This window comes from Carcharodon carcharias, chromosome 14 (assembly GCF_017639515.1).
Source record: "Carcharodon carcharias isolate sCarCar2 chromosome 14, sCarCar2.pri, whole genome shotgun sequence".
Lineage (NCBI taxonomy): Eukaryota > Metazoa > Chordata > Chondrichthyes > Lamniformes > Lamnidae > Carcharodon > Carcharodon carcharias.
Window position 1 is genome coordinate 41,672,649 of NC_054480.1, and position 576,716 is coordinate 42,249,364.

General features: G+C 41.4%; 4 protein-coding genes and 1 pseudogene across 20 annotated transcripts; 2 read left to right on the top strand and 3 right to left on the bottom strand.

Moving 5' to 3' along the window:
- Positions 1-23,221: 23,221 nt before the first annotated feature.
- On the top strand, positions 23,222-393,035 carry LOC121286930 (extracellular sulfatase Sulf-2-like). Of its 9 annotated transcripts, XM_041204227.1 has the most exons (24): positions 23,229-23,417; positions 103,682-103,777; positions 198,631-198,705; positions 223,075-223,156; positions 242,522-242,763; positions 271,809-272,048; positions 292,173-292,324; positions 308,270-308,439; positions 318,340-318,490; positions 326,117-326,292; positions 330,322-330,450; positions 334,470-334,526; positions 334,628-334,754; positions 354,658-354,865; positions 359,250-359,478; positions 360,857-360,953; positions 362,039-362,133; positions 366,651-366,716; positions 375,824-375,996; positions 377,037-377,179; positions 379,525-379,648; positions 385,570-385,603; positions 388,857-388,910; positions 392,401-393,035. In XM_041204227.1, the coding sequence occupies exons 5-24, from the start codon at positions 242,592-242,594 to the stop codon at positions 392,429-392,431; spliced, it is 2,628 nt and encodes an 875-aa protein (XP_041060161.1). In that variant the 5' UTR covers positions 23,229-23,417; positions 103,682-103,777; positions 198,631-198,705; positions 223,075-223,156; positions 242,522-242,591; the 3' UTR covers positions 392,432-393,035. The 9 variants fall into 9 exon arrangements, with proteins under 9 accessions (XP_041060159.1, XP_041060161.1, XP_041060160.1 ...); XM_041204225.1 differs by lacking the exon at positions 223,075-223,156 and having other exon boundaries at positions 23,222-23,417; XM_041204226.1 differs by lacking the exons at positions 198,631-198,705; positions 223,075-223,156 and adding an exon at positions 111,338-111,538.
- LOC121287714 lies at positions 188,502-188,737 on the top strand (annotated as a pseudogene).
- A 14,472-nt stretch (positions 393,036-407,507) lies between the features above and the next one.
- On the bottom strand, positions 407,508-457,364 carry LOC121287167 (sodium-dependent lysophosphatidylcholine symporter 1-like). 6 transcript variants are annotated; one of them, XM_041204773.1, is made up of 15 exons: positions 457,064-457,364; positions 455,192-455,317; positions 451,323-451,447; positions 450,095-450,227; positions 444,281-444,308; positions 443,391-443,548; positions 437,807-437,897; positions 436,418-436,539; positions 433,685-433,768; positions 427,733-427,816; positions 425,199-425,311; positions 420,532-420,675; positions 411,578-411,754; positions 409,891-410,057; positions 407,508-409,604 (listed from the first exon to the last, which is right to left on the bottom strand). In XM_041204773.1, the coding sequence occupies exons 1-14, from the start codon at positions 457,148-457,150 to the stop codon at positions 409,922-409,924; spliced, it is 1,608 nt and encodes a 535-aa protein (XP_041060707.1). In that variant the 5' UTR covers positions 457,151-457,364; the 3' UTR covers positions 407,508-409,604; positions 409,891-409,921. The 6 variants fall into 6 exon arrangements, with proteins under 6 accessions (XP_041060707.1, XP_041060706.1, XP_041060711.1 ...); XM_041204772.1 differs by having other exon boundaries at positions 444,281-444,359; positions 457,064-457,361; XM_041204777.1 differs by lacking the exon at positions 457,064-457,364 and adding an exon at positions 445,058-445,086.
- Positions 457,365-465,083: 7,719 nt separating this feature from the next.
- On the bottom strand, positions 465,084-489,627 carry nsfl1c (NSFL1 (p97) cofactor (p47)). Of its 2 annotated transcripts, XM_041204962.1 has the most exons (9): positions 489,469-489,627; positions 483,070-483,167; positions 480,088-480,159; positions 475,331-475,496; positions 473,827-473,919; positions 472,557-472,666; positions 469,430-469,567; positions 467,551-467,715; positions 465,084-465,518 (listed from the first exon to the last, which is right to left on the bottom strand). In XM_041204962.1, the coding sequence occupies exons 1-9, from the start codon at positions 489,571-489,573 to the stop codon at positions 465,356-465,358; spliced, it is 1,110 nt and encodes a 369-aa protein (XP_041060896.1). In that variant the 5' UTR covers positions 489,574-489,627; the 3' UTR covers positions 465,084-465,355. The 2 variants fall into 2 exon arrangements, with proteins under 2 accessions (XP_041060896.1, XP_041060897.1); XM_041204963.1 differs by lacking the exon at positions 480,088-480,159.
- Positions 489,628-524,118: 34,491 nt separating this feature from the next.
- Positions 524,119-546,250, bottom strand: LOC121287293 (protein FAM110B-like). Of its 3 annotated transcripts, none has more exons than XM_041205034.1 (2): positions 546,097-546,250; positions 524,119-526,113 (listed from the first exon to the last, which is right to left on the bottom strand). In XM_041205034.1, exon 2 carries the CDS (start codon positions 525,896-525,898, stop codon positions 524,912-524,914), a length of 987 nt encoding a protein of 328 aa, XP_041060968.1. In that variant the 5' UTR covers positions 525,899-526,113; positions 546,097-546,250; the 3' UTR covers positions 524,119-524,911. The 3 variants fall into 3 exon arrangements, with proteins under 3 accessions (XP_041060968.1, XP_041060966.1, XP_041060967.1); XM_041205032.1 differs by having other exon boundaries at positions 524,119-526,116; XM_041205033.1 differs by having other exon boundaries at positions 524,119-526,116; positions 546,032-546,250.
- Between the last annotated feature and the right edge of the window lie 30,466 nt (positions 546,251-576,716).

Sequence of the window (576,716 nt, forward strand, 5' to 3'; positions counted from 1 at the left end):
ATCTCTTGCCTGTGTCCCCATGATTGTTAAATGTTTCAACAGTTAAGAATTGAAAGGAAGGTTGCGGGGCCTTTTGTCTTAGCAGATGAGCAGACTCCTGTTGGCCAGCCTGGGTTATGAAATGCAGATGTTCTTTGTATAGTTCTATTTGCATTTGGTCTGTGCAGCCCAAACTTAGTGGCTCTTCACTGATAATAATGTGCCAGTTTCCCCAATTCTGCCAGGTAGCTTCTTTTGTTTAGGGTCACAGACAGACATAGATTCAGCCATTTTAGGTTTTTGTCCAGTTTGAAATTTTAGAGATAGCAATGAGCATACCTCTTAATATTTTATAAAAAAACATATACAGGGTGAGGTCTTGGCCCCTCACATTTGTATGGCCTTGCTTCTGGGAATTAAGATGATGGCTACGCTCAATTTAAGAACACAAGAGCATAAGAAATAGAAACAGGAGTGGGCAATATAGTCCCTCAAACCTGCTTCATTATGCGATAAGATCATAGCTGATATTCTACCTCAACTCCACTTGACTGCCCTACCCCCATATCCTTTGATTGCTGATTGGTGTTCAAAAATCTGCCCATCTTCAACTTGAATAAACTCAACAACTGAGCATTCACAGGCCTCTAAGATAGAGAATACCAAACATTCACAATCATCTGATTGAAGAAATTTCTCCTCATCTCAGTCTCAGATGGCTAACCTGTTATCCCGTGACTATGATCCCCACTAATAGACTCTTTATTGAAGGGAAATAACCTCAGCATATGTCCAGTCAAGCCCTTTAAGAATTTTAGACATTTCAATGAGATCACTTTTCATTCTTCTAAACTCTGAAGAATAAAAGCTCATTCTACCCATACGCATACGCACAGACACACACACACACACATGCACACAGACACACAAACAGACACACAGACAGAGACACAGGCACCAACATGTATACCAGTCATCTGCTGAAAATTTTGCAGACCAACTAATCTGCCATGTGTAATCCCATTAACTAGTTGCATTAACCAATTGAGTGGATTGCAATCAATTAAGACCCTTTTTAACAGCAGTGAGCAAGTTTGAGGTTTAACAGTTCGCTTGATAAATCTTGGTAAAGTCCCTGCCCAGTCTGGAAACCATACTGGACAAGTCCATCCAACTGATGTATTCCTGCCTCCTCACTACAAACAGCTTTATAATGCTCCAATGACCTTGTGTATGAGACATGATTCGAATGTTTTGTCCAATATCATGTTAATCATTTGCAAACCTGTTCATGTTGATGAACAGCAACTTTGGGGACAAGACAGGTTTCACTCTGATCCTAACTACTAATTCTGTTCTACTTTTCCTCTGGCACTGTAACACATCTCATATAGATTTAGCAAGCAGAAATGTTGTATGAACGGCCCATGGACTTAGAATCAGGAAATTCTGGGAAAACTCAGCAGGTCTAACAGCATCTGTGGAGAGAAAAACAGAGTTAACAATTCGAGTCTGTATGACTCTTCTTCAGAGCTCTTCTCCAGCTCTGAAGAGTCATACAAACTCAAAACATTAACTCTGTTTTTCTCTCCACAGATGCTGTTAGACCTGCTGAGTTTTTCCAGAATTTTCTGTTTTTGTTTCAGATTTGCAGCATCCGCAGTATTTTGCTTTTGACTTAGAATCAGGTTTTGGAATGCAATGTACTATTCATGCACTGCTAATATATATGAAAATGATTACTTGGTGAATTTTTAATGACACTCATAACTTTCAGATCTCAAGTGGCATTGTGTAAGTATTGTTATCTATCAGTATCACACTTCATATCTCAGTCCTGCACCTTGTTTAAAAGAATTGATTCTTGGCATTGTTTTCTCCCTATTTAAACAGCAATAGAAAATCAAGAGGAGCTCATCACTGTGGCTCTGTGAAAAGCTTATGTAATCACAGTTAATTGGTTCTTTGCTGCACAAAGTGGGAAGCTGCTTCTATTATTGATTCTTGGTTGCTATTCCAAATTCTCGAGATGGAAAAGAACAGTATTTTGGGTATCGTGTATCAGAATGTGTTTTGCTTTCAAAACGGTGAGGGCATCTGCATTTCACACCTGAGGTGGAATCTTCTGCTCTCGCTAGTGGTGAGCTTGGAGATGGGAAGGGCATTGTAATTAAGCAGGATGTTGACATAGCTAAACCCTGCCGCCTTTCCATCTCCACCAGAATTAAGTTCTTGGCAGGAAGGCCCATTGTCAACCTTCCTGTCCTGCCATCAATTGAGAACCTCAAGTGACCAATTAGTGACCTTGTCCCACTGCTGTTGGTGTTAACCCAGCTGCAAGTGGGTCTGTCGCTATGCGGCAGGCATGACAGTTGAAGCTGTGTGGGCTGCTTGTCACCTTGGGGGTTGGGGATGGGACGTTGATCAAATGCACTCAGTTTTTCCGGGTAATTCTGTTTTTGTTTTGGATTTCCAGCATCCGCAGTTTTTTTGTTTTTATAAATGCACTCAGTGCCTGATTAAGGGATTGACATCAGGAGAAGGGGAGGTGACTGAAAGCCACCCCCTTGCCCTAGCTTTCAAACCCCTGCACCCCTCTCCCTACGACTCTCTTCGCACAAAACACCACCACCCCTCCACCCCACCCCCCCGCACATTACTTATCTGTAGCCCGGGTCCTCCATGATCCTGGGATTCTGTTGTCCTTCCAACAGCAGCCATGGCCTCCTCACTGGAGCTCTAATTAACTGGCAGCTCTCGCTAGGCAGGACTTCTTCCCCCAGGGTTTTGATTCCGGTGGGGGAGTGATGGGCAGGGGCCTCACCACTGCCTGAACGGTGTGCTGTTCAGAGACCTAGCCGAAAAGAGGCACAGCTGGTCTTTCGCCAACTCTCCAGTCAGCAGGCAACACCCTCGTGCCTCATCAAGACTCCACTCTTGGATTCAGATTGTGCTGTAGGTACCTTTGTGGTGAAAATTACCCTACTTCATGCCTTTCACTTCCTTGGTCCTCTTTTCATTGGAATTTTTGCTAGTGCTTGCCACACCCAGTTCATGTTTATATTGGATATGTCCACAACATACAAGCCAGCCACTGAAGTGAGAAGAATGTTATTCCTCAGTGTCTAATAACTGACTCCTACCCAATAATTTTATCTTTATATGGAAATCCTAACAAGAAGGCGACATCGATTTCTGAATAATTTGTAATAACATTCCTCCCACCCCCACCCAGCAGCACTGAGCTTCTCAGCATGCATTTCACACTGGCTGGATGTTAATTGGCCAGCCAGCATGAAATTGCGGTGGGCGGTCCATTCCCAAGCCCGCCGATCATGCCCGTCCGCCAACCTAATAATCCTGCCCATAGTGTGATATATAGGTGATGGATAGGTATGATGTACAGGTTGTAAACATATACAATATAAAGATTATGCAGACAAAAGATATAAATGTTGTATGTGAGTCCAACATAATATATGAATATATGTATATATGATTATATCTGATTGACAGAGTGTGTGTAGATATATATATGCATGTGTGTGTATAGTATACATGCATCTATATATATATATATGTGCATATGTGTGGAGAGTATATATGCATATAAATAATATATGTATCTATGAATGAATGGGTACAATATACAGGTTAGTCAGAGTTGGGATATATGATTATTAAAAGGACACCATACAGGCATTTTGCAGGTTATATACAATATCATAAGTGGGCAGATATCTATATTTTATGCAAGATATATGAAGGTACAACATATTGCTGATACATGTGTATGAAATGAAGTTATACATGGGTACAATTTAAAAGTAATAGGTGATATGATATATTAATTATGCCTGGATTGATTCAGTTTAATATGGTTATGACAAGTGGGTTGTAAACAGATAAAACTTAATTTTTAAAAATTTGCTCATAGCATGTGTGTGTGGTGTCGGCAAGGCCAGCATTTATTGCCCTAATATAAAAGCAATATACTGCTACGCTGAAAATCTGAAATAAAAACAGAACATACTGCAAACACTCAGCAGGTCAGGAAGCATCGAGAGAGAAACAAGGAGCTGGATTTTCAGTCCCTGCCAGGGCTGGCATTGGGGCCGGCAGAGCTACCTGCCCTCACATGGTGGTTAACTGATTGGCTCATTAAGAGCCTAATCGAGCCAATTAAAGGAGGTTAGCCTGCATCTATGCCAATTAAGTAGGAAGCCCCTTGTAAATCACAATTATCAATTGTTTCTTCCGGGGGCAGGTTCAGCACCCAGAAAGGCTTGGCCTAAATAGCCAAGTGGTTATGGTACTGGGTTTGTAACCCCAAGATCAAGAGTTCAAATCTCACAATGGCAAACTATGAAACAATGTAACTTCATCTGAAACAGATGGAAACAGGTTTACTCAAAAGAGTATCAAGAGTTCAAATCTCACAATGGCAAACTATGAAACAATGTAACTTCATCTGAAACAGATAGAAACATGTTTGTACTCAAAAGAGTTACTGGGCTTGTAACCCCAAGATTAAGAGTTCATTTTGCTGATCGCCGCCATGTTGTGGTATCGGCTGGTCACTTTGACCCCTCCCCCGGACTTTGTCACAAGAATCCAGAGATTGTTAGTCGACTTCTTCTGGGACAAAAGATTGCACTGGGTCGCTGCCGAGGTTCTGAGTCTCCCGCTTAGGGAGGGTGGTCAGGCGCTAGTGTGCCTATGCACACAGGTGGCGACTTTCCGCCTTCAGATCCTGCAGCGATACCTCTAAGTCGAGCCTCCTCCTAGATGGTGTGCCCTGATGACGTATTTCTTCCGTCAGGCCTGAATTATGACGTGCAGCTCCTGTTTATAGAACAGCTGGGCCTCGGTGGCTCCTTGCAGGCGTTGCCCGTCTTTTACCAGGACCTGATCAAAGTCTGGAAAGTGGTCGCCTCGCGACGCAGCTCTCCCCCGTCAGGAGTGGCGGCTATCGTCAGAGAGCCGCTGCTCAGGAATCCGCCCCTCCGTCCTTTTCAGTGGTTGGCGGAGAGGAGGGCTGTGGCCGCAGGGGTGACCAGGATCGGGGACGTGCTGGGTGGCGGAGGATTGGGCTGGATGCTCCCACAGGAGTTGGCGCAACGCGCGTCTGTGAGTGTCCAGGTCGCAGCCGATGCCATCCAAGACCTGAGAACGGTCGTGCTCGGACCCAACGTTATTTTGGGTCTTGAGGTGGCCCAGGTGCGCGGTGGTCTTCCGTCTGAACGTTCCCCTGTTCGGACAGAATTCCACATTGGCCCCAAGCCCCGAACCCTCCCTCGGGTGCTGGTGCCCCGCAATATGAGCCGCCTCGGGGACATGCCCTCCGTGCCTTTTGGCACGGCAAAGAGGGGCTTTTTGTACGGACTGCTGCTGCACACCTTCCATTTTCTCGCCCTTGTCCGTCGCCCGGACACGCCCTGGCGTGCCTTGTTGCCGTCCGGCGGCGGAGGCCCCCGATGGGAGGCCCTCTACGGAGGTGTCCTCCCCCTTTCTATCGGGGACCTGGGTTGGAGGGTGTTGCATGCAGCAGTCCCCTATAATAAGAGGATGCATGGGTTCACGGACTCTCAGGACACGTGCCCTTTTTGCGGTCTTGTGGAGTCCGTGGACCATGTATACATAGGGTGTTGTAGGCTGCACTCCCTTTTTAGTTATTTGAAAAACCTTTTATTGATGTTTTGTTTGCACTTCAGCCCCACGCTCCTGATCTATGGGCACCCGGTGCGGAAGGGGGTCGGGAAGGAGGAGGACCTCCTCGTGAACCTGTTCCTGGGCCTGGCCAAGTTGGCCATTAACAGGTCCAGGCAGCGGGCGATCGACGGGGGAGTCCCGCCCGATTGTTTGTCCCTCTTCCGCGGCTACGTTCGCTGCCGGATGTCCCTGGAGAGGGAGCACGCGCTGTCTGCTGACACTCTCGAGGCCTTCCATGCTCGGTGGGCACCGCGGGGTCTGAGGTGTTTTGTTGACCCCTTTAATCACATTTTGATTTAAAGTTTGTAAGGTTCCTTTAAACTTTGTCCTTGGTTTTACAGCTGACCTGAATTAGGGGCTGTGCCTGATTTATCCCAATTTTGTTGATTTGGTTTTCATTTAAAAGATTATCAAGAGTTCAAATCTCACAATGGCAAACTATGAAACAATGTAACTTCAGCACCCAGAAATGGTCCTGACCTCTGTTTCCCACCCCCAGAGGGAAAAACCAGCCTAGAGGCAACATTTCGAATCAATGACCTTTTAGCAGAATTGAGACAGAACTAACCCAGTTTAAAGAAGTTTTTAAAAAGTACCTTCGTCCCCTCACCCATCAGTCTGTTTTGCCCTGATCTACTCAATATTTCTTTGCTTTTAGAAATTGTATGTGTGGATGTTTGGCCCCAGCAGTGCTTAATTCAAAATTAAGATAAATCCGGTGTCCTCCAGACTGACTCCCACTGGAATTTGTAGAGTCAGTATAGCATACCCAAAGCACACCCGAGAATACACATAGTCATGAATCCTTATGTAAGAGGATGAATTATGACATTTAAAAAAAAAATACCTGATATTCAGGCTTGGAACCCCCAGTGGGAAAAGTGGGCATCACAATCCCATCTCAGTGTAGTGTCCTCGGCCCAACCATCTTCAGCTGCTTCATTAATGACCTTCCTTCCATCATGAGGTCAGAAGTGGGGATGTTCGCTGATGATTGCACAATATTCAGCACCATTCGCGACTCCATGAAGCAGTCCATGTCCAAATGCAGCAAGACCTGGACAATATCCAGCTTAGGCTGACAAGTGGCAAGTAATATTTGCACCACACAAGTGTCAGGCAATGACCATCTCCAACAAGAATCTAACAATTGTCCCTTGATGTTCAATAGCATTACCATCACTGAATCCTCCAATATCAACATCCTGGGGGTTACCATTGACAAGAAACTGAACTGGACTAGCCATATAAATACTGTGGCTACAAGAGCAGGTCAGAGGCTAGGAATCCTGCAGCGAGTGACTCACCTCCTGACTCCCCAAAACCTGTCCATCATCTACAGGGCACAAGTCAGGACTGTGATGGAATACTCCCCACTTGCTTGGATGAGTGCAGCTCCCACAACACTCAAGAAGCTTTACACCATCAAGGACAAAACAGCCCGCTTTATTAGCATCACATCCACAAGCATTCACTCTCTCCACCACTGATACACAGTAGCAGCAGTGTGTACCATCTGCAAGATGCACTGCAGGAATTCACCAAGGCTCCCTAAACAGCACCTTCCAAACCCACAACCATTACTATCAAGAAGGTCAAGAGCAGCAGATAGATGGGAACACCACCACCTGGAAACTCTCCTCCAAGTCACTCACCATCCTGACTTGGAAATATATTGCCGTTCCTTCACTGTTGCTGGGTCAAAATCCTGGAACTTCCTTCCTAACAGCACTGTGGGTACACCTACACCACATGGACTGCAGCGGTTCAAAAAGGAAGCTCACCACCACCTTCTCAAGGACAATTGGGGATGGGCAATTAATTCTGGCCCAGCCAGCGAAACCCACATCCCATGAGTGAATTTAAAAAATCTAAGCAGTTAGTTCTGCCAGTCTCCCACCACAATTATGGCAGAAGTCCAAAGGAACTGCTGAGGAAATTCAGTCATATGTGTAGTCACTATGACCCAGGGTACCTCTTCCCCTCCTTTCTCTACACCATACATCGTTACAAAACAAGCTGAGACTACCTCTTGTGACTTTCCTGATATACTAGATCATGAAGTAATCCTGCATTATAATTATCATTTCAGGCCTTCAATTGGTTGGACAATTCCAATTAAAGTTTGGCTGGCTGAATTTTTCCATTAATATAATTTGCCAGTTTCCTTTGTTCTCTTTATGTATTTAAGGGTTAGGCTGAGCTGGTGATGTTAGCAACTCTTTAGGCAGGATTCCAAGTCCATGCCGGGATCAGGATTGGAGACGGTGGGAACGGGTAGTGGCTCTACTTGCCAGCATGCAGGTTCCCTGGTTCCATCCCATCTCCAGTATATTTTTGGGGAGGTGGATTAGGGGATGGTGGGGTGTGGGGGTTATGATGGCAGGGCTACCAGCCTGTACACCACAGGTAGCTGATACAGCTTGTTAAAAGCCTATAGAGGCCAATTAAAGGAAGCTGACTGGAATTTTCCAGTGGGCCACCAAGCGGTTTTGCAAGCGGTGGGGAACAGTTTAGGTGTGTGGAAGCAGCCTCTCAGCGTCTGATTGAGGTCAGCGCTCCAGGCAGGCCTAGAGACCCTCCCTGCCTCTCTGGCTACAGGAGCAGTCTCACCAATAGAGGTGCTCCCCAACCCCCCACCCTGACACACTGGTGGCCTGGCTGCAAGATCCATTTTTTAATTTCAGTTTAAAAAGTTGGAGAGTTGGCTCCATCTTGAAATGCCTTTTCTCTCACTGACCTCTATTGGCGTTCCTTTCACTTGGAAGGCCCCTGATTAATGCTGCAACTTTGAGAGCCCGCCTGACTTCCTTAATTATATGGCAAACCCATTTCTAGGCCAATTAATGGGCCGCTACCATGAAAATGAGGGGCCAGCGACTGTTTCCCCCAGGGGCAGGTTTGAGCCCCAGAAATCTTTGTTTCTCGCCTTCGGAGGGAAAATCCTCCCCTTTGTGTTATTTTAATTATGTTTGCGCTCTAAACCTCCAGTCAGAATAACAGCTGAGTTCATTTCTTTACGGAGTGTCTTACATTGTCAGCAACAACGATTCCCATTTATATGGTACCCTTAATGTAGAAAAATAGGCCAAGTTGCTTCACAAACCCATATTCAAGTACCAAGCAAAAGAGGGAGCTATTAGGAGACATGAGCAAAGCCTTGGTTGAAGAGGTGGGGAGTGGCGGCATTCTTAGTGGAGGAGACGGCAGCAGAGAAGCTGAGAAAGGGAGTTCTCAAGGGTGGAGCTCAGATGGCTGAAGACATAGGCCAGGATTTTCCAGCCCACTCCTGGCAGGTCCCGCTGTGGGAGACGTGACAAGCCAGCCAAAAGTCCATTGACTGTGGCAGCGCCGGTAAATCCCGCCAGCAGGCAGGACCAGAAGATACCACCGATAGATATCGATGGCGAGGCCGAAAGGGGGAGAGAGGTACAAAGCACTAGAGTCAGGAATGGAGAGTTCTTCGGGGACAGCAGGGCTACAGGGGGTTACAGAGATAAGGGAGGGTAGGACTATGAAGAGCTTTAAACACAACGATGTGAATTTTTATTTGGAGATGCAGAACCAATTTTTGTCTCCATTTGCTAAGTTTTCAGTCAAATTCACCTTATGTAAACTCTGAAGCTAAGCAGGAGGAAAAGGCAAAGGATGGAATCCAAGCTAAAGTCTGTCGGATGTCTGGAAATCACCTGATCTCATTGCCACACAGGTCTGGAACAATTTTTGCCAGCAAATTCCACTGACAAATGAATACCAGGTTTTAAGGTTGGCAGTATGTATCTGATAAGTTCTTAGTATGTTACAATTAGATTTTGATACTAGTCTTTGAGGAGCTGGTTTATATGTGACATACCCTACATGCCTTGGTAAATATGAGAGGTGATGCTTCACAACAAAAATACCGGCCTTTGTAAACTGCTGTTTGCAGGACTGTTTATAATTTGCTCTGCTTATGGTTGAAAATATGATCAATGTCCTTTGCCTTGCCTGTATATAATTGGCAGTAAAATTTTCAGATAATCCTTAGTAACAGTTTAACACTTTGGAATGGAATCAACTACACCACTGATATCCTTGGCAAACCCCTTGTGAAACTAATGTAACCAGGATTATTTTCCTGCAATAAAGTAACCACATGATTTTTTTAACTGCTTTTGTGAAATTTTATTCCAATCTGGTCTGCACTGATTCATCATCTGACTGTAAGACTACTTGTGAGGGTACAGTCTCATTGGGGTGCCCTTCAAAACCTAATTCAAAGTGGCCATTTGTCCTGTGCTGATCGAGACAAACAATTCTATTGGCGGGCATCACAGCCAAGCCAGACTATGCTTTGAGTGTTACAGAGGTGGCAGGTAAAAGAAAATGGACCAGGGATGCCTTCAATTAAAATAAAAGCAGAAAACATTGGAAATACTCAGCAGTCCTGGAAGCATTAGGGGAGAGAGAAGCCAAGCTAACATTCCAGATTGATGACCTTTCCATTAGAGCTGTAAAAAAATATAGAATGTGACCTGTTTTAAACAAATACAGATGCAGCGAAAGGGAGAGGGGCAGCGGAAGAACAAAAGGAAAAGTTTCTGAAATGCTGGAAGACAGGAGAAATTAAATGAAAAAAAAGCATTGATGGTGCAAGGTGGGGAGTTGAGGGAGTGGAATAGGAGAAGTAAAGTTCTAAAGGTGTGTCTAGAGGAGGTGTGCAAAGCACAATTAAATCACAGAATCTTAACAGCACAGAAGGAGGCGGTTCGGCCCATCATGTCTGCACCAGCTCTCCAAATGAGCATTATGACCTAGTGCCATTGCCCTGCCTTTCCCCCATACCCCTGCACATTGTTTCAATTCAAATAATCATCTAATGTCCTCTTGAATGCATCAATTGAACCTGCATGCACCTCACTTCCAGGTAGTGCATTCCAGACCCAAACCACCTGTTGTGTGAGACAGTTTTTTTCTCACATCACATTTGCTTCTTTTGTAAATCACTTTAAATCCATGCCCTCTCATTCTTGATCCTTTTACAAGCGGGAACAACTCCTCCCCATCTACTCTGTCCAACCCCCTCATGATTTTGAACATCTCTGACAAATCTCCTCTCAGCCATCTTCTCTCCCAGGAGAACAGTCCCAACCTCTCCAATCTATCCTCATGGCTGAAGTTTCTCATCCCTGGAACCATTCTTGTTAACCTCTTCTGCACTTTCTCCAATGTGTTCACATCCTTCCTAAAATATGGTGTCCAGAACTGTACACAATACTCCAACTGACGTCTAACGAGTGTCTTAAATAAATTCAGCATAACCTCCCTGTTCTTGTACTCTATCCCCCTATTAATAAAGCCCAGGATACTACAGGCTTTTTAACTGCCGTCTCCATCTGTCCTGCCACCTTCAATGATCTATTCACGAGTACACTCAGGTCTTTCTGCTCCTGCACCCCCTTCAGTATTTCACCCATTATTTTATATTGTCTGTCCATGTTCGTCCTACCAAAACACTTCTCCACATTGAACTTCATCTGCCACCTATCTGTCCACTTCACCAACTTGTCTATGTCCTTTCGAAGTTCTATACTGACCTCCTCACAGTTTACAACACTCCCAAGCTTCATATCATCCGCAAACTTTGAAATTGTCCCCTGCACACCAAGATCTAGAAAAAGCAAGGGTCCCAATAGCGACCCCAGGAGAACTCCACTACAAACCTGGCTTCCCATTTTTGAGCCAATTTTGCAACTATGTTGCTACTGTCTCTTTCATTCCATGAACAATAACATTTCTCACAAGTCTGTTATTAGGAACAGCTGCCACTGGAAAACATGTTCTGTGTTCACACCTTAAAACCTTTGTCCTTTTGGGTAGTTTTTTAACTCATCAGAACCCACCTACTTAGAGTTAAAATTGGGCCCAATCTGTCTTGCCTTCCAGCCAAACAAAAACCTTCCCTTTTGTTCCTTTCCCCTTTCCACTGTTCCCTCCCCACCACTCCTCCCTGCTCCTCTGCTGCACTTGCTTAAAACCAGTTACATTTCAAACTTTTCCAGTTCTGGTGAAAGATTATTGACCTGAAACATTGAGCAGAATTTTCCTGCTACCTTTGGGTTCAAATACACTTCCCAAGCCAAACCAGGGGAGTCAATTTCCTGGACGCTAGCTCCTGATTGGTCACCTTTATGCTCACTGTCCTAATAAGGATGGTGGGCAGATTCCTAATGCTGCTGGCCCAATCACAGGCTCCAGATTCTTGACAGTTCCATTGGGAAATATTGCACTGCTGAAGCAGGTAGGTGATCTTTAGGGTGCCTCCATTTTAAATCTACAATAAAATTTGAGAGGGGCCAAACAGAAAGTCCCTTTGCAGTCCCCCTGGTGAAAGCATTTAGGCTGCAATTGTGATCTTTGCTGCTGGAGGGTCCCTATTTGGAGCCTCCAGCTCCAGGATCCCAGCCTGTTGCAAGGCTGCCTCTGTGGAGTGGTGGTCTCCACATGCAGAAGGCTCTTTCACAGCAAAATGCTAGTGGGCCCCTTAAATCGCCCCTAATTGGGGCCTAATAATTTAAATTGGCTGCCCATCTCTGTGGTACAGACAGTTGATCCATATTCATGCCCACTCCTAGGAACTTTCCTGGTGGTGGAACTGTCCCAATGCAGCTCCCCCTTATTTTCCCAGTACCTGCCCCCCCCCCCCCTCCCCGCCACACCTCCAAGCTCAAAGAGGTCAGTTAGAGTTTTTTTTTTAATAGGTGTTGCATGAGAAGGCTGTAACTTCTTCTGGATACAGTAGATAATACTTTTTGAAATTGTACCTGCAGCCACTTTGTATCAGAGGCCCAGCCTTGTCAGCTAACAACAGCTCCAAACTTTTATATCACTAGGTCTCTCCAGGCAGCTTTGGATGACCTCTGCTTTAATTGGTGTCTTGGGGGTGCCTCAAATTTCTCATCCTTCCCTAGGGATTCACCAAAGCAAAGGCAACTAGTATTGAAATTTATCGAGTGGTGAGATTTCCCTAGTCCAGGATGTCATTGGTATCACCAATGTGACATTAAAGGGTCTAAATTGGAACAAACCCTAGATTTCATTTTTTGGGTTTTCATTCTGAATAATGCCAGCCATATTCAGCATGATTCTGCATGGCAATACTTACTATCCTGTAAGCTGTCAAAATTCTTTTGTTTTCCAACAATCAAATATATTAGTGTTATTCAGCTGGAACTGTGTGGTTAGACGGTTACTTTGAAATCTGGATGACTCATATCAGCAATACCTGATGATGGAACTTTGGCACCTGAGGACACGTACCAGCAGCAGGTTCAATAAAATGTTGTACATTCCATGAATCATTATTTAACAGACCACTGGAATTTTGAAGTCCCCCGGATAAATGGTTGAGAACCCGACAGTATAGATCTTCAAGAGTGTCTAGTATTATCACGGCACATTGTATCATCTTGCAGCTGGGAAAGAATTAGATCCCATTCCACAGAGGATGAAGAGGAAAAAGACAGAGGCAACTACTCTCTTGATCATAATAAGAGTACTTAAGAGAGAAGAGATAGTGGTATAAGATAACTCATGCTAGCAGCACAAGAGAATGGGCAAAAAAAGACTTTGCAACACTCACTGATAACCATCTCTCAAACTTGTAATACATTTCACATATCTTTTCAGGGAAAGGACACTCACAACTTTCAATCACTAAGAGAAATGGAGATTGACATAAAAATATAAATTCAGAGATTTTCCAAAGATTTCCACATCTACTGATTCATTCCTCTGAATGTCCTTTTACAATTTTTGGATGTGGTATGTGGCATTACCTCAGTTTCAGGCATTTGTCGGGTTCTTTCCTAGACTGTACAAATGTGAATTTAAGGAAAGGTCCGGGGGGTGGCATTCATCTTAGTGACACTGATATACTTGTAGGATCTGCTTCTGTTATCTTGACACTTGCACATTCAATGTTCAATGGGCCTGGGCCAAATCTTCCATCATGAGCCTTATTGATGCAGTCATATGGTCAATATTATAGTGACATCTACAAGCACACTGTGAAGCCCACTTGTTTTGGAAAGGGTCTTAGTTGGCCAATTATCTCCAATTCTTTTAAATATTTATTATTGTGATGTGGGGATCATGGGCAAAGTTGACATTTATTGCCCATCCCTCATTCCCTGAGAAAGTGGTGTTGGCCTTGCTTCTTGAATAGCTGTAGATTCATGCAGTGAAGATCTTGCTATTCGTTGTAGCAGTTTAATACAACTGAGTCACTTGCTAGGCCACTTCAAAGAGCAATTAAGAGTCAACCATATTGATATGTGACTGGCATCACATGTAAGCCAGACTGGGTAAGGATGGAAGGTTTCCTCCCTTGAACCAGTTGTGAATTTACGATAATCCAATCACTTCATGCTCAATTTTTACCAATACCAGATATTTTTATTTATGAAGAGATTCTGAGTTAGAAACTTATTTGCCCAGTTTTTTGGGAACAGGAGTTACGATTTGTGACCTTTCACAGTGAGGTGGACAATATGCAAAATGCATGTACCCAGCTTATCTGAATGATTGTGGCGCTAGCTGATGCACCTCAGACTCTGCTCACTGCTCCAGAACACTGCTGGTGAGCTCTGCACCCAGCAGGATGCCTCAGCGCCTTGTTTGCCAGTCACCTGGCTTTCTGTCTTGGGTACTAAGAAGCCTGTCTCTCCTTGTGGTTCTATGCACAGCAGCTCTCCACTGCAGCTTCTGAGGATCGTGGGGCTGGTAATAGCAGATGCTTTTGATGCTGCTCCTTCTCCTGCTGTTTGAATTCTCCACTTGTACTCTCAGTCTCTCATTCTCTCTTGGACAAATTTCTGTGCTGTGAGCCTGAAACCTGCCATGACTTTTTGACTACTATAGACAGCATTTCTTTCCTTCCTGGCAGTGGACCGCCATTCAGGAGTGTGAGTCTGGCTTTAAACCTACTCTGAATGTGAGCTTATATCCAGCTCCACCATGTTTCTGTCAGGCCAAGAGTCAATTTTCCAAACTTTATTTGTATTTTCTTTAAGAACTGATGATGGTATGAGGTGTGCCCCTTCCCTTTATTTCTTTTATCGCATTGCGAAATAATAAATTAGCTGATTGTAGTGCCTGTGCTGCCAACTCCTCATCCACTAATTTTCCATCACAGTAGGGCAAACAAAACAAACAGAACAATTTTTAGGGTGCACTGCTGTGTCTGCCATTCAACATCTGCCACAGTTGGCATAAATTAAGGAAAATGCAACATTTGCCACTGAACAACTGCACAGCTGGCAAAATAATATGTGACCAGCCAAATGCCAGAAAATGCTTTCATTCTTAAGTGATCAAAAGAGCCTCTGTTCTTTATCTGTAGGAAACCGAAAAGGAACTCCATAATATACACAAGACATTGTAGGTACTTGCAAGTCAACTAAAGCATTTCACCAAGTGATAATTTAACAAAAAAAATAATGATAGCAGTGGAGTTAAGTTCACCGTCCCTTAGCGCACGATAGTGTGAACCTGAAGTACAAATCCGGGCATTGATAACAGAAAAATGTCAAACTGCATCATAAAATCTGACACCAGGAATGAAGATCCAAAGGGTCTGGGAGAGGCGGAATTAAAGGAGACTTCACTGCTCCCTTGGCCAGCTGCCTGAAGGCTGCCTCTAGGCACCTGCCAGGCTTTGGCCTCAGTGGGGGCCCTTCCACTGCCAGTAAGGTCCCAGTGGTGTCACTGGGCACCTAATTGCTTATAATTATCTGCTGTGTAGTTCGCTAATGCCACTATCACTCTGACTCCAGCAAGGTTGCTCAGAGGTGGATTAATGTGTTGAGTAGAAGACCTGACACTCAAATTTAAAAAAAAACCTCTGTTCTCCTGCCTCCAAAGCATCTGATAAGATTCCCTTCAAAATGAGCAAAATATCAAGGTAGCTGAGAGTGAAGGAGGGCTGTTACTAAGTGTCAAACCCTGAAAGAAGATCAGAAACTCAAGTGGTGAGTCTTGACGATAGCTCAAATTGGACACAAGTATGCTAACTGTTAATATGCATCACTGTTCTATATATATAAAAAGGTGTTCAAGAAATTGCCACTTGTGATTTTACCTGAGATGAAAAGGATCTCTAACATATTGGCACATACATCATCAGAAGACCTGCTTTGCATTCTGGCTTTGTTACACACTCTTAGCTTGTGTCTGCCGACTGTTGCATGATTTTTAGGACAATAAGTTAATATGAGGTCATGGATGTAATTCTGTCCTGATTATGAGCACTGCTGATTCATGTGAATGCATGAATATTGTGTTTCTTTTGTTTGTTTGTAAGTTTGACAATGCAGGACAGTTGGTTATGAGATTAGGAAGCCCTGCCTCCAGTGGCCCCTTGGACCTTGTACTATAGTGACCTGTTCGAGTTTAGTAAAAAGCCTCTACTAAATAAAACAAATACTGCTTAGAGCTGCATCAGCTGACTTTCTGATCACAACTGATTTAAACTTAGTGTCACAAGTTGTACAATTTAAAATCTGGTACATACATTAACTCTTTCAGCACTGAATATCCATTCCACATTTTTGTTTCCAATGATTGATATCCAATATTATGCTCCCAAACTGGAACTTGTATTGAATCACAAACTTTGCAATGGGCCATTTTTTAAGCAAACCATAGATGTTACTGTATATTTTGCTGTCACAGCCTCAGATGGATTTGGCTATTGTTTCTGGTCTCCATGATAAAGCAGCCATTGCTAGATGCTCAATTTTTGGAAAAAAATACACACGTTCTTATCAAAGCAAAATATTTCAAGATTTTTTCTGGTTTCTGTTAGCCAATTCAGAAAAGAATTGGGTGGACTGGGAGCATTAAGCGCAACAAAATGTTGTCAGTGTGAGGCTTAACAATTTTAACCTCAAGGCCCCTTTTTAATACAATTGATTGCTGCCCATCCATTTGCATTGGACAGTGAGGAGCCCACCCATTTTTCTGTAATTTATGGTTGTACTAGATCTAGTTAAAGTAGGAATTTAGCTTTAAAGGAATGTTGAATTCTTTACGTTCAAAATTTGCTGTTCTACTCCTACAAGGAGGGAAATCTCTGAAATGGATTGCACAATGATGCTTCAGGCTTTCTGGTGCCTCTCTGGAATTTCTGGTGAAAGAAATAATTTCCCTAGGCTTGAATTTTTCGCACATTGGGCGCGCGCGATGGGTGGGCCTGGGAGCAGGTGGGAAACGGGCCCCTGACCACGATTTCACGCTGGCTGGCCAATTAATGGCCAACCAACATGGAACACGCACTGAGAAAGACTCAGCACCGCTGGTGGGGTACTGAAGAGGGCAGGCACCAATGTCACCGCAGGTGCTGGTGAGCGCTTCCACTGAGCTCCCTGAAAACAGACAGCTGCCCAGGGAGCTGCAGGTCTCCACAGAATAAGCAAAACAAGAAAAATGCTGCAAAATATGTCCATGCAGCACAATCAAGCACCTGAAAGTATACCTCATTAAAAAAACAGTCCCCGGATATCTCTCAATATTTTATTTCCCCACGGAGATTTCATCCCGCCCTGGATCGAGATTTGAGCAAAAAACATAAAGGCCGCTTGACCAATTGTTCCGTCCACCAACCATAAAAGTGGACGGGCCATGAAAAATTGCTTTCAAGTGCCTCCATAATGGGCTTAATTGCCTGCTTAATTGTCAGCAGGCGCATTTCCGACTGCTGTGCACTCATGCCGAGCGAGATATAGTGCAAGTGCGCGATGACATTGGGACGCTCACCCCTTGTCATCTTGTGCTATTTTGCAGCCAGATGGGTCAGGCACGCACCCACCCATGGGATGTAAAATTCTGGGCATAGTGCTTTTCATGAGTTCAGGGCATCCTAAAGCATTTAACAGAAGTATCTTTGAAACATTGTAATCCTGGAAAAATGTTAGTCAGTTCGAACATAGAAAAATCTCATAAACAGCAATGAAGTAAATGACCACCAGTTTTTCTGTTTTTGACGATGCTTCAGGGATAAATGTAGGTTGGGCCAGTATCCTACTCTTCTAATAGTGCTGTGAAATCTTTTACATCAATCTGAGAAGATGAGGTCTTGATTTAATGGCTCATTCGAAATACAGTAGTGCAGCACTCCTTTGGAACCGCCCTGAAGTGCCAATCTAGATAAGCAGATGGACATGAACAAAAGAGCTGAATTCAAGAGGTGAGGTAAGAGTGATTGTCCTTAACCGAGAGTGGCAACAAGGAGCCCTGGCAAAATTGAAGTCAATGGGAATCAGGGGAAAAACTCACCATTGGATAGAGTCATGCCTAGCAGAAAGAAGGATAGTTGCGGTTGTTGGAGCCAATTATCTCAATCTCAAAATATCACTGCAGGAGTTCCTCAGGGGAGTATCTTAGATCAAACAATCTTCAGCTGCTTCATCAATGGCCTTCCCTCCCATCAGAAGGTCAGAAGTGGGGATCTTCACTGATGATTTTGGATTGCACAGTGTTTAGTACCATTTGCAACTCTTCAGATACTGAAGCAGTCCATGTTTGCATGCAGCAAAACCTAGACAATGTTCCGGCTTGGGCTGATAAGTTGCAAGTAACATTTGCACCGCACAAGTGCTGGGCAATGAATATTTCCAATGAGAGAGATTCTAACCATCGTTCCTTGATGTTCTACAGCATTACCTTCACTGAATCCTATACCATCCACATGCTGGGAGAGTCTTAATTGGACCAATCATATAAATACTGTGGCAACAAGAACAGCTTAGAGGCTGAGAATTCTATGGAGAGTAACTCATAGTTGACGCCCCAAAGCTATTCACTATCTGAAAGAATACTCTCCACTTTCCTGAATAAGTGCAGCTCTAACAACACTCAAGAAGCTTAATGCCATCCAGGACAAAGCAACCCACTTGATTGAGACTCCATCCATATATTCACTCCCTCCACCACTGGCACACAGTGGCAGCAGTGAGCACTATATAAAAGACGCTGTGCAACAACTCACCTCGGCTTCTTTGTCAGCACCTTCCAAACCTATAACCTTTACCAGCTAGAAGAAAAACAGACACGTGGGAATACCACAGGAGGGATTTTATGGAATGTATAAGAACTGGAAATATTGTGTTTGGGGTGACTAAATTAGGTGAGAGCCAAAATCTTGATTTCCTGACAGCAGGTTCAGATGCGGAGATTAGCCAGCGGCATGTTTGTGGCATGTTGGGCTTCACCCAGTCCTGTGATGGGTTCCTGCTTGTAATATATTTGCATGCCTTGAATACTCATTGGCATAAAATGTCTTTAAAATTATGTCCAACCTTCAAAATAAAGTCAGTGGCACACAAGAATCTATGGCACCTGATTCACATTAATTTAAGGGTTGCATGTAACTGTCAGCTTTGTGCAGTTGTGTCTGAGGTCAGCAGTTTGCCTTGTTGAACTCTTAGACAGGAGCATGGCACCTTACATGCAGGCTCGGGGCTTGGCCTAAATAGCCAAGTGGTTATGGTACTGGGTTTGTAACCCCAAGATCAAGAGTTCAAATCTCACAATGGCAAAAAAACAATGTAACTTCATCTGAAACAGATGGAAACGTATCAAGTGTTCAAATCTCACAATGGCGCTTGGCCTAAATAGCCAAGTGGTTATGGTACTGGGTTTGTAACCCTAAGATCAAGAGTTCAAATCTCACAATGGCAAACTATGAAACAATGTAACTTCATCTGAAACAGATGGAAACAGGTTTACTCAAAAGAGTATCAAGAGTTCAAATCTCACAATGGCAAACTATGAAACAATGTAACTTCATCTGAAACAGATGGAAACGGGTTTGTACTCAAAAGAGTTACGGGACCAGCAAAAAAAGCCAGTGGTGAGGGGGACTGGGGGGTGGGGCATATGGAATGGGGCCGGGGGCACAGAGGAGGGAGGAGTGAAGTGGGAAGGGCCTGGCATCCTGGGAGTGGTGGGAGGGCGGTGAAAACAGACAGAGAAAATTAGGGAACTAAAGGGTGGTGTCAGTACTGTCCACTTGTGGGTCCATCTCAGGGTGTTGGCTGGCAGAGTCCTTACATGGTTTTGAGCTCACCTACACCATTTCAAATATCACCGCTGAAAGTGATCTCGGACAACGTCCTTTACAATGCATACCAGCTGAGCCTGCAAGTTCAGCTATATCCTACAGAGTGGCGAGTACAACACTGGACACCAACATGAACATTTAATAAAGAGTGAATGCAAAAACACAATATTGTTTCTTCAATAATAAAGAAATGTCCCTGGCTCCCTTGTAACTGTCAATGCATGCCAACCAACCATGAGATGTGCCAGAACATTTAGCTCTCTGACTAAGCTAGTCTCAACAAATAATAAGTGGAACCAATGTAACGTGAAATATTTACAAGTGAAATTTAAATTTGAAAAACGCCCCTGCCACCTTAGTGCTTTCAATAATTCTTATGTTAATGGCAATGGAGTTGGGCTGTAAATTTGTGGCCATGATGAAGATCCAGTTTGTCCAGGAGGCTTGTTTAAAGCCCGCCAATACTTGCTGCATTGTCAGCTCATGGTGGGTTTCACCACTGAAAAGATCCCACTGTTGTGTGATTGCATGTGTCTCCTATGAAACCGCCAGCACTTTAAATTTTAATTGTAATTGTATGGGAACTAGCAAGAGAGCAGAAGTGGCGTGGTGCCCACTTTCTGGTCTACCGACGGGAATGGCATGCCACAGTTAAAATTCTGTCTCACCTGTTGTATTGTTATATTATTTTTAAACAGCTGGGAACTAATTGTTACATGAATATTTATCCTTGGGTGCCACATTTACTGTTGCACTGCAGTCATGTACTAAGTAGCAATGTATCAATCTATCAGTCAACCAGCCCCAAGGGGAGCTGCAAGAAATACGCTTGATGAAGCTCCAGCATTTTGAGTCTAAAGTGTGATTATTCCTAACTTATGGGAACTGGAAGGCATAACACCACCACCTGCTAGTTCCCCTTAAAATCACACACCACCCTCACTTGGAAAAATATATTGCTGTTCCTTCACTGTTGTTGAGTCAAAATCCTGGAAACCCCTCTCTAAAAGCACAATAGCTGTACCTACATTACATGAATTGCAACAATTTGAGAAAGTGGCTCACCTCCAGCTTCTCAACATCAATTAGGGATGGGCAATAAATGCTGGCCTTGCCAGCAATGCCCACATCCCATGAAAAAATAAATAAAAAACAATCCCAGCTCGGCTTTGGTGGGCTAATTTTTTAAAAACTGCATGCATTAGACAGTGGATTGTAACAGTAAGGACTCAACAATGATTTCAACCTCCCCTCCCCCACCCCCCACAGCCCCCTGTCAGCCCCCATCCGTCACCCCACCCCAAACTCCAAACTGTTCCTCTGATATGGCAATACTAAAATTGTCCTTTAAACGTCCTGGTTAGATTTGAGAAATTTTCCACCAGGTATCTATTTTCTGAAAATTCATCTGCTTCACAGTAACCTAGAATGTCATCAAATATTATAAAACAGGCTGAGGTTAGGGTAATGATAAAGCAGAGCATTATACACACTATAGGAAGATGTGACATTCAGGTAATGATAATGTAGATTGTTACAATAAGGAGAGGTTAGGTAATGACAATGTAGAATGGCAATATAAGATGAATTGACAGGGTAATGAAAGCATAGACTGTTACACAATATAGTATGAGCTCAGGTTCAGGTAACAGTAACTTAGAATTTTACATGCCATAATAAGAGCTTGAGGTTTGATGGGGGAGATGGATCTGTTGTAATGCATATGGAAGAACTCCTAAATCAGTAATATTGCAATTGTAGCTCTAAAAGGGTTGCATTGCATCTTGTCTCCCGGGGAACAGTGAGATAGGGTAGCTTCTGTATAATTAGTGTAAGCACTTCTTAAAAATACTGCCAGGGCAAGTGAGTTATAAGAATCATTTAAACTATATTATAGCTAGATCTTACTTGCCTGAAATAAGATTCATTTTTTGGCACCTTTATGTACTGGTGTAAGCCATATTGTAACACGTGTTGATTCGGGGAACATAATGAAGCTGTCTTGAATTACATCTCCCAAGCAATAATTCACATGCATTTCTGGAAAATAATTACTAAGAACTGTTTTAATAAAGGTTTGATACAAAAGTAAAATCTGCACATCTTCTGGGAACCATATACCAAAAGGTTAGAAAAAATAATATTCCTGATAAGCTGTTGTGAATTCCTTAATCTGTATACCAGAACATGTTGATATAATGCAGGTAAATGATCATTTTTGATTTTTCAGACACGTGGGTGGTTAGTGAGATGACTAATGACACCCACAGAAAAACATCGAGAGGAAGATGAGCAAATATACAATAGCTTTCTGAGCGACTGCAGATATTCATTTAATACCCCACTCTCTGAATATTGAATCTCCTAGACAGTTTTGAAAGCTGATGTATGTTCTATTGTTTACAGCTGCAAAAGTCAGAAAATGCAATTCATTTCATGAAAATTAAGTAGATTTTTTAGAAATTTGTAGCAACTGCACAATATTTACAATTAAATAAAACTGTTTAATATACTGCAGCAAAACCTGCTTGTTGCAGTATCTCCAGTCCTGCAGGGGTTAATGTGGGTGCAATCGCTCTTCATCAGTAGTGACAAACTGGCAATAGTGATTTCACAGCCATTTTAATGTTCTTTTTCATTACGCTGATGTGTTGCAAAGCAGGCTGCCGATATTCAGTCGCTCACTTTGTGTTACAACTGAGGACCAAGTTCACCTTAATGGTTTTGTCTTTTGATTTGATAAGGTGACCCACCTATATTTAAAGTCCCTGTGAAATTGTTTGAAAAGATTCTCTGTATAAAAAAATCTCATCTACATTCAAACAAACTGTGTCCTACTGCAAGTTTATATGTGAACTACATTCTACTCGCATAGTCATTTAAAAATCTATCTAATTGATACATGATTCATTAACAGATTAATGTTTTGCTTTACCGCTAGGTGTTTACAAAGCTGGACGTGAAACACATTAATTCACCTGTACATTTTGCGACTCTTTTTTTCTCTGTCGCGGATTTGATTTCTAGGAATTAATGCCTTATTTACTGTATTAGGAGTGAATGCAATAGATTACTGCTGGAACCAATTAAGCCAGCTGTTTCCTGGTGAATAAAGTAAACCTTTTTTCCTCTGTGTCCATAAAAAGCAGCTGATCAGACGGAAATGTCTGCTACAGATGTACTGTGAATGCACAAATATATTCAGCCAAGAATCTGCAAGCTCCTTGAAACACCGGCAGCTTGGGTCTGCTTAAACACAACCGATCCACTGAGTAACTTTCCCTACCTTACATAGCTCATTTACCAATTTTGCTGTGCAAGGTACCAATCGCAGAATTCTGGAGTGCTTTAGATGGCAATCTATGCCCCGCCCCTGCTTCTAGGAAACACCCAGCCTGCAGCTTTCAACTGGGCGCAAACAGAGTACAGTGACTAATCCAGGCGTGTTTCAACAGATGGTTAGAGCTGGCCTAATTCAGTCATTGCAGTTGAATGAGGTTGAGAGGAGAAGCCATTGAGAGCCCTTTTCGGAGCTGTGTGGTCCCAGAGCTTGCTGGCATTGTTAAGAAGATCCTTTTTTGAGAAGACCCGTGTCCCAGAAATGAGAGAAGACTGACTGATAAAGGTAATATGAACTGCTGCAGTTTCACGCTTTACTTGTGAGACTGTGCTTTTTATCTCTGTATCAGTGTTTATGTATCAGGCTGCTTACAGTCAGCTTATACTGTTCTGAAAGTAAGGTAGTGTCACTTTATGAAAATAATCATTTTGTAATGAATGTTTTAAGTAAACCTTATTCGGAGCCATTCTGTGCTGTCTGTGTTTCATTTCTCTGTTACAATGTTTTCACCACTATTACTTTACCTCATGACGTATGGGACCCCAGTCTGATATAACAGTAACTAAGATGAATGAATTGAGTTAGTAAAGCTTATAATTTACTGTTCCTGTATATTGTGATTCTGTATAAATAGTATATTTAGCTCCCTTGGCAATGAATTGTTAATTATGGTCTGAAATTCTGTGTAGTTATCTGGTTGTAGTTGCAGAACAGTTCAAGATATAGTTCTGGATAGCGAGAGGACTTGACTTTGTTTTCTTTAATTCATTTTGTAAGCTCTTTAGTTTGACTTTTATAAGAAATTAAATTTACTGAGTCTAACTCCGTTCTGTGACATTGAGTAACAATGTTAATCTTTCCAAATCTCTCTCAACCTGTTGTTTTTTAAAGCTTGTTATATGGAAGTATGTTTTTGGACTGTGTAATACCTATGCAAACCCAATTTATACAACTTGTATTCTGCTGCTGTATTCAATTCATTTGCTTCAATGTATGGATCTAAAGAGCATCATTTTCTTTAATTTGTGTTTCAAAAACTTGTTTAAAGGCAGCTATTTGTCAATATTAATTATGTATTTCTTCATCTTGAAATTCAATTATTAAGTAACCTTTTCAAATGTTGAGTATTCTAGCAAAGGTGAAATGTTTATTATTATTATTAAATGAATTACTAATATTTGATCATAATACAATGATTTTTCTGCTTCTCGGCACAAATCTTCTTTTATTTTTAGACCATACAATTCGGCTTGGGCAAATAATATAAAAATCATCTTTATTATTTGTGTACGAGGAAGGAGGGTTCAGTGAGGACTTGGCATGGCCAAATGTGTTAGTATAGTAAGGGACAACAATTACTTTATTTTATAATTGCCTGTCACACTATCAGCAGATTTTATTAGGTACATTAGGCAGTCAAATAACTTTTAACCTAAATGCCCAGTATTGTGAATGTACAAAGAAACATATGTTGAGAGTATTTATTGTATTTTTAGAAAAAAACATGCAAAGGAAAAGATTCATGTTTTGTGCCTTTTTAGTAGAGTTTTAAGCAAGATATTTTACCATGTTGAAAGAAATTATAAGCTTCATTGATTTGAAGTTGTTTGCAAAGCAAAAATAATCTATTGAAATCTTGCATTCCAGTTTTTTCACACTCTAGAAGTACAAGGTCTGACTTCTGCCTTGAATGCCTGTGTCCCAAGGTACAGATCACATCTCACAGAATGCCAGTGATTGTGCTGGGATTTGGTCTGGTTTTGTTTAATAACTAAGCTGCCATTGATCTATGGACTGAATCCAATCTGAATACAGTGCCAGAAACACTGGATGGTTTTTTTATTAATGCACCAAGATCTCCATGCACAACCTAACTATATTTGAGAAGTGCATTTTTTTTTTGCTGATACTTTTACTCATGGGTACAGACAAAATTTGTACTGATGCCCGCATTCTGCCTGCATCGATTGGGATGTACACGGGACCTACATGAATAATGAAATGAGACTAGCTTTTCCCAACATATGCACAAAGATGTATGTGCAGATTAGATCCAGGTGAACCTCCAGTGTAACGTGAACTCATTGTGGATATAAAGAATCCTGATTTTTATTTTAAAACAATTTTGAGGAAATTGAGGCAGAGTATAGGCACTGACCCTCCTATAGATTGGATCATACAAAATATTTAATCCATGTCTCCTGTTGGAAGATGGACTCTTACCTGCTGGAGAGCTCCTAGATCTTCTGTGCATGTTACATCAATGGCTCCAACAGTAGTCAGGTTGTGCACAGAATTGATTTAAATATTAATGAGGCAATTTGAATAGTGCATGATTTGCACAAAGCCAAAATTAGAATTCTGTGCACGTTGGGGATTGACTGCTATACCCCCAAATGTGTATCTTTGAATAAAAAGGAGTTTAGCTATTGTGGTAAAAGAAGGGAAAGTATAGTGTCATACTAATGCTGCATTCTGATTTTTATTTTATTTCCATATTTGCATAGGCAAAATTTCTGGTGTGAATTTTCTGGAACTTCTCCACTAGAGGGAGCCATTTGTTGCATTACACCGTTGTACTAATAGTACAGTTATCCTCGAAGTTCACTTCCTGTTGACCAATCATAACAGCTGCGGCCATATCCATGGTTAAGACTGCAGAGTAAATTTCTTGATATGGGTGCAGTTTACTTCACAACAGTTCGATTTTAACCCTTGGAATCTTGGTCCACTTGACCCCAACACAAAACAAACAAAACTTACCTTCTTCGGGTGTCTCATGCTTTTATTTGCAATGTCTTGACATGCCAATCTGATTCCTATGTATGTCACGGCACCCCAATTCACACATTTAAAGGGTCCTACTGTCTGAAATATGAGGTCACTTCAGCTATACAGTAGACTCGCAATTAAAAATGGCGGCAATAGCTCATCGTTGTTCTTGGAATGGTAAGTCCATTGTTTTGAGGCTGGTACTGCTGCTTTATTGGAGATTTTGGTTAGTTAACCTTCGCTGCATATGGACACAGACTGCTTCAGTATCTGGGGAGTCATAAATAGTACTGAACATTGTGCAAAAGGTGTATTATTTCTACACGTTTCTCTGGTTTAATTGATTAGCATAATTATGCATAACCTCATGCAGGTTTGAATGTGAGAAATGAAAATCACCAGTGTAGATGAAATTCGAAGATCTGATAATAAGAACACAAGAAATAGGAGGAGTTGTTCGCTTGGCCCATCAAGTCTGCTCCGCTATTCAGTACGATCATGGCTGATCTTGGACTTCAACTTCCTTTTCCTGCCTGCCCCATGTCCCTTATTTCCCTGAGACACCAAAAATCTGTCTATCCCAGCCTTAAATGTGTTCAACGGCGGAGCATCCACAACTCTCTGGGGTACAGAATTCCAAAGATTCTCAACCCTTTGAGTGAAGTCATTGAGTGAAGATAAATAAGGGGAAGTGTTGGAATTTTTTTTTTTTTCTTTACTGGATGTGGGTGTCACTGGCTAGACCTGCATTTGTTGCCCATTCTAATTGCCCTTGAGAATGTGGTAGTGGGCTGTCTTTTTTAATTGCTGGAGTCCATGTGGTGTAGGTACACCCACAGTGCTGTTAGGAAAAAAGTTCCAGGATTTGGACCCAGCAACAGTGAAGGAACAGCGATATAGTTCCAAGTCAGGATGGTGTGTGGCTTGAAGGGGAACTTGCAGGTGGTGCTGTTCACACCCATTTGTTGCCCTTGTCCTTCTCAGTATAAAGATCGCGGGTTTGGAAGGTGTTGTCAAAGGAGCCTTGATGAGTTGCTGCAGTGCATCTTGTAGATGGTACACGCTGCTGCTACTCTGCCTCGGTGGTGGTGGGAATGAATACTTAAGCTCGTGGTTGGGGTGTCAATCAGGCAGGCTGTTTTTCCTGAATGGTGTTGAGCTTCTTGAGTGTTGTTAGAGCTGCACATATGCAGAAAAGTGGAGAGTGTTCCATCCCATTCCTGACTTGTGCCTTGTAGATGGTGGACAAGCTTTGGGGAGGCGGGAGATGAGTTACTCACTGCAGATTTCTCAGCCTCTGGCTTGCTGTTTTACCCACGATATTTATATGGTTGGTCTAGTTTAGTTTGTGGTCAATGGTAGCCCCCATGATGTTGATAGTGGGTTATTCAATGATGGTAATCTTACTGGAGATGGCCATTGCATGTCACATATGCTTAGAACATTAGTTGTCACTTATCAACCCAAGCCTGAATGCTGTCCAGATCTTACAGAAGCAGTCTGGGTCCATATGCAGCATCTGAGAAGTTGTGAATGGTGCTAAACATCCCTACCCCTGACCTTATGATGGAGGAAAGGTCAGAATAGAGTCAAAAATCCTTCCCGTCTTAGTAAAAGCCCAGTGCAAATTACATTGTGTTGCCCTACTTAGTTAAGGTGTAGGGGAGAGGGCTATGAAGTTATAGGCAAAAACGGAATGAAAGAAAGCCCAAGGTGAAGCTATGGGGCTGCAGGAAAGTGATGGCACAGTATAATTGCTGCTGATGTGGAAGTGGTGCTCCATGAGGTAATTGTGAGGAATATGGTCCTGTTTACCACTTCACAGCACTGTCCAAATAGGTCAATGTTGCAATATGCCTGGAAGAAGCTGAAGGCAGTTAAATAACATTGTCGTTGGCCATGTGGTAACTACAGGTGCCAGTGTCCTGTAGGGAATTAGGGAGAGATTTAAACTAATTCAGCAAGGAGAGAACAACAAAGAAAAGATGAAGGAGAGACAGAGAGTAATAATGGTAAAAAAGGTACAGAAATTAGAACAAAAGCAAAACACTGCAGATGCTGTGGGAAATAGCAGAGCTTAGTATATGACACTTCAAGCATGGACACTAATACACTAGGTGGGTATGTGTAGTATAAGGATGTGACTGTTCAGACATTTATTGGCAAAATAAATGTACGCAGTCCAGGGAGTGAAGATGTTGAAACCTCCTTGCTTAGTATATGAATGTTTGGAGGATTGGGCATAAAATGAGAGACAGAAGGTCCTCCATGGTGGTGGAGGTTATGATATCGTAGACCATCAGAGAGCTGGTTCAAGAATGACATAGGTTGGTTCATTGTACAGGGTTACATTATTAATAGAAGAAAGAGAGGCAACTGGGAGGCCTGGTAACATTTTTACGTGGAAGAGAACTTGCTTATTTCAAAGATCAGCCTATCTAGAACAGGTGGAAGAATCTGAGCAAGGACTTGTAACCATGGAAGCGAAATGTGTACAGCAAAAAATATTATTATGGGTGACTTGAATTTCCTGAGGATAGATTAGGAAATGAACAAATGAATAAAAATGCAATTCTGGACACGTTATGGGATATTGCTACATGGAACAATTTGTCAAGGAACCCATGGAACCCACTTAGTTATAAGCTGGTAAAGATCGCAACAATGAAATAATATGAAGTGATTGAGAGAAAGCGAATAAACAAAATGAATTCTGTCTTCAAGGAAGAGAGGCCAAGAACAGTTTTCTTGGCATGGGAATTAGATTTCTCAGGTGCATGGAGGGCAGGAGAAATAGTAAAAGAAATAGAAGTTCTGGATGGCAGTCACAGTTGAGGAAGACAAGATACCATGCCCGTATGGATGTCATACAAGGGTGTTTAAAGAAGCAATAATGGAGGTCAGTGATGTCCTTACCACTATCTCCAGGGAATGATTATAAACAAAAAATGTATCCTAGCAATGGTAAGTAATGAATAGAACACCAGTTCCTTTCTAAAAGGCATCAGGATGGCCTGGAAACCAGTGAGCATTGCATATCTTATAGTTGAAGTATTAGAGGGTATCCTGAGAGATGGCATGTTGAAACACCTGAATCGATATGACAAGGGGAAGTGTGAATGAATTTATGGGGGATATTTTTTGCTTAGCAAATTACTGCAGTTCTTTGAAGAATAAAAAGGTCTTGTTGACAACAGAAATTCAGTGAATGTGATATAATTAGACTTTAGCGAGGCTTTTGATACTCTGTAACAGAAACACTCACGTCTCAAGGAATAAGAGCCAGGTTTCTGAGCTGAATTGAAAATTGGCCAAATCAGAGCAAGTGGTTATGGTGGTTGTGAATGGAACTGTGTTGAATGGTAAGTGGGGTCACTGGCAGAGTGCCACAAGGATCGGTATTGGGGCCATTGCTGTTTACAGTGTAAATAAGTGATTTGAAACTTTGGACAGAAACAGACTTGTTTAAGTTCATAGATGGCATTAAATGGCTGGGTTGGGTGAATCAGAGATAATGAAAAGGCAAACAAGAAGATTGAGTTGGTTGGAAAGGTGAACTTGTGTGGTAAATGGTATTTAAAGTTGACATTTACAAAGTAATGAAATTAGGAAACACCAAATAGGTATTTGGGGTAACAGTGAATAGGTTCACTGAAACTAATAGTCTATTGTTTAACAGCATCAAGGTTGGCTGACTGGATCTTGGGGTGTATAACCAAAAATATAGAGCACAAATTCTGGGAGGTGGTAATGAGTTTGTTTATGGTCACACCTGAAGTGTTGTGTACAATCGTGGTCCCTGAACTATAGTAAAGATATCCAATCATTTGAATGAGTTCAGAAAATAATAACCAAGCTGAAATCTAGCTTTAGACATTTGAACTAACTTGTGAATGTTTACCGTAGAGAAAAGAAGGCTCAGGAGAGACACTGTTTAAGACTATTACAGGAATATGTAAACTGAATTGCAATAATTACCACAAATTCCAGAACAGTATTCAGACTGAAGTTTAGAAGAGGAAAAGTGCACCCAGAGTTTAGAGTTAATTACTGAATGTGACTATTGTCCTTGGGCAAAAGAGGAGCCATACAGAGTGATAACTGAAAGTTATCATTTCTTTTTAAAAAGTTAATAGTTGAAAGGATGACATGGCAAGATTTCATGTTTTAAGACCTTTACAGTAACAAACAGACCAAAAATACCATCAGCTAAACATTATTTTTGTAGGCAACTTATACTTTAAACTACAGAACAGAACTTTCCCTTTTTACTTTTAACAAAACGGAAAACCTACTTCACAGGTATACTTTACACTGCTCCTGGACTCAGTCCAAAGTGATTCTTAGTCCCTGAGGGTTTACTTCCCATTGCTTTCCTTTCCTAGCCTGTTAACTTTTAAACACAGAACTGTTTTTTATGGTGAGGGTTTTTCCTGGCAATTCTCCCTTTAGCACAAGCTAGGCGAATCTTCTACCCTAATTTCAAATCCTCATGAATTTGGTCTTTTCATTTCAAGCATGATCTCCCATCTGCATTCCTGTGCGGTGAACCATAAAGACTTCTGGCCTCTGGCTACTCTCTCTCTCTCTGAGATCCTGGAAGACTAACCTTGTCTATCAACTTTCAGGGATATCTTAGACTTCTCCCCTCTTAAAGCCCATCCCCATGGCAACATGAATCTCGTGGGCTTTGTATCCCAGTAGAAATACTGATTAGCTATCCTTGAGACCCCAACTCTCTTTTATCTTGAAAGTAAATGGACAGTTTAAAGCACGACTATTTGCAACCGGACATTCTTGACACTTGTCTGGGACTTTGGAGATGTAGCCCGTCCACTGTTAACACACAGGCTGCTGTCATTGTCTCCTAGCACAAATACCTTGCAACTTCTTTCCAGTAAAACAATCTGGACCCCCTTCAATCTCTAACAATCAAACCACCCAGGCCTGCTGTCAGACAGACCGCACAACAGGGCACATGGCCCCCTTCATTTTACTTTAAATATAGTCCCAAAACACACAAAATCTTTTAAACTTCATAACTGTGACATGTCCTCCAAAACTTACAGCATAACTTCAGTGGAAGATCAACAGATCTCCATTTAAACAGCCATTTAAGCCATTTCTCTAGGGATCCTACAGATCATTTGCCGAAGTTACAAAACGTTGTGGGGAAAATCCCCTGTGGCAGTTACAGGCAAATATGCTTTTTAAGAAAAAATGTCATGTGTGCAGCCTGAAAGTCACAACCATGACAATATCTTTTCCATGGCTTTAATATTCTTCAAATGTTAGCCAGCAATGCAGACAATGTTCAGCTATGTATCAGCGTGAAATCAGATATTCTTCAAGTTTACTTGCTGCACTCAAACCTTATGTGAATTTAAAAAGAAATAAACTGCGTGTTTATATAGTCAAAGCCTGATAAGATCAAGTCTAATATGCGAGCGGCAAATGCCGTTGAAAACAGGAAGTCTTGTTATCAGCATGATTGTTATGTACCCTTTCACAAACATAGGTTTTCTCTTCACTACATTTCATGATGCCAACCTTAAGCAACCTCAGTTCAACCAGTTGTTTGATGTACTCCTGTTTATTTGGCATGTCAATGCTTTTGTTTTTCCTTTTTGTGTGAAGTTTTGGGCTCACTGAAGTGATGGTGATCATTGTGTACATGAATACTGTGTACAGAGAGAAGGTGACAAAATACATTTCACATTGAAATATTAACTTTTATGGCAAACGATGATATAACATCTCAGAATTACTGATCCAGGAAAGTTTAATTCCGCTCGTTTGTGCTTGTGAGATTAGTAGTAAATAAAGTGGACAATAATCAGGAACATTATGCCTTTTGTACATTATAAAGAAACTTTTTGGATTTGAAAAAAGGCTGCCTAATCAAAGCCGGTGCTATTCCACTATATAGAGTTACATTGAATTTACCATAAAAAAATAGGTATTTAGCCCAGCAGGTCTATGCCAGCATTTATGCGCTACTTGAGCATCCTCCTATCTTTCCTCATCTAACCATCAGCCTAATCCTCAATTCCCTTCTCAATGCTTATCTAACCTCCTCATAAATGCATCAATAACATCAGCCTCAACTACTCCATGTGGTAGTGTGTTCCATATTCTCAGCAATCTCCTAGTAAAGAAGTTTCTTCCAAATTCCCTATTTTGTTTCATGGCGACTATCTTGCCTTAATGACCTCTATTTTTGTTCTTCCCCACACGTTTAAACTCTCACTATATCTACTCTATCAAAACCTTTCATAATTTAAAGTACCTCTATTGGGTCCCTCTTCAGCCTTCTCTTTGCTAGAGAGAAGGGATGCGGCCTATTTCTTCCTTTCCCTGTGGTTATAACCTTGCATATCTGGTATCATCCTTAAATCTTTTTTGCGCCCTCTCCAGTGCCTCTGTCACTTTTTATAATATGGTGACCAGGTTTTACACAGTACTCCAAGTATGGTTTAACCAAGCTTCGATACAAGTTTAGTGTAACTGTCTACTTTTCAATTCTATCCTTTTTTTATGATCATGTTAATTAACCTGTGTCACTACTTGTGATTTGTGTATCTGGTCCCTTTGCTCCACTACCCCATTTAGATTTTTATTTTCCAATATGTGACCTTCGTACGACTCTTACCAAAATGTAATACCTTATGCTTATCAATGTTGAAGCTCATTTGCCAATTATATGCCCATTCTGCAAGGTTATTAATGTCCTTTTGTTTCAGTCATTGAACTTTGGAACTGAGCCCTTTGGAAGTTGTGTCACTAAACTAAAGCCACATATGCCCTCTCAGACATTCAAAACTCAATGGTATTATTTCGAAGAAGGCCAAAGGAGTTCTCTGTGGTGTCCTGGCCAAAAATTATCCCTCAATCAACATCACTAAGAACAGATTATCTGTATGTTATCACATTGCTGTTTATGGGATCTTGCTGTGTGCAAATTGACGACTGCATTTCCTACATTACAACAGTGGCTACATTTCAAAAAGCAAGTTCATTAGTTTTGAAGTGCTTTGGGAAATCCTGAAGTCATGAATGGTGCTATATATATGCAAGTCGTTTTTGGTGCAGCCCATTCCTTCATTGTCTTATTTCACTATTCAGATAGAAGGTTCTTATTAAGCAGTCCAGTTAACTTTACATTATGGGGTGATTTAGTGAATATAAGCTCCCAGTTCAGAATTTTACTTCAAGATGAATATAATGCATCAAATTGAAACACAGGCCTAAGGGTCAGGTTTATTTTAAAAATGCTAGTAAAGTACTCAGATTTATTTCTTGTGGTATAGATTTCAAAAGTAATACGGATATGTGAAACTTGTATAGGACCCTGGTCAGACCACACTTGGAGACCAGAATTATGCACGGTACTCTAACTATAAAAACAACATAGAAGCGCTGAAGAAAATACAAAAATGGATTGTACCAGAGCTGCAAGATTACAGCTTATGGGGGAAAAAAGACTGAACAGGTTGGGTCTTTTTCTTTAGGGAAAAGAAGACTTATGGAATATTTGATGGCAGTCTTTAAAATCTGAATGGGTTGGTACTGGGAGATGTGAAGAGAAGGGAATTTGTCTTCCTCTGGGCTTTGGAAAACCTGACTTGTGCACTTATGCAGCCAGCAAACCCAACCTATGTGTGACTTCAAACACCACTTCTGTCTTTTCACGCTGGTATCAGGTTCACAATGCAGTTTGTGAGCTGTGCTAGAACGTGTGAGAAGTGTGGGTGCAGAGTGGCCTGCCTCAGTTCCCCAACACAGCATCCCAGCTCTTAACAGGGTTTAAAGGTCCCCTAAACCTCATTCCTCACCTCCCTTGCTCCCCCCCACCTCCCTCATGCCCAACCCACTCCCCATTCCATCCCTATGCCTTCTTGTATCCTCCATACCCCATTAGATCACTCACGCCACCTCATGCTCCCCATTTATCCTCCATAGCCACTCACCCAGTATGCACTCTGTACAGTTTTCAGATTCCATGCAATGTCAATGGAAAATATCTTGCATTTCTGGGGAGAAAAATAAACCACCAGCCATCTAATAAAAGCCTCCATATCATTGATCTGAGAAAAATGCATTCTGCCATGTGATAAAAACCTTGTAATACTGTGTCAACAAATCAGAAACCACATCATACATCATTACAACTTCTTGAAGCTGTCATCTATTCTCAGAAATGGAACACCTATGGTGCTGAAACCCATTTGTGCTTGAAATTCAGCCAAGCACTGATAATAGTTATAGCTGTCTAAGTAATAGCCTATTCTCTAGGAAGGAAAGAACAGAATGTGTTCATTTCAATTTCAAAGTAGAGTGCTTGTCAATCAATGTAAGAGAGCAGGTTGTTAGATTTTTTTCGATTGTCAATACCAGTTTTTTAAAATCAGCCAGAGTTATTTAAATTACAATAGAAAAGATGATAGCACAGGCTGACAGGACATTTTGTAACTTTTTTTTAATGCATTATGCTGCGTTATCCATTGGAAAAGCACTGTAGTTCATGTGAACAAAGGCACAAGGTTGTCAATGTAAATGTCAATATACCTTTAAAGGACAGATCTCTATGGATCACTCCATTAACACACATCTACATTACAATATAGCACCTAATAATGACATATGAAGATCTGAAAATAATTTACACTTACCTTTCAGAATGTTCCAGACTCCTCAGCAGGCTTTCCATTTTTTCTACAAACTCAAACCTTAATGGGTGGATGATCCATCTCAGCCTGCTCCTGAGGTCCCCACCATCACAAATGCCAATCTATAACCAATGCAATTCACTCCATGTGATATCAAGAAATGGCTGAATTCACTGGATACTGCAAAGGTTATGGACAACATTCTGGATATAGTTCTGAAGACTTGTGCTCCAGAACTTGCCGCACCCCTAGCCAAGCTGTTCCAGTACAGCTATAACACAGCCATCTACTTGGTTATGTGGAAGATTGCCCAGAAATGTCCTGTCCACGAATAACAGGACAAATCCAACCGGCCAATTGCCGCCCCATCAGTCTACTCATCAACAAAGTGAAGGGAAGTGTCATTGACAGTGGTATCAAGCAGCACTTACGCAGCAATAACCTGCTGACAGATGGTCAGTTTGGGTTCAGCCAGGGCTACTCAGCTCCCAACCTCATTACAGCCTTGGTTCAAATATGGACAAAACAGCTGAACTCCAGAGGTGAGGCGAGAGTGACTGCCCTTGACATCAGTTGACTGTGTGGTATCAAGGACCATAGCAAAACTTAAGTCAATAGGAATGAGGGGGAAAACGCTCCGCTGGTTGGAGTCATACCTTGCAGAAAGGAAGGTTGTTGGAGGTCAATCGTCTCTGCCCTGGGACATCATTGCAGGAGTTCCTGCAAAATTCTGCCCCACCAGGCGAAAGTGGAAGGAAATCTGATTTTTGCTCCCTCATTTGAAATGGGGAACTTAATCTCAGCGGGGGTCAGGTTTTGCACACCAGACGTTCCCATCTTTAAAATTGGCCAGAGAAAAATGGTGCGGGGTTGGGAATGTGAAGGAAAATCAGATTTCCTCCAAAAAAAACCTGGCCTTTTGCACACCAAAATGTGCCTCTGTATCCAGATGGAAATTCAGCCCCATATGTCTATTTGTGAGAAAATCCAAAACTAGGGATCCTAATACAAGATAGTTAATTAATCCAGTAGGGAAAACAGGAAAAAATCTCTTTATTCAGAAAGTGATTAGAATGTAAAACTTGCAACCGCAGAAAATGGTTTAGGCAAATAAATAACTTTCAAAGGAAACTAGACGTGTACATGAGAGAAAAGGGAATAGAAAGATATGCTGAACATTGAAATTAAGATTAGAATGGGAGAAGCTTGACTATAAACACCAGCATAGATGAGTTGTGCTGAATATCATGTTTCCCTGCTGTATAATCTATGTAATTTGGTGATGTAATTTAGTCTAGTTTATAAATTTTGGATCTCATTTCCTTTTTAGTCCACATAGGCTTGTATCAAATGGAGTCAGGCTTTGCTTTGTAAATGTTAGTTTGCTTTGTAGATATTAGGCCCTTTTTTACACCTCCTTTAATACTAGTTTGTATCCCTCATACAGCATATACAATGCAAGTGGCTTGGCTTAAAATGAAAGGGGCTCTAGAAAATAGGATATGATCACAATATTGTACGTACTTCGTCTCGGCAAAGTGGCACTGTGTCCTGTGACATTGTATGTCATTTTCTTTGTGCTGAAACACTTGGATACAATGAGTCCTACAACATGTACATAAACTAGCATTGTGTTTGTCCTTCGTTGGGGATATAGACTGACATACTCTATGCAGTACCCTAAATGCAGATATTTTTTGAAATACACTGCAGATAACAAGAACTTACATTTATACAACATTTTTTTAATGTAATAAAATGTCCTAGGGTGCTTTATAGGAGGCTCGTAGAACAAAATTTGACACCAAGCTACAAAAGGAGATATTAGGGCTGATGACTAAAAGTTTGATCTTAAAGGAGGAAGGAGAGGAGAAGAGATATAGGTTTAGGGAGGGAATTTCGGAGCTAGGGCCTCAGCTGCTCAAGTCTTGGCCACCACTGGTGAAATGATTGCCATAGGGAATGCTCAAAGCCAGAGTTAGAGGAGCAGGGTACCTCGCAGGGTTGTGAGGTTGGGGGAGATTAGAGATAGGAAGGGGTGAAGCCCTGGGGCGATTGGAAGCAAGGATGAGAATTTTAAAATCAAGGCATTGACTCCCACTTAAGCAATTAAGTCAGCAAGCATGGGTGAAGGGTGAACAGGATTTGGTGTCAATTAGGACATGAGCAGCAGAGTTTTGAATGACCTCAAATTTGCCAAAGGTAAAATGTGGGAGTCCAGCATACACTAATATGTGTTGTATGTTGTGTACATACAGATATATTGTAGACCATATGCACCACCACCTGGAAGTTCCCCTCCAAGCCACCCACCATCCTGACTTGGAAATATATTGCCGTTTCTCCACTGCCGCTGGGTCAAAATCCTGGAACTCCCTCCCTAACAGCATCGTGGGTGTACCTACACCACATGGACTGAAGCAGTTCAAGAAGGCAGCTCACCACCACCTTCTTAAGGGTAGTTAGGGATGGGCGATAAATGCTGGCCTGGCCAGCGATGCCCATATCCCATGAATGAATAAGACAAAAAATGCACCACAGTGATATTGAAATCAGTTGACAGAAAACATTTGCAATATTGCATGCCTGGCCTGCTGGTGCATTTATCCTATACTAAAACATCAGTGCATGCACAGTGTATTGTATTCAGTATATAAATTCCATATGCCATATTTTGTATACATAGTTTCTCTGTGGTATGTAGACTTTTCATATTGTATATATACACTTCTTTACTGAATGTATGTACAGTGCCATTCACTGACGTAGTGTATGCAATACTGTGTATCTATATACTGCATGTTATACACCTACATTCCACAATGTGTATGCACACAGCAAAGGCTATTAAAAGGGGCACACCACCTGAAACAAGCAGATGCTTCATGGTAGCTTGGTCAGGATGTCACTTGTCCATGTCCCTGGTGGAGAAAGTGGATATCCTGCTGTTTCCATGAATTTGGATATAAATAACTGCTGGTGGGGTAGGTTATTTTTCTTGGTGGTTGTATGGTTGTTCCAGTGATTGTGCTTCCCATTCACACCTGATTCTTGAATCAACAGATTTCACTTCTCAAACTTTGGGCTGGATTTTGAGTTACTTGTGGGGCCAAGTACACATGTGGGTGCACATAGAAAATCACTTACCCAGAAAGCGATATTGGATCTTGATGTCTTCAGAATATGATGCAATTATCAGAGGGTGAGGGGAGGGGGAGAGCTGGGCACACAACCCACTTGTCTCCCATTAACTGGTTGTTGAACTCCTTGATGAACTTATTAAAAGGCTTCAGAGAATCAGTTTTAAATTTTCAGTTGGGAGGACAGTGAACGTGCAGTGTTTGGACCACATCAGGGACGTGGACATGGGGAGCCATGTGGGCTAATTAATGCACTGGTCAATATATTTAAGAAGCAGACAATAATACTCAGCTGCTCAGCCAGTGGCACAGAATTGCCACTGCTGTAGTTGAGGGGCTTGTATTTGCGAACCGCAAGAGGTAGGACTCTTAAGAGGGAGGTGAGGCTGCTGGTATTGCTTGGACAGAAGAGGTTGGCAAGGGAAGTCCTGGTGAACAGATGAGTGCCAGCTGAGGGAGTTGACATAGCAGCAGGTTACTCTGATAGTGGACAGAGGAGTGAGGAGGACCTTCTACAGATTCATCCTCCTGACCTGGAGGAGATTAGAGGGAACAGCAAGGGCCTACAGGGGAAGAAGAGCTACCCAAAAGCCAATAAAGTGCAACCAACATGCGGCGCCCTGTGTTCATTTCCACATCTACAGTGTGTTCCTGCTGGGGCTGATGAAGAAATGGAGGCAACTTGCTCCATTGTCTGTATCTGGCTGAAATAGCTGTGGCTTCCATCCTTCTCTCTGAGGGGACTGCTCCACAGGTTCCTTCATTTCAGGGCCAACTTCTGTCAAAGGGCCTTGCTTCATGGATGGGCACTGAGCCAGAAGCTGAGGAGGTGAAGGATGATGCCAGTGCCTCCCAAGGGATGGCCCCCTCATCAATCTCTGTGACCTCTTTATACTTCTTTGTGGCACCCATGCATACTGGATGAGGCCACTGGCTGAATACAGCTGGCATCCACTCCAAAAAATCTTTGCGCCATCAGTGACACTGAGCAGTAGATGCTACAAAGAGTCTCACTCTTTCTGTGCATGTCAGTGCACTGCTCCTGCATTCACTTAGAGTGGTGCTGTTTATGTCTTTCCAAGAGGATGGCCACTCTCTCAATGAAGGAGCTTACATGCTCAAATCCCTGAACCAAGACTGAGCAAATACTGCATCCTTCATGACTGCCTGGCTTCGCAATGCCTCGGGGACCTGGACAATTGGGAACTCATCTGCCTCTGATGCTCCAGGAAAACCCTCTTTGTTTGTGACACCTGTGGCCCAGCATCTTGGCTCAGTGAGGCTGTGTCTGTCCTCTGTCCTCTGAGGGAGACTGCTCACAGCTGACTCTGCCACACTCTCCTTTTCTTGCTCCCTCATGATGTGCTACTCACCCTGTGTTCTCTGTTCTCATCTTGATTCAGGCCTATCTGAGGCAAGCATGGCTGTGGTGGTGGATGGTGCGGAGCCATGATGGCCTGTGCAGGCTCATGTGAAGCCTTCCTTCACTCTCACCACCCCCTCTCTGCTGAGAAGACTCACGACAACTGTCCAGGGACACTCTGTTCCCCTCCACTGCAGGCCCCGGCGGAAGCATGAGAAGATGTTGATAAGAGTTCGGCTACTCAGCACAACCAACCTCATAAACGTGAGCAGTCAAAGAGCCACACCGTGCATTGGGCAGGAATTTCCTCCATAACCTTCACCTGAAGATAGAGCTATCAAGTGACCCTGCTCCTTATGGCCTCCTGTCCTGCTATTGCCCATGGCCTGACATGATGACATCCTTGCAATGTCCAGCGCCACCACCTCAATCGTTGTCAGGTTGTGCAGGTCCACCACATCACCTCCTAGTTCGAGTCATTTTGCAAGAGTTGTGCAGTTTTTCTCCTGCAGGATGAAGAGGCAATGATGTATGAGTAAGCTGCTCTCCCTCATCTATGGCAGCATGACATTGACATGATCTGTTGTGTTGAACAGTGATGTCACCTTCTCAGTTGCACCCCATATGTGAGGATCTCAGTGATTCAACTGGACAATTGCTCTGACAATGTTAGTGGGAACTGTGGGTGTTCAATCTGCTCAGCTCTGGTGCATGCAGCTACATACAGAGTTAAAGGCTTGTCACCCGAGCATCACTTGCCACTCACCTCCCCAGACCTTATCTGGTCACTGAATCATTTTCCACATTGAACCCACATCCTCGTGGTCAGTCCCCTACTGCTGACCTCCATTGCCACCTCCGGCTAGGCCCTCTTGGTGTGTTTGGGTGGATTTCTTCTGCGGATGCTGGGAGCAATATATCTCACCTCTCAGTTTAACTGCCTTGGTTAATGCCTAAAGAGAGGCATCTGAGAACCTTTGCTACTGCCTGTGGATGCCTGCCAGTGCCAATGCCAACCGTCTGAGCACTCTCCTGTGCCATTTCTTCAGCAAATGGCAACCCAGTCATGGCTGCCACTCGACTTCTTGCCCTTGGTTACTGGGTCCTGCCTCCAGGTCACTTCTGGTGCTGCTAATTGGGCACTGAATTCACCCCAATGCCAATTGGGTCCTTTGCATTTTAAAATCATGTCACATCACTGACGCTGACGCGACATGGGGTCAGGATCTGGAAATGATCCAGACGTTGTGTTCCCGACCCCGGATTAAAAATCCAACCTTTGGAATTTGAAGTGTGTGTCTTTCTCCTAATGTTTTTCCTTGTTGGTACTTAACAGGGCTGAGTTTGTACAGGGCCTACAGTAAGCTGGTTTCCTACAGGCTCCGAGTCGTGTCACTTTAAGATTTATGATCACACAGGGAAACCTCTGCTCTGGTTATTTTCTTTATAACATAGCTGTTCAAAGTAAATGTAATCCCTTCAGATTCTGGCGTCGAAGACTGGAAAGTACAGCACAACCCCAGTATGCAAAGAAATAAAATTGGGCCTGAAGCAGCTGAAATGCTTCTAGCCCAGCAATAAATAGAAGCTGATCTAAATTGTAAAGACTTGAATTCCCTTGATATTTACAAATGTTTTAAAAGTTACAAAATACCCTCAATCACTTTTGAATATGCATATTGTGATTCCCTCATAAGAAATTTTAGAATTTAACCTATGAAATATTTATAAATTGACTACAAAGCCACTGTGTCCATTTCTCTCCTTCATTAATGATTCACTTTTTTGCTACGTGTGATGCATTATTAATGCCCAATTTGAAACTTCCAGCACTGCCAATCAGTATTCTAGTTATTAACAAGGCTAAATAAACCATGAGCATTCACTTCTGCAAGGCAGCCCCTTTTCAACAAGCCTCTACTGTAAGCAGTAAATGCGTCGCGTGAATGAATATTCATGATGAAATGAAGTAAGGGATTGTGTTAAATGCTGTCTACAACCTCAGCAGTGTTATGAATGTCTCCTTGGTTTTCAAAAAAAAACAGAGAAGGAGCTAGACAGACAAGAAGCCTTTTTCGGAATTCCTTCTGGCTGCCCCAGCCTGTGTTCATTCACTGGCACTTCGCCCTAAGCTACTTTGTGGAATAGGATTCTGAACCTGAGCCAGTCATGTTGGTTAGTATTCCAGCAGGGTGTGCTGATATTGGCAATAGGCGCATAATAAACTGACACACTTGTGGCATTGAAATCCCTTGTCACCCCTAGTGAGAGGGATGATGGGTGTATCTGATCCTGTGTTTGAAAGAGTAGGGTTAAAGCTGCAGTGACCTTTATTGAGATTCTGTTTATGACCTTGTTAACCTTTGGCAATTGTCTGACTACGGGTGTCCTGGGAACCAGAGGTTTGTTTTCTCAAAGGTGGCAAAGCTTTAGAATTGTGCAACCAGTGTTTATTGTGCTGGTTGCATGTTACTTAATAGAAATTAGCTAACGAGCCCTGGGGGGCTTCTGACTGGGGCAGGATGGAAACCTATTTCATATATGTGTATATGTATATATGTGTATGTATATAAATACATATTTTTTATATATATATATATGTATATATATAGTACATACTCTCACACTGTCATACTCTCACACTGTCATAGTTGATCTCTCACACTCACATATATTTGCTGAAAACACTAAAGTAGGCCATTTAATAAGTAGCATGAAAGACTGTTATAAATGAAACAGCTGAAGACAGCTGGGCCTTGGAAACTATCTGGAGAAACTCCAGCAGCAATGTCCTGAGCTGAGTTGATTGGCCTGCAACACAACTATCTTCCTTTCCTAGATGGAGTCATGCCTAGAAGAAAGAGTTTTCCCCTGATCCCCATTTAATTTTACCAGGACTCCTTAGTATCATATTTCATTGAATGCTGCCTTGTTATCAAGGGCAGTCACCCTCACCTCATTTCTGAAATTCAGTTCTTGTGTCCATGTTTGGACCAATATAATGAGGCCTGGAACCACATGGTCTTGTGTAAGAAGTAACCTTTTACCCTTGACAGGTTGCTCTATAGTTCGAACTATAATTCTTAATGGGAGTGACAAGAAATAAAGAGACAACTGTCAAAGCTCAAATTAAATATTAACATCTTGATTGGGTTCATTAAGAATATTAGTTAACACTACAAATTACTCATTACAGTATAACCATTACAATATACCCTTTGGCAATGCGCCCATTAATCATAAGTATGTTGCATTAAATCATACATCTGATCAGTGAGTGGTCAACTTCCTGCTGATTGTTTCTTCTAGCAGCTGAGCAAACTACTTTAGCTAAGCACCAAATCACCTTTTTGCAATGATCTTTATACACTTCTTTCCAAGGTGGCGGGATGTTTCATTAACAAGATCTTATTATCCTATCAAAATAAGGCTCAAGCTACAATTGTCCAATAAGTCGCCCAATTCTTTGTTCAAACCACTTTTAGGAAACTCAAAAACACTTACGTAAATTGGGAGTTCAGAGTTTGGGAACGACAGTTTCCAGTGGGCTTCAGGCTTTCTGCGCATGTGTCGGCCGGAGAATGGCCACACATATGCAGTTTGTTGATTTTACCGTCTTCAGGCCGGGAACTGGCCCTGCACACATGCGCAGAAGAAGAGGGAAGCAGGGTGAAACTGCAGGTCAGGTGACCTAATGATGAGTGCCATTTGAGAGAAAGTGTCCCGGGGGCAGGACATGGGGAGGGGGATACTGACAGGACCCAAACAAAAAAATACCAAACCAGGGTGGGGGAGAAACAGGTCCCAGAAGAAGGTCCCAGGTAAGGAACAAAGACAGCAATAAGAAACAGATCCTATTAAGTAACGTTGAGAGAAAGGAGCAGCGCAATAGGCTCTGAATTAAAGACAGAGAGCTGTGGGGAGCAGACTTGAAGCAAAGTGGGCTCAAGAGAAGCCCTGAAGATCCAAGAAGGCAGCCAAAGGTTGGTGACTCCGTGCTGTGGCTGTAAGGGCAAAGATAGCCTTTTTGGAGCAGTGGTTCTGTTTGGCACAGCTGAAGATCAGAAATTGTGCTTGGAAGGTGAAGCTTGAGTGTACGCAGAGAACCAGAGGAAAGGAATCTCAGGTGAGATTGAAACCCTGGAGGTGGGTTCTTGTTGAACCTGTCCTAGCAGGAACAACATTTGGAGAGAATTTCAAGACAAAATCTTCGAATGTGGAGATTGGAGGCCCTCGTGAGACCGTTTCAGTGAGATCGGTTGGCTCACGGTGGGACAAGCTTCTGGGTGGGTTGTTGAGAAATCCATAGAATCTGCTTTGGTCGCATGTGTCATTTTCTCAGGTGTGTGGTATGTCTGACCACAATTCACCAGTTGGTTCACATGTACTGCATGCTTACCCTGAATATTAGAGTATAAGGTAGATAAGATAAATTGTTTTATCTTTCTGAATTTTATATGTATCTGTGCAGAGATAGTTGGGGTGAAGGAATAATGAATATTTGAAGCATTTTCTTGTGTTTGTATTGAAATGTTTTTGTCTCATATAATATAGTTCATTTTTCTTGTTTAATAAATGTTTCATTCTTCGTGTTAGAAGTTCATCAGACTCCTGTGCATTTGATCAGTAACTTACCTCCATTATTTCTTAAAAAAGAGTTAGGATCCAACAAGCCAAGTTTCACTCTGGGACCTGACTTGTCCAGCAGCAGGGACTGTAACACCACATTATCAGACATTCCTGACAATTTCAAAACCTCTTCAGTAATTTCTCATTTCTCATGGCTGTTGCTACATCTTTCAGTATTGCTTTCCTGGTCATAAGAAAATAAAACAATTCAAGTTGTTATGACTGGTCCCCGGGCAAGGTTCCACCAATTTGCTATGATCCCAGATGAGGTATGCCAAATTGTTATGCTCCCGGGTGAGGAGGGATGAACTGGCTCCCCTTGTTTATTCAACCCCCTTGGTTGGTCGCAACAATGTTAATTAAAAAAGGATCCCTTCCCTTGTAGATACATTTCCCAGTCCAAATGTATTTGTTTTAAATGGAGCCAATTTAACCAGGCTTTCTTGAGTTAAAGAGTGAGTTTATTAGTTCCTAAAACTAGGATGGAAAGTGAAGTAGTCCGATCTGAAACTAGGGTGTCCTAAATCTGAGCAAAGGAAACTCCGAAGGTATGAGGATCTAAGATAGATTGGGGAACTTTATTAAAAGGCATGACAGTAGATAGGCAATGGCTAATATTTAAAGAATGAATGCATGCATTGCAACAGTTATACATTCCTTCCTGATGCAAAAACACAACAGGAAAAGCAGCCCAACCATGGCTAACAAAAGAAATTAAGGTTAGTATTAGATCTAAAGAGAAGTCATATAAAGTTGCTCGAAAAAGTAGTAAGCCTGACGATTGGGAGCAGGTTAGAATTCGGTAAATATCCAAACGCAGCGAGACCTGGACAATTTCCAGGCTTGGGCTGACAAGTGGCAAGTAACATTCGCGCCACACAAGTGTCAGGCCATGATCAGCTCCAGCAAGAGAGAATCCAACCATCGCTACTTGATGTTCGATGGCATTACCATCACTGAATCCCTCACTACCAACATCCTGGGGGGTTACCATTCACCAGAAGCTGAAGTGGACTAGCCATATAAATACTGTGGCTACAAGAGCAGATCAGAGGCTAGGAATCCTGCAATGAGTAACTCACCTCCTGATTCCTCAAAGCCTGTGCACCATCTACAAGGCACAAATCAGGAGTGAGATGGAATACTCCCCAGCTGCTGGATGAGTGCAGCTCCTACAACATCCACAAACATTCACTCCCTGCACCACTGATGCATAGTAGCAGCAGTGTGTGCCATCTACAAGATGCATTGCAGGAATTTACCAAGGCTCCTTAGACAGCCCCTTCCAAACCCATGACCACTACCACCTTGAAGGACAAGGGCAGCATATAAATGGGAACACCACCATCTGGAAGTTCATCTCCAAGTCACTCACCATCCTGACTTGGAAATATGTCATTGTTCCTTCACTGTCACTGGATCAAAATGCTGGAACTCCCTTCCTAACAGCACTGTGGGTATACCTACACCACGTGGACTGCAGTGGTTCAAGAAGGCAGCACACCACCACCTTCTGAAGGGCAACTAGGGATGGGCAATAAATGCTGGCCCAGCCAGCGAAGCCCATGTCCTGTGAATGAATAAAAAAAAATTGAGGGGAAAAATAGAGAATGAGAGTAAACTTGCAAGGAATGTAAAAAAAAACTATGAAAGCCTCTATAAGTAAGTAAAAAGAAAAAGATTAGTGAAGACAAATGTAGGTCCCTTACAATCTGAAAAGAGAGAATTTATAATAGTGAACAAGGAAATGACAGAGTAATTAAACAGCTACTTTGGTTCGATCTTCATGGAAGAGGATACAAATAACTTCCCAGAAATGCTAGGGAACGAAGGGTCTAGTGAGAAGGAGGAATTGAAGGAAAATTGGTATTACTAAAACAATAGTGTTGGAGAAATTAATGAGACTGAAAGTTGATAAATCCCCACGGCCTGATAATCTACCTCCCACGGTACTAAAGGAGGTGGCCATGGAAATAGTGGATGCATTGGTTGTCATCTTCCAAAATTCTGTAGATTTTGGAACAGTCCCAGCAAATTGGAATGTGGCAAATGTAACCTCATTATTTAAAAAAGGCGGGAAGGATAAAACAGTGAATTGCAGACTGGTTAGCTTAACAACAGTAGTAGGGAAAATGCTTGAGTCTATTATAAAGGATGTGATAACAGGACACTTAGAAAATATGAACGGGATTAGACAAAGTCACCATGGGTTTATGAGAGGGAAATCATTTTTGACAAACTTGCTGGAGTTTTTTGAGGACATAACTAGGAGGATAGATAAGGGAGAGCCAGAGGCTGTGGTGTATTTGGATTTTCAGAAAGCTTTTGATAAAGTCTCACATAAGAGGTTAGTATAAAATTAAAACACATGGAGTTGGGGGCACTATTTTGGCATGGAAAGCAAGGATATCTTACTGCAGCTGTACAAGGCCTTGGTGAGGCCACACCTAGAGTAATGTGTGCAGTTTTGTCCTCCTTAGCTAAGAAAGGATATACTTGCCATAGAGGGAGTGCAGTGAAACATAAAAACATAGAAACTAGGAGCAGGAGTAGGCCATTTGGCCCTTCGAGTCTGCTCTGCCATTCAATATAATCATGGCAGATCCTCTATCCCAATGCCATATTCCCGCTTTCTCTCCATACCTTTTGATACCCCAAATATCCAAAAATTTAGCAATTTTTTTCTTGAATATAGTCAGTGACCTGGCCTCCACAGCTTTCTGTGGTAGAGAATTCCACAGGTTGACTACCTTCTGAGTGAAGAAAATTTTCCTCATCTCAGTCCTAAATGGTCTGCCCTGTATCCTGAGACTGTGGCCCCTGGTTCTAGACCCCCCAACCAGGGGAAACATCCTCCCTGTATCCAGTCTGTCTTGCTCTGTTAGAATTTTATATGTTTCAAACCTATCCCCTCTCATTCTTCTCAACTCCAGTGAATGCAGGCCCAGTCAAACCAATCTCTCCTCGTACGGCAGTCCAGCCATCCCCGGCATCACTGCACTCCCTCTATGGCAAGTATATCCTTTCTTAGGTAGGGAGACCAAAACTGTATGTAATACTCCAGGTGTTCTCACCAAGGCCCTGTATAACTGCAGTAAGACATCCCTACTTCTGAACTCAAATACTCTTACAATGAAGGTCAACATACCGTTTGTCTTCCTAATTGCTTGCTGCACCTGCCTAATAACTTTCATTGACTGGTGTACAAGGACACCCAAATCCCTTAGTACATCCACATTTCCCAATATATCACAATTTAAATAATACTTTGTATTTCACACAGAAGCATATAACTTTACATTTATTCATGTTATACTGTATCTGCCCACACACACAACTTGTCTAAATCACCCTGAAGCTTCCTTGTATGAATAGCTGGGGCCCAAGCACTGATCCCTGTGGTACACCACTGGTCACTGCCTGCCACCTGGAAAAAGACCCATTTATTCCCACTCTATTTCTGATCTGTCAACCAATTTGCAACCCATGCCAGTATATTACCCCCAATCCCATGTGCTTTAATTTTGTCCACTAGCCTCTTATGTGGGACTTTATCAAAAGCCTTCTTGAAATCCAAATACATCACAGCCACTGGTTCTTCTTTATCAATTCTACTCGTTACATCCTCAAGAAACTCCAGTAGATTAGTTAAGCATGATTTCCCTTTCATAAACCATGCTAACTTTGTCTAATCCTGCTAAGCTTTCCAAGTGTTCCGTTACCACGTCTTTTATAATACTCTAGCATTTTCCCCACTACTGATGTTAGGCTAACTGGTCTGTAATTATGTTTTTTTTTCTCTCTTTTTTAAATGGTGGGGTTTCATTTGCCACCCTCCAGTCTGTAGGAACTGCTCCAAAGTCCAAAGAATTTTGGGACGTGACCACCAATGCATCCAATATTTCCAGGGCCACTTCCTTTAGTACTCTAGGAAGTAGATTATCAGGCCCTGGGGATTTTTCAGCCTTTAACTCCATTAATTTCTCTAGCACCATTATTTTTTACTAATACTGATCTTCTTCAATTCCTCCCTCTCACTAGACTCTTGTTTCCCCAACCATTTTCTGGGAAATTATTTGTGAAGACAGAATCAAAATATGTATTCAATTCTTCTGCCATTTCTTTGTTCTCCATTATAATTTCCCCAATTCTGAGTGTAAGGGACCGATGTTTGTCTTCGCTAATCTTTCTCTCCTCACATATATTTATAGAAGCTTTTACGGTTTGTTTTTATGTTCCTTGCAAGTTTACTCCCATACTCCATTTTCCCCTTCTTGATCAATCTTTTTGTTCACTTTTGCTGAATTCTAAACTGCTCCCCATCCTCAGGCTTGCTGCTTTTTCTGGCAATTTATATGTTTCCTCTTTGGATCTAATAATGTCCCTAATTTCTTTTGTAAGCCAATGTTGAGCCACCTTTCCTATTTCATTTTTTGTGCCAGGCAGGAATAAATAATTGTTGTAATTCATGCATACGTTCCTTTACATTAGTTATTGCCTATCCACTGTCAACCCTTTTAGTAAAGTTCTGCAATCCATCATTGCCAACTCACACCTCATACCCTTGTAGTTCCCTTTATTTAGATTCAGGACCCTAGTTTTGGATTAACTTCTTCATTCTCCATCCCAATGAACAGTTCTATCATTTTATGGTCGGTCTTCCCGAAGGGACTCCACACAACAAGATTGTTAATTAATCCTTTCTCATTGCACAATACCCAGTCTAGGATAGCCTACTCTCTAGTTGGTTCCTCAATGTGTTGGTCAAAAAAACCATCATGTACAAACTCCAGGAAATCCTGCACAGTATTATTGCTAATTTGGTTTGTCCAATCTATATGTAGATTAAAGTCATCCACAGATGACAACTGATTACAGTTGTACCCTTATTGCATGGGTCTATAATTCCCTGCTTAATGCCTTCCCTTACATCTCCATTACTGTTTGGGGGCCTGTAGACAACCCCCACCAATGTTTTATGCCCATTGGTGTTTCTTATCTCCATGCAAACAGATTCCACATTTTGATTTTCCATGGCAATATTGTTCCTTGCTATTCCATTGATTTCCTCCGCTCTGACTCTCAGCTCCTGCTCTTTTTAAATCTTACCAAGGCCGCCGCTTCTCTCGCTCTGCCTTCCGGTCCCATTCTGGTCTCAGGCCTGGTTTTCCTTACACTTTAAAATCGACACTCCTCTCACACTGCCTCCCGATCCCACTCTGACAAAGGTTCAGCAGACTGATTCCTGGGATGGAGGGCTTGCCGTATGAGGAGAGATTGGGTTGACTAGGCCTGTATTCACTGGAGTTTAGATGAGTGAGAGGGGATCTCATTGAAATGTATAAAATTCTGACTTGGATGGACAGGCTGGATGCAGGGATGCTCTTTCCTCTGGCTGGTGGGGGGGGGGGGGGGGGGGGGGGGTGGTGGGGGGGGGGGGTTCTAGAACAAGGATCACAATCTCGGGATATGGGGGGCAGGCCATTTAGGACTGAGATGAAGAGAAATGTCTTCACTCAGAGGCTGGTGAACCTGTGGAATTCTCTACCACAGAAGACGGTGGAGGCCAAGTCACTGAATATATTTAAGAGGGAAATAGGTTTCTGGACTCTAAAGGTGTCAAGGGGTATGGGGAGAGTGCAGGAGTATGGCATTGAGATAGAGGATCAGCCATGATCACATTGAATGGTGAAGTAGGCTCAAAGGGCCGAATGACCCACTCCTCCTATTTTCTGTGTTTCAATTAAAACACAACACACAATACAGGTTATAAATGAGAAGTGAGCCCAGAAATTAAAGTTAAAAAAGATATATGAATCAATCTTTGGCTTGTCTGTGAGGAGTAGGTGGCGAAATGTTGCAGCCATTAAGTTGGGTGATTCTGCTAGAGTTGACTTCGGGAGTTGAGCAGTGGGTTTGAAGGTTCTTGCCAGTTAGCTGAAAGGAGTTATCCTGTTCCCTTTTTAACTGTGGCTTTGTTGACTTGTGACTTGCTTCCAACAATCAGAGAGAGATGTTTTACCTGCAAGCGCAGGCATACCTAGTTGATGTCCTTCAAATGTGACCTCCACAGCACACATTAGCACTGGAACAGAACACCAAAACTAGCACATATAGACCAGGGTTGCAGTTCATTTTTAACCCCTGTTTCTTATGTATTCCTGGAGGGGAAAAACAAACATGTCTTTTGCCCAGAAACTGCTTTCTTTCAACTCGTATCATGTCCACAGTCTGGGATATAACTCACAGGAGATGACAATCAGCCTTCATTATCTCCGCAACTACAGGAGACTACAGTTGAGTTTTTGCATTGTGTCTTTTCCTTTGAAGTGTCTCTGTCTGAAGTAGGCCTTGACACCTTTTTAGGTGCAACGTTGTGTTCTCTGGACTAGTTGGTCAAGTGTAGTCCACATAGGAATTTTACAGCAAGTTATTTTACATTCTCAGCCAGCTTTTGCTTGTATGTCCCTTTTTTAAAAATAATACACTTAAAAGCTCAATATACCTGGAAGTAATTCAGGGCCATGATCCGTGGTCATGACAAAGTTGTCTTAAGTTTCTGACTCCTTACAAACTGTTGCTTGGAGAATTAAAACAAAGTTCACCTAATAAAGCATGTAACCTAATCGTGTCTGCTCATTTCTCTGCACTTCAAAAGGAGATATTGTTAATCAGTGTCAGTTTGTGCTCTCTTGCACAGCCTTCAAAACACTTAAAACCAACTGAATTTTAAAACATACTAATCCCTTTTCTTTGTGTTTTCTGATAGGGTGTCTCTAGGTTTTTGTGAATATAAAGATTCTCCAAAGTTCTGACTTGGCAGCAAAGCATAGCTTTTAAACATGTTTGTTTATTGGTTTTGTTTCATTTTACAATGTTTTATCCTTCTTGCTAAGCCTTCCATAATAGTTGGATGTTACACACCATTCCTTTGCAGTCAGTGATGGATGAAACCATTCTGCCACTTCCCGCATAGAACATAGCTCTCTCTTTTTAATTCAAAGTAGCGATGTTTCTGTTGGATAGCTTCAAGTTTCAATCATACATTTTGATTAAAATAATTTTACTATCCTATGCATTTGGTGGAACCCAAACTGAACAGCATTGAGCAGGTTATTGTGTGAGTAATTGCTGCTTGATAATGGGCTGCATTTTACATGCCCTTCCTGGATTTTTTTTGCAAGGGGCATGCAAATATGTAAATCTGGGTGGGTGCACACCCCACCACCTTCCTGCCCACCCCGGGCATACACCCAAAATATGGGAAGTGGGCGGGTTCCAAAATCTGCAGCCTGCCTGCCATATTTAAATAAATAATTAATGGTCAATTGGGCATGCTACCAAGCCAATTGTCTCCAGTAATACACTACACATGCCGTAAAAGGGTTGACATGGGAAGTCAGGCAGGAGTGGGCAACCTGATTTTTTTTGAAAAGCTTTTTCAAAGGACAGTCGGGGGGCTACTATCTGTGGGCGCTGCCCACTGCAGAATGTTGAGTGGACCCCATTAGATAGAACAACCCTTCCCCCTTTCTTCCTACCTGCCTGCTGCATTAAACATGCCATCCCATCTACCTCCCCCTGCCCCCTCCCTAATTTGCCCAAAATGTCCCTGCCCACGACTCCGGACTTACTGTCTCCGGGATCCATTGAGCTGCTGCTTGTTGCAGTCCCTGCAGCGTCCACTAATGCTCACTTGGCATTGCCAGGACTAATGAAGTTGCCAGCCAATCTGAGTGGCTCACAGCTCCCAAAGGTGAGACCTCCTCCCCAGTGAGGGATGGAAGTCCTACGCTGCCCCTATTTAAGCATGCCCACAGCACTATATGGCTGTGGAGTGGGCTGGTGTGCTGTAAGGAGGAATTCCCAGGATTTTGACCCAAAAATAGTGAAGGAATGCCAATATATTTCCAACTTGGGGATGATGAGTGGTTTGGAGGGGAACTTCCAGGTGGTGCTGTTCCCATGTGTCTGCTGTCTCATGGTCTGCTATTCTTGTCCTTCTAGATGATAGTGGTCATGGGTTTGGAAGATGCTGTTTAAGGAGCCTTGGTGAGTTCCTGCAGTGCATCTTGTAGATAGTGTACACTGTTATCACAGTGTGTAGGTGGTGAAGGGAACGAATGTTTGTGGATGGTGTGCCAATCAAGTAGACTACTTTGTCCTGGATGGTGTCAAGCTTGAGTGTTGGAGCTGCACTCATTTAGGCAAGTATTCCACCACACTGCTGACTTGTGCCTTGTAGACGGTGGACAGCCTTTGGGGAGTCAGGAGGTGAGTTATTCAATGCAGGATTCCTAGCCTCTGCCCTGCTCTTGTAGCCATAGTGCTTATATAGCTAGTCTAGTTCAGTTTCTGTTCAATGGTAACCCCCTGGCTGTTAGTGGGGGATTCAGCAATGGTAATGCCATTGAATTTCAAAGTGCGATGGTTCGAATCTCTCTTATTAGAGATGGTCATTGCCTGGCACTTGTGTGGCACAAATGCTACTTGCCAACCCAAGCCTGGATATTGTCCAGGTCTTGTCCAGTGTCTACTGCTCTCACAGTTTTCTGGAGTATCATGGATCCAATACTAAGTAGGATGAAAGGAGTGTGTTGCTGCTTAGATGATTTTCTAATTAGCATTAAGACAGACAGGAGAGTGTAAAATTGAACAAAGCCCTAAAACAACTTCAAGAATGTGGCATGAAAGCCAAAAAGCGGAAATGTTTCTTCATGATGCCAAATGTAACATACCTCAATCATCAAATAGATGGTGAAGGTATCCACCCAACGCAGGAGAAGGTCGAGAGGATTTTGAAAGCAAAGAAACCAGAGAACAATGAAGAACTAATAATATTCCTTGGGATTGTAGCGTATTATTCTAAATTCCTCTCTGAATAAGTTGCTTCACTGTATCAACTGCTCAAAAATGGAACAGATTGGGAATGGTCTGTGGAGAGTCAGAAAGCATTTGAAGAATTGAAGAAAACACTGACGAGTGATGTTTTGACCCACGATGATCCCAAGAAACAATTGGTTTTAAAGTTTATGCATCACCACAGGGGTTAGGTCTGGTGTTCTCTCACATAATAGTAGACAGTGTGGAGCAGCCTGTAGCATATGATTCATGTACTTTAATGAAATCAGAGCAAAATCACTCGAGTTGAGAAAGAGGCACTAGCAATCAAATACTTGTACGGTAGGAAGTTCACTTTGTTAATTGACCACCAAGCGTTGACAATCATATTTGGCTCAAAGAACAGGTATCACCCTGAGTGGAGCATGGTTTTAAAGATGGACATTGATTTTGGCTCATCAGTATAATATTAAATATCAGCAGATCATGCAAATACGAACATGTAAACATACGTAATAGGGACAGATGTAGGCCATTTGGCCCCTTGAGCCTGCTCCATCATTCAGTAAGATCATGGCTGACCTGCTTGTGTTTCGAATTCCACATTCCCATCTACCCCAGATACTTATATTCTTGTTAGGAAAGGGAATCAATCTACTTCTGCCTTAAAAGTATTCAATGACACCACTTCCACTGTCTTCTGAGGCAGAGTTGCACAATCCTCAGAAAAATGTTCTCCTCATGTCTGTCCTAAAAGGTTGACCTCTAATTTTAAAGCAGTGCCCCATAGTTCTGGATTCGCCCACAAGAAGAAACATCCTTTCCATGTCCACCTTGTCAAGACCACTCAGGGTCTTATATACTTTAATTACTCTTCTAAACTCCAGTGGAAAGAAGTCCAGTTTGTCCAACCTATCCTCATAAGACAACCCACTCATTGCAGGTATCAATCTAGTAAACCTCCTCGGAACTGCCTCCAATGCATTAACATCCTTAAATAAGGGGACCACAACTGCACATAGTATTCAAGATGTGGTCTCACCAATGCCCTGTATAGCTGAAGCATAACAGCTTTATTTTTTATGTTCAATTCCTCTCGTAATAAAGGATAGCATTCCACTAGTCTTCTTGATTACATGCTGCCCCTGCATTCTAACTTTTTGTGACTTATGCACTAGAACACCTAGATCCCTCTGCACCATAGAATTCTGCAGTCATACTCTAAGTAATACTCTGCTTTTTTATTTTCCCTGCCACAGTGAACAACTTCATATTTTCCCACATTATACTCCATCTACCAGATTTTCACCCACTCACTCAACCTGTCCATATCTGTTTGCAAACTCTTTATGTCCTCTTCACAACATATTTTCCTACCCATCTTTGTGTCATCTGCAAATTTAATGACCATGCCTTTGCTCCCCTCATCTAAATCACTGATGTAAATTGTAAAGAGTGGAGGCCCCAGCACAGAGTCTGCAGGACTCCACTTATCACATCCTGCCAATCAGACAAAGGCCCCCATTTACTCTGTTTTCTGCCAGCCAGCCATTCTTCTATCCATGCTAATATGTTAATCCCTACACCATGAACTTTTATTTTCCACAATAACCATGTGGCACCTTATCAAAGGCCTTCTGGAAGTCCAAGTACAGTATATCCACCAGCTCCCCTTTATCCACAGCACCTGTAACTCCATCAAAGAACTCTAATAAATTGGTTAAATATGATTTCCCATTCACAAACCATGCTGACTCTTCCCGATTACCTTGAGTACCCAGTTAGTACCTCCTTAATGATCTATTCTAGCACCTTCCCCACCTCAGACGTCAAGCTAACTGGCCTAGTTTCCCTCCCTTCTTGAATATAAGGGTTATATTTACTACTTTACAGTCTGATAAAACCTTTCCAGAATTGAGGGAATTTTGGAAAATTAACACCAACTCTTCCACTACCTCATTAGCCACCTCCTTTAAGACCTTAGGATGAAGTCCATCTGGACCCAAAGATTTATCAGTCCGCAGCTCCATCAGTTTGCTCAGTACCACTTCCCTAGTGATTGTAAATTCATTAAGTTCCCCTCTCCCTTCCACTTCCTGATTTGCAGCTATTACTGGAATGTTTTTATATCCTCTATAGTGAAGACAGAAGCAAGCCATTTGTTCATTTCATCTGTCATTTCCTTATTATCTACTATTAATCCCCACTGTCACTCTCTAGAGGATCAACACTCACTTAACACTCACTCTTTTCCTTTTTAAATACTTGTAGAAACTCGTGCTGTTCTTACATTCCTAGCTAGCTTCCTCTCATACTCTTAATTTATTTCTCCTGATTAACCTTTTAGTCGCTCTTTGTTGTTCCTTATATTCTAACCAATCATCTGACCTGCCACTCATCTTTACGCAGTTATATTCTTTCTCCTTAAGTTCGATGCTTTCCCTAACTATTTCAGTTAACCATGAATGGTGCGTCCTCCCATTCGAATTTTTTTTTATAGTAGGAATATACTTATTCTGAGTATTCTGAAGTATCGCCTTAAATATCTGCTTCTCTACTGATTTATTCCCTAGTCTAGTATCCCAGCTGACTTCAGCTAACTCAGTTATCATGCCCACATAGTTGCCCTTATTTAAATTTAAAATACTAGCCTTAGACCCACTCTTCTCCCTTTCAAACTGGATGTAAAATTCAATCATATTGTGGCCCTGCTATGTAGGGGTGTCTTTACTCTTGAGGTCATTAATTAACCCTGTCACATTGCACAATACCAAGTCTAATATAGAACAAAAACAAAAATACCTGGAAAAACTCAGCAGGTCTGACAGCATCTGCAGAGAGGGATACAGTTGACGTTTCGAGTCTGTATGACCCTTCTTCAGAACTAAGACATATAGAAATGAGATGAAATATAAGCTGGTAGAAGGGGGTGGGACAGGAGAGCTCGATAGGGGGCCAGTGATAGGTGGAGGCCAAGAAGAGACTGCCATAGACAAAAGGACAAAGGGGTGTTGATGGTGGTGATATTATCTAAAGGATGTGCTAATGAGGACATTAAGGGAAGCAAGCTGGTGGCAGATGGCCCTAGGTGGGGGGAAGGGATCGAAACGGGCTAAAAGGTGGAGATGAAACAATAGATCGAAATAAATTTAAAAATAGAAAAAGAAAAAATATAGTGTAAAAAAAATTATAAATTATTGGAAAAAGGGGGGTTGGAAAGGGGTTGGGGATGGAGGAGAGAGTTCATGATCTAAAATTGTTGAATTCAATATTAAGTCCGGAAGACTGCAAAGTGCCTAGTCAGAAGATGAGGTGCTGTTCCTCCAGCTTGCGTTGAGCTTCACTGGAACATTGCAGCATAACCTCTCTCTCTGGTTGATTCCAGAACGTGCTGCTCTAAGAAACTATCTCAAAAGCATTCTATGAACTCCTCAACCAGGCTACTACTGCCAACCTGATTTTTGCAGTTTATATGTAGATTAAAGTCACCCATGATTATTACCATCCTTTATCACGAGCACTCAATATTTCTTCTTGTATACTTTGTCCTACATTGTGGCTACTGTTAGGGGGCTGGTAGACCATTCCTACTAGTGACTTATTTTCCCCTACTATTCCTCATCTCCTCCCAAACTGATTCTACATCCTGGTTTCTTGAACCAAGGTCATTTCTAACTATTGTACAAACACCACCCTTGATTAAAGGTGCCACCCCTCCACCTTTACCTAGCTTCCTATTCTTCTTGAATATTATATACCCCTCAATATTCAGGACCCAATACTTGTTATGCTGTAGCCATGTCTCTGTAATGGCTATCAGATCATATTTATTTATTTCAATGTGCGCTATTTACTATGCGCATTCAGGTATTGAACCTTTAGTTTTGTCCTTTTTGTTATCTTTGTAACATCTAGTCTTGATTGTTGGTGCATTCTTAGATTTTTCTCTCTATCTCTTCCTGCCATTCTTTGACCTTCATTTCCCATATGATTATTCTCCTCTCTTACCTTGTCTCTAACCTTTGATATACTACATCTGACCCCTTGCCTCTATTTAGTTTAAAACCCTATCTACTTCCCTAGTTATGCAGTTCACAAGAACACTGGTCCCATCATGGTTCAGTTGTAGACTGTCCCAACGATACAGCCCTGACTTTCAGCAGTATTGCTGCCAGTGTCCCACACACTGGAACCTAATTCTCCCACACCAGTCTTTGAAGCATGTATTCATCTCTCTAATTTTACGTCCCTTTTGCCAATTTGTATGCACCTCAGGTATTAATCCAGAGTTTATAACCTTTGAAGTTCTGCTTTTTAATTTAGTACCAGCTCCTCATACCCTCTATTCAGAACCTCTTTCCTAGTTCTACCTATGTTGTTGGTACCTACGTGGACCATGACAACTGGATCCTCCCCCTCCTACTAAGTTCCTCTCCAGCCTGGGCAGATGTCCAAACCCTCGCACCAGGCAGGCAACACAGCCACCTGGACTCTCGCTCTTTGTTGCAGAGAACAGTGTCAATCCCCCTCACTATATTGCTCCCTACTATCACTATGTTCCAATTTACTCCCGCCACTTGAATGGCTTCCTGTACCACGGTGCCATGGTCAATTTGCTCATCCTCCCTGCAGCCCCCATTCTCATCCAAACAAGTTAAGAGAATCTCAAACCCAGTAGACAATTGTAGAGGTAGATACTCCTGCAGTCCTGCCCTCTGGGTCCCCTTAACCTGCCTCACTTGCAGTCACGCCTTCCTGTCTCTGACCACTGACCAAATCAAAAGGCTCTATCCTAAGTGGTGTGACTGCCATTCAGACGTCCAAACTGAAATATGGACATTCTTTTGAGATTTCCCATGAAGACTGATTTGTTTCTAGTAACTGAGTTACCTGTGAATTACTTTACATACACAAATAACGTGCCAGTGTCTACCAGAGAAATTAGTGAAGAAACTCGCCAAGATGTGCCGCTCAGTAAAATGCTCACTTATGTCATGCATGGCTGGCCTGAAGAGTGTGAAGAGAAATTTCAGTAGTATCTCAAATGTAGGAATGAACTGAGTGTTGATCAAGGCTATCTCCTATGGGTTTAAGAGACAATATTCAGCCAAGGTTTGGAGAGAGATCGTTAGAGGAACTTCATCAAAGACAGACAGGAATAGTTCGTATCAAAGCAGGAGGAGGAAGCTATTTTTAGTATCAAAAGATAGAATGAGCTATTGAAGAGTTAGCAAAAAGTTGTAAATTGTGTTTCATAATGAGAAAGGCAAAGATGCCTTTCATTCCATGGTCAAATACAAGGAAACCATGGGAACGAGTACATGAAGATTTCTTTGAAGTGAAATGGAAAGAGTACTTTGTTTTGGTCAGTAGCTTTAGCAAGTGGTGAATGCTGACTCTATGCCCAATACCACGAGTGCCAAAACTATTGAGGTTTTGAGAAGTTAGTTTGGATTTTATGGGTTTCAATGGTGTTGGTGTCAGATAAAGGTTCACAGTTTATGCCAGAAAACTTTGAAATATTTGAGTAAAAATTGGACACATATCACCAGATCAAGCAGCATTGAATGGTTCTGCAGAAAGAAATGTACAGATTGTGAAGAGGTCTTTGCAGAAGTATTTGCTAGGTGACAAGCTAGGTAGTAATTTCCATGTGTCTCTTTGGCACAGGTTAGACAATTTCCTATCTGTTTACAGAATAACTCCACAGTCTATAACAGGTTGCTCACCTTAAGAGTTAATGTTTAAACACCCCCTTAAGACAAGGTTTAGTTTGCTTAAGCTTGATGTCAATAGCAAAGTAAGAGAAAAGAAAGACAAAGTGAAGATGAGTCATGGTGCACAAGGCATGAAACATAGAGAGTTCAGTTCTGGTCAGAAGGTCATGGGTGAAAAATTACTGAGGTGATGAGGAGAAGTATGCGGCATTGTTGTGAAGAGACTGAGTGCATTCATTTATCTCGTGGAGATTGGAGAGAGACTTTGTCAGTGACATGTAGATCATTTGCTTGAAAGAGGAAATCTGACAAAGGGCACGAGAACCTTTTTATGCAAATTCCTTCTACAGCCGAAAGTGAAAGTCAAAAAGAAATTGAAAGTTTGCCGGTATCACAGAATCCACCAATAGAGCAAAGTGAGTCAGGATCTTTGAAGACAAATCAATCAATGCCACAGTTCCAACCGTTAAATGGAGTTGGTAGTCAAATTCAAAGATCAGGTTTCACACAGAGATATTGAGGTTGGCAAGTAGACTCTGGTCAAGGTGTTGCAATGGAGAATGCACCTGGGCAATAGTTACCCAAAGGTTGGAAGGGATTTTAATTCTTCTAACTTTTTCTGGGTAACTATTGGTGTGACTCATTCGGAACCATCCAAGTTTGCGATTCAACTCGTATTTTCAGATGGTTCCCAATGGTTACAGCCCATGTTGTTGAAGATTTTTGTCTTGCACTCATCAGGACAATTCGCAAGAATACCAAATGTAAAGGAACAACAATTTATACTTCATGAGAAGAGGATGTGCTGATTGGTTGGCAAAATAGGTGACATAATTCTCTGTTTCATTCCCCAGGGCAATGCCTTGACTACAGTCAACATATCTGGTTTGAACTTAAACAAAACTTGGCAGTTAACTGTCAAAATCAGGCCTTCGTCTTAGAATCAGAAGCTTCTTGCCTGCTATACTTTTGCTCATGGTTTTTTGAAATGCATTACCTTTCCATTAGATAATAAAATATTGTCAGTGTGAAACATCACACAGTAAAACAAGACCCACTTTTCCTGCAGTTACACACAAACAATATAATTTGCTGATTACAAAGAAAATCGATCTTTTGCATCAGGTAGTAAAAATTAAATTAAAATGGCAGAAGGTATTTTGAGAATCTGCTCTAAAAGTATATTGTTATCATGTGCAATCTTTCTATTTTCAGCCAAATATTCCTTTTAGTGCATTACAAATAACATGGGTGGAAGTAACACAGTCGCTGGGATTACCTGCAACTCAGTTCATGCAAAAACATATTAGCATACAATCCACTAATTAAATCTGACAGGGTAAGTGTGGCTTGAGTTGTAGGGCAGCTGTAGTCTTCTGGAAATGCACTTTTCTATGTCTGGTGCTCATCATAGAGCAGCAAAGTGGTGACTGCTGAGTCAAGAATCATCTGTTGCAAAATTGTTCAATGGAATGTATGAATTTCTCTACTCCTTTCTAAACTGGACAGGAAATTTTTGAAATACGTCCAAATTTCACCACACAAATTGATCAATAAGGTGTTGAGGTGAAACAGAATAATTGTTTGAAGCTGAAATTCCCAGTGATAATAGTGAAACAGCACATGCCTCACTAAAATATATAGCTATAGCTACATGGTACAGAAGAAAGTGATATCTAAATTGTTTCTGGACAGGCAAAGATTTGATTTTAAAATTCTCATCTTTGTTTTCAAATCCCTCCATTGCTGCCTGACCCCTCCCTATTTCTGTAATCTCCTCTGCCCCGCAATCCTGTGAGATATTCTGGCCTCTTGCACATTCCCAATTTTAATTGCTGCACCTTTGGTGGCTGTGCCTTCAGTAACCTAGGCCCCAAGCTTTGGAATTCTCTCCCTACACCTCTCTTGTTTTCTGTCCCTTGTGGCAAATTTGATGTGAAGGGGCATTCAATGGAGTGGGAGAGTGGTGGGGAGGGGACCCTGCCACTTTACTGCCTCTGTCCCAATTAAGTCTGCAAGTCCATAAGACCCACAAATGGCCTTCCTTCCTACCTCGCTGCCAATTGAGTCTTTTAAGAGGCAATTAATGTTGACTCATCAGGTCCTCATCCCGCTGTGGTAGGGTAGGGGGCTTGCCATGCGGGGAACCAAACAAATCCTGATATATTTGACTGCAGACTCCTTTGGGGAGTTTGGTGGTTTCCCCCTCGTTCAAAGAGACTCGATTCCTGATTAAGAGACCCAACGTTGGGTGGGAGGCTTGGGGGGGGTGGGGGGGGGTTGTGGGGTGTGGCACAGAAAACCACTTCCCTAAGAATACTTCCCACAAGCACCTCCCTCCATCATTCACTTGTGCCTGTGTCTCTCGTCAAGCCAAGACCTCAGGTGGGTGTCGTACCACTTCCCCAGTCATACTGCTGAGTACAGAAGAGCTGGCAGCCTCTGGCTAGCATTGGGATATGGGATTCTGCCCCCGGGCTTCTTGCTCCTGGATGAAGGCCCACTGCTGGTCTGCCATATGCCTGAGCGGCACAAGATATGGCAAGCTTCCTGTGTCACCTCCTTCTGGGGGTTTCACTGGCTCTCCAGCCAGTGGCTGAGCCCCACATCTTCTCAAAGATTCCAGCCAAGGTCACCTTATGTGTCTCAATGCAATTCCTTGTTTTATAATGCTCCTGTGATGTGTTATAGAGCATCTCAATACATTGAATGTGCAATAAAAATCCAAGCTGTTGTTGATGTATTGCTTTTTTACATAATGTATAAAAAGCTCATCTTTCTGAATTTTAATGCAAAAATATTTAACCTATTGGGATATTTTTGAAACCTCAGAATTTTGTTCACCTTTGCCAGACTGCACTTAAAACAGAATATTGTGCTGTTCCAAACATGGGGAGATGTTGGGAGAATGCGCATCCATTTCAATTACCCAGTGTTTAGCATGCCATACAAGGCCTGGCTAGAAGTAGAGTAAAGCTTCCTATACTCTGCTATAGATGTGTCTCACCCCTATTGCTCCAGAGTGATAAATTGTATTTCCCAGACCAGCAGTTTTTCTGTGAGAAATTGCAAATTTAGTAGTATATTGTGCTTTTGAGCCTATTCCCAGTAGAAAATGGGTTGACAACTGTGAAAACTCAGTTCAATTAATCCCTTTCAGCCAACCGGTTGGTGCTGAAGTATATTTTTCATTAATGCTTAGTGCATTTCACACGAACCTAAGGCTGATGCTTCAAAAAAAAGAGCACAATGGCGTCCATCACTTCAGTGCATTATTTATTAATCACACAAACACTTTTGGGAATTATCATAGAAATTGCAGCTCAGAAGACCATTTGGCCCATTGTCCCTGGGCTTGTGCTGCCTCTATGTTGTTTAAATATGTGTATACCTATTAAGTATCTGGACTCCTATTTTTTTTATTTTTTGGACCTGACCTAATAGCCAATGATACAATCTACAACACAGTAGATGTGGTTTGTGTAGTGGGAGGATGGTGGGAGTAGACATGTAGACATGTTCCAGCTCATGTGACACTGTCACATGAGGGGACATGTTTATGAATTGTGTGAAAAGTATTTATTAATTTAACAAAACCTTCATGAAACCTCATCCTGCCCGTGGATAAGGTTTCAGCAAAACGTGAAGGCTGCTTGGGCTCTTCGCCTGCCCGCCAACCTTGTGATTGGATGGGCAGCATTCAGAATTAGTTTAATTGGTTTACTTAATGGCCTTAAAAGGCTTTTGATTGATCGGAATGACGCCGATGTGAAAATTTTCCCCTTGGTGTTGGCCTCTGCCCGTAACAGGTTAAATCCTGGCAGTAGCGGCGGGAAGAGGCACTTAAGTGGTCTTGACCACTTAAGGGCCTCAAGTGGTCCACAGGCAGGTGGGCCACCTGATACCTCCCCACCCCTGCAAGTTGAGGGGGGTGCTGGTCTTAAAATTCAGCATTGCTAATTTTGTTCTGAAGGAGGGTGAATGCAATAATGTGGAAACTTGATTTGTGCTAGATGTAATTTGCATTTGTGATTCTTTGATTATTTGTGTTGTTTTGGCTGATTTCAGGCCAAGCGTTTTTTTCATTGCAAAACCTGCCCATAATTCCATCCTGTGATCTTGAGCTTAGACCCGAAAACAATAACATGTCAGAGCAGTTCTCCTGCTTATATGTCGTGCAGGTAGATATACAAGTTTATGCCATATTGAACATCCCTTCATTTAGTAGGAAGCAGATCAGTTGTGAAAACAATTATTCAACTTTTGCTTGGAACTTCTTTGCATTCTAGCCTAATATACATAGTCATTTACCACAGCTTTGCATATAGCAGCAGTATTTTGCTACATATACAAAATCACAATGTAGAAAGGTTAGAATGGATTATCAATTTAAAATGGTGCATCACACACATTGAAGCAATTATCAAGAATGAATGCAGTTTAATGTAGGCAGAGTATATTATGAAGCCTGTCCCAGTGTCCAATTGCATTGCGGTTCTGAAAAGAAAGTTCTTTTAGTTACAGCAAGTTAATCTTGAAAATAATTAATCAATAATTAATTACGTTGGGTTTATTTTAAATCAAATCCCTGCCATTTTTTTGAGGAAGAACAACAAGAAAGATTAATGCATTAATTTAATGACATCTCACTTAAGTAAGACTTTTTAAAATTGAATTGAATTTGTGTAATTTGTTATTTTTGTTTAAGGAGGTATGCAAACTAAATTTTAGGGGAAAATTATTCCTCCTTAGTTTGCCCTTTTGCTGACAAGTGTTCTGCTTGTCTGACAGTGCTGAGATAACTTTTCTTTAGTAATATGAGAGAAATCCTACCATTTATGTAATTTGGAACAGGGATGGAGTAAGCATATAATAAAAGCATTAGCTCAAATTCCAGGCTAAAGCAAAATATTTCATGATTTTGACTTGGCTTTGTCCAACACTGGTACATATTTGTCAAAGAAAAATTTTCTTACTGGTAAAATCTACTGCTGAGATTTTATGTAAATAATTCTAATTTGTTTACTCCAATATTTTAATGTGACAGTTTCAGAAATATCTAGCATTTTCTTTACTCTGCCTATTATTATTTAATCTAATTTTTTATCAGTCTGACAACTGGTTTGATCCAGAGGTCATGGTTCCAGCTGAGAACGTTACTGCTTCCCTTACAATTATCCTGGATTTTTCCCTTAAGGTACTCTGTCAAGACAAAGTATTAAATCTGCTTCAGCATAATCCAATTAGTGTCTCAAGATTTAGATTGTGAAATCAATACAGATTCCACAGCTGATGCTGGCAAATTGCTGTCAACAAGCATTTCTACCATTAGACTTTATTGTGAAAAACTCAGCAGGTCTCCTTGGATTCACCTAGTTCTGTTAAAGGGTCATGAGGACTCGAAACGTCAACTCTTTTCTTCTCCGCCGATGCTGCCAGACCTGCTGAGTTTTTCCAGGTAATTCTGTTTTTGTTTTAGATTTCCAGCATCCGCAGTTTTTTGTTTTTATATTTTTAGACTTTACTGTGAGTTGGAACTTGTCATTTGCTTACCTTTATCATAATCCAAACATCTTGGAAATTTTGACTTCGCACCCTTTTCTTTCCCTTCCCTCTCTGACTCTAGAACCTTTAATTAATATCTTGTTTCTGTGTTGCAATATTGCTACCTTCATCAATGTGATTTGAATTCTATACACACGAACTGGCCACTTTCTTGTTACTAAGATGTTAGTAATTTTCTTATCCAACAATGCTCATGGCAATATTTCTCACTATGAAATAGTTTTACAAGCTATAGGTTGTTTTCCACAACCACGTAATAATGCACTCCAAATAAAACCAAAATGAAACTATGAAACAAGATAGTGACCAGCCGTTTGGACTTATTTTACCGCTGGATATATCAGCCAATTATACAATTTAACTATAATTGCCAGCTCAATGGGACCAGCTAAGCAGCAGGAGTGAAACCCTGCCTAATCAGAGTTTGGCCAAAACTTGCTATTAGTTCTCCTTTCCATGGCAATAATTAGATCCAGACTTTCAATGTTATTGTCTTGGAAAATATTATTTGTCTGCTCCATAGCCTTGTCTTATGCATGATCTCCGGTTCAAAATTTTCTTATTATGACCATTCAAAATGAATGCTAAGCCAATGTGACTACTTGAAGGGTGGTAATATATTCTTGAACAGCTGAGTTTGCTCAGGTTTGGGTGCATCTTTATATAAAGCTCTTTTTTATACAGCTGCATATGCTGGGTGAAAAAGGGGTTTTTGTTGGTTGTTGCATTATGGTGATAGATTTTTGCTGTGCTGCTTCATATGCAATGGAACAAAATGTGAGGCTGGATCTAGTTTATTGTGTCAAGTGGGATATGACAGAAAACTTTATAAAAACTAGATTTTGGACCTTTAGAATATTAACACCCTTTCCAAATAACTTGTCACTAACAGGCCTGCTCTCCATTCCCTTTGGTATATTTTTATATAGGGCTCAATGTTAGAGGCCTTGCCATAGTAAAACAGGAAATAGTTTGCAATTATTGACAGATAGTGAAATTGTATTGAGGGCTGAATGCAGCATAATAAACACAGGAAGTGCTGGAAATACTCAGGTCAGGCAGTGCGAAGAGAAGCTGAATTGACATTTTTGGTCAACGATGACCCTGACCTGAGTATTTCCAGCACTTTCTGTCCTTATTTCTGATTTTTAGCATTTGAAGTATATTGCATTTGTGTTGCTGATATGAATGTTCAGTTTCAATCAGCTTGCCAGGCGTCATTTGAAATTCCATTGTTTGAAGCAACGGATCAGCCATGTAGAGATTATGTGGAGGAGCTGTACTGACTGGTCTTGTTTTGCTAGCTGGGGCTTGGTGGCAGGAAATTCAGCAGGTTATTTTGTCTATACGTAACCAAAATTAACACTTTGATTTTAAAATAAGTCTACCTACTGATGAAGAAAAATGTGAAACTTAGGATAAGATTCTGTTTTCCATATGTATAGATCTGAAATAATCATTGCTTTACTATCATCAATCATTAAGGGATAAGCACAAGTGTATTGTTAGGTCTGAAATAATCATTGTTGATAGTGAAGCAATCATCAAGGGATGCACACATAAGTGTATTGTTAGTGCATGGCCTCAGTAGATAAATATACTTGCACTTTTGATTAGTTGCATTACAGACCATAAAATACTTTGCTTTATTCATGAATAATAACTGGCTACTTTATACTTAAATAATTTGTGATTAAGTGTTTTACATGAGGAAAGGTTATTTGTGTGCCATATTTCAGAGTGTTTTCCTCTACCTTGCTTAAAATTTGGGCTCTGCATTAATGTAATTGGATTTAAACATGCTTGTTATCTCTTATGTTAAATCAACAGAGGCAGCGGCTAGAAAATTGCTAGGATTCTGCTGATCAACTGCAAATTACATTTCCCCTTTTCATAGCTTAATCCTTGAACCAGAATACAAAACAAATTAAACCAGAGGAAAATTAAACAGGCAACTCAATCAGCTAAAGCTTTAAACAATTAAAAGAATAATGGAAATTATTTTCCTTAAATCAATGATACTGTATGTTTGGTGTTAATTCGACTAAAATGACTTCCAATAAATGATTGGTTTCTCTCACTTGATCCACTGTCTGGCTGAAGCGGTCAATGTGCTGCTGATGAACTACATGACCCTTAATACCTACCCTGAACATTGCACTATCTAGTCGATCATAGTATGTTTAGTTACTGGAAGGGATCAGTTAGCCTTTCTTTTTGTTTGCTACAGGGGTGATTCCACAAAAGGGTTTTTACTGCACATCTGTTCTTTATACCAGTGAAAATAACAAAAATCATATGCCTGCAAATAACATTCAGAACTCCCATCGCATGACTAGCCAAACTCACACTGATGCCACAAAAATGGATGGGTGGCCCCAGACCATCTGGCAGTGGGAATCGCCAATACTAGCATTAGTTCTCTCGCTGACTTGCACATACTAATACAGTATAATTTTGTATTTTTTTAAATTTAAAGGTACAATTGAAAATGTTGCTTTGTTGGATGCGTACCATCAGTTTCATTTCATTTATGAAAGGGTCTGAGAACTTAAAATAAGCAGCTCCAAAACTTCAGTTGGAAATGTGCCAGTTTATTTGGTAAGGGAGTTGGGAATAAAAATGATATTACTGTTGGTCAAGGTAAGGGCGAATACTGAATCATAGAAATGACAGCATAGTACGAGCTCCCTCAGCTTATGCTAAATGTTTAACTGGTGCTGTGTACACTCTGTGTTGGTGATGCAGATCTGATTTTGTTTGTGCTTTTGTCCTGTTATTTATTAATCAACTAGGACGTATGCTGAAACTGTCAAAATTGTTTCATTTGAGAGACTAAAAGCCAGCAGAGAGATTTGAATCCCTTCAATTTTATCCAAATCTCAGACTGTTAATCCGCAATAGCATTGAGAATTCATGATCTCTCAATATTCATTTACCGTTGCAAAAGCATAAAGAAAAACCAATAGATTTGATTTTGTTTATTTTATGCAGTAGGATAATAACCCTCCTAAAAACTTACACCCTTTAATGAAAATCTTTATATTCATGATTTTATTTGCATTTATGAAAATGACTTGAAAAAGTGCTTTGAGCAATTGGATGTGAGTAGTCTATATCCAAATCCTCTTTGTTGTGAGCCCATGGCAAAAACCTAGAATTAATTGGCAGTGATTGTACAAAATTGACAATTTTGTACAAAGCCTTCCAGGTGTGGGAAGCTGAACAATATTGTATTGGTATAGTTGGGTGCCTGGTGAAGTTGACCACTCCACTTTAGCTAAGAACATTATCGAGAAAAAGTGGAGGAAGTTTGACACCCCACCCCCCCCCCTTAAATTCCTTCGCTAATTCAGCAGACTCTCACTGTAACCATGGGGAACTGGTGGAATGGTTGTAAACTTAACTGCGATCTGGATACACTAGCTCCTGAATGTACACTGAAGTTTCTACTTGTTCCTGTGAGGGGCAAAGTTTTCGATCGCTCCTTTACAAATCACAGGAAAGGTGTGGAAGGGGAAATCGAGGCCCTTGTGAGTTTGGGCAGAGTACACCAGTACACCCAATGAGAGTATGCCTACTTAGTTTCTTCCATTGAATGAGGGAAAAGTTTAGGGCACAAGCTTGGGAAGTACCCATGTTTCTGAAGACTGACTTATGTGGAATGTTTATAAAAAGATCAGGTGGGGTGAAAATGACTGGTTTTAGGGCTGATAGTAAGGCATCTGAAATGTGTCCATAGTATTTTGTCTTCATATTTTATCAGATATCTTCTTTCCCTTTTTTAAATAAAATGATGTCTCCCTGACACCAAATCTTCCAATGGCTAGATGTCACAATGGACAGTATAATTGCCAGGATCATATTTGAATATTGGAAAGAGTGAAGTCACAAACTCCACACCCTTGTCACTGACTCTGTATATACCTTCTCTGCACAGGTATATTTCACTAAAATTCGGCCCCAAAGCTTTGCATCATAAAGCCAGCCTAATCCCACCTCAGTAATATCCTTGCCTCCACCCTCTCTCAATCTGCCGAGCACTGAGACCCTCATCCATGACTTTGTCACCTCCACACTGTCTACATTCCAATATCCTCTTGGCTTGCCTCCCTTCCATCACCTGTGAACTTTTGATTCAAAACTATGCTGCTTGTATCTGACTCTGCATCAGGTTCCACTTGCCTCTCTCCTCTATCTCTCCTCTATCCTTCCTGATCTACAATGGCTTTCGTTGTAATATGTCTTTAAGGGATTTCAGCATGACATCACCAGAAGGGAAATCTGTTATCCAGTCTTAGTTTCACTTTTGCTTTGAGCAGACCGCACACACAGCTTTGATACTTTCAAGCTTTAACAGTTCTCATGTGCCTAGTTTTAAATGAACTCCACAATGTGTTTACTTATTCCTTTATGAGTGATTGGTGCCTTATGTCTTGTACAGTGGATAAGCCCATGGTATTATATCATTATAATAACACGGCAGCTTTTGGTACCCCAACATAAATTGAAAAATTTCATGCTTGTGATTAAATCACTGCATGGCTTCATCTCTCCTTACCTCAATAACCTCCTCCACCTCAAACCCCTTCCCTCGATCTTGTCATCCCTTCAACTTTTGCCTCTTGTGCATCCACCCTCCCTTTATTATATTGTAGGTGGTTATGTCTTAAGTTGTCTAAGCTCAAGAATTCCCACACGATACAACTTGCCCTCCTTAAAATTTACCTCTTTAAGCTTTTAGTCACGTCTCCTAATAGCTTCGTTAGCTCAAAATTAAACATTTTTCTATGTGAGTGGTGCTAGAATAATGTTGTTTCTGCTGTTGATGTAGCTTTATTGTAGTATTGCTAATAATTTGCTACCTAACCTGTGCTGACCAGATCAAATAGCGTTCAGCCAGATTGTGTAAAGAAGTCCTATATTTAATGATACTTGATGACATTATATACCCCAGTATACATGATCATGTCCCCCCTCCTACCCACTGCCCATAACTAGCCTGGAGGGCTTGGTACTGATAGTGAAGTCCAATTTTCATCCAGAGAGGAATTAAGTGGGCCGTTAATGGAGATTTTCTCTTTCCTTTTCTCTTTTCTCTTTCACTTATAACAGTCCCACGAACAGCACAGAGCCCAGCATCCTCTTGTGGTGGAACACACAGCACAAGTGAGCACCAACAGGCACTGGTATTGGGGAGGAGCATACGGACAAGCAGCAGACCACTCGGCTCCTCGAGCCTGCTCTGCCATTCAATAAGATCATAGCTGATCTGAAAGTAACCTCAACCCCACATTCTTGCCTACCCCCGATAACCTTTCATCCCCTTGATAATCAAGGTCTCAGGAGGGAGCTGGTTGAAGGTTGAGGTTTTCTCCCGAATTTGCTGAGTATGACAGACAACATGATGAAAAGCTTTTGTTAGAAGTAGAGGATGAGTTAGTTTCCATGGCATCATTTTGCACGACATCAGCTTTCTGCAGTCCATCCTGAAGATTGTGGCCTCCTCTGAAGATGTTTTACCGAGGCTCACACAATAAGAACCAATATCACCATTTTCTTGCAGCTTTAGTAGAAGTTCAAATGGCTTCTGTGCATGGTGAAATGGGAGTTCATGGTGGACAGGTTGGTGGAATAAATGGATAGGATCAGTGGAAGTGATGCGCCCCAGCCCTATGGGAACTTCAGTAATGCTGTTGGGGCAGTGTGTGTTACCCTCTGTCAGGATCACAGCACATTTGTACTTTCTACCCTGTCAACCTCATAACCACCATAGTGCCAGCAAGTCAGTTAAGCTGGACTGGCCTGGTAGCAGCTTAGATTCAGCAGTCTGTCACCAGGTGTGCTCACTAGGCCCGAGCACACACAAATCACTGACCAAGAGCATTTGAAGAGTCCCATCGTGAACAGCCTTCCACCAACATTGCTGAGGTTTGCAGGGTAGCATCCTGTATGAGTAGTTGACTTGGGAAAACTTCTTGTAGGAGAAGTAGGATGGGTTGATGCTTGGGTGAGAAATGAAGTCAAGGCAAATATTATGTTTTGGCACTAAATTAATTGCCTTTATTACATTTGGCATTTTGATCTGTAGTGTTGTTTTACAGCAGCTTGAGTCTGTGTTGTCAATATGTCATTGATATAGAAGTTGAGAGAATGGTTTTACTGTTCTTTGCTTCAGGATTAAGGGAGTGATGAAGAATATAACAAGAGTTGTTGTTGCTTAAAGGATTTTAGTATCTTTTTCAGGGCAAAGGAAATGAGCAGGTTGTTGTAATATGGTTCTTTAGATGTCTTAATAATGAAATCTTTAGTCTTGCATGGTGCTGTTACCTTTGTGCAGGCTGGTTCTGGAGTGTTCTTTCTAGAATGTTCTCTGATTTTTACCATGCCTATTACCATGTGACTGTATATATCATACCATGGGTGGCACTGCCCTCCAGTCCTGCATTAACCCTTGCTCTGCCAAGCATCTTTACATTAAAATGTCATGCAGGCACACCATAAAGCTCAGGCCACTGGGATTGCTGTACAATTAACTCATTACTGACATCTCTGTTTAAAAGGGCTGAGCGAATCTCCCCTCTTGATGCCTCGCCTTCACGTTGGTCTTCCTTGTTTGATGAAGGTTACTGTAGTTGTGCCTCCTCCCAATGCAGGCCTCTCAGTATGATAACGTTCTGCAGGATGCCATGTCTCAAAGTGGCCACCCTGTCATGTTCCTGGGGTAGTTAAATATTGGGGATGGTTGAGTACTGTAGGATAGAAGCATTCTGACATTTGATTGGGAACCTTGCACAAACTTGTATTATTCTGTTTCAGTGATCAGAGACAAGCTGATATTGTATGATAGCTCTCCCTATTTACAAAGGCAGTTGGCTGATCCTCATTGCAACAAGTGGGTAGTCTGTGATTTTTTTTTTGGACACAAGGTAAACTGGTTACTACTGCAAATCCCTGAGCTCCCTCCCAGTCATGACTGACATTGGGAACAACAATGTACTAGTTATTCCTTTCAAGTAAGACTGTGGATACCTGCTTAAGGCTTTCGTGTACTGTAGATTGGAATATGTCGATGGACTGCTGCAACATCCTGGAGTGAACCAGTTGGTAGGAACAGGGTGATGTCATTTGAACTGATTTTAGTCACTCTAATAAGCAACAATTCTGTCTGTATTGTACTTTCATAACCGTTAAATCTCGTACTGCATTAAATATATTTCCCCTCAATAAAACCTGCCTACCAAAGATTAAAATTAATTGATAACACTGTGAGCAAATGTGTGGTTTCCAGTAACTGCTTAAAGTAGTTCTGCTGATGTCACCTATTGAGCTGTAATGTCCACTAACCCCTGGCTTTGCCAGGTATAAAATGAGCACTTCAATTTGTTTGTACTGAGAAAAGCTTTGACACAATGCGGTGTATATTTACAGAAAAAGACAGCGTGCCTTTGTTTTGTATAGATAGCATCATTCTTTCATCTGTATTTCACTTGCCAGACTGCAGTATAGAAATAATTTCAAATGAGTGTCATGAGGGTGGGATTTAAATTGATTGATAAGGGTGACAAAGGGCAGGATCCTCCTTTCCTGTCAGCAGCGGGTGTAAAAGCAAAGGGGAAAATATCGCAGGAGCACAGAAGTCAGGTTTACGCGAAAACAGGTTGTGATCGTCTGCTCCAGACTTCAATGGCAGCGGGCGTTTCCCGCTGCGCCATGTAAGGAATTGTATTTAAATACATTTGAATATCACGAATGCTCATTATGAAGGCAGCTCCCTGGAATCATGCGCCCCACGTTGGATCAAAAGGCCACACTGGCATCTAATTAGGCCAGCGTTATTCACAATTGGATATAAGGGTCATGCACCTGGTGAACTGCATTTCATTTGTGGCTTCGCGGTATGTTCGCCTACCTTGCATCACTCATGGCTCCTCCAACTCCACGCCGGGCTGCACAACAACAGTACAATGATTTCAGGGTGGTTTCAGAGCCGAGGCTCTACATACAAGACTAGCGGTAAGGTGGGGTGGGGCGGGGCTGGGGGAGTTGAAATGAGACAGAAGGCAAAGGCTTGATGGGGGTCGGGGTTGGGTGGGTGGAAGATGGGATAGAGAGCAGGGACTGGAGGGAAAGGGCCTGACTGATCGGGGAAGGGGGGAAATACTGGGGAAGGGTGCACGACAGGGCCAGAATGAGAAGTGTGTCAAATAAAGAAGCGCTTCAAAGTTAGATTGCTGAGCTTTCAAAGAGTTACTTTGTCCCAGTCCACGGAGGGGATGGGCATGTCAGTCCCTTGTCAGTGGTCCCCAGCAAGGTGCACAGGACCTGGTTGCCACCTCACGCATGTCAGTCCAGGGGGTTTTAGGCAGAATACGGGGCCGCAAATGGTGCAGTTACAGTCAGGGGAGGCAGCTGCAGCCTATAAATCGGGAACAGGTGTAGGGCGGGCACTTGATGGTCTCATGATGGTGTCTGTATATGTCGCTGTACAATAGGCCTCAAGACGGAGGGGTGAGGTCCACATGGGATACAGACACATCCACCTCAAATGATTTTGTCAGTAAGATGGGGATATCCACCACATTGACAATGGGATGACAATGAGATCAAGGACTACAGAGGGAGGGGCTGGGAGTTATTGGAGGGAGGGGAACCTGTACACTTTGCTGCTCCCGGATGATGGAAGGGATTTTCACAGTTATGCAGGGAAGTTCGAAGCTGGTCTGGTAGTAGAATCTCAGCACCACCATCTTGCAACCTGATCCATGGCACAGTGGAAATCGAACTATATGAAAATACTCTGATGGGGAGGGCTCTTAGGGCTTCTGGGAGGGGTCAATCTCTGCACTGGTGGGCCGACATAAGTGGCACCCAACTGATATCTGTTTTCCCAGATGAGGAGGAATGCTTAGCTGTGACATGTTAGGAGTATTTTAATAACAATAACTGCAATCAGGAGCCTTAATTCTTAGAGCATATTCCTACGAGATTCATTCGGATTCGTGCCACTAATCCCAAGTGTAGAAATTCCCCAGCGCAACAATAAATCCAAAACCAAGTGGGCTACTGAACAAACTGCAGAAGGAAGGCCATTGGAAACTGCACCTCCGAATCTTGCAGCTGGCAGGTTCCGAGATGTGAAACCTCAGCTCCACCTAGAATAATCTCATTCCCTCACTGAACATTTGCTTTCCTGTATTCCAAAGGATGTAGTCGTAGAGTGCAGTGGATGAGGATCCCAGTGCATGGGATAAAACCAGCACATCCAAGCGCCTGTCCAAAGCAACCTTATAGCATTAGGTCTTGGAATAGGAAGGGCAGGGGTGGGGGCTGGGGAATGGGGTGGTGATGGGGGTGAGGTGTATACTATGTTCCTGAAAACTGTCATTGCGCTGCCAAGGAATTGCATGCTGATGAGATGCCTCAACAGAAACTAGCTCCTTGAAACCACAGTTACTCACTAGTCACCGACAGGAAGAGGAGCTTTGGAGGCTGATGCTCACTCAACGTGAGGAATATTGGGGAGCTGTGCAGATTTTCATTTGAGTTGACAATGATAAATGCAGGCATGGGCACACAGGAGCTCAGTATAAATTAATAGACTGAACACCCTCAAGGTTGACAGAGTTCATGGAGATCAAGGAAGCATTACCTGTTTCCATACACAACTACATCGCTTCTTCGAGTTTTACCTTTCCACAATGCAAACGAGTCATGGGACTGCGTGAGCCTCCATCTTACACAGCCAGGAATGAACATCACTTGAACTTGCACAGGAAGCCTGAGATGCCTTGCATACTGAGGGTGATGTTTCACTGATGTTGGGAATGAGCTGAGAACCGACACTCAATCTAATGAGATGGCGGCACACAGTATTGACCTGAGCCACGTGATGTGACTTCTAAAATAAGTGGGGGGAGGGAACATGGTGTGAGACCTGATTGACAACTACCCAGGTCAGCATTAGGAGGAGGCATACACATGAAAGAGGAGATATGGAATGGATGCAATTCTTTTTACGTTGTTGGAAATCATGTACATCAGGTAAACACCTGTGTTTACCATTGTGCTTCTAGAATTTCTTGATCTTCCTAACCCTCCCGCTACACCTTGGTGCATCCCTGACATCCATGGTGTATGTGGAGGCAGCTTGCTGACTGCTATGCCGTATTGTCAGAGTTGACTTTGGCAGGCGACCTCTAGAGGGCCAAGACCTGGCAGGCCCTGGCCTGCTTTGGATCTCCTGCTGTGGGGCAAATGCACTCTCCTTGCTTTGTGGAGCTGCAGTTGGTGGGTTCGCAGGCAAAGGGGTTTGGACTTGGCTGGACACTCCCGAAGTCACCTGGGCCGATGGCCCCAGGATGTCCATCTGCTGGTCCTTGTCCCTATTGGTGTTTGAGGGCCCCTGACTGACTGACTGCTTGAGAAGGAGGAGCACCTGGAGTGAGACCAAGGTACCCCAGCCCCCATCATGTAGCTACTGCTGGATGCTACCAATGTCTACAATGATGGAGCGCAACGCCTGCAGCAGCACAGGTGCTGTGTACTGAACTAAGGTCTCCATGGCAGCTGCTATCCCACCAGTGTTGACCTCGGTGCACTGGTTTGATGAAGTAATGACTTGACTGAACGCGGACAAGCACCTCTATCATACGTTGCAATCATGAACTGCATCTGACAACCTTGCCTGATATTCCATTGTCTGTTGATGGAATAATCTCCTGGACGAGTGCAGTTCCAATAATCCAGGAGAAAGCAGCCCGCTTGATCGGCATCCCATCCACAAATGTTCACTCCCTCCGCCATCGACGGACAGTGGCAGCAGTGTGTAACATCTACAAGATGCACTACAGAAACTCACCAAGCCTCCTTAGGCAGCACCTTCCAAACACACAGCTACTACCGTCGAGAAGGACATGGGAAACCACCACCTAGAAGTTCTCCTCCAAGTCACTCACCATCTTGACTTGGAAATATATCGCTGTTCCTTCACTGTCGTGGGTCAAAATCCTGGAACTCCTTCCCTAACAACACTGTGGGTGTACCCTACACCACATGGGCTGCAGCGGTTCAAGAAGGCAGCTGATCACTACCTTCTCAAGGGCAATTAGGATGGGCAATAAATGCTTGCCCAGCCAGTGAAGTCCACATCCCATGAATGAATAATAAAAAAAAATCACCGCCCTGGCCACCACCTCCCAAGCCGCAGGTTTGGACCTCCTTCTACCATCATGGGGTGTAGAGCACCTGATGGCAGTCCGCGATGGCATCAGGAAAGTGACCTAGTGATGCATCGCTAAACTTGAGGGCTGCAGTCTTCTTCCCTTTGGGGGCCATCTCTCTTGCAGCAGCCCTGGGCTTCAGACATTGTGTGTGGGTGCAGTTTAAATATGGCGCTCACTACGATGATCCACTTGGGTCATGGGGCGCAGGAGAATCATAGGCTGCCCATCCACGATGCGACATGTTTCCTGTTGATGCATATTTAATGAGGCATGATCATACAGTTGGGCGTGAAAACGTCCCATTGCAGCCCAATGACACAGCTTTTCCCACCCGTCACTACACTTAGTCCACCGAGCGGAAAATCCCACTCAAAGCAGGTAGACAGGACAGTGTTGAAGCCATAATCAGATCAGCCATGATATTATCAAATGTTAGAGCAGGCTCGAGAGTTGAATGGCCTAATCTTGCTCCTAAATTGTATGCTCATAGTAAAGTTTATTAATTTAATTTCTTTTCAGCAACAAAAACCTTTGAACTGTTTTTATAAACGTGCTTTTTTTTTAAAGTAATGAGATATGGGTTAAATACATTGTCGTCTTTTAAAAATTCCTGTCTCACTCATTGAAATATCGGTTGAAAAACAACTGCTGGTCGTTTGATCACCTCGATTTAAATTTATGAAGCGGGCCTGAAATTGACAATTAGGAAGCAGACATCTATCATTGAGCTTGACAGGGGGATCCAAGGTTGGAAACTGAGCTTTTAGTTTTATTTCAGGGAGGTTGTCTGTACATCAATAATGCAGGGAGATTTTTTAAAAACAGAATAGAAAATAAAGGGTCAACAGTGGCTCCTTCTGAGGTATTCAGGATTCTGAAATACTCCAAAAGGAAGGCAAGTAGCTCATCTGAAGTTGGTCAAGGAATGAAATCTATTGCATTTGGTCTACACTATCCTACACATTACTGATTTAAAATCTACTTTGGCATCAGTCCAAATCTTACACACATTCATAAAACTAATTCATTAGATTTTACAATAGGAGCCGAATAAAAGTTAGATTTACAATGAGTGCACCAGGGTCACTATAATCTGTCTGCACTGGCTTAAACTGAATAGCATTGAAAGTCCGACAGTGAGAAACAAATCAATAAACTTTTTGAAAGTGTTGATACCAGATGAAGAAAAAAAAAAATCCATCCAAATTGAATAAAACACAAGTTTAGTTTTTCATACATATCTCTAATTTAATTTTTGACATCCTATGTCCAAGACACATCAGGTAAAGCATCCAATAATTCTGGGTAGATGGAAAGAGGTTTAGAATATTAGCAGAGAGCCGCAAAACATTTGTGGTTAAATTAGTATCTGTATTGCAACATTACTTGTTTTCAAATATTGGACTTGTTTTCTTTCGCCAAAGGTTTTAACAGAATGAATATTTCCCACTGTGGAAAAAGCTACATAAAACTGTCCATGTGTAAAAATGAGCCTGGGAATATACATACAAATTTTGGCAAGTGTCTGGCCTTGTAACTTGCTTATAGTCATAGAAGATGAAAGTCAAATTGAGAACTGTTTTCTCCTGAGTTGTAAAGGCGGAATTACATCTGATTGTAGGATAAAGGGTTAATAGCTAGTATGCTACTAACTAGAGTGCATCATCAGTGATGTCAAATCACACGTAACTGGAACCTGAGGGAAGAAGGTTCTAATGGAGTCCTGCTATGGTCTGTCTCTGTAAATAGTGTAAATAGTCAATAAATGTTCACTAGTTTGCAACAGCATGTTTTCCAGGTCTCTTCTATTGAAGGCATCCAGAGCCCAGTTGTGATATTAATGCATTGGGTTCAATGTTATTTGAGGAATAAGCACTCTATTTTCTTATCGAAGGAAACGGCTTCCTAAGCACCAATTTCGTTCCATGACAAAGTCCTTGGTTAAGATTCAAGTTCTGTAGTAACCTCATAACTGCTCCTTGCTTGAGTCTAAGTTTGTGCAGTTTTGTGCTCATTGAAGTTGGACCGTGTAGAAACTCTGAAGGGTAGAGACTGTTATCATGTTCTTCATCTATAGAATTCATGCTGATAATTTCCTTTCAATCACCTGGTAGCTTATGTAAAATTATTTAATTAAAATCTAGTGAATCTTCATTTTTAGCACAGAGAAAGCTTTTGAATAATTAGTATCAAAAATACACCATCATTTTGCAGCACTTAACCAACTCCACCATCTCATCCACCACTCCAATGCCTCTTCATTTATACTGTCAGGGAAACCATCTCTTGTACTCCTACTGTATCAAGCGCTTGAGTACAAAACTCCTTTGTATGTTTTTTTTTCTTATGTTGATTTGAAGTGTTTTCTCAGTGGAGCCAAAGGTCTACAGGTGATGATCTGGTTATTGCCAGGATCACACCCACTGATGTCCTCTGGTGCTGAGATCATTGGAGTTTGTGGTCAGTAGGAAAGGAACTACCTGGTGTAAGGTCTATTTTGGAAGCATTCCTGGTGCCTCCTGCCTATAGGATCCAGAAGTTATGGTATCTACCAATTCCTTAAGATTTCTAAGGCCCCCATTCCCATAACCCTGGACATGTTCTCTAAATTTCCTTGTAAAACTTTTTCCGAAAAGAATAATTCCTTTAGAATTAATGTTTTCCAAGCCTGTGACCTATTAGTAGAGCCCAGATTCACCATTCAGGATGCCAGTTTTTCCCATCTCATTTGTCATGCTGTACTCCACTGCGAAGTTGGATTGATAGGGAGTCAGAAGATCAGGATCCTGAGGCGTAGTGAACCCATTGCCTTTTCCTCCAAACAGCAGGCAGAGGTCTCCATGTTTTATAAGGATTTTCTGGTGACCCTTCCAGAGTTAGTGGGGCACCAGTAGAATCCCCAAGGGACTTTGGTTTGACTTTGAACAAAACATTTACTTTTTGATTCCTGCAGCTGCAGGAAAATATGTTCTTTTCATTAATTTAACAAGATTAAATTGACCTGTTTTGCTCTTTATTGATGAGTAGAAATGTTCAGGTTATCATTAAATGCAGAAAATTGATCTGGTCCTACTTTCTCTGACATTTTATCGCTTATTTTATTGCTAAGGTTATATTGTTTGGGCGTCTACCAATATACAATTAATATGGAATTCACATTAAAAAATGAAAAAAATCTTAATGGATTGCTGTTTTCTTAAACCTTGGAAAAATAGAGGTGAATTTGCCCATTTGCTTCTCAACGCCTAATGTGATTGAGTGATCCCAATGTCTAATGACTTTCTGTTAGCAGTCAATCTGAAACTAAACTAATTTGATGGCTCCATGAGCAGTGACCATGGGTGGGATTTTCCGATGTCGCCACTTTTTGGGAAGGCCCGCCATATTAAGTGCCATTCAGGCAATTAACTGGACGGTGGAAGGCCTTCTCCAGGATCATGGACCATGGGGGGAAGAAGTCCACCCACTGAGCTGCCAGCCAATCAGAGGTGGGCAGTTCACTGAATGGCAACACCAACGGGGAGGCTTTGGCTGCTCCCAGTACTACATCCATCCGAGGCCTACAATTGTGACCGGATCAGGATCACTGGGGAATGATGGTGAGAGGGAGGCTGCATGATAGGTGTCGTAGAGGAGGCAGGGTGATTGAGGGAGGACAGCAGCAGGGCCTTCCACCCTTTCCTCAGCCTTCCTGATGCCAGGTCCCTCTATCAGTCAGAGTGCCTTTGAACAAAGGACCCCCTGGAGGCCTGCAAGCAACCCTGGCAGGTTTTTCTTGTCATGTTCCCCCTATGGTGAGCCCCCCGCCTGTCACTCAGCTAATACTAGAGGCGCTGGGTTGAGGCCTTTAAGTGTGCCATATTTGCCCACTTAAAGGCTTCATATTTGCTGGTGGGGCGGAAAAGCTGTCCGTGAGTCTTCGTGCCACAGATTTAATAAGGTGCAGGTGGGAAGGCAGTATCACCCCCACCTGCCAGTCTCCCACCTGATCAAATGCCATCAAACTGGCCATCAGGGAGGGCATTAAATTCCACCCATAGTTTAATAGAGGGTGTATCCTTTCACACACCACAGATAGGAAGATTGTGTATGATATTTTCCAGTAAGCAGAAAGAAACACATTTTCCCATTCATATTTATTGTGAGTTTGAATATGCTGGTACTGTGCTAACTGTGCAATATATTAACTTTATAATCTTGAGAATAGGTATAAATATATCCTACTTGATGACATCCTACATTTTTTTTTCATTCGGTACGGGAAGCTGTTATGATATTGTATGCATGTCAGTGCAGGCAAAGACATGTACCTTTAAGAAGCTGCATAGTGATATCACTGTGAGGGTGGAGTATAAAAGTACAGCCTCCATATTAAATACTCACTACTACATGTGACCTTGTGTCAGCAAGACCCAATTTAACTATATGCCTGACGCATAAGATGTACATAATCAGCCCTAAGTAACTGTTAGAACCCAGGCTGTATATAGCTTTAGCCAGTAATAAACTTCAGATACTTGTGTTCAACCAGACCCCTCATCAATCTCAATATCCTAGTATAGATGACAAAGAGACGGATCCCTTGAGGCCTACATCGAGATCCTCACCATATACAATGACGGCAGACTGACATACCACATCAGGGTTGGCAGCAGTGGTCGCTTCTAAAAGATAGCATATCAGTGGAGGTAATTCCTGCTGATACCAGAATACAAGGCAAAAGCCTACTTAAGCAGCAACATAACCTGCAGTAATTCCACTTCCCTAGATCCAATCCAGACCCTTTGAGGGAAGGACAGTCTATAAGTACAGCATTTTCAGGGAAGTCACTCACAGGCAACCTCCGTTCAGATGCTTCAGCTAAAAATGAAGTCCAGTTTTTCAACTGTAAGGACTTGGAATCTGAGATCGGGCACAGAGACCAACTTCAAAAAACATCCGAGTTCAGAAGCAACGGGATGACCTCACTCCAAGCTCAGTGATTTGGGCAGAAGGCTGTGTTTTATCTGAGTATCGAAATCAGCTATATATAAGCCACTCATCCTAACAGTAAAGGCTGGAGTGTTGAATTCCTTTTGGAAGACAAGAGCCCCAGGCTGAGAGGGTGGGGAGGGACTCCTGGCAGAGCTCTGCATTATTGTTGGTTAATCCCGCCATTTTGTTTTTTTCCAGTTTAGGTGCCACAACCAGCCTTCCCGCCCTGTCAGTCAAGGCACGGTCGCAACCTAGCAGAATAAAACAGCACAGTTTGAAACAGAAACAGCAGGCAAAGCAAAAGTGTCTGCAATCTAAAGATCTGCAACTTAAAATTCTTTCTCCTTATTTCAAGCCAGCTTAAAAAAAAAACAAAAAGACAGAGGCAAGCTTCTCCTTAGCAGTACCACTTTTATAAGCCAATAGTCATACATTGTTGCAGCATTGGCTCTCCAAAGCAGAAAGGCAACAGGTGCAGATTCACACTCCGAGGCACAGCAACGACATTTGTGTAGCACCCGGTGCAACTAATAACCAAGAACATCACAATGGCAAATAAAGATCTGACTCTAGATTGGCAGGCAGAAGATCATCTTGCAGAATTTCAACACTTTAGATAGAGGATGCGCTTACACCAGCAGATACAGGAACAAGAGAATAAGGCTGCCAAATTACTAATCATGCTTGGCAACGAGGAGCTAATGCGTGTAAACTCATCAGGTGTATCTGAAGACCAAAGGGACCGCCGATAGTTGACCTTCGATGAGTTTGAAGATTTTATAGGTCCGAGTTAACTTCAGAATTCACAGACAAATGTTTGTCGTACTGACAACAGCCAAGTGAAAGCATTGATCAATCTGTAAGCAGGTTCTGGTACAAAGGAGCCGACTGCGACTTCAAAACTGAAGACCTTGCGGAGAGGCTGATGGAGCTTGCCATCGCTTCAATGCCCATCAAGTCTTTTAGGAAAGTGATACTAGACAAGGCCAAAGATTACACAATAGATACATTACTGGACAAAGCTAGAAAATTTGAGGCATTAGAAGCTGGCAAGCCCTTGATCACAAATCTACCATTGCCGCAATAACTAAAACATCAAAGGCACCCTAAACCCGTATGTGATATGGTCTCACACACTTACCCAGCATTTCTCAACATGTGCAAACTGTGTTCCACCAAAGGAATTTGGGCAAAAATGTGTCATAAATGCAACAAAGCAGGCAAACCCAGGGAACAAAACTCTCAATAAAAAAGCATTCCGCAGTAATATGACAAACAACAGGCTCGTCCCGCAAAACATAAACATATCAATGAAGTGAAAGACATCCCCAATGCACCAATGTACAGATCCAAGCCAAACTGTACATGTTGTTGACCCTACTCATCATGTGGATGGAGTCAGAAGAGCTGAAACATTTACCACTATAAATGTTAAATATCCACAAAACTATGGTCAATACACCATAGGTGTAAAAACGATACTGGTGCAAGTGCAAATATCTTAATATTGCTCATTCTCAACACCACATACATGGGAAAATGGCACGGCAGAGTCGGTCAACATCTGACAGGCTTACCACCTACAATGGATCTGACATCCTGTGCATTGGTACCATCACAATATATTGCTAATATGGAAGATCCAGGTGGAAAAGGGAGACTTCTTATTCTGTGGAAACCAGCAGCCTGACAACAATTGGTCTGCCAGCATGCAGCGACATGCACATGGTTTAGACCCATGAAGTGGCAGAGACCGCTATCATGACACAGGAAAGTACCAGAGGAAGAACTGACTCCATAAGGGACCTAACAGCCATGTACTCAGATTGCTTCGACACCATCGGAGATTTCAGGGGTGATGCAATGCTGCACCTAAAGGACGATGGTCAGCCCATCATCGACCCACCTAGAAAGTGTAGCATCCATATTCAAGATAAGTTGAAAGTAGAGTTGGATGTGGTCCGCAATAAAATAATCCAGAAGGTTGAGCACCATACAGACTGATGTCATTCTGTTACCTGCATGTTAAAGGAGGATGGTTCGCTACGTTTATGCCTGGACCCAAGATGACTAAACATGGCACTAAAGCAATTTTCCTCATAAAATCCCCAGGCTTGAGGAACTGAATCCCAAATTTGCGGGAGCAAGGTACTTCTCAAAGTTGGACGTGAAGAATGGCTACTGGTCCGTCCATCCGGCACCAGCATCACAACAGCTCACCACATTCCATACGTCTTTTGGAAGCTGCCGCTTGCCGTTTGGGCTCTCGGTGAGCCAAGACATGTTTCAGAAACACATGGACCACATCATAGGCGACGTGCCCAGGTGCCTGTGCATTGGTGACAACATAGTTGTCCTTGGCAAGGCTAAAGCAGAACATGAAAACAACCTACACATGCTCATGGAGGCAGTCAGAAAACATGGCCTTGTTTTTAATCATGTCAAATGTAAAATTGATGTGAGCCAGATCAACTTTTTTGGCTTTATCCACTCCTCTCAAGGCATTCAGCCAGATCCAGTAAATATAGAAGATGTATGAAAGATTTCCACCCCACAACACAAAGTCAACCTGCAAAGTTGTCGTGGGTTCTTCAAATTTCTATCCCCTTCATCAGTGGCTTTGCAGCCAGAATTCCCCTGCTCCAGGACCTCCTCAAGAAGGACACTCCATACATATGGCAAGAAAACCACCAGCACATTTTTCAATGTTTAAAGGACAACCTGTCTTCAAGCTCATGTGCCTTGCAATAGTAAGATCCCTCTAAACCCATTATGCTTGAGGTTGAAGCGTTACCAAAAGGTCTTGGTGTGTGCTTACTACAGGACAATGAGCTTGATGCTTTTAGCTCAAAGGCTCTCACCACTGCACAAGCCAATTGCTCTAACATTGAAAACAAAACTCTTGCCTTAGTATTTGGCATCCAATGTTTCCCCAACATCTGTTTGGAAAACACTTCATGGTCCAAACAGACCACAAACCATTGGAGATGATGTGCTGGAAACCCCTCGCCAGTGTACCACCTTGGCTCCAGCGTCTACCTGTGAAAATTCAGGGCTAGACCTTGATGTCCAATATAAACCAGGCTAAAATGGTAACCTGTGACACCGAGTAGGTTATCCAACCCGGCCAACAACAGAGGTGCCTCTGGACTTCCATGTGGACAATATCGAACATGAGGTAGAAAACAATCTCCATGTTTGATCCACTTTGGGCAAAGTCATGCCAGAATGATACAACAGGCTATCCAAGAAGACCCACAGCTGCAACAGATGAAGCAAGTCATTATTGCTGGTTGGCCCAATCACATCAAGGATGTTCAAGAAAGTATTCGGTCATTCTGGCACTGCAGAGATGAACTGGGCATCTCCAGAGGCATTATATTCAAAGGCAAGCATGCATCAAACCATGTTAAGTCATCTACACGTCGGACACATGGGCACAGAATGAACAAAATGTCTTGCCAGAGAATCGATTTATTGGACACTGGCAGAACAACACAGACGTACCATATCTATCAGTTGCACCAACCACAATAGAACAGAGAACCATTGTTACCACATGAAATCCCCTCTGTTCCGTGGTTGAGAATAGCCACTGATTTATTCCATTTGGATGGTGAAGATTACATCTTGGTGACTGACTATTTTACTAAATTCCCTTATGTTCACCAGCTCAAGGACACAGCCAGCTTTATGGTTGCTGACACAGCCTTGCCACAATTTTCAGCATGTTCCATGGCCTGAAACCATTGCCACAGACAAAGGTCCTCAATATATGTCCTTCCAGGACATAGGCAAAAAGTTGGGCGGGTAACACATCACATCTTCCCCGCACTACCCTCAGTCCAATGGGTTAGCAGAATGGACCATCAAGATGGTCAAAGCAACACCAAGCAGGATTTTAGTATTGCTATGCTCAATCTTTGTGCCACGCCGTGGGGAAACTGTTTATCCTCACCCGCTAGTTTGTTGTTTGGGAGGCAAGTCCATACTACTCTCCCATCCCATCTACTCCTAGTCCAGATGGAAGCTCATCCTGTTTTATTAGAACAGGTAGAGAGGTTGCCCAGCAGCATGAGCAGAGAACAAAACTGCTAACACAGTTAAATGCGGATCAAAGTGTGTGCATATCAGATCACCACACAAAGGTATGGGTAGAAGGAAAGGTACTGCGAAAGTACACACAGCCACGGTCACAGGAGGTTGAGGTGCAAAATGGACAGCTCCTCGGAAGAAACCATCAGCACATTCACATCACTCATTTGCTGAACCACAGACAAATCAATGACGATGACTCAGACACAGTGTTATTTCAGTCTCAGAGGACAATGCAAGTGCCAACACTACAAGACAAGATGATCCCACAGTGAACAATTCCCAGCAAGAAACATAAACTGAGAATGCACAACCACAGAACACAGCACAGCAACCTGAAAACTACGCAAGAACAAGATACGGTTATATTATACATTCACCAAAGCGTTATCTTCATGTAAAGACTCTATACCAGACATAATCTTGTTATGCATGACGTTCATTGTTATGTTTGTTTTCACAAAGTTTTTTTTATCAAAAGGAAAAATGGGATGTTGTGATATTGTGTGCATGTCAATGCAGACAATGACATGTACCTTTAAGAAGCTGCAGAGTGACACCATTGGGACATCACCATGTGTGAGGCTGGAGTATGAAAGTCCAGCCTCCATGTTAGACGCTCACTATTGTCTGTGCTCTCTATTGCATACATTCACTACTGCCTGTAACCCTTTGTCAGCAAAAATCTATGTACATCTTATAAGTCAGGCATATAGTCAAGTAATCAGCATATGTAGCTGTTAGGACCCAGGCCAGATCAAGGCCTGTGTTGCTAGTAATAAACTTCAGATAATTGTGTTCAACCAGAACCCTCATCATCCTCAATATCTTACTTTGTATAGATAGTACAGAGACAGATCGTTTGAGGTCTACATCGAGATCCTCAAACATGTATGATGGCAGCAGATTGTGTGACATATCACATCAGAAGCTAGATCTGTGCATAAAAGGAATATTGACTGTAACTGTATAGTAGGTTTGGGGTATCTCTTATTTAGCAGTGTATGTATATTGTACAGGATATTGTATCTGTAATGTATAATTACTGATTTAATTCACAGAGATACAAAGCTAGTAAAGTCACAACTACTACAAATGCAAACATATTACAAGTGTTTATCACAAATATGACTAATTGTTACTAATGAGATCAATTAATGTTTAACGTGTAAAGAAAGTGCTAAATAATTATACTGGAAAACATTCAGCAGGAAATATCACTGAAATAAAGTGACCCATTCTGATGCACATGATCCCTATAGTAAGTTTTGTCCACAGAAATTTACTGCACAGAAGTAAGCCAGCTGGCCTATTGTATCTGCTTGCTGGAGCAATGCATAACTCTTACACTTTCCATTTATCCCTCTATCACCCCCTGCTTCAAATTTTCATTGCTTGCCGTTAAGAGATGGTCTCTATGTAACTGTTCCCTCTGTGCAAAGAAACTTCATCCTAACATCACTACCTAGGTCACAATTTTAGATTGATGACTCCTTCCTTACTAACCTCCCAGTGGGAGATAAGAGTCTTTCTCTATTTGTCCTATCTTACTCCATCATCATTTTAAATCTCCTCTTCTCTGCTCCACTGTAAATAGTTCCAATATATCAAGTCCCTCTTCAATACTATAATTTCTCAGACCTGGTATTATTTTGTCATCCCATTATAGATTATGCAGTTCAGATTATTTATGATAGGTTATGTCTAATGGATTTTATGTAATAGGCTATTGATAGATTATGTATGGTAGATTGTGTGATTATATGTAGTAGTTTGTCTACTTTGGTGTTGCACAGGGAGAGTCATGTCCAAGTGTAGTTTTTTATCAAAGGATTTTAGAGGGAAATAGTTTCTCTCTGCAAATGGCACTGAATGTAACAACAGGCAGTCAAGTTGCACACACTGGAGGTGAATGCAAATGTAAGATTTTTAATATTTAAATTAATAGTTAAATTATGGGGTCAAGCACTCCTGGAACGAAGCAGGAAATGTAAATAGTGTAGTTCAGGAAATTATAGGACTTCAGTCTTGATTCTTCATCCATTAATAAAGTAAATTGAAAGGCAATAATTTGATTAAGTAGATTTGACAACTCTATTGCTCTCAATCATTAACCTTCAATCTCATGGTTGTGAACATTATCAGAATTGGAAGTACAATATAAAGTTCTGGAAACGTGCTGAGTATATAAAAAAGTAAAGGCAGATTACTATTGGGAGTAGAGTGCCTTTAACAGAATGGACAAGGCAACCATGAGAGTCTTGATGTAAGGTTGGCCAAAAAGAGCAGAGAATATCTTTCAACTTGAATTATTGCTTTGAGAATGTTTTACAAACAAAAAAATCTACTTAAATGGTGTTAAAAAGACTTTTAAATCTTTGGGACATTGCTCACGGCGATTTAGTGGTTACTCTTGCAGTAAAAGGGTTGTGAGTTCTGGGAGAGGTTCCACGTGATTGATGAAAGGGTTCAGAAAGAGACTGAAGTATTTTTGACTGGTTCTTTGGAAATTTATGTCAGTCAATATTTTTTGCTTTGCTGATCAATAGATGAAAGATATATAATAAAGGCAAAATACTGTGGATGCTGGAAATCTGAAACAAAAACAAAAATAGCTGGAAAAACTCAGCAGGTCTGACAGCATCTGTGGAGGGGAAGACAGAGTTAACGTTTCAAGTCTGTATGACTTCATCAGAGATATATAATATTTAATACATTGTTTGCACCGTTGTGCCTTGTTCCCTCCTATTTCATACCTACATGCTCTTCCTTAGCAACATCAATCGCAAGCACAATGTCAGGTTCCACATGTATAGTAATGATAACTAGCCCGACCTCACGAACACCACCTCTCACCTTTTCACTGTTGCTAATTTTTCACACTGCTTGTCTATCATATGGCACTGGATAAATGGAAATCTCCTCAGCTAAATATTGGGAAAACCATCGTTATTGGGCCTAACCACAAAACCTGTTCCCCAACTACTGACTCTGTCCTTCTCCCTGGCAACTGTCTGTGGCTGCCCAGACTCTTGGAACTTTGTGTCATATTTCACCCCAAGATGAGCTTCCAGCCACTGATATGCTCCATCATTAAGACCACCTGCTTCCTCCTCTCACCTGACTCACCCCTGCCACAGCTCATCTGCAGCTGAAACTCTGATCCATGCTTTTTTTGGTTTCATTTCCAATGCACTGCTGGCCTGCCTCCCATCTTCTACCCTTTATAAGCTTAAGCACATCCAAAACTCTGATGCCATGTCCAAACTCGCATCAAGTTCTGTTCGACCATCACTCTTGTACTCACTTAATTATATTGGCTCATGGTCCAGTAACGACTCAATTTTAAAATTCTCATCCTTGTTTCCAAATCCTTCCATGATGTCACCCTGCCCCATCCCCTCCAGCATTGCCAATTTCTGAAATCTCTGGCTCCTCTAGTTCTAGTCTCTTGCTCATGCTTGACTATAATTGGTCCACCATCCTTGGCCATGCTTAAGTTATCTAGACCCTAAGATGTGGAATTCCTCTCTAAAGCGCTCTCTTTCCTTTTAAGTCACTCCTTAAAACCTTTCTCTTCCATCTGTCCTAGTTTTTCCTGTGTGACCCAGGGTCAGATTTTGTTTGATAATGCTCCAATGGAATGCCTTAGGATGTCTAATTACGTTAAAGGTGCTATATAAATGAAATTTTTCATTGTTATAGCAAATTTTCATAAAATTATGAGATAATTATGTACATAAATGGTCTTTTTGTAACTCACTATGTTCCCCTCATGTCAGTTATATAAGTGGATACGTTTGTGCATATACTGTATAAATGAACAATTGTATGCAATTAATTACAACAATTACTTATGTTAGATAAAATTCTAAACTTTAGCACTACTTGTTTTTAACATTTGTATACAAAAATGTAGTCATCTTTAAAGCAATCAATTGAGTGATTTCATTGATTGTTTACCAATTACTTTTGAATGATTGGTTTTTATGCATGTTAATTCTTGACTAGTAGTTTCCATTGTTTCTTTTCATTGGTTATATTATCTACCTGTAGAGTTATGATTAGGTACTGTAAGATTATGAGGTATAAGCAGCCATTTGGTTGCAAGTGTGACACTTGAAAAGTGATGGCAGCACGTGTACCAAATGTAAGACATTACTTAGACATGAAATATGCAATAAGACCATAAGACATAGGAGCAGAAATTAGGCCATTCGGCCCAACAAGTCTGCTCTGCCATTCAATCATGGCTGATAAGTTTCTCAACCCCATTCTCCTGCCTTCTCCCCATAACCTTTGATCCCCTTACCAATCAAGAACCTATCTATCTCGGTCTTAAATATACTCAGTGACCTGGCCTCCACAGCCTTTTGTGGCAATGAATTCCACAGATTCACCACTCTCTGGCTAAAGAAGTTTCTCCTCATCTCTGTTCTAAAAGGTCTTCCCTTTGCTCTGAGGCTGTGCCCTCGGGTCCTAGTCTCTCCTACTAATGGAAACATCTTCCCCACGTCCACTCTATCTAGGTCTTTCAGTATTCTGTAAGTTTCAATCAGATCCCCCCTCATCCTTCTAAACTCCATCGAGTATAGACCCAGAGTCCTCAAACGTTCCTCATATGTTAAGCCTTTCATTCCTGGGATCGTTCTCGTGAACCTCCTCTGGACCCTCTCCAGGGCCAGCACATCCTTTTTGAGATATGGGGCCCAAAATTGCTCACAATATTCTAAATGTGGTCTGACCAGAGCCTTATAAAGCCTCAGCAGCACATCCCTACTTTTATATTCTAGTCCTCTCGAAATAAATGCCAACATTGCATTTGCCTTCCTAACTACCAACTCAACCTGCAAGTTAACCTTAAGAGAATCCTGGACTAGGACTCCCAAGTCCCTTTGCACTCCAGATTTCTGAATTCTCTCCCCATTTAGAAAATAGTCTATGCCTCTAATCTTCCTATCAAAGAGCATGACCTCACACTGTTGTATTCCATCTGCCACTTCTTTGTCCATTCTCCTAACCTGTCCAAATCCTTCTGCAGCCTCCCCGCCTCCTCAATACTACCTGTTCCTCCACCTATCTTTGTGTCATCTGCAAACTTAGCCAGGATGCCCTCAGTTCCTTCACCTAGATCATTAATGTATAAAGTGAAAAGTTGTGGTCCCAACACTGACCCCTGCGGAACTCAATTAGTCACCGGCCGCCATCCTGAGAAGGACCCCCTTATCCCCACTCTCTGCCTCCTGCCAGACAGCCAGTCTTCTTTCCATGCTAGTACCTTGCCTCTAACACCATGGGCTCTTATCTTACTGAGCAGCCTCCTGTGCGGCACCTTGTCAAAGGCCTTCTGGAAGTCCAAGTAGATAACATCCATTGGCTCTCCTTTGTCTAACCTACTCGTTACCTCCTCAAAGAATTCTAACAGATTTGTCAGGCATGACCTCCCCTTGATGAAACCATGCTGACTTTGCCCTATTTTATCATGCACTTCCAAGTATTCTGAAATCTCATCCTTAATAATGGACTCTAAAATCTTACCAATGATCGAGGTCAGGCTAATCAGCCTGTAATTTCCCGTCTTTTGCCTCACTTCCTTCTTAAACGGGGGGGTTACATTAGCGATTTTCTAGTCCTCTGGGACCCTCCCTGACTTGATTATGTCCTGAAAGATCACCACTAACGCTTCCAGTATCTCTTCAGCTATCTCCTTCAGAACTCTGGGGTATAATCCATCTGGCCCAGGTGATTTATCCACCTTCAGGCCTTTCAGTTTTCCTAGCACCTTCTCCTTGGTAATGGCCACCATACTCACCTCTGCCCCCCGACTCTCTTGAACTTCGGGGATGTTACTTGCATCTTTCACCGAGAAGACTGACGCAAAGTACCTTTTCAGTTTCTCCGCCATTTCTTTGTTCCTTACTACTACTTCTCCAGTGACATTTTCCAGCGGCCCAATGTCCACTTTTGCCTCTCTCTTACCCTTTATATATCTAAAAAACTCTTGCAATCTTCTTTTATATTACTGGCTAGTTTACCCTCATATTTAATCTTCTCCCTCCTTATTTCTTTTTTAGTTGTCCTCTGTTGGTCTTTGTAGGCTTCCCAATCCCCTGGTTTCCCACTGCTCTTCGCCGCATTGTATGCTTTCTCTTTGGCTTTTATGCTGTCCCTGACTTCCCTTGTCAGCCATGGTTGCCTCGTCCTCCCTTTAGTATGCTTCTTCTTCCTAGGGATGAATTTTTGCTGTGTCTCCCAAATTACTCCCAGAAACTCCTGCCATTGCTGTTCCACTGTCTTTCCTGCTCGGCTCATCTCCCAGTCAATTCTGGCCAGCTCCTTCCTCATGCCTCTGTAGTTGCCTTTATTCAACTGTAGTACTGTTACATCTGATTCCAGCTTTTTACTCTCAAATTGCAGGGTAAATTCCATCATATTATAGTCACTTCCTCCTAAGGGTTCCTTCACCTTAAGCTCCCTTATCAAATTTGCCTCATTACACATCACTAAATCTAGAATTGCCTCTTCCCTAGTGGGCTCCACCACAAGCTGCTCCAAAATGCCATCTCGTAGACATTCCACAAATTCCTTTTCTTGGGATCCAATGTGTCCACTCTGCACATCAGGGCTGTTGTAGCATAAAAGAAGTTGAAAAGATGGCAACATATGAATATTTGGCATCAAACAGCATTGTCTACTGTGAAACCTGCTTGTCATTTCATTATTTATGAGCAGCAGTGGATTACAGTCCATTTAGAAAATTGGGAGTGAGTTGACAAATGTAATCAAAAATTAGTCAGTTGATGACATCAAACTTTGACCATTAAGTTTGAAGTCCTGAAAATTACTCTGTATGATAGCAGCAAATGAACACTTAATGTAATCAACAAGTTCCTCTTCATTATTTTAGATGTGTTTACTTATTTATTTGAGCAGAGAAGGGAACTTCATATGCAGGTGTTAAACATTCACATATTAGTATCCCACTAAATAACTTCAAGGCCTGTGTCACTTTATAAAAATTGTTTGATAATATTGCATCCTTGAACTCATTAACTGCTTTGTGTTATGTAAGAGACGGCCTGCAAGCCAGATGAGGACTGGCCATCAGTTTCTTTGATCCACTAATCTTCAGCCAAAACCCCTCTTTACAAACTCAACTGATAAAATTCCCTGAGTGGAAAAGGCTGCATTCCGACTGGTGAATTTTTACCAACTAATGAGCAGCCTTCATCAATCCTCTAAGTCTGCCAAATTTCAAGGGCTGAAGTATTCTGTTTTGCTTCCTGCACTGCCTTCCTGGCCTCAGCCAGCTGAATTTCATGGCCTGTGTTGCAAGTGCTGTACAATTAGCCGATGTACTTTCTTTCTCCAACAAGCTATTAGAAAACAGCTGGCAACAGGGAGAAAATTTCCTTTGGGCCACAGGCTGTGGCTGTAGCATCAGATGTGCTTGTGCAGCTGCAATGAATGGTGGGATGTAGGGATGATGTTTGGGCTCAGCCCCAAGACAGTGTCAGCAACCACACTCAACTTTTTGTTGTGAGTTTAATGGACAGTTAATGTGAAAATGCAGCAACGTCAAGAAACTCAAGGGGTGGTTAAGGCCAAGGTATCACTTTTGTGAAGCCAACAGTGGAGTGGTATAAATTATCCAGCAGCTTGTTTCATAATTCATGGGGTATCCCTGCCTTGCCACATTGCTGGCTGATTTCCACATTAATGAAGGCCTGCATCATTCACACACTGTAGATTTTCTTTTTTTATCAAAGTCTGGATCATTACATCTTTCCTTGATATGTGGACCTATTTATCTACATGTATATATTTGTACAGTCAATCTACGTTACTTTAGAAGGAATATCCATTGAAGTAATCAGATCAAAGTTCTGCAGTCCTGCCACGTATATTCCTGAATAGTGGTGGACAATTAAACAACTAACTGGAGGAGGAGGCTCCATAAAAATCCCTGTATTTAATGATGGGGAAGCTCAGCAAATCAGTGCAAAAGGCAAGGCTGAAGCATTGGCTACCATCTTTGGGCAGAAATGCCAAGCGGATGATCCATCTCAACCTCTTCCTGGAGGTTCCCAACTTCACAGATGCAAGTCTTCAGCCAATTTAATTCACTCCACGTAATATCAAGAAGCAGCTGAATGTAGTGGGCACAGCAAAGGCTATGGGTCCTGACAACATTTCTGCAGTAGTACTGAAAACCTGTGCTCCAGAACTGGTCGTTCCCCTAGCCAAGCTGTTTGAGTACAAACATATATTTGATAATATGTAAAATTGCCCATCCATAAAATTGTCCTATCCATAAAAAGCAGGGCAAATTGAACCTGGTCAATTACTGCCACATCAGTCTACTCTCGATCATTAGCAAAGTGATGGAAGGTGACATCAGTGCTATTAAGTGGCACTTACACAGCAATAACCTGCTCACTGATGCTCAGTTTGGGTTCCACCAGGGCCACTCATCCTCTGACCTCATTGCAGCCTTGGTTCGAATATCATTAAAAGAGCTGAACTCCAAAGGTGAGATGAGTGACTGTCCTTGACATTAAGGCAGCATTTGATGAGTGTGACAGGAGCCTTAGAAATACTGGAGTCAATGGGAATGAGGCAGAAAGCTCTCCGCTGGTTGGAATCATACCTAGGAAGATGGTTGTGTTGTTGGAGATCGACCATCTCATTCCCAGGACATTGCTGCAGTTCTTCAGGGTAGTGTGCTAGGCCTAACCATCTTCAGCTGCTACCTTCCCTCCATCATAAGATCAGAAGTGGGGATATTCACTGATGATTGCAAAGTGTTCAGTACCATTTGTGACTTTTCAGATACTGAAGCAGTGTCCATATGCAACAAGATCTGGACAGCATTCACTGATAAAATGGCAAATAGCATTCGCACCGCACAATGACCATCTCCAACAAGAGAGAATCTAACCATCACCCCTTGATGTTCAATGGCATTACAATTGCTGAATCCCCCACTATCAACATCCTGGGGGTTTCCATTGACCATAAACTGAACTGGATCAGCCATATAAATACTGTCACTACAAGAGCAGGTCAGAAGCTGGGAATTTTGCAGCGCATAACTGAACTCCTGTCTCCTCAAAGTCTTTCCACCATCTACAAGGCATAAGTCAGGAGTGTGATTGAATACTCACCACTTGCCCAGATGAGTGTGGCTGCACAATATCCAGGAAAAAGCAGCCTGTTTGATTGGTAACCCATCAACCACCATAAACTTTCATTGCTTTTTTTTACTCATTCATGGGATGTGGGCATCACTGGCTGGGCCAGCATTTAATGTCCTTGTTCAGAGGGCATTTGGGAGTCAACCACATTGCTGTGGGTCTGGAGTCACATGTAGGCCAGACCAGGTAAGGATAGCAGATTTCCTTCCCTAAAGGGCATTAGTGAACCAGATGGGTTTTTATGACAATTGACAATGGCTTCATGGTCATCATCAGACCTTTAATTCCAGATTTTCATTGAATTCAAATTCTACCATCTGCCATGGTGGGATTTGAAACCAGGTCCCCTGAGCATTACCCTGGGTCACTGGATTACCAGTCCAGTGACAATACCACTATGCCACCACCTCCCCTGTCAGGTCAGAAAATCCCACCCATAGATTGGAACCAGCCAACTTCCTTCAATAAATGTTAAGAAAATTAGAGTTAGATAATAAAGCCATTTCGCATACAAAAGAACATGAAGTATTGAAAGTTGGCCCACCTGGTGTGATCTTTTATAACTCATAAATGGATGTTGCTTACTGGCATTACACAAAAGAGAATAGAAACAGAAGTGTTAAAATAAATACATTTAAGTGTGTTCAATAAAGGAAATGAAATATATTGGGATTTAAAGTTTGTTCTTACAATGGATGACATTTATTCTGAACCTGTTGTGAAACTCAAGTCATGTGGCTTAGTGAACACTAGATGAATTTGTACTTAAAATGCATAACATTGTTTGAATCCATGTGGGCTCCATGTTGATGCTGGTTTTGTCAGTGCACTGTATCTTGCCTCAGGAGTTTCACAGGGCCAATCTTTGAAATGCTACACCAACCACAGTGGCACCCAGTAATTAATTTTGAGACGGGCCATCAAAAGAATTCAGGAAACGTTGTTGCTACAACATTGAACTTCACAAGAGAAGCATGTTGCTTGGAGACATAGATTGATTATATAACCATCCAATTTGTCCGTCTCTATCATACTGCTTGAATATCCCAAGTTGGGGATGCCACTTTGCTGTGCAGTTCACACGCAGAAAACGACCCAGCATCCTGAGGCCCGGAGCCTTCACACACACTCCTACTCAAAGTATAGGTTGCTTTTACATGTGCTTCTGCTGCCTGAGGAAAACAAACACCTTTTGATGTGGTTCTCTGCAGAGTAAAGAGCAATAACATCACCCTTTTTACATGCAGCCAAAGTCTTTGCTACCTTACATGTCAATGGCACTGGCTCATTTACCTTCGTAGTACTATTCCTGATTTAACAAAAGACAATTGTCGTTGAGACTGCGACAACATACATTATAGTTTAACCTTCACTTTCAACACTAGTTATCATGGTGCAAGCTTTATGATAAAGTTTATAACGTTGTTGCACTGCAAAAGCCTGCAAGTAATTTGTGCATCCTTCAAAAAGGAGAATTCTTGTCCAGAATAACAATGGGAGAGGGGGGAGGTTTAACCTTCAATGGTGGGTGGGTGTCAGAGTCCACGGGATAGTGGGGAGGTTCCAACATCAAAAAGTTCTGGTGTGTTAGGAAGCTGCTAACTGCTGCACTTCAGCATGAACAGGAAACCACCGGAACAATCGGGTCTGCGATTTAAATGTGCAAAGAGCCAAATGATTGAAGATTTAACCCGGGATTCTAGCTTTAACAGCCAGTGCGCTGGTTTCTTGAGCTGTCTGGAACTCGCCAGGGTCACCAACGCAAGAGCTCAGCATGGATTGATGGGGAAATTGACCTAGGCTGGAAAGCCAATAAATACTGAACCAGGACAGTTCCTTCCGAGGTTAAGGCTTTTGCTCACAGGACTTCTTCTGAGAGTGCAGCTTTCAAGGCTTTGGAGGTGATTTTCAAGTCTTTGGAGGACATTACTGCTACCTTGGATTTTTTTGACTTTGATTTGCATTTCCTGCTTTTAGTCTTCATAGCAGCATGGAAACAACTTATGCAACCTTTTTTTAAAATTAGCTTTCATGATGATACGCGTCCTTGGCAAGGTCAGCACATTACCAAATTCAAATTTGTGTTAATTTTATTGTTAATGCTATATAGCATAATGACAGACTTTTAAACATCCAAGTGATTTACCCTTGTGAAACTACAAATTAGTTGTCTTCGTTTTCCTATTGCTTCTATGTGGTGCTACCTCTGTGGCCTCAGCAAAGCTAGAGGTAGGCTGTTCATTTTCTGAAATAAAAACAGAAAATGCTGGAAAAACTCAGCAGCTCTAACAGCAAGAAACAGTTAACATTTCGAGTCCATATGACTCTTCTTCAGAGCTGAGCTCCTGACTCGAAACATTAATTCTGTTTCTGTCTCCACAGATGCTGTCAGAGCTGCTGAGTTTTTCCAGCATTTTCTGTTTTTGTTTCAGATTTCCAGCATCCAGTGTTTTGCTTTTATCTGCTCAATTTCTGCTCTGACAGCTGAATGCCTGTGGCTGATGTCCTCTGAATTTTGAGTCCCCATTTCCTTGTGACCTTTTCCCATTTTCCCAGTCATGGCCCAACCACCAAGAGATAGAGAGCACTTTCTGTAATTCAGTGAGGTGTTAGATGGTTAGGGCAAGGCTTTCATCCATCCTACAGACTTTGTCAGACTAAGTGCGCATGCCATTGGTGAGTGTTAGCATGCAGGTGACCACTTGTTCTTTCCATTGATATAGGCATCAGGGCAAAGGCTTGAGGCAACATGGCACTCATGGGAGAGAGCAACTTCTCCAATGGTGTGCAAAGCCTCTGGAAATACTAACAGGACCTCTTGCATTTTCTGCTGCTGCTCCAGAACAGTCCTCTTTGTTGACGTCTAAGGCTCAACATCTGTGACCAGCTGAGCAGAGCTTGGAATGTTCTGCGCTGTCTCATTGGGCTCTCCACTGCTGTCCCTGTCTCCGCCATCTGATGCTGTTCAATTGCAATGTGCACTTCACCATGTGACAAATCAAAAACTTGCTGCAGACCCCGCTGAGCTGGTGGAGGGTGTACATGAATCATGTGATGGTGCTTCCTCAGAGTACGTGACCACCTTCACCTCCAGGACACCTGCTGAATCAGTTCCTATGTCATGCTTTGTAGACCTGTGGGAGATGAAAGCCATGAATTAGAACTGGTGAGGGAAAAGGATTCAAAGTCATCATTATGCAGAGGATCATATTTCAGTAACTGATGACACCAATTTAGCATGAGTGATTGCAGTCTTCAATGTGGATGAATCCTGTCAACAGATATCTGGAAGATCCTCCACCTTCCAATGGCCATGCTCCCTACCACTGTTGATCTCCATGGTTTCCTTCTTTGCAGCAGTCATGGTGATGAATACTGGAATTGGAAAACTACCCCCAGGTCTCTGAAGTTATGTGCTCTCTTTTGCAAGGAAAGTGACTGTGAGAGATGAAATGACAACTTTTGTGGAGGGTGACTGTGAGGGATAGGTGTGAGATGGCAGAAAAACGAGCAAGTATTGGCTGTTCAGATGCTGATATGTAAATGTGCCTTGAGAGAGAGGAATGATTAGAGCTGTGAGATGTGGCAGTCTGAGGAGATGGCTGGATAAGTCAGTGAGGGAATTGACTCTTGAAAGTTGTGTGCCATTCACCTTTACTGCCCTGATGAGGTAATTAAACCTTTTTTGTCACTGTATCCATGATTGTGTGACCGCACTTCAAAGTTACGCTTTCTCTGCAACTTCCAGCTGTGCATACTTGCTCTTGACCTCTTCCTTCCCTCGGCCAGAAATAATATTTTTCTGCAGGTCCTTACAGCCTGCAGCATTACCTCCAGCGATGCCTCCGAATACCAGGAGGGCAATCTTTCCATGTTGAGATTCCATCAGTATACTTTCTGCAATTGTCAGCATAGAGGCAGGATGATCAATTCTGACCCATGCCAACCTCCTTTTTAAATACTGAAGTTTGTAGCAATCGGTTGTGATTTGTGACCAAGCCTTCCCACTCTGGCTGGGAAACCCGAAAGTGTGCTGCTAATGCTGCGTATGTATTAGTCAATTTTGTACAACTTGGAATTGCAATAGACAAGTTGCACACAACAGGACCCCATAAACAATGAGATAAATGACCAGATAATTGTGTTTACTGATGTTGGTTGATTATCTTTGAATATTGAGATTTTCACATCCACTTGCTATCTTATCCAATCTGAACCTTTGATATTGCCTCAAAATATTAATTTCCATAATGAAACAAGTTCACTTAAGAGTTTGTCTTTGGGTGTAGTGTGTTACTCATTTGAGTACTTCCGTCACTTTTGGGCTCTCCCCAGTGCACTAATATTATTTTAGCACTGGAATATAGCTGACAGAGCACTAGTGAAACATTGAACGGTTGCCAGGTGCAAACACTTGGACTTAGATCTGTCACTGAGCAGTTAAACTTTAAGTAATAGTGCATTCACTCAGAAAATAATTGTAATGGTGGAATAATACATATACAAATTGACCATGAAAACTAAGTAAGAGAAAATAGAATGGCTTGCAAGCTCTTTACCCTTATGAGTACAACAGCAATTGATTGCCACTTGCAGGTTGCAGCCCCATGGCTGCAAGTTGGTACAACTGTTGGCAATAGAATGAGCTGGTCTGGAGGTGGAGCACAGTGTAAAAGCAACAGTTGTTCAGGATGGAGTTTTTGGGGAGGGGAGTAATTGAGGGTACTCCAGTTTATGTTTTATATAGAACATCTCTGCTAACTAATCCCATAATAGCATTGTTTGGAATCAAACTAATCTACAGCAAAACTTGCCTGCAGGCAGGAGTCGATGTTATGTGTGGAAGGAGAGATAAATGGTTGACGGAAAGGATGATACAGGAGACTTGTGGGAAGCAAAGTGAAAAGTTTGGGGTATTTTTATTGGAGTAGACTTCACCAGCATGGAAAATAATCATTGTCAAAGAGCTAAGGTTTTTATTTAATTTATTCTCTAGCCAGTTTGCCAAGAAGGTTCCTTTACACAATTCCTTTACATGCTCAGCTGGGAAGTAAAATGGCAGATGTTGACCTGGTAGAGAAAATTAATTAAACTGTGCTGTTTTTAAAATCCTTTTTCCCTTTTGAACTCTGGATTGGGTCACCACAGCAGCTTGAAGAAGTCATTGATTATACATGCAGAATGTTCTATTAATCCAGTGAGTGAGACTTGGAATCAAAACATACCAGCTGGTTCAGGTCATTTACAGTATGAACACCTCCTCCTTTCTCATGATTTACCTCAGTAATCATCTCATAGAGCTGCCAGAGGCTGCTATGATTGCATTAGATTAAAAAAAATAATTTGCCAGGGAAAATTGTTGCAGTCAAAGAAAAAAGAATGGAATTGGTTCTTTTCATGGGACTGTCATGTTGTTTCACCCAGACGCTGCCTTAAAAGATGATGGCACTTAGCCATGCATTCCTGATTAGGATGGGGAGGGAGGATGAAAAGAGGGTCTATGAGAGGTCAATGAATGGCAGGAGAAACTAGAACCAAAGCTTCATGTGTGTGAGCAAAGGCCTGTTGTCTGTTTGTAGGCACAGACATCACAACTGAAACTAGGATTGTCTTGACTCAGGTCAAGCATGCAGATCCCCACCCTTTAAATTTTAATTCTGTTTTTAAGAAAAAAAACCTGGGCTTCTATAATTCTGTTTGCTATTATTGTGCCTCCATACTGAATTTAAAAATGTACAAAAATATAATTCTTTTACACCTTTGTGACTATTTTTAACTTTTTAACAGTTGTTCTTTGAAACAGTCTGCAGCACCTAGCAATTGTCTCAGGTTGCTTTACTGTCCAATTCAAGGAGAGCAAAATTGAAAAATACTTCAGACCTAGTGATCATGGTTCCTTACCTTTAGATCGAGATTTTTGGTGTGTATCCAGTTCCCATCTTCTGAGAAATAGAATTCTACTTGTCCACTATGAAAACTGCTTTTGGTTAGTGGAACACAGCTATCCTTTTCAGTACACAATGAGTTTCCCCAGCATCATTACTAAATGTTTCCAGAGGTGGAAATTTCACTACCTCAAGGCAATTAGTGTAGAGATGACAAACTAAACTTTGGGATATGGAAGAGTTCTGATGTCATATATGCTTCAATTAGAGCTTGAGTTGTCAGCATGAGATCCCTGAACCCTTCAATTTAGCATCTGCTTATTTATTTAAAATTAAGACTGACATTATTTTCCTCCTCCAAATAATTGGAGAAACTGTGAACTTCACTCACTGTTTTGTAAGCAGAAGACTACGCACTAAAGCCCTTCAAATGTAGAATTATTGGTGGAAGGGTTGAGAGCTGAAGAAACCAATAGAAGGTGATTGGCAAAAGAAGCAACATCAACTTGAGGGAAATCTATTTTTTATGCAGCAAGCACCTGGATTTCTCTGCCTGAGAGTGTGGTGAAGGCAAATTCAATCATGACTTTCAAAAGAGTCATGGATAATTATCTGAGAAAGAAAATTTGTAGGGCCACAAGGAAAAGGCAGTTGAGTGGGACTAGCTGAGCAGCATTTAGAGATCCAACAAGGATGTGATGAGCTGTGTGGTTTCCTTCTGTCCTGCACCCATTCTATGATTAGCTCTGCTCTGCTCTTGTCTTACATCTATAACAGGTGGGATTAAGTCAGGCACACAGTGGCACAGACTGAGACTGTCCATCTAAGTTAAAAGAAGCATGTGGAGTCCTTTGTTCTGTTGTGATGTTTCTGATGGTGAGCAAAGGCTGTATTAATGAAATGAGAGCCTAGAAATTTGATGGCACACTGTCCATTTAAAAAGTGTTCAATTTGGTGCCTTGCCTGCCATATTGGTTAGGACTAGTAAGTGTGCAGAGTGCCTACCTGAAACTAGTTTGCTCTCTATCTTTGCCACATTGGTCTGTGAATGCTACAGCATGCTGTGCATGTTGTGGTCAGTTTATCAGGCACTCAACAACTGGACCAGCAGTAGTTGAAAGGCATGCTGGAGAATGCCATTCAAATTGAATGCTTTATATTATTGTGGAGATAAGGGGAATCAGAAGTACTTCTTTCAGTTCCACATTAAAATTGCAGCAGCTGTCAGCCATCCTGTTGGTCTCTCCTGAGGCCCTCTGCCAATATCCATGCAGGCCGATCTTTCTCCTCCCCTGGTACTGTGTTAATGAGGTTGGTGGGCCTACTTGCAATGGTTCTATGGCTAGCCTGTTTGTGTATAGCATGAACTGCACTAGGATCACATTCCAATTTTGACATGATCCAATTTTGAAGCCAATGAGTCCAGAACTCTCCCAAGAAACAAATTTCAGTCCTTAGATATCGCTGGACAAATCCTCATGACTGGGAGGTAATTTTGGGAACTGAAATTATACAATGGGATACCATTGTGTAAATAATAATCCATTTGTCTATAACTCCTCACGCAGCTATTTAATTTAAATTGGGTAACAATTTCACTAAATAGCAGAGGTGGATATTTCAAATGAACATGCTTGTAATCTAGAGAATAATTTCAGCAGTAGTCGCAAAATTGATGCATGACGCTTTTGGTAACTTATGAAACATGATGTTCAATTTATCCAAGATATTTAGCCACAATATTCAAGATTATGTTAACAAAATGTTTTGAGCCTTTCTACTTTTTTCCATATATATGCCTCTCCTCCTTCTGGTACCATGTTCTAAGAGGGTGTTGGCAGCCATGGACTTCCATTGGATTGATCCGTGATTATGCTTGGTAAAGTGCTGCATTGGTTTGTCATTGCCTTCAGAAGAATAGCTGACCAGGGAACTCTCCCACTCTTATTGCCTGACATTGGATTTACAAGCTAATAATCAACCTGTTTGGCCAGATTATGAGTGCACCTTTCATGGCCATCAACTCCTGAAGTGGGACTTGAACCTAGAGCCTCTGGCCTAGAGGTAGGGGATTTTTGGAACTGAAATTAGACAATGGGATACCATTGTGTTAATAGTAATCCATTTGTCTATGATTCTACCCTCCATAATTCTGTTCTAAAGCTGTGTTGCTCCATTACTGTTCTCGCTGCTTTCAAAAGCCTCCAAGTAACTGCTTGGTCATTTCAGAAAGCAGTTAAGAGTCAACCGCATTGCTATGGGTCTGGAGTCACATCTAGATCAGCTAACGATAGCATTAGTGAACCAGGTTTATTAACTAAATTCAAATTCTACCAGCTGCCATGGTGGAATTTGAACCCATGGCCCCAGAGCATTAGCCTAGGTCTTTGGATTAATAGTCCAGCAGTATTATCACTATGCCACCGTCTTTGCCTTGTGGACGATCTGAGTCATTCATCTACATGTGGAGAGTTTATATTAACCAAAGCAGTTCTAAACAATGAATAGAATGATATTTATTACCTTTGGAAATCACCTAATAAAAACAATAACACACTGTGGTATTGTAGAATAAAAGGCTGCTATTGTTCTATTTGGAATGGCTGTTTCTAATGTAGCCTGTGATATCCTAACTTAAATTCTGTTAGTTCTTCATAACCTCCCTGTCACTTCCATGGAGCTTCATGAAGTTTTATTAAAACTTCATAATGTCTCATTATTTCTTTTTGTTTCAAATGGAATTATAATAGACATCTGCATAACTTAATTTCCCTTCTAAAGTGCCCCATAAAATGTCGCATATTGTTTTGAAATCAGAAATTGTGTCCTGGTGCCAATGTTAAAGATTCTGGCGATTTTGAGTGCTTATTTGGGCCACGTACATCAAGCTCCTGACGTCGAAAAGTTTTATCCTGTGTCATGATATCACTGCCTGTGACAGACAACAAAAATTGTTTTCAGCACAATTCTGAACAAAAGCTGGGTTGCAGATTTCTTGAAAATAGTTTTAGGGTAAGTCAACTGAAAACCAACAAAGAGTATTGATTTCTTTTTGTGCCAGTTTGTCACAGAAAGAGTTTGTAGTATAATAGTTCATGAAGAGCTTTAGCAATTTCACAGCTATTTGGTTTTCCATGCAGTATAAAAATTGCATGAAAAACGTTGAGTACAGGATTCCAGAATCTATTGTGAATATAGCTTCACTCATTCATTCCTTTTTAGAATCAACATTTTATTGGTAAATGTATCTTTTTACAGTTCATGTTTAAGAGATTCTCCTTCTGTTCCATGTTCTCAGTGATAAGTGATAGCTGCCATTTTAGCTCATTTTGATCTCTAACATGCACATTTTTCTATCTAGTCTGTGCACTTATGCAGGCAGCAGAGATTTATTCGAAAATGACTGACTAATCGTGTTTCTCTGCAGCATTGGTACTTGCACTTTTGACAGCTTTCATTTATCAAAAGAAGTGCTTACAGATCTAGGTTGTTAGTCTGCGAGTTGTTAGCTATTGACAGTTTTCATTCCTTTACAGTTTAAAATAAATTAAAACCTTTTATGGTACTCATCCTAATGCATTATAAAGCATAGCTGACCGTGAAGATCTTATAGTGTGTGGAAGCAAGAGGCGTCAGTTAAAATGGTCTGTCATATGAATGGAAAAAATGTCTGGAATGGTCCATCCTTGGTGAAACATATTTATTCTTTTGGGTGTGTGGTTTCAGATTGTACATAATAGGTAAGCTTTGAAATGAATTATTATTGTGTCTTATGCTATTTTTCCAGAAAGGTATAAAACATCAGTCCTTAGAATTGTGCAATTACTCAATCTGCCCAAAAATAAATTATATTTAGTGATGAAGTGAAAGAAAATGTATTTTTTTGCTTGTGTTTATGTTGTTTATTCTTAGCCTCATCCCATATTCTTAAAATGGTATTCCTCTGCCACCTGCCTAAGTTTCTTATCACCATAGGGCTGATGCAGTGAATGTGGCAATAATGGAGGTGAGGTCACTTAACTCTTGTGTTCCTTCACAAATTGGAGTAGCTGACCATGTCCAATTCTTTATAGGTGGCCTTTGGATGGGAATGCAGTTAGTCCTGAATTGACCTTTAGCTTTCTATCAATTCTGCCCTATACCTGGTCACTTTTACTTTATTTTACATCAGGTTTGCAAATTAGACTTTTTTTCTATCAGTGCATTCTAATTCATTTTCCATGCCGAAAGATGGAATTCTCTGTGGTACTAATTTAGGGGCTAACATATTTTTCCTGCACGAGTTATGTTAACACATGAATCCTTACTTGGGAGAATCACGTTGTAGTTTGTTAATCTAACAGTGTGGTAACCAAAATTTGACTATCAATTAGGCTAATGGAATATAACCTATTGAATAAGCAAAGATTGGTCCCTTCTCTTTTACAATTGATCTCTTGCAGAGTACTGGAATCTGACTTCATATATGTTGTTGTAGGTGGACACGCATCTTTTATGCCACATGAAAACTAAGCTGTGACCAGTTCCATCACCCCATGTTCCCCACTCAACGTTCAAAATACTGAAGCTGAAGGTAAGAAACATATAACGAGAGAAGGCATGTGTGTCTAGTCACCGTATCTTGTGAACAGAATAAAAAAAATGAAAGAGGATTTATTAGAATGAAAGTTTTGATTGACTCATGCTGAGTACAATGTTAATTCCATCAAATAACCGATCTGCTAATTTCAGCACCTACACTGTTGGAAGCACTGTGTGTAGGCCAAATACTTTTTCACAGAATAACATGAGAAAGTTAGAGGGTGACTTGCACCTGGCCTGTTCCAGCAAGGAAAATATTGTGAAATACGTGTAAGCTGCTTACCCAACCCTTATGCTCCTGCTATTAACTTATAGTCTAGGGAAACTTGGGGGTTGCACACAAACCACAGGAAGCTTCCTTTCCATATTAAAGTCTACATTCTTAATTGACTTTATTGTTTTGATTTTCTGTGAAAGTCAGGTGCTTTCAAAAATCAGTTTGGAAAATCAGTAGAAATTTCTTTTTAGTATTTTTAGAATATTGAACATCTATGGCTCTGGCCTCTGGATTCCTCTTCTGAAACCATCTTGCTCCACTACTGCGCTCATCGCCTTCAAAAACCTGTAAGAAACTTAGCCTTAACTGTACTTTTAGTATACCACCTCCCCTTTTTTGCCTACACAAATCTCTAATTCAAATTCACAAGTCGTGAATACAGATTCACAAAATATTAAAATTGTTGCACAATTCACTGAAATTGGAGAAAGGGACTAATAAGGCCAAAAAAAGCAAACCAAGAACTGGGGCTTATTTCCAGAGGAATAGAATTGAAAAGTGGGGAAGTTGTGTTACACTTGGATGGATTATTGGTTAGACCACTCTCTGAAAACTTTGCATAGTTCTAGTCTCCATATTTTAAAAAGAATGTGGAGGCATTGGGGAATGTGCAAAAAGGATTCGCAAGGATAATAGAAGAACAGAAAGCTCAGGTCTGTCCTCTAGACAAAATGCTTAGGGGTGATCTCATAAGGACTTTTAAGGTAATGGAATGGTTTGATAAGTGTAGATATAGAAAAGATATTTCCACTTTAGAGACAAAGCCTAGAGACCATAAACAAAAGAGAGTCGTCAATAAATCCAATAAGGAATTCAGGAGAAATATTTTAATTGTAAGAATGTGGAATGCATTATCACAAGTAGTAGTTGAAGCAAATAGGAAAAGCTGGGAAAGCATATGTGGGATAAAGGAGTAGAAGTGTATGCTGATAGAGTTAGGTGAATGGAGCTATGTAGAGGCACATTGTATAAACACCAGGAAAAACTCAATATTTTTGGTGTGCCATTGTACATGCTCGAAGACTTTCTTCCACAGGACGGGGAATCCTGTCTCTTGGGGAATTAAGGAATATGGGGAGCAGGCAGGAAAGTGGAGTTCAGACAGAGGATCAGCCATGATCATATTGAATGGCAGAGCAGGCTCAAGGGGCCATATGATCAATGCCTGTGCTTATTTCTTATGTTCCTACTCAGAATATTTGAACTGCAAATTTGAGAAGTAATTACGGTGATATTTACTGGAATGGCCTGAACCTTTAGGTTCTAGTCAGTGTGTTTATATAGCCAACAATAATTTGCCACCTGGGAGTAAAGATATAAAGTGACTGCTGCAAGATTTTGAAAGCTCCCATTCAAATTTTGTAATAGTAAATCACCACTGTGGTTAACCAAATCATCAGTTTGATTGAAGAAGGCCTTTCAGCCTACTTGACCAGCCCTTGACTCAGTCATCAATTCTGACACCTGTTTTAACTGGCGAATCATCCTATGTAGTAAGAAATGTTTTCTAATAGCTGTTGTAAACTTGCACTTTACCTACCCACACAAAATGAGTTAAAATACAGTAATCTTACTACTTTCCAGGAACAATTTTCTTAAAGCTGAGCTGCTGAAATTTTAATTGCCCTGGTTTTCAGTGGCTCCTGTATTCCTGTGTCGTTTTGAAGCAGGGAAGATGAAGAATGGATGGATAGCAATGAGGTTCATTTGCACCAAACAAAGTCTCCCAACACAAACTATTATCTATGGGCCTGTGTTTAAATTCTCAACCACAACCACCTGGAACTTTCATCATAACCTGTATTCACACTCTAAGATTCACTAAGAAAGTAGTGTTTGAATTATGTCATAAACTGCAAGCTGACCTGCAAAGCAGTGCCAGTCAATGATGCCAGCAACTTCTATGTTACAGCTCACTCTGAGCTACCATAAGGCAAATCTGCAGTGCCCTGATATATTAAGCAGGCCACTGATGTTCTATTCAGAGGTCAAACAACTTCGCTATGGGAAAAAAGCATCAGAATGAGCGGGATGTTGCAATCCTTCAGGGTGATGTGACCCACAAAACACAAAGGACCAAGGCACACAGGTAGCCAAGCTAAACAATGACTCCATGTTAAAGGGACATGGGTGCTAATTGGTAAAAGGCAAGTTCAGAATTTATGTCAGGAAACACCTGTGCTTAATATCTGGATTGGCTTTCTGGCTGAGGTTGTGAAGCAGAAAGTCTAGAGCTATTTAGAAGGCAGTTAATTATGCATTTCTACAGAAGGATGCATTAGATAGGCAGAATTCCCTTCATTTTTTAAAATCTTTACTGTTTGGGAAACAATAAACCTCTGTAATGGTTCCCTTCATTTAATCCATCATCATCTTAAAAGTCGGTGGAGAGAACCTTGGAGATTCAAACCCAAGGGCTCCATAGCAGCAATGTGAGCACTTAGAAAAAATATACTCTGCAAAGGACTCTAGCCATCGGGTGCTCTGATGCATGTGTGCCTAGAGTTGTAAAGTGTTCCATGGTGGACTTCAGGTCAGTGGTTATACATAGCTAAAAACTGTGTTGCTCCACGTATGGCACCAAACTTTTCAGGATGTGTTTCATACTCAACTGAAAGATATGTATATATAAAAACAAAAAACTACGGATGCTGGAAATCCAAAACAAAAACAGAATTACCTGGAAAAACTCAGCAGGTCTGGCAGCATCGGCGGAGAAGAAAAGAGTTGATGTTTCGAGTCCTCATGACCCTTCGACAGAACTCAAGTTGTATAAGTTGTATAAGTTAAAGTTATCAGAGCAGATTGTCCAACCTTCATAGAACCAGCTGATGTTTGACATATTGTTTGAACTGTTGATGGAAAATCTTGAGTGATTCGATCCACCAGGTTTTCTGGCAAAATTGAAAATTTGTCCTGACCATGCAGAATTGTACAGTGCAGTAATGATTTACATTGTAAACATTCAAATGACTGTAAGTTTGTCAGATTGCTTTATACAAACAGCTGTCCAAATGTAATGGGATGTAAGATGCATATTTTGCTAATCTACTTAGTATAAATTATTGGTGGGGAGCCTTGCCTTGGCTGATCCTTCTTAACTAATAAATTATAAATTTGATACCAATCTTTCTCAGGGACAAATGTTACCACTCCCTTACAGGGACATACCCCCAGGGTAATCTTCCTGACCCCACAACAGTATCTCTATTGTTCTCTGTAACTGGATATTGCTACTGTTTGTTATAATTAAACATATTATTTCAAAATTCCTCAACAATGTTTGCAAAACCATAAATTGGTCCCTTTTTTACATTGCTTTAGTGCCTAAAGCTGAAAGTTTCCCATCATTATGTTTTAAACATTGAAAACCCATCAAGCATGCCCCTTTCAAACAGCTGTGAAACTTGCATGTTCTTATTCCACTCATAAACTATGAATTCTGGGAAAGACAAAAAGATCTATGGAAATAAAAAATTATGGCCAATTCAGGATAAACTCTGCTGAATTCATCTTGAGTTCCCTAAGGCAACTGAGCAAGGCAAAGCTTCCCAGTAGCTTTCCACTAAGGTAAGTTGAACAAACCCTGGGAGATGCATGGATGTCAGCCATGTGCTACTCAAATGGGGGAGAAGTGCATACTGCAAAGTTACATGACCATTGTGGAACATTGATTTCATTACTTGTAAATTAAGTTTACGAAATAGCTCTCTGTAACAATTCAGTGGTTTAAAAAAAGTTTTAATAGTTGCAATCAGAGTCAAGTGTTTCCAAATTAATAGTTCATTTCAGAATGAAACACTGTTTTGGCTCTTTTACAGATCTTAATCCCAAACTTGGAAGACCACTTGTAATGTGATGCCGCCTTGTTATATCCTGTCATTTTTGTGAATTTATGGATTTTACTTTTGATTAATGTCAAATTGTGAGGTCTTGTGAGGTGGTCACCAATTGGGCACTAGATTGAGACCAACCAAATGCATTTCCTGTAGAACCCTCAGAATGAGAAGAGAGCAACTGTATTCACATCATTGTGAGCTGGGGTTAAGTGCATATGTGATGAGAGGAGTCCACTTCACCTTACCTGGATTATTTTAAAGGACTAGAATTCCTCTCCCTTGTTTCACAAAGCTCTCCTCATTTTCTGTTATGAAAGAGAAGGGAAGAGCTGAGAACTAAAATTCCAAACTAATTCAATGTAAATACTCTTGGCACAGGTTTTCATTTATGTATTCCACCACAAAACTTGTTAAGGCCCGAAAATGTTCGTGAGGATCACAATCCGTGATTAAACTGTACCTGTTGCTTCCAATCAGACAGCGCACAAGCTTTGGGCTGTCTATTCACTTACATAATCATTAAGTGTGCCATTGAGTGGCGGCGCACCCAAGCAAGGGATAACAAAATTGAGAGAGCCTAGCACAAATTCAAGCCAGCCTTTGTGACTTAAAGTTAGCTCGTACCTCTTAAAGGGTAGGTGCATTTTGAACGGAGAGGATGCTGGAAATGAGTTTGACCTGGGCAAGACACAAGAATGGCACAACGAGGTTCTCCGACATGGAACTGGAGTCCTCAGTAAAGGAGTTAGATGGGGAAAGAGAGGTCCTCTAACCATTCTGAAGGCAGTGTGGGCGGACAGCTGTCACAGTCAATGCTATCAGTGTAGCCTGAGGGGCTGAATACAGTGATGCAAGGAGTTCAATGACCTTACATGAGTGGTCATCCTCAAATGCCATATGCCACCAACTGCATCGCAAGCCTCACGCTCTGTTTACTGTACACTGCTCCCCACCACCACCACCCCTCCCCCACCACTAACCTAACAACAATCTCTACCAATCATGAATAGCACCTAACATTCATACCTTCTTCTCTCCCTCACACAACTGCTACTGTTACAGGCCTCACAACCACATCTCCCGGATTGCACACGCTATCAGTTATTGAATCATGGGAGCCACATCACATTGCACTATACTTACTGACATACTTCACTCTCCTACAAAGCAAGGTAATCCACAATCACAGGAATGCACCTAATGATGTGGGACAGGCACAGCTGCATGCCCTCGCACCTATGCAGGAGACTGCTCACCATGAATAAGGTTGTTATCAGCCATAGGGCTGAAAGCATCAACAATCATGCCTAATTCTCCTCCTCACATACAATTTCCACTACACCCACAGCCTTTTCTGATATACAAGTTGCAGGTGTATAAGATGCACCTCTTGCTTTTCCCCCTCCCCTCGCCACAACCCTACCCTTGTGCCTTTCTGCTTTCAGACACCCAAGAGTTGCAACCTGGCCAGGCAATGGTGCAGGAGCATGAAATGGAAAAGGCAGTGGAGACTGTTGATGAAGAAACATCAACTCACATTCGCAGCCCCCAGCTCAGACATTGACACTGTGCATAATTGAGGGGATAGCTTAGAGGCAGGATCTGCATACAGGTAGCAGTGGCTTGCAGCCAGGGCAGAGGGAAAAGGTAAGCTCCAGTGTCAACTCACTGGAGGGTGAGATCATTTATGACTTCTTCTCTAGATGACTCAGATAAGGGCTTCACTGGGGTGGCATACAGAAAAAGACAGAAATGTTTGGTGTATTGACAAGCCTGCCAGAAAAAAATTGTCATCACTGTTGAGCATGGTTGAGTCTGGTACCAACATTGCCCATGGTTTTGCGTAGAACCTGGAGCCAATGCTTGTTGTTGCCAGCCTGTAAGACTGCTTTCACCCATATTGAGATGGTTCAGTCTGGTGCCAGAACTGCTAGAGGGCATCCTGCAAGGACATCTGCAGTCTCCACAACTGAAAGCTAGCAGCCTTTCACCAGCCATGCTGCAAACACAGGGGTCAGAGCACTAGGACAGATAAAGGCACAGGGAAGACGGGCACCAAGGGAATGCAGAATTGTGATGAATTGACTTTTATATGCAACGTGCCATGATTTAATTTATAAATTTGGTTTGGAATGTTTATTTTGAGGTGGCTTTTATTTCAGCATTGTGGCAAGCAGATGCTGTGATGGTCAATGACAAAGTGAAGGTATGGTATGGGACTGTTGTTGAAGGGGTTTTGGGGCTGACTTTACTGGTAGGTGGTCGATGCATCAGCCACAGTCAGGCTGCTCAGAAGAGGATTGTGCTGGTTGTCTCCTTCCTTCCTCCTCTTCCTCCTCCCCAGCTTCTTGTCTTATATGTAGCAAAGGCTGCGGCCTCAAGATGGTGAGGTGTGCAGGGTAGAGAAGACCATAATGAATTGTGACATGCATGTATGAATGTTCACATTAAGAGAAGGCAGTAGCTGATTGCTCCATTCAAAATTGGTGCCTCTAGAGTCAAGCAGCATTACACACTGCCTGACGTCACTACTCCTGCCTACTCCTCATCTCCCAGCACCCACACCAATGGCCTACCCAAAATGGCGTCCATTGCGACCAGCAGCAGAATTGTGCATGCCTGATCCAAATGCCATTTTGGACCCAAAGCAACACCTGTACTGCTGAAAGTGTGGGTGCTGTGCAACTGAGTTTTGGAACACCATTGCTTGTTTTTATTGTAAAAAGAAGCACACCTGGACACCGTTTAGTGATTCAGAATGTGATCTTACAGATGTTTACCTAATGTTTTGAACAGACTGTGTGCAGCTGTACTTGGATTGAATGGCTCATTAGCTTAAACAGTATTGTGCCGATGGGATTAAGCATGGATTCGCCATTGTGCTCCACTTTGCAGTAGAGATGTTTCTTATTGCCTTTGTAACTGGAATAAAATGTGGCTTCATTGATTCCTAAAATACATGGCTTACAATTTTGACAAGGAATATTATTGAATATTTTCGCTTTCCCATTCATAGTTTTAAACAGTGTGTTCAACAAACTGGAATCTTCAGTGTAGCATGTAATCCATGTGATTTATATAAAGATTGAATGTATATGATATTTCTGCTTTCCAATTGCAGATTTCCTTTTTCTCGAGTGGACTATTTTGATACAAACCTCTCATCTTGCCAACTCTGTTTTGTTAAAAAAAAATGATGTCACTGTCCATAGCATCAATAATTATTGTAATACCTAAATGAGTTATTGACCTTAGACTAGTTTTAATGTTCACAATTCATGTTGATAAAGGAGTAGATCCACTAGAGTTTTAGGTAGTGATGGCTATAATGTCTGCTGTATGTATGATCTGTGAATGCTGGGTGAGGACAGGGTTTGACATAGTTATTATTTCGCCTGTGGTAAAATAACCCTCCCTGTGCCTTTATCTGTCCTAGTGCTCTGACCCCTGTGTTTGCAGCATGGCTGGTGAAAGGCTGCTAGCTTTCAGTTGTGGAGACTGCAGATGTCCTTGCAGGATGCCCCCTAGCAGTTCTGGCACCAGATTGAACCATCTCAACATGGGTGAAAGCAGTCTTACTGGCTGGCAACAACAAGCATTGGCTCCAGGTTCTACTCAAAACCATGGACAACGTTGGGTGAGGTTTCAGAAGGGAATATGAACCTGTGCAATTGTACTCCAATAAGATACATAGAGATACATAGAAGTTACAATACAAAAAACAGGTCATTGACCCCAACCAGTCCATGTTGGTGTTTATCCTCAGCGTAAGCAAATTACACTCAGGAAGAAAGACTTGAATGTATGTACAGTCTTCAACAACCTCCTTTTCCAAAAGTGCTTTCCAGCCAATAAAGTACTTCTTTTAAAAATAGTGACTGTTGTAGTGCGTGAAATGCAGCAATCAGCTAGTGGATAACAAACTCCCACAAACAGAAACATGATAATGACCAGTACATAGTAAACATGTTTTTTTTTATTATAATGTTTACTGAGGGGCAACTATTATCCAGGACACACAGGTTACCTCCTTTGTTCTTCTTTGAAATAGTGCCATGGGTTTTTTACACCCACTTGAGAGGACAGATGGGACCTTAATTTGTCAATTTATCTGAAAGATGGCATCTCCAACAGCGTAGTGCTCTGTCTGCACTGCACTGGACTCACAGCCTAGATTTGTGTGCTTCAGTCTCATAACCTTCTGATCCAGAGAATGTTACCAACTAAGCCATGGCTGACACAATTTCTCCATCCCATATTCCTTAACACTTTTTATTCAATCCACTTATTCAATCCAATCTAATCTTGCATCTTTATGATGTCTGACACAATGTGGCAATGAATTCCAAAGCCTCACAACTCTGAAGATGTTTTTCCTGCTATCAGTTCTAACTCTCTTGCATTTCATCTTGTATTAAATCTTGTATCTATGGACTCCTCTTCAGGATCTCTGGAAACAATCTGCTTCTTGTCCAGCATATTGTAATTTTATGTAATGCTATCACATTTCTCCATAACCAGTATTGTTTTAATTTTAAAAATGTTTATCTTTATTTGCTCACACTAGACAACATTCTGCATCGTACCCTCTCTAAACCCTGTTACTACCAGGTGAGGAAGAGTCTTTACTCTCTCTCATTTGACCACAACAGGTTATTTTTTGTGTGAAAAGGACATCATTACCAATTCAGTGAGTACATAACTGTTTACGTACTGTGTTCATAGAAGAACCAATTGGACAGGTTTTCCTCAGTTTAACAAACAAAAGAGGTTAGCTTTATTATTATCTAAGTAAAATAATAAAATACGCACCAACTTTCTCTCTCTCTCTCACATGTGCATATGCACATGCACACGCACACACGCATGCTCACTCTCAAAGTGCATGCGTACTCTGGGAGTTCACATATGCACAACTACAGGTAATCGAGTGGGGAAGGATAGGTTGGCCAAATTATCATCCATTTAAAAAAAAGCAGAGTGTGCAACTGACTTGGTTGGCTTCATTGAAGGGTTTAAGGGCTGCAGGAGATTACAGAGCGGTAGGGCAATGGACAGATTTGAACACTGAGAATTTAAAAATACAAGCGTCTGGAGACCAGAACCCAATGTAGGTCAGAGAGCTTTGGGGTGGTAAGTGAATGAGACTTGGTGTGACTTAGAGTATGGGCAGCAATTTTAGGTGCATTAAGTTTATGAAAGGTGTAAGATTGGAAGCCATTCAGGAGACCATGTGAATGATTGAGTCTAGAGATGATGAGAGTTTCAGTGCCTGTGTCAAAACTGAACTTGATAGTTTGTTAATAAAAACAGAAAATGTTGGAATTACAGAGCAGGACAGGCATTTACCTGTGAAAAGTTTTTTGTTAGGCAAGATTATTGATAGTATTGGAACCAAGATGTGTAGATAGAGTCAAGATATAGCTCAGCCAAAATCTAATTGAATAGCAAAATGGCATGAGGAGTGGGTTGAATGGTCCACTGCTGTCCCTTTCTCCCTATGAATCATGGACAAAATGATATTTTTTCAATCTGTTTCTCAACCCAAGTAGCTTGTGTATATTGGGATTTATTTGACATAGTAGAACGTCTTAAATATTTGGGTTTACATGTATTCATAGTGACTCTGGGAATTTTTAAATATTTGAAGAAAGATAGTTGTAGGTAACAAACAACTAAGCTCCACTGGAGACAGCTTCCTGGCATCAGTTCCAGAAGAACCAACTACAGCCAAGGGAGAAGCTAACTCAGGTTACCTATGAGTGGAAAGTTAGCATGGCAGTATGATTGAAAACTTTATGTACAAGCTGAATAACACCGATATCAAGGATATTAATCCTACCACCTATAATTGTTTTATGCCTGAGTGACTTTAATAAAGACAAGTAAAAAAAAATACTTGTGTTGCCTCTGAAATCTGATTTTCAAATCAGACTAAATAGCTTTAGCAGTTAGTAGCACGAGATAATCCTTTAAGTTACCCTGTTGTTACACGCACACCAAATCTCCACCTGGGGGAAAAGTAGTTTAAAATGAATATTTTCAATAACTGAGGTACAAGCAACTGTGAAATGCTTTGGGACATTCTGAGGTCATGAAAAGTGCCATATAAAAGCTACTTACATCATTACAAGGATGAGTTTGAACACAACAGGCATGAAGGAGAGTAAGGTTATCAATGTCACGATAGGAAGTTATTATAATTAGGTATCACCTGAAAATGATGACAAATGCAACATAGAGATTATAACAGTGGGTTATTGTGAATACCTTATTTCAGATCATTTTGCGTTTAATTATATGGAAATCTGATTTATATTTAAGGCCTCTTAATGCCCAAAATCTCTGGTACTTCAAAGTCCTCATAAGAGCATAGCTGTTCATGTGTGAACGTTTGCATTTGTGTTTTCCATTTTATGGATGAGTTTCATGATTACAGTTCTATATACTCCTAGTTCTTCTATGTCTAAGTATTTTCTGAGAAGATTGAAAAAATACTGCTGCATCTGAATTAGTTAGGTTGACCTTGTTCAGTGGACATTAAATTCATTTCCCTTCATACTCCAAAAAAAAGTAATTTGAACGTGTGCTTGTCCCTAGATGCTGGCTGAATATGGCAGTCTGTCCTGAAATCGGTCAGCATTAATGCCCTTCCATTTAAGAGAAGGTTGGAACTTTTGATTGGGCTCATATTTCAGGTTGAAATTAAACTGTGTCCAAGTAGGTAATTTATCACCTATTCACACCAACCCTTTGTATAAACCCTGGGGTAGGACAAATGCTGAACGCGCTTTTCAGTACTCTCCTTTCATAGAGGTACATTTCTAAAGGTACTCAAATTGACTACATGAGAAACATTTATTGAAATACAGAACACGCTTGTGTCAAATGAAATTGACCTCATGAAAATTTGTATTTCCTTTACACTATTCAAACTTCACAGATCAGTCATGGAAATCCACATTTTTTAAAATAAATTTTTTAATTATGTGCTTTACTTCAGGAGGTAAGAAACACATGAATGGAGTAGGAATCCTAGTAAACATATAGGAGATCAGTTCAAGGTTACTAGCCAATCTGAGTGATCATGATTAAGATCAAAGGAAAGCCCTTTGATCTAATTGTCATACAAGTTTAATACCATGACACAAGATCATAATCAGTAGGAATTCACCATAAAATGCCTTTATTTCCTGAAGTGTAATGATCAACTGGTCTGGAAATTGGAATGGGTGACTTAAATGCTACAATTGATGAACATCAGGAATGCATGTCAATCAACAGATCTTGGATCTAGAAATGAAGATGGAGACAGACTGAAACAGTTTTGTCAAGAAAATTATCTTAAGCAACCAAAAAAAAACTGTACACTAGAAGTTCAAACAATGTGTATAGGAATCAAATAGACTTTATGATGGTGAACCGACGTTTTAGAAATAGTATAAAGAACATTCATATGTGTCCCCGTGCACAGATAAATTCAGATCATTGTCTCCTTGTGGCAAAAATTAAATTGAAAGTACCAACAAAAAAAAATTAGACCTTGACATAACAGGAGAGGCATTCACTCTTAAAAGCATAAAACAAGCATGAATGTCTCCAGATTGAGGAATCAGAATAAACCGAGGTCTCAGAGCAAGGAATAGAAAGCAAACGGCAAAACATGAAAGACAGTATACAACATGCTGCTAATGAAATATTACCAAAACAGAAAAGAAAGAGAGACGAGGAGTGGATGACAGATGAGATACTAATAATGATGATAGAAAGGGGAAAATAAAAGAAACACAACTGAATATGATGAAATTGAAAATAAAATAAATAATGCATGTAGGCATGCTAAGAAGAAATGGTATAATGAGACGTGTGATGATGTCTTGGAGCTGGAAAAAAACTCACAATGAGTTATGCACGAGAAGGTGAAATTTTTGACAAAAAGGGATAACAACAGATAGTGGGTGCATAAAAGATGAAGATGGTAAAATATTTTTCATAAGGGATGCAGTAGCAAAAAGAAGGACAGAATATATAAGTAAATTGTACGATGATCTAAATTAAGGAAGTCTTCAAGAGACAGAGGTAAATGATGGACTAAACATTAATGATATCAGAGTTAAAGAAAGCTTTGAAATTGCTGAGTACAGAAAAATTCCAGGCATAGATGAAGTTACAACAGAACATCTAAAAGTTCTTGGAGAAACAGAATTAGAAGTGATAACAGAACTTTGTGATCAAATATGTATTAAAGGATACATTTCAAGTGACTTCAGACATCCATTGTTCATGAAATTACCTAAGAAACCTAAAGCAATGAATGGAGTGCAATCATTTAGAACTGCAAGTTTAATGAGTTATCTCGTTAAAGTGATCTTAAAAATCATAATAGACAGAAATAATAACACCTTTGAAGCAGGAGTTGAAGAAACACACTCTGGGTTTAGACCTGGAGTAGGAACAAGAGAGGGAGCGTTTAACCAAAGGACAATCTTCGATTAATATCGAGAAGTAAATGAGAGTATTTACATATATTTCATAGACAATGAAGAAAACATTAGGTTGTGTTTATCACCAAAAGTTAATAGAAGTGTTGCTGAAATGTGACATTGACAACAAAGATATGAGATTTATCCAGAGTCTACACTGAGACCCAATAACGACAATCAGACATGCTTCAAGTGAAGAGAGGAGTACAACAAGGCTGTGCACTCACCAAAATTATTCAATCTGTACATGACAAATATTCAGAGAATTAGATGTACTTCTAGGGATAAAAATTGGAGTCAAGAACATAACAAACATGTGATTCGCTGACAATGCAGCAATACTTGCAGAATTAAAGAAGGCCCAACAGAATATCGTAGATCAAGTAAAATCCAGAAGTTTAGAATATAGATTCAGTATGAACACCAAATCGACAAAAATAATGATAGTTAGAAGGAATACATTAGAAGAAACTAGAGTGAAGATAGAAGTGGATGGTATCACACTGGAACAAGTAGATAAGTTTGTCTCTTTAAGACAAATGATAACAGAAGATTGCAGATGTGATGTAGAAGTTAGAAGAAGGATAGAGGTAGCCAGAAGTAATTTTGTGAAGATGATGCGTGTGTTAACAACAAGAAAACTCAAGTTTCTAACAAGGAAAAGAACTCTTAAGATGCTATATTCTATTCACTTCCCCGTATGCCTCAGAAACCTGGACAATAGGTTAAGACTTATGGAAGAAGATAGAGGTCTTGAAATGTGGATGCTAAGACATATACTGAAAATTCCATCTGTAGACCATAATACAAATGCAGAAGTACTTGAAATAACAAGAGTGAAAAGAACTCTGACAGGTGGTATCCAAAAAAGAAAATGTCAGTATTTCGGCCATTTGATCAGTGCTAAAAGAAACTACAGAGATCTCTTCTTGAGAGAAAAGTGGAGGGCAGCAGAAAGAAGGATCGACCTATGTGTAGTTGGATGATGTATGTCACAAAGCAGTTGCAGACGAGTTACATTGGATTTGTGAGGATGGTGCAAGACATACCATGACAGCAGATCTCCTGATAGGAGTAGCTACAAGCAGCAGTAGTTTCAATTCTGGGTATATTAACATGGAAAAATGCTTCAGTGTTCTTGTGCAATTGTCAGTTTCCTGTATTCCCAAATTAAACTAAAATGTTTTAGTTTGTGCAAAAGTTCTACATGACCTCAAGATTGATCTGATTTAGAACCACATTAAAAAATATATATAATCCAGTTTATTGAATCCTACTTTCATATCCAAACTAAACTCTGTTCCTCATGTTAAGGATCCAGACTTATCTTGTCATTGGTCAAAGGCTGGGTCAAACTATGAGTCCTGATAGGCCCCAGGAGATTCTGTGCATGTGTGGACCCGGAGCAGGCTGAGCATGCGCAGCACAGTGTTTGGAGTTCTTCAGACCCAGGACCAGTGCCTTTGCATGAAAAATAAAATGATGCAAAGCCCCTGATCAGGGGACCCAGGAGCGGGACACCATATGAGAAGAGTCCCAGATAGGGGACAGGGAGAGGACCGAAAGAGGAAACCCAGAGAGAGGGGACAGGGAGAGTTCCCAGAGAGAGAACTGGAGAAGGAGTCACCAGGAGGAGACCAGTGGGAAGAGGAGCAAAGAAAGAGGCTCCAAGCTGTAGAAGGATTGGCAGACTTCAAGCAATGAGGGCTTGGGAGATATCTTGGAGATCTGAGAAGACAGCAGAAGGTTGGTGATCCTATGTTGTGGATCATTGGGGCAAAGGTAACTATTTGGAGCAGTAGTGTTCTCACAGTGGCTGAAGAGCTGAAGTTATGCTTGTGAGTTGATGCTAGAGTGCTGAATTGGGGACCAAGGGGAACGAAGTCTTGCTAGTTGATATTGAAACCCAGCGAGGTGAACAGTCATTGAGGTATTCTGAGTTAGGGTGACTCTTGGAGGGAATTTAGAGGTTAGATCTTTAAAGGTGTAGACTGGAATCCCTTGTATGAAAGATAGAGTTTCAACAAGATTGGTTGAGTCAGTGTTGCTGAGAAATCCGTGGGATATGTCTTGGTTGTGTTTGCCATTTATTATGCAGTGTGGTGTGTTTGACAAGCTTGTCTGTAATTCACATGTACCTCATTTTGATCCTGAATATTAGAGTTGAAGATAGATATTGTAAGTTGTTTTATCTTTCTGACCTTTATATAGTAAAGTTGATTATGTTGGTTCAAAAACTGTGGAATCCCGTGGCTTTTTTCTGTTAGCAAGTTTTATGGATATCAAATTTTGTCTACTTCAAACAAAGTTACTGGTCATTAACTGGATCATAACAAAAAATTGGGGCTCTGGTCCAGGATCAAAACACTCTGTGGTGTATATATACCGTAAAATAATTTCTACTTATATTGCACCCCTTCCTGTAAAGGATCTTGGGAAGATTATGTTTTCAATTTCACTCCAAATTAATTAAATATAATGGTTGCAAAATTTAGCTTCATAGCACATGGAGTTTTGGCTGGTGTTGGTGTAGAAACAAAATGGTATCTGCGCCACTTCGATGCCATTTTGGTGAGAGCATTAGTGCAAGCATTTGAGCATCAGAAGTATGAAGAGTAGGAAGATCATGATCAGTCACCATCCATTGTTGACTGTCATTTTGTCTTGCCATTTTGAACCCCTGCCTCTTTTGTTAATCCTCTTGCTTAAACATGCACAACTAAATGTGTATTCAGCAGGAAGGATGTCCCATTGGAGCTATTTAAAGGCTTCAGTAACAGCTTGCAGGTTAGTTGTTTATTACTTTCCACTGGTGCTGCTTGAGTTTGTGGAGTACTGGGTGTTTAGAAGAGTTGCTTAAAATTGGTGACGAATACAGGGATTGATGCTGCAGATAGAAAAGGCATTGGTTGCTACTGCAATGTCCCGCACTTTACCACCCCTCCATTAGAGACCATCACAGCATCCTCATGATCAAACTCCTGAACTAAAAACCACCACAAAACAATCAATTCATACCAACTTAATGCAACATATCATCCACTAATCTTTACAAAACTAAACTAATCACCCTTGTGCATTCCCTTGGCGCCTGTCTTGCAGATTCCTTGGCCTAGATAGAGTGGATGAGAAGGACCTATTTCTCATAGCAGACAGGTCATTAACCAGACGATGTAGCTTTAAAATTATTGGTGGGAGGATTAGAGGGAAGTTGAAGGAAAACTTTCTCATCCAAAAGGTGATGAGGGTCTGGAACTCACTGCCTGCAAGAGTGGCAGATGCAGAAACCCTCATAGCATGTATAAAAAAAATAGTTAGATATGCATTTGAAGTGCTGTAACCTGCAGCACTTTGGACTAAATGATGGAAAGTGAAATTAGGCAAGATAACCTTTTCAACTAGCACAGAAATGCTGGGGCTGGGGCGTTGGCTTCCTTTCTGTGCTGTAAATCTGCTATGAATAGAGCCAAGCGAGGGGCTAGTGGTGCAGTTGATGATGCATTCACTGAATTTCCTCAGGGCTAGACAGCTGCCATTGGCTGCAGTAGTTACCTGCTCCCACTGACCTCTGTATCTGTTTGGAGGGCCTCCTGGCGTTTGGAGAGGAGAAGATCACTCTGCTGTGCACCTCCTACACCGAGGCCTCCAGTGTTGCATCAGAGAACATTGGGATTGCTCTCTGGCCTGTTGCACCCTTTATGCATGATCTTCCAGATCTTTAACTCTTCTGTAACTAGTCATTGCCCCTACTGGAACCAGAAACTGTACAAATTAAACTGCAGAGTCCCCTTCCTCCAGGTAGTAAATTGTTCTTGAAGATTTTAAAAATGGAGGACTTTTTGTTTTTTTCCCTCATTTTACTCTCTCCCGTAATCCAATCTTTCTTTCCCTTTATGTAACTTTCTGTAAAACCTAACAAAATTGTCCAATATTTAGTTTAAACTGTGTTTAGAAATAAAATTGAGGAGACATAAAACAAACATTTCAGTTCACTGACAGCTGTGGCGTGGTTTGAGCATTCTCGTTGCCCAGTCAGAAGTTTTTAGTTTCAAGTCCTACTCCAGGGATCAAGGGCAAATTCTAGGCTGACACTCATGCAGGAACGAGGAACTGCATCTCATCATTGCAAAGGTACTTGTGTTGTTAAGTACCAACTTAATGTTCTGTGCAGGGTTAAAATCAGCAATTATTGTCCAAATACAATAAATTCTTTAAACTCACGGGGAGATTTACGGTGAGCTGCTATTTTTCATCATGTGGCTGAGCGGCCACATTTGCAATTTACAGGTATCTTCCTTGCGACCAGTTGCTGGATGATTTTCACATTAATAACAGCATGTGCATTAAACTTCTTGTTATTTTGATGGCAAAATCTAGTCTGCTCCCAATACTACTCCATAAGTCATGTATGTCTATGTGCCCCAATGCCATTTCTCTCAAAATCAGCCATTCTAGGATTCAATACATGTATCTCCTAGACTGTGTACCTCAGCTACCTTGTGTCCAACCTGTCAGAACTATCAAGGGAGATGCAATTTTTGCACTGCTTAAAGGGTAGCATTGATGTGAAAGGTTTTCCCTAAGCTATAAGAATTAACTTAAATGTTTGCTACGTTGCCTGTTACAAAGTTCATTGATGTTTAGTTTTGGCATGGAAGAAAGCTGATATGATTTTCAAAGTAGATACTCCAATGGGGAGAAAAGGCCAAGAGCTCAATTTCATACCGAGGTGTGGTGACAGTTGCTTTTGATATTTCAAGTGAACAGTTGGACCATATAATTAAAATGTGTAGAGTGTCAAGTTTCCCAATATTTTGAAAGTATAAGTGGTGTCATATCCTGTTACCGATGGCCAAAAAAGCAATGCCACTAGCAACAGCTTAATTTTTCACTTTGGATTTAATTTCTTGCCAAGATCTAAATGTGAATAGTAGGGAACTAACACAGGATTCATTTCTTATGAATTATAGTAATCAATGTGTACAAGGGAACAATTTGCTCACACCTGGAGCTATGTGGTCAATGCCTGCCTGCCTTGCATGTGGCAGCTAAAAGATGGTCATTTGAAGTGGCATAATTTGGTGGGGTAAGGTTTCATTAAACTGTGAGTTTTTGGTCTTGGTTGAATCATTTGCAGGATGCACAAGGAGCCATCATAAAGGCATATATGAGGCACTCCCTAGAGCAAAGAATGAGAGAATCCGATTACAATCAACACCGAGCATTAAATACTTTATATTGGTTGTTTACTCTCTCTGATACATTTTTGAAAGAGAAAAAAATAAGCTGGGAAAACAGAGGAAGCTGCCACTTCCCTTGGAGTTGATAGTGTCTGCATCAGGTTTTGGGCCTAACATACATTTAAGAACAGGCCAAACTCCATACTCTTGATACACGTGGCAACACTGGTGTTAGCTTAGTGGAGAGGGACATTAGGCCACTGACCAAACACACATTGACCTTGTGAATTTCCTGGGATCAGCTTAATTACAATATTTGGGTTGGCTGCCAGTAAATTTCCTGATTTTAATTGCAACTTGCCACTGGAGGGACAAGAAATGGCATACTGCTGCAAGATTTTTACAGCTGCTACATTTTAAAGTGCCATCAATCTTCAAGAGACCTTGATTTTGAAACAAGTGCAAGGTCATTCAAAAGGGTAGTGAGAGCAGTCACTGGCTGGCATGCCACCAGATTTTCTCCTGCCAAATGGATGTCTTTCTGCCGAAGATGGGGCATGGGAGAAATGTGCTGTTTGGGAGGTTGGGAAGGATGCAAGTTGTGTGACTGCCCAGACACTGTACGGAGTGCTAATCCGGAAACCCAGTTAGCGAAGGATGACACCAGAGCTAATCTTTACTCAGCCTTGTAATATCTCACTCTGTAAATAAATATAAGCATAACCTTCCATCTAAACCACACCACAGTTTCAGTACGTGTCTCTTTACATATGCTCATGTGACACATCAGTTAAAGTCCTCCACCTGTGTTTAATTAAACACAATCGATATCCAATTAGAATAGTGGAAGCTCTGTTTAGCAGTTAAGCCCACCTTTTTTTTATTCATAAATGGGATGTGGGCCTTGCTGTCTAGGCCAGCATTTATTGCCCATCCCTATTTGCCCTTGAGAAGGTGGTGATGAGCTGCCTCCTTGAAGTGCTGCAGTCCCTGTGGTGTAGGTACACCCACAGTTCTGTTAGGGAGGGAGTTCCAGGATTTGACACAGTGCCAGGGAAGGAACAGCAATATATTTCAAAGTCAGGATGGTGAATGGCTTGGAGAGAAACTTTCCAGGTGGTGGTGTCCCCATCTCTGCTGCCCTTGTCCTTTAGGGTGTTGAGGTCCTGGGTTTGAAAGGTGCTGTCAAAGGAGGCTAGGTGAGCTCCTGCAGTGCATCTTGCAGATGGTACATGCGTACCATCTACAAGATGCACTGTAGGAGCTCACCTAGCCTCCTTTGACAGCACCTTCCAGTGGTGGAGGAAATTAATGTTTGTGGGTGGGGTGCTTTGAGCTGGATGGTGTCAAGCTTCTTGAGTGTTGCTGAGCTGCACCAATCCAGGCAACTGAAGAGTATTCCGTCACACTCCTGACTTGTGCCTTGTAGATGGTGGACAGGCTTTGGGGAGTCAGGAGGTTAGTCAAAATGGGTCAACATTTTGAAACTCACTTCCTAACAGTACTGTGCATATACCTACACCACATGGACTGCAACGGTTCAAGAAGGCAGCTCACCACCACATTCTCAAGGGCAATTAGGGATGGGCAATAAATGCTGACCTAGTCAGCAATGCTCACATCCCATGAACAAATAAAAAAATGTTAGTCACTGCAGGGCTCCTAGCCTATGACATGCTTTTGTAGCCACAGTATTTATATGGTTGGTTCAGTTCAGTTTCTGGTCAATGGTAACTCCCAGGATGTTGGTGGTGGAAGATTCAGTGATGGTAATGCCACTGAATGTCAAAGGGCGATGGTTAGATGCTTTCTTGTTGGAGATAGTCATTGCCTGATGCTTGTGTGCTGCGAATGTTACTTGCCACTTGCCAGCCCAAGTCTGAACATTGTCCAGGTCTTGCTGCATTTGGACATGGACTACTTCTGTATCTGAGGACTCGTGAATGGTACTGAACATTATGCAATCATTAGAAAATATCCCCACTTCTGACCTTATGATGGAAGGAAGGTCATTAGTGAAGCAGCTAATAATGGTTGGGCTTAGGACACTACCCTGAGGAACTCCTGTAGTGATGTCATGGAACTGAGATGGTTGACCTTCAACAACCACAACTATCTTCCTTTGTTCTGGGTATGATTCCAACTAGTGGAGAGTTTTCCCACTGGTTCCCACTGACTCCAGTTTTGCTGGGGCTCTTTGATACCACCCTCTGTCAAATGCTGCCTTGATGTAAAGAGCAGTGGCTCTCACCTCACCTCTTAAGTTCAGTTCTTGTATCCATGCTTGAACCAAAGCTGTAATGAGTAGAGCTGAGTGACCCCTGGCAGAACCCAAACTTAGTGCCAGTGAGCAGGTTATTGCTAAGCAAGTGTTGCTTGATAGCACTGTTGATGATAATTTTACTGTTAATTGAGAGTAGGCTGATGGGGTGGTATTGGCTGGATTGGATTTGTCCTGCTTTTTTTGTATACAGGATATACCTAAGCAATTTTCCATATAGCTGGGTAGATGCCATTGTTGTAGCTGTACTGGAACAGCTTGGCTAGGGGTGCGACAAGTTCTGGAGCACAATTCTTCAGTAATGTTGTTGGAATATTTTCAAGGCCCATAGCCTTTGCAGTATCCAGTGCCTTCAGTTATTTCGTGATATCACGTGGATGAATTGAATTGGCTGAAGATTGGCATCTGTGATGCTGGGGACTCCAGAGGAGACAGAGTTGGATCATCCATTCTACACTTCTAGCTAAAGATTGTTGCCAATGCTTCAGCCTCATCTTTTGCACTGATGTGCTGGGTTCCCCCACCTTTGAGGGTGGGGATATTCGTGGGACTGCCGCCTCCTCCAGTGAATTGTTTAATTGTCCACCACCATTCATGATTGGATGTGGCAGAACTGCAGAGCTTAGATCTGATCCATTGGTTGTGGATTTGCTTAGTTCTGTCTATCAGTTGCTGCTTATGCTGTTTGGCATGCAAGTTGTCCTGTGTTGTAGCTTCACCAGGTTGACACCTCATTTTTAGGTATGCCTGGTACTGCTCCTGGCATGCTGTCCTGCACTCTTCATTGAACCAGGATTGATCCCCTGGCTTGGTGGTAAGGGTAGAATGGGGGATATACTGGGCCATAATTTTGCTGATTGTGGCTGACTACAATTCTGCCGTTGCTTATGACCCACAGCACCTCCTGGTTGCCCAGTCGAGTTGCTAGATCAATTCAAAATGTATCCCATTTAGCACTATGGTAGTGCCACACAACATGATGGAGGGTATCCTCAATGTGAAGACGTGTCATCATCTCCACCAGGATTGTACCTCCTACAAATCACTTTCCCTGGGTATGTCCTGTCCCACCAGCAGGACAGACCCACAGAGGTGGTAGCATAATGGTATACAGTCAGGAGGGAGTTGCCCTGGGAGTTCTCAAAATCTTCTCCAGACCCCATAAGTCTCATGGCATCAGGTCAAACATGGGCACTCCTACCAATACTATCATGGCAGATGCATCTGTGGCAGGCAGGTTGGTGAGAATGATGTCAAATAAGTTGTTCCCTCGTGTTGGTTCCCTCACCATCTGCTGCAGAACCAATCCAGCAGCTATGTCTTTTAGGACTTGGCCAGCTCGGTCTGTAGCTGTGCTACTGAGCCACTCTGGGTGATGGACATTGAAGTCCTCCACCCAGAGTCCATTCTCTGGCCTTGTCATCCTCAGTGCTTCCTCTAGGTGGTGTTCTACATGGAAGGGTACTGATTCATCAGCTCATGGGATAACAGTACAAGGTAATCGGCAGGAGGTTTCCTTGCCCATGTTTGACCTGATGTCTTGGACATTATCTGTAAAATGTGATTGACTATTCCCAATTTTGGCAGTTAGTAAGGTGGACTTTGCAGGGTTGGCAGGGCTGATTTTGCTGTTGTCGTTTTCGGTGCCTAGCTCAATGCCGGGTGGTGGTCTGTTGGTACAACTGAGTGGCTTGCTAGGCAATTTCAGAGGGCATTTAAGAGCCAACCTGGAGTCACATGTAGGCCAGACCAGGTAAGGATGGCAGATTTCTTTCCAGAAAGGATGAGTTTTTATGACAATTGACAATTCCAGATTTTTATTGAATTCAAATTCCACCATCTGCCATGGTTGGATTGGAATCTGGGTCCGCAGAGCATTACCCTGGGGTCTCTGGATTACTTGCTCAATAACAACACCACTGTGCCACCAACTTCCCTTTATGGAATGGGACTGAATGTAAGAAGTTTAATGACTTGACCAGGTCAGGCAAGGTAAGAAAAGCTCCATATATCAGAGGTAGAAAAGATGCAATGCAACTTTAATCTTTAATTTGGGGAAATACCTTTTTACATACAGACTACTTCAGTTTCATATTTCAAGTAATGGATTCTTTATCCTAATATGAAATAAACCATGGCTTTAAAAGGGAAAATATATATATAATATGTATATACAGCAGATAAAGAACGGCCTGGGGTTAAACTATATCTACAGTTACTCTGGAAGGGCTTTACAAAAAGTCTGCAAAAAGGAAGAGCATTTGAATTCAAAATGCATACTCAATTGGACAAACTGTCCTAACTTCTTGAAAAATTACATCAACTTGGAGTTGGCTCAGGCTTTGAGGTTTGTTGATGACTAGGAGATGTCTCAATGCCCATGGCAGTTCTGTTGAACATGTTCACTTCTCAGGACAAGGGAGGAACTGCAGGAAATGGTCTGGAGGAAGTGTTGAGATATAGCAGGCTTCCTTCACATTGTAGTTTTTATAGAAAAGCAAAATACTGCGGATGCTGGAGATATGAAATAAAAACAAGAAATACTGGAAATACTCAGCAGGTCTGGCAACATCTGTGGAGAGGAAAACTGACTTATCATTTCAGGTCAATGACCTTTCATTAAAACTGGAAAAAGTTAGAGATATAACAGATTTTAATTAAGAAGAGATGTAATATTTGTTCTTCTACCTCCTCCCTTCCCACTGTCCAGGGCCCCAACACTCCTTTCAGGTGAAACAGTGATTTCCCTGTATTTCTTTCAATTTAGTATATTGTATTTTCTGCTCATGATGTGGTGGTCTCTACAACACGGAAACCAAATGCAGATTGGGTGACTGCCTTGTGGCACATGTTGGTTCAGTCTGCAAACGTGGCTCCAAGCTTTGCTTATCATTTTAATTTTCAGCTCCACTCCCACTCTGATCTTTCTGTGCTCAACCTCCTACACTGTACCAATGATGCTCAAGTAACAGTGCCTCACCTTTCAATTTGGTGCTTTAAAACCTTTTGGACTCGACAATGAATTCAATAATTTTGGATCATGAGCTCGGCCTCCAATCATTTCCTATTTATTTTGTTTTTGGACAGTGGTTGTTGGTGATGACTCTACTATTCCCACCTGTGACTTCTCCAGACACATCTTTAATTTTGTTACTTGTCCCATTACAGCTACCTTTTGCCTTGCAGCATCATTCCTTCTATAACTTATTTCCTCCTGCTTTCTACCACTGACCTTCCCTTTTGTTCTTTTCCTCTTTTCCCCCTTTCCCCATCTCTGTACTTCCCTAATTTTTAACAGATGTAACAGGCTTTCCAGTTCCTGACAAAAGCTAATAAATGTGAAATGTTTCTCTCTGCAGAGATGCAGCCAGACCTAGTGATTATTTCCAGCGTTTTCTGTTTGCCATTTTTATTGTTCCTTTTCTGGGAGCCATATCTTTGGGGCAGTTGCTATCCAATATATAGCTCAAGAATTGATTGGCACTCCCTTTATCCATTGACTTTGATGTGGCTCAGATGTAGATTTGTCTCGAGTTTCAAGCATTAGGTGAGAATCAGCTGGCCAGCCTGTCTAGAGCCAATTTCTCCACTTTTTACAAAGCATTGGTCTCTATATTCCAGTGTTGAGGCAGTATTGAGTAAGTGCCACATGGTCGCTGTGGCGGCTGAATAGCCTGGAGCCCCTTTTGTGTTTGTTCCTCTGTTCCTCCAAGAAGCGCAGATAGCGAGGTGTTCCTAAAATGAATCCCATTGTCATCTCGATAGAATAGAAAAAGGGAGAAAATCGAACTGCCAATATATTTAGTCACTTGGTATTATAGAACTTGAGTATTGCTGAGAAAAGAGACTTGCTGTCAAAGTTTTTTGTCTTATACTTAACAGAACGGTTTGCAGGAATACCAAGAGTAAAGGGAACAACAATTTATATTGCATGAGAAGAGAGTGCTGATTGATTGGTAGAGGCATTGTCATGGAGAATGCACCACAAACAGTTAATTGCCAAACTTTGTTTAAATTCAAACCAGGCGGATCATCTCTGATTTGTCAAGGCATAGCGATGGGGAGTGGACCAGGGAGTGGCTGCCCACTAAGCTTTTGTTTAGTTGAAAAAGGTGCAATGTGTGGACATGCTCTTTCTGTTTACAGAGGACAGGGCCCTGTGTGTGAATATATGTAGCTTCTAGCACTGATAAGTGAGCCACACTACGAGCCTGACTGATGATCTTAAATTGGCTGCCAGTGTAATTCTTAGCACAATCAGAATTGTTTAGCAACTGCTGTTCAGTTGAGGGATCACGTATACAGTGTGCTAATTGAGAAATCTGCCAATGGGTTCTCTACTTCTGTCTCCTGCAAGCCTACTTTCACTGGTCAATATACACGCTGGGATTCCTACAGTTCCAAGCACTATAAAATTGGCCTTATCTGCAACCTTGTAAATAGGGCCCGAGCCATATGCTCATCATGCAAGCTTAGTGCTGAAATAGGGCACATCAAAGCTATCCTGCAGGATAGTGGCTACCCTAATGAGATCATTGTTCACTGTATATCATGCAAACTCATGAGTGGGTCTAAGGCTGCCACTTCTAGCCCTGAAAAATGTCCAGTCTACCTCCAACTAACTTGGTAGGGTAAGTTGTCTCAAAAACCTGAGCAACAGGTGAAGCTAGCCACTTCACGCTGCTAGCAGTAGCAACACGAGTGACTTTTCCTGCTCACTGGATGCTGGTGTCAAGTCAAAAAACATTCAGTGTCAGTGTGATGCCAGGTATGTCCCAACGGTTGGTGGATCATATCCAACAGCACAGCCATTTGGCCATTCTCAACAGGCAAAGCACTGACCACACCCAACCAGCCTGTGCTTGTGAAACTCATAACATATTGTCCAACATTTGATGTGAATCTGCGATGGGACAACACTATCTAAACAATCCTGACTGTGCTAAGAATTACACTGACAACTAATTTAAGATCATCAGTTGGGCTTGCAGTATGGCTCACTCACGTGTGCTAGGAGTTACATATATTCACACAAAGGGCCCTGTCCTTTGTAAACACAGTGTGACTTTTTCAACTAAACAAAAAGCTTGGGGCACAGCCATTCCCTAGTTCATTGGTCAAGGCATTGCTGTGGGGAATTAGTCGACCTGCCAAGATTGAATTTATACAAAAGCCTGACAGTTTACTATTCCTTGATGCATTCTCCATGGCAATGCCTCAATCAATCAGAGTCCACTTGCCAACCAATCAACACTCTCATACAGTATAAATTGTTGTTCTGTTTGGAATTGGTATCCTTGTAGATCTGTCCTGATGAGTGCGACAAAAGGCTTCGGTAGCATGTCTCTCTTTTCAGCAATACATAACAATATACATTTTTTTTAAAAAGTGTAGAAATTGGAGAATTCACAGAACTTCTATTTCATCTGACACTTAGAAGTCAGTTTTGCTTCTTACAATGCCTAGCAATGCTAGATGCTTCTTTTATACTGCCAGTAATTATGACTCATATAAAGAACAGTAACAATGGAAAATGTGACATATGACTTCACCTTTTCATTGCCATTTCATTTTAATTTAACTAATCATATTTGGGTATTTGCTAACTTAGACTTATATCTCTTCTGACAGAAAATCTGTCAGACTGTAAAATAAGTGGAATCTAATGCTAGTGATGCCTGTCCAATTCACAACCTCACTTGCCCCATTGGTGCTATTAAGACATTTATAAACAGGAGTAAAATCATGCCTACATGGCTGATACTAATCATGATATGATTAGTCTCAGTGTCACCTTTTCCATTTCTATATACTGAGTAATGTTTGGATACAATGCCCTTACCAATGATGTACTTTGGCTTCCCTGCAGTGTTCGGCATGGTCACTGAAGGTTTTTTATGACCATAAAATAATAATTCTAGCACTCATTATTATCTAGATTACACCCTTAATCTTGCTTGGATTAACTTGAGCTACTCAGGAAAGCTTAGCACTCATAAATCCTGTTCTGTGTAATTAAAGGGAAACTACATATGTGGGTATTCAAAAACCCAGGAATGTGCTTTGTTCGGAGACCAATAGAACTTTTCTGAAATAGACTATTGATTGAACTAAGGGGAAAGTCTCCGGGTAATACAATATATTCTATCAGAGTATAACCTATCTATTGGAATTTTCTTTCAATATCTGCCCTTGGCTTAATCTAGAAATATGAATTTTGAATACATGAATTTGTTCAAAACATGAAATATGCATTGAAATAATTTTCCTGATTCTGGAGAAGAACAAGGCTATAGACATGAGTGGAAATCATGATCTGGGAAATTAGCAAATTATTGTTATATATTTGATAAAACAAAATTCAGTCAACTGAAATGCAAAGGCTACTGATTATTTATTCACCTAAGAGATTTTGCTGCCTCAGTGAATAATGCATTATTCATAAAGGATTTATTTTGGAATGAAGTTTCCTTTATTGTTGTTCTTGATTGAGCTCCGAGACAGGAGCTGGTGCGTTATCTCTTGATAAATAAAGTCATGAGTGTGTTGCGTTCAGCCATTCGAAGGCAGATATTTGTATTCTCTCACGAAACTCATCACATTTTCTACTTAGCATATTTATTAAATGTTTTCCACTGGAAAAAAAGTCATTTAACTGGAATTTGTATCTATTTTTATCTTGTGAAATATATTATTTTGTAATATTATCTTATGAATATTATTTTCGCTGTTCTGACCCTACATTATGTACAATTTTACATCCTAATGAATCAAGTAAAAGTATTTTTCTGTATTATACTATAAATTGTATGATTTGGAAAAGTGTACATGGGCAGCAAGACCTTGGTGTCCTTATACACAAATTCTTGAAGGTGAGGGGGGAAGTTCATAGGGTGAGTTTAAAAACAATCATATGGGTTAATTGGGTTTATTAATAGAGAAATATAATATCAAAACAAAGAGACTGGGCCGGATTATTACAGAGTTGGGCTGACTTCAGAAGCCTTTAAAAGTGCTGGCTCGATTCGGATGTGGAAGTCCTGCTTCTTTTCCAAAGGACCCCATTTTTGCCAGCAGGGGAAGGGGGCTGGCCATGAATTGCTCAGGTGGAAACCTAAACTCAGCAGGACCACTTGAAATTAGTTTTGAGTTCAAACAGACCCGTTTTTTGCTGTTCCAAGGGCCTTAACTCAAGTGTGGCATTACGGAAGAGGTGTGAAGGATGGCTAAGGTCTGTTTTAAGAGTTATGATCTGAAGTAATTTAAATCCCAAGCCTTTAAAAATGAAAAAAAAAGCTGCAGCTGTCACTTAGAGTAAAAAAGCAGACAACTGCTAGAGTGCATTGATTGATAGGCCGTCTGGTCTAGCTTACCATTAGCAAGCAGTTCTTGCAGTTTCAATAGACTTAATTGTTGACATTTACCAAAGTCTGTTATCACATCTGAGCCCATTATGAATGCTTGTGTTTCAAGAGCTCCAAATACACTTATTTCATGGGGGACTTTGTTCACATTTTGATTGACAGTTTTAAGAAGCTATTTAAAAAATTAGTCTTTGATATGTTTAGTGAACAGAAGTTTGTTTTTACAACAGATTGACCACTTACTGGGATTTAAATTTTTTGAATGTGTTTCACGAATGCGTTTCTTTCAGTATCACCAGTTTATGAGTGAGAACTTGAAATTTCTTTTTTCATTTCCATATGGCTCCTGAGGTCTGCCCATAGTGTATACTGTGTGAATGGTTATGGAAGTGGCAGGGTGTATGAGAGGGCATGGAAGTGATGAAGTAGCATGGGGGTGGGTAGGAGGAGTGAGGGGTGAGGGTCAGAGGGCCTAATTGCTTTTTATACAACAGAGCCAAAGTCTCAGAGGACCAAGCTGGGCCTTCTAACCAGCCCACCTTGGCACTTGTCTACCTCTGTACTGCCTCTGGAGATGGTGGGCCTGACTCTATCACACATGCAGAGTTAGTTTCCATGGAGATGGGTCTGCTGAGTCAGGAGATTTCTGCGATGGTGAAAATCCAGCCCATCATATAAGAACCCTATAAACCACTGGTTATCCCTCAGAATGGAGTACTGTGTACAACTGTGGGCAGCATACTTCAGGCAAGGTACCTTAGAAATGCTGCAGAGAAAGTGTACCAGATAAGCACCTTCAGTTGAGGAGAGGCTGGAAAAATTGGCACCGCTTGTCTTGGAACAAGATGGTTAAGAGATAACCTAATTGAGGTTTTAAGATGTTGAGAGGTTTATTAAAACAGAAAAAATATTCCTTCTGGTGAGCGGTCATAACTAGAGGTCATAGATTCAAGGTCATTGGCAAAAGATCACAAATGGAGATGGGGAGGAATCTTTTCACTGAGTTGTCGGGATCTGGAATGCTCCATTTGAAAAGATGGTGGAAGCTAATTCCATAAATCATTCTAAAAGAGACTTGGACAGGTACTTGAGGATACTAAGGGGAACTGATAGGGCAGATTGAGAGAAACAATTTTCATTAGTTAGGCAGTCTAGGATTTGGGGGCAAGCAGGTGTATGGATTTAGATCATAGATGCTCATTTAATGGCCTATTCCTTTTTTCAGGCTTAGAAGACTTCCCGTGTCTAGAGACACATGAGGCAGAGGAAGCACAATGTTATTGTCCATAGCTTGATTTTCCTTGAACAGAATGCTTGCCCGAAGCCAGACTCTGTAGCTTGAAGGAGCTACCACTCTGCGACAAGCATGGCTGACCAGGAGTCCTTCCCATTCTTACTGCCTGCTATAGGGCAAGTTGGAAGGAATTGCAGGCCAATAATCGACCATCCTTGGCCATCAAATCCTGTGGTGGGACTTCAACCCGAAGTTTCTGGCTCAGAGGTAGAGTGCTACCAACTATGCCACAAGGCCTCCCTCCTACTCCTTTCCCAATGTTCCTAAATCTCTAGAATTCTTTGACTATTGTTAGCTGAAAAGCTAGTATGGGTAAAATGTGGAAAATATCATTTTGAATTCATGCTGGCATTTCCACTAACAATGAAGGAAATGATGTTACTTGTATCTGATGCACAAGGTTTCACTTTTAAAAACTTTTACTTTAACGAGCCAACTAAAATCAATATAATTCAAACATTAATTGACAGGTGAAGAATATTTCAAATAAAAAGTCAAATTTCACTTTAAATAGTCGATATAACAAAGGTACATCTCATGTGATTACAAGCACTTGCATTACTTCCTGCACAAACGTAGGCCCACGTGTAATCTCAGTCTTTCCAACACTGCCTCCATTAGGATCTCTCACTTTCCACTTAATCATTTTGGCCCAACTCATGTTGCATCCGAAGTCTCTGGACACAGTTCACACCGACAAGGCACACATCTATGAATCCTTCTCTCACTCGAGTTATAATGGTCCTGATGGCACAAAATTCACAGGGACTCCCTTCTCTGACCCCTTTAGGTGGCCTAGTGGGCTTTGGAAACACTGAAACAACAGCAATATGTCTTGTCCAAACCACAATTCCTTGCCCTTCCAGAGTTCAGCTCTCTATCCTTTCCAACTATGTAACACACACAATGATGCAGTCTTTGCTTCCATTCTCAAACTACTTCAACAGTATGATCTGTTTGAAAATTGCCAAGCAGAAAACTGTTCCATTTGGAGAGAGCCTTGCTTGTTTTCTCTCATCTGAATTCTCAACATAGACCAAAACCCAACCCCACTGCAATTAGCACTCTATTTAGCCATCGCTTCTTAGCTGTTCATCCTCATGGAAACTTCAGATCACATGGGCATTTCTTGGAATGTAATGATGCCATAATCAGGAAAGCAATTAACCCTCTTTCAGAATACTCCCCAGACCACGTTGGTCTTAAAGGAACATCACCACACCCCCCAAAAAAATACAGGCTTTTCCCAGCAATGGGTAGCCTCAACAGTGATTAGACTTAGGCTAGCAAAGATGACATCAGTGGAATTATGGACTATTAGATAAAATCAACAAAAGAATTTCACTTCACCGCTGCCCCACTGTCCTCCCTGCCCTCCCCCCTACACTACTCCTTACAATTAAGAAAAAATCTTAGAGCAGAAAACCTCAGACTGTTAGATATTAATATGAAGGTTGCTCTGCCTCTTGAAGATTATTCCATATAGGGCAGAATTTCCCATTTGTTGGGCAGGTGGGCCTGACCCAATCGCGGGCGGGCGCGGAGCTGCTCGCTGCCAGCGATCGGGGCCGCGCTGCCATTTTACATGAAGTGCTATGTGCTCTCTTTGAGGGCGGGGGAGAATCCCTAAAATCGAGAGTGCGCTTTTTTGCACATACGCACGAAAGAGCATACCTCTCCCTGAGGCTAATTGCAGCCTCAGGCAGATTGCCTGGACTTTTAAAAATATTAAAAATAAGAAAAAAAAATTCCCTTACATGTCCCCTCATGTGACAATGTTCATAATTTACAGAACAACTTTATTACAATCATTAAAACCCTACATAAACCTCATCCCACCGCTGGATGAGGTTTCATGTTTTTTCTAGTTGCTGCCAGGGTTCCAAGCTGACCCACCAACCTTAAGGTTGGATGGGCAGGTCCTTTAATTGGTTAATTGATCCTGCCAATGGCCTCAATTGGCCATTGACAGGTCGGCGGGCCCACAGCTGATTTTGCTGCGCCTCTGCCTTCCTGAAAGTTTAAATGGGGCGGGATGACATTGGGGATTCTGCCCAACATCATCCCACTTCATTTTACACGTCGGCGAGTGGGCCCCGCCCCCTGCTCGCCGATGGCAAAATTCTGCGCATAGTTATTGGTTAGCAAAGACCCACAAAGTGTTTCAGGGTTTGTATGGAAATGGATCAGTGAAAAGCCTCAGGTTCAAATGTAAGTTAGGAAACAAAGAATTATCTCTTCATAAAATATTGTTCATTATCCATTTTAGGGTAATGCTATATTATTGGCAGCACTGTGTTATTTTCCTGCTTTAGGATACATCACTTGTGCACACGCTGCTATTGCATAATTCTTGCTTCTGGGATATAAACTGAAAACCAAAACATTTCTCCCACATTGGTGGATGCAGCTGTTTCCATAAACTGTATAAATCACTGTTACTCAGGTTAACAATGAAGTTGCCTAGGTGTTGACTATACATTTCATATACATACAGGCAATGGGAAGGGTTTAAGGCCAGAAATGAAGCAGCAATTGTCTTTCAAACAATTACCAATTATAGGAAAATGGAAAAGTATAGATTCAGAAAAGACTCCAACCCAAAAATTGCTGTGCTTCTGCCTTGGAATGTAGATTGGGTAAACTTTGCAGCATTAGAAACTTCAGAATATTGCACAGCCATGCAAGTATAGAGGTGCACTTTAATGAAAACTCAACGAGATGTAAAAACACAGTACTCCATGCAAGAAACCAAATGAGAACATGAGGTCATTGCAAGATTAGTCTTCAAATAGTTAAATTAGCACTGCATCTACGACACTGGATCATTGACATTAGACCCATTATGCTGTTTCCACAGCATGAGACAGTATCCATGAGACAAAACCTTTTTTGAGCAGGGAGAAAAACCAGGAGAAATGGGACCATTTTCATCACGATGATATCAGACTTAAAATGCTCAACCGTGTCACTTATCCTACCTACTTTAGAATATGATGTGCCTTTTAGCAGAATAAAATAGATTAACCCTTGTGTCAAAATTTTATGGTCTTGTCTTAATATTTTGGCCACAACATTTGGCTCCGTCACACATAGCTTTTGGCATTACAGGAGCCAAGATGTGAAAAAATATGGCAGAGCTGACGGCCCCCAACGAATTCCAGTGCAGCCCATACTGATCACCATGGTTTGAAGGGTGATAATGCAGGCATACTGAGTGAGCTGGAAGCATGCAGAGTGGGCAGATCATGAAGCCAGTCATTATCAATGCTGATTGACAGTCATTGTGCCATTGAACTCACCGGTCTTGTGAACACCCTCTCTTAAATGCACACAGCTGAATATGTGTTCAGCTGCTTGAGGAACTCTGCCCTTCCTCTCCCCCGCTGGCCTCCCATCAGCACTATTTAAAGGGCTCACCATTGCACTTTCAGGTAAGGTGCCTACCACCTTTTTTTGCCTGTTGACGTAATTGAAATACAATACAGTTTACCTTATTGTTGGAAGAGTTGGCAGAAATGTTTTCAGTCAAAAGGAAGTGGTTTTACCTTTGGAAGGATTTGAAAGGCCTTTGAGCGTAATGTTTGCTCTGAGTCGTGGGGTCTATAGTCAAAGTTCCACTTGGGCTGCAGCATGACATGGGAATGGAGCAAAGGCAGCAGAGAGGAGTTGTTTGCAGATGGATAGGGAGGAGGGCTCTCAACAAAAAGGCCTCACCCAGCTAGAGTCTTCAGAGAGCATTTCTCCTGACTGCACCTCTGCTAAGATCGGTGTCTGCGCTGGCTATGCTTCACCGAGGAGGTGCTCACTGAACTATCCCATCTTCTTGGATTGGACATACAACTGCACAGCAGGTGGCCATCAAATTCACTGTGGCTCTCAATTTCTTCTGCCAGGGATCCAGCCAGACTGGAGATGGCATCATCAAGATTGCTCAGTTCACTGCAACCAAGGATTCACCAAGAGCCTGTATCCGAAGATAGGGGACTTCATTATTTTATCTCTAAGAAGAGAAAAATAGGAGGAGTGGACATGTAGCTTTGCCAAGGTAGCATGTTTCCCAATAGGTAGGGCATCCATCGATTGCATGTATATGGCCTTGGGGTTGCCACATCTCAACAGGAAGGTGTTTCACAACTGGAAAGGCTTCCACTCCTTGAACATGCAGTTGCTGTGCGATCACACACAGACCATCATGTTGATGAATTCCTGCTATCCTGGCAGCAATCACAATATTTTCATCCTGCACCAATCAGCTGTCTCCACCACCTTCAAGCCACCATGCTGAATCCAAGAGTGGCTGCTGGATGACGAGGATTGCCCGCTCTACTACACTTGGCTAATGATTCCCCTCCACAACCCAGTCATATGTTGTCAGCATTCATACAATGATAGCTTCCTGAAAAAAATGATTCCACTGCCTGGACTGCTCAGGGAGCTTTTCAGTACTTTTTCAATTGTCTTGTTATTTGTGGTGGTGTGATGTATCCTTTACAATCTGGCAAACGTGAGGGCACAGCTCTTGCCACCAACAACCATCTCAGGAGCAGAAGGAGAAGAGAGGAATTTTTGAGGACAACATTACTCCTGACGGACTGCCTGTGGGTGTTTCATCAGGCTGTGGTTTACCAGAAAATATTTTCAAAACATCACTGCTCCGCACCCCTCAACTTTCCATCCCTCTGTTTTGGACCATCGCATTGCCCTCTTTCTTGGCCAAAATCCTGAAATAAAAAAGAAACCAAAACAACCTGCAAGCTTCCCCCATTTAAAGTATGCAACCTTCCACCGGCCATGCTGCAGCTAACTGGGGTAGCATTGCATAGGAGCTCTAGGGCAGGCAAAGGCATCCATAGGACAGGCACTAAAGGAATGCAGAATGGCGAATAGTTGAGTTTTGCATGTATTTTTGATATCCAACAACAGTTCCAAAAATACACGCAAAACTCAGTTATTCCCCATTGTAGTGCTACCCCAGTTAGCTGCAGCATGGCCAGTGGAAGGTTGCATACTTTCAAGGGGGGAAGCTTGCAAATGGCCTTGCAGGACCCCCTCGTGTATCTCTGGGTCTTAAGGGCCTGGCTTCAGATTGCACCATCTCAGCATAGGAGATAGCATTCTGGGCTGGCAAGAGAAAGGGTACTGGCAGAGTGGCAGTGGTGGGAGCACAATAGTTGTTGCCCTGAGAGAGGACAGCAGGTTTGTACGCCACATAGCCACTGCCAGAGTCACTCTCCTGTGATGGCATCTCCGCAACCCTGGGAATCTGCTGGATTACAGATTGCTAGGCTGCTGCTGTGAGATCTTGCAAATCCTTTTGAGCACTGATATCTGCAGCCACGATGGAAGCAGGTTGAGTCTGCATGGCACCAAGCTGGATCTCCGTGGCCACAAGTAGAGATCTCCTAACCTCCACTGCAGCACTCAGATGTTCAGTGGCTTCTGCCTGTGCTTCAATGGAAGCTGAGACATTGACCCTCAGATGCTGCATCATGGTAGGGTCCTCAAATACTATCATGGAGTTGGCCAGCACTTCAACACTGGAGAGAATGGACTCTGAGTTCTCCACAAAGATCTGGACTAAGTTCCTTTATGCTCCCTGACAATAACAACAAGCTGTATAACAGGCTTGGGAATGCACCAAGCATCTCTGTGTGGATGCCCATCGGTGTTCTCCTGTACACCACCCCACTGAGGTCCTCATCTGAGTCCTCTGCAGCAGAACCCACCTGTGGCCTCTGCCCCTTGGGGAGTTGGCATATATGCTAGCTTTTCCCCCTGCCCCCAGGCTACTACTCACTTGTGCTTGATGTTTCACCATATGCAGACCCCATCTCTTTACTATCTTCTAACATATATGTTGTGCTATTATCAGAGTTGCTGGCTGCCAATGTCAGATCAAGTGATGGTGCTTCTTCCTCAAATGTTCTCTACCTCCAACCTTACTGACACCACTGACAGTAGTTCTTGCATAACTGAAAGCAAAAATGCACAAGGGCAGTGTTTGGGTGAGGGAAAGAGATTGGGGCGGGGAGTGGCGCATGGGTGAGAATCTCTGCTATCTCTGCTGCCAGACCTGCTGAGTGTTTCTAGCATTTTCTGTTTTCATTTGGTTTCCAGCAGCTGTAGTACGTTATTCTTCTCGGAAGTGTTTCAGAGAGTGTGGTGTAATGTGTTTGGGTGATGTGCCTGCCACAGGTGATTGGTTGGAAATATATGGAAGCTGTGAGATGTAGTTGTGAGACTTGCAGCAGTGATAAATGTGTGAGGTTGAGGTGGAGAATATGAATGTTAGGCATAAGTCAATAATGTGTGAGTGATGGGGATGTGGCACATTGAGTGGTGTGGTTGGTAGGAGATGGCATTTGAAGTTGCATTCACTGACCTTGACCAATCATGTGAGGTCATTGAACTTCATCCAGTGGTGTATCTGAGTCCTTTGGCTAGGCAGCCTGGCAGAGACCTCCATGGCTATCTGTTGCCACTGCCTTCGTGATGTTTGTTTGGAGCTGGTCAATATTTGCAGAAACATGATTTCTGTCTTCCTGTCCACCTCCTGTATTGAGGCTTCCACCACTTGAGACCCAAGAGCCCTTTCTCAGGTCTGCTGTGTCCTTGTTCTGTTTTTTGTCCTGCTCGGAAAGTCTTTCCAATCCACTTCTTGCATTTACTGGAGCTAAAATGCACCTCCCCTTTAGGAGGTGTGGACTGAGGTTAAGAAGTGCAGGCTCGCTTTAGCTAGTGCGAGCCTCATGTGTACGTGGCCCCCTGCCAGGCATGCAGTCACTCAACAGCGCATTTAGCACTAGACTGCAAACCACAATCATGGAGGTGAAGCCTGTGTCCTGCCTCTGCCAATTTCATTGGCTGTAGGATAATTGTGGATCACAATCCCTGTGCCCACTAACTGGAGCCTTATCCAATTTTTAGCCCTGTAAGATTTATTGGATACAGCAATGCTTGTTACCCCTGTAAGCAATCTGAACAATATACATTTGGGGTAAGTTTGCACTGCCCAGTATCTAACACTATGATATTATCACTAAATGATGTAACAATAGTATCTCAATTTGGCCTGGATTGGATGTTCATATCTTTCACACAAGCCCTTCAGTCTTTTTGAAGGCAAGCCAAGAAAACACTAGACAAATCCAGATACAAATTGCTGAGCTGCTTTATTTCACAGTTACTGAACATACAGCTCAACAATTATGACCAGACTCACTTATTTCAGTCAACACAACTTATCTCCATGTAATAATGCAAAATAATGAGCACACCATGCTTCCTCGCAGACGTATAGTTGACTTAAAACAAAGTATTTCCTGACTAACTGCTTTTAATTCTGCTTCTGAGGTTGACCAATGCTTGTTCTTACAGCTTTTAGTTTTAACAAGATGAGTGACTTGTGCTCTTTTTTTTTAAATCACCCTATCTTCACAGCAAAAAGAGACCAGAGACTTTGTCATATAACACAGGAGCATTTGAAAAGACAGATAGGTAAAGACCAGCTGGTCCATTAAGCCTGTCCCAAAGTCATGACACAACTAAGTATTTATGACTCCCTGTACCCTTCCATTTGGAGTCATGTTATCTCTTGGGGTAGGCAGGAGAAAACAAATTTTAAAAAATCCTTTGCCAAATCAGACAGAAATAATTCTGGAAAATTCCTTTCTGACCTATAAAGCCAATGAAAGTGAGTCCCAGGAAATTGCAGTGGCTGTTCAATAAAAAGGCAACATCCCAAGTACCTTTTGAATGCAGTAATATTAGTCACAATAAAGAACTCGATCGACTGCATTTTGAACAAATATACACTCGCCACATGAGCTAGTGACTTGTTCCAATGTCAACAATGCTCTGTGTAAAGATAAATCTCCTAACATCTAACCTAGACATATGCATGCATAATTTAGATACATGCCCTGTTTTCCCTAACCTATCTAGTTAGAATTCTGTCCACCGAGATGCAATCTCTTGGTCATTTGAAACCATTAAATTAAACCACCATGAAACCTCTGCATTTCTAGTGTAGAAAGATGGAGAATCTCAAAACTATTACGACAGCTAAAAACTTTTAACTAGGGATCATTGTAGTGGCCCTTCTTTGAACCTTTTCCAGGGCCTCCATATCATACATTATATGAAGAGACTAAACTGAGCATAATATTGCATATGAGGCCTAACTATAGTTTTGCACAATGACACTACAGTTTTTGAGTTTTATACTGAATTGTCCTCTCTATTACTTCTATTATTGTACTTTATTTGCCTTAACTGTAATACTTCATCATGATGATTGTGTACCTTTAGCAATTTATGTACTATAATGCCTATTGGTCCCTTTCCCCTCAACAAATAACAGTTCTGGACCAAGAGTGGTATATACATACTTGGCTCTGGTCCTACCCTAGGCATTTATCTTAAATGAAATGATATGTACCAGATGTGGGACCATTTCCCCATTGTGTCCAAATCAGGTTATAGTCTTTTTCTCTCATCTTGGGTTCTAACACTTTGAGCCATCTGTGACCTTGCGGACAGTACTTGTGATGCCTTGAGTGTAAGGTTTTTTGTTGTTCTATATAAAGACATGATAGTTAATTATCTAAACACTCGAGAGAAAACAACATTAAAATTTATAGAAAAGGAAACTACTGTGGATTCTGGAAATCTGAAATAAAAACAGAAAATGCTGGAAATTCTCAGCAGGTCAGGCAGCATCTATGGAGAGAGAAAAACAGAGTTACGGAACTGGATTTTTTCACGAGCTTCGGAACCTCAACTGCAGGATCAAATGGGGGATCCCAAGACTAGCATACCGGCAGCATGCCAGATGGCACAATTTTCCCAGATGGTGTCTCCTACCTGGTCGTCTCCATGCTTGCCATCCTTTCGATGCCTTCCGTCCACTCAGAGGGCCGGAAGCTCTGGTGCCTTGGTAGCCCCAGCATAGAGGTGGGTGCTGCTGAAGCAGGTTGAAAACCACAAGGGCACCTAAACATGGATGCACCATCAGGGGCACACATTTAGAGTTAAAATTATTAGGGGTGAAGCCTGTTAGCCCCCTAGTAGTGGAGGATAAACCCTTCCTTCCAGGTATATCGTTTCGGCTCGAGGCATAGCTTTTGCTCCCTCTGGCCCCCCTCTTTGTGGCATGGAACCTCTGGTTCCAATGACCCCCAACCTACCGCAAGAAGCCCACCTTCATGGAGATGGCTGCCTCCATATACAATAGAGCGGCTGCTCTGCCATTGGCAAAATTGGATCTATTTGAGTCTGTAATCATATAAATGGCTGCCTGATCCCTCCATTTTTCCAGCCCTGTACTTCCAAGCCCACCAGGGAGTGGTAATGGGGCAAGTCAGACAACAAAAGGTATGTCTAAAATAGGCGTAAAAGAGAATAGCTGAATCATTACCAACGCCACCCCCATTTTATACTTGGCTCATTACCATCTCCTTTTTCCTTATACTATCATCCGTTTGGGCAATTAATCTCACCTATGAGAGACTTTCTCCTTGTTCATTCCTCCTCTCCTACCTTTATCTGTCTCTGTACTCATTTACATCTCTAACTTTTTCCAGCTCTCATGAAAGGTGATGAATCTAAAACATTACCTTTGTCTGTATATTCGCAGACACTGCCTGACTTGCTGAGTAACATTTTCTGTTTTTAGTTAATATCAAAGCTATAGCTCAGTAGAATTTAAAACCTCAATCGCCTCGGAGCCACTTATCCTGTGAAAATAAACATTGCTTCAGGCCTCAAAATCCTTTTTTTAAGAAAATTGCTCAAAAAAACCTAAAATGTGATACTTGCTCTTCTTGAAGGTAGTGCAGCTTTAAACATTATAACAAAAGTTATTGTTCTGAAAATACAGGTGGTGCATTTCTGTAGCATTTGGTGCTCCACATTTGTCCAGTATATGCAAATAGTTGCTTGTACTCAATCATAAACTTAGCTGTGCTGGAAACCCACTAGTTCTCTGCATCACCTATCTGTGCAATTATCTTGCAGTTGTCAGGAGAAGGATGTATGCTTTAATATAGTTTGTTTTGTAACTATTCTCTGTAATTTACAGCCGCTTCCTGTTTAAGCTATCATTTATCATTCTGATAGGTCCCAGCGCTACTTATGCCTGAAATATTGCTGTATGCAAACAAGGTGAAATTAATCACGTTACACACTGGACCTTGTAAGTAAACACATTGGGTCCAATTTTAACTTCTCGTAAGCAATCATTCCCTCCAGCCTGACAAAAACTGGATGGGGGAAACATTAACGAGGACAGTCATGATCTTCAAATTTAATCAGAGGACTGAACAAGAGGTCAGTGCTGGTCTCCTCTTCTGGCCAGACCTGCTGGGAGGTGGATTGTGGCCAATAGAGGGCCATGCAGATAAATAATATTTAGGTTTCCTCCTGCCACCCTCCCCATCCCCCTCCCAACCCCGGATTGCGTCCACAGCTCCTCCCACACCGTACACACAGCCGGTTGCCAATGACTGTGACCCCCTGTGACCAAAATCCCACTCATGGCACCAGCCAAGTAATGAATCCAGCAAGACTCAGGTGGTTAGTTAGAACGTTTGTGTCATTGACATCAGCCAGAAGGATAGGAAATGTTTGAAAGCTTATTTCCCTGCAATTATAATTGCTTTCTGTAATTACATTTTCTCTGTTCACTTTGTTTGTTTAGGTTATTGGCTTGTCTCTCTTGTAGCTTGAGTTGTTTTGGTAGATTCTGTGGATGAATTCAGCATGGAAGCTAGTTACTGATATCTTGATGGTTTGGGGATGCTGAAAAGAATATGGACAACTAATCATTTTTCAGCAAAGAAATCTGCTGTATTCTTCTGGCAAAAATGAACATTGGGTTCAGTCATCCCTAAAAGATGCAAGCTGCATGAATTGATTAGAATTCTAAAGAAATTTGCCATTAAAACTATGCATTTAATAAAGTATAATGTTTCTACAGTTTGGTAGGTCTAGCACCAATACAGTGAGACTTGTGAAAAGAGGGCAACAGGTTTGAGTCAAAGTGAAATACTGCGGATGCTAGAAATCTGAAACATAAACAAAAATAACTGGAAAAACTCAGCAGGTCTGACAGCATCTGCGGAGCGGAAACAGTTGATGTTTCGTATCCGCATGACTCTTCATCAGAACTAAGGAAATATAGAAATGAGGTGAAATATAAACTGGTAGAGGGGGGTGGGACAGGTAGAGCTGGATAGAAGGCCAGTGATAGGTAGAGGCAAAGAAGAGATTGTCAAAGATGTCATAGACAAAAGGACAAAGGGGTGTTGATGGTGGTGTTATTACCTAAGGAATGTGCTAATAGGGTAGCAAGCAGGACAAGCTAGTGGCGGATGGCCCTAGTGGGGTGGGGTGGGGGGAAGGGATCGACATGGGCTAAAAGGTGGAGATAAAACAATAGATCGAAATAAATTTAAAAATAGGTGGAAAAAGAAAAATATATATATTTTTAAATTATAAATTATTGGAAAAAGGGGGATCGGAAAGGGGGTGGGGATGGAGGAGAGAGTTCATGATCTGAAATTGTTGAAGTTTGTGTCCTGTCCATGGCTGATTTTTAAAGTTATGCACCCTTGTTGACTGACTGTGTTTCACTTATTCTTGGCTGAGCTATTGATTTAAACTGTGCAGCAACAAAGCACCACCCATGAAAACTGATACGGCCATTCCCAAACTTAAAGTATTACATCCTCCCTCAGGAAAGAAACAATATCAGAAGCAGAAGTTGACAACAATGAAAAGAATGATAATATGCCGATCAAGAGAATGCAATTGTGATACAAAACTGAACTGTTAACTCATATTTGTCCCTAGCTTAGAAGACATTGGAAAAAATGTGCGAGCCATAGGTAGGCTAAATTCTTGACAGGCCACAATGATGACAACCTTTACACAATATGGACATTTGTATGTTAACCAATTCCACAGAAAAGAAATCCTAAATCAGGAATATTGATCATACACAAAATAACAGTTTACTGCTTGGCTGAAGTATTATCTCATTCAAAATGGTAAGAAACCATTAAACCTGAGAGAAGGAGTGGAGTGTTTGGATTTCACAACTGATGAGGAAAGGACTGCAGTGCTGATTCAGTTGGCAGAAATTTTATTCAGTTTGCTTTAAGCATCTTGAAAAATTTGGGGTTTGAGCTCAATGGGTACAAGATTTTAGGTGCAAAGATGCCCATAGTTTAGCATTGAAACGTTACCCTTGTGGATCTAGTGGAGACTGGGAGCAATTTTGCCCAGAAACTTTGTGCTAAAAAGCCTCCAAGATGGTCAAAATGGACCCTTAAACAGAAACACCAGTTTAACATGATGTCAGATTGGTAAAGGAGTTTAAGCTTGTACCAGGAATAGCCATCTACAGGATCAGTAAGCAACTGCCACTTAAATTGCCTGCTAGCATTCATTAAGGAGGCTGCATGTTATTCTGGAGGCTAGCATTTGACCTAATGCCCTCTCCTAATTGTGACGAGTTGAACTTCGTTGCCGAGGTTTTCAGGTGCTATTCAACCCCTGCTGGAGTTTTGAAGTGGACTTTTTAGGAGAGGAGATGGCGTAGTGTTATTGTCACTGGACTGGTATTCTAGAGACCCAGGGTAATGCTCTGGGGACCTGGGTTCAAATCCTACCATGGCAGATGGTGAAATTTGAATCCAAGAAGAATCTAGATGGCCAGGAAACCATTGCTGATTTTCATAAAATCCCATCTGGTTCACCAATGTTCTTTAGGGAAGGAAATCTGCTGTCCTTACCTGGTCTGGCCTACATGTGACTCCTGACCCACAGCAATGTGGTTGTCTCTTAAAATGCCCTCTGAACTAGGGTAATTAGGGATGGGCAATAAATGCAGGCCTAGCCAGCAATGCCCACATCCCATGAATTAATCATTTTTTAAAAATTGGGAGACTTTCTAGGAGATTTTGTCAAGATTCCACCAACACCTCATCAATATTTATTCTGGAAATTCTCCAAGGACTTCACCTAAAAGAAGTAAGTTACTCTACCTCATTGGATACCTTAAAGCAACCACCAGGAGAAAGGGTATGTTTGGACATTAGCATCTTGCTATGGATTCCGCTTGGTCTGCACAAGGGAGGAAGACATGAGATCAGGCAGAGAAGCAGGAAAAAACAGTAGAAAAAACATTGGGAAATGACTGGTACTGGTCCAGACTAGAGTTCCATTTTAAAATATAGAAGTCTAGTTTGGGCCAGTACCAGTCATTTTCCAAGCTTCGTTGGTTTTCCTTCTTAGAGCTGCTGTAAAAGTGAGGGATAGGAGGAGCAGGAATGTCCTTTAGGTACAGGACATTCCTGCTTCTCCTCTGGACTTTCTCCAGTGCCACTTCTGAGAACGTTTCACTCAGTCCCTGAGCCAGCCTGGAATGTTCCATTGTGTGTCGGCCAGCCCATTCCATACATTCAGTAGAAGTGGCTGAATGAAGCTTAAATATACTGCTCCATGAAATTTGCATCTAATCAGTGCTTGAGTGCTAAACCTGCAGGTGTTTCTGTTTAAACTCCTCCAGGCAAGTTCAAATTATGGTAATCAGCAATTAGAACAAAAATTACGTGCTACAAGCAGACTTTCATTTAGTGCCTGTTTTCACCCTTTCGCCAAAATAGCCCCTTGTATCTAATTTAAGACAACTATTAGTAGATTTACACCAATGTTCAGCAATTATATTTCCTGCTGCAAGTACTTGAAATTTAGATATGCAAACCTGTCACAAACATAATTGTCACCTTATGCCATTATTATCTCTGCCTGTCACTACTGAGAGAACAGTCAATACTTCTGTTATGAATAATTGGATGTTTCTCAGTTTAAATCTGTAAGTAAAGTAATACAGCATTCACAACAGAATGTTTCTCAATCATGGTGGAGATAAGGCCACCCTTTACCTGTTCCTATATCTATTGATGTAAAACATAAAGCAAATCACCCATGATTGTTCGTGGTCTCACTTGGTTTCCTTGCTGACAGGATTAACCTTTCCCCTGAGCTCATGATAACCGACTGCCATCGGTACTAGGATTGCATGCAAGTGCATCATTTGGGATTAGTATGTTTCTCCTGGGAACAAAGCTGACAACAACAGAACTACCAGTGGAAAAATAAGATGCAAGTTAAATATCACCAGTGTGAACACCTCATAGACATGGAGGAAATGTCACATTTACATTGGGGTGGGAGTGAATGACATTTTTGAAATTAAGTTAAAGGCCTTCGTGAAAGGGAATGCAACTTTTATGGCATTTGTCCAGCTGCTAAACAAGATCAATGGTTTGAAGTTTTTGTGGGAAAAAGATGAAATTGCAAGCTGCAATTCTTCAAAATGGCATAAGTAAAATAGACTTTTAATAATATGACTGTTATAACCAGGATGGCAGGAGTGCACAGATTATCTGGCCCCCCTACTCCACAGGTCATGCGATTGGTTTAAACATTTAATTTTCTCACCAAAATGGCCAATTGTTTACCTTCACACTACTGGTACCCAGAATAAAAGAGACTTTAACCAGGCTTCTTTCAATAAATGCAGAACGATTGATTTATAATAAAACAAAACTCATTCTCAGCAAGTTGCAAGAACTGGTTAACACAACTGTAATTTGCAAGTATAACTATCTAACCCTTTTTAAAAAAAAATTCCCCAGCGCATGCGCATGCACACACGCACACACGCACACACAAAGGGCATGCACACACAAAGGGCATACACACACACACACACACACACACACACAAAGGGCACACACATAGTCACTGCAGAGGTGGGCAGTTAGAATAAAACTTCTTAAGAAAAGAATTAAGTTCGCAGAGGGTTGATGCTGTCGACCTTGTGCTCCTTCGTGTGAAGACCAGAGAATATGGGCGAATTTACTCAGCCTCTCGTCATAGGACAACTCTATGTCGTCCCAGGGACCAATCTAGTAAATCTTCACTAAGCTTCCTCCAAGGTAAGTATATACTTCGTTAGACATGAAGACCAATACTGCACATTATTGTAGTCTCACCAAAACCCTGTACAATTGAAGAAAGGTCTCCTTATTTTTATATTCCAATCCCCTTGCAATAAGGACCAACATGCTATTTGCCTTCCTAATTGCTAGCTGTATCTGCATGCTAACTTTGTGTTCCTTGTTAGAGCATACCCAAGTCAGTCTAATTTACAAGTTTCACACCTTTCAAAAAGTATTCAGCTTGGACTATACACATTTGAGAAATGTTCCCTTCAATTTCCTTTCACTGAGCGTTTGTGGCACTGTGCAGTCACTTTAAGACTGATGTAAATGTGTACATCTTAGAGACTGCTGCTTGTGCATAGCATTTTTTCCCCTTGTGTGGCACACTACTGATTGCAGAGTGGCTATAAGTTATGCAACTGCAGAGAACATTACTCTCAAGTCCTGTAGTGAGATTTAATCTCATAACTGCCTGAAAAATGGAATTTGATTTATTTTGGCTCTATATAGCAATGGCACTTACTTTAAAATCACAGGATAAATACAGATGAAGAAGGTCATATGCCCTATCTTGGGTAATATAGAGTCAGTGTGGTGCAGAAGGAGACCGACTATATCTTGTGTGTTCACCTTCATTACCATACTTGGCAATCCAGTTCACGTGCTAATCGCCCTTCATGTGAGGAATAATTTCTTGATATTAGTCTTAGGTTTGACTTTTACTAGAATAAACCTGTGCTCCTTGTCTCATTGTTATGTTTTAGTTTGAAATACTATCCTGCATTTGCCTTTCCTATGATATTTAATAGGTTCTATAGCTCCAAAATGTCACCTCCTTTGAAGGCAAAGAAACCCAAATATATCCACAATTGTTCCACATACTTAGTTCTTTGAAGTTCTGAATCAGCCTTATCTTTGATCCATTTTTCTGGGCATGAATATCTCAACCTATGCCATGGTGACCAGAAGTAAATATAGGTCAGGTCTCAGAGTACTATACAGTTTTGGTATGATATCATCTAACTTTTAACTATATCATTATGCATTCTATGCCTTGTTACTTCTGCCACTGAAGGTGGGCGAAGAGAATGTTTTTGGCCTTTTAGCCTATCCGTCCATAAACAATTTCTCAAAAACTAATGGATAGATTTTAACGAAACTTGGTTTACAGCTTGGGAATAATCCAAGGAAGAACTGATTAGCTTTTGGCAAAGGTGGCGATCTAGATCCAGATCATGGAATATTTTAAAGGATCCATTAACATTGAGAGATAGGGAATTGATTCTTTTTTCAGAATTTTGTGGATTGTCTCAGCTGCTGTGGTGCAATTTGTCACAACCGTTAAAATGTGAGCAGAGTTTTCAGAGCAGGTTGTTGGGTGTGAATTAGCCTGAAGCCTCCTCAGTGAGGTGGAAACTCTTAATAAAAAGATTTATTTTTTCAGCTTTGTAATTACAGAGCATCGATATGGCAGGGAAGAGCCTCAAGGAAGAGCTACATAATTATAATAACATTGAGTAACGCAATGTGCTAGAGGTATGCCCTCTATTGATTGCCCTCTTCACTTTTAATTACTGCATTGCAGCAACTGACAAATGACGCATTTCATATGCCAGAACCCCCTAAATTGCTTGCAACTTCCTGAGCTATCGTGATACTTATTATGAAATATTTGTGTTGCTATTTTCTCCTCTGATGTGATGTTTGTACAATTGTGAATATTAAATTTCATAGTCATTACAATGCCCACTTACTGAATGAGTTACATAAAATATGTAAGTCCCTGGTGTCTCCTCACACTCAACCACCTCTCTTGGTATTGTCTGCGCATTTGACTGTTTGCATTGAGCTTCTGAATCCAAGTTGTTAATGTAACTTACACAGCAGGAGTCCCAAAAACCATTCTTTGGGCATCACACTCAGCACTTCCATTTGGTACAATTCTTCTAATAAGTACCTTCCGCTTCTCAGCTAAAGTCTTACCCACTCTTATTTTCATACCAAGTTCTATCACTTAATCTTAAATAATAATCCTTTGTGACGAACTTTGAAAGTAGAGGTACGCTACACCTTTCCACAATCTACATGGAATGTCAACAAAAAAAAAATTGAGGCAAAAACTTTCCCCGATCTGAATCAATGTGTGCTTTTCACTCTGTTATTAACATACATGTATCATGATCTGCAGGATCATGACAATGAACATGGCATATCTTTAATTTTCAGCTCCTCCATAAACCAAAAAAGCTTTACCAAGCATGTTTTTCGTAACATAATGTATTTTAAGGCAATTCACAGTAACGTAGAAAGCTCTGTATTTTATATAACATAATCTGGCGAGTAATCAATGCAGCATCTAATTCTATATTGTTCGTTATTGATGACTGAAATGAATTGCAATACCTGGTACTGGGAAGCAAATAGAACAGTCTATTTAGGTAGTTAGTGCACTGCATGTTCTTGTTAGTGGATATCACCTTTAATAATGTTCTACTTTAAAACCATCATGTTACTTCTAGAGGAAAGAACAACTATGTTCAACATTGACAAAATTTCTGATTCCAATATTAAATTAATACAGTGCAGTGTGTGATTGGTTTTAAATGCTCTTTTCTCATTGGGATGGCAATGTTTTTTATGACCAAGTTTATTCTGTGTTATGCCATTACTGTAGCATCAAATCTTATTTTCAATCATGGAACGGGTCCAAAGATATCAAAAACGCTGCTCATCCTGTCCCCACCCCTTTGTAGCAGAATACAACATTTCTGATCCATCACAATCAGGTGAATCAGATTCCATCTGACACACCAAGAAGCATAGAAATCTGATGTCTTTCTCACAAAGAAAATGGGATTTTTCAGAGTATCTGAAAACAAATTCCCCACCTCTGCTTAGTTAAAATCTAAGTCTTCTCATGCCTGCAGTACAGAAAACTCAACACAAGCATCAGTATTTAAGGAACAGTCTCTGAACAGGATTTTAAAAAAATTAAACCTTTAACTTATATCCATTTCAGTTAAAACACTTTGGTGGATAAACCAATTTAACAAATGGGAAAATCAAGCTGCCTTACAGATCAAGTCAATTTAATGTTCCCAGAATTGGCCAATACTTGAATAAATAATAAGAATGATATCAGCATTGGGTTCTGCCTGGTATATTGTGGCAGAGTACTGTGGGAGAGGTTTGAGGTAAATACAGTTCTTCTCCATTAACTCACCAATATCAAATTGAAAAATCAGACACAGGAGAAAGATGAAGATGGTGCTTATTGTTCAATCGACAAGTACATGTCGATTATAATGCAATAGGTATAACACGGAAAGCCCTTAGGAAACTAAAATAAGTAAAAAAAAACACAAATATTCTAACACCAGGGATGCTCAGTCTCATATATCTTCCCTTAACTGCAATCTTCCATAACTTAACTGGGAACATCACACCATCTGAAGAAGCCTCCACTGTGTAGGTTTCCTTGAGGTTTGCAGGAGGTGATCTATAGTCCCGAGGCAGTGTTTTGTACCTGTGAAGAATGTGATCAACTTCTGCAACAGGATTGTGAAATAGAGCCATTGAGACCAGGAGAATATTAAATGTGCTAAAGAACCATTTTCATCTTAATCTATTTTGTGGTCCTATTTTGTGAAACTTAAGTGCTAATTTTTCAACTATGAACAGCACAGCAGGTAGCCTTGTCTGTTTGGAATGCATTTTGTGAAATGGCAGGTGCATTCTCCATACTTTTTCTGCTTATATTGGATGGAAGATTATGGAAGCATGCTTGTAATTTCCAGATGTGTGCTGTTATTGGGCTTTCTGCTGATGGCACTCATTCAGAAAATTGGCATTTACCTGGTAATTGCTTGATAACTCTTTGACAGATGCCAAAAATTACTAGCACGGAGATATGTGCCTGTCTTCCAGCCAGAACAAGTTGAACAAAATAACTTCATCTTTTGTGGAACTACAGGACTAATTTTTCAGTTCAGCAAGGAGCCATGCTTTCAGAGTGTGTAGATCAGTGAATCAAGTTACAGTGCTGTACCCTTATCACTGGTCTATGCTTATTGGGATTTGGAATTAACCCTGTTTTTTTCTGATAAATGTTCTTATTTGACTGGTCTAATTCCCACAGTTGTAATAGCTTTGCATACCTTAAAGTACAAGCTGCCTGGATTTTGGTTAAAGCACTGCATTTTAACATAGTATAATACCAATTTCTGATGAAATAATTAATTGGTTTTAAAAAAATACATCTTTTTTTGAATGGAGTAAGTTTTACATTCCATTTTTAGGCCTAGAATTCACTACAGATAGAATTCACTACTTAGCCTAACTGTGATGGTTGAAAAATACTGCAATGCAACAGATAACAAATATGATCACAAATAGCTATAATGAATAAATACATTATTTCAGATCAATAATTGAAAATATTCCTGTTCCAGAAATGCTAGAAAACAGATGCATTCATTATGTTTTGTATTTAAAGAAAACATTTTTTTCCCTTGTAGAGGCTATTGGTCAATAGTTTTTGTGGGTTTTAATCTGGCTGAAGCTGAATGTGATTTTAAAAATGTTGATTGTAAAACATCACACTTTTGTGGTTTTGGTGAGACAACTGACAGTACAATCACTTTTCCTCAATTCCCCATAGGGCCAATGAACGATGACATGCTATCCTTTCACATCGCACAGGCATGAAAAGTGAAGCCTTTTGTCTGAATCAAATCACTGATGCTTTTTTGGCTCGGTGAGATTTCAGTGCGTATAAAACAAAAACATGGGTCTTGTAAGCAAAGCAAAGGGCTTTCGGTTTGGTATTTTTGTCATGATCTCTGTAGGCTTTGTGCAGCTAATTAATTTCCTGCAGTCTGAAAGAACTGCAGTAAGGCATAAGGCAGCTACAAAAGAAGGAGAGCTTGTTTCTTAACATGACATTTTCCCTCTGATTTTAGAGCACTGTTGTCTATTTAATGACTTGTTTTTTCTGACTTTATAATGCTATGACCTATTTCAGGAAAGCTAATTGGTTGCTACTACTCGACAGTGACCTATTGAAAAAAAATTACAGATCAAGGGTATGTTGTTGATAAATATTACTCAAAATTAGATAAATGCCTAGCCTTTCTCTTAGCTTTTCAGAAGATGTACAGGATTTACGTCAAACTGACTTAAACCTTTGCTCCACAACACTAAACATGATGTCACAAAGCTTTAATGGGTGGAGTAAGATATGAAGCCCTCTGGCTAACCCATTATGTACTGGCATCATTATTTTTCTATAGCTGATGATCAGACTTCTGAAGCTAGAAATCAAGAACCAAGCTAAATTTGTTGTTTCATCTGGGGCAGAATTTTCCACCCCATGGGCGGGCATGCGCCCAACCCGATCGGGCATAAAATCACATGAGAAGACATTGTGTGGGCATCCCGATGTCATTGTGCCCTCGCGAAAGTCGCAAGCGCCCCTGCCGACAATTAAGAGAGCAATTAAACCCATTAATGGCGCAATTGACTCCGATTTTTCATTGCTTGTCCGACCTTATGATTGGTGGACAGGCAAAATGGCTAGGCAGCCTTTGCATTTTTCATCCAACCTCGGCCAAGGGTGGGCTGAAATTTCCATGATGAAATAAACTAAAATTAAATTTCTGTGGACACCATTTTTATCAACTCTGTTTTCAGGTGATTGATTATGATGCATGGACACTTTTTTCAGTTTTTAAACCTTTATTTGAGCTTTTTCAGGTCTCCAGCTACCTGAGGCAGCTGTCTGCCTTCAGGGGGCTTTCTTGCAGCGCTCAGCCGTGCCTGCGGAAACGTTATCGCCGCCCTCTTCCTGCCCCCGCCCCAGCAGCGCTGAGCATTTCCGCATGCATTTCACACTGGCTGGCTGTTAATTGGTGGGCCCAGGAGCAGTTGGGAAATGGGCCGTTGACTGCAATTTCACGCTGGCTGGCCAATTAATTTCAGCCCACCCTTGGGCGAGGTTTGATGAAAAATTCAAAGGCTGGCTAGCCAATTCGCCCGCCCGCCAATAACAAGAGTGGACGGGCAATGAAAAAGCGGAGTCAGTTGCCCTATTAATGGGCCCTGTGTGTGTGAATATATGTGGGTTCTAGCTTGCATAAGTGAATTGCACTGTGAGCCCAACTGACGATCTTAAATTAGTTTCCAGTGTAATTCTTAGCTCTGTCAATGTTGTTCAATCGTGGAATCACATCTCATGTTTGACACTGTTTTGCGAATCAAAAGCTTCAGGAACAGTCATTCCATGGCTCATTCCCCAGGAGACTCTTGCAAGGTTGCACTTATTAACTTAATCTGCCAAAGTTCTGCCCAATGGTAAACTTTGCCTCGATCCTTCTGTAGTTGATCGGTTACTTTAACTAACTAAACTTTCCCAGTTAATAAAATCCACAAATCTGACCAATTTGTTTCATGTTTTGGATTATTCGCATTTGTACATCGGATATAGGCAATGCTAACAAGGCTACAGTTACTGCTTATCTCTATTTGCCTTGAGAAGGTGATGTTGGCTTCCTTGCTGAGCATTTCTAATCTTTGTGGTTAGTGATGCTTCCATGATAGTGGGAAATTCAAGGATACTGCGTCACCAATGATGTAAGAAGGGCAACATGTCCATGTCATGATAGTTTCTTATTTGAATGTGTTCCTAAGACACCGCTGATCTTGAAATTCTTGGTGATAGAGGTTGTGGGGCTGGGAGGTGCTGTTGAAACAAGCTTGGTGAGTTGCCACAAGCATTCTTTCGACTTTATGTTCTGCAGGCACACTGTGTCAATGATGGAAGGGTGGATATTAAATCCACTTATGGGGAACTGATGATATGATTTAGTCTGCTCTGAAGGTGTCAAGTTTCCTGTGTGGTGTTGTAACAGCACCCATGGGAAATGACTGTTCTATTATTTAACTTCATCCTGATTTGAACCATGTAAATAATGGAGTGGATTTGTGAAGTCCAGAGATAAATGACTTGGAACTTGTTAGTTGCTTCCACCACCAATAACAACTTGTATTTATGTAGGGCCTTTAATGTAATAAGTTGGGGTGGGCAGTTAGCTTAGTTGGCTAGACATTTGATGCAAAATCATGCCAACAGGTAGACTTGGGGCCTGGCTTCTTGCCTTGTCCTGTAGCAAAAATAACAGCACTAGCTGTGTTTTGGCAACCCTTAACTAATCAAGGATGCTATCTGGAGTAGAAAAATGAAATAAAATGTCCCAAGGCACTTTGCAGGAACATTATAAAGCAAAATTTGAGACTGTGCCTCATAAAGAAATATTAGGGCAGATGACAATAACTTGGTCAAATAGAAAGGCTTTAGCAAGCATCTTAAAGGAAGAAAGAAAGGTGGATATATTCAGAGAGGAAATTCCAGAACTTAGAGTCTAAGCAGCTGATGGAATGTCCTCAAATAGTGGAGCATTTAAAATTGGGGATGCTGAAGAGGCCAGAATTAGAGGAGCGCAGATATCTTAGAGGATTGTAGAGCTGAAGGAGGTTACAGTGATTCCAATCAGGGGAAGGAAGCCATGCTGCTGCTTTATTTGCTTTGCTATATCAGAAAAGGTAGCCAAGTTGCCTTCACTCGAGCAATGCAGGCCGACTGCTCCAAAGCATGGAAAAAATAATGTGGAAGTTGCTAGGTGCTCCTTCGCAATCCATCAGCTCAAATGCCCACTTTCAATGGGTGTTTTTTTTGCAGATGACCACCCACCAAAAACTCCAGAAAATGAGGTGTAAGGTTTATCATTCATTTCATTTGGGAGATACCTGTGAATGTCTGGTATGTCCCAGGAAATGAGCAGCAAGCTCAAACTGTATGAAGACTTTTTACTCTGGGGGTTTTCTCTTATTTTCTCTCTTTAACAGCCCAGGAATAAAATAAAAGGTCCAATGATAGCTCAAGGGGTGTTCAGCACAGAAAAGACAACGGCCGACCTTTTAGTTAACTATATATTTATGCTTTTGTGTTAGCCTGTGAACTTAATTTTGCAGTAGCACTTCTGAAGCACAAAAGATTCTGAGGATGAATAACACTATATGTATTTTTATAACAGTTCTTACCAAACCAAGCCACTCCCTTGAGTCTATAGAGTTTCTGATACCAAACAATGTGCACTTGGCAATCAAAAATGTTTCTTTTTGATGATGCTATTCTGGAGGCGCCTATGAAGTATTTATTTCCTTTTCAATGCTTAAACCCACTTGTTTCCCATTGATTTTCTGTTGAGGGTGTGGTGTTATCTGTGCCAAGTTCCAAGCCCAGTTTTATTAATACTTGCTGTGCATGATATTTATTGCTGAACACATTGTTAAAATCTATCAGAATACTAGTTGCCGTGTTACTCTTTTGAAATGGAAACTAATCATTCTGTAGGTAAAAAGGTACTTGAGTATTGCCCTATATTCAGTATTCCTTTTCATTTCAGTTTGCAAGTCCTTCTTTCTTCAAAACCATTGAACTAGCACTGCACATTACACAATTCATTTCATTTGACACCATCAATTTAAAGAACTAATTAAAGGCTTTAACCTAGACTTTGTTTTACTTTAACTCAATCTTTATGACCCTAATCCAGATTTTGCTTTATTTTAGCCATGGCATTCATGATTATTTGAGTTTGTGTCAGTGCGACCCAGATCATTTCTATATTGTTTTCTCTACCAGTTGAAATAACCTTTCTTTAAGGTTACCAGATTTAGCTACCAGGAATGCCTGTAATATTCAATAGTTGAATATCTGCCCTAATCTAAACTTGATAAATAATCTAAACTGAATTTTAATTCTTTAGTGCACTCTTATCAATCCCTATGGTTTAAAAACACACAATGAGGTACCATTGCTTAAACAACAACTTGTATTTATAGAGCACCTTAATGAAATGCTCCAAAGCACTTTACAGGAGATTATAAAACAAAGTATGGTACAGAGCAACATGAGATGTACAGTCAGATGCCCAAAACGAGGCAGGTGAGGTAGAGAAGTGGAGAGGTGTAGGGAGGGCATTCCAGAGCCTGATGACTAGCAACTGAAGACACAACCATCAACAGTGAAGAGGTTAAAAACGGGAATGCAGAAGAGGTCAGAAATAGAGGAGTGCACATATCTTGGGAGGGTTGTGGGGCTGGAGGGAGGGTCAAGGCCATGGAGTGATTTGAAAACAAGGATCAGAATTTTAAAGTCAAGATATTGCTTGATCAGAAACCAGTGTCAATCAGCAAACATGGGTGATAGGGGAACTGGACTTGCTGCAAGACATGGCCAGCTGAGTTTTGGATGGCCTCAAATTTACAAAGGGTAGAATGTGGGTGAGCAACCAGGGGTGTGTTGGAATAGTGAAGTCTAGGCTTCAAGGATTACACCTACATGCCATCACTTGAAGACATACAAGTGTGAATTTTAATTATCAGACTGGTGCCAGACCCTTTGGATGGACGGGTCAATCATTTCATGGGTCAAGCCCCAATACCATGCCAACTGTGAGCTGCATGACCTCATGAAAGTCCTGCTGTGGTTCACCTGCTCCAACTCAGCAGATGATAGTGACCTAGGAACCAACTTGGCTGGCAAGAAGGCTGATGTTGGCCCTTCACCAAACCACTTGAGAGCAAATGCATATTTGCCTTCCACCATTCCACTTATATCAAACACATAGGCCTGGAGTTTTGCCCCCCCACCCCACACCACCCAGGTCAGGTGCGCAGAGTATGGACATATCCAGGCTCCAACGTGGGAGAAAGTGCCCCGAGGGTAGGATTTTTGTTCCAGGGTGGCAGAGTTCTCTGGGAGTCGGATTGGATAACCCTGGAATGAGTGCAGAGGCTGCCACGTGCAGAGGCAGGCTGGGCATAAGGCCTGCCTTGGTGCACTGGCATTTGTCAAAGATTTTAAAAAAGCATTTAAACAAAATACAGCCCTCATCTATCCCACCCACTCATCCCTGCACACACTCCCCATGCCCCATCCATGCCAACCAATGCTACCTCCTGCCCTCTTCCCACCCCATAACCCTATACCTTCCATGCCAACCTATGCTGCTCCATCCTCCCCATACCCTCTATGCCAATCCCCTCCACTCCCCCCATAACCCCCATGCCAATATATTCCCCCCACCCACCCCTATAATCGTCCATATCCTCCAAGCTATGCCACCCATGGCCCTTTATAGCCCATATACCAACATAGTGCCATGCCCGGGGTCCTAGTCTTCTGCATCCTCATCATCATTGTCTTCATCTGGACCTTTAGAAAGGTACACTATTTAGTAATATCTACATGATGCACTGCAGCAACTCCCAACATTTGCATCAGGAGTACCTCCCAGTTCCATAGCCTCTTGTTACAATCCCAGCTGATATTAATACTAGATCAGTCAGATCCCAGGGTGAAACCTGGCTTGATAGATCCTAACTTTTTTTTGGAAACTGTGGAGGAAAGTTACTGGACAAACTCAAAGGAGTCAGCTGATGGACTTTTAACATGAAGGATAAAATATTTATTAAACAAGAAAAATGAACTATATTACATTAGACAAAAAGAATTGTAAAGATCTCAATGCAAACACAAGAAAACAATTCAAGCTCCCACTATTCCTTTACCCCAGCAATATCTTTACAGACACACGAACCAAAACACCCAAAAACCACACTCTAAACTCTCTGTTTCTTCAACTGTAGAAAAAAGAGATGAGTCCCCCAAACTCAGTCTTCCAGTAGCACCTCCTAAACTGATGACTTGACTGACTAGTCAATTATAGAACTCAGTAAACCACTGTCCCCAATAGACTTGTGGTCTTCCTTATCAGAGAACTTAAAATTCCTGTCCTCCTTCTCCGACACACGCTGAACTCTCCCCCTCTCAACTCCTGTCTTTTGTTGTATCTGTGTCCCTGGACCACTGTCGCTAGGCAACAGTAAAGTTTTTGCTATGTTGTGTTTTTCTCCCCACAATCTCAAAACTTTTAACCCATTTCTTTAACTTAAGGGGCTGTAAAATCTCATTAAAAATGTATATATCCAAACAAACCTATTGGAGCTGACCTTTTAGTCAGAAGTCGATCCAGATTCCCAGGCACCAAGACCCTCAAGCAACCTAAATGGAACTGAAACCTCTTAACCTTTCTTAACACGCACATGTACATTGTAAAAATTATACAGTGTTCATAACACTCTGCTACCAAGATGCTCAAGAGTAACAGTGTTATGGGAACAACTTCATCTTCAAGTCAGATACTATCATGACTTGGACATAACTGAGTCCAAATTCTGGAAATCTCTGTCCGTCCCCATCATGGGAACATTATCACTACAAAGTTTGCAATAGGCCAAAAAGAACAGTATCACATTTTCAGAACAACTGAAGACAAACAATAAATGCAGCCTTACCAGCATCATCTTTGTCCTGTCAACAAATATTTTAAAAATCACATACTTGACATAATCTGAAAATCTGATCAATTTATATTAACTAGGAAAGTCTAGTTAGATTAACTAATCAAGAATTATAGAATCCAAATAAAATTTGAGTAGGCAGTACCATGCCATATGCAATGAAACCTTCAGGAAGATGCTTCCAAATTGGCGCTTGGTAAGAATAGAATAAGTAATAGTTCATGCTGGGAAGTGTTAGCATTTCTGGATATTGCAATTCTTGCTTCTTGGCCTGATGGCACACTTAGAAAAGAAAAGAAGTTAGAATGGTTTCCTGAGGAGTGGAGCGCATAGCAATAAGAGGCATGAGGGTTTCATGATATGATTCAATGGCAATTAATGGCCATTGTTGTGTACTGCAGAATATTAAAGGCAGAGAACTGAAACATCATAATTAGTATACGCTTTCTTACTTTCCCAAATTCAATGATATTGATGGCCTCTCCAGAATGTGTAATACCTCCTGTTCATAAGGAATTAGAGGTTTCAAATTGAGAATCTATCATTTGTGGCTGATCTCCCCCTGCCTTATTCTGAACAAAAGGCCAAATTTTTTCAGTAACCATGATATGCACCGAAGTTTACTAGGTTAATACCAGGAATAGACAGGTTGCCTTATGAGGAAAGGTTGGACAGGCTAGGCTTGTACCTGCTGGAGTTTGGAAGACTAAGAGGTGACTTGATTGAAACATATAAGACACTAAAGGGTCTTGACAAGGTGGATGTGGAGAGGATGTTTAAAAATAAGGGGCCATCCATTTAAGACAGATGAGGAAAAATAGTCTCTCTGAGGGTTATGATTCTTTGGAACTCTCTTTCTCAAAAGGCGACGGAAGCAGTCTTTGAATATTTTTAAGGCAGAGCTTGACAGATTCTTGATTAGTAAGGGGATGAAAGGTTATCAGAGGTGGGTAGGAATGTGGAGTTGAGGTCACAATCAGATCAGCCATAACCATATTGAATAATGGAACAGACTTGAGGGACTAATTGGCCCACTCCTGCTTTTAATTCATGAGTTGGTATGTAAACCAGTGTTGCAGCCTTTAATAGGAGCAATGACAGGTGCACGCAATGACAGGTATGATCCATTTGAAGATTTTGTGAACTCTAGCTATAGAAGATTATGGGCAGAATTTCATCAGTGGTGTAGGCTGTTTTCGATGCTAGAACTGGAAGTGTGCGTTGCTTCCACTCTTGCTTTTTCCCATTTCCCATGTGATTGCAATTATAATTTAAAGTGCTGGTGGCGGGTACAGGAAGTGCATGTGATTCTGCGGTGGGGAAACTTTTCTTTGGTGAAATCTGCCATCAGCAAACAATGTTGCAGCTACGGGTGGGCTATAAAAGAGCCTCCTGGTCAAGCAGCAACACTCTGCATTGTGGCCAAAGCTTTCCTGTCTGTCTCCATTGCCATTAATATAAAATTTATCGAGACTTATTTCACTTGTAAATATTCCACATTACATTGCTTTCACTTTATTCATGTGTGTATTATCGTTATTTGTTGAGACTAGCTTAGCCAGAGACCTGAATGTACTGGCACGATTCACGGTTAGCAGACATTGATGGTTATAGGGTATTTAGGGGCATTTCCTTTATTATGGAAGGAACAATGTTACGTGCTTTCGTATTCACTCTTTGTTGAATATTCGTGTTAGTGTCCAGTGTTGTACTCACCCATCTGTGGGAAATGGCTGAACTTGTAGGCTCAGCTGGCTTTCCCTTCTATGCATTGTAATTAACATTATCTGAGATCACGCTCAGCGGGAATAATTGAAACATTGTAGGTGAGCTCAAAGCTCTGTAAGGACTCTGCCAGCAACATGCTGAAATGGACACACATTTGAACAGCACTGACACTGCCCGTTAGGCTCCTCATTTTCTTGCCTTGACTACTCTTCACACCACAGCCCACCTCCCCCTCACCACTGATACATCCTTGCTGCTCCTGAGCCTCCATGCCAGCTGCCACTCTCCTGCTCCCTTTCCTGTGCAGTAGAGTTAAACGAGGAAACCGCTGACCTTATACACAACTGTACAAAGCTGACTGGTGCACACCGCCTTTAAGCAAACACAAACTGGGTGCCATGAGATTCTCAATTGCTGCTGACTTTATTCTGAAGGTAGGAAGTAATTTGAAAAGAAAGTTTAATGCTAATGAGTGCTCAATGTGTGCAAATGTATTACAAGTATGAAACCGCTACAGGCCGGTGTGAGGCTCGACATACCACAAACCTGCTGCTGACTTTATCTCTGCATCTCAACTCACTGTCAGGAAATTTTACATCCTTCCTAATTAAGTCACCCCTCATGCTGTTTCCTGCTCTTGTGGGCTCCACAAAATCCACCCCACCCCGCCCCCCAGCTCCCATTAATGAGGAAAACTTTTAGGTGAAGGCCGGGGTGTAAAATGCATGGTGCTACCTCCTATGTTTTGGTATTAAGCCATTCAAGTATAGGCTTGTAAAGTAGAGGCTATTGTAATTGGCAAACATGCTTGATACAGTTTGGCTGGCTCTTCCGAACTTGCCATATTCAGTAATGCTATTAAATTTATTTCTGCACTGAGTGGCAATTGTTGTGTGAGCACTTCATGCCCTGAACACTACACTGTACAGGCATTGGGCATTCTTGTCAGTGGCAAACAATGCCTTCCTTCTGTCTATAATTTCTTGTAGCAGCACTTTAACATCTGCATCCTATCAGTTTTCACCACTGACCTCACTGGTGTGCAGCAACATATTTGATTATGTCTGGTCTTTTAAGCTATTGGAGATATGCAAATTCTACAGCAACATCCTATCTTCCAACCCCAAATATAGGTGTTCCCTTTGAGTGACATTTCCTCACAGCCCTCATAATTTCTGAGGTAAATTTTAATCCGAATAATGGCTGGTCAGTGCTTGTGATGTTGGATGGGCAAATGACACGCCTCTTCATACTTCTTGCAAGATTTATACCCTTGCAGAAAACCTACACTTCCATCTTGTCCAGCATAGACCCTTCTGGCTGGTATGATGAACACACCTGGCAATCATAAACCTTCACACAGTATTCAAAATGTGCAACTGTAAGCACAATATACAGATTTCATCCATTGCACCACATCAGCAATTTTTGTTCAAGAAATCAATCAGATTACACAGTCTACCGATGATACTTCATTCTTATTTATTTTAGTACCTTCTGATTTTATTTATCCTAGGGTAAACAGTGTTGTCCACTATCAGTTCTCTAGAGGTTGGAAGAAGATTAGATAATCAGAAGTGAATGCTGAAGCTTTCCAATGGAAGGACAAATTGACACATCTAAGCAAAATGCTATTATTGATATAAAAGCAAAGAACTGCGGATGCTGGAAATCCAAAACAAAAACAGAAACAGAAATACCTGGAAAAACTCAGCAGGTCTGGCAGCATCGGCGGAGAAGAGCACAGTTGACGTTTCGCATCCTCACGATCCTTCAACAGAACTAAGGAAAAATAGGAAAGGGGTGAAATATAAGCTGGTTTGGGGGGGGGGGGCGGTGGCATTGTTGGGATAAGAAGCCAGTAATAGATGGAGATAACCAAAAGATGTCACAGACAAAAGGACAAAGAGGTGTTGAAGGTGGTGATATTATCTAAAGGAATGTGCTAATTAAGGGTAGAAAGCAGGACAAACCTGCCCACCCCAACTTAAACCAGCTTATATTTCACCCCTTTCCTATTTTTCCTTAGTTCTGTTGAAGGGTCATGAGGACTCCAAATGTCAACTGTGCTCTTCTCCGCCGATGCTGCCAGACCAGCTGAGTTTTTCCAGGTATTTCTTTTTCTGTTTTTGTTTTGCCATTATTGATACACTGTTTGGGTTTAAATATATTCTGCTTATATCCGCAGGGTTTTAAAGTTTGAGTTTTGTCATTGTTTGAAATGAGGTATAGCTTCTTGCAGAAGCACTGATAATGAGTGACAGACAGCCCTTTACATAGACAATAGAGACTGCCATAGGTGGCTGTTTTATCATTAAACAATTACTTTAACTGAAAATTCAGGTCCTTTAAGGTTTCTTTGAAAGATCATAATAGCCATTGTGTTGCCTTTGTCATATTGTCAAGAATGACCTTCCCATTTAATTCAGTGCAAAAACAGACAAGAATACTGAAAACCACTTCCAAACAAGATAGTTTTAAGGGGCATTGGAAATATTTAATCAATTTTTTTGCTTATTAGCATACATTGCAATAATGTAAATTTTCCAAAATGTGTTCTTATGTGACTTCTCTGTGAAGTAACAGAGTAATTGAAGCAACCTTCAAATAAAATCTGATCTAGTGCTTTTCTATGAAATCAGTATCTCTTTTATAAAGAATAAAATGGAAACAACACCCAAACAAGTGTAGTGATTGACAAAGACCTTATATCTAATGGTTATCCTGAATTTCATTTTCTGCTCTGTGTCAATTGGTAGCATTCTCATCCCCGTGGCAAAAAGTTGTGAGTTCAATTCCCACTCGAGGACCTGAACACACAAATCAACACTGTCACTTCAGTGCAGCAACAAAGGACTGTTACACTGTCGGAGGTGCTCTCTTTTGAATGCAGTATTAAACCAAAAGCCCTGTCAACTCTATCAAGTGAATTTAAAAATCCCATGGCACTATTACAAAGAAAAGTAAGGCAGTTATCCCTGGTGTCCTGATCAATATTTACTCCTTAATAAACATCACAAAAGAAAAGTGGTTTGGCCTTTATTGTATTGCTGTTCATGGGAGCTTGCTGAAAATTGGTTGCTGTATTTCCTTCAACAGTGATTAAAATTCAGAAGTACTTCATTGGCTGTAAAGTGCTTTAGGACATCCTGTGATCATGAAAAACATTTGTAAATGCAAGCATTTCTTTCTTTTTAAACTACCATGCTGGTCATGTTTAACTCTCTAAATAGTAAATACCTTGCCAAAGGTTGCCTCTGTAGTGTGTCTGTATCACAGAATAATTTATTCACTGATGCTGGCTAGGATTTTTTAGAGGCAGTAGTGGTCCTGCTGCTGGAGCCAAAGTAGGGAGCGACCCCAATTCAGTGGGCAGCGAGAGGGAGGCCGCATTGGAATGGGTTGCATCCAACTAAGTGGCTGCAGTCAGAGCTGCCATCCAAGTAAGGTTCATGGCCTGCCCCCAAGAGCTGTCCATCCAATCAGAGGGCCAGCAGCTGAATGGCCTTAGCAGCACTGCTGGGAGTGGTGGCCACTGCTGGGGCTTCACCTGGAAGATGAGGATGCGTGGATGGCTGTGCGCCCTCAAAGTTAGGTAATTGGGATCTGGAGAGCCAGGACCAGGCAGAGAGGGCAGATGGCACTGTTTCTGGCGGGGACTTAGGGGGAATGGTAGTCATTGCTGGGACCCCTTAATGGGCCAAAGAAGGATCTCGCTGCTAGTGAAATGCCAGAGAAGGTGGGGACAGGCTCTTAATTGGTGACTAAATGGCTCCAGGTGGATGGGCCATCTGCCACCTTTCTAGCTGCTGGCAAAATGGCACGGCAGTGGGTGGTTATTGCGTAAACCAGTTGACACCCCCCACACCATTTTGCCAGCCTTCCCATCTCTAAGCCTGTTTCCAAAAGTCCCTTAAAATTTCAGCCACTGATTTGTCATCAAATTTATTATTATGGTATGTTACTATGGAGATGCAATTTGTGAAATGCAACAGTAACTGATTGTTTTCATTGTTCAGAGATAGTAACACAAGAGCACAACTTGAGATAATGATAAAATAAATTAGAGCTTAGGAAAAGGCTTGGCGAAGTAGAGTTTGCAGATGGTCTTGAAATGGTATTTGATAGTTGCTTGCAAAAGAGAAATTGTAGAATCATAGAATGATACAGCACAGAAGAAAGCCATTAGAGCTATCGGATTAGTCACACTCCCCTGCTCTTTCCCCATAGCCCTGTGTGTTTTCCCCCTTCAAGTATTTATCTGATTCCTTTTTGAAAGTAATAATTGAATCTACTTTTCAGACAGTGCATTCCAGATCACAATAACGCATTAAAAAAAAGCTGAAGAATAGAGGGAGTTATAGGAGAGTGGGATTCTATTAGGTGACTTCTGGAAAAAAATCATTGGCATTGACTTAATGGAATGAATAGCCTGTTCTTTGCTTTTATATTCTATGACGATATCATCCTGGTGTACATTAGGCTCCCTGTGTTTTACTTTAGAAGTCAGTAATAATCTCAGAGGGAGACAATTTCTGAACAATGGAAGTATGCTCTTTCTATACCGATCAAAGTTTCAAAAAAAGGAAAGATATGCTCTGATTTTGTGAACACTGAATCAGGCCATTACTATCATATGAAAGGTTCCTCGTGGAACAAGTTTGAGTTCAATATTTTAAAGTTGATCTGAAAGCTAGTGATTTCTGGTAAATTTCCACTTCTGACCTCAAACAGTGCCATATGATTAAAGTAACAGTAACAACTTGCATTCAACTAGTCTGTTTTTGTAGGAAAACATCCCAAGCTGCTTCAGAGAGGCATAAGAAGAGAAAAATAGATGCTAAACCTAAAAATGAGATATCAGCAGGGTGAACAAAATCTTTGTTGAAGAAATGGATTTTAAGGAGCATCTGAAATGAAGCAATGGAGTGGATTTGGGTTAGGAAAGGAATTACAAAGGATGAGATTTCAGTGGCTGTAAACACAGCTGCCAATGATGAGGTGAAGAGTAGGGGAAGCAAAGGAGAGAGGGTTGCACAGGAGGCCAAAGAGGTAGGAATGGAGGTGAAGGGGTGCCCTAGAGTTGGAGGAGGTTACAGAGATAGGGATTTAAGCAAGGGAATTCAACTTTTAAATTGGCAACATTGAGAGAATCTTTGGTCAACAAGGATAAGCAGGACTTGGTGCAGGATAGGATGGAGTCAGCAGAGGTTTGGATCAATTGAAGTTTTTTTTAAAGAATTTTGGGATGGGAGATCAACTAGGAGAACATTAGACTAGTTGAATTTGGAACCACCAAAGACATGGTTGATAGTTTTTGGGGAAACTGAGTTAAGGCAGAGACAAGCAACATTATGGAGATTGAGGTAGGTGTTTTTGTGATATAAAGTGACAAGGGTACAAAATTCCCGGCAGAGGCCATAAGACAATTACATCATTCTAATATAAAAGCAAAATGGCACAGATGTTGGAAATCTAAAATAAAAACAGAAATTGCTGGAAAGACTCAGCAGTTCTGACGAAAGGTCATTGACCTGAAATGTTAACTCTTTTCCTTTATACACAGGTGCTGCCTGACCTGTGGAATATTTCCAGAATTTTCTGTCTTAATTCTCAATAGTTGCATGCTCAGAATTTATATTTATTGAAACTGAATTAGAATTTTACACTGATGTGTTAATCTACATTCACAGTTAAATGTCACAATAGGTGAAAGGAATACAGTTTCTAAATAAATACTGTCATAATGTAGTTTCAAACATTCTTTAAATTTAAGTATTCATTTAAATTTTAGGTTTCATTATAAAATGTAAATTTTATATATTAGATTAAAAAAAACTAGTGAGCTGAATAAAATGCAAAACTGCAGAAATTTCTAAAAAGTAAAATTTTCGTTTGACATTTTATAGATCTAGAAATATATTTGAAATAAAGAACACATTCTTTGTGACATGTACCCTAAACAGAGATGTAGCACTTAAAACCAGTTATCTGATAGACTGGATGGTGGCTCAAGGATTTTGTCTACTATTCAAACCTTTGGCTAGACAGCTGAAGTTGGCAGGCAATTACTCGGTGCTTTGTTAAAATAGATTTTCAAAAGTAGGATGACAGAAAATCCCTCAAGCTTGGGTGTACCGCCAGAGCGTTGTGCCAAAGTACTGATGTGGTGGATTTTTCTGTGACACAAGGCAGTATTGCTTTTTGTTTATAACCACTTGCATCTTTCTTCGATGTTTGTGCTGAACTAATGCATTTTGTGGTGATTTGATCTGGTTGGTTCTGTTTCAAGGAGCATTAATTTTCTTTGTGCAAAAAAATTGTTTTTACTTAAGATGTTTTTTTTCCCTTTCCTCTTATTTTACCTTCACATATACTTGCTCAGCCTATAGGGCAGGACTTGGACAGGGCAGGACAGGGATGGCAAATTGTTTAGTGTTTGGCTGATGGTAGATGTAGCTGCTGTGCTTCACGTTTCTATGATACACCCATTTCCAGTGGGTGGGACAGCTGATGAACCATGTTGCACATATTATTGACAGATCTGGGTATTGGATAATGCTGTAGTTTGTGTCAAAAGCAATTAAATGATGATTTGAACTGTTACACCAGTCTGTATTTTCATTGTGACAACAGCAATTTTCTGCAAGCCACAAAATGAAGAAGACTAAGGGTGAACTGATGAAGATCTTAAAAAGTTGTGATGGAACACAATATAAAATTTCTTGACCTTCAAGCTATTAATATGAGGATGTAAATATTAACTAATGTAAATATTAAATAATTACAAATTAATTAAAGGAAAATTTGGAAAAATAATCCTTCACAGAGAAAATGGTTAGAATTTGGAATTCACTGCCATGAATCATTGTTGAAGAGAGTCCATAAATTCTGATTAATCAGAATGAGGCAGCTGCTTGAAAAAGAAAAATATTAAAATGATCATAGTGAGCAAGCAGAAGAGTGGGATTATGCTAGGGTGATAAAAAATATGGAGAAAAACAACCCCTGCTTAACATACTGGGTACTTGTTTCTATGCTCAACAATCTATGATTTTACAAATTCATATTTATCAAAACTGATATTTTTTTTTGGAGCTGGTGGTGGTTGACATGAGTCCACTATTGGTTACTGTAATGGTATCAAATAATATTCGATAATAGTGTCCAATAATGATCCAATAATCCAAGAAGAGAATTGTAGAATTTACAGAGTGCAGTGCATTTGAACTATCGTACCTGTGTCGGTTATAACTTTTCACATCGAGTTGTCAATTCTAATATAGCTTCCATGTATAAAAGTCCAATAGTGGCCTTATTGAATCACCAATAACAAGTCCAGTTATATAGTCTAATAATGGTGTTCAGTAATGTCATTCATAATGGAATCCAGTACCAGTGATTTATAATGCACTAGTAGTGGCATCCAGTAATTGAATCCTTGATTAATAGTGTCCAAAAATGGTGTTCACTATGCAGCAATAATGTTGAAGTTAACGCTATCCAATAATTGCACACGACAATGATGATCATTAACAGTATCCAGTTATGGCATTCGAAAATAGTGTAATTTTTTAATGGAAACAATCATAGACTTGTTTTTTGTTTAACATTTTTCAAACTGCTGTAATGCATTCTTCGAAAATTATAGCAGACAACCCAACCTTTCACTTCCCTGAACTTTTCAACATTAGAATACGAGAATCTTGATGAGTCATAATCTTGCATTGTGTCTCAAGTTTTAAGAAGGAAGCTGGTGTTTCCCATTGTTTAGAAAATAGCAAATCACTCTGTTTCAAATTAAGCTTTCAGTGAGATATTTGTTCCTGAGGGATTTTCTCATAATTAATCAATAAGAAATTGCATTTCCAGACCCGAAAAGGGGCAAAGATTTTCATTAAAATGCCAAAACAACAAAAAAAAACATCATAAATAATGTGGAATGTAGCTGTTATAAAGTTTCAATTTTACAGTTGCCCTGAGGTATTCTGAAAGGACTCTGGTTGTTTCCTCCAGTTCTGGAACCAGGAGAATATGTTGCTTTGACTAAGGCAGTAGAGTGGATGATACATGTCCTCCACATATTCAGGTATCATTCTGTTATTTTTTCACCTCTCTTGCCGGGAATTCACTATATTAAAAAAATGAAAGCATAAAAATAACTATTAATGAAAACGAGAAACCTGCTCATTGGGATTTTGTTCTGGTTAGTTTGAGTCACACGTGATTTAAGGCAGAGGGCTCAGAATTGCATGGCTCTACAACAACAACTACTTGTATTTATATAGCACATTTAATATAATAAAATATTCTAAATCAAAAGGGGAATGTTGCTGTGAGGGAAAGGAGGTGCGGTGGGAAACAAGAGGTCCACGACCACACTGTAGCAGGAATGAGGGTGTGCTGGGAGTTGAAAAGGGACATAAGGCAAGCAAGAATGTACCATCACCCTCAATGTTCTCAGCGATGCCGGATGCCATGGGCTTTGTCGCAGCTGGGCCCGTGCTGCTGAGAGCCATCTCCTCTAGGGCTCAGGGGATGTAATGTTGTCGTCCTCTGCCAGTTTCGCTCTGTTCCCTTCTGTGCAGGAGAGAGGGCAGAAAGTCAGTGATTGTGTTGCGCTGTGTTTGGGTGATGTGCATGTCGTAACTGAATAGTTGGAGCTATATGGAAGCAGCGAGAGGTGGGTATGAGAGTGAGGTCAAGTATCTGGATGTTATGTCTGAATCTTGATTACCAGGCTGTGCTGATGGGTGACTGATGTGTATGTGGTGCATTGAGCAGTGTGAGAAGTTGTTGGTGAAGTGAATAGGAGAGGTCATGTGAAGGTGCATTCACTGACCTTGATCTTTCATCTGAGATCATTTGATTTCTTGTGGCACTACTGTCAGATCCTTGCATTCAGATGCTGGCAGTTGACCACCCTGGCCACTTGCTCCCACCTGCTTCCGAGGATGGTCCTTGAAGACCTTCCTGCCCCCCATTCTTCCCCCCTCCACTCCAAGGAACAATGTTGTATCCCTTCCTGCGCACACACCACTAATACATCCAGTGTCACATGCATCACCCTAGAACCCTCTCTCTGCCCTGGTGCTCCATTTTCCATGATTTAAATTTCAGCAGTATTATCCAGTACAGCTTCCCTTTAAGAGGGACAGACTGCCCTTAAGAACGGTCCAAACTCTGTTCCCTAGCTACTGACTGCACCCCTCTCCTTGGCATTAGTCTGAGACTAAGCCAGTCTGTCTCGACCTTGGTGTCATACTTGATCTCTAAATGAACTTTCACCAACATATTCATACCATCACCAAGACTCCCTACTTCTACCTCCATAACATCACCTGACTTCACCTTTGTCTCAGCTCATCTGCTAATGATACCCTCATTCATGCATTTATTATCTCCAGACTTGTCTATTACAATGCACAACTGATGAGTCTTCTACTTTTGACACTCTGTAAACTTGAGGGCATCCAACACTCTGCTGCCCTTGCCTTGATGCACACTTAGTCCCGTTCCCTGATCACCCTGGGCTCAATGACCTGCATTGCCTCCAGTTAAGCAACATTTTGATTTTTAATACTCTCTACCATCTTTTCAAAACCCTCCATGGCCTCACCTCTCCCTATCTCCATTACCTCCTCCAGCCCAAGAAGCCTCTGAGATATTAGCGCTGATTCTGGTCTCTTGTACATCTCTGATTTTAAAGGCTGCACCATTGGCAGCTGCACCTTCAATGGCCTAAGTACTAAACCCTCAATTCACTCCCTGCTTCTCTGCCCCTCTACCTTTTCTCCTTTAATACATTCCCTAAAACCTACCTCTCTGACCAGGTCACTTGAACTAATATCTCCTTATGTGGCTCCATGTTATATTTTGCTTTATAATGTTCCTGGAAAGTGCCTGGGAACATTTTATTACATTAAAGGTGCTATATAAATATAAGCTGTTGTTGAGTGTTAGCTACACCATTTGCTGTCAGCACAATACCGAATGCCCCCCCCTGCTGAGCACAGAGGCAAGCAGGAGTGTGAAGACGAAGCCAGTAGTGAAGAAGACTCTCAGTCCAATACTACACTCGTGGTAATAAGGTGAGAGCCGCCAATTTGTGTGCTGTGCACATCCAGCAGAATCAATGTGGGTAGGTCACAAAAAGTGACCCCTGTGCCCAAAAAAATGGGATACACAGATCTTTAGCCTGGTACATTTTGATGTGCATTTCTCTTTCCATCAGACTTCTGAGTCACAATTCAAGAATCACATTCAAATTTTTGTCACAGTTTGAAAAAAAGGTCTTGAGGAAGCAATTAGGCATCTGCCTTGGCTCTGTGGTAACACTTTCATTTCTGTCAGAAGGCTAAGGGTTGAAACCCTCCTCCAAGCATTTCAACACATAAACTAGGCTGACATTTCAGTGTGGTACTGAGGGTGTGCTGCAATGTTGAAGGTGCTGAGAACCTGTCTGCCTTCCCAAGTGGATTTAACAGCTCTCCTACCCTTATTAAGTTGTGTAAGCTCAGATCTAACCATGATAAATTCCAAAAGAGATCCATTAGTATCTGCAGGGTGTCTCCCTTCCCAAGAACAGATCAAGGTTAATGCATTTGCTTGACTTTATTCTATTTTTCTGTGATATCTCCTGTTTTAACAAAAGGGAATTGGATAAATACTTGGAAGAAGGAAAAGTTGCATGGATATGCAGAAATAATGGCAGGAGTGGGACTAAATGAACTATTATTAAGGTAAAATTGGAACATAGTTGGCTCTGAATGTACTAGTTCCTAGAATTTGCTTTCCTTTCTTCATATGGTACATGGAAAGCTTTCAAGACAAATTCATTTCTCCCCCTTTTATGACAATGGGTGGATATTTCTCTGCCCGCTGGCGTTGGCAGCGTGAGCAGGCAATGTAGCGAGAAGGCCAAAACTGCGTCATGAAACCAGTTTGCGATTGTCTGCTCAATCTGTCAATGGTGGGCCATGTTTACCGCCATTGGGAACCTCATTGTAATACACCTGCATATCATTATAAGGCTAGCCCGCGGGAATCACTCTCCCCCCATGCTGGATCATCTGCCTGCGTTGGTGGGGAAACACGTCGGTGCAGAACACGTCTTGACAAGTGTAATGTGCAGAAGTCGGGACTTATTGTCAGGGCCTTGCTTACATCGCAGACATCAAAGGAGCAGAAGATGCTGGAGCCCAGCAGCAATGGGACTCTGGAGGAAGATCCATGGCATGCTGGGTGGATGTCATATACATGGATCCCCCGTGAAGCAGCTCACAATGGATGATGGTCAAGGAGGTGAAGAGGAAGGATCAGCTGTGTTTGGGAGAGGAAGGGTGGAGAGGAAGGTCTAGGATCGACTGGGAGAGGAAGAGCTGTTGGGGAGGGGTGGTGAGGTTGGGAGAGGTGAATGAAGCTTTCAAGGGGAGCAGGTTCGTGGGAGGGAGCACGGGAGGAGCGGGGTGTAACAGGGGAGAAGACAGGAACTGGGGAGGTAGGTGTAAGGGGGAGTTGAAGGTATATGGGAAGGAGTGGAAGGTGTAAGGGAAGGAGTCGGGTTTGGGGGAAGGAGTGTGGAGAGGGGAGGGTGCCGGTGAGGAGGAAGGAGTGCAGAAAGGGGAGGGAGTCTGGGGGGAGGATGGAATGAGGAAGGGGTGGGAGTCCAGGGGGAGAGAGCAGTAAGGGTATCTGAAGGAGTCAGGAAGGAGTAAGGAAGGGAGAATGACTAAGGGTGGTGGAAGAAGTAAGGGTGTCTGAAGAAGTCAGGAAAGGGGAATTTCTAAGGGATGGTAGAGTCTGGGGTGGAGGAATTACAAGGTGGGGGAGGGGTCCGTGAATGTGCAAGCGAGGGGCTCTGATAAGGGCTACCTCCTGGGGCGCAAACTGAGAGTGGGCGTGGTATGAGGGAATGGTGAGAATGACCAAGGGCAGAGTGAGGCGCTAGGTGGGAAGATGAGGGCTCGATGGTATCAATAGAAGGGATGGTGAGGGTGGTTGGTGGGGACTCGGAGGCAGACACAGACCCTGGGGGTAGGAAGGAGGTGATTCTGGAGGTTTATGTGGATGGGGGTGGGATTTTTGGGAAGGAAGGGAATGTGCACTTCCACCTGGACATCCCTGAAAGAAAAGGGTTGTGACTGGTAGGTCATGGAGGGGACGTGGAAGATGATGCTTGGGGGGGGTCAAGAGTGATGGGGGAAAGAAAATGGGTGACTGGGAGAGGGGAAAGGGCAGGGGAGCGAAAGGAAAACTATTATCACCATGCCGTCCAAATGGAAAGTGAAACGAGAGGCATGGTGGGCAAGATCAGGTGCTGCATGGGAGTGTGTCAGTGATTGGGCAGAGATGCAGGTCAGGTAAATGGTCAATTGAAAGCAAAGCCCAGCAGGCAGCATTGAGATGAGTGTGATATGGGAAGGATCCACGTGAGAAGGGGAAATACTTCCACAAGACTCCAAAAAGGCCCTACCACACATGCACACTTCTCCTTCCAGAGTCAGTTGTGGGCTGGCTGCACACAGCTAAACTGCAAGTGGGGCAGAAGGAGGGTGGGGGAATGCAGTGGGAGGAGTCTTGAAGCCTGTCAATGAAGCTGAAAGACACTGTCACACATTATTCTGTGAAAGTGCATATATTTTCAATTGTAAAATGACAAAACGTGTTCACCTTGCAACCAACTGTGATCAGAATTTCTTAACTTTTGAACTCCTTAGACTTCTAGGTGCTGCCCTGACATCCGCAGTAGGGGTGGAGACAGCCTGTGCAATGGTTGGCCCTGTTGCCTCTGATGCCTTTGACATGGGTCCTCTGGAGAGCTGAGGCCTTCAGGGCCCCAGCTTGCTTTGGCTGTCATCCTGTTGGCCAGCTGCTCACCTGAGGTGACAGAGGATGAGGTTGAGGGGCTCACAGGCAAAGGGGACTCGGAGGGAGAGGACAGCCTCTGAGATTCCTGAGTGGATGACCCAGGGGTGTCCAGCAGTTGCTGCTCCTCCCTTCGAGTGCCTGAGGGCCCTGGCTTGACTCCTTGAGGGGAAAGAGCACCTGGGGTGGGGGAGGGGGGTGGGGGGGGGGGTGGGGGGATGTCAAGGTGCTCTGTTTTCCTCTCATGTTGCCACTGCAGGAAGTCGCCCATGGTTCCCGCGATGGAGTGCAGGTCTGCGCGCACCTCCGTGTTTTGCTGGAGCAGGGTCTCCATGCCGTCTGCCATCCTTCCCATCAAGACCTCCATATGCGCAAGTTTGGGCACCACTTGATCAGGTAGCAGGTGGATGCACTCCTCCGGCTCGCATGCTGCTCTGTTGAGGGCTTCCAGCGGCTCTGCGTGATGTTCCCCCGCCCTCTGCTGACTCTCCACAATGAGTTGTAAGGCCAAATCTAGAATCTCATCATCTGACTCAGACCTCACAGATGCCTCTTCCCCAGCAGTCCTGTGAGTGCGGGTAGCTTGGCTGAACCTGCCTCCTTCTGCTGCGAACAGGTGGCCGTATGGTGACCACCAGATTGTGAACCTGAGCCTGCTCTAGACCTAGGTCCCACCGAGGCATGTGTCTCTGTGCTGGTGGTGGGTGTGGGTAAGCGCTTTGACGTGTTATCTAGGCTGCTTATGTCCAGTTCTTCAATGGAAGAGGGGTCCTCTTGGCTAGAGGTGAGAATGTGGATGGAGCTGAGTGACTGATTGGTTGAGGGTACTGGTCGCTTGGCAGAGCTCCCTGTGAACTAAAGCAGAGATAATTAGTGCGTGGCAGCAGAGTCAAAAGCAAGAGTGAGAGCACTCACAGTGCATTGAGAGAGGGATGATATGGTGCAGGATTCTCATAAGGTAGTTTGTCACCAACCTCACTGGCACCGCAGGTACGGTGCACATCCTCACCAGTCAACGTGATGGTATCCTCCTCAAAATGAGCGAGGGCCACTTCCCCCTCCCCCTCCCCTCCCCTCCCCTCCAGTCTGGGACCTCTCCCTACTCATGTGAGCCAGCTTCTCCTACATGAAAACAGCTGGAGAGAGTGTGAGCAGGACACATGGCACTGCATGGAATGTTTGTGTGGTGAGCGGAGCCATGGACAGGATGAGGACGTGAGCTCCGGAGGATATGAACCTGAGGAAAATGTGGTGTGTGAGAGAGTTAGTGGTGTTGTCCCTTGAGGTGTGAGATCCCTGTGGATGTCTGGTGGGTTTGTGAGTGTGAGTTGAGAGTGATGAGAATAGTGACTTACCCTGGCGGAATGGAGGAGATCATTCATCTTGTTTTGGCACTGGGTGGCTGTCATCTTTGGCAGGGCATTGGTGCTGACCACCGCTTCCCAAGCCGGATTGGTGATGTTGCTGTCCATCCAGCGGCCAGAGCGGGGTAGAGAACATCATGGCGGGCCTCCATTGTATCCAAAAGGCGCTCAAAGGATGCGTCATTAAACCTGGGGGCTGCAGTCTTTCAGGGTCATGTCTTCTGTGCAGCAGTCCTGGGCTGGAAGCTCTGAGATGTGTGCATGTGGCTACAATTTAAATATGATGCCCAGCGTGATGGAGCAGCAAGGTGATGGCATGGTGGGGGAATGAGAGCCTGCCAAACATTGAACCAGCATGTTTCCTGGGAATGCATAATTAATGCAGTGGATTGGAATGATATGGTGTGAGAAACCACTATTACAGCTGGCCGGTAAAAAAAAAATGTTGTCTTTTCCCACCCGCTACCGCACTTAGTGCAAATCAGGCATGATTCTGCCTATGAATGCGGTTTTAGACAGATGATCCATTGAAAAAATGGTTAAGACTGAACAATTAATTTTTTGGAAGTGAGGCAAAAGTCACCTTTGGAAACTGTAACCTGGAAGATCTCTGACACTTTTCGCAAAATTTATGCAGAGAAAGAACAGAACAAGGATATACTTGAAAAATCAGATCCTCCATTGCTAAATAGTTTTCATCTCTAGACTCAAATGTGTCACTCTCTCTCTCTCTCTCACACACGCACGCGCGCGCACACACACACACACACACACACACACACACACACGTACTATCCTGTGAAAAACAAGAGAATAGATTTGAAGCAGATGTACTTGAAATAAATCCTCAGGAAATGCTATCTTCATTTAATGTTTGAGTGCTGTAACAGTAAGTGAAAACTGCCTTCAAAAATCTATATTCAATTGTTTCTCCTAAGGTATATTTATATTGAGACCTGATGATGTAATATGACCTCAACATTCAAACACTTGGTTCATGGAAACACACAAAAAGTCAGGATCAGTGGAACTGCCTTGCTTATACAACATTAATAATTAGTGTCTTGGAAGCTGGATCATGCTGCACCCCATTTTATAGGTGCCAATAGATCACCATGAAGAACAATGCACGCATGCCCATTCTGCAGCCAAACGGCACTGCCTACCACATTGGGACTCCCGTACAAGTATCTGCGGTGCTTGCCTGAAACTGGTGTGAATCAATGATCTAACACCTGCAGCCCCTTTGCGAAGTTAGATTTCAAATGACTGTGACGTATGTGCTTGCAGCTTTAGTAATGCTTCAGGTACTCAGCAGTCAAACCATTGGTCTTTAAAGGCACTGCTGGAAACTGCCACCCGAAAGTTAAGCATTTTACTTACCTTATTTTGAAATAAAGAGCAGTGGGAGTGCTTCTCTTGATTTCACACAACCACAGGCCAATGCCAGCCACTGCTCTCCTTGCTTATGCACCATTGGAAAGGGCCTAATATTTTAAAAAATTTGGACAAAGTGAATTAATGATAGAAGACCTGACAATCATTATAGCATAAAAACAAAAAACTGTGGATGCTGGAAATCCAAAACAAAAACAGAATTACCTGGAAAAACTCAGCAGGTCTGGCAGCATCGGCGGAGAAGAAAAGAGTTGATGTTTCGAGTCCTCATGACCCTTCAACAGAACTAGGTGAATCCAAGGAGAGGGGTGAAATATAAGCTGGTTTAAGGTGGTGGTGGGGTGGGGGGAGGGGGGGTGTTGGGTGGGGGTAGAGAAGTGGAGGGGAATGGTGTGGTTGTAGGGACAAGCAAGCAGTGATAGGAACAGATCATCAAAAGATGTCACAGACAAAAGAACAAAAGAACACAGAGGTGTTGAAGTTGGTGATATTATGTAAACTAATGTGCTAATTAAGAATGGATGGTAGGGCACTCAAGGTATAGCTCTAGTGGGGGTGGGGGGAGCATAAAATATTTAAAAATAATGGAAATAGGTGGGAAAAGAAAAATCTATATAAATTATTGGAAAAAACGAAAGGAAGGGGGAAGAAACAGAAAGGGGGTGGGGATGGAGGAGGGAGTTCAAGATCTAAAGTTGTTGAATTCAATATTCAGTCCAGAAGGCTGTAAAGTGCCTAGTCGGAAGATGAGGTGCTGTTCCTCCAGTTTGTGTTGGGCTCCACTGGAACAATACAGCAAGCCAAGGACAGACATGTGGGCAAGAGAGCAGGGTAGAGTGTTAAAATGGCAAGCGACAGGGAGGTTTGGGTTATTCTTGTGGACAGACCGCAGGTGTTCTGCAAAGCGGTCGCCCAGTTTACATTTGGTCTCTCCAATGTAGAGGAGACCGCATTGGGAGCAACGAATACAGTAGACTAAGTTGGGGGAAATGCAAGTGAAATGCTGCTTCACTTGAAAGGAGTGTTTGGGCCCTTGGACGGTGAGGAGAGAGGAAGTGAAGGGGCAGGTGTTACATCTTTTGCGTGAGCATGGGGAAGTGCCACAGGTAGGGGTTGAGGAGTAGGGGGTGATGGAGGAGTGGACCAGGGTGTCCCGGAGGGAACGATCCCTACAGAATGCCGACGGGGGGGTGAAAGGGAGATGTGTTTGGTGGTGGCATCATGCTGGAGTTGGCGGAAATGGCGGAGGATGATCCTTTGAATGCGGAGGCTGGTGGGGTGATAAGTGAGGACAAGGGGGACCCTATCATGTTTCTGGGAGGGAGGAGAAGGCGTGAGGGCGGATGCGCGGGAGATGGGCTGGACACGGTTGAGGGCCCTGTCAACGACCATGGGTGGAAAACCTCAGTTAAGGAAGAAGGAGGACATGTCAGAGGAACTGTTTTTGAAGGTAGCATCATGGGAACAGATGCGACGGAGGCGAAGGAACTGAGAGAATGGGATGGAGTCCTTACAGGAAGCGGGGTGTGAGGAGCTGTAGTCGAGGTAGCTGTGGGAGTCGGTAGGCTTGTAATGGATATTGGTGGACAGTCTATCACCAGAGATTGAGACAGAGAGGTCAAGGAAGGGAAGGGAAGTATCAGAGATGGACCATGTGAAAATGATGGAGGGGTGGAAATTGGAAGCAAAATTAATAAATTTTTCCAAGTCCCATGAAGCAGCACTGAAGTTATCATCGATGTACCGGAGAAAGAGTTGTGGAAGGGGGCCAGAGTAGGACTGGAACAAGGAATGTTCCACATACCCCATAAAGAGACAGGCATAGCTGGGACCCATCTTCGACACCTCTGTGTTCTTTGGTTCTTTTGTCTGTGACATCTTTTGATGATCTGCTCCTATCACTGCTTGCTTGTCCCTAAAACCACACCACCCCCCTCCACTTCTCTCCCCCCCCCCCCCCCCCCCCCCCCCCCCCCCCCCCCCCCCCCCCCCCCCCCCCCCCCACCCACCTTAAACCAGCTTATATTTCACCCCTCTCCTTGGATTTACCTAGTTCTGTTGAAGGGTCATGAGGACTCGAAACGTCAACTCTTTTCTTCTTCGCCGATGCTGCCAGACCTGCTGAGTTTTTCCAGGTAATTTCTGTTTTGTTTTTACTCATTATAGCATTTAAGTATTGTGCATGTATAAATGTTCATGATCATTTGATATCTGCTTTTATGTGGTTTAAATGTGTATTGCAATGGGCTTTCTCAAGTTGTACACCTTGAATCAAAATGGTGACCTAGGTTTAAAGAATTTCAAACCAGGTCAATTTCTGCCTCTTGACTTACCAGAGCCATAAGAGACTTTCTTTAACTGCAGTCATGGTGCCACCTGGTGTTTCATTTGGATGTGCAGCTGGAACAACAACAAATGGTGTCAAGTACATGAATGAATTCAAAGCTGAATTAGGACATTGTTCAGATCTGACGAAAGCTTACTCATTCGAACTGAATAATTATAAATTTGTCAGATTGAAAGCAGAGAATGTGATGGTGCAAGTGTGAGAGAGTGATAATGCATTCTTTTCAAGTCATGCAACCAATTCAGTTCACAATCCATCCGTGAAAAGACTGCACTGCTACCAATATCCTAATCTTCCAGCCTGACTTTAGAGCTTCATAGAATCAATAAAGTCCCAACTTATAAAATATAGCAAAACCAAACTGAAATACTAACATGCTTCAAGCCCCCTGCCACAAATTCTGTTTAAAATTACTCCCAACTAAATAATTTATTGGAAGTGAAGTCTGAATGAATCATGAATTGAACAGTATGGACTGCAGCACCAGCTGATTTTCTTACTGTTTCTGGCATTTCTCCCAGGAATTTCCTGATACAAAATATGAAGCATTTCCATTTTGTTGGCTGTCTTCCTTCCAGAAATTATGTCCCTTTCAGATTTTTCCGTGTATGATTAATAAAGAAAGAAATTAAAGATTTTGGAGGATTTCAATGAAGTTAATAATTGCATGAAAAATGGTTAATGTTTGAAAAGTATAGTATTTAAATTACAGCACACTTTACTGTATTACATAGTGAAGCAGGCCTGATTGCATTTGTTTTATTAGACAAAGTATAATCATGGTGCAATTGTGTGAAGTACTTATTTACTGGGCTTTCAAACAGATCATTTTGGAAGGTAAGGTCCTGACTGGACAGAATTATCAACTGCATTCATTATGGTGTTCTGCAAGGCATTAAAGCAGTGAAATGCTTCAAGGAGAATTCTGCTTGGCTACAGTTATACGTTGTGGGTTCCAGCCTGCAGTTCCATACGCAGAAAATTATTTTAGAATTTTAAAAAGTGAAAGAGAGTTTTCTGACCTACCTTCAAAACAGATGATGCGAACATTGGTTTTGGACTGAAGCGGACAAAATAGTTTTCAGAATAACATCCACATAGTTTCCTTCTGCTTTGACTTCACAGCAAAGTAGTATTAAGATCCAAGACTGATACAGGACCAGTAAAATAACAAAGGAAAAGGTTAGATTTGGCTTTTTTCTTTGCTACTGAATCAGGATCATAATAAAGTTCTTAAACAAGAGTTGGATAAATACCTCAGAAAGAAATCCGTAAATGGGTATGTAGAAAGGGAAAGGGAATGTGATTAAATGGATAACTGTTTCAGACATCCAGTGGCAGGATAATGGGCTAATTGGCCATTTTTCTGAGCTGTGTATTTACATCATTCTTGCCGACTATTTTCAGATCGGTGCGAAGTTGTTATGGGTGCACATCAAAGTGGCAGCGTAATTCAAGTCAAGTGCTAATATAACTCCTTTTCAGGAAATTTGACTCGTGTTTGAGTTTGTGCTGGCTTGATAGAAGTGCAGCCCTGCTGAAGCTATATCTTAAACTATTTTTTCAACTTTAAGAATGTTTTTAATCTTAGTAGAATGCAGAGGTTCTGCTAACATGTAAAACATTGCTTTGAGTGTAGGATGGGGGTTGGGCAGAATTCTTTTCATCGTTCCAAGCTTGCATAAAGCTCTTCAATACAATCTGTAGCAAAGCATAGTCAGTACCAAAATTCCCATCTGCCAGATGTGCATTGTACTCCACAACTATCAGCCTGAAACCAGTAGTCATAATAAACGTAGCAGTTCAGTGCCAAATATGGAATTTTACATTTATCAATATTCAGTCATTTGAATTGTTACATGCTACTTCAAAGAAAACATTAAAAACATATTTTTTATTATAATACCTGGTAATTTTGCTGGGGAATAGTAACCACCACATTGGGCTAATATGACAGTATTCATTTGATTTTTATTTTGGTAATCTGATAGTGGTCTTGTGGCACTATGGTAGTGGTCCCTACCTCTGAGCCAGAAGTTCCAGGTTCAAGTCCCAACTTCAGGACTTGATGGCCATGTATTAAGTGTGTGCATAACGTGGCCAAACAGGTTGGTTATCAGCCTGTAAATCCTTCCAATATCCCTGATGGCAGGTGGTAAAGAGTGGGGGAGTTTCCTGATCAGCCTTATTGCAGAAACCAATGGCAAACCACTGTAGTACTTTGCCAAGCATAATCATGGACCAATCCAGTGGAAGTCCATGGTTGCTGACACCCTCTTAGGGAATGGTACCTGAAGGAGGAGAAGGAATAGTGGTGTATGTGTCTTCGCTACATTGAAGGAGTTATGCTTTTGTTCCTTAGCCACATTGCTAGTGATTTGCATTTGATTGTTGATATTCCAGTGGCTCTACAGTTTTATGATGACATACAATTTGGGATTGCCACAGTCAAAATAAATCCAAACTCACATCCCGACTCTATACAATTAACTCTGGCAATTGCAAACTGCAGCAGTATGAATTTTACCGCATAATTTATTTGTCAGCATAGTTGCCTGTATTCTCACAGATTAATATTGGTTGGTAGTATTACTCCTGAGCTGTTGAGAAATTGATTGCAATTAAACCCTTGACTGGTTTCATCAGTCTGGCTTGAGTTGTTGCTGATCAACACATACCCTCAATGTTACAGCACAGAAAAGCTAAGGCCAATCAAATATATGTTGGTGCTTTTTTTAACCAAATAAATCAGCAATGTAAATTCCACTCTCTTGCTCAGACTCTATGGCCGTTAGTACTTCTCTTTTTCAAATATCTGCCTAATTCCATTCAAAAAGAACATAGGAGTTCTGCTTCAACAACAGTTTATGCCAGTATTCTGCATTTTAGCCACCCTTGCTGGGAAGATTTTTTGTAACCTCTATTTAATCATTCTTGCAATCATTTTGAATGTGTTTTCTGTAACAATATCATTAACCAATGGAAACAATTTTATTATTATTTACAATATATGCATATCATAATCATGACAACTGCTTTCCTTATGAGTATCAGTGAAAAAAATTAACATGTCTCTCTTCACAACTAATTTAAACTCCTCATCCTCATCCTTGGTACATCTTTTTCCATTGCCTTTATGTCCTTCCAATCTGTTTGTTTAATGTTCACTGAAATTGAATTCATGGAGATTATTCTCACCTATTTACAGCTTTTCACAGAAATGCGAGTAATTCACTAGTTCCTGATTCCTGTAGAAACAAAAACACAGTTTTCCTACACAGTGTTGAGTATAATAGTGCCTCCATTTTCATGCAGCATATACCATATATAGCATTTACATTATATATTTCTGTATTTTTAATTATTGATCCTTTCATGCATAATAGAATCCCCTCTGGGCTGAGTTGAGCATGGCTTGTACTTTTCTCCCTGTAACACTCTGATATGTGTCTGTAAATGAATATTATTGGATGTAGGAAAAGTTTACCAATGCAGTGGACCAAATTTTGTACTTACAACACCAAATTTAGCTGATGCTATTATTTTGCATCAGCACCAGCCATGATCATATGCAGAATCTTTCCTTTGCTACAGTGACCAAGCTCAGGTGCTGTAAAGAATGGACACAAAAAGCTGAGAAAAAACTCAACAGCTTTGTTCTGAAAAACAAATCTTACTGGCGTGGTACAGTTCACTCGGGGCTTATGGCAACAGACACTTTTACATGTTGTAGTTGATAGTGGTGGTAGAGGCTCCAACATTCTTTCCATCACATGGCTGACCAGAAATCCCTCCCACTCTTACTGCTTGCCATTGGTGGGCATTGGAAGGATCTGCAGGCTGATATTCCACCTGTTTGACCATGTTAGGAGCACACTTTCCTTGACCATTAATTGCTGAAGTAGGACTCAAACTTAGAAGTTAGCTGAGAGACAGGGATGTGACCCACTGCGCCACAAAACCTCCATAAAAACAAATCTTGCTGGTTTTAATTGAAAAGTAAATATATTTAAAGTAATTTTTTTGGAACTGATGTGCTTGCAACAAATAACAGCCGTTGCTTGTTCTTTGGGTGAAAAATCAAGTACAGTGCAAAGCAGTCAGAGCTGCCGGAAAAAAAAGGAAAATGTGACCTCCCCAATCATGTCATTAATGGGCACAAAATGCAACCATGTTGCACACTTCTATTAACATTTTATTACCAATGATGGCTTTGAGATTAGCTGCACAGTAATAGAAAAGTAACTCCCACCTGACCACAAAGCATCTCAGATCTGATAAATTACTTTTTGAAGTGTAATCATACACCTGGGATAACTCCCCCACTCTTCTTTGAAATAGAGCCATGGGATCTTTTGCACCCAACTAAGCAGGCAGACGGGGCTTCGGTTTAATGTCTCATTTAAAAGACATCACCTCCAGCAATGCAGTTTTCCCCAGTACTGCACTGGAGTGATTTTTGTATTCAAGCCCTGTAGCTGGACTTGAACCAAACCTTGTAACTCAGAGGCGAGAGTGTGAGCAACTAAACCGCAGCTGGTACTCATTTAAGCAAATAAAAGGAGGTCAATCATAGAAAGGAAACAAAAACTTGCATTTATATAATACCTTTTGTGACCTCAAGATGTCCCAAAGCACTTTACAGCCATTTATGTACTTTTGGAAGTGCAGTTATTATTGTAATGTAGGGAAACATTGTAACCAATTTGCACATAACAAAGTCCCACAACCTGTAAAGTGATGACAACAAGATAATCTGTTTGAGTGATGTTGGTTGAGGAATAAATATTGTCCAGGACACTGGGGCAAACTCCCTTGTTCTTCTCCAAATAGTGTTGTAAAGTATTTTACATTCAGCCTGAAAGGGTTTAATGCCTCACCTGGTGTTCTACTGAATCTCAGCTGAGAGCATATGCTCAAAGCCTGTAACATCATTATGGCGATTTTTTGCCATTTCCTGTTTTTGCAATAATTGTGCATTTTTCCACATTAAGAGAACTGTATAAATATGGATTGTTGTCGTTTAAGAGACAAGGGCTAAATGTTTGTGTCTTAACTTATTCTTGACCCATCTATTTTGGAATTTTTAAATAATGTATGATTTCATCTTTCGGATTCTCCTATTTTGCCTGGGATCGCAACAATACTGGTTAATCACCGTCTCCTCCTGTAAATCACCCATTCATCTTCCAATCTCTCTATGTTTACGTTTCTCACCACCGCATCTTTCCATCTGGTCTTAGGCCTTCCTCCTCTTCTCATTTCTGGCAGTGCCATCTCTATTTCTTTTCACAGTTTAAAAATAAGAGGTCTCCCTTTTAAGATGGAGACGAGAGGAAACACTGAATCTGAGGATTGTTAGCCTGTGCAATTCTCTTCCTCAGAAAGCAATGAAGGTTGGATCATTGAATTTATTCAAGGCTGAGTTAGATAGATAGATCTTTGATAGACATGGGAGTCAAGGATTATGGGGACTTGACAGGAAAGTGAAATTGAGACAAATAAACAAATCAGCCATGATCTTATTGAATGGCAGAGCAGACTCGAAGGGCCAAATAGCATACTCCTTTTAAGTCCTTTGTTCTTATGTTCCTCACAACATTTCCCCTCACTCTCCACAAAAGGTGACCATACCATTTCAATCTCTTCTGAGCTAGTTTTATCAATGCTTCCACAATCTTGACTCACCCTCTGATGTACTGGTTCCTGATGTTGTCTTTTCTCGCCACTCCATATATCTATTTCAGCATCCACATCTCATTAGTATCCAATCATTGGGCAGTTTTTAACGGAGGCGACAGGTCTCCTGGCTGGAAACGGCGAGAGCTCCTCGTTGTCGCTTGCCATTTCAACACTCCACCCTGCTCTCATGCCCACATGTCTGTCCTTGGCCTGCTGCATTGCTCTAGTGAAGCTCAACGCAACCTGGAGGAACAGAACCTCATCTTCTGACTAAGCACTTTACAGCCTTCCGGACTGAATATTGAGTTCAACAATTTTAGATCATGAACTCTCTCCTCCATCCCCACCCCTTTTCCGATCCCCCCCTTTTTTCCAATAATTTATATAGATTTTTCTTTTCCCACCTATTTCCATTATTTTTAAATGTATTTCCATCCATTGTTTATCTCTACATTTTAGCCTATTTCGATTCCTTCACCCCACCCCACTAGGGCTATCTGTACCTTGTTTGTCCTGCTTTTTACCCTTAATTAGCACATTCCTTAGATAATATCACCACCTACAACACCTCTTTGTCCTTTTATCTATGACATCTTTTGGCTATCTCCACCTATCACGGGCCCTCTATCCAGCTCTACTTGTCCTACCCCGCCCCCCCCCCCCCACCCCCCTTAAACCAGCTTATATTTCACCTCTGTTCTATTTTTACTTAGTTCTGTTGAAGAATCATACGGACTCAAAACGTTAACTGTGTTCCTCTCCGCAGATGCTTCCAGACCTGCTGAGTTTTTCCAGGTATTTTTATTTTTATTTTTGTTTTGGATTTCCAGCATCCGCAGTTTTTTTTGCTTTTAACACAATCTCATTTCTCCTTTATACATATCTTTGTCTTTGAATGTAAATTTTCCATTGTATCACTAGGCTTTTAACTTTACCTCTTCTAACATTAACATCCTTTCGTCCCACCAATTTTATTAGTGAGCTGGAAAAAATCGCAGATTTTACCCGTAGTCTTGAATTGTTTCTTTTAACAAATGCAAATTTACACTTTGCCTCCTACCCTCCTTACGTTTACCCAATTAACATCTCAAAACTACTATACATCAAAGTACCCAGGCTAGCTGGTTTTAATCCAATTAAGATACACACAGGCACAGACCCCACTAGAACTCTAATTTTAAAAAATAATTTCCAATTTAAGATTATAGACATTAATGTCTCTTCATGACAATAATCATTTGTCTCTTTCATGACATGTTACATTTTGAAAAATAACTTCCAAAACTACAATAAATACATCAAAATATTCACTGATGTTATTTTATATAGGTCTTTCTTCCCCAAAAAATGTTAGTAAATGAGCTTTGTATCATGTAATTACTATCCATGGCGAACAGTCTAATTAAAGGTGTTAATTACTTTGCAATGTTTTCCTCCTCTTTCTGTCTGGTTGTCATAGCACATTTCAAGTTTGCTTCTTGACAATACTGTTGGGCTTAATGGAATGAGCTTTGTGCTGCTATGTACTGCTATTGCTTTAGAATAATGGGGAAAGTTTGTGATATTGAGAAATGCTATAAACATAATTAAATCCAATCTTCAACAATGCATTATTCTCAAGTAACTCATTCTGTACTAAAGACTCACTAAGGCTAAGCTGTAAAGGCATTCCTTAGTGATGTTATTTCAGCTCTTTGAATTTCTGTTTCAAAATATGGCTGGTAACTCAGATCAGTTTGGACTCTACACATTAGCTTCAGGTTTAGATAGAGATAACAGCTGACACTATCAACAACACTAATCACACAGTCAGCAAGTGACACTCTAAAGCTTTGAGTTATACCTCTTCAAAGTTCACAAAGATCACATGTTCAGATTCTTGATATGCTCAGCGCCTCTATTTGAAACAATTTTGCATGTAGCACAACAGTTTTTGGATCCCCCCTTTTCCTTCATGCAAGCACTCTCCATTCAGAGTTATTCATCTTGGTCCTCAGAACCTTCTAAGGTCGGCTCAAAGTGTTCAAATAAATCGAGTTTAAATACAGATTTAGACATTCTTATTCCTTCACTGTGTAGTAAGAATGTCACAGCAATAGTACTTCACTGCAGAACTCCCCAAATTAAACATTTTTTTAAGCAAAATCGGATCAATAAATAATTACTTTTGGAAATCCTTTTTTGATAAGCCATGTTGCAATAAATGGAATAGGTAGAATTGTCAGTGACAGGGAAAATATCATTAGATTGATTATAGAAGATTTTATCTCAACAGCAACTGCGGATAAGAGTCAAACTATAGCAGCTTTTAGGCTTTTATTTTTGCTAGATATCATTTGTTTATCAGTGCTTCTGTTTCCCCATTGTATTTCATACAATATGACTTTTTACTCACTTGTATAGTCTATGCCAGTGTGCCTTACATAAACTAAACTTACAACATTAACATAGCCCTGTAGAGTAAAGGGTTAATTCTAACATTACTTTAATAATAGCTACTGGGCATGTGCTTAAGGAGCTATGTCATAATGATCTCACTCAGAGAGAGGAGAGTGAGAAGAACCTAAGAGAGGAGCAATAGTCCTGTCCTGAGGTTCTATGATCTTATATATAGTTAGTTATGTAAATAAAAGTACTTTTAAGGAAAGGTTTTTGCCTCCAGCCAGATCTCTTACTAGAGTAAGATACCTAGTGTCTTCTGAGACAACTCAACAATAATAGAAGCCCCTTTTTACAAATGCAGGTATGATAAGTACAGGACTTATAGAATTGCAGATACCCAGTTATCAACGTAATCTATTCCACCCAAATTGCTTCAAAATATGTGATTTTAATTCTTTTTGGAGTTAAAGATTGAATCCGTGATTAAAAAACAAAATTATGTACGACATTTTAAATAGTTTTTTGCTCAATTTGAGCAGAGGAGCAGGAATCTGAAAGATTTAAAAACCATCTGTCACTGAACTGGACGTTAAAGGTATTTTTTCTGTCTTTTTCACTTAACAATGTTTTGATTGGAATTCTGCCAATAACATTCAGTGTAAGCAATGCATTATCAACAGTGGTAATTGCAGCATGATTTAAGATTTGGTTAGTAAGCTATAGTAATGAATTACCTACATGGATAAAAGAAGTTAGCCAGATGGGTGAGGAAAACCTGGTGCTATGGCACCACAACATTTGGAAATAGGTCGGGTCATTATTAAAGGCATAATGAATAATGGCTGAAATGTGGACAGGATTCAATCAGTGATTGAGCGCTTGCGATATGACAGGTGAACTCCTGCCTCCACCATGACAATATTGCTGTTGCCACCTTTCTGTTAGTTTTGTTCAGCCTTGATGTTTCAAGGGCAGGAAGATAGGAAAATTGGTTTGCAATTCCAAAGCTAACAAGCTAACATTGCCAAACTCTTCCAATAAGCTTAACATTTTTCAGGTATGATGGAAGATTTCCCTTTACATAGTTGCTGCCTGACCTGCAGAGTGTTTCCAGCATTTTCTGTTTTTATTTCAGATTATCAGCTTTTGTCTTACAACATGAGACTGCTTTGATGATGAGTATCTGCAGTGCTTGTTCAAGACTCTTAAATGACTTGTCACTGCTGACCTTGCCATCCTGTGGTTTTGCTGCAGTGCCCTATAGCACTTATTTTTGTTCCTTATACCACATTAGAAATGCTACAATATCCATCTGTACCATTCTTCGATTACTAATGGAAGTGAACAGCAGGTTCCTGTTTCAGTCTTTGGCACAGCTCCAGCATTTGGTTGACTGTTTTAGGATCATTTGTATACACAGAGACACCACAGCTTAACACTCGGATTTTAATAATCTGTGCTCAGACAGGATTTTATATATATGTGTGTTTTAGAGATTTCACTTTTTTTATATAATGATGACGGAAACCATTAGTGATTTAAACAGCCAGAAATAATCTTTTATTTCAAAACATTGATGAGTTAGGGAATAATTTTTGTTATTTAAAATGTGTATTTGTGTTTATAATTTGTACATTTATAAGTTATAAAGTACAGCACAATGAAGTGGAGAAACTTATTTATTGGAGAGAGTAATGTTTGAGTGAAAGTGTGAAGGATGCTACTGTAGTGTTAGAATAGCACAGTAATTCCTCTGCTCACTGGTATGTTCCTTTCTTAAATATCTTTTCAAATGATCTTTTCTAATCATTTTTGACATTTTGAGTTAGTAACAGCAGCAAGAGAAGATCAGCAGGAAGTTGTTACTCAATAATATTACAGTACTTGTGGTTTTACAGTCAAAGGTGCTTGAGTCATTGGCATGTTAAAGTAATATACCTGCACGGTAGCCCCTCAGTTCTGATGTGAACAACCTGTTACTCCAGTCTGTTGCTGCCATCAGGACTTTGCTGCTGTTTGGACACGTTTATCAAAATCCATCTGGTTTAAATATTGCAAATGCATTGGCTTATTGTGAATATGCAGCTTCTGTGTCAAAAAGGATTGGTGATAACAGGATATCATTGGAAATCTTTAAATTCTTTCAAAATTCAACATTATAAAATATATAACTAACAAAACAAAGGAACTTTAGCTGCACGTAACGAAGCCACAAATAAGCAAGATGACATTAATTGCAATGCTATTTCCTTATTACAAATAGGTTTGTACATTTTTTGTTTAATTACTGGATTTGTTTTGGTTTAATTATAAGATGCAAATCAACACTGCTTTTTGAATTATTTATGAGTCCAATATCTGGGAGTCAGATGTGAGCTGTGACATAAAGTTGATTCCTAATCGAAGCTGAACTTTCCAGTGACAGTGGACCACAATCCAGAGCAGAAAGGATCCTGATCACAGGCATTATAGTGAAAGTAATGAACACACTGCATACATTAGCAGAGTGAGTGACTGTTTCCTGATTGGATGGCTTTAAGCAGGTTGTTTTGTAATTCCAAAATGTCTAACAGCTCCTTGCTGGCATAACACATTCAAAAAATATAGATTTTTGATCACCGGGAGAACAGTGCAACTTCCTTTGTATTTTCGGGATTATAATAGAAAATAACTTGAGATTATCACAATCTGTGAAGTTGCTTGGGCTCTGCATTTCAGTAAGCAACTACATTGAACCTATACTCGGACACAAGGGGTTATTACTGCACTCCATTCTCTCAGGTCCAACCCTGACATTGTCATCAAACCCGCTGACAAGGGTGGTGCTGTTGTTGTCTGGCGCACTGACCTCTACCTCGCGGAGGCTGAGCGTCAACTCGCAGACACTTCCTCCTACCTCTCCCTGGACCATGACCCCACCACTGAACATCAAGCCATTGTTTCCAGAACTGTCACTGACCTCATCTCCTCTGGGGATCTCCCTCCCACAGCTTCCAACCTGATAGTCGCCCAGCCTCGGACGGCCCGCTTCTATCTCCTACCCAAAATCCACAAACAGAACTGCCCCGGTAGACCGATCGTCTCAGCTTGCTCCTGCCCCATAGAACTCATTTCTCGTTATCTTGACTCCCTTCTCTCTCCCCTTGTCCAGTCCCTTCCCACCTACATCCGTGATTCCTCTGACACCTTACGTCACATCAACAATTTCCAGTTCCCTGGCCCCAACCGCTTCCTCTTCACCATGGACGTCCAATCCCTCTACACCTCCATCCCCCACCAGGATGGTCTGAGGGCCCTTAGCTTCTTCCTCGAACAGAGGCCCGAACAATCCCCATCCACCACTACTCTCCTCTGTCTGGCTGAACTTGTTCTCACGCTGAACAATTTCTCCTTCAACTCCTCTCACTTCCTCCAAATAAAAGGTGTGGCTATGGGTACCCGCATGGGCCCCAGCTATGCCTGTCTCTTTATAGGGTATGTGGAACATTCCTTGTTGCAGTCCTACTCCGGCCCCCTTCCACAACTCTTTCTCCGGTACATGGATGATTACTTCGGTGCCGCTTCATGCTCTCGTCGGGACTTGGAAAAATTTATTAATTTTGCTTCCAATCTCCACCCCTCCATCATTTTCACGTGGTCCATCTCTGACACTTCCTTTTCCTTCCTTGACCTCTCTGTCTCAATCTCTGGTGATAGACTGTCCACCAATATCCATCACAAACCCACCGACTCCCACAGCTATCTCGACTACAGCTCCTCAACCCCGCTTCCTGTAAGGACTCCATCCCATTCTCTCAGTTCCTTCGCCTCCGTCGCATCTGTTCCGATGATGCTACATTCAAAAACAGTTCCTCTGACATGTCCTCCTTCTTCCTTAACCGAGGTTTTCCACCCACGGTCATTGACAGGGCCCTCAACCGTGTCCGGCCCATCTCCTGCGCATCCGCCCTCACGCCTTCTCCTCCCTCCCAGAAACATGATAGGGTCCCCCTTGTCCTCACTTATCACCCCACCAGCCTCCGCATTCAAAGGATCATCCTCCGCCATTTCCGCCAACTCCAGCATGATGCCACCACCAAACACATCTTCCCTTCACCCCCCTTATCGGCATTCCGTAGGGATCGCTCCCTCCGGGACACCCTGGTCCACTCCTCCATCACCCCCTACTCCTCAACCCCCTCCTATGGCACCACCCCATGCCCACGCAAAAGATGCAACACCTGCCCCTTCACTTCCTCTCTCCTCACCTTCGAAGGACCCAAACACTCCTTTCAAGTGAAGCAGCATTTCACTTGCATTTCCCCCAACTTAGTCTACTGCATTCGTTGCTCCCAATGTGGTCTCCTCTACATTGGAGAGACCAAACGTAAACTGGGCGACCGCTTTGCAGAACACCTGCGGTCTGTCTGCAAGAATGACCCAAACCTCCCTGTCGCTTGCCATTTTAACACTCCACCCTGCTCTCTTGCCCACATGTCTGTCCTTGGCTTGCTGCATTGTTCCAGTGAAGCCCAACGCAAACTGGAGGAACAACACCTCATCTTCCAACTAGGCACTTTACAGCCTTCCAGACTGAATATTGAATTCAACAACTTTAGGTCGTGAGCTCCCTCCCCCATCCCCACCCCCTTTCTGTTTCCCCCTTCTTTTTTTTTCCAATAAATTATAAAGATTTTCCTTTTCCCACCTATTTCCATTATTTTAAAAAAAATAAAAAAAAACCCCACTAGAGCTATACCTTGAGTGCCCTACCATCCATTCTTAATTAGCACATTCGTTTAGATAATATCACCAACTTTAACTTTAACACCTATGTGTTCTATTGTACTATTGTCGTTGACATCTTTTGATGATCTGCTTCTATCACTGCTTGTTTGTCCCTACAACCACATCCCCCCCCACCTCTCTCTCTCTCTCTATCTCTCCGCCCCCCACACACACACCTTAAACCAGCTTATATTTCAACTCTTTCTTGGACTCGAACTCAAGTTCTGTCGAAGGGTCATGAGGACTCGAAACGTCAACTCTTTTCTTCTCCTCTGATGCTGCCAGACCTGCTGAGTTTTTCCAGGTAATTCTGTTTTTATTTTAACCATGCCTACCTGGCAGAAATTAGGCAGACGTAGATTTAAAATCACTTGAGCGATTTGCCTGAAAAGATCCCTCTTTCTTCCTGTAGTCCTTAATTTCATCTGAAATTAGTGGGGCCAAGTTTAAACGTGCAAATTCGGCTCCATTAACATCATGTGGACCCAATTTGCCATTTCAGCAAGGGGCCTGAGCTGAATTAGTTGTGGCCTTCCCAGCAAGTCAACCTAGCAGGAAGTGGAACGGGGTGCAGAAGAGGCCCAAAAATGATTTAAAATCTTTTTACTGTCCTAGTGCGTCAGGAGGAGTAAGAGTATAAGGGCAACGGACTGGAGGTAGCTGGCTGAGGTCTTGGGGTTAAAATTTCTGGAGGCTCACACTGCCGGGGTCAGGAAACTTTTTCACATGCCTCGGCCCTCACTTGACAAATTCTTGCATCACCTTAAAATCTGGCAGTCTGTAAAACAATAACATGATTGGGCTACACTAAATCTCATTGTACGAAAGGTACTCAAATTTCCCAAGTTACATGGAAAATTAGGAACTTGAGAAGAGTGAAAACATTATTATTATTAATTGGCCCAATTCTGGATGGTTTACACTTATCATTATCAGATCTGAATGGAATGGAAACTTCCACATTTGATGCTCATTTTTACATCAGTCTGTAGCTTCACATTGGGCTAAATATTTTCATGACATCAGAGATGATTGCTTTTCCTCACAAGCCTCTAAGGCTTACCATTAAGTTACCTAAGAAATAGAGTTGATTGCTATGTAGTAAAATGTTACTTATTGCATGCTGGTACATTTGCACACCTTCTGTAGAAATACCAGAGGTTAAATTGGCTAATCCCAAAAACAGGCCTGGGATTTGTTGTGTGCTATTAATCAATGCCTGTTCATTGTGTTGGAGACAGCATGGTAAATTAGTATTGTCTGCTTTTTTAAATGATTTCTGCATGTAGTCAGCACTACCTGCGCTGTTTGTTGGTTGTTCGTATCAGCAGTGACCCCCCGCTATGACAAGTGCGTTGTACTTCTCAAAGGCAGCTTGCACCTCTTAAAGGAAAGCTGTATTGTGGCTGCAAGAAGTAGTGGCAGTTTTTAAAGAAGTGAATCTGGTTTATAATACTTTAAGGAATGGCTGAACATGCAAGAGCCTAAGTACCAAGATTTTCTGACAATGTATCGGAGGTTTTAGTGCAAGTCTTGGAAATCAGGAAAAACATCTTGCATCCGCAGGGGTGGAGTGGGTGGGGATGGGACATTGGTAGGGGAGGGGTTAAGAAGACCTCCAGCAATTGCTTAGGATCAGTGGAAAGAAGTACTCCTGAACAGTAGTGTGAGTGGTTGCCTGTTCACCCTCTTGACTATGATTACTAGGTGTTGGAAAGAGGCCCAAATTGGAATTGCATATAATGGAAAAGAAAAATAATTTAATTGCTTAGCAAAATTGTGCTTGTTTCTTAAAACTTAGGGGATTTAATTTCCTTCAGGGTTCTGTTATGATATGGCAGGTGGTATTTGCCAGGCTGACCAAATCCACAAGGGAAACCCTGTCACACTATCACAATGATTTTGCAATTTGTGTTTATTACGAGAAGCTTTGTGCACTGAAGTCAGAAGTAATTAGTCCACCACCACCTTTAGAGATTTTAAAGATTAAATTAAAACATTTATTAACAATAGAAGAAAAACTTCCACACACAAGATTACAGTTATACAGTTATTACAATTCCCAAAATTTCTACTTAACCAGACTTCCAACTACACACCCCATTTAAGGCAACAGTCTAAGTAGATTCCATATTTATAAAGTTATCCAGCAATATTATCACAAGCACCACTGGACATTGGGCTTTCAAAGGCTTTTAACACAACTTTGGTTACTAGCATAGCAAACTTCTGCAGGGTGGATAGAGGTTTCTTCCCCAAGTCTGTTTCAAACACTCACCTTTCAAGATCTCACACGGCTACACCTCACACAGCCTTCCATCCTTCTTTAAATATATTTATTTCTTTTTGATCTGTAAATCTCTTTGTTTCAACTTTAGATGTTACTTTTCCCACATTATAACCATCTTTCATGTTATCATTATGGCCAGCACTTCTGGAAAATATCAATGTAACAACCTTGCCTTATTTATCTTGCCAGTTGTAAATGTTTTTCATGTTCTTTTGAAAATCAAACACTTCTCCACTTAACTAAAAATACAAATTTCATTTACACTATATCTGCTAACCTCACCCTAGCTTTACTCATCTCCATTTCAAATGCCTGTTTTACACCTCACTTCTTTGATAATTTAAACCTTGCAACCGAATCATCTCTTGTTTAATTAAATTAGCCACATACACATTCCAACATAAGCCTGCTTTAAAGTCCCCCACAGTAATATTAAGAAAAATATAATAGTTCCTTGACAGCTCTTTTGATTATCTGCAATAATTTTGGAAAGTGATCTATGTAAACACAGTTTGCACAATTTCTTTGGGGTTTCTGTTGATGTTTTTCTGATGTTGAGTTGTTCGCTTGTGATTGGAATACCCCACAATAAAATTCACCCCTTAAATGGTCTAATACATGATTAGCTTTGAGTACTGTGATATAGATACAAAAAGTGAAAGATCATTTTAAATTTAAATTATGGAATTAAGATTTAGTTTTAGATTTAGTTTTGCAAAAGCAGAAAATTGTAAATTGAAATTCTCATATAAATACTCTGAGCCAAGGAGAGGTGACTAAAAACTTGGGAATAGATTTGATCTCACCTTGATGTGTTCTTTTCCTGCTCATTGGGGTGATATAAACTTAGCTCTAACTATATTTATTCTGAAGAATATCTAAAGATCTAGAGTAGAAATTTCTCAGTTGCAATTCTTCAGAAAACGTAAGAAGCTAGCGGGAAAATTGTCCTTTTTAAAATGTTACAATAAACAGTTATTTGGTCAGTTTCACAGGATTGATTTTAAAATAAAACCTTGAAATAATCCAATATATCCTTATTGTTAAAATGTACTTTGTCCATCAATGGCTTTGCATCTAAACTTATCCTTGTATTAATCAGCTTATCCCAGCATTAACTTATCCCTATATCAGAGTCTATTCACGCCAAAGACAGTTGATACATTAGGTTTTTTCGATGCTGCTTTACCTATTGAGTGCTTCCAGCATTCTCTGTTTTATTTCAGACTTCCAGCGTCCACAGTTTTTGAATTTTCACTTTTCGAACCCATTTCTATCCCATTTGGATAGCTTCCTGTGTTCTAGGTGCATACTTACTCTTCTTCACAGGAAATAACACAGTAGAATGGTTAGATTACCCATACATTTTAGGGGCTGGATTTTACCGTTGGTGAGCAGGGGCGGGGCCCGCTCACCGACGCATAAAATGACACACGGTGACATCAGGCAGAGCTTCTGATGTCACCGCGGCCCATTTAAATTTTCAGGAAGGCAGAGTTGCAGCAAAATCAGCTGCACGCCCACCAACCTGTCGATGGCCATTGGCCAATTGAGGCCATTGACAGATCAATTAAAGTAATTAGTGGACCTGGAGCCAGGCCAGGAGCCCCGGCGGGAACTAGAAAAAACATGAAAGCTCATCCATGGACGGGATGAGGTTTCACGTAGGGTTAAAAAATTTTAATAAAGTTTTTTTGAAAATTATGAACATGTCCCAACTCGTGACATTATTACATGAGGGGACATGTTAGGGAAATTTTATTTTTCCATTTTGAGTTTTTCACATTTAGAGCCGATATCCCTGAGGCTGCACTTCGCCTCAGGGAGGTGAGTGTGCTCTTTTGTGCGCGTGTGCAAAAGAGTGCACTCTCGATTTTAGGCATTACCCCACGCTTGCACAGGGACGCATAGCGCTTCCATGCGGATGTCACGCTGGGCAGGCCTTAATTGTCCCACCCACGTAAAATGGCGCCGCACCTCCGATTGGGGGTGCCGATTGGAAGCATGCCCACCCATCAACTTCCCGACCGGGGGAAAATTCAGCCCTAGGAGTTGATTTTGATCATTACTTTAAAGTTTTTCTGAATATTCAAACTTCGACAGAGTATGCAGATACCTATTGCATTCTTTCACTGTGCACAATGAAAAAGTTTATGGAAAAGATTTGTACAGAATAATAAGCTGTGGCTTATTGGCAATCAATTTAAAGAATCCCATTGGTAGTACATGGTGCCAAATGATTTATGTTATGCTTTGGGCTTGGTATGAAGGATATGATCTGAGGAACTATTCACCAGAGACTGTCTAAGGGCTTTGCTATTACACAAGATCATTACAGGCGCCTGGAGGCTAAGAGATAGCAGATACCTTGTAAACCACAGTTTTAAGAGTGCCTTAACTTTGATTCTGTTCAATTCCAATTTTATGACTATGACAAAGTTAGTGTTTTGTCTATTGTAAATAATATCAAAAGATGACAGCTTGAACAATGATGAATGTGAAATTATGCATTCATCATGAATTTTATCGCCTAAGAGTTATTTTGGCACTAGTTGAAACTGAATGTTCAAGATTAAATACAAGAGAAATCTTCACTTTTTAGTTTTATACTCTTGCTTTTTGTACATATTCATATTTTAAATCAGTGAAAACAAAGTTAAACTCCTGTAATGATGCTGCATACTGCACTGTAATAGCTGTGATTGGAAAAAATATTGATCATTCTGAGAGTTAGCCCATCAATTATATTTGAGTAATTTTAATGTGGGTGTGATTGCAGAGTACTAATAGAGATGTGGATACAGTATAAATATATATTTGTGCATGTTGAAAAATGGACATTGATACACTGTACAGCTGTGGAGATGTGGGCACAGAGTATAGATGAGGGTGGGAATAGAGGTTTGAAGGAATGAGTGCAGAGCACAGATGTCACAGTGAATGCAAAATACAGATCTAAGTTTGGATACAGGCTACCGGAGTATGTGTCAGTTCCATTTTAAATCTAAAGTGTTGGTACATGTGTTTCCATTAAAAAATATTCAGCATTACCTTCCTAATATATTAGAGAAATAAACTAAGTTGTTGATTTAAAGTATTTTAAGCACTGAATATTAAAACTATTTGGCAGAAAATCCTATGGGGCCAGCTGACCTCCATACCTCAAGTGTGATCCCACTGCACCAAAATCTATCCAATAATGTCATTCTGAATCAATTCCACGATTGTTAGTGTTTTCTTCTTCACGAGTGACCTTGTCATTCGTGAGCTATGAGCACTTGTTCAACAGTGGCATTAAATCTGTATTCCACATTTGAATAGTTTTTTTTGTTCAGTCTTCAGTGATGACCTCTGATATACTTTATGAGGGGATGTTTCATGGATCTCTCATTGTTGCAGTGATCGCAGCTATGTTTTTGATAGAATTCAAATCTTAATATGAGTTAAAGGAACAGAATTCAACTTCCAAGACAGAAATATCTTGTGGATTACTTATAAGTATGATTAAAACAATCAGATTGACATTCATAAGAAATATATTTTTCAAAATTATATTTTATTCAAGAAACACTTCTACAGCCCGAAGGCTGAATTATAGTGTGACTTACATTGACAAATTCATATATTAACTAAGTAATCAGTTTAAACATGTAACAATCATGCAGGTAACAGGGAGGTGGTGAACTGGATATTAAAGGAAAGGTAATGTTGAACTAAAATTATATTAAAATGTTGTTTTCTATTCCTGAGGAGAGTATATTTCTAGTTACTTGTTTTGTTTCATTAAATACAATAATGTAATGTCTGCACACATTCAGATAAAGCCATATTCCTATTTGCTGTGTCATAAGATTGATAATTGGTGCCAATGAATAATTACTGTTTATCATTAATTTTGGCTCAGTGACACAAAATGGCAAAGAGAATGTGATTAAATGCTCAATAAATTTAAGATCCATATGGTATTAGGATTTTGTGAATTTAATTTTAGTGTACTCAAAATATATGCTTTTCCCTGTTTGAACATGTTAATCTCGGAAGTTGTCAATACATTAAATAGATGACTACTGAGACTAGGCAGGTAATTATATAAAGATTTTGTGATAAACTGATTTATGAAGTATGCTTTCAAACTTCCAAATCTGTAGCTTTTGGCTGTCCATTTGCCACAATATCTGTGCAGCTGAAAGTCCACTCAATTGCTCCTTCACCTCTGCCTCTGATGCCCTAGTCTCTAGTAAAACATACTGTCTCCCACCCTGGTTGTTCCCCTGGCACAGCAGCCCCCCCCCCACCCCCCCCCCTTTCATTTCCTCAAGTCAAGGGCTACAGAATTGAATGTATCTGGCATACAACTGATTTAGTCAGTCATTGCCAGATCTGGCTGGACCACATTGAGTACTATAGGGCACTGTTTTCCTCTGCCAAAACTGCTTTTTACTCCAGGATCATTCTTGAATGAAAAGATCACCTTGGCATAATTTATTCACTACCAGCCTGCTTCTTAAGCCTCTGTCCCCTGACCAAGCCACCCCACCCCACCCTACCCTCATGTTCAACAACAAATCCTTGGAGCTCATGGACTTCTTTGCTGATAAGTTTGTAGTCATTTATTCAGCTGCCACTGTGTCCCCCTCTCCTTGCACAAAGCCAAACATCCCTCAGAGTTCCACGCAGCACTAGTTCTGGACCATGGAGGTAGCACTCCAAGCAACTGTCTAATCCCTGCAGTTTGACTTGGAGAGCAGCACTGTGGTGTCAGCAGTTGACAGACAACAATGTAAGTAATGTAGATATGAAGAATGGTTATAGAAATAGGAGGATGATGGTGGTTTGACTGATATTTTCCTTTTTATTCCAGATAGTACGGAGCCACTCTGAGGGATGTTTGGCAAAGTGATTGCATTTAAATGATGATGAGGACATAATCAAAAATGTAAGGCAGTAGAATAGAGAAAGCCAAACATAATATAATATGGTACCTGAAATATTTGCTATTGACTGAAATTCAAAGTTCTGCTAAATTGATAAAAGCAATACACTCCTAAATCCATATTTTAAAAATTCATTCATGGAACATGGGCATTGCTGGCTAGGCCAGCATCTATTGCCTATTCCTAATTGCCTTTGAGAAGATGGTAGTGAGTTGCCTTCTTGAACTGCTGCAGTCCCTGTGGTTGTAAGTACACCCACAGCGCTGTTAGGTAGGGAGTTCTAGGATTTTGACCCAGCGACAGTGAAGGAACTGTGATATATTTCCAATTCAGGATGGTGAGTGGCTTGGAGGGGAACTTGCAGGTGGTGGTGTTTCCATGTGTCTGCTGCCCTGGTCCTTCTACATGGTAGTGGTCGTAGGTTTGGAAAGTGCTGTCTGAGGAGTCTTGGTAAGTTCCTGCAGTGCATCTAGTAGATGATACACACTGCTGCTACTGTGCGTCGGTGGTGAAAGGAGTGAATGTTTGTGGATGGGGTGCCAATCAAATGGGCTGTTTTGTCCTCAATAGTATCAAGCTTCTTGAGTGTTGTTGGAACTGCACTCATTCAAACAAGTAGGGAGTATTCCATCACACTCCTGACTTGTGCCTTGAAGATGGTGGACAGGTTTTGGGGAGTCAGGAAGTGACTTACTCGCTGCAGGATAGGATTCTTAGCCTCTGACCTGCTCTTGTAGCCACAGCATTTATATGGCTAGTCCAGTTCAGTTTCTCATCAATGGTTACCCCTGGGATGTTGATAGTGGGGAATTCAGCAATGGTGTTGCCATTGAATGTCAAGGGGCAATGGTTAGATTCTCTGTTATTGGAGGTGGTCATTGCCTTGCAGCTGTGTGACATGAATGTTACTTTCCACTTGTCAACCTTGGCCTGGATATTGTCCAGGTCTTGCTGCATTTGGAAATGGACTGCTTCAATATCTGAGGAGTCGCAAATGGTGCTGAACATTGTGCAATCATCAGCGAACATCCTCGCTTCTGACCTTATGAAGGAAGGAAGGTCATTGATGAAGCAGCTGAAGATGGTTGGGCCTAGGATAGCATTGATAAATGGTCTACTCAGAACAAACTGCGAACGTTTACCTAAAATACAATTATAAGTTTGACCATAAAGTAAAATCAGAAGCTACAAAGCTTTCTAGCAGATATTTATTTTGTTAAATAGAGTGATTAAACTTTTAAAATATTTTTCCAAATTAAATTATATATCACCTTGCTAACTACATTGAGTTACATTCTGAACTACAGACCACACATTAAAATTTAATGTGTTGTTTAATTGTTAACTTTCTGTTTGATCTGCCAATCTTACACATACAATAGTATAGATTACATGATAGTTTAAGCAATGTAGCAAATTACAGCCATTAGAATTTTCCAAAGGAAATGCAGATGTGCATTATTAATTCATACAGTCATTAAGAGGCTGCAAGCTTCTAGAAAGGATGTGTTATCAATAATCTAGCGCCAGAAATGAGAGACAAAGACCCACGATGAGCCCATTGATGCCATTCAGACCTTAACTCATTAACCTGTGGCTACTCAATTAAAAGGGTTAGGTTCCAATATGTTTAGTAAAGATAGATTTTCAAATGTCAATGGATTCTTTTGACATTGAAGTCTTGTACAATGAGTTTAAATGAGACATAATACAGATAAACAGGATATACCTTTTCTTTAAATCTCTGGAAGTGTGAATCCTGTTTGCAAAGGACTGTTCTGCTCCTGCCCTTTTTATTTTCAGATTCACTTTCATTCCTAGCAATAAAGAACGAGACATCCCTGAATGGTAGTCATAGGAGTTTGTAATATAGATGAGCAATAACCTAGTAGATATAAAATTCTATAATATAAAAGTTCATAATATTATAGTTTTGGGTATTACCTGTAAAACAATACACTCCAGCAGCAGGACTCTGCTTCTTTTTACTCTAAGTAAAAACTACAAAACTGCAGACATTTTTTTTGAATTTTAAAGGGATGGGGATTTAAATCACTTCAGAACATGATACTTAAACAGATCTTAAATCCATCCTTCACAAATGTTCACATCTCCTCCATAGAATTGTGGTTCCCACACTGTTAAGGCCCTTGGAATAGCGAAAATGGGGTCTATTTAAAATCAGCACTAACTTTACATGGCCAAGCAGATTTGTGTTTCTTGCCTCTGCAATTCACACACTGCTCCCTCTTCCCCCACTAATAAAAATGGGATCTGTCGAAAATAGGGCTTGGACTTCTGCATCCGGATCCCACCACAATTTTTAAAGATCTGCCAAGTCATTCTTACTTGGTGAAAAACCTGCTCATGTGTTTGGCATTCTCTAACTAACTGTGCTTCCTCTTACTATTTTTTCACTCTGATTTATATGGGAGATTGTTCCTTTGCACATTTGGCAGTCATTTGATGCCAAAGTGGTCATTCTGTCTGTCAGAGCTCAACAGGCAATCTTATGAGAGAGGACCTCACAGCAGAGTCTTTTTTTTTGCTCTCATAGTAATGCCCATGTATGTTTCCTTTTCAGCACAGTCTTTGGATAAGTTGAGAAGTGCTAGATGATTCTATAGTCAAGGCAAAGTAAAATCAACTACACTGTCATTCCAGGTGTATTTCCACACTAAACCTCTGATAAATTTGATATCACGATTTTAATTGAGAGACCATCATAGAGAAGCTTCTCTAACTTTTACCTAGGGACTAACAATCAGATGAATAAAAATGTTGATTAAGAACATCGAAGCCTGCAAAACAATAATGGAATAAGCATGGCCATTAAAGTAACATAGTGTTCCAATATTTCATTGTCTTTAAATTTCACATGTTGACTTGATGGACACAGCAAAGTACCCTAAGGCATGGAGACACGCCAAAACATCCACAGGTATTAAAACGCACCCTTCTGTTTATATTCTGAACTTTTAAAATGTAAAATTAAATTACCTATTAAGCAACAATAATTATAAGAAGCTTAGGGACACAAGAAGGATTTTGCGCTCCAGCAAGGACATTCTTAAGTGTGATCCATACACATTCAAGAGGGAAATTATTTTAAAGTGTCACACTGTCCATTCCACTATAAACTTCAAGATAATACTGGAATAATACAACAAATTCAATGGGAGGGGTAATAATGATTTCTTCACATTTTTCACTCAATTATATAAAATATAAAAAAGTGATGAATGACACTGTTGTTAGTAATGTTTTTAATTAAGGTTGAATTAACTGGTAAATAAGTGCTATCTGATATAAGCAGATAAATGCAGATTGCATCCATGAGGCAGTGCTCTGTTCACTGTTTTAACGTTGACATGTTAATGCTCTTCTGAAAATAGAGGAGAGAGAAACATCAGATGAATGCGTTAAGCATTCATCTTACTAATATCAGTCAAAAGTAATATCTCAGCTATTCAATTTTAAAATGTTGGTATAAGTGTTTTCAATCAACTCCAGTTCAGTCTTAAAATATTGAACTACTTTGTTGTCCCCTGAATTATCCATTGATGCAGATGAAATGTATACTCTTCTGAAGCCATTACATCTTTCCTGCAAGATGTTTTAATATTTAAACATCTCTACATTTATATTTTATATATTATTTGGGAATCTGCACCAAATGATGTTCACACCACAAATTTAAATTATGTAAAATTGAAATAAAATAATATTATAAATACAGCATGCAAATGTTCACTCAAAACACTATAATTTATGTAAGGTTCTACTAAAAAGGGGGAAAAATGAGACACGTCAATGGGGCAACTTAAATGTTTAAAAAATGCAATGCAGGTGGGAGAAAGTTTTTGTGTGTTTTTATTATATAGGTGGTTCGTAAGATTCAATTGAATTACTTGTAGTTATTATAATTTTCAGGTGTTTTGCTTCGGTAATACAAGGCAAACACCTGGAAAACATGAACAAGGAAGACCCAAGGTGGCATGGATGGATAATATGAAAATGGGGACTGGTGCCCCTACGGGACAGGCAGTGAATGCAGCAGAGAATAGAAATCAGTGGAAAAGAATTGTTCACGTGCGGCCAACCCTTGGAATGAGGATGGATGAAAGATGAGACAGACTTATAATTAAATCTTTGTGAAGGGCTGCAACATAAATTTGGGACTGATAATGAAAATTCTAAAGCCTTGTTTCTTGAATTCTTGTTCATAAATGTGTTTTTTCAGAACCCTGTCCAAAGCAGAAAACTTGTTACTTGATAAATGGTTAAAAGTGAATAACCTAGTGTCAGCTTTTCCTTTATTCGTGAAACTATTTAAAAAAAGTAGATGGAGTAAATAGCAGAAGGAGGACAGATTCCATACCCTTTAAAGACAAATGTTGGAAACCCATGTGAAATTGGACAACAGACCAATTAAAGTTTTGCTCTAAGAGAGCAGCAATACTGGTGCCTGAGGTTAGGTCCTTAATTCAACTCATTCTACATTCCTGGCTCGAAAGCCACATTGTGGGAAACTTGAAAATTGGGATGTTGTGGCTTAGAGGTGTGGAAAAAGTAGTTTAGTCTTCTTTATGCATTTTTCTAATATTTCCTTGCATGATTTTTCTTTCTCTTGGGTCTCTTTTCATATTTAGTATTGATGATCTGCTGAATTCAGCAGTTCACTGCGTTGGGTACATAAGTGCCAATCTGTAATCCCTGGCTGTGTTATAGTACATTTTTGTGCCATGACTCCAAGCTAACAAAACTTACATTTTAATTGGCCACTGTCTGTGCCAGCACTTCCAGCAGCAATACTACTTTGAAGATTGCACAGTGGGAAATGCTCAAGCCAAGCTTCCCCAATTCTGAAGCATTCCACCTAATTTCCTCAAGCTTTGTAATTTAATTTATCTTGTGCATCGACAAAGAACTTGCATTTGGATTCTATACCATTTTCCCATATAAAACAGCACATTCCACAAGATTGAGAACTTCAGGGTTTGTATTTGTGAAAATGGGCACATAAATTGCATACACTAGCACTTTCAGGCCCATTCTTCAATGCAAAATGGTGCATATTGCCAAAACATATTAATGGAATAAATATTCTAGCCTACCCAAGGCTTATACTTGTTCACACCAAGATTTTTGAGTTGTTAAATTTCAACTGAACTTCATTTTTTTTTGTAAGAAGAGTGCTTTAGAAAGAAATGGTATATTTTCCCTCTGCACCTGGCAGATGGGCTTCTCTGTCAGATTGGTTGTAATTGTCTTCATGCTGAGAGATTTACTGTTCACAGCCTTCTGTTTCCTGCCTCCTGATAGAAATCTAGCTAAGGATCTTCTTCTGTCTTTTGCAAAACCAGCAAGCTACACAGAATGGAAAAAAATGTTTTCATGCTTCCTGATTTTGCATGCGCATGCATGGAAATCAAGCTCCAGGATTGACTTTATGTACTATGCCTGCTGTGCCCATTACATCTAGGTCTCTGTAGTGTTAGGGTCCCTGTAGAAAGCAATAATTTAAAAAAAAGTAATTTGAATTTCCTGTTAACAGCTGAAAGGATAACACAACAAGATTTCACATTTTGAGACTTTTACTGCAACATCAAACTAAAAGCACTATTGACTATACACTTTTGCTAGGCAACTTATACTTTAAACCACAGGACAGAACTTTTTATTTTTCCCCTTTTACTTTCAGCACAACCAAAAAAAAAACTCACTTTACAGCTATACTTTACACTGTCCTTTAAGTGGACATTCAATTCTCGCAGAATTAGTATGGCTGATATATAGCAGTATGAAGAATAGCTCTCAAGGGTTTACTTCCAATCTTTGCCTTTCTCAGTCTGAAAACTTCAAACTTCAGAACTACTTTTCACAGTGCAAGTTTACTTGGAGACTTCTCCTTCTAGCTAAAGCTAGGGAAATCTTCCAGCCTTGTTTTAACTCCCTATGAATTTGATCTTCCCAATCTGTGCACAAGATCGTTCCTACCTTCTGATGTAGTGAACCATAAAGACTTTCTGCTCTCTCTCTCTCTCTCCCAGACTGGCAGACTAACCCACCTGTATGTGATATCAGTGATATTTTGAGAAAACTTGTAACCTGATATCACAATGACTTCCTCTGTACCCTTCCCATCACAAAGTCATCAGATTGGCAATATGAATCACATGGGCCTTGTACTGAGGTAGAGATGCTAATTAGCTATCCTTGAGTCCTTAACTCTCTTTTATCTTGGAAGTAAATTAACAGCCTAAAGCACAACTATTTAAAATTCAACATCCTGAACCCTGCCGGGGGACTTGGAGACATTCAATCTGTCTGTCAGTATCACAGTTGCCTTCACCATTGTCTGATAGTGTGAATATCTGGCAATTTTTTTTTTCCCAAATAAAACAATCTAGGTGTTCCTTTAGTCTTTTGCAGCCCCATTACTCGGATGTGCTGTGAAGCAGACTTTTCACAGGTCACATGACCTCCTCCATTTAACTCTAACTTTAAAGGCACAGTCCGAAAACATCATAAATATATAAACTGAACAATAGTAATAACTTCCCCCAAGGAATAAAAAGTCATCACTATAGTGATGAGTTTTTTATAAACACTATCCAAAATATAACCATTAATAATTAAGATTAATGGAATGCTATCCTTTACTATGGGAGAAATTGAACATAAAGTAAGGATGTTATGCTTCAGTTATACAGGGCATTGGGAGACCACATCTCTAATATTGTGTGCAGTTTTGGTCTCCTTATTTAAGAAAGGATGTAAATGCATTGGAGGTGGTTCAGAAGAGATTTACCAGATTGATGCCCAGAATGAATGGGTTGTTTTATGAGGAAAGGTTAGACAGACTGGGTTTGTTTCCACTGGAGTTTAGAAGAGTGAGGGGTGATTTGATTTAAGTGTATAAGATCCTGAATGGTATTGACAAGGTGGACATGGAAATAATGGGTGAGTCCAGAACTAGGGGTCATTGTTTAAAAATTAGGGGCTGCCCTTTTAGGACAGAGATGAAGAGATTTTTTTCTCTTAGAGTGTTGTGCGATTTTGGAACTCTCTGCCTCCGAAGGCGGGGGTCATTGAAGGCAGAGGTAGATAGAATCTTGTTAGATGAGGGAATCAAAGGTTCTGGGGAGTAGATGGGAACATGGAATTCAAAACACCAACTGATCAGCCACGATCTTACTGAAAGGCGGAGCAGGCTCGAGTGGTCAAATGGCCTAATTCTGCTCCTATTTCAAATGTTTGTATAACTAACTTACTACATACAGTGCAAGTAATATTTTTCCTCCCCATGCTGTCACATTTTCTATTAAACAGTCCATCTCAGCAGTATCAACCCAAATATATGTAACAGTTAAGAGTTCAAAAATCCACTTTATAACAGTTTTTAAAGTTCTTCCTCTCATGTACACGAGAATTTGTTTCGTTGCTAATGGCATCACCTTCTAAGATGCGTCATAGTAAATCTTCTTTTTCATGATGATTAAAGTTCACATTGCTGCCAGGTCTTTGGTTAGATAATTGTGTCCTTGGTCTAGTTTGATTTACCATATCCAGAACAATATTACTGATAGTCCCTCTGGCTTTTGAGTGCTAGCAGGTGTGAATTGTACACACAGAAGAAATTCTCTGTTGTAATGCTTTTTACCCTCTGGGTTCATCTTTTACACTGTCATCAGGGTGTTGACTTAATAACTCAATCTTTGGAACAACCTTCTCTTTCAGAGATATAATATCTTTAATGTCCAATTTTGAAAAAAAAAGTCTCAGCTAGCGAACCATCCAAGCCATCTTTCTATAGAACAGTCAGCTTAGTCGCTGAAGTTGGGAAAATGCTAGAGTCTACTGTTAAGGAAGAAATAGTTGGACATTTAGAAAAACTTAACACAATCAAACAGAGTCAACATGGTTTTGTGAAAGATAAATCATGTTTGACAAATTTGCTAGGGTTCTTTGAGGATATAACAAGCAGAGTTTTGATGAAAGGGAACCTGTAGATGTAGTGTATTTGGATTTCCAGAAGGAATTCAATAAGGTGCTACATAAAAGGTCATTGCACAAGATAGGAGCTCATGGGAAGAATTCTCCCCCCGTTGGGGGGAAGTGCAGGAGCGGGTGCCTGCAGGCGTGCCTCCAGTCACCGCCATTTTACATGGGCGGGCCAATTAAGGCGCGTCTAGTGTGACGTCCGCCAGGAAGCGCTATGCGCTTGCTGTACGGGCGGGGGGAGGGGTGGTGGTTTCCCTCAGTCTAGAGAGCACTCTTTCGCACATGTGGGCGAAAGAGTGCACTCATCTCCCTGAGGCTGAGTGCTTCCTCAGGGAGATCGGTGCCAAATTTAAAAATTGTCAATGTACAAAAATAAAATTTCCCTGCCATGTCCCCTCATGTGAAACTGTCACATGAGTTGGGACATGTCCATCACTTTTAATCAAACTTGTATTAAATTTTTAAAAACCCTCATGAAACCTCACCCCGCCCGTGGATGAGGTTTCATGCTTTTCCTGAAGCCTGCCAGGGCTCCCGGCCTGCCCGCAAACGAAAGGTTGGACGGGCAGGTACATTAATCACTTGAATTAGTTTTTAAGTGGCCTCAATAGACAGTTGACAGGTCGGGGGTGCACAGCTAATTTGGCTGCGCCCCTGCCGACCTGAAAATTGAAATGATGTGGGGTGATGTCGGGAGTTCCAACGTCATCCCACATCATTTTATATGTCGGTGAGCGGGCCCCACCCCACCACTCGCCGACCTCAATATCCTGGTCCGTGATACTGGGGGTAATGTATTAGCATGGATTGGTTACACACAAGAGATAGTCGGGATTAATGGGGCTTTTTCAGGTTTGAAAGATGTAACTAGTGGAGTGCCACAAGGATCAGCCCTAGGGCCTCAATTATTTACTATCTATACTAATGACTTGGAAGAGGGGGTGGAGTGTAATGTATCCAAATTTGCTGACAGTACAAAAATAGATGAGAGGGAATGTTGTGATGAGGACATAAGGAATCTTCAAGGGGATATAGACAAGTTGAGTGAGTGGGCCAAAACTTGGCAGATGGAATTTAATGTAGGAAAGTGTGAGGTCATGCACTTTGGTAGGAAGAATCAAAAGGCAGATTATTATTTAAATGGAGAGAGACTCCAAAAAAGTGCAGCACAGAGGGACCTGGGTGTTCTTATGCATGAAACACAGAAAGTTAGCATGCAGGTGCAGCAAGTAATTAAGAAGGCAAATGGAATTTTGGCCTGTATTGCTAGGGGTTGGAGTTTAAAAATAGGGAAGTATTGTTACAACTGTACAGGGTGTTGGTGAGGCCGTACCTAGAGTATGGTGTAGTTTTGGTCCCCTTATTTAAGAAAGCATATACTGGCATTGGAGGCAGTTCAAAAGAGATTGACTAGGCTGATTCTTGGGATGAAGGAGTTGACTTATCAGGATCGGCTAAACAGGTTAGACCTTTATTCATTAGAGTTTAGAAGAATGAGGGTCGATCTTATTGAAACGTACAAGATTTTGAGGGGGCTTCACAGGGTAGATGTTGAGAAGATGTTTGCACCCGTGGGGGAATTTCAAACTATGTAGAAGACATAGCTACAGAGTAAGGAGACACTCATTTAAAACTGAGATGCGAAAGAATTTCTTCTCTGAGTAGTGAATGTCTGGAATTCTCTACCCCAGAGAGTTGTGGGGGCTAAATCACTCAAAGTACTTAAAGAGGAGGTAGGTAGGTAGATTTTTGAAATATCGGGGAGTTGAGGGCTATGAGGAGCTGGCACAAAAGATGATTTAAGGACTGGGGAATATCAGCCATTATCTTATTGAATGGTGGGGCAGGCTTGAGGGCTGAATGGCCTACTCCTGCCCCTATATCTTATGTTCTTCTGTTTAAATGCTGGATAATGGCTCTCCTTCACTGCTTTAAGAATTTCCCTGAGGTTACATCAATGCTCCAATAAAAATCCTCATTTTCTTTCTTAATCAGCTTTCACATTCTTTGTTTATCGTCTTCTCCCTCACCACAAGCTTTGACCAATTCCTTTTGAGCAAGAGGAGCCACAGTTTCTTCACTTTGAAGTTTTATTTTCCACTCAAAGATTCAAATCTATCCTCATAACTCCACAATAACACCATCAGTTAGAACCAAGTCATTTTAGTTTAGAGCATTGTCTCCAACTGAACAGTGACCCAAATATGGTTATTGCTAGTGGATTCCAATTGCCTGGCTTACATGATTAGATAATGTCTGGGGAAATTCCTTTCATAGCCAGGGTCCCATTGTCTAAGTGATTATGCCTAATGATTTGTCTCCACTCAGTTGAGTACCCAGGTAATGATGTGGAAGCTTTCCTAATGGGATAGGAGATGGCCCCCATTCACACACGTATAGGGCAATTGTTACTGGTGAGGCTTTGCAAACAGGTTGTCTCCATTTCAGTGGCTTTGGAATGTAGACGGTACAGTGATGAAAGTCTGTGGCCATCTTTGATTGTGATTTCAAGTCATTGGAATGTGAATTTAATTGTTTTAAAAATTAAATTAATGGTTTCCAGCCAGTAAATTAAGTTTTTTTTGTAAAGCTTGGCTTCATAACATGCTAATATCAAACTATTTAGAAAATTAACAGTTATCTTTTTGCAAATTCCAAGTGCTCTATTGCACATTCAGTGCTACTACAAGATACTATTTTAGTGGCATCAGCATAGGAAGTGGAATGGACCTAATCATATAATGAGGTCACTTAAGATGGCCAAGGTGGGTGATCTCATGATTCCATTGTTAGTGGGCCCAGATGCAGACTGCAGCATTCTGAGGCAGCCAGGAAGTCTAGCCCAGCTGTCAGTCAATATGAACATAAGCGTTGGTTGAAAGGCTGGTCGGGGGAATTGGCTTCCTGTCCTTCTGAGAAAAGACAATGTTTGCCTCTCTAATGGAGCCACTTTCACAGTTGTATGGCCATGCTTCAGTGCTGCTGATCTTCTGAGCAAGAACAGACTGCGAGGGTGATGTGACTCATGACTTGCAAGCTGGAGGAGATGTTAGAACTTGGAGCCATAATGGCAGCTGTCGGAGATTCCATCGACCAGAACAGAGCAGGTTAATGCAAAAAAAAAACATAGTGCCCCTGTTTGTTATGGCCAAGATTTCCTTAGGTGTTTACCAATCTCTGATTCGAAAAGTCTGTCAAGTATCTATTTAATACTCAATCTTGCACCTTAACAACTATCTAGTTCCTTTTTGGAAAGGTACACTTTGACCCTGAATGTCAGTTTGTTGTAAACATCTGGTATCCTGAGCAAGTTTTTTTTTCTAACCTGTGTGTAATTTTGCATTAGATTTTCTAACCTTATGCTTAATATTCAAGTTGAATCGCTTGTTTATTTCCATTTATTCCGAGTATCTCCCTCTGGCCTTTTACCCCCTCTTTTCACTTGAGAGCTACCAGCTACGCTTCCACTGCCTCAATTTCTCTGCTCTCTTCATTCATTCTTACTGATCTCCCTCTGAACTTGCTTTACTCTGTTCTCTCAGGTCCAACCCTAACATTGTCATCAAACCTGCTGACAAGAATGGTGATGTTGTTGTCTGACATACCAATCTTTACCTAGTATAGATCAAATGTCAACTCTCTGACACTTACTTCTACTTCTCCCACTGACCTCATCTGTTTGGAGATCTTCCTTCAATGGCCCCTGACCTCATAGACTGTAACCTCAAACATCCCACTTCTACCTCCTTTCCATAACCCCATAATCCACAAGCAGGACTTGCTTGGTTGACTCATTGTTTCAGACTGTTCCTGCTTCAGGTCAACTGCTTTCTTACCATCTTGACTCTTTTTTTCTGCCCTTGTCCAGTCTCTTCCTGCCTACATCCGTAACTCTTCTAATGTCCTCCATTACTTTACAAGTTACCAGGCCCTCACCGTCTCCTTTCCATTTTCCAATCCTTCTACACCTCCATCCCCTACCAAGACATACTGAGGGTTCTCTGCTTCTTCCTTGAACAGAGGCCCAACCAGTTCCCACCCACAACCATTCTCCAGAGTCTATTTCCAATCTAATTCTGACTCTTCACCTCCCTTTCCTGACTTATCTGTCTCCATTTCAGGGAATAGGTTAGCAATCAATATTCAATATAAGCCCACCATCTCCCACAGCTACCTTGACCACAATTCCTCACACTCCACTTCCTGTAAGGACTTTATACCATTCTCCCCATCTCTTTGACTGAACACGTGCTACAGAGACAATGCAACCTTCCTTACTAGCATTTCCAATATATCTTCCTTTTTCTTCAACCAAGGCTTCCCCTCCACCCTGGTTGACGGGGCTCTCAACCAGTCCATTCCGTTTCCTTCACTTCTACATTCAACCCTTCCCCTTCCTCGCAGAACCACCATAGAATTCCCCTTGTTCTTACCCCACCAGCCCCTGTATTCAATGGATCATCCTTCACCATGTTCACCACCTCCAACATGATGCTACCACCAAACACATCATCTACTTTTCCTTTCAGCATTTTGAAGGGACTGTTCCCTCCATGATGGAACCATTTGATGCACTCTACGGACACCCCCTCCCATCCCTATTGTACCTTTCCATAAAGTGCAGGAGGTGCAACACCTGTTCTCACTCTCCAGGCTCTCAAACATGCCTTCCAGGTGAAACAGTGACTTACTTATATTTCTTTTTAGTATAGAGTATTCGCTACTCTAAATTTCAATTTTCCACCTTGCTTCCATTCTGACCTTTCTGCCCTGGGCCTCCTGCTGTGCCTCAGTGAAGCTCAAGGAATCTTATCTTTCGATTGCGCACTTTATAACCTTCCAGACTTAATGTTGATTTTAACGATTTGAGATCATAACCTGTGTCCCCATTTTTTTTCCTTTTTCTTTAGTGGTTTGTTTTTTTTTCTCCCTCACTTCTCTCTCTTTGCCTTTCCTTTGCTTTCAAATGGCAATTCTTCAGGATCCTGCCATTCATACCACCTGTAGCCACACCTTTTGTTTCTTTACTTATCCTATACCACTCTCTTTGACTTGCACCATGAACACACCTGTCATTTAATCTCTCCTGCAGTCCACCCTACAGACGTTCCTTTTTGTTGTTTTAACCACCTTTCATTTGTTTCCTGGTTCTGGTGAAATGTCACAGACCTGAAACATTGCTTAATTTTCAGCTCAGACTCTCTGATCTCTGCAGACAATTTCACAATATTTATTTACATAAGGTTAAGTGGTTTCAAGAACTTCTGGTTTTTGTTATCGATACTTTAAAGGGTCTGGATGATTAACATCATTATTACCTTCTAGTGAAATGACTTTTTTAACATAGAAAGTTGTGAATGTATTACTTTTTTAAAGCTTTTTATTACAGGTCTTACTGTCATTATAGGGTTACTGTATAGTGGGTCAATGATCATGGAAGTGCCTCTTCTTGGCATTGGGGGTATGAGAAGCCATGAGAAAATCAGACATGGGGGATATGTGGAGGGGCACAGCTTGGCACAAGGGGCATGACGGGTCATAAGATGTGGGTGGAGTGGCATAGCTTAACATATGGTGGCATGAGGGGTCATGGGGGGGGTGGGGGGGAGCAGAGCTGGGCATTGGGGAGCATGAAGAGGACCTTTTGAACTGACCTTTTAAAAGGTCCCCTCATGCATACTAAGGTTCTTGATTCCTCTGAGGGGCCATGAACCACAAATCTTTAAAAACCTGGCCCGATGATGAAAAATGTAGAGGAGTTGGAGGTGCCTATCTCCGCAATAGAGCTGGCCAGGTTGAGTGTGCCAGATGCAGGATTTTGATAGAAACCATCTCGCACGCTTTAAAGGCACTCCTGAAAATCGGACAGCCCGGAAATGGGATAAGGAATCCTGGAGTTGGCACCTGCCTGTCATTTTTAAAAGATTCCTGAGTCATCCTGAACCTCGGTGAAAATTCAGTCTGTTAACTCTGTTTCTTTCTCCACAGATGCTCCCAGATCTGCTTACTATTTCCAGCATTATCTGTTCCTATTTCAGACTTCCTGCACTCTCAGTATTTTGCTTTTATTTATTTATTTGTACCATGCATTATTTTCAATTTCTAATAACATATATTATGTATTATCAAATTTTGTCAAAATATATCTACATGCAGTAGTGTTCCGTTGTTTTGGGTAAGGAACACATCCGCTATATTGAGCTCATACGTCAATGTAGTAACATATAATACAGTCAACCCCCATTGGAATTGTCCCTGGGAAACAAATGTTTTGGATATTACAGGGAAGTCCACATCACAATATTTTTACCACATAAATAAATGGTGGTAACAGAAGAAGTTGGAAAATATTATACACTTGATTTACACCCTAATATGTGACAAAGGCAGCATGCGAACAATGTAACTAATTCCTTTGCAGTATTATCAGCAGCAGCCCTATTTCAATGGGTCAGCACCGTGTGTGGTGAGGTGTGTATACTGATCAACAGAAATGGAATTTTAGTGGTGCCACATGTTACCAACCATGTTAACTGCAATGCTGAGGTGGTGGTAATGAGTTCTACATCAGCAGCAACTTGCATTTATATAGCGTCATTCAGACAGAAAAATATATATGGCGCTTCATAGAGATTTAGGCCAGAATTTTATGGGGCCCCAGAAAGTATGCTGGGAGATGGGTAGGAGTGTGTAAAATCAGGTGGGTTAGCAGGGGATGATGTGCCCATTGCCTTCCTGCTGCTGGTGGCATTTTACTGGCACAGGGTGGATGGCAGATGGCCCTCCTGCCCTGAGACTAATTGAGGCCCTTGTGGCTAATTAAGGGTCTCTGCCCACTGCCGCAGGTGTTTTAACCTGGTGGCTTCCCTATCGGCTTGTTGGGGGTTGGGTTGGGGGGGGTGCCTGTGCGACCTGTGCCCCACCTCCCGCACAATCCCACGCTCTGTCCTCCACCACACCCCACTCCACACCAGCCCACCACCCCACACCCCCCCAACCCCCAACACTCCTCCAAAACTCTGATTTAGTGAGTTCAATTGAAGGATTAATATTGCCAGGACATCGGGGATAACTCTCCTGCTTGTTCTTCAAAATAACGCCATGGGATGCTGCCTCGGTTAAATGTCTCATCCAAAAGACAGCATCTCTGACAGTGCAGAACTCCCTCAGAGTGGATTTTTGTGCTCAAATGTCTGGAGTGAGATTTGAAACCTCAAACTTTTGTCTCAGAGGCACAAGTGCTACCAACTGAGCCACAGCTGACATGAAGAATTCTCCTAGAGTTCCAGTAAAAAATGACAGCTGTGTGAAGGAAATGAAAAAGGGGATAATTTGGTAGTGTGAAATGGATGGTAGCAGCCTGTTTCTCAACTCCCTTGGTAAATAAATCTTGGGAGAGATGTAAAGTGGGCTCCTGCTTCACTATCATGCATTTTACATTATTGCACAAAGTCAGAATTACCCCCAAAGATTTGAATTAGAATTTAGCATGAATGCAAAGATCTTTTGTGACATGACAGAGAGGTTTGTAATAAATGTAAAATATATACGGGAGGATATACTGCATAGGGCGATACACATACAGAAATCGAAGATTCCTATATTATAGTTTGAACCATTCAGTTGACAGTGATAAAGTGCTCCAATGGATTTGTTATCTATTTAGATGCTCTTAGTGATGCAACCTAATTGGTTTAGTATATAAATAAAGAATCTCAGAAAATGGACCATCTCACAGTAGCCTTTAGCTGAGAGAACTGAATGGTACTTGATGACATTCTTAACTAACAAGATGGACTTTTATTGCCTCCAGCTACAGTGTATAAAAATATTTACTCTGTCTATAAATCATGTTAATATTGAAATTTCCTGGGACTTGGATAGTTGTACAAGACCAGAGTATAGAACAGAAAGGAATAGAATCCTCCCCATTTTAGCATGAAGACTAAAATGCTAGACTTAACATTTCAACACTCTGAAAGATAGATAATTTTTGCTGCAACTTAATTTGATTACAGCATTATAATATTTTAAAATCCTTTCAAAATATTTTTGTTCACTATGAAAATGCTAGGTATCTTAAAAATGCACATTAGCATCAAAACAAATGTACAATTTTATGGTTAAAGAGCTGATATCTGTTTCTCACTGCTCCCATTGCTGGTTCTGTTGAAAAGTTACAGAAATAAATCTTAAGTATTAAACATTGTTTCCTTTCCTGTTGCAAAATGCATAAGTTGCTGAACTGAATCACAGATTCATAGAAATTACACCTCAGACAAAAGCCATTCGGCCCTCAATCTCCAAATGTGGGTAATCTACTTTCATCTTATTTTCTTGTGTCCTTTTCTATTATCCCTTTTCGAGTATTTATCCAATCCCCTTTTAAACAACATTACAGCCCGTTTCTCAATAGTCAACCATGGTAAATTGTTGCCTTCCTTGAAAAGTTTTACAGTGTTTGCATCAGTACAGCAGTATTACCTGTTAAATGCAAAACATATGTTGTACTTCAATACCACAGACATTACATTTTGGACAATATTTTGATCCCTTGCAAAGATGACATTTAGAAAATATGGTGTGTTATTGACCTCCAGGCCCCTGCTACTGAATTCAAAATTATTGCTTTGGAATTATCTTTTGAAGCAACAATTTAAGATCCAACAGCACTCATTAAAAGTAAAATGAAACTAAAAGATTATAACCTTATTTTGGATCAAACATGCTATTTTGATGAAATACAGGAGTTTACGTCTGAAACTGTGGATTGGGAACTGATTTCAGAGACAATGTGGTTGTGTGTGTAAGGGTAAGGCGTCTGGGAGGAGGATTCAGTCTGGATGTGAAGGGTTACAAAGGAGGCAATAAATTGTCTGAGATTTCTGTAGTCTGGCTCTTTAAGGCTGTGAATATAATTGACATGCCAATCATAGCCTAGCTGTGCTTAACAATTCTGTGGGAAAAGGGGCAAGCAATCTCTTTTGAACCCTCAATTTAATATCAAGCCATAACTGCCCTTTTCCAGTAGTTTCTTTTTGATTAACCTGCTTGCTGACAGTTCATTTCTAAAATTATTTTAGTTACTGGATCATGGTAGATGGATGAGATTATTGACCACAATAACAAAACCCATTTGTAATAATCACTGCCTTAAATAGCCTTTTCATCGGTATCTGCTGAAATGTTAACTGCTGGTGTTTTGAGAAAGTAATCCTGCTGATACATAGTGTGTTATTGTCTACACATTGGCCCTAAGGACAAAAGCATTTTCAAGGTATGTTGGCATGTTCAGTAGGCATGTTATTTTACTTTAATGCAAAACAAAGATTGTGTTATTGGGGGAGTGAAGGGTCATTTTCAGCAACATTGGGTGGAATTTTCCACTCCCGCCAGCGGTGGGAATCGTGGTGGACGGGGTCACTAAATTTGGCGTGATGGAAAAAGTCAGTTTCCCGCCAGTGGAAAATTAGTTTGGAATTTTGTTCTCCTGGCTTTGGTGGGCTAAAGGCATGTCGTGTTTCTCACTGATCTATGGCGGGAACCATGTTTGTATTCATTTCCATCTCATGAATGCACATTCAAAGGCCAACTTGCCAGAATTATGTTTCCCCTCCAAATTAAGTGCCCTGCCAGTGGATAGTTAGAACAGTATGTTTCCCAATTGTATATAAGTGGCGTGCACCTGGTGAGCTTCAGTTCATCAGCAACCTGGAGGTCAGTAGACGCTGCTTTTGCCTACCTTTAAGAGCATTGCTGTGAGATACCAGGCATCTGTATCACAAGCTGCCCCAAGGTAGGCAAGACCAGGGATGGATGTGGAACATGAGAAGGGAGAGGGAAGACAGAGGCAGGACTGGTGGGGTGGGAGGTGAACAAAACTGGTGGGGGGAGACAGAGGCAGGACTGGTGGTCAAGGAACAGAATGCAGTCCTGAAATACTGTCCTGGGATAAGAGTTATAAGACTGTCCAAGGAAGAGTCAGAGACCATCCTGGGGCTGAGGACATGCTGTTGGGGGGATATTGGGTGGAGGAAGACCTCTCTGGGCAGTGACAGCCATACACAATGTGGTGCGCTGGGCATGGTCAATCACCTAAGGAATTTGGTCCTTGGGGTTCGAGTCGTGGTATTGTGAAGCAGGTGGCACAGCAACATTCAGGGGAGGAATCGGGATCCTGTAAGTCAGTAGCTGAAAAGTAATGGGGCAGTATTAGATGGTCTCATGTTGTGGGGCAGCGGGTCTGTCTGAAAGTCGGGGTGCAGGTGGCCTCGAGAAGGGGAGGGGTCAGGATGTCAAAGGGCATGGGGATGTCAGCATTAAAGGAATGTCCACTTGGGAAATAATGGGGTCAAGAGTAACTGGGAGGTTGAATGGTGATAGGAGGGAGAGGGATTAGGAAGCAGTGAGTATGGAGGAGAATGGAAGGAACTTGGTGGATGATAGGGGGAGGTTAGAAGCTAGTCTCCCAGATGAATGTCAGCAGCACCATTTTCAATCACACCTAGGAATGACACAGTTCAAAAACCAAGCTAGAAAAAATATCCATCGGGGAGGGGCCCCGGGGTGTGTGGGAGGAGTTCAGCACAAGAAGTTTTGGCTGATTGAAGGGGCATCCAATAAATTTCCTGCTCAAACCATGGAGAGCTTGGCTCAGCTGAGTGCTGGACTCGAGGGTTTAATGCATAAAGAATGAGCTTGGCTCCTTTACTAATGGTGTGCATTCAGGCAAGACTCCATTAAGTTTAGGTGACGTGGTGTATATGGTCCTAATTGGCATCTGATCCTTACAGAGGCATGTCAGAATGAATGTAAGGTTAAACAGTCAAGGGTCACATCTGCTCTGCAGAGCCAGCATGGACCCAACAAGTCTTCAGGTTCCCAGTGCACTGGTTATGGCATTCAAGGCACCATGCTTGCACTCATGACCTATGTGTAAGAATTGAGAATCAAAGTTATTGTCAAGGCCACTGGAAAACAACCACCTGAAACCTGACAATGAATCTCAGGACATGGGTCTTTTGACCCTAATTAAGACTGTCGGGTCAAAATCTTGGAACTCCCTTACTAACAGCACTTTGGGTGTTCCTACATCACGTGGACTGCAGCGGTTCAAGAAGGCAGCTCACCATTACCTTCTCGAGGGCAATTAGGGATGGACAATAAATACTGGCCTAACCAGCGATGTCCAAATCCCATGAACGAGTATTAAAAAAAACCTCACAGGTACAAGATTTCAGGAGGAATGAGGTGAAGTCAAGTTTTCACAATTGAAGTTTTCTTCAAGCTTCATACAGGGGTCACAACAGTGAATGTATTAGGCTGATTAGGGACCAAAAAGGAGATCTTTTCATGGAGACAGAGGCATGGCTGTGGCACTAAATGAATATTTTTCCACTAGGGAAGGGGGTGCTGCTGCTGCAGCAGTAAAGGAGCAGGCAGTAATAATATTGGATAGAATAAAAGTAAATAAAGGGGAGGCACTTAAAAGGTTGGCAGTCCTCAAAGTAGAAGAGTCATCCAGTCCAGTCAAAAGGCATTTGAAAAAACATAGGATCAGGCCTAAAGGTGCTTGACAAACCACATAAAATATTTGTTAGCAAAGTTAAAGGGGCAGTGGCAGAAAATTGGATAAGAGGCAGAAAGCAGAGAATGGTGGTGAAAAGTTGCTTTTCATACTGGAGGGAAGTTTTCAATGATGACCCCCAGGGGTCACTATTAGGACCACTGCGGTCTTTGAGATATAATATTAACCTGGACATGGAAATACAGGGCACCATTTCAAAGTTTGCAGACGATAGGAAACTTAGAAATGTAGTAAACAGTGAAAAAGATAGGAGAAGCAGACTTCAGCAGAACATAGACTGGTAAAATAGGCAGATACATGGCAGATAAAATTTGATGCAGGGAGGCGTGAAGTGATACATTTTGGTAAGAAGAATGAGGAGAGACCTTATGGACTAAATGGTGTAATTTTAAAGATGATGCTGGAACAGAGATTGGTGGTTACATGGGATGACATAGGATTAAATAGGATATACAGCACAGGCTATTCAGCCCAACCAGTTAATGCTAGTGTCCACTTGAGCCTCCTCCCATCTTTCCTAGTTGTGGTGCATGTACACAGATCTTTGCAGATGTTATGTCAAGTATAGATGGCTGTGAGAAAAATATATGGTATCATTGGCTTTATGAATTGAGGAATTGAATACAGAAGCAAGAAGGTTATGCCATACCTTTAGAACATTCTGATTAGGCCTCAGCTGGAGTACTGTGTTCAATTCTAGGCACTACACTTTAGGAAGAATATATCAAGGCCTTGGAGAGGGTAAAGAAGAGATTTACCAGAATAGTACCAAGGATGAAGGACCTCAGTTGTGTGAATAAACTGGAGAAGCTGGCATTGTTCTCCTTAGAACAGAGAATGTTGAAAGGAAATTTGACAGAAGTGTCCAACATGAACGATTTTGAAGAAGTAAAATCTTCCAGAGTCAGTAACCAGAGCACACAAATTTAAAATGATTGGCAAAGAGCTAGAAGTGACATAAGGAATCATTTTTATTTTATCTGGTGTGAATTATCTTACTTTTTCAATATAGCTTGATTATCCTTTATCTGAAACCATGGGGGCTGATCGTGTTTTGGATTTCAAATAATTCTGGTTTTCGATACCACATATAAACTTATGTTACAATAGCCTAAGCCTAGCTAGCTATAGTCTAAATAAAATAACTAGCAAAGTAAGATCTATCACTGAATAACAAATATGGGGTACCTGTAAAGGTTCCCACCCGTAGCATCTGTCATGATAATAGTTGATTGTGGTAGTGGACTCCAGTATTAGATACTACAGTACTCTGTACTAGGAATTGGGTCACCTGACCTGAGGGTTAAAGGTCAGATAACACATGTTGGAACCTGTCTCAATAGAATTCAATTACTGCAGATATGTGCTCGTTAGGAAAATGTGTTATCAATAAAGCTAGCTCAGCTATTATGTCGACAGCCTGTGTGCATCATTGAAACAAAAAACAAAACAGCATCATCTGTGATTCTGTAAGATTCGTGTCAAGTGCAGACAAACAACTAGACTGCCTCTGCTAAAGGTTAGGTGCAGTCAGCGAGGTTCATGTTAGCTCAGGTCAGAGACTTTCTGTGCTGAAGGTGGACGAGATTCAAAAAAATGCAGTTTTTGGATGTGCTCGGTTTTTGGATTTATGAATAAAGGATAATGTTGTTTGTTTTTAACAATGCAAATGCCACCAACAGCCTTGGACGTTTTTATAACTAAAAATATTAGTGTTGGAAAGCACAACCACAAGTACGATCAATTTTAAAATATGGGAAAACAATAACCGGTGAGCCTTGAAGTATTAATATGACAGAATAATTCTGTTTCAATAGCTTTAAGCTCAAATAGTTGATTTCAAATGATGTCAAAATAATTAATTCCAACAACCTGAAAATTGTGTGGTACAACACATGGAACACTTGGATCGACATATATCGAGCTTCTAGCTGTCAGGTACTACTCCATTCTAGCACTATATATACCTACATTGCTGCTTCATTTACCGAAGAACATGATGTGAGATGCATCAGCATCTGCGTTAAAATCTTGACATTCATTATTCTGCTGATATATAAATTTGCTTTGTGTACACTTTTTGAATTGTGTACACTTTCCAAACATGGGGAAAGGACAGCAAAGTGGAATCACTAGATAATTTAATTGAAGAGATAGACCTGGCACCAGGCACAGTGAGCTGAATGTTCCCTCTGCGATTAATTTATGTGATTCTATACAATTGCACACTTTCACAAGGTTTCTGCATCACCAAGTTCCCACGTTCTCTAGCTCATCTTTTTAAAATTGTTTCTTTTTCTTATCCACCTCATCCATTGCAAAGGTACAGCCTAGGGAAAAAATGTACAAAGATAGTACTGGTAAAATAGTTGAGATGTGGAATACAATTTGTGTACATTCCATAGAAATAAAACTAGTTAGTAATTTTGTCACATGTTGGTTATGATGTCAAGTTCATTTATGGGCATTATACTGGAAGGATGTGTCCTTTGTATGTATTTGTCACTTTGCTTTGTTCTAGTTCCACTAGCATTTAAAAGCTATATTTCCTTCTGCAACCTGATCTCTATCAGTAATGACACTATTAGGATGCCTAATGGCAAACTCCCACCAATTCCACCAGATATACTTGGGGAAGGTATCTGCTTTTGAACCATCGGTTTGATGGTCACTTAAATTATCAATGCTAAAAACTTTCATTGGTGTTGATAAAATATTGATATTCAAGCAAGGTATAAAATACCTGCTGAGTTTTTTCCAGCTTTTATTGTTCTTATTTCAGATTTCCACCATCCACAATATTTTGCTTTTGTATTGTGTGAAGGTATGAAGTCTCATTGAATATTCAATCCATAGCCAAATAAACAATGCTTAAGCACTTAAACTGAGGCTGACCTGGAATCCAACTGGAATTGTACCGAATCCTGTCATCCTAGTCCCAATGTAATCTGGATTTTCCAGTCTTGTCTGATTGAATAAAATTTCATTTACCACATAGTTGTGTCCCTAACTTGAGCTAAATCTCAAGCCTCACGATGACTATTATTTGAAGGTTGGTTCTCCCACCTCCTCAGAAAGAGCTCATTGGGGGTAAAAATTGCCACATTGCAAATGGTTTCTCCAGGATTCTGCAGCATGCCTCTCCCTTGTACATGACTGTCAGAATCAGCATCAGTGGGGGCGGTGTGAGGCGTAGCCATGAACTGGTCATCTTGATAGCATCTTTCCTGACCATTAGAAACCAGACTGCAGAGAGAAATTCAGAGCACTCCAATGTTCACACCAAGGTACTAGAAGGCTCTGAAACACTGAAGGAACAGCAACAATTTAAACAAAATTCAAACTTCGTAACTGGCCCTATGCAGAGCATTGTTCTATGGGCTTTTGCAGAGACATTGGTTTTGGAACCATATCTTGCTTCTGTCTGTCAACCTCAGCATTAAAACCTGGGCCTAACAAGCATCCCTTGTGTCTGCTGTTTAATTAAAGTAAAATGTGAGGAACACATCAGCCTAATTTGCATCCACTTTAACTGCGCTTACTGCCAAGTCTCAAAATTGAGGGGATATGCACTGAGGTGGGGGACACAACAGGTCATGGCCACAAGAACATTTTCAACCCTCACCTATACCCCAGATCCATTCAAAAAATCCTGCGGAAGAAGAGTGTGAAATTTAGGTCAGGTATCGCAAGTAGGCATTAACACAAATAATCATTGGAAATTGGATATGATAAAGATCAAAGTGTCAGCAATTTAACAGAAGTGGGTTTTTCTTGCTTAAGTTGTTTAATTTCACAGCTGAGAGACCAAGCTTTGCAAAACAGAATCAATAGCAGAAAGACACGGATATGACACTGTAAATCTAAATATAGATTTGTGCCTGTGTTCTTTAGGGTCAGTCACTGACTGATTCTGCAGCAGTCCCTTTAGGAACATCACTAATCGTTCACCAGTGAGAAAAAAGTAAGCTGATGGTTCTTTTAAGTATGAGGATTGTTTTCATCCAAAGCCACATTCATTTAAGATATTTTGAATAAAAATCAGCTTGGATGAAAACAAGCTGTGATCTATTGTAGTACTTGCCAACATGAGAAGATTTTTTACACATTTAGTAGAAAGCAAAATATTTCAAGAACAATATTTCTTCAAATCATACATAATGGGGTGGGGGGGTGGGGGTGGGGGGTTGGGGGTTGGTGGTGGTGTGTGGTGTGGAATCTCTAATCAACAAAAAACAACCGGACTTGGGCCCAAAGAGGCAGATTGGTATGTTTTGGTCTGGATTTTATTCCTGTCTAAAATCAACTGACCTTTGGCTGGTCTGTCAAATTTTCCGTCCCACCCAGGATAATTCCTGCTGCAGGTGGTACCGGAAAATCCCGACCTTTAAATATTGTAGACTTTTCCATGGTTATGCTTGGCAAGGCACTGTACGATGGTTTGCTTGTTGCTTTCTGCAGGTTCTGGCTGAACAGGAGACTCTCTTGCTCTTACTGCCTATCTGCCTGCCACCAGGGCTACTGGAAGGATTTGCAGATTGATAATAAACCCCTTTGGCCACATTATCAACACACATCAAATCCCAGAGTAGGACTGGAACCTGGAGCTTCTGACTCAGGTCTACCACTGTGCCAAGAAACACCCCTCGAGTATGATAGGATACTTTAAAAAGTGATTATGCCCAACATCATGAACTCTTTTTACATTTTGCACAAAGCTCTCAAAGTTGAGCTGCCTGATTGACTCAAATGTTCCATGTGCTTCTCCCAACTGCAGCTTTATATTTGTATGGAGAGTAGAGGTGAGGAGCATTCTTGTCGTGGTTACATGATTCTGACACAGTGACAAATGGACAAAGGTGAGCTGAAACAAACTGTGTACTGATGCAGTTTGCTAGGTCTCCTTGTTGAACTGCCTGATCTTAATTAATTTTGGCAGGCTCAGCTGCAGCACAAAGACACATCTCTAACTTTCTGTGAACTCAACTATAGAGGGACAATTATGTAAGAAGGGAAAATAAGCTTTGGAGTCAAAATAGCATGACTTTCAATAATTCCAATAAAGCTGATAGCTGAAAGATATGACCATATTTCAGTACTTTGTGCAGATGTGAAAACAATATCAATTTTGACCGAGGTGGTTACTTTCTGAATTAAAAACACAGGCTTTTTGATGGTCCTAGAACATTCTAACACAGAAGCAGACCATTTGGCCCATCAGGCTTGGAAGTGTTTTGCTCCAAGTGTGATCTATTCCAATCCCATTCTCCCATGCACACTGCTCAGATTTGTTAACATTCCTATTTGTCAAGCAACTAATTTCTTATTAAAATAATTTATGGACGCTGCTTCACCAATGGTTGTAAAACTTTGATAGGCACAGGAAAATGTGATAGAAGTGGGGGAAAAGGATAAAAGCACACCAAAACAGTTCAGAGCTGCATTTCCCACTGATGAATAAGAGTTGACAGCTTTGATGTATGAAAACATAATTTTGTTGCCTACACCAGCTATAAGCAGTAACCTTGGGTGCTGGCATGGAGAAGGGCAGAAGGTATGTTTTGGACATTAATTGCAGGTTTAAAAAAATATATACAACGTTATTGCTCCAAATGATTGCTGTTAGAACACAGCTGGATCCCTGTGCCATGGAGGGCAAAACTCTAGCTGTGCCTGATAGTGAGATAATCCCTTCTGTCACCATGCAATGCAGGGTGAGTTCCAGTGACAGGTGCAAACGAACCTTGTGCTTATCATCTCCAGTATGCATGTGGAATGGATGGGAGAGCCAGAGTTCACATAGCTGGCTTACATTGAAAATGGCATCCCAGGTTAAATGCTTAACGGGAATCGGCACTGAATAAAATTGTTTTGAAATGCTTTTGGAAAAGCGTGTGTATGTATGTGCATAAGGTTGGTTTACAGATCAGCTGTTTCCAGGTTGTTGATTCATTTTTCCATATTAATTATTCTTTTACAAACTAATTCTCCATCAGATGAAAGGAACCACTTCTAATTAGGGATTAATCTTGCAGAATTGTTCTCGACCATATTATTTAATACAACTGTAAAGATTTATAAATGGTGAGATATTTTTCATGTTGCTGAAAAAAGACATTTTGTCAAAGCTTTTCATCTTGCACTCATCAGGACAATCACACAGATACTAATGTCAGGGGAAGCAACAACTTTATACTGTATGAGAAGAGAGTGCTGATTGGTTGGCAAGTGGACTGTGATTGGTAGAGGCATTGCCATGGAGAATGCACTGACAGTTAACTGGTGACTGACAGTTAACTGCCAAGTATTGTTTGAAATTTAAACCAGGTAGCTTGACTCTGGTCAAGGCATTGCACTGAAGAATGAAGCAGTGAATGGCTATCACTTATCTTCTTTAGCTGAAACAGGCACAATGTGAGTACATGTTCTTACTGTCTACAAATTAATATTATACCTGATAATGAATATATGTACCTTCCAGTACATGCAAATGTGCCACACTACGAGCTCGACTGACAATCTTAAATTAGTTGTCAGCATAATGTTTAGCACACTGAGGATTATTTAGCAACTTTTGTCCAATCGCAGAATCGCATCTAATATTGGACACTGTGTTTTGAGTTTTGCAAGCACTGGCTGGTTGGGTACGGTCTGTACCCTGCCTGTTGCACACAACGGAAGAGACATGCTGTTTGATATGATCTGTCAGTTCTTTGGGACGTATAGCCTACAGACCTAGCATCACACTGGCACTGAAATTCATATACCACATTACTCATTTGTGTGATAGGAAGAACATCTTTTTGGCTTAATGGCAGCACCCTGCTAGTGGCGAATACGCTTGTGTTACTACTGCATTTTAGCAGCGTAAAACAGTGACCTTCACCTGTTGCTCAAATTTTACCTTCCAGGGTAATCTGAGGTAGAATGCGCATTTTTCAGGGCCAAAAGTGACAGGCTTAGGCCTGTTCATGAGTTTGTAAGATATACATTGCAAAATGATCTGGTCAAGTTAGCTATTATCCCACAGGATGTCTTTGATGTGCCCTATTTCAGCATCAAGCTTGCATGGTGAGCAAAAGGCTTGGACCCCATTTACAAGATTGGCAATAAGACCAATCTAATAATGCATGGATCTGTAAGAATCCCAACACGTGTATTGACCAATGAAGCTAGGCTTGTGGTAGACCGTGGTAGAGAAACCCCTGGCAGATTTCTCAATTAGTACGTCAAGGAAGGGGAGTTCATTTGACTGCTCCATTTCATAGGTGAATTTTAATGCAGGATGGAGCCCATTAAGGCATGCAAGGAAATTATTACATGCTGCTATGGATTTAAATATAGCAAACGTATCCTCCACATATCAGAAATATGCAAGCGGTAGGAGGTTAGGTGTCATTCCAGGGAACTCCTCAGCCTCATCCCCGTCAGCACCCTCCTCATCGGAGGTGGCGTGCAGCTCCTTCATCTCCTCCTCAGCCAGCTCCTCCATTGAACCTGCCGCTTAATATGACCAGACAGCCTTGCTTGAAAATAAGCTAAAAAAACAATTGCTGGACTTGTGTAAGAGCGATAAGCTGCCGCATGATATGTATGACAAGCTTTGTCCTCACAGCTCACTGCGCTTGCGTACATATGGGCTGCTGAAGACGCACAAAATTGATATCCCTTATGCCTGACCTTATCTATGACTGGTTCTGCACAGCATGTATTGGCCAAATGTTTGGGCAAATTTTTACAACCTGTTTTGAACAGGTTTTCCAGATACACAGTGAAGGATTCCTTCACTTTTGTGAAAATCGCACAGGACTTGCATATCGATAGCAATGCTATGTCCATGCGCTCATTTGATACTGCTAGCCTATTCACCAATGTTCCACTTGAGGAAGCCATAGATATTTAGGCTGCACCGCTTTATCCTGGTGATCTAGCCCCACCACCATGGCGTGAATTAGTATTCATTGAGCTTATGAACTCGGTAACTTGCACAGTTGAGTTCAGCTTTAACAACACCAAGTATGCCCAAATAGATGGTGTTGCCATGGGGTCCCCTCTAGGCCCACCTCTCACAAACATCTTTGTTGGATTCCATGAGAAACGTGCCTTCGATGGAATGACACCTACCACTTGTGTATTTTCAATATGTGGAGGATACGTTCTGCTACAGATCTAAATATAGCAAACTTAATAATTTCCTTGCATGTCTTACTGGGCTCCATTCTGCAATAAAATTCACCTTTGAAATGGAGCAGTCAAATTAACTTCTCTCCCTTGACATACTAGTTGAGAAATCTGCCAGGGATTTCTCTCTCACGGTCTACTGCAAGCCTAGCTTCATTGGCTGGGATTCTTATTGTTCCACACACTATAAAATTGGTTGTGAAAGGTGCCCAGTCTACCTGAGGTTACCCTGGGAGGACAAGTTATCTCAAAAATTTGGGCAACCGGTATAGCTAGCTGCTTCATGCTGCAACTATGCAGTAGCAACATGAGTGGTATTCGCCACTAACAGGATGCTACCATCAAGCCAAAAGGATGTCCTTCCTTTTGTTCAAAGTAGTAATGTGGTATATGAATTTCAGTGCCAGTGTGATGCTAGGTATGTAGGCCGTACATTCCAGAGACTGGTGATCGTATCAAACAGCATGTCCCTTCTGCTGTTCGCAATGGGCAAGGTACAGACTGTACTCAACCAGCTCATTCTTGTAAAACTCAAAACACAGTGTCCAACATTAGATGTGATTCTGCGTTTGGACAAAATTTGCTAAATAATCCTCAGTGTGCTAAAAATTATGCTGACAACTAATTTAAGATTGTCAGTTGGGCTCGCAGTGCAACGCATTTGCGTATATTGGAAGCTACATATATTAACACACAGGGCTCTGTTCTTTGCAGACAGAAAGAACATGTGTACACATTGTGCCTGTTTCAACTAAGCAAAATAAATGATAGCTATTGCTAGTTCATTAATAGTTCATTGCTCAGGCCAACCAGAGTCAAGCTGCCTGGTTTAAAATTTCAAACAATGCTTGGCAGTTAACTGTCAGTCACCATTAACTGGTGCATTCTCCATGGCAACACCTCTATCAATCACAGTCCACTTGTCAACCAATCAGCACTCTTTTCTCATACAGTGTAAAATTGTTGTTTCCCCTGACATTGGTATTCTTGTGATTGTTCTGATGAGTGCAAGATGGAAAGCTTCGACAAAATGTCTTTATTTCAACAATACTCAAGTTCTGTACTACCAAACAACTATTTTTCATGTTGCTCGTAACTTTAACATAGCATCAAGTATCTGCAATAAACTCCACAACCTGTAATTGAATCAAATCTCTCCATTGACTTAATAGTGTAGCGTTTCTGGTGAGAGAATATTAATCTCACAAATCTTCAACTTACAGTGAATGAAATATTGGAATTGGGCTGCCTGTGAGCTGTGGTCATGTTTATCTATGCTCAGCCCATGAACTTGCATATTTTATGCATTTTTTTGCAGCTTATTTTCCAAGCTTTTGGTCTGCTTGCTGTATAGAAAGTAACTTATACTGTCAAGTTGTAGGCAGAATTTGCATTCTTTTTAGAATAGTTAGCAATCATGTCCCAAAGGGGGATAAATTGTAATAATTGGCTGTGACCTAATTGTCCATACTTGACTCCAGGTCACTAAATGCTACTGTTAACAGAAATGAATAAAATAGATTCCGTAATAAAGAGCAATTTTAAACTAATTTTCTTTGATATTGAACACAATGGTGCAAAGTGCATCACATTTGAAGAAATAGTCAATGTGGGAAAGTGTTTAGTAAATCTATTTATGTTTACAAATGCAATAAAGGTCAATTTTGCAAGTACTGAAGCAGGGCCTCGCATGTAGCCAGCACAAATTGGATAATCACGGACATACTTAGGTTGATAAGTGGCAAGTAATATCAGTGCTATAAGAGTGTCAGGCAATGAATATATCCTTAAAAGAGAATCTAACTACTTCTGCTAGATATTCCTCACGATCAACATCCTGGGATCACCACAGACCAGAAGTTTTTAATTCAAAGTTTTACAATTACATTAGGAAAAAGGGGGTTGTCAGGAGCATTGTGGGCCTCCTGAAAACTAACAATGGTGATATTGTCAATGAAACTAAGACATTCCAAGGAGACTAATATTGAATCAGCAAAATTAACATAAGCAAAATAGCAGTAATGAAGAAAATAATGGCACTAAAGTGTGACAAATTCTGAGGACCAGATGGTTCCCATCCCAGGGTTTTTAAGAAAGTAGGTGAGAAAATTGTGCAAGCCTTAACTATAATCTTCCAAGTTTCTCTCAATCTGGGAACCGTTCCTTTAGATTAGTCATTCTGCTTTTTAAGATAGTTGAAAGAATTATAATTAGCCTAGTTAGAACAGTTAGCCTAACATCTGTTGTTGGGAAATTACTAGAGTCTGTAATTAAGGATAGGGTACTAAACACCTTGAAATTTTCAGCTAATCAGGGAAAACCAGCATGGATTTGTAAAGAGTAGGTCATGTCGGCTGAATCTGATTGAAATTTTTGAGGAGATGACTGAAGTAGTGGACAGGGGAATGCCTGTGAAGTTTATATGGTCTTCTAGAAGGCATTTGATAAAGCCCTTCATAAGAGACTCTTAACTAAAACTGAAGCTCATGAACTTGGTGGCAAATTATTGACCTGGTTAAGAAATTGGTTGAATGGCAGGAGACAGAGAGTAGGGATTTTGGACCGATATCTAAATTGGAGCAATGTTCCGGAGCTTGAGCACATGATCTATATTTGTTCTTAGTACATCTAACTGTTCCAATCCAAAACCTTTTTTTGGTTATCAAGATTTTATTAATGATTAGCCTCACTTCTGAGGCAGCACAAATACAAGGTCAACACGCTTGGCCTAAATAGCCAAGTGGTTATGGTACTGGGCTTGTAACCCAAGATCAAGAGTTCAAATCTCACAATGGCAAACTATGGAACAATGTAACTTCATCTGAATAGGAACAGATGGAAACATGTTTGTACTCGAAAGAGTTACAAGGTCAGCACACTGGAGTTGATTTCAGGTTAATTGAAACTGATTTGAAATTAACAAATGCATATTGAGAAAGGTCAATGCAGCTTAACAACACAAATTTGTGTCCTGTGTTCAAGCTTTTTCCCCCCCCCCCCCTAAAAGTGGTCCCAGAGCATAAAAGATACAATTTATCTAAAAGTTTTACATGACAATGCATTTTAGCAAGCTTACACTTTATAAATTTATTTTTGTATTATATTTATTATCCCTGAATAGGAGAAGGTGAAAACACATTATTCCAGCAGCATGATGGAAAGCTGAACCTAAAAAAGTATCAGTTTGGAGTCAAAATTACACACTGCCAAGTTGAGGTTTAAGTATAGCCCCTGTATCAATCAACACACTGGCGTTCCCTCCTGTAATCAGTTGGAACACGTAAGGTTCATTAAATCTACATTTGTTTATGTGAATTTGCAGCTGTGCCCTACTGCTCTCCATTTATTATTTTAGCAGCCAATTATGCAGAAATCAGCCATCATTTGGTTTTTAAGCACTTGGCTGAATTATTCCTTTTGGCCAAGAGATGAATCAGTACATGATTGACCAGACCTGACTTGCGTTTGGTTTATTTCTTATGCAATGTTCCATTTATCTAATGAGGCTATTCCGCACTGAGTTCAATGAAGGTCTCTCAATGTATAACAATGGTATGAACCACAACTCAATACATTTCGGTTACAGTCCTTCTGCAGCAAATTGGTAGTTTAGTTCCATTCTGCCCTTAGCCCTTCAGTGCTCTATATTCCCTTCCATCTTCCTTAATGCTCACATTTTCTGCTAGACAACATTTATTTAAATAAGATGCAATTTCCTAGGATTGTCTCTGAAACAATAGGGCTGGGAATAAAACAAATAGAGTTTTGGGGACTCAACAAAGTGTTGTTGGGATGACTTTAGCAAATTTCACAATTGACCATGTTAATTATGCATTGTGAGGCAGAGTTCCGCATCAGTGGAGTGAGAAATGACATGCAACTGCAGCTGCAACTTGAAGGGCTCCTTAATTCTTGTTGGGCATAACCCTGTGAATGACTGATCAAGGATACAAAGCATCTCCACTTACTGATGACTGGAGGTCTTTTTTCAGTTCTGACAGAAGGTCACTTGACCTGAAATATTAACTCTGTTTCTCGCCATAGATGCTGTCTGACCTGAGTTTTTTTCCAGCATTTTTTGTTTTTGGTTCAGATTTCCAGCATCCACAGTATTTTGCTTGTGGCTTAGTCTGTAAATGCTATGTTATGGTTATACAGGTACAGTGTTTCAGCAACCTCAGCACTGAGGCCGTGCCAGATTTCAGATCTTGCTGGATTTCAGGTCGGATAGTTTGAGCCATTGGTGGTTCAGGTCAAGCTGGGTTGGGTGGGGTCAAGGGTCACTCAGAGCATGAGAACAGACTGGCCCAGAAGCAGTGAAGGTTATAACTAGTCAGGTGTCACACCATGCCAGTGCAGTGCGTAGTACTTTGAGACGCTGCACTGTATTATGTGCTGATGGTGGATTTCAGCTTCCATCCTCCATTACCAGTCTGTCATTGAATTGTGTTAAGTTAAAGGATTAACGTTCCCACATTGCTCTAATTTTATCAACAATTTAAGATTTCTACTAAATTTTGTCTGTCCTTTATCTTCTATCTACTATTCTATCTCTTTCTTTGTCTCTCTATATCTATCCTGCAGTATCTCCCTCTCTATCTCTGTCTTATATAATTTTGCTGTAGCCTAGAGACTAACAAAATAATAATCTGTATTAATCATAAATCTGCACTGAGCATTAACTTCATGTAATTTTCATACTGCTTTTCATATCCATGTACCTGTTGATAGACTTGGACCATGTTGTGCAATGTTTTTATAATCCTAGAATTATTTTATCCCATATATGTCAACACATGATTATCCTGGCTACTTCCAGGATGAAAGCCCAATGATGAAAGTGGTTGAGGTGCTGTTCTTGGGATGAAATGCTAAACTGAGGTTCTGTTTGTCTGTTTTGCTGGCTTAAGTGGATGTTCTAGCACTATTTGAAGAACAGAAATGTCCTGAATACCATACCTTCCTCAGCCATCATCACAAAAAAATAGATTAACTCATCATGGTTGTGAGATCCTTCAAGGCAGCATAACACCCAGCTGCCTCGTTGCAATGTTAATCCATTTTTCAATGAGGGCACCACATACACCTTCCTTCAATCACCCCTTTTTTGGCCATTTCTAACTGAATTTTTGAAAATATTTACTTGGGCAGCACATACAATCTGCCACTACTTCTAGCACCCTGGGAAAAATACAATTTTTTTTCATTCGTTCATGGGATGTGGGCTTCACTGGCTGGGCTAGCATTTATTGCCCATCGCTAGTTCCCCTTGAGAAGAAGGTAGTGAGCTGCCTTCTTGAACAGCTGCAGTCCATGTGGTGTAGGTGTACCCACAGTGCTGTTGGGAAGGGATTCCAGGATTTTGATCCAGCGACAGGTGATGGAACGGTGATATTTCCAAGTCAGGATGGTGAGTGACTTGGAGGGGAACTTCCAGGCGGTGGTGTTCCCATCTATCTGCTGCCCTTGTCCTTCTAGATGGCAGTGGTCGTGGGTTTGGAAGATGCTGTCGAAGAAGCTTTGGTGAATTCCTGCAGTGCATCTTATAGATGGTACACACTGCTGCTACTATGCGTCGGTGGTGGAGGGAGTGAGTGTTTGTGGGTGTGGTGCCAATAAAGCAGGCTGCTTTGCTCTGGATGGTGTCAAGCTTCTTGAGTGTTGTGGGAGCTGCACTCATCCAGGCAAGTGGGGAGTATTCCATCACATTCCTGACTTGTGCCTTGTAGATGGTGGACAGGCTTTGGGGAGTCAGGAGGTGAGTTACTCGTCACAGGATTCCTTGCCTCTGACCTGCTCTTATAGCCACAGTATTTATATGGCTAGTTCAGTTTAGTTTCTAGTCAGTGGTAACCACCAGGATGTTGTTAGTGGGGTATCAGTGACAGTAATGTTATTGAACATCACTTGAGTGGTCACTTGAGTATCACTTGAATTTTAATTTTATCTGTTATACCAGGTTATACATCTGCTATCCAACCTGCCAACAATTCAAAACAACTGCAATACATTTGGATAAAGTATCTAAAACTGTCTGCTGTTGGTTATACTTATTCTCACATTCTTAGATTTTTAAATTTTGGGATGGCAAGTAATTAACAATGTGACCTGATTATATTGCAGCGAGCAAAACAATTCCTCTATTACCTAAGTGAACAGGGCAAGCAACTGTGTATCTCCTTAACCAACCAGATTGAAGGATTGGGAAATTAACAGTGCAAGGACTAATGAAGTGTAAGTTAGAGTTTTTACAATCATCAGAGATACCAATAACTTTTTAAAAGATATTTGAGTTCCCAGTGACTGACTTAAATGAATTGCATGACAAGATTTTTAGTTTTAAGGCTTTTACTGTAAGAAAGAAAGTGAAAGCAACATAAGTAAACATTACTTAGTAGACAACTAGTACTCTAATCTGCAGAAAATATATCCCCCTTCAACTTTTACATGTCTGAAAACCCCATTCCACAATCATGCTTCACTGCCTGCTCTCCGCAGTATTGCAGTTTTTACAGGAACCAGTCCAACATCATTCCCAGGTTCCAACAGGTTCACTTCTCCCCATTTCACCACATCATAACATTGCGTGACTGTCTAAAGGTACTTCGCTCATTTTCCGGAGAATTTCCGAATAGACTACCAGCAGTAAGGACTACTTCAGGTGATTGCTACCCTCAGCCATGCCAGGACAAATCCTCTGCAGTTTTCAGATTGCCACAGGATGTGTGTCTCCAAGTAGCGACCGTGTTCCCTCTGGAGTTCTACCTGGTAGTCCACAGAAAGGCAGCACATTCCTCTCTGTGGACCACACTAGCTGCAACCTTTTGTTTCTCCGAGAGAACTCTCACTTTCTGTCCAAAAAAACTGAGACTGAAAGCTTGTCCATAGTTAGCCCAGCTGCTCTTGCCTTTGTTTTTAGGTGCAAAATATGGCACATACATTTCAATAGCCTGCCCCCTCCTCTATCTCCATGACAATCAAGCTACAAAGGCTTTATTGTTGGGCAGAAACCATAGCAGATTGCATGACTCTTCATTCTTCCATTTCACCTTGAATTAAAGAGAGACTCCCAAAACCTAATCATCTTATAAACCTCACACGCATAACAGAGTGGGTCAGTTTGGTGCAGAAAGTAACAGTTCATTTTTAGTGTCATAGAGGTTGACTAGAAGTAATTAACTTTTAACACATTTTTTGAAGGTTAATCATATTACTAAAAAGGTAATTAGTCTGAATTGGACAAGACTTGCCTTTCCATGGTGCACTTAATTCATTTCTACCATACTAAAGCAGCAACTTTATGGCATTCAATGCATTTCAGTAGTGAGCCAGACAGCAAATTGCCGTGTTTGTGGAGCAGTGCAACTTGGACAGCAACTTTTGAATGTTTGAGTTTAACTGCACATTTGCTCCTCACCTGAGGTTACATAAAAATAATGGTGAATGATATTAACCTCACTGTTAATTTGAAGCAAATTGTGGCCGATCTGCCCAATTCTTTCTCTGTACCTTTGTCTGGCTTGAATGGTCACTATAAGAAACATGATTGCTCAGATCAGATGCCGCATTTGTTTGAATCCTGCTAATTTTGAGCCCCATTCTGGGCACGATTTTGAGTGCAGTTGTAAAACAACTAGACAGCCCTTGTTTGTAAAGATCGTTATATGTAAGTGCAATTATTGAACGAGTTGTAGAATCTTGATGGATTTCAACTGTTCACAGCCATAATTTTAGAAACATTATTTAGATATTTTTATAATGTTTTCTTGTTTTGTTAATTAAGAAATGCTTATATTAAAGTATCTGCTTGGTTAAGAAGAAAAATGTCCATAAAAGCAAGTGTTAAAAGTATTTGACCAATGAAATACAATGCTGACCTGCTTTAACATAAAGGCTGCACCAATGCCTTTGCTGCTCTCCAAGGATTAAAGACTAGTCTAATATAGATGACAGGATGTTTTATTGTTACTCAGCATTTAAATCCCTAGTGCAGTGTATATATTCAAAATAAATCTCAGCTTAACTGCAAGATAGAACGGCCACATGGTGGTAAATTGCAGAGCGTGACCTCCAGCCTCAGTTATTGGAACGGGATGCATAGGAGCTAAAACAGCAAAATTAAGTCAGTACATTTGCGAGGGACAGGGATATTGAGCTCATGTGACTGACTGACAGCATCTGAAAGAGCACTGAGAGGCTGCACTGAGAGCTCTGGAGATAGAAGCTGTAGAAAGGACTCAACAGATGAGGTAAGAAGATAATGCTTAGAAATGTCTACCAGCATATTTAATGAACAAGGGTCACTATGTTTCTGCCCCCAGCTGGATGTTGATACTGTGATAATTGATATGTTCAAGAAAATAGCTTCATACAGTTTGCATGAAGGTAATGGCTCTAACAAAAGCCACTGCTGAAACACCGAAGGGTAATGATCAGTCATTTGCCTTACAGGTTTATACTTTCATTCTTTTGAAGTAAATAATTTCATAAGATAGCTGTTTACTGTATAGTACATTATTAAGGTTAATGAAAAAAAACAGTGGCAATGAGAAAAGCTGAATGAAAAAATTAAAGCTTCCAGACTAACGGTATCTGTAGTTCTTAGACAGGTCATTAACTGTTATTAACTGGTTAACTCTGGTGTCTACAGTGCATGTGTAATATATAGGACAGGGTAGCAAGAAATGATCATTTATAGGCACAATTAAAAGAGAAAAATATATGAATTAACTTTAATGGCAAATTTTAATACTCACTAGTACTTTAAGTATTCCTGCATATGTATTAGTTAAAGTTTTATTAGAATCCTATATATAAGTATAATATGGTTTTATTAGAAGTATCATTAGATGAGCTAGTTGTGAATAAAGACTCAGTTTAATTTTCTAAATGCAGTGGAGCGGAGAAAGGTAACATGCATAGTTTGCATACATCTATGCTGGCCTTTTTCACTTCCTATCTTAAGGAGTATGTACCTCCCTAGTATAAGGGGTTTACAGTATGGGCAGAATTTTATTCTCCCTTAGGGGTGTGTTGGCAGGTGGGTGGGGCATAAAATTGGGCATAATACCATAGGTGTCATTCTCACTGCCTACCTAATTGCATCCAACCCCACCGCAATTTTAAGCACGGTTGGCAAGGCATTGGGTATTCCACCTGCTCTTGGACCACTTGAGATTCTTGAGTGCCAATTAATGACCACTTAGGGCCCTCCTATGCCCCTGTTGCAATTTTTCTTGCGATAGGTGGAGGCCAGTGCCAAGTTTGAAGCCTGCCAGGTCTCACTCCTCTTGCTATTGGTGGGAAAGGGTGGGGTGGGGGGGGTCTCTTCTCTTTCCCCCCCACCCCCTGCAAGTTTCACCTCACCTTCCTTGGCCTGTGCACTGCAGCCCCCCACCCCTCTTGCTGAATCCTCCTAGTCTGGGTCTGCCAAAACCACCCCCTCCCTCCAAGTTACCTCCCCATCTGGCTTCTGTGAATATCTTTATTGGTGACTGGCTGCAGTCCCAGTAATGGCCACTGCTCCTGGTGACACTGCTGGAACCAGAGAGCTGCCAGCTATTGGATTGGCCAGCAGCTCTTGGAGGGGGCACTTCCTCCCCAAATAGGCCGGAAGTCTTGCTCTGAGCCAGTTAATGACCTGATGAGTATCAAAATGCTGCAGAGCAACCAGTCAGGTAATGGGGAATGCTCAACAGGACTTTTTCGACTGGGGTTGCAGGGCAGGAATCTGAAGGAACATAAAATCCTGTCCCATGTTACAAGACCAAAAGGAGGGGTGGATTTGGGAAGGGTGGTGCAAACTCATATCAGGTTACCAGATTGCTATTGTACTGATGATCTGGGGCAGAGTAAACCAAGAGGTCCAAATATATGAAGTGGGTATGAAGATGGCTGTACATGTGAAGTAAGGAGGGTATAAAATATAGATTGACATTGGTATATTGGCATTATACTGTAACATTCTGTGCCATTTCATGTGACATGGCAGGCAACCTCTTAGGTGATGAGTCCCTGAAACTAGTCAATTAACCACAGAAAAGAAAGGAGGGAAAATGGGAAAGTGAGTCCCCACTTGCTCTTGCTTAGCTAGTCGGTATTTGGGAAGTCATTGGGAGAGTTCTTGGAGCAGTACACTTGCCTGCTTCCCCATGAGAAGGAAGGTGTGATGCAGAAAAACAACAGTACATGTTTTGTATAAGAAAAATCATTATTTATTGAATTATAAGTACAATTTTTTTTCCACTCTACAATTCTTTCATAACTAATCCTCTATTTACGAGAACTGGTTTGTATTAAATCAACATAGAAGTTAAAGCACAAATGGACCCTGAGTCCAGAGTCTACGCTTGACATACTGGAGTTATGTGGAATAAGATTCCATGTACTTCACTTTGTAATTAGTTGGGCTGCAACACTTGGCTTAAACAATGGCCTAGATTTTGGAGTCAGTGACAAGTAATGATGCTCGCCTTTGATTTCTAAGAAAGCTGGCTACAAATATCCCGCAATCTCTGTGCTGTGGATTTCATTCTGGCACCAACTAAAGGGGAGTTCTCATTTTTTTCAAAAAACCATGTAAGTTGTATGGAGATATTTGACAAATATACAATTAATTTTTCAGAGCCAGAGAGGCTGTCATAGTAATCATGGCACAGTAAACCATTAAAAGCAGCTACTCTTCATACAAGCAAACATAACTTTTTCATGGGGTTTTATGATGATACTAATAGCATACAAAGTGGAAATTTGTATCAATGCAAGAGATTTCTAAGGTTTTCATCTTCTGTGAGACTTCAGCAGCACACACTGTGGAGGAATAGGGAATCATTGACAGCAATTTCTGGATTGTTGCATTTAATTGTATATGTGCCAATGCCAGAAGTTGCTATCAGTTTCACAGAGTAATGACAGTGAGCACTGACAGTTTTACCACCATTACAACCACAAAATCAAAGCCTATACACATTTAGCCTTTGCGCAAAACAAAAATGATGTCATCAACAAAAATAAAATCACTTCACACTAATGTCAAACTTTTGCAAGAATTCATGGACTCCTTCCTGTCCTATGGTGTCCAACTGTAAATTCAGGTTTGAACTAAAATGTTGCCACACACTGAGCTTTCTGCAGATTCATCCATGACACTCAATATCAATGGTGGTGGGAAAATTTAGTTTCAGGAAAAACATAGTCACTTCAATTCCAGACAATAATTCCCATTCCTTTGCTCTTGCTCATTCTTTATTCTATTTTTGAAGCAAGCAGAGAAAATGGTAAAAAAAAAAGCTAAATATACCTAAATCCCAGTGTGTGCAGAAAGATCCTTATCTAGTGCTATAATAAAAAGATAAAAGCAAAAAACTGTGGAAGCTGGAAATCCAAAACAAACATAAAAATACCTGGAAAAACTCAGCAGGTCTGGCAGCATCTGCGGAGAGGAACACAGTTAACGTTTCGAGTCCAGACTTGAAACATTAACTGTGTTCCTTATCTAGTGCTGTTGTTTAATACAGGAGCAAAATACTGTGGCTGCTGGAAATCAAATAAAAACAGAAAAGACTGGGAACACTCAGCAGATCTTGCAGCATTTGTGGAGAGAGAAACAGAGTTAAGGGGCAGAATCTTGTGCAGGCAAAGGGGGTCTTGGAGAACTGGTGAGACCCCCTTGTTGCCTCTTTTTTGGGAAAGCCCACCATATCTTGTACTACCCAAGCACTTGACAGGCCAGTGATGGGACTTCTCCTGGGATCAAGGACCCAGAGGAGGCGGAAGGCTGGCAGCTCTTTTGTACTCAGCAGCGCCACTAGGGAGTCAGTGGCTGCTGCCAGCATGACACCCATCCTGAGGCCTCTGATCAAGGAGGGACCCGGGCACAGGTGAATGATGGTGAGAAGGGGGTCACAGGGAGTGGGAGCAATGAAGTGTCAGCAGCAAAGGCAGGGGGTGGCCCTCAGCAGGCCCTTCCCTTCCCACTGTCAAGTGTCTTGATCAGGCACTGAGCGCCTGTGAACAGGGGCCTCAAAGCCAGGGTTTGCTTGTCATATTCCCTGCATGATGAGGCCCTGCCCATCACTAGGTTAATACCAGTGACAGTGAGATAAGGCTCTTAAGTGAGCATTAATCGCCTACTTAATGGCCCCAATTGGCAGCTGGGCCTTCCCACCCAGGACTCACTTGGGGTGGAGGCAGGAAGGTGATGCAGTCCCAGCCGCCACCCTCCCAACTAATGAAATGAACCCACCCCCAGCCCCCAACAACCTCACCACAAGGTTCTGCCCAATGTTTCTGTAAACTTCAAACAGTCATTGACCGGAAATGTTTATACCGTTTCTTTCTCCACTGCAGCCTGGCCTGTTGAGATTTTTTTCAGCATTTTCTGTTTTTATTTCTGTTGTTTAATACGTCTCTTTGTACATCCAACTTCTCTTGTTCAAAAAAATATTTGTGTCACAGTTGGCTATCACAGCATAATAAAATCCACATATTGCTATTCATGATTTAAATTCACACACCATCTCTGTACTCTGTATAAAATTCTAATGCCATGGACACTGTCACTAGTCACTGCTTTGTTTGAACTCTCTTTGATGCCTGTCTAAATTGACATTGTTTTGGGAAAAAAGGGCAGCATGGCATCTATTGAATAATGAACATCAAATTGTGTGTATAATCAGGTCAAAGATTATTAAGCACCAGGTATTTCCTGCTGTTGAAACAATCACTAACAAGCCAAACAACAGAATGCATTCCATTGGCTGTTCATTGTAGCAAAATTTATTCAAATTTGCTTTCCTTATTTTTATTGGTATAAAGTGTCAATTTTGATCCTTATTAGACATTATAACAATTGTTTGAAATGCACCGTTAGGCATGTATTAATTGATTGTTGCATTTTGCTATTTCTTCTGTTATGGTTCACTTGATATGGTGATGTGCTGCATCCATGCATATTCCTCTCCAATTGCTAACTTATAGTGCCTTGCACCATTATAGCATCATGAGGAAGAAATTAGTCATTGTTTATTCTATGTTCCAGAAAGGAATCAGGTCAAAAGTGACTAGTTTGTCCTGCACACCTTCCAACAACATATTGAGCTTGGATAATTTTTAGGCATCTGGCAGCTACCTGAGGTAGGCATGAGGCCCCCTGCATCTGATAATGAGGGGCCTTCTGCCCGATTTAGGTTATCCCCACAGGGGTTGCCTGATTGAAAAGGATTGATCCTCCTCCACTTAGATTTTCAATTTAACCTAGTAAGTGGTCACCACCAAAAATGCAGGTAAATTATTTTTCTTACAATTGATGTGGAGCTAGGAAAAGCAAGAGTGTTTCTCCTGAAGAAAGACTTGTCTAAAGCAGGCTGGGAAATTAGACCAAGGGGGAGGTCAGTAGGTGAGCGGTGGCAGACATTTAAGTAGATACTTCATAATGCTCAGCAAAAATTTATCCTGGTCAAAAAGAAGGACTCGATAAGAAGAATGAACCACCCGTGGTTAACAAAGGTGGTCAAGGAGAGTATCCAATCAAAAACTAAGGCATACAAAATGGCGAAAACTAGTGGTAGGCCAGAGGATTGGGAATGTTTTAGGAACCAGCAGTGGATGACTAAAAAGCTCAAAGAGGGAGAAAATTGATTATGAAAGTAAATTGGAAAGAAATATAAAAACTAACAGCAAGAGCTTCTACGGGTATATAAAAAGAAAGAGATTAGCTAAAGTGAGTGTGGAACCCTTGGAGGATGTGACTTGTGAATTGATAATGGGGAGCAGGGAAATGGCAGATAATTTAAACCAATATTTTGCATCGGTCTTCACCGTGGAGGACACTAAACATTCCAGAGATATCAGATAAGCAAGGAGCTAATGGGAGGAAAGATCTTGTAACAGTCTCTATCATGAGGGACAAAGTATTTGAGAAACTAGTGAGACTGAAGACAGACAAGTCATCAAGTGGCTGCAGAGATAGTGGAGGCACTGGATTCCGGGAGGGTCCCAGCAGATTGGAACACCGCTAATGTGATACCCCTGTTCAAGAAGGGAGGGAGACAAAGGCCAGTCAGCCTAACATCTGTCATTGGGAAAATGCTGGAGTCCATTATAAAGGAAGAAATAGCCGGACATTTAGAAAAGCTTAACGCAATCAAACAGCGTCAACATGGTTTTGTGAAAGGGAAATCATGTTTGACAAATTTGCTAGAGTTCTTTGAGGATAAAACAAGCACAGTAGACAGTGTTTTTGGATTTCCAGAGGCATTTGACAAGGTGCCACATAAAAGGTTAGTGCACAAGATAGGAGCTCAGGGTATTGGGGGTAATGTATTAGCATGGATTGAGGATTGGTTAACACACAAAAGACAGGCAGGTGGGATTAGTAGGTCTTTTTCAGGTTCGAAAGACATGACTAGTGGAGTGCCACAAGGATCAGTCCTCGGGCCTCACTTATTTACTATCTATATTAATGACTTGGGGTGGGGGGACGCAGAGTGTAATGTATCAAAATTTGATAATGATACAAAAATAGGTGGAAGGACCTAAGTACTCGAAACGTTAACTGTGTTCCTCTCCACAGATGCTGCCAGACCTGCTGAGTTTTTCCAGGTATTTTTATTTTTATTTTTGTTTAGGTGGGAGGGCATGTTGTGATGAGGACATAAGGAATCTGCAAGGGGAAATAGACAGGTTGAGTGAGTGGGCAAAAACCAGGCAGATGAAGTTTAATGTAGGAAAGTGTGAGGTCATGCACTTTGCTAGGAAGAATCAAAAGGCAGACTATTATTTAAATGGAGACAGACTCCAACAAAGTGCAGCACACTGGGTGTACTTGTGCAAGAAACGTAAAAAGTTAGCATGCGCTGCAGCAAGTAATTAAAAAGGCAAATGGAATTTTGGATTATATTGCTAAGGGGTTGGAGTTTAAAATTGGGAAGTCTTGTTACAACTGTACAGGGTGTTGGTGAGGTGGCACCTTGAGTTCTGTGTCCAGTTTTGGTCCCCGTATTTAAGAAAGGATATACTGGCGTTGGAGGCAGTTCAAAAGAAATTCACTAGGCTGATTCCTGGGATGAAGGGGTTGTCTTATCAAGAATGGCTAAACAGGTTAGGCCTTTATTCATTGGAGTTCAGAAGAACGAGGGATGATCTTATTGAAATGTACAAGATTCTGAGGGGGCTTGACAGGTTAGATGTTGAGAAGATGTTTCCACTAGTGGGGGAATCTCAAACTAGCCGACATAGTTACAGAATAAGGGGACACTCATTTAAACCTGAGATGCAAAGGAATTTCTTCTCTCTGAGATTCGCGAATGTCTGGAACTCTCTATCTCAGAGAGTTGTGGAAGCTAGATCACTGAAAGTATTTAAAGAGGAGGTAGGTAGATTTTTGAAATACCAGGGGAATTGAGGGCTATGAGGAGCTGGCATGAAAGAGGAGTTGAGACCTGGGGCAGATTAGCCATGATCTTATTGAATGGCGGGGCAGGCTTGAGGGGCCAAATGGCCTACTCCTGCTCCTATTTCTCATGTTCTTATGTTCCTGGCTCCACACCATCCTGCCCATTTCCAGGCCACAATCAACACCACCAATGCCACCCCCCCCCCCACCCCCCCAACCCCAACCCCCCAAACAGCCCCTTGCTCCTGTTGTCCTCTTTACTCTGTCCCCTTTCCCGTGGGACATTCCTGAGGATCACTGCCAAAAAGGAAACTGCCTGAAATTTATCTGCTGAAACCAGCAACTTGCCTTTGGGGTTGCAACAGGCCCTTTCAAGTCATCTAAATTATTGCAGTAAAGCTTATGACACAATTTGGGGTCTTCCTCCAGCTTCTTTGTTGACTGAAAGTGGATCATGCCCAATTTCCACCTCAAGAACGTAAGAATATTCTAAATATTTGTGCTAATCTAAAAGCAAATGTTAAATAAAAAAAGTAAACATTGTATTCTCAAAGCATTGAGCTGGCTTCCTTAGCTCTGAGGTAACAGGAGTGACCAAACATTATACATCTTGTCAGATGCACATTACTGCTTTCTTTTTAAATTGCAGAACTAAACGTAAACAAAGGAAAGAATTGCTTATCCGCCCCTGAAGGACAGAAGACCTCAAGTGAGACAAAATGTCACAGTCAAGACTTGCCCTTGGATTGATTGTGCTGGGTGTTGTCGCTTTTGTCAGTCCTGGTTTAGCTGTCCTTTCTCAGCGATTGAAAGGTCGATTTCAGCGAGACCGCAGGAATATCAGACCAAACATTATCCTCATTTACACAGATGACCAGGATGTGGAACTTGGTAAGAGCAATTAAATACTGCCATAGTGATTCAAGATATGAATTTTGTAATAAAAGCAACTCCCATTTTTCTTTATCTATTGCTTTACCTATTAGTTAGTCGAGATACAAGAATTAAACCAGCCTTGTTGAACATCACTTGAAAGGCGCACTAAAGATGGCAGGGATACAGAATATACTCTAGGTGGGGGACTTCAATGTCCATCACCAAGAATGGTTCAGTAGCACCACTGCAGACTGAGATAGCTGAGTCCTAAAGGACATAGCTGCTAGACTGGGTCTGCAGCGGGTGATTAGGGAACCAACAAGAGGGAAAACCATACTTGACCTCATCCTCACCAATCTGCCTGTCACAGAAGCATCTGTCTATGACAGTATCAGTAGGAGTGACCACCACACAGACCTTATGAAGACAAAGGCCTGTCCATCATGTTGTGTGGCACTACCACTGTGCTAAATGAGATACATTTCGGACAGATCCAACAACTCAAGACTGGGCATCCATGAGGGGCTGTGGGCCATCAGCAACAGCAGAATTGTACTCGACCACAATCTGTAACCTCATTACCCAGCATATCTCCCACTCTACCATTACCACCAAGCCAGGGGATCAATCCTGTTTCAATGAAGAGTGCAGGAGGGCATGCCAGGAGCAGCACCAGGCATACCTAAAAATGAGGTGTCAACCTGGTGAAGCTACAACTTAGGACTACTTGCATGCCAAACACCATAAACAGCATAAGATAGACAGAGCTAAGTGATCCCACAACCAACGGATCAGATCTAAGCTCTGCAGTTCTGCCACATCTAGTCACAAATGGTGGTGGACAATTAAACAACTCACTGGAGGAGGAGTCTCCACAAATATCTCCATCCTCAATGATGGAAGAGCCCAGCACATCAGTGCAAAAGATAAGGCTGGAACATTTGCAACAATCTTCATCCAGAAGTGCCGAGTGGATGATCCATCTCAGCCTTCTCTGGAGGTCTCCAGCATCACAGATGCCAGTCTTCAGCCAATTGGACTCACTCCACATTTTATCAAGAAACAGCAGAAGGCACTGGATACAGCAAAGGCTATGGGCCCTGACAATATTCCAGGAATAGTACTGAAGACTTGTGCTCCAGAACTTGTTGTGCCCCTTCCCAAGCTGAACCAGTACAGCTACAACACTGACATCCACCTGGAAATGTGGAAAATTGCCCAGGTGTGCCCTGTACACAAAAAGCAAGACAAACCCAACCCAGCCAATTATCACCTCATCAGTCTACTCTCGATCAGCAGCAAAGTGATGTAAGGGGTCACTAACAGTGCTAACAAGCGGCACTTAGAATTAACCTGCTCACTGATGCCCAGTTTGGGCTCTGCCAGGATCACTCAGCTTCTGACCTCAGTACAGTCTTGGTTCAAACACGGACAAAAGAGTTGAACTCCAGAGGTGAAGTGAGATTGACTGCCCTTGACATCAAGGCAGCATTTTACAGAGTGTGGCATTAAAGAGCCCTAGCAAAGCTGGAGTCAATGAGAACCAGGGGAAAACACAACACTGGTTGGAGTCATCCCTAGCACAAAGGAAGATGGTTGTGGTTGTGGAGTCAATCATCTCAGTTCCAGGACATCACTGCAGGAGTTCCTTGGGGTAGTGTCCCAGGCCCAACCATCTTCAGCTGTCCCATCAATGGCCTTCCTTCCACGTTAAGGTCATAAGTGGGGTTGTCCGCTGATGATTGCACAATGTTCAGCACCATTCGTGATGCCTCAGATACTGAAGCAGTCCATGCCCAAATGCAGTAGACCTGGATAATATCCAGGTTTGGGTTGACAAGTGACAAGGTCGCACCACAAAAGTGACTGGTCATGACCACCTCCAACAAGAGAGAATCTAACCATAGCCCCTTGACTTTCAATGGCATTACCATCACTGAGTCCCCCACTATCAACATCCTGGGGGTTACTGAATTGAACTAGCCATATAAATACTGTGGCTACAAGAGCAGGTCAGAGACTAGGAACGCTGCAGTGAGTAACTCACCTCCTGACTCCCCAAAGCCTGTCCACCATCTACAAGGCACAAGTCAGGAGTGTGATAGAATACTTTCCACTTGCCTGGAAAAGTGCAGCTCTAACAACACTCAAGAACCTCAACACTAACCAGGACAAAATAGCCCACTTGATTGGTGCTCCATCCACAAACATTCACTCCCTCCACCACCAACACACAGTGGCAGCAGCATGTACCATCTACAAAATGCACTGCAGGAATTCACCAAGCCTCTTTAGACAGCATCTTCCAAACCCATGACCGCTACCATCTAGAAGGACAAGGGCAGCAGATAGATGGGAACACCACTACCTGGAAGTTCCCCTCCAAGTCACTCACCATCCTGACTTGGAAATATATCACCATTCTTTCATTGTTGCTGGATCAAAATCCTGGAACTCCTTCCCTAACAGCACTGTGGGTGTACCGACATCACATAGGCTGCAATGGTTCAAGGAGGAAGCTCACCATTACCTTCTCAAGGGCAACCAGGGCTGGGTGATAATGCTGGCCTCACCAGCAATGCCCACATCACATGAATAATAAAAAAAATCACCCTACTGTCTTACATGGGCGTTTGTTGTCCTTTGCTTCCAGTCATTATTTTTTTTTTTGCCTGCTACTCATCCCTTTTTTTGCTGCAATATACAAATTTAGCACAAGTCCAGTTGCTTCTGCATGGAAGTCGCGTGTTCAGTCGATGATAAAATAGACAGATGTTTACTCCTGCCCAAATTTTCATTGTAATACTTCACCCTAGACCTATCAAGAGATGCTTCACATATCCAGTAAGCATGGCAGAGTGTTGGTCTGTGCCAACTTAGAAACCCATGACCAGGCCTACTGGTTGTATGCCAAGTCAAGTTTCATTCTTATTATAGGATATTCTGGAATTCTTGGATGATAGGCTAGGATTCCAACATTTTTCCATGAAAGTGCAAACTAGCAACCTTGCTTGTGATGGTTGAGGTGTTTAGAGAAGATATTTACTGCTATGCTGCTTTGTTACTGTAGTAACAGCAGGCAATATATTATTATTAGAGGCCACGTAGGAATAATAAAACCATATAATTTCACAACAATGAAGGAGAACATTTTGTCCATCACATCAACACCAGCTCTCTAAATAAGTTATCTACTTAGCACCATATTGTTGCTCGTTTCCCCATCCCCTGTTAATTTGTTTTAAGCATTTATACGCTTCAATTTTCAAAGTAATTTTAAATTTCATTTCTATCAATGTTTTGTCTGGGAATTCCATGTTTTAACAATCTTCTGCATAAAAAAAAAACCTTTTCATTCTTTGGGTGATGATTTTAAATGTATGCCCTCTAGTTGAGCATTGAAAATAATTTCCCTCCTATATATTATCAAAACCTCTCATAATACTTGCAATAAAACAATTTCAGGGACTAAATTGGATAGTTCTTGCATTTAGCCACAGAGCTTAGGATGTGTGGTTATCCTGTGCCTGACTGAACTAATGCAAACTTTGTGCTGCCTGCTCAGTTCCATGATTGTGGCATTCAGCAGAGCTCTGAATGCACTGCTCAGTGGCTGCATACCTCAGCAGGTGGCCCAAGTTCATGCAAGGCTGGCATCAATTAAAGTCTTCACTGCCAAACTACACCTCTTGAAAGTGAGGTGCATTCTGACTGCAGCAGGCCCCGGAACAGGTAGGGCAATGTTGGAAAAAGCTTCAGGAAGGCCCAAAAATGATGCAAAAGATGAGGGCATGCTCCAGGAATTAGGATGGAGATGGACGGAAGGGAGAGGCTCTCTTTTCTCAGGGCATCAGGAAGCCCTCCAGGCAATTGTTCAGAAGGCAATGGGGAAGCTGGCCATGGCTGTTAATGCCAACAACCTGGTGGTCCATAAGGGAGAGATGGCAAGTGATGTGGATTGCCTGTTTGGAACATGGACGTGCTGGCGGCCTCGTCCATTCTTCATACACCTCCTCATTCTCCTCTCCTTCCTCATCCTCCTCCTGGGATGGTCATCAATGCCCTGGTGGCTGTGCTCTCATGCCAGGTTGCAAAAGATGTAGAGGGTGCAGCAAACTACCATGTCCGCTCTGGCAGATACTGGATTACACCCTACAAGTAGTCCAGGCAGCAGAACCATTGCTTTAGCACACTGATGGTCTAATCTGCTCCTCGTCACATCCTGGCTTTCATTGTTTGAGTGCTGACCATAGATTGGGATTGCAGAGTGGAGTCATCAACCGGGCGTACCATGAATAGCCCTTGTTCCTGAATAGCCACCCTCGGGTTCGACATAGTGGTTCAAAGATTGCTGGAACAGCTAACTGGCACAGGATGCAAACATCATGAATGCTGCCAGGATAGGAGGCATTCATCAGCATGATGTTCTCACACAATGAGTAACTGGCACGCTTGCAGTTTTGGTACATCGTCCCAGTGAGGTAGGGTGTCTGCAAAAGGCCAAGTGCAGGCAGTCAATGGCTCTCTGTACCATGGGATGCCCACTGTCCTGGAAAATTAGCCAAGTGTTTGTTTCACCTGCTTCTCACAGAGAGAAGGCAAAAAAAGTCCTCTCTGTGTCCTTGCGGATACAGCCACATACAACAAATTACGATATGCTTGAATATCGCTCGTTCCAAGGTCACTTTGATGACCATTGGCAACACTGTCCTCATCCTGCTCTGACGCTTTAGGCATGATTCCAAGAGGTGGCAAAGTTCTGTGACCACCTCCTTGGTGAAATGCAGCCAGTGAACATATTGCTCCCAGCTTCGGTGCAGGCTGGAGAAGTGCTCCCTAATAATGCTAGATTGGTAAGGTTTTGTGCTCCTGTTCCTCCTACCTCTATGAGCAATTTGGCTTCTCTGCTGAATCTGCTCCATCTCCCTCTGATGCCATGTCAGAAGCAGTCAGGAGTAGACCTGCCTGTCATTTTTCATCTCAGCTGTCTCCCATAATACCAGCACCACAGTGCTGCACAGCCAAATTTTGTAGCCTTGTGGTTTTTCTAGTTATTCTTCATAGACAAATCTCCTCATCTCTGATATCATGCTGGTGATTATCTTTTGTACCTCCTCTGTCATCCTTCCAAAAGTAGTGCAGATCAAACTGGACACAACAATCCAGCTGTGGTCTAATCAGTGATCTGAATAATTTTAGCCTTGTCTCTTTGTTTTTCTTTGCAATGCTGTTGTTTATAAATCTTGGATTCCATGTGCTTTGTCACAGAGTTCTCAATTTGTTCTTCTGATTTTTCAAGATTTGTGTATTTGCACAATTAAATATCTCTGCTTTTGTACTCTTTGGCATTTTACTTTTTATCTTCTCAATGACATTTTGAAAGAATATCGCCTTGCATTTCCTCACTTAAATTTCATCTATATTGTCTGTCCAATTTGCTCTTCAGTCTATGTTCTCTGTATGGGCATTTATATAATGTTATTTCGATCTATCGCTGGATAATTTAAAGCCATGCATTAGTATGCTCATTAGAGTAATGTGTCCCCACTTATTCTTTAATTTTACCAATTTTTTCATGACCTTATATTGTCCTTATATTCTAGTGTCTGTCATGTTATTATAATGATATAAATCCTTAAGCTTATTTGCTGTATAAGAGACATGGCACCAATTACTCAGAAGGGATTGGCTAAACATGTTCTGGGTTCATTAATTAAGACAAGGCACATGAGAACAGCTATACATAGGTATAAAGCTTTAACACACCAGAGCTGTGTGTGTGTTCTGTTCAAAGCAAAAGTGAAACTGAGACTGGATCTTATGACACATTCCTTCTAGTGATATCATGCTGATAACCCTTAAAGACACAACAGTGTCAACCTTGACTCAGTAGTAGTGCCTTGCACCCCTAAATCCAAAGTTTGTGGCTTCCAGCCCCATTGCAAAGAATTAAGCATTTAACTGGAGCTGCGACTTTAATGCAATACTAAGAAACTGCTGCACCATCAGTCTTTAGAATGAGATAGTAAACTAATCTCATCAGCTCTCCCAGTAAAAATAAAATCCCCTGGTACTATTTTAACCAGAATAGGGGAGTTTTCCTGGCCAACATTTAACCCCAAACCAGCACCACCAAGCACAGTTTATTTGACCATTTATCTTATTGCTGTTTATGGGACGAACCCTGAATGAGTCAGCCACTCCACTTCCATGCATTACATCCATGAACTCACTTCAAAAGTACTTTATTAGAGCACTTTGGGAGTTCCAAGGTGCTATATAATTGCAAATTCATTAGTGCTGTAATGAAGTCTTGTTTCATGCTGTCGCTATTTGTTTTCTTAATCCTCCTGAATATTTTGCATTCAGGTATGTTTGGCTCTAAATCCTGCTCTCGCTTATCCTACATCTCTATTAATGCAAATATACCATACTCCCCATAGGAATTTATGCTTTGAACTCAGCAATTTATATTCATTAGCGCATTTATATCTACATCCCGTAAAGTCTCTTTCTTCTTGTCAATCTTACTATTTTTATACCCCACTTCTTCTGAACTGTTAAGTATTACATCTCTGTTTTTCTTCTTATTTTATTCTCTATACTTCTCCTTTTGGTTCTACTTAAAGCATATCCACCTTGCTTTTTCTGTCTTACCTCAGCGTATCATTTTGAACCCTCCTCCATAGCACTTGTGTATGTATTGCCAATGAGGGCATTGGTTTTGTTTGGGTGAAAATTGTTTCTCCTGTGCAGTTCAATTCTAACATAATATCTCAAATATCATTTTTTTCTACACTATCTGTCCATTTACCATCCTTATTTTACAAATTTACATTAATCAACACTTTCCACATACAACTGATATAAAAGAAAATATTAACATAAATTAACATTTTAAAAACATATTTAAGCTTCAGTCAGTCTCCTAGGATGGAATTTTCTGGTCCTGGCAGTGGTGGGCTTCATGGGAGCGGAAAACTCGGAGAGTGCCAAAAGTTGGAATCCCACCGGTTGGAAACAGTTCGGAATTTTCCCCTCACCATTTCCATGGCGGGCCGAGTGTGGCTCAGATTTCGTGCTGACCCATGAGGGGAACTCGATCTACATGTATTAGCATGTCATGAATATTCATTAAAAACACAACTTGCCGGAATTACTTGCCATTCCCCCTCCCAGTTACCCGTCACGTGTGGGAAATTAGATCGTTCTCATTCACGACTGGATGGAAGTGGCGTGCAGTAGCCCACCCTCACTTCGCTCGTGACTTCAAAGTGAGTGCAACATTCAGACACTACCTGCAACAGCGCTGCACCAGATCCTCAGTGACGGCAGTGTTACCCCACACTGGTGGGGGTTTATGTTTGGGCCGTTCACGGTAAGTGTCATGGGTGTTGAGCTGACCTGCTCACAGTGGGTGCTGGGCTACTCCAGATGACACCATTTTGTGCTGCAAGCCTCAGGCAGAGCTGCACTAAAAAACAAACAAACGGGTGGTCAGGGGAGGAGTGGATGATGGATACATTAGGGTAAAGGGGGTCTGGTGGGGTTGGAGGGGGTGGGGGTGGGGGTGGAGAAGAAGACGACGAGGACATGAGGCCGAAGTGGGTATGGTGATGTTTGAGGCAGGGGGCACAATGGCAGGCAGAGGGAAGTTTGGGGTTGGGGATGCTGGAGCCTGACATGGAACACTGACACACGGACACAGAAGAGGGGCGGATGGAATTTGGATTGATTGAATGCTGGGGATACATGTAGACTCTGGAGTAGGAAAGGGAGGGTTAGTGTGGCACATGAGGGAAGGGGTGCACGAAGGTGTTGGGGGGGGGGGGGGTCGGGGGTGGTGGGGGGTGGTGGGAGGCTTGCACAAGAGGGACAGGTTGCACAGAGACTCATACAGATGAAATGGTCTTGTGACCAGGCCTGAAGGAACCACAGAGCTGAGTGAAAGATAGTCATAGTCCCTGGACTGGAGCAAAGAGGTCTGGTCGAGAGATTAAAGGCAGTCCTGAGGTTCTGTGGACCACCTAGTCAGTGTGAGAGATTAAGTTAGTCATGGGGCTTTGCAGGCCATGCTACAGGGCTATGCATGGCATGCATGTTGTCTTCCCACTCCAGGGAGTAGCAAGGTCTGTGTGCTTAATTGAATCAGGCACGGCTTAGTGTACAGGACATGGTCATAGTCTGACACCCAGGAATGGTTGGGGTGTCTGGCTCGGTACTGAGCTGCAGGTGGGATGGTCATGGTCAGGGGAGGCAACAGCAGCCTGTAAATGGGAAAATGTAATAAAGCAGGGGGAGGCTGGAGAATCACTGGAGGAAGTTCTACCTGCACATCATGAGGCTCGAGGAAGATCTGGGGGGACCCCAGACGCTGACAGGGCGGGTCAAAGCTAGTCTTTGTAAAAATGCAGCATCTCCACCTTGAGACTTCAAAGCTATGTCTCAGTTTAAAATCAAGACTGAAAAAGAATCTGCACGGGAGGGGTCTGAGGTAGTGTGGGAGGAGCCTGCGGCTGGACTCGGACCCTCTCAAGGGGCACCCTCAAACTGCTTAGAGTAACAATATTGAAATGAACTCTGAGCTGCTAGAAGTCTTGAAGAGTGTTTTGAGAAGGTGCAATTGGAAGCACTGATACTGACATTTGGAGTGCTTCAACTTGAGAGGACTCATTGAGGTCCCAATAAAACATATCAATTTGGACATTAACAGAGAGGAATGTGAGAATGGAAGATGTAGCCAACCATGAAGGGAGCACAGCTGCTGAATATCTGCAACATGATCAATGAAAGCCTCTAAGGTTCTTTCTCCAAAACGGGCCAAAGGGCATCCAGTCATTCCAAAAGTGCAGGTTAGGCATAATCAGTATACCAGATCAGACACAGTAGAAGTATATTAGGTAAGGTTGAACATATCCTGGATGTGCTGAAGCCTCTTCCAACCTCTCAGGAATTGAGATGTCAAATATCTAGGGTGGCATCTTGGTCACCCAGGTCTGTGAGGTAGTGCCTCAGCTGGAACGCTGGATCAGGAAAAAGCGAATAGTACGGACGCAACTCTAGGGCATGACAGTGGCTTTCTGGTTGCGAATAGGAGATTGATTATATTTGCCCATCATTCATCAATTGATTGCATCTGTCCACAGGGGAAAGGAGGAGTGAATAATGGAGCCTGCGCTGAATGCTGCCTTCTTGATGGCTGTGCCCCAATTCAGGAGGAGAAGGGTCTGGCACCGCCTAGCACAGCTTCAAGAGGAAGCTGGGCCTGAGGTCCATAGTCCAGGGGAGCCCCAACAACATTCAAACAATGAGGAGGTCAGACCCATCCCACGGAGGTGACTCGCATGTCCGGGGATCTACCGAAGGTGCCGTTCCTACCTGGAGATGAGCAAGAGACAATGCTGTGCATATCTAGGCTTGTCAAGAGATGAGGTCGCTCATATCCGCCACATTCTGCATGAGGATCTAACGCTGCATGAACATCCCCTGCCAGTGCCCCTGAAGGTCACAGCTGTACTCAGTTTTTATGCCAGGGTATCTATGTGACATTTCTCAGTCCTCAACACGTAAATGCATCATGGAGGTGACAGATGCCCTTTACAGTAAGGCTCATCATCATGTGAAGTTCACACTGGATGAAGTTTGCCAGTCTGCTAGATTCCTGGGCTTTGCAGCTGTCTCAGGCTTCCCTAGAGTACAGGGTGCAAACAATTACACATATGTGCAATGAGAGCTCCATGGCATCAGCCCCCAACGTTCCTTAACAGGAAAGGGTTCTACTCACTAAACGTTCAGCTGGTGTGCGATCATCAGAAGCACGTCGTGCACATCTATGCCAGGTACCCTGGTAGTTCCCATGACATACATGCTGAGTCACTCCCAGGTGCCTCAGATATTTGAAGGGCCTTGGCGCTTACAAGGCTAGCTGCTAGATGGTATGGGGTACTCGCTGAAACAATGGCTTCTGATACCCATTTGCCATCCTCAAAGTGCGTCGGAGGAAGGATACAATACCGCGCATAACTCAACAAGATCCATCACAGAGCAGATCATCAGGATTCTAAAGTTGCACTTCTGATGCTTGATCAGGTGGGGCTCTGCAGCACTCTCCGCTGAGCATATCCCTCAAAATAGTGGTGTGTTGTGCCCTGCACAACCTGGCACTTCAAAAGGGAGTTGACTTGCTGGAGGGAGTTATGGTGGAGGCTGAGAACTCCTTGGACGATGAAAACCTGTAAGGCATGAAGCTGAGGAGGAAAATAATGGTGAGCTTCCATGAGTGGATGCCATCAAAGTGGCTCGGTGCGGAAGACATGGTTGTGAGACGCTGACAGCCATACGGTTCCAGGAGGAGTAAGGTACAGGCAAGAGGACCCGAGTGCATTTCTCATCCCTTAGTGACATACCAGTGATCTGAAAGGCCTTTACAACCACTCACATCGAGAGAAAGGTCAGTATTCAGCCTTGGGCTTTCAACACTCATCTTTCACCAGGCCCTAATCTTTGAGAAGGTCAGCAGCCAAAGCTGCAGTTAGCCACTCTGGCAAGTGAAAGGCTGCACAAACCCTGCATAATCTGGACCTGATGCAATCGTGGCCTCCTGAATGAGATACTTCTTGTAGCCACAGAGATATGTACATGGCTGGTGATACCATCATGGTTGCAGGTCTTGTACATTGGCACTAACAATGAAGACTGCTACCTGAACATGAGTCAACATTACTAGTGACCCTTCAAAGCAATTGAGCACACAACTCCATGGTGTCTTATATGGAATAAAAATTCATTCCGCAATTTGCAATCGCTTTCAATAAAGAGCTTGACACATCTCCTTGACATCACAATTGGGTGAGTAACTTAAATGAGTCAGCTAGATATCACATGATTGTGAGGCTCTCAAAAAGAGTAAGAGTTTGAAGTGAGCTGAAAGCTGACTTACTCTGGTGGAGTGGATGAAATTATTCATCCCCTTCCTGCACTGGATGGCATTTGTCTGGCGGTTGCCCGGGGAGCTGACCTCCTTCGCGACTGCCTCCCAGGCCAGTACGATGAGGTTGGTGGACCTCCTGGATCCATCCCTGGGAAAAAGAGCCTCACAGTGCTGGCGGACATCTCTAATTAAAGCCTCCAGGGAGCCGAGGCTAAATGTTGGTGCACTCTTCTTGTTCCGTGGGCCCATCTCTGGAACTTACGACCACACAGCTACAGAGAGTCATGTGTGTGTTCAGGTAACATTTAAATATGGCACTAGGAACTTTGACCCTTCAAGGTGACGGCAGCGGATGCATCTGTGCCAGCCCTGCCACGTGATCCTATAAGCACCTCATCTATGCATAAACGAGGTTTCAAGCGGAAGATCGGGTGTGAGATCCCGACCTGCCAATCAGCGGGAAACTGGCTGCTAATCTTCCACACCAAAGCTCTGTTGGGATTCTGAAGAAGAACTTCAAAATGTTAACTCTGTCTTTCTCTCCACAGATGCTGTCAGACTGCTGAGCTTTTCCAGCAATTTTTGTTTGTGTTTAAGATTTCCAGCATCCACAGTATTTTATGGCTGCAAATCCCACCCGCCACTGCACTCACTCTCCAGAATGGAAAATTCTGCCCCCAATTGCTGAAAGACTCCTTGCAAAACCTGAATTCTATTGGCTTTTGCTTTGTTTCTTGCCTCTCCAAACTCTTTGCAAACATTCCATTATATCCCTCACCCTGGCGACAAGAACTCAGTAAACTCTCAGCAGCAGTTGCAAATGTGGTTGACTATTTGCTACAGCATTTCTGCACATCTCTGTGTCAGCAGTGGCTCAGTTGGTAGCACTGTTGCCTTTGAGTCAGAAGGTTGTGGGTTTTAGTCCCAGAGACTTGAGCACAAAATCTAAGCCAATATGTCAGTGCGTCACTGTTGATGGTGAGTTCTTTCAGCAGAGCTGGTAAACTGAAGCCTTATCTTTCTTCCTAGGTGGATGAATAAGATTTTATTTCAAAGAAGAGCACAGAAATTCTGCCCAGTGTCCAGGCCAATATTTAAACCTCAAATAACAGCATCACAACAGTTCAGCTGGCTGTTATCAACATACTATTTGGAGGACCTTAATGTGCACAAATTGGCTGTCACATTTCCTGCAGAGAAGCAGTGACTACACTTCAAAAGTATGCCAGTGGATGTAAAGTGCTTTGGGTAGTCCTGAGGTCATGAAAGGTGCTTTATAAATGCAAGTCTTTCTTTGTGCTTTTGAGTTGTTACCATTCTTCCAAGTATTCATTCTTAAATAGCTTGTCAGTTGTGCTCTCTCAAAGCATATCTGCAAAGCTACCTTCTCTGGATGATCAACCATCTCTGTTTCTATTGCAGTAGTTGCTGGAGTAATTTTGTGCATCTGATGACATTTCTGAGGCAATTTTGCATCGAAAAATGAAAGCACAAATAAAATTCTAAATTCTGCCAACTGAGAAGCAAAGCAAGCTTTCTGGATAATGTCACAGCAGCCAGAATCTTGCTAAGAACAGCAGGCTATTCAGTCCTATAACAAAAAACAGAAAATGCTAGAAAAACTCAGCAGGTCTGACGGCTTCTGTGGAGAGAGAAGCAGTTAAAGTTTCAAGTACGTATGACCCTTCTTCAGTCCAATTGTTAGAGAGACGAGCTTTCTATTCAAAAGCTGGGCCATGAGGAAATGGTAGTGAGCAAAGGCTTAGTTAAACCCCAAGGAGGCCATGTTGACAACTGTGTCACTGTTGTTTTCTGCCCCACCTACACCTATCCCTCCAACACAAATGTGTTGGGAAAACCATATCTTCACAAATTGGATTCTTCTTTTAAAATATAGAATTACATTGCCTGGACATTTGGATGCTGACTGGAGTTTTTTTTTTTAAAGGGTCATAAGTTCACCTTGGAACTGTCAATAAGCATGCCTTTTCCATGAAATCACCTGACCAGCTGTTTATTTGTTTTGAACTGCAATGGTTTTAATTGATGGATTGGGGTGGGGCAACAGAAAGAAAGGCTGGTAAAACCACAGGCAAGTGATTTACTGGAAATCACAGGGCAGAGACAAGCTTTAAGTTTTGAGCTGTTGTTTTGTGAATTCAGTCTTGTTGAGGAATAAGCTGAGCAGGAAGGCCACCCTAACTGACACTTTCTTTCTCTCTCTGCCTTGGCTGAAATTCTGTGTGTAGTTATAAACCTGTAGCCAGAAAATCCTGGGCCTGAATTTCTAGATCGATGGGCAGGATTGGTTGGGGAACGAACCGCCAACTGAGATCGGCAGCCGACCACGATTTCACGCTGCGCGCTGAGAAGTTAGGTGCTGCCGGGGTGGGGGTGGAAAGAGGGCGGGCGCTGATATGTCGGTGTGGGCCAGCACTGAGAGAAAGCTCCCAGAAGGCACGTGAGCTGCCTCAGGGAGCTGAAGGCCTGAAAAATCAAAAATAAAGGTTTCAGAAGCTGAAAGAAAGTGTTCATGTATCATAATAAATCACCTGAAAATGTAGCTACTGAAAATGCTGTCCACAGAAATTTGTTTATGTTTTATTTCATCACGGAAACCTCACCCCACCCATGGATGAGGTTTCATGAAAAATGTAAAGGCCGCCAGGCCAATTTGCTCATCCGCCAACCGTAAGGTTGGCCAGACCACGAAAAATCAGAGTCCATTGCTCCATTAATGGGCTTAATTGCCCTCTTAATTGTCGGCAGGCTCACTCCCAACTTTTACGCATGCCCGCTGACCAAAATATTGCATGAGCGCGGGGTGATGTTGGGACGCTCGCCCAATGTCATCTTGCACGATTTCATGTCCAGTCAGTTCATACACGCACCTGCCTGATCAGCATAAATTTCTGCCTCTCACCTGAGTGTAACGTGCCTGTATTTTGGACCTGCAAAGCTGAGACAGGAAAAATTGGTCCAGCTCTATATTTTCTTCCACACCAAAGCTCTGTTGGTGAGAATTTCCAGACATTTACTGGGACAAGCAGCCCGTCTGCACATGAGGAGGCTCCATATTGACAGCGTTGAACCTCTGCCAACTTTACCTTTTTCTTGTAATGTTTTATCCAACAGCCCGCCTCTGCAGAGGCTACTTGTGTGTCCTTTGTTTATCCGTGTGTGTGCTGGGGAATTTTTAAGAAGCGATAGAGTGTTATACTTCCACATTATAATTGTGTGTTAACCAATTCTTGCAACTTGTTAAAAAGAAGCTCTGTTTTATAATAAATTAACCATTCTGAGTTTATTGAAAGGAGCCTGGCTAAAGTCGCTTTTACTCTGGGTACCTACAGTGAAGATAAACAATTGGCCATTATGGCGAGAAAACTAAACATTTAAACTAATGGTATGACCTGCAGAGTTTTGGGGCTGGATAATCCACGCACTCCTCCATTCTGGTCATAACAAATGGGAGAGGTGAATGGGACTGGCTGGTTGGCTGCGGCGCTGGAGAAAAATACTTTGTTTAACTTAAGCCTGAAAAGGATTTGAGACGTTTTAACTCCAACCCACATGGCAGAAGTGGAGTATAGAGATAGTTAACATGGAATGGGGAACCTACTCGCATCTGCCCTGATCCGGCCAACTTCAACTCTAAATTGGAGGCAACTGTCATGCCCAGTAAAGGCATGTCATAGTCATAACTTCAAACATGGACTGCATTCAGTACAGAATTTTCTGAAACTGTCCTTTTCTTTTATAAGTGAACATTAAAAGATTACTAAACTGGCTGCCAAGGGTCAGATGACTTTTTTAGTTTTGGCATAGATATCTCAAGTCTCCAAAAAGCTCCTAAATGAATGACCACAATGAGTGCCTGCCCCTTGAATGGATATAGCAAGATGAAAACCATCTGTGGAATTCACACCTTCTATTGTTTGTGAACTTATTCAAAACTCAAGATCAATGGACTTCCAGAGCCCTGGCTCTGAATTCTAAACTTAACCAAGAGAGCTGTTGAGAAACCAGTCCATCATAAGTAAGTGTGGATATCCAACATCCATTCTACAGTGGCTTCTAACTTTAAATAATTTGGGTGGACAGTAGAAGTATTAATCATGTCACCTTAACTGTCTTCAGATAATGAATCTTATTACCCAAGAAACAAGGAGAAACTGGTCAATCTGCAAATAACACAGCAAGAAACAACAGCAGCAAAAATAGACATCAGCATCTACAACTTTAAAACCTGGAGATGGCAACAACTTAAAGTTTATCATCCTGTTCCTTTGCAATTCCACCAGTACAAAAACCTGACCCCTTGGTAAGAAGACTACAAGTAACTAACTTGGTGTCTTGGTGAGCAAACCATCTCTTCGAGGGAATCCTGCAATAATTCAGATATATGATTTTAACTATATAAATCCACCTAGACTACCCTTCAAGAGTAAAAACATCTTCTTTACCAGGCCTGCAATGTATGTTGCTTTCCCAAGATGAGCCAAGCATGTGAACTATGAACCTTTCCTTTGTAATTGGTCCAAGTGCACTAGCCCTTGTAACTGTATTTTTTATTGAGAGTCTGTATGTATGTGTGAGTGAGAGTGATGTAATGTCAGATTTCAGCTTGAATGCATGAATAAGTAATCTTTACTTAAATCCACAAAAACTTGCTTTTGGTTGTTCCAATTGACCCTATACTCCGGGGCTGAGAAAAACATACACCGTCCTTTTCAATAAATGCACTGATTACAGACAAGAAGGGAAGAGAATTGGAGTTTCAGTTCTCTCTCATCCCTGTCTGTAACAGAGCAATGACATCTGCCTGAAGCTATTGGGGTCTTTCTTTAGGTATGCAAATCAAGCTCTGATGAAATCATTGGGACCTGACTCCAGTATCAACCTGAGACCCAAACAAGAGAATGGCGGTAGCTTCCTCACCAGGCCAACTGGCTGGGAATTGGGTGGAGTACCTGAAGAAGTTCAGGACAGTCCAGGAAAAGCGGATGTGTTCATTTGTGCTCTGCAATGAAATCTTGGGTTTTGCCCATCCTGAGCCTCCATCCCCTCTACTCCTGCGCCCCACCACCCTGACAATGATTGTATGTCAACCTCACCGATCAACCTACCTTAGTATGGGCACCATACAATGCGGGTCCCCAGCCTGTTGCTGCCCGAAATCCCACTCCTACCTGTCAGACACATGGTAGGTTCAGCTAGGTTTGGGTGGGAGGCTAACAAGCTCCATGTAAATGGTCCAGCCATTAAAATCAACCCGGCATTTCTTCCTTCACAATTATCGATTGCACTATCCACTTTGTCCCCCATACAGCAATCCTACTTCTCGTTACAATCGACCCCTTTATTCAAGTCACCAATTAGTAATTAATTTTTGAATAAACATCAGTTAATATGCTCAGAAAACCAAACTATTAGCTCCCAGCATAACCAGTATATTGTATACAATCTACAGACCCATTTATATCCATTTTAAATAACCACTTTAGATCCAGATAAAAATACTGCCCATTTTCAGTGTAACGCAATACATTCATTTATTTCACTTTAATGGCGTCAACTGACCTGAACCTATCTCACACTGAAAGAAGATCTCTTCAATTACAGTAATATATTTTGACAAAATGTTAAAAATGGACCTTGCATTTTATTGCTGTTGCACTGGTTTTGAAACTCTGCAAGAATATTAACCAACTCATTCACATTTTATTACTAAATCTATAATGGGTCCTCCTTCAGATTCATTCAGTTTGTCCCAGAGCAATGAAAATGTCATCAATTTGATCTCATTCTCTCACAAATTATACATGAAGGAGAGCTTTCTGTATAGCAAAAGACCATTGTTGAGAATCTGGTATACTGTGTATTTGTGGTCTTGTCACAGTGTTGACAGGGTTGCAAATGTGTTATGCGTATGTCACATAAGCAGGATAGACAGCTGGCCTTGCATCTTTAACTTATTTATATAGCTATGGTTTATTGTCTGCAGACTTTGACCCAGGCATAGGGAGCATAACTGAGCAGCTCTTAAAGGGCTGTGGTGAAAATTTAAAGAACTAGTCACGTAAAAGTAAGTGGCTGCATATGGGGCATTATTTCAGCATTTCGTAAAGCTAAAATATTTATTAAGGCTACACACAGGCTGGGGGGCTATTATGTTCCTTCTCTGTCAGGTCGCTTTGCTCAGTGAACATGGTTGCACGCCTATCTCCTGGTGAGTGAGTTGGTAAACAAGATACTGCAGTCGCAGAGACCAATGTAAGATGAAGCACTTGCTGTTTATTAACACAAGTAACAGAGCATTAACACATGTGCTTCTCCAACCAGACCCAATTCTAAACTACTGATTAACATTGTGGCCCACGCAACACAGCAATTGGATAATACAATCATGTGGTCAATCGGCTCACATTCTCTTAAAGGTGTGTTGCACCTCAGGTTACAACATCCCTCCCCCTTTACTCAAAAGTACAATTTACAATCTTTACAATATATCAACTATTTACATAAATAAACCCTTTACAAATTCAGTCTCTCGGGAGGCTTCTTCAAACATGATGAACGTTATAGTTCTACGACTTCGGATGGTTTATCCGTGTCCTCCCTCTCAGGAGTCATCTGTCCACTAGGCTCTCAAGTAGGAACCTGTAAGTTTGTTTCTTTGACTCTCTCAGGCTCAGTGGACCCTACAAGCATTTCCAAACGAACTGGAGTTCCTTCCATAGGTGCTGTATGCTCTAACGGGAATGCTTGGCACATCTTTTCTTGTAGATCTGTTTCCCTTTTCCTGAGGTGATCTACGTATTTCCTAATTATCCAGCCTTCAACCAATATGTGATATGAGATGGTCCTGTCACTGCACTAACTTCACCTGATAGCTATTTGGTCCCATCTCCAAAGTTCTTTGTCTCCAACAGTGAAGTTTCTTCCACGACTGTGGTAATCATGTCCATTTTTCTGGACCTCCTGACTTCTCTCTACCCTCCCCCGTAAATTCAGACTTAGAAGACTCAAATGTGTTCTGAGGTGTCTCTTCATTAATAACTCTGCTGGTCAATACCGGTGATCATGTGTGGCATAGTCCTATAGCTGAGTAGGAAACATGATAATCTAGTTGCAATAGAGTTTTCATCCAGTTTTTTCATCCCAGGCTTGAAGGTCTGGACTGCCCTCTTGGCCAAACTATTGGATGCAGGGTGGTAAGGCGAAGTCTTAACATGTGTTATGACATTGAGACTTGTAAATCTTTGGAATTCCCTGTTGGTGAATGCTGGTCCATTATCAGACACTATTATCTCTGGTAACTCGTGTATCACAAAACTCTGACGCAATTTGTCTATGGTGGCGGCAGATGTGGGTGATCTCACCTTGTATACATCCATCCACGTTGAGTGAGTGTCTATAATCAAGAGGAACACTGTGCCCAAAAAAGGCCCCACATACTCAACATGGAAGTGGGTCCATGGCTTTCCTGGCCTTTCCCAGGGATGCAATGGAGCAGAAGGGGGCAATTTCTGTACCTGTTGGTATGTGTGCAACTCTTGACTAAGTTTTCAATTTCTGTATCCATCCCTGGCCACCATAAGTAGCTGCGTGCCAACATTTTCATTCTAGAGATGCCGGGGTGAGTCCTATGCAATTCAGTCAATAATGGCTTTCTTCCTCTCGGAAGCACAAATTCTCTCGCTCCCCATATCAAGATGCCAACATTGCAGGTGGGCTCATATCTCCTCTTAAAATAGGGCTTCATTTCATCAGACTTTGGCTCATTTGACCATTCCTGTAAGACTTGTTCCCTTTCGTGGGACAAAACTGGATCGCGGTCTGTCTACTCTCTTATTTGTTTGGCATATACTGGTGATGAATCCAGAAAAATTAATAACAAGACTAGTGTTTGAGGAATTGGTATGTTCACATTGCTGCCTTTTAGAGGTAATCAACTCAATGCATTGGCATTTGCAATCTGGCTTCCTAGCCAGTAGATAAAAGTATATTTGTAAGCAGCTAAAATCAGTGCTCGCCTTTGGATGCATGCAGAGGCAATTGGGGGTATTGTTTTATCTTCCCCAAACAAGTAGTGGCTTGTGGTTGGATACAATGGTAAAGTCATGACCATAGATGTATATGTGGAATGTCTTAACGCTAAATATGATGGATAAGCCTTCTTTCCCTATTTGTGAGCATCTGTGTTCTGCAACACTCAGTGTTCTTGAGATGTAACCAATGGGCTGTTCAGATCCATCTGTCATCTGGTGGGAGAGTACTGCCCCTACTCCATAAGAGGATGCATTACAGGTCAAAATCAGTTCTTTCTTTGGGTTGAAATGTACCAACAGGGCCGGTGAATGTAGCAACTGCTTTAATGTCATAAAAGCCTGTTGTTGTGGAGCTTGCCAAGTCCACCTGTGGTTTTTCTTGAGCAAACCGTATAATGGAACTGGTATTGATGGAAAATTTGTGAGAAAACAGCCAAAATAGTTAATCATCCTCAAGAAAGACTTGAGTTCTGTGGCGTTTTTTGGTGCTGGTGCCTCACAAATAGCTCTCACCTTGTCTTCAGCTGGGTGAAGGCCCCAGTGAGCTGACCCCATGTCCCAGGTAAACCACTTCTTTTGCTTGGAAGATACATTTTTCTCTTTTTCAAGAGTACTGTGGCTTGTGAGAAATGCTTCAAGTAACTCTTCCAGGTTAGCCATGTGTTCTTCATCAGTTAGTCCTGTTACTAGGACATCATTGAGATAAACTACAACAGAGGGCAAACCTTGAAGTAAATTTTCCATTGCCATTGGAAAATGGCACAAGCCGATGAGACTCCAAAGGGTAACCGGGTATATTGTCCCAAAATCCCAAGAGACCTTTTCTAGCTTGACTTGCAGGTAAGTGTGGCCATGTTGAGCTTTGTATATGTGGTTCCCCCTGCCAGCTTGGAGTATAACTCATCAATTTTCGGTATAGGATGCCTGTCAAGTCTGGCCACTTTGTTAAAAAAACGGTCGACTTGTAGTCCCTGGATATTTGCACACTTTGGTTAGGCTTTAGTACTGCAACTGTGGGTACTGTCCATTCAGAAAATTGTGCAGGTTGTATGACTCCCAACTTTCCCAGCCTGTTTAATTCAACATCAGCTTTTCTCGTAATGCATAGGGGACTGGCCTCACCTTTAAGAATCTGGGAGTTGCCCCAGGATCCACATGGATTTTAACTTGCAGCCCCTGAATCTTCCCAAGCTCTTCCCTGAAAGTAGAGGCTTATTTCTGTAATAATTCTGGCAGGTCTTTCATTCTGAGTTGGAAAATCTCGGTCCACTCCAACTTTATTTCCATAAGTCAGTTCTGATCGAGTAGACTTGGACCCTCCCCTGCTACTGCTATCAGGGGTAAATTAACAGACTGATTTCCATACTGTGCTGGAAACTTTCAAATACCTCTTACCCATCTTTAATTTAGGATCTGAATTTTCCAGATTTAATGAGCGGTCTCCTCCATTGAGATATTTGAATGTATGTTTCCCTATAAGTGTTGTGGATGCCCCTGTGTCCATATCCATTCGGATGGGCTTCCAATTGACTTTCACTGTCACGTAGATTAACAGTGGATTTTACCCATTCCTAAGTTGTGTATTGAGTAAATATCTGACTCTGTTTCTTCTGGTTCCTCTGTTATGTGGATTTCACAATTTCTACCTTTTTGCTTAAAGTTTTGTCTTAATCTGACTTTACAATATTGTGTAATGTGCCCATTATGATGGCAGCAGAAACACTCGATTCTTTTAAATTGTTGTTCACTTGCAGGCTGTCTGGTTTCATTTCTGCTGTTATTATTGTAGGTATTCTTTATTAAACTATTGCTTTTTGCTGGTCTGTTAATGGTGAGTGTTTCCCGCCTTTCCATGAAGCCTAGCACTTCCACGCCATTTCTAACCGGTGCTTCCCTCCTGATGCGATGGATGGTGCCATTTTGTGCTCCCTTGATTGCTTCTGAATCCCTGACTGCGCTCTCTACTGTGAGTGCAAACTCAAACGCCCTGCTGAAGTCTAAATTTGTTTCTGACAACAACGTTTTTTGAATGCCATCTTCATTAATCCCACATACTAATCGGCCTCTTAAAATGTTGTTAATCGATGTCCAAAACTCAGTGCTCTGTCAGTTGTTTTAAGGCTGCTACATAGCAAGCGACTGTGTCTCTAGGGGCATGACACCTCGAATTAAATTTAAAACACAATGTTGTTACCAAGGATTTTGGCTGAAAGTGGCTTTTCCCAAGATTTACCAACTCATCAAAGCTCTTGGAATCTGGGACATTGGATGCCATTAGACTACAAATTAGGCCATATGTTTTACTGCCGCACATCAATAAGAGGACCACTCACCTATTGTCCTTCCCCGATATGTCTTTGGCCAAAGATAAGGACGCGAGGCATTCAATATAATGTGATCAGTGGTCTGATCAAATGGCTTGATACGGCCAAACTGTGGCATACTGGAGGGAGATAACTCCGACGACTATGACAAAGGCTGTACTTACAATCGCCTTACAAGACACGGCTGATTTACTTCTGTTTAATTTTCGTGGCTTTCTTTGGTGTCATTGACTGGTCATGTTTTGCCTCATTGCCAGTTGTTATGTTCCTTCTCTGTCGGGTCGCTTTGCTCAGTGAACACAGTTGCACGCCTATCTACTGTTGAGTGAGTTGGTAAACAAGATACTACAGGCGCTGAGACCAATGTAAGATTAAGCAAAAGCTATTTATTAACACAAGTAACAGTAATAACATGTGTACTTCTCCAACCAGACCCTATTCTAAACTACTGATTAACATTGTGGCCCATGCTACACAGCAATTGGGTAATACAGTTATGTGGTCAATCTGCTCACATTCTCTTCAAAGTGTATTGCACCTCAGATTGTTCAGGGGTAGTTGGTGGGGGAAAGAAATGATAGGCTAAAATTGAAGGAAAGACAGCTAAATCTGGAGGTATGAAACAGCCTGTGGGCAAGTGACAAAGTGACGCACCACCACTCTCTGAGAGATGATTGGTCAAATCGGATTGCTGCTGCATAAGGCACATGAAAGGCAGTTGTGCTGAGTCACAGACTCTGCCTGTATAACACAGGCACTGAAAATCTAACTCCATGTTTGTTTCTCTTTCAAAATGATTGCAACCAAGTGCACCATTTGTACACTCAGCGGAAACAGAGGTTATACCAAACAGGAGAGATTGAGCAGCCCCCAGAAAAGGGGAGTCTGAGGGCGTAACCTCATAGCGACCTTCACAGTGATGAAGAGATTTGATAGGATAGATATGGAGAAGACGTTTTCATTTCTGAACTAGAAATAGGAGCCATATCGATGAGAGAGTCTCTATTAAATCCAATAGGGAATTCAGGAAAAACCTCTTGACCCTGCGAATGCTTAGAATATAGAACTTGTTACCACAAGGAGTAGTTGAATTAAGTAGCATGGATACATTTCAGGGGAACCTGGAAAAGCACTTGAGGGAAAAAGGAATAAAAAGATGGATTGATGGGGCTAGATTCCAAAGGGCAGGAGGAGGCTCATGTGATTATAAGTTCTGAGAAGGACCTGTTTGGGCTTGTTTCTGTGCTGCAAGTACTTTGTAACTTTATGGCTCTTTGCTGGTTGTAACTACCTGTCATTAGGCTCAAACCCTTGTGATATTGCACTGGGAGATCCCTGAAAAATAATGAATTAAACTAATCTTATTTTATAGTGTGAAGTGAGGTGACTTAGGTACAGGCACCTGAAGATTGACAAACAAGGGACCAGAGCTATGGACATGTACAAAAAAAACACTGGCTGGAAATTGGCATCGGGCTTCATGGCGGGCAGACAATTATGGCAAGAAGGCAAAAAATTGGTTTTATGCTGTCGTGAAACCAGTTTGCAATTGTCTGCTCCACCCGTCCATGGTGGGCCGCGTTTCCCGCTGCCGCAGAACGGGAACCGAATTTCAATAATTTGGCATCTCATTATAAACATGCTCGCCAGAATCATCCGCCCCTCATGCTGGATCATCCAAGCATGTCAGCGTGACTGCATGTCAACGTGTTTCACAAGTGTACATGAGCGATGTACACCAGATGAGCTGCACTTTGCTCGGGACTTCGTGGTTTGTTTGCCTACCTTGCTTCGGGCAGCACTCACAGTCATCAGCACCAAGCTTCATAGGCAGCGCAACATCACTTTTAGGGCGGCACATAATCAAGGCTGAAACTCCAATATTGTATTGGAGTGATGTATTGTCAGAGCTGCTCTCTTTCAGTTGTAGCATTAGGCCAATGGTACAGGATAACATTAAAAATCCCATGGCACTCTTCAGAGAAGAAGAGTGAGGTCTCCTGGGCTCCTAGCCCACATTAACAACACCAAAAAACACCCTGACCAGTTTTCATCTCATTACTATTTATTGGATAATGCTTTGCATAAAATGATAGTCACATTTCACTGCAGAATAATAATGTCTGCACTCAAAATAATTAACAAAATGTGAAGTGCTTAGGGATATTTTTTGTGAGATGGAAGAAATGCCACATAAATAAATGCTTCTCTTTCTTTCTAACTGGGATTCCATCTTTTTAAAATGAACAGTAAGTCTGTATTTTGGCTTCCATTATCTTGTGAATATTTGACTGCTATTTATTTGTGTATAAATATATTATATACTAGCTTATTACAGTAAGTAAGGGGTACTCTATAAGGAAAAGAGCATTATATCCTGTAATAATGCATGTATATTAAACTTTGTACAATCTTTAGGCCACAAGGTATAATTATTTGGCCTTCATGAGTAGTAGAGGGTAATTTTTTTTCAGGCAAATCCTAGGTTTAACTAGCAGATTGTCTGACTTTATTTTATTCTTGGGGTCAGTCAGAATCTATTTTTAGATAAAGGAAAGGTTTCCCGGTGCAGTTCTCTTTTTTTTAACTGTGGCATAGAAATTTGCATGGGCAATGGTGTGACACCTAAATTGTGCCTTCTTTTATTCTTTCATGGGTTATGGGTGACGCTGGCTAGGCCAGCATTTATCGCCTATCCCGAATTGCCTTTGAAAAGGTAATGATGAGCTGCCTTCTTGAACCACTACAGTCCATGTTGTGCAGGTACACCCACTCTGACATTAGGAAGACAGTTCCAGGATTTTGACCCTGCTACAGTGAAGGAACGGCAAAATATTTCCAAATCAGGATGGTGAGTGACTTGGAGGGGAACTTCCAGGTGGTGGTATTCCCATCTTTCAGCTGCACTTGTCCTTCTATATGGTAGTGGTCATGGGTTTAGAAGATGTTGTCGAAGGAGCCTTGGTGAGTTCCTGCAGTGCACCTTGTAGATGGCATACACTGCTGCTACTGTACGTTAGTGGTGGAGAGAGTGAATGCATGCGGATGTGGTGCCAATCAAGCAGGCTGCATTGTCCTGGACGTTGTCAAGCTTCTTGAGTATTGTTGGGGCTGCACGCATCCAAGCAAGTGGGAAGTATTCCAACACACTCCTTACATGTGCCTTGTAGCTGGTGGCAGGCTTTGGGGTGTCAGGATGTGAGTTACACGTCATAGGATTTCTAGCCTCTGACCTGCTCTTGTAGCCACAATATTTACATGGCTAGTCCAGTTCAGTTTCTGGTCATTGGTAACCCCCAGGATGTTGATAGTGGGGAATTCAGCGATGGTAATGCCATTGAACATCAAGGGGCAATGGTTAGATTCTCTCTTGTTGGAGATAATCATTGCCTGGCACTTGTGTGACACGAATGTTACTTGGCACTTGTCAGCCCAAGCCTGGATATTCTACAGGTCTTGTTGTCTTTGGACATGGACTGCTTCAGTATCTGAGGAGTTGTGAATGGTGCTGAACATTGTGCGATCATCAGCAAACATTCCCACTCCTGACCTTATGATGGAAGGAAGGTCATTGATGAAGCAGCTGAAGATGGTTGGGCCTAGGACACTACCCTGAGGAATTCCTGCAGCGATGTCCTGGAGCTGAAATTACTGACTTGCAATAACCATAAACATCTTCCTTTGTGCTTGGTATGACTCCAGTCAGTGGAGAGTTTTCCCACTGATTCCAATTGAGTCCAGTTTTGCTAGGGCTCCTTGATGCCACCCTCAGTAAAATGTGGCTTTGATGTCAAGGGCAGTCATTCTCACCTCGGGAGTTCAGCTCTTTTGTCCATGTTTGTACCAAGGCTGTAATGAGGTCAGGAGCTGACTGGCTTTGGCGGAACCCAATCTGGGCGTCAGTGAGCAGGTTTTGCTCAGCAAGTGCTGCTTGATAACACTGTTGATGACCCCTTCCATTACTTTACTGATGATGGAGAGTAGACTGATAGGGCGGTAATTGGCCTGGTTGGATTTGTCCTGCTTTTTGTGTACAGGACATACCTGGACAATTTTCCAAATAGCTGGGTTATTCTATTGTTGTAGCTGTATTGACACATCTTGGCTAGGGGCGTAGCAAATTCTGGAGCACAAGTCTTCAGCACTATTGCCGGAATATTGTCAGGGCCCATAGCCTTTGCAGTATCCAGTGCCTTCAGCCGTTTATTTACATCATGTGAAACGAATCGAATTGGTTGAAGACTAGCATCTGTGATTCTGGGGACCTCCGGAGAAGGCGGAGATGGATCATCCACTCAGCACTTCTGGCTGAAGGCTGTAGCAAAAGATTCAGTCTTATCTTTTGCACTGATGTGCTGGGCTCCCCCATCATTGAGGATGGGGATATTTGTGGAGCCTCCTCCTCCAGTGAGCTATTTAATTGCCTGTCAGCATTGACCTTTGGATGTGGCAGGACTGCAGAGCTTAGATCTGATCTGTTGGTTGTGGGGTCACTTAGCTCTGTCTATCACTTGCTGCTTATGCTGTTTGGCACGCAAATAGTCCTGTGTTATAGCTTGACCAGGTTGAAACCTCATTTTTAGGTATGCCAGGTGTTGCTCCTGGCAGGCCCTCCTGCATTGTTCATTGAACCAGGATTGATCCCCTAGCTTGATGGCGATGGTCAAGTGGGGGATTTGCGGTTACATGAGGTTACAGATTGTGTTTGAGTACAATTTTGCTGCTGCCGATGGCGCATAGTGCCTCATGATGCCCAGTCTTCTGTTGCTATTTCTGTTTGAAATCTACCCCATTTAGCATGGTGGTAGTGCCACACATCACAATGGAGAGTATCCTCAATGTGAAGGCTGGACTTCGTCTTCACAATGACTGTGCGGTGGTCATGCCTACCGATACTGTCATGGACAGTATCTGCAGCAGGCAGGTTGGTGAGGATGAGCACGAAAGAGCGCACATCTCCCTGAGGCAAAGTGCTGCCTCAGAGAGATCGCGGAAAGGCTGTGAAACATTAAAAATAGAAAAATAAAAAAAAATCATTAACATGTCCCCCTCATGTGAAAATGTCACACGAGATGGGACATGTTAATCCAATACACAAAAACTTTATAACAATTTTTAAATTCCAATATCAAACCTCATCCCGCCACTGGATGAGGTTTGTAAAAAAATTACTTACCCGCCTGCCCGTTGGGCCCGTGCGCCAACCCAAAGTTCACACGGGCCCCTCAAAATCCTGGTCGATTGGAGAGTTAATGGCCTTAACAAGGTCTTTAATTAATGGCAGGCAGGCGTCCCGCTGCACAGTGTGCCCGCTGACCGAAATATCGTGATGCTGCGCACTGACGTCGGGATGCTCGCGCGACATTTTACGTGCTGGCGTGCGGACTCTGCCACCCTCACACCAGCCAGAAGATTCTGCCCATGGTCATCAATTAGGCTTTTAATTTCAGATTTTTTTTTACTGAATTCAAATCCTGCTATGGCAGGATTCGAACCCAGGTCCCCCAGGGCATTACTCTGGGTCTCTGGATTACTAGTTCAGATTACTTATGCCATGAACATCAAGGGGCAATGGTTAGATTCTCTCTTGTTGGAGATGGCCATTGCCTGGCACTTGTGTGGTGCAAATGTTACTCGCCACTTGTCAGCCCATTAATTGCTTATGGTTAAGTTGGATGATATGTATTTATAAGGACAAAAATATTAATTGTCCTATTGAATGCACATTATATTATTCTACTTAGTGATTTTAACTCCGTGTAAGTGAATAGGCTCTGAATGAATTAAAATTGTGCCTTATGTTCCTTTAAGGCTGTTTTTAGCTATTTATTATTAAGCAAACAGACATATGTCATTTGGGATGTGAACTGTTGTTTGGTTAGTGGACTTTACAAATTGGAAGGTGCTTGTCAGTTCAATGCGGGAAGCTAGAAGTGAGATCAGAAGCACTCAACAACTTACATTTTTAAAAAATAAATGCAAAGCAATTTTAACATCTGTAGTGTTAAATCTTCTGTATTCTGGTATACCATTTTTCAAATGTACCTTCTGTAGGACTGTGCACAGTAGTCAAACGATAAACTGTTTTGTAAGAGCAGAGGTTATAGCACATGATGCATGATATATTAATCTGCTGTTAATTTGAATCTTGTTTAAGGAGACAATCTAATTGTTTTTGCGTAGACATAGTCTCTGACTATCAGAATTTAATAGTTCAATCAGGGGACCATGCAGGTTGAGATCATTCAGAATTGAGTTCCTCTCCAAGATGCAGTTGAGAACCTAGGATAAAATGTTTGACTTTCTTGTTTTTTTCTTCAAATATATTGCAAACAATTTTTTTTTAAGTTGCAAATATTCTGACCCCTATGCTGATAAATTATTTTCTCTTGGGGAAAATTCTTATATTTTAAATGATTGTCATTCTTTCCCTTAGAAGGGTTTTTGGAAGAAATTTACATTTATGTCAATCTTTGAATATATTTGCCTAGAATTAATTTCCCTATAATTATGTATGACAGAGAAGTGTGGTGTGAACACGACAGGTGAAAGCAAATGTGAATATGGCTGCATCTTTATAACCTTACTATCCCCAATGATGTCACACTTGAGGAGTTGAGATAAAATGTAATCAAGACGGTATGTAGTCTTTAGGTGCAATGAAATTAGAGAGTGTAGGGATGGAGCAGATGGCATAGAAGAGGCAGTGGATGGATATGGGAGAGGTGTGTTGCGGTAAAGAGAATGGTAATGATGCAAGCAGGAATTTTTTAAAATGCTGATTTAAAAAAAAAATTGTGTATCCAGTGGCAGATAGAAATTTTTCAGATTCCATAGCTCTTAATTTTAATATTATCATGATGTAATATTCTTAAATACTCAATGAAAATTGATTTCAATAAAAATTACTGTTTTGATATGTTGACATTGTGAAGGCATAAGTAAATGCTCTAATAAACAGTATTATTAAATGGACATGTGCAGAGCACTTTAAGAAGACAAGTGATAGAGAAAGTTGCTAAGCAAGTGGATGGCAATCGAGCTACAGGCTGAATCAAGAGGAGGAGGGGCCCGAAGATCTTTGGAATCGGGAAAAGTTGAAGGTAACATTGAGGATCAAGACTTAGACAGAGGTCTGACTGGCCTTCCTGGACTTCGAGGGGGCAGGTCGATTAGAAATGGTTCACCCAGGCCTGTGTTCAGGCAACCTGGCTATAGAGACGACGTTGAGACAACCTTATTTAGGAATAGCAAAACAAAGCCCTGCAATCAAGAGAATATAATTACTGAAAAATTTAAAAACTTAAAGGAAAATATAGACAGAACAGATTAGTGGGCAGTGATACTTGTCTGTATCTAAAGAGGGAAACTGTAAGTCTGGTTTTGGTCTTGTGATCTGTAGACTCTGAAGTTCCGTCTAGTGTTAGAGGTAGAATTGCAGACATGACTGGGAACCAGTGCAGCTCATAATTGCTTCCTTGATAATGGAAAATCCTATGGAAGTGCCTACTAGAGGTATGAAAGAAGTGTAATCTGGTCAGAAGGGGCTAATTTTAACTTTAGGTGAGAATATAAAACTGGTGATAACAATTCAGCCACCCATTATGCATCTCTCCGAATGTTTTACACTATTGCCTCAAGTCAAAATCACTCACCAGGAGTATTTTGCAGACATACAAAGCTTAATATTTGTAGATAATGTTGAGAACTTTAGTTCAGCAATTGTGATATAAATTTTTAAATTCTTTTTAGGATCTTTGGAAGTGATGAACAAGACCAGGAAGATCATGGAGCAAGGAGGAGCCCACTTCACAAATGCGTTTGTGACAACACCCATGTGCTGCCCTTCAAGATCTTCTATGTTGACAGGGAAATATGTCCACAACCACAATACCTACACGAACAATGAGAACTGCTCATCCTCCTCCTGGCAGGCCACACATGAACAGCGGACATTTGCCGTGTACCTGAACAGCACTGGTTATAGGACAGGTATGTTATTGAAGGAAATTGCAGCACTTTTATGGTATTCATGATAAATCTTAAAGAATCTCAATGTTTATGGAAAAAAAGTTTTCTCATCTTTTTTACCGTTGGTGAAAGAATATACATAAAAAGCACAGAAATGGGATTAGAGTGGACTGCTCTACTGGTACAGCCGTAATTTACCAAATGACTTTATATAATGTAACTTCTATGATAAAGTTCAAGTCTCATGTAAAAGTCATTAACTTTAGACCAAGTATGAATATCATGTTAGGCTGCTTTATTTTGTTGTGTCCTATAACACTAATTACAAGTAGTATGTTATCAGCCAGGTGATGTCCAAGATTTTAGAAACTACCGTTTTAGGCAAAAAAATTACCTACCCTTGGTAATATCCCATGACAGCATGAACTCGTCGGGCTTATCTCCTGATGTCATTTTACCACCCTTCCTGCCTTCCAGTCTGTCACCAAAAGGCTGGTGAAATTCAACCCAATGGGACCTGTGCCATACATATTCTGTGTTTTGGCCATCAATCTTGGCTTTCCCTCATCTCCTCACCCCTATGAGCCTTAATACAGGAACAGAATAAATGAATGTCATTTGTAATGTCACATGTTATGGATTTCCGGTTCAAGAGGGCAGCTCACCGCCACCTTCTCAGGCAATTAGCGATGGGCACTAAATGCTGGCCTAGCCAGTGACACCTACATCTCATGAATGAATTTTAAAAATCCTTTTTTTTAACCAATGAACAGGACAAATGTTTTTAAAAGGCAGATCAGGTTTGACTAACATAGTTGAATTTCTTGATGAAGTAAAAAAGCAGGCTGATGAAGGGGTTGCAGTGGATATTGTCTGTGTACGTTTTAAGAAAGCGTTTGACAAAGCACCATGTAAAAGGTGGGTTAATAAAATTGATGCTCATAGAATCGGAGGGTCAGTTTGGATTTTTTTTTTAAATTGGTTGAAAGGCAGGAAACAGTGAGTGGTGGTAAATGGTTATTTTTCAGACTGGAAGATGGTTGACAGTGGTGTTCCCCAAGGATTAATGCTAGGACCTCAGGTCCTGTTGAAGGTATAGAGGAGATTTACCAGAATAGTTTCAGGGATGAAGGAATTTAGCTATAAGTTTGGATTGGAGAAGCTGGGGTTTTTCTACTCGGAGCAAAGGAGTTTGAGGGGAGATCTGCTGGAGGTGTAATAGATTATGACAAGTTTAGATAAGGTAGACAAAGAAAAGATGTTCTCATTCATTGATGGTACAAGGACCAAGGGACACAGATTTAAGTTTTTGTGTAAGAGATACAGGAAGAACATTTTTATGCAGTGCATGATGATGGCTGCCCATGAGAGTAGATGAAGCAGACCGAGACGATCAATGATTTCAAATGGAAATTAGATAGGCACTTGAGAAAGCAAACTTCAAAGATACAAGAATAGAATAGGGGAATGGGACTGACTGGATTGCTCTACAGAGAACTAGCATGAACTTGATGGGCTGAATGGCCTCCTAGTTGGAAATTACTTGCTGAATGTGACACTAAAAGATTAATTGTTATCATAGGTGAATTGGTATGTGCAATTATTTCCAATTGCCACTGTATTCTGGCCTTGGTAGGAGCAAAGTGTGGAAAATCTGGAAAAGTTAAAGAGAAAAAATAATGTATCTTTCCTGATATCCTCTCAAGTTTTCATGGTGGGTAGCTGAACCATACAAGCTCCAAGATTCTCTGAGTAAAGTTAGAGTATAGCAGGCCCAGTCATATTCACATCTTACTAAGTTTGATCTTGCCATAAATATGATATCAAGCTATTGTTTCCATAAAATTACAAATTTTGTAAAGTACAGCATTCATAAATATGATTACAAAAAGTGGTCAAGCTTACGTCATTTCCAATGTCCACAGAATATTGCTTGGTGCTCTCATCATACACAGATGTTCAGTTAAATCAGCTCTTGTAAAACTTTCTGAAGAATGTTAGTCATTAAAATCAATCTCTAAATACATACCAGATGGAAATCTTAGTGTTGCTAAAATGAAAATAGACTTTGGCTGATGTTTTATGCCTAGACAGTAATTGTGATGCAATTTTGTCCCTGTAGATATGTGGTGAGCACCCAAACTTTCTAATTTTAAAGCAACGATTTAAAAAAAAAGACTTTTTTGGCTTTCAACCAGAATTAATATCAGTTGTAAATAATAATCTCTTACAGCACAAGATACAAGTTATCTTACGTAGAATATACGATACAGGAACAGGCCTTTTGGCCCAATCAATCCATGCTAGTGTTTATGCACCACTGAAGTAACCCCCCCCCCCCCCCACCCCCACCCCCCAGACCCACACCCACATCTTTCCTCATCTAAATCTATCATCATCAACCCTCTATTCCCTTCTCCCTCATATGCTTGTCTAGCTTCCACTTAAGTGCATCTATACCATTCCCTGTGGTAGCAAGTTCCACATTCTTACCACTCTTTGGGGTATAAGGGTCACTCTTGTGCTGTAAGGGACAAGCAGCTTATCTAAATACTGGTAGATTCCTTGTTGTTAGAGTGTGTACAAAATGCAAGTGATTTCATCATGTTCTGTGGGTCCCCTCATGACCAAAGAGTCCAATGCAGGATTGGCATGGATGTCCACAGAACTGGCAGTTCATGTTGTCATTGTTGGTGCTTAGGGGACCTTCTGCTGAGTAAAATAATACCAAACTTATAGCTATTGAATTTTTTTGTGAAGTATGGCCTGCACCATCTCTCCTTAAGTTGTCATGTACGCTTCCTTAAGATTGACCTTGTAGCACATATAATGTGTTTATGTTAGTCTTTATATTTTGGCATCTTAAGAAGTAGAATTTGAAGCCAGCTACTATCTAATGAAAGTCAACTTTTTTCCAGTTACTGTTCAGCCTCAAAAATTTAAATTGAGAACTGAGAGGCACAAAATGTAAGGCAAGTGTCGGAAAGGCAATCTAGAATGTTATATTTGTCAGAAGTTAATTCAACGTAATAGAAATAAACTGGAATGAGAACAGAAAAGAGAGAACTGATGAAAAAAGGAAGCATGAAAGTAAGCAGAAATTAATTGTCTAAGTGTTTCTTTATTTTAAACTTTAATATTATTATAATAAAGCAATTTCAGATAGCTGACTAACTTTTTGACTGTGATATTAGGATTTATTTCAGAGTCACAGTTGGGACCTAAGAGCATTGTTACCTTTAAAGATTAGATGTTGTGCATGGCCTTTTTTTCTGTACGCAGTCCCTTTAGCTTTATTTGTACGGCTGAAAAATGCCTTATCCCTCACAGGACAAGGCCTGTACAGTTTGCACCCACGCAGCTTAGCGGGGATATTGCCTAAGAGACTTTAGAAAACTGATAATTCAGAGAATCTCGATTTCTGCAGATCTGTCAACAATCTAAAAATTCAATTAATGGGTAAAGATACGCATAATTTGTGGAAATAATGTTTTTGTGGGAAATTTCTCTTCCCTTATCTCAACAGGTTTGCTTCAGCCACCAGTGTTAAACAATATGATATTACTATATTTAACACTGCGATCACTCAAAAGAATCAGGCTTTCACCCTGCTTTGAGATGCAGAGTCTCTAATGTTGCATCCCCTGATCTAACATAGTTACTGAGCTTTTAAACAGTTAGAAGACAGATATTGGTCTTATAACCAAATAATAGTTATTGCTCTTAGGGAAATAATTGCTTTTGGTATTGTTTAAAATATTAGTTTAAGTAGATGTAATTTTCTGCAGGCTCTATAAATTATTGGAATAAAATGCTGTTTTTTTTAAATGTTTTCAAACGAGGAAAAATAACTTTGGAGTTTGCTCCATCCATGCAGATTTTTACCAGATATCCCACTGATATTGACTTATAGTTTGCATTTAAAATCCTTATACCCACTTCTTCCATTATGTTTTTATTGGGCTGCTGCTGATATTTCTATTGATTCCATGCATGGAGTGTTTGACTTGCACTGAGAATTTACCATTAAAGTGTTTAGTCATTTTGCTATCACTAAAACATTTAAAGGTTCTATCTTGAGCCTTTGAATTTTGCCTAGAATGACGCTTAGTAAGTTAGTCTGACAATTACTGAAATACTTGCTGTTAAAAAAATATCTGGGGCCATGTTTGCTTTAGTATTTAGAGATGACCCACTTAAAATAATTTATTTCTGCATTGCAAAAGTTTTGATTTAAAAATAACAATAACCTCAGAAAATTATTAATTTCTGGTCCTGAAAAAATACAAATGAAAGACTAGTTAAATAACTTTACTGAAACCACTTTTTTTTCTGCTTCAACATAAAATTGTTGACTATATTTATAATTGAAGTCAGATAGCTGGGCATCAGTAAATAGCTGAGTTAAAGTAAATGAGTTATTGGACTATGCATTGAAGTGTGCTAACTGTCGGTTTTTCATATCATTTATCAAAATCCTGTAAGATTGGTGACATGATGGTTTGTCTGGAGGGGTGCAGCCACAACGAAGTCCATGGCACCATGGCTGGCTCAGCTGTACTGGGGGTAGGAGGAAGATTGGAAAGTAATTGTGATAGAGAATCCTATGATTAGGGGAACAGACTGGCGTTTCTGTGGCCACAAATGTGAATCGAGGATGGTAATGTTGCCTGCCTAGTGTCAGGGCCAATAATGTCACTGAATGGCTGCAGGCACTTTGAGCTGGGAGGGTGAACAGCGATTGGCCATGATCCATATGGGTATTAGCAACATAGATAGAAAGAGGGATGAGGTAGATTTTAGGGAGTTAAGCTAGCAAGCAGCGCATTAAAGGTAGTAATCACTGGATTATTCCCAGTGCTGGTGAGTATAAAATAGAAGGATACAGCAGATAAATGCATGGCTGGAAAGATGGTACAGGAGGGATAGCTTAGATTCCTGGGACATTGGGACTGGTTCTGGGGTAAATGGGACCTCTATATAGGCCGATGGGCTGCACCTGAACAGAGCCAAGTTCAATATCCCTGTGGGGAGACTTGCTAGTGCTGTTTGGGGAGGGTTGGAGGGGTGTGATGGGAGTGACATTATATTAACTTATCAGCAAGATGGGAACTAGGAGGTAACATTAGAGAAGAAAAACAAGGTGCACAAAGAATTTCGAGAGACAGCTGGCACTAGACTAAGAAATAGTAAGGTATTAGGCAGGGTCAGTGTAAGAAGGAATGTAATATGATCTAAATTAGCTTTACAGTGCATGTATGCGAATGCACAGAGAAAATAGGTTGGTGAGCTACAGGCATTGATAGTCATATAGAAATATAATGTCATATGACTTGAAGTCTGTCTCAAAAAAAGGGCAGGACTAGAGTACTAAATGTTCCTGGATACAAGGTGTTTAGTAAAGATAGGGAAGGAAAGGATGGAGGATGGATTGCAGTATTAATTAAGGAGAATATTACAGAACTGGAGAGAGAGGATGTCTTAGACTGGTCAAGGACAGAATCTATTTGGTAAGAGTTAAGAATAAATAGAGGTGCATTTACACTACTTGGTGTATTCAAATCCAATTAATGAGACAGATAGGAACAAATTTGCAAGGAAATTACAGAGAGCTGCAAAAACTATATAGCAATTATAATGGGGAAATTTAAATAACCTAATAGAGACTGGAATAGTAGTAGTGTGAAGACAGAGAGGAGAAGAGTTTCTGAAGAGTGTTTGGGAGAATTTTCTACATCAATATGTTTTTGGCCCAACAAAGAAAGAAGCATTGCTGGATCTGGTTCTGGGAAAAGAGTTGAAAGGAGCAAATCAAGTGGTATGTTTAGGAAATCCTGATCATGGTATGTTAAGGTTTAGGTTAGCAATGGAAAAAGGCAAGGAGCAATCCAGACTAAAAATAGTCAATTGGGGGAGGGCCAATTTCAATGGGGTACAAACAGATCTGGCCCAGGAAAATTAGAATCCAAGGTTGCATGTAAATCTGTATTTGAGCAATGGGCTACCTTTAAAGAAGAGATACTTCAGATACAGCTGAGATAAATTCCATGGGGAAATGTTAGGACAAATAAAGTTAGAGTTCCATGGGTTGACAAAAAAAGATAGAGAGTGAGATGAAGCAGTGAAGGGGTATGTTTAACAGATGTCAAGTTAATAATAGTACTGAGACCCATGCTGAACACAGGAAGTTCAGAGGGGAAGTGAAAAAAGCAATAAAAACAGCAAAAAGAGAGCATGAGAAGAGAATGGCAGCCAACATAAAAGGGAATCCAAAAGCCTGGTATAGCAATATAAATAGTAAAAGGGTGGGAAAAGGAGGATTGGGGCTGATTAGGGACCTAAAAGGAAATTTACGCTTGGAGGCAGAGAGCATGGCTAAGGTATTATATGTGTACTTTGCATCTGATTTTACCAAAGAAGAAGTTGCTGTCAAAGTCACAGTGAAAGAGGAGGTAATTGAGATATTAGGTACGCTAAAAATTGATCAAGAGGAGGTATTGGAGAGCTTGTAAGTCACCAGGACTGGATGTGGCGCATCTGAGGATGCTGAGAGAAGCAAGGGTAGGATTTGCAGAGGCTCTGGTCATGATCTTCCAACCCTCCTTAGGCAGTGGGGTGCTGCCAGAGAACTGGAGAATTGCAAAAGTTACACCCTTGTTCAAAAAAGGGTGTAAGGATATGCCCAGCAAATACAGGCCAAACCTTTTAACCATGATGGTAGGAAAGCATTTCTAAATGATAATACGGAACAATATTAATGGTCACTTGGACAAAGGTAGATTCATTAATTAAGGAAAGCTGGCATGCATTTTTTAAGGGCAAATTATATTTTTAAGAACAGAGCACGGCAAGAGATAGTTCTATGTACAGCCTTATGCCAAGTCTGTATTGCACATAGTTGATATAATGCTCAATAAAAGGCAGAGTTTACCAACACCTTGCCTCCAACAATATCTATAAGTCCAGATCATAAACAATTCCATCTAAGACCCGCAATGATGAAAGGGGAGGTTATGGCCTAGTGGTATTGTTGCTAGACTAGTAATCCAGAGACACAAGTTAATGCTCTGGGTCTGCAGCAGGTGTTAAGGGAAAGGCACACTTGACCTCATCCTGACCAATCCTTCTGCCACAGATGCATCTGTCCAGGAGTGACCAGCGCACAGTCGTTGTGGAGACAAAGACCTGCCTTCACATTGAGGATACCCTCCTATCGTGCTCTGTGGCACTACCACCGTGCTAAATGGGATAGATTTCGAACAGATCTAGCAACTCAAGACTGGGCCTCCATGAGGTGCTGTGGTCCATCAGCAGCAGCAGAATTGTACTCAAACACAATCTGTAACCTCATGGCCTGTCATATCCCCCAATCTACCATTACCATCAGGCCAGGGGATCAACCCTGGTTCAACTGAGAGTGCAGGAGGGCATGGCAGGAGCAGCACCAAATGAGGTGTCAACCTGGTGAAGTAACACAGGACTGCTTGCATGCCAAACAGCATAAGCAGCAAGTGATAGACAGGGCTAAGCGATCCCACAACCAACGGATCAGATCTAAGCTCTGCAGTCCTACCGCATCCAATCGTGAATAGTGGTGGACAATTAAACAGCTCACTGGAGGAGGAGGCTGCACAAATACCTCCATCCTCAATGATGGAGGAGCCCAGCACATCAGTGCAAAAGTTAAGGCATTTGCTACAATCTTCAGCCAGAAGTGCCAAGTGGATGATCTATCTCGGCCTCCTCCAGAGGTCTCCAGCATCACATGTGCCAGTCTTCAGCCAATTCGTTTTACTCCATGTCATATCAAGAAATGGCTGAAGGCACTGGATACTGCAAAGTTTATGAGTCCTGACAATATTCCGGCAGTAGTACTGAAGACTTGTGCTCCAGAACTTGCCGCGCCCCTAGCCAAGCTGTTCCAGTACAGCTACAACACTGGCATCTACCCGGCTATGTGGAAAATTGTTCAGGTATGCAAAAAGCAGGACAAATCCAACCCAGCCAATTACTGTCCCATCAGTCTACTCTCACTCATCAGTAAAGTAATTGAAGGAGTCAGCAACAGTGCTATCAAGCAGCACTTGCTTAGCAATAACCTGCTCACTGGCACCCAGTTTGGGTTCTGCTAGGGCCACTCAGTTCCTGACCTCATTACAGCTTTGGTTCAAACACGGACTAAAGAGCTGAACTCCCAAGGCAAGGTGAGAATGACTGTGTTTGACATCAAGGGAACATTTGACAGAGTGGCGCATCAAGGAGCACTAATAAAACTGGAGTCAATGGGAATCAGGGGGAAAACTCTCCACTGGTTGGAGTCAAACCTGGCACAAAGGAAGATGGTTGTGGTTATTGGAGTTCAGTTATCTCAGCTCCAGGACATCACTGCAGGAGTTCCTCAGGGTGCTGTCCTCAGCCGAACCATCTTCAGCTGCTTCATCAATGACCTTCCTTCCTTCATAATGTCAGAAGTGGGGATGTTCGCTGATGATTGCACAATGTTCAGCACCACTCATGACTCCTCAAATACTGAAGCAGTCCATGTGCGAATGCAGCAATATCTGGAAAAATCCAGGCTTGGGCTGACATGTGGCAAGTAACATTCGCACCACACAAGTGTCAGGCAATGACCATCTCCAGCATTATTTTAAGACCAGATCATAAACACCTCATCTAAGACCCACAACAATGATAAGAGAATATATGAGATTTGCTATGTTGAAACTGGAAGATTTTCATTATAATGAGATTAAAGAGAAACTATATCTGTTTTCACTAGAACAGAGCAGGTTAAAAAGAGGTACTATGTGTACAAAGTTATGATTTTGACAAGGGAAATAGGATATAACTATTTCCACTGGCCAATGATTTGGAACTGGAGGGTAAATTCCCTCATCTATAGAACAAAAGGAAAGGTAGGAGAGATTTTTACAAGAATAGTTGAATTTTACCAGCCATTTGAGGATAGGCTGAAAGACAGGAAGGGTGGCAATATGGCATGGGAAGGCATCAGATGGTGTGGCCAACATCTTTCTGCCACCATGACATTGTTCCAGCAGCGGAAAAGATAGCAGATGAACCACCTGCCCGGAGCTCAATTGAGCCACTTAAGTGGGGGGGCGGGGGGGTGGGTGGGGGTGGTTGGTGGTGACCATTGCCACATGGGGGTAAAGTTGGTCACTCACTCCTTAACCCAGGAGTTTTCCCCGGCAGCAATAGCCACCGCCCCTGCCACAGTGGTGCTGCCTGTTGTTCTCGGTCAGGAATGAAGGTCTTCTTATGGTATGAGTGCAGATTTTTACTGGCTCTTTGTCTGGTATCTGCTTGTTCCTGTGATGATGTTGCCTCTTCGGGGAATTTCACGGCCGTGGCATGTGTTGCTGCTATGGTAATTGTTGCTGCTTATCTGTTCCTTCTGTCAGGGAATGGTTGATCTTTTAGGCATTCTGTAATCTCACTAGTGGTCGTTGACATCAGCTTGTCCAACTGTCTTAATAGTAGTTGACAGTGATGAGATACTCAATTTCAAAGAGGGTGGAGAGGTCTACTCCAAGCTTCATTCATGATGTGTTTGGGATGTCATGGGTCATGACTGGGTCTTTAGCTTGCTTGGCTTGATGTTCATTACAAGCATTGCACTGGCTGATGTGGTCCTTAATCTCATTGCTCATGTTGGGCCATTAGAGCACTGCCCTTGCCGTCCGCAGACTAGACTTGATTCTTTGATGGCTTGGGATGGATGCACTTCAGTATCTCTTTGCTCATCTCCTGAAGGATGATGACTCTAGTTGCTTTATATCCCAAGATGCCATCTTAGGCAATCATTTCAGTCCTCCCTGCACTCCAATCATCAAGCCCTGCCTGACTGCCCCCTGCTATTTCTTACCCCACTTGCTCCATGTTCCAAATGGTGAATGAAATGGCTCCTGCTCTCAAGCCTTTATAGACCAAAGATTTCATCAGAGGTCACATGACTATGGCAAGCCACATTGCACAAAGGCACTTTTCCAACATCCTCCTTTTCATAAAAAGAAAAATACAACCTGCATACTCTATCATTTGCAGTTGCAGGTCAGGCACACATATGTCTACAATGAAAATCATTACACATGCGCACAAAACTGGTAGTTTTAGGCTGACCCACTTTTTGTCTATCCTACACATCCATTGCACACACAATCTTTAAAGCATTTAGGTCTTCTTATGGTATGAGTGCAGATTTTTACTGGCTCTTTGGTATCTGCTCGTTCCTGTGATGATGTTGCCTCTTTGGGGAATTTCACGGCCGTGGCATGTGTTGCTGCTGTGGTAATTGTTGCTGCTTATCTGTTCCTTCTGTCAGGGAATGGTTGATCTTTTAGGCATTCTGTAATCTCACTAGTGGTCGTTGACATCAGCTTGTCCAACTGTCTTAATAGTAGTTGACAGTGACGAGATACACAGTTTCAAAGAGAGTGGAGAGGTCTACTCCAAGCTTCATTCATGATGTGTTTGGGATGTCATGAGTCGTGACTGGGTCTTTAGCTTGCTTGGCTTGATGTTCATTACAAGCATTGCACTGACTGATGTGGTCCTTAATCTCATTGCTCATGTTGGGCCATTAGAGCACTGCCCTTGCCTTCCTCAGACTAGACTTGATTCTTTGATGGCTTGGGATGGATGCACTTCAGTATCTCTTTGCTCATCTCCTGAAGGATGATGACTCTAGTTGCTTTATATCCCAAGATGCCATCTTGGGCAATCATTTCACCTCTGTATGTCCAATACTGTTTTATAGCAACAGGCGTGTTCTTGATGGTTTCAGGCCATCCCTTCATTCCTGCCCCCTGCAGCACCTCATTATGTAGCTTGCTTGATTTGAGCAAGATGCTTGTCTGTCTAATTTGTCTCTGCTGGGTTGATAGCTTCCAGAGCATGTTGTGCTGTTGGTTCTGGGTGAATCTGGAAAATTTCACACTGTGTACTAGCATTATCAATTTTTTCAAAGGGGCTACAGCTCTCAACAGTATGTCAGCAATGTACATCTGCTTCCCCTGCTTATACTTCACTTTCAAATGTTATCTCTGCAAATGAAGTAACATCCTTTGCAGACATTTTGGTGCAGATAGAAGTGGTTTGAGGAAGATGCTTTGAAGTGGCTTGTGGTCAAACTCTAACATCACTTTGTCTCTCCTGAACAGGAGTTGATTTAAATGCTCATAAGCAAAGACAATAGTCAGGCATTCTTTCTCCATCTGTGCATAGCATCATTCAGTTTACATTAACACTCTGGAGGCAAACATAACTGCTTGTCCTTGCTGCAAGAGAGTTACTCCAAGTCCTGTCTTGCTGGCTTAACACTGCAGTGTGACCTTATCATTAACATCATAGTCCTCCAGCACTGGCATTGTCATCACTAGTTGTTTAATGTGAGTAAAAGCTGCTTCTTGTTCTCTGCACCAATACCACTGAACATCATTTGCAGTGAGCTTTTGTAGAGGTTTACATTCAGATGACAAATTGAGCAAGAACTTTGCTAGATAGTTTATAAATCGTTGCACTGCCTTGGTTGCTGCATCTCTGCTCCTGCTGTCACCTTATCAGGATCAGAGTGAACTCCTTTTGCTGTCTGTACATGACCTATGTACTGGATTTCAGTCATGTTCGGTTGCAGTTTCTTCTTATTCAGTTTCAGATTCATCTGGCAAGCTCTCCCTAGCAGTCTCACTAAATTCTGATCATGGTCTGTGATGGCTTCTTCCATCATATCTCTACATCTATAGACTAACAGATCATCCATGGTCGCTCCCACTCCTTTGAAGATCATTGACTATCTCATGCTGTGAGTGTTGATATATTTTCAGAGTAGTGGGAATGCCAAATGGCAACCATCTGTACTTCCCAAATGGTGTCCAGAATGTAGTCAGGAAACTGCTGCTTTCATCCAACTTCACTTGCCAGTATCCATCCTCTGCATCTAGGGTAGTAAACACCTTTGCCTTGGCAAGTTGTGGCAAAATTTCTTCAGTGATTGGCATGGGGTAGTGAGACCTCTTCAAAGCTTTTTTCAGGTCCTTTGGATCTATACGCACTCACAGCTTTCCAGGTTTTCACTGCTACCATGCTGCTAATCCAGTCTCTGAGAATCACCACTTTCTTGATTACTTCCATCTTTTCAAGCTCCTCTGTCTTGTCTGCAGGCTAGACTTGCGGGCAGCTGGAACTCTCCTCAGAAGATGCTGAGCGGGTCTCGTGCTCTCGTCTACTTCAAGATGACATTCACCAGAAAGACATCCAAGACCTGTGAAAACGTCTTTGTGCCATGCAAAACACTACAAACCTCTTCTGGGGTAAATGGAGGGTTACCAGTCTAAGCTTTTGACTTGTTTCCGCTGAGATGAGGGGATTTCCTTTAGTGTCTACCATTTGGAACTACAGATCTTTCTTTCCATTGCATTGGGCTCTCAGCTTAGTTTTTCCACTTAGGAAAGCATCATTCCATCATATAGCCTCAATTTTACCTTCATTTTTGGGTCACCATCTTGAGCAGCTTCAGAAAGGCCTGTGGAGCTCATGATGTTGGATGTAGTACAACGTCTATCTGACACTTCATATTAACCTGATGCTCTCCTTCTGCAGTCATCATCACAGACCATTTTTTTCCTTGAGATTTGACAATGCCAACCAGTTCTAGAGTGTTGGTTGATTCGTCAGAATCATCGTCCGACATCGCTCCAGCAACCATTTTTTATAGGCTTGCTTTTCTTCCTTCCAGCAAAACTCTTGCATGCAAAGTGACTTGGCTTCTTGCGGTTAGAGGACTGCTTTCTCCGTGCTGGACATGCTTCCTTTTCTTTTGCGTGGTATCTTTTATAATATTTACAACCTGTACCCAGGCCTTGATCTTTTTGCTGGCCCTCCTGTAAATATTTCTTCCTTTTCTCCATTGTCTTACACTTGTAAGCACTGGGCTGCCTCTCAGCATAGTGCAAAGCCTCATCAGTTCCCCCATCAATCTTCTCCAACTGGTAAATAACGACCTCAGAGCTTCTGCACATGTCAATAACTTTCTTGCAAGTGAAGTTCTCTTCTACTGGCTGTCATACTTTCACAGTGGGATTTTTTGTTCTTAAGACAGTCCTATCTCTGATCAGATCATCCTTTGATTGCTTAAACTCACAAGATTCTGGTAGATAACTCAGTGCAGTCACATACAGACAAATATTCTCCCTCTCTTCCTGAGCTCTGGTGCTGGCCATGAAATGCTCATAAATAATGTTAGCATAGGGTTCAAAGTGAGTCTTCAAGGCCTCCAAAATTTCACAAGACTGGTTTTTCAGCTTCTCACTGAGGTCTAGAATGCAATACAGCTTGTAGCACTCTTTCCCCAGCACTGATAACATAGTCATTATCTTTTTCATTCAGGTTTCTTGTCTAACTCTGTGGCAATTTCACAGTTCTACCACTAAGACTGGAAAAGTTTCCAATTTATTTTTAGGAGATGGTAATGGAATATTTAAAACAATAATGATTCACCTAGTGATCGATGTCCTGTGCAAAGATGCAGACTGAAGTTTTAATTATTCACGCTGTCTCTTACTGCAGCTGGCTCCCTTACAGCTATCAAAATCTGCTGAATTTCAGCTGAATATTCCTGACACCACGTGCCAAGTGTTGGTGAAATGGTTTCTGCTCTTGAGCTTTTATATGCCAAGGATGACACCCATTTTGTGGGTGCATGCGTTCAATGTGCGCTCATCCTGCAGCCCCGGCAATGGCCACCACCAGCAATGGCGATGCTGAGTGTGCTGAGCTGCTGGTCCACTGAACCATAAGCTTTTGGGGGCTAGCCACCCTCCTTAATAGGGACAGCAGTCCCAGTTGAAGCCACTTAATTGGTGTTGTAAAGAAAATGCGGCTCTAGGTTCCATTGTCTGCCAAAGGGGGATGGTTGCCTCCTGTTTTCGGCCCCAACGGTGGAAGTTCTGTCTGCTCAGAAAAATTCTGGCCTAAAAGTTGTTAGAACACAAATACTTTAGCAGCAAGAAGCGGTGAAAGCAGAATCCATAATAGATTTTAAAGGGTAAGTGGCTGAGTATTTCAGAAAGAAAAATTTAAATGGTAAGGGAAAAGGCCATGTTAATGGCACTAAATCGGTATCTCTTTCAGAAAGTCAGTCGAGAACAATAGCCTAACATCCTACCCTGCTGTAAAATTCTATGCCTGTTTGTTTTTTAAAATTACACACCACCTGTAGTTTTAATGGAATTAGGGTCAGGGCTCCATCTCTAATCAAGAGTCTGTTTCCAATTAAGTTATTCGCAAAACCCACAGTTAATTTTTGGCATGCACATGAAAACACTTAGACTGCATTTTGAAATTGACCAGTGAGATCTGGTGTGCGCCACATATCAAAACAGGTCCACAATACACATCTTGCCTAACAGCCAGAAATTTTCACTTCAGCACATCAAATAAGATTGGCGTTCAGTTCATACAAAAGCTAATGCTAATGATATCTTCTGTGCATTACTGCTTCCATTCAACCATACCATATAACATCACCCTTCAAAATATTGAAAATAATTTAATATATGGTCTGGGATTCAAAATGGGTAACTATTTTGAGAGCTACAGAAAAATAAGGCACTCTCAGGTGAAATTCCTCAGAAATATAAAACAAACTGTGTGCCTTTGCTTAACTAGAAACAAATTAGTTTCCAATGAGAGTAGGGTTTTAAACTGGCTTTGTCCACTCTATAGCCATAAGGGGATTGAACCTAATAGTTTTACATTATTTTGTCAAGCAGTAACCCCAAGTGTGCATGCAGTTTTAGGAATTTCGGGCTCCCAGGGTTGACATTTTTTTTAATATTCATCTCACACAGCATGATACTGAAGCAAGCCCGAATATTATCATTTATTAACTTATTGATATCCAACCTAGTTGTCTCATTATGATTTTGACCTTTAATGCAAAACTACTAAAGTATATCTGCCATTCTACTGTTCATTTTCTTTCTGTTTTATGATTTTAACCACTTTCATTTCAAAATAATATATCCTAGATTGAATAGTCAATAACTTGTCTTTAACATCTAGGCCCCACCTGGTGGATACAGTGAGCCATTTAATTCTCCATTCAGTTCAGCGGGACTGTAATTTCCCGCTGGGTGGTAGGGGTCATAAAATCCTGGCTCTAATTTTGGATGCTTTTACTAACCTAATTTGCTCTACTTTCTGGTATCACCAGCTGTGTTGAAGCAATGTGGCTCAAATGTGTCCATATGTGTCTCCAGTATTGGGGTTGGTGGGGGATGAGGGTGCTGGGGGTGGGGGGGATGGGTGGGGAGGTGGTGGTGGTGTGGGAGGGTGTGGGAGAGGGAGAAAAATTGGATTGGGAGCTGTTGTATTGATGGTTCTCCAATCACCAGAAGTTCCAGCTTTATTCCACCTGAAATGACAGCACACATTGAACACGCCCTATTCAATGATCTTACTGAATGGTGGAGCAGGCTCGAGGGGCCAAATGGTCTACTCCTGTTCCTATGTCTTATGTTCTTACGCACCCTACTCCCTCATACGTTAAAACAGAAATTCTTTGTAAAGGTGTCATAGCTCTAAGCAATAAAAAAGTCTCTGGTTTGGTCCGACTACTCCCTTCAGTACTCCACTGAAGTGTCAGCCAAGATTACGTGTTCAAGTCTCTGGAATGGAGCTTGAAGACACAACCTCCATCTTAGAGAGGAGACTACTAACGCTGAGCCAAGAGTAACGCCCTAATGTCAAGTGCCATGGTTGATGCATTATCTGCTTACACTAAAATTATGATTCATTGCTGGGGCTGTAAATGTTAAACATTCAGGATTTGAAGAGTAAAGATGGGCTACCTCTCATTTGATGATGTATTGATGTTCACACCTCATATTTTCCGTCCTCTGCAGAGATGCTGAATGGGGATGAGGCACTTCTCTCAGAATAGGAGGAGAGATTGCTGTGCAAATCAGACAGGGGCTGAATTTCCATGAGCACTCATACTGGAAATCTGCTTGTCTCTGCCCTCCAGCACCAGCCCTTCCAGACTACACAAGGTTAGGGGATGGCACCCAACTTGCTTGGAACTGATGGACGCCTGCATAACTACAAGCACATTTTGTGCACCCATTTAGCCCAATCTGCCAGGAAATTGGTATTCTTGGTCAGTCCAGACTGGGGAGTCTATGGCCCCCTTCACCTCCCAAAACACAGAATTGGCTTCCAACAATAACCCATTGTAAACAGGTCAAATCTACAAATAAACATTTTTTTTAAAAAAGCTCCCTTTACAATCCTGGCCAGGAACCCACTCCAGCCCACAGCTCCCTTCCACCCAGTGGTTATGAATCAGTCTATTGGGAGCCTGTGGATGTCTCTGCTCCCTGGCCGCACCAACCACTAACCATATAAAAGATCCTTGTGAGGCCCAGGCATGAGAGTACCTAATGTAAAAAGTCCCCAAACTACAACTCTCAAACAAAAACAGAATTACCTGGAAAAACTCAGCAGGTCTGGCAGCATCGGCGGAGAAGAAAAGAGTTGACGTTTCGAGTCTTCATGACCCTTCGACAGAACTTGAGTTCGAGTCCAAGAAAGAGTTGAAATATAAGCTAGTTTAAGGTGTGTGTGGGGGGCGGAGAGATAGAGAGAGAGAGAGGTGGGGGGGGTGGGGGTGTGGTTGTAGGGACAAACAAGCAGTGATAGAAGCAGATCATCAAAAGATGTCAACGACAATAGTACAATAGAACACATAGGTGTTAAAGTTAAAGTTGGTGATATTATCTAAACGAATGTGCTAATTAAGAATGGATGGTAGGGCACTCAAGGTATAGCTCTAGTGGGGTTTTTTTTAAATAATGGAAATAGGTGGGAAAAGGAAAATTTTTATAATTTATTGGAAAAAAAAGGAAGGGGGAAACAGAAAGGGGGTGGGGATGGGGGAGGGAGCTCACGACCTAAAGTTGTTGAATTCAATATTCAGTCCGGAAGGCTGTAAAGTGCCTAGTCGGAAGGTGAGGTGTTGTTCCTCCAGTTTGCGTTGGGCTTCACTGGAACAATGCAGCAAGCCAAGGACAGACATGTGGGCAAGAGAGCAGGGTGGAGTGTTAAAATGGCAAGCGACAGGGAGGTTTGGGTCATTCTTGCGGACAGACTGCAGGTGTTCTGCAAAGCGGTCGCCCAGTTTACGTTTGGTCTCTCCAATGTAGAGGAGACCACATTGGGAGCAACGAATGCAGTAGACTAAGTTGGGGGAAATGCAAGTGAAATGCTGCTTCACTTGAAAGGAGTGTTTGGGTCCTTGGACGGTGAGGAGAGAGGAAGTGAAGGGGCAGGTGTTGCACCTTTTGCGTGGGCATGGGGTGGTGCCATAGGAGGGGGTTGAGGAGTAGGGGTGATGGAGGAGTGGACCAGGGTGTCCCGGAGGGAGCGATCCCTATGGAATGCCGATAAGGGGGGGTGAAGGGAAGATGTGTTTGGTGGTGGCATCATGCTGGAGTTGGCGGAAATGGCGGAGGATGATCCTTTGAATGCGGAGGCTGGTGGGGTGATAAGTGAGGACAAGGGGGACCCTATCATGTTTCTGGGAGGGAGGAGAAGGCGTGAGGGCTGATGCGCAGGAGATGGGCCGGACACGGTTGAGGGCCCTGTCAACGACCGTGGGTGGAAAACCTCGGTTAAGGAAGAAGGAGGACATGTCAGAGGAACTGTTTTTGAATGTAGCATCATCGGAACAGATGCGACGGAGGTGAAGGAACTGAGAGAATGGGATGGAGTCCTTACAGGAAGCGGGGTGTGAGGAGCTGTAGTCGAGATAGCTGTGGGAGTCGGTGGGTTTGTAATGGATATTGGTGGACAGTCTATCACCAGAGATTGAGACAGAGAGGTCAAGGAAGGGAAGGGAAGTGTCAGAGATGGACCACGTGAAAATGATGGAGGGGTGGAGATTGGAAGCAAAATTAATAAATTTTTCCAAGTCCCGACGAGAGCATGAAGCGGCACCGAAGTAATCATCGATGTACCGGAGAAAGAGTTGTGGAAGGGGGCCGGAGTAGGACTGCAACAAGGAATGTTCCACATACCCCATAAAGAGACAGGCATAGCTGGGGCCCATGCGGGTACCCATAGCCACACCTTTTATTTGGAGGAATTGAGAGGAGTTGAAGGAGAAATTGTTCAGCGTGAGAACAAGTTCAGCCAGACAGAGGAGAGTAGTGGTGGATGGGGATTGGTCGGGCCTCTGTTCGAGGAAGAAGCTAAGGGCCCTCAGACCATCCTGGTGGGGGCTGGAGGTGTAGAGGGATTGGACGTCCATGGTGAAGAGGAAGCGGTTGGGGCCAGGGAACTGGAAATTGTTGATGTGACGTAAGGTGTCAGAGGAATCACGGATGTAGGTGGGAAGGGACTGGACAAGGGGAGAGAGAAGGGAGTCAAGATAACGAGAAATGAGTTCTGTGGGGTAGGAGCAAGCTGAGACGATCGGTCTACCGGGGCAGTTCTGTTTGTGGATTTTGGGTAGGAGATAGAAGTGGGCCGTCCGAGGTTGGGCGACTATCAGGTTGGAAGCTGTGGGAGGGAGATCCCCAGAGGAGATGAGGTCAGTGACAGTCCTGGAAACAATGGCTTGATGTTCAGTGGTGGGGTCATGGTCCAGGGAGAGGTAGGAGGAAGTGTCTGCGAATTGACGCTCAGCCTCCGCGAGGTAGAGGTCAGTTAGCCAGACAACAACAGCACCCCCCTTGTCAGCGGGTTTGATGACAATGTCAGGGTTGGACCTGAGAGAATGGAGTGCAGTAAGTTCAGAGAGAGACAGGTTAGAATGGGTGAGAGGAGCAGAGAAATTGAGACGACTAATGTCGCGCCGACAGTTCTCAATGAAAAGATCGAGAGAAGGTAAGAATCCAGAGGGAGGGGTCCAGGTGGAGGGAGAATATTGGAGATGGGTAAAAGGATCCGTTGAACTGGGAGAGGACTCCTGCCCAAAGAAGTGAGCCCAGGAGACGAAGACGGCGGAAGAAGAGTTCAGTATCATGCCGAGCCCGAAATTCATTGAGGTGAGGGCGTAAGGGTATGAAACTAAGTCCTTTGCTGAGCACTGAACGTTCAGCATCGGAGAGGGGAAGGTCAGGGGGTATAGTGAATACACGGCTGGGGTTGGGATTTGAAGAAAGGGTGGGGACAGAGGGACAGGCAGGGGTGGAGGGTCCTAGATGGGTGTTGGTGTCGATGAGTTGTTGGAGCTTGCGTTCCTTAGCGCTTGAGAGAAAGAGAAAAAGTTTCTTGTTGAGGCGTCGGATGAGCCGAAGGATAAAATGAAACTGGGGGCACGCGCAGCTTTGAAAAAGGGTACGGCGGTGCTGCTGGAGGGAGAGGTCGAGTGTGTTCATATGGCGGCGCATGGCACTGAGTGTGGATTTCAGAATGTGACGGGAACAGCAGTCCGAGAAACGTTTTATGTCCCGGAGATACCTGTAATCCTGGGTGGGTTCGAAACATGAGGGGTGGAATTTCAGTTGAAATCCACGTGGGGTAAGTCAGAGACGGAGACAGTCACTGAGAAAGGAGATATGGCTGTGAAAGCGGGTTTTAGTAAACACCTTGTCAAACACCAGGAGGGAAATGGAAAGCAAGGAAGGTGAGCAAGACAACAGAGAGATACGGAAATCTTGTCGCAGAGAGGAACAGAACTTCTTCAAGGAGTAGGCATTTCTTGAAGAGCAGTGGCAGTCAATTAAACACAGAGATAAAAACAAAAAAACTGCGGATGCTGGAAATCCAACTCTACAACTCTCAAGGCCATTTAGAAATTAGACCCTTTGTCTTGGCCCTAGAATGGTTTACAGCCATTCCAGCAAATCCTACTAAATTTACACCAGACTATGCCAGATCAACCACAGAATTTCTGCTCTACTAGGTCATCCGCAGACATCTCCTAGCAGCTGGTTACCATGTAACATTAACAGAGTCTTGGGAACAACTCATGACCTCAAGCTAATAATGCAGTTCTATGAAAATAGACTGATCAGCAACCTACAGTTTGCTAATCTGTTAATGGGAGCTGTTGAATACAGCAAGTTAAATGCACAGCTGCTTGAAACTGATGATATTTAATTTCCTCCTTTTGTATTACAGCTTTCTTTGGAAAGTATCTGAATGAGTACAATGGCAGCTACATTCCACCTGGTTGGCGTGAGTGGGTTGGATTAGTAAAGAATTCTCGGTTTTACAATTACACACTCAATAGAAATGGTGTAAAGGAGAAGCATGGATTTGACTACTCAAAGGTACTTGTTTATTGCATTTTTGTAGTGTTCAAGCAACGGCTCACAGGCCATGATCAGCTCAATTATGCACTTGGTATAAAATTTATAGTTCTGCTAAATTGTTACTTAAAGTTGCTGTATCCCATTTACCTGTCATTTTACTGATTGTGAGTTTCTGTTTTTTTTTCATTTAATTAATTCTATCTTGAAAGTTGTTAAAAGTACCATATAGCTTACAGCACTTAATATTTCAAGCTAGATTCTCAACAGATACTGGAGTTAATGTCAGTTTTTGAAAATGAGCTGAATTTCACATGTAGGTCACTGCAGATACAGTACCTTCACACTGCACATGCAGAACATACACAGAAACACTAAGTCACCACAGAGATCTAAGAGGCAAAGTTCAGCATTGAGAAAGTAAATATTCATGAGTGAAATTCTCAGTGAAATTGGAGTGATGGGTGGAATGATGTTTTTCTTGCTCTGAATTTTTTTATATTTTTCTCAAAATGCTCCAACTCCCTTTAAATCATGCCTTTCTATTCAAATATATAAATCATGAAATTCCTCCTTTCTAGTGGGAAATGAACCCCTCCATCTGGATAGTTGGGAGGAAATCAGTTACAGTAAGTCCTCACATAACGTTGTGGTTGCGTTCCTGAAAATCTCAACTTTAAGTGAAATGACTTGAAGTGAATCATAGGTTTCCATAGAACTTAAGGTTAACGCCAGAGTTAGATTCCTTCAAACAAATATCACCCAAAAAAACCAATGCACAAGTTGAAATACTGTACCATACATGTGCAGCAATGTACATTCCTAGCTGGAATAGCTTGCAAAATGAAATAAATCACTGAATATACCAGAAATACTATTAAAATAACATTGAATCACCCAAACAAGACCTAAGTATCATAGCTTCTTTGTCTCAGCCACAGCACGCCTGAATATCAGCTTAACTATTTGCTTGCTTTCCTTTCCCACTCTGTCTCTCTCTCCCTCTCCTTTTCCACCCTCTTTCTCTCTCTCTCTCTTTTTCCATTCTCTGTTCCCCTCCCACACCTTTCCAACCCTATCTTTCTCCCCCTCCTATCCCACTCTATCTTTCTGTCTCTCCTATCCCACTCTGCCTTTCTGTCTCTCTCTCCTTTCCCACTGTCTCGCTCCATTCCCTCTCCCTAGCCAACTCTCAGCCTGCACCAGGGCCCAGAGCCTGGAACCCTCTCCAACAGTCTGCAGCGGGTCAAGTCCCTGTCCTGGGCCACTGATTGAGCCGAGGCAGGGAGGGGTTGGCACCATGGACTGAGCTGGGGGTCCTGTACCCTCCAACCAACCAACACCTTCCCCATCCCTGGGTTACTCACACTTCTCAGGCTCCCTGCCCTGCACTCCTGCTCCTGGATCTCAGGCCTCGTTCTCCCCCCACAGCTCTGATGACAGCGGCAGTGGCTCTGGCATCAGGACATGGTGGCCACCATCCCAGAGTGCAGTGTTGGGGGCAGAGGGGGATGGGGGTGGGGGGTCAGGTGTGCAGAGTGCAAACAATGTTAAAGCATAAATGGCAACATAAATTGGAAAATCAATCCCTAAAGAATAAACAATGTTAAAACGAAATTACTTGAAGTGGAGCAAATTAAAGCGAGGACTTACTGTACATCCAATCTCCATCCTTTTGTAGATTTTAAACTGGATTGGAAGGGGAGATGGACACCCTGTAATAACCATCACCCTGATCACAGAAAGAGGCTTGACTGGCAGAATGATTTCCATTGGAATCGTTTTCATTTTCAGTCTCATTGTTCCCACTGAAATGTATTCCTACGTGAAGCCGGTATAATTGCTTGCTAGGATCTGGTCCTGCTGCAAATCTACAAAGATCAGTTTTCTTGCACAGAACAATCAATTTGCCATTAGGAAACCAGCAAATAGAAAATGAGAGATTAAAAACAAATTAAGACCTTATACAGCTGTCCTAGTTACATTGCAGCAAGTTGCTGCAGAAATTTACATCCCACCAGTGTTGAAGTGCCCAGTTGTACCAAAAATGTCTCAAGCATTCACTGTAAAATTGATAGTGCCTCTGACTCTGACTTTTGGTATGGGGCAGACAGAAATTCTGTTCTGCCCTAGTTATAACCCTAAAACCCTCCTGAAGAACTTCAGCACCAAACTGTTTAAACAATTGAAGCAGGTAAATGCAAATATTCAATTTTAACTAAGTGCCTCAGCATGACGGTGAGATGAAATTAAATGGCTCCGTGTTATATTTAGAAAACAGCATGAGGAATTCATACTTGAAGCGTAATGTCTATATACATTTCACAAAACAACTAAGTGAAATTTAAGTAATTAACTGCCCAACAAATTTTCTTGCTTTAGTCATCTAAGCTGGGCTCTTTTCCTTATTCACATTAGAACTGCTGACACTGAGCTATAAATGTATTTGTAGTTATTCAGTGACCCCATTATTAAGGAGAAAATTTAAAAATAAACTGAAATGGGATCAGTGCACCAAAATTTGTAAGTGTTACTGTCCCACCTCCAATCGTGTGGTAGTTTTCTCTGAATACAGTGGGACCTCATTATTACAAAATTCTTCCTCAAATTCTACAAAAGACCAGCTGGAAATAATGCCTGCTTTGTATCCCGCTTTACATCTCATAATTATTAAGACGCCATGAATTTCCCATATAAAATAATAGTCAGGAATGTTATTTATTTTTCCAGACAGGAGTGACCTGTGTGTTTATCACAAGTGAAGTCAAAATTATATTTTCCTTTCAACATAAATTCTTCCATTTATTGTTTGCTTTCCCTCTTCACTTGAGCATGCTTTTCCATGACTTACTTGTCTAATTACTGCTGTCAGTCTGTGTAATGTTGACAAAATCGGCTGATAGCACCATAAGATTGGAAACAGCAGTACTGCACAAAGCCAAATTTCTTGGCAATTGATCGAGAGATGCAAGAACATTTTGGATAAAAGTTTACCTACATTATTTAAATATGATGTTTTAACCCAAGAGGCAACCTTAATTTGTTAGGAGAAAAATAAAAATCTGTTAGGCACTTCTCTCATTTGCAAATTCATAAACTCAAAGTAATGAACATTTTTGTATCATATATATGCACAACACTTTCTCAGCACATTTGTATATACAGCTTAGACAGTGTTACAGTTTCTCTTTGCTGCGCAGAAAGACTTCTCAAATAAAGTTAAACCTTTTTCCATATGTCTGCCACCCGTTGAAAACAATGGTAATCCTGTTTTTGCTTTATTTTTCACCACTTTTGAAGCTGCTGATGTTTAGACTTAAGAACAGTAGCACTAGTGGCCTTGGTAACTGCGTGTTTTATAGTTAATGAAGAAGTTATCTTTTTAAAAAATTACTGAAATGAAAAAAAAGACACTGAAACTTGGTCCAAGACACCAGAGAACATGCTGAGGAAACCCATGGAATCAGATTTGGATGAAAAGACAATTTTAACAGTTAAAATTACCATGCAGTAAGACCATAAGACATAGGAGCAGAAATTAGGCCATTCAGCCCATTAAAGTCTGCTCCGCCATTCAATCATGGCTGATAAGTTTCTCAATCCCATTCTCCCGCCTTCTCCCCGTAACCTTTGATCCCCTTACCAATCAAGAACCTATCTATCTCGGTCTTAAATATACTCAATGATCTGGCCTCTACAGCCTTTTGTGGCAATGAATTCCATAGATTCACCACTCTCTGGCTAAAGAAGTTTCTCCTCATCTCTGTTCTAAAAGATCTTCCCTTTATTCTGAGGCTGTGCCCTCGGGTCCTACTATCTCCTACTAATGGAAACTTCTTCCCCATGTCCACTCTATCCAGGCCTTTCAGTATTCTGTGAGTTTCAGTCAGATCTCTCCTCATCCTTCTAAACTCCATCGAGTATAGACCCAGAGTCCTCAAACGTTCCTCATATGTTAAGCCTTTCATTCCTGGGATCATTCTCGTGAACCTCCTCTGGACCCTCTTCAGGGCCAGCACATCATTCCTGAGATACGGGGCCCAAAATTGCTACAATATTCTAAATTGATCTGACCAGAGCCTTATTAAAGCCTCAGCAGCACATCCCTACTTTTATATTCTAGTCCTCTCGAAATAAATGCCATTACATTTGCCTTCCTAACTATGGACTCAACCTGCAAGTTAACCTTAAAAGAATCCTGGACTAGGACTCCCAAGTCCCTTTGCACTCCAGATTTCTGAATTCTCTCCCCATTTAGAAAATAGTCTACGCCTCTATTCTTCCTACCAAGGTGCATGACCTCACACTTGCCCATGTTGTATTCCATCTGCCACTTCTTTGCCCATTCTCCTAACCTGTCCAAATCCTTCTGCAGCTTCCCCACCTCCTCGATACTACCTGTCTCTCCACCTATCTTTGTATCATCTGCAAACTTAGCCAGGATGCCCTCAGTTCCTTCATCTAGATCATTAATGTATAAAGTGAAAAGTTGTGTTCCCAACACTGACCCCTGCAGAACTCCACTAGTCACCGGCTGCCATCCTGAGAAGGACCCCCTTATCCCCACTCTCTGCCTCCTCCCAGACAGCCAATCTTCTATCCATGCTAGTACCTTGCCTCTAACACCATGGGCTCTTATCTTACTGAGCAGCCTCCTGTGCAGCCTCTTGTCAAAGGCCTTCTGGAAGTCCAAGTAAATAACATCCATTGGCTCTCCTTTGTCTAACCTACTCATTACCTCCTCAAAGAATTCTAACAGATTTGTCAGGCAAATGCAGTTAATGCATTCATGGGATTGTTGGGTGAAAATAGCTGCTGCTATTCAATATTCTTATTATAAATGTAGGAAAATACGGAGGAACTTATAGTTGGCCACATTTACAGTCCAAGTTGTAGATCTCATGATTGCAGGAAAACCGTGGTCCAATATCAACCATGGAGCATCCAGGGAACAGAATCCTCAAGTCACTCTTCTCCTATTGGTTATTTCTGTCATATATACAGAATACCACAGTAAAAATGATTGTTTTTACAAATTTTGGTGTGCATGCCTGTGTCTGAATACATATGTTTGACTATAGGTATTTACTGAAGTTATTCAAAATATATAAAGATTAACATTGTACCACAAACTGGTAGATATAGAGTTCAGACCACATCTGACAGTAGCTATATTGTGACCATGCAATTGACTGTCAGGTAGCGCATGCATGTATTTCTTAATCTTACTCGATCACAGAGGGTAATGTCTGCTTCTGCAGAACATTAAAGACTCAGTGCTAAATTAATTAAGTACCAAGACTTCCAACAGATGGCCTGAAGACTTTACAAACCTGACTTCACATTGGGCTGGGGTTATATTCCACATGGTATGTAACCCAAGCAATAGCCTCCTGAAAGGCATTTTGCACACTTGAGTTTTATGCACTCAGGAGTCAAATCAGAGCCTGACCATTGAGAGTTATATTGATGTTTGTTGCTGAGATGTGCCTAATACCGCAACTATGACAGTAGCAGTATAACTCTAGTCTTGTCCTATGTGGCATTACAGCTTACGACTACTTCAGCCGCAACTTAATTTGTACTGCAGATTTTCAGAACCACAGTGGGTGTGTAGAAAAATGATTAATGCCCTACATTTCAGCACTAAAATATAGGTCAGTGAAAGTAACTGCTGCATTATTTAGCACAATTGCATGCACAGTCCTTTTAAAAATCTGGGGAAAAACATGCACATGGTTGGCATCTTCAGTTCAAATTAACTATTAGGATAAGACAGCATAGCTGAACTATTTAAGTGATGTCTTTAAAGGTGCATGCATTCATGAAGAAGGTATTTAATTAACCTGATTACTTTATTGATACAACCAGTGGTGTATATTTATAAGCAAAAGTTTTCACAATATTATTTGCTGGACAAGGTTGTCTTTCATTTACAGTTTTCTCATCTAGTTGATGTGTTGGGAGTAAAATGAAAACAATAAACTAAATTACAGTTTATCTCCTAAAACTTGATCATTAGTTTTCTTCATCTAGTTGGCACCCTTTGGAAACTTCATATATAAATGAATACATATGACACTCAGCTCTAACATTTGTTTTATTCATTTACGTCACTGGCAAGGCTAGCGTTTATTGCCTATGTCAATACAACTGAGTGGCTTGATAAGATATTTCAGAAGACAGTTAAATGTCAGCCAAATTGCTGTGGTTCTGGAGACACAGACTTAGTAAGCACTGTTGTATGTTAGTTTTGACTGGCTAAGGAACGTTAGTGGAGACATAGCATTGTCTGAACTATAACTGTTTATTGGATGAACATAACTATTTACAGATGTACAAGACTAGGTGTTACTCAGTCTGAGTCATGAGCATTTTCCTTTTAGACCCCAGGTCATGTGACTCTAACTTACACCATGATGTGGGCAGTACTGTTTCTCCAGCCCCATTCATTCAACCTTAAGCCTGAACACCCTTATACTACAGTCCTCCCCCAAATCTTTTTCAAAATATCTTTTACATTTATACCCCTTCTCCCACCAAGTCTCTGACTTCATAGGTTTAATCAAACTGGAGACTTTACAACTCTTCTTGATTATGTCCTTGTGAGGCTTGGAAGATCAGTTATCCCCCCTTGGACTCTTAGCTTTGACTCGGTTGGTCTTCAGTAAGAGTTGCAGTGCCATTTGGACTGTCAATATCTGGTTCTCCCAAATGTATAATGGAAGGTTCTCTTATCTGGATCTAGACTTGATCCTTTTTTTCCTCTCCTTGCTGTTGTACCTCTCTCGATCCATTATTTCTCTCTCATGGTTGGATTTTGTGGGTTTATTCCTTTCTCTATATTTACTATATTCTCTATCCTTGTTTGTTGAGTTGACTCTAACTAGCCAGGGTTTGCTAGCCACAGTTCTTTATTGTACTGTTAGATTTGCTCCTGTATCCAGGAGCAAAATTGAAATTAGTAATGTGTCTATTTAACACAAATGTTCACATTCTAAAAAGTATATCCTGGAATTTTGATCTCGTCTTTTTGCTAAGACTCCACGATTTCATTAGTCTTGTGTGCGAAGATTCTCTCATGATCCTCTGTGTATCTAGGGGTTTTAGTTCCGCATATCCTTCCAAAGTGTCCCAACCTTTAACAATGAAAACATTGTGCAGTACTTGCAGGACCCTGTTTGCGCCTGTGAGGCTTTTTGGTGCCATAGCGCTGGCATAGTTTAATGGTGTCTTGAGCTTTTGTTCCAGAATGTCTTTTTTGCCTCGGAGTGTCTTTGGCATTCTTTTGTTTAATAAGCTGCACCGTCATTGGGGGATTTCTAAACCAAGGTTTGTCTTCACCTTTTACTATGACTCTATTGTGCTGACAGACCTCTGATTGTCTGACTAACTGTATCACCTTCTTCAAAGTTAAGTCTTCTTTGGATTGTAGGAGGGCAGAAAGTTACCCCGACTATGGTGCGGTCTCGTATCATCTCAGATTTAAGATCATCATATTCACAACCTTTAACCAGTTGGTACAGGTCATTGATAAAGGTATCTAATGGCTAACCAGGTTTCTGGACATTTTTGTTAAGCTTGGCTCATTCTAATACCTTGTTATTCCATAGGTTAAAGTAATTATCAAAAGCTTTTATGACCTCTTCGAATTTGTCTGATGTTTCATTAATGCCTTGTTTTTTTTTTATTCTTTCATTGGATGTAGTCATCACTGGTGAGGCCAGCATTTATCGCCCATCCCTAATTGCCCCTGAGAAGTCTTTCTATCACAACATCAGCAATGGCTCCAATAGAGTACAATAATGTATTGACTTGTTCAGTCTCTGACTTATTGTTTAATCCGATGCAATTCTGAACCTTAAAAATCTCTTTCCCCAAACTGCCCAATTCCATATCTGATCTGCCCCTTCCATGTGCCCAAATCAGTCTGGCAAAGTGAACTTAGAATTTTAAGCTCCTAGGAAGTTTGCCTGGAATTTTTAAACTTCTTTTGTAATGTTGGAATTTTCCCAGACTGATCAGGCTTTTTCTGATACATGCTACAATTGCTCACCCTCTTTGATAGTCATTCCTAAACTTTGCAAAATTTTGAAACTAGTCTCAGTTTCAGTTCACAGCTTTCCTCCTGTTGGGGAATCAATTTCAGCAGGCAATTTTTTTTTTCAATTGATCCCACATGTTCACTACATGTAATGGCGCTGACCTTGGATTAAGGCTGCAGGGTATATTGATCCATGCTCATTGAAATTGAATTTCTCCCAGTGCTTCTTGCTTATTGCATCATTAAACTGAAGATTTTGAAGCCTTTTTCATGGTTTGCTCACCCTTTCTCGATTGTTGCCAGGTTCTTGACTGCTGCTGGATCAAAATTTTTTACGGACCACCACGTGCTGTGGTGTAGCCTTTTCTAAGTTAATTTCTTGTCTGCTTCTCAGCCTCCAGATCTCCTATGGAGCTCTCCTGGCAATGTTTAACTGTCTTATGGAAGTCTTCAGTTTTAGTGCCTTTTTTTCAGGACAGACTTCCAAACTTTGCTAAAGTTGCTTTTTTAAGATTTTGGGGTCCTTCACTGCTGCCACCATGTTGTATGTTGGTTTTGGCTGGATAAGGAACAGCAGCCGAGACATTGATATGTCTGAAAAGTAACTGCTTATTGGATGAATATAACTATTTACAGGATATACAAGACTAGGTGTTACTCACTCTGAATCATAAATTTTCCTTCTAAGCTCCTAGTCATTCTTGTACATCATCATGTGGGCAGAATTGCTTCTCCAGTCCCACACATTAACTCTTTCAGCCCTGAACACCCTAATACTACAAGGATATTAGATTTCCTTCCCTAAAGGACATCAGTGAACCTGTTTTTTTAGGACAATCCAGTAGTTGTATGGTCACCATTATTGATACCAGCTTTATTCCAGATTTAGTTGATGAACTATTCCCCAGCTCATGGGATTTGAGCTCATGTCTCCAGATCCTTAGTCCAGGCTGCTGAATTACTAATCCAGTAACATAACCACTATGCTACCGTGCCCCTCCACTATCTTTCTCAACACCTACCCTGCTTCTGTACTATTAGCTTGGAAGAACCTGAACTTGTCCCAGCCATAAACTTTGTACTCTTGCCCCTAACTCCACCTACCCCCTCAACCATTATCTTAGGTGAACCAAACCATCACCCCTTGCTTGAACAGCTTTAGTTTTCAAATCCGAAATGTTCTTCCTTGTGTTTAAATAACTTCATGGTCCCGCTCCTCCCTATCTCTGTAACCATCTTTATCCTTATCCCCATACCCTCCAGGCCTCTGACTTTGACAACTTATATATTCCACTTGGCTTTACTCCACCATTGGCCATGATTTCACTGTTGAGTCCCACATTCTAGAATTCTATCCCTAAATCTCTCTGTCTCGCCACCACCTCCTCCTCTTCTAAGAAATTTGTCAAAACCCAGCTATTGACCAAACTATTAGTCAGCCTTCTCAATAGCTTCGCTTTCGATCAATATCCATTTTCTGATAATACCCCTGTGAAGTACCTTGGGATATTTTTCTTCATTAAAGGTGTATGAATGCAAGTTATTGTTGTTTAGATGGTAATGACTGATGCTTGAAATATTGGAAGGACTAATGGAAGAAAATTTTTCAAAAGCAAAATAAATAATTTAGCCGTTGTTTACCCTACTAACATCTACCAGGTTATTTTTCTGGGTTAAATACCTTGCTAACACTGTCAGTTTTTATTTTCACTTGGTTAAATACTTTTCTAACTGCCACGTTTTTTCAAGTCGTCAACATTATGAGATTGTAAACTTGATATTTCAGAATGACACAATGTGTTTGATTTCTTGCAAGGATACATTTTTTGTTAATTGAACAGCTGCAAAACCAGGAGTTAATTCCAATGAATTCCATGATAAGTTTGAAAGTGACATATTCCAATCACAAACATGAATCTTAAACCTAAACAAAGCCAATTACATAGGTGTGAGAGGTGAACTGGCTAAGGTTAATTGGGTAAATTGACTAAAAGGTATGGATGTAAATGAACAGTGGGAAACATTTAAAGAAACAGTTCAAAATATTCAACAAAAATACATTCCATTGAAAAACAAAAACTCAACAAAAAAGACCCATCCGTAGCTCACTCAGGAAGTTAAGGACAGTATTAGATTAAAAGAAGAGGTTTACAATGTTGCAAAAAAAAACAATAGCAAGTCTGAGAATTAGAGTGTTTTAGAAACCAGCAGAGGCCACTAAAAAGTCGATAAAAAGGGAAACACGAGAATATGAGAGTAAACTAGCCAGGAATATATAAACAGATTGTAAGAGCTTTTATAAGTATATAAAGAGGAAGAGAGTAGCTAAAGTAAACATTAGCCCCTCAGAAGCAGAGACAGGAGAAGTTATCATGGAGAATGAGGAAATAGCATGTTGAATATTTTTTGTATGTCTTCACAGTAGATGACATAAGTTTCATACCAGAAATCAACAGTATCCTGGGGGCTAAAAAGATTGAGGAAATTAATATCAGCAGAGAAAAAGTATTGGCCAAACTTGAAGGATTCAAATCTGACCAATGGCCTACACCCTAGGGCTCTAAAAGAGATAGCTGCAGAGATAGTGGGTGTGCTGGCTATGATTTTCCAAAATTCCTTAAATTTGGCCCCAGTCCCATTTAATGGAAGTTGGCATATGTTACACCACTTTTCAAGAAAGGAGGGAGCGTGAAAACGGTGAACTACAGGCCGGTTAGCCTCACATTAATTGTTGGGATAATGCTGCTTATTAAGCAAGTCTTGACAACGCACTTAGAAAAGCATAGGATGATTAGAACAAGTCAAATGATTTTACTAAAGGGAAATGCTGTTTGACAGATTTATTGGTGATTTTTGAGGATGTAACTAGTAGGGTAGATAAAGGGGAACCAGTAGTTGTAGTAGATCTGGATTTCCAAAAGGCATTTGTTAAGGTGCCATACAAAAGTTTAATTGGCAAGATAAGACCTCATGGAGTTGGGGCAGTATTTTGGGAGGATTGGTTAATGGGTAGAAAGCAGAGAATGGGCATAAACTGAGCTTTTTTAAGTTGGCAGGCTGTGAATAGTGGAGTGCTGCAAGGATCAGTGCTGGGGCCTCAACTATTTACAAGCTATATTAGACTTAGATGAAGAGACAGAGAGTAATGTATCAAATTTTGGTACCAATCTAGGTAGGAAGGTAAGCTGTGGGGAGGACACAGAGGCTGCAAAGAGATATAGGCAGGTTAAGTGAGTGGGCAACAAGATGGCAGATGGAGTATAATGTGGGGAATTGTGAAGTTATTCATTTTGCTCATAAGAATAGAAAAGCAGAATATTGTTTTAAAAATTGTGAAACTTGTAAGTGTTGATGTTCGAAGAGACCTGACTGTGCTTGTACAAGGAATGCAGAAAGTTAGCATACAGGTGCAACAAGCAGTTAAGAAGGCAAGTGGGGGTTGCAAAATTCTAGTTAACCTTTTAAACCATCCCAGCCCGCCACACCTACCTCCCCCTCCAAAATCCTGTGCAGCTGCGACTGATAAATAGCCACATTTGCAGCCTCAGGCTGCCCTCTGGAGGGGTTCCTTCACGATGGCACTCTGGCAGCTGTGGCCAGTTCTACTGAAGAAATGTTATAAGATTCGAAAGGGTGTCTCCATCTTCAGGCGGCCCCTCTCCATCTTACATCCAGTAGCTCCCACCTCTGGTGGTGGGGCTGCCACTTTCTCAGTACTGGAGGGCCTCCTATTGGCCTTCCACTCTCTGGAGCCCACCACCGAACTTAGTTAGATGGTGAGTGAACACTTTGGCTGCTAATTAACCATCTCTTCTAAAATCACATTGGGTGTAAAATACCGACACAAATGCAAGACCGGGACCCAGAAATGCACCTGACGTCAGAGTCCTGATCCTGGAATAAAAATCCTGCCCAATATGTCTATATCAGTCATCTGTTTGCTATTTTAACCCGGGTGTTGTCCTGTTTATTTTAAATAGGTCTTAAAAACTCGTAAATTCTCCATCGTTCCCAACCACCAAATATCCCCCTTGGTCCAAACTTATAAAACATGTTTTTGCCTCATAACTGCATTCTTGACACTCTCAATAGTGTCTGCTCCTACAGCCACCTTAGACCAACCTCTGAAACTCCATCCTTGAGCTTCCCTGCCACCTCCTTATCTGCCTTCAGAAACTTCCTAAGACTCACCTCTAACTCTTCCTTGTTATGTTCCAATTTCCTCCTTGGTGTCCACTCATCATCCATTACAGAGTTTCTGATCTTATTCAATACAAACAAGGTTGGATGTAGCAGCAGTATTGAAGGGTAACCAGATCTTGGGAATTATTGGCAAAGGATAGAGCACAAATCCCAGGGGGTGATAGGAAGTCTGTAGAAGACACTGGTATGACCACATCTGGTGTGTACTGTGTACAATTCTGGTTGTCATACTGCAGCAAGAATATCCAGCCACTGGTGTGGTGGAAAAAAATGGCAATCACACTGATACCTGGGCTTGATTTTCAATCATCCATGGGGTCAACAATGGGAGTGGGCATGCTTTGAAAATCATGCTCCCGGATAATGTGTCAGTGCCCCTTCAAAGCAAGGGCTGTGGGGAGCCAGGAACCCAGTTGTCTGCAATTGATTGTCCATTAGTTAAGGAGCTTGTTAACATTCTGGGGAGGGCCAGAAAGTGATTTTCAAATCACAGATCACCAAACTCAAACTGTCTGGTGTTACAGCACATCTGTCGGGTACACTGTCAGGAGCCACCAAGTAATGTATTTTCTGAGGAAAGATTTTTGGCAATAAGTGTTATGGCCTCAGATTGGGTGCAGTACCTTTACTTTGGCTGTTTTGCCACTTCTCTGCGCAGTGAGGTTGTTGATCCTTTGATGTCCTTCCTCCTCTATTCTGGAAGGCAACAACAGGCCGCATCATGGCTGCCATCTGCATTTGAAGATTCTGCTCAGCATCAGCTTCCACCTCCTGGCATCGCTTGGCACCTGTAGTTGGCTGCCAAGTGCTTCATCGGCCAAAATAGGGGATCTGCATATGAAGATGGTGCTGTATGAACGATATAGGTGTGGCACAGAGCCAGGACCTGGAAATCCTTCCCTAGTCTGAGCAATGAAGACAGCATTAACAATCTGGAGTTGTTTTCTCTGGTGAAGGGAAGGCTGAGAAGAGATATTATGCAGTATTCAAAATTTCAAAGGTAATAAGTCATTTGAAACATGATAAAATATCCAGGAATAACATGAATTTGGAGACCAGGGACAAGAGCTGAAGCTTATGAGGAAAAGTGCAGACAACTTAAAGTTAATATTGGGTACACAATTCACTGTTCTTTATATATATCTCTCATGGTGCAATTGAGTGCCCTACAAAAAAATACATGCCCAATATTTTCCCAGACTTTTTTATGCCAATGATATCTCTGAAATATAACTTTGCCCTTAAAATGTCCATTCGAGTGGGAGGCTCCTTTATTCCAAATCTTGGCTGGTACTTTGACCCAGCCTCATAAACGCACAACATGTGTAGCTCGGTACTCAGGCCTTGATCCAGATTCCAGCACAAAAACTTGGCTTACTTAAAGCAAGAGACCTCAAAAGTACCTTTTGGTCTCTGCTGCAGTTGCGTCTAAGATATTTGAAGTCAAATCCAGTCCCAGTAAACATTAAAAACATCTCTAAAGAGAGATGCTTTCTTTGCCTTTCCTAATCCTAATTTGCAAGGGATGTGCAAGGAATCTCACCTAACCATCTTTCAATTGCCAGAAGACTAAATAAAGTAAATCAACCTAAATTAGAATACATTACACAAAGAGTGAGTATACTAGGAATTAATAATATTAGATGATAATTAACAGAATGGTATCCTGCTATCAAAGCATCTTTCAAAAATATTGTCTGGATTTTATGGCCCTCCACCAAAGTACTTGAAGGTGAGGGGTTGGTGGGGCAGGGGTGGCTTGTAAAATGCAGCGTGTGGCCTGCCCACCACCATCCCACTGCCCAAACCTGTCTCCCATTTTACAGGAAACAGTGGAGGCATCAGGTGGCCCACTTGCTATTTGGCCTATTGTGGCCCTTAAGATCCTTATTGAGGACAATAAATGGCCACAAATACCTCATCTCACCCCCACTGCTATTTTACCTGTGGGAAGGGGAGACCCAGGCCAAGCTAGTAGCCTCGCATATTTTACTGGACGTGATGGTGTTGGACAAGAAGGGGGACCTCTTTTGTTTGGGGAGGGGTGGCCTCTGTGACCATCAGAGGCACCCCCACAATATGGTCATACGCCCACTTAACCATCCTCCTGGCCTCTCAAACCCAGCCCTCCACCCCCCTCACTCTGTCCTGCCAGCCAGGCTGTGCTGATACTCCGGACTTACTTTCAGCCCAGTTTCCATAACCTCCACTTTTCTGGCTGTGGTCCAGGCAGCGGCCACTGCTCAAACCTGGCACTGCTGGGACTACAGAGCTGTCAGCCAATCAGGTTGACCAGCAGCTCTCTAAGGCAGGACTTCCTCCCCAGATGGGTGTGGAAGTCTCACCCTGAGCCAATTAATGCACCACCAAGGATAAAATGGCTGTGGGTCAATTGTTTATTTGTGCACAGGCTCCCAACCGACATTTTAGTCAGCGGGCGGGGGTGGGGGTGGGCTGCGGGGAACGTGGCTCCACGGATAAACCAGCCCATTGTTGTTGCTGATGGCTAAATTTAAACAACAATGTCTAATAATTGGATGAAGAATACTTCACGTAGCTGCTTTACAGGAACTACCTGCATAGGAGAATGACGAGGTGGAAAATCTTTCATTGATTTTCAGAGTAAAGTGTATCAGTTGTGGCTGATGTATAACTGGGGCTATGGAAGCAAAAGCAGCCAAATTGTCCTGGTTCCATTTGACTAAAGGGAGCACACAGACTATATATTCAATTCCTTAATAGTTCAAATGATAGAGAAGGAAAGTGACAGCCAAAATGGTGGATTATTATGTAATGTAAAGGATGTACAGGTATAGCAGTCTATAAAAAGGACAGGAATGATGAGGATTCTGATGATCTGCAGAAGCTGCTGAGGTTCACTGTTTTTGAGGTTTCTAAGTGTCTTGAGTAATATGATAACTTTAGGGGAAAAATAAGCTTTCTACAAGCCAAATTCAAAATATCCGCTGATACAAAACTACAGCAAATGTTCTCCTTAGTGTTAGAAACACAGTACAACAAGGTGTTTTACTGTTAATATGAGAGGGATCTAGGTGATCCCTCTCTACCTCCCTAATATTCAATCATTGCTTTCAAAAATATTGTGTTCAATTAGCTTCAAACTCTGTGACTGTAGATATGAAGATATGGGAAAGGGCAGGGCAGGGTTAGTGTGGACAGCTCTAGTCAAAGATCTAACATTATCAATGGAGCAAATTACCTCCCTTGTGCTCTAACTTCTTTAATTCTTCCAAAAGAAAGAGTTAAAAATCATTTTCAAACTTATTTCCCTTCCCATCTACACTGTCATCAATATAGCAAAGCAGAGTGAGCAAATATCAGCAACTTCTAGCTATGGAACATGTCAGCTTCATTAACTGCACTGGAATTCTAACTGGTTTACATTATTTAAATGATTCCTATGGTTCTAAACATGAATATTCTTCAGGCACTTCAGCTCAAATGATCTGTTTGGAGCAAGAATGCACTAATTAAAATGTAATTCAATATAAGAGTGATTTTATATATTACATATAGAATTCAACATAACTCAATATAATTAGAATTATTATTGCCCTGTTTTTTTCTCTGATGGAAGATATTTTTCAATTAACATCTTGCAAAAAGTTTTGAAACTGAGAATTTCCTTATTGTGCTTTGTTCAGAAAATGTTTCTTTATAAGTTTAAAGCTTAATGCATCATACTTCTGTTTTGATAGGATTACCTGACAGATTTGATGACAAATGACAGCATCAATTACTTTAAATTATCCAAGAAGATTTATCCACACAGACCGGTTATGCTGTTGCTCAGTCATGCAGCACCCCATGGCCCTGAGGACTCGGCTCCACAATTCTCCAACCTCTTCCCCAATGCTTCCCAGCACATGTGAGTGTTAACAATGTTATAATTCAGTCTTGTAACCATTCATGAGATGCAGCAGACAGTTCTCTTACTTAGACCTTCAAGCAACTCACAAGCAGTCCACTGTAGATTTGGGCTAAGACTGGTTCTCTAATGTGGTTCATTGAGGAAATAGAGTTTATGTTATCTTGTGGTACTGAGCTATGAAGACCAGCAAGGCCCCAGGTTCATCCACAAAAGCTAGTCAGTCTCTCCTGCAGTGAAGTGGTGGGGGATTTTAGCAGAGGAAAGATCTTTCTTTGAAATCAGTGATTCCTTCTGGAAGCATACCTGCATGGAAACCATTTGGGAATAGGGATAAATGATTGGGGTTGCCGCCATGGCATAAAATTCCACAGAACCTTGTCTAGGTTTTTGCAAGAAGAATTTAACTTGGATAAGGTATTGAAGGGGCCACCCCTACTTGTGAAACAATGTTCCAAGAATGGGTGGCTACCTGCAGGTACGGAGAGATAAAAGAGAAAATTAGAGAGTATATTAGGGGCAAAGAGCTATTTAAAACAGTAAATGATTTCAAGTGCATTTAAAATGTTCATGTCTCATCCAATCATTTAAAACTTGCTGTTGAACTGATGTCAAAGGAACAGTTTGGCTTGTTTTTAGAAATAGCAATTTCTCAATTAACACCTGGTCATACAATCTAGGCCAAATAGAAGCAATCAGGGAGTTCCTTTCCTCTGGTATTTGTATAAAATCTCTTTGTGATAATTCAATGCTTGTCCCTTTTATTTTAAGCATTTATTAAGTGCTCCAATGTGAAGCACAATTTTTTTATGTGCAATTTCAGCACCAGTGTGATGAAACCCTTTGAGTATTTAGGAAATCTGTCAATATTTTTACTTTCAATAGGTTTTATCAAAAATACACGACTGACAAACTTACCAATGCATCAGGTTTCCCACATGATCCATGGTAAATGGACCTGTTATCACATATCCCTCAGCAGAAAGCACTTTGGAATGGAGATGATCCTGTGCAAAGAGATAGAAGATTATCTGAGTGTCTAAGTGCAAATAATTGTACCCAAAATCCTTATACATAAGAGCAACCTAATTTAATTTTTGCTAAAATTTTGAAATTCAAGCCTGCAGCTTAGGTGGCTTTCGATCAAGATTCAAAATCTTTTTAAATGTTCATATTTTTTTCATTAACGCAAATCTCAGAAATGTAAAATCCTCCATATTCGGTTATGTTGTTTTATTCTGTAAGGGGATCGTATCATTGATAATTGGAGGAAACCATGATCACAATACTTACAGGGAAGCTGGGACAATTTGGGAAAGACTGAAAATTGCATAGCAAGTTGGAGGTCAACAGCTGAGGCTCGGGGAGCAGGAGAGAGAGATTAGTCAACAGCATTACAGTGGGAGAGGCCGGAGAGCACAGCAGGAGGGAGAGAGGTGACTACAAGCAGCAGGAAGGAGGCCAAAGACGTCCTTGAGGGACTCCAGGAGAGCATCCCTGCCCTTTCTACCTCGTAAATAGCTCTGGAAAAGGCGCTTACCTCGGAGACCTGGTACTATATCTGCTTCCATTTCATGTCAGGTTTTCTGACCTCAGGGAAACCCACACAGCTGCAATGAATTTTAAATTGGCCTCCCAATTGCACAGTGGGAGTTGAACTTAAATCTGTTAATGAAATGCCCTGTCTCTTCACAGTGGGACAGTTGAACACCATGATATCTGCCACCATAAGAAAAGGCAGTGGGCAGGTGTGCAGTGTATTGGAGGCATGTTCCTCATATTTAATTCATTAAACCATCTCTCCTGCCTGTCATGTGGGGAGGTGTCCATGAGTGTTGTAAGCATTATACCTAAGGACCCGGATTTTACAGTCCCTCCCGCCCGACAGGATATTACAGTCCCACTGAACTGAATGGAGATTTAAATGGCCACATCTGCCAGCAGGGCCATAAAATCCTGGCCAAGGTTATGGAAAGCGAGTCACTTACTAAGTGAGAGGGGATTACCTGTCACACAGCAATTTGTTTCAATTCTAAGTGCTACACCTATCAACATCATGCCAGTTCTATAAGCTAATAAAATCTTTTGTCTGTTAGCAGCACCTCGAACAGGTCAGTTTATGTAATACAGCCTGAACTTGAGCCACATGTTTGTACTGTCTGATAAGCTTTGACATGTCAGTGCAAATGGATGCTTGTATTAAATCCACCTCCGTATGTCAAAAACCATACATTCAAGGCAGCGAGTAGGTTGTCATCTTTATGTCATAATGTACACCAAGTTATCCAAGGAGTCTACTAGTATAAGTAATGGGGCAGCAGAAAAGCTGGCGTGATAATATTGCTGGGATGATTCGGAATGAGCTTTTGGATGCCAGTAAGAAATTGGCATCTGAATGATGGATTTGCAGTGTTACTGCCACTCGAAAGTCCATGCATGGATATGCTCTGATTTAGTGGGACTGTGCTGCTTATAATGTTGAGACACTTTACTAATGCTCATCTTTGTATTTGGAACAAACTTGCCTTTGCTACATCTGTGAGCACAGTGGATGTTGCACATGCAGACAAACAGATTTGTTGAACATACTACCTGCTGGGGAGATGAGGAAAGTGACGGGTGGTAGGAAGAAGCAATTTATACTGGCAGGCATCCACTTGTTTCAATCTGTACCAGTGTTAGATTTACCATTGAGGTGGGCCCTGTTTATGTCAGTGCCAAGTTGGAATTAATCCTGATCATTTATACTTTCATTTTTTTGGTTGTTGAATTTCTTCTCTGAAGGCATTCAGTTGAAGTATGGTTTTATAAGTGCCACTCTCTCAGTAAAGATACAAGTGACTATTGTTATATAGCCCAGACAGTGAGTTTCAGCAAGTTATCCAGCAGTAGATTAGGATCATTGGACAACAACATGACTCAGCTTGTCTATGTCAAACCATACACATTTTAGCTAGGGTTTGATGTTTTGCTAAAGAAGTGAAAAAGCTAACCAATATTCCCCTCTCTAACTCAGGTATTTACAACAATTTTAATGCCCATAACACTATCCAACTGAGAACAGCTAACTAAGCAGAAACAATGAAACAAGAATTCAAATCTGGACCTTCCCAGTCTATATGGTTCAGCTATTTACTGGATAAATTTACTGAGCCATTAGAGGAACCCAGCTTTTATTTTATGGTATCAATCCTTTTAAGGTATGATTTAGTCTATATGAGGTGTTGGTGGTGTGTTACAGATCATTCAGGAAGTCCAATTTGCTGTGGCAACATGCATTTTTTACATGCATGTTGTAGTCTGGATAGTGATGCTAGAGGTTGCAACTTGTTTTCTGTCATATAGATGACCAGGAATCTCCCACTTTTACCACCTGCCATTGCATGTGTTGGAAGGATTCTTAAGTTTATAATCAACCTGTTTGGACGCGTTAATGAACGCACCTTCCTTAGTCATCAAGTCCTGGAGTGAGATTTGAACCTGGAGTGTCTGGCTTAGAGGCAAGGACACTACCCACTGTGCCACAAGGCCTCCCTCTGTGAGGTAAAGTGTGGCAAAACTGGAGTCAAAAATGTGATAAATGAGGTCAGCTTGGCTTGAATTGTGTTGTTACCTTTTATATTGAGTCAAAATTAAGGCTAACAATGATTTGGTGGTACAGATATTTGTACAAGTACCTTTTGGAGCTATGACAATAAATGAACTTGAGAATAGCCTTACACATTGTAATTATCAAGACATTCTTAAAAGTAAAACAGAAGACAAATAGAATGGGTAGAAGTCTATTATAAAAGATGGAAGATATATTCCTTTTTTTAAGAAAGGAGCACAGCCAGATTGCACTGGGTTATTAAGAGGATTAGAAGAAACCTAAAACAAGCAGCCTTCATTCTGTTTCTCACAGATAGCAGCCACTTAGTACCTATTGGATAGGACCAATGTCTGCAAGCCTTCCTTCACTGTTTCCTTTGGAGAGGAGAAGGCTAAGAGGAGACTTGATAGAGGTTTTCAAAATCATGACGAGCCTGGGCAGAGTAGATAGGGAGAAACTGTTCCCGCTCGTAAACAGATTGAGAACTAGAGGGCACAGTTTTAAATTGTTTTCCAAAAGAAGCAATTGTGAGGCGAGAAAAATCTTTTTCGCTCAGCGAATAGTTAGGGTTTGGAATGCAAGTTGGAAGTGTGGTGAAGGCAGGTGCAATTGAGGCATTCAAGAGGGCATTGGTGATTATTTAAATAGAAACAATGTGGAAGGTTACGGGAAAAAGGCAGGAGATTGGCTCTAAGTTAAAATACTCAGAGCCGGTGCAGACACAATGGGCCAAATGGCCTCCTTCTACAACGTAACAATTCTGTGATTCTGTAACTATCTCAACTAGGGTCTCCCTGATAGTCACACTCCCCCTCCTGCACATGAGCTTTTCTCTGAGGCTTGACTATACTCTGAAGAAAACCTTTCAAAAAACTCTCCCTCTGCATTGTGTATCAGATTGTCTCTAACTTGATCTCCAATTCAATTACTCTGAATTGGAGGGACTTAAGACAGAGACATTTCCTGCAGTTGTGGCATTCCAGGGCTGTCCTGTTGTCCATCAGTTCCAACATATTGTGGGTAGAATCTTGTGAAGCTCCCAAGAACATGAAACAAGGTGGGCTTAATTGAGCAGAAGGCAAAATGGCAATTCTTAACAGCAGCAGGAACCTTTTTTTAATACACTAACACATCATGCATGCTCATTAAAACACAGTTTTAACAGATTACATTGTACCTTTGGAATTAAGTATGAGGCAAACAAGAAACACATGCCTTCAGATTTGTGACTGGTAAAAGGTGGTGTGTAGCAGGTGAGGTAATCTTCTTGGTGGATTTGGAGTGAACTTGTAAGGGAGCTTTGAACCAAGGGAGGGGAGACATTAACAGATTGAGATCGGGTGGCGGCTGTGAAAGGGAAATGGAGCTGGAGCATGCCTAACCGAGGGAGGGAGCTGATTGGCAGCCCTACGAAGTCTCATGGGGCACAGAGGGAGGGAGCTGGATAAAGTAGGGAAGGTCTAACATTGAGTTAGTGACAGCATCACATGGGGATCATTAGTATTCAAACCCTATAAATATCACCACATGCTCCTGTTTACAAAAAGCAACTGAGATCACTTTAGTGATATAAAGCCAATCATAAACCAATTTTTACTTAGAAACAGAAGGATGACTAGAAATTAGTCTTTTGTGTAATACTTGGTTTCCTCCTATACCTAACATCACCCGACCAGGTCGAGCGCAAAATAGTGCGTGATGACGTCAGGCGAGCGTCCCGACATCATACCGCACTTGCACGATATTTTGGTTGGCGGACACACACGAAAGTCAGAGGCACGCCGGCCAACAATTAAGAAGGCGTAATACCATTTAACGTTCTAATTGTCCCCAATTTTTCGTGGTCCATCCAACCTTACGTTTGGCGGATTGGTGAATCTGCCAGGTGGACTTTGCATTTTTGATGAAACCCTCATTCAAGGGCGGGATGAGTTTTCTGTTCTTAAATTTTAAAAAAATGTTTGGACAGAATTTTCATCATCCATATGTACTGATTCTGATGCACGATCATTTTTTTTTGGTATTTTAAAATCTTTATTGATTGCTTTTAAATTCTCCATCTCCCTGAGGCAGCTGTCTGCCTTCAGGGAACTTTTGTTCAGCGCTCCCTCGCGTCCGCGCTGACATCAGCTCCTGCCCCCACCCCGGCAGCCCTGAGCATTTCAGTACGCGTCTCACGCTGGTTGGCCCTTTCTTTCAACCAGCATGAAATCACGGTTGGGGGTGCCGATTGTGGTTGGCGGGTCTGTTCCCCAGCTGCTCCAGGGACCGCCAAACTAAGAATCCTGCCCTATGATTCAAGAATTGGCTGACCAAGTTGTCAATCAGAGCCACCACTTGAATCATTTGCAACAGCCTCCAACGCCCCATCCTTTCTATAGAGTCTATGGCAACTAAATTGTACGTTTGGATAAATCCCCAATCGTGGAATAAAAACATTTTTAGCATAAAAACTCCAGGATATGTGCTGGATGACTCCCATTGTCTGAAAACTATTATAGATGGCAAGAATTCACATTTCTAATGTCTTATCTGTTCTTCCAACATAATTTTCTTCTTTTGTGGGATGTGGATGTCACTGGTGAGGTCAGCATTTGCTGCCCATCCTTAATTACTCTTGAACTGAGTGATCTGTTAGGCTATTTCAGAAGGCAGTCAAAAGCCAACCGCATTGCTGTGGGTCTGGAGTCACATGCAGACCAGACCAGGTAAGGAGGGCAGATTTCCTCCCCTAAAGGATATTAGTGAACCAGATGTGTTTTTACAAGAATTGATGATAACTTCAGGATTGACTAGCTTAAAATGTTAGATTTAATAATTGAAATTTAAATTCCACCAGCTGCCATGGTGAGATTTGAACCCTTGTCCCCTGAGCTTGGACCGCTAGTCTAATGACATTACCACTACACCACAATCTCCCCAAGATTGTCTGAATCAACATTGTTACTGTCTTAATCAACATTCCTGGACTGACTTGTTTCTTTCTGGGAGATAGCTCTTTGAGAACTGATTTGACTTTATATCAGTAAGATAGTGAACAAGAATTGATTTTAGCTGGTAAAGGCACAGTATCTACTGTTTGTTAGATTTGTTTTTGCCAGTTTAATTTCCTTAAGTTCTTTGCACGCTGCAAAATGGAGCATGGATATCGAATGGTGCTCCCTACAGTGCAGCTGGAATCTGTAAGATCAGGGAACAACTAAGTATTTCCATAACAAATCAAATCAAAGAATTGTTAATGAGCAGCACAAAGTCTGAACCAGGAACTATAAATTAGTATGGTGAAATGATTGAATCGGGTTTAAAACAAACAAAGTAAAGAGAGGGAAAGAAAGATTGGATTAAGTCAGAGAGTGATAAGAAAGATGGAAGAAAAAGTAAAAAAGAGCATTCCATTTTTTTCTTCTTTTTAAATCTCCAGCAACAATTAAAAACGGAAAGAATGACACTCAACACTTAACAACACTTAATTTTCAGTGCCAAAGAGGTTGTTTGACAATAATTAAGGCACGGATTTTCTGGCCCTGTGCAGGTAGGACCCGCTGCGGGCGAGGCGGCGCCCCAGCCAGAAGTCCATTGACTTGTGGCAGGACCTGAAGGTCACGGCAGCGGGCAGGTTTGGAAAATCCCACCATAAGACTTATCACCCCATTAAATAGAGTACTTAGGCTGAAACAGGCAAGCTGTAATATTCTGTGGTGAGTTTAGTCCATATCTATGACTTTTCAATACATTTGAATGGGGAATTAGTCAGTAAACTAGCGTTTTCAATCAGCTTATAGTGGAGTAGTGACTCTCAGTCAGCAATTCCTGGGGCTGGATTTTATGAGGTGCATTGTTCCCTGTGCAGCCCCTCCACACACACTCACCCCCACCAAACTAAAATGTTGTTCAGGAGCCCACCCACCATAAAGCTGGCTGTCCCACAGCCATTTTATGCTTGGTAGGCCAATATTTGGCTCAGGGAAAGATTTCTGCCGCAATCTGATTGGCTGGCAGTTCTGTAGTACCAGCAGTCCCAGGTTCAAGCAGTAGTTGATTGCGGAAGAATAGGATATGCCGGCCTTACAGAAGGTAAGTCTGGGGTATCAGCAGCATTTGGCTGGCAGGCCCCAGCAAGTGGGTTCAAGCATAGGTCTAGGTATAAACAAAGAATATTCAGAAAATTCACAAGGAGAATGCTGATGATTTGACCTCAGTGGACACCTTTAAAAAAAAGCACAATCAATATGTTTTGAGTAAAAAGTTGAAGTGTTAGACATTAAAAATGCTAAGTGATTTTCTTCTTCCAGCAAAGTGAAAAAGAAAATAAATGATGTTTCATTAAAGTAACATTTCAACAAGAGGTGTGAAAGGGACTCTGAGCTGAAATAATTAGGTATTGACTTTGGATGGGAAAGAATTGATGGACAAATATTTTTTCTCAGTCTAGATTTTCTTTTATGTTCTTTATTTCATCATTTAGCATGTCTTATGTGCCTTAATGTGGTTCTGATTTTTAGAATATCTTTGTTAATATCCTTTGATGTTATAAAGACATGTATTGATTTTGCCTTGTGTGTCAGAAACCTGAGTTAATTTTCAATAGCTGTCACACAGCTGTTTGTTTTTAATGATCTGTGCTCCTGTTATAATCTATCACTGCAACTGGTCATTTCTTTACACATCCTTGCATGTTTCATAAATGCATATATTCACAAATATCACTCATCAGAATGGAGCATTCTCTAACACCATTAATTGTCACCGTTGCTTGCCAGTGGACATCAACCTTGTTAGCTTTGGGTGGTAGTCAGATGAGCTTCCCTACAGCTACCGTATTCCTGATTCTTGCCCTGTGCCAACATTGGGACTCTGGTCTTAAACTAGGTGGTTAAAACCGTACATTCCGTACACAGGGCGAACTTAGTGAACACTTAGGGCAGAATTTTCCCCCCGCCGGGGGGGGGATTGTGTGGGAGCGGGTGGGTCCCCAACCAATTAAGGCCCACCCAGCATGATGTCCCCCCAGAAGCGCTATGTGCTCCCTGTGTGGGCGGGGAGGGATTGCCTGAGCCCAGAGTGCAGCATGCGCGGGACAGAGTGCACAGATCTTCCTGAGGCAAAGTGCTGCCTCAGGGAGATCGGCTCAAGATTCAAACTTTCATTAAAGGCAGAAAAAAATATTCCTGACATGTCCCTCATGTGACACATGAACTGGGACATGTCAATTTTTTTTTGTTTAAACATTTTATACAAATTTTAGATCCCTCATGAAACCTCATCCCACCCGTGGATGAGGTTTCATGTTTTTTTCTGAAGGGTGCTTGGGCTCTTCACCTGCCCGCCATCCTTAATGTTGGACAGGCAGGTCCATTAATCATTTAAATTACTTTTTTAATGGCCTTAATAGGCCTTTGACAGTTTTGCGGGCGCGCAGCCGATTTGGCTACATGCCCAACAAACTGAAAATCTAAATGATGCGGGGTGATGTCGGGACGCACGCCCGACGTCACCCCATGTCATTTTACACATCGACGAGCGGGACCCTCCCACCCAACGAGCGGACCCCCCCCCCACCCCCCCCCCCAACCACTTGCTGACTGGAAGATGCAGGCCCTACAAATGCACAGGTTAATTGGGGTATTAGGGTTTGACAGGATAGATTTGTAAAAGGCAAGCCATATTAGATTGTTGTTGAATTCCTTGCAGCATGTTCCAGAGGAATTAGATAAAGGTAATTCAATTGATGTGAGAAATGTGCATTTTCAGAAGGCACATAAAAGATGTTGAAAATTGAGTTATATGGTGTAAAAGAGAATGTAACTAAATAGAGAGAGTGAATGCTAGAACACAGAAAACGCAGTAGGAGTAAATGAATGTATTTGAATTGACAGGATGTAAATAGTGGTATCCCATTGAGATTTGTGTTAGAACCTCTGTTATTATCTATTTATGTAAATAATTCCGGCATAGGCACAAGTTTTCTGATGACACTAAATTAGTTGTCATGGCAAACTGCAAAGAAATAATGCAAACGAATGCAGCTAGGGCATGGACATGTTAACAGAGTAGGCAGCAAATACAGTTCATGTTACATTTTTGGGAGAAGAACAGTGAAAGGGGCAGGGGAGCAATTTCTAAAATTTAAATATGTGAAGAAAGTGGAGGAACAAAAATCCAGAGATGCAAATACACTGATCTTAAAAATGGGAGTGCCAGGATTAAAGGTGATCAAAAGTGGAAGGGGTCTAGCTATTTATGTACTTAACTAACCCCAATCTGTAGAAATCTTTATGATCAATGCATTTTTAAAATTACATCTGCAGCACCCCCAGCTATAATTATGCACCCAATCCAGACAAGCACTGGATCATGAGATATACTGGCCCAATGAAGCCCATCCACATGGAGTTCACTAACATGCTACAGAGGAAGCGGCTGCAAACTTTAATGTCCGTGGATGAATCAATGGAAAAGGTACGTTTAGAGTACAATTACAAATGCGTTAAAATTGAAACAATTTTATTTGTTGACCACACAGCCATTCTGAAAATTACCAACTCAAACAATATAGATGTTGTGTTTACTCTCTGTCTAACAAGCACTTTCACTGTTATGACACAAGGTAGAGTGTTGGCACCATTAGGAAGCGAGCTTCCTAATTAAAATTGTGCAAAAGTGACCCATCATGTAACTTCTTTTCCTCCTGTGGGATCATCTGCTTGCTAGTTGACCCAGCATTTCATTCCATAACTGAATCATTCTATAGGTGAAACTGACAATCTTCAGAAAAGCGGTATTATTAGTTTGGTATCACCTTACACCAATGGATATGTTGGGAGCTAACTTCTCTTTTGGCAGGTTTACTTAAATAATCGCCACTCCCATTAAAAATTAAAAAAGCATTCTTCCTGATGACTGTCATTTTGGAGGGGGATAAAAATCCAGCATAGAATAGTACTGCTGAAACAAATCATCCCTATAACAGACTCTCCCTGTAAGTGGCATGCATTTACAACACTTTGCATTGTTATCACCACTTTTACTAAGTATCACCATGGGACAAGCATTTTTGCACAGAGTGGCACTAGTCCTATCCCCACTGTGATGTATTTGCATAAGGTAGAGCAGAAACAAAAAAATAATTGTGGTTGGCATTATTAAATGTGAGAGGGAGAAAAATGAAAAAGTCAGTTGGACGTGTGCAAGAGCAGATCAGGTAACCCCTAATGTGGCATCAACCATAGTCTAACCCCTATTTTATGAAGCATTAGCCCTCTAGGTTAAGAAAGGGGCTAGTTTTTTGTTGCCAGTACAGTTGCCAGCAGAAATTTAGTGAATTGCCTAACCAATAGATTCAGCATTGATGATGGCAAATTTTCAGGACCACCTTAATTTAACTATCTGAGGCAGACACCTGATGATATCGCGGTATTGTACATTCCAACTGAGGGAGTGTGGCAAATAGCTGCTGCTGCAGGATTCCAATGCCACAACCTAAGGAATCAGACATAAACTCCAATTATCATCAGATGGCTGTCTCCAGTCAAAAGCTCTGCTGAATATATGCACCAGAAACCCAGACTGTCTGTTCTCCATAGCTGCTGATTGACCTGCTGTGTGCACCTAGCATTTCTGTTTTTGTTTTGCAATATAATTGGTTAGCAATGTATTTGAAAACTTAACGTAATAATCAGATGGCTTTATATACATTGTTTGCCGAGAATGCCCATCTGTGCTGTCAATATGACTTATTTTAACAAGCGCATGGTGCTATCAGCAAAAACAACAGCAAAATACTTCTGTAAGCATATTCTTTAAGAAATGTTTTTTCCTGAAATTGAAACATAACATGCAATAATACAAAGAAATAAGTCTTGACTGTTTCCAGTCTAAGCTTCTGAATAATTAGAAAGGATGGGGGTTAAATTCGATATCCCCTGAAAATGGCTGTGGGAATTGCGATGTGTGATTAACCAATGTGTTGACTGCAATGTAGGCAGCTGCCATCTTCACACTGCTTGCTCATTTCAGCAACCAATCAGTGCTAATCACACTGTTGATCAGCTGGACACATCAGCAGCAATATTGTCAGTGGCTAGTACCAATTAAAGCCAACCTGCACTGCTTAAAGTAGCCTGCATCTCTTAATGCGGAGGTGCATTGTGGCTGGAGCAAGTGCTGGCAGTTGCACAGACTCTCATCTGGGAAACTTTGAAGAATGGTACAACTTGGGAGCAACACAGGAGTCCTTGGTGAAGAAGGAGTAATGTCCTGTATCTGCAATTATGAGATCCACCAAACACACTCAGAAGTCAGTGAGAGCAGGTAGCTGTGGAGATCCATGCTGGGACTCGAGCCCCAAACACCTAGATGCAGTCTTGCATGAAGTTCAATGACCTCACACAAGTGGTCAAGGTCAGTGAATGCATCTTCAAATGTCAAATCCTATCAACTGCACCACTAGTCTTGAACACAGTATATTCACAACAACCCATCATTCACCTACCAACAATCTCTATCAACACCTGATAGAGCATACTGTTCCGAACCCTCACACACTTAGCACTACTGAAAGGCATTACTGTGTGCATACACATAAACACAGACAAGCGCAGGTGCACACACATGCACGCACACATATGCACAGACACATGCATATGCATGCACACACACACACACACATGCATATGCGCACACTCATACATGCATATACACACACATGCGAATATATACACACACACACGTGCACATATACACACATAGGCATATGTACAGGCGCACACATATGCACAAGCACATACATGTGCACATACATGCGCACACACACACACAAGCACATGCACACACAGGCAGACATACGCATATGCACACACATACATGCACACATACGCATATGCATACAGACTTGCATATACATACACACACACGAACACATGCACACGCATGCATATACCCACACACAAGCACATACATATATATATATCTATACACACACACACACACACACACATATACACACTTTGGGGAGTCAGAAGGTGAATTAGCTCACATTTCTTCAGATTGAATTTTACTTGCCACTTTTCTGATCAGTCCGTTGGTATCATCCAGCAGTCTACAACTTTCTTCCTTACTATCAATCCACGACCAATTTACAATGCACAAACTTCTGAAACATGTCCCCTACATTTAAGTCTAAATTAATGATATATGCCCATGAAAACAAGGGACCTGATACTCTTGTTCGTCCTTCAAGGCAAAGACCACATTCATCTGAAGTGTTTGGTAGGATTCTGGTGGGTGAGTACATGGGTAACTTGACTGATCTGCGCCCAGAAGGTTCTGCTGTAAATGAGACAGGATACCACCGATGATTGAGGTTCAGATAAGTTGCTGGCTTGGGATTTTTTCTCCTTGCGTTTTCTTTCTGCCTTGCTTTCGATTGCTTGTATTTGGTTGCGCCAGGAGCAGCGATCCTGTCTGAGTTTCTCCCAGGACTCAGTCAATATCAAAACTTCTAATTGAAGTCTTCAGAGTGTCCTTTTAGTGCTTCCTTTGACCGCCAAGAGACCGAACTCCAGACTCTAGCTTTCCATTGAAGATTAGCTTTGGTAAGCGAGTGTCAGGCATTCTGGCTACATGACCAACTCATATGTGGCTGTTTCAAAGTGATGTGGGACCGTAACGTCGGTTAGCATTAGAAAGCGCTGGCCACAGGAAATAGAAGAAATAAATGCACACTTAACTGGTCTTGAAAATTACGTTGACATTTCTGTTCGCTGGAGCTGCTAGGTGCCTGCATCGAAAGACTCTTTGAAGGCCTCAGCGATATGTAGCTTCAGTGGATTCAAGGAAACCACATCCCCTTTTTTATGGCACTTGCTGCCATAGAGCAGGTAAGTTTAAAGGGCCAGGGAAATTGGCAGGCCAGGGAGAAGGTAAGTGTCTCAGGTAAGTAAGTGGATAGGATTTGGGGGGTGGGGGGTTCCCCGGGTGTGGGGGAGGCGGTGCGGGGTCGGTCAGATGGACAGAGGGCTGAAAGTGCGGGGCTGTCGGCCGGAGGTCCGGTGGGAGGAGTCAGAAGTCTGTGGGGACGGAGTCCAAGAACTGGGGCGGTGGAGGGAGAACCTTGAGCTAGTGGTGGAGGTCCAGAGGTGTCGGAGATCCGGGGGGTGGATTTTGGGGCATGTCTGGGGTTGTGGAGGGGTTTTGGAGGCCGGAGGGGCCGTGGGGTGATGTTAGAGGTTGTGGGGGTGTTATGGGGGATGCGTGTTGGAGATCTGGGGGAGGTCGTGGGGGTGGGGGGGAGCAGTCCGAGGTCTGGGGGGTGTGAATGGGAGTCAGGGGTTTATGGGGGTGTCCAAGGTCCAGGGGCGTGTGTGAGAGTCGAGTGTTCATTGGAGGGGGTCTGAGATCAGGGACCTGGGGAGGGGGGGATCGGAGGTCTGTGGGGAGGGTGAGGCCCCCGAGGACCAGGGGATTGGGATTGGGATTGGAGTCCGGGGGTTGGGGGGATCAGAGCTTGTGGGGGTTGGGGGATTAGAGTGGTGGGGATTGGGGGGACGGAGGCTCGGAGGTCAAGGAGTGAGATTTTGGAGGTTCCGGGGTTTTGGAGGCCAGGAGGCTGGGGGGGTTCAGAGGCCGGCGGTTTGGGGGTGACAGAAGTCGGGGATGGGGTTGTCAGTCGATGAGGATGGGGGGGTCGGGGGTGTGGGAGAGCCCCAATGGGTTGGTCTGGGCCTTTACAATTGTTCTCAGAAGTCAAAGAGGTTTTAATTCTAAATTTCTCTGAGTGACTATTGGTGTAATCCTGGTGGAACCATCCGAAGTTTGCGATTTGAACTGCATTTTCGGAAGGCACTCAGTGCAGTGCAATTGTCCAGAAGAAGTGTGCACTTCTGGGAAATTGCTGTGCAAACCTTTACCTGGGAACTTCCCAAAGGGATTCCCCAGTGCACCCTTGGGGTAGCCCGCAAATCCGACGCTGGGGAGCTCGGAAGTTATGGGCCATGGATGTTTGACATGCCAGCTCGGGTGAGCACCTCAGCATCTGGTATTTTCGAACATCAGTCTGGGAGCGAAGAGGAGTAAGTCTGCCTACCAGACCAAAGTCTATACAACAATAGTCCTGCCCACTTTGCTCTGAACATTTGAGACTTGGACTGTGCACCAGCATCATGCTAAGAAGTTCAACCACTTGCACTTGAGTTGCTTTCAGAAGCTTCTGACAGCAGGACAAAATACCAAACACTGAGATGCTCACCCGAGCCGGCATGCCCAGCAGGACCTAGTACTAGAACTCCACTGGAAACAGTTTTTCAGGCTCAAAAACATTACCACCCTTCGGAAAGTGAATGCAGCTTGCCACTTTTCCTTGGACCTCATGGGCTTTTAATTTTCTGACCACTCTGCCATGTGGGACTTTGTCTAAAGCCTTGACAAAATCCACGTTAACTGCACCAAATGCAGTCCCCTCATTGACGCTCAGTGTTACCATCTCAAAACATTCAATCTAGTTAATCAGACATGACTTTCCCTTTAGAAATAAATGTTTTCCCTATCGTTGTTCTCCACTCTCGCCCTACCCCTCAGCTGCTCACCATACAGTTGGTTGCTGTATGTGGCTGTAACCCCTTGTGATGGTGAGTTTATGCAGCATCTCGCAGACCACCATGAGCCCTAACACCCAGTCTGTGGAGTACTGCATGTAGCCATTGGCACCCTGTGACATAAGGAAACCTGCAATCCTAGTGAAGTTGCATACTCACTCTGTCTGCTTCTCTTTGGCAACCACACAATGAAGTATAGTTGGCACTCATTGAGCTGAGAGTCTCAGTCACCACTTATGCAAGAGTAGACGGCAAACTTTGAGATGTTGCAAACATCTCCAGCTCTAGCCTGGAAAGAAGCAGACACATGACCGTTCATGGCCACAGTCAGTTTCACAGCCACGGGCAATGTCACCTTTGCTCTGCTCTGAGGCCTCAGTTGTGGCTGCTGCAGGTGGCAAATTTCACCTGGGATGTCCAAAATGAAACATTGACATTTTCACAAATGTTTCCTCTCTGAGGTTTCAGGTCAGACAATTGGTCCCTGAGCACCCTGGGCAGACATGGCCTCCTGATGAAAGTCTTTCTCCCCTCCTGCTTCGTCTTCCAATAGTTTGTCTTACTCTGCATGGCCTCTGTTCATTCTCCAAGTCATGCAGTGTTCTAAGGGAAATGCATACTAGTACACTCTGGAAGAAATTGGTTTGTGCAGAAATCTTAAAGTCAGCAAAAACACCTTGAGCACATGTCACACCACTTCCTGTCATCTTTTGGAATGCTAAGCAACTATAGAAAGTAATAAATACTTGTAAAATCAAAACAATAACCAGAAGAAATCAACCAGCAACTACGCTGTAAGTATTTAACAAGACCTGCCTGCTGCATGATCAGAGAGGGCAGCTGGAGTGTTGAGCTGGTCTCAAATCAACAGTGCACATTCATTGATGTCTTGATCTGCCTGCTCACCCCACAAGCCCGTGAATGCCATTTTGGAATTCTAAGGGCATTTGTCGCACCCAGAAAACAGGCACAAATACTCCCGACTTCTCACCCCTAAAAGCTAATCTCTAACAGTAGGTTACTACCATGAGTGCATTTTTGGTTTTATTTATTTAATGATACATGTATCTCGAATGGCATTATGATAAATCAGAAGATTCTTATTTTCATAGGGCCAGAAGTATTATTCCATGTAACATAGCTGCTGCTAGGGTAGAGCTGTGTGTTGTCTTGTACCATTAAGGACACTTGGGTCTAATTGGTGTAAATAGGCACATCTTGAAGTCAATTATAAGTTAATTGCTGTTGTTGGGCAAGTTTGTTTGTACACATGGTGATGCATCTAACACAGGAGCAGATAATAATGGCTTGAACATCTCAAGGGACAACTAACCAGAAGGTGAGGTCCTCTCCCAGATGTGCTGAGAAGAACAGCGATGAGGACATTGAGAACCCAGTAATGAAAGGAAATTGCTGGTCTCACACAAATAGTTGTGTGAGGTGTTGGAAGTTCTTCCAAGGAGTTTCATCACTATGGTTGAAAGCATGGGGGGGTCTGTTATCAGCATGTGGTATCATCACGCGTGGTATCAGTCCTCTGCATTCTATCTGGGAAAGTATGGCAACCTCAGTCGAGTTCCTCACAACAGAATTCCATGTTTGGACACTTTGTAGCTTCGGAAGCTCAAATGCTGGCATGCAGACTTTGGGCTTAAACTCAAACTTGGACAGATTGGTGGAACAGTGGATAGGGACTTCCAGAGAGTCACTCATTTTCTGCTGTCTTCCCTCCCGAAGATTGTTAATGAGTCCAACTCCATTGCAGTAGCAATGGTACAGCGCGATTGGCACATATGGACCTCTCTCACCATATCAGCATGCTTGTTCCATTGCCACTCCATCAACCCGTATCCAGTACAGTGCCAGCAATTCAGCTGGACCTGACTGCCTCGTAACAAGTCAAAATACAGCAGTCTGTAATCAGTCCTCTGGGGCTTGAACACCAGCCACAGATGAGCAACAGGAGCCTTCCATTAGCTTAGCTGAAGCCACTGGTGGACCATCTTGTAGGAGTAGGGTGAGGGAATGTTTTAAGAAAAGCCCAATGGGTTGAGAATATCAAGAGATTTTAGTTTAATCTTCAGTTTGTAAATAAATGCATCACTCTTTTAACATTTGGGAGTTTGGTGTTTGGTGTCTCTCCATTGCAGCTAGTTAGCCTGCGCTGCTAGAATGTTACTGATATAGAACTTAATACAGAAGGAAGGGAATGGTGAAGGACATAATGAGGACTGTGAATGCAGTGAGGCTTCTTGCCGCAATTTAGGTGAATAAGTTGAGCAGGTCAGTGGAAGTGCTGATGGATCAAATGCTCCCTGGCCTTTGTTAATAACACAAGTTAAACTAGTAGAGTTAAGAGATAGCAAAATATTTGAAAGAAATAAAGGTTACATTTGTAACAATGTATATGCAGCAGTACCTAGAAATAGATGGTGTAGAAGAGGTTAAATTATACATTATTTCCACTAATTCAGTGTTTATATTGATCTTTCAGCTCTATAACATGCTTGTTGAAACAGGAGAGGTGGACAATACGTACATCATTTACACAGCAGACCACGGCTATCACATTGGACAGTTTGGGCTTGTGAAAGGAAAATCAATGCCATATGAGATTGACATCCGAGTGCCATTTTTCATGCGAGGTCCAAATGTGGAGCCAGGATCAATGTAAGATATTATTAAATAATTGTACCTGCATATCAGTTGGAGCAGGTGTTGGAGCCAAAGTCCATCAGTTGGGCAGTAGAAGCTACTTCATGTGTTCACTCTTGAGAACTTCCATTTTATTCACAGCAACCAATTGATTCAAATATATAATGACTTCTGTTGGTAACAGTAGCTCAGATTTTGCTGGGCCAACAGAGGTCTCGCCCACTGGTCAGAGAACCGGCAGGGAGCCCCCGTCAATTTCATGCAAGAGGCCTGATGGTATCAAGTGCCAGTTAGAGGCTGGCAGCTTCTCATGCCGCCAGCACCAGTGGGGGTGGCTGCTGGTAGCCTTGCACCCACCAGAGGCATAGGATCATTTTGGAACTGCAGACCAAAGGTGAGTGAAGGCGAGATGAAGGTTGTGGGAGAAGGTGGGGTGGGGTGGGGGGGAGGGTCAGAGCCAAGGGCTGGGGGTTAGATTTCAGCGGCTCTGCACTGCCCAAAGATTTGCTGGGCTGCCTTCCAAGAGTGTGGGAAAGCCTTGCGACCCCTGTTTAATCCCGGAGCCACCGCTAAATTGTGGTGGGCTCAGGGATAATGGGTGTCAATTGGCTCATTAATGAGCCTAATTGGTATCCCACTGTTGGTGGCCAGAAATCCCACGCCAGCCCATTCATCCTCTGACTTAATTGGGGGGAGTCCTTGCTGCCACTGGAAGACTGAAGTGATGCCTCCCCCACAATGAAGTGGGCCTGGCTGCTATGATTCCCACCACGACAGGCTGCATTAAATCTAGCCCAGTGTTTCTCTGATGTGCATTTTAAATGAAATGTTATTTTCACATATACAACGGACAGTTAGTTAGGCATTTTTATTAGCCATTTTTCAATCTAGCTGTAGATCATTATGGCTAATTTGGCAGTAATTCCTCAGTCAGATGAACAGTCCTCTGTAATACTAAGAAAGTGCTGGTTTTCCAGAGGCACTCTGCTAAGGAAGCAACAAACCAGGGCCTCATCCTTGTCTCCAGTAGTTCAGGTTGATGCTAAAGATTCCATACTACTCAAAGTAGAGAGATTAAGCCAGTATTTTTTTAAAAAAGAGTCACTGGTCATTCACCTCAGCTTTTTGTTGTATGTAGCAGAATACTGCAGTGTTTGTCTAAACGACAGCCTCTATACTGGAGTAATTAATTGTTAAAATCTTACCAGCATGGAGTTTTTGACCTGGATTTTAGCCAAGTCAGGTTCACTTGGGAGCCCTTTACAATGATGGGTGAGTTCCCCTATGTCTACTGCTCCCCTATATTCCTTCATGCCCTCGTTGCCAAGCTCTGACTCTTCATGCTCATTGTACACTTTCTAGAAAAAATGGACATCATAGCGTATAGTAGGATGTGTCAAAAATAGCTTTGAGAAACAGTAATCCATTGATAACTTTCTCCAATGCTTGAAAAAATAAGTCTGAATCAAGCTAATTAAAGTGTCAATAACCCAGGCCCTTTGAAGTTTAAGAAACCACAATCCCTAGAAACCACTTAACTTGTGTCACCAAACATTGTGAAATTATGACAACAGAGATCAAAGAGTCTGAACTATTCTCTGGGGAGCTGTTGTTCTATTATTATAACATAACACTGGCATATACCTAGCAATGTGGAAAATTCCCCTGGTAAGCCCTGTACACAAAAAGTAGGACAAATCCAACCTGGCCAATTACTACCCCATCAGTCTACTCTCAATCATCAGTAAATTGATGGAGGGGGTCATCAACAGTGCTATCAAGTGGCACTTGCTTAGCAATAACCTGCTCAGTTTGGGTTCCGCCAGGGCCACTCAGCTCCTGACCTCATTACAGCTCTGGTTCAAACATGGACAAAAGAACTGAACTCCAGAGGTGAGGTGAGAGTGACTGCCCTTGACATTAAGGCTGCATTCGACCAAGTGTGGCATCAAGGAGCCCTGGTAAAACTGGAATCATGGAAATTAGGGGGAAAACTCTCTGCTGGCTTGAGCCATACCTAGCACAAAGGAAGATGTTATGGTTGTTGGAGGCCAATCATCTCAGTTCCAGGACATCACTGCAGGAGCCCCTCAGGGTACTGTCTTAGGCCCAACCATCTTTAGTTGCTTGATGAATTACCTCTCTTCCATCATAAGGTCGGAATGTTCACTGATGATTGCACAATGTTCTCCACCATTCGCGACTCCTCTGAAGCTGAAGCAGTCCACGTTCAAATGCAGCAAGACTTGGACAATATCCAGGCTTGGGCTGACAAGTGGCAACTAACATTTGCACCACACATTTGCCAGGCAATGACTGTCTGCAGCAAGAGAGAATCCAACCATCGTTCCTTGATGTTCAATGGCATTACCCTCACTGAATCCCTCCACTATTGACATCCTGGGGGTTACCATTGACCAGAAAGTGAACTGAACTAGCCATATAAATACTATGGCTACAAAGGCAGGCCAGAGGATAGGAATGCTGTGGCGAGTAACTCACCTCCTGACTGCATAAAGCCTGTCAACCATCTACAAGGCACATGTCAGGAGTGTGAAGAAATACTCCCAACTTGCCTGGATGAGTGCAACTCCCACAACGCTCAAGAAGCTTGACACAATCCGGGACAAAACAGCCCGATTGATGGGTACCCTATCCACAAACATTCCTTCCTTCCACCACCGATGCACAATGGCAGCAGCGTGTGCCATCTACAGATGTTTTAGTTATCTTGTTACTTTATTTTTGGCCAAATGCAAATTGCACGTTTAATTGGCTTTTCTTTGTATATGCATTAAGGAAGATAGAAATTGCTAGATATAAAAAGACCAAGGTCCATCTGAGTTGTACAACAATAATGGAAAATGGGGGTGTGCAGATTGTATATTCAATGCCAGTATTTAATAATTATACAATTTGATGAATTTACTGAATCTGAAATGAAATCAGAGCTGCCGATTCGTATGTCTTACTACTGCTGGATTATTAAAGGCTCACTATGGCTCTGTTCAAAACCCAGGGCGGTAGATGGACAAAAGTTGGCCCATTCCCTTGAGTTTAAAGATAGATAATTTGTGAAGTAAACTTTTGGGGTGATCCTGTACAGGATATTAACGTTTAAATAATTTTTGACTAACATAATGTGGAATTACTTTTTTTTAATAAAACAAATTGCTATGAAAAACGGGTGATAGTAAATGTGGAAAGTCACCTGCCCCTGACTGCATGAGGATGAAAAATTTCTGCCATTAGCTACTTATAGAAAAGTGTTTGTTATACAAAGGAACCCATCCCCCGGAACAAACAAGAGCAACTTGGAGTTAATAGCAGAATGACTAAAGTTGCATGCATGATTTAAAAGTTATCCTAATTATGATGGTTTCTGTGAAATCAAGTAAGCACTTGAGAAAAGGCAAAGCATATCCACAGAAAAAAAAAGCAGGATGTTAAAGTTGATTATAATTATGTAGCTCATTTTTATGGGACTATGGGTTTCCCCAGAGGTTTTACGACTGACACAGGCAGACCAGGGAAACTCCAGCTTTAATCCCAGTCAGTTAATAGATCTTCAGTGGGGAGGAATAGGGGTGTTTAAATTGGTTTTGTTACTTCTTCTCATTAACACAAAATTAAGGCAGCATTTCCCCTCTTAGTTGACCTTTACTTTAAATGCGCATGCATGGTTGCGATCAGATGGGCTCATCGACCATCAGAGCAAAGCTCAAGCGGTTCAGAGCCATCTGAATTCTGATACTGTAACAATGCCGCAAATGCTTTCCCACTTTATGATCTAGATTCAGTTTCAGTGTTAATCATTCAATTTAGAATTTACTGGTGACTTGCAAATATACAGAGATTTCCTGTTTCATTATGCTTTAGATTGAAGGAGTCGAGATTACAACGTTGTAATTCCTTGAGAGAATCTTACTTGGTTAATCCCTTGATTGCGATAAGAAACTTTAGCTGTTCCAGCAAGTTATTCAGAACCTTCTGGAAGTTAGAGTGCAACAGAATTATGAAGTTTTTTTTGTTCTTTATTCCCAGCATTCCTCAACTTGTTTTAAACATTGACCTGGCTCCAACAATTTTAGACATTGCAGGCCTAGACATTCCAGCTGACATGGATGGCAAATCTATTCTGAAGCTTCTAGACACTGAAAAACCTGTCAACAGGTGAGAGGACAGCAGTTTTGCACTTACTAAATAAGGCAAATTCTGCTTCCATTACATAGGATTATGATATTTTTAGTTGCAGTTTTGTAATCATATTCTGTGCCTGTTTATCATTAAAGCCATTAGTGTGTAGTAACTGACTGACTGAATCAATTAAGTTCCATTTTACTACATGGAACTACTTGATTTGCCAAGATTTTTCCTTTGTTCTGGGGATCCTGTTGAACAGTTCTGTTCACTTTTGCATGGAATCCACAAACCCATGACTTTGGACTTTATAAATGTGTCATGGTTACTATTGAGTTACTACATTTGTTATATCAGCAAACATTTGATCATGAAAAATTAATGAAAACTTGGCCAATGGAACAATAATTACCAGAATTTATGTTTTTGAATACATAATCATGGACCTTCATTTACATCTTCTAAAGCTATTCTAATCAATCATCATTAATATAATGGGGAAAGAACTGACAAGGGAAAGTGTAGTTGATTGGGGAGCTGTGTGAAGGAAACTGTATAGTCTATGTATTGCTTTGGGCATATAGAATAGTTCAGAATAGAATGGAAGTGTTCAAAAACTGGAGTTTTGGATTAAGCATGGGTTCTTGAAACTGCCTGAATTTCATTTGCATGAAAGCGATGAATGTAAAAGTCAGGAATTTCTATAATGAATGGCTGTTTAGTCACAGTAACTTTATACACAGATGATGATTAACAATCTACCTCCATTGGTCTCGGCACCAACTATCTGAAAGATAGTTCTGTCCTAGTTATTTTGAGGAGGGTGGTATATTTCACCTGTTTTTCCAAGTTACTGTTTCAAGGTATTCACAATGATTTTGTAGCTAGACCGCTAGCAGTAGCAACAAGAGTATTAGCAGCAGAGAAAGGCCAAAGAGGAACAAAAGTTTCCCACACCTCTTTTTAAGAAGTTAAGTGATGTGAGATGTAACATTCAAGCTGAATAATTATCATCTTTGTAAGGGGTCTATTTTAATGCATGATCATTGGTTTAGATTCTGTATTTTCAAAGCCATGAAATGTTTGTTTAGCTTTCACAATCATTGTACCTGGAAAGTCGTTTTTTTCTCATTTGCACAACAAATCATTAGTCTGATTTTTTTTCGCTATATGGCCACTTGTATCAATATGTGAACTAATAAAATAACCAGTGTGATGGCATAACATATAGATAACCAGTTGCAGTACTGGATAATCATAACTTACAGCTCCAGAAAACAGAGCAGATTTTGAGGAACATTCACGCCACACAAGTGCCAGACAATGACCATCTCCAACAAGAGAGAATCCAACCATCGTCCCTTGATGTTCAATGGCATTACCATCACTGAATCCATCATTATCAACATCCTTGGGGTTACCATTGACCAGAAACTGAACTGGACTAGCCATATAAATACTATGTCTACAAGAGCAGGTTAGAGGCTAGGAATCCTGCAGTGAATAACTCACTTCCTGATTCCCCAAAGCCTGTCCTCCATCTATAAGGCGCAGGTCAGGAGTGTGATGGAATACTCCCCACTTGCCTGGATGAGTGCAGCTCCAACAACACTCAAGAAGCTTGACATCATCCAGGACAAAGCAGCCCACTTGATTGCATTACATCCACAAACATTCACTCCCTCCCCCACCGATGCATAGTAGCAGAGTGTGTAACAGCTACAGGAAGCACTGCAGGAATTCACCTTCGACAGCACCTTCCAATCCCATGACCACTTCCATCTAGAAGGTCACAGGCAGCAGATAGATGGGAACACCACCAACTGGAAGTTCCTTGGAAGTCACTCACCATCCTGATTTGGAAATATATCGCCGTAGCTTCATTGTCGCTGGATCAAACTCCAAGAACTCTCTTCCTAACAGCACTGTGGGTGTACCTACACCACATGGACTGCAGCAGTTCAGAAAGACAGTTCATCACCACCATCTCAAGGGCAACTAGGAATGGGCAATAAATGCTGGTCCAGCCAGTGAAGCCGACATCCCGTGAATGAATAAAAGTAACATTCTGAGCTAACACAATATATAAGCTGAAAATGCTAGAAGTACTCCGCAGGTGTAGCCACAGCAGTGGAGAGAGAAACAGATGGCAGAATTACCCCAGCCATTTGGAGGTGAGCAGGGTGCAAAAGTCCCAGGACATTAGGTCGGGATCCCGACATAATCCCACCCTCTTCCAGCTTTCCCTGGAGAAGAATTGAAGTGAATAGGGATCCTTCCTGGATCAATTGGGTAAGCAACTAAGAAATGCTTAAATAAAAACAAAAAAACTGCGGATGCTGGAAATCCAAAACAAAAGCAGAATTACCTGGAAAAACTCAGCAGGTCTGGCAGCATCGGCGGAGAAGAAAAGAGTTGACGTTTCGAGTCCTCATGACCCTTCGACACAACTTGAGTTTGAGTCCAAGAAAGAGTTGAAATATAAGCTGGTTTAAGGTGTTGGGGGTGGGGGGAGAGAGAGCGAGAGAGAGAGAGAGAGAAGTGGAGGGGGGTGGTGTGGTTGTAGGCAAAAGCAGTGATAGATCACTGCTTTTGCCTACAACCACACCACCCCCCTCCACTTCTCTCTCTCTCTCTCTCTCTCTCTCTCTCCGCCGCCGCCCCCCCCCCCAAAACACCTTAAACCAGCTTATATTTCAACTCTTTCTTGGACTCGAACTCAAGTTCTGTCGAAGGGTCATGAGGACTCGAAACGTCAACTCTTTTCTTCTCCGCCGATGCTGCCAGACCTGCTGAGTTTTTCCAGGTAATTCTGTTTTTGTTTAAGAAATGCTTAATGTTGTTAAGCCAATTATGAGGAGTTTCAACTCTGAATCCTGGATTTCCCAGCCAGGGGACCTGTTTTCCAACCTGTCAGTTATCCGCCAGGGTCACCGAGGCAATTGCACAGTGGGAAGAGCTTCTTCAGTGAAACTGACAAGCTGGGAAGCCTTTGGCCAGTGAATCTGAAGAGCTGTAGCCATGACCATTGAGGTACTGCTGTTCAAAGCATTTCTCAGAGAGAGTGTTTTCACTTCTCGACAGGTGATTACCACCTTCATGGAAGGCACTCTGCCTTTATAGCGCCACATTCATCTTTAACTGCACTTCCCTGCTGCCAGCCTTCACCACAGCATGGAGGCAGCTTTAGCAGTTGCAGCTTACACCTTTGTTGAGTGGCAAGAACAGAAGCAACATCACCATCAGCAACATCACCATCAGCAGGAGCACACCAGCGGCAGCAGCTGCCTTCTCCTCAATCGCATGCAGAGCAGAAGGGATGGACTCTGAGATTCAGGTGGAAGGAGTCGAGCCCCTCAACACAGGGTCTACAGGCAGACCTTGACATTTTTGAGTATAAGTGCCTCAGGAGAGTCAGGCTCTCACTGCTGATATCTGTTGCCTCCTGGAACAAGGCGTCTTTTCCAGTGGCGCAGGTGGGCATGCATTGCCAATGGCCGATTAGCTGCTGTCATTGGATTGGGGAGCCTGGACGAAGGATGATATTTGTTTTTTTCTTGTAAAGAACAACTGCTGGGCACGCTGGTCAGAGTCAGGTTCCAAACTTGAAAATGGTGCTGCCATTCCGGCAGAGACTAAAGCAATAAGATTCTGCTCAGAGTTTAAATTTCAGATCGCTGACCTCTCATTAACTCTGTTTCATTCTCCACAGATGCTGCCTGACCTGCTAGTTATTTTAAGCAATTTTTATTTCAGATTTACAGCATTCACAGTATTTTGCTTTTAAAACATGAAAGTTGTCCTTATCGTTAGGTGGCTTTCAGATCAGTGGTAATGTTAATTGTCCCATAATTGCCATAGGGCTATAAACTAAACACAGCTAGCAGTAACTCATTCTTCACTAAGCCAAAATAATTTCAGTCAGTTCTCTACTTTGATTGTTCAAATTCTACTATGTGTAAAAGAGGAATACCAATTTCACACAGGTTTCAGTTGAACTAATATAACATATAAACATGAATTCAGTTCAAAATCTATCAAAATATTTTCAGGTTCAACTCGAACAAGAAGACAAAGGTTTGGCGAGATTCTTTTCTTGTGGAAAGAGGGTATGTTGTTAATTTTTTTTAATGTAATTGCTACTTTTTCAAGTTATTTATTTCATCATTGTGATAGCAAATACTAATGGTGCAGTGTTTTGTTTTGTTAGTAAACTACTGCATAAGAGGGACGAGAGTAAGAACACTCAAGAGGAAAATTTTCTACCTAAATATGAAAGAGTGAAAGATCTTTGCCAGAAGGCGGAATATCAGACATCTTGTGAGCAATTTGGCCAGGTAGGTACATTCCATCACTGAAGCTGGTGAACTGCATGACAAAGCCGTAAAACTGAACATACATGCAAACTTCTTCAAAGGAACTGGCAAGAATCTTGGTTCATTCTTTAGTAGTGTTTTTTTTTAATGTAATTGTCCATCAATTAGTGTGAATATGTGCATTTACATTGAAAGGCCCATAATATGTAGCTAGCATTGTTCGGTTTGAAAGGTCTGGATATGTAGTAGGGAATGAAAACTATCAAAGCACAGGTCAGTTAGAAAAGAGGGGAATGGCAGTGGCCTGAGAAAAGATTAGTATTCTAGGTTTGTATAAAAGCAGCAAGATTTAAGATAAGAAATTGTGTAAAAGTGTACATACTATAGAAATTGGAGTTATTGACATTTTATTCTGTCAATTTACCTTTTTCAGTATGGAACTTGGTTTTCAATCCATTTATTAGGAATTAGGGATGATGATTGCATTCAGCCAGAAAATCTGAAGATTAAATTGTACTTAGTCATGTAGTAATGCCTATTAGTAACAAATTCAAGGCCAATTTTGTGTTGTGGGCTCTCACCAACTGGAGACTGCATTGAACCTTCCCTGGCTCATCTCATTTAAAACCATTAACAGCTGTCCAACTGAAGTAATCTTTTTAATCATTTAATCTGCCAAGATTGGTTTTGAACTCAATGGAGCATAAATTCTAAAGTTCACAATAACGCAACAATTATGAATCAGTATCATCCAAACATACAGCAACACAAAAATAAGTTGTTTAAAGGTGCTGAAATCTACAGAGAATGACGTGACACATCTTCCTAATCAGGTTGATGACCTGCAACTGTGCCTGTCCCCAGTTGGTTAAGCGCTGCTGCCTATGTTTTTTGTGCCACCTTGTCCTGCAAGAAAGAGAGGTGTGTCGGTGAATGTGGTACAGTGTGTTTGGTTATCGTGGTTGAATAGCGGACAGTGTGTGCACACTGTGAGTTGTGGGTGTGAGGCTTGCAGCAGTGCTAAGCCGAGGGTGAGGCGAAACTATGACTGTGAGGTATGAGTCATAATTGCTAGTGATTGTTGGTAGCTGAGTGACCGGGGTATGGCACATTGAGCAATGTTTGGGTCACTAGCGGTGCAGTTGGTTGGCTATGGCATTTTAAGATATACTCATTAACTTTTCACCACTCATGTGACATCACTTGCCCCACTGCATCCCGGGGTGTTCTGGGCTAGACTGCTGCAATGGATATCCGTTCTCAATACCTTTGCAATGTCTTTCTGGAGGGCTTCCTGCCCCCTGTGGATAGAGGGCATCTTATCTTTACTCTATCTTCTATAGCATCTAAGAATCTTTGAGGAAGCTCTTGGTACTAGCTGATCAGTCCCCCTTCATACTGCCACCTTCTCATTTTTGTTTCCGTTGGCCTCCAAGAAAATTTGGGGCTGGACTAGAGCAATTGTTCAGTGTGATCACAATTTCCTCTGGTTTGTACTCTACTGTTTTGGCTATCTAATTTAATATTCCACTGGTATTGTTGATTTGTGTTCTACTACTTGATAATTGAAAACAGTTCTTTCCCAATCCATTTAATTTTAATTCTACCCTAATTTCTTTACATTTAAAGTTCTAAACCTCATTCCTGCTCTTTAGTAAACCTAAATCTCAGATCATATTAAACTTGATCACCCTTTCATCACAGTCCGTCAGGAATTCTGCAATTTACATTTCCTGCATATTGTCAGCATCATTATTGATCACTAGGCCAAGATAAGCACTGTCTCTTGTGGCTTCCTTTGCAAACTGATTCACAAAGCAACTAAGCAATATGTTTATCAAGTCTGGCTCTAAACTACTTGGGTTTTTCCCATCATTTTTAGGTTGGCTGAAGTCTCGCATTAAAATAACTTTCCTGTTCTCAAATACCTTTTTTGTTTTTCTTCTTCGAGCAAACTGTTCCACCTTAATGTTATTCTATTATATACCTCTTGAGTTAACTTGGATTTCTTTCAAGTCAAATACTTCTGTATGTCACCTCCTTGCCTCCATAGGGTCCAATTCTTTTACCTCCCTATTTACCTCTATTGAACACATTTATTTTTTTCTGTGGTACATTTCCAGAGGCCGGGATTTTCCAGTCCCGTCCACAGCAGGAATCATTGCGAGCGGGATAGAAAATTTGATGGACCAGCCAAAGGGCCTTTGACTTTTGAGTGGGAACTTTCGGTCCACTGACCAATATTGATGTGCACACTTCAAGGTTAAATGCATCACAGTTCTCCCAACATCCAGATCTTCCCACCATTGACTGGGGAGTGCAGATAACTATGAGGCCTGGGGAAACCCTGACTTATCTCCACCCCTCTTCCCCCTCACCACCTCTTTTTAGTATGTGAATAATGACCTGGCAGCACGCTACTCACCACTGTACCCCAATGAAACCAGATTATTCAGTACAGAGTAGGCCTAGCATCTTCCTGTTCTGTATAAAACACCACACCATGTAGTGCAATTTCCCAGTGAGCCAAATCACACACATATATATATATATATATATATATAATATTTAAAGTATTATTGATTTCTCTTTATATGAATGTAAAAGTTTTGTACAATAAATGCCCTTTTTTTTTGCCAGTCTGAAATCCAAATTCTGCAACCTGCCAGCTAAGGATTCAGAACATGTACAGGGTTTATTGCATAAAATCCATTTGAAATAATTTCAGTGAAGCTTCTGATTTAGTTGCAGCATGTTAAGTTCAATCCCTTTCATGGAGAAAGAGCAGTCTTGGCCTCCTGATAAAGTGCACCATTACATCCATTCCAGTAATTATATCACAGATGGTCAAAGCAATTCCTTTGTCAGAGTTTTTAACAGAAATGTTAATAAACTATCATTGACATTGCTACATTAAAGATCAAAATCCCAAAAGAGGTAAATTTTACCTTTTAAATGTAATTAAATATTAACATTGTGGCTGCAAAGAATAATTTGCTGTAATATGGATTATTATGCAAAGTGTGCTCATATAGTGTGGTGCGTTAATATTGATGCTGCAGGCCTTCTCATTTGCATGAATTCACTTTTGTGGTAGAGCTGAAAGATGCTGAAAGTCGAACCTACAAACAGAATAATTCAAAAACAAACTAGGACAGACCACAATCTAAAAATCACCTTCTGTGGCTGTCAAAGAGTTAATAACACACAGACTGCAGCCAGTTTGTCAGAGTGTGTGGCGATCCAGCTACCTGACCCCACACACACACACACAAAAACACAAACATACCCCATCCCAAACTCTGCTCCAATTAAGTTATATATGTTCAGTACACTTCTTGCAGGGCTGAATGTCGCCTACAGTCCACTGTGTGCTTATGAGCATATATCGTAGTGCCCATAATTGTATGTAGTTTTGATCTAAAGCTAGAATTTACTGTTTAATTAGTAGACACACTCACCTGGGGTGTATGATCCTTTGGGTGGATAGTTGGCAATATGAATGTGAGGTTCTTAACCATTTCAAAGTCCGGGCCTCATTTAAACGGAATTAGCTAACTGCTTGTTCCAAATGGGTGTAATAATGCAGTTCACCTTCTTTCTTCTGGCACCTGATGCAACACTAAGCAGCCTGGAGGCCAATCAGCCATCTCCAAGCTGGTGCAGTGGCAGGGGTGGGGGGGGGTGTTGGTAGAGTGGGTGGTGTGGTGAGGGTAGAGGGAGGATTGTGTTTGGTAGGATGGGGAGCGCAAAGTGCCATTGGCAGAAACTATTCAACACTTCTGCTCCTCTTAGCCCCACATATACTATTTTTCACACAGATTTATGGAATTCGCCAATAGGTTCTAATAAGGGGAGCATTTATAACAGGAGCTATGTGCAGAAGGCCATAATCTGAGCTTCAGGGTGCTATCTACATAATAGGGAAAGGAAGCATGTGGTATTAATATTCTTTCTATAATGGTTCACTAATGGCATAAATTGACCAGTATGAGATAAGGGATGGGAAACTGTGAGGATAGATTTGGATACTATAACACTTTCTTTTGGAATACAGAAGGCTAAAAGGAGATTTAATGCAGTTCAAATATATTTCAGAGCACGGAAAACTTGCTGCATTTTCAAATTTTAGGCAGATAAAGCACTTGCTGCATGCAAAGACCTGGAATTGCCTCAGAGCTGATGCTGCCCCAACACTGTACTTTCACTGGAAGTGAGGGAGAAGCCTTGTTATACACACATTGCACAACCACTCAGGCGGCAATGGCAAATTGGGAACAGCTCCAAGGAAGTTCCCAAAGCAAAGTTTTCATGGTGCAGTACAATTTTCAGAATAACCCTATATCTGGCTAAAAAAAAACCCTCTGATGATATGGCATATGTCCGATAATCTGGACTTGTTCTACTTGAGCGTAACTACCATGCAATTATTTTAGCTAACCAAAACATAAGCCTTGGGTTGTATCAAATCTTTTCCCTGCTAAAACCTCCTATTAATCTAAGACCAGTCTGGAAAGTGAAGATACCTGTTGGCTTCCTTTCTCCACTACCAACTCCATTCTTTACCCTGTATCTCCTGCACCCTCTTCTTTCACTTCTAACAACAACATTAGGGTATAAGCAAATTCTTTGTCACCATGGCGAAGCCAATTACCTGGCATTCCTTCTGATCTCCTGTTGTAACTTCGGCAAAAGGTGGGCAGAAGCCCTGGAGAAACTCACCCTCTTGAGCTCGACTTATCCAACTTCCTGCTCCATTGACTCCATTTCAGTGACTTACAACTGAGGCCCTCTAATTCCCTTCCTCAACCCCTTCTCTCTTTTCAACCTTAAAGGTGCTAGATAAATGCAAGTTGTTTTTATTTAGTTCTTATTTATTTTTCAGCTTTGTGATCCTTCTGTGTAAAAGCATTGTCAAAATTAAATTATGTTTTCTTCACAATTACGTTTTTCTGGCATGGAGTCAAAAACCAACCTTGAACTACTGAAATTTTAGGTATGAATTTCACTTAAATAAAGTGCTGTAATAATACTAGAATTTTTAGTGTTGATTTCAGTTGTAAATTAAGGAATAAAAGAAATTAAATTTCTGTTGATAAATTAGCTGTCATATTACACTCGCCTTCTCAACATAGTTGACATCCTGCTCTATTTGTCATGTTCTCTGCATTGTTACATGAAGCAATAAACTGATTCCCAGTCACAGATCAAGACATTTTGCAGGCTAAATGACAGCAGCAGAAAAAATTCTGCATTTAATTTAGCCACCTATTTACCAGGTGCACTCTAAATCAATTGTTTTTTTTTAACCCTATAGGATTACATAAAATATATAGCATAGAAACAGGCCATTCAGCCCAACCAGTTCATGCCCAGCCTCTATGATCCACTCAAACCTCCTCCCATCTTTCATCATCTAAATATATCATAGCCCTGGATTCCCTTCTTTCTCATATGTTTGTCTAGTTTCCTTTTAAATGCATCACAGACAAGTTCACCATTTCTGTAATTCTTCCTTCAATAAGTTCCATTGTTCATAAGAACATAGGAAAACAGGAGCAGGTGGAGGTCATTCAGCCCTTCGAGCCTGCTCCGCCATTCAATATGATCATTGTTGATCTCTATCTCCACGCAATGCTCCTATGCTCTCCCCATACCCTTTGACACCTTTAGAGACCAAAAATCTATTTCCTTCTTAAATATATTCAGTGAGTTGGCCTCCACAGCCTTCTGTGGTAGAGAATTCCACAGGTTCACCACCCTCTGAGTGAAGAATTTTCTCCTCATCTCACTGCTAAATGGTCTACCCCAGGTCCTGAGATTGATCACTTATTCTAGACCCCAAGCCAGAGGAAACATCATCCCTGCATCCAGTCTGTCCATCTCTGTCAGAATTTTATGTTTCAATTCTTCTAAACTCCAGTGAGTACAGGCCTAGTCGGCCCAATCTCTTCTCATACAACAATTTTGTCATCCCAGGTGAACCTTTGCTGCATTTCCTCTACGGCAAGTATATCCTTTCTTAGGTAAGGAGACCAAAGCTGCACACCCTACTCCAGGTGTGGCCCTGTACAGCTGCAGTAAGACATCCTTGCTCCTGTACTCAAGTCCTCTCGCAATGAAGCTAACATACCATTTGCCGTCTTACACAATGAAGGCCAAGATACCTTTTGCCTTTTTAACATACCATTTGCCTTGAAATATGAATATGAATTCAAATGACAAATTAAACTTTAGAAGATAGAACTGATCCAAGTACATTTACTCCCAGCTTTCAGCTCTCAGAAATATATTTCTAATTAGCTAAAGTGAATCGTGGCTATTTATTGAACCATATGAAAGAATTAATTAGGGCAGATGTAAACAAGCAAATAGAAGAATATTTATAGTAATGGTCATTTCTAACAGAAATTTTCCTTTTCAACTAATTGTACTGACTAGCTTTTCTCTTTGTTTTAAAAAAAATCACATCGCCTAACAAAATTACTCAGTAATTGCTAATATGGATTTGAGACCTGCAATTCTGGAAAATATTATTTCTGTCAACAAGAATGAAAAATGGCCAATTACAATGCACCTGCCGTAATGACCCTTCAACCCTTGTCAAGGAGTTAATGATTATTTAATTGGTGTAAATACTGTGCAGTGCCCAAATTTGGAGACAAATGGGTCAACAAGTTCAAACAATCAGATTAGATTTACAGATCAGACCCAGCATGTACAGCTTATAGCTATTATGGAATACCATAATCAGAGTTTTGGCATAAGAGATCAGCCCCAGGCATGCTAAAGAGCTAGAAGTTTTATTTTTCTTTGTCACTAAAAGAGGCACATCAGAAAGCAAGAGGACCAGAAGAATTAACAAGCACTAATGAAAAGCAGAAAGGTAAAGTATAAATAATGCTAAATAATGCTATGGAGTAACAGTACAAGATATATGTGAACATTAAGGGAACTGTTACATAGTGTGTTGTACTGAAGCATTAAAATGTTAACACAAATAAGAATGATATAGATATTAGAAATGAAAGCAGCAAGATATCCTATCAGGTTGGAGATTGATCTGATCCAGTTGTTCATCTGCAACAATATAATTGCTGGGGCACTGAGCACCCTATGTCCAACTCATACAGAACTGCAAGCTTCATATCATATTCCACATGAAGCTCTGTGTATTTAGTTTTTCCTATTCATTCCAGTGTTCTTATGCTCCCTTTCTCCCAGTGCATCCATTTTAAAATCATCATTTTTAAATCCGGTGACTTTACTGCACCATGCCAGCAGCCCTTCACCCCAACCCCACACACTTAAGTCCCTGACTCTGGTTGGCTAAACATCTCCTCCCTGCCTCTTCATCAACAACAGAAGTTTCAGTCATCACATTCTGTACTCCAAAATTTTTTTCCTCAATCTTTCTTTCCCCTTGCAACAGCTATTCCTAAAACTTGACTCTGCATACATTTTAAGTCATTATTTTCAATCTTATTCCCAGTTTTGCATCAACAATACATCCTGTTAAGAGGATTGTTATATGAATACAAATTGTTGCTGTAGCAGGTAGTCTGACATGACCAAAAATAACAATCCTCCATGGGGAAGGTAAAATCTGGAAGGAATTGACATCACAGAGATGGGGCTGGTGTTATGTGCCCCATTATTCATATATCCTGTGATTTGCACAACATGTGCCATCAGTATGTGAAAATACACCGATTGTTTATGGGTGCACCATAGTGCATAAAAGAATAGTGGAGCACCAGATGAATAAGTATGTTTATATACTCATAATATACCATATGCTGTCTTTGAGTCCTTTACTAAATTTCACATCAATTACTAACCAATCCGTAGAAATAGTCATTTCCCCATCCCCCTATCAAATCTGTTCATGATTTTAAAATTTCTATTAAACTTCCCCTTAGGCACCTCTGCTCTTCTGGAAATGGCCCTAGTATCTCAAATCTCCAATCATAACTATAATTTCCTAACCCTGGAATCATTCTGGTGAATTAACATTGTACACAGTCTCTAGAAGTAGTAGCAGGTGAGCAGCTGCTTAGCAGCACAGGAGCTGCCGTTCATGTCAGTGGTAGTTTGTGGCAGAGTGATAGAAGGCACCATCTCTGAAACATTGAATGCGTGGGGACTGCAGCAAACAAAACCCCTCAGCACTGATTTGGGTACATCAGGATTAAGCACAGATATATGTATTCCCTGTAGCTCATCAGTTGGCTATGCAGTAATCCATCAGTGCAATTCTGTCACCTGGGAGGCATTTAGTAATAAACCAGAAGCAAAACTGACAAGTCCACAGCATACAAGGGACAAACACAGAAGTGAACCGCATTCAATAAAAATGTTGCAACTACTGAAAAACTTAAAATCTGATATTAGTTGTTATTTATTTCTTTGTCCAGAATGGAGATTGTCAAATGTCCAAAAATCAAACAAAATGGTTGAATCTTTTGCTGTTCGGTGTGGTATGGAAGTTGATGGCAGTGATGATCTTCACTGTGACTGTAAGATACACATAGTAGCTTCAAGGATATTATTCCAGCAGATCAGTCACTCTCATAGTCTTCCGATGGCTCAGATATCCTAGTCCAAGCACAACGCATAAAAATAGCGTTTTGATATCAAACACAGAAACTATATCAGTTCAGTCCTTAATGCATAGTGCTGTCAATTCAAACCTCGCTAAGATAGAGCAACATAATTCACAATTCATGTCACAAAGATAAGTACCAATGATGGAGACCATTTGACATATTTCAGTCCTCTTCCCATAGACGTTTATGATCCGGTTATTTACTGAATGATTGCAAAGATTTACTTCCTTTACCCTACCCTACGCTGTAAAAATCACACTTTGGGTGCAGCTTATCAGACTCAACTGCCCATTGTTCAGTATCATCTGCAAATCTGACCAACTTGCAATGCACATTTGAAACTGTGGTGGTTGGCTAAGTAAATTGGAAGCAGTAGGGATCCCAGCATTAATATCTGGGGCACTCTCCAAATCTATCTCCCCATCCAACAAAATTTTCATACCTAGTACCAGCCCCTTTCTTACATGCAGCAAATTTATTATGCACCTCAAAGTCTTATTTAAGACATTCACAGGTTTAAGCAATAGCCTTCCAAGTGGAATTTTCTGGAAGCCTAAAGAAAAAGAAAGGACTTGCATTTATGTAATGCTGTTTATGACCACTGCCAATGAAGTGTAGAAATATTTTAACACAAGAAACATGGATGTCAGTTTGCCCATAGCAAGGTACCACAAGCAATGTGATAATGACCAGATAATCGGTTTTAAGTGATGTTGGCTGAGGGATAAATGTTAAACAGGACACCAGAACTCCTTCCCTCTTTGGCTAGTGCCTTGGGAGCTTTCTCATCCTCCTGAGAGGGCAGGTATGTCCTTCGTCTCATGCCAACTTAGAAAACTAACAAAAGCTGACCAACAGCTTTTTAAAAAAACTCCTGGCACAACCTCCAGATAACTGATATGTTTCAACAGTGACTACACTTCAAAACCACTTTGATTATAAAACACTTTGGGATACCCTGAGATCATAAAAATCCATGCTCTTTCTTTCAACACCTTAAAAAAAAAGCCTTCCCTTATGAAAACAAATGGTCATGTGAACTTTGTAATTTAAGCTGTCAGTAAATAAGACATTCCTTCAATTTTGTTGGAGAAACAATATATAAGGACATAATTGGTGGTGAAATGTATTCACAACTGCATCTGGTCTCACACACAAGAAAAGATGATGATTACAAAAGAGGTAGCATGCACTCAGGTAATAAAAGTGCACAACATTCACTGTCACACTTGCTTCTCTTGAGATGAAGTTTTGAAACATTGCAGGTCTGTGATTACTTTTTCATCCACTGAAGTAAGAGCCTCAATGAAAATAGATTTGCAGGTTTAGTGCGCATGGTAGCATGTTTTTCTTGCTTCACTATGGTCAAGGTACAGTCAAAACCCTGTCGTTAAAACCTGGTTTGGTTCTTCAAACAGATAGGTAAAAGCCAGCCCAAATTCTCTGCTATGGCACTGGTTCTTAGGCAGGGTCCTGTTCCTTCACCGATCTGTTTTTTTTTTCGGTGCTCTGCTCCAAAAATGTGTCTTATTAAATGTCCCTGATCAGAAAGCTGCTTTCTGTCATGTGGGCATTGTATCTATTTTTTTTATTGTCCCCCTCACAAATGATCTCTGGCAACCTGGCCACTGTCAAACAATGGTATCCGAATGTCACCCATATATCATTGCAACATAACCATTGTGATAGAATAGGGTTTATTTCATGTCCATTCTTTGGAATTTCACTCCAAAGCTGAAAAATCTGCAAAAGGTATTGTGAACTAGTTGCTTTAATTATTTGGATAATGGCAGTCATTAATCCAAAGGAAAGGTCTGTTGCATTTTAGTGACTTCTCAATGAGATGTCCCAAAAGTTTGTTTACATTTTAATGTCTTGTCCCAACATGAAAGCTAGCTCCAAGGCCTTGTGTAGTATACTGACAGGAAATAAAAAAAGTCACCCAACCTCTCAACTCCATTTAGTTTTTAAAAATAAATTGTCCATTCTCCATGTTATTTATAGTAAAGTATTCATTTGGAATTTATACTGTATAAATCAATCATTCCATATTGCATGAACCAGAGATGATGCATTCTGGTTAATATTTTGCACTTATATTTCACAATTGACGAATACTTTAATGTAACAAAAGGAAAATACGCAGTAACATTTGGAGTTTCAATAGTCTAACCAAACCATCACTTATCCAAAAGTGATTTTAACAGTTCTTCATACATTGTATTCCCTTCCCACTCCAACCACAGAACTGGATCATAGAGACAATATTGGGCAAGATCTTAACTCATTTAAAATTCAAACTCAGAGTTAAAATTAGGTTCAGTATCTCATGCAACATCCATCCTTGCACAGTGACATTTCCTTTTTTGTTATTTATTCTCTCCCTTTCATTGCTTTCCATTTACTATTTCCCTCTCCCTTTTTCCCTCCCTCACCCTTTCTCTCTCCCTCTGTCATCCAATCATTGATATTCATTTTTCCTTTTATTTTCAACCCATTTGCTTTCTCATTCCTTGTTATCAATTACCAATTTTCCTTGGAATCCATTTCCTTTCCACCCACTTGGTCGACCCCCTAACCTCCCAACCACCTGAGTGGTTATTAATACACAGCAACAGGCACCTATCAGTGAGATTCCTAGCATTAATGTTAATGATTGCTGCCACTGTGTAGACCGGAACTCCACTTCATCCACAAATTCCCACCAATAATATACAAAGGCTGCAGTCCCTGACATTAGTGTTGTCTGGAGGGAGGAACATGTTTCAGTGCATTAACAGCTGAGTTCAGGGAGGACTGGGACTGGGGATGGAGTGACAAGCCACTATGCTGATTTCTGTCAGCAAACATTTATTTACCAGCCAGGCCCCAAATACTGTCCGTCAGTTTGAAAAGCTGACAGTCAGTATATGCGGAGGTGACAGAATAATGTGGTAATCATTTCTTGGTCCTCTACCTATTGTTGCTTGCAGGAAACTCATTCTCTTGTTTTACAACGTTGTCCCAGTGAACACAACAAGACTCTTCAATTAAAGTTTGAAATTCACTTGCACTGTTAAGCCCCGTTAAGCCCTCATGTCATATGTAACCATTGTGGGCTCATTAGCACCCATGTTTAGGTTGTTGTGACTGCCCTTAGAGTTCAAAATAGCACCACAATGCATTTGCACACTTGTGGAGCACAATGGTACATTGATGCAGGGACTAACGCACGCAGTGAACATCTGTCAGAAACATGCAGAGCAGGCAGATCATGATGTCAATCAGTGTGCAATGCTGATTTGACCCAACCGGTACCATTTAGCAGCTCAATGCCCCAACAAATGCCTTTTAATCATGCAGAGCGAAGCTGCATTCAGCAGTAGGAAGGAACATCACCATCCTCCACTGACCACCGCCCCCCCCCCACCAACCTGCACCTCCCACACACACTCCACCACGGACCAACAGCACTGTTTAAATGGATCATCAGCAACTTACAGATTGGTTGGTTGCTTGTTGATTTCTTCTGGCTATTGCTACAATTCTGCAAATGTTTGGTGCTTTCTATACTTGTTTCAATTTGCAGAAGTCTAGTGTGGTAGATGCTCAAGGACTTTTTGCTGAGTTCAAGATTTCTGCACAAACCTATTGCTCCCAGTCATGGGTACACTTATAGGGATTCCCCTCAAAATATAGCATAACTTAGAGAGGTTGGACGGAGCAGGACAAGTTGCTGGAAGAGGGAGGAGGTGGTGAAGGGCTCTTAGCAGGAGGCAATATCCACCCAGTGTGCTCATGGAGCAGTTCTCCTACTTGAATGCAAGTGAGGAATGATGTATAGGCTTCATCACTTCATTAAGGATGTTCGCACTAGAATCTGCCACCTGTTGTAGACACAAATGCAATCTCCATACAGGCAAGGACAGCTTTACCATTGTGAAAGTAACCATGGCTGGGAGCAGTACCAGAAATTCCTTACCAATGTCAATGGATGTTTGGTTGCCTCTCTGAATTTTCTGTCCCACCCATGACCGATCCCGCCATGAGTGGGACCAAAAAATCCTGGCCCATGGCTTTTATATGCATCTTGTGCTTTCCAGACTGGAGCTGGAGACTTTTGCAATGTCCTGTAGTTGCCATGACTGTTCCATAATGGAAGCTACTAAGGTTCTCTGTTTGAAGAGAGCTAACAACACTTCATTCTCACCTGCCAAGACAAGCAAGCAGAAAGAGCAAATGGCTTCACTAGGATTGCAGTCTTCCTAAGGTGCGGGTGCCATTGACCACACACATATCACTTTGTGGATGCCATATGTCAACTTTGCTGTAAACTGGAACCGAAAGGGATTCCACTCCATCAAAGTTCAACTGGCGTGTGACCAAAGGCAGTGAATCATGCAGATCAATGCTTGGTATCCTGACAGCAGTGAAATTGCATTAATTCTGTAGCAGTCCACTGTGCCTGCTGCATTTAAGTGACCAAGGAAAACCAAAAGGACCTTAAACAGCTATCCAGCTGATGACGTGACTGATTCCTGTGTGCAATGACACACAAGAGTGCAGCGTGCATGCAGTGAAAACTCTGCTGCCACACCAAATGTATAAAGCAGCCCATTGGCATACTGAAACATTTCTGCTGGGACAGCTGTGGAGGAGCGTTGCAGTACCCAGCAGAGCAGGTGTTATCTTTTATGGTGGCCTCCAGTGTTGTATAATACAGTTTGTTAGACTAAGTTTCATAAAGAGTTAACTGTTATAGGCTGTGATGTCATAGAAGGAAGTATCACACACCGATGTGATCTGACAGTCTAAAAGAAAGCAGCATAGAAAGAAAATAGTGTAAGGGAGTGCTGTCATAACTGTAAATAAGTTACAATAAATTTAGTGTTTGCAGCTGGCAGTATCATATTTTAGTAAAAGCGTTAAAAGATGGTGATACAAAAATTTCTCCTTCTACTGGAGCGATTTGAGAAAGTTGCAGGCCTAAATCGAGCTGAAACATGGCCAAAGTGGTATAGGAGATTCACTCGATTTCACACTGCATCAGTTCATGCAGCGAAGTTAAACTGTGAGCAGGTCAGTACACTTTAGTACACAATGGGCGACTGTGCGAATGACATTTTAGTTACCCTTGGGATCGATGAGCGTATAGTCACATATTTCAAAGTCATTGCATTGGAGACATATTTCAGTCTCCACAAGGACACAATCATGGAATGCACAAAGTTCAATAAAAGTACCCCGAGACATGGGAGAAACATTGAAGCATTTATTAATGATTTTTAATGATTAGCAGAAGACTGTTGAGTATGGTAATCTTAAAGAGATGATTTGCACCAAAATAGTGTTGGAGTAGTGGATGATACATTATCAAATAATTTGCAGTTCCAAGAAGGCTTGACACTGGTGAAAACGATTCAATTAAGTAGATAGGCCGAGATCAGGAGGCAAAACTGATCTGAAGTCAGAGGAGAGAGAGAGAAAGAAAGAGAGACAAAAACAGAAACAAAAACAGGTCTAACAGCAGCTGTGGAGAGAAAAACAGAGTTAACACTTTGAGTCCGTATGACTTCTTCTCTCCACAGATGCTGTTAGACCGGCTAAATTTTTCTAGCATTTTCTGCTTTTGTTTCAGATTTCCAGCATCTGCATTATTTTGCTTTTATGAGAGGGTGGGACAGCCTGAATACCAAAGTAGCCGATACAGTTGAATTTGTCGTTCAGAAAAAAAAAGGGAAAATAGTGAGAGGGATACACATGTGACATGAAAAGCAATTAATGGAAGTAGCCCAGATTAGCTGTTGCTGGTATGGAAGAAAAAGGTATGGGTACGGGAATTGTTCTGCCAAAGATGCACAATTACTTTGGCGCAAAAAGATGGGATGTTTTCAGGCAGTGTGTCAGAATAGAAAAAATTGCCAGAACGTTCAATGAAAAAGTTTTGAAAAGAAACCGGGACTATGAAGTTGAAGATTGACAAGACATTGAGAGACCCTTCTTAGGAGAGATTGAAGAATTAAGTGGAATCTATTGGAGTGCAGAGATCCTGATAGAAGCTACAGGACACACTTTAAGCTAGATGCAGGAGCAGCAGCTCCAGTTCTTTTAGACACTGAACCACAGTTAAACATGAGAGTTCTTCAACCATTCTGTTCAGGGTTGAAAGGGTTAATGTGTGGGACTGGAGAAACAGTACTGCCCACATGATGATATAAGTGACACATAGCCAAGAGTCGAGAAGAAGAATGCTCATGGCTTAGTCAAACACTTATAGTGTTGTATGTTTGTACATAGTCATGTTCATCCAATAAACCAGTTATTGTTCAGACATACCTATGTCTCAGTCACAACCAATGCACAACCTGGGCTCAGAGGTGGGAGCTTACAATAAAAGCTACACGGACCAGGAGGATCAGAACTGAAGGTTCTAGGAGAACTAACAACTACTTTGAAGCACAGATAGAAAGTAATTACTGGAGTATTGTATGCACTTCAAGATCAGAGTTGCTCACTTCAGGTGGAAAGGCATTCATGGAATTGAATCTAATCTGCAAATAGAAGAAATAAAGAATGGTGAAGGTCAATCAGGAGATTTCAGAACAGAATTCCTGAAGCTGTTTAGAGGATTGGAAAAACTGAGAGCAACATATTATATAATACTTAGCTCCAAAAGTGCAACCAATATACACCCAGAAAGATTCCACACCATTACTTCCAAAGGTAAAGAAAGAGATCGACTTAATGATAAGACAAGGTGTCATTTCACCCATAAGAGAGCCAATGAGTTGATTCTCAGAGATGGTACCAGTTCCAAGGGCAAATCGTTCCATAAGAATGTCTTGATCTCATACAACTCAATAAAGCTTTGGAAAGAGAAGTCCATTCAATGGCACTAGTAAATGAGAGAATAGCAAAATTAATGAAGAGCGCAATATTCTCTAAATTAGACACTAACAGTGGATTCTGGCAAATACCACTAGAAGGGGAGTCCAAGCTTCTCACAACATCCACAACACCATTTGGAAAATTCTATTTTACTAGGTTACTCTTTGTAATAACATCAGCACTAGAGATCTTTCAAAAAACAATGTCAAATCTTTTAGCAGGCTTGCACAGGAGTTGTTTGCCACATGAATGACATGTTGATACATGGGTCCACTCAAGCTGAGCATTACATGAAAGTGAGAGCAGTGCTGAGTGAACTACAAGGGGCAGGATTGACACTCAACAGTAAGTGTGAATTTTCACAGCCAACTATCAAGTTTCTCGGTCACATAGTGAGTGCATCAAGAATAAAGGCCAGTCCACTGAACATTACAAAGTTACAAAGGTTCGTGGGAATGATGAATCAAGTGGTAGAATTTCTAAAAAAAAAGCTGAACAGAGTTCAACAGCTACTACATCAATTGTTATGCCAAGACAGTGAATGGTGTTGGGAAGAAGCACATCATAATTCATTCAGAAAACATCAAGGAGATGTTGATGTCATCAAAGATATTGGCACATTATGATCCGGAGTTAGCTACAATTATCACAGCAGATGCATCCACTACAGGAATGGTGGAAGTACTTTTTCAGGAACAAAGAGATGGAAAATGAAGACCAGTCTATTATACATTACGTTCATTAACAAATACAGAGAAGTGATCAAGAATTGCAGTAATTGAAAATCAAGCATTAACAGCCACATGGGCGTGCGAGAAATCTGCTGACTACCTCCTAGATATTCACACTCTGTTAGAAACGGGCCACAAATCTATTGAATTCAAAAGAGCTTGCAGTGATGCCATCAAGAGTTCAAAGATTTAAATTAAGATTGATGAGGTTTGAAATTCCTAAAGCATGTCTTCAAGGGAAACAACAGCAGAATGAGAGTTAAAAACAAAAAACTGCGGATGCTGGAAATCCAAAACAAAAACAGAATTACCTGGAAAAACTCAGCAGGTCTGGCAGCATCGGCGGTTCTGTTGAAGGGTCATGAGGACTCGAAACGTCGACTCTTTTCTTCTCCGCCAATGCTGCCAGACCTGCTGAGTTTTTCCAGGTAATTCTGTTTTTGAGCAGAATGAGAGTGCCTTATTCCCTACAGATAAGAAGAGAACAAGGTACGGTAGACTAGTGAAGGCAGCACAATGCTTATCTGTGTCAGACAAGATGAGAATCTCAAAAAACCAAAGGAAAAAGAGAGAAGAGAGAACATAGAGAGAGAGAGAGAAAAATGACATTTACCTGAGAGAGCAAAAAAGGCAACATTTCCTACAAGACTTCAAAACATTGAAATGTTCAGAATGACTAGGAGACCGAAGCATTGGGTTTCCAGGAACATCAGAGAACGTTAAAGTCTTGGGGGTGATGTATTCTAATAGAGTATGTTAGATGAAATCCCATAAAGGGCTAACTGTCTTTGTGATGTCACAGAAGAAGTGATATATGCTGATGTGATCTGAGAGACTAGGAGAAAGTCACATGGAAAGATGCTAGTATAAAGGAACGCTCTTGGAACTGTAAATATGTTACAATAAAGTTAGGACATTTGCAGCTGGCAGTCTTCAGGAGTTATTGAAACTACTCCAACCCAAAAAGACAACAATATATCCAGCACAACATTTCCGTCATGAGGGGAAAGCCCTTGCTAGCAGTTATATCGTGAGCAGTTGAGGAGTAGGAGCATGAGGAGGAGGGTGAGGACAAACCCCAATTCCCCAATCACCAACAGCCCTTTTAAAAATTTGTTCATGAGATGTGGGCATCACTGCCGAGGTCAGCATTTATTGTCAATCGCTAGTTAGCCTTGAGGAGGTGGTAATGACCACCTTGAACTGCTGCAGTGCTTGCAGTGTTGGTACTGTCACTACTTTTAGGAAAAGAGTTCAAGGATTTTGACCCAGCAACAGTGAAGGAACACCGTATCTGCCTCTGCCACTGATCATCCACTTGGCCACAATACAAAAAGCAAAAACCACTACAATATAAACATTCCAAACCGAAAGCATTAATGAAATCACGCCTCATTGTATAAAATGTTAAATGAATCACCCTTGTTCATTCCCTCAATGTTTGTCTTTTGCATCCCTTTGCCTATCCTGTGTTCCTATGAAGTGCCAGCAGTCTGGCTGGCTGACAGGCAACAGCAGGGGTACTGAGGAATATATGGCAGCTGTGGGAAGAAAAATTCTGTCTGTCTTAAAGAGTGCAGCATGCTCATGCTTCATGGAGTCACTGGCGATGCCTCAGCGATCCTAGTAATTTGCTGGAGGACAGATTGTTGGATATCTTTGAAACCCCAAAAGTCCTTTTGTATTTACAGCCATGATGACAGCAGCCTGAATTGCATGGCAGAAGGTTGTGGTGTGGGGAAAGGAGAAAATAAGAGTTGCATGTTTACACCAAAAGCAGCTTGTAACTCAGGGAGTGAGGAGCCGGATTAGGAATGATAGTTTCAGTCCTACTATTGGACAGCATCTGTCACCTCAATGGATGTGGGATATTTGGGCATGCCTGTCCTGCTCCAATGAGCTCCTGCTGCCTCTATTTGTGCGCCAACTCATCCTGCAAGAGAGAGGAAGATGTATCAGTGAGTGTCACGCAATTTGTTTGGCTGATGTGGCTGTCATGGATGAGTAGCTGGCAGTGTTTGCAACATGTGAAATGTGGATGAGGCTCAGTACAGTGCTAAGTGTATGAGTGTGAGGTGCAACATATGGATGTTAAATATAAATTAGGAATGATGGAGATTGCTGTTAGATGAGTGATGGTGGGGTGGGGGATGGTGATATGAGCAGTTGCCGAGGCTACTGGTGCATTGGGTTGGAATATGTCACTGGCCTTGACCGCTTGTGAAGTCTTTGAACTTCTGACATCACTGCATCCAGACTCTCACAGCTTGACTCTTGACATTGACTTCCAGGGCTATCTGTTCTCACTGCTTTTGGACTGTGTGTCTGGAGGACAGCCTTCCCCCTCTGAAAAAACAAGACATCTCTCCTCCTTTCCATCTCCTCCACCATGTACAACACCAAAACAACTGTCTTCCCTGTTGTGCTCTTTCCCAGGTTGGATTCTCCTCAGCCATGACTCCCAGGACCTGCTGCAGCCACAATGCACCTCCCCTTTAAATAGTACAGGCTAACTTTAAATGCTGTTAGTTACTCACGATGTTGGCCTCCTGTTGATGTGTCCAACCATTGAACAGCATAGTTAGCACTAACTGGTCACAGAAATCATTCAAATGAGCAGGCAGAATAAAGTCGCTGTGCCACCTGCATTGCAATTGATGGGCAGAGTTTATCAAGCATTGTAATCCCAGTGCCCCTTTTTGGGGATGCATTCAATTTAACCCCCAGTATACTTGCACTTAGAAGAGTGTTACACCAAAAAATAGAATGATTAGTCTCATAATGCAAAACACCAGGTAAGTGGAACGCAGCTTGTCTGTGTGAATGGGTTAAAAGCTGGACCACAAATACTCTTGATCATAATAATGAAAATATTGCTTTAGTCTCCTGCATTGGCTTTTATCTCTACCTCATCACTCCACCATATCATGAATCCTGCATCTCAACATCAATCACTTTTTGAGTAGGATACATTAATTATCATTTACCATTTCAAAATCTTTGATTTTTCAAAGATTTTTGTTTGAAGAGCTCCCCATTTTATATTTTTAATTTTCTCCCCTTGTTTCTGGTAGACATTTTTCTCCACTTGGAAAGGAGGCAGGAGACGACGTGCTCACTGACATTTATGCACTGCCCCACAGCCACTTACTCAGCAACACTTTACCACTACTGCTGACTGACTGACTACAGTACCGAAAAATAGTTCGGAGTGGCTTCAATCATAACCCATTGTCCCTTTTACAATGTGAATGAGACTGTTGTGTAAATTGTTCACACAAGCATCCATCTTAGTCCTCCATGGCACAGTGCACTGGGTCACCATGGAATCAATACTCCCCTCCCAAATTTTTCTCTCCTCCCCCCAAAACAGCCACAAATGATGCTCCATGTGCCCAGCAGTCATCGGGTGGCTTATCCCAGTCACTATTCTTCATATGAAAACCCAGACAATAATTATCCACGAGCTATTTAATTACAGAGGATATTAGATCATAATACATTTAAGCACTCAGTTTCCAGCAAAGTTTGCTGGATAGGATCAAAAACAAGAAATCTAACTTGATTTTTTTCTTATCCCTCCCTATTCCTGTGAAAACTAAGCCACTGCTCGATGGAACCCGATATTTTAATGAGTTTTTCTTGAATTAAAAAATCTATGCTGCCTTGCGGCCTTAGGCCATTTACTACAATCTAATGAAGTGATCATTATTCTAGAAATGGCAGTGTGTGGAGGACTCCACAGGAAAGCTTCGACTTCACAAGTGCAAAGGAATGGCCATCACAGCAGCTTCTGACAAGAAGAGATCCAGCCGTTTCCAGTCCAAGTACTACAATACTGATGGAGGAGATTGCGATTGTGAAGAAAATGGATCCAAAATGAGCCCAGGACCGCGACAGAAACAGACACTTTTCTCCAAGCGAAGTAAGTGGTTGATATGCTTGTACTGTGTAAAAGAAAAGGCATCTTTTTTATTAATTCATGGGATGCGGGCATTGCTGGCTAGTCCAGCATTTATTGCCCATCCCTAATTGCCCTAGAGAAGGTGGTGGTGAGCTGCCTTCTTGAACTGCTGCAGTCCATGTGGTGTAGGTACACCCACTCTGCTTTTAGGGAGGGAGTTCCAGGCTTTTGACCCAACGACAGTGAAGGAATGGTGATATATTTCCAAGTCAGGATGGTGAGTGTCTTGGAGGGGAACTTCTAGGCAGTGGTGTCCCCATGTGTCTGCTGCCCTTGTCCTTCTAGATGGTAGCATTTGAGGGTTTGGACAGTGCTTTCCATAAAGCCTTGGTAAATTCTTACAGGGTATCTTGTAGATGGTACACATTGCTACCACTCCTTCGGTGGTGGAGGGAATGAATGTTTGTGGATGGGGTGCCAATCAAGCAAATTGCTTTATCCTGGACGGTGTCATGTTTCCTGAATGTTGTTGGAGCTGCACTCATCCAGACAAGTGGAGAGTATTCCATCACACTCCTGACTTGTGCCTTGTAGATTGTGGGCAGAATTTGGGGAGTCAGGAGGTGAGTTACCCGCCGCAGGATTCTTAGCCTCTGACCTGCTCTCGTAGCCACTGTATTTATATGGCTAGTCCAGTTCAGTTTCTGGTCAATGGTAATCCCCAGGATGTTGATAATGGAGGATTGAGTGATGGTAATCCCATTGAATGTAAAAAGATGATGGTTAGATTCTCTCTTGTTGGAGATGGTTATTGCTTTGCACTTGTGTGGTGCGAACATTACTTGCTGCTTGTCAGCCCAAGCCTGGATATTGTCTAGCTTTTTCTGTATTTGTTCATGGACTGCTTCAGTATCTGAGGAGTCATAAACAGTGCAGAGCATTGTGCAAGCATCAGCAATCATCCCCACTTCTGATCTTATAAGGGAGGGAAGGTCATTGAAGCAGCTGAAGATGGTTGGGCTGTGGACACCCCCCTGAGGAACTCCTGCAGTGATGTCCTGGAACTGAGATGATTGCCTCCAACAACCACAACCATCTTCCTTTGTGCTAGATATGACTCCAAACAGTGGAGAGTTTTTCCCCTGATTCCCATTAACTCCAGTTTTGCTAGGGCTCTTTGATGCCACACTCGGTCAAATGCTGTCTTGATGTCAAGGGTAGTCACTCTCACATCACCTCTTGAGTTCAGCTCGTTTCTCTATGTTTGAACCAAGGTTGTAATGAGGTCAGTAGCTGAGTGACCCTGACGGAACCTGAACTGAGTGTCAGGGAGTAGGCTGTTGCTAAGCAAGTGCTGCTCAATAGCACTTTCGGTGACCCCTTCCATCGCTTTACTGATGATCAAGAGTAGGCTGATGGGGTGGTGATTGGCCGTGTTAGATTTGTCCTGCTTTTCTGTATAGAGGACATACCTGGGCAATTTTCCACATTGCCAGGTAGGACAGCATATCCATTTGCAGGCCTAGCAGTTGGTGCCTCACTGTTGCAAGGTTAAATTAAGCATAAAAGTATGCAATTTGGGAAAACATTTCTTACAATATAATTGATCCTACTTTGAGGTGTGTGCTTTACTGAAAAATGGAAATATATAGTCTGAACAAAAACAGAATTACCTGGAAAAACTCAGCAGGTCTGGCAGCGTCGGCGGAGAAGAAAAGAGTTGACGTTTCGAGTCCTCATGACCCTTCAGCAATATATATTCTGCGTGCCACAACATTTAAGACCAACCTAAAGAATGATATAAATAGAACAGCTTGTTCCTATAGCTGCCAAAACATTCTGATGAAATAACCATGTTGGTTTCTTGGGTGTCAAAAATAGGAAATTATCTATTCACATATAGATTGTTGATTATTCAATCTATCAAATACAGCAAACAGCATAGTCTATGTTACTGAACCATTATAATGATTAGTTATTTGTAGTTATAAATCATGATAGTATAATATAGTAACTTAGAGATTTTCTTAAAATGTAACATGAGCTAATTTTGAAGCCTGATTTTTAACCCACTGCCCTGACCATGGTATAAGCAGGGAGTTAAGATGGCATAGGTATTTGTGCTTTGTTGACAACATGTTCCTGCCCCTCTCCTACCCTGCAATTTTTTGCCTGAATTCAGCATGGGAAGGCCACCCACCCCAAAGGAGTGGAGACCCAATTGCATGAAGTTGCACCCGAGTGACATCATAGGCTGCATACACTATTTTAACTGTGGGCCAGAGTAAGGGCATGCAGCCTCAGACCAGGCAGCAAACACTGGTGGTAAGCAACAACTTGGCCACAAAAGGCCCAAGTAAGTTTGCTTTTCTTAACCTTTTATAGGACTCTTGTGGGCCAGTTGTAGCAGGAGTGTTCTTCCTGGCCCCAACAAAAGTACTTTGGCCTCTTTTTCATATACTGTCTCTACTCCTGCCACCCTCCCATGACCATGAACCTTCCTCACTTATCTTGCCATTGAGCATTTCATTGAGTTCCAGCACCCAGCAGCAGACTATCACCACAACATCCACCCCCGGTGGCCCCAATGAATTTTGACTCCTGCTAACTGGTATTGGGAGAGAGTCAGTGTTGAGCATTCAGCTGAGGTCCAGAAATTAAGATCTATCTATTGAAGCTCTGTGGTGGAGATTGCGAATCGGAAAGAGAATGGGGCAGATGGATTGCCACCCATCTTGGCTTCTGAACCCACAATTTCCACTTCCCACCCCAAATGTTCAAACTAGCTTGCAACTTCCAGTGTATAATTGTGTTTACTTACATGAACGACATTCTGCTTATTTCATATTGCAGGCTGTAAAAGCCTTGTTCTATCTAATTGGCAGTTCCTGAAAAAACAAGACACTCAAAAGATAAATTGACTCTTGGCTCACTTGGCTCAGTTTTGCTGTCTTCTAGTGACGTCTAGGGGTTATCTTATGCAACAGCAATGGTAACTCAAGTTAATATTTGACTTGAATAGAGATCCATGTATAAATCTCATCAGGAAAAATAATCTAGAAATTTACTTATCCCTTGGCTAAGCAGCAGAAATGAAATATTGACTTTAAAAAGTGAAAGGAAAACATCTGTTCCCCTTCCTTCAATTCTATTCTTATCGTCTACCATTTTGTTTAATTTATTCTGTTATTTAAATAAATGTTCTCCCTGCTACCTCACGAACAACTAGTCCTATTAATCTTTTTTCAGAATCCTCTCATCCCCTTTCCATTTTTTTTTCAATGTCTCACCTACCTTTGACCTTTTTGTCTTTATCTTCACATTTTTATTTTGGTTTCCTTTTGCCTTCCTTTGTTACTTCCTCCAGCTAGATCCCTATGTGATTGTCTTTTCTCACAGTGGGTCAGTTCTCTTCATTATTTTGCCAAACACATTATCTGAAGACCCAACTATATAAAGTACGAGTAGAAATTCTTAAGTTTAAAATAACATTGATTTAGATGACAAGTGTTGTTGGGATATTTCTAGAATACAGCACTGTATGTACATGGCCGATACTAGGAAAGTTCCACTTTCTGAATATACTTCCAATATTAGATTCCCCGTTTTCATCAGTTTTGCTGTTTCCATTCATAGCTTTAACTTTATTTTGATATCCTGTAATCCCCAACCATGATTTTAGCATTTTGTTCAGGGGTGAGGGGAGAATCTGGCAGTTGGAAGGAGCACAGTTTTTCATATTTTAAAATTCATGGAGAAAGGAGTATAATGAATTGCCCCATAATGCATCACAACTCCCTCAGTTTACATTTTTAATTCCCTTTTGCTATCGAGAGCAGTACTAGCTACATCACCATGGTGACAAACACCAGAAAAAGAACGCCCAATGTTATCCGACCGGTACCACCCACGTTTAATAGACGTGCCCATATTTGGGCAGATAAATTCAAAAGCTTCCATCATTTATGGTTAAAAAGGCACCTCGTGGTGATGACCAGTGATAAAGTTTTTCACTCTTGCCAACCCCCACATTAGCCCAACATTCGGCAGAATGGCAGCAGGAAATCCTGTCTCGTGTTTTTCAAAATATTGCTGGCAGATTTCTCGTTGTCATGGTGAGTCAGAGGATCTTGCAACAGTAGGTGCGGTATCAACAATACATGATCAGGCAAGTGTTACATTAAGGAAGTGCATGCTAAAAGAAATAACGTAAGCAGTGAATCTCTCTTAGTATACCCCACTGCCAATGGTCTTGCAAGATGAAACATCACATCCTGTTACGTTTCAATCAATCAGCAGTTTGTGATGGCAATTTCTGAAAGTTTGGTGTCTGTTCATTACAAATTCAAAACTGCATTTCTTAACTCCAAAATTTGTTCTATCAAATAAAATTTTTACATTTCAGAATTTAAGCAAAGCTACATAAGGAATAGGTCAATTCGTTCAGTATCCATTGAACTTGAGGGAGAAGTTTATGACCTGGATCTGGATGAGGGATTTGACCCAGTTGTGTCAAAGAACATCACTAAGCGACATGATGTAGCTGATGAGGAAGAAGAGAACATGGGTGAAAGCAGTGGCACTGGCAATAGTAATGAATTAATTGTACCCAGTTCAATTAAAGTGACACATAAGTAAGTTGCCATTATTTTCTCTGTTTATTTAATTGAGCCAATATTCCCCAAAACCTATTCCTTCGTCCATATCTGATCTCATTCATATACCATTCAACAGCATGGAAGCCAAGAAAATGTATCTGTGTGCTTCTTTATGGGTCTTAAATTCTGTAATATTACATGACTGCATTCTTAACTATCCAATCACAGCCACGGAATCACCTGCAATCACCTCCCATATCATTACCTCTGGTGTTCTTCAAGGATCTATCCTTGGCCCCCTCCTGTTTCTCATTTACAAGCTGTTCCTTGGTGACATCATCTGTAAACACAGTGTCAGTTTTCACATGTACAGTGACAACATCCAGTTCTACCTTACCCCTGCCTCTCTCGCCTCCACTGTCACTAAATTATCAGATTACTCATCCGACATCCAGTACTGGATGAGTAGAAATTTCCTTCAGTTAAATATTGGGAAGGCCAAAACTATTGTTTTCGGTCCCCACCACAAGCTCTGTTCCCTAGCTACTGGCTCCATCCCTCGCCCTGGCAACTAACTCTGAGGATAAACCAGAATATTCGCAACCTTAGTGTCATTTTTGACCCAGAGGTGATGTTCTGACCACATATCCACACCATCAATAAGACCACCTATTTCCACTTCTGTAACATTGCTTAGCTCTGCCCCTGTCTCAACTCATCTGCTGCAGAAAATCGCATTCATGCCTTTGTTACCTCTAAACTTGACTATAACAATGTAATCCTGGCTGGTCTCCTACATTCTACTCTCCATAGCTCTGAGGTCATCCAAAACTCTGCTGCCCCTATCTTAACTCACACCAAGTCCCATTCACCTATCACCCCTGTGCTCACTGACCAACATTGGCTCCCAGTTGAACAACGCCTCGATCTTAAACCTCTCACCCTTGTTTTCAATTGTCTTCATTGCCTTTCCCTTACCTTTTCCTGAAATCACTTCCAGTTGCACAACCTTCCGAGATATCGGTGCTCCTCTAATACCGGCCTCTTGGGCATGCCCCATTTTAATTGCTGACCGTTGGTGGCTGTGCCTTCAGGTACTAAAGCCTTAAGCTCTGGTATTCCCTTGCTAAATTTCTTTGCCTCTCTACTGCTCTTTCCTCCGTTAAGACACCCCTTAAACCTACCTCTTTAAGCAAACTTTTGGCCATCTGCCCTAATATTGCATTGTGTGACTTGGTTTTAAATTTTGCTTTATAACACCCTGGTGAAGCACCTTGGGATGCTATATTGTTAGCTGTTATGATGCAATGCTATTGACTATCACAATATTTTTAAATGTCGCAACATTACTGAATACAGTGAATGCGTTGAATAACAGCAAGGAACTACACAACCAATTGTTTTGTTATTATAGGTGCTACATATTGGCCAACGAGACCGTTCAGTGTGACCGAGATCTGTACAAATCACTCCAAGCATGGAAGGATCACAAATTACACATTGACCATGAGGTTAGTTACAGGGAAATCATTAGTAGCAAATTTCACATGGAAATTTACCAGGCTATGTAAATAATGTAAATAATTTCAGTGATCTCAAAATTAATTATTAATTATTAATGTTAAATTATTCTTGGCATGCATTATGTATAGTTTGGAATATTTTCATGTAAAAATATTTTTTATTCATAATTCATTTGTACATTTACATTGAATTTGCCAAATGTTTGCATTGCAAATCCTGTTTTCATTCTGAGATAATTAGCTGATTTGTAGTTAAGATTAATTTCTGTGTTAAATCATTAAATTTATGTTAAAAAGTATTAACATTGAATTATATCAATTATTTGAGCAACTCTATAATTTAGTACAGTAAATAGGTTGTGAAAAATCTCATACTTCAAAATGTTTGTTTTCTGATCATACAGCTAGCTTTAACTAGGACCAGAAAAATAGAGGAGACAAGTATAAAGTGAGCAAGCCTCAAGTAAGACTTCAGATTGGCAGTGTCTTTTTCCCCACAGAACGGTAGATACATAGAATAAGCTCCCAGCAGTTAATGCTATGTCAATTACACATTTAAAAACGAAACTAGATGAATACTTGGTAAAGAACTGGATAAAGGTTATAAGTATCGATAAGGATGATAAAATACTGTCTGGAACCATATTAACCTAATCTTACTGGGGCCATTGGAATGGTGCCTGTGGATTGCAGTCAGTCTGTGCTGAGTGATGTAGATTGTATTTATTAAACTGATATCTTGGGGTTTTTGCTTGATTACCTTTGGGATTCAGGTATGAATTTTCCAGATTATTTTCTTCTTGAAAAAAACTCTAGCTATTCCTGCTCTCAATTAAATAACTTGGATAAGGTACACAAAAGGGCAAGCTCAGTATGGTCTGTCAGAAATTGTGAGTTTGATGTGTTGAATGACCTTTGTGTTGTTTAATGTTTTCTTATTTTATTCAAGGAGTGGAACATTGTTTTAAATGTAATAATAAAAGTTTGCTTTGTACAATCTGCACCACATAAAAGCTTATTTTCAGTGGTTGAATGCTATAAGCAGGTAATCCTCCCTTTACCTCTGTCCTTAGATCGAAACCCTCCAAACTAAAATAAAGAATTTACGAGAGGTCAGGGGTCACTTGAAGAAAAAAAGACCTGAAGAATGTGACTGTTCAAGGATGAGGTTCGTTTTGAAATTGCAGCTTCCTTCATTGTGACACTAGGATAGTCCTCTTTCCATATATTAATTTTCATATGGATTTCCCAAATATATTCAATGTAATAAGACATTTTGAACAATGGATTGATATTTATCACTTATCACTCAAAATGATAACATGACTTTCAATCATTTTAATAATTTTCTGTCACCCCCCCTCCCCGCGGCCAGCATGCCCCCCCTTTTTAGTGGTACTTTTTTTCTATTCCTTTTGTTTGGTTCTGCCTAGCATGTACCATACTGAGAGTAGACAGGAGTGAGCTGAACCAACGTGACAGCCAAAGCAGTTGAGTAACAAACACCTAAAAAGTGCTAAGCGTTTTCTAGGTTACATTCTATTTCGCCCTTCCCTGATGAATTCACCACATGAACTTAAGTCTTACCACTGGAAGGCACGGTGAATTATAATCCAGACCTCATTTTGGTTAAATATACCCCAATTTCTCCAGGGTACAGCAGCCTACACCCAGTGTAAGTCTGCCAGGAGTGCAATGAAGGAGGTGGAAAACTGGCTGGGATCTGGATACACTGGATGCTGGCTTTGCCAGGGCCTGCTTCAGGCAGATTCTCACTCCCCCACACCTGATCAGAGTGGGTGTTCCCACATGTTGACATGTGGGAATTTAATTCTGGCCTATTTACAAAACTTTCTGTACATTTAGTAAATCATTTAATTAACAGTGGAACAGGTCCAATAGAATTAACCTGCCTATCCTTTAAATCAGCCATTTTTAAAACTAATGAAGCCTTATGAAATTCTTACTGAGCTGTTTGCGCTTGCTGCTGGCCTGTTCCTCTCATCCTCATCTTTTCTAGCTAGCATCCAAAACATTACAGTCTAATACACAAATATATATATAGTTTTATAATATAATCAAATTCCATATTGGGTAATATATTCCTCAAGGGCTTCGGGACCCCGACATCAGGGTCAAATGAGGGTCAGAGGCCTGAACTCTCTGGAAGTCACCCACTGTGATTTTCCCTGAATTGGCCAATTAGTGGCCAGAGAGCTGATTCACCATCAAATTAATGTTGGTGGGCAGGCTCTCAAACCTGGAGGGCCAATAAGAGGCCCTGCAGTACTGCAGAAGCAGCAGGCTACCTTCTCAGATAAGAGAAGGACAGGGCACCTCAAGATGGAGGCACCCTCTCTCCAACTTTTAAATAAAAAATAGAATCAGCAGCAAGGCTGTTATTGTGGAAGGGGAACGTCTCCAGGCAGCTGGGCCATACCCCAATGCCCCCAGAAGCCCAAAGGCCAACTAAAAATTGCCTTAGTAGGCTTTTAACCAGCTACATTAGCTACCACTACTTTTAGGCGAGTAGTCATGCTGACTCCACTTATCCCACCATCAGAAAATGGCATGAGGCTGGGATGGTTTTGGAAAACCATCATGCCGGCCGGTGATGCAGATTTCCGCACCAGCTTGCCTCTCTGCTTGTCCCCAACTGGGGCTAAAAATCCTGCCAATAAAGTTTGTAAGCAACATACTGCAGTCCCAAACAAGAATCTTAAACACAGCCAATTACATAGGTAGGAGGAGAAAGCTGGCTAAGGTTGATCAGCTGAATGAACTTAAATGTGCAGTGATAAATAAACAGTAGAAAACATTTGAAGAAATATTCAAAATGTCCAACAAAGATACATTCCATTAAAAAATGAAAACTCAGTGAGATAGGCCCATTTGTGGCTTACTAATGGTAAGGTTAGTATTAGATTAAAGAAGAGGGTTGTAATATTAATAGTAAGCCTGAGGATTGGGAGTGGTTTCAAAACTGCCAAGGTGCCACCAAAGTGCTGATAAAAAGGGAGAACATAGAATTGCAAGTAAATTAATCAGGATTATAAAAATAGATTGTCAGAGCTTTTACTGGTATAGAAAAAGAAGAGTAGCTAAAGTAAAAGTTTGTCCCTTAGAGGCAGAGACAGGAGTTTTTTACGGGGAATAAGGAAATGGCAGAGATGTTGAATTAATATTTTGTGCCTGTTATTTTCATGGTAGAAGACACACAAATTTCACACCACAAATAGAAGGAAGTCAAGGGGCTAATAAAGGTAAAGAACTTCAGATAACCAATATCAGCAGAGAAAAAGTACTGAAGAAACTTAAGGGACTGAAAGCCAAAAAAAATTCACCAGGACCTGATGGCCTTTATTCTAGGTTTCTAAAAAAAGGTATCTGCAGAAATAGTGGATGCAGTGGTTATTACTTTCCAAAATTCTCTAGTTTCTAAAGTGGTCCTAGCGGTTTGGAGGCTATTAAATGTAGAACCACTGTTCAGAGAAAGCGAGTGCGAAGAAACAGAGAACTACAGAGGCAGTGGCGTAGTGGTATTGTCACTGTGCAGGTATTTCAGAGACCCAGGGTAATGGTCTAGGAACCTGGGTTCATAATCCCACCATGGCAAATGGTGAAATTTGAATTCAATTTTTAAAAACTTGGGATTAAAAATGACAACCATGAAACAATTGTCATAAAAACCCATCTCGTTCACTAATGCCCTTTAGGGAGGGAAATCTGCCCACATCCAGACCCACATCAATGCCTTCTGAACAAGGGCAATTAGGGATGGACAATAAATGCTGACCTAGCCAGTGACATCCACATCCCATGAACAAATAAATAATTTTTAAAAAGCTGGCCTGACATCAGTCGTCAGAAAAATGCTGGAATCCATGATTAAGGAAGCCTTGGGGGCGATTAGCTCAGTTGGCTAGATGGCTAATGTTGGCTCAGAATAACATCATCAGCATGGATTTGATTCTGGCTGAAGTAGACTTGAGACCTGCCTTCTTGTCCTACCCCTGCGAGTGGAAGGCAATGGCGAACCACCATGGACAAAAACTGCCAAGAAAACAGGTCAGGGTGAAGCATCAAGGACTTCCCTTCAGGCAGAGTGCAGATGAATGAATAATACACTTAGAAAATCATTGAATGATTAGACAAAGACAACATGATTGTATGAATGGGGAATTGTGTTTGACAAATTTATTACAGTGTTTGTGGACGTAACGAGTAGAATAGATAAAGGGGAACACATAGTTAAAATATACTTGGATTTACAAAAGACATTTGATAAGGAGCCATACAAAAAGATAAGATAGGGCTCATGGAGTTAGGGGTAATATATTAGAATGGCTGGAGGATTGATCAATGGATGGAAGCAGAGAGTAGGATAAATGGGGCATTTTCAAGTTGGCAGGCTGTAACTAATGGAGTACTGCAAGGATCAGTGCTGGGCCTCCAAGATTTACAACCTATATTAATGACTTTGACAAAGAGACCACGAGTAATGTATCTAAGTTTGCTGATGATACAAAGTTAGGTGGGAATGTAAGCTGTGAAGAGGCCACAAAGCAGCTGCAAAGAGATAAGGCATGTTAAGTTATTGGGAAACAAAGTCACAGTTATAGTATAATGTGGGGAAATGCAAGGTTATTTACACAGATAAACAGAATGTTTTTTAAAAGGTGTGAAACTTTTAAATGTTGATATTCATAGAGACTTGACTGTGCTCATGCAAGGAACACAAAGTTAGCATGCAGGTACAACGAGCAATTAGGAAGACAAATTGCATGTTGGCCCATTGACCCTTATTGCAAGGGGATTGGAGTACACGAATGAGGAAGTTTTGCTACAGTTGTATGGTACTTTGGTGAGACTACACCTGGAATACTGTATGCAGTTTTGATCTCCATATTTAGGGAAGGATATACTTGCCTTGGAAGCAGTACAGCCAAAGCTCTTGGGATAAGTGCGTTGTCCTATGATGGGAGGCTGAGAAAGTTGAGAGTTTAGAAGAATGAGAGATGATATTATTGAAAGGTACAAGATTCTGAAGGGGCTTGACAAGGTTGACACTACGAGGTCATTTTCCCTGGCTGGGGAATCTAGAACACGAAGGCACAAGATAAGGTGTTGGCCGTTTTGGACTGAGATGAGGAGAAGCTGTGAATCTTTGGAATTGTTAACCCAGACAATTGTGGATAATTTATCATTGGGTGTTTTCAAAAATCCATCAATCTCAATCTTGATCCCTCAGGGGAATCAAGGGATTATGGGGACCAGGCAGGAAGGTGGAATTGAGATAAATGATCAGCCATAATCATATTGAATGTTGAAACATCCTCAAGGGACTGAATGGTGTCTTCCGCTTCTATTCCTTATGTCCTTGTGTTTTAGTCGGGTGAAGGTGGTGATTTAAAAAAATACAATTGACATTTGCAGGATCCTGTAGCAACCAGTTCACTACTGGCATTTGTGTGCTCAACAACGCTTTCTGCTAAAATGAGGTATAGGTCACAGTAACAGATAGCTTTCAATAACATTCATAGCCTTTGCTACGTACTCTTTAAGTATGCTTTTTGTGGGGTAAAAAGTCAATGATAATGATGAAGATTGTGATGAACCTTTCACATACCTATTTACATTGCATATAAAATATTTTTGCCATCGTCTTTGTGTTCTTTGTTGTAGTTTTCCCTCTAAACATAAGGGAATGAAAGGAAAGCTCAAGCACAAAGGAGCTAATCATCCCTTCAAGTAAGTTCTTTATTAACTCAATAACTAAGGAATATGCTAATATAGAGGTCCTAAGTATCCAGTGACATTTTCCAGAACATCTGATCCTCTGCACTTCAAATGCATATGTCGAAGCTCTCATTTATCGTAGATCTAAATGATTGGCAAACTGTTGCTCTCCTTGGTTCAACTTGAGCCTTTTCTGACTTTACACATCTGCTTAGCATTGGCTTGAGGAGGGTAATCCTCTTCCAATCACCACTAACAATTAAATCAAAACCTTAGCATTTGTTTTTATTAGCTTCTGCTTCAAACAAGTAACCCAAAGAAATGATGCAATTAAATGGTGAAATTTCACAATCGGATTTGTTGACAAATCTGTTATTAAACAGTGGTGTTTGGAATTGTTTGCTGCTTTTGAGTTGTTTATTGACAATAATTTGAAATCCTCATCTAAATTTTAGCAAACAGAAAATATCATATTACTTCTGTGATGCTGTGATCTTGCACCACATGCTAACATTTAAAGTTAAAACTTTAAAGTTAAAGTTTTTAAAGTATTTTAAAGTTAAACTGCCAATAATGTGTGGAATATCTTTGTTATTAAAGAAACTGCTGCATCATTTCAAATCTTTCCATAACACACTAGATAAAAATTACTGTGGATAATAACAATAAACAGAAGAGCATCATACAAATGTTTTCATCCACTATTGTTGACAACAGTGATTTTAGTCTGTAAATATAATTGAGCAAAATTTTGTGAAAATGAGAATTATTCACTTTAGTGTACTGAGTTTAAAATAAAACATACTTACATCCCAATGATCTGCTGTCCTGTCAGATAGAGAATGCCATGTGTCATACACCATGAGCCAAAATATAAATAGACTATTTGTGGCTTTGGAAAAAAGAGTTGGAAATAGAATTTTCAAGTGCATAGGGCATGTTATGAAATATTTTAGACTTCATAAATGGTAAAGAAATCAATTCTTTAATATCCAGCCTTGTTTACAGTTGCACATTCAAACGTGCATCTTCATATTGTTCAGTAGTCCAACAAATTTATTTTATCAACCAGCTCCTTCGCAGGTTACTCAAACCTGTTTCTAGAAGTCAGGAGCACAGAGACGTGTTCTCTTGACCTCTCCAGCAGGGTTTCCAGGCTGCCAGACAGGGAACATGATGTCTCTGAAATTTTCAGTTGTCCAGTTACCAACAAGGAAACTGGCCTGGAATTTGCTGGAGTTGAGTATCTTATAGTGTGAAAATTAGACTTTTTCCTCCAGCTCCTGCACATGTGCAGATGCAGTGTCAGTGCCAGGCTGTTTAAAGTGAGAAATTCGTTTAAGTGCAGCCGTGCTTTCTGTCACTGAGCTATGCTTTTTTTTTTGCAAACTGGTATCTTATAAGGGTCTCCTTAACAACAAAATTAGTTATTGGAAAAAAGTTGCAACTACTCAGAGAGCAACCATTTTAACAGCCAGGTTATTGTAAGGGCAAAAATAGATATTTTCTCCCCAGCAACCAATTGGTTTGGGTAAGAGTCATCCTTGGGAACCAAAGCTATGTGGTCTTAACTGTGCAGTTTCACCACTGATTAAAAAAAAATCAGTGAAAAAGTATTTTAAATAAAATAGTTAAGAAACAAATCACCACCCAATGTGGAGCTCAATACCATGACCCTGGAATTAAGGGTACCAATTGAACTAACCAGCTTGTGTAAGAATTCCCTGCACAAAGGCTTTCTAACATGTACATTTGTTCAACTTGTTCCAATAAATTAAAAGAAAAATATTGTATAGTGGTTAATTTAGTGATTAAAGTTGCACTGTTAAACTGGCCTGGGAGAAAAATGGTGTGCACGCACCATCTTAGTGGGAGAATCTGTGCATGCACTGGTGGCCCCTGTACAGGCCAAATGCACATGTGCAACTGTCCCTGATGCCTTTCTGGTTGGTGGCAGGAGTTACAGTGAAAAATGTTTTGTGCTGGATGTGCCAACTGATACAATGGCAGAGCAGAGGCAACAGGCCATCTGAATCCTTGGTGAGCAACAAGGCCAACAATAGTTAAACATTTGTAAAATCTGCAACAGCAATTCATCACCTGAAGGAATGAGACTCAAGACCTTTAATTGTTCACTTTTTGGACAAGAGGTGTTGAATGGCAATCATGAACAATTATCACATCGTCAAAAGGATGCTTATGCTATTAATTTCTAGATCTTCCATGGCAAATTGAAGGAGTAGTTTGCAAATGTAGCTACTTTATGGAACTCAGAGGGAAGTTAAGAGCAAGATGTCATTTTTACAAGGTTGATGATGAGCAGCGCAAATTGTCCAACAACTTGTGACAATTTGCAATTCATGGGATATCTCCTCTTCACCATAAGTTTCTAGCTGATTTGCATGTTAATGATGACAGATGTCATTCACATCCTATTATTTTCTCAGCAAATTCTGGCCATTATTTCAAAGATCCAACCCTAGCAGTTCAAACCAATTCACGGAGCTTGGAAGCAATTGTTTTGGACACAATCTACAACAGTGTCATTAGTTATAGAATAATTCCAGAGCCATGGTTAATTCCACTAGTTGTGGTAGGGATGCTTCTTGCTATGGTCACCTTTCCAGTTTGGCTACTTAAGAAGGGTTGAGTGTTCAATGCAGGAGGGCCTGTGATGGATGGTCCTGCAGTGGGCAGTTTGCATATTAAGGTCATGTAGTTCTGGGTGGTGTTCTAACAAGCCTGAGATCTGTGGATAAGACCATTAGTGAAAGACAATCTGTAGCATTAATAGAGATCCTAATTGCTTATAAAATGATCCCCTTCATCAACTATCATTGTTGCAGATGAGCCTGAAAATGGTAATGGTTTATAATTGCATTGGAAAAATAAGTGTGTAATTTGAGTGTGACACAATAAGTACAACTGTGATGTAGAGCTGTTTCTCTTGTTTTTCCTTGCTGTGATAAAAGACTTGAAAATATGCTTTAGTTCATGCTTCAGGTAACTACAGACCAGTTAACTTAACATCTGTCATAGGGAAAATGTTAGATGCTACTATTAAAGGTGTTATAGCTAGGTACTTAGAAAGGTTTAAGGCAATCAGGCAGAGCCAGCGTGGTTTCGTGAAAGGGCAATCATGATTAACCAATTTATTAGAGTTCTTTGAAGAACTCACATGTGCTGTGGATAAAGGGGAGCCGGTGGATATACTGTACTTGGATTTTCAGAAGGCAAGTGATAAGGGGCCACATCAAAGGTTTTTGCGGAAAATATAAGCTTATGGTGTAGGGAGTAACATATCACCATGGATAGAAAATTGGATTGCTAACAGAAAACAGAGAGTAGCCATAAATGGGTCTTTCTCTGGTTGGCGGGATGTAGCGAGTAGTGTGCCACAGGAATCAGTGCAGGAGTCTCAACTTTTTACAATTTATATAAATGACTTGTATGAAGGGGCAAGATGGTATGTTTGCCAAATTTACTGATGTCACAAAATAGGTAGGAAATTAAGTTGTGAAGAGGATGTAAGGAGGTTACAAAGTTACATAGACAGGTTAAGTGAGTGGGCAAAGTCCTGGCAAATGGAGTATAATGTGGGCAAATGTGAAATTGTCCATTTTGGCAGGAAGAATAAAAAGGAAGCTTATTATCTAAATGGTGAGATATTGCAGGGCTCTGAGATGCAGAGGGATCTGGGTGTCGTAATGCATGAATCACAAAGGGCTAGCAAGCAGGTATAGCAAGTAATTAGTAAAGCTAATAGAATGTTTTCATTTGTTGTGAGGGAAATTGAATACAAACGTTAGGGAGGTTATGCTTCAGTTGTATAGGGCGCTGGTGAGACCGCATCTGGAATACTGAGCACAATATTTGTCTCCTTATTTAAGGAAAGATATAAATGCATTAGAAGCAGTTCAGGGAAGCTTTACCAGGCTAATACCAGAAATGGGCAAGTTGTCTTATGAGGAAAGGTTGGACAGGCTAGGCTTGTATCCACTGGAATTTAGAAGATTAAAAACCTTTAAGATCCTGAGGGGCCTTGACAAAGTGGATGTGGAGAGGATGTTTCCACTTTAGGGAGAATCTAGAACTAGGGGTCATAATTTAAAAATAAGGGATCACTCATTTAAGACAGAGATGAGGAGAATTTTTTTCTGAGGGCCGTGAGTCTTTGGAACTCTCTCCCTCAAAAGGCAGTGGAAGCAGATTCTTTGAATATTTTTAAGGCAGTACTGGATAGGTTCTTGATTAACAAGAGGGTGAGAGATTATTGGGGGTATGGGGGATGTTACAATCAGATCTTATTGAATGGCAGAGGCAGGCTTGAAGGCCCAGTTGGCCTACCCCTGCTCCTAAATCGTATGTTTGTATGTATGTTTGTATGTAAGTGTAAAATTGTTAATTAAAACATTCGCCTGTTATAATTTTTATATGAAGAAGGCTAGTGAGAGGGCAGACCCTTATGCTCATCCTCAGTATTACCCCCCAACCTGGACCCCTCCCTGTGATCTCTCACTCTTTCTTGATCTTTTCATTGAGAATTGCAGTCATGACATTGGCCATCTCAATTTCTCTGCCCCTCTCAATCACTTTTATCTGTCTCCTGCTGATTTTGCTGCTCTCTGTTTTCTTTGGTGTCATTGTCCTCAAACCTGCTGACAAGAGTGGTGCTGTTATTGTCTGGCATAATGACCTATACCTTGCAGAGGCCGAACGTCAATTCTCCAACATTTCCTCCTACCATTGGATCATGACCCTGCCACTGAACATCCCAAACCATTGTCTCCAGGTCTGTCAGTGACCTCATGTCCTCTGGAGATCTTCCCTCCTTGGCCTCCAACCTTACAGCCACCCAACCCCAAGCAACTACATCTACCTTCTTCTCATGTTTCACAAACAGGACTGCCTGGTAGACAAAGACCCATTGTTTCAGTCTCATCCTTTCCTACTGAACTGATTTCTTCCGTTCTTGACTCCACTTGTTCTCCCCTTATCTCTTCCCACCTACGTCCCAGCCCTTCGTCACTTTAACAGGTTCCATTTCCCTAGCGCTAACTTTCTCTTCTCCACCATGGGCATGTAACCTCTTCTCACCTCCATCCTCTGCCAGTACATTCTAAGGTATCTCTGCTTCTTTAACGGAGGCCCAACAAAAAATCTCCATCCACCATCCTCCATCTCCTCTGCTTGACTGAACTTGGCCTCACATGGAACAACTTCTCCTCGACTTCCAATCATTTCCTCTAAATAAAAGGTGTTGCAATGGATACCCACATGGATCTTGACTATGCCTTTCTTTTTTTTTGTGGGTTATGTTCCAATCCTCCTCAGATCCAAAACCTCACCCCTTTTTTTCTGGTACGTTGATGACTGTAAGAGAGGAGGACTTGCAGGCAAGATGTGGTGACATTTGATAGAAGGTTTTAATAGGATGTGTTGATGAGCTGTTTGCACAATACATTGTCCAGTGAAGCTGAATAATGTTTAAAACTGCACTGTCATGGAGGATGAAATTTGTGTTTGTAAATAAAGTGACTAATTTCCACCTGTCAATGGAGTTGCTTTACAATCTGCCTCCTTGGTATAAATCTGCTGTTGAGGATTGGCTGTTGATTGTAGAAACCACCTACTTTTAATTTCCACTGATTTCCACAGAAGTAGAAATGGGGCGGCTTTTAAAATTGGCGGTCGTTGTGTAACATCAGTTTTATGCCAGTGCAAGTGAAAAATCTATCTCAATATGTCTGAAATTTCCTGTAAAACAATCCATTCAACAACATTAAATCCAAAAAGATTATATATAATTATATAATTATAATGATTATTATTATGATTAATTTCTAGAATGACACAATTATGCCATTAAAAATAAATTCACAAGCCTGCCAAACCTCAATGCTGGTTCCACCAGCTGTTTTCCAGGAATAGAAAACAAAACAAAAAAAGCCATAAACATTTGGCTTGATGGCAGTATTATTTAAATCAATTTTAGATTTCCAATAATTCACTTGTGAGATCATCTGGGTTGTAAATAAAACCAGAAAAATTAACGCTGATATCTTCAGAACATTTTCAGAGAATTTTATGCAAAATATTGAAACAAAGCAAAATAGTCAACCTCATCCAAACATCAATAAACCTTTATTATGCTATCTGGGGTGATTACATTACAATTGATTTCTATGTATTTAAACAATTGAAGTTCTAGATGCTCAGATTATAATAGAATCATTACAAAACAGAAGGCGGCCATTTGACCCACTCAGTCCATTCTGGCTCTCTGCAGAGCAATCCAGCCAATCCATTCCCCCACTCTATCCCTGTAGCCCTGCAAGTTTACTTCCGTCAAACGTCTATTCAATTTTTAAAAATCATTCATCGTCTCCGCTTCCACCACCCTTATAAGCAGTGGGTTTGAGGTTGTTATCATTTGCCGTGCAAAAAAGTTCTTCCTCACATCCCTCTGCATCTCTTCTCCAAAGCCTTAAACCTCTGTCCCCTTGTCATTGTACCAGCAGCTAATGGGAACAGCTTTTTTATTGTCTACCTCATCTGTCATGATCTTGTATACCTCTCTCAGATCTCCCCTCAAGCTCCTTTACTCCAAGGAGATCAAATCCAGCTCCTCCAACCTAACCTTGTGGCTAAATTTGCACGTTGCAGGAATCATTCTAGCAAATTTCCTCTGCACCCTCTCAAGGACTCCTAAAATGTGGTGCTCAGAACTAGACACAATACTCTAGTTGTGGCCTAACCGGAGCTTTATAAATGTTCAGCATAATTTCCTTGTTTTTGTGCCCCATATTTATGAAGCCCAAGATCCATATGCTTTGCAAACTGCTCTCTCAACATGTTCTGCCACATTCAAAGATCTATGCACATGAAACCCCCCGGTCTCCCTTGTAGTGTAAAGGGTTAACAGATGGGATATGTTAATATATGATGTAGATGATGATGGTCCACTGACATCAGTCAGTATTGGGTTAGATTCTCTCTCTTTTGAGAGAGAAAGGTTGAAATCATGCCTAGGAGTAATGTGCTACTCTGTAACCTGTTTAGATGTAGTACTAATAAATAAACATTATCAGAGTATGTCTACAATCTTTCTAAGAACCAAGTCCCTCATCTAGAGTCCAAGATGGAAGGACACATCTCAGAACACCTCCATGCCTACACATACTTTCTAACTGTGCCATTAAGCACATAGTGCCTCTCTCAATCCATTCTGCCAAAATACATCAATTTCATACCTCTTGCATTAAATTCCATCTGCCACTCATCTGCCCATTCTGCTAACCTGTCCTGTTGTTGTTGATTGTTTGTCACACCTCCAAGTTTGGTTGCCATCAGCAAATTTAGAAAACAGTGGTCCTAGCATTGATTCTTGGGGAACACCATTGTATCATCCTCTGTTCTGAAAAACACCATCTACTGTGACTCACTGTTTAAGTCTTTAAGCCTGTTTTTATCCAAGCTGATACTGACCCTCCAATTCATGAGCCTCAATTTTGTTAACTAGCCTTTTATGTGGTATTTTATCAAATATTTTCTTAAAAACCATTTAGATAATGTTCACTGCACTCCCTTCATCAGCCTCCTCTGTTTATCAAAAAAAAATTAGATTAGTCAAACATGACCTGCATTTTACAAAGCTGTACCAGCCCTCCTTATTTAACTGAAACCTCTCCAAATGTCTGTTCCTTTTTCCCCAGGTTATTGTTTCTTACCCACTAGTAATCCTAAACTGACTGGTCTACAGTTACTAGGAATGTCCTACAACCTTTTTTGAACAAGGGTGTCACATTTGCAATTTTCCAATCTTCTGGCACTTCCCCCCGCACCCAGGGAAAATTGGAAGATTATGTCGAGCCATTCTGCTATCTCTGCTCCCACATCCTTTAGTAACCTGGGATGCAAGCCATCCAGGCCAGCCGACTTGTCGACTCTAAGCATAGCCAGCCATTCCAGGATATCCTGCTTATCAATTTTCACCCCATGCTTTACGTTGACCATTCCCGCTTCTACTAATATTTTATCAGCATCCTCTTCCTTAGTAAACACAGTACAAAATACTTATTGGAAAGAATCTTTCCCCCATTGGGGGGAAAGTGCAGGAGCGGGTGCAGGCAGGCGCGCCTCTGAACGGCGCCCCTGATTGGGGGCGTACTGCCATTTTACGTGGGCGGGCCAGTTAAGGCCCGAATACTTAATGGGCAGGGTCGTTGGGTATGCGCTCCCTGTGTGGGCGGGGGGCAGAGGGGTTCACTCAGCCAGGAGTACGCATATGCGCAATAGAGTGCACTCATCTCCCTGAGGCTAAGTGGTGCCTCAGGGAGGTCGGCTCAGAATTAAGACTTTTACCATAAATGTTTAAAAATTTTCCCTGACATGTCCCCTCATGTGACACTGTCACATGAGTTGGGACATGGCCATCACTTAAACTCAAACCTTTACTAAATATTTAAAAACCCTCATGAAACCTCATCCTGCCCATGGATGAGGTTTCATGCTTTTTCTGAAGCCCGCCAGGGTTCCCGGCCTGCCCGTCCAACCCTAAGATTGGACGGGCAGGTCCATTAGTTAGGTTAATGACTTTTTAAATGGCCTCAATAGGCCATTGACAGGTCAGCGGGCACACAGCTGATTTGGCTACGCCCCCGCCGACCTGAAAATGGAGATGACGCACGGTGATGACAGGAGTTCTGCTCGACATCATCCCATGTCATTTTATGCGTTGGCGAGTGGCCCTGCCCCCACGCACACCGACCTAAAGATCCTGCCCATTAAGTATTCTGGCCTTGCCCTGCCCCTCTGAGCATATATCACCCTCTTTGTCCCTCAAAGGCCTCACCCCACCTCATGCTATCTGCTTGCTATTACACACTGGTAGAAGATATTTTAAGTTAACTTTCATGTTAACTGCATAGTAATTTAACTTTTTATACCTTATGAATATCCAAAAGTATTAACGCTATGGTTAATGAGTTCAAAAATTAAAAGACTACGTAAAATTATCTCTGGCCACCAAATGTATCCCCCAATTCGAAAAGCACGTGTCTAATGAAAGTGTTTGAAGTATCTTATCTTTTTGTTCCCTCTTCTGCTCTTAACTGTAGGAAAGGAAACCAGGATAAAAATGAAAATGTCTGGATGTTTAAGGATGAGAGAAAAAGGAAGAAGTTGCGTAAAATGCTGAAGAGGCTGAGAAACAATGATACATGCAGTATGCCCGGTCTCACCTGTTTTACACATGACAACCAGCACTGGCAGACACCACCGTTTTGGACACGTAAGATCACAGGGCAGAAAGTAGAGGTCAGCCCATTGCAATCTAAACTGAGCTGGATATGATCAGGTCTCCTTAAATCTGACTGTATAAAACAGTTTCAATAGGAAACCTATAAGAGAACAAGAATAATTTGCATTTATTGCACTGTTAACAGAGAAAGTGACCGAAGGGGTTTCACATGGGAGTAAACTGATGCTGAGGTATAGTGAAAACATAAGGAGAGTGGACTAAAATCATACTCAAATAAATAAGTTTTGAGAAGGCTTCTAAAGGTGGGGAGAGGGATAGCAAGATGGAAGGTTTGGAGATGTTCCATAGAGTCATGCTGAGGTGAGTGATGGCCCTGTCACAGAGGATGGATTAGAGTAAGAATAGGTGCACTTAAGGCCAAAGTTGCAGAACTTGAAGACACAGAGGAAGATATAAGGTTGAGGAGGTTATGGCGATAGAATAGGATGAGTTATTAGGGAATTTGTTAGTGCAGAACTTAAAATAGCTGTCATGGTGAAGCAGTCCATGTCCAAATGCAGCAGGACCTGAACAATATCCAGGCTTGGGCTGACAAGTGGCAAGTAACATTGCAGAAAGTGGAGTTTTAATCGAATTGCGCTTTGTGCAGGATGCAGCTTGGGGAGCCAACAAGGAGAGAATTGATGAAGTCTAATGGATAGGTGCTTCAAAGGCAGTAGAGGCAAATGGGTGATGTTGTGGAGCTGGAAGGAAACAATTTTGTTGATGGGAAGAATGTGACGTTTGAAGCTCAGCTCTGGTTCAAGACAGAAGAGCGAAGTTACCCATCATTAAATCCAGTTTAAATGAAGTGACAGGAGCAAAGGTTTTGGCAGGAGCTGAATAAAATGACTTGGATCTTCAATTTCAGGAAATATGGGTTCTTTCACAAGCTGATGTTGGATATCAGTCTGAAATACAGAGGCGATTGTAGGTTCAATCGAAATAATTAATAGATGGAGGTGGGTGCTATCATCACATATCTGGAAGCTGACATATTATTTCTTTATCAAACTTATTTCCTGTTTTAGTGGGACCATTCTGTGCTTGCACCAGTGCAAATAACAACACTTACTGGTGTTTGAGGACCTACAATGAGACCCACAACTTCCTGTTCTGTGAGTTTGCCACTGGTTTCCTGGAGTACTTTGACCTTAACACAGACCCTTACCAGGTAAAATGAATCATCAGCTCAATGGAAGGAATCTGAAATGTTGCAATAACTTTGGCTGTAATCGTTATGGCATTGAATGAAAACAGAGCAAGTCATCTCCCAGTACTTGTGCTTAATTTTAGGATTTTCACAAATGCAAAAAATCTGTGCTAACTGTTTATACGTATTAGTTCCATTGCACACCTGAAATTGCTATATGCTCAATCTGATAGGGAAACTGGAAATTGTTTTCATTATTGTTTCATGACGTGACACTAGATTAATGGTTCCCTGCATTTCAGCAAATCCCTCCAACAGTACACAATGATGCTCAAAGTGGTCTGCTGCTCATTCTCTAACTTCTGCAGGTTGCTCATGATGATGCTCAGGTTGAACCTAACACCCTGTGCTTGTCTATCAACTTGCATCTGAAGACAGGCAAAGTTGAATATCAATCCCTTGCTTGGGGCTTCTTGTTCCCTCCACCTGCTCCTCCTCAATTATGAATATCATCTGGTGCCCCTTCCTTAAAGTTACTTCTTGCCTGCTCTGGGGAGTTAGTACTAGAGCCTTGGTTAGATGACACGTGGTGTATTGTGAAAAGTTCTGGTCTCTATATTATAAAAAAGATATAGATATACTGGAGAAGGTCCAAAAAAGTTTTACCAGAATGACAACGGAGGTTATCTGAGAAGCTATACCTATTAGGAAAAATTTAGCATGCTGGGGCTATTTTCTCCAGAAAAGAGAGTGGCCTGATAGAAAGCTTCAAGATTATGAAATGGTTTGATCGGTTAGATGTAGAGAAGGTGTTACCACTTGCAAACGAGACTAGAGCAAAAGCTAGAGGTCTTAAATACATGATAATCAATAATAAATCTAGGGAGTTCAGGAAAAACTTTTTTTTTACCCTGAGAATGGTTAGAATGTGGAACACACCACCATAAGGAGTAGTTGAGACAAATGGATACATTCACGGGGAAGTTAAGTAAGCACTTGAGGAAGAAAGCAATAGAAGTGTATGTTGATGGGGTGAGATGAAGAGGGGTGGACGGAAGCTAATGTGGAGCATAAATACTGGAATGGACTTGGGCAAGCTTGTTTCAGTGCTATAAATACTTTGTAATGTTCTGACTCGTGCTGGATGCAGACACTGTGTTTCATACAACTTGTTGCCATGTCTGCTTAGATACAAAGAGCCATGAAGTGAGTGGCAGCTTTACAGATCCCTGCAGGGGGATCCCAAAGCAGAGGGACCAAGCACAAAATAGCGTTCAGTTACAAGCACTGTGACTGCAATCACTGAGACTTTAGAAATGGATGCTTAGTTACAGCTGTTGGATTGCAGACTTAGAATTTGTTTGCTAAGAACACAGATGGTAGGACTTAGTTAAATTACAGACATATGAGGGACTATTCTTGTGCAGCCTACTTGGACTGTGGCTATGATGTCAAGCAGGCCCCATGTCCCTGACCTCCCGTCAAGGTTTCCAATGACCACCCACCTCATCCTGAGGCTTCCGATTCTCTCCCTCTGACCCCCTGACCTCCACCTTCATATTGGCCTCTGCTCACACTCTCCACCAACCCCATCCCCGCTACCCCTCCCAAAACCAAACCCCAACTGGATGCCAACATTTTCAGCAGGCTTGGCTCTTGGGTGGGGAACACAATGGTAACATTATGCATGCATGTGCATGCTGTGGAGGTAAGGTAGTCCTGATTGACAGATTCCCTCCGACTTTTGGATCCCCCCACCCCTTTTCCAATCCTCGCAACTTTCCTACGCACTGTTCGTATTGCTTCATCTACTTTGCTGCTTTAAATGGCAGGAAAACAGATTCTGCTAAAAGGCAGAAGTTTAGACTCAAAGAATCTTTCCAAAGTTATCACTGCACAAACTTAATAAATGCTGCCTGGAAAATAAAGCAGCTTTGAAAATGTGAGCAAAACAATAACAAACTTGCTTTAAGCCTCTGAACTGGCCCATCCGTGTAATATGACAGGGGCAGATTTTATGGATAAGGCTGATGCTGTGGGTAGACATCCTCCAAACTAATTAAATTGGTTATGCGATCTGATTCACATTATATACTTAATAATATGAGGCCTGTTTCACAATGTCTGTAAAGTCTCCAAAACTGCTTCTTGAAAAATTATACTGGCACTGAACTGAACTGTGGCTATCACAATTGTAATTTTTGAAACCAGAGGAATGAGCCTTTACCAATGTGGACTGCATGTGTTTTCCAGTGGTTAATAGGATCCTGATGTGTCAACCCTGGTAGTGCAGTCCAAATCAAATTATTTTAATGCATAAATAATTGCAATTCCCTTTAATCAAAGTTCATATTTTCCATTTGTAGCTAATGAATGCAGTGAACACATTAGATCGAGATGTTTTGAACCAGTTACATGTACAGCTTATGGAATTACGAACTTGCAGTGGTTTTAAACAGTGTAACCCACGGACCAGGAATATGAACACAGGTACAGACACTTATCAATATTCCCATTATATTATATTGTGCATGCATTGTTGGCTACCATATCTTGTAACTTTTACACTTAAAATTAATTATTTTACTTCTGAAAAGATGAGCATTAATTATTAAGGATCTTTAAGTTTGTAATTTATGGATCACACTATAGAAAATGAAAGGCTGGTTAATAGTTCAGTTAAAATATTGTAGTTGAGTGCAAATTAATTATGGTATTTACATTAGGGAGCTGTTAACTTGGTAATACAAGTGATTCAGAAGTTAATGCCCTTGTTAAAATTTATGGTTGACACTGACAGAATAATTAACTTGGAGTTCATTTCCCATATCCCATCAATATTAACTTCCACAGGGACTAAACCAGCCAAAGGGCTAAATAATTTGTTATAAATCTCAGCACTCCTTCAGTGAACTAGCTAAGTGTTTGGAGCAACAGATCATTCTTTTTGGACCTGGAAGCTGAAAATATGTGAGAAAACCAATACTTCAAAGCTCATACTAATTATTGCCAACTCTGTTTTCTTGTATGGTTTACTTTGGCCCAGACATTTGCCGCTCAGTCGGATGTGTAAAGACAGCAGAAGTCCTCATTCTGTGAGCCAGACCTTTAAAAATGTCTGTCTGAACTTCCAATTTTCGGTCTGGGAGTGGGGGGTGGAAGCGGGCTAGAATAGGAGTTGGGGTGAGCGATCCCAGAAGTAGAGAGTGGTATGAAGTGTGCCAGACGCAGGTTGGGTGACTTGGGCGCATACAAAATGTGAGCCTTCTGAAAGGCCCCTTTGAGAGGTAGGTTGTCAATGGTGAAGCTTCTGTGCCTCAGAAGAGATGTTATTGCCTTGTCAGGTGAGTGTCCAAGTTGTAAATGTTGTCCAACTGTTAGCTGACCCTGGAATATATGGCCCATCATAGGTTTTCACCATGGGAGAATTGTCATTGTTGCTGCCTAATCAAAGTATATACTGAAACATTGAAAGCATGGAGTGGATTCTCAAGACACAGCCATGGAGAAGGCATCATCTTGCTACCACTACCTGGTACAGATATAATGCAGTCATGCAGTTAGCTGCCAAGACTCATTGGGTGGATAAATGATGAACCAGTCATGCTCATTATCCCATCTTACTTGACCTCTTGCCACCCATCTATCAGGCTGCACCCACACTGTTGACCCTTGATCAGGTCCTTCACATCTGCACTCTATCAAAGCATAACAGTGACAAAGGGGGAGGAAATCAATATGGCTGTCAGTGGTCACAGAGCACAGCATGCCAATTGGGGTCACAGCCACAACATACATGGCAATCAGCATTTGTGCAGAGTCATTTTCTCTACCAAACCTTACCAGCAATCATTGACAATATGGTGAAAATGATTAGTGCATGGAAGCACACAAAAGTGAATGACAACATTGTAACCTGAATGGCTCATGTCCCTTTTTGCCTTACATTTTTATGTAATGAATGTCACACAGCGAGACATGGGAAGGGAAGGGATGGGCCCAGCTGCCCCATGCTTTCTGACCAGTACCTTCAAGTTTTGGTGGAAGAGGTCCAGAAGGGTGTTGTAAAATGCCTTTAAGAGACGTCAATATGAGATCACCGGAAGGGAAATGTATCATGTGATCCAGTCTTAGTTTCACTTTTGCTTTGAGCAGAGCACACACAAACACAGCTCTGCTGCCTTTAAGTTTTATACCCATGTATATCTGTTCTCATGTGCCTAGCCTTAATAAATGAGCCCACAATGTGTTTACTCGATCTCTTATGAGTGATTGGCGCCTCCTGTCTCATACAGTAAGTAAGCCCAGGTATTATATCATTATAATAACACCACAAAGAGGGGACCAGCCCACTATTCTGCCGACCACCCTAATGTCCCTACAGCAATCAAAATGGCATCTATTCAGTTAGTGGCTGTGGTGAGTGCAGCAGGAGACCATCAATGCTCATGGATTCAGTGCAAGAAAAGGTTTAATAACCTGCTGTGTTCCAGCAAAATGAGTAGTTTGACTCATCCACACAGAGCTCCAGGGAATGGGTCATATTTACATGCTGCAACTAAGGTATGAGAGCTGGCACATACCTCTGCTTCAGCATTGAGGCTTGTGTAAGCAGCTCATGTAGGTGCACACAGAACACAGTGAATGAGCACTGTAATGTATGGGCACAGTGAAGAGCAATACCCATCCAGGCACAATTTATCAGGCTAACATAAATTTATGTTGTTGCAGTCAAAAAGGATGAAGAACGCCACAAAGATGGCCACTTTACTGAGCACAAGGGGACGTTGGCATGAGAGGGAGTGCAAGGATGGGATTACATCAGAAAGACAGCAAGAGCATGGTTAACAGCAGTGGCATATATCAGGGCGTGTTTTCACAATGAGAAGGGCTATACCTAAATAACTCCTGATGTGTCCCACACAGGTCCCAGCTCTGCTCCCTCACCCCCATCTCAGGCCAGATCATCCCTTGAACATCAAGAGGAGGAAGAGATATCTGAAGGGGCAGCATCACATCATGGTAGCCCATACTCCGCCAATTCAAATACCCGCACGTTGGAGGGATTTAGCGTGCATATAGACTTAGTGGCACAGGGTGAAAGTCACTGCACCAGAATGCAGGAGGCGGTGTCAGAGTCAGAGACATCTGTGAACAGCAGGGAGGAAAGTCACAATGATGCTCCATTGGGAAAGAATAAGGAGCCACAGGAGTCACCTTTTGGGCCACAGTATTTCGATAATAAACAGCAGATGTGTGGAAGTTTGGCGGAGTTCCCTGAGGCAGAGGGAGCTCTTAGACTGTGAATGGAAGAGTCCATCACCGTCATGAGCTCCACGTTGTCCCAGGGGTTCAGCCGCATGAGCTGCAGCCATGACAGATTGGCCAATCTCATGGAGAGACATATACAGCAGCACTCGGAGTGGATGCAAGAACAGTGTCTCAGCCAGGAAAGGGTGCAAGCCTCCCTCAGTAGCCTAGAGCAGTCCGGTCAAAGTATGAGCACTGACATCCATGGAATACATGAGGAGCTGCGTACTCCTAACAGGACAGTCACACTGTTGGCACAGAGGTTGCTGGAATGGTGTACTGCTGCGCACCAGCAGCCAGCCCCATCAACCCCACCCGAAGGCCGACCCAGGGCTGTGCAGGTCACTGAGGAGGGTGAGGCTACCGAGAACTCCTCAGCACCCTCAGCTTCCTCCACCTCACAAACCTCTCTGCCAGAGCCCTTGCCTGCTGCACTTATGCTAGTGATCACTGCTGCCCATGCAGAGATGCAAAGGCCACAGTCTGAAGGAGGACTCCAGGTGCCTGCATGATGAGTCAGGCCATCACATTCCTCATGGCTGTGTAGATCGAGAAGTGAGCAGTCTGCCTCCACCTCCTCTTAGGCAACACAGGGACACATTGCAGAAGTGTGTGAGCTCAGGCCACTGTCTTGCCTAGAGCACTAATGGGTTCACTGTGGTTACACTTTTCACATTGTATGCAGCACATTTGAGCACTTCTTTAAGATATTTACTTACACTGTGTGCTTGTACATTAGAGAGCTCAAAAAATGGTAACGTTATGGAGATGGTTTTATCAGTAATAATGAGGGCTCCATGCTGAGGTCCATCTTGGCATGTCGTCAAGAGGATCAAGGTTGTTGTCTGATTTGTGAAGCTTTGGGGGGTCTGCTTCCTTCCCTGCTGCATCACATAGATTCCAGTATTCAAAAGCTCATGCACTGAGATGCTCCTTGCATCTTTCATTGTCCATCCAAGCTTGACTTTAAGGGAGGTTCCATAAATAGACTACATGAACAGATGTTGGGCAGCAGGTGCACCTCAAGCAAGAATGCTGTGTGCAAGACATTCATCATCACCGCAATGTTACACATTGGCTCAAATGTAGGCATTGCAGCTCAAGAGGCCATGTGTCATGCAGGAATATTGGCCGTCTGCTGTGCCCATTACTTTGGCTGCGTTTGCATTCCAGGTGTCACAGGGTGTGCTTTGCTCAGCAAGCAGAGATATATGGAAGCTATGAATGTTGTGTGTAGCCCCCACATCAGAAACGGGACCATTGGCCAGAATGGATGGTGTGCAAGTTCTTATTGCATAGCTGTGAGCTTTCGGATGCATGAGATGCCCATTGTTATGATGACGAGGGTTTCAACCATATGAATGTGACTGAGTCAAACTCATTGATGTTTATTGTCTCCCTTGTGGGTGATGGGCATCCCTTGAGTAATTTTGGAGCCGAGAATCTATTTTGCACAAGGACTCATCTGGTGATGATCCCCTCTTGCACCAAGTCAGTCCTGGCTACATACTCCTGCCTCCCAGCTGCTGTGCCATGGATGGCCGCCTCATTTTCATCAGGTTCTGAATTGTCAGAACGGACAGGGGTACATCTTTAAAATGACAGTTGCCTGCTCGATGGTACTCCTGGTGACAATATAGCTTCTGTATGCTTTGTCTCCATTTGTGGGCTCCTAATAGGGGTCTTTATCCAAGTTCTTAAGGGATAGCCCTTATCCTTTCAAAATCAACCACAGATCTGCGTTGGCGGTTGAATTAGCTGAAGGAATTGGGAACTCCTTAGTATGAAGGAGTTATGGAAGCTGCCAGGGAACCTTGCACACACACGAAGGAAGACCTTGTGGTTACAAACCACCTGTACACTGAGTGGAAGGACTTCCAGTTGATAAAGATGTCCGCATGTTGAGCTGGGGCTTTTTAGCAACATGGGCGCAATCAATAATACCCTGCATCTGAGAGAAGCCTGCTAATTGGGCAAAAGAAATGATTCTCTGGGTCTGAGATGCCAAATCTATAGGGAAATTCATGTGGGATCCCCCACATGAGCAAATTGGTCTGAGTTACAGTCTTAATGCAGCTCTGTGCTGCTGACTGGGATACACCAAACATGTCTCCTGATGATCCCTGGAAAGATCCTGAGGCATAAAAGTTTAGACTGGCGGTTAGTTTCACAGCCACTGGTAGGGCATGGGGTCAATAGATTGTGGCTTGAGTTGCTGCTGGACCATGTGACATGTCTGTCACCACCTCAAAGCTTAACTTCAGCCGCCTTCGGCATTAGTTCTCCGTCATATTGAGGTATGATGTCCTAGGCCTGTATGCCCTTCCCACAGGGTAGGACCTGGTTTTCTTGCCTCCTCCTTCCTAGTGCGCATGCAGCAGCCTCTTCCCCATGATCTTCTGCCCTCCCTCTGGCCTCCGGTTGCTCATGGTGACTGGCTTCTATAGCCTCTATGTGCAAGGGTGCCAGGCCCATCTTCTTTGTTCCTTCACACAAAGCACTGTGGGCCATTCTCCAGCACAAAGTTCTTCCTTGCATCTGGATGTACAAGTCAGTAGGGGCAAAAATAATTACCCTGTGAGAACAGAAGCCCCACCCTCCTACTCCCTTGGATTAAGGGAAGGCAGTTGAGATTTGTTTTGTGCCAATTCTGTGCAGTGAATGAAATTTTAAAGCAAATTCCATAGGGGTACCTGCACCTCTCCAAAGGTATCTGTGCCATCCTAAGAAATACTCCAAGTTCAGACATGCTCTTACCAGGTCTACTTTGCACACCTCGGGATCGACAGTCCTAGCTACCAAAGTGCAATTAGAATGGAGGCAGCTGCTGATTTTAAATGACCAGCTGCCTCCATAAAACACACATGTGCGAAACGCATCCTGCCCCAATGAAAATGGGAATTGCTGTGTTCGGGGGTGGGTCTTATTGGTTTTCAAGCAGTTGCCTTGTGGGTTCTCAGCCATGGTGAAAATTTGGGCTTTTGTATCTATTCTGTATGAATCAAAATGTCATTCTTTAAATTTAAGTATGGTTGGTGATCTCTTAATCTCAATCTCTGAGGTAATCTCTTAATTCTCAAAATTGCTGTTTCCTTGTATAGGAGGAAAAGATGAAGAAAACTTCAATCAGTACAGGTAACTTTGTTTAATATAATGGATTCTTGCTTCTTTTCATCTAATAGAACTTTATTTTTACTGAGGAATATTTCTGCCTATTGTCAATCAAAAATATTATATCTGGGGGGAGTTTTAACCCCCAAAAATGGTCAGTTTCGGGTTGGGTCTTGGGGACTAAAGTGTTCGAAATTTGAATCCCACCTCAATCCCCTCCAATTTCTCGTTTTGATTGAGACAGGATAGGGAGTGGGAAACCAATCCGTTCCCAGGATGTGGGTTTCCACTTTAAATGTTGCAGTGAGGTTGCTGCCTTATTTTTATTCATATATATTTGAAATTTAACCCCGACCAATCAGGTTTCTAAAACCCCGGGAAACCTGCAAACTAAATTGAGGCGAGGGACTGCTGGATCAGGGGGTAAATGCCTTTCTGTTTTATCTATCTTATCTATCTTGTCTATCTTGTCAATTCCCATAGTTGGACACTAATCTATCCAATCTGCCCCTGACCTCCTAACCAAGGCCTTTGATTATTCCCCCCGCTCCCCACCAAGGCCTCTGACCATCTCCCTAGGCCACTGATTTCCCCCCCCCGCAACCCCAGAAATCTTTGAATGCACTCCCCCCAAGCCCTCAATCTCCCCACACCCCCAGATTACTAATCTCCCCAACAACCCTCCGACCTCCCCACGCACCCAGACCTCTAATCTACCCAAGCCTCTGGTTTCGCCCAAAACTGCCCGGTCTCTGATTTACCCTCATCCAGGCCTCTGATTCCACTCCCAAGCCCCTGCCCGAGGCTTCCAATCCTGCCTCCCTGTGGCCTTGTACACAACCCTGGAAACCCATCGTGTTCCAGCTGTAAGTTCAGGAGATGACCACTAGGAATGCTTGAACTTAGGCTGAGATCCCGATGCAATGGGTTCCAGCCTTGTGCTGCCATGAGGAGGAAACCTTCTGGGAGGAATGAGGAGAGATGAGCACAAGAGCACTGGGATGAGGTCCAGAATTTCAAAGTCGAGTGGCGGGGAGCTTGGGGGCATGGTGTGTGTTTTGGTGGGTAGCTTGGAGGGTCCAAAATATTGGGGTAGAGAACCTGAGTGTAGTATAATAGGTTAATAGAATAGCTATGCTAATGAGTTAGTGATGTATATCATGATATAACGGTGACATCAGCACTCAAGTGCCAGAGACTCTGCAGAGCAGATGCAACAGTCTGTACTCATGAGAGAAATACCTACTCTGTAGCCCATCTTGTATATTGTGTTAATAAAGCAGTTTGAAGTAACCATCTAAGTCAGAGTCAGGTGAGCCACCTGCCCATGGCCCGTTGAGACCCTTAAACGGGCAGTTTATGCCCATTTAAGGGCCTTATCCCATCACCACTTCAATTTAATGGGCGACGAGAGAGACTTGTGGGTTACTGGTCACTGAAAGGGGGCTGTCTCCTTTCTGGAATCCCGGTGTAAATCAGAGACCCCTCCCCCCCCACAGTTTACCCTCTCCATGAACAGTCTCCTTGTCCGCCCCTGCCATGTCCAACATGTCTCCAATTACCTTACTGGACCCTGCCGGCCTGATTCTGGTGAGATCTCGGACTTAGCTAGGTTTTGTAGCATTCATGGTTGTTCTTCCCAGCTGTCCTGCCATACTGGCAGTGGCCACCAGATATCAGTGTTGCAGAGCTGCCGGCCTCCAATTGGCCAGCAGGCCTACGAGGAGCGGAGGTCTCACTTCAATAATTAAGGTCTCGTCGGCTTTAAATTAAAAAATTAAAGCGGACAGAGAGGGTCAACTGGAGGCGCGCTTAACCCCAACATTTTCGCTGGGGTGCGGGGAACCCACCTCAGCATATAATCCAACCCGTGCTTTGCCAAGCTTTAAACACCTCCTCCCTCCCCTCTTCATTAACTTCTGGCTTGATACCCAATTTATTTGGAATCCTTTAACATATATTTACTCTTGATAACCCAGTTCTTATTGCATAGATAAATCTAGACATTTTCTTGCGGATGTTAACAAGTGCCATCCAATTTTTAAGAAAAGGGAAGCACAGGTGCAAAAATAATATTCTATGAGACAATTTTACTTATACCTCTCTGCCTGCAAACAGAAACTATACACCCTTAAAATCAGGGACAGTTCATTTCATTGTGCAGCTCGTGAATATTCGATTTACTCAATATGCTCAGTTTTATGCCAGTATTTATTCTTTGAGTGACTTTAATCTATTGTAGCTTCAAAATACAAATTAGGGGTCCAGTAAGTGCTTTTCACACTTAAGAAATTAAAAAGATTAACATTTTAGGAGAAAATGTCTGCTTTTCATGCATTACAGAATTGTGAGTGTGTTCTTCATAAATAGATTTTTAATTTTGTTATAAACTTGTAAATAGAGAAATTAACTCATGAAGCAAAATACAGCCCCTCTGAGAAGCAAACAAAAACAAATTACATATTTCAGATCCGCTTTTTTCCCCCAGCTCCTCTTAAATGTAAATGAAAATCTTGGGACCCACAGCTTCAAACTTCAGGGATGACAGTTCACAGAGCAGAATTGGAATTCATTCACAAAACTGGATATTCCAATTCAAGTTGGACAGTTAAAGATGAGGAATGATATCCAAATTGTAAATAGCTTTTTTAAATACACAATTGGCCTTCCACTGTTATCAACATTATGCATGTTTCTCAATATTAATACAGGTTTTCAGATGGTGCTATGCTTTTCGGTGTTCACAGGAAAGAGGATGTATTCATATTTTGTTTGATAAATAATTTTGCACTGTTTCCAAGTGAGTGTATACTTCGCTGTGTCCATTTCAAAAATGTATTAAATAATTAATCTATCCCGTTGATAAACAATGCTTCTACACCCTCCCAAAGTATTTTGGACTATTTTATTGCTCAAAATAAGCATTATTGTTCCAGAGTACTTGTTTTCCACTATCCCTCCATCCTAGAGTTGCAAGCATCTTTTTTGCATAAGCATGGGACTATCAAAGTAGGATCATGTGATATGATAAAATATTAGGTAAAGGCTGATATCAGTAAGCATTGAAAACATTCTATTTTTAAGGTGTTTATTCTCAATTGATTATTCATCTGGCTGGGTTGAATTTGCAACCAGATCTTAAATGGGAACTGGTATCTCAGAGGTCCATGATGTCACCAAGAAGGTTACATTCATCATCACCTCCATGACTGTTTCCCTTTTGAGTTTGTATTTTGAGATGCTAAGCTTTTCTCTGTCTTTGCTGCTTAAACACCAGGCAATATCAGCGTCGGAAATGGCCCAAAACGAAGAGACCAAACACCAAGTCCCTGTGAGTTGTGTGAGAAATGCTCCAATAGATTTGTCTACAACTCTGCTGCTACAGCAAATTGCTTGCTAACTGTTCTTTTGCATGCAACGCCTGACCTCAACATGGACTGATGTTACACTTTCTCTAATTTATTTCAAATTAGTAAATCCTTTATAGATTTGTTGTACTATAAAGTATGTACTTGGACAGACTATTCAAAGAAACAGTTACTCACACATGACTGATATTTATCTCTTTAAATATAGGTCTTAGATTTGCCTTAGCATCTGTCAAATTCAAAGTGCTACAGTTGAAAGCATCACACTTAAAACTTTTGCTCAAATATTATTTATGTAAAACAACAACATATTCAGAATTGAATAGGTAGGAAACCCACCAATACATGGAAAAAGTAAAGTTGATCACTAATAAATGGGCCGTAAACTGCTGCACATAAAAGAGCTAGCAAGGAAGGGAGTAGAAACCAATTGAACCACTCGAGACAATGTTGAACCACCAACCAACTGACAGTACAAAGCCCTGGAAACCCATGGTGTTCCAGCACACAGATACTGTAAGTTCAACAGGGGTCCACTAGAAATGTCTGAACTTTGGCTGAGATCCCAATGCAATGGGTTCCAGCCTTGTGCATCCAAGAGGAGAAAGCATTTTGGGAGGGATGAGGGGAGATGAGTTTAGGAGCTCGGGACTGGCTTGCAGAATTAACTTGCAGGATCTAAAATATTGGAGGAAAGAATCTGAGGACCTATATGGATTGTAAAGATTGGGTCTGACAGTATGAGAAGGAAGTAGAATCTGGCATTATTGAAGAAGTGTGGACTGGTATTATTGGAGAGCGAGGATATAAACTTCCAACTTTGTCCTGTAGCCTCCATGAATTAAAGATTCATCTTGAACATTTTCTTGCAGATAAATGATAAAGGGGCCAAGATAATGCATTTTTTTCAGTTTCTGTGAACAAATTGATTTATTGGTCATGAACAATATCGGAGATGTGGGAGTGAAGGTTGTTTGATTGGTCAAACCAGTTAGCAATGAAGGTGATGTGATGAAATCTCCAGGAAACTGTCCAACCAGAGTTAACAACCCTAATGTGCCCTGCTGTAATTGTTGACAAAGAATGTCGAAAATGGAAGTTAATCGCAGCTAGGAATGATCCAATTTGGCATGATCGAATAGATTTGCTGATTAAATTTGCCTTGTTTAGAATAATTTTGTCCATGCTTAAGTGTTACTAGTGAACATTCTAGAGAAAGCTTTCTACTAAAGCAAGTGTTAATTTACCTAAAGACCTAAGAGGTCCCAGCAAAATACAGGGCCTGGTAAACTTACCATAATACAAAAAAGCTGCACCTAACTGTTAGATCAGTTCCCTTTAAGTTTAGTATATTGTGATATGATTTGTTTTACTGTTGTAACCATTCTATGGGGCTATCTTTTCATTCCTTTCACCATGCCCTTGTGTTTTAATACATCATGGGAATGTGTGGTGGTTGGGCACTGGGGCGGGGAGGGGGGGTGGTCAGTGGTGGAGAGGTAGCAAATTGCAGTTTATGCAATATGTGGAGGGCCCCCAAACTTCCTTGGTGCCCAGGGCTCCGAGAATTTTTATTTAACTTGCCTTGCACTGAAGTGTAACAGGAAGTGTGTGACAACATGCAAGACTTTTAATGAATTAGACATTTTTTTCAAAACAAGACTACACTGATTTACATTGTACTGTGGAATGTGTGGTAACTGTTTCACTTTATGATTCCATAATCCTAACAGCTATCTTTTACCTTTCTTTTCACCAGCACTGATTTCTCAGTGAAGCAGAACTCAAAACATTCTTTATTTCTCTTCTGCTGGATTAGTCTGCTAAAACACTGCATGCATTTATAAAGTTTGTGAGTTTGTTTTTTATTTGAAATGCTATTGGTGTAGCAATCTTTCCTAACCATGTTTCATATTATGCATTTAATACCCCTCCATTGTTCCTATTGTCTTGAGTTTTTTTTATTTCTAATATGTAACAACTCTTGTGGTGCATGGTGGAAGGATGATTAATCCCCCATCATTCCCAATTTCTTGGGGAAAAGCATGAGCATGATCTCTGCCAAATTATTTGCCAGCAACTTCCGAATACCCAGGTTGCCTGCCTGAAACAGGCAAGAGGCTCTTGGACTATGCCAATCAGGAACTGTGTTAAGAACCTAATACCAAATTTGGCAAAATCTGGATAGACCATGCTGTACTCAGTTTCTCAGGGTCTACAGTGGCCTAATCAATGGTCCTTAAAGAGATTGCTGGAGGCCACTGGAAAACAGGTAAGCTTTCACTCGTTTACTTGCCTTATTGTGTTGGAACTTGCACAGGTTTTCTTTTTCTGGGTTCTTCAACACTGGGGTAAATTTTGAAGCTTGCAACATGGCAGAATCAGGACCGTAGTGTCCCAAAGGTGGTGGTGAATGACTTACCATCCTGTTCCCACTAGGCATCAGAAGTGCCCATCAGAATGTGATGGTAGCCCACTTAAAATTCAAATTGGTGTCCGTTGATGTATGTAGGAGAGGCTTGATCATGCACTCCACTTATGGCATCAATTCTTGTGGCCTAGCCAAAGAGGAGCCACCAGCTGAGTTTGTGTTTAAGATTATGGGACTAGTAGGAGCAGAGTTACTCTCTCAATTGCATAGTCCACTGACATAACCAAGATTCTCACCCAAAGAATGGATATTTGGACAAGATGCCTCAAGATTGCTGCACCTGTGGAGTGATACCTAGCACATGTGTCTGTAGAGCCAACTTTCATCTTCAGGTCCAATTTAGTCCTAAATGATTTTGAATTGTTGCTAATCCATCTCCAGACACAATCTCAAATGAATCTAGGGAAGAAAGTAGTGTTGGAAGAGAGAGGTTTTGTGTAAGTGAAAGTAAAAGTGATGGGGGCAGTTAAGAAAAATTTTCACTTTGAGCAAACAAAAGTCCAGCAGGCTATTGACGAGCCTTTGAACCCTTTCCACCCAACAGCAGGCTTTGCCATTGCAATTTGCCGGCAGCATTTAAGTGAGGCACAAAACAAAATTTCTCTTAGAATTTCTGGCTAACATGCACTAGCACACAGAATAGTCCCTCTGGCAATTTTGTGCCTTTTTTGGCCACAAGCTAGATTTCTCCCCCTATAGAAATACCAGAACATTAGAAATGGGCTACCAAAAATCATAATAGGAATTAAGAGGCATGCTAGTTCATCCTTTCTAAAATGGAATTGTGCATTCATGTTCCTCAGGGTAAGGCAAGCAGTGATATCATTCTGTCCAAACAGAAACCATCTTTCCTTCATTCATTAAAAAAAAGCCCCTTCCTTAGTCAGACTTATGTGGTATACTTTGTCTCAAGATGCCATCAGCACCAATTCTAAATTGAATGTGGAAAAGAATTGTTGAGGCCAATTAGTGTTTTGAAATCCATTTGTTTCTTTTTGAGCCTGTTTTATGTTTTATTTCAGAGGACAACTTTGGGAAGGATGGGAAGGCTAGACTTCTGGAAAAGACTGACTTCTTCAGCAGCATTAACTGGCAACAACTTGAAGCTTTGTACAGACAGGGTGAAAACCTGTAAGATTATTGACTGAATTTCAATTTTAGCCTTGAAGACTGAATAAACTAAGGGGCTGATGTAGATAGAATGTTTGCACTGTTGGGGAATTTTAATAGATAAGTAAACTATAAGGATCACTTATGTAAATGAGGGTGGAGAGCCTCTTCCACTGGTTATTAGACTTACTGTAACTCAAAGCAATGCCTCACTTTGTTCACAAGCCATCATTTTGGAATGCAGCCCTCTTGAAATACAGGAACTGACTGATCCTAGCAGAGGAGCAAAGTGCATTTTTAGTGAAGCACCTGGATTACAGAACATTTTCATTACCAATGCAAGTTTTAATTTGTTGATAAAGAACTCATGCAAGATTCAGCCACTTCCAGTGAGTTTGGAAAATAAAAAAGTGAGGTGAAAGAAAATTTGTAATACTGGATCAGAAATCAGAATCAATGCGAGAGAAATAACTGCAAAAGAATGTAATTGGAAGGGATGAATTGACTGGTGAAGATCTTATAGAATAAAGCCTTGTTTGAAATGAAAGGGAAGTGAAATAATATTTTAATGAATGAATTCATTTTATCAATTACCAGCCCCATCCTGTGAATTTTGCTTTGTTTCAAGGACTCGCGTATCTGTCCAACCTCCGCCACTATTATTTCTAGACAGCTTTGAGATACATATGATTAAGAAAGAGCAGCTTCTGTATAATGCATAGAATTATATCTTGTAAATATTTACTACTTTTATGTGCATCAATGAAGTTGATTCGAGTGGTTTAGAATTTAAGCCAATACAAACTGGAATGCCCAGCTACATGAAAGGAAGTGAGAAAAACAGCCATCACTGAACCTTCATCACTTGATTCACCTAATTGTTAATACATTTTAGAATCTGGTTTCTTGCTGATTTGTTCACTTTCATAAATTCAACTGGTAGATAGATTGAAGTGATTTTGAAGTCATTGATGAAATCAGGATCTGGAAATATATCTTTAAAATTGTCTTAATTTCAATATAAATACATTTATTAAAAATAATTCCTTCATTGTGTAATAAACAAACATAAAATAATTTGCACCTGATCTGATGATGAAGCCTTCTATTTTAGCATATCTGCTATGTTTTCCTTTTTCCTCAACTGAGGATTTCATCCCTTTCCTCTCACCATGGTTGACAGAACGCTCGACTGTGTCCGCTCTATTTCAAACAATTTTGTTTTCACCCCATCCCCTCCCTCCCAGAGCCTCCTTATCCTCACCTTCCATCCCACCAGCCTCCATACTCATCAGATAAACTTCCGCTAATTCTGCCAACTCCAGCCTGCCAAACACATCTTCCCCTCCCCTTTCTCCAGTCTAAAGGGACAATTCCCTCTGTGATGCACTGGTCTACTCTGTCACCCCCAACAACCCCCTCAGCTTCCAGTGGCACCTCTTTATTCAAGCACAGGAGTGTACATCTGCCTTTTTACCTCCTCTCCTCCCAAAGCCCGAGGCTCTAACTCCTTCCAGGCTAAACAGCAATATGCATATGTTTTCAATTGAGTATACTGTATTCACTGCTCACAATGTGGTCTCCTGCACTTTGGGGAGCCCAAACACAGACAGAGTGACAGCTTTGTGGAACAACTCAGTCCAGTCAACAAGCTTGACCCCAAGTTTCCAGCCTCCTGTTGCAGTATTTTAATTCTCCACCTTGCTCCCACTCCGACCTTTCTGTCCTTGGCTTGCTGCTGTATCCCAGTGAAGCTCAGCACAAGCTTGAGGAACAGCAACTCACCTTTCAATTCGGCACTTTAGAGTCTTCAGAGTTCAGCATTGAGTTCAATAACTTTAAATCATAACCTCTGCCCTCATTTTGTTCCCTTTTTACTTTGCTGGTTTGTTCTTCTTTCTCTCTTGTTCCTCTGTTTTTTCCCTTTTCCTTCTTTTCAATGACAGCTGTTCAAAATCCGGTCATTCACACTTCTTCCAGTCACAACTTTTGTTTCTTTACTTGACCCATGACCACTCCCTTTAGCCTTGGCACCATTAAATCTTTTGTCATTTAATCTGTCCTGCTCTCTACCCTATCAGAAACCATCCCTTTTATTCTCCTTCCCATCCTCCCTCCTTTAGTCTGCTTAAAACCTTTATATTTCTAACTTTGCAGTTCTGATGAAAAGCCACATACCTGAAATGTTAACTTAGCTTCTCTCCCCATAGATTTTGGCTGACTTGCTGAATATTTCCAGCATCTGCTTTTATTTCTGATTTCCACCATGCATAGTATTTTATTTTTGTATAAATAATTTGTGTTTGCGATATGTGGGTTATTCTGAGATAAATATTGGGTGATTAAGAGAATCAATCAGTCTAAGTATGATAATCCAGGTAGTCAGTAACTGGGCATGCCTGCCTGCCAAAAAAATCTGGTCTAAAGATGAAGAAAATCAAACATGGTCTAGCAGACTAGAATAAGTGAAAAGTTATTTTTAAGAAACTCTCAAAATTGAAGCATGAACAAAGCTGTTTGTGACATGTTTTACAATTTGCTCACTTGTTGAAACTAAAATACTTGATTCTTTTTGGAGAACATTTTCTGATATATACAAGGAGAAGAATTAATCCAGTTGGTTGATCATTCTAGATTGTAAAGAGTTACTTTTTTAACCATGTATCTAGTTAGTAGACATGCACTAATTGTAACGTTGTTTGAGATTTTAAAAAGTTATGTTATTCAAGTAGCTACTACTGGGACACATTATAAATAAATAGTTTAAAATCTTAAGAGTAAATTGAATAATCCCTGCTCTGATCCGGAACATAACCTTTGAAAAGAGCAAAGTTCAATAATAGAGCTAAAATATTGTATGCTGAAAGAAGAGACATACTTTCGAAGAATTTTGTCTTTCACCCATCAGGACAGTGTGCAGGAATATGAATAGTAAAGGGAACACCAATTTATACTGCATGAGAAGAGAGTGCTGATTGGTTGGCAGGTGGATTCTGGTAAGGGTGTTGCCATGGAGAATGCATCAGGGAATAGTTAACGGTCAAGCTTTCATTCAAATTCAAACCAGACAGATTGACTCTGATCAAGGCATTGCCATGGGGAATGAATTAGGGAATAGCAAGCCCCCAAGCTTTTGTTTAGTTGAAAAAAGTGCATTGCATGGACATGCTCCTCCTGCTGTCTGCAACGGTGATGTATGTGAAAATATGTCATTCCTAAAATACATAAGTGAGCCACACTGCAAGCCCAACTGATCAGCTTAAATTGGTTTTCAGGGTAACTCTTAGCATAGTTAGGATTGTTTAGCAAGTGTTGTCCAATCGCGGGATCACATCTAATGTTGGACACTATGTTTTGAGTTTTGCAAACATGCACTACTTGGATATGGTCTATACTTTGCCTGTTGTGAACAACTGAAGGGACGTTTGATACACAAGTGCTGTTTGATATGATCCGCCAATCTTTGGGACGTACGGCCTGCTGGCATTACATCAGCACTGAAATTAATATACCACATTACTCATATGTGTAACAGGCAGGACATTCTTTTGGCTTGATGGCAGCATCCTGTTAGTGGAAAACACCATTTGTGTTGCTATTACATTGTACCAGCATGAAACAGCTAGCTTCACATGTTGCTCAGGTTTTTGAGACACTTTACCTTTCCAGATTAATCTGAGGTAGACTGGGCACTTTTCAGGATCTGAAGTAGTGGCCTTAGGCATAGTCATGAGTTTGCACAATATACAGCAAGCAATGATCTGATCAGGGTAGATATTATGCCACAAGATGGCCTTTATGTGCCCTTTTTCAGCATCAAGCTTGCACAATGAGCAAATGGCTCGGGCCCTATAAACAAGGGTGCTATTAAGGCCAATCTTATATCACACGGAATGATATAAACATTTTGCAACAGGCACCATACCCAACCAGCCCATGCTTGCAAAACTCCAAACAGGTCCAACATTGGATGTGATTCTGCAATTGGACAATACTTGCTAAGCAAACTTGATTGTGTTAAAACTTGCACCAAAAAAACAATTTAAGACTATCATTCAAGCTCGCAGTGGTGCTAAAAGCTAAATATATTCATACAGGGCCCTCCTTGCAGACAGAAGGAACATGTCCACACATTGCACCTTTTTCAACTAAACAAAAGCTTGAGGGACAGCCATTCCTTAGTTCATTCCCCATCACAATGCCTTGACCAATCAGAGTCAACCTGTCTGGTTTAAATTTGAACAAAAGCTTGGCAGTTAACAGCTCCCTGGTACATTCTCCATGGCAACACCTGTACCAATCAGAGCCCACTTGCCAGCCAATCAACAATCTCTTCTCATGGTATGTTGGTATTCTTGCAGACTGTCCTAATGAGCACAAGACAAAAAGTTTTGACAAGGTATCTCTTTTTTCAGCTATACTCAAGTTCTGTACTACCAAGCAGCCACAAAATATTGTAGCTCTCCAATCCACAGTGCCTTTGTGTGCTGGTCCCTGTGGGAGCAGGAATTACTGAATTTACCTACAATATATTGCAGACATTTATCTTTTAACATTTTTTATGGACGTAAAATGATTTTTGAGGAACATTGTTGCAAATAAATTGTTGTCATTATAAGTGTTTGTTTGACTAAGCTTGTGTATTAATGATATTAATTCTTACAAATATTTCAAACAAAAATTGAATATTTGATTTTGTAACTGTAACTTTCTTGCAATAGTGTTGAAAATGTCACCTTAGCACTGATGAAATCAAGCTCTACTACAGACATCAGTTACAAGACTGAATTCTTTTTTAAAGATGTTGTTAAAATTTTACTGTGTCTTCAATAAATATTCGTCTATAACTTTAAGATTATTAGTCTTAAACCTCATTGTTCTGTTTACAGTATTCCAGTATTTTCTGTTTCTCAAGACTGGAATCAAGCATTGTTTAGCACACTTAAGTGTAAGGATAAATTTCAGTATCAATTTGAACAAGACATTTTGCTACTATTATTATTTCCTTTCCCTGTTCTGTATTTCTTAATATTCCTCTTTAATATTAACTGAGTACTAAACAGTCGCCTACATTCTATGTTTCTATATATCATGTACTCTTTATGAAATGATTTTCTGTACATTTGCAGTGTAAAATATCCTAAAGTAGATTTGGAGAGATGTAGAAAACTGTGGAATATTTCTCAGTTCCTTGAATTCTTGAGCTTTTTTAAAAAAATATGTAATTGTGCTTTCTGACTGATGCAGAGAGACTTATTTCTGTAGCACTAAAAAGGTTAAAGGTTAAAATTTTGCCTATTGAGCTCAACGGGTCAAACCCCCATGTTCAGTTGCAAAATGAAGGAAAGTGCAGGGAACGTACAGCATTCAGGTGGCTTTCGGAACTGGTGACAGCTCAATTCAGCCCAGCCCAGCCTCCTCGACAGACACAGGCTTTGGTTGCACATGATTAAAGGTTCCATTTTTATCTCGAGTATTATTAATTTATTTGTTTGCCTGAGTGACGTGCTTGTACATGTTTCAAATGTGTGCAATGCCCACCATCACCAATCTGTGGTGCTTATGTTTAGTAGTTCTGAATATCACCTGCATAATCTGAAGACTTCAACCACCAAAGTGAGGATTTTAGGAGCATATTAGTAAACTAGACCCTGCAAAATAATTCAAACATGTTATGCTGAAACTTGAGCACATTGAGTTCTTTTTATAGCAACTAAAATTATTTTCCAAGGAATACATTTTAAGGTGCTAGATGTGAAGAATAAACAATGACCAATGACTCAAAAATAAATCATTGACTACTTAGTTATTTGACTGATTTTATTAAAGTTGAATTTTTGAAATCTGATCATGTGATAGTAGTTAAAGCATTTAAAAAGTGCCTTATGTTCTTTAAGCATCTTTTGACACCATGCTGTTCTGTCCATTATGGGGCCTTCTACAGCCTTTTATAGGTTTATTTCCAAATGAGGAGTGGTGTTGTGCTGGGGCCTCACACCTATTCAGAACTGGATTTCCCCAGTTCATTTCGCATTTAAACTTTACAACCTTCAGAGGAAACTTCCAATTGCTAGTGTAAGCTAGATAGGAAACCCGTTCTGCAACCCAGTTCTATCTGTGTAACAAGTAGTGCTAACTGGAATTTATTTTTCACAGTGCACTCAAACTCAAGTAATTCTTGATTTGTCCACTTGATGGTGTTTGCAAATAACTTTCAATCTTAATCACAAACCTACACAGTCAAATTGCTCCATCCGACTCAAAGGGGGTGGGGCTGGGGGCGGCAAAAACTGGGAAATAAGAATACTAGTCCGAACTGGTCTTGTTTACCTTAAAATGGAACACCAGTAAAAACTGGGAAATAAGAATACTGGTCTGATCTGTTCTTGTTTACCTTAAAATGGGACACCAGTAAAAGCTGGGAAATAAGAGTACTGGTCCGAACTATTTTTTTCTTCTGGGTGGTCAGCAGGTTACTATAAATTTGAAATAAATATTTTGCTTCAGAAATGGAAAATAAAAATCAAAATGCATGGTGACCAAGTTTCCTGTCATACTATGGCGTCAACAACGGTGAGCCATTGAATAAAATTGAAGCCATTGGCCGTTGGTTGAAGATGATCCGTAATTATGGCACCATGGCAACTGTAAATATACAAACTTTCTCCTACTCTGAGTGTACTAACCTCTACTTGCACAAGATGTGTTACAAAACTCCCTCATATTTGCAAAATCTCACCACAAGCATCCATTGTGACAGCTCAATCATTGCAACATTAGATAGCCAGTGCCAAGTTGTGATCTTTATCATGCATATTGGTGCAAGCATGCAGTAAAACAAGGGATGACAAGCTGAATGAATTATCAAAATCAAGTTAAATGTGGTGGTTGTTAAATCCTTTTCCCACATCAGCCATCAGGTGGCCCTGCTGAGAGAGATGGCCAGTTTAGTTAAGAGGCATTACTTGTTGCCCATTATTCTTACTGTAAAGGAAACATAAAAAGATCACATTCTTCCTATACAGAATATGATGCAAATTGGTAAGTTTACTGTCATTTGATTGGTATAGGTTCTAAACTTTGTCTTCATATTCAAACTACTTCGTCTGTCGCTGAACTGTAGAAAATGCACAATCTGATATGTGGTACTGAATAAAATTTAATAATTGTAAGTAAATGTACAAAATTACAACTACATGTAAGGTTAGTTCACATTTCTAAATATGGTGCCTATCATAGTTTTCAGATAATTAATTGCTTGAAATGTAATGATGTTACAATTGTGGGAACATTTAAAATGTTGTTCATTTTAAAACTCACAGCTGACTGCCTTCTTAATACTTTGTCAGTATGAGCAATTTATTTGTTACTAAGATTAAGACCGTCTGGCCAGCTGCCTCTGCTGCTTCCTTCCCTTTCCAGTGGCTTAACGGGCCAAATTTCCCCGCTGCCTGGCCCTGAACTTGCACCTTTCATTAGTTTCTCTCCTATCAGTCCTCATGGCCTCTCTGAATTCGCCTTGTCCATGAGGCCCTCATGCTGCTTTCTAGAGCCTATTCCCACCAAACCTCCAATCACCCAACTTCCCCTCCTGCTTCCCATACTAGTTAATATTATTATATCTGTAGATACATATCTGTAGATCCTCTACCCCTCCCCTTTAAATCTGCCATCATCACCACTTTCCTCAGGTAACTGTTGAACCCTCTGACCTTGCGAACTACCACCCAATCTCCAAAATCCTTTTCCTCTCCGAAGTCTTAGGTTGTTACCTTGCAAATCTGTGCCCATATTTCTTGGAAATCCATGCCTGAATCTCTCCAAGAATGTTTCTGACCCTGCCTATTACTGACAGGGGAGAGAGGCAAATTGAACCCCTTTATTTTTCTTGCCTTTCTGTAAGGAGAGATGTTTTACTTTTTCAAATAGACTATGCATGTTTCTCCAAAACCTCTGTTTATGAAGTCAGTTTTAAAATAATTCACAGCAAACTTTTCAGGTTAAATCAGGAGTATTGTTTATTCATAAATGGGAATGATTGCTGCAGCCACACACACACACACACACACACACAAGCTGTGTGTTCACAAGGAGATAGGAAAGAAAAGAGCTTACAACTAAGGAATAACTTGGAACCAAAAAACAATATTAATTCATATGAATGCCAGAGTCCAGTAAGGGTTCCTTCATGTAGGAGTTAAAGTTCAGGCAGATTCAGCTAGCTGAAAGCAGGAGTTGCCAAATTCCTTCAAAGTTTGTGATGACACAGCCTGAGGAGGTTGGTATCCAGAGACTTGGTTCGCTCTACAGGCAATGGCAGGAATCTGCCAGAGAACCAGGCTTCAAGGAGGTTTAGACTTGAGGCAGGCTTTGTTGTCAGCCTGGAGTCCTGCTTTGGTGTTGACAGGATGGATGTTAATAGTAGACTACCCTGGCAGTCCAGAATGCAACAGTGAAACTTTCCAAAGGCAAAGGAGCCTAAGTCATGTGGTGTTGCCCATTGATGAGTCAGTTTCAGGTTAACAATCAGTTTCTATGTCTCTGGTCAAAATCCATTGTTCACATTAGGAGATAGTGACTATTAGCACCTCCACAGGTCTAAAGAGTTTTGATGGCTCTCTCTTTGTTATAAGTTCAGGCTGGGGAGACGGACCTTCTGCTGCTCCCTTGTTTCATTGATTGTAATGGGTCCACACAATGATAGGTGTGAGATTCCACAAGGATGAGGGTTGAGCTTTGTCTTGTAATTACAGTTGGAAGTTTCTAGAACTGTAGCCAACTTATAAATCATGTGACCTGTGGCAGCCATGTTTTGGTCCAGCAAAGCCTATTTTTAAATAATCAAAAAATAAGGTTTGACTTACACGGTTTATGATCCCTTTCATGTCTTATGGACATGACACTGCCACAGTACTGAAATGGCTCTTATTAAAGTTACAAATGATACTCCATGTGACTGTGACCATGTATCATCTGTCCTCGATCTTCTTGACCTTTTGAAACAGTTGATCACACCATCCTCCTTCAATGACTCTCCTCCCTCTGCCAGCACTTGTAATGTCTTCTCTTCCTGTTCCCGCATTATTACCTCGCGCTCTCTCAAAAATCAATCCTTGGCCTCCTCCTATTTCTCACCTACATGCTGCCATTCGGTGACATCATCCAAAAACACACTATTAGGTTCCACATGTGTGCTGGTGATACCCAAATCTACCTCACCATCAATCCTCTTGACCTTTTCACTATCTTTAAATTGTCAGGCTGCCTGTCTAATATTCAGTATGAGCAGAAATGTCCGCCAACTAAATATTGGTAAGCCCAAAGCCATTATTTTTGGTCTCCCCCACAAATTCCATCCCTGACTGCTTACTCCATCCTTTTCGTGGGAGTTCTCTGAGGCTGAAACAGACTATTTGCAATCTCAGTGTTGTATTTTACATTGAGGTGAGCTTCCAACCACATATCTCTGCCATCCCTAAGTCTGCCTGCTTCTATCTCCATAACATTGTTCAAATTCGTCACTGCCTCAGCTCATCCATTGTTGAAACCCTCATCCATATCTTTACTACCTTTAGGGCTGACTATTTCATTGCACTTCTGGCTGGCTTCTCACCTTCTATCCTCCATAAACATAAGCTTATTGAAAGTGCTGCTGGTTGTATCCCAAATCACCAAGTCACATTCACCCATCACTTTTGTACTTGCTGACCTACATTTGCTTCCAATTAAGCAATGACTTCATTTCAAATCCCTCCATGGCTGGGCCCATTCCTACCTTTGTAACCTCCTTCAGCCTTTGAACCGTCTGAGATATCTACTGCTTCTCCAATTATTACCTCTTGCACATCCAAAATTTTAATTGCTACAAGACTGACAGCCATGCGTTCAGCTGCAAAGTCCCAACACTCAAGAACTCCCCCTCTAAACCTCTACACCACTCTACGTCTCTCCCCTCCTTTAAGATTCTTCTTAAAACATACCTCTTTGACTGTGCTTTTGGTCATTTATCATTAGTATCTCCTTATATGGCTTGCTGTCAAATCTTATTTGCTAATGCTCCTGCAAAGCATCTTGGGATATTTTACTACATTAAAGATGCTATACAAATGCAAAAGCAAAATACTGCAGAAGATGGAAATCTGAAATAAAAACAAAAATGGCTGGAAATACTAATCAGATCAGGCAGGCCATCAACTTGAAACATTACCTCTGTTTAGTCTCTCCACAGATACTGCATGACGTGCTGAGAATTTCCAGCATTTTCTGTTTTTATATTGTATACATACAAGTGGTTGAAAAACTAAAGCACATTGGGATGTGACGAGATGTTTTATACATTTACATTTTCACTCCCCATTCCCAAGGAACATGAAAAGTCATTAATTTAATTGAAATAGTAAACGTCCATTTATCTATCCGATGTTTACAGTGAGCAGTTCAATGAATCAGATATTAAGATATTGCCCAAAGATTTGCTGCAAGTGTGATTCAGTGCATTGGACCCTTTCTTCAAACTGCTGCATATAGCTACAAACCTCTTTAAAATGTCATCTATAGTTCAATTGGCACATGGGGCAGGAATTTTCAGTCATCAGGCGGGTGCGGTGGCTAGGCCTGGGAGCAGCCGTGAAATGGACTGCCACCCGTGATCGGGCTCCGACCACAATTTCATGCTGGCAGGCCAATTAAGTCCTGTCAAGCGTGAAACATGGCTCCGCACTGGCCGGGAAGGGCTGAGCGGGATCCTGCCGGCCACTAGTCCAATGGATCCTGGACGTCCAGCGAGATGTGCGGGAGGATCTGAAAGAGATCCATGAGGGTAGGTGTGCCATGATCTCTGTTGGGGAGGAGTCCGTGCAGAGCATGAGCACTGCGTTGATCGTCATGGTCGAGCGCACTGCCTCCTCCATTGAGTGTGACTCTCATGGAGAGGCAGCTCCAGGGACAGAATGAGGGTTCTGGGATTGCGCTTGGACCTGCAAGCCCTCACTCAGGTGGTCAGTGTCAGTGTGGGAGATGGATGAGGCACCCAGTATCCTAGCTAGGTGCCCATCCATCAATGGTGATCAGGGATGTCCACAGTGACCTCACATTGGTGCGTGAGCTGCCTGTCATCTCTGTGGGCTTCTCTCAGGGCACAGATGATTTTATGTTCAATTTTGCTTACTTTATGCATATAGGTCTGATGTTGAATACCAGAAATGTTTCTGTTAAGATTTTTGAACAGTCAGAATGACATAAATTGCGTTTTTGTCTTCATTGCCTGAGTATGCTTCACCTTTTTATTTCATTGGTGCAGGGAATGCCAGTATGTAATGCTGGACACAGGTGGCTCTGAACATTATTGCACAGGTAGCGAGTATTCTTTTTGGTCAAATGAAAGGGTCCTTTCAGACAGCGGGGATGGAGGTGGCACACGTTTGAAGCTGATCTTTGGTAGCCTAGCTGAAAGAGCATTAGATCAAGGCATCTCCCATGTCCCTGCCTCCCTGGAGGTTACTGAAGACTGGCTCCATGCCCCCAGCGTTCTCCTCACCATGCTCCTCTTCAGACTCACTACTGGACTCATCATCTATGGCCTGTGCAGCTGCATCAAGATCCTCTTCCTGCATTGGGTCCCACCCTTCCCAGTGCCAGATTGTGGAGAGTGCAGCATGTAGCCACAATCAGTGACACCCGCTCTGGGGGTATTGTAGTGCTCCCCTGAATGATCCAGGCATCAGAAGTGCATCTTGAGAAGACCGATGGTCCTCTTTACTACCGCCCTTGTGGAGGCATGACTCATATCTTGTCGCTTCTCTGCCTCTGTTCTTGGGTGGTGGAGAGGTGTCATGAGCCACTTTTTTGAGGGGTAGCCCTTGTCACCCAGCAACCATCCATCCATCTGGGCTGAGCACTGAAGTGCCTCAGCACCTGGGAGTGCCTCAGGATGTACACGTCATGGGAGCTGCCCGAGTACCTTGCACAGACTTGCAGAATCTGCATCCTATGGTCACACACTCTCTGCGTGTTCATGGAGTGAAATCTCTTCCTGTTGACGAAGGCACCTAGCTGACCTGGTGCCTTGATGGCCACTTGTGCAGTGTTGATGGCACCCTGGACACGGGGGAACCCAGCAATCGCTGCAAAGCCTCTGGCTCGCTCAGCTGGATTGGCCTCGTCCGTATGATAAAGAATAAGGATCAGGACCCGCCTGAACAGAGCTTCTGTCACCAGTTTGACACAACTGTGGACAGTTGATTGGGAGACTCCACATAGATCCCCCACTGACCCCTGGAAAGAGCTGAGCATAGAAGTTGAGGGCTGCTGTGACCTTCAGAGCCACTGGCATGGGGTGTCCACCCACATAGTCGGAACTGATCTCGAGCCCAATCATCTGGCCAATGGAGGTCATGCTCTCCCTTGAGAGGCGGAGCCTCCTTCAGCGTTGCACCTCGGACATATTGAGGTAGCTGCATCACTGCCTGTAAACACTGGCAACAGGAAATTGGCATCTTCTGCAGCTTCCTTGTGCCTTGGAATACCTGCTGATCCTGCGCCCCTTGTGCCTGCACCTCTCCTCCCACAGGTCCCTCCCCTGCAAGCTGCATTAGGACCCATGGCCTCCACTCTCTTCTGCCCCTCTCTTCCTCATCAGAGGAGGTGCCTGCAGTGGAAGGCTGCCTGATACCTGGAAGGGTCCACATTGTCTGAATCCTCCGAGGGCCTTACACACAGAAATGAGCCCTGAAATGAAGCCTGGAAATGCTGAGAATGAAGCTCTGAAAAGAGATGTGACTGCCAAGTACCAATAAGCAACCAGCTACAAACTATCTCCAAAACTCCTAACTACTCACACAGCAGTATTGCCAGAGTCTTTTTATCCCGGCCTTGAATGAGGTTTGTGAAAATGTCGGCTGGCTGCCTGCTTGTTTTACGAGCTGGAAATCACACTTGCAAGAAAAAAATCAGTCAGTTGGACTCTTAAGGGCCTTAAGTGGCCGCTTAATTGATCGCGGGCACAGCCCCGACACACGCCAGCCCACAAAGCCAAATATTGTGCGAGTGCGTGGTGGTCAAGATGCTCACCTTATGTCATCATGCGCAATTTTACACCCGATCCCACAGGGTGTAAAATTCTGCCCATGGTGATTGTCAATGAGAGATGCTCATCCACTTAGTTCACACATTTTGGTCAGATGCTGTGTGCTATATTTGTTTCTTAAATGACTCCAGGTTATTTTGCCACCACTATATCCAAGAGTCCTTTCACACTATTGTTCACTCTTTGTGACCTTGATATACCTTTCCCATATCTACATAAAATTAATTCCTCCTCAAGCTCAAGGTAACAAAGATAAAGATTCTGCAGAATCTGCATTTGCTGATGGAAAAAAGTGTATGTGGAGGTTGTTGCTTTGAAGAAAGTGAAAAGCACTATCAAGTGGTACTCTTACTTTCTTTTATGGTTAGTAAAAGTGTTTAGGACACCTGTCAACAGCTGCAGAACAAAGCTTTTTCACAGAGGCTTTGTTGAAATAAGCCCAAGGTGGAGTGAGCTTTCACAAGTCCTACCAGCAAGGTAGTAGCACTAATACAACTACAAGCCACTAGGTGAGTTATTATTGCTATTGATAAAAACAAAAAAACTGCGGATGCTGGAAATCCAAAACAAAAACAGAATTACCTGGAAAAACTCAGCAGGTCTGGCAGCATCAGCGGAGAAGAAAAGAGTTGACGTTTCGAGTCCTCATGACCCTTTGACAGAACTAGTTCTGTCGAAGGGTCATGAGGACTCGAAACGTCAACTCTTTTCTTCTCCATTATTGCTATTGGCCTGCCCTATATCTTAGAAACATATGGAATTGATAAACTTTCTAAAATTAGAGGTGCACGGTATATAATGAATAAACTGCTGTATGTTACCAGCTCAAAATTGTAAGCTGGTGTATGGAAACTTGGAATTATAGTTTGTGAAAATTTGAAATCAACTTGAAATCTACATGAATCCTCCTACTTGGAATGCCAGTTGAAGTAAAGATAATGAATCATCTGTGCCCAAGTCTTTCTTATGCCCAGAGAAGAAACCAGGGCCATGAGCAGTTTAGTCTATTGTGAGATGAGCTCCTTACCACAAGAAATCATGGGCTTAAAGGGCACAAGAAATAAATCAGAGTCATATTCTAAGAGCTGTAGCCCCATTTCAAACTTCCCTTATTGCGCTGCCTGTTCTCATGCACACCTTAGCTCTATTAAGTAGGTTTGAATCCTGTCCACAGCACTAAACATCCAGTATGCTGCCCTTTCCATCTGTTTTGATCTCTTTAGCTTTTTGTTAACCAAGAGTAGTTGCACTTCAAGCCTCAACAAGACATACCATTTTCCACTGCTCTTTTCCAAATATCTTTGCATAATGGAGGGTTTGGTGAGAGCTGGGTGAAAATAGGGAAAAGCTATAGGAATCAGGTCTGTGGGAAGGAAAGGAAGCTTACTCAATGTGATATTCATCATGAGCTCAAGCCTAAGAAGTATGATTTTAGGTTTATGAGTATTTGTGTAAGTTATTATTACTGCATAAACCAAAATATTATGTAGCCTGTGCTAATAGAATTGGTCTGTGTAACAGATCGCTCAGGGAGTCAGAGTTGCTGTGGCAACATGCACTTTCACATGCATGTTGGGATCTGGAGCAATGGATAGTGAAAGTATTCAACTTCCTTTCCATCACATGGCTGACCAGGAATCTCACCTGCTCTTATCACCTGCCATTGGCATGTACTGGAAGGATTTACAGGTTGATAATCAACTTCTGAATGCACCCTCAATGGCCATCAAGTCCTGGGGTAGGACTTGAATCCAGAACTTGTGACTCGGGAACAGGATGCTACACACTATGCTGCAAGACTTTCTTTGTAACATTGTTCTATATTTCATTTAACAGGGTTGTAGACCAATCAGAAGTGAATTGAGGCTAATGAGATTTGCTCATCAGAGACACCATGTCATGTAATTACTACTGGCCAATAAGAAGCCTCAAAAGAAGAGTACAGTTTTTTTAATACAGCAAAAAAAATAATAGTACATCACGCCCCACCCTGCAAAATATAAAATATAAACTTTGAACAAATTCTTATATAGAACCAAGTTTTCAGAAACTGTTACAATAAATTATCAATGATTTCTCAAACATATACAATGCAGACATAAAGAATTAGTAGAAATACCATGATTCAGATTATGCTCCCTGTACAGTAAAAGTCCAGTCAGCCTTAAACGGGCTTGCTTTGGTCGTTTCACCCTTAACCCGGGGATTTTTTTCTCTGTTGCTTTAAAAATGTTTTTAATCATCAACATGATCTTGCATTACCTCCACCACACTAACCACTGGTTCGGGTTGTCTTACTGTATAAAACCATGTTGCTCATTGGATTTCACTACTAATGTCTGCAAGTTTCTTCATGAAGATGTCAAATTTTATTCTAAATGAATGCACAGATTGATTGAGTACCTCAGGATTATTAATTGTAGCCAAATGCAAATAAAAATCACACCATGTTTTTTGAGTTACATCCTAAATTTTCTTTCTGTTTTGAGCTATATCTCACACCTACTCTGCGATGAAAAATGTTACAGCCCCATTGATTTTTTTGGGTCAACACTGAAAAGCTATTCATTGTCCAAGGTCCTTTGGTCTAAGTAAAGGCACTCAGATCAATTCTTTTCACTTTAAGTCATTAAATCTTACTCTTAAACGAGGGCAGGAAATGGTTATGTTCAGCTTCCTGCCCAAGAAGCTGCTTGTAACACAAATTACATCAGTGTGCTAAAAACAATTCCAACAGCTAGAGAATATTTTCAGAATCACCACTAACTGTGCAGTAAGGTAAAAAAAACAATGAATCATCCTTAAATCAAGAGTTCAAATTATCTTCAAATTTCTATTAAAATCCTTTAACATTAACAAAGTACAAATCCAATCTTTACACATCTCATAGCAAACATCCTCCTATAACTGATGTATTTTATATAATTTTCATTTTACTTCACAGGCTGAAACTTGTGTTCCTCTGGAAACAATGAGAACCCACCAACATTTGTCTCGAGTATTTATTTCATTTTATTTAAACAAATTGCTGTTAATCTCAAGAGACTTGGTTCTGTGATGTGGCTTTGTTGTCACATAAAGCACCATAGTTTCAGGTAATGGCTCAGGTCAGAAACTAAAGTACAAAAGAAGGTTCAGGATCAGGCTATGGTTACAGCACTGATTGTTTTGGCCTCTATGTGGGAGAGGTTTGGCTCAAACGTTTGATTCCTATGATCAAGTGCTGCTTGTGGCAGCATTTGGGATTACTTTAAATATCTTTTTTTAAAGGAGTTAAAGTTTGCTGCAAAATGCAATGAATCCTGTTCCTGCGTTTGTCAGCATAGTATCTGTGACTGCAGGAACCAATCTGCAAACAGTCAAGGTCTCTTAACTATTGGTTTTCAACAGACGAAAGGACAAAACTCAATTTTTGTTACAGGTAATTTTTTTAAAATTTGTTTTTTTGCAGATAGCAGTCTATAATTTCATCCATGTATTACTTGGGCAACTGATTAACCGAATAAGTTAAATTCTGTTATTATTACACAAGACTATAAAAGTTGAGCTAAAGCATAGCAGAGATAAAGGGGGAAAAAAACACTCACACAGCCCCCACTCCTCCACTCAAAGAACCAAACGTTGCTTAGTCTTCTCACAGCATTGTCCTACATCAGAGGGCTGAGTTTAATGCATGGTCTGATACAAACTGGAATACCTTTTTTTAAGTAAAAAACTAAAGATATAAACTCCCTTTATTTTAGTTTCAGGTTGTGGTATGGCTGTGATGGGTAAAGAGATGATGTTTGGTTTGTGGAGATCCTCTACAGCCTCCATTTTAGTGTTGTCACTATGTGACAGCTCAGTAATGAGTCACATTTGGTTATTTACAAAAGGAGACATACTTTGGTGACCACTAGCCCACACATCTGCATTCCAAGAATTCTGCATCTCAATTCAACCGGAGCCAGAATCCACAAAGGTCACAGTTGTTACAGTGGACACAGTTGTTTTTAAAGTGTATTCTCTTCCAGTTCCGCTCCCCAGCTTTTTCTGTGAGGCAAGGAGAAACAAAGTCATCATTTATAAAATTACACAATAACTAACAGTACGATTCAGGGCACCAGCACAAAGCTTCTCTCTCTGATCTTTTCAGGCCCTTCAATTGCATTTGTGTTTGATGATTATAATTAATAATGTAATTTCCAAAGTAATAATGTACCTTACAAATAAAAAAAAAGCTCTGAATAGCTGCTCAACATGTAAGAGAAGTTAGCTTCAGGCATATTGTATTAGAATACAAATAGAGTTCCGCAATTGAAGGAGGCAAGATTAATACCTTCTTCCACTTCACTCCACTCTGCTGAATTTTAGCCATATTGCTGTGGAAAGGCATTAACCGAGGGACTGAAAGCATGGTCATCACTAGGTACAGCTGCACACATCCTGGCAGCTGGGTAAACAGTAGGATTGGCCAGAAGGAAGCAGTTCCCTCTTTCTTTGCTTCTGTCCCAAAGGGAGTAATGGTCCAGAGGACAAAAATAAAGAGAAGTATGAGAGGGAGACATAACCCAAATATTATCTCTTGCAACACATTTAGAATATTCAATGCTAATCTTTACTCCTTCACTTCAGTCAAGCTATGAAGGGACACATAGGAAAAAGCTCCACAGCACTGTACTCTTAGTGAAACAGAAAATAAATAGCCAGTTGTCCACATAGTGTTTCCCATTCATAAAGTATGCTTCATTCCCTACATGCATAGAAATCATGTGATTCCCCATCAGCATATAAAGCCAGCTCTTTGGACGAGGGACAGACAGGAAACTTGGCAAAGACACACAGAAACTCAAGCACTTCAGCTGAGAGCATTGGAGGGAGGGAACTGTGAGTATATGGAGAAGAAATTATATTAAAAAAAAGTGAGAAAGGACCAGCGTGATGGATATGTGATTGGAAAGCTGTTATCCTACAAATCCTTCATATACAGGTAGTTACACCAAAACAACATTTTAAAACCAACCTGAGGCACCTTTAGCTTCAAATTTGGCAAGGACAAGAAATTTCTATTTTTATTCTAGCTCTTTCAAATTCTGTAAAATTGAATACATTTGGGTACTTTACTTCTCTCTTTCCCACAAAACAGGATGCTCACTGTTGCTACCCATGAGGCATTTGCAAAATCCCGTTTAGAAACCTCAAGTATCAAACTAGAGATATTAACACCAAAATTATTCCCAAACTGACTATTCTGCAAAGATGTTAAACCTCGTACTTCATTTCCACACATCCAAAATAAACACTTATGCTACACTTTGGCCAAGGATAAATCTTTCATCCAAAAAAAACCCCACAAACATCTTGCCCTAGAAACCTGCCCAGCACTCACTCTGCATCAGATTTGTGCAGAACATTATTAACCTACACAGTGTATTGTATAATTCTTCCATTTGCTGCTCAGAGATTGAATGCAAGTATCTCATCTTATTTTATGGCCATAACTCCGAACAATCACATAGGTAATGTTCTGACAATGCTACCGGGAAAAGAAACACTTCAGCAACTAATATTGAAATGCTATCCAAATGCACAGGGGGGGGTTATAACATCAGTTTGTGTTTTTTTTAAAAAATGGAGATATGACGATGGAGTTTTGCACATTTAACTTTGAGAATCAGGGAAAACTTAATGAAAACATTCCCTCAGAAGACTAGGTAGGTGGGGAGTCGCTAATGTGGTACATATTCTGAAAAGAGGAGGTTTGATGTGGAATGAACAATTTTTGTTGTTATTTTCTTGTGAGGCAAACCCCAGGATGTTGCTATTTCTAACCTGAGCAGAGTCTCAGTTGAAGGTATTTTCACTGGCTCTCCCCCCTGTTCTGCTTAAGATGATGAAATGTGAATAAAACTTCACAATACAGTAAACAGAACTCTCCTGAACGGAATTTGAACCAAATTTCATTTCTTCTTTCCACCACAAAGATAAACTAAACATTTAGAGAGATTATTAGCCCAGACACTTACATAGCTCCTTCAAACTCCACCTTTAATTCTTTTCTTCGTGCTTCATTTATTGGATAAAAATAAAATATTACTAAACCAATCAGCAGCAGGGTTATTGGGACTGGTGCTATCAGCACCTTCAGTGTCATTGCCACAGCTGGAATGTATGCACAGGAACCTGGTCTGTAACCTGAAAAACTGAGCACACAAATAATAGAACTCCTATGAGCTCTTTGTGTTTGTAATATGTCACATACTATGAAAGGTTCTATACACAAACAATGATACTGTATACAATTACATATATGACAAAGAACATATAAACCCATGAAATGACTAGATGCTGCAATAAGGCAACCAGGGACGGATTTTCAGAGAGTTGGGAAGACTCCACTGGTCTTTAAAAATAGTGGGTGGGGCCCAAATGCAGAAATCCCACCATTTCCGACAGATATAATATTTGCTGATAGGGGAAATGGAACAACAGGGCATGATTCATACAAGCGGGGAACCCTAACTCAGCAGGGCTATAACCCACAGTGTGGGAATCACAGATTGATTGAGTAGATGTAAATGCTGTTGAAAAGGTTTGTATAACTGTCGCAATCTGAAGTTGTTTTAGACGCCTCATTCTTTAAACTTTAAAAAACAGGATGCAGCTGTGAGAGTTTAAAAAAAAACCCTCTGCTTTGATAGGTACAGGATAGAAAAAAGTAACATCTGGTCATGCAGCTTCAATACAGTTCTTTGTTGGCATTTCCCCAAGAACTATCAATATGTTATTATGAATGCTTAGCTGAGTTTTAAAAGCTACAATTATCTCAGCCAGGGATTCCAAATTCACAGTTTGATTGGAAGCTTAAAGAGGTGAGTAAAGGATTAGCTGTCTTTGATGTTGGTGCAGAATAGAAGGTTGCTTTTTTTTTATAAATGATTAACCAATTGAGGAGATTTAAAAGCAATGAATAGGAGTTTTTTCAGTATCAAGCGTGTAGGAGAGGGAGCTATATTAGATTGTTAGAAATTTATTTTTCTTATCTCTACATGGCTCCTGAGCTCTGTCTTTGGGGGATACCAGGCAAGTTGGCATTGAGTAAGCCTGTAACCCCTTGGAAGTAGGTAAGGTGGGCATGAGTTGGCATGCTGGGTATGAGGGACCATGGAGGAGTGGGTTAAGAACCTAACAATTTATAGAATGACTGGGAAAAAGTCCCAGAGAGCTGAGGCAGTCCTTCTAACCAGCCTGCCTTGGTACGTGCCCGCCTGTCCTCCCAGAGTGAAAGTGGTATGTTTTGAGGTACTTTTTACCGAGGCAGGTCGTGAGTGGGGAAATTTCCTGGCTCAAGCTACCTGTGTCGGTAGCCAAAATCCCCCGCCCACCAGTAGTACCTATGTCATTCTGGAACACTGTGATTTACAATGAATCAGCACTCACCTCTGTACATCTCACTTACACTAATATCATTGAATTAATTTAAAAAGACTACCAGGTTGGATTCATTTGCTTGTCAGTGCAACATTCAATGTAATTGGGAAGCATCCTCAGAACAGCATTAGTCTTCCCTTACCAGTATTGGTCCCCACATACTCCATCCATAGCATTGGCAATGTAAATTATAGTACTCTCACCCATGAGTCAGATTGTTGTGGAGTCAAGTTTCATTCTAGAAATTTAGGATGACATTTTAATGCAGTGCTGAGGAAGTGCTGCACTGACAGAGGTGCTGTCCTTCAGATGAGTTATTAAACCTATGCCTTCTCTGGTGGACGTAAAAGATCCCAAAGCACATGCCCTGTACTACTATAATTAAAGATAAGAGAAAGCACAATGGGCCTAAACAATAATTCTAACCCTTAATATAGTGAAGTTTAAGAGTGAACAGTGAAACAAAATTGGTGAAATGCTAATGTAATATCAAAAAAAATAATTATTTTTATGAAAAACAATAAGAGATAAGGGAGTATCCTTTTATTATCTTTCATTCAACATCCTAGTCACACTGCTGGAGTTGAGCTGGTTTGCAACATGTTCTGTAGAAATCATGAGATGTGGTATGTGCCTACAGACATTTGTGATATCTTAATTACACTAAGACACACATGTTGCTGGATTTTCAATCACCTGTAATGGTGAGGACAGGTGGGGGCGTGCTTTAAAACTGTCACTCTGACATGGCATGTCAATCTTTTCACGCCTCCAGAATATGCTGCAATTTTCAAAGCGAGGATGGAATGGCAGGGGGTTGGGGTAGCTGGCAACCCATGTGCCTCCAATTAACTTGCTGTTAAGCTCATTAAGAGGTTGTTAATCGGCTGGAGAGGGACAGAATCAAATTTTCAAAACTGAGAACATGAGGAGCAGATTGTTTGGAACAGGTTAGTACACAGCAGTCAGGAGCACAGCGGGGGAGCCATTCGTTATCGTTGCGGATGATTTAAAGTCTTAAAAAATGGCAAAATTCAAACTAAAGTGCTCAAATAGTGGTACAAAGTTGTCACCGCTTAAGCCAAGCAGATTCATTTCCTGATGAGTTAGCATTTGGGTATCTGGACTCTGAGGCTGCTGGCTCTCTGCTCTCCTGCCTGCTTCATTTTGCAAGGCAATGGCAAGCGCAGTCATTGTTGCCGTCTGCTTTTGCAAATTGCCCTCCAGAGTCAGTCAGTGCTTCTAGGCAGCACCTGGCACTATTAATTGAGCACTGAACTCACCTCCGGCCCAATTAGGGGCTTTGTATGTCAAAATACCATCATGTCAGTGATGCTGATGCAGTGCAGGGTTGGGGCCCGAAAATAATCCTGGCATTGGGTTCCAGATTGAAAATCCAGCCCATGGTGTCAGGATGTGGCCATCCATGGGCCCTACCCCTTTCCTAAGACCTGTAAATATACAGGCAGCTCATTGGAGTGATATTCAGATTTTCCCCTGCAGGAATAATGTTCTGTTTTACTTCATTATCTATCAGCTGATAGATAAGGGAAATGTGATTAGCACCAGAAGCGATTAGCAGTTTGTATTCTTCTTAGCCAAGTTAAATTATAATTGCTGTTTTATTATTCATTTAGCTCTTTTAGAAATTCTGCTATTATTCTTCTCTACAAAAAAGAAATCAATAAATCTTAAAGATCACAAATGTATTCGTTCTGGGATAAACAAACATACCATTGCTTATTATACTTTTGTAGGCTATTTACTATCATTATTCATTTTCAGCACAGTGTCAAAATACTTGATTCAGAAAAGCTCCAAATGGAACTCAAGATGTGTCAGGTTTAGTCAATACTTAGTAAGACTGTTGACAATGCATAATAGGGCTTCCTGTGAAATTTGCCTGAAGTGCTTTCTTAAAACCGCATAGGAAAGGCTAAAAGGGGTTCTGATGATTCCTCATCAATAAATTTGACAAGAGATTACAGCAACAGTCAAAAAAGATCAAGTTACACTGTGCTGTAAATGCAGAGGCATCGACTAGCTGAGACTGTACATGAAGACTTACATTGTTTGGGACCATGTAGGTTAACTTCCTTTCTAATAGACACTTCCAATCCTATCATGCTGTTCTCCAAGTCAGCAGAGTTGGAATTCATCATTTCTGGGCATGCAATGCAGCCACAGCTGCTTCACTGCCTCCCACTCCGGCAATGACACTGACCAGCTTACTTCTGTCTGCTGTTATGCTAGCACTGAGATTGTCACTCTTGGATCACACTATGACCGATGAGGGCTCTCTGCTCTTCCCTTCCTGACTTGTGTTGACATAGGTGGGTCCTCTTAAATCATCCCCACTTCACGTTTGGCATGGAATAGCTTCACCCAGAATATTAAAATATATAGTTGAGGTAAATTGCAGATGCATTAGGTATGATAGATTCAAGGGCTGTACCTTTGGATTGGAAAATTTGCAAATGCCATGTAACTATTTAAAAAGGGAGGGATAAACAAGGTAACTACAGATCTATCTAATAACTTCCCCACAATTGATATTAAGCTATCGACAAAGACATGGTGACTAAGTGCATAAACAAGCACCAGCTGATCAAAGTGAGTCACCATGTATGTGTGAAGGGTAGTTTGACTATTTTAGTTGAATTTTTTTGAGGAGAACACTAGCCCAGTGAATAGGGGAGTTTCTATAGATATTGTCGTAAAATATTGCATAAGGTTCCTCACAAAAGATTATCAAAATATAAGTGCACAGATTTGGAAGAAATTTTCTGACTTAAATTGGTTCGGATGTAGGGAATAGAAAGAGACAAGAGGAGGAGACAGGATGTGATAAACGATGTGTCACAGGAATCTGTCATGGCACATTCTGATGAAAGCTCATTGACCTGAAATGTTAACTCTGTTTCTCTCTCTACAGATGCTACCAGACCTGCTGAGTACTTCCAAAATTTTCAGCTGTTATTTAATATTTCCTGCATCTGCAGCATTTTGCTTTTGTATCAGTAATGGAACCTTTGGTTTTTCACTATATGAAGCTGCATGACCAGATTTGAATGGGAGAATTGAAGGTTTGCAGATTGCACTAAGAGGGATGGTAAGTTGAAAAGAAGCAGAAAGTCGCAGAGGGACATGGAGTTCAAACTATGGCAGATGCAGTTCAATGGGGGAAGAGAGATCATTAGCTTGGTCAGACCCCATCTGGAATACTGCATTCATGTTTGGACACTGAACCTCAGGAAAGATATAATGGCCCTGGAAAGGGTATAAGTGAGATGCACCTGCAGAATATTAAGACTTAAAGAATTAAGTTCATAAGGACAAATTTTAAAATCTTGAATTGTATCCCCTTGAGTTTAGAAAGTTAGGAATTGAATTGAAGTATTTGAGATCAAAGAAGCAGCCTGGATATTAACAGGGGTGAGTTACATAGACTCGGGGGTGGAGGTGGAATTTTGGATGGGAAATCAGATCCAGGTTTAACCACATGCTGTGGTGTTTTAACTTCAGTGTGCACCTTTTGGCCCTGATTGCTGGTCAGGAAACCTGTCAGCCTGATTGACAGACTTGGTTTGCAGCCAAGCAGGAAGGACACTGGAGGAGGCCACAGGATCAGATGGGTGTGGCCTACTACCCCAGAAGTCCAATCCCAAAACTGGGGGCGGGATAAGGAAAGGTATATGATTCCTGACCCCGGGTAGAAAGTGGGGGAAAAAGGTGAGGAGAGCCCCAATCCCTGACCCTGGAAGCCTTTGCTTGGAAGTGTGCAAGGGGACAAGGGGCAGTGGGGGGACAGGAGTGTGGGGTGGGGGGTGGGGGGTGGGGTGCAGGGGTGTTGAAGCATTCATGCTTGCCACATAAGTGAAGACTCTTAACTTTCCCTAATGCTGCCTTCATCTTGTTTCAGCTTCTGGGTTTTCCCAGTGCCTTGGCAGCCTGGCCGCACACAGTCAAACCTGCAAAGCACATTAAGTCTGAAGCTGCCAGCTTTATTAACATAGTTAAAATCCAAACCTATTTAACTTACCTCCTGGGAACTGGTTGGCTGCCCGCCACTCATCTCATTTCCGTAAAATCTAAAAGTCAGTGGGTTGGAGCCACGCTGACATGCTAGGAATTTTTCCCAATTTAACTCCCCATCCACACTAAATCCCATACACTCACCCATATTAAAATTCTCTCCTGCAGCAGAGAAGGTAACCATTCGGTTCATCAGGCAGGTGCCGGCTCTTTGACAAAGCTACTGAATTAATCCAACCTCCCTGCTCTTTCCCCATAGCTCTGCAGATGTATTCCCTTTCAAGCACACATCTTTTTAAAGTTATTATTTAGTCTGCTTCAGGTAGAGAATTCCAGATTATCATAGCTCATTGCATGAAAAGAAAATCTCATTTCCTCTCCATTTCTTTTGCCAATTATTTTAAATCTGCGTCGTTTGGTTACCAACTTTCTTGACAGTGCAAACAGTTTTGCCTCACTTACTCTATCAAAATCCTTCATACTTTGAACACCTAGATCAAGTATCCTCTTAACCTGCTGTGCTCCAAGGAGAACAAGTCCAGTTTCTCTAGTCTCAACACATAACTGAAGTCTCTCATCCATGAAATCATTCCACTAAATCTCCTCTGCACCCTCTCCCAGGCCTTGAAACTCTTCTTAAAATGTGGTACTCAGAATAGAACACAATGGGTAGCATTTTACAGCCCTGTCGCAGTGGGGGTGAGTCCATAAAATATAGCGAGTCATTCAAAAGTCCACTGACTTTGGCAGGACTGGAAAATCTTGCCAGCGGGAGGAGCCATAAAATTCTACCCAATACCTCTGCTGAGGCCCTACTAGTGATTTGTAATGGGTCAGCATAACTTTCTAGCTTTTATATTCATTTCTACTATTAATAAACCCAGATTCCATATGATATTTTTTCAAAAGCTTTATAAACTTCTCCAGCCACCTTCAAAGATTTGTAAAGGTGAACCTGTCCTCTCCTTATTCCTTCATGCACTTTAAAATTGTGTTATTATATTACATCAAAACAGGCATGGGGAGGGAGGGTGTTGAATGACATAATCTTAAAATTAGAGTTAAGCCATTTAGAAGTGGAATCACAAAGCACTGTTTTACATAAATGGGTAATGCTAACCTGAAGCTATCCGTCTTTCCCTCATAAAAGGCTTCAGTCAATTGGTATTTTCAAAACTGAGACCGGTAGATTTTTGTTCGGTAAGGGTATCAAGGGAAGTGCAGCAAAGGCTATTAAATGGAGTTGAAGTACGCATCGGTCATAATTTAACTAAACGGGGGAACAAACTGGAAGGTCTGAATTACTTACGATGTTGGCATTTCCTTCAATGCTACGTCCAAAATTCTCATAAGCCTACTGATTCTTGAATGAACCAGCCCAGCAGGTTTGTGCTGTGGACACCCTTGCTGACTTCAGTTCACCCCATTACCCACACAATGACTGGATCCCTTTCATATTGACAGTAACTGCATTGCCAACCACCAGCCGCCCACCCCTCCACCACCAAACTCTTTTGGAGGAAAGCTGTATGTAATTTGCAGTACATTGGCCGAGTGTCATTAAATAAAATGGAAATGTAATCTATTAGATTAGGTTTAGATCCCAGTTGGGACACAAACTTGAAACTAAATCATCCTATACTATCTGTTCCAAATCTCTCACCACACAATCTTAAATTTGTTTCATGGAGAAGCTATGTTCTGGCTAGCCCCTGTCTCAGTTCAACAAATCAGTGAAATCCCCAGACATCTGAACCACCTTCCCCACCCCACCCCCCTTCAATCCTCTTAGGCTGGAAAGGAGTTGGAGATCTTGAAAATCAAAATGCTTCCTCCAACCCATTGGATTCCTGCCTGCTATATTATCATTGGCAGTGACTCAGCTCACAGACAAGGTTCCCACTAAAAGCAGGCAGGCAACTACTTAAGATGCAAACTTTGTGGTCCGATAACAAAACTGGTGCCACAATGTAATATTAGCATCAAGCCAGGAGGAGATCCACACTGTGCAGCCTGACAGCAAAGCCACAATGTAAAGAGCTGACTGGAGAGAAGAGGCCAAAGATTTCCAGCCATCTGATTGTGCACTGTGATAACCACCGCCCCCATAACTCCTCCAGGCACTGTTTCCAAAGATCCTGGATGTGGCCAAATTCTCATCCTCGCCCAGCAACCAGGTAGTGAACATGGCCAGGTGTCAGATGGGACTCCGGGAAGTTTTATTTAAACGGGGCACGTTTGTCCGCATGTTTTGCACACCATCAAGCTCATGCACACATTTCCAATCCCCTTCTGCAAACTTGGAAGCCACTGAATTATCCAAGCCGGTTTAATCAAGTAATACTCAGAGCTGACACTGCTTCCGACTTAAGGCTGTCTTTGAATTTTATGTGCTTGAAAACAAACTGTGTCATGTTTCTGCCTTTAGAGCACAATGATGCTTTATTTAATGATCTTGGGAATTTTGCTTCACTTGCCAAATTATTTTTAGGTTCAAGGCCATCCCTTTTTGAAACTGCAACGTTTTAAGTGATTGACAGATTACTTTATTCTTTGCTCCTACCATAACCTGTTTAACAGCTACTTCATGATATGTTTGGTATTTCTAGTTCTCGGGTGTAGGTGGGTCTGCTCTAAGGGACCACACTCTATGATCATTATCTATGACAAAAAAACAAAAAAACTGCGGATGCTGGAAATCCAAAACAAAAACAGAATTACCTGGAAAAACTCAGCAGGTCTGGCAGCATCGGCGGAGAAGAAAAGAGTTGACGTTTCGAGTCCTCATGACCCTTCGACAGAACTTGAGTTCGAGTCCAGGAAAGAGCTGAAATATAAGCTGGTTTAAGGTGTGTGTGTGGGGGGCGGAGAGATAGAGAGACAGAGAGGTGGAGGGGGTTGGTGTGGTTGTAGGGACAAACAAGCAGTGATAGAAGCAGATCATCAAAAGATGTCTACTATTGTCGCTGACATCTTTTGATGATCTGCTTCTATCACTGCTTGTTTGTCCCTACAACCACACCAACCCCCTCCACCTCTCTGTCTCTCTATCTCTCCGCCCCCCACACACACACCTTAAACCAGCTTATATTTCAGCTCTTTCCTGGACTCGAACTCAAGTTCTGTCGAAGGGTCATGAGGACTCAAAACGTCAACTCTTTTCTTCTCCGCCGATGCTGCCAGAGCTGCTGAGTTTTTCCAGGTAATTCTGTTTTTGTTTTTTATTATCTATGACATCCTGACTCCCCCAGAATACAACCCAGGTAGACTCAACTTCAATGGTGTGTGGAGAATGCAACCATTCAAAAAATGAAAGAAGGGGTTGAGGTGAAAAGCTGTGGAACAAGTACACTAGCTCAACAAATTATTAAATATTGAGATATACTAATGCTTACAACAAACTTAAGGACTTAATACTAGGTACTTTTCATGATTTATGAAAGAAACAAAGCCTAAACACAAGAAAAAGGCACTGAATCAAGCAAATATGTAAAAATATAAAATGCTCACATACTGCAAACATAAAGTAGAAAATCCAAGGGAAGCTCCAGCAGCAAATTTAGTGAAGAACACATAGAAGGAATAGAACAATGGTTCCAGGTCTATGCAGTGAGGGTTCTTTGCTCTGAAATCATCCACCACATCCGGCAACATCGACCTGGAGAAAGTATTCAGAATAATTAGATATCCTTCTGGGACACGTGACAGACAAAAGATAAAGGCACAACACAAATGAAAATGTAGTTCCTATTTGTCAAACATGAATTGGTTCTGATGTTATTACAGTTGAACCTCTTTCTCAACAGTTTAACTTTGGGTGAGCAGCAAATAACCATGTTCCATAAACAGACCCATGTCTCCTATAAATGTTCTTACTGGTCTCTTAAACACAATACAAATTGAACAGCATGCTGCTATCCTTTTATCTTGGTATTCTAAATTGGAGATGCCTACTTTGCCCACCACTCCCCTTCCCACACTGAAATGTAGAAAATACCATGCTGTCAGACCATCACGTAAATAACTAGGTGAATATATTTTCAAGTAAAATAATTACACAAAAAGTAGCAACAGAAATATAACATTTGATTTAAACCTTTTCAAGACCAGAGAGTTGTATCTGTAGAAGTTCATTCCAGAAATTAGATTTGATAATATGTCACATGGCAAAGGCTTTCATTACTGTGTTGAAATGATGACAGTCAAACAAGAAAACAGACGTAAAGGGGAGACTAAATTCTAAAGACAGACATTGATACACCAGATATAAAGAAGTTCCTTCTTAATATATAAAATTGATTAATTTTACAATGGCCTATCATCCAAGAAGAAATTATGTGTAGAACAGACTTAACACCATCTTGTTGGGTTTTATTATTTTTTTAAATACATCTTAACTCTCAAAGGCAGCTTGGCTCCATGAACAATCTCTGATCATTCCAAAGGAGTCTACAAGTTTGCACGTGCTTACATTACTTTGGAATGCCTTATTAACAGCTTCATTGAAGATATTTATAAATATTTTGTGCATATTTGCCTGGAACCTCTGCAGAGGTTCTCTAATCTCCAACTGTAACTTCAGTGGAAGATTAGCAGAAACACCAGATAAATAATGTAAATTGCTCTTTAGGACTTTTTTTTCCAGGATTTCTACACTGGAAGATCAAAAAAAATTACAGCAATCCAAGTGTTTTTTCTTCCCACAATGACAAATGACTTCTGTTTCAGCCGATAACTTAAGTTAACAATAATTTACCTGGTCAGGCATACAGTTGCTATTTGTGGGACCGGGCTGCATGCAAATTGGTTCCCCTATTTGCCAACATAACAACAATGACTGGGCTTCAATTGTAATTCATTGGTTATAAAATACATTGGGGCATCCTGACAATGAAGAAAAGCCCGTCATAAATTCAATGTTCAGTCAGTTAAACAAAAAGGTATAACATAAAAATCTCACTTTAAAAGAGGGACAGATTTCTACCTTCCTCACAGATGCCACAAAATGATGTAAAGTTTCTGTCACCACAAAGGGACATTCATGGAGGTCAGTGTGTATACATGCGTGTGTACACCTGGTGAGACTAGGTGCATAAAATCAGAAGGGTATTTAAATAGAAATAAACCATAAAATTACAAAATGCGTTTGTAGCCCAACTAGCACTTGCATATTCGTACATCAAGGAGATTGAGCCCTCCAGGTTTTAGTGAATAGTTGTTGCTGCAATGGTACAACACAGATACTCCTGTACAAAGTATAAGCCCTGTTTTAAATACACTAGGACAGACATTGAAGAAATCTCTAGTACAGCAACACAAGATGATGATGAAATCAAAGCCCAATATGCAAGTTTCATTTTCTTGTGTACCATAATATCAATTGCCATGGTGAATACTTTAGAAGTCTGGAAAATATTGCTGGAGATCTGGGGAATAATTTTCAATTGAAACTTAATGGGGTTGTAGAGTGCATGATCAGGTATTTGTAATGGACTGTGGAAGGATTGACTTAAATGCTATTTTCATGTTCCACATTTTAATATGTGACCCTTTGTGAAATATGCTTCCCCCTCCTGCTGAGGAGCAAATGTCTTTTGTCATCAGTTTGTACTTAGGGAAAAGAGAAATCTCTATTTTTAAACCCTTAATATTTATGACTATATAAAACTAAAGACACAAATTCTTATCTTTGCCAAAAATGGTCTCAAAACTCTAAAAGATGTGCTTTTGTGTTAGGGGCCAGGCTACAGTTTGAGGTATGCTACTTAAATCAAGTAATTTGCTGAAGACCGTGCACTGTATTTTTATTCATTCTTGGGATGTGAGCATTGTTTAAGGCCAGTATTTGTTGCTCATTATTAATTGCCCTTGAGAAGGTGGTGGTGAGCCTCCTTCTTGAACCGCTGCAGTCCATGTGGTAAATGCACACCCACAATGCGATCTGGCTTTTCTGTGGTGGTTTGATACAACTGAGTGGCTTGCTAGGCCATTTCAGAGGACAGGTTAAAAGTCAACCACATTGCTGTGGATATAAAGTCATAACTAGGCCAGAAACCTGGTAAGGATGACAGATTTCCTCCCCTGTAGGACATTAGTGAACCAGATGGGCTTTTGTGACAATCTGGTAATTTCATAATCATTATTAATATGGTTAGCATTTTTATTGCAGATTTCATTAATTAATTAAAATTAAATTCCCCCAGCTACCGTGATGGGATTTGAACTCATGTCTTCAGAGGATTAGGTACTTATCACTGGATTACTACTTCAGTACCATTGCCACTATGCTACTGTCCCTCCAAATGCCTTTCAAAGTAGGGTGAAATGTTAGAAAAGTCAATTATAATACAGCTTAGAGACAATACTGGTGCATACATGCTCTTTTTTCACTGTGCTGGACCATGGAACTGTTGGTTCTACTTCTGCCTAACTTATCACAGCCTGAGTTTGTTTCCTTGATAGTCCTTCAAGGATTTATACTTGGCCTCCCTCTCCTTTTTTACGCTGTCCTTTAATGACATCATCTACAGATTATGGTGTCAGTATCCAAATGTATATCAATAACACCCAGCCTTACCTCTCAATAAACTCCAACCATCTATGCTTAGACTACTCACTTGATGTCCGGTTCTAAATGAACCTTAACTGCTTTTAGCTAAACCTTAGGAAACCTTACCTCAGCCCCCACCACATAATCTATACTCATGTCACTGACTTCACCCTCTTTCTGGTCACTGTGAGGCTCATTCAGACAGATAGTGTTTTCCACCTCAAGCTAAGTTTCTGACCCCATATTCTCTCCATTCCAATGACCACTTACGCCCAATTCTCTAATATTGCCTGCCTCCAATCCTTCTGCCATTTATGCCTTTATCTTCGGAGTTAACTATTTCAATGCTCTCATGCCTGACCTTCCATCCACCATTTACATAAAACAGCTCACATACATTCCATGCTGCACCAAGTCCAACTCCCCCATCCAGGCCCATGATCGCATTGGCTCTCCGCACTTCAATGCCTCAAATTTAAAATTTTCAAGTTTGTGTTAAACCTCCTTTATGACCTCAACTGTCTTTTTCTCTGTAACTTCCTCCAGCTTTCCAAAAACTATGATCTTCTTAAATACTGTCCCTTCATTCCACAACTGGCTTCCATGCCTTCCACCATCTTGTTTCCCCCATCCCCGCCGAGAATTCATTTCCTAAATTCAGACTTTTCCACCTCCCCCCATCTCCTTTAGGGCCCTCCTTAGAAGCCACCTTGAAGATAAAGCTTTAGGCCACACTTTTTGATCTCTCTTTTGATTTGGTTTCCATTTTCTCTTCATGTCTTTGAAGTACCTATTTTAAAGTTACAACATAAATGCAAGTTATTACTGTATAATTAAGGGTCTGCTAATAGGGTTGGTGTACACCTGTAAGGTTGGTGAATAGGATATAACCAAGGGCATGGTACAAGGGGCTGGATTTTACGCCCTGTGGGCAGGCGTACACCAGACCCGATCGGGCGCAAAATAGTGCGCAATATTTCAGGCAGTGGGTGTGCGCAAGAGTCGGCAGCGCGCCTGCCGATAATTAAGAAGCCTTTTGATTTTTTAAGCAAACCTCATCCACAAGCGGGATGAGGTTTCCACAATTAAGTGAAAATTAAATATAAATTTTTGGTCAGAATTTTTTTTTTGTTCTGTTCATGTTATTGTGAGCGAGTCTCATGTTGGGACATTTTTTTCAGATTTTAAAAATATTTGTTTCTTATTTTAAAGTTATTCAGTTCCCTGCCTTCAGGGAGCTTTCAGTGCGTGCTCTTGTGCGCATGCGCAGAATTTTGTGCTTGCACTCCTCCCACACCGCCCCCCCCCCCCCACCCTGGCAGTGCCGAGCTTCTCAGCGCGTTTCACGCCGGCTGCCCGTTAATTGGCCAGCCAGTGTGGAGCCACAGGTGGGGGCTGATCGCAGGCACGGACCGTTTCCCGACTGCTCCCGGGCCCACCCAGCTGACGACCCGAAAATCCTGCCCATGGTGGGAAGGTTAAAAATCCTTCATGTTCCACTTATCTTTTAAAATTCAAGAAGGGAAACAGAAATCCACACAGCAGTCATCCAGTTACTTAACTCGTCATTTGAGTCTCTTTTGATCAAAGATTCCACCTAAAGCATGATGTCAGTGATTGCACAAACTCACCATGGTAACAAGAAAGCAACGGCAAGGCTAATACCAGCAGCGATGGCCATGACAATAATAATTGGCAGATTACCATTAACTGTAGCGATGATGATCAAAGGTGGAATGTACCACTGAGAGTGAGAGAGAGGAAAAAAAATGAAGATGGGGGTCAGTGTGCGAGCAGCATCCCACCTTTGAATGGTGAAATCACAAGCTACATTACTTATTAATGAACAAATTTAACTAAGAATGACTGATCAAAATACAATATTAACAGCCAATACATTAAATAGATTACACAAGTAACATGAAGGATAGTTCAGATAAAAGTTGCTATACACTCAAGCCCAAATGTGAATAAACAGGAACAAAAACAAAATACTTTACTTCTAAGCAGCAACATTTTAAAAGAAAACTATGCATTCTGGTGGGCTTTACTATGGATATGGCATCTTGCACCCTTGCCTCATATTATACATAAATATATATACACAGACATATGTATAGCTACATTATTTTACAAGCGACATCTTCCCACTCCCCCTGTTATCAGTGATGTAGGCTTTTTTCAGCACTAATACTGACAACATGGCTTGTGTCAGATATTTTAAAAAATAATTTTATCAGAAAGTATATAGGTCAAATGTGGGGTCCATTGCTAGGTTTTACCTTTAGGTATTTTCTCAACCTGTCTTTTCTTAGCTCCATCACCACAATTCTCCCCTTTGGACAGCTGTGGAATTTATTTACTTCCTTTGGTCCCTGAATTTCCAAGTGTGATTCCTCAACTAAGGGAATAGGGGCATGGACTTTGAGGAACCCACAATGCACAGTGCCACTCTGAAACTGAGCAGCAGGTACTGCCACATCCAACAATTGGCAATGATGGTTTCTTCTTATTCCCAGCATTCCCATTTGTCCCCCTTTGTGGACTAGTTGCTAGCATTGGCAAACATTGAATGCCTCCTGGTAAAACCTGCAATATTATAGTTATACCTTAACAGAAGCTGCAGCATTTTTTTTTAGGTACCAAGCAATACTATGTTCTTTTGTTTAATGTAATTAATCTCTGATAAATAATTAATAGGAACTTTCTTTTGGTGAACACCATGTGTCTCACCAGCACTTGTATTGCACTGAGACATTCTCTTTTATACAAATTAGAGATACAGTAACACAATCACTGCATTACTGCAGGTAGGGAATGCAATACATAAATTTGTCCAACATGATCTGGAGTTTGCATGAGGGTTCTCCCAGGTCAGCATTAAGATTCCTGAAACCATGTAAACTGATCCTTGCACAGGAACAGACCAGTACAATGAATGGCATAAGGAAGCATTTAAATTGAGATTTTAAATGACTTTGGTACATTGAAAATGCTTGCTCTGCAGGGATGTATTACTTTGCAAGGAGAACTCTTATGGGCATTGTCCCTTTATATATATTAAAAAAAAACTATAAATATCTTTTCCCCCCTTGAAACAGCAACTACTGATAGCTTCATCAAAATAACTTGCATGGTAGATGTACTGAATTGGCACTAAAAAAAATCCTCAACTGAATTCTCCACCCAGACACACACTGGGTTAATGATTAATTCAAAAATAAAACTTTCCTACTCTGTTGGGTCACCAAACAAGGTCATCAGCAAATGTTCTTTTAAAAAGAAATGCACACTTGTTTAAACACATAAGGCAGGGTTTACAGGTCGGCTTACGGGCATGATCGATGGGCCTGGGAGCAGCCGGGGAGTGGACCCTGACCGTGAATTTGCGCTAGCTGGCCAATTAACGTGCGCTGAAATGCTCAGCACTGTGGGGGTGGGAGGAGGGTGGGCGCTGATGTAAGCAAGGGTGCGGATGCAGGCGAGTGCTGAATGAAAGCTCCCTGAAGGCAGAGAGCTGCTTTAGGGAGCTGAAGACTTCAAAGCAATTAAATAAAGATTTTAAAATCTGGAAAAAAAAATGTCCATGCATCAGAAACAGTCACCTGAACATATACATGATGAAAATTCTGTCCATAGTTTTTAAAAAATTTAATAATGGAAACCTCATCCCGCCCTTGGATGAAGTTTCATCAAAAATGCAACGTCTGCCTGGCAGGTTCACCCGTCCAACAACTGTAAGGTTGGACGGACCATGAAAAACCGGGGACAATTGGAACTTTAACAACTTTAATTGAAGGCAGGCGGGCGTGCTTCTGACACTCACGGGCGCCCGCCGACCGAAATAGCGCACCAGCACAAATGACATCGCCTGACATCATCTCGCACAATTTCACATCCAATCGGGTCAGGCATGTGCCCGCAGGCTGACCTAAAAATTACACCCGTAGACATAAACACACACAAAAGGAAAACAAATACACAGGAAAAATCATCAGAAACTCTCAGCAGGTGACTCAATTTTTACATGGTGGCCTGCAGGTTAAAGCAGACTACTTAAGCATAGCACCTACAGCAGACCAAGAAACATGTCTCTCGTTTACTAAGGCAGATAGAAAGAACAAAGAGAAAGAATTTAACTCTGTTGATGAACAAATGAACTCACAATCAGTCCCATAAACAGTGCTATTTTCTTTCCAAATTTTACCAAGACCCACTGCCAGAATGGAACCATGAGAGTTGCAGAGACCTACAGGAAAACAGAAGGAAAAATAACAAGCTCACTCTTTTAAATTAGAAATAGAGCAAAGGGATCTTTGGGATATCACAAGTAGTAATTTCAGCAGTGCCAGTTAGTGGACGAATATTGCTCAATATAGATAAAAAAGGGCATGTGATGCTGCCTGCATTAAGTTATTGACCTTTAATGTGGTCAGCATTTTTAGTGCAATTCCTATTTCATACAGAACTGGAATTGGCCATCACCAGTGGGGAGGAGGAGATAATATTACACGATACTGTTCCTCAAGGAGCTGAAATTTTGCTGCAACTCTAGGACGCATATGAGTGCCACAGTGCAAAAGACACAAGAGTGAGTCAAGAAGGAGTTATATATAGCTCTTGGGGTGAAAAGGGTCAAAGAGAAAGCGGGAGCAGGCTATTGAGTTGGATGATCAGCCATGATCATAATGAATGGCGGAGCAGGCTCAAAGGGCCGAGTGGCCTACTCCCACTCCTATTTTCTATGTTTCTATATTTTAATAATATATCAAAGCCAGGATAAACAAACAATCTGTATAAGAAAATGAAAAGTAAACACACGCTGGACTAAATGAGACTTGGATTGATAGATAACCTGGTGAAATGTTCTACCACCATGTAGCTGTACATTGCTTGGTGACAGATTTGCTTGATGTTTTGTTACCAAATAACTGACCAGTTTTATGGATATTCCTGGTTTCCATAGAAATAACAGCTCTAAAAACATTAAAACATTGCATCTCTCTGGTGAGTCACAGGGTGATTTGCAAGACCTCATCTCTGCAACATTGTGACAGAGGAAATGGAGATACAAAATGGTTTCAAGCTCTAACCTAATGTCCAGTGACATTTGCTGTACCTGTGAGAGTATGAAGCCGAGTAACTAAGAAAAAAGTAAAAATGTAACAGTTTTCACAGGAGCCAATTCAAATAGGCACTATCTTACCAAAATAGGTTTGGTAGATTTGTGTTAACTGGTTGAATAAAAAGGACTTTTGTGAACTGCACTTTGTTGTATACTTTTCTACAAACCATTCTGTAATGAAGGATGCCAAATACTTTAAAGTTCAACAATACTAAATAATGTAAGATAAGCTAGGAAGTTACTCTAAAGAGTTGGCTCACAACTGAAACTCTTACATTTAATGCCAATGTCAGTAAGTGGAAGTTATCCTAGATACTGCAGTGAAAAAAGGAAGACAGCATAGCAGAGGCCATAAGCAACACACTTAGAATTGTTTTTGTCTTAGGCTTTGTTCCCTTCTGCAAATTCTGCTTTTTCAGTAATGTTCAAGATCATGTTCCTCTGGAACATTTTGAATTTTTGCACTAAAAGTGTTGCATACAGGATCATTAAAAAATTTCTCAAATACACAAACAATATTTTCAAAAGCATTAGTTAACGGCCAGCCAGCATGAAACACGCGCTAAGAGCCTCAGCGCTGCCGGGGTGGGGGCGGGAGGAGTGTGAGCACTAAAGTCTGCGCATGCACAGGGGAGCACGCACTGAAAGCTCCCTGAAGGCACAGAGCTGCCTCAGGGAACTAAAGAATTTTAAGTACAAAAATTAACTTATTACAAATGATATAAAATTTCCCCCACATGTCCACCTTCATGTGACTGAGTCAAATGTAAAAATGGACATTAAATTTTTACTGTTATTTTAGTAACCGTTTGAAGCCTCATCCCACCCATGGATGAGGTTTCGTGAAAAATGCAAAGGCCACCTGGCCTATTCGTCTGCTCGCCAACCAAGTGGTTAATTGGGCAGTGAAAAATACAACTTAATTAATTACTTAAGGGCCTTAGTGGGCCTCTTAATTGTTGGCGGGCGCGCTGCCACCTCTCATGTGTGCCCGCTGACCGAAGGATCGTGAGAGTGCACGATGATGTTGGGACGCTCGGCTGACGTCACTGCACACTATTTCACTCCTGTTCGGGTCAGGTCTGTGCCCATCTGCAGAATGAAAAATTCTGCCCCTGATTTTTTTTTAAAATTGAAGTTTCTAAATTTATGATTACTGCATTCTCATTAGCTTAATAAACTTGCAGAATGGATTCCTGGGGAGGCCATTGAAATGGACCACGTGAATGGAATACAGTGGGAAGTTGGATGGATAAAGCTAAATAAATGTAATGAGATAACTGAAATGAAAGTAAAAACGTTGATTGTTCTTAAAGGAATAAATTGAAGGCGGTGGACAGGTTTGTTAAATGTTTCTTCTGTTTTAACTGGACAAATAACAGTGGCACACTGTTGCATAATATTCCAATAAAACATGGGCCAGAATTTTCTGCCAGCGAGCTGGGGCGGGGCCTACTCGCCAATGAGAAAATGACGCGGGATGACATCGGGGGGAACCACTGACGTCATCCTGCCCCATTTAAATATTCAGGAAGGCGGACGGACAAAGAAATTAGCTGGTCCGCCCGCCGACCTGTCAATGGCCAATTGAGGCCATTGACAGCATAATTAAGCCAATTAAAGGCCCTGCCCGTCCAACCTTAAGGCTGGTGGCAGGCCAGGAGCCCCGGCGGGCTTCTGAAAAAACATGAAACCTCATCCACTGGCGGGATGAGGTTTCATGTCTGTTTTAAAAAAAACTAATAAACTTTATGTGATATTTATTAACATGTCCCATCTCGTGTGACATTGTCACACGAGGGGGGCATGTTAATGATTTTTTTATTTTTCTATTTTTTAAGTTCATAAAACTTTCAGCAATCTCCCTGAGACAGCATTTAGTCTCAGGGAGATTTGCGCTCTTTCGCATGCATGCTCGAAAGAGCGCACTTCGACAGTTGGGGAATCCCCCCCCGCCACCTTCCTGCACAGGAAGTGCATAGCGCTTCCCATCGGGTGTCATGCTGGGCAGGCCTTAATTGGCCCGCCTACTCAAAATGGCGGTGGGGCCCGTTTCAGCAGCGGCGATCGGCTGCCTGCCCGCCGCTGAGCCGGTGGGGCCCACCCGCCCATCAAAGGCAAAGTTCTGCCCTATGTTTTAAATTACTGTAATGTGATTTAACCTGGAAACTACCAAATTAAAGGGAAGTTTGGAAGCGAGTACTACTGCGATGGAGCAACAGGATTGAAACAAAGGAAAAAGTTAGCCTGCAATACATAGTGGGATTCTGAAGAACATATGGAGTGGGGACGGGGCCTGCTTGCCAACACATAAAATGACATGCAGTGGTGTTGGGCGGGCTGCGCACTTGCCAAACTGTCAAAGGCCTATTAAGGCCATTTAAAACCTAATTAACTCAATTTAATGAGCTGCCCATCCAACCTTAAGGTTGTGAGGCAGGTGAAGAGCCCAGGCGGTCTTCACATTTTTCATGAAACCTCATCCATGGGTGGGATGAGGTTTCATGGAGAGTTTTAAAATCTAATAGAAATCTATACATTTATTCTTTGACATGTCCAGCTCATCTGATAGTGCCACATGAGGGGACATGTTTTAAAAGTTTAAAAATTCTTTATTTAAAAGCTTAACACTAAAACAAATCTCGTGTATGCGCGAAAGAGCACAGGGAACCACTCAGGGAATCCTCCCCCCACCCCCACCTGCACAGAGAGCACTCAGCGCTTCCGGGCGAGTGTCATACTGGGCGGGCCTTAATTGGCCCACCCACATAAAATCGGGTTCGCGCCTGCCCCCACACAACACTGCCACCCCCCCCCCCCCCCCCACCACCCCCCACCCAAATGGGGGGAAATTTCTGGCCTAAATTACTAAAACATGATGGGGCAATGAAAGCACTAAATTAATTAGAACTGGGAGCATTTACTGTTGATGTGAAAAAATAGAACAGAATTTAAGTTTTTATTAAAGGTTTCAATAAAAGTTGTGGACATGTCCCAACACATGTGACAGTGGCATGTGTGGGGACATGGCAGGGAAATTTTTTGAATACTTTTATTTAAAGTTTCAAATCGGAGATGACCTCCCTGAGGCAGCACTTTGCCTCAGGGAGATGAGTGCGCTCTTTTGCGCGCATGCATGAAAGAGCACACTCCCGGTTCAGGGATTCCCCACCCCCGCACCCCCCCGCCCCCACCCCCCACCGCACAGGGAGCGCATACCTTAATTGGCCTGTCCATGCAAAATGGCGCCCCCCACTCCACCCCTGACCTGGGGTGCTGATCGGAAGGCCACCTGCCCATGGCCGCTCCCGCACTTCCCTCCCATGACAGGGGAAAAATGTTGCCCAGAATCACAGGATGCATGGTTTAAATACAACATGGATGGTAAGGAACTATATACAAATACTGCACTTAGAGCACTACGCTCCAAGAGAATATTGACCCATATTTTGTAATATGCAAAGAAAGGATGCACCCAAAACATTTGCAAGCTTTAAAAAGGAGACTGGTTCTAATCTGGGGTCTAATCTAGCACAACCTCCTCTACAGAGCATCTATGGTGTCTACACAAGAAACAGCAAGGCTTTTCAACCAAATTGTTGAATCCTTACTGTGAGACACAAAGTCTAAACCAGGAAGAAAAAGCAAGAAATATAAATTAGATTTAAATCATGTCCAGCAAACCAAATTAAATATCGTGAATTACAAATGGGGTTAACTGAAAATAAATGAGAAAGGCAGAACAAGTTTTTAAAAATTGTTTAAGTCTCCAGCACTAATTATACTCTAAGGTATTGAGACTCCACACTTGTAAAATTATTTTTTTTACAGGGTTGGAGAGGTTGTTTGGCAGTAATTATCACTTACCACATCTTTAAAAACTCACTTACTCCTGAATGCACCAGTCTTAACTTTTTCTGCCATCTTTAACGTGCAAGTACCTCAAGTTCACACACTGCATTTATTTCAGTGCTGAGAATATTGGCAAGGTGACACATCCTTCGGAGCAGTAGTGCATCTCTGACAGCAACTTCTGGAATTCAGCATTTAACCGCATATGTGCACACTCCAGAAGTTGCTGTCCAATTTACCCCGATATAATAGCAACTGCTGATAACCATTATTTTTATGCCAAAATTCAGCAGCTGTTGTAGATCTCCTTTCTCTTATTTGGATCTACTCTTGTACATGCACAGATTCAAATGAATTCAATGAAAAATAATTTTTAAAATTAAATACAAAGTTTAGATGTGCATTCTTATAACATCCACTATGGTGCATAATCTACTAAGGTGACGTTGAATAACCAGGAAGGGGGAAATTATGCTCCAAAACCAATAAATAACCTAATGCTGTAATAGTTATGAGTTGATATTTTGTATGATGAGAGCTTTTGTTTGATCAATGTTTTCCCTTAATCTTTCTTCCTAATTGGGTCTCCCTGTGTAAAGTTGGTGTCTTCCAGAGAGACTAATCTGAAGATTTAGTAACTGCTGTGGTGAAATAGCTTTGGAAGCTTTGAAATTGCTGAGATTATCTGCCCTCAAGACTCCACAAATTGTTTTCCCACAATTGAAACCATAAGGTTAGAGAGTAGAAGATGACAAGCAACAAATTCCTAACTAATTCAAGAAACACCAAAAATGAATTCTGTCATGAAATAAATGTAAATTTCTATAAATCCAATGTGTGTGTGGATGATCCTTGGATAAACGTGGACTGCAAAGGTCCAGCTGTTATGGGATTTGGTACTCACACATTGTAACCATTGGAACCTTTTCAAATGCAACAGAAATATATGGGATCCAAAAATCCAAGTCAAATAACATAATAATAGATAATAAATAATACATAATATGTAGGCAGACAAGAAAAACAACTTTACAATTGGCACAAATTGGATGAAGTTTAAAAACATTTTAACCAAAATGCATTTACCAAACTGGTCACAGTTTCCTCAAAAAATAATGATGCAAGGCAATCTTTACCTACCAGAATCACAAAGATAATGTGCTGAAAATGATTGCCCAAACCAGCAGCATGAGTGCAAAACAGAGCAAAGTTATTCTGGACGAGCTGTGTGATAAAGCAATGTGGAGAAATGTTACATTTGTGAGATTTTGATATAAACTAAGCCATAATCAATAGACTCATGCAAGCCCTGTTTGTCATTGAGCACAAATACCAGCTGCAAATATTCATGTTCTAGTGGGAATACAAAAATCACATTCGAGTTAGGTCTCAGCACTAACTGTTAAGAATACACTGGTGTCACCTGCCTTTCAACTCCTTGCCAAATAGTCATTCTTCACATATCAGCCTGGACAGAATGTCAACAGACTACTTGGCTTGGGAGTGTTGGGACTGGGGTAGAAATAAGGCTTGCATCAGAGCTGAATTCAATTCTGTCCTCACCCAGTTAACAATGTACTTTTCTGCAGAGGTCACTAGATTGCAATCAGGAAAAGAAAACACTGAATAATTTTCACCTCCTTAACCCCAGGATGCTGAGATACTGGTGTTCCTACTACTAAAACAAAAACAGAATTACCTGGAAAAACTCAGCAGGTCTGGCAGCATCGGCAGAGAAGAAAAGAGTTGACGTTTCGAGTCCTCATGACCCTTCGACGGAACTAGGTGAATCCCAGGAAGGGTTGAAATATAAGCTGGTTTAAGGTGGTGGTGGTGGTGGTGGTGGTGGTTGGGTGGGGGGAGAGAAGTGGAGGGGGGTGGTGTGGTTGTAGGCTAAAGCAGTGATAGAAGCAGATCATCAAAAGATGTCACAGACGGCAGAACAAAAGAACACATAGGTGTCGAAGTTGGTGATATTATCTAAACGAATGTGCTAATTAAGAATGGATGGTAGGGCACTCAAGGTATAGCTCTAGTGGGGGTGGGGGGAGCATAAAAGATTTAAAAATATTTAAAAATAATGGAAATAGGAGGGAAATAGAAAAATCTATATAATTCATTGAAAAAAAAAACAAAAGGAAGGGGGAAGAAACAGGGGGGGGGGGGGGGGGGGGGGGGGGGGGGGGGGGGGTGTGGGGATGGAGGAGGGAGGTCAAGACCCAAAGTTGTTGAATTCAATATTCAGTCCGGAAGACTGTAAAGTGCCTAGTCGGAAGATGAGGTGCTGTTCCTCCAGTTTGCGTTGGGCTTCACTGGAACAATGCAGCAAGCCAAGGACTGACATGTGGGCAAGAGAGCAGGGTGGAGTGTTGAAATGGCAAGCGACAGGGAGGTTTGGGTCATTCTTGCGGACAGACCGCAGGTGATCTGCAAAGCGGTCACGCAGTTTACGTTCGGTCTCTCCAATGTAGAGGAGACTGCATTGGGAGCAACGAATGCAGTAGACTAAGTTGGGGGAAATGCAAGTGAAATGTTGCTTCACTTGAAAGGAGTGTTTGGGCCCTTGGACGGTGAGGAGAGAGAAAGTGAAGGGGCAGGTGTTACATCTTTTGCGTGGGCATGGGGTGGTGCCATAGGTGGGGGTTGGGGAGTAGGGGGTGATGGAGGAGTGGACCAGGGTGTCGCGGAGGGAACGATCCCTACGGAATACCGACAGTGGGGGTGAAGGGAAGATGTGTTTGGTAGTGGCATCATGCTGGAGTTGGCGGAAATGGCGGAGGATGATCCTTTGAATGCAGAGGCTGGTGGGGTGATAAGTGAGGACAAGGGGGACCCTATCATGTTTCTGGGAGGGAGGAGAAGGCGTGAGGGCGGATGTGCGGGAGTTGGGCCGGACACGGTTGAGGGCCCTGTCAACGACCGTGGATGGAAAACCTCAGTTAAGGAAGAAGGAGGACATGTCAGAGGAACTGTTTTTGAAGGTAGCATCATCGGAACAGATGCGACGGAGGCGAAGGAACTGAGAGAATGGGATGGAGTCCTTACAGGAAGCGGGGTGTGAGGAGCTGTAGTCAAGGTAGCTGTGGGAGTTGGTAGGCTTGTAATGGATATTGGTGGACAGTCTATCACCAGAGATTGAAACAGCGAGGTCAAGGAAGAAAAGGGAAGTGTCAGAGATGGACCACGTAAAACTGACGGAGGGGTGCAGATTGGAAGCAAAATTAATAAATTTTTCCAAGTCCCGACGAGAGCACGAAGCAGCACCGAAGTAATCATCGATGTACCGGAGAAAGAGTTGTGGAAGGGGGCCGGAGTAGGATTGGAATAAGGAATGTTCCACATACCCCAAAAAGAGACAGGCATAGCTGGGGCCCATGCAGGTACCCATAGCCACACCTTTTATTTGGAGGAAGTGAGAGGAGTTGAAGGAGAAATTGTTCAGTGTGAGAACAAGTTCAGCCAGACGGAGGAGGTAGTGGTGGATGGGAATTGTTTGGGCCTCTGTTCGAGGAAGAAGCTAAGGGCCCTCAGACCATCCTGGTGGGGGATGGAGGCTTAGAGGGATTGGACGTCCATGGTGAAGAGGAAGCAGTTGGGGCCAGGGAACTGGAAAACTACCCTGGAGATCAGCTAATTCAGCACAGGTAGAACTTTGAGTCTTCTTTGTATGCATTGTATAGTACCAGACTACATAAATGGTGAATTTATGAACAGTCAGAGAAATTAATGGCTGTAAAATTCATTTGGAAGCATTTTAGTCTTTATACCAGTCATGTTTAAGGAACACTGGATAATAGGTTTTCTATGTTCTTATATTTATAAATGATACAAAAGTCTTGATGACCAATAAATATTCTTCACTTTCTCAATTACCTGAAAAGCCAATGAGATAAACAGAAAGCCAAAGGTGAGGCTCAAGTATGGCTTGTGACTCATTACCAGCTTCAGGCCTGTTACATATGACATGTGGAAATGATCTTGAGGAGCAAAGCCACCTGTAATAATCACAAAACAGCCAATCAATATGCATATGGTGTAAAAATCTGAAGATATTTGAATCATACAATGTGCAAAAGTCATCCCTGTCCAATCTAATATTAGACCTCTGTAGCAAGTCAAATTATCCATTTTCAATTCCTAGTTATATTTAGAAAAATATTTTATCTTTGTGATTGATCAGCAGTATGATGCAGATCACTCAATACTGCCAATAAATCTTCCCAAATCTTGTGCTGAAAGAAAGGACTTATAACTTTGAGCAAAGTTACCATTAACTGAATGGCGTATTCACAGGAACCATCCAGACTCACAATGTAAATGATAATATCATCCTGTGTTAGTATTATTGAGACATCCAGTTACATTATTAGAATGATGCGCAAAAAAGATCGCAGTTTGGTTGTCACCATCATCATGGCGATTGTTTGAAGTTGAAGTCTTATTTTAGGATAGCTGCAGTACATTTGTGTAAGTAAAGTGGTACAGAAACAACAATCTAGGAGGGAAGAGGTTTGCTTTCCTGGCTTCTTGTTGAGCATTTGGTGAATGAGATCAGTGGTGGCATACACATGTGTAGGGCATCGGAGGGTTGGGTGGAAGAGGGGTAGAACAAATCAATATAAAGTAAAATATCTGGCTAAGGACTGTTCAGAACAATTGGACTGGGTTTGTGTTGAGTCAACTTATCTCAGCTAGGGCATGAGTTAGGATGCTAACCTTTGCTGGGCTTCAATGAATCAAGAAGGCAGCCCACCACCACCTTGTCAAGGGTAATAAACACCCAGCCAGCAATACTTATTTTTGCAAATAAATATTTTTAAAAACTAGAGATATGCCCAGCATCCTAGAACTACAAAGTGGAAAATTAGCCCAGTTTTCTGCTCCTGATCATTATCCAATAACCTCGACAAGAAAGTTCACCCATGTGAACATCAAATTATGGCAACTCTAGGCTTGGCTGAGATGTTCTCCACAGTCAAAACCCCTGCCTGCGCTCACTGGCTGAGTTCACACATGAAGAATGGTCACTTGGATAAGGTATTAAGAAGGCTGTGGAGCCCAGTAGGAGCCAATGCCTGATGGAGAGAAAGGATAAAGAGAAACATTTGGTGACAATAAAAACTAAATAGTATAAGGAAAGACAGCTCTGCAACACCAGACTCAAACTGGCAATTAAGAATTTTAGCACGATACTGGATGAACTTGGTTTATGTGCCTGTTATTTCCACATCTCAGTGTGCCAATCGCACCCCAGCCACTTACCTGTGTGCTCCTTTACTCCAAGTAATAGAATCAATGAACAGAGAAAGTAAAGGCTTCCAATCACCAAGGCTGCCAGCATGTAAGCCCACTTCTGTGGAAACAGATAAACATACATTTCTTACAGGCATGCACTAAGGCTCACAAGTTTCAAATAAGTCCCTCAATTCATGCTGGTTTAACTATCCATAATATCCCTACAGCTACCGTCCCACAAAAACTCTGAACGCTCAATTCTCTAAGATGCGAACAAAGGATTTTTGCCTCCACTATCCTAACCATTCTATTTATTGATCACTCGCTGTGTAAAGAAGAATTAATGTAAGTCGCAAATGTTCTATGGTTGTGGTTGTTTACTGTATAGTTGTCTTTTAAATTATATATTTTTTATTCACTATTGTATCTATTTCTAACACATCACTTTGTAGTTACCTCTTTTCAAAGCTGAAAAAAAATCAAGTTTCTTTAGTCTTTTGTCATATCACTCAACTCCAAGGATCATTCTTCAACTTTTCCCTAAACCATATTTCAGACTTGAATAGTACTTACTGCAACAATGAAAGGATCAGAAGATTGAGGGAGCAGCGGTACAAGATGCAGGGGCAAGAGGAATGGTACAATGGCAGGAGGATTGGAAATGGGAAGGACCTAATCAAGGGACTGGACTTCGGGAAGGGGAAGCCAGCTGAGAGCCACCTGAAGCCCTTGGACCCCTCTCCCTGTGACCCCCCCACCCCATAACCACCACCACCACACCTCCCCCCGCGCGCCCCCCCCCCCCCCCCCCCCACCCCCCACCGCCAAACATTACTTACCTGTGGCCTGGGTCGATCCATGATTCTGATACTCTGTGCCTGTCCATCTCACAACAGCCACAACCTCCCCAGTGGTGCCTCTGATTGGCCGGCAGCTCTCGGAAGGCAAGACATCCGCCCCCGGGGTCTTTACTCCAGAGGAAGGCCCACCACTGACCTTGCTATTGCCTGACTGGCTTGTGCTTCTGCAGGCCTTCCCATTAAGAGGAAGCTTGGGTGTCTCACCAGCTCTCCAACTGGCAGGCAAGACCTCTGCACCTGAACAAGATTCTGTCCCAAAAATCTGTCGATCCCAGCCTTAAAATGTATTCAGTGATGGAGCATCCACAACCCTTTGAATGAAATAATTTCTCCTTATCTCAGTTCTAAATGATTGGCCCCTTATCCTAAGACTGTGCCCTTTGTTTTAGATTTCCAGACTAGTGGAAACAATCTCTCAGCATCTACACTATCGAGCCCCTTCACAGTCTTGCATGCTTCATGAGATCATCTCTCATTTTCCTAAACTCCAGAGAATATCAGCCCAATTCACTCAGCTTCCCATCGTCAGACAACCCCCTCATCCTAGGAACCAAATTAGTGAACCTTCGCTGTAGTGCCTCTAATACAAGTATACCCTGTCTTAAATGTGGAGACCAAACTGCATACAGTATTCCAGGTGTAGTCTCACCAAAGCCTCGTATAATTGTAATAAGACATGTCTATCCTAGTATTCCAATCCCTTTGCAATAAAGCCCAACATGCCATTTTCCTTACTAATTGCTTGCTGTACCTGCATACTAACTTTATGGGCAGGATCTTCCAGTCGGCGAGCGGGGGCCTGCTCGCTGATGCATAAAATGATGTGGGATGACGTTGAGTGGAACTCCCGACATCACCCCACATCATTTCCATTTTCAGGTCGGCGGGGGTGCAGCCGAGTCAGCTGTGTGCCCGCCGACCAGTCAAGAGCCAATTGAGGCCATTGAGACAGTAATTAAAATCATTAATGGAACTACTCGTCCAACCTTAAGGTTGGTGGGCAGGCCAGGAGCCCTGGCAGGTTTCCGAAAAAGCACGAAACCTCATCCATGGACGGGGTGAGGTTTAATGAGGGTATTTAAATTTTTAATAAAGGTTTCAGTTAAAATTATGGACATGTCCCAACTCATGTGACAATGTCACATAAGGGGACATGTCAGGGAAATTTTCCTATCATTTTTATTGCAAATTTTAATTTGGAGCCGATCTCCCTGAGGCAGCACTTAGCCTTAAGGAGATCAGTGCACTCTTTCACACACATGCGCGAAAGAGCACACTCACAGATGAAGGAATCCCACCCTCCACCCCCCCACCTGCACAGAGGGCACATAGCGCTTCCTGGCGGATCTTAATTGGTCCGCCCATGTAAAATGGTGGCGTGCCCCCATTTGGGGGCACCGATCGGAGGTGTGTCCACCCGCACTTCCCTCCCAATGTGTGGGGGGGGATTTTTCCCTCTGTTTTCTTTGTATGAACAAACCCAAGTCTCTTTGAACATCAACATTTACAAGTTTGGTAGCTTTTAAAGAATATTCTGCTTTTCTAATCTTACGAACAAAGTGAATAACTTCACACTTCCCCACATTATTTTCCATTTGCCATCTTGTTGTCACTCACTTAATCTGGCTATATCTCTTTGCAACCTTTCCATGTCCTCCCCATAGCTTAGCTTTCCACCCAGCTTTATATAATCAGCAAACTTAGATAGATTACGCTCTATTTCTTCATCTAAGTCATTAATGTAGATTGTAAATAGCTGAGGCCCCAGCACTGATCCTTGCAGCACTCAACTAGTCACAACGTGCCAACTTGAAAATAGCCCGTTTAAGCTCACTCTGACTTCTGTCCATTAACCAATCCGCTATCCATGCTAAAATATTACCCCCAACTCCTTGAGCCCATCTTGCCTATTAACCTTTTCTGTGGCGCCTTATCAAATGCATTTTGTAAATCCAGCTATACTACATCTACTGGCTCCCCTATATCTACCCGGCTAGTTACATCCTCAAAAAACTCTAATAAGTTTGTTAAACAGGATTTCCATTTTGTAAAACCATGTTGACTAATTCTAATTATATTATCCCTTTTAAGTGCATTTATAAAACTTCCTTAATAGATTCTAGCACTTTTCCCCACAACTAGCGTTAGTCTAACTGTCCGGTAATTTTCTTTTTCATCCTTCCCTCCTTTCTTGATAAGCAGTGTTACATTTGCCAACTTCTGATCTTATGGGATCATTCCTGAATCTAAGGAATTTTGGAAAATCATAGCTAGCACATCCACCACCTCAGTAGCTATCTCTTTTAGAACCCTACAATGTAGGCCATTAGGTCCCGGGGATTTGTTGGTTTTTAGTCCCTTAAGTTTCTGAAATATTTTTTCTTTACTGATATTAAGTTAATTTCCTCAACCTTTATAGCCCCTAGGTTATCCCCTATTTCTGGTATGTAATTTCTGTCTTCTGCCATGAAGGGAGACACAAAATAATTGTCCAATGCCTCTGCCATTTTCTTATTCCCATGATAATTTCTCCTGTCTCTGCCTCTCAGGGACCAATGTTTATTTTAGCTACTCTTTCTCTTTATATACTTATAAAAACTTTTCCAATCCATTTTTATATTTGTAACTAGTTTACTCTCATATTCTATTTTTTCCCTTTTTATTTAACGTTTTGGTGGCCCTTTGCTCATTTCTAAAACACTCCCAAACCTAAGACTTGCTACTGTTCCTTTGCAACATTATAAGCCTTTTAAAAAAATTAATACTATTCGTAACTTCCCGAGTGAGCCACAGATCGCTCTTTCTTGTTGAGTTTTTGTTTTTCAATGGAATGTATTTGAACATTTTGAATTGTTTCTTTAAATATATCCCATGATTTAGCACCATACCTTTTAGTTCATTTACTCAATCAACCTTAGCCAGTTCTCTCCTCTGTAATTGGCTTTGTTTAAACTTAACATGGAATTCAATGGTATTTTGGATCACTATATGCCCGTGGATCTTTTACTATGACATTGCTAATTAACCCTAACTCATTTCATCATACTAGATTTAAAGTAGCTTTATCTCTAGTCACAACAGATTGCTTCAGGAAACATTCTACAAGTTCATCTACTAAACTCCCCTGGCCAACTTGATTGCCCTAGTTGATCTGAAAATTAAAGTCCTTCACAATTATTGTATTTCCTTTGCTATAAACTCTAATAATTTCTTGTTTAATGCTCTGTTTGAAGGTAAAACTGCTGTTAAGGGACTTGTAAACCACTCCCACCAGCTTTTTCTGACTTTTGCTATTCCTAATTTCCACCCATACTGATTCTACTTCAGGATCTTCTGAGGCCAGATCCTTTCTCACTAATGTCCTTATATCATACTTTACTATCAGGGCTACCCCTCCTCCTTTGCCATTCTGTCTGTCTTTCAGAAATATTATGAACATTTCAACAATATCATGAACATCAGAACATTTATTTCTTAACCTTGATCACCTTGCAACCATGCTTCAGCAATGACAATTAAATCTAAACCATTTACTTCTATTTGTGCCACCATTTCATCTATCTTATTGCAGATGCTTCATGCATTCAGGTAAAGAATCTTTAATTTCATTTTTTTACTACTACTATTCCCAAATGAGCTACAATCTCACTAAATGCTGTATAGAACATTGGTTAGGCCACACTTAGAATATTGCGTGCAATTCTGGTCGCCACATTACCAGAAGAATGTGGAGGCATTGGAGAGGGTGCAGAGGAGGTTTACCAGGATGGTGCCTGGTCTGGAGGTTATTAGCTATGAGGAGAGGTTGGAGAAACTCGGATTGTTCTCACTAGAGCAATGGAGATTGAGGGGCGACTTGATAGAAATTTACAAAATTAGGAGTGGCATGGACAGAGTAGATAGAAGCTTTTTCCCAGGGTGGAAGAATCAATTACTAAGGGACATAGATTGAAGGTGAGAGGAGAAAACTATAGAGGAGATGTGCGGGGCAAGTTTTTTACGCAGAAGGTAGTGAGTTTCTGGAATTCGCTGCCAGAGGAGATGGTGGAAGCAGGTATGATAGTGTGTTTAAGAGGCAGCTTGATAAATACATGAATAGGATTGGAATAGAGGGATACGGACTCCGGAAGTGCAATATGTTTTAGTTTGACAGGCAATATGATTGGCGCAGGCTTGGAAGGCCAAAGGGCCTGTTCCTGTGCTGTACTTTTCTTTGTTCTTTGTTCTAAATGGTGGAACAGGTTGAAATCCTCTTCCTATAATGCCAAACTTTGGGACCCAAGTAAAAAACAGTTTTATGATATTCAAGGGGATCTGCACCAAACAGCACTTTGGACCTGGGATTTTAATATGAATAAAGCACCTTGCAGCAGGATATAATGTTCTTTTCTTAGATTTCATTATATCAAAGAATAGTCCAGTGGCAGCACAGGAAGAAATGCATTGTACAAGTTTGGCATGCAGATCAGGGTGTTAACTCTGCTAGAATTCAAACATATATTCTCCTGCTGGGTCAATTTCTGTCTTACTATGCTTCTGTTACATGCCTTGGGACATTTTCCTACATTGAACAATTTGCATTTATATAGTGGCTTCGTTCAGGAAGAGGAGGGATGCTGGTTTATTTTTAACATACCTCAGCACTGAACTTTACCTACAATGACATCCTCCCATCTCTGAATATAGCCAAGTCAAAATAATTTGCAATACACCAAAGACAATACTGAGGTCACTCAATGAGCAGTGCTGACCGTGTTATTGAGGCTGTTTACCAACGGAGAGGTGTTGTTGAGTTCTGTTCCATTCTGCATCATGCGACACGTCTCTGCAGTTTGCGTGTGATACGCTCCCACAATCTGACCTTGAATAGCAGCTCCAGCTAGTGTTGCCACAACCTCCACTCCCATTCCTAAAATGAGACGACATGCGCAAAATGGTTCATCACACAGCTGTCCCATAACTGACCACAGTTTTCCAATAACCCGTTAGCTTTACAATGCATCTCGCCTCTTGGATTTTACATTTTTCAGAAGCCTACATCTTTTTCACTCGTCTACATCATGATACTCTAGTGGGGTGAAAACATCAATACAGTCTTTTGTTTCACACTTTCAACAAATATCTTTGTACTATGTCTTTCTTGAACTCTTGCCGGGACGCCGATCAATGGGTATAAGTTGTCCAACATGATAAGCATTTGAGATTGGCCAAAACTTTATTTATAGACCTGGAGAGGTAAGCTACCTGACTAATGGACATCCCAACTGAACCACACACTATCCACCAGAGCTACTGGATAGTAATCAGGAGGAATCCTGCCAAATTGTTCCCTTCCTAGCCAAGAGAGAAGGAAGCCACTTGTAATATTGCTATTCCAGCTGAAATCTGTTAATTATATCACAGAGGGGGGATGTGGGACCTTCCTGGACTGGATGGCTGCCCAAGACCAAGTAACTGTATCACAACAACACAAAACTAAAAGCTGAGGGATAGCTCTGACAAAAATCACTGTAGTACAGTAATAAATATCAGACAAGAAAACACACAAATGCATGAATATGGGAATCATGTGAAATTCACAAAAGTGTAGAGAGCAGAGTTTTTAAAAAAAATTTAGACTGAAGGGCAGATCAGTACTTACTGTATGCAGTCGCTGAATCTCTGTCACGCTGATCACCACCGAGAAACATGGTTAGAGCAGAATAGGGCACATGGAAACACTACAGTAATATGAAAGTTCAAAACAACTTTAAAGAACAATTATTCAAAAAAAACACTCTTCTGTTTCATTACTCTCATCAAAAGGTGAAAGATTAGCTCCGACCATTAAATATGCTGTGTGTTTATGGGCAACCCAGAATAAATAATTGAGAATTCAATGTTCAAGGCTAACCAGTTAGACATTCAGTTTTCACTTTTGGCAACTGGATTGTGAAACTAACCCAGGCCAAGGTATAAAAGGTTTTGTTCTGCTGGCTGTAAACTTCCTAAACTAAATAATTTCAGGCAACCTCAGGACAGCTGTACTTAGGCATGACAGGCATGCCAACTTTGAAATTTAGCAATAGCTGACAAATATTTGCCAAGCCAAAAAGTAAAGGCCCAAATGTTGGGTACAACATCTGAAAAGAGTAATTCCTCAAAATGCAGTTAGATATTGATGATCCGTTATCATATTTCAACCATAACTCAGCTGGTAGCGCTCTAGCCTCTGAGTCAGAAAGTTGCGAGTTCAAGCCCCACTCCAAGGCTTGAACACAACAGCACAGTACTGAGGGAGTGTTGCACTGTCGGAGGTGCCGTCTTTCAGCTAAGGCATTAATCTGGGATCCTGTCTGTCCTCTCTGGCGGATCTATACGATCTCATAGAATTACTTCAAAGAAGAGTAGGGAAAATATGAAATAAAAACAAAAATACCTGGATAAACTCAGCAGGTCCGACAGCATCTGCAGAGAGGAATACAGTTAACGTTTTGATTCCATATAACTCTTCATCAGAACTAAGAAATGTAGAAATGAGGTGGAATATAAGCTGGTTGAAGGGGGTGGGACAAGTAGAGCTGGATGGAGGGCCAGTGATAGGTGGAGGCAAAGAAGAGATTGCCAAAGATGTCATAGACAAAAGGGCAAAGGGGTGTTGACGGTGGTGATATTAGCTGAGGAATGTGCTAATGATGACATTAAGGGTAGAAAGCAGGACGAGCAAGTGACAGATAGACCGAGTAAGTTTTTCCAGGTATTTTTGTTTTTGTTCCAGATTTTTAGCATCCGCAGTATTTTGCTTTTGTTATAGTAGGGAAAATATCCCTGATATGCTGGCCATCAACTGACATCACAAAAATGATTATCAAGTGATTAACACATTGTTGTTCGCCATTTGTGGGAGTTTTCTGTGCACAAATTAGCAGCTGCATTTCCTACAACACTTCAAAATACTTCATTGGCCGTAAAGCACTTTGGGATATCCAGTGTTTATGAAAGATGCTGTATAAATACAAGCCTTTCCTTTTATAATTAACTTCAAGTACACCCAACATTTCACGTATTGGGAAAAAAAAAATGCCTTAAGTGCGTAAAATAGAGTTTGCAGTAATGGATTTATTAATTTATGATGGTACAAGTTGTATTTTCCAAGGGCCAGAGTATCCATTTCACCCTTCCCCCTCAACAAAGAATAAACATTTGAGTATTGCTGAGAAAAGAGACATGTCAAAGCTTTATGTCTTGCACTCATCAGGACACTTCACTTGGGAGGTTCATCCATGTTAAAGATACCAGTTGCTGCTTATTTAGCTGACGGCACAGGGACGGAAGCTGCACCAAATGATAAAGCTGCTTACCGATACAGGAAGAGAAGTTGCCCATTTCATAGAAGACTCAGCTGCTTTTAATCTTATCAGAAGGTTTGTTCTTCAACCATTTTAAACATAAACCTCCAAAACCTGAAAACAGGTAGTGTTGATGAAGAGTCACACTCAAAAGTTAAGCAATCTTTTCCACTTCAAGATTCTAAGTGGCCTCCTGTGCAATTTCAATCTCTTGCCTTTAAAAACTTAACTCTCGCATTATTGTTTTCACCATGTCTAAAACACTATTTACATATTACAAAAAAAAGTTAAATGCAACAGCTCCCTTCGAATGCTGGCCACACTCTCTTATTTTATTTGCATATCCTGGTAAGTAAGCAAGTACAGGGAATCTAAAACTAAAGGCAGCTATTATATTAACACATCTGAACACTCTCCATGGCTCAAAAGAAAAAAAGTTGCTACTGGTCTTGAAAGAAAACAACATCACACAGATTCTGTGTGAGGATACAAATACCCGAGTCATGCTTCACTCTCAGTTTTAATTATGTAAACAAACTACAGCCAATTGTGAGTTAAATCAAGTAATTTAAAGCACCTGGTGATGGGTTGTTAGATGAATTAGTCTACTTATGTTGTTACAAAAGCAATAATTGTAAGTAGCATCATAAGATTAGTGACTTCCTAAACAATGCTTCAGTTCAGTCCATGTTATTTGTTTCTCAGTCAATTATCTTAGTGCCACATCTGGCATACTTTTGAACTAGGAAAATAATAGTTCCTGTGTTAGTTGTTGTGACCTCTCCTGTACGGCTGAGTGTGACTGTCAAATCTCACTGCAGAACCTTAACTGGAAACTTAATTGGGTTGTGGATGGTGACTCAAATGAAGGCTCTACAGAAAGCTGTGTGGGAAATTTTAATCCAATGATTTTCAGTTGCAAATGGATACATCAGCCAGAGGAGTTTAAAAGTGGGTGAATTGACAACTATAGTATGAGTCTACAGCAGAAACCTGCTCAAAATTGGCATCTTAATGGATGCTGTGGAGACTGAACTTGTGCTCAACTCCCTCTCTAACAGCAGTGGTAATACCTACACCACATGAACTGCAGTGGCTCAAAAGGGAGCTCAGACCACCTTCTCAAGGGCAATTAGTGATGGGTAATTAATGCTGGTCTTGCCAGCAATGCCCAATCCCAAGAACGAATTTTTAAAAATGGTACAATAGTACTATTCATCTTAAGTACTGATAAGGCACATTGTTGGAACAGTGGAAAGGGAGCTTTAGGCAACCTGAAATACTTGATGGCACAGTGCAAAAGAAGCTTTACTTTGTATCCATATCTGATTTAACTTTGATGGAACAGTGTAGAGAATTGGCCCTTTACATATAACCAATGCTGTGGTTTTCCTTGTCATTTGCCATAGCCAACCTAAACCTTATATTACCATGATCACTGTCCACAAAATGTTCCCTATTGTTACTTGATCCACTTGGCTCATCTTATTCCCGAGCAATGCCTCCTTTCTCGTTGGGCTGGAAACACTTCTGTAGAAAATTTTCCTGAACACTCTAGGACATCTTTCCCCTCTCTGCCCTTTACACTCTGCCTATCACAGTCTATATTCAGATAATTAATGTTATAACTACTCTATGATTCTTGCACCTCTCTGTAACTTCCTTGCAAATATGCTCCTCTACATCCTTCTCAATGGTTGGTGGCTTATAAATTACACCAATGAAATTGCACCATTTTTGTCAGTGGGGTGAGAATGGATCTGGCCAGATCAATTGGAATCAAAGGTTGGCAGGCAAAACTGTATCTGAACAAGGCTACCTTTAGAGAAGAGAGTCTGAGCACAGACAAGGTATATTCCTAGGAAAGGGAAAGGCAGGGCAAACAAATCCAGAGGTCGCTAATGACAAAATAGACGTTCAGATGTAGAAGAAAAAGTGTGTTTATGACAGGTGTCAGGTGACTATACAATAGTGAACCAGGCTGAATATAGAAGGTTCAGAAGAAAAGTGAACATGCATATAAGAGAAGTAAAGTGAGAGTATGAAAAGACACCAGCAGCTAATATAAAAGGGAATCCAAATGTCTTCTACAAATGCTTATAAATAGTAAAAAGATGGTAAGAGGAGGATTGGGGCTGATTAAGGACCAAAAAGGGAACCTATGCATGGAGGCAGTGAGGTAGATAGTTTGCATCTGTCTTTATCAAGGAACAAGACGCTGCACAGGTCATGGTGAAAGAGGAGATATTTCAGACACTTGAAGGAGTTAACATTGAAAAGGAGAAAGTATTGGATAGGCTGTCTACTTACAGTTGATAAGATACCAGGACCAGATGGGATGCAACCAAAGATATCGGTGAGAGTGGAAGTTGCAGAGGCACCAACCTTAATTTTTCAGTCTTCCTTAGACTCAGGGGTGGTGTCAGAGGATTGGAGAACTGCAAACGTTAAACCCTTGTTCAAAAAAGGATGTGAAGGTAAACTCAGTAACTGCTGGTCTGTCTGCTTAACTTTGGTGGAAGCTTCTAGACACAATAATTTGGGACAAAATTAATAGTCCTTTGGGCACATGCAGCTTAATTAAGGACAGCCAGCATGGATTTGTTAAGGGCAATCATGTTTAACTAACTTACTAGTTATTTGATGAGGTAACAAAGAACATCGATGAGGGTAAAGCTGTTGAATGGTGTACATGGACTTCAAGAAGGCATTTGATAAAATATTGCAAAATAGACTTCTGAGCATAATTATAGCTCATGGAATAAAAGGAACAGTGGCAACACAGATTAGAAATTGACTGAGGGACAGGAAATTAACTAGTGCTTAATGGATGCTTTTCAGACTGGAGGAAGATTTGTAGTGGAACTCCCCAGCGGTTGGTACTGGGACCTCTGCTCTTCCTGATATATATTAATGATGTAGACCTTGAAGACATGGCACAATTTCAAAATTTGAAACTTGGAAATATGATGAACTGTGAGGACAAAAGTATAGAGCTTCAAAAGGGACATGGACAGGTTGGTGGAATGCGTGAACAAGTGGCAGATAAAATTGCATGCAGAGAAGTGTGAAGTGATTCATTTTGTAGGAAGAACACAGAAAGACAATATAAAGTAAAGGGTACAATTCTAAAGGGGGTTCAGTGACAAAGGGAACTGGACATATATGGGCATAAATCATTGAAGGTGGCAGTCCAGGTTGAGGAAGTGGTTAATATGGCATCCCAGGTTTTATTAATAGGGGTGTAGATTTTAAATGCAAGCAAGTTATATTAAACTCATATAGAACAATGGTTTGGCCTCAACAGAAGTATTGCATCCAGTTCTGGGCACCACAATCTAGTAAGGATGTGAAGACATTAGAGAGAGTGCAGAAAAGATTCATAAGAATGGTCCCAGAGATGAGAAACTTTAGTTACCTAGATAGATTGGAGAAGTTATGACTATTTTCCCTGCAGAAGAGAAAGTTGAGAGGAGATTTGATAGAGGTTTTCAAAATCATGAGGGGTCTGGACAAAGTTGATAGGGAAAAACTGTTCCAATTGGTGTAAGGATCAAGAACAAGAGGGCATAGATTTAAGGTAATTGTCAAAAGAAACAATGGCAACATAGGAAAAACTTCTGCATGCAGCCAGTGGTTAGGGTCTGGAATGCATTGCTAGAGTGTGTGTTGGAAGAAACAGGTTCCATAGAGGCATTCAAGAGGGAATTGGATTGTTATCTGTAAAAGGAAGAACGTCCAGTGCTATGGGGAGAAGGTGGGAGAGTGGCACTAGGTAAAATGCTCCTACAAGAGATGGGCCAAATGGCCTCTTTGCTGTAACAATTCTGTGATTCTGTGTACTTAGGAGAAACAATAGCATGAAATGGTTTACTTATCTTTCTGCTTTCTTTCCCTTGATGTCTGATGCCTGGTTTTATTGTTAAAATAAGTTTGTACAGCCTGCTGGGTGTTATGTCATCTCAACCACCAGTCCACTTGCATATTGTTAGAAGATAACAATCCCAATGTTCAGATGCAGAGAGATATGCTGGGTGTCTGATACACAGGTATGGAAACATCAACCAGTCTCACAACTGCTGGGTGTAAGTGACTCATTGGCTTCAGGTTACACTAAAAAAACTTACACTCATGCAGGTGTGAAATGCACAGTAGGTCATAAGATACCAGAAGAAGCTGTATTTCCAGGACATTGTGTAAGAAGGGCTGAACCATAACAGGAAATAAGAAGCAACTCCAAATGGCATGGAAAACAATATCCTAGAGAAAGACAGATGAAACGGGAATTATTCACAAGTAATGATATGCTTTTAAAATTAAATTCCAAATTTTTAGTTATAGTGTCATTTCATCCAGAGTCCATCATCGTTCATTTATCATTCCCCAGATTTATTGCACTACAATACCATGTAGCTTATGAGTTCTCACAGTTGTGCATTTACAAGTGATTTATTCACGAATTATCAGTCCCATCACTGAATGACTGCTGCTTGGCTTTGTTGATGCACTAACATTGCTCAGAGTTTTTGCTGGTGAAATTTCATCACAACTTTCAGCCACATTCATCAGATCTTCAATTTGTGTTTCAATAAATAGTTCTCATTACAGTTCAGTTCTGACCTACTAAAAATATTTCTTCCTTGTGTCCACAGCTTCCTAACAATCTGTGCAAGCAGAGTAAATCTTGGGCATGAAATAAGAAATTTTCTGAAGGGTAGTAAACAACAAATACACTCAATATTCTGGGGCAAGTTTTTAAATTAGATCAAAGCAATAATTAACCACAAGACCTTAAAGAATACATATTTTAAAAGATTTTCAAAATTATAAGGTCAAGAGGACTGGAAGTGGTAAAATAGTCAGCTAAATATAAGTAGAGTTAGTATTAATAAAGATAAAAAGGGAATAGAAAGGTGGATTACAGAAAGTATCGATAAGGAGCTAAGGAACATTTTAACAATATCCATTTAAAATTCCTTTAAAGGATAAATTATGGAGGATCCGGAAGTCGCAGATCTTTAAGTCAGTCCTTCACATCATTCTGCATCAAAGACAACTATGGATCCAGTCATTTTAAATTGAAGTAGCTACATGATTTAACACATCATCAGATGGTTATCCTGGGTCTAATAAATCAGGCAGCCCTTCTACCTAAAAGTGCAGAGTTTAAAGCCACAAGAGATAATTGAAGGACTTGTTTCAATTACTAGTTCATTCTTCTTTAGACAATTATTTTAGTAAGCATCCTATAGCATTTTACTGATCTCAGAGACCATTGAAAACCTCGGCTCCAGGTGTACTGCTTCCTGGATTCCTCTACTTGTAGTAAGAAAACATGATTCAAGATATCCTCACCAAGGAAGCAACTTGCCAAATCTTGTTCTTCTGCTTTTGCTGACGAGGAATCCAACAATGGGATCAGTGAAAGCATCCCAAACTCGACCTATGAATAAAATCAGAGATGCATAGAAAGCCTCCATCTGAAAGAGAGAGAAGATTTATAAATACAAAATATAATTGTGACTACGTGCATGTGGACCCTGCACTGTTGTGAGAAGTCAGTGATTTAAATTCTCAACTGCATTAGTACCAAGGGAACCAAAAGTCATCACAAACCCTTCAATGGTTCTATTTGAGACAAAATACAATCTATATTAATAATAGTTTTTGCCTGTCCAGACTGTTTCGATTGATCATTTTAAGGGGTGGGGCTGTTGGTGGTTTGATTTGATGGGCAATATCTGGCATATGCAGAGGTACATGAGGCCCCTGAAAGACCAGAGCGTGTGGTGCATATGCGCTTGCCAATGGCTGGTGGTGGCAGCAGCTGGGCGGTGGAGAACAAAAACAGCCGAAGGTAAGGGGAGCCCAGCAACAATGTTCCCCTGGTTGGACAGTTTGTTTCCACGGGATGGGGTTGATAGAAAGGATGGGGATGGCAAGAGAAGGGTGGGGATGGCACAAAAGGATTGGGATGGGGATGGGATGAGATAGATGGCATGAGAAGGATGGAATGACATGTGATGGAGATGGCATAGAAGGGGTAGATGAAATTATATGATTTGTTAAGTATGGCAAAATGGCGAGGACAATTATTTGATACAAACTATTCATTGTGCTAAAAATAAAGATTCACTAGATTTGAATATAAAAGTTTTAGAAGGGCTATCAGGTGAATTAAAATACATAATTTTTGATGCTATAGACAAAAATGAGAACAGTCTATATGCTCCAGAGTTTCTAGACAGTCTAACTCAAAGGGGTGTACCACTACACAAACGTAGCCTCAAGGAAGGAGCAGTTATCTGCTGCTGAAAAACTTGAATCCTAACGAGGGCTTTTTCATGGAATAAGTATGGTAGTTAGGAGGCAGTTTTCTTTGATGATGGATGCTGAAATTATAGCAGGCAGATTTCAAGGAATGAGAGTGTTTATTCCTTGAATAATGTTGAGCCCATCAGATGTAAAGCTGCCTTTTCAAATCAGTTTAAAACAATTCTCAATTAGACTTTCATATTCTATGACTATAAGCAAGCCGCAAGGCCAGACTCTTGATAAAAATCTGTATTTCTATTTCCAAGCCTGTTTTAGCACATGTAGCTTTTTCCAGTCTGAGACGTTTTGCATTTGTTAAATTCTCTTGGTGAAAGCATAACTATAAATGCTGTATTTAATAAATGTTGTTGCAGCAGAAAAAGACAAGTAGGTTTTAAGGAGCATCTTAATAGAAGAAAGAGAGAGAGAGATGGAGGGCTTTAGAGAAGGGATTTCAGAATAGGGCCTAGGCAGCTGAAGGTGGTGCAATGATTAAAATCGGGCTGCACAAAAGGCCAGAGTTGGATCAGCGCAGAGACTTCAGATGGTTACAGGACTGGAAGAGGTTAGAGAAGTAGGTAGGGACAAGGCCAGGGAGAGAAGATGCAATGTGAGATGTCAGTCAGCAGGATATTAGAATAGTCAAGTCTACTAGCATAAATATCTCCGACCACCACTACTTCCATCCCTATCATGGATATTTCAATAGTCCTCCTCACATAGAAAGGCAGTTCAAAGCGCTTTGGAAGGAAGATGAGAATCAGGGGACATCTATCTAGAGAGTGGGGGGAAGGGAGGGCAAGTGACTAAAGGAAATGTAATCAGAAGGATTTTGATGAAGGTTTTGAGGAACAGAAGACATTAAGACGGAAGAACCAGTGATTCATTTCCAGAGGAAAGGGTATAAGTGGCTGAAAGTGTGGTCATCAATAGTGGAACAGGGGAAGTAGAAAACAAGAATTAACTTTATAATAGCATAGCAGAATGTACAAGTTGGAACATTTAGCTGAAGAACATTCTCTCCTACTGTGTGCGTTATTGCATATTATAATGTTAGCAAATGTAAGTTCTGTTTGAGTAGTATGTCCTTGTACGTGAAACACAAAGTTAATATTAAGTTACAGAGGAGATTTACAAGAATGTTGCCAGGGTTTGAAAACTGCCGCTATGAGGAAAGATAGGATGGGGTTGTTTTCTTTGGAACTGGGAAGGCTGAGGCATGACCTGATTGAGGTGTACAAGATTATGAGGGGCCTAGATAGAGTAGACAGAGATGCTCTGTTTCCCCTTGGAAAGAGGTCAATTACCAGGGGGCACAGATTCAAGATGATTTGAAAAGGATTAGAGGGGACATGAGGAGAAACACCAGAGAGTGGTGGGTGTTTGGAATTCCTTGCCCGGATTGGTGGTTGAGGTAGAAACCCTCAACTCACTTATAAGGTACTTAGATCTACACCTAAAATGTTGTAACCTGCAAGGCTGGGTGCTGGAATGGGCAACTCTCTTGTTAAGCCACTATAGAGGCTATTAAGGCTGGCACAGACATGATGGGCCTCTTTCTGAGCTGTAACTTTTCTATGGTTCTATGGTTTTAACATGCAGATACAACAAGCAATTAGTAAGGCAAATAATATGCTGGCCTTTATTGAAAGGGGGCTGGAGTACAGGGGTAAGTCTAGCTGCAAATGTACATGGCTTCGGTGAGAATGTGGAGCACTGTGTATAGTTTTGATCTCTGTAGCCATGAAAGGATATATTTGCTTTAAAAGGTTTAAGGCAGATTCTGGTTCCTGGGATGAGGACTGTCTTATGAGGAATGATTAGATAGAATTGGCCTATACCCTCTGGAGTTTAGGAAAATGGGAGGCGATCTCATTGGAACTTAAAATTCTGAGAGGGTTTGATAGGGTAGAAGCTAAGAAACTGCTGTCACTCATTGGAGAGTCTAGAACCAACAGCACAGTATCAGATTAAGGAGACGGTCATTTTGGACAGGAATGAGGACAAATTTCTTCACTCAGGGTTGTGAATCTTTGGAATTCTCTAACCCTGCAAACTGCAGATGTTCAGCTGTTGAGTATATTTAAAACTGAGATCAACAATAATTTCAAACACTAAATGAATTGATGGAATGGAAATCAGTCAGGAAAGTGGAATTGAGGTCAAAGATCAGTCTTGATCTTATTGATTGGTGGAGTAGCTCAAGGGGCCTATGGCCTGCTCCTGCTCCTATTTCTTATGGTGGTAGGTATATTGGGTGTAAGCCAAGTGCAGTTATTCACTTGCCCTTTCCCATTTCCCACCAACCAAGGTGATATGTCAGGCCTAAGGTTACATTGTGATGATATACAACTCTCTGGTTTGTTAAGCCACTGCAGAGGCTATTAAGGGTCAACCCTATCTTGTTGGATTGCTTTTTGTTTATGACATCTTAGGCAATCTCTCCTTTGACTCCACCTATCACTGGCCCTCTATGCAGCTCCACCTGTCCCATCCCCCTTAAACAACTTATATTTCACCACATTTCTATTTCTCTTTAGTTCTGAAGAGTCATATGGACTCGAAACGTTAACCCTGTCTTCCTCTCCACAGATGCTGTCAGACCTGCTGAGTTTTTCCAGATATTTTTGCCGGATTGCTTGTTGGATCACAAATAGACCAGAATGGTTAGGGGTGCCAAGTTCCCTTTCCCAAAGAACATTAGTGAACTGGTTGGGATTTTAACTACCATTTGACAGAATTGAATACATTTAGTGAATTTTATTTCCCAATTTGTTACAAGGGATTCTGAATTCATGACTTCTGGGTTGTTAGTCCATTACCATAACCACTGCATTACCATAGCTTCACTGAAGAGATGACTACAAACTTGGAAATAGACTGGAATGATTTTTATAAATGGATCTTACCTGAACCACATCCAGCAAAAAGATCTGGAGGAAGAAGCCAATAGCATTTCCAGTCATTTGATACGGTGCACCCCCCACAGCAAAGCAGAGTTTCCGGCAGAATGGCAGTGCTCGTCCATTGCCCTTCTGTGGGCAGAGAACAACATAGTTAAAGTCTGGGAGGGTGGACAAAAGATTTCTCTAAAAATAGAATCAAACAGAGGGTTAGAATGAAGATCAAGTTATTTCACACATAATGCTATTCTCCTTTCTCTTCTCCCTGGTGTTCCAAAGGTACTGACTCTTACTGGGGATATTGTTCCATAATTATCAACAACACTTTGGTATCTCACCCAAATAGCCTTCCTTGTTCTGTAGAGCTTGGAAAGAAATGTTTTGATTTAAGCAAAATACTGTGGATCCTGGAAATCTGAAAAAAAACCCCAGAAAATGCTGGAAAAACTCAGCAGCTCTGGCAGCATCGGTGAAAAGAGAAACAGAGTTAACGTTTCAAGTCCATATGACTCTTCTTCAGAGATAAAAAGAAGTAGAAATGTGATGAATTTTATACTGTTTAACAGGGGGTGCAGAAGCTGGAGCAAGATGGAAAGTCAAGGATAAGTGGGAGCTCAGGAGAGATTGGCAAAAATGTCATGGACACAAGACAAAGGGAGTGTTAATGGTAGTGATAAAGACTAAAGAAGGTGTTGATAGTGCCATAAAGCTAAGATAATAAATGTGTTAATAGCTGAACAAGGGTCAGCGCTCTGTGAAGGCACAATGTGACAGATAGCCCGGGGATGGGGAGAATGATTAAAATAAATACAAAGAAAAGAAAAAATGGATAAATAAATAAAAATAAAAAAAAGTTTGGTTAGTTATCTTTGTGGTTCTGCAACTGTGCATCACAGACACTTCATGGGGGTCCGCAAGATCATATAAAATGCTGATTGAGCAGGACTGGTCCTACAGGTGGGTGACATGGTTGACTGTCCAGTGCACAATGGTTAGGCAGATGCTGTGGTCAAGAGTAAGCAAATAAGGGGTGACCAGATGCGGGCTGAGTGTGAGCCATGAGTAGAATGCATACAGGGAGGTTGGAGCAAAGTGCAGCCGACCCACCCGCAGTTCAGTGGGCTGGAGGACGTGGGGGAAGCTAGCATTAAGCACCAAATGAGGAAGGGGGAGTCCTATTGTCTTAAAAATATTTAAGTACATTCTTAAACTCCAAGAAATGTGTTTTCTCCAAAAATAAGCATTATTAAAATATTCTTAACATGTACAGCACCTTCATAATTTGAGGATTGTAACGGGGAGGGGGGGGGGGTGGTGGTGGTATTGGAAAGTGTCCGTCATTAGTAATCAATTTCAAAAAGGATCCTTCAAACAAAAACGTTTGAGAAGCACTGGGTTATTTCATAATGGAATGCTTCAGTCAAATCGGTTCCTGATCTCACTCGAAGTCAACTCCTGCACACCACCCCTATGGAAATACTGAGGCAAATTGTATCGCCTGTTATTCTAGTTACTGCTACCACTGTGGCCTTAAGTGTTTAAGGACTTCCCTCACTAAATTTTCATCAGACTTGTATTTTGTTCCAATGCTTCCGCTGATAGCTCATGACTGTGACATTATGATGTCTGTATGTGACTTTTCTGTGTATCGTAGAAGGGGTTTGAATTGCTAAGCTTAGTGCAGAATCCCTGTATTGTGGAAGGGTCTCTGATCAGACATCTCTCTTTGAAGATGCTGACCGATCTGCTGGATATTTACAACACTTGCTGTTTAAATTTCATTTATTTTTTACTCCCCCTTTTCATTCTCGAATGCAGGAGCTGCCCTGATTATGTTAACACTTTTTCCCCCCTCACCCCCCTCCAGCTGTTTCTCACCTGCAGGACCCGCACTGAGCCCCCGGGGTCGGCCTCCTCTTCCTCCTCCAGCAACTTCTCACCCAGGCTCCGCTCTTCAGACCCCATCCGGCAGCTGACAGGACTAACTCGTCTCCCTGAGCAGCTTCAGAAAGAGGTGCCCCTCGTCACACCCCTGGGGATTGTGATCGAGCCGCGACCAGAGCAGCGTCACCGAGCCGCTAACAGGAGCAAGCCACTCCAGCACTCGGACACTCCGAGTTGCTGATGGCGATCCGGATCCAGTTCGTAATTTAGACCTGCTCCGCTTCTGGAATCCAGTCCGGATTTTCCTGCTGTTCCCCCCCCCTCCCCACCAACCACAAGGGTGGAGCTGAGACCACCGCCTGCTCCAGACCACGTTCGGATAGTAGCCTTAGGTTCAGCTGCAGAGCTTACTTTTTGAAGGTTCACTCAGTTTATTTTACACGCAAACCTAAAAAAAAGATACATTAATAAAACGCCCTTTGCGCGTTTAGCTTGAATGTTGATATTAACGATTGAAATTATTTTTCTAGAGTTTATAACATCTTTCGATTTCTGTCATTTTTAAGAGTGCACGGTGCAGCTGCGCCTCCGATCGGTTGCTTCGTTTATTACAATCCGAGGATTCCTGAATTGCCCCATTATTTTACGTAGTACTCCCAGAGTAACGGTATCATATGAAGATTTCAACTAGCAAATACCAAAGCACCAACTTAATAAGTGGAATGTACCGCACCATAGTGCGCTCACATCGTAAGGAGGGTTTAACCTCAGCCAATTACACCACTATGATCTTTAATTGTTCCTTACTTGGACCCCTATAGTGGTTTCCCTTGATTTTGGGGTAGGACAAGTTTGAAAGAAAATAGCACTGAATTTATCCAGTGGCACCAGAGCAAAACATCACAAGTGCTCTCAAAAGGAGCACACCACTAAAACTAAAACGTCCACTCCAAACAAATGTCTCAAAATTGAAAACAAAATAATCTGGCTCCTCCCATTAGCATACAGCAGATGTTCTGCAGCGCCTACTACAACCAAAAAACTTGCATTTGTAGAGTCTTCAACACAGTAAAACATCCCAAGCTGTTTCACTGGAGCTTTATCAAATGAAGTTTGACACCAGCCACATCAGGAGATATGACAACAATGACCAAAGCTTGATCAAAGGTAGCTTTTAAAGAACATCTTAGAGGAGGAGAGGTAGAGGGGCAGAGAGGTTTAGAAATGGAATTCCAGAGGTTAGGACCAAGGCACCTGAAGGCACAGTTGCCAATGGTGGACCAATTATGAAATACAAGAGGCCAGAATCCGAGGAATGTAGAGACCTTTGATGGTTATCAGGCTGGAAATTAGAGACAAGGAAGGATGAAACCCTGGGGGGATTTGAAAACAAGAATGAGAATTACCAGTCACTGAAGGCTTCAAGCATAAAACTCTGACAGCAATCATGGTCATTTTCTGGTGTTAGCCCATAAATTACTAAATAAAACCATAGAATGATGTAGCACAGGAAGAGGCCTTTTGGCCATTGTGCATATGAAGACTCCTTGATAAAGCTACCCAGTTGGCCCCATTCCCCTGCTATTTCCCCACAACCTTGCAATTTTTCCCCCTTCAAGTATTTACCCAATTCTCTTCTAATGTTACTGTTGAATCTGCTCCCAAACACTTTCAAGTGGAGTTTTCACGACCACAACTTGCTGTGTAAAATAAACAAGTTTCCTTGCTTTGCAAATCACTTTAAATCTATTTCCTCTGGTTCTGGCATTGGAAATCTTATTTTTCCTTATTTACTCTATCAAAACCATTCATAATTTTGAACACTTCTGTCAAATCTCCTTTAAATCTTCTCTGCTCTAAGGAAAACGAGTTCAGCTTCTCCAGCCTCTACATAACTCATATCCCACGTCCCTGGTACACTTTCTAGTAAATGTCTTCTGCACCCTCACCAAGGACTTGACAAAACTCCTAAAAGAGCAGTGTCCAGAATTAAGCATAATTAACCCTAACCAGTGTTTTATAAAGATTAGACATAATTATTTGTTTTAAATTCTATTTCTTTATTAATAAAACCAAAGGTCCCATGTTTTTTAAACACTTGTCTAGCCACCTTAAAAGATTTGTGTATGAACACCACCAGGTCTCTCTGTTCCTGCATCTCCTGTAAAATTATGCCATTTAATTTTCCCCTCATTCTTATCAAAATCTATCACTTCATACTTATCTGCATTAACTTTCATCTGCCGTGTGTTTGCCCATTTTACCAGACTACCTACAGATTCCTTAAGTTTGTTACGTTCCTACTTATTGTTTACAACATTTGAGCTTCATATTGTCTGCAACATTTGATTTATTGAAATTGGTTAAATAATGAAAAATAAGATTTACAGTGTCAGAAGCCAGAAGGGTCAGTAACCAGAGGACACAGATTTAAGGTGATTAACAAAGGTGACATAACTAAACTTTTTTTTACACAGCAAATTGTTCTGGTCTTGGAAACAACCATTTGAAAGTATTTGGTAACAGATTCAACAGTAACATCCAAAAGAGAATTGGATAAGTACTTGGTGAAAAAAAGTTACAGGGTTGTGGGGAAATAGCAGGGAAGTGGGGCTAACTTGATAGCTTAACCAAGGAGTTTTCATATGCACAAAGGCCGAAAGTTCTCATCCTCTGCTACATCATTCTATGATTTTATTTAGTAATTTGTGGGCTAGCACCAAAAAAATGACCACATCTTTTTATGGTAGGATTTAAATCCACAACCATCCATTTAAGAAGTGAACTTCTATGTAAATAAAGAAAGGCCGCTCGAGGAGAAGCACCCCTATTTTTGATATATTTAAAATTGTTATTGATAATATATTGTTTTCAACTGAATACTGCCCATTAAGTCATGTTACAAACATAGGGATTGCTATATGAAATAAAGTCCGATCTATTTTGTCTCTACCATCTTGGTAGTCACCATAAAATTGAATTGTTGACTAATCATAATGAATCAATAGCAATTATTCTATAACAGATTTAAACATGAGGGAAACCCATGGTAGAAAGCTTTAGGAGCCATAGGTCTAGTCACTTGTTCCTCCAGCCTATGCTACAATTATTACATCTTAAATTACTTAAGATCTGTTTCCTAAAATGTTACTTTGTGAAAGAAATTCTGGCTATGTATCTCGGCCTAATAGAGTGAATATTCAATTCATCCAAAGTCAGTTCCTGACCTCATTACAGCCTTGGTTAAACATGGACAAAAGTTCTGAACTCCAGAGGTGAGGTGAGAGTGACTGCCCTTGACATCAAGGTAGCATTTGACCAAATGTGGCATCAAGTGGCCCTTGCAAAACTGGAGTCAATGGGTATCAAGGGAAAACTCTTTGCTCGTTGGAGTCATACCTAGCACAAAGGAAGATGGTTGTGATTGTTGGAGGTCAATCAGCTCAGTTCAGGGACATCACTGCAGGAGTTCCTCAGGGTATGGTCCTAGGCCCAACCAATCTTCAGCTGCTGCATCAATAACCTTCCTTCCATGCTGATGATTGCTCAACGTTCAGCACCATTTGCAACTCCTCAGATACTGAAGCAGTCCATGTCCAAATGCAGCAAGACATGAACAATATTAGATGATAAGTGGCAAGTAACATTCGTGTCAGACAAGTGCAAGGCAATGAGCATCTCCAATAAGAGAGAATCTAACTATTGCCCCTTGACATTCATTAGCATTACCATTGCTAAATCCCCCCCATCAACATCTTGGGGGTTACCATTGACCAGAAACTGAACTGAACTAGCCATATAAATACTGCGGCTACAAGAGCAGATTAGGGGCTGGGGCTAAGAATCCCATGACGAGTAACTCACCTCCTGACTCCCCAAAACCTGTCCACTATCTACGAGGCACATGTCAGGAGTGTGATGGAATACTGTCCGCTTACCTGGATGAGTGCAGCTCCAGCAACACTCAAGAAGCTTGGCACAATCAAGGACAAAACAATCCTCTTGATTGGCCTTCCCATCCACAAACATTCACTCCCTTCATCACTGATGTATAGAGACAGTAGTGTGTACCATCTACAAGATGCACTGCAGGAGTTCACCAAGATGGCATCTTCCAAACCCATGACCACTAACATCTAGAAGGACAAGGGCAGCAGACAAATGGGAATACCATCACCTGGAAGTTCCCCTCCCAACCACGCACATCCACAATTGGAAATATATCGTCGTTACATCACTGTCGCTGGGTCAAAATCCTGGAACTCCCTTCCTAACAGCACTGTAGGTGTACCTACATCACATGGACTGCAGCAATTCAAGAAGGCAGCTCACCACCTTCTCAAGGGCCTTTAGGAATGGACAATAAATGCTGGCCTAGCCAGTGATGCCCACATTCCATGAATGAATAAAAAGTATACACTCCAATAAACTGGTGTGCTGAATGCAGGCTAAATTCCTGAGTGTGTTTCTCATTCATTTGGATTTTGGCAAGAAAATGGCACACTGCCTGACATAGGTGATACAAGGTGTTTTCTGGGAACCAGTTGGTGACATAGGGGGTGATTTTTTCCTCGTTGGGCAGGCCCAGGAGCAGTGGCACAACGGTCCGCCACCCGCAATTTCACACTGGCTGGCCAATTAACAGCCAGTTAGCGTGAATCACACGCTGCTGCCTGGGTGGTGGGACAAGTGTGGAAGTTTGCACATGCACTCACAGAAAGCTCCCTGAAGGCACAGAGCTGCCTCAGGGAGCTGAAGACTTATAACATTAAAAATAAGGATTTAAAAAATAACGTAACACTATCACGAGCAGGGACATGTTTCAAATGAGCTCTGAAAACTTTTTATTTTTATCAGCAACCTCATCCCACCCAAGGATGAGGTTTCCTCAAGAATCGAAAGGCCACTTGGCCTATTCACTTGCCCACCAACCATAAGATTGGACAGGCAGGGAAAATTTCTATTTAATTGATTGATTAATGAGCTTAACAGCCCTCTTAATTGTCAGCAGGCACACTGCCAACTCTCATGTGCGCCTGATTGAAATATTGCGCTATGACGTTGGGATGCTTGCCTGATGTTATCATGTGTTATTTCACACTAGTGCGTGTAGGGGGCGCACCTGCACACCAAGGTGAAAATTCAGCCCATAGAAATAGAGTAGAATGTCTGATATAAAACCCCAAAACATAAGGACACTGAAAAGATTTTTATTCTTTTACTGATGTTGGGAATGTAGGGAACCTATGGCAAATTAGTCCAGTTCCCCTGCTATTTTCTCATAACCCTGTAATATTTTCCCCCTTCAAGTACTTATCCAATTCTCTTTTTAATGTTACTGTTGAATCTGCCTCCAAACACTTTCAGGTGATTGTTTTCAAGACCATAACTTATGTAAAAAAAGTTTCCTTATGTCACCTCTGGTTCCTTTGCAAATCACCAAGCCATTGCCAGGGTGAATATCATATATTTGAGTATGTTTATTGTATGAGAGTTCATGTATGTATGAGTTCTGCTTCATTAGCTTTGAAGTATTGTTATTAGTTATGACACACTTTTCCTCAGATTAAATGAATTGAACAGCAACCATTATAGCGCAGATTGTAGTTGAGCTGTAGCAGGAGCAAGTTCAATAGGTTTAATGTTAACTTTTAGGAACCTTCCTTGGGGTCTATAGCTTTATAAGCATCACCAAATATTTCACCAAACAGTTCATCTTTGCTATTGTGAGATCGTGAAGCTATTGCATTAGCTGTCATGTTTGCCTACAAAACAGTAATTATATCTAACAAATTACTTTTAAAATGTAGTGGTTTGAGCTTTCTTGATGGTGTGATCAAGTGCTATATAAATTAGTTTCTTTCAGAAGGATAACTTTTCAAATAGTCATACATCAGGAAAACAAATGATAAATGAAACAAAGTTTCCTGTTGTTGAGGTATTGCCTACTGTATCTTAACAAACAATTGCTAATTAGATACATTTATAAGTTTTCTGAACTCTAGAATGCAAAAAGACATTGTAATAGTTTTGGCTTTGAGCACAAGTGGGAAAATAGGCACAAACTGCACTTTAAATTGTACTGTTTTCCTGTGAAGTTATGGTTCAAATTCTGCCCAACTGCCTTTACATAGTCACACATGTAAACTCTTCTATGAGCCAGTGCAGCCAGGGTAATAAACAATTATGTTCTGTATCTTTTTTCTTGGTATTATAAACTCCCATTCCTTGGTATATTTAAAAGTGGTAATCTGGTGTATTTTTTAAATACAGCTAAAAATGGGTTTATCACAAAAAAAAAAAATTTTTAATACACGTCCAATGCTCCGGGTGAGTAACTGATTTTAAATCCCTACAAATGTCTGTTTAAAAAAAATACACTGAACTATTTACTAGTTTCATTGGCAAATACTTATTAGTTTTAGTACATATTTTTTAAACATATAGAAACCTTTAAAATATGCCTGCTTATGTCTATGGGATTTTTAAAAAAAATCTCAATTTGAAGAGCCTCTTCAAATAGCTGCAGATGGGTGTCATCAGCGGAAACATGCCACCTCCATTACTTCGATCTGCTGTTGTGGTTAGTTTTATGGGAAGGGCCCAATCTGGAAAAACATGTAAATCAGTACTGGAGATCACAGAAGCTCAACTAATGCTTGAAATTACATCTAAAAATTCCATGAACCTTTGCAATAATTTGGCTGATTTTGCCTATTTAGTGCAGCTAATACAAGTGCTAACCAACAGAAACTCTATCCCTTTGAACTTATCAAAGTGAAACTTGTACAGCTAAATCTTCAAATACCCTCAGTATCACCAATACTTCCAGAATTCCTTTAAAGTCCCAAGATGAAGTACATCTCCATTCTGTGCTGTTCTGCTTTGTCATACTTTTCTGTGAAATATCTTGGGTATTACTGTACTTTTTAAAAAAGTGTTATATTATGTAAATTGTTATTGTTACTTGCATCAAAATAAAGAAGGACTCCTTTAGCCAGCACACACTGCTTAACACAACAGATCACAATACAATGATGTTTTTGTTCTCTAGTCACAGAAATGAACAGATGCAGTAAAGATTGCCATACATGCTTCAGAGATCAAGGCACTTTTCAACAATAAAGCAATAATACCAAACTGCAGAACATGCAGACAGATCTCACATCCTCCATAATCACAGTTCTGTTAAAGAGGTTTAGGCAGCGTAAAATTGATACTTAATTTCTATTCAAGAAGTCTAAGATTATGAAGGATTACATGGTTGTTTGATTGATGTTTAGAGAGAGGCCAAACATTTATGATAAAGAGGCAGTTAGAAAGAAAATTCTTTAACTTGTGATTAGAATATAAAATAGTTTGCCACAAATCAATGAGCAAAAAGCATTCCTAGTCGTTTTTAAAGGAATCTTAGAAAAGAATTACAATGGTACTGGGGATCTAAAAACAGAGTGGAATTAGACACATGGGGAAAGACATCAACTCAAGGCTCAATGGCTGGGATTTTCTGGACCTGCCGCGGGCAAGGCGGCGCCCCAGCCAGAAGTCCACTGACTTGTGGCGGGACTGGAAGATCCTGGCGGCGGCGGGGGGGTGCGGAAAATCCCGCCGAATGAGTCAAATAGCCTGTTTCTGTGGTTATGCGGTAATTATAAGTACAGGATAATAAGGACAAGTGCTCTAATTATTTGCTATTACTGAATTTCTAGATACTTTGATGGACAAAAGGCAATGTTCTAAAAAATACTCTTTTACAAACTGTTCCATCATGCAGCAAGGAAAGTCATTATCCAGGCTGAAAAAAAAACGCACAATAACATTCTGCTCAGATTATTCATTTGAAGCAGTAATGTACAAAATGAACAATGCTGGGTACATGACCCATTTCACAACATAGAATGTTTTAAATTTGATATTAATTTTAGAATGTAATTTTCAGTCAAGCTACAACCCCATCCCCAATACAACAGCAGTCACAAGAAAATAGAAGTTAGTAGGATTGCATCAACTTATATTTGTGGATTTGAACTTTTAATGTATAATATTTTCACTTAAAAATCGCAAAAAAAATTACAAATCAGAATACGCAATTAAGGTTTATATCACAAAGTCACGCTTAAAGCTGTGTAACTGAATGCTCACATATTATTAGTTGAATAACTCTAAGGGTGAACAGTTTCATTTAAAAGCATTTTCTCCAATTTATCACAACCAGTGAGTTAAACTAACAGAAAGTCCGAACAGTTCAAATACTCCACAAACATGAGGTTTGATGGAGAAGTGCATTCATTTCAGCCTCTGTACTATTACAGCATTCAGCAGATTGGCTTCTTTCAGGGTCTCATTCTCATTTGTCAGCTCTTTACTAGGGAAGGTGGTCATCAGCACAAAAGGAGTATATGCGAGAGCCGGACGGGCATCAATAATGAAATGTCGAATATCCTGAACACTGTAAAAGGAAAAAAAAGTTATTTTTCTCAAATATGTTCGAAACAAATCCCAGGTTTTCTGTACAGATTGAATTTCTTAAATTTTCTAAAAACAGGGTACTACGATGATCAATCTGTTCCTGATATAGTTTCACTATACTGTCAATAAATGCAGATTTGGTCTAAATCAGGCACTTATTTCCTTTCCATTGGATTCACTAACTTGATGGCTCAATGAGTTTAGTCCAGTGAGTGACTGATGTATTTAGACAAAAATCAGGGTTTATACTGAGTTAGCTGATCTCAACTCAAGTGACAGTAGAAATTTGTTCCAACTGACTTTCAGCACCTGGCTACACAGAGCAAGAAAAGACCACAAATTCTTCTGACTGTTTTCCAGTGACCACTGCTGGAAAAATGGACATCTGTGGTTGTTGGGTGAGGACATTGATAGGAGTTCAGTTCGAATACCCGTGAAGTGTGGTTGAATTGGCTGCAAATACTCGCTATCCAAAGCTAAAGACACAAAGAATGCTCAATTGAGCAGGTATCGCAAGACACCCAGCGTCAGGTGTGAGCACACAACCTGGGCTGAAACTCTGTGTACTATTGCATGTGCTAAATTGTTCAAGTTAAAATTCTTTGGTGAGATATTAAAATGAGTGCTTATTCTAGGATTTAAGCTAATGTTGAAAGCCCCATTACATTATTTGAAGGTGACCAGGGTACTCTGAGTGCTCTGATCAACCATCCTCTCTCTCAGGTAACATCACCGAAACCAAATTTGCTCACAATTTACCTCATGGGAAAAATGAGAGATGTTGCTGGTCCAAACGATTGTCATAAAAGAGTCACTGCATTTCAAGAAAAGTTAGATTTATATAACACCCGTAACATTAAAAAAAATCCCAAGGTACTTCACAAAAGCATTATAAACAAAATATGGCGCCAAGCCATGTTAGGAGATATTAGGACAGATGACCAGAAGCTTGGTCAAAGAAGTTGGTTTTAAGCAGTGTTTTAAAGGAGGAAAGTGAGATGGAGGGGCAGAGGGGTTTAGGGAAACATTTATTGGAACTTAAGGCCTAGGCGACTGAAGATGCGATTACCGATCAGGACTGCTCAAGGGGCCAAGAGCAGGGCAGGTATCCGAGGATTGTAGGACTGGAAGAGATTACACAGGTCATGGAGGGACTGAAAACAACAATACGAATTTTAAAGGTGAGGATTTTAAAAATAAAAATAAAACTTTGATAAAGTTCCATATAAATACAAGCATCACTGCCATGTTTAGAAATCTATTTGTGATTTTTCCATTGGAAACCAAAGATGAAAACCAAATATTTGGAGAATACTTTGCACAACATTTTAGAATTAGTTTTGACATTTACTCTTCCAATTGTCAAATTATATTTAGCAAAGAGGAAGGGCAGTTGCTGAGAGTCTAATCCCAATAATCAGCCAAAGAATTATGCTGCTTTTCTGAAGCTTGGAAAATGCATAGACTGAGCCACACAGATCAAAATGGTCAATGATACAATTTCTTTTCTGAGTTGTGCTAGCTAGCTCAGATGCTGATAGATGTTCTACTACTGGCCTCAGAGCTCAAGGGACAGAGTGGAAAACATACCGTGATGTATTCTGAATGGACCTCAGAAAGGAATGATCAAATGATGTCCATGATGAAAGCCCAACACTCATGCCTAGGTTCACACCTGAATAATATGCCTGGAATGAGGTACTGAAGGGCAAGTAGTACCTTGAACTCCAGTAAAGGTTAGCACCTTTGAGAGAGAGAGGCAGGAGAGAAACAACATTTTCTTTCATATTTTGTCATTGTTGCAAGGATTTCCATGCAATAGGGAAGCAAGATCAATGTAAACATTTTTGGAGCGCTTTGTATGTTATAATGCAGCAGCTATTGCAGGGACATGGGAACCAACAAAAGTCCAACAATGCATATATAGGCCACTTCAAGGAAATTAGCGATGTCAATTCTCTTCTGAAAATAGGGAATAAGCTTGAAAATTACACTGGATGCCATTATCTTACCTATGCGTGTGATTGAACTTCTGAACAAGACGCCCTCCATCTGCAAGCCGTATCTGGATACTAGTGGTCGGTAGCAATTCATTTACATTAACAGAAGAACTTGCCTTTGCTTCATTTTCTGCTTGTTGTGCTGGAGAAGTTGTAGTGACTAGCTGGGGTGTGGCACTATGAAATAAAAAGAAAAACAGGGTCTGTTTCTCTAAATTGTACTCAAGGTCCCTTAGCAATTCTAATACTGATACAGTAGGTAGAAGAGGCAAGGGTGTGCAGACTAAACAAAATCAGCTGCAAATGAACATAGTCCAAAATATGAAATATTTAAAGTAAAACAACCTTATATAGCTTTCAGAAGTTTAACCTCAAACAAGGTCTGATTGTGATCCCCTAATATTAAAAACAAATAGCAGCAGTTACTGGCAGAAACATCAAACAAGGAAAGGCATGTTTCAATGCATAGGCTTGTTCTCTTACAGCATATACATACAAATAGGCAGGTAAGAAGGCAAAGTGACTCAATACATCAGGGAGTCCCAGGATGTATAAACCCACTGGTAGAGAATATGTTTCCCAATAAACTATTCTGATTGGAAATATATAGTACAACCGGACTAAAAATAGCTCTAGATTTGCTACAAAGCATTAAAGCAAAAAGGGAAGGTTATTATATGAAAAGAAAAGGTAAATATGTTCAAACGGAAAGTTAATGCTAATAGAAAATTTTAACCAACCAATATAAACTGAGAGTTCCCAAGCTAGAATCTCAACCAGTAAATGTTATGTAATGCATGACTGCTTTCTATTAGAACTTCCAGGAAAGGCATTTTTAGGTGGCAATAGCAAGTAACGCAGAAAGCATAATATGAATAGAAACTGTAGCATTCCTGGGTGACAGCAATCATGACATGATTAACTTTAACATGATCTGGGATAAAGTAATCCTCAGATGAAAATATGAGTTCGACTGGTGCGTCTTGTTGCGCAAATCAACATCAATGTCAGAGTGATTATCAAGAAAGCATCTCACACAACTGCTGGGAAAAAAAACTAAGATGCCCTGTGTCTAATAAAATTATACCAGAATTCCAAACTTTAGGTGAAAGGGAAATACATTAAAGTTTGTACTGAATGATGGTAGACATTTCTTAAGTAAACATATTGTGTATGAAGTACATTTACCTACAGTACGAGGCATTTTCTAGTGCTTGTTGCTAAAGCAGTATTGCTATAGCCATGCCTGTGGCTAGTCAGTGATTTCTATTTGACATCTGACCTAGACAATCTGAAAGGGGGCATAACCATGCCAAATATTGTCGAGAGGGTTTAAAACAGCGGCATATACTAATGATTGGTATCAAACAAACTGGCAGTGAGACGGTCTGGTAGTTATAGTCTAGCCATTGCAGAACATCATACAACAAAGTAAGCAGAACACAGTTTATTGTGAGGTCAGTAGAGTACAAGTCCACGATTGCCACACTCAAGCTGTGTAGACCTCCACTTCAAGGACTGCATTTTGCTCTGAAGTGACTGAGGCACAAATGAAACATCCAATCAGGGGCTGATTCAAAAGATTGTGTTTCAAGGAAAAAGTAGAAAAACTCATTCCTCTGTCAATGAACTTTGGAATTCATTTCACCTGGTTCACCAGCGAGAAAAGACATGCACCTCAATTTGGCCAGTTCCCAGAAGTAAAAAAGACATTGAAACAAAATGCCTTGCACTCACCAACATCAATATTCCCAATTACCGCTGCTTCAAACAGACTAACTGTAACAACTTAGTGAATCGCATTTAAATTAGATCCTGCATGGGTAGTAGAAGGAGTTTAAAGTATTGACTTTTAAAAAAAGAAATACTTGTGCAAGGTTACTACATTTACCTCCCCAACTTCTGTCCTTCTCCTCCAAATGCCTTAAACACAGCCCTTGATTTTACAAATTCCTGATCTCTGTGGTCTTCCATGTCCAGATTTACCTGTCCACCTCGAGCCAATCTTCGCAACTCCAGTGGAATCTCACTGTGAATAACAAAATGAAGGACACTCAAAAAAGAAATGACAAACATCAGGAACTGAAACTTACTGTTTTACTTAAAGCTCCATATAAAGTATAAAAAAGAAATTCCTGCAAAGTATTTTGGAATTGCCCTGAAAGCAGGCAACCTTAACTTTCTCCTGAAGTCAAATGAGCTGCACTGCAATACCTCCAAAATCAGGAGGTGAGAATTCTCAGGATTAGGTGAGGGACTAGCTTGATTGAAGTATTAATGAACTAACACATGCACTCACCTTGGCAGGTGGAACAAAACAATAATATATGAAAAATACATGGTAACTGGCTTAAGTAACCCCTTGGCAGGAGATTCTTTATACTTGTTCATATCAGCAGCCTTGTCAGAATAGAATGAACTTCAATTTTGGCAGCCAGCCTATTATCTATAGTCCATCAAATATTCCAGAATAAATTAGATCATCTAAAATTTTATGTTTTGCTCTAGGCTGACAGAACCTATATTCGAATAAGAGATCTAATCAACAGTACTGGCAGTCCCTCAACCATCTACAGTGAATAAGATTGCTAAAATTGCACTCCCTACCTATACTAAGAAAGCTTCAAATTATGTAGTTTACTTTGAAGCAGTCATCAACATTTTCGAAAATACTGATAACCAAGGCAGAAACGTTGAAGGTGTATCAAGAATCCACATAAACATGATTATTAAAGGGGAGGACAGAAAAAATGTTTTGCCAGAATTGATCATTTTTATTTTCTTAAAACTGCTTTGCTTCTCTACAGCAAGAGAATGGACCAGATATGACATCAGAGGCGATGTACTATCCTGAAAAAGAACGAAAATGCCATTTTAGATCCACTTAATTTAAACAAAAGGGATTCAAAATACAAAGATTTAGATTATGAGGAAAGAATACATAAACTAGGCTTGTATTCAGTGGAATGTAGAAGGTTAATGGGTATTTTGATCGTGCTTTTTAGGATTTTGAAAGGAACTAAAAGGTCCTTTTAAAATCCAATTTCCAATTTCAAAATCCTGTTTTCCACTGGTGAAAGAGCCAGTCGATGCTGGGGAGCAGTTAAGAAACACGTCTACATGCAAAGGGTGGTAGAAGTTAGGAACCCTCTCCCACAAAAAGTGGTGGATGCTAGTTCAATTAAATCTGAGGGTCAAAAATTATTGCTAGGCAAAGGGTATAAAAGATATGGAGCCAAGGCAGATGGATGGAGTTAAGATACAGATCAGTCATGATCTCATCCAATGGCAGAACAAGCTTGAGGGACTGAATGGCCTACTCCTGTTCCTATGTTAACATAAATAAATTTGGTTAGTAAACATTACACTAATAGGCACTGTTTTCTGTTAGTGCTCATTACCACTTCCATTGGCTGATTCAAAGAATCAAGTCATGGAACAAACATGACTTGGATTAACTAATGAGCTGAAATTTCCGTTGGATTGCCACTTCACTCCTATTTTCTTACCTTGCACCGAAGTTCTGCATTTCTCACCCAGACTTCCAAACCATGCCACTTCAGAAATGCAAAGTATTTTTTTCTTTATTCTTTCATGGGATGAGGGCATAACTGGCAAGGTCAGCATTTATTGCCCATCCCTAATTGCCACTGAACTGAATGTTTCTTAGGCCATTTCACAAGGCAATGTAAAAGACAATCACATTGCTGTGGGTCTGGAGTCAGATTTCCTTCCCTAAAGGACAATTAGTGAACCATATGGGTTTTTACAACAATCGATGATATGGTTATGGTCACCATTACTGAGTCTAGCTTTCAAGTCCAGATTTATTAATTGAATTTAAATCCCACCAACTGCCATGGTGGGGATTTAAACCCACGTCCCTGAGAGGGTGGTGGAAGCAGAACCAATAACACTTTCAAAAGAGAATTGAATAAATAAATACCTGAAAAAGAAAATTTGGAGGGCTTTGGGGAAAGACGAGGGGAGAGAGACTAATAGTACATCTATTACAAAGAGCTAGCACAGGCATGATAGGCCAAATGGCCTCCTTATATGTTGTATCATTGTATGATTCTATGATTAACCTGGGCCTCTGAATTACTAGTCCAATGACATTACAACTAAACCACCATCTACCCTGGGAGTCCTTCTCTGTAGTGCAGGATTGTTGGGGGAAGCCTAGCCATGCCCCCTTTTTATGGCACTAGCTACCGTATTTTAGCATGTCTTCTTTTACTAATGCACTGAAAAGCTTTGGGATATTTAAGTAGCTTTTCACTGTGTTAGTGAATGAGTGTGAGTGAGGTAAGTAGGCAGGGTGGGTAGGATGGTGAAGTCGGGTAAGGTAAGGGTCGGAGGATTGGGTGGGTGGGGGGTGGTCAGTCAGATCAGGTTGGAGTGTCAGCGTGAGTGATTGGGGGGTTCAGTTCAATACTTACCCAGAAGTTCTAATTGTTTTTTCCCTAACAGTTCCTGGGTAACTATTCAGGTAAGCTAGTTTGAAGTACCCGAAGTCTCTGATTCTTAGAGTTGAAAACCTTTTCGGAGTGTTCCAGATGCTGGAGAATTGCCCATTGGAAGTCCAAACTTCCTGGGCAGTTCCCGTGTAATCATTGTGTCGGGACTTCCAAGTAGTTCCCTAGCACATCTTTGGGGGTACTTCCAGGATATTACCATCTGGAGATCAGCAGTTCTGGGCCAAAGCCTCCAGTGTACCACAGTGAAATGTAAAGAAATGCATTTTCTCATGCAGTGACCTCTGACACCACTTGATGGTCCATATTTACAAAAAGTTGCATCTTTCACAACAAACAAACCAGTTATGTATCTCAAATTTTCCCCATGTTTTTACTTGACATATTGGTCAGTTAAATAGATTCTGCTCTTGCAGCTAGAATTTATCCAGTAGCAATCACCTTAGACAAGTTACTTTTGTTACAAATATAGAAGCTGCAAGAGCAAACTTTATTCAGCTGAATTCCAACATAGCCAGACTTGTGAAATAGGTCACTTACCCTCGCCTAATAGCTTCTAGGAATTGGGCATTGGCAGGGTCAGTGTAATTTCTCAGCTCCCCATCATCAACGCTGAAACCACTTTTCCAGAGCTTCAGTATAACATGAACCTGTTGAACAACATTCAGAAAGAGGTGGAATCCAGTCTTTTTAAAAACAGTACATTCTAAATCATTCTGTTCAAACTCTGACAGGCAAACTTGTCTAATTGCCAGTACTTACAGTAAAATTCCACATAACTGGTTTCAATTTCTTATAACATCATTGCCCTATACCCTGAATGAGGTCATGGGCTAAACTTCAGCAACATTCCCAACTGTATCTGATCTAAATTAAACAATGAAAGCAACAACTGGAAATAAAACAAAGCAATGATCTAAGTTTAATTTGGTGCTTACTTCAATTCCAAATTTAAGTGTTGTTAAAAATCACTTACTATTTTACTCTGAAGAGTCATGTTATCAATAAACTGTAACAACTTTCACTTCAAAGAGTGCATTTAATAAGTCTCCTGCTTCCTCTTTTTACAGAGGTACAGTAGTCTTACGCTTATAACTGTGCACTAGCAACTCAGGGTTCAATCTGAGAATTTTTGGGCGAACAATAACTGAACTGGTTCACTCCTTTAGGGAGGGGTCTGCCACCCCTACCTGGTCTGGTCTACATGTAACTCAAAGCCAAACTATGCAGTTGATTTAAATGCCTCCAGGGCAACTAGGGATGGGTAATAAATCCTGTCTCATCGGCGCTGCCCACATCTAGAGAAATAAGAAAAAGAGAACACTGCAGAAATACCTGCCAATTTGAAACTGGAGAGAGCACTTGACTTAAAGCTTGTTGGGAATCTGTTCAGAGATCTTTTTACATGATTGAAATATGCTTTACAGTGCTGCAGAATCAACATATTATTGTGGCATTAGGAGAAAAAATTGAGAATAATTCTACAAGCATTTAAGCTGAAAGCAAAAAGTTTCATAAGAAATTCATGATGCACATGGTCAACTGCAACCTACATAGGCCAAGATCAAAAATACAGATCTACTAACAATTTAAAGATGATGTGTTTCTAATCTATCCACATATATTAAAGTTGTTTAAACCACATAGTTTATTCATTACTTTTTAAGCAAAAACAAAACTATTCATGACTCTAAGTTGAAAAACAATGACATGAAATGTTACTCCCATGTACTCATGGGGTTTTTCCACTCTGATCAGAAAGAAAATTAGCTTACACAGAAGCCAGAATGCATCTTCTTATACAACTTACATCTTGTGCTGTCTCTGCTCTCCTCTCTCCTGTAACATATGCAGACTGTTCTCCTTCAGTTGCTCCCAAACGGTATCCACCACCACCAAATGGCTTTGAAAGAAAAAAAAATTAAGTTTCACAGCTTGGCTAAAAAAATTGAATATAAAGTCTGCCTTCATGTATTAAGGGTAAAAGCAAAATCTTTAAAATCACTAAACTACAGTTAGATTCCCTCACCTTCACAATAAAACTGAAAGTTAACACATTAACAAAATTAATTTGATATGCAAGGAATCAAAATGTTGCACGTAGAGAATTTAGTCACTTTGTGGGAAATGCATACCCATCTAGCATAGCATTGCTCAAGTCTAGTCCACATTAAGATAGCTTAAGTAGGGTGCTACGATTGACCTCTGTAGTATTGGACTGAAAGGGGGAGGGGTCAAGAGGAGAGAAAATGGAATATAAAAATAAATACAGGACGCCCATTTCTTTTCTCTATCCAACAAATCTGGTTGGCAAATGCTCATATATAAACATTCTTGAAGATCAGACTTGGCTATAGATCAGAACTAAGGACCATAAATGCATATAAGATAGTCACTAATAAATCCAATGGGGAAATAAGGAGAAATATCTTTACCATGAGAGTGGTTGGAATGTGCAACGCATTACCAGAAGAATTGGTTGAGGTGACTAGCATATATGCATTTAAGCAGGAGCCAGATAAACATGAGGGAGAAGGGCATAGAAGGATCTGTTGATGGGGTTAGATGAAGGATGGGAGGCTTGGGTGAGCACGACCACAGGCATGCACCTGTTGGGTTGAATGAACTGTTTCTGCGCTGTCAATACTGTGTAGTACTATGTAACAAAGATCTGCAAGAGAAATGGTGACTGAGGATGAGAGTTAGTGTGGAATAGGATGCAGACAGCAGAGTCTTGGATGAATTGGTGGCTGTGGGAGAGTAGCACAAGTGAAAGCCTGCTAGCACTATTTTTGGAAATGGTGTTAAGAAAAGTATTTAGAAAAGAATGGACGTGCAAATCTGCTTCAAAAATCATTATAGGTTTAACTCCAATATCTTTGTTGATCTGTAAGCAATAAAACTTTCTAGTCAGGCACCTAGGAACTCTGGCACCTTGAGGCAAATTTCTGCAGCAGTGGTAATCAAATTTGGCATTAGAATACAATATCTGCAGCATGTCTGTCCACAATTTGGAGTTAACTATGCAAACAATTTGAAAATAAGCATCTTCACTGACGAATTGAAATCACTTGGTTATTGGCTCATATTGAATTATAATGGGAGAAACTTGGAATGAGCAGAAAATAAATAATCTTGGGGAATAAAATCAGAACACTGGACTATAATCAACCTAGCACTGTAATACAACTGATTATCACTATGAATCTGCATTTGTATTCTATCAACTCAGTTACTCTGATGATATGCAAGGCAGTCACAGGCCTGCAAACCACCCTACAACTCTGCTTGGTGGCTTTCAATACCATACATACTTTAGATTTGCTGGATTCTCCAGGACTTCTGCCAGCTCGCTCAACAGCAACCGCGCCATGTTCCTTTGCCCCTTTAAACAGATCTTCCACTACTTCATTAGAATTCTTCTTTTTTGGAGGACCAACAATTTGTTGGCCACTTCTTTCTGATCCACCAGCATAAAACCTTTAAAATAATAAACAGATATATATGTATATTATATATATATATAAAAAATCATTATGCATGAATAGCCTCAAGGAAACATGCAATCTGCTTCATGTTTTCAGTACTATACTGATGAATACAGCACTTCAATAGTATAAAACAAACAATTTCAACTTTTTCCTTTCACTACAAATTTGTTCAATGGCATGCTTTAGATTTCAGACATGATGGCTTACCTCATTTCTAACGATGGGACATTATGCAATAATTACTTTTGCTATTACACAGGGTTAACCAATGAATTAATGCTGCCACAAATTGCATTTACACAAGTACACAATAAGACCCAAGTTTCAGCACTGAACAGTTTCCAGAACTTTACAGTAAACACAAAAGTGACTCTCCCACCACATTAGTACAAAGTTTCAAAGCTAAAACTACAAATGCTCAATGCTCAGGTTTTAAAGCCAATAAAGCAATTTAATGAATGACCTTAAGAAACAGAGACTTCTAAAAAGTAAACAACTTTCTGTACAACAGCAGGCTTAAAATTGGAACTCAATATTGTATTAAAAGGTTGTTTCCAACTTGTGACGTCCGATGCCATACCCTTCACAACATTTAAACCATCCAACTCCACTCTATAACCACACCAGTAAGTGGGACAAAGACTTCAACACATTAAAAAAAATCATCCAAGCAATACACCTCAGGCTTCACACTGCTGCATAGACTAAGAAGCTCTACCTGCGTAATCATGGAATTGTAGAATACAACAGGAATAGACATTTAAATTCACATGCAGTGGAACATAGCAATAAATCCTGCATTAGCCCCACACGATTTTGAAATCCTCTTAAGATAGATGAAAAAAGTTTTTAACAGCTTCCTAATAGCTACATAGGAAAAATAAAAAGTTACAGTAGCTATGGCTTTCAACCCTGTTGAACAAACTAACCTCAGTGACCTAAAGATTGATCACTATGTCCTCAAAGAAAGGGATAAAATTAATTGAAGAACTGCAGGTCAAAATGATATGAACTGTGTTTCTGAATATAATTTGGATTAATGCCAGTCAAATCAGATACACATATATATATATATATATATATATATATACTGTGATCTGAACTGGACTCTTTATATTGTTAGCAACTGATAGGGTAATGAAGTGTGTACAATGATCTGAACCAAACATTAAGAATCTGAAAAAAAAAGAGTTCCCATCCAGTAAATAATAAGGGGCAGGTCCCAATCAGGTTGGTAAAATTTGGCAGTGACAATCACCCCAAAGCTGGAGGGAATCAAGTAGAGGAATGGTACAGGCCATAATACGGTTAAAATCAGACAGTAATGAATTAGAACAGATTACCAGGGCATTCTCTGGTGTACACCTTACTGGATAAATCATTGCTCATCATATCAAACTCACCAGGAACATGGAACAAGTGTGTCAACTGTCCTTTACACATCTAGAATCATAGAATAGTACAGAACAGGAGGCCATTCAGCCCATTGTGCCTGTGCCAGCTCTTTAGTAAAGTTATCACCCGGCATCGGCCTAGGCACCGAAAACGATAACGGCAACCGCAGCCCTGTTGACCCTGCAAAGTCCTCCTTACTAACATCTGAGGGCTAGTGCCAAAATTGGGAGAGTTGTCTCAGACTAGTCAAGCAACAGCCTGACATAGTCATCCTCACAGAATCATACCTTAAAGATAATGTCCCATATTCCACCGTTACCATCCCTGAGTATGTCTTGTCCCACCAGCAGGACAGACCCAGCAGAGGGGGCGGCACAGTGGTATATGTGGGGAGGGAGTTGCCCTGGGAGTCCTCAACATCGACTCCGAACCCCATGAAGTCTCATGGCATCAGGTCAGACATAGGTAAGGAAACCTCCTGCTGATTACCACGTATCGCTCTCCCTCAGCTGATGAATCAGTGCTCCTCCATGTTGAACATCACTTGGAGGAAGCACGGAGGATGGCAAGGGTGCAGAATGAGCTCTGGGTGGAGGACTTCAATGTCTATCATCAAGAGTGACTCAGTAGAACAACTGCTGATCAAGCTGCTAGACTGGGTCTGTGGCAGGTGGCGAGGGAACCAACAAGAGGGAAAAACATTCTTGACCTCATCCTCACCAACCTGCCTCCGCAGATGCATCTGTCCATGACAGCATCAATAGGAGAGACCACCGCACAGTCATTGTGGAGATGAAGTCCCACCTTCGCATTGAGGATAACCTCCGTCGTGTCGTGTGGCACTACCACTGTGCTAAATGGGATAGATTTCAAATAGATCTAGCAATTCAAGACTGGGCATCATGAGGTGCTATGAGCTGCAGCAGAATTGTACTTGGATATAACCTGTAACCTCATGGCCTGGCATATCCCTCACTCTACCATCAAGCCAGAGGATCAACCCTGGTTCAATGAAGAGTGGAGGAGGGCATGTCAGGGGCAGCACTAGGCATACCTAAAAATGAGATGTCAACTTGGTGAAGTGAAAAACACAGGACTACTTGTGCGCCAAACAGCATAGACAGCAAGTGATAGGCAGGAATAAGCGATCCCACAGCCAACGTATCAGATCTAAACTCTGCAGTCCTGCCACATCCAGTCATGAATGGTGGTGGGCAATTAAACAACTCACTGGAGGAGGAGGATCCACAAATATCCCCAAACTCAATGATGGAGGAGCCCAGCATGGCATTGCAAAAGATAAGGCTGAAGCATTCACAACGATCTTCAGGCAGAAGTGCAAAGTGGATGATCCATCTTGGCCTCCTCCGGAGGTCTCCAGCATCATAGGTGCCAGTCTTCAGCCAATTCGATTCACTCCACATGATATCAAGAAACTGCTGAAGGCACTGGATACTGCAAAGGCTATGGGCTCTGACAATATTCCAACAATAGTACTGAAGACTTGTGCTCCAGAACTTGCTGTGCCCCGAGCCAAGCTGTTCCAGTACAGCTACAACACCAGCACCTACCCGTCTATGTGGAAAATTGCCCAGGTATGTCCTGTACACAAAAAGGACAAATCAAACCCAGCCAATTACCACCCCATCAGTCTACTCTTGATTATTAGTAAAGTAGGGTGTCATCAACAGTGCTATCAAGTGCCACTTGCTTAGCAATAACCTGCTCACTGATACCCAGTTTGGGTTCCACTAGGGCCACTCAACTACTGACCTCATTACAGCCTTGGTTCAAAAATGGACAAAAGAGCTGAACTCCCGAGGCAAGGTGAGAGTGACTGCCCTTGACATCAAGGCAGCATTTAACCGAGTGTAGCATCAAGGATCCCTAGCAAAACTGGAGTCAATGGAAATCGGGGGGAAAACTCTCCACTGGTTATACCTAGCACAAAGGAAGATGGATGTGACTGTTGGAGGTCAGTCATCTCAGCTCCAGGACATCACTGCAGGAGTTCCTCAGTGTAGTGTCCTAGACGCAGCCATCTTCAGCTACTTCATCAATGACCTTCCTTCCATCATAAGGTCAGAAGTGGGGACGTTTGCTGATGATTGCACAATGTTCAGCACCATTCGTGACTCCTCAGATACTGAAGCAGTCCGCGACCAAATACAGCAAGACCTGGACAATATCCAGGCTTGGGCTGACAAGCGGCAAGTAACATTCACGCCACACAAGTGTCAGGCAATGACCATCTCCAACAAGAGAGAATCCAGCCATTGCTCCTTGACATTCAATGGCATTACCATCACTGAATCCCTCACTATCAACATCCTCGGGTTTCCATTGACCAGAAACTGAACTGAGCTAGCCATATAAATACTGTGGCCACAAGAGCAAGTCAGAGGCTAGGAATCCTGCGATGAGTAACTCACCTCCTGACTTGTCAAAGCCTGTCCACATCGACAAGGCGCAAGTCAGGAGTGTGATGGAATACTCCACACTTGCCTGGATGAGTGTAGCTCCCACAACACTCAAGAAGCTGGACACTGCCCAGGACAAAGCAGCCCACTTGATTGGCACCACATCCACAAAGGTTCACTCCCACCACCACCAATGCACAGTAGCAGCAGTGTGCAGATGTACAGCAGGAATTCACGAAGGCTCCTTAGACAGCACCTTCCAAACCCACGACCACTACACCTAGAAGGTCGAGGGCAGCAGATAGATGGGAACACCACCACCTGGAGATTCCCCTCCAAGTAACTCACCATCCTGACTTGGAAATATATCACTGTTCCTTCACTGTCGCTGGATCAAAATCCTGGAACTCCCTTCCTAACAGCACTGTGGGTGTACCTACACCACATGAACTGTAGTGGTTCAAGAAGGCAGCTCACCACCACCTTCTCAAGGGCAACTAGGAATGAGCAATAAATGCTGGCCCAGCCAGCGAAGTTCACATCGCATGAATGAATAATGAAAAAAAAATCCAATTAGCCCCACTTCCATGATCTTTCCCCATGGCACTCTAATTCATTTTCCATTAGATATTTATCCCATACTCTTGTGAGTGGAAGTTACAACATGAAAAAGATATATTGGAGTATTCCAATATGGAAAAAAAGTTTAGTACATTGAACAGAGAATTACAAAATTCTAGTTGAGAAACTGATTGATCTGCAGACCTTTGGCCCTCGTCGTCTTCGTCATCTTTCTCTTCATGCCACAAATCTCTGAACGAGGTTACTCGGGCATCACTATAATTTAAATATAGGAGATATATTACTACAATTACATAAAGGACACTTCACCTTATTATCTACTTTCAATTTAATCAAAAAAAAGTTATAGACAGAAAAATATCCTTCATTAACCAAAGAAAGGCAGATTAATTCTCACCTTCCTCCTAGGTGGAAGAGAAGTTAACTAGGGCTTAGAACACTGGCTTATGCTACTGCAAAGAATAAGAACATATGAACTAGGAGCAGGAGTAGGCAATTCAGCCCCTCGAGCCTGCCCCACCATTCAATACGATAATGGCTGATCTCATTTCGGCCTCAGTTCCAATTTCCTGCCCTCTCCCCATAACCTTTCAACCTGTTACTAATTAAAAATCTGTCTATCTCCTCCTTAAATTTATTCAGCTTCCCAGCATCCACTGCACTCTGAGATAGTGAATTCCACAGATTCACGGCCTTTGAGAAAAGTAATTCCTCCTCATCTCGGATTTAAATCTACCACCCCTTAGTCTAAAACTATGGCCTCTCATTCTAGAATGCCCCATAAGGAGAAACATCCACTCCACGTCTACTCTGTCTATCCCCTTTAGCATCTTATATATCTCAATTAGATCTCCTCTCATCCTTCTAAACTCTAGTGAGTATAGGCCTAAACTGCTCAATCTCTTCTCATAAAATAAGCCCCATACCTCTGGAATCAATCTAGTGAACCTCCTCTGAACCGCCTCCAATGCAACTACATCCTTCCTCAAGTAAGAGGACCAAAACTGTGCACAGTACTCCAGGTGCGGTCTCACCAATGCCTTGTACAGTTGCAACAACAATGCCCTATTTTTATACTCTATTCCTTTAGCAATAAATGCCAAAATTCCATTTGCCTTCCATATTACCTGCCGTACCTGCATACTAGCTTTCAGCGATTCATGCACGAAGACACCCAGATCCCTCTGCACTGAAGCATTCTGAAGTTTCTCTCCATTTAAATATTAAGTCGCCTTTTTATTCTTCCGACCAAAATGGATAACCTCACTTATTCACGTTAACCTCCCATCTGCCAAATTTTGGCCCATTCACCTAACGTGTCCACATCCATTTGTAATTTTCTTATTCTTCATTGCAACTTACTTTCCCACCTATTTTGGTGTCATCTGCAAATTTAGCTATAGTACCTTCTATCCCTGAATCCAAGTCATTAATATAGATTGTAAATAGTTGGAACCCAAGGACCAAACCTTGTGGCACCCCACTAGTTACAGCTTGTCATTCAGAAAAATATCCATTCATCCCAACTCTCTTTCTGTTGATTAGTCAATCCTCTATCCAAGCTAATGTATTACCCCTAACTCCGTATGATCTTATCTTCTGTATTAATCTTTTGTGCGGCAAAAGAATGATCCGATGATATGTTAAAAACAGAGCTAGAGCCAGACAGAAATCAAAGAATGAGTCAATAAATAGATTTCATTTGACATAAATTGGCATCAAAATATAGGAGTGGGCTGTTAAACAACATGCTGCTTAATAAAACACATTACATGACTATGTTGCTGCCATCAAGACTGATTGTTGACACCTGTATTTGCACTGGAGACTTCTTACTGCTCTTAAGTACAATCCCCCACTGTAAACACAAAGTACCCCAGAAAAATGCCCATTTAGGTGGTCCCTTACAGGATGAAATATTAAGTCACTTCTTATACATATCCACAATACCCTGCTTAGACACAGGTTAATTGTTTCTTTCCCCTAACAGTTTTTCCAGTGTCCCAGAAGACTCTCACTCAACATGGTAACTGACAATTCCCTGGTGATAAGATTTTTTTAAGAAGGTGCAGTGCGTCATGGCCTATAATATTGTGCACGAGCAGAAATGCTAAAGCCATTTCTGGATATTATCACCCAACTATGGCAGACGACAGCAAGGTGACATCAGCAAACAGAGAAACGAAAAATAAAATCTGGGATGGAATAAAAGAGGACCGAGGCAGAGAATGCTAATATAAAGGAGACAGAGATAAAGGTAAATGAAATAATCAATGACCTCAAAATTCTCAGCTGTCCCAATATACGTACACATGTGTCCAAATCAGGGAATCTTTTCACATCCCTTGTAGTTTCACAGGGTTTGCATACCTCCAGTAAATAACAATTGTTTGCAGATGTGCAACTGATTATAGTACAATTAACTTTTGTACTCTTGGCCATCAGAAAAATAAAATAAACAGATTTGGTACTGTAAATGTTAAGGGTAAATCCCGGCAGCTCCACTGTTACGCTTAGCCTCAAGAACGTAATTAAACAAGGCTGACCACAACACAATTTGGATACAAATTTAAAGCCACATAGCTTTGGAACAGGTTTTAAAAGTTAACTTTGGTGGTAGCATGTATATACAGCTGTGAAATGCAAGGTCATGGGATGGAACACCAAGTTTTGATTTTGTGTTTACTTTATTATACTCATTATAATAAAATGCCTGTAGTAAAGGAAATGCAACCTTTTTTTCAATGTTTGACATCTGCTATTAGCAAAGAGTACACCTAGGTCAGCAAGAGTTAGATAAAGAGCGAAAAACTTTCTACCTCAATCACGGATTTTAATTTCAGACATGCACTACTTGCTACACCGGTGAGACATTCTTATTTCCTAGCAATTTTAGGCTGCGGTGCAGAGATAAAACATGTTTTAGCAGGTCACTTAGCTGCAAGACTCCTGTTCCAGTCACTACCCAGTAATCCACATTGGAAACAAATATATATGGACATTAAAGTTAACCTGCCAGCACTCACTTTGTGAGCTCACACCAGATATGACAGCAGATCAGTACTCCAGTAAGGTACCAAAAGCTAATGAGGTGGTAGAGGAGAATAATGAAGTGGGAAAGCACTAACAATTGTACGGAGTCTGACACAAACTTAAGGCCCTCACCTTGGTGCTACGGTTCTCGAACCTGTACTGGGTTCAGGCTGTGGAAGAGTTATCACATCATCGTCACCACCTTCTTCATAAAAGCTGCCCAGGGCGAGCTGCAACCAAACATACAATACTGGAGATCTTTCTCAAGCATCAAATTAACTTTATTGTGGTTGCACAAAAATTCTCATTTCAGTCTTAATATAAAAATGCCAGTCCATACAGGATTCCAAAGACCTTTAGGTCATTATAGCCTTTGGAACCATCAGGCATTCCAAATGAAGACAAAATGATTAGATTATCGATGTTGCATCCTTGATCTGCAAGGTGAACATATTGTTCGAAGTTCAGAAAACATGCAGTAAGAATCAGAATTAGCAACTGATGTTAAGCATACCATAACTATTCACAATTATTGAAAAAGATTAGCAGTAAGCAACCCACTACTGCATGTAATCTGCCCCATTTAAATCTGAATATGTTTATTAAACCAGTGAATTCAAAAATATTCAAACAAAAATGCACTGTCTATACGAAATCACACTCCGACCAAAAAAGGATTAAAATCTAACAACATGGCTATAAAGATTTGATGGCTCCTCCTCAAAGGTTGTCAGTAAGTCAGTCTGCGCACAGACTAGAAGATCACCAAAATCAATTTGCAGTCTGTGCAAGTTAGCTGATCTCAAACAATGGTGATAGCAGGGAGATGCTACAAATGCCCTCAGTGTTCTAGGCCAGCAAGGAGTAAACCAGAAATCTCAGTATCAGTAACTCTTGCTGGAGAGTGCTGATATTGGGTCAGAATGAGAGACAGTTCACCTGTGATATCTCTCTGTCAAATACCCTACCAATATTGAATTCCTGGGCTAACAGATGGAGAACAGTTATTTGATTAAAGGAAAATGATGCCCTTGGAGTTCCAAGCAGCACTCTCAGTGGGTCAGGACTGATGCACAGGTATGTCAGTGAAAGTTCAGCAAGTGGCATCCACTCTAAATGGAGCAGGACGGCTTCTTAGATTGCTATTGTGCAGATTTGCTTTTAATGTATTTGGTTCGCAAACTGTCTAAAAACAAATGCCTTAAATTTCAGATGAATAATTTCCTTTACCAAACACAATAACAATGAAAACATCAAGGAACTGTATATCTCTGAGTCGCTGTCCCAGTCATTATGAACAGTTCTGCATAATTACATTACCAGGAATGTTATGGAACTGCACAAATTTGTAAATGGTGGAGCATAATCTAAGGGTTTGAAAAATATTTCTAAGGTCCCAGAAAATAGTCATGGTCTACATCAGACTAATTTGATTGCTCTTTGCTTTTAAACATTTTCTTCCATCTAAATATTTTAGCCAGTTTATCTCATTTAATTCTTTGCCCTTTAAGCTTCCTCATCTTCCTAGGGCTTTTCTCTAATGGTTAATTTCATTTCACCTTCAATGGTTTCCTTTTCCTATTTGTTAAGCAGAATCATAGCAGGATGTTTTTTACTCCATTGTGTAAGTGTTGGCTTTACAACAGAATTGTCAACTAAAAATGCAAAGTATTACGCTATGCATCCTCTCAAAAACTATTAGAATTTTAAAATCCTCTATTAGATTCCTCCTTAACTTTTCAGAGGAAAAATTCTGGTTTTGAGCTTTTCTCAATTATAGCTTTACGTGTATCTTTACTTAGGACTTTTTTTAAAAACAGGGATCCACCTCTGTTCTTATACTCAAGTGGGGCATAAACACCGACATGGGCCACTTCTGTGCCATGTATCCTACATACTCATCGTTTCCTTGAGATTTTCCGTTTGGTTTTCAGTCAATGCAGTAATAGGCAGTTGCATAAACCCAACCAAAGCCCCAAATTAAACTGAGAAATCCAACTAATTATAGAATGTACCCTCCCCAAAGGGCATATCGTAACCAAAGTTCTCTGAGCTTAAGTAAGGTTGGCAACAGCCAAGCCTGCGCAGGTAGCTAAATAAGCAAGGGAGAGTGGTATTGGAGTTTAACTACAGCATTTAAAAGCATAGAGCTTATGTGAATTTTGAACTTAGGTACAGTCTATTCATTAATGCATTTGCTTATGTAGTTATGGGGAACGGAGTGAGACAAATGCCAATCCCAGTAACAGTCCATTCTCTTCCCATCAATGATTCAGCTAGATGATCAATGAACAGTGGCTTATAATTCGGGAGGCCTTTCAGGTTCCGTGATCAGACTTAGTAAAGTTGTCATTAAGGGTAAATTTGTTCTATTTTATCATTGCTCAGTGCAGCATCTTGAAGCCAGGTTGTCCCAAGACAGCTTACTCATCTCCTCAACAAGGAGGACAGTTACTATTATACAAATCTCTAATAAACACTTTATATAAAGTTTAAGGTCAGTCAGTGCAGCTCAGCCATTTGGAATCTTGCATCCTGCAGAACGTGGGAAGTCTTGCAGGCACAAAATGCCCTCGAAGACTACAAGTGTCACCAGCTGCAGAAACTTGAGTGGCTTCTGGAGTCACTGTGGTGCATCCACAAGGTCGAGGATTATGTAGATACATGTTTCAAGAGGTGATCACACCAAAGCTAAGAAGCACACAGGTAGAGAGGGAATGGGTGACTGCCTGAATATTTAAGAGAAATAGGCAAGTAGTGCAGGAATCCCACGGCTATCTTGTGGTTGCTTTTCTATTTTGGATACCGGTGAGTGAGATGGTTCCTCAGAGGACTGTAGCAAGAACCAAGCTCGTGACACTGCAGGTGGCTCAGTTGCACAGGAAGGGAGGAGGAAGAGCTAACGTGGTAGGGGATCCATAGTTAGGGGAGCAGACAGGTGTTTCTGTGACTGTACACGTGACTCCAGCATGTTATATTGCATCCTGGTGCCAGGGTTAAGGATGTCACAGAACGGCTGCAGGACATTCTTTTGTGGGGAGAGTGAACAGCCAGAGGTCATGGTCCACATTGGCACCAATGGCTTAGGTAGGAAAAGGGATGAGGTCCTGAAAGCAGGTTTCAGGGAATCAGGAAGGGAATTAAAAAGCAGGGCCTCGAGAGTGGTAATCTCAGGATTACTCCCAGCGTCATGTGCTAGTGAGCACAAGAATAGAAAGATTGAGAAATTCAACATGTGGCTGGAGGAGGAGGGAGGGCTTTAGATTTCTGAGGCACTGGGACTGGTTCTGGGGAAGGTGGGACCTGTACCAGAAGGATGGGTTATACCTTAACAAGACTGGGACTAATGTCCTCGCGGGGTGATTTGCTAGTGCTGTTGGGGAGACTTTAAATTAGGTTGGCAGAGGGATGGGAACCTGAGGGGAAATTCAGAGTGGAGAGGAGAAAAACTGGCAATGGGGAGTAGAGAAGTATTAACTGATAAGGAGGATATATCAGAGAGTAACATCAAGGTAAACTGAATACTTGGAGAGTTTGATAGAATTAGAGTAGGCAATAGTAAGTCATTAGGTGGGGTCAGAGTAAGGGAGAAAGTAAGAAAAAAGCCTAAATCAGGGTTAATGTGCATATATGTGAATGCATGGAGTGTGGTTAGTAAGACTGGTGAACTACAGGCACAGGTTGACAAATAGAATTATGATATTATTGTTATAACAGAGACCTAGCTCAAAGAAGGGTAGGACTGGGCTTTAAATATTTCTGGGTACAAGCTGTTTAGGACAGACAGGAAAGGGGTTTTGGGGGGGGTGGGGGAGTGGCAATATTGGTTAAAGATGGCATTACAGCACTGGAGAGGGAGGAAGTGAGAGATCTTGGCGTACAAGTACACAGGTCCCTGAAGGCAGCAGTTCAAGTAGACAGGGTTGTAAAGAAGGCATATGGAATGCTCTCCTTCATTGGCAGAGGTATAGAATATAAAACAAAGGATATAATTTGGAATTATATAAAACACTGGTGAGGCCACAACTGGAGCATTGTCTGCAGTGCTGTAAGCTGCAGGGCTATGGGCCGGGTGCAGGAAGGTGGGATTAGAAAGGGCACCTGGGTGTCCTCAGGCTGGCATGGGCAAAATGGGCTGAATGGCCTCCTTCTGTGTTGTAACTTTTCTATGGTTCTATGGGTCAAGGACAGAATCTCTCTGGGTGGAGGTAAGGAATGAAAAAGGTACAATGACATTGATCGGTAGTGCAGGGGCACTAGTGATAATCTTCCCGTCTTCCATGGACACAGCGGTGGTGCCAGAGCACTGGAGAATAGCGAATGGATGAATGGATAAAGCCAGCAACTACAGACCAGTTGGTTTGACTTCAGTAGTAGGGAAGCTTCTAGGAATTATAGTTCAGGAAAAATAATCAATAGCCATTTAGACAAGTGCAGGATAATTAAGGAAAGCTAGCATGGATTCATCAAGGAAAAATCATGTTTAACTAACTTGCTGTACTTTTTTGAGGAGGTAACAGAGAAGGTTGATAAGGGCAACGGATTTTTAAAAGGCATTTGATACAATGTCACATAATAGACTTGTGAGCAAAATTCTAGCTCATAGAACAAAAGGGAAAGTAGGCACTTTTTGGATAAAAAACTGGCTGTGACAGGAAACAGAGAGTAATGATAAATGGTTGCTTTTCAGATTGGAGCATGGTTTGTAGTGGAGTTCCCAGGGGTCAGTGTTGGGACCCTTCCTCTTCCTGATATATATTAATGAACTAGACTGTGGTGTTCAGGGCATGATTTCAAAATTTGCAGATGATACGGAGATTGGAAACATTGTCAACTGTGATGAGGATAGTCTTGAACTTTAAGAGGATGTAGGCATGTTGATGGATTGGGCAGACAAGTGGCAGATGAAGTTCAATGCAGAAAAGCGTGAGGTGATTCATTTTGGCAGGAGGAATATGGAGAGACAGTCTAAAATAAAGGGAGAAAATCTAAAGGAGGCGCAGGAACGGGAGGACCTCTGTGTATACGTACATAAGTCAATGAAGATGGCAGGGCATGTTGAGAGAGCAGTTAATTAAGCATGCAGTATCTTAGGCTTTATTAATGTGGACATTGAGTACAAGAGTAAGGAAGTCATGTTGCAAAGGCACTAGAGTTAGGCCTCATCTGGAGTACTGTGTCCAGTTCTGGGCACCATACTTGAAGAAGGATGTGAAGGCATTGGAGAGAGTACAGAGGAGATCCACAAGAATGATTCCAAGGATAAAGAACTGCAGCTATGAGTATAGATTGGAGAGGTTGAGACTGTTTTCCTTGGAGAAGAGAAGGCCGAGAGGAGACTTGATAGAGGTATTCAAGGTCCTGAGGGGTGTGGGCAGAGCAAATAGGGAGAAACTGTTCCCACTTAAGGAGAGCATCAAGAACTAGAGAACACAGATTCAAAATAATTGGCAAAAGGAGTAATGTGAGGAAAAGGTTTTTCACCCAGAGGAGTGGGTGAAAAGTTGGAGACTGGAACAAATTTTCTGAGAGGGTGCTGGAGGCAGGTTTGATCAAGGTATTCAAAAAGGAATTGGATTGCTATCTGAAAAGAAACAATGTGCAAGGTTACAGGGATAAGGCTGCAGAGTGGCACTAGATAGAATGCTCTTTCAGAGAACCAGTGCAGACTCAATGGGTGGAATGGTGTCCTTCTGTACTGTAAAGATTTTATGATACTAGAGAATTATATTTTGAGCCCTTGCTTGGCGGACAGTTGGTACCCAACCCTAGATATCAGAATGTGTTTGGACATGCAGCATTCAAGTGATGTCTTGTGATACCTGTCATCCTAAGCCTCAGTTTCTCATAAGTTTCAATACTGACATCTGCTTTTACATGGTAGAAGGCAACCTGGTCATATGCTGGCCAGCTTGATGTTCTAGACATCCAAATTCAACACCAGATACAAGACTTTCTGGTGACCAACTTCCTAATCAAGATCTTGATGTCGGGCACTTTAATGGACAAGGCTGACTCCCTCTCAAAATGCTATGTGGTGGGTCATTGCACACTAAAGCCCATCCTCCCTGCAAAAATATCATTTTTTAAAAAGCAAATCTACTAATAAAGCCAAGTCACGAAGCTCAGACGCGGGCCAAAGTCCTTCAGCTGTATCTAACACTTGATGGTAACACTGGGCATAGCTCGTGGGGCGCAAACGATGCACTTTTCCCATTTGCAGCCATCTCCTCTATAATCCATCCAGGGCCACTGACTCACTGATCCCACATCTCCCTTTCATGCAGGCCCAGCTCCCGCACTGCGGCTAAAAGTTGCTGAATCACCACTCAAAACCCCGACCCAACCCATAAAGAGGGAGGGAGCTGAACCAGGCCAGCATTTTGCGGCCCCGGAGCAGGATCACATTATAAGAGGGAACCGCGCTAACCCGGCGCCATTTAACGGGACACTTGCACAGGCCCAAACCTGAGCCCGACTCCAGCAGGATAAGTCGCTCTCACGCTTTCCTCCCCCAAATACCGGCCTTACCTGCAGGTCCCAGTCCGCGGACTCCAGGTAGAAGCGGGCCCGCTCCTCCTCGGCGCCTGTTACTGTAACGAACTCACGTATAGCTTCTTCCTCCGGCACCTCCATCTTCCCGTGTCCCAACTGTACTGTTCGCCCACGTAAAATCTCACGCACAAAGGTTCCGGTGGAAACAAACTATCCCCCGGTTCGCAGCATACAAAATAAAAGCTCAAAGGAGCAACAATCATTGCAGTGTTGTGACATAAATAAAACAGTTTCAAATACTTTGGTTGCTTTCTCTGATATTTGCTTACTCATAAATCATTCTTTACGATTTATTTCATTTTCATGATTTAGCTTATATTAAATAAACAATTTAAGGATTACAGTAAGATCTTTAAAAGGAAAAAAGTGTACTAATTTGTGTGATTTCACGAATAAAATTCAGCTAGGTTATTTTACTTGAAATATTTGAAGATTAGTTAACATTGTTTTAGAGATAATGTGAATTTATCGTTAGACAGATGTTTCTATAAAAAAAGGGGCATTACCTGCCACTCCACTTCTTTGCCTGCAGACCTTGTGTGCACAAGGATTATATATTGGCTGGATACTCAGGGGCTACTTTCCTGTTTCTGGGAAATGGAATTGAAATTGTGCTGTGTCCAGTTTTTAAAGCAGATGTTAAATTCCCATACATATTATTTTAAAACAGGTTTTAGTTTAAAACCCAGGTTAGTAATTGTTACAAGTACACATATGTATGCTTAAAATAGTAGAGAAATTTAAGTACAAACCCCAAAACTCTGGATTGACACAAACCTTTTCAGCTTGATACAAACTGGAACTTAGTAATGAGAAAATATGAGAATTCAGAAATGAGGGTATGGGAGAAAGTTCATTTCTGGACCTAGCCTGGAAAAGCACATAGACAATGGTCTAAAGGTTCCAGATGGCTCTATACATCCTAAGATAATGTGGACAACATCAGGCATGTTCTCTGTGGATACAAGACCACAATTATCCTAATTGACCACCAGTTGGTTTTCAGTTATCAACCTTACTCAGAGAGACCACATGGAAAAATGGCAAAATTCATATTGCTGCAGTTTTCTGATTGACTTATGGCTTTGTGACAAAATAAAAGAAATCATAGGTTGCATCTAACATCACTAATTTTTCACGATAAAAGATTAATGATTGCAATTGCACAATTGTACAGTATTTTAATTATTTATTTATGAATACAAGTGACTTCAAAAATCCCCAGTCAGAATATTTGGTACAGTAGGAGAATGTACCAGAAAATGCCACAGAACAAAATCCAGGACAAAGGATCACAATCACAGACTGTGTAATTGCCCAAGCTTATAAAGCTGGCAAAACTGGTGCCACCTGATTGGTAAGGATTATCCAAGAGGAGGTTAAGAAGATCCTCGAAAACGTTAGCCTAAGTCTATTCCTTAAACATTCCTACAAATATTTTCTGTACATCGGTACGGTGGCTAATAGACAGATACCTGGAATCAGATATTAGAGTTATAGAATGATTTAGCACAGTAAAAACCATTCTGCCCATCGTGCTTTTGCAAGAGCTACAGAATTAGTTCTACACCACTGCTTTTTCCCCATGGTGCTGCATTTTTCCCCATTCAGGGATTTATCAAATATCCTTTGAAGGCTGCTATTCAATATGCCTCCATCACCCTTTCAGGCAGCGCATTCCAAATCACAACAACTTATTCCATAAATCATCTTTCCTCATGTTGCCTCTGACTCTTTTGTTAATTTATGTCCTCTGGATACTGACCCTTCTGCCACTGGGACCAGGTTCCCCTCATTTACTTTTAACAAAACCTTTCATGACTTTGAACACCTCAATCAAATTTCCTGTCAATCTTCTTTGCTCTAAGGAAAACAATTCCCAGCTTATCCAGTCTCTCCACATAACTGAAGTCCCTCATCCTGGTAACATTCTAGTAAATCTCTTCTCTCCCTCTGTAATGCCTTGACATGCTTACTAAAGTGTAGTGCCCAGTATTGCATACAATGCACCAACTGGAGCCACTCTGCGTTTTGTGCCTTAATCAATTTTATACTCGCGTTGTCAATGTTTCTTTAATCACATAGGCTTCAATTTTGTTAACAAGTCTACTACATAGTACCTAAACATCTTTTGAAAGTCCATATGCACATGTCAACTGCAATACCTTAGTCAACCTTCTCCTTCATTGAAGATCACAGTTAAGTTTGACTTGTCTTTAACTATTTGCCTTTAATGAATCTATGTCGGCATTCATTTATTAGCCCATACCTTTTCAGGTGCCAATTAATTTTGTCCCAGATTATTGGCCGGGACTTTTCGATCCCACCTATGGTGGGAATCATCGCAGGTGGGATGGAAAATTTGACGGACCAGCCAAAGGCCCGTTGACTTCAGGCAAGAATTTCCTGTCCTGCAGTAGGTGGGACTAGAAAATTCTGCTTTTACCCCTTAAAGCTCCCCCACTGCTGATGTTAAATTGAATGGCCTTTAGCTGCCAGGTTTATTCCGATTAACCATGGGTTTCCAATAATTTATCATACACATCAACTTTTGTTGACTTTATAAGTTTGGTTTCTTACAACAACAACTTGCATTAATGTAGCATCTTTAACATAAAAAAATCCCAAAGTACTTCACAAAAGTGTAATCTGAAAATGAATAGCCAGCCAAAAGGAGACATGGGGGCATGATTAGAAGCTTAGTCAATCAGGTGATATTAAGGAGGGTTAAAAAATGGTAGAAAGTTATGGTTGGAGGTCTTAAGGAGAAAATTCTAGTGAGTAGCCTAGGCAGCCACCAATGGTGATGTGAGGGAGGAGGGATACACTAAAGGCCAGAGTGAGAATAAGTGAAATTTGGGAGGAAGGGGAGCTAAAAGTTTGGAGTAGGTTACAGAGATAAGGAGGGGAGAGGCCTTGAAGGGATTAAAACTGAGGGCAAGAGTTTTAAATTTGAGATGTTGTGGAAATTAAGAACTAAATATGTCAGTAAGGGCAGGAGTGATGGATGAGAGGTCTTGATGAAGAATTGGATATTGTTAGCAGAGTCTGGATGAGCTGAACTTTATGGAGGATGTAGGGATTGGCAAGGAGAGCTTTGAAATACTCAAGCCTGGAGATGAGAAAGGCGTGAATGAGGGTTTTGACATCAGCTGCGTTGAGGTAGAGATGGAGATGGGCAATGTTATAAGGGTAGAAGTAGGTGCCTTTGCAATGGAGAGGATTGGGGTCTGAAGTGCAACATGGGGCCAAATAAAATGTTAAGGTTGTAAACTGTCAGATTCTATCAACTACCTTCACAATTTTGACCATCTCTATTAAATACCCTCTTACCTTTCTCTTCTCTAAGGAAAACATTCTTAACATTCCTAGTCTCTCTGCATTATTAAAATTACTTACCCTCAGTATCAATCTGGTAAATACCCTCTGCACCCTTTCCAATGTTATTGTTGGGTTAATTGTATTGTTAGGATACACAGGTGAATGGATTGTTTAATTAAGTGCTTGAGCACATATAAATAAGGGATTGCATCATCAGCTCCAGGAATATTATTTTAATTTAGTTTAATAAGTTTCCTTTAAAGTTTTGTCTTTTGTGACATTGCCCCTTTAAGGGGCTGTTAATTTGTTTATTGGTTGATTTGTTAATTTTGCTTACTTTACTGGTAATTAAAAGAGCATATAAATAGGGGATAACTTGGACACTGGATTTTTGTCAAGAGAGCTGTAAGACTGAACAAAGTCAATAAACTCTATCTATAAAGAAAATCCCTGTGTCTTGGTTTCAATTTCATCTGGCTTAGATCCTATTAACATTGGTCGTAGAGGATGGTTGAGGTGAAGATTGGAAACTAAGATTTCTTTTTATTCAGAAGGTTTTAATGGAGTTACTTTAGAGAAGAATGGCTGAAACCAAGTGTAAAGTATCAGGGTATGATTTTCCACCATTGTTCTGTGAAGCTGAACCTTATGACCAATGCAAGAATGAAGTGGAGATGTGGACATGGGTTACATCAGAGAATCACAGAATTTTAATGGCACAGAAAGAGGCCATTTAACCTATCATGTCTGCACCGGCTCTCCAAATGAGTGTTATGATTTAGTGCTATTGCCTTGCCTTTTCCCTGTACCCCTGCACATTGTTTCTATTCAAATAATCATCTAATGCCCTCTTGAATGCCTCAATTGAACCTGCCTCCACCACACTTCCAGGCAGTGCATTCCAGAGCTGAACACTCGTTGTGTGAAAAAGTTCTTTCTCATGTCACATTTGCTTCCTTTGCAAACCATGTGCCCTCTCGTTCTTGATCTTTTTATGAGTGGGAACAGTTTCTCCCTTTTCTATGTCCAGCCCCTTCATGATTTTGTACATCTCTATCAAATCTCCTCTTAGCCACCTTCTCTCCAAGGAGAACAGTCCCAACCTCTCCAATCTACAACCTTACCAAAGAAATAGCAGGGTATGGCTTTGGCACTTTCTATTTAAAGTGGGATTGACAGATTTCTAAATATCAATGACGTAAAGGGTTATGGGGATAGTGTGAGAAAAAGGCATTGAAGTGGATGATCTGCCATGATTGTATTGAGTGGCGGAGCCAGCTCGACTTGCTGAATGGCCTACTGCTGTTCCTAAGTTCCTATGTAATGGGGTTTGTGAAAGAAATCACACAGTAATTGATGAGATGCTTCACAAAATTGCAGTTGACCGACCGAGCTATAAACTAACATCTTCCTTCGCATGGGCAGTCCATGCAAAGAGTTTCCTTCAAATGGTTGGGGGTTACAATCCTTATCAGTTAATGGGAGAAATCCAAAAATACCTTTGGTGATGTGTAATCATCCTCCAGCCTTGGAAGGGATTACAATTAGTTCAATTTCTTCTGAATACTTCAATATCTACTTTAAGAATACACAATGACTGAGCTTTCACAGCCCTCTAGGCTGGAGAATTCCAAAGATTCACAACCCCCTGAGTAAAAAAATTCTCCACATGCCCTGCCTTTATCAAGGCTGAGGCTTTAGAGAAAATTTGTCGAGCCTTATTGCACTGCATAAGGCCATCAAAAATACATTTTAATCCGGGGATATGGTGTATGAGAAAAGGGAAGGGCAGAAAGAGTGGAAAGGCCTGGATAAGTTTATAGGCAGTGATGGAAAAACAGTAATTTTACAACTTGGCAATAAAACAATCAGGGTACATTCCTTGAAGCTAATTGGCACTGATTATACATTTGCAGAATCTCAACAGGTAATGGAAAGTGCTGAGGCACCATGCACTTCACATGTACATACATTGGATAATTACGAGCGGCAGATTGGCAGATAAAGAGCTGACTGAATACAGACAAAGTGATACTGAAGCACAGGATATGGCTATTTATCCCAAAGGACAACTACCCAGAGTTGGCACTACAGTAACATATATACTAATAAGGGCAAGTGAATGGAGGGATGCCACCAATATAGGGAGAGCTGGAGAAGCCACCAACAAATACAAACATTGGCTGAATGTGCAAGATGAGAGAGAAAAGGTAAGATCCGTGGAATGGCAAAATGAAATAAAGATGTGGAAGGCCTGAAAACGCAATATGAGTTCTGAAAGTGGACCTGGAAGTGATCACGGCCCTTGGAAAAGGCTTGCGGAAGGAACTTTGATTGTAGGAGGGAGAAATCATATAGCAGTTGTCCAGAAAGCAATAAGACAGTGAGTAGAGGTCATAGTTTGACAAGAAAAAGGACCATAGAACAGGCTAGGAATGCCACTAGAAGTAGAAGCCCTTATGATTGAGAAGTTTTTGTGGCTACTAACAAATTAGAAGATAAATTGATAATGGATGCCAACCAAAAAGAGTTGGTAAGTGTAGTATATCACTCATGGTGAGATTACAGTGCATAGCCTGTCGGTTCAATGAGTGGGACAGTGCGCTAAGAGGACTAGCACTGGGTTAGCCCGGTCATGAAAGGTGAGTGACCAGGGTGTGGGCCAGATCGATAGAGAGTGAGGGAGAGTCAAACATAAAAAACAAACAAAAGGTCATAAAAATCAGGCCAGAGAAGGCTGAGATTATAACAGGTGGAGCTTCAGTAAAGTGTGCAAAATGGCTACAGAAACACTTATTCTAGGTACTATTAGTCAGAGATATTGTCAAAATGTCCACTAAATTCCCCAGTCTGAATTGGGATGCAGCAAGCCTATTATCTAAATTGAAAATGTTTAAACTGTGTATAGAACGATGGTTTCCTGATTCAGGTGTGCCTGAACGTGACAAACAATCCATAAAAATTCACGTAGCAATTGGGAATGAAGGTCTGGACAGGCTAAACATGTCAGGATTAACAGCAGAAGAGCTAAGGGATTTCAAAAAGATATGGACTACATTGGAAGACTGTTTCAGAATCAGGTTAAACTTGCATATTCATCGACTAGGGTTCATGTCATTTCGACAATAGCCTACAGTATCCATGGACCATTTCATCAGTAGATGCAGAGAAAAGGGTATGTACTGTGACTTTTCAAATGCAGAACTAGCAGATAGAATTGTTGAGCCGGTGATCATATTCACTCCCATGGAAGAATTCCAGGAAGATCTATTAGACAAGCCCATAACATATAGCATCAAAGCGCTCAAGGATGGATGTAAGTACGAAGCGATCCCTGAAGCTCGATGAAGCTTACAGGTCCTAAGCACAACCCCAATTGTTGATACACTTACCAAAACACGCAAACATAGCAAGACATGTGGAAGGTGTGGCCTTCTGCATGCACCAAGGAAATGCCCAGCTTTCCATCAATTCTGCAAAGCATGTAGAGGAAAGGGCCATTGGCAGTGGCAGTGCACCAGAGCAAATGCAGATACAGCTACAAAGAGCGGTGCACTGATCCAAACAGACTGTACACAACCAGTATCTTCAAGCAATAAGAATGACTATCCGATATCCAGTCAGAAACGTATACATGAGGTAATTGACAACCCAGAAAATGACAATGTCATGCACAACGAAACGAGGAGTGGTGAGCATATATTTCACACCGTCAATCTTGTGGAAAACATAAATACAGTCACACCATCTGAATTGTTTACCAAGATTCGAATGATCTGTCCTGAGAAAGTTGGCAACTCTTCGTTATTGGCCAAGATTGACACATGGGAAAGTACCAAAATATGACCCCTGCAAATTCTAAAAGCCACCTATCCACTGACATGGAAGGCCATGGCAAAATCTACAACTACACAATTCCCTGCATACAACGGTTCACTAATTCCATGTGCAGGGTCCATAATCCAGTAGTGTAAGTGCCATCAATTCTCCTGGATGCCACAGATGTTCTACACTGCGGCAACTAAAGACCTGGCAATTGTAGATCTAATAGAATGCCATGGCCTCACACCAGTAACACTCCATGGAATTAGTCAGACCTCACATGGCAGATCAACTGTAGAAACTACTCCTATCATCTCAGTTCATGACCTAACATTGAAATATCCAGAATGTTTTAACAAAATTGTCAGTTTCAAGGGAGCTGCAACATTACACTTGTAGAAGAATGCAAGTCTGTCAACTGATCAGGTAGATTTTGCACAAAACAAATGCCAGCAGTGACAAGAAGAAATGGTGTAAGACTCTACACTGCAGGAACTGTGGAAAACTATCATTGGAGGATGGCCTAATTCAATTCAGCACGTCCTTGAACATAGGAGACCATTTTGGCCTTACTGGGACGAGCTAGGAATCTCCCAGGGAGTCATTTTTAAAGGCAAGCAGGTCATCATAATGGAATTTTTGTAACCTGGTATTCTTCAACAATTTCATCACTCACATATGAGCATAGATCAGATGAGAAGACTCGCCAGAGAAACAATCTATTGGCTGGGTATGAACAATGACATTGAAGTCACCAAGAAGAAATGCAAGGCATGTCAAGAGCATATGCCCAGTCAGCACAAAGAACCATTGATTCCACATGAAGTTCCTACCCAACCTTAGTCCAAAATTGCATTTGACCTTTTCCATTCTATGGCACTGAATTCATCATCATCGTCGACTACTTTACCAAGTATCCCATTATTTGACAATTGCACAATACTTCCAGCACAACTGTTGCGCACATTCTTAGTGCTATTTTCAGTTTATTTGGTGTGCCTAGAGAGATCATAGTGGATAATTGTTCCCAATTTATTGGTAAGCCATTTCAGGACATGTGTGAGAAGTGCAATATTTATCACACTACTTCTTCTCCTCATTACCTTAGATCTAACAGCCTAGCTGAATGAATGGTTCACATGGTGAAATCCCTAATTCTCAAATGTAGACAGACCAAGCAAGTTCTACATATTGCAATGTTACACCTGAGAGTGACACCTTTAAGTACAACTATTCCATAACCAGCAAAGCTCATGTTTGGCAGGCCACTGTGTATCAATTTACCTACTCTTACTCAGTCTACTCTCTCAGAAACTAGACCACAACTTTTAAAACTGCAAGAGAAGATGACCAACTTGCATGATAAAAATGTGGGCACAGAATTGCCAAGTTTACAGCTGGGACAAGTTCACATCCAGGATCCTATAGAAGGTACATGGCATTCAGCTGAGGTGACAAGAATTTGTTCGGAACCAAGTTCCTATGAAGCCATTACACACAAAGGTGCAATGGTGAGAAGCAACTGAGGGCAAATCAAATCCATTCCAGATCCACAACCATCATGCAGTCCAATTCGTGTATAAAATTATGAAGGGCATAGATAGGGTAGACAGGAAGGAACTTTTCCCCTTGGTGGAGGGATCGATAACCAGGGGGCATAGATTTAAGGTAAGGGGCAGGAGGTTTAGAGGGGATATAAGAAGATTTTTTTCACCCAGAGGGTGGTGGTAATCTGGACCTCAGCCTGAGAGGATGGTAGAGGCAAAAACCCTCATAACATTTAAGAAGTATTTGGATGTGCACTTGTGATGCTGGAAAATGGTATTAGAATAGTTAGGTACTTGTTTGACTGGCGCAGACTCAATGGGCCAAAGGGCCTTTTTCTGTGCTGCAGACCCCTATGACTCTATGACTCTACTGCATCAAGGACAAGATCCAAAATGCAACCAGGAACAAGACCCAAGAATGAACCCCACAGATCACTGTGAGCAATTGCAGACACCTCCAGACATTACCACCTCAACATCTGGCCGTACCAGCATATTACCTTTACACTTTACAGACTCATAGATTCATCAGTTCTATACACTTATGTAATGGTAACCAAACATGAACATGTATTGTAAATAGTTATAGTTCTTTGGAAATGGTGGAAATATCTTTAAAAAGAAAGCATGATGTTGTAATATGCCTTTAAAGGATAACAGCATGCCATTTACTAGGAAGGAAGTGTGCCACGCAATCTAACTTTCACTTATGCTTTAAAGCAAAACACATGCAGACAGCTCTGCTGCTTTGTTGTCTTTGGTGTCTTCAAGCTTTTTATCCATGTATACTGGTTCACATGTGCCTAGGCTAAATATAAGAACCCACAACATGTCTACCCAGTCCATCATGATTGATGGGTGCCTTTGTATCATTTGCTGGGAAATAGAAAGAGTTTAAGTGAGTTAAATTTGTATTTTGCAGGTGTTAGGAATGAGTTTTAGCTTTAAATTTTAACTTTGATTGTATTTCTGTATCTGTGTTAAGAAAGGTCAAATGGTGTTTTAGTTTCACTTTAAAAAGGTGCTTGCATTTCCAGTGAGAGCTTTACGACTTAAGCTAAGGTAAACAAACAAGGGTAGAAGAATTGCACTGTTTCCGTGGCATAGTGAGGCAGGTCCCTCCCACAAGCACATACACAGAAAAGCTAGAAACAGCAGTTTGTTCTGGAAGCTGTTGGAGATCAGTTGGTTTGAAGACAGCTATGAAGCAGAAGCAACCTAGAAGGGGCTGATAGCCAGTCCCAAACTAAAGTTAGTTGAAAGTAGCTGCCAGACAGAGACTGGAGCAAAGAGGATAGATAATCAGTCCCAAGCTAAAGAAAAAATCCCAAAAATCCAGGGGAGTGGAAGAAGGGAAATTCCAAAGAAGACTTTCCAGTCAAAGGAAGGATAGGAACCTGGAAGAGGTCCTGTTAAGTGAAGTTAAGAGCAAGTGGCAGAGAGAAAGGCTCCAAGCTTCAGACTTAGAGTGACAAAAGCTGCAGGAAGTATTCTTAAAGTGAGAACAGCTTGCAAGAGGCAAGAAGGTCCGAGGAGACAACTGAAGATCTGTAAATCTTTGCTATGGGCATGTCAACCAGTGGTGTACTGTTGATGGCTGAGTCAGTGAGAGAGAGTGCATGGAAGACAGTTGGAATGCATGTGGTGACCCAGGGAAGAGGAACATCAGAGAGTTAAAAATCCTGGAGGTGAACCCTTGTCGAAGGTATCTGGAAGAAAGCGTTGGTTTGGGAGAAGAATCCAAAGAGAGGTTTTGAAGAGTGGAGATTGGAAACCCTCATGCAAAAGATGGACCAGTTGGCTCACAGTGTGACAAGTGTCTGGGGGGAATTGAGGAGAGATCCATAGATAGCGTCTGGTTGAGTGGCATCTGTCACTTAATTTCAGAGAGTGGTGTGTCTGACCACAGGGTGCCTATTGGTACATGGATTGTGTATTACTGTGGATATTAGAGTACAAAAATAGCTTTTGTAAATTGTGTTATCCTTACAAATCTGAATATATATTTAAATGTATAGATGTGTGTGAAGGAGTATTGTAATATAGTTAATCTGTTCTTGTTAAATAAATGTTTTATTCTTTTGTTAAAGGTTCATCAGCTGACTCCTGTGACTCTGTTCAGTATCTACTCTCCACGTATCTGAACTAACAAATTAAAAGTTGGGACCTATCAAGCTGGGTTCCACTCTGGGATCAGGCTTGTTCAGGGGTAACCTCAGCTGGGATCATAACATATTATAAAATCAGGACAATGACCATTTTCAGCAGTTTACTGTTAATAATGGGATCTCACATGTCATCAGCTCCCCTCTCCACCTGCAAGCCAATGGGAAAGCTGAGCAAGCAGTCCAGACCAGTAAGGGTCTGATGCCCAAGAATTTGGATTGGCATGTAGCTTTTGTGCAGTATCGTGCTGATTCCTTGGCTAATGGGTTCTCAGCAGCAAAACTTGTTTAAAAACGCAGATTCCCCTGTTGTCTGCAAACCTTCAACTGCATATCACCCCCGCTGGCCATAACAGAGTGAGGGCGAAGGAGTTGAACCTCTGGGAGAAACAACACCAATGATACAATACCAGACCCAGAGCCAAAAGCTTTGCCACCTTTGCCACTGTGCCAGTGAGTCTGAATCCAAGACCAAGAAACCAAAGGCCTCATTCTCAGTTGCATGGAACACCTGTGTTCGTATTTGGTCCAGACACCGGAAGAAGTAATGTAAATAGTTTAAGAACCAAGGTCATGTGAACAGTTAAAGAGATAGTGTCATATTGTTGTTTACTTCGGGGAGGTGTAATATGAAGGGTTAACAGAATGCATATCGTAATCTATGGGGACATGATAATGTGGCCCTGATGTCAGGCAGCTGTGAGCAAGGTACATAGGGAGCAGACAGACCGCCCTTAGAGGGCATGTGTCTACCCTGTAACTCAGCATGTGTATACTGTGAATAATGTAAATAAGCTAATTTTAAGAAGATATCCTGATAAGCCTGTGGCTCTTCCTTGCTAGAATGCTGGCCCAGCACATTCTACAACAGACAGGGGACAGCCGGCCTTATCACACAGGTGGATATGCACTGAAAAGATTCTTCCTGATGGCACGTATAAGACTAAAGCCAGAATAGTGGCTTGGGATTTCAAAGAGGGACTTGGTAATCAAGATGTCAGAGTGGACTCCTCCACTACAGGAGAAGTAAGTTTGAAGATTTCCTTAACTCTTTTCTGGGAATATAAATTGATTGATATAGAAACTGCATTTTTGCAGTGTGAGAAATTTCAAAGGGAAGTGTTTTTGAAACCACCTAAAGAAGCTGGTGATATAGAAGGGAAACCATTTAAATTAAATAAGTGTGTTTATGGGTTGAATGACGGGTGTGGTATTTCTCAGTTAGATCCGTCCCGCTGAAAACAGGTTGTATTCAGCTAAAGCAGACCCAGCAACGTTCTACTGGTATCATAAGGAGATACTAGCAGGCATCATTATAATGTACACTGATGATTTTCTGTGGGGAAGTTCTGCAGAATTTGACCAATGGGTGATAGCTAAAATAAAGGAAGAGTTTAAGATTGGAAGTCGGGCTTTACGTACCTTTAAATGTATAAGATAAAACACTAAGCAGAATAAGTCAGGACTGACCTTCAATCAACAGTCTTATTTAGAAAATGTCAATTGCATCTTAATAAATTGGGCTAGGGCCTCATAAAAAGAGGATCCTGCATCAAAGGGAGAAATAGACCAATCAAGAGACTTGATTGGACAGTTGAACTGGTTGTGCAATCAGACTCGATCTGATGCTAGTTATGACGTATTGAAACAGAGTACCATGATGAAATATGCTGAATATTGAAGGGTACATGACATTTAAGGACAGGAAGCTAGGAAAAGATGGAGGGTGGCTCTGTTAATTAATTATCATATTAGCACAATAGTGAGAGATGACCTAAGTTCAGGAAGCCAGGATATAGAAGTGGTTTGGGTAGAGATGAGAAATGTGAGAGTGGTATACATGTCCCCTAACTGTAACCACATGATAAGCCAGGATATAAAGGAAGAAATTATGGTAGATTGTCAGAGAGGTACGGTGATAATCATGGGGGGTTTTAATCTACATATAGGCTGGAAAAATCAAATGGGCAAAGGTAGCCTAGATGAGGAATTCATAGGATTTTTTCGGGGTATTTACTTAGAACGGCACATTCTGGTGCCACCATAGAGCAGGCAATACTAGACCTGGCATTGTGCAATGAGATAGGATTAATTAATGACCTCATAGTGAAGGCACCCCTAGGTAGTAGTGATCATAATGTGATTGAATTTTACAATCAGTTTGAGGGAGAAAAGAGTAGGTCTATGACTAGTATATTAACCTTAAATAAGGGCAATTATGAGGGGATGAAAGCAGAGCTAGCTAAAGTGAACTGACAAATTAGGTTAAGGGATGCAGTGGCTGACAGTTAAGGGGATATTTCAGGATACACAGAATGGATACATTCCAATGAGAAAGAACAATTCCAAGAGGAGGACCCACCATCCGTAGTTAACTAAAAAAGTTAAAGACAGTATCAAGCTTAAAGAAAAAACATATAATTGTGCAAAGATGGATGGCAGGCCAGAACATTGGACAGAATATAAAAACAAGCAAAGAATGACTAAAAGATTAATAAGGAGGGAAAATTAGAGCACAAGAGAAAGCTAGCTGGAAATATAAAGTCAAAGTTTCCATCGATATTTTAAAAAGAAAAGAATTAACAGAGAGAGTGTTGGTCTTATAAAAACTGAGTCTGGGGAATTAATAATGGAAAATAAGGAGATGGCAGAAGAATTGAGCAGGTATTTTGTATTGGTCTTCACCATAGCGGATACAAATAACATCCCAAGAAATAGCTGTAAATCAGTAAATGGAAGGGAGGGAGGATCTCAAGAAAATTGCAATCACCAGAGAAGTGGCGCTAAGCAAATTGTTGGAGCTGCAGGCTGACAAGTCCCGGGTCCTGAGGGACTTCATCCTAAGGTCTTAAAAGAAATGGCTAGTGAAATATTTGATGCATTGGTTTTAATTTTCCAAAATTCCCCAGATTCGGGAAAGGTTCTATTAGATTGGTAAATAGTGAATGTAACTCCTTTATTCAAAAAGGAAAGGAGACAAAAAGCAAGAAACTACAGGTCGGTTGGCTTAACATCTGTCATAGGGAAAATGTTAGAAGCTTTTATTAAAGATGTTATAGCAGGGAACTTAGACAAATTCAAGGCAATCAGACAGAGTCAACATGGTTTTGTGCAAGGGAAATCATGTTTAACCAATTTAATGGGGTTCTTTGAAAAAGTAAGATATGCTGTGGATAAAGGGGAGCCGGTGGATGTTTTGTACTTAGATTTCCAGAAGGCATTTGATGTGATGGCACATCAAATGGCTGTTGTGGAGAATAAAAGCTCATTGTGCAAGGAGTAACATACTGGCATGGTTTGAAGATTGACTAGCTAACAGGAAACAGAGAGAAGGCATAAAAGGGTAATTTCCTGGTTGGCAAGATGTAATGAGTCATGTGCCACAGGGGTCAGTGCTGGGGCCTCAACTTTTTACAATTTATATAAATGACTTGGATGAAGGGATCAAAGGTTGCTAAATGGTTGCTAAATTTGCTGATGATGCAAAGATTGGTAGGAAAGTAACTTGTGAAGAGAACATAAGGAGGCTATAAAGGGATATAGATAGGTTAAGTGAGCGGGCAAAGATCTGGAAAATGGAGTATAATGTGGGAAAATGTGAAGTTGTCCATTTTGACAGAAAGAGTAAAAAAGAAGCATATTATCTAAATGGTGAGAGACTGCAGAGTTCTGAGATGCAGAAGGATCTGAGCGTCCGAGTGCATAAATCACAAAAGGTTAATATGCAAGTACAGCAAGTAATTAGGAAAGCTAATAGAATGTATTTGTTTATTGCGAGGGAAATTGAACACAAAGGTAGGGAGGTTATGCTTCACTTATGCAGGGCATTTGTGAGATCACATCTGGAGTGTTGGGTACAGTATTGGTTTCCTTTATTACAATGAAAACATCTCAATTTTTAAGTGTCACTTCTACCATCAGCACCTTCCTCTTTATTCTGAGAAAAACGTCCTGAGAATTTCTGCCTATTCCTCTTCCTTGACTACACCTTCCTCTCACCTTCCCACTTTCTATCCTTCTTGGATTTAAAAGGGTGACAGAAAAAAGGTTTAGATCTAAGAACCAACTCATAATCATCGGCTATCCCTGCTGCTTGTATTGCCGTCATAACCCTCCATTCCTCCACATGAGTTCTCACTACTGAACGAATTGAATATTTAAAATCTTCCAAAAGAATTACTTCTCTAAGAGCTGCTTATGTCTTCTCTATCTACAATGCCCATATTCACCAGTCAAAATTACTTTGTTTTACTCTCTCAAACTTAATATAAGTTTGCCCAGGCTGTTTTCTCATATTCCTAAATTTCTGCCTGTATGCCTCATATGCACCCAAAATAGCCTTTATTACCACATCATAGACCACCAACGTTTCTTCTGACAGTGAAGCATAAACCTCATGTGCTGTACCCACCAACCTAGATTGTAATAATTATGTTCAGTTTTCTTGGGGCCATTTCATCTGTTTAACTATCTTAAATGAAATAAAGAATGCCTCTACACCTCTTTCTTCAAACTTAGGAAGAGATTCTACAAATTTAAACATCTCCCAACTAGTTTTGAGGTTAAAGGTTTTCTCATCATCAGAACTTTCCACAGCATCTGATGTCTCCTTTTTAAAATCCAGCTTTTCAAGCCAGTACTCTCTGTCTCTTTCCTTTGTTCTCTCTCCCATTGCTAACTTTTCCACCGGAGATCATGTTTTCGCATTTCCATTTCTTTTAGAAGTACCGTTTCTTTTTCCCTTTCTTTTTCTGCTGCCTCTAGTTCCAGTTTCTTCATTTCCAATTCTTTTTCCTTTTCATTTGCCTCCTATTCAAGTTTTCTATGTTCCTTTGCTTGTTCAAATTCAAACCTCTTCATTTCTAACTGAAGTCTCACTACCTCCAGCTTTGACTCACTAGCAGCAGGTATCCCTTTCAACTTTAAACGCTGTGCTATCACTTCAACTATGTCTGCTTTCTTTACCCCTACAGGTAACTTCAACCGCAATTTATCAGCCAACTCTGTTAACTTACCCTTAGATACATTTTGTAACCCAATCAGAGTTATATCTTCTACTCCCAAAAAGGTTTTAGCCATGGTTACAGCCATTTTGCAGTCTCATCACTTTAAAAATACACCAACACCTGAATTCAAAGTGCCTCTCATACTTGTAACCTTAAGATTCACCAACTCCAAACCAATCAAGGAATTTTAAAATTTAAATAAACCCTGTAAAAAGCCCCAGATTTGTTATGATGTGGCAGATGATGTGTGCCAGGCAGATTAAATCCATGAGGGAAACTTGATCACCTGGTCACAACTGTTTTGCAATTTGTATTTTATTTCATACCTTGAATTCAGAAGTAATAAGACTACCATGACTTCAGAGGTTTTCAAAAAACTAAATTAAACATTTATTAACAAAAGAAAAGATTTCAAGCACATACATAAGCTACAAATTACTATTATAGTAACTCCTAAAACCCCTAATTAACCTGGCTCACAGTTACACCTCCATTAAGGCAACAGTAAAAACAAACAGATTTAAACAGACACAGGCAAAGCAATACAATACCCTGGACAGTTGCATTCAAAATGAGTTTACTCAGCTTTGGTTCCTGTAGACAGCAACTTGATGTTCGGAGACTGGAGGCTTTTCACACATTTTAGATCTTAGAATATAGCTCTTTACACATAGCCTCATCTCCTTCATACGTGATTCTCCCTTTTTAATGCAAATTCCATTGTTCCAATGTGTCTTCGCAACTTTCCTTTTCTTATGATATAAATCTTTCATAGTACTAATTTTATCAGTAACCTCTGGGAAAATTAAACTCTCTGGCTTAGCTTTTTCGGGCCAATCTGTCAATGGTCTATTAAGTCCATTAAGAAAGCAATTTACCTGATTAACAACACTGCCCGTCTGACCTTAAGGTTGGCGGGGAGGTGAAGAGCCCAAGCAGCCATCGCGTTTTCCAGGAAACCTCATCCAAGGGCGGGATGAGGTGTCCTGAAGGTTTTATAAAATTAATAAATAAATTTTGTAAACTTCACAAACATGTCCCAGCTCATGTGACACTGTCATATGAAGGAACATGTTTAAATAAAGTTTTACTTTATTTTTAAAAAAACTTCTATTACCTACTTAATCTCCCTGAGGCAGCTCCATGCCTCAGGTAGATTGCTGTGCTCTTTTACGCACATGCACCGGCTGCGCGTTACGCTGGACGGGCCTTAACTGGCCCCACAGCCAATCACAGGCAGTGATCAGCTCCGCACTGGCCCCAGCCTGCTCCCATCCAGCCTGCCCACCATAGGTAAGATTCTACCTCATTTGTTCCTCTAGCTAAGGGAGTAATAATTAGAGATCAATCATTCAGCCAACTGTCAATCCACCTTGGACACTGATTGGTTGAATGAAAGAAACAGGGAAGGAAATGGGGGAAATAGCCCAGGTTTGAAGTTCTCTTGAACTTTGTTTTGAACAAAAGAACTAAAAGTGCCCATGAAAAATAAAAGCTGGATTTGATCTTAGATGCAGGCTGTAGGAGACAAAAGATGGAAAGATCACAATGGGAATGAATGGGCAGGGTTGAAGTGATGAGCCACAAGGAGGTTAGAATCTTGCAAACAAAATGGAGATGTTTGTCAAAGCAGTCACACAAATTACGTGCAGACAAGATCACAGGGCGGCACTGAATACAGCATACTAGATTAGAGGGTGTATATATAAAAGTCAGTTGGAAGTAGTGTTCGGAGATGCTGAATGAACAGGAATAACTGCTTGAGTTGTCCGTGAAAGTGTCATGCAAACAGCAGTCAAGGCAATGGAAGAATGTACAGAGGTATGCTGAATGGAAAGCCCCAGAAAACAGACAGGATTAGGAAATATGTCATTAGGGTGTGCTGATGCTGTAGGTGGCAGAAATAACACAAGCTAATCTGCTCACTCAGAGGCTAGCAGGATGGGAGATGAGACTAATGGGACCTTGTCATTGCTGTGAGAGGAAGGAGAGGGATGGGAGGTTGAAGGCTTCCTTTTGGAACATGGAGGAATGTTCCTCCTGGCTCACAAGAAAATCTAAAATAAAAAATTTAATGTTATATACCTGATCTTCTTCTGACAATGTTATGGCTCCCAGCAGGTATGATCTGATGATGAAGGCAAAACTACTCCCCAACTTGAGCCTCCAACTAGAATTGACATCATTGGACAGATGTGTATAACTAAAGGAGGATCCTGCTGCCTTCCTGTGAGTGTCCAGCTCGTCTGCTAAAAAGAGCAGATTAAAACTGGGACATGATGGAAAAGCAGCACAATAAGAATGACGGAATGGCTGGCTTCATTTTAATTGATCTACTGTCCAATTTACACGAGGCAGTAGGGGTTAAAATTGGGGCCAATATGTCTGCTGGGGTAATTCTGTTTATGCCCAGTACTTTGAGGAGGATGTAGACATATACTGTGCGAGTTTGGGAACTGTGGAAAGATTTGGTAGATAATGAGAGCAGGTCAAGAGAAAAATTTCAGGAAGAGATGACATGAGGGAATTATGGTTCAATGTTTGGTATTGAGTTTGTGGTCCAGAGGGATATAAGAGGAATCAAATAATTGACATTTGATCTCAGCCAGATGGCAGTCCTTCTGGCATATAACAACAGCACCATAGGTGTAAATAGGTTTGAGATAATGTCAGAGTTGAAACTCACACGATACAACAGGATCAGAGGGAAATAGATTATAATAAGAACTGGACTAACTATATGAATACTGTGGTTACAAGAGCAGGTCAGAGGCTAGGAATCCTGCGGCGAGTAACTCACCTCCTGACTCCCCAAAGTCTGTTCACTATCTACAAGGCACAAGTCAGTATTGTGATAGAAACATAGAAAATAAGAGCTGGAGTAGGTCATTCGGCCCTTCGAGCCTGCTCCACCATTCAATATGATCATGGCTGATTCTCTATCTTAATGCCATACTCCTGCTCTCTCCCCATACCCTTTGACACCTTTAGTGTCTAGAAATCTATCTATTTCCTTCTTAAAAATATTCAGTGACTTAGCCTCCACAGCCTTAGGTGGTAGAGAATTCCACAGGTTCATCACCCCTTGAGTGAAATAATTTCTCCTCATCTCAGTCCTGAATGGCCTGCCACGTATCCTCAGACTGTGACCCATTGTTCTACACCCACAGCCAGGGGAAACATCCTCCCCGCACCCAGTCTGTCTAGCCCTGCCAGAATTTTATACATTTCAATGAGTTTCCCTCTCATTCTTTTAAACTCCAATGAATACAGGCCTAGTCGACCCAATCTCTCCTCATACAACAATCTTGCTATCCCAGGAATCAGTCTGGTGAACCTTCACTGCACTGTCTCTATGGCAAGTATATCCTTTTTAAATAAGGAGATGAAAACTGCACACAAAGTTCCAGGTGTAGTCTCATCATGGCCCTGTACAGCTGCAGTAAAACATCCTTGCTCTTGTACTCAAATCCTCTTGCAATGAAGGCCAACATACCATTTGTCTTCCTAACTGGTTGCTGCAACTGCATGCTTGTTTTCAGTGACTGGTCTACAAGGATACCCAGGTCCCTTTGTGCATCAACATTTCCCAGTCTATTACCATTTAAATAACACTCTGCCATTTTGTTTTTCCAATGAAGTGGATAACATTCACACTTATCCAAAGTATACTGCATCTGCCATGTATTTTCCCATTCACTCAAGTTGTCTAAATCATCTCGAAGATTTTTACATCCTCCTCAACATTCACATTCTCACCTAATTTTGTGTCATCAGCAAGCTTGGAAATATTACATTTGGTTCCCTTATATAAATCATTGAATTATATTGTGAATAGCTGAGATCCAAGAACTGCAGTACCCCACTAGTCACCACCTACCACTCCAACAAAGACCCATTTATTCCTACTCTCTGTCTCCTGTCTGTCAACCAATTATCAATCCATGCCAATATATTACCTCCAATCCCATGTGCTTTAATTTTTTCACACTAACCTCTTAAGTGGGACTTTATTAGATGCTTTTTGAAAATCCAATAACACCACATCCACTGGTTCTCCCTTATCTATTCTGCTAGTTACGTCTTCAAAAAACTCCAGCAGTTTTGGCAAAAGTAATTTCCCTTTCATAAATCCATGTTGACTTTGTCTAAAAACAAAAACTGTGGATGCTGGAAATCCAAAACAAAAACAGAATTACCTGGAAAAACTCAGCAGGTCTGGCAGCATTGGCAGAGAAAAAAAGAGTTGACGTTTCGAATCCTCATGACCCTTCAACAGAACTGATCTTTCTTTACAAGGGTAGGGATATATAAGCTGGTTTAAGGTGGTGGGGGGAGGTAGTGGGGGGAGAAGTGGAGGGGGGCGGTGTTAGGATAGGAGCAGATCATCAAAAGATGTCACAGACAAAAGAACAAAAGAACGCAGAGGTGTTGAATTTGGTGATATTATCTAAACAAATGTGCTAATTAAGAATGGATGGTAGGGCACTCAAGGTATAGCTCTAGTAGGGGTGGGGGAGCATAAAAGATTTAAAAATAATGGAAATAGGTGGGAAAAGAAAAATCTATATAAATTATTGGAAAAAAAAACAAAAGGAAGGGGGAAGAAACAGAAAGGGTTACCTGTCTCTTTATGGGGTATGTGGAACATGCCTTGTTCCAGTCCTACTCCGGCCCCCTTCCACAACACTTTCTCTGGTACATCGATGATTACTTCGGTGCTGCTTCATGCTCTCATCGGGACCTGGAAAAATTTATTAATTTTGCTTCCAATCTCCACCCCTCCATCATTTTCACGTGGTCCATCTCTGACACTTCCCTTCCCTTCCTTGACCTCTCTGCCTCAATCTCTGGTGATAGACTGTCCACCAATATCCATTACAAACCTACCAACTCCCACAGCTACCTCGACTACAGCTCCTCACACCCCGCTTCCTGCAAGGACTCCATCCCATTCTCTCAGTTCCTTCACCTCCCTCGCATCTGTTCCGATGATGCTACCTTCAAAAACAGTTCCTCTGACATGTCCTCCTTCTTCCTTAACCGAGGTTTTCCACCAACGATCGTTGACAGGGCCCTCAACCGTGTCCGGCCCAACTCCCGCGCATCCGCCCTCACGCCTTCTCCTCCCTCCCAGAAACATGATAGGGTCCCCCTTGTCCTCACTTATCACCCCACCAGCCTCCGCATTCAAAGGATCATCCTCCGCCATTTCCGCCAACTCCAGCATGATGCCACCACCAAACACATCTTCCCTTCACCCCCCTGTCGGCATTCCGTAAGGATCATTCCCTCCGGGACACCCTAATCCACTCCTCCATCACCCCCTACTCCTCAACCCCTACCTATGGCACCTCCCCATGCCCACGCAAAAGATGTAACACCTGTCCCTTCACTTCCCCCCTCCTCACTGTCCAAGGGTCCAAACATTCCTTTCAAGTGAAGCAGCATTTCACTTGCATTTCCCCCAACTTAGTCTACGGTATTCGTTGCTCCCAATGCGGTCTCCTCTACATTGGAGAGACCAAACGTAAACTGGGCGACCACTTTGCAGAACACCTGTGGTCTGTCCGCAAGAATGACCCAAACCTCCCTGTTGCTTGCCATTTTAACACTCCACCCTGCTCTCTTGCCCACATGTCTGTCCTTGGCCTGATGCATTGTTCCAGTGAAGCTCAATGCAAACTGGAGGAACAGCACCTCATCTTCTGACTAGGCACTTTACAGCCTACTGGACTGAGTATTGAATTCAACAACTTTAGGTCTTGAGCTCCCTCCTCCATCCCCACCCCCTTTCTGTTTCTTCCCCCTTCCTTTTGTTTTTTTTCCAATAATTTATATAGATTTTTCTTTTCCCACCTATTTCCATTATTTTTACATCTTTTATGCTCGCCCACCCCCACTAGAGCTATACCTTGAGTGCCCTACCATCCATTCTTAATTAGCACATTCATTTAGATAATATCACCAACTTCAACACCTCTGCGTTCTTTTGTTCTTTTGTCTGTGACATCTTTTGATGATCTGCTCCTATCCTAACACCCCCCCTCCACTTCTCCCCCCACCCCCCACCTTAAACCAGCTTATATTTCCCTCCCCCTGTAAAGAAAGATCAGTTCTGTTAAAGGGTCATGAGGACTCGAAACGTCAACTCTTTTCTTCTCTGCCGATGCTGCCAGACCTGCTGGGTTTTTCCAGGTAATTCTGTTTTTGTTTTTGACTTTGTCTAATCCTGTTGATATTTTCTAAATGTCTTATTATGACATCCTTTATAATTGACTCTAGCACTTTCCCTACTACTGATGTTAGGCTAACCAGTCTGTAATTCCCTGTTTTCTCCCTCCCTCCTTTCTTAAATAGTGAGGTTACATTTGCCACCCTCCAAACTGCCAGAACTTTTCCAAAATCTAAAGAATTTTGGATGTTGACAACCAATGCATCCATTATTTCCTTGGCCACCTCCTTTAGTACCCTGAGATACAGATAAACAGGCCTTGGGGATTTATTGGCTTTTAGTTCCAAAAATTTCTCCAACACTATTTTTTTTACTAGTGCTAATTTCCTTCAATTCCTCCTTCTCACTAGATGCTAGGTTCCCTAGCATTTCTGGGAAGTTATTTGTGTCTTCTTCTGTGAAGACAGAACTAAAGTAGTTGTTTAATTGCTCTGCCATTTCCTTGTTCTCCATTTTAAATTCTCCTTTTTAGGACTGTAAGGGACGTACATTTGCCTTCATTATTTTTTTTTTAACATTCTTACTGAAACTTTTACTGTCCACTTTTATGTTCCATGCAAGTTTACGCTTTTCCCCCCCTCTTAATCAACCTCTTGGTCCTCCTTTGCTGAATTCTAAACTGCTTCTAATCCTCAGGCTTGCTACTTTTCTACCAACTTTACATGACTCCTCTTTGGATCTAATACTATCCTTAATTTCTTTTGTTAGTCATGATTGGGCCACTTTACCTGTTGTATTTTTGTACCAGAAAGGTATAACAGTTGCAATCCATGCATTTGTTCCTTAAATACTAATTATTGCCTATCCACTGTCATACCTTTTAATGAAGTTCCCCAATCTATTGTAGCCAATTCACCCCTCAAATCTTAGTGGTTTCTTTTGTTTAGATTTAGGACCTTTGTTTCAGATCGGACTATTTCTCTTTCCATCCTGATGACGAACTCCACATATTATGATCACTCTTTCCTAAAGGACCCCACACAACAAGATTATTGCATAATACCAAATCTAGGATAGCCTGTTTCCTAATTGGTTCTTCAACATACTGGTCTAAAAAAAATCTCATATGCACTCCAGGAATTCATCTGCCACAGTACTATTGCTAATTTGGTTTTCCCAGTCTATATGCAGATTAAAGTCACCCATGATTTCTATAGCACCCTTGTTATATGCATCTCTAATTTTCTGTTTAATACCATTTCCTACCTTACCACTGCTGTTTGGAAGCCTATAGACAACTCCCATAAATGTTTCCTGCTCCTTGTTTCTTCTTAGCTCCACCCAGACTGACTACCTTTAGATTTTCTGAGCCAATATCCTCTCTCACTATTGCACTGATTTCACCCTTAACTAACAATGCCACCCCACCTCCTTTTACTTTTTGCCTGTACTTCCTGAATATTGAATACTCTTGGATATTTAGTCCCCAGTTTTGGTCACCCTGCAGCCATGTCTCTGTAATTGCAATGATATCATTCCCATTCACATCTATTTGCACCATTAATTCATCTACCTTATTACAAATGCTCCATGCATTCAGATGTCTTTAGATTTGTCTTTTTAACATTTTTTTACACTTTTCTTGTACAATGGCCCTGTTTGCTGCTTGCTCTTCTTTCCTCTGCCTTCCACTTTTGCTTTCTGCTTTTCTGTACTTCATTTCTATCTTTGTTACACTCTCTTGTGTCTCCCCGCTCAGGTTCCCACCCCCCTGCCACTCTAGCTTAAACACTCCCCCACAGTACGTGAATACCCCTACGAGGATATTTGTCCTGGTCCTGCTGGGGTGCAACCCGCCCATCTTTCCCAGATTTGGTCCCAATGCCTCAGGAATTTAAATCCCTCCCCTCCTTCACCATCTCTCCACCTATGCATTCATCTGGTCTATTTTCCTTTCCTTAGTTTGCTAGCACATGGCACTGGGAGTAATCCTGAGATTACTACCTTGGAGGTCCTGTTTTTAATTTATTTCCTCATTCCCCATATTTTCTTGGAGGACCTCATCCATCCTTTTACCTATGTCATTGGTACTGATATGGATCATGACCTCTGGCTGTTCACCCTCCCCCTTCAGAATACCCTGCAGCTATTCAGTGACATCTAGACCCTGGCACTAGGAGGGCAATATACCATCCTGGTGTCAAGTCTGCGCCCGCAGAAATGTTGATCTATTCTCCTTACAATAGAATCCCCTATCACTATTGCTCTCCCACTCTTTTACTCCCCCCAGTGCAGCTCAGCCACACATGGTGCCACGGACTTGGCCCTTGCTGCATTCCCCTGAGAAAACGTCTCCTCCAGCAGTATCCAAAATAGAAAACCTGTTAGAGAGGGAGATGGACCCAAGGGACTCCTGCACTACCTACCTGGTGCTTTTACTCTGTTTGGCGATCGCCCATTCGCTTTCTGCCTCTGTACTCTTTATCTGTGGTATGACCACCTCACTGTATGGGCTATCCATGAAGATCTCAGCCTTGTGGATGCTCCACAGTGACTCCAGCCACAGCTCCAGCTCTGAAATGCGGATATTGAGTAGCTGCAGCTGGAGACACTTCCTGCACACGTGATCACCTTGGACATTGGATGTGTCCCTGACTTCCCACATTGCACAGGAGGAGCATTCCACATGGCTGAGTTGCCCGGCCTATGACTTATCCTAAAATTACTCCCTTAAATTTTAATTCTTCTAGTTTAAAGAATATTAAATATATATTTAACTTTACTACTTATAATTAATCAAAATTAATCTTATTATGAAAACAACCTTGCCATTACCAATAAATTGTACCTTGCCATTACCCATAAAGAGTATTAAAAGATGGAATACTCTCCACTTGCCTGAATGAATGCAGCTCCAACAACACTCAAAAAGCTTAATACCATCCAGGACAAAGCATCCTGCTTGATTGGCACCCCATCCACAAATATTCACTCCCTTCACCACTGACACAAAGTGGCAGCAGCGTGTGCCATCTATAAGATGCACTGCAGCAACTCATCAAGGCTCCTTAGACAGCAGCTTCCAAACCCACGACCACTATCATCTAGAAGGACAAGTGCAGCAGACATATGGGAACACTACCATGTGGAAATTCCTCTTGAAGTCACTCACCACCCTGACTTGGAAATATATCGCTGTTCCTTCACTGTTGCTGGGTCAAAATACTGGAACTCCCTTCCTAATAGCACTGCGGGTGCTCCTACATCACATGGACTGCAGTGATTAAAGAAGACAGCACACCACCACCTTTTCAAATGCAATTAGGGATGGGCAATAAATGCTGGCCTAGCCAGTGATGCCCAAGCCAGCAATGCCCACAACACATGGATTAATTAAAAAAAAGAGGAATACAGAAAGTCAAAATGGCTGATATTGCAGCTGCACTTTTAAATTATAAGATTGAGAGGAGAGGAGCCAGAGGAAAAGGTCCAGGAGCTGGAGACATTGGGGTTTGGTTCAACAGGAACATCTTCTCATTCAAAATAGGTGGGGGCAAATGCAAAAATGGTGCAGATGCTGTAAATCTGAAATAAAGATCAAAATAACTATGCAACACTCAGCAGGCCGGACATTTTTCAGGTCGACGATCTCTCATCAGAACTGAAAGAAGTTAGAGGTTTAATAGTTTATAAGCTAGTACAAAGCGAGGAAAAAGAGGTGGGTAGGAAAGAACAGAGAGAAGATCTGTGATAGGATGGAGGTCAGGAGTGATTAAATGGCAAAAGGATGGATGGTGTAAGGAAAAATTGAGCGGCAGTGGGACTTATAGGGAAAAAATATGGCTCAAGAAGAGGAGTAAATGCTACAAGTAGAACTATTAGCAGCACTTGCTGTCTGAGATAATTGAAGTGGTGGTTATTATCTAAAGTTGTTGAACTCAGTGTTTAGGTCTGAAGGCTGTGAAGTGTCCATTAAAAGGCGAGGTGTTGTTCCTCAAGGCAAAGATCATGGAAGAGTTCAGCATTATGTTGAGTATGAAATTTCTCATTGTGAGGGCATGGAAGGGGAGAAAAAACTACAGCCTTTAGTGTGGTCAAATTATTCAGTCAGAAAAAGGAAGGCTATGAGGATGGTAAAATCTTGGCAAACTGAGTTTCTGGACAAGACTAGAAGTTGGGAGATGGGTGAGCAGAAAGAGGTCACATGGGATCCAGGACTTGTTCAAGATTTTGGTCCTTATCTGAAAGGAAGAAAAATTATGTTTTACTTAAAGTGATCAATGAGGCAAAGAATGATGTGGACTTCAGGACCATGATGACTGCAATATGAAAGGTAACCCAAGCTGCTGAAGAAACTCTGGCTAATCATCACCTACATGGTCTGGGAATGTAGAAATATGCTTTATTGGTAACTGGAACCAGGGGGAGGATTAACTCATGGACCAATGGGCCTGTGAGCTAGTTAAACATAGGGCTCCTTGCAAATATGGGGTTACTGGTAACACTCAGCTTAATGCATGCAACCATTGGATCAAAATAGTCCATCATTTAAAAAATTAAGGGAGCAAGGCAAGGTAGACAGACTTGTTTCCATATAAATACTGACACTTGCCTTTACAGTTTGCAAAAGTATGATGTACATTTCATGTTATTTATGTGTAACCAAATATAAAAATACCAACATGACCAATATAATTTATTTTATTATTATTAATGCAGTTTATTGTTATTGCAGTGTGTAAATGTTCTATGAGCCATTTCTTCATGCATTTTACTACACACATGTATTTTAATGGATCAGAAGGGATTGTGTGAGGGTGTGAATGGTCCCTGTATATTCTTGATGCCCAGAACCCCAATAATTTTTTATCTGCCTCATCTCATTTTCTTTTTGCTATTTCAGATTGGGCAAGTGAAAATTATCCTACCTATTTTCTCAGCTACATCAACAACTTGTATTCAAACAATGTCTTTAGCCTAATAAAATGTCCCAAGGTGCATCACAGGAATGTTATCAAACAAAATTTGCTATTGAGCCACATAAAGAGAGATAATGGCAAATGACCAAAAGTGTAAAGGGGTAATTTCATGAAGCATCTTAAAGAAGAAAAGAGAGGCAGAGGGAGGTTAAGGAGGGAAGTCCAGAGTTTGGAGCTGAAGCAGTTGAAGACATGGTTGCCAATGCTAGAGCAATAAAATTGGGGATGTACAAGAGGCCAGAATTGGAGGAGTGCTGATAACTTGGAGAGTTGTTGGGCTGGAGAAGATTACAAAGATAGAGAAGGGCAAGGCCATAGAGGGATCTGAAAACAGGATGAGAATTTTGAAATCAAGGCATCGCTTAATAGAAATAATTGTGGATTTGCGAGCACAGAGATGATGGAGGAACAGGAATTGGTGCAAGTTAGAATATGAACAGTAGAGTTTTGCATGAGCTCAAGTTTACAGAGGATAGAATGTGGGAGGTCAGCTAGGAGTACATTGGAATAGTCAACAAAGTCATGCATGAGGATTCCAGCGGCAGATGAGTTGAGGCAGAGGAGAGTCGGACAATATTGCTGAGGTGGAAATAACCAGCCTTAGTGATGATGAGGACATGTGGTCATTAGCTCATCTCAGGGTCAAATATGACACCAAAGTTATGAACTGTCTGATTCAGGCTCAGATAGTTGCCAGGAAAGGAGGCAGTCAGGGACAAGGGATTGGAACTTGTGGCAGGGACTGAATACAATCGCTTCAGTCTTCACATTATTTAGTTGGAGGAAAATTCTGCTCTTCTAGTGCAATATTTTGGATAAGCAGTCTGACAATATATAGACAATGGAGAGGTGGTGGTGAGGTAGAGCTGGGTGTTGTTTGCATACATATATAAATTAACACTGTTTTCAGATAATATTGTCAAGGGACAGCACATGGATGAGAAATAGGAGGAATGAATTATAATTTATCATTCATAATATGAATCTGAACTTTACTGATACCAATTCAAATAGAACAGAGGGGAATTTAAATAAGCACATCTAATCAAATAGTTCAGTGATTCTATTTTGTTCTGGGTATTCATATCTAGAGCGATTAAACTGGTGAGCAAAATTAGATTTGACATTATCTTGCTTTATTTTTCTAGCATTATTGACAGCCTGAAACATGCACGTAAGTAAGAAATCAAAAAATTGTAAGATTTCATAAATTATTGTGAACATCTTGTTTAATGTCTTGGTTACGAAAGTTATGAATGGTTAGTCACTGAGGAAAGTTAAAAAATTGTATAGTTTACTCACAGATTCTAAGGAAAGTAATTTCCATTCAAAATCTAACAACAGAAGCAAAATCAGCACAGCCTGTAGTTATTTTTGGCAGTTGCGTCCCTTTAATAGATTGTCTGGTTATGTTCAACTATGCAAATTAATTTATTCATCGGTGTAAGGACAGTGGAACTGTATATGGAACTGTTGCAAAATAGTGTGACATTGTACTAGCTTTCCTGACTCACAATCTGGTATGAACTACAGTTCACGAAATCTGTTGAAACCTGAATAGATAGGTCTTCATTTCTGGCAATTCATCAGAGTCCTCTGCAAACCCTTTGGGCTGCATTTTATGGCACAGATCAGACAGATTGCCTTCCCACATGAAGGTAAAATAGGATGTGGTGACATTGGGTTGGTAATACAACATCATCACGCCAGTCTCTGAAATTACAGAAGGTGAGTGGGCTCCTCAACCATACAATTTTCTTTTATTTTTCTCAGTGACCAAAGGTTCATAACTTTCTTAAGCCGAGGAATTAAACAAACTGTTCACAATCATTAACAAAATGTTACTTTTTTGTCTGGTTTCCTACTTCTGTACATGTTTCAGACTGTCAATAAGCCTAGAAAAATAAAGTTGAGTATTGCTGAAAAATGAGATATGTCAAAGCTTTTCGTCTTGCAGTCATCAGGACACGTCGCAAGAATACCAATATCAGGGGAAAACAACCCTCACTGCATGTGAAGAGAGTGCTGATTGGTAGAGGTCTTGCCATGTAAAATGTACTGGTGATGGTGACTGACAGTTAACTGCCAAGCATTGTTTGAAATTTAAACCAGGCAGCTTGACCCTGATTGGTCAAGCTGCCTGGTTTAAAGTTCAAACAATGCTTGGCAGTTAACTGTCAGTCACCATCACTGGTGCATTCTCCATGGCAACACCTCTACTAATCAGAGTCCACTTGCCAACCAATCAGCATTTTTTTCACATACAGTATAAATTGTTGGTTTCCACGTATATTGGTATTCTTGCGAAGTGCCCTGTTAAGTGCAAGATGAAAAACTCTTTTTTCAGCAATACTCAAGTTCTGTACTTGCTGCACTATGCACTGTATTTTCAGGCATCAGAAGTGAAAAAGTTTGTGAGTGTTTTATGACAGCTGTAACAAGGTGGCACAAGGTTGGAAGAAAAGGCCTGACACTGGGACCATGGCTGAATGTGGCAGCAAATTCTGTTGGTGAAGGTGGCAATGCCTATATGCTTTTTTAGTCTCCTTTAACGTTTTGGAGACTGCCATAAGAAGTTAAGGAAGATTCAGATGGCAGGGGATCTTTTAATTTGTAGCAATGATCAACTTCCTGTTTGCAGCATTACCCCTCTGCCACATGACGTCCAAGCTTACAGTCCTGATTGGGCATGGAGCACACCCTGCCCGCTTCCTCCCCCCACCAACTTTGCACTGCTAATAGGCCTCCTTCTCGCCAGATTGCCATCTGATGCTTGATTGGAGAAGCTGAGAAGGCAGAGGGCAAGAGCAAGCTGAACACTCCATTTCTATTCTGTTTCCTCACCTTGCTGAAAAATGCAAAATCCAGTCCTTTGTGGATTGGCAATGCTCTGCTTCTTCCACACAAGGTCTGCATTGCTGAACATTATTGAGTGCATATAGGAAATTAAAAGCAGGAAGGCAAACTCGTTAGCTTTCAATGGCCAATGATAATGACTATCTGGGGGTTTGAATGGCTGCAAAATCAAGAGAGGAGATTGATTTGGAAGTGAGGTCCACCCTCTGAGACAGACTATGAAATCTGGTATTGGCATCAGCGCAGTCAATAGTACTTTAGCCTGCTGCTCCATCTGATTGGCTAACTAATCTGTTTGGGCTGAATTAATTTCTATGCTGTCAAGAGAAAGTATGCATTCCAAGTTTGGGTTTAAAGTCCTTAAGAAAAACAAAAAGAAATACATGCATTTATATAGCGCCTTTCTAACCACTGGATTCCCAAAAGCATTTTACAGCAAATGAAGTACTTCTGAAGTGTGGTCACTGTTGTAAGGCAAGAAACACAGCAACCAGTTTCTGCACAGCAAGCTCCTACACACAACATTGGGATAATGATCAAATAATCTGTTTTTCTGAAGTTGTTAGAGGAATAAATATCAGCCAGGATAACAGGAATAACTCCTCTACTAGACAAAATAGTGCCGTGGGATCTTTTACATCTGGCTGACAGGGTGTTATGTGTCATCTGAAAAGCAGCACCTTCAACAGTGTAGCACCCCCGCAGTATTGCACTGGAATGTCAGCTTTGACTTTTGTGTTTTCATCCTGGAGTAGAACTTGAACACACAACCTTCTGACTCAGAGGTGAGAGAGCTACCAACTGAGGCACAGCTGACAGAAAGTGTTAGGTTATGATGTGCTTCAGACAACTGGCAGAACAAGAAGAAAAATTGCACTAATTTCCTCATGGTGCAATACATGGTTTAATTTTAATTTCACAGTGATTCTACATTAAGATGGATTTTCCTGGGTTGCAAAGAAGTAATTTTGATTGATGCTATCTTTAAAATTAATTTCTTCAAAGAAACAAGGGAATGAGAAACAGTTTGGCCTGAGGATTCTTTCATAGTTGCTGGATTTGGACGTACAGAATAAAAAGCAGCATAAGCATTTGGTTTCAGTGTTTCATGTGAAATTCTGTACCTAAGGGATTACGGTTTGCGATGACATCATGAGAAGACTAGCCTATGAGCATTCACTCTATCCTGTGTCTTACTCAATCACCATTGTAACTGCTCAAGAAGCTCTGCTAGGAGTTCTGATGAACTGCATATAACAAATTACAGTTGCCGTGTACCCTTACATTAATCTAATTCTGTCTACCTCATTTTGTGTAGCTGTTTTAGCCTTTCAAACCTCTAGTCGATGCATAGTATAGAAACTGGCAATGTTTACACTGGCTCAGGGAAGAACTTGGAGCCATTCAATGGCTTAGATAAGCTGAGCCCTAACAATATGCTTGCCATAATCATAAACTTTGCAAAGGGGCGGACTCAGCTCTGATGGGGAGGGTAAACAGTTTAGATTTATCTACTTTGTACAAAGGGCAATGAATAAATGGATCAGAAGTATCAGGGAGGCTGATGGTGTCAGCATATTCAAGACAAGATCAGGCAGATTTTTGGCAGGGAAGGTAGGGGAGAGAGTGGTGTGTTCTATTTTTAATTTTGGGTCTCTGAAGTTTTGAGCATCAGCCTTAGCCCTTGGCGGCAATCAGCTGAGTTAGAAGATTATAGATTCAACCCCCAATTCGATGGCTTAGATAAGCTGAGCCCTAACAATATGCTTGCCATAATCATAAACTTTACAAAGGGGTGGACACAGCTCTGATGCGGAAGGTAAACAGTTTAGATTTAACTCCTTTGTACATGGGGCAATGAATAAATGGATCAGAATTATCAGGAAGGCTGATGGTGTCAGCATATTCAAGACAAGATCAGGCAGATTTTTGGCAGGGAAGGTAGGGGAGAGAGTGGTGTGTTCTATTTTTAATTTTGGGTCTCTGAAGTTTTGAGCATCAGCCTTAGCCCTTGGTGGCAATCAGCTGATTATAGATTCAACCCTCAGGGACTTGAGTACATGGTCCAGGCTGAGGTTTCAATGGCATACTGAGGAAGTGCTGCATTGTTGGAAGTGTTCTCCTTTAGATGAGGCACTAAATTGAAGCTCCATCTGTTAACTCAAGTGGATGAGAAACGTCCTATTGCATTATTGAAAGAACAGGGCAGTTCTCCTGGTGTCCTGGCACATATTGCGTTGCTGCTAATGGGACCTTGTTGTGCACATATTTACTGCTGTATTTTCTAATAATTGCAAGAATGCCTGTACTTATTAATCAGCTGTGAAGTACTCTGGGACATCTTGACAGGGTGGAAGCTGCTATATAAACATTAGTTATTTCTGGACCTTTAGTCTCAAACTGGAAAATAGAGCTGTAACCTATCCAAGTACTGTCCAGACCCATTTCAAATTTCACATTAGGTGCCTATCTTTCTGCAGTAGATCTCAGGATTGCATTTTATTTATTCTTGGGATTGGAACGTCATTGAAAAGGTCCACATTTATTGCCCCAGTTTCCCAGAGGTGGTGGAGGCAAGCCTTCTTCAACAACTGAGTGGCCTAGTAGGCCACATTAGAGGGCAGCTAAGAGTCAAACATGTGGGTTGATTGAAGAAAAAGAACTTACATTTATATAGAGCTTTTCATGACCACCAGACAACTCAAAATGCTTTACAACAAATGAAGTATTGTTGAAGTGTGGTTATTGCTGTAATGTCAAAAACACAGCAGCCAATTTGCACTCAACAAACTCCCACTAACAGCAATGTGATAATGACCAGATAATCTGTTTTTATGATGGTCGATTGAGGGATAAATATCGACCACAACACTGGGGATAGCTCCACTGCTCATCTTTGAAATTGTGCCATGGGATCTTTTGCATCCAGCTGAATGGTAGATGGGGCCTCACTTTAATGTCTCATCCGAAAGACAGCACCTCTGACAGTGCAGCAGTCCCTCAGTACAGCACAGGAGCGTCAGCCTGGATTTTTGATCTCAAGCCCTGGAGTGAGACCTGAACCCAAAACCTGTGACTCAGAAGTGAGAGTGCTGCCAACTGAGCCACAGCTGATGCTCAACTGGAGTATGTATGGGCCAGACAGGGTAAGGACGAAAGGTTTCCTACCTTAAAACGACATTAATCAACCAGCTGGGTTTTTAACGACAATCCAACAGCTTTATTTTTACTGACATCAGCTTTTTAATTCCACATTTTGCAAGCTGAAATCAAATTCTCATGGTGGGAATTGTTCTTGTTCACTACATTATTAGTCCTTTCCCCTTTGTATGTCAAGCTTTCTAAAAGTGTACTTAGGGCTGAATTTACACTACTGAGGTGGGTAGCTCAGTTGGGAAATTTTGCGACTTAACACACCTGCCTCAGATTAGAGGGCCCAGTTTGACCTAATTTTCACTCTGGGGAGTAGGGTGGGATCGAGTCCCGCCAACCTTGGAAGCATTTCCAAGGCAGCCATGGGGATAGATGAGCGGTGAGGTGGGCTGGTTAGAAGGCCTGCCTCGGTTCTCTGAGACTGTCCCAGTTTTAGAAGCAGTTAGATGCTCTAGCCCTCACCACTACACCCACACCCTAGCAACTCCATGCCAACACATGCCCCCACCCTCTCTCCATGCTCTCGTACACCCAGGCCACATTCATGCCAACTCGAGCTCCTACCCTCTCTCCATGCCAACTCATTCCCCCCTCATACTCCCATGCCACCTATAGTCACTTACCAGTATCAACCATGGGTGGACTTCAGTAGCCATGTGGAGATGAAAAAATATCTAACAACCTAGTACTATCAAGTTTGTAAAATGCGAGTTGTGAGAAAAACACCCATTTGTGAGGCCCATTCAAAGTTTTTTTCTTAAATGTCAAGTGTTTAATCTCGCATAAAAACAAACTTCTTTTTAGACCATCAAGGACAGGTATTCCTTTAACAGCCTCTTTAAGCTGTCAAACTGTGAACTCAGAACCCTCTGCTGAAATAATTACAGCTTTTTAAACTCAGCCATGCATTTGTAATAACATAATAACAGACCCTGGGGAATATAAATAAAGACCTCTAAAGACTGCATGAACAGATGGTAATTTTTTTTAACCTATGTTAGATGGCCTATCAAAGGAGTCCAGCAGACGGATTTTTTTTTAAAACTCTCACTGACAGCTTAAGCCTATTTTTCATGTTTAAAGAGCAGTGGATTTAAAAGAAACTTCAGATCATGACTGTTTTACAGATCTTATCAAACCTTCAAGAGTGTTTACATCTAGTACATTAATTTGTGAATCCCACAGCGTGGATTAAGGCCCTTGGACCAACCAAAATGGTGTCAGTTTAAACACAGCACCAAGTTCAAATGGCTCTGCTGAGTATAGATTTCCCACCTGTGTGAATTGCAATCCGTTCCCTTTCCCCACCAGCAAAAATGGGATCTGTCAGAAATGGGGGCATGACTTCTGCATCCAGGTCCTATCTGTCATTTTTAAAAGGTGCATGCAGTCTTCAGAAATCTGCGAAAATATGGTCCTTAGGATTGGACACTTGAATACATAGGTATTATTTTATGGCCAAAACAAAGCTGTCTTGAACTGGTAGGCTGAATCTAGCTGGACCGATAGTGTACGGTGATTAAAATTCAAATTGCTTTACAAAGAATATCAAGTATAATCAACAAAGGTTAAATTCAAAATATAGAATGCTCAAAACCACATTTATTGACATTTAATTAAAAACAGTAGCAAAATATCAAATTACAATCTTTAAATAATATACAAAATTCACAAAGATAGAGAAGTAATAAAACCAGCCTCTCATGTGAGATGCATATATAGAGAGTGACAGGAAGGGATTTCTAGTGTAACATTTAATTCTCAATAAAGTACAACATTTACTAATACCACAGATAGGAAGATAACATCCCAGCATTTGGAATCTGAAACAGTGTCTATCAATACCTGAAAGAGGAATGATGCAATGCTTGGGGTAAACATTTGTACCCAAGGCTCAAGCTATCTTTTCTCCCAGATGTTAGCATATGCTATTTTACTCACTATTCTTAAGCTTTAATAAAACTTACCAGATAGAAGTAGATTTGTACATATTCTTTGAATACATTTGGCTAGCTTAACTACTTAAAATTCTGGTGTTAAAAAAAAACTAGGCCCTTTTTTTGGTTCAGTGGTAGGATCATTCACATCTTCAGTGGAAGTTCTTCAGCATATTTTCGAACTAAATCACATGAATTATCCAGTTAAATTCAGTTAATATCTAACAGGCTGAAACACACACACTGCAATCTAAAGTTTTTAATTTGTTGAGTCTTATATTCACAGTTTACACAGTCCATGAACAGGACAGCCCAGTAAAACATATATCACTAAACATAGTAGGCGGCAGTAATAAGCAATAAGCAAAGTGTCTCAATGAAATCATGAGTTCAACATCAAAGAAAAGGTCATGGAGTCTCAGGTTCTGCTTTTTCTCCATTGCCCAGGACCACCTCCCTCATACAGGTGACACTCTCTGTGACTCCTTGGCTTCCCTGCAGCTGTACAACCACTTAATGACCCTGGCATTGCGCTCAATAATGGAGATCCCATAGGGGATGCGCTCGCACGACCTCTCCTCAACTATGTTGCTGTATTGGGAGCGGTTGTACTCAGAACTGAGATTGCTAGCGCTATATAGCTTGAGGGATATTATATCAGAGCTGGCTCGAGCTAGGCATTCCATCCCCATGCTCTCCAACTCCTCAGGGTCCAGGCCACAGTAATTAAAGAATCGTTCCAAGTTGGCACTGACGCGGGAGTAGCGGTCACTTAGGTCAGACTTGGAGCGGTGCAGGGAAAGCTGTTGCCGGGCAGCCACCTCGGGGCATGCTTTCCTTGGTGAGCCCCTGGAGCTGGTGGTAGATGAAAGCCTCGACCTGGCCACAGAGGGACATGGTGGTCTCCGGACACACCTGCTCACATTGGGGCGCACATCCACTCGTCTCACTGCTGCATTATGAGCCGGCACAAAAACGCTGCTATGTAGTTCAGACCTAAGGCTGTTCCCAGGCTTCACATATCCGTGGCTTTGCAAGTTTCCAGAGTTGGAATTGGCAGCCCGTTCCGCAGAGCCTGGCTGGCTCGCTGGCAGGTTTGGAGTGTCATCTATTAGATTTTTCAGACTCTCCAGGTTTAAGGCTCCTTTCCAATCAGTGTTCTCTGTCCTGCGGGCTCCAGTACTAGGGGCTTTCCTGGGGCTGTGGAGGGTTCGCCTGATCGCAGGGGACAGGACAGGTTCACTTGCCTTCACTGGCTCCTGTCGGGTACTTGCTACCTGCTGGCTCTTCACATATTTTAATTTATCGGCTTCCAGACGCTCCACTGCACTTGGCTTCCGGCTATTGCTCTCCATCTGCTTCCGAAAATAATCAGGTCCCTTGTTCAGAATCCGGAAAGGAATTGCTGAGGTGAAAGTAGGGGGACCAGAGGCTTGTTTCAGCATTTCCTGCTTTATCACTTTCTGCTTGCTGTAACCAGGGACCTGGGCTCAGTATTCACATTTATTCAGTGTTACTGGGACATCAGGATCATTCTCCTATCCAACCAGCTGAATGTGTCAATGAAAATCCCAACAGAATTTCACCAGGTATCACTGGCCAGATTCTAGGTTTCTGCTTTAACTTGCTTCCTGCTTACAGCCTTGTGAATGTCTCCAGTCTTCTGAAAGAGACAAGGAATATTAATATAAACTTTAAGCTTCTATTTCCACAAATCCAAAAAATCAACAAACAAAAGCTGCTCGTTGAGCTAAATTCTATTTAAGTTTAAACAAATTCCACATATTGCCCACCAAACCTGCCTTGTCAGTTGATCACATTAGCTGCCCAACTGAATCAAACATGGTGATTTCTGAGTGCAGGACAAGTATATTTTATCTATTAACCTGTCCCATGATAAAAATATTAAAAATTTAAACATGTCAGCAGTTGGAGAGAATCTCTTAACGGATCCTTTGTAGCTTGGTCTTGCGTATAGCTGATATCCCAGGAATAGATCTAACATGAAATTCGCCGACCTACTAATCCGGCACACTGGGTGACTGAAAATATCCAAGATCAGGGAGGTTGGTAAGCAGTGCTTTCAAACACTGAAACAGGGCAGTAACTTTGGCAGGGCAAGTACTGATGGAAAATTGGCAGATTGACCCAGTGAGGTGGCATAAGTACTCATTCTTAAATTATCCACCCAACTCCTGTTGTGATATGAAAAATTATAAATACAGTACTTTCCACCAAGACCCTCACCCATCACAGATTTTAAAGTCAACAGGGGTATCCTGGTGAAAGACAAGATGAGGAAATGAAGAGTTTGCAAGAGCAATAAATGTAAAATAAAGATCTTGTATTTATGTGTGTGATTATTATACCTTTATTGTCCCATTGATTATTTGAAATGCAACAAAATAGTTTTTAATGTATTTAATCAGTTAGATTTTTGAAATGTAATTTTCTTTTTCATTGTTAACTATTCATTGATGTGATTTTTTAAAATGAACAAGCAATGGACCCACAATGATTTTCTGAATAGACAATAAAATTTGAATTGATTGAAATTAATTTAGAGTTCGCAACCTCAGGATGTTTCAAAACATTTCACAACCAACGAAATACTTTTGAGGTGTAATCACTGTTATTTTGCAGGAAACACAACTATGAATTTGCACACCGCAAGGTCTCACAAACAGCACTAAGACAAATGGCAGATAATCAGTTTAGTGATGGTAACTGAGGAGTAGATATTGAACAGGTTAGCACTATACTTCTTCAAAATGCAGCCCCGGAATCTTTGACAGACAGGGCCTCAGTTTACCTTGCCATCCAACAGATGGGGCACCTCTGACAGTGTCCCATTTCCTATTTGGAGTGGGCAAAAAATATCAGGTACTACTTTGAGATTAGGGGATTAATATTAATTACGAACAGACATCTTGTCTGAACGAAAAGAATCCCTGTTAGCAACTCTTACACACCAATTGTGAAATTGGGTCAACAAAACATCCAAAATCCTGTACTGTTCACTTGCAGAAAGCTTGCAGTAAAAAAGTCGCACTAGGGCTAGGATTCTCCCCCACAGTGGAGGATATATGAAAATTCAGAGCAGTGAACCCTACCGCTACCTCACTATCGTGATCAGCTTTTTCTCGAGCTCTGGCTCCACCAGGGCTGCTGCTGCTTCCCTGTCTGCTGCAAACAAGTGATAGGCATGGGATCAGGCAGGGTGGAGGCACTATCTGGGTCCCTGGAGGATTCCCCTCTTGGTAGCTTTTAGCCACTTCCTGAGGCTACTGCATGGAAGGTGAAGGCAGGCCTCAAGTTCTGCCAATGGAGGGAAAGGGCCTCTTTTCTCTCCAAGTATAAACCTTGTGTCTTATGTCTTTTACAGAATAACTTTACCATAATGCTGTTTTCCAGAACACAAACAATGTAAGCCCGTAGTATCTTTTTCTAAACTGAAGCCATTTAGCATTTTATGGAGACAGTGACAGTTTACAAGTTTTCTTTAACCAACTTGTGGAGACATCAATAAATTAATATCAAACCTAAAGTGCACTTTAATTATTAGCTTCACATGTTCTTGCAGAACCAAAACTGAAGTAATCCTTTTAGAACGGAATAGCACATATCTAAAGTGCCAGAACATTGTTCTATATCTTTAAAGTCACATTATGCCTATGCTGGTGCTATGGAAATCGGCAAGTCAGGACTGAACAAGTTAGTTCCAGTAATCAGAAATTAAATAAATGCTCCCTAAAGTAACATTAAACAAACAGGTACTTGGTCTTAAAAAGTCTCTACTCAACCTAAAACTTGCGATAGCAAATATATTAAACTGATCATCACAGTCATTCAGTAAGAGAGAGAAACAAAGAGCGAGACAGAAAGACAATGGGAGACACATAAAGGCAAAGAGACAGACAGGCAACACCCCCATTCCCCTCCCCATCCTGATAGAGTGGGGCAGAACCCAGGATTATGAAATACAGCCCTCAGGAGATTGAATCTATTTAATTAGAGAGCACTAAGTTTTTCCGATTTCTATTTTAATCTTATATGTTCTCTGATTCTGCTTTCTTGGTTTAATTTGAAGTAATATTCTGGGCTTGCTTATTTTAGTACTTACTGTCATGCAGAAATCCCCGGGCACTTATAGAACAGAATCATAGAATTGTTACAGCACAAAAGGTGGCCATTTGGCCTATCATGCCTGTGCTGGCTCCCCTCAGGAGCAATCCACGTACTACCACTCCCCCTCTCCTCACATCCTCGTTTTCAGATATTTAGGAAATTTAGAAAAATTTACAGCAACTCTTTTTTGTCATCTGCAAACTTCTCAATCATGCTCCCTACATTTAAGTCCAAATCATTAATATATACCACAAAAAAATAGGGGACCTAGTACTGAGCCCTGCGGAACCCCACGGCAAACAGCCTTCCAATTGCAAAAACACCTGTCAACATGTAAAGTTTCAGATTAGAAGACAGGTAATATGGTATCTATACTTAAAAAAGTGATAAATCTTAGCTAGGCAACTATAGCTCTATTAACAACACAAAAACAGAATTACCTGGAAAAACTCAGCAGGTCTGGCAGCATCGGCGGAGAAGAAAAGAGTTGACGTTTCGAGTCCTCATGACCCTTCAACAGAAATGAGTGAGTATTAGGAGAGGGGTGAAATATAAGCTGGTTTAAGGTTGGGTGGGGGGGTTTTGGGGGGAGAGAAGTGGGGATGAGTGTTGTTGTAGGGACAAGCAAGCAGTGATAGGAGCAGATAATCAAAAGATGTCACAGACAGAAGAACAAAGAGGCGTTGAAGGTGGTGATATTATCTAAACGAATGTGCTAATTAAGAACGAATGGCAAGACACTAAAGGTACAGCTCTAGTGGGGGTGGGGTGGAAAGACTAGCAGGGCATAAAAGATATAGATTTAAAAATAATGGAAATAGGTGGGAAAAGAAAAATCTACATAAATTATTGGAAAAAACAAAAGGAAGGGGCAAGAAACGGAAAGGTATGGGGATGGAGGTGGGAGTTCAAGATCTAAAGTTGTTGAATTCAATATTCAGTCCGGAAGGCTGTAAAGTGCCTCTTCATCTTCTGACTAGGCACTTTACAGCCTTCCGGACTGAATACTGAATTCAACAACTTTAGATCTTGAACTCCCTCCTCCATCCCCACCCCCTTTCCGTTTCTTCCCCCTTCCTTTTGTTTTTTCCAATAATTTATATAGATTTTTCTTTTCCCGCCTATTTCCATTATTTTTAAATCTATATCTTTTATGCCCTGCTAGTCATTCCACCCCACCCACACTAGAGCTGTACCTTGAGCGTCCTGCCATCCATTCTTAATTAGCACATTTGCTTAGATAATATCACCACCTTCAACACCACTTTGTTCTTCTGTCTGTGATATCTTTTGATTATCTGCTCCTATCACTGCTTGCTTGTCACTACAACCACACCCCCCTACTTCTCTTCCCCCAACCACCCCCCCCCCCCCCCCCCGCCACACAACCTTAAACCAGCTTATATTTCACCCCTCTCCTAATACTCACTCAGTTCTGTGGAAGGGTCATGAGGACTCGAAACGTCAACTCTTTTCTTCTCCGCCGATCCTGCCAGACCTGTTGAGTTTTTCCAGGTAATTCTGTTCTTATTTTGGATTTCCAGCATCCGCAGTTTTTTGTTTTTGTTTCTAGCTCTATTAACCTTAGAGGATATAAGATAATGTAATTGATGTTAAGGGATAGACTGGGGCAAATCCACTGGCGTCGTAATTCTATGGCATTAACTAAGAAAGAACTTGCATTTATATAACACTTTTTACATACTCAGACCTTCCTAAAGTACTGTAAAGCCAATGAAATATGTTTAAGGTGTAGGCACTGTTGTAGGGATGTATCAGTTACTTTGTGCACAGCCAGACCCCATGAACAACAACAAAATCAATGCTCCAGATCATCTGCGTTTGCGTGCTGGATGACAGATAAATGTTGGTCAGGACACTAGGAGATTCCCCCACCCATTTTTGAATAGTGCTGCAGTATCTTTTATGTCCACCCAAAAAGGCAATGAAGGCCTCAGTTTAATGTTTCTTCTGAAAGACAGTATCTCTGATAGTGCAGCAATTACTCAGCACTGCACTGATGTGCCAAATTGTGTTCAAGCCTATGGAATGGAGCTTGAGCCCACAGCCTTTTGACTCAGCAGCAAGAGTGCTGACCACTGATCCAAGTCTGTCACCTTAATGAGAAACAATGATCATGAATTAAAGTGGTCAGGTATGTGTCCTCACCCAACCATCTTAGTCTGCTTCATTGTTGACCTTCCCTACATCATGAGGTCAGGAGTGGGCCTGCTCATTGATGGTTCTAATGCTTAACTCCATTCATAACTATTCCAATAACAAAACAGCTCATTACAGCCTACAGCAGAACTTGGACAACATCCATGCTTGGGAAGACAAGTGGCAGATAACATTCATGTCACACAAGTGAGTAATGACCATTTCGAACAAGAGAAGCTAACCATCTCCTCTTGACATTGAAAATACACCACTATTGCTAAGTGTTCCATCATCAGCACTCGAGTGCTTTCGTTGACCAGAAGATAAACTGGACCAGATTGGACCACTTACATCAACACTGCGGCCACAAGAGCAGGATTAAGGTTGACTATGTGACTGCTGGTTCTCCTCCACACCTCCAAAGAAAGTATACTATTACAACAATTAGTACAAATGCATAAATCTTGAGGTGAAGTTTGTGACCCAGACAATATCTTCAGAGAAGATAAACTATAGCAAATGGATATTAGGCTCCTTTATCCCAAACTTCCTGGTTAATTCTTTGATGGTTAATAAAGAAATCCAGTTTTAAAGGGATAACTGTTAGTAACTGTGGTGGTAAAATTGAACTTCAGTGAATGGTTATATCAATGTTGCATTTTATTCACTGGGTTCCACATAGTGCTAATGGATATGTTTACTTGGTCAGTTTCATAGGAAGGGAAGTAGGCCATTCAGCTCCTTGAGCTTGTTTTGCCATTTAATTAGCTTATGGTTGATCTGCATTTTAACTCCATTTACCAGACTATGGGCAGAATTTTTCACTCGGCGTAAGGGCGTGCGCCCAGCACACTTGAGCATAAAATAGCGCGCGATGACATCAGGCGAGAGTCCCAACATCATTGCTCACTCTTGCAATATTTTGGTCTGTGGGCGCACATGGGTGCCGGAGCCACGACCAACATTAATTAAGAGGTCACTTAAGGCCATTAAAAAGTCAATTGATGCTGATTTGTCATTGCCCATATGATTTGCGCTCATCGCATGGGCAAAGCAGGCAGGCGGCCCGCCGACAATTTCAAAAACTTCAACCACGGGAGGGATAAAAAGGGTCAGCAGCATTGCCAATGTGAGTAGTGAGGAGTTTGGTAGATAGTTTGCTGCTGGTGCCTTATTGGTATATGGCAGCTTCATCTCTGTTCAGAGCTTAATTCTTAGCATTTCCAGGCTTCATTTCAGGTGTCCTAGGTGTCCCAAAGGCCCCCGGAAGTTTCAGACTGTGTGGACCCTTCCAGGTATCAGACAGTCTTCCGTTACCCTGGTAATGGGGATTGTGGTCTCCAATGGTGGCACCTCCACTGAGGAGGAAGAGTGGGGCAGATGGGAGAGGAGGCCAGATGTCCCAATGCAGCTTCCAGGGGAGGGACCTGTGAGAGGAGAGGTGTAGGCATGAGGGGAGCAGGGCCAGCAGGTAGCCCAAGGGGGAAGGGGCTGCAGAAGACGCCACTATCATGCTGCCAGGGTTTACAGGCGGCTATGCAGCTACCTCAATATGTCTGAGGTGCAATGCTGAAGGAGGCTCTGTCTCTCAAGGGAGACCATGACCTCCATTTGCCAGAGATCAGCTTCGACTGTGTGGTTGTACACCCCATGCCACTGGCTCTGAAGGTCAGTGGTCCTCAATTTCTATGCCTCCAGCTCTTTCCAGGGCTCAGTGTGGGGGGGGGATTCTGAATGGAGTCTCCCAAACAGCTGTCCACAGCTGCGTCAAGCAGGTGACAGAAGCTCTGTTCAGGTGGGTACACACCTTTATTCTTTAACGCATGGATGAGGCCAGCCAGGCTGAGTGAGCCAGAGGCTTTGCAGCGATTGCTGGGATCCCCCGCGTCCGGGGCGCCATCGACTGCACAAATGTGGCCATCAAGGCGCCAGCGGGTCAGCCGGGTGCCTTCATCACAGGAAGGGATTCCACTCCATGAACGTGCAGATAGTGTGCAGATTCTGCAAGTCTGTGCAAGATGCCTTGGCAGCTCCCATGATGCTTACAGCCTGAGACACTCTCAGGTGCCGAGTCTGACTGGATGGATGGCTGCTGGGTGACAAGGGCTATCCATTGAAGAGGTGGCTCACTATGCCTCTCCCCCACCCAAGAACAGAGGTGGATCAGCTTTACAATATGAGTCATGCCTCCAAAAGGGCGGTGTTAGAGAGGACCATAGATCTTCTCAAGATGCATTTCTGATGCCTGGAATGCTTAGGAGGAGCACAACAATACCCCCAGAGTGGGTGCATGCTGCGCTCTATGCAATCTGGCACTGGTAAGGGTGATAAAAACAAAAAACTGCGGATGCTGGAAATCCATAACAAAAACAGAATTACCTGGAAAAACTCAGCAGGTCTGGCAGCATCGGCGGAGAAGAAAAGAGTTGACGTTTCGAGTCCTCATGACCCGTCAACAGAACTGAGTGAATATTAGGAGAGGGGTGAAATATAAGCTGGTTTAAGGTTGGTGTGGGGGGGGGGGGGGGGGGGGGGGGCGGTTGGTTGGGGGAACAAGCAAGCAGTGTTAGGAGCAGATAATGATGTCACAGACAAAAGAACAAAGAGGTGTTGAAGGTGGTGATATTATCTAAGCGAATGTGCTAATTAAGAATGGATGGCAGGACACTCAAGGTACAGCTCTAGTGTTGGTGTGGTGGAAAGACTAGCAGGGCATACAAGATTTAAAAATAATGGAAATAGGCGGGAAAAGAAAAATCTATATAAATTATTGGAAAAAACAAAAGGAAGGGGGAAGAAATGGAAAGGGGGTGGGGATGGAGGAAGGAGTTCAAGATCTAAAGTTGTTGATTTCAATATTCAGTCCGGAAGGCTGTAAAGTGCCTAGTCGGAAGATGAGGTGTTGTTCCTCCAGTTTGCGTTGGGCTTCACTGGAACAATGCAGCAAGCCAAGGACAGACATGTGGGCAAGAGAGCAGGGTGGAGTGTTAAATTGGCAAGCGACAGGGAGGTTTGGGTCATTCTTGCAGACAGACCACAGGTGTTCTGCAAAGTGGTGGCCCAGTTTACATTGGAGAGGAAACCGCATTGGGAGCAACGAATGCAGTAGACTAAGTTGGGGGAAATGCAAGTGAAATGCTGCTTCACTTGAAAGGAGTGTTTGGGTCCTTGGACGGTGAGGAGAGAGGAAGTGAAGGGGCAGGTGTTGCATCTTTTGCATGGGCATGGAGAAGTGCCATAGCTAGGGGTTGAGGAGTAGGGTGTGATGGAGGAGTGGACCAAGGTGTCACGGAGGGAACAATCCCCACAGAATGCCGCCGGGGGGGTGAAGGGAAGATGTGTTTGGTGGTGGCATCATGCTGGAGTTGGCGCAAATGGTGGAGGATGATCCTTTGAATGCGGAGGCTGGTGGGGTGATAAGTGAGGACAAGGGGGACCCTATCATGTTTCTGGGAGTGAGAAGAAGGCATGAGGGCGGATACGCGGGAGATGGGCCGGACAAGGTTGAGGGCCCTGTCAATGACCGTGGGTGGAAAACCTCGGTTAAGGAAGAAGGAGGACATGTCAGAGGAACTGTTTTTGAAGGTAGCATCATCAGAACAGATGCGACGGAGGTGAAGGAACTGAGAGAATGGGACGGAGTCCTTGCAGGAAGCGGGGTGTGAGGAGCTGTAGTCGAGGTAGCTGTGGGAGTTGGTAGGCTTGTAATGGATATTGGTGGACAGTCTATCACCAGAAATTGAGACAGAGAGGTCAAGTAAGGGAAGTGTCAGAGATGGACCATGTGAAAATGATGGAGGGGTGGAGATTGGAAGCAAAATTAATAAATTTTTCCAGGTCCCGACAAGAGCATGAAGCAGCACTGAAGTAATCATTGATGTACCGGAGAAAGAGTTGTGGAAGGGGGCCGGAGTAGGACTGGAACAAGGAATGTTCCACATACCCCATAAAGAGACAGGCATAGCTGGGGCCCATGCAGGTATTCATAGCCAAACTTTTTATTTGGAGGAAGTGAGAGGAGTTAAAGGAGAAATTGCTCAGTGTGAGAACAGGTTCAGCCAGACAGAGGAGAGTAGTGGTGGATGGGGATTGTTCGGGCCTCTGTTCGAGGAAGAAGCTTAGGGTCCTCAGACCATCCTAGTGGGGGATGGAGGTGTAGAGGGATTGGGCGTCCATGGTGAAGAGGAAGTGGTTGGAGCCAGGGAACTGGAAATTGTTGATGTGATGTAAGGTGTCAGAGGAATCACAGATGTAGGTGGGAAGGGACTGGACAAGGGGAGAGAGAAGGGAGTCAAGATAACGAGAAATGAGTTCCGTGGGGGCAGGAACAGGCTGACACGATCGGTCTACCGGGACAGTTCTGTTTGTGGATTTTGTGTAGGAGGTAGAAGCGGGCCGTCTGAGGTTGGGCGACTATCAGGTTGGAAGCTGTGGGAGGAAGATCTCCAGAGGAGATGAGGTCAGTGACAGTCTTGGAAACTGGTAAGGGTGGACCCACTGGAGGAAGAGGATCTTGATGCAGCTGCACAGGCTACAGATGATGAATCCAGTGGTGAGTCAGAAGAGGAACACAGTGAGGAAAACGCTGAGGGTGTGGAGCCAGAGCTCGATAACCTCCAGGGAGGCAGGGACGCCTTGATCCAATGCTCCTTCAGCTAAGCTGCCAAAGATCAGCTTCCATCTCACACCAGGGCTGCCACCTCTGTCCTGGATGTCTGAAGTGACCCTTTCATTTACACTTAAAGTCCACTCAATGCCTGTGCAATAAAGTATCAAGCCACTCACAGTCCAGCAGTATATACTGGCATACCCTGCATCAGAGAGTAAAAAGTATGAAGCATACTCAGGCCATCAGAGCCAAAGCAAATTTAATGTTATTTTCACATTGAAAGCATAATTGAAAGCATAACTGTTGTTGATGACCACACCAACTGACAAATAAGCCAAACATAAATGAACAGAAAATCACTCAAGAGCTGTTCCTCTTGCGCTCATGGTGCCTTTAACTTATGCTTGCGATTGCTATGTCTTGGTGTGCCCCCACCCCCCTCGCTGGCACTGGCATTGGAGACAGCCTGCTGACTCTGCTGCCTTGTTGGCCTTAATGACATTGGCGGTCGTCCTCTGGCCAGTGAAGCCTGTGCTGGCCCCGCCTGGGAGGGAGTGGCCAGTGCCATGGCTGGCATCTCCCCAATCATCGCAGCCTCATCAGATGTGACGTCACTGACGGAGGGGCGCAGGAGCTGCTGCTGTCATCCAGAGCGCCCTGAGAGGAGCTCGCAGAGACGACAAGCAGCTTGTGCATCAACATGAGGTTGCTCTGGACCTCCCTGCTCACCATTGATGGACAGGCACCTAGCTGGGGTACTGGGTGCCTCATCCATCTCCCACACTGGCACTGACCACCGGAGGTCATTGCCTGTGTGAGGGCTTGCAGGTCCAAGTGCAACCCCAGGAACACCTGATTCTGTCCCTGGAGCTGCCTCTCTATGAGAGTCACTGCTCTCTCAATGGAGGAGGCCGTGTGCTCAGCTATGAGGGTCAACACAGTGCTGATGCTCCGCATGGATTTCTCTACAACGGAGACCATGGCACACAGACCCTTATGGATCTCCGCCAGGTTCTCAGGAGAGTGGGTGTGATGAAGGTGCAACAGAAGCCCAGTGGTCCTCCAGGGTCAGGGATGGCCCTCCGGGGCCCAGAGAGTGAGTCTGTGCTGGCAAATCTAAAAGGGAGAACAAGGATGTGTCATTAATTAAAGTCATCACACTGTCACTGTGCATGCCAGGCACCCTGGTGAGACAACGGAGATCTGCATCATGGTGCCATTGTTTTTCAATGATCAATGTGGAATCCAGGTTTGAGGCTCCCATTAATGAAGAGACTACACCAGAATGGTTGCAGAATCCGAAACTCTCAACTCTGTGCACTGAGCTTTTACCTTCGTCTGACACCCCAGCCTATCCACGCTTGGTTGCATGTGAACCATGCTGGCTCTCCAACTCAAGGGCATCCTACTTAAACCTGGTGAGCAGCAGCACGTTGGGCAGGCCTCCGCCTGTCCGTGCCCTCTCTGCTTGGTAATAGCTCGTCTTCTACTGAAAGGATAGAGGAACATTGATTAGCCACTCTCTACTTGCAGCGCCGTTGCAGCCTGGCCAACCATGGCTGAGGGACAAGTCGCAAGGCATATCTGAGTCTGACTCTGACCCATGCCAATACGGTACTCGCCCTTCCTGAGCGCAGGTCATTGAGGTGCTTACAGCACTGCACCCATGTGCGCTGCACCATGTCATGGCTGCCCACCTGCGCTGGCACCTCCTCCAATGCTTTGTTTGTGAGATGTGGTGGCCTCCTCCTCCCATCTCTGGGGATGAGGGTGCCCCTCCTGGCAGCCACCTCCTCCAGTGGGACCACGAGGCACTCATCTGAAAAGTGGGAGGCCAAGTTCCCATCTGGCCTACCCTCCCGCCTGCCGTGTCCAGCCACACTCGACTCCATCACTTGAATTTTGACAACGCAGAACAGATGTCCTTCCGTGGCAGCCTTACTGGGGCTGCCTGGGCTGTTTTTAAACCAGCCAACGAGTCCACCGCACCTCCCCCCCACCCCTTGGCCCTTCCCGACCAGTGAGGAGCCATGTTTCACATTGGGCAGGCCTCAGTTGGGAGTGTGAAAAGTTGCTTCCTGACATCCTCCCTGCTGCTATGGATCAAATTTTAAAATTGTGCCTCCTTGTTCTGAACTGATTATCAGAGGAAACAGTTAACCTAGCCTATCAAATCCTATACTTATCTTAACCACCTCAATTATATCGAATCTTAATCTTTGATACATGAGGAAAAACCAAGACTAACTTATGCAACTGTCCTCATAGTTCAACCTAATCCAGTTTACGTGTTACTGTTCTGAATTAGTCCGATTAAAAATTTTTAAGGGCCAAAGCCATTTTTGTCCATACATGTATATTCCAGAAAAAATATACAAAATCTAGTTCATTATCCTATTCATTAATCAAAATATCTATAATTAAATCTAGGGATAAATATGTGTGGAATTCTTTACGACCACTGTTCTAACACAATATGTTAAGGACTGAAACTTGCTTAATGGTGATTGTTAGTGCATAACCAGCTATATCTGAAATTGAGCAGCGGAAACAAAAACATGGAACAGTAGAAAATTATCAAAATGACTCCCAGGAGGAATTTAATGCCTCTCTGGTAACGAGTTTGGAGGAGCAAGGTGGGGGGTGGGGGCATTTAAATTGGACAGGATGGTGTGGGGTGGGAAACCAACTATCTCTGCCTGATTAAGTCTGGAGCAGGAAGGAATGTGGACCCACCCGGAAGTTAATTGTGGCCCTTACGGCGACAATTACTGGCAACTTAAGGATCTTGTTCTGCCACCGCTGGTATTCAACCTGCAGCAGGTGGAGGATTCACCATGTGGGGAGCCTGAAGGACTTCTGGGGGGTCCCTCGTTCAAAGGCACTCAGTGCCTGACTGAAGGACCCGGCACCAGGAAGAGCCATCCCACTGAAAGCCACTCCCTGCCTATTCCACTTGCATTCACCTTTGGCCTGGGGTCCCCCGTTGAGCCTGGGTCTCTGGTGGTGCATTACTGGCAGCTACCACAGCTGCTGATGCTAACGGAGAGCTGCCAGCCTCTAACTGGCCAGCAGCCCTTGGGAGCGGGGAGTGGAATTTCCACCCCTGTGGTCTTAATCCCAATGAAAGCTTGTCACCGCCCACTTAAATGCCTGATGGGCAATTAATTCTGGTGCAGCCTACCTCATCAGAGGCACGCAGGGGTCTTGCTGGTTCTCTGGTCAACAGGCAACGCTTCCATTGCAAACAAATTCTGCCTTGCTACAATTCCATAGGAATAAACTTGTGCAAATATTAAGTTGGTATCGCAAGCCTTGTAAAGACATGCCTTGTGCTTCTCTAACTTTAACGTCCTTATACATATTTCCTTGACTGCCCTCTGTGCATTCACTGTGGATTCTTAAAATAGGAATATATAAAATTGGAGCTATTCTTTTCTTGCTTAGAGAAAGAAGCTTTTTCTGATCATGGAAGGATTCATTATGGGGAGAACAACCAAATTTGAGGAAAAATTGAATGTTACAGCTACGTTTTGTTGTTGCTGTACAGGCTGTAAAACTGAAAGGCTCCAAATTGTGCAGTAACTGATATTCATGTGAAAGGAAGAATTATGAATTCCAGAGGCAAAATTCAAAAACACGTCACCCATTGAGGCTGACATGATTTGATTGCTTCAAATCAAATCTGAAGACGGCCATTTCACTAACCCTCGAGGAAGAAATAGTTGAAGCAGAAGGCGAAGATGTTAAAAATGTCTATTCCGTGTCTTCAGTTTGAGGATCAATATGAAAAGTAAAAGTTGTATTGTGCAAGATGAAGCCACCTTTGATCCTCAAATCCAATGAGCACAAGAAAACAGCAAAGTAAAAGCTCACGAAAGAGAAGACACCAGATGAATTCCGTAATGAATAGAGGTTGCATGATGAATTCTGTCCTAGTAAAATGACACTATAGTCTGCTAGTATGTAGCTTGCTTGATACAGTCTTTAATGTCACAATTTAGTATGGTGATTCTTATTGAAAGGTTAGCTTTTTCAATTAATTTCCTTTTCCAATCAATTTCCTTGAAACAGCTATAAAATAAATGTTTCTACAAGCCACGTCAGTTATTTGGAGTTCTTTCTGTTGTAGCCTGATTCAATTAATGCCTTAACTCACTATTACACTACAATTTTTAAAAGTTATCTGCACAAGAGCTGAAATGTTACCCTGTGTGCATGCTGCATCAATAAGACCAAAATACTCTGACCAATTTGCAGTCCCTATAGGCAGTATAAAATATTAAAATAAATTCACTGATTTTATCTACTTCACGGGCAGAAATTTTCGCTCAGCGAGTGGGTGTGCGCCCAACCCGCTTGAGCGTGAAATGATGCGTGTTGACGTCAGCTGAGTGTGATGTCAACACGTAGTTGCATGATATTTCGGTTGGCGGGCGCGCGCTAGAGCTGGCAGTGCGTCTGCCAACAATTAAAAGGCCTATTAAGGCCATTGAGTAATCGATTAAATTAAAATTTTCACTGCCCGTCCAACCTAACAGTTGGTGGACAGACGAAAAGGTCAAGCGGCCTTTGCATATTTTTGGAAACCTCATCCACAGGCAGGATGAGGCTTCCAAAAGTGAATGAAAATAAAATAAAAACTTTAATTTTTCATTAATAACATGTCTCTGCTCACGCGACAGAATCACATGAGCGCGGACATGTTCCATTCCATTTTTTTAAAACAATTTTTTTCATATCTCTTCTTTCGCCCATGAGCTTATTTGATAAAATATGTTGAGGGACATCTATTGCAAAGTCTAAGGACTATTTATTTAAAGGCAAAATGGTAGTCTTTATAGAGGCTCAGAGAAAGGACGTAGAAGGGAGTAGGGGTAATTGGATGCAATAGGTCCCACAAAATATTTACAGCAGCCTGCTGCCAGCTCACTCTCCAAAAAGGCCCACTCCAATTCCCACCCTACTCTAGGATCAGCTCCCTCCTGCCTTACACAAAGGCCTAACTTTTGTAGAAAATGGCCAATTTTCAGCTTTCTAAAACTGAAGAGATCAACCTATTTGATACCCATAGCTCACAGATTCACTTGAGGCTCAAACCCTAAAAAATGAAATCAGGAAAGCAAGAGAGGATGTGAAAGAATATTGGTGGTTAAAATCAAGGAAAACCCAAAGATATTTTATCAGTGCATTAATAGCAAGAGGATAACTAAGGAAAGGTAGAACTTATTAGAGATGTACAAGGTAGCTTATGCGTTGATGCATAAGATGTGGGCAGGGTTCTCAATGAGTACTTTGTTTCTGTCTTCACAAAGGAGAAGGATGATGCAGACATCCTAGTTAATGAGAAGTGTAAAATATTAGGTACAATAAGCATAACAAGGGGGGAAGTACTGGAGAGACTAACGTTCTTGAAGGTGGATAAATTAACAGGGCCGGATGGATTGTATCCCAGACTGTTAAAAGAAGGGAAGGAGGAAATTGTGGATGTCCTGAGGATCATTTTTCAAATCCTCACAAGATACAGGCGAGGTACCAGAAGATTGGAGGTCTGTGAACGTTGTACCATTATTTAAAAAGGATGCGAGTTAAAGGCCAAATAATTATAGATTTGTCAGTCTGTCTTCGGCGGTGGGAAAATTATTAAAATTAATTCTGAGTCAGGATAAGCTGTCACTTAAAAAGGTATGGATTAATCAGGGATACTCAGCATGGCTTTGTTAAGAGAAAGTAGTGCCTTGCTAACTTAATTGAACTTTTTGAGGAAGTAACAAGGAAAATTGATGAGGGTAGTGCAGTGGATGTGGTCTGCATGGATTTTAGGACGGCACTTGACAAGGTCCCGCATAGTCAGAAAAGTGAGATCCCATGGGGTACAGGTGAATGTGGCGGGTAGGATCCAAAATTGGCTCAGTGACAGGAAACAAAGGGTAATGATTGACGGATGTTTTAGCAAATGGAAAGTGGTTTCCAGTGGCATTCCACAGGGATCAGCATTGCTGATCATGCTGTTTGTGGTATATGTTAATGATTTGGGCTTAAAATGTGGGTGGCATGATTGGGAAATTTGTAGATGACACAAAAAATCAGTTGCATAGTCAATTGTGAAGAGGATAGCTGTGGACTCCAGAATGATATCAATGGTTTGGATGAGTGGAGGGATAAGTGGCAAATGGAATTCAATCCAGAGAAGTGCAAGGTAATGCATTTTGGGAAGGCAAACAAAGCAAGGGAATACTCAATAAACAGGAGAATATTGAGGGGGGTAGCGGAAGTGAGAGACCTTGGTGTGCATGTTCACAGGCCCCTGAAGGTGACTGGACAGGTAGAAAAAGTGGTAAAGAAGGCACATGGAATGCTGTCCTTTATTGCACGAGGTATAGAATACAAAAACAGGGATGTAATGCTGGAACCGTATAAAATGCTGGTTAGGCCACAGCTGGAGTTTTGTGTACAATTCTGGTCATCACTTTTCATGAAGGACATGATTGTTCTGGAGAGAGTACAGAAGAGATTTACAAAAATGTTGCCAGGGCTGGAAATTGCAGCTATGAGGAAAGATTAGGCTGGCTAGAGTTGTTTTCCTTAGGACAGAGGAGACTGAGGGATGATTTGATTGAGGTGTACAAAATTATGAGGGGCCTAGATAGAGTAGACTGGGAAGACTCGATTCCCCTAGTGGAGAGATCAATTACCAGGGGCACAGATTTTAAGGTGATTGGTAGAAGGATTAGAGGGGATATTATAAAAAGCTTTTTCACCCAGAGGGTGGTAGATGCCTGGAGTTCACTGCCCAGATTGGTGTTTGAGGCAGGAACCCTCAACTCATTTAAATGGATACCAGGATCTACATCTGAAGTGCTGTAACCTGCAAAGCTACAGACCAGGTGCTGGAAGGTAGGGTTAGAATGGGCAGCCAGTTTTCTTTCAGCTGGCACAGAAATGATGGGCTGAATGGCCTCTTTGTGCTGTAACTGTTCTATGGTCCTATACCCAAAAATGGTCCTCTTATTGTTAATCTTGTCTTCTGCCTGTTAATTGAAGCTAGGTTATTTATTCCGGCATTCTGTAGGGACCATTCCCTCCGGGTCACCCTGGTCCATTCCTCCATCATCCCCAACACTTGCACTTCCTTCAATTTGGCCTGTTTTTTTCTCCACAGATGCAGTTAGGTCTGCTGAGTTTTTCCAGCATTTTCTGTTATTGTTTCAGATTTCCAGCATCCCCAGTATTTTGCTTTTATCCTAGCTTATTTATTGTTCATCTCTGTACTTCAGGTAGCAAATTGCTTTTCTTAATATGTAACATTTTATGAACATGTGAAGCAACTCTGCTGTTTTTCCTGTGTTTCAGAAAAATCATATACATTACAACTTAAATTCATTTCCATCTTTTGATACAGGGTATCTTAACCCTACAGTACTTCCTGCTGCTATGTATATTTCTAACTCAAGCATCTTATTCAAAACATTATTCAACACCATTCAAGGCAAAGCAGCCCACTTGATAAGCACCCCATCCACCACCTGAAACATTTGCTCCTTCCGCCACTCTTGCAGAGTGGCAGCTGTGTGAAAGATCTACAAGATACACTGCAGAAACTCATCAAGCCTCTCTCGACAGCACCTTCCAAATCCCTATCTCTACCACCTAGAAGAACAAGGGCAGCGAATGCATAGGAACACCAACCGCAAGTTTCCCTCCAAGTCTCACACAGTCCTGACTTGGAACTATATCACTGTTCCTTCACTGTTGCTGGTTCAAATTCCTGGCACTCCCTATTGAACAGCACTGTGGATGTACCTACACCACATTGGCTACAGCACTCAAGGCCGTAGCTCACCACTATCAGCTCAAGGGAAATTACCAAGGGGAAATAAATACTGGCCATGCCAGTGACGTTCACAGCCCAAGAACAAATTAGAAAGTATACAGCTTTACAACCATTTTTTAAAAAATTTCCAGGCAATACACTCCAACTTACGTTCCCAAGTCATTAATTCCTAGATGATCTATGTGCGACAAGTACTATCCCATTGTTTGCAGTAGCCTGTCAACCCTCTTTTCACTTCCTGCAACTCTTCTGCTGGTAATCAAAATCATTGATCTCATCCTCACCAATCTACCTTTCGCAGATGCATCTGCCGATGACAGAATTCGTAGGAGTAACCACCACAGGGTCCTTGTGGAGATGAAATCCCGTCTTCATAATGAGGATAACCTCCATTGAGGTGCATGATTAATCACCGTGCTAAGATTCAGAATAGATCTGATAACTAAAAACTGGGCATCCATGAGCCACTGTTGGCCTTCACCATGAGCTGGCAACTGGCATATCCCTGCTCTACCACTATCATCAAGCCAGGGGATCGACCCTAGTTCAATGAAGACTGCAGGAAGGGATTCCAGAAGCAGCACCATAACACCTAAAAATGAGGTGTCAAACTGGTGAAGCTACAACACAAGATTACTTGCATGCCAAACAGCAGTAGCAGCATACTGTAGACACAGCTAAGCAATCTCACAACCAAAAGATCACAAAGCTCTGCCGCCTTGCTACATTCAGCTGGTGGTTGAGAACTAAACAACTCACTGGAGGAGGAGGCTCCACAAATATCCCCTCTCACAATGATGGGGGAGCCCAGCACATCAGCGCAAAACTAGGCTGAAGCATTTGTGACACTTCAGCCAGAAGTGTTGAATGAATGATCCATCTCGGCCTCTCCTGAGGTCCCCAGCTTCATCAGCAAAGTGGTGAAAGGTGTCGTCAACAGTGCTACCAAGCAGCACTTAAAAAGCAATAACCTGCTTGCTGACATTCAGTTTGGGTTCTGCAAGGGCCATTCGGCTCCTGACCTCATTACAGCTGTGGTTCAAACACGGACAAAAGAGCTGAACTCTAGAGGTGAGGTTAGAGTTTCAGACCTTGACAGCAAGGCAGTATTTGACCAAGTATGATATCAAGGTGACCCAATAAAATTGAAGTCAATGGGAACAGGGAGAAAAACGTCCACCGGTTGGATACCTAGCACAAAAGAAGATGGTTGTGGTTGTTGGAGGTCATTCATTTCAGTTCCAGGACATCACTGCAGAAGTTCCTCAGGGTAATGTCCTAGACCCAACCATTTTCAGCTGCTTCATCAATGACCTTCCTTCCATCATAAGGTCAGAAGTGAGAATGTTTGCCGATGATTGCACAATGCTCAACACCATTTGCAACTCCTTGAATATTCAAGCTGCCTGTGTCCATATGCAGAAAAACCTGGGCAACATTCAGGCTTGGCTAATAAATGGCAAGTAATATTCATACCACACAAATACCACACAGTAACCATCTCCAGTAAGAGAGAATCCAACCATCGCCCCTTGACATTCAATGGCATTACCATCACTGAATCCCTCACTATCAACATCCTGGGAGTCACCATAAGTCATAAAATGAACTGGACCAGCCATATAAATACAGTGGCTACAAGAGTTGGCCAGACGCTGGGAATTCTGTGGTGAGTAGCTCTCCTCCTGTCTCCTCAAAGCCTGTCCACAAGGTAAAAGTCAGGACTGTAATGGAATTTTCTCCTTTTGCCTACAAGAGTGCAGCTCCAACAACACTCAAAAAGCTTGACACCATTCAGGACAAAGCAGCCTACTTGATTGGCACCCCATCCATTACTTTAAACATTTGGTATCTCCATCACTGATGTACCATCTACAAGATGCACTACAGCAATTTGTCAAGCCTCCTTCGACAGCACCTTCCAAACCTGTGCCCTCTACCATCATCCTGATTTATAATTACATCGCTGTTCCTTCACTGTCGCTAGGTCAAAATCTTGAAGCTCCTTTCCTCACAGCGTTGTGGGTATCCCTATAACACACAGACTGCAGTGGTTCAAGAAGGCAGCTCACCACCATCTTCTCAATCACAGTTAGGGATGGGCAATAAAAACTGTTCTAGCCAGTAATACTCACACCCCCTGAAAGAATAAATGAAAGGGAGAAGAAATTTGTCTGTTTCAGAATATAGAGAGGAACCTTAAATCCAAGGTAAGATTTTGACCAATGGTAATGTTAATGAATTGGACAATAATGGAGAAGGGCTAATTGCTGATTGCCAGAATTAGCATGATGATCTAAAAGAGAAATTCTAAGTTGTAATCACTGGGGCAAATTACTCCTCTACTTTTAACAGATCACAGAAGCAAACACATTACTTCGTGACTTTCCTGTGAAAATTCACACACAGCAATTTTAAATGGCAAGTCTGCCCAGCTAATTTCCAGAAAATTGGTCATAGCTTACGTGGAGTTTTAAGCAGTCACCTGAAGGAATTATTTTATCTGCGCACTGGATCAGTATAATTCCGAATGTATTTAAAAAGGCGTTTACAATCGTAACACACACAGCACACGGAGAAATCTCCCCGAATGAGAGCAGTTGGGCTGGTGGCTCTTTCAGTTAAATCTCCTCCCAATACTCACTTTCCAGGGTTACTAACGAATAACGATTTGGGTGAGAAACCAAATGGCCTCTGGATACTCCCCTGTCCAATTTTACCTTCCACAAGTTATCGCTCGCAGTAGAAAGGCGATAAAAAGAGACAGGAGAAATACAAGATTTAAAGTAACGTCAAATAATCACTTGTGAGCGGACAAGTTTTATTTCAAATAGTTCCCAAACTTACCTTTCATAATTGAGTACGATAGGTACAAAAGAGGACAAACCCTGCATTTGTTCCATGTAATTTACCTGCAAAGGGTTCCTTTTTCTTCGGGGCTACGAAGCACTGAGTGTCGACTTGATTGTACAACTTCAAGCGGAGGATCTGAAAATGCAAGCTCCAGATCACCTCACCCTCGCCAGCCACTTCTCAAGCCTGTCACCTTGTCTGGACTGGTTTCATTTGCACTCGTCTGACAAAGAACTGATTTCCTGTAATTCTGTGGGCGGGACAGCAACAAAGTTAACCCTTTCATGCTCACAGCCTTCAGGTTTGAATATGCAGTGTTCTTACAGTTGCAAGGCATTTGCAATGGCACAGCCGGGATTTTAACATTCCCCATCCAAAATGGGAAACTCAAAAACAGAATTTGTTGTCAATGGGATGAGTGTTACGATGCAGCAACCATACATCATGGAGTGAGGAGTCCCAAAGCTATTCTCCTTTATTTTTTTCCTTCGCTCCTTTTATTTTCTTTCTGGTCTTCTTTCACTCTCTTCGTCCCAGACCTTTACCAGCTTTAGATTTTTTGCGGGCACTGAACCTCCAATTGATGTAATCCCTCCCTTCCCGCCTTTTTCCCTTTCCATTTCACATTGGGGAGGTAGATCTCTGAAAAATACGTTTATAAATAACTAGATTTTACGGGTAAAATTTCAATTGAACATCAGTAAGTGTTAGCAGGCAGAGTGTTTTTTTATATCACTTTACCCATTTGTTTACAATGCCATGGAGCTGACAATAAGCAACGCATTTCTAAACCCAGGGTCCGTTCACCTGGAAGGAGTTGCTTAATGTCAAATGCATCTTTAATTCTGCCAGATTGCGTGAAAGCTAGTTTCCAGACCTCAGCTGCTCTACGTAAACCAGAGGCACTGGGGGCAAGAACCTCAATAATTATCCATTGTATGAGTGGAACATCACCGCATTTGAAAAGGCGGCAAATTAGGTTAGAAAAAGAGGATTGAGATTGTTTGGACTGCGCCTCAAAACACCATCTGAAGTCAGGTCTGGTTCAGTTATTTTAGGAAGTGCCTCGGCTGGTGATCCACAGAAGCAGCTTGTGGTACAACTTTCACAACGAATGGGTGTCGCCAAGCCGCAGAAACAACTCATCCTTTATTATGTGAGGGGCCGAAAAGGATGTGCTGGAGGCTGTTGATCTAAATGCAAATTATGAAATACGGAACAAACACGACAACACCACAAAAGCAGAGCAGCTGTCACATCTGCACCTGATATCCTGCACCCAACCGGAATGCACTCCACAGAGTATTGGCAGGGCAACGTCACAGTTTTCCTGCCTGCATTGTCGCTTTGCAGAATGAACCATTACTTATTGAACTAGAATGGGAGGGTGGATACATTAGGCTTTTGGAAAGTAATTCGATGTACTTAGTGAAATACTTCCAAATGTACATTATTCTAGTGCAGTAACTTGCTTATACACAGCTTTACTGTCACTGGAGATATTAAAAACCTGACCATCATTGTGTCAGTGGCACCACTTTTCATTGTTCTGCACTATCGTTCACCTCCACTTTTGATGTCTTTGTCCTCAATAAAACACTCTCTCTCAGCCTGATCATTTCCTTTGATGTGGCCTTCATCTTGGTTTCCTCAATTTCGAAAGGCACTGATTACCTGTACACGACTGGTTTCATCACCCATCACCACTTCTGCCTGGAGCACGAAAGGCGCATACTCTGAAAAACTGATCATTATGCCAGGGTAATCCTGGAAAGCAAAGATCATCCTTAGCTCATTTTCTCCACCATCAGTTGTATTTTTAACACCCTTTTCTGTCCTAATCTTGGTTAGGAGAACAGATAGGCATTTCTGTGGCCACAGGCGTGACTCCAGGATAGCTTCAAGAGGACATAGACAAGTTGGTGGAGTGGGCAGATAAGTGGCAGATGAATGTCAATGTGGATAAGTGTGAGGTGATGCATTTTGGTGGGAAGAACATGGACAGACAATATAAAACAAGGGGTGAAATTTTGAAGGGGATGCAGCAGCAGAAAGACTTGGTGCATAGATTACTGAAGGTGGCAGGACAGGTGGAGAGAGCAGTTAATAAAGCATCCTGGGCATTATTAATAGGGGCATAGAGTACAAAAGCAAGGAGGTTATGCTAAATTTATATAAGGCACTCAGTAGACCGCAGCTGGAATATTGTGTACAGTTTCTGGGTGTCACATTATAGGAAGGATGTGAACACATTGGAGAGTGCAGGAGAGATTTACAAGAATGGTCCCAGGGATGAGAAACTTCAGCTATGAGGATAGATTGGAAAGGTTGGGACTGTTCTCTTTGGAGAGAAGAAGACTGAGAGGAGATTTGATAGAGATGTTCAAAATCATGAGGAGGCTGGACAAAGTAGTTAAGGAGAAGCTGCTCCTACTCGTAAAAGGTTCGAGAATGAGAGGGCACAGATTTAAAGTGATTTGCAAAAGAAGCAAATGTGACATGAAAAAAAACTTCTTCACATAAGTAGTTTAGATCTGGAATGCACTGCCTGGAAGTGTGATGGAGGCAGGTTCAATCAAGGCATTCAAGAGGGCATTAGATGATTACTTAAATAGAAACAATGTGCAAGGGTACAGGGAAAAGGCAGGGCAATGGCACTAAGTCATTGTCAGACTCAATGGGTTGAATGGCCTTCTCTGCTGTTAAAATTCCGTGATTCTGTGATTCGGTCTCCACTCGCCTCCAAAACGAGAATAAGGAGCCCATGGATTTCTTTGTTACTAAGATGGAGACCATCTCTTCAGCTGTCTTTGTTGCATCTCTCACTTTTTCCGCTAAAGCAAACCTCCCCCAAGGTTTCCACTTGCACTAGCCCTGAGCTTGTGTAATTTTTTAATCCTCCTCCTATCTTCTGTTAGCCTGCCCATTTCTTCCCTGAGTTCATTTTGTCCATGAGACTCACCTTCCAATCTCTTGACTCCAATATCACCAAATCACCAAAATGGTAATTCTTCTCTTCTCGGCCCCATGCTAACCAATGCTGTAAGTGCTTCCCACTCCTCAGGTATTACCTTCCTCCTTTTCAAAAACCCTCCTCAAAAAAAACCTTGATCCCTCAGCAAACTGTTACCCGATCTCCAACCTTTCTTTCTTCTCCAAAGTTCTTGAAGATGTTGTTGCCTGCCAAATATGTACAAATCTTCTCTGCAACTCTCGATATGAACCTCTCCAATCAGGTTTCCTTCTCTGCGTAGCACTGACACAGCCCATTAAAGTCACAAATGACATTGTGTGTGACTGCGACCATGGTGCACTGAGCCTCCTCATTCTCCTCAACACTTCTACAGCCTTTCACGTAGTCGACCACCTCATGCTGCTGTAACACTTCTCCTCCATTGTGCCGTTCAGTGGGTCTGCCCTTGTTTAGTTCCATGTACTCTATGCCCCTATTAGTAAAGCCCAGGATAGTATATGCTTTATTAATTGCTCTTTCCACCTGTCCTGCCACCTTCAATGATCTATGCACATATACACCCAAGCCTTGCTGCTCCTGCACCCCCTTCAAAATTTCACCCCTTATTTTCTACTGTCTGGCCATGTTCTTCCTACCAAAATGCACCACCTCACACTTCTCCACATTGAACTTCATCTGCCACCTCTCTGCCCACTATAGCTGGAGCATCTTGAGGGATGGCTTTTCTTCCTGCCACCATGCTATCACCCAGGATTCTACTCTTGGCCTCCTCCTGTTGCCTCAGCTATATGCTACCCCATGGTGACATCATCTGAAGATGTATGCTGATAATACCCAGCTCTCTCTCTCCATCAACTCTCTTGACCTCTCCTCACCTTTATATTTGTTGCTGCTGGTTTGACATCCAGTCCTAGCAATTTTCTCAAATTAAACATTGGGAAAACCAAAGCCACCCTCTGACTTGCAACAAAAACTTCATACACTTGCCACTGATTTGACCCCCCTGTCCCTTGTGAGCTCTGGGAGAATCTCCTTGCTGTATTTTTGATGCACTAACATGTGGAGTTGGTTTAGTGCCTGATATTGCATCAAAGCTGCCTAATGTAAGTGCTTGGAATAAAACAGAGATCATCAAAAATTTAATTGTACTGCAAACAGATGAAGAAAATGGGTTTATGTATTGCCAGTTGGTGCAATAAAGTGAGTGATGGTGGTTGAGAACATAATTGGTGGAGAGTATTGTTGTTAAGGCTAAACTTTATCTGGAATCTGATTTTATAAGAAAAAAGGAAAAAAGCCTCATATCCTTTCTTTCTCTACAATTACCAGAGACAGGTTCATCATACATTGTCCTTGTTACAATTGCCTGCAGTTACATCCTATCAGATTGTATAATACTTAAAATGGCATTGACTGGGTTTGTAACTCTGTTCTGTGAGATAATTCATAAGTGGGGCCTGGCAAGGTCAGAAGGGATAGTAAATCACTTTGAATACAGCAAAAATAGGTGCAAGAGGTGAGTGTTAAAATAAAGCATACTAATAAATAAAGGTTTCAAAAATACCTTCTTGTATCCTTAAAATTGAATCATTGGCAATTTTATAAACGTTTTTCAAGGCAGGGACTATGGGTATAAACTCAGAGCCCATGAGTTATTTTGTTAGCAAAAGGAAGTTGGATTTATTCCAGTTATGATCTGCCTTTGCCACTCAACATATTCCAGCAGAATAATTTGCATACATAGAAATATGTCCCATAATACTTCACAAAAGATCAGACAATTTAAAAAAAAAATATTCTTTCACGGGATGTGGGTGTTGCTGGCTGGGCCAGCATTTATTGCCTATCCCTAATTGCCCTTGAGAATGTGGTGGTGAGCCACTTTCTTGAACCGCTGCAGTCCATGTGGTGTAGGTACACCCATTATGTTGTTAGGAAGGGAGTTCCAGGATTTTGACCCAGTATCAATGAAGGAATGACAACATAGCTACAAACCAGGATGGTGAGTGACTTGGAGGGAAACTTGCAAGTGGTGGACAGAGGGCCCTGTGCTCTACAGGCTGTTCCTAGGTCACACACCAAGACAAGCATTAACTGCAGCTGGAGGATAATCAACTTGGTGAAAGATGCTCTTTGTTCTGCCAGAAACTTGTTGGTCTTCCAGTGCAGAGAGTTGTCCCCGACCAAGTGTTGCAGACTGGCACATTCCAAGGTCCAGGACTACGTGCTGAGGGACGTACTAAAGCTTGAGGCAGCTGCCGCAAAGGCCCAATGGGGAAAGGTTGCTGTCTAAGACCTTTCTGCCATAGTTCACTGAGGGGCTGGGAAAGGTATAGGCCCCTTGGGCTGTATAGCCCATAATAAATGTATGCATTGAATACTAATTGTATTATAATTGTACTGAAGCACCTCAGAGTGCAACATGATGTACATTGATAACTCCAATACCATTGCACTGTCTGACTGTCTGTATTGACCATATTGAATTGATTGTAATATTCATTGATTGTATTGAAGCACCTCGTGATCTATGTGTAAAAATCTGATTGCACTTTTTGTGATTTAGAAATGTTTTGTAACGTTCTTTCAGATATTTTATGAATAAAGTATATTTAAAAAAAAAACTTCCAGGTGATGGTGTTCCCATGCATCTACTGCCATTGTCCTTCTGAGTGATAGAGGTTGCAGGTTTGAAAGGTGTTGTTGAAGGAGCCTTGGTGAATTCCTGCAGTGCATCGTGTTGATGTTACACACTGCTGCTACTGTGCATCAGTGGTGGAGGGGCTGACAATGTGTAAACAGAGATTAGAGGAGCTGACAGAAGGCAGGTTTTTGAAATGCAGAGGTATGGAAGTTGAAGGTTTTGTCATTGAAAGTGAACTGAAGAGCAATGAAGAGGTGATGCACAGAAGACCAGATCTGATTTAAAGGTCCACCTGTCATGATCTAGGGACATTTCTCTCTCCAGTGTCAGTGAATCAAAGAAATCTCTGTCACTAATGATAAAATTGCAGATCCAAATGTAAACATATAAAAATAGTAGATTTTCTGTAAAAAATTATGGAACCTAATGAATTGTATCATTGAAACAAGCCAATAGCATTTTATACCTACTTCATGGAGGTAGGATGTTAATCAGTTGTGTAATGAAGTATTGAAAGGCTACAAATAACCCAGGTCCAAAACCTGCAGTTTTTTGAGTAGAAGATAGCGCACAAAGTCTTATCTTGAATGTGTAGAAATGACTGAGTGATATTGTATGAATATTTAATGTTACTTTAATAATGATGTTAACCCTCTTAGAACAAACAGGTAATATAAATAGTAGAGAAATTTCATCAAAATCAGTAACTTAAATGCAATAACATTGTTCACAGCTATTTCCAAGCTAAATTATGAACCAGTAAATTCCTAAGGAGTTAATAAGGAGCCATGCACAGACTGATATTTCCAAATGGCATATAAACAATTTTGTGTTGTAGGGGAAGAGTAATGCAGCTTGATTCACCAATCTATTCATTTGAAACCTGATCTCAGTACCATTTGTTTTTTTTCATTTCATTCAAAGTTTTAATGACAATGTAAACACATCTAGGCAATGCAAATAGAAAGAAATACGTTCTTTGTGTCCCTCAGTGCAAAGAAAATCTTCCTGGGAAGGGTCTGTTTGAATAAAACAAACATAGCTGAAAAATCTAAAAACATTGCAGGGCCTTGAAGTCGATTTGTGGCGGCATGTTGACTTTACCAACTTTGAACAGGCTGGTACATGAAGTTCATACACGGAAATGTCGCAGTTAACTGGCTCCTAACCACTGATTAAAAAGATACTGACAAAAAAGGAAATACATTCCTTATCAAAGTCACATCCTTTCTATCCTTAATCAGTTTCAGCAATGTACAACTCCTCACACTCAGAGCCTTCAGCCAGTACCTGAATTCATTTTGCCCCATCTCATGCCACTCATCTCTATCTTACCCTTCATATTAATGTCTCTACCCACATACATGGTGTTGTAAGGATGGCCGAGTTGCTACTATTGTTGATAGAGTTGATCTGCAGACACTTCCTGGGTGGAAACATTAAGTTTATTTACAATATACTCAACAGCAACTACACGTGTGCTTTCAATTCCAACTCTATCTCTATGCTGACTGCTGAGGTAGCCCACGCTACTTTTATATTGGTTACTACAGATCATGTGATCTTCCTTAACAGGCATTATTCTTAAAGATACTTTACACACTAAATAAAACCATAATTACTACATTCCTCCCCCATTAACTAGGCTATACATATTATCTTTATAGGTACAGATTTTTCAAGACAAAATAATATTTACACTGAATAAAGAATTTACAAGTTCAGTCTTTCAGGTGGTTTCCTGATAGGTGTGGAACATTGCAGCTCCACAGTTGCATATTCTTTCTCAGGAACCTCCTTTTCCAGAGTTGCCTGAACATCAGGTGCTTCGGTGGGCACTTGCAGTTCTGTATCCTCAACCCTTATAGGAACATTAGACATGTTTTTCCTGGCTTGAGTTTCCTCAACAAGAAACACAGACCCAGTCATGATCACAGGTGGAACCAAATCTGGGTGATTTGTCTCTCTCTTCATTAAATGGTCCACACATTTCCAGATGATCTGGTCTTCCACCTCCACATGGTAAGATAGAGGTTCATTCACTGCACTTATTTCACTTGGTAACCACTTTGGACCTTCTCCAAATTTCTTCACATATACAGGCTCGCCCACGGTAAACTTCCTGTCACAACTATGCCAGCTGTGTCTAGTTTTCTAGCTTCCCTGACTCCTTTCCAGCTTCCCCTCTAAATTCAGCATTATTAAGCTCAATCTCATCCTGAGACAGCGTTTCAACAAAACTCTGCATGTGTGACACCTGTTGTTGTGTGAGGGGTAGTCCTGTAATGAAAAAGAAAATGTGCTAGCTTGGTTGTCAAGGAATTGCCAGTTACCTTCTTCATGCCTACCTTGAATGTTTGAACCACTCTTTTGCCAGTCCGTTTGAGGTACTGTTTTTACAAGTGATACCATTGAGGCTGATAAACCATTGAAACTCAGCACTCGTAAATGTCGTGCCGTTACCAGAAATGACTACTTCTGGTCGTCTGTGAATGGCAAAACTCTGACGTAGTCTCACAATTGTAGCAGCCAACGTTGGTGATTTCATTTCATATATATCCAACCATTTCGAATGGGCATTGACAATGAGCAGAAAATTGACCACGTTGGAACTTTCCGGAGAACAACATGTAACTGCACCCAGGGTCTACCTAGCCACTCCCGTGGATGTAATGGAGCTGTCATTGGCAACTTTTTCAGTTGCTGACATTGCATACAGTGCTTTACTAAACTCTCTATTTTGCATCCATCCCAGATCATCATAGATAGCCACATGTTATGATCTTCATTCGGGAAATTCCTGGATGGGCACTGTGTAGTTCAATTCAAAGTGGTTTCCTTCCCTTTGGAGGAACTATACTCGTGCTCGCCACAATAAGATGCCATCCTGGCTGGTTATTTCATGTCTTCTGTTGAAGTACGGTTTCATTTCATCAGATACAGGCTCCTGTGACCAACCATGTAGCACTTGTTCTCGTACTTGAGATGGGACTGGCTCCCGACTTGTCCAGGAATCTAAGACATTTAACAGTAAAACAATTTCCTGTTGAACTGGGACGTGCTCATCATTTCCTTGTAAAGGCAAATGACTAAGGGCATCGGTGTTTGTGATTTGATTGCCAGGCCTATGTACAAAAGTATTTGTACGCTGCCAGCATTAGAGCCCTATTAGTATTTCTGTATCTTCTTTCTATGTGCCTCCTTCTTTCTAGCGCAAACTTTAATCTCGGCCTTTTCTTTGGTCTTTCTCGGTCTTCAATATTGGCCAGGCTTCTCTCAGGTGCCAGCTCAACTTGTCTGAGCTCACAGTGTCTGAGTCGCCCAAAATTTCATTGTCTGTCTGCTTCTTGGAAAATTCTATGACTTGTTTCCAAAGCCTCTTTGGCTTCTTTTAGCTGACTCTTCAGCTCTTCCATCTCTTTTTTGCATTTGTTTGCTGAGTCCTGGAAAATCGAGCATTGTTGTGTCTTCTCTGCCAACTGATTCTTCAGTTTGTTCAGAGAAGTGCTGAATTCTTTCTGCTTCTCTTCATACTTTTCCAGATGTACAGACTTTGACCTGAGGGAATCTTGTAGTGTGTGAAGGTCTTTTAACAGGTTTTCATTTTCCTTGCGAAGGTTGCTCACCTCCTCTCGAATTCTGTCATCAAGCTGGGTCTCTTTGAGTTTCTTCTGCTGTTCTTCCAGGTTTTGGCTTGAGACAGCCTGTATTTCTTCAGGTTGTTGAGTCCTTACACACTCCTTTTTCAAAACAGGAATGCTTCCAGCTTCCTTTTGTTATCTTAGTGGCCAATCCAGGTTGATTTCCCTTTGCCAATTTCGCCCTAGAATCCTTGGTCCTCTGCCTCTCAATACCGACACTGGTGGCTTTGCTGATTGGCTTCCATAATGGACAGTTACTCTGCTTATGCCTTTCACTTGAATGTCTTCACCCGTATATGTTTTTAGCTTGGCAGCTGTTTCTTCTAAACTTAATTGATGTTCACCATTATTCAGATATCTGAAGGTATGTTCCCCAATTACTGCAGTGGAAGCTCCTGTGTCCACTTCCATTCCAACAGGTTTGCCATTTACTTTCACTGTGACAAATATTGGCTTTGTCTTTCCAACTTTCAGATTAAGCAATGAGTAAATGTCTGAATTTGTTGTTTTAGGCTCTTCTACATTGTAGGTTTCATTGGACTTCTTTTGTTTACAAGCCTGCTTGAATCTTTCTTTGCATTGTCTCATTATATGTCCATTTCTGTGACAATAATAGCATTTGGTTTTTTTAAACTGCCAAATCAATAAAAGCCCGCTTGTTTCCACCTCTAATAAAATTATTCTTCGATTTCATTGCTAAGTTATTTTTCTTTATTCTTCGGCTAGCAGGGGTTGTTTCCCGCTTCTCAGCAGAGTCTTGCATATTTGTGCTCTTTTCGGCTGGGGCTTCCCACCCATTGTGGAGGATGGCACCATTTTGCGCACACTGTATTGCTTTTGAATCTCTTACTGTGCCTTCCATGGCCAATGCTATCTCTAGTGCCTTTTTGAAATCCAAATTCACTTCGGACAATAATCTTTTCTGAATAGTGTCTTCTTTGACACTACACGCTAAATGATCTCTGAGCATGTCATTTAGAGTCAAACCGAACTCTCAATTTCCATTAGCTGCTTCAAATTTGCCACGTAGCATGCAATTGTCTCCCAGGGCTCTATTTCGCAAGTTTAACCTGAACCTCTGCATTGTGACTGAGGGCTTTACGAGGTCCACCAATTCATCAAAATTCTTCGAACCTGGGGCACTGGGCACCATCAAACTTCTAATCAGAAATTAGACATTGCTCCCACAAGTACTTCAGAGGATTGCTCACTTCTTCTCTTCTCCCATAATCTCATTCGGTTGAAAAATGAATGTGAGGCGTTCTATGAAATGAGAACAATTGTCAATGGCTGGTTTAAAAGGATCAATTCCCCCAAATTGTGGCATTTTGCAAGAGGATAACTTCTTTGTTTCTAACAGAGCTTGCTACTTACTATCACTGGCCGAGGTACAGTGCCAATTTCTTTTTAGCTTGATTTCTTCTGTTCAATCCTGTTTTATCCTTGTTGTCAGTTTGTTGTAAGGGTGGCCGAGTTGCTACTATTGTTGATAGGGTTGATCTGCAGACACTTCCTGGGTGGAAGCATTACATTTACTTACAATATACTCAACAACAACTACATGTGTGCTTTCAACTCCAACTCTATCTCTACACTGGCTGCTGCGGTAGCCTGCACTGCTCTCCTATTGGTCACTACAGATAATGTGATCTTCCTTAACAAGTATTATTCTTAAAGGTACTTTACACATAAATGAAACTGTAATTACTACATATAGCTCTTTTCTGGATCCCATCATTACATATAGCCTAAGTTAGTTTTCAGATCTTGATCACTTCCTCAACTTTTTTCTTACTCATACCCTCCGGTCCACACATGCTCTCATTCTGACCTGAGAAAAGAACGTAAGCTCCTTCATAAGTGTTATTTTCTCTCCTGGTCCACTAACAAGATACCTACAGCTTTGACATCCTCATTGCCACTAGTTCAGAGTATTTCTGCCCATGAGGCATGCCATACACCATACACCATACACGCCTACCGTGCACACACTTTTACAGTCTCTTGATCATGCTTCACTATCTCAAAAAGCACCATCACTCCACTTTCATTGCCCAATCCTCCTTTTATTGTGGGGTCATCATGTGAGGCACGAGCAACCTCAAAATCTTTTGTCCATCACCATTGCCTGCTCAGCTCTCCCTCTCCCAAAATCTCTATCCTCAACTCCAGTTTGAAGAGCTCATGAACCTCTGTCTCCAAAATGAGATCATCTCCTTGTCTAATGTTGTTTCTCCTCTTTGCTCTCCAAAATTAGACCTCTCCCTTGTGTTAATTCAATCCCACTCGCCTCCCACTTTGCAGTCTATCCATTTCTTCTAATTATGTCAAACTAATTTCCTCTACCATCAGTTTCCTTGGCCGTCCCTCCATCTCAACTATTGGCCATCAAGCTTCTTCCACTTTATTCCAGATTTGACAACATGACATTCTTTTTCTATTCTTTGGTACTATGCCAGCCCTTCCAAAATTATCACTAGTTCTACAAAGGTACTCAACTTATACTGCTATGCCCTTTGAAACTAATGGCCACATCCAATTTGCCTTTCACTCCTTGATCTTTGAACAGATTATCACATCAGAATTCTCTGTTCAATTCTTCCAACACTCCCGATTTAATTCTTTGCAATTTCTGACCATTCTCCAACATAATTAAAGTCATCAACATCATCCTGAATGGAAACGACTGTAGTTTGGGCCCTCGTTTTTCTTAGTCTCTCCACTATCTTTAACAGTGCCACCTCTTTCTGGCATCTTCATGATATTGCCCTCTCTTGTTTCCATTCCTATCTTTCCCAATGCAACCAGCACATCTCCCCAAAAAGCATCTCCTCCTGTGCCTACAGATGAAAATGTAAAGGGTGAGTGGGAACAGATAGGCATCAAATTTGTATGGTTGTCACAGAATTGTGGGATTGTTACAGCACAGCAGGCCATCATTTGGTCTGTTGTGTCTGCAGTGGCTCTCCGAATAAGCAATTCACCTAGTGACATTCCCCACTTTCTGCCCGTAACCCTGCACATCTCAGATAACAGCCAAATTCCCTTTTGAGTGCCTTGATTGAACTTGTCTCCACCATATTCTGAGGCAACACATTTCAACCACTTGGTGCGTGAACATTTTTTCCTCATGTAGCTTTTGCTTCTTTTGCCAATTACTTTCAATCGGTGCCCTTTCGTTCTCAATCTTTGCAAGAGTGGGAACAGTTTCTCCCTATCTACACTTTCCAGGTCCCTCATGATTCTGAATACCTCTATCAAATCTCCTCACAGCCTTCTCTTCTCCAAGGAAGACAGTTCCAAATTCTCCAACTTATCTTCATAATTGAAGTGCCTCATCCCTGGAACCATTCTTGTGAATCTTTTCTGCACTGTCTCCAATGCCTTCACATCTTTCCTAAAATGCGACACCCAGAATTGGATGTAATATTCCAGCTGAGGCCGAACTAGTGTCTTATACAAGTTCAATATAACCTTCTTGCTCTTGCCCCTATTAATAAAGCTTAGGATACAGTATGCTTTCTCAACCATGTGTTGCCACCGTCGATGACTTACGCACAGTCTTCTGGTCCTTCACTCCCTTCAGAGTTGTATCCTTTATTTTATAATGTCTCTCCATGTTCTTCCTACCAAAATGAATCAGTTCACATTTCTCTGCATTGAACTTAACCTGCCACCTGTCTGTCTATTCCACCAACCTGTCTATGTCCTTCTTAAAATTTTACACCATCTTCCTCACAGTTCACAATGCTTCTAAATTTTGTATCATCTGCAAATTTTGAAATTGTGCCCTGTACATCAAGCTCCAGGTCACTAATATATATCAGAGAGAGCAAGGGTCCCAAAATTGACCACCCCCAAACCATCCCCAGGGAACTCCAGTACAAACCTTCCTCCAGCCCGAAAAGCATCCATTAACCACTACTCTCTGTTTCCTGTCACTCAGCCAGTATTCATGTAGCTCCTTTCCATTTTATTCCATGAGATATAACTTTGTTCACAAGTCTGTTGTGTAGCACTGTATCAAATACTTTTTGGAAGTCCGTGTACACCACATCAACAGCATTGTCCACATCAACCCTCCCTGTATCTCTTCAAAAAACTCCAGCAAGCTAATTAAACATGATTTTCCCTTAACAAATCTGTGCTGGCTTTCCTTAATTAACCTATATTTGTCTATGTGATTATTATTTTTGTCCTGAATTATTGTTTCTAGAAGATTCCCTACCATCATAATTAATCTGACTGACCTAAAGTTACTGGGCTCATCTTGACACCATTTTTTGAATTAGGGTGTAATGTTTTTAATTCTCCAGTCTTCTGGCACCACCCAAGTCTAAGGAAGACTGGAAAATTATGGTCAGTGCCTCTACAATTTCCATTTTCTCCTCCTTCAGCATGCTTGGATGCAACCTCATCCAGTCCTGGTGCTTTATCAACTTTAAGTATAGACAGCCTATCTAATACCTCTTTCTAATCCAGTTTAAATAGTTCTAGTGTATTGATTACCTCCTATTTCACTGCGTCCTGGGTTGCATCTTCTTTCTTAGTAAAGACAGTTGCAAAACATTCATTTACTACCGAAACTATTACCCCTGCCTCCAGGCATAAATCTCCTTTTCAGTCCCTAACAGGCCCTTCCTCTCCTTTTACCACTCTTTTATTATTTATATGCCTATAGAAGACTTTGGGATTCCCTTTCATGTTAGCTGCCAGTCTCTTTTCCTCTTTGCTTCTGTTTTTTGCTTTTCCACTTCCCCTCAGAACCTTCTATGTTCAGCCTGATTCTCCATTGTATTATCCACTTGCCATGTGTCATAAGAACACTTTTTCTTCTTCATCTCAATCTCTATCTCGTTGTCATCCAGAGTGCTCTGGATATGTTTACCCCACATTTTTCTTTCGAGGGAATATACCTTGGCTGTGCATGAACCCTCTCTTCTTTGAAGGTAGTCCAATTTTCCTGCCAACTGTTGATTACAATTTATTCAGCCCAGATCCATTCTTACCCCATTGAAGTTGACTTTCCCCCATTAATTATTCTGACTCTAGATTGTTCTTTGTCCTTTTCCCTAGCTAACCTAAACCTTATGACACAATGATCACTGACCCCTAAAAGTTCTCCTACTGATATTTGATCCACTTGGCCTACCTCACTCCCAAGAACCAGGTCCAGCAGTGCCTCCCATCTCTTTGGACTGGAAACCTACTGTAGAATTTTTTTGTAAACACACTCTAGGAGCTCTTGCCCTTTTCTGCCCTTTACACTACTACTATCCCAGTCAATATTTGCATAGTTAAAGTCCCCCATTATAACTACTCTATAATTCTTGCTGCACATCTCTGTAGTTTCCTAGCAAATTTGTTCCTCTATATCCTTTCCATTATTTGGTGGCCTATAGACTACACTGAGCAATGTAATTGCACCTTTTTTGTTCTGTAGCTCTAGCCAAATAGAATCTGTCCTTGACCCCTCTGGGATATGCTCTGTCTCTCCAGCACTGTAATTCTTTCTTTAATCAATATTGCCGTTCTTGTCCCTTTTCTTCCTTTCCTGAAAACCTTGTATTCAGGATTATTTAACACCCAGTCCTGCCCTTCTTTGTGCCAGTTCTCTGCTGTAGCCATAACATTATGGGCAGCATTTTCCACTCGTTGAGGGGGGGTTGTGTGAGAGTGGGCGTGAGCGGGCAGGTTCCCCATTGGTGCCCCCAGTTGTGGGCGCACCGCCATTTTATGTGGGTGGGCCAATCGAGGCCCGCCCAATGTGACATCTGACATGAAGTGTGGTCGGGGGGGGGGAATTCCCCAGGTAGATCTGTGCGCCCTTGAATGCACAGATCTCCTTGAGGCAAAGTGCTGCTTCAGGGAGATCGGTTGACCTTTTAAAAATTTATTAAAGGTATGAAAAAATTTCCCTGACATGTCCCCTCATGTGACACTGTCACATGAGCTGGGACACATCCATTATTTTTATTTAAAAGTTTTCCAAACATTTTAAATCCTTCATGAAACCTCATCCCGCCGTGGATGAGGTTTCATGCTTTTTCGGAAGCCGCCTGGGCTCTTCGCCTGCCCGTCAACCATAAGGTTGGAAGGGCAGCCCTGACAATGACCTCAATTAGGTAATTAACAGGCCTTAGTAGGCCTTTGACAGTTTGGTGGGCGCGCAGCCGATTCAGATGCCCGCCTGCCGAACTGAAAATATAAATGAAGCGTAGTGATGTCGGGATGCCCGTCTGATGTCACCCTGCGTCGTTTTATGCATCAGCGTGCGGGTCTTGCTCCCGCATGCCAACTAGGAAATTCTGCCCCATATTTCCACGTGTCAATCTGTGTCTGTAACTCACCAATCTTAATAACCACACTCAGTGTATTCACATACATGCCCATTAACCCTGATTTTGACTTTATTACTTTCTCCTTTACTCTGACCCTACTTAATAACTTACTATTCTCTACTCTAATGCTATCTATGTCTCCCAGTATTCTGAGACCTTGGTATTACTCTGATAATTCTCAGTGGTTCCCACACCCCTGCCAAGTTAGTTTATATCCTGTCCAGTAGCACAAGCAAATTGGCCTGCAAGGAGATTTGACATTTGGCATCACAAGTCCTCTGATTTTTGGAAATATCTTGTTTAAATTTCTGCCTACCATTTGGGAAACACAAAGATATTGCTTTGTGTTTAAAATTCTAGTGTATATCACAAGTGTTAAAAAAATCAAAAAATAGAAGGAGACCATCAATCTCATCTTTGTGCTGGCTATTTGCGAGAGCAATGAAAAATAACCCCACTTCCTCATTATCTCTTGATACAGCTGTATTTTCCTCTGCTTCAAAATTTATCATGTTTTCCCTGAATAGATGCAACCTCTTTGCTTGACAAAGCATTCTATGCTCTAAAAGTCTTTTGTGCAAATAAACTTCTCTGAACTTCACCCCTCATTCCTTTTGTGATATGTTAAATTGATAATTCATCATGATGCCCAACTAGAGGAAATACATCCCCCCCACCACCCCTTTCATCCAACTCCATCAAATTTCTTCATAGTATTCTCTGTTTTCAAAGGAGATAGTCCCAGTGTTCCAAGCCTCTCATTATAACTATGGAATCTTATCCCTGGCATCATGCTGCTGAATCTACACTGCATGGTCACCATGGTTTTTACGTTAAACAGTACCCGCCTTTAATAAATCTGTTCAAACTGGCATTGGTTAACCTATGTATTTCTAAGTGATCACCAATCTGATTTTGAATGATAGATTCTAAGACTGTGGCTACAATTGATATTAGATAGCCAGTCTATGGTTGCCTAGTTTATCTTTCTGGCCTTTCTTGATCAAGGGTACTAGCCTGTCTCACAACACAACTTTCATAATGTTGGCGATGCAAAATTAAGAACAGCCCCATTTACTAATCCAGCTTTGCAAAAAAGAATGTGTTGTGATTTAAATAGTTCTTATCCACATGTTGACTGTAGAGAGGACTTAAGAACTAAAAGTAAATGTATTATCAGTTCCATCTCCCCATTTGGTGTTTGGATTAATGGAAATGACTGAACAGGACCTAATCATTCAGAAATTGTTCCTGCATTATAAATGCCACAGGATGCCTTAATCCTGTTATTTTTAGCAATCTTGCCTATAAATTCAAGATTAATACTTATGAGCACACGTTTTAACAGACCTGAAGAAGAGCCCAACATGGTATACACAGGATTAGCATCCCCCCTAACAATGTGCATCACACTATATTCATATCATCTGATGATGCAAGCTCATTTCTCCACTGCATCTAGATCAGAATGTAGTTTTTTATTCTCCCCAAGAAATCTAACACCAGCACAAGACATTGCCCTCCAACTGTATCAATCATTCTCCACATGGAGCTGCTATCATTACCCTCTGTCTACCAGAATACGACCAATTCCTTATCCTATTAAATTCTGATTGTACTGCAGCCTATTGAGGCATTTTATCAAAAGTCCAAATATACAAAGTGTACTGAGCTACTTTCATTCATCAATCTGGTAACTAGGTTTGAGAAGACATGACCATCTTTTGCAGAAGAAATGATTGCAAAGGCAGCAAACCCATTTTTTGATGGTCTTTTTCCAAACAAACAATGTGTGGAGGCCATGGCAGAAGTTATCCATCCATAGAAGGAGAGAACCTTCACAAATATTAGTCAGGACAGGACTACTGTCAATGCAGTGTTTATTATCTATTATTTGCACAGTACATTTTCAAGGCCTAACCTTTACTTGACTAGTAATTGTAAAATCCGAGCATTCAGCTCTGTGGACTTACATTCCATCATTCTGGGTATGAACTTTAGCATTTGATTAATGTTTAAAATTGCTTTACAAAATTCTTTGCGTGTCTCTGTGCTAATTTAATTTCATTTATCATATAGCTATGCCAATAATAGAATTCATTATATTTCAATATAAGTACAATGGTATTATTGACAAAACTATGCTTAAAGCATTACAAGATTTTCCACGGGTATTATGAAAGATGATGGTTTAATGATTAAATAGTTTCAATAAAAAAGTAGTTCTTATCATAGAATTAAGCGTTTTGAAAATGGATCCACTTTGTTTTAATATCATTTTATCTGTGATAAATTCTGAAAACCATTCTTATCACATATTGTCCTGTGCCATCAATTTTCCATTTTGAAAAGACAACTTGATGCCCCAATACAATCACAGCATGTGCTAACATATGTTATGTCATATGCCTCATGAAAATTTAAACAGCTTTATTGCATTCAGCATGTAACTGCCTCAGAAAGAGTACCCTCTCTGCCTGTCAGCTGATATGCAATAGGCATGCTCATTGGGTTGGAGGTCAAAATTTAGGTTATGCACTGGATGACCATTGACTGCTGTAGCCCTGGCAGATGGAGATTTACGGATGTCATTGTAATTATAAACCAGGGAGTTACCTTTTGTCTGTTGACAGCTGCACTTTAATACATGTTGATAATGGTCCTCTCAAACTCAGTCTGTACTCTGGCTCGTGTCTGGCTTATTTCCAGACTGCCAGCTGCCATGAAAGCTCCCCCCAGAAAGGTGCAATATGTTTAGCAATGCAGAATTTTAGAGCTGAGACAGACCAGACACTCTAGCCTTTGGGTCACAGCACACGTGCCAGACCTTTTGTTTGTACATGGGTTGATTTGCAAAGGTTCATGCCCATTGAGACTATTCATGTGTCTGCCTTTTCACTGGAGAACTCTGTTTTATAATGAAATACTGCATTACTCATAATGCTGAACTGATGTAGATTAGTTCATCCATTTTCTGCAATAACTGATTAATTACTATATAGTTAGCGTTATAAACATTTCATTGTGGGGCCTGAGTTTATTACAGCATTAAATTGAGAAAGCATTTTTAGCAAATTCAGTTAAATATATTCTGTCTGTCTGCTCCTCAATTAGTCCATATATTCAGGCAGATAAAATATAAAATATTAATAAAGTCATTGAAAGAAACTTTCACATGTAGAACCACTCAGGGAATTGGATCATTAATCCCACATGTGAATCTTTAAAAACAAAATTAATAGTTGCAGAACTTGGGACTTTCCTGTTGTCTCTTGCACAATTATTCACTCCACAAGTCTAACATTTGACTTTGTCAGCCATCATTGTTGATCCTGATTCTATTCTCACCTCGTATGCACTTAGCTACTGTGGTATCATGCAGGGAATTCCTGTCCTGTTTGGGTAAGTACCAACCCATTAGATCAACAAATAATTTTCCATGTTAAATTGAATCATTTTTAATCAAGCTGCAACCTATATGTTCATAAAATTCCAAATAAAGTTAGTTTCATATTTTGATTTTTTTTCGTAGTGAGCAGATAATGTTGCCAAAAAACAACCATGGAAATTCACCTTCAATGTTTCTGTTCTTTAACATTGCATAAAACAAAGAGGAAATCTCAGGTGGCAATGCAACAAACATTAGTTTCTTTATATAAAGGCAAAATATTGCAGATGTTGGAAATCTAAAACGAAAACAAAAAATGCTGGAAAAACTCAGCAAGTCTGACAGCATCTGTGGAGAGAGAGAGAGACAATGTTTCGAGTCCATATAACTCTTCTACAGATCTTTATGATGTTGTTGAAATCAATTTCACTAATTCTGTTTTATTTTTCTCTGTTTTTTGTCCATGCATAGATTTATAATGAAATTGCTGAATAAATTGATCTCCATATTCATTTACACATTTGTTTTGCAGTTTAGTGCTTTACAAACTTGGAGATTGCCCAGGTGGATCACAATAGTCTTTTCCAGTACTACACATTCCTATCTTCTCACATCGTAGACAGTTTGGAGTTGTCCTTTCAAATCTTCTGCAGGCAGTACCTTACACTATTTATAGGACCAGTGGTTTAATTTTGGGTAGTTTAGGTTTTTAAGTATACTCTTGAATGATCTTTGATGGCTGAGTGGTTTCATTTCCAACAGCAACATGATAAAATCCAGGGACCTAAAAGGATGCTCAATTGATGCAGCAGTAACAAGATGAAGTTAGTGTTTATGCTGGCTTTTCATCCATGCCTGACAAATAGGCCCCTAAGAATTTGAATTGTTTTCAGTATCAATATTTCAGAAACATTGGCTTATTAATTCTCCTGCACAGTGCCTATTTTTCAGGGACTGCCTATGATTAAGAATGTACATTTAAAAAATATATTTACCTGAAAATAAAGCTGGGAGGATCAGGGTGTGGTCTGCTGCCACTCCACAATCATCTCTACTAATTTCCCATCCTATCTCTGATTGCTACCACCCCCATCAATTACCATTGTTCTCCACAATGACTGCCATCCACCTCAATCACCATCACTGCCTGAATCTTCCATGCAACCTTAATTGCTGTCATTTCCCAAGCCTTACAGCCTCCAAAGTTACTCTGCTTAACAATAATTGAGGATTGCGATGATACTAACAGTGATCTGATCTCTGATCACTCTCTGGTGGCACTTCACGTCTCACTGACGTGATGGAAACGAGGGCTAAGACCCAAATCGACCTGGGCCTCACCATTCAGGCATGAACCTAGAGTCTACCTCATTAAGTAATATATTCATTATGGAAAATAGATTTATTATGAATATTGCATTCAGAATGTGAAAACATAAGACTGTAGATATCAATATTATCAATATTCCCTGTGGTAATGCTTCTCATGTGGTTTGGATCAGTGTGCGTGGATACAATCAATTCCTGCTGTGCTGCACAAAGCCAGTTAATACAAATTACTAACGTAAGCTGTAAGAACAAAAAGCACAAAGGCTAAATCAGCAATAGTGTGATAGACTGCAAATTAATAAGATAACGTCGCCTAATAAACTCAACATTTTTATTTCTTCTGAAGATGCGACTTGTAATAACAGTGAAACAAGCTTGCCTTTCTGTCCTTTTATCATTTGACTTCTAATGCCTTTTTATCCCCTTTCTTAATTTTATAATTGGTAATGTGTAAACCAACTTTGATGCATTTTGAACAAGAATTTTATATTAAACAGGATTCAAAGTGTTTCAGAATCAAATTAATCCTTTCAGATTAGCATGGGAATAAAACATGGATAAAAATATAGATAAAGCACAAGGAAATGATATTGAGGGAAGAACTAGTTGTGTTGTTAGAAACGTACAGAGATGCAGATATTTAAACAAATTAAACTTTTGCAAGCTTAATGCTTTGCTTTTCCTACCTTTCCCTCCTCGCTACAACTGAATGAATATTTATGGTTATAATTTGACTTGGTAACTGGTTCTTAAGCCACTTCAGAGACATAAGATAGAATTATTATTAGCAAATTTTGATTGGCCAGGTTTTTGGCATTTAAATTTACAAATCCTACTGGACAAAATCACTCAAAGGAAAATTTCAAGCCAATGTAATACAAAAGCAGATTCTGTGAACAGTCAATATATCTGTACAAAAAACCTTAAAAATGTTAATGTTCGTCTTTGAAATGATCCACTATTGAAATGGTATGGAATATCACTATATGTTATTGCTGAGTTTAAATATTCACCAGCATTTTATTCAGCAAAGGGTTAAATGTAGCCTTTGTTTTAGAACAACAGTAACAGCTGTGTTGATAATGAGGAAGGGCAGTTCCAGCGCTTCCAGATATCCCTCTAGCTTTGCAGTTGGCATGCGCCTTAATGATTAATGCAAATATAATGGAACAAAAGGCACTTTTTGCTTGCATGCTCATTATCACCCTTTGTGACGCTGTCCCATATTTCAGGTCCTCTGAAACATGGCATTAGACTTGCAAATCTATTCTGCCTTTGCCAGTTTTTCTGTTTTTTCAAATATGTATACTGTCACTTTGATGCTATCAAGAAACCCATATTTAGATTTGTTTCCTGGATAATGAGATAATTGAATACAATTTTTCAAATTTAATCATATTTGTAGCCTTATGGCTTGTGCCTCCAGGGCTGTGAAGAGGGGTGGGGAGGGAAATTACAATATATTTTGGCAAAAACTGCAGGGTTGTCACATTAGATCAGATTTGTTGTGATGATATTGGAGGGGCTATTGGATAGCTGAATTGTGTAGATTAACATCATGTGAAAAGTATCCAATAAGTAATATGTTAAAGTTGAAATAATTTTTTAGTAGCTAATATGCAGCTAATGGTTTAACTAGAACAGATTACTGTTTCTCTTCACAAAGGGATGTTAAATTTGTCTCAGCTTGCAGACAGTACATTAAATGTGAGTGGAATTGTGTTCCCTGTTTCTTAAGCACTTACAGAAATTTACAAGTTTAGGCAGCTTCATTAAACTGCTCTAAAAACAACACTAAATCCAAAAGTACCAACAAATGAACTACCAGATATAGCTAAGTGCCCATTTAGTTGGTAAAAATAGCATTTTCTGTGCCAATATAGCTGTTGATTCTGCAATGTCTGCCTGAAATGCAGGAATAACACAGTTAGTGCAAACGTTGAGGTACAGATCAAGATTTGCAGGTCATAGCATTTTGCCTATGCCTTTGTCCAATACTATCAGGGGCAAGGAAGCACAGCCCATTAATAAGCGAATGACCAAGATGAAATTGGAGGCCTTTGCCCTGAAAGTGAATGTTTGGTTATGCACCTAGAGAAATAGAAATAACACTTGCAAGACTGTGTCTGACTTGAAAGGATTCAAGGTGAGGATTGAAAATGGCTATGGGAAAAATATAGGCTGCCATTTGTGTATGAATCACTGATGGCTTGAATTGATCAAGTATCTTCTGCAGTTGAAATATAAAGAAAGTAATGAAGATAGTTGAGAAGGAGTATGACATGCCAAAAATGACCATATAAAAGATGCAACTAATAAAGATTGACTATAATTAGTCTCTGAAAATCAAACTGAACTCAGCCAGCTCTCAAGCATTATGTAAGCAAGATATCTTATAGCCCTCAAAGCCAAATTTTCTCAAAGTTTTTTGGATTAGATCCCATGCTATCACAAACTTTTCAAGGTAGAGCCCACCAAATAAAGGTCATTTGAGAGAATGTAAAAAGTTATTTTATTACTGTTGCGCTGCAAAAGGGACAGGCCCTTGACGGGTGGTTTTCTGTATTTTTGGGGAAGGTTTAAACTAATTAGGCATGGGGATGGGAACATAACAATAGAAAGGAAAAATGAGGTGCACGAAGGATTGAGAGAGACTAGAGTAAGAAATAGTAAGGTAGTAGCTAGGATTAAAGTAAGAGGGAGTGCAACAATGTTTACATTAGGTTTATAGTTCATGTATGTGAACCACAGAGCATAGTAAATGAGGTTGGTGTGGGTACCATTACACTACCATTCTATAGGCCACCAATTAGTAGGAAAGGTGTAGAGGAACAATTTGCAAGAAAATTGCAGAGAAGTGCAAAAACGTTAGAGTAGCTATAATGGGGAATTTTAATTATCCTAATATAGACTGGTTATAATAACAATAATGTAAGGGCAGAGAAGGCGAAGTGTTTTCGAAATCAATATGTATCCAGGCCATAGAGGAAGGAGGCATTGCTGGATCTGATCCTGAGAAATAAGATGGGTCATATGTCAGTCAGGAAACATTTAGAGGACTGTGATCATATGATCATTAGTATTAGATTTGCTATGGAAAAGGACCGGAAGAAATCTATAGTAAAAGAAATTAATTGGGAGAGGACCAATTTCAGTGGGGTGAGGACAAAACTGGCCCAGGTAAATTAGAGTCAAATATTGGAATGCAAAACTCTAATGGAACAATTGGCTACACTTTTAAGTGGAGTAAAAACAGAAAATGCTGGAAAAACTCAGCAGGTCTGACAGCACCTGTGGAGAAAGATACAGGGTTAATGTTTCAAGTCTGTATGATCCTTCTTCAGATTTCCAGCATCCGTGGTATTTTGCTTTTACACTTTAAGTGGAGATGGTTCGGATACAGTTAATGTATATTCCCATGAGGGAGAGAGGTAAACAAACAAAGACAGAGCTCCCTGACTGACGGAAAAATAAAAAGTGAGATGAAACAGAAAAAAGGAGCATATGACAGATGTCATATTAATGAAACAAGTGAGAACCAGGCTGAGTATAGTAAGTTCAGAAGAAAAGTGAAGAAACAAATAAGAGAAGCAAAGCGAGAGTATGTGAAGTGACTAGCAGCTAGTATAAAAAGGAATCCAAAATCTTCTACAGGCATGTAAATAATAAAAGCTTAGTAAAAGGAGGAGTGGGTTTCATTATGGGCCAAAGGGAGGCAGGAGCTTATAGCTTTGGTACCAAATTAATATTTTGCACTGTCTATATCAAAAGAGAAGATGCTGCAAAGAGAAGTTGTTGAAAGACTGGATGAGCTGAAATTTGATAAAGGGGTGGTATTAGAAAGGCTGGTTGTACTTAAAATTGATAAGTCAGCAAGACTGGATGAGATACATGGCATTACAATTGTTACACCTTTATTCAAAAAAAGATGTAAGGATACATTCAGCAACTACTGGCCAGTTAGCTTAATCTCAGTGGTGAGAAAGATTTTAGAAACAATAATCCAGGCCAAAATTAACTGTCACTTAAACTAATGTGGTTTAATTAAGGAAACCCAGCACAAATTTGTTAAGGACAAATTGTGTTCAACAAACTTGAGTCTTTTAAAGAGGTAACAGAGTATTGATAAGGGTAACGTATTTGATATGCTGTACGTAGTCTTCCAAAAGGCATTGGATAAAGTTCCATAGAACAGGCTTGTTAGAAAATTTAAAGCCTATGGAATAAAAGGGACAGTGGCAGTCTGGTTCTACAGTTGACTGAATGACAGGAAACAGTAGTGGTGAACAATTGCTTTTGAGGCTGGAGAATATGTACAGTGGAGTTCTCGAGGGGTTGGTACCAACATCACTGCTTTTCTTGACCTATGCTAAGACTAAACTTGGGTATGCAGAGAATAATTTCAAAATTTACAGATGACAGAAAACTTGGAAGTACTGTGCACAGTGAGAAGAATAGTGATAAATTTCCTCAGGAAATTGACAGGCTGGTGGAATGAGGGGAAAGTGGCAGATGAAATTTAATGCAGAGAATTGTGAAGTGATACATTTTGGTAGGAAAACAAGGAGAGGCAAAATAAAATGAAAGATACAAGACTAAAGGGTGTGCAGGAGCAGAGGACCTTGGGGTATATGCACACAAAATCAATGAATGTGGCAGGCAGATTTTTAAAAAATATCTTTAATAAGATATATGGGATCCTGGGCATTATAAATAGAGGCATAAATTACAAAGCAAGGAAGGAAGTTATGATGAACCTTTATAAAACCTTGGTTTGGCCTCAACTGGAGCATTGTGTCCTATTCAGGGCACCACATTTTAGGAAGGATCTGAAGGCTTTAGAAAGACAGAACTGATTTATGAGATTGGTTCCAGGGGTGGGGAGTTCAGTTATGTGCATAGATTAGAGAAACTGGGACTGTTCTCCTTAGAGAAGAAAAAGGTGGGGGGAGATGGATAGAGGTGTTCAAAATCATGAAGGGTCTGGACAGGGTAGATAGGGAGAAACTGTTCCCATTGGCAGAAAGGCCAAGAACCAGGGGACACCAATTTCAGGTAAATGGCATAAGAACCAAAGGCAACACGAGGAAAGACTTTTTCATGCAGTAAGATAAAAGCAAAAAAAAATGCGGATGCTGGAAATCCAAAACAAAAATAAAAATACCTGGAAAAACTCGGCAGGTCTGGCAGCATCTACGGAGAGGAACACAATTAATGTTTTGAGTCCATATGACTCTTCAACAGAACTAAGGAAAAATAGAAAAGAGGTGAAATATAAGCTGGTTTAAGGGGGGGTGGGACAAGTAAAGCCGGATAGAGGGCCAGTGATAGGTAAAAATAGCCAAAAGATGTCATTGACAAAAGGACAAAGAGGTTTTGAAGGTGGTGATATTAAGGAATGTGCTAATAGGTGACATTAGGGGTAGAAAGCAGGACGAGCAAGGTACAGATAGCCCTAGTGGAGGTGGGGTGGGGGTAGTGATCAAAATAGGCTAAAAGGTAGAGAAAAAACAATGGATAGAAATACATTTAAAAATAATGGAAATAGGTGGGAAAAGAAAAGTCCATATAAATTATTGGAAAACAGGGGATCAGAAAGGGGGTGGGGATGGAGGAGAAAGTTCATGAAATAAAATTGTTGAACTCAATATTCAGTCCGGAAGGCTGTAAAGTGCCTAGTCGGAAGATGAGGTGCTGTTCCTCCAGTTTGCATTGAGCTTCACTGGAACATTGCAGCAGGCCAAGGATGGACATGTGGGCATGAGAGCAGGGTGGAGTGTTGAAATGGCAAGCGACAGGGAGGTCTGGGTCATGCTTTCATGCAGTGTATGGCTAGAGTGCCGTGCCTGAAAGTGGTGAAGTCATAGTCAATCATGGCTTTCAAAAGGAAATTGAAGAATTATCTGAAGAGAAAAAAACATCAGGGTTATGGAGAAAAGGCGAGGGAGTGGGATTAGCTGACTTGTTCTTGCAGAAACTGGCATGGACAGGTCAGGCTGAATGGCTGCCTTCTGTGCTTTAGCCATTCTATAATTCTCTGATACTGACTCGATAATCTGTATGTTATTGGTATATTTATTCACTAGTTACCAAAATTCCACTTATTTTGTTGGGTGCTCTGCACATTTAAAACTGAATAAAGTTGAATTTAATTTTCCTGGAACAGAATAGGTAAACCAGTTTGATTGCATGTCTATACAAAACCAGGAAATTCTTTGCTTCAACAGAACAACACCACCTGCATATCACTTTCACATATAGGTGCATTCAATGTTTTTTTTTATCATTGTTGGTTCAGAAAAGCTTGTCTCTCACAAGTATATTGAGGCAAATGGCAACAGGACCTTTATTAAAATAGGCATTGTGGCATTGACAGAAAGCCCTAGCCAAGCTGTTCTTGAACAGTTACAACACTGACATCTATCCGACAATGTGGAAAATTGCTTAGGTATGATCTAAAAACAAAAAGCAGGACAAATCAAATCCAGCTAATTATTGCCCCATGAGCCTACCCTCACTCTTCAGCAAAGTGATAGAAGGTGTTGTCGACAGTGCTACCAAGCAGCATGTACACAGCAGTAACTTGCACACTAATGCTCAGCTTGAGATCTGCCAGGGCCACTCAGGCTCAGATCTCATTACAACCTTGGTCCAAACCTGGACAAAAAAGTTGACCTCAAGAGGTGAGGTGAGAGTGACTGCCATTGACATTAAGGCTGCATTTGACCAAAGATCAAGGAGCCCAGGCAAAACTGGAGTCAATGGGAATCAGGATGAAAACTTTCCACCGGTTGGAGTCATTTCTAGCACAAAGGAAGATGGTTGTGGTGTTGGAGGTTAATCATCCCAGTGTGCCCTTCCCCTGTGATGGGTTTGGTGGTGCAGGGGCATTTGATCAGGCGGGAGGAGACCCACCGCCTTCCAAACATCCCAATTTAAGCCCATGGAGGGAAGGCCCGTGGATGGTCTTCCTGCCCCACCACTAACTGAGGCCCTTAAGAGCCCACTTTAGGGAGTCAGGAGATGAGTTAGTCATTGAAGAATTGCCAGCCTTTAACTCGCTCTTGTAGCACAGTGGGTGGATTCTTGTGGAATTGACAGGTGTTTCAGCCACCAGCTGGAGAGCTGATGAGAGCCCAGTGTCAACTCTTTTAAGGAAGGAACCTGGAGCAGAAGTCCTGCGCACCTGCGGCATGCAGGCAGCATAACAAACAAACCCATGCAGGGTTGTTTGTGGTCTCCTTGGGGTGGGGGTCCCTTGTTCAAACTCAAATATGTGAGCATTGGAACGAAGAGCTTGCTGAGAGCCATCCCCTGGCCTTGCTGCTGATCCCCTCTCTCCTGCGACTTCCCTCCTGTCATCACTCAACTCTGGTCTGGGATCCAGCGATAATCCTAGGCCTCAGGTGGGTGTCATACTGGCAGCAGCCATGCTTCCCCTGTGGCAGTGCCGTTCAATACAACTGCCGGCTTCTATTTGACCAGCAACTTTTGGCAGGTGGGACTTCTGTCTCCGTGTTCCTTGATCCTGGGAGATGGTTTATTACTGGCCTGTCAAGTGCCTGAGTTGAACAAGATGCGGTGGGGTTTCCAGCAAAGAGGTGAAGTGGGATCTCACTGGCTCTCCAACTGGTGGCTAAGGCCCCTGTCACCGCCACAAGATTCTACCCACTGTGGCTACAAGAGCAGGTCATAGGCTGGGATTTCTGCAGCGAGCAACTCATCTTCTGACTTCCTTATGCTTGTCCATCATTACAAGACAGAAGTCAGGAGTGTGACAGAGCACTCTCCATGTGTCTGAAGAGAGTGGCTCCAAAAACACTCAAGAAGCTCAATACCATCCAAGCCAAAGCAGCCTGCTTGATTGGCACCCCATGCACCATTTTAAGCATTCACTCCCTCCACTACTGATGCACAGCAGCAGCAAGATGTATGGCAGCAATTCACCAAGCCAACTTCAATTGCACCTTCCAAACCCTTGACCCCTACCACCTGGAAGGACAAGGGTGGCAGATGCATGGGAAAGCCACCGCCTCCAAAGCCACACATCATCCTGACTTGGAACTGTCGCCATTCCTTCATCGTCACTGAGTCAAAATCCTAGAACTCCCTTTCTAACAGCACTGTGAGTGTACCGACACCACATAGACTTGCTTAGCTCCTCTCCTGCACCAGTATGAATAAGAAAGCACACTGAAGCAGCTTAAAGGATTTTTGATTCATGCTGTGTTATTCATTTGTTCACAGGAGCGCAGTCTATAATATCTTCCTTCAGAGGTGCAAGATAAGTGATTTAATTTCAGAATCTATTGATGGCCAAACAGCTGCCCATTGCAAAATGACTTGTCACTGCATTAATATTATTTTCCAACTATTACTTCTAACAGTTCAATTATTTGGAAATGATGAGACTTCATCTGAAAACTTTGTTGTTACAGTTTGGGTTTTAAGTGTCCACAAAGTAGGCTACTTTGCCCAGCATTCCTGGGTCCAGAAGTTCAAGGTGCTTTGCTCCAGTGCTGGACGTGCAGTGGAGCAACCCTGAATCAGGAAATCTTTTACTTAGGCCTGAATTTTCACACAGATGGAAGGGTTCTTCATCTGCGCGAAGCTGCCAACAGAGGCACGAATCCCAAAGTCCCACCCCCCAAACTAGCCTCTGCCATTTTTGTAGAGGGTGGGGATTGGGGGTGTGCTCTAAATTGCACCTCCGTGGTTCATAGAAGCAGCTACCCATGTAAATCAGCAGCTTCTTCCACTCACGTGTGATTTTGGTAAGGTAGGTGTCTGAAACCCAAAGTGTATAGATTAGATCTGGCAGGAGCAGGTCTAAACCTTGGATTCATTTGAATAGCCCTTTGGGGAGGTACAGTATCTTTTTGAATATGGCCCAGGAACACTTTTGGGAGAGGTCAGATTTCCTTTGGTAGAGGTAAGGTGTCCTTTGGCGTGGTTAAAATTAGACATGAATGTGTGTGCTTGAAAGTAAATGCTTTCCCAAAAATGTTTTTATAAGGCTTCAGACATTTGATCCAAAAGTGTTTCTCCCTCTATGAATCTAACTCCAGTTAAAACCAAGATCCTTACTGTGTTTGATATCCTAGCACAGTCCAATAATTTAAAGGCAAGTACTGATTTTAGGAATTTCCAAGTGGAATTGCTGCAGTCTTGTTTATAGTCGGTTAAACTCCATGATGTATTCTTCTATGGAAGAATCATGAATTTTAAAAAAATTATTAAAGTCTGACCAAGCATCATAGGCATTCAAAAAGTTATCTTTTATATAAACTTTATCTAGGAATCTCAAGAGAATGTCCAAGCCTTCTTCATTATCTAGTTCCTGAGTGTCTAGTTCCAAGAATGCTGTGCAACTGATCTTCCTCCTGGCATGAAGCGAAAGTGCCAGAGCTATCCCTTGCTTTCTTTTCAGTAGTGACATAACCTGTGTCCATACATGTATTTTTCCAGTGATCATAAAGTGCCATTTCACAAAACAGTGGTGGAAAATCATATCCTGCCACCCTATGCTTAGTTTCAGTCAACTTTCTTCAGAGTCTCCAATACAATCTTCTCTCTCAAAAAAAGTCTCCAATACCAGCCCTCTGTCTGGAAGTAAATCTTAGTCCCCCAATCTTCACTTTCAGGCAACTGTCCTCTGCTACCAAATGTCAGTGGAATTCTCAAGCCTGGTTGTGAAGACAACAGTGAGACTAGGATGCTTTGCTTGCCACAGAGCTTATTTCTCCACTCTAACACTAGACACCCAGTACTTGTTGACTTTTCTTTATATACACATCTGAATATAATTAACTAATCAATACCCAAACACATGATTACCTTGAACTACTAGGCATTTAACATCCATCCACAGAACCTATTAGATACTAACACATCAGCCCAGATTTTTAAGCTCAAATCACTGGAATGAGATTTGAACCCACGACCTCTGATTCAGAGGTGTGAATACTACTAGATAACTCATAGCCAAGCATTAGGCTACAGGACAGTTAATGCAACTCAGGGTGAAAGTGGAGGTGCCAATATTCAGCTTCTACTTCCTCAGTGCAAAAGAGAGATAGCTATTCATATATCTTGTTTGATACAGGCAGGAGAGGGAGAAATTGTATTCGAATTTGCAACTTTATTTTAGAAAGAACTTAGTTATAATGGCGGAACATTTCCCTCTTTATGATTTTCATGTCTTTCAGCTCCAGAGATCACTAAACCTTTCTGCATGGTGGTGTCGCGCTCAATATGATATTGGAGACTCTTCATGGGCTTTAATACAGGACATCATCAGATTTATCCAGGTATCTGGAATGAAATTTCAAAATGGCTATAGTCAATTTGATTGAAATTCTT

Excerpts from the sequence above, each read along its gene's own strand:
- LOC121287167 (XM_041204772.1), bottom strand. The coding sequence starts at position 457,150 with ATGGGGTCTGAAGAGCGGAGCCTGGGTGAGAAGTTGCTGGAGGAGGAA. Across the intron at positions 437,898-443,390 it reads TAAACAGCCTCAATAACACG|AAGTGGGCTTACATGCTGGC; the intron begins GTCAGCACTGCT and ends CTGTTTCCACAG. Across the intron at positions 433,769-436,417 it reads TTATCTCATTGGCTTTTCAG|CTCGTCCAGAATAACTTTGC; the intron begins GTAATTGAGAAA and ends TTTATCACACAG.
- LOC121287293 (XM_041205034.1), bottom strand. The coding sequence starts at position 525,898 with ATGCTGAAACAAGCCTCTGGTCCCCCTACTTTCACCTCAGCAATTCCT.
- nsfl1c (XM_041204962.1), bottom strand. The coding sequence starts at position 489,573 with ATGGAGGTGCCGGAGGAAGAAGCTATACGTGAGTTCGTTACAGTAACA. Across the intron at positions 480,160-483,069 it reads TCGAGAACCGTAGCACCAAG|TGATGCCCGAGTAACCTCGT; the intron begins GTGAGGGCCTTA and ends TTTAAATTATAG. Across the intron at positions 465,519-467,550 it reads AAGTTCAATCACACGCATAG|TGTTCAGGATATTCGACATT; the intron begins GTAAGATAATGG and ends TTCCTTTTACAG.
- LOC121286930 (XM_041204225.1), top strand. The coding sequence starts at position 242,592 with ATGTCACAGTCAAGACTTGCCCTTGGATTGATTGTGCTGGGTGTTGTC. Across the intron at positions 272,049-292,172 it reads CAGCACTGGTTATAGGACAG|CTTTCTTTGGAAAGTATCTG; the intron begins GTATGTTATTGA and ends TTTGTATTACAG. Across the intron at positions 308,440-318,339 it reads CCCAATGCTTCCCAGCACAT|CACCCCCAGCTATAATTATG; the intron begins GTGAGTGTTAAC and ends TTACATCTGCAG.